Source organism: Eulemur rufifrons, chromosome 8, assembly GCF_041146395.1.
Source record: "Eulemur rufifrons isolate Redbay chromosome 8, OSU_ERuf_1, whole genome shotgun sequence".
NCBI lineage: Eukaryota > Metazoa > Chordata > Mammalia > Primates > Lemuridae > Eulemur > Eulemur rufifrons.
Window position 1 is genome coordinate 4,296,861 of NC_090990.1, and position 568,141 is coordinate 4,865,001.

A 568,141-nucleotide genomic window follows, 5' to 3' on the forward strand; every position below is an offset into this window, starting at 1 on the left:
CATGTGCTTCCACTTGGACGAAACCAGAAAACATGATGTTAAGTGAAAGAAGCCAGGCACACAGGACTGCATATTGTATAATTCTGTTTACATGAAATGTCTGGGACAGCAAATCCACAGACACGGGAAATAGATTAGCGGTTGCCAGGGGCTGGGGGAGCGGGAGGGTCCCAGCTGATGGCTAAGGGGTGAGGGTTTCTCTCTTCGTGGTGTTGAAAATGTTCTAAAATTGATGTGGTGATGTTTGTACAACTCACTGAATATACAAAAAAACATAGAATTGTACCCTTTAAGTGGGTGAACTGTACAGTCTGTGAAGTATAGCTCAATAAAATTACTAAAAATAAAATCCTCCGTTTTCCACAACAAAACCGAAACACCTCAATGATCTTATTCGTGAATATTCAAGTTGCAGCACTGAGCCACCAACCAATGTCATAGTAGAATGAATCTGTGAGCTAGTCAGAAGAGTTAGGGACAGCCTATTAGAAAAATTGGGTGTTGGTAATTAACTTCTGCGGCACCTGAGACAATCTTTTCACTTGCACAGATTTGGACATTGGAGAGAGAAAGATGACTCCAGTTTCCCTGAGGCAATTATACGAAGGGAGCCGGGAAGCACAATGTCCTGCTAATTAAAGTGCCTGCAGGCAGGCAGTCGTCCTCTGCAGCCAAGGAAGAGGAAATGAAGTTCCCACTCTGGTGGCTGTCATTGCTACCAAATAAATAAAGCAAATAAAAACACTGGTAACAAAAGGGGTGATTAGATTTTTTGTAACCGAGGTCTAGTTCTAACACTAGAATACAGTAGCTTGGGTTGTTTCACAACCAAGTGAGTTTGTTTCCAACTGTAAAAGTGATTTGGTGGCGGATATCAATTTTATGGCCTTTCTCTGGGTGTAATAGCTGGAAAGTGCCCGAGGAAAGCCTCTGTCGGAAATCTAGAAACGCTCCTCGAAGGTCCCACTGCCACCGGGGGTGACAGCCTGCGCTGGCAAATAACTGCATTATTTCTGCAATAAAGCCCGATACGTCCACAGTAAAAGTTAATGATTAGGTTCGTACTTTCAGACACTTCAAAAGAGTCTAGACAGAAAACACTAAAAGAAACCTTTGTATATTTCCTCTTTAGACTTCCACTGAGTAGGATTTTCAAGTTACTTCAATACCAGACTAAAGCCATTAGCGCATTTTATTTTCATTTGTCATCCAAATAGCCCCTCTTAAGAAAGCTGTTAGGACTCTCAACATAGGTCTACGCTGTCAACCATGTTTGAAAACATTAAAAAGCTATAGCATCAAAACATAAATGCCAAAGGCAGAACACTCTAGAAATGAGAAAATAACTTTTCATCATTGTAGGGTTTGAAGCTTTTATCTCTTTTTCTAAACACTATAAATACATCCTTCCTCATTCCTTCCCCGGTGGGAAGAGAACAATAAGGAATAGAAAGCTGGTGGTGAGTAGTCATATTCTGCTCTGGTTGTAGAGTTTCGTAATTAGAAAGACCCTCAAGTATCCTCTAGTTCACATTTGCATTTGATAGAAGAGGAGACCAAAGCTTAGAGAGGCCAAATGACTCATCCAAGGTCATTGCCTTTCAAACCCTTGGAGAGTTAACACATTCACGACTGATTTACGACTTTCTGCATTTAAGACCAAGAACTCTCATAGCAAAGAAGATCGCTGTCATACCTCGTTCATTTAATCCAACAAAGAGTTATCAAGCACCTACTGCATGCCAGGCACGGTCCCAGGCTTTGTGATCCCCGGTGTAATGACAGCCGCCCTCCTGAAGCTGGCCTCTACTGGCCGGGGCAGATGGGCCATGAGCGTGCAAGTCCACAGAAGTGCTGTGACCAGGACCGAGGAGGTCCCAGAAGGCCCCGCTGAGGAGGTGACATTTGAGCTGAGACCTGGCTCACATCAGGGACCCGCCCTGAGACCGAAGAGGCTATGCCTGCCCTGGAGGAGCACAGGACAGCAGTGGCTCATTTGGGAGCCCATGAGAAGCCAGGAGGCAGCAGGACCAGGAGGCAGCCAGGTGGGCTGGGATAGCACATGTCGGGCCTCCTGGCCAAGACAAGGACATGGGGCTTATCCACGTCCCACAGAAGCCACCAGAGGGTTCCCAGAGGGAGTGACAGATCTGACTTGCCATTTGGCTGCATGAGGAGAATGGGTGGGGGAGGAGCAGAGGGTGGGGCGGAGGCTTCTGCAGGGGTCCCTGTGAGCCAGCGGCGGCCAAGCCAGGGTGGTCGTGCTGACTGGAGCTTGGTCACCTCATCCGACTGGTGGGCAAACCTCCCTGGACGCAGCGAGTGGTCTGCAGGCCTGCGCCTCTCTCCTGGGCAAAGAGTGTGTCTGAGTGTCCCGCCCACATGTCCGTCTTGTGGGGCCTCCGTCACACTCTTAACTGGGACCCGCAGGAGAAGGTACATTCGCCCTCAAGACCAGACTGTATAACAGAAACAAATGTTCCACTAAAATACTCTTACTGAAGTGCTGTATTCCAGTATTTTCTGTTTTGTTCTATTGTGTTAAAAAGAAAAGAAGTTGGTTGCAGTCCACTAACTTGGTGTGATGGCCAATGTGGGGACACAGCCACGAGCCAGGAAGACGCCGTCCTCAGTGAATCCATGTGAAGTCCTCCCCAGCCACCCACCCATGAGGCCTGCACAGATTCGTGGGGCCACAGACCACGGGACCAGTGCAGGCCCTCTTCCTTATGTTGAAATATTTAAATGTTATACATCAGTCTGCCACAGTAAATAAAATAAAACGTGTAGACCTACCCCAAACTTTGGTGGGGTTAAGAAGTATAAATAGAGCCTCCCGGCCCTGGCTCCTCCCAGTGCCCACCTTTGGCTCTGCCCCCTCCCCATCCCCCACCCCACCCCACATACACAAGTGGTCACCGCTTGGCTTCCTCTCTGGCCTAGAAGTATACACACCGGCCTTGTACACACTCAGAAAGTTGGCTTAGGGCCGTTTGGGCGGGGAATCGTGGGATCCCGGATAACCAAAGTACAATCTAGAAGTGGGGGCTGGGTTCTTTGTCCTATGCGGAGAGGCGCAGCCAGTGCAGGGCCAGAGTGGGGCCCCTAAGGCATGAGACGCAGAGCAGGGGCCCCAGCCGGGGGTGCAGGTGAGGCACCACTTTGTGCCTGGCTGCCTTCTCCACAGGTGTCTGTCTTCTCTGATTTCGGTTGAACACAAACTTCCTTAGCTTGTAACATTCAGAGCTTTAGTTTGTGATATTCAGCTGTAAAAGGCCAGCTCCGATATCTAAGGGGAAGGCCAGGTAACTGGAATTCTCTTGCGCATCCTTGGTGCGGCATGCCCGTCCTGAAGAGACGCCTTGATGGCTGCACCCCTGGGCGCTCTGGGAACATGGGAAACTATATAAAAGTATGAAGAAGAAAGCAAAAATAAATCACAATACTGCCTCCCATGGATAACCACTGTTAGCACCTTGGCGCATCTTTCTGGGCTTTTTTTCCACGTATATCTGTATGTCTTTATCTGCACATCCAAATATATATTTTGCAGGATTCGCTAGCAGGCTGCATATGCTATTTCATCGCCTCTTTCACTCAAATAATATAGTGAGCATTTGCACATATGAAATATTCTTCTAAGACTGGCTCATGAGTGTGTTTTAAGCCTTTGATAAATTTTTCCCAATTGCACTCCGGAAACTGTGTAGCACTTTGTGTCGATGCCAGCAGTGGTCGAGGGCCCTCGTACTCAGAACGCCTCCCCATGTTGGGTTTGACCCATTGAAAAAGGGAAGAGGTCAGGAGCACTTTGGGAGTTAGAGCTTCAACATGTGGGTTTTAGAGAGGTGCAATTCAGTCCATAGCATCTATGGCGTGTACAAAGCACATGTTGTTTATTCATTCATCTGTCAATGGACAGCCGGGTTGCTTCCACCTTTTGGTTATTGTGATTAGTGCCGCTATCAAAGTGGGGGTACAAATGTTTCTCCTTATCCCTGTTTTCAATTCTTTTGACTGTATACCTGGAGGTGGAATTGCTAGATCATCTGGTAATTCTATTTTTAATTTTTTGAGGAAATTTAATACACAGAAATTCCATAGCAGCTGCACAATTTTACCTTCCTACCAGCAGTGCACAAGGGTTCCGATTTCTCAACATCTTTGCCAACACTTGTTCTTTGCTGTTTTTTTGATAAGAGCCATCCTAGTGAATGTGAAGTGGTATTTCCTGTGGTTTGATTTCCACTTACCAAATTATCAGTGATGTTGAGCATCTTTTCATGTGCTTGTTGGCCATCTGGATATCTTCTCTGGAGAAATGTCAATTCCAATTCTTTGCCCATTTTATAATTGGGTTGTTTCGTTTTTTGTTGTTGTTTAGTTTTAAGACTTTTTTCTATACATTCTAGATGTTAATCTTTTATCAGATATGTGATTTGGAAATATTTTCTCCTGTTTCCAAATATTTCCAACCCTATGGGTTTCCTTTTAATCCTGTTGATAGTGTCTTTTGATACACAAGAATTTTTCATTTTGATGAATTCCAATTTTTTATATTTTTTTCCTTTGTTGCCTATGCCTTTGGTGTCATATCTGAGAAATCATTGCCAAATCCAATGTCATGAAACTTTTTTCCTGTGTTTTTCTCTAAGAGTTCCATAATTTTAGCTCTTATGTTTAGGTCTTTGGTCCATTTTGGGTTAATTGTGTGGTATTAGGTGAGAGTCTAACTTCATTCATTTGCATGTGGACACCCCGTTTTCCCAGCCCATGTGCTGAACAGACTGTCCTTTCCCCATTGAAAGATCTTGGCATTATTGTTTAAAATCATTTGACCACATATGTAAAGGTTTATTTCTGGACTCTATTTTGTTCCATTTGTCTGTGTGTCTGTCTTTAAGCCAGTACTGCACTTTTTGATTATTATAGCTTTGTAGTAAGTTTTGAAATCAATTTTGTTCTCCCTTTTCAAGATTGTTTTGGCTATTCAGAGTTCCTTGAGATTCCATATGAATTTTAGGATGTGTTTTTCTGCTTCTGCAAAAAAACATTATTGGAATTTTGATAGGATTGCTTTGAATCTATAGATGCTACTATTCCTTCTAAAAAAGTTTGCCAATTTGGCATATTGAAATGGTCTTTCGTTATATTTTAATTTGCATTTCTTTTATTGCTAATAAGATTGATTAGCCATTTGTATTTCTCCCTTCTGGATGTTTGCTATCCTTTGCCTATGGTAGTTTTTTCTATTTTTTTTTTTAGTTGGCGTTTCACGTCACACATATATAGGGTATTAAGAATAGCAACACTTTTTTTGTTATATAAAATCTGCAAATGTTTGTTGGGCAGCTCTTCAGGCCAGGCACTTGTTGGATGTTGGCCAACATGCTGAAATGGAAAGAAAGCCACAATCCCTGCCCTTGTGGGGCAAGAAGGTGGATAGACAATATTGAAAGAATTACCCAAATATGTAATTATATTGGGATGAGTGACACAAAGGTAAAGACCAGGGTGCTATGAAGGGGACCCGATTTCATCTGGGAATTGGGGAAAGCTTTCCTCAGGAAGTGACGATGGACCTGAGCTGCTAATGATGAGTTGGAAATAACTAAAGATTGGGATTGAGGGGAGGATAGGGGTTGCAGAGCAGTCCTGGCAAAGATATTAGCATGTGCAAAGGCCCTGGGGCCCAAAGCAGCTGGATGTGTCCAAGGACATGAAAGAAAGTGGTTTGAGCTGAAATGTGAAGAATGAGAAGTGAAGGGAAGTGGAGTCCAGGCATAGAAACAAGAGAGTTGCAGACAGAGGAGAGGACATCAGACAGTCGGTCAGCAACCCTTTATTTTGCCTTTCTAGACACTGTGTGCTGCTGTGAATAAGACAGCCATTGAGGCCTGGGCTCGTGCTCCTGGTCTTCTCCACTCCAAGCTCTGACATTTTCTTGGATGAATTCACTACCCATCACCCTGGTGCCTTCTTTGATTGGTTCATTCTTTCATCCATTCATTTATTCCACAGATATTCACTGAGCACCCTGTGATGTGCAGGGTTTGCTCTGAGCGGCTGGGGCTAAAGCAGTGAACAAGACAACCAAGCCCCTGTCCTTAGGGACAGGAGAGATGGACAATAAACAAATGTGCAAACAGATCAGCTAATCCCAGATATCCACGTGGCCTTAGAGGTGAATTAAAGAGGAAAAGGATGGAAAGTCGTGTGGCTGGAGCTCTGCGCAACCGACATGAGGCTGGTTGGAGGGGCTGGTGGGACAGGCCCCCGGGGACGAGGTAGGATCTTTACCTTATCCTCAGGGTGAAGGGGAGTCTCAGGTGGTTTTCAGCCAAGACGTGGCCCCATCAGGCTTGGGGCTGGGAGAGGTCCCTTTGGCTTTGTTGGGGACAATGGAATGGGGGCAGCAGAGTGGACCCCAGAGATTGTGAGGGGCTATTTTGGTGGCCCAGGTGGGAGGTGAGGGTGTCCTGAGAAAGAATAGAGGCCGTGACCACAGAGTGACGTGGATAGATGAAGAGCAATCCGCACCGCCTGGCAAAGGACAGTGCGGGAGAGGGGGAGAGCCCAGGAGGTAGCCCCGGTCCTGGCGAGTAGAGGCTGGACGGAGCACCTTCTCTCAAGACATGACCCGTGGAGGGCCGGGTTGGGGAGAAGATCTTGAGTTTGGTCCTGGCGAGTTAGTGCCTGGAGGCACCTGTGGAAATAGCAAGTTGGGGAAGGCAGAGGAGAATTGGCAAAATGCACACAGGGCAAGTGTGTGGATTTGAGATATTTCAGAGGTGAAACAGTAAGATCCTCAGATACGCTGGCCACTGGCGGTGAGGGACAGGGAAGTGGCAAGGATGACAGTTCGTACCACCTAGAAAGACAGTGCTTTTTGTGGCAAATATCTTTCCTCTTTTGTCACTTGCCTTTTACTTTTGTTTTGGGTGAGGTTAATTTAGCTCACTGTAAGAGAACAGTTTTCCTGCACATTTTATTAACACTAAATGAAATACATTGAGGTATCAGACATTTTGGGCCATGTTAAACCAATATCTTAAAAACAAAGCCCTCCGTATCCTCAGGAATAATTCAAAGCCACGCACAAACCCAAAGCCGGTTCATCACTACTTCTAAGATCAGGAGCACCTGAGTTTGCCCATGACGACCTCCCACCATAATCTTCCTAGAATGGTTGAATTCCTGGTGTGACTCAGAAAAAAGTTTGAAATTGTAAGTTGACACCGTTCCCTGAAAGCTCCACACACCTGCTGAATCACTTTTTAAACAATCATGAAAACAACAATTTCTCTTGTTCCCAGTGCAGCTTTGAGCCGCAAAAATTAATTACATCACCTAGGAAATTAGCCTTGTGTTTTGCATCCAAAGGTCAACGTTCAGACCAAGAAATGGTTTAGTGCTTTCAAACACAAGGCTTAGCATATAAATATTTATCACACGGAGGACAGGAACTCATTGTACACGGCTTGTTTACCTTATCAGGCAGTTACCTGGGGCAAAGAGTCCACCGTCTGCTTCCTGTCCCAATTTCTCTTGCCCAACATCTTGGGCAATTGTTTATTTGACAGAGTGTTCCGTCCCATTCCCTTTCTTCTGAGAATAAAGGCTCAGGATGCTAAACAAATAAGTCACCTGCTCCACGAATACCTGATTTCCAGAGAGGGGAGAGCTCTAGGTGTTTGCTAGAAAGATCCAACAGCAGTCATGAAAGAGAAAATAGCCGAGAGAACAGGGTGTTTGCATTTCTCGTCTGCGACTTTGGCCTGTTGGGGCTCATGTTTCAAACGCTCTGGCTGGGTTTTGTGGAACCTCTCGTCAAGGTTTGGACAGTGAAAATAAAGTAACAGCGATACAAGGGAACAATGATCCGTGGCTACAACACAGCCTTCTATTTTATTGCTCTTCTCTGTGTTTATCCATTGCGAGTGTGAGAGAGACGTTGGCCAAGCTGGCTTTAACCTGGCCACGTATTTATGTTGGCCCCTCTCAGCTTTGATTTCGCAAGGTCTCATGCTAACGAGCTGAGGCGACTGTTACATAAGAACGCCCAGCTGGGCTGTGCGCCAAAAATTCAACTCAGCGTTTTCCGCCTCCACACAGGGGTCCCGAGGAATGGATTCCTGAACCTTTGGAACAGAAGTCTCAGGTTGGATTAAATCAGCTGATGGCAGAGAGACTGTCAACAACCTGGCTTGCAAGTTTGCCTTTCGTATGCCCTGACATCCTGGTTCTCGCTACGAAATCATTGCGTACCCCGTGTGGGGTCACCAGACTCTGTCTAAATCTCTTATTTTAGTCTCGTCTTGCAGAGCTACTAATTCTAAAAGTTTACTAGCAACTCTACACTGTTATATTTTAATTTGCATTTAATTTTGCATATATTTAACTTGCATTTCTTTCTTGCAATTTAATTGGGTTGGTCATTTGTATCTCTCCTTTCTGAATGGCCTGCTGTCCTTTGTACACTTTTTCTGTTGGAGTTTTAATATCACATCTTTTGTTATATAAAATCACCAAATATCCACCGGGCACCCCTCTAGTCCCCGGCACTGAGCATGGGTCCTCTTATTAGTTATAAATGTGCCCCTTCCAAGCTTCATTCTTCCAACTAACTTCTCAAAATTTGGGAAACAAATTCATATTAATATCCAGTGACTCCCCGAGGGCAAGGTTTGGCCTGTCTTGTCCATTGCCGGATTCCAGCACCTAGATGTACCTGGACAAAGTAGGCATTTGATAAAGGAACAGAAAAGTCCATATATTATAGACATTTTTCTCTATATTTCCTGCAGCCATCTTCTTTCTAAACTAAAAAAAGAAAATTCTAACCTTTCAGTCCAGCCCCGTCAGCCTTCCATTCCCATGAGTATTTTAATGGTTCTTTTAAGATATTTTCTTGACATACAATAATTTTAAAAAGCACATGGTATCCTACATTCTATACAAAAGTGGGGTATATTTTTAGCTTTGTCTCCAAAACCCTTCTTGATGTATTTTATGGGCATTTCGCCACAGCAATCTATTGAGCCAATGCCTTCATCGGAATGGTTCACTCTAACTGCCTGAAAACGGAGATAGTGGAGTTTATCAGCCTATTATAATTTGTATGACAATGCCGGTACCCTAATTCATTAGCTCCCACTTGCCCACCCCAAAATGAGATTTTGGGGCCACACAAACCCTACACACATGAAGAATATGTGATGCATCACTTCTGCAGAATGAACTGAAGAATTCCAGGAGGGTCTCTTGCTCTGGGACCCCTCCCCCCCCCCACACGTTCAAGTTCACCTGTGCCTGAGTTCCACCTGTGTGCATGCATTCAGTATTTATCGAGTGCTGCCTGTGTCGGTTCTTATGTGAGGCACCAGAGCAGGGATTTGTGCCTGGGGCTAAAGATTTCCAGGCGTTCTTTTCTAAAAAGTAGGTTCCACTGGGATAGACGTCACATTAATCACCAATGCCTCGGTGTGAATCGATTTACGAGCTCACTCAGGGTCACCAAGCCCGGAAGGGGTGGTGTCAGCCTTCCCACCCAGCTGTCTGGCGCCACATACGCCAAAGGAGTGTTTTCCTGCCATGTCCACATTTTGGGAGGATGCACGTGTATTGCAATGGTCCTGCCATTCCCCAACCTGTTTCGAGTCACCTGCTTGGAACTTGATCTCACTCCAGCTCCACCATTAGGCAGCTAAGAGATTATAAGTGAATCACTTCATTCCTCTGGCCCCAGTTTTCTCATTGGTAAAATGAGGAGATTAGACCCAATGTTTCACAAGATTCTTTTCAGCTCGAACAATCTGTGGTCTGGAAGTTTCCACTTAACCACGGCACTTCCATGCGACCTGAGCTGGGGTTCTTCTCTGGAACTTAGGGGTATTTGGCCTTGCCTGGCCTCTCCTGGTTGCTGTGTGGATGGCATGAAATAATGGCTTTGAAACATTGCAAATTCTAAAGCACCCGGTGGACAGAGGTCAGTCCTGCTGCATTCTGCCGTCCAGCCTCCTGGCCGTTGCTCCGTCTCCAGCCTGCCATTCACGTTGAAGCTCCATTAATACAGGAATGTGTCGAACATCTACTCTATGCCTGTGCCCTTCCAGGCTCTAGAGAAGCAGTGGGCACATAGAGCCAGCGCTCGAGGAGCCTACATCAGGTGAGAGACAGACCCAGAGACGAGCCACCTGAACGCACACAGACGCGCTGCCAAGGGAACCAGCGAGAGGCCGAGCTGAAGACAAACAGCTCACCCTGGAAAACAGGGTCATTGCAAATGCCATTAAGATGCGGTCCTACTGGAGTAGGGGTGGGCCCTCAATCCAATATGACTGGTATCCTTAGAAGAAGAGGAGACATCCACAGAGAAGGCTGGAGTGGTGCAGCCACAAGCCAAGGAATGCCAAGGAATGCCAGCAACACCAGAAGCTGGGAGAGGCAGGAAAGGCTCCTCCCCTGCAGGTTTCAAAGGGAGCTTGGGCCCTGCCAACACCTTGACTTTGGACTTCTGGCCTTCAGAACTATGATACCATAAATCTCTGTTGTTTCAAGCCACTCAGTTTGTGGTTCTTGGTTATGGCGGCAACAGGAAACTAATATCAATGCTTAGGAGTCAGACACAAAAACAATGGGGCATCAGCCTGAAATAATCTAAAGGATCAGAATCCAGTTTAAAAGAGTTTATTCAAGTGCAAAGCTGAAGATGGCCATTCAGGTAACACAGTCTCCAAAGAAATGGGGTCAGTGCTCCAAAGTTAAAAGTTGAAGTCTTGATTATAGAGGCAGAACAAAGAAATGTAGTAGAGTTATAACATTTTCTTTTTTCTTTTCTTTTTTCAAGACAGGGTCTTGCTTTGTCACCCAGGCTGGAGTGCAGTGGCGTCATCACAGCTCACTGCAGCCTCAAACTCCTTGGCTCAAGCGATCCTCCTGCCTCAGCCTCCCAAGTAGCCGAGACTACAGGAATGTGCCACTATGCCTGGCTAATTTTTCTTTTTTTTTTTTTCTTTCTCTTTTTCTTTTTTTAGAAACAGAGTCCTGCTATTTTGTTCAGGCTGGTTTCAAACTCCTGGCCTCAAGCAATCCTCCCAAAAACTACTGGCCTCCCAAAGCGCTGGGATTACAGGCATGAGCCACCACGCCCTGACGGATTATAGCATTTTCTATACAAGGCTGGTTTATGAGTTACAACAATTTAATTAGTTACAGTTTATTTTCTTTCCCATACAGCTTGTTTTCTTTTCCTTTCCAATTTAAAAGAGTGTATTTGACATTCCATCTTAGACAATGTGATAGTCATAAAGTCTTTGTGAGAGAGAGGAAAGAAGGAAGTTAATCTATAATGAAGATCAACAGTTAAGAGAGAAGAAGTCTTCCCTGGCCCTTTTAGTAATTTGCAACATTTGACAAAACAATGTCAGTAAGGGAGAAGGCTAATCTGTAACAGAGAAACAAAGGTTCCAGCTGCCTGCTTCCAAGAAACAGATCCCGTAATCAGTCCCATTCCTGAAGGCTCAAAATGTTTTAAAGTCCCAGCAATTTAGGCTTTGAATTACTTATTTTCACAGGCAGAAGAGGACTCTACCCTGAGGGAAAGGGCTTGCAGTGGTTCTGGGGTGGCAAAACCTCAGCAAGTTTAAGGAAGCAAAGGAAAGCTCAGAGGTCCAGCCCCACCTGCATGCGGAGCCCTGGACCAGCCGGCGAGGGCGAGCCGGGCAACGTGCCCAGATGCCAGCGAGGCGACGGGGCAGCAGAGTGGCAGAGCCTGGCTTGTGAGGAGACGGTTCTGCTGCAGGACAGGGAGGGCATGCTGGGAGCCCAGGAATCTCATCGGCAGGAGTGGTGCAGTGAGAGGAAGGCAGTGGAATGTTCCGGAGTGTATGCTGTAGAAAAACCTGACCGGACCAGGGCTGGATTGGGTGTGGTTGTCCTGAAAGCAGAGGAGACACAGAATAAATAGATGTTTTAATGAAGCCAGTTTTCAGGCTGGTGGATTGTTCTGCCCTTTCTTAAACAACCAAGGGGGTTCGGGTGGGGGTGGGGGCAACATGAGTTTTGCTCAACTTCTCTCTTATTTGTCAATTTGGCTACAATTTTGATTCCAAAATCCAACCCCCCTCCTCCTCGAGAGCATCCTGTCCCAAAGTGGAGTCTCAATTATGTCCTGTCATTGGACTAATCCCCCACCCTGACAGGAGAGCACTCTTTTGCACACAAAAGTTCTGCTGTGTTTGGGAAAACAATCGGTCCTGTTCTTTACTGCGTACTTATGTGGTGAGCCTGGGTTTACAAAGATCGTGCCGGTGCATGTCGGAAGGGTGCCTGGCTTTATTATCTAAGGCTGTTCTCCTATAAATAAATAATAAATGTACTGTCCCGTTCCCATTTAATTAGGAGCTTTATAAGCTAACCGTGAGCTAAGAATCGCATCATTCCAACAAGGAGCAGCCAGAAGTCCGCAGCGGCGGTGCCTGTGGCCATTAGCCCCCAACACGATGTTTCTAAGACTTGTGGCGATGCTAACGGTAATAGGAAGACAGACCAGCTTATGCGGTGGCCGTTTTTATATGAAAAGCTCCGTGAGATAAGGCTGGGGAAAATGATTGTAAATACAGTGTTTGGGATGGCAATGAAAAGGCAGAGGCAGCCCATGCCAACAGAGAACTTGAATTTTAAAGCCACATAAACAGCCATGTCTACCCCACGTCCCTCTCTCGTCACACATCCCCTGGTAATGTCATCACCCCCACAGCTGTATTTATTGCCCACATAGCCTGGTGACCACGCAAACTGCATTGTCATGAGCTTCAGATGGGGTCCCCCCACTTCCTGTTAGGTGTCTGACATCAAAGCCTCCTGCACTGAACATGCCCCGACACTCATCTGCCCTCCCACGCGGGCTGTCCCCGTGTTTCCCTGGCATGAACGGTGCCGCCTCCCACCACCGCTGACTCCTCCTGCAGGGGCAGCCTCAGGCGCCAGGGTTCTGTGTCCCCCACCCCTTCCCCGCCTGGGTCATGGCTGAGTCTCCGAGGGTCTCCCGGGCTCACTCCAGTCGGCTGCCCTCCACCCACTGTGCACGCTGCAGCCAGGGCGATCTCTCAGGAATGCAAATCTGCTCATGTCACCTCTCTTAGAAGAAAGAAAACAATCTTTTGATATCTCCCCATTTATTTCTCCAAAGGGGAAGCCCAATTTCCTCAGCCCGGCACCCCAGTCTGTCTGATTCCTCCTCACTCTCTAGGGGCGACTCCCTCCTCCAGCCTTCCCGGCCCTGGGGCCTGAGCTGGGTGCCCACTGTGGGCCCAGGACGCTCTGCCCTCTGACAGGCACACGTTCAACCTTGCCGGGGGTCGCCTGTTCACAGGGCGAGGCTCACCCACACGCGCAGGTGCACAGAGACATCCATTTCCCTGTTTCTTTTAAATCGGCTTTGACGCCAAGCCTCCATCTTGCCGGGTGAGGGGGAAGCTAAGGTCGGTCATTCCTGGGGCTTCTGGCACTGCCCCCATCCCGGGCGGTGCCCTGGCCAGAGGGAATCATCGGAAGAGACCCCCTGTCCGAGGGCCACGCTGGGTAGCTCCAGCACCCTCCCCAAGCGCACTTGGCCCTGGCCGTGTCCGAGATGCTGGAATTTTGGCCCGAAGGGAACCCTGGTGTCCAAGGTGCTCCCTAAAGAGAGACGCAGGTTTCCTCCCCTTACGGCAGCTTGATTTCCATCCATGCACCTGTCTGGGGACTCCCCCGTGAGGGACAGCCAGCTCCATGTTCCCAGTGAGTCTGGGATATTCCAGAAAACAGGAGGTGAGTGGCTTCCAGATAACTCCCGCTGCACACATCTCCCCTGGGGAGGACTCGGGGAGAAGGGAAAATATTAATACAATGAACCAAACGCAAATGGGTACCTAGTAAGTTACACGGACCTCGCTCCCAGCACAGCTGTCCCCGTCACACGTTGAATTGGCCGCACACAGTACCTGGTAACCAGAAAAAGACCAAGGATGAGGTATCAGCCCAGACCCACCAGACGCAAAAATCAGTCTGGGAATGCCACGTGTAGGCACCACACGGAGACTCAGGAGCGCTCAGACACGTGGGCGGGACTGGTTATAAGTCAGGGCAAACACCTTGGAGAGCAAGTCAAAAATAACTAACAAAGTTAAAAACCCGAAATTCCACTTACAGTGTAAACCTGGAGAACCCCTTGCTCCTGTGTGAACACACCTACGATGTTCATCGCAGCATTGTCTGTGATTGAGAAAAACTGGAAAGAACCTGAGTGTCCATTAACAGGTAAAAAGATAAATAAACTGTAAAATGTCCGGATGTGAAAGAGTGTAGAGCTGTGGGCGTCCACGGTTTTCACTCACAGACCCCTTAACAGGATTTTGCAAAACAATGTTCCCCTCACATACTTCTCAGCTGACATCCAAAATATTTCATCTTAAGTTTTAAAAGTTGAAGAGGTAGTTTCTAGGGTTCTGTCCACTACTCTTTCGAATGTATCCAATGAAATGTAAATCTATTGATTTTGTCTCCTATAATCCATTTTTTTAGAAACACATGAAGAAACTGTTGTTGAACAGTCAGAAGGTTTTCAATTGTTTGGGATGAATACAATGAAAGATGCACACCAAGTACATCAGTTTAAATGTTTCCTACCAGATATCAAGTGACTATCAAAGAGAATTAAATATCTGAAAAGGTAAGAATTGGAATAACAAAAATTGGGAGAATATTTGGATTTACTGGAAATGAAAGCAGGCTTTGAATGTTAATCTGAATAAATTGAGCCATGGAAGTAAACAATTTGGAAAGTGAAAACTGGTTTGGGTGTTTGACTTTAATGAGTGATATTATAAAAGAGACCTCAATATTTTTTCTTAGCTTTATAAAAAAGAAATGTTCAGCTACTAAAGCTGACATTAACACAATGAATGGTAAAGTGCTTGAATGTATGAAACTAAAATAAATCTACAAACAAGGTATTATAGAAACAAGAAAATGACATTTGGCAATCTGAAAAACTTTATCAATTTCAAGATTAAAACTATTAGATTCTTTAATAAGTTGTATGAAATGTATTTGCTATTTAAGGACAGAATATGAAAACATTTTAAAACCTTTAAGTTATTCCAGTTTATTGAATCCTTTTTTTCCCTTGAATAAGCCAGTGAAATCCAATTTCCTGAATCCTGAAACACAGCCAAGTGAGGTTTATAGAGTCTGTGGATTAAAGATGAAAAAAATTAATAAAATGAAGCCAATTAATTATATCTCAGTTGATAATTTTTATGACTTAATTGATAATACAAATATTGAATGTTTTAATCTCAGGAAGTATAAAAATAGCTAGAAACATTTTTAATGTAATTGTCTTAGTTCAGCAGAAGTGGAAGAGGATTCGGCATCTTGACCGATTACGGGTGATGTAAAGAGAAAGTCTCCAGTTACGGAGACTGTAGCTGACCTAACAACTAACGGTGAGGTCCCTGCAGGGATTTAATGTTAAAAAATAATTTTTTTTTTTTTTTTTTTGGCCGGGCGCGGTGGCTCACGCCTGTAATCCTAGCACTCTGGGAGGCCGAGGTGGGCGGATCGTTTGAGCTCAGGAGTTCGAGACCAGCCTGAGCAAGAGCGAGACCCCACCTCTACTAAAAATAGAAAGAAATTATATGGACAACTAAAAATATATATAGAAAAAATTAGCCGGGCATGGTGGCGCATGCCTGTAGTCCCAGCTACTCGGGAGGCTGAGACAGGAGGATCGCTTGAGCTCAGGAGTTTGAGGTTGCTGTGAGCTAGGCTGACGCCACGGCACTCACTCTAGCCCGGGCAACAGAGTGAGACTCTGTCTCAAAAAAATAAAAAAAATAAAAAAAAAATAATTTTTTTTATCAATGATAAAATCATATAACATATAATATTAAATGAATACATGTCAAAGATTTTCCTTAACTCATTAATTGTTGAAGGAGCCAACAAGATGTGCTCCAAGGAGAATTCAGAGAACAAACATACAGAAAATCAGGAGTGCTGAGATACATATTAATAAATTTGCAAATCTATGGGTCGGTATCCCCGGGGCAATCATCAATTGCATCTCCATTGGACAAAATTCATTTGCATGTCTATGTAAGGATAGATTGTATTACTGTCAATCTTTACAATTTACAGCTGTGAAATAGCTCGAAACAAAGGTGCCTATACCGTCAGAATAGGTGGGGCACCAATACTTTTTTGGGTCCATTTTGAAGTTTCTCACAGTTTTTCCTCACAATGTCATTGCCTATGTCAGCTCACAGCTGAGACCTGCTAGTGGGGTTATACAGCCACCGGTACCCCTGCCCGACAGACAAAAATTATACCTACAATTTCTAAAGACAACAAGTGATTTGGAGCACTGATTCAATGAATGATTTATGCTCCAACTTATCACCTTGTAAACAGTTTTATAAAAATATATACTTTAGACAATGAAAAGCCATATTTTATAAAATGTTTTTGTATTTTATGAAATCTACGTATGATATGTCTCATAGTGTGATTTCTAGATTTCTATTATAATGAGGTGATCAAGCGTCGTGACTATCACTTCTGCATATCCGGACACGCACACTCACGTATGTGGGACCTGGACACAGCACAGGGAGGCGCTGCCCCACCTGGCAGCAGGAGGGGCCCGTATGCAGTCAGGTGAGGATGAGGCAAAGCTGCTCCTTTGTGATTAAGGAGTCTGTCATTTACTGCTTGGACTCTATAAACCAAGAACGGGGCCAGGCCCCTGCAGATGCGCTCCACGCCCAGCCTCCCCCACCTCAGGAGGGGCACCAACACCTGCCAGGGTTCACAGCTGGAATCCAAGCCTCACCCCTGATCCTTCCCTCTCCCTCACATCCCACAACCCATCCCTCAAGCACCCCTGCCAGTCCTACTTCCGAGGTATGTTCATCTCCCCTCCTTCCCCTCCTGAAATATTATCTTACGTATATAAGATAATTCACAGGTGGGAAAAAACCACACAAGAGACTTCCAGATCAAGAAGGTAGGAGCTGTGGCCAAGAGTGACCAGTGCTGAGGGGACAAGGGTGCTGACAGAGGTTGGGTGGTCTCAAAGGAGGAGGGGACAACATGGAGAATGGGATTGTTGAGAAAAAAAGGCTAAAGACAGACACGTCAGTGAGGAAGCCATTGTAACAAAGCAAAGAGGGAAGAGAGGGAGAACTGAAGCTAACTGAGATTTTGGGGTGTTGACAACTAAGACAGGAATGGGGGCGGGGGGGGTAGGCAGGCAGGTCTAGAGGAAAGGCTTGGCCATGCAAGTCTTCCAGAAAAGTCAGTGAGTGTATTTCCGCAGAATGTAAGGGGTGAGGGGCCCCGGGGGCCGCAGCACTGGCCTCCTGTCCTTTGGGGACCAGGTACTTGCATGGACTGCTCATCCCATCCTCCCAACTGCTACAAGGGATGGGGAAGCTGAGGCCCCAGGAGGCTAATGGGCTTCTCTAGGGTCACACAAGGTGGGATGTGGGGAGCTTCCCCTGGCGTGGAGCCACCACACAACACCGTAAGTTAAGGCAAAGTAGCAGGTCCCAGAATTACACATCCATAAGGAAGTAGAACTTACAACAGTGCCTTCAGCTTCTTGTCCAAGAAAAGCCCAAGTAGGCAGGTGAGGCCGGTGCTACAGCAGGCGTCAGAGGGCCCGGGGGCTGTGGGGTTTTGGAGGCCAAGTCACTGGGCCAGGCCACCGGGTCAAGAGTGTGGAGACTGAGGGCATGGAGGAGGAGGTGTCTTCTGCCTATGCAGGGGTCTAAGGTCACTGCTACTTCCTGGCCATCACTTGAAGATGCAGTTCCGAATATCACACCTGTGAAGAAGACCTGGCTGGCCAGAAAACCAGGTGCAAGGCACCTGTGGCCTTTAGACCATGATGGCCGTGCTGGCCCAGGTCAAGGGCACCAAGGAGGTAGCCCCTGCCACTTCTGGCACCAAGCTCTCCATCACTCCCGCGAGGCGGTGCGCTGGGAAACAGGATGGGCAGGTGCCGTGCTGTTCCTTGCATGGTGACAGGGCTCGGGGCTCTGGGTCTGTGCTGGCGTCAGACCCCCATTCCTTGTCTCCGCCCTTGCCCGGGAAGTGGCTGTCAGGAGCTGGTGTTGACAACTGTTCCACTTTGTGCAGGAGAGACCTGGGGCCTGCTAAAGCCACCTTCTCTGCCACTTCCAAGCCCAAGAGCCATCTAACCTCTGATCCATTCACCCAAGAACCCATGCAGAGAACCAGGCTCCTGCTTTCCCAGAGGGTGTTCACACGAGCAACCTCTGCTCCCCACCCATCCCCCCAAAGCCCAGTCATTTGTGAGAGACCCATTGCAGCGCCTGAATCTTACCTGCAATTCCTGCTTAAAACGAGCCCCAGTGACAGAGGGAATTCTTGTTAAGTTTGCGGTGTGATGATGTTTGTTTTTTCCTTACCTTTTACAGATACGTCATGAAAAATATACTATGACATAATATCTGGGATTTGCCTCACAGTAATGGGGGGCGGGGGGATGGGTAGGGTATTTTTAAAGCCAGGATGGGAAGATGGAGAATTACGACACTCATTTTTATATGTTTGAAATTTTTCATATTGAAAGGTTTTAAAAATATTTTAGTAGATTTTAAAGCAAAGCTACATGTAGTTTCTCCACGTCCCCCCTTAGTCTCCATCAGCGCCTCCCACCGCGCTGGGATCCGAGCGTTTCTGTTCCTGGTTCCGAGGACGGAGGGGGCTCCGTTGCTGCGGGTTCCGCTCCCGCAACCTGCGGCAGCTTCTCTTCTTTAGGAAGAACACTCTTCTCAAACGGCCCCCAACTAATCAGAGGAAAGACATTGGCTTTCTTTTCGATCCTTTCTTGTCTTCCTTTTCTCCTAAAATGAGAAAGAAGCCAAAAATGAGAAGAATTATGGTGTTGCCGTGAGAGTGTGAGGGTTGTGTGCCAGGACTTCTAGCTAGGAGGGAGGGAATTTCCACTTCATTCCCTAAAAAGAGGTGGCATATCCCTCCTTTAACAAATGTCTGCTGCTGGCTACTGCTTAAAATTTACATCTGTTGGATACTCTCTGATGTTTTTTGCAGAAACTTTATCTGTAGCCTCAGATATAAACTATTTTAGAAACCAGAGTCCCTTGGACTTCTAGAGGAGCTTGTATCTTACCATCACAGATTAAAAAAAAAAGTTAAGCAGAAAACGTAATAGATTTATTGGGGTCTTTTTTACAATCTTTAAAAAGATACTCATGAAAACTGACTCTTCCTTCCCATGACAACCATTTTGTAAAATCACCAGCCAACCAGAACAGTTGCCACTTGCCCCAGGCAGGTGACACCTGAGGATACTGTTGCTGACAATTGTTTCTCTTGAGAAGGGGGTCAACTGATGGTTCTGCAATGTTAGTACAAGAGTGTTCAAAATGGAGCCAATATTTGAAGTTTTATTTCCCATTCTCCTTTGAGAACATTTTTTTGTTTGTTTCCTACAATACGAAGAGTTTCCTGTGAAAACTGAAAAATGTTTAACATATGATCATTCATGAAAAGTTGATTATAGGCTAGGCGCGGTGGCTCACACCTGTAATCCCAGCACTTTGGGAGGCCAAGGCCGGAGGATTGCCAGGAGTTTGAGACCAGCGTGGGCAATAGGGAGACCCCATCTCTACAACAACAAAAATTTTTCTTAATTAGCTGGGCGTGGTGGTGCGTACCTGTCCCTCCAGCTACTTGGGAGGCTGAGGCAGGAGGATCACTTGAGCCCAGGAGTTGGAGGCTGCAGTGAGCTGTGATGACACCACCGCAATCCAGCCTGGCAACAGAGTGAGACTCTGTAGCCAAAAAAAGAAAAAAGTTGATTATTTCAAGAAAGGGGAGATATTAAAAATTTCAGAGCTTAAAAATTGGAAATTGAGAAACATCAGAACTTCCAGAATAGCATCACAGGAGTTAATGTTCCCAAACTCCTAAGCTCAAAACCCAGACAAAATATTCAATGCAGCAGAAACGCTTCCCTTCTGAGGCTGTCCCCTTTGCATTCTGATTAAAGGCGTGTTCTGGGGAACAAGCGGGATGGGAATAAATCTGTTTTTCCCTTTTCTCTGTTTGGGGTCAGCTGCTTTCGCTGCCTTCCCAGCGCCTCCCAGGAAGGGGGCGTGCGGAGCTTCATGAGCGAGGCTCCAACGCACCATGGAGACATTGTGCCATAAAAGTGTCTTCTCCCATTTTCAAGGTAAACAAATGTTATTGCCACCAGGAAATAGACCAGATGAAAAGAAACCGGGAACCTGGAAGAGTTGCCCAGGCAGTAATTCTTTTCCGTTTCCAAGTTCATTACCCTCATTAACTAAAGTCAGTGGGACAAAATACTAAGTTTCTCAACAGGCCCGTGAACACAAAGCCTATGTATCTGAAATCTGTGACTATAAAATAACTAAGCTGGTTTTTCTCCTTGTTCACAATACATTTTCCATTTTTTCTCTTCTGATGATATGCCTGGTAATGCAGGCATCCTCAATCTTGTATCCTGCGTTACCAAGCGCTACTGATCTCAAACCCATTGGCGATTTGTGGGGTGACAGATAAACAGCAGTAACCCCAAATTTCCCAGTGTAGACGGTAACTGTAGGAGGTAGCAAGTGTCATAGACAACTTGGTAAGAAACATGAGTGTCTGATGGTGGAAGCCATCATGGGTCCCCCCTGCCATCTGTAAGAAAGAAACACACGTTTGGGAGGTTGCTGGGTTTGGAGGCCACACACGCTACACTCGAATGACGTTTTCTGGCCAATTTACCAGGTGACCACAAAAGCCACCAGCTTAGAGAGGGCCAAGAGCCAGAGAAGGTGCTTCTGCTTGACCAGGCTACACGGCAGTGGCTTTGACTCTCACACGTAAGGTCCAGCCTCATACTGTGGGCAGTCGCTGCTCCTACTGCCCACTCCAGCCCCGCAGACGCACTGGCTTTATAGGATGCTGTGAGGGTTCACTTTATGGGTCAACTTGACTGGGCCATGGGTGCCCAGATATTTAGTCAAACATGAGTCTGGGGGTGTCTGGGGGGTCTGGGTGAGGTTACATTTGAATGGGTTGACTGAGTGAAGCCGGTGGCCCTCCCCAGTGTGGGGGGCCCCACCCAATCGGTTGAAGGCCTGAAGCAGTAAAAGGGACGCCTCAGGAGAGTCCCCAGGCTCCAGACTCAGGTCCTTACGTCCCCATCATGTAGCAGCATGACAAAGGCTGGCCCTCCCATGAGGAAGGGGGACTCCTCCTGCCTGACTGCCTTGCGCTGAGACATCTGTCATTTTCCTGCCTTCAGACTGGAACTGAAATATTGGCTCCTCCTGGTCTCGAGCCTGCCGGCTTTCAGACTGCAGCTGCACCGCGGCCCTCTGGCTTCTCAGGCCTCCAGCCTCGGACGGGACTACGCCACCCCCGGCTTGCTGCCTGCAGGTCTTGGGACTTGTCAGCCTCGACAGCCATGTGAGCCAGTTCCTTACACACACACACACACACACACACACACTTGGTTCTGTTTCTTGGAGAACGCTCACTAGCACAGACGCTGAAATGGCCTCTGAGAGCGCGGTTAAGTCATCAGGGGGGAGTCAAGAGCTTGCAGGCGGCAGCCCCTGGGAGGTGGGACAGGGTCTCACTCAGTCACCCAGGCTGCGGTGCAGTGGCTGGAGCATAGCTCACTGCAGCCTCCAACTGCTGGGTTCACGCAATCCTCCCACCTGAGCCTCCCAAGTAGCTGGGACTACAGGTGTGGTTAATTTTTTATTTTCTGTAGAGATGGGGGTCTTGCTATGGTGCTCAGGCTGGCCTCGAACTCCTGGACTCAAGTGATCCTCCCACCTTGGCTTCCCAAAATGCTGGGATTATAGGCATGAGCTACCATGCCCAGCCTCTATTTTCAATTTCTTGAGGAACCTCTTTACTGCTTTTCCATAATGGCTGTATTAATTTACATTTCCATCAGAGAATATCCTAACTAAGATGTTGGTTGGGCTGTTTTCACATGGAGCACATGACAGGGACTTAGACAAGATGGAAGGTTTATTTCTCCCTCACGTACAAGCCCAGGTGCACAGCAGGTGGGCTGGGGGGGGCAGTTCTGTTGCATGAGGTCAACCTGCAACCCGGCACTCAAGCTGCTCTGCTGTCCCCAGGGTGCTGTCTTCATCTACACAGTCAAAGCCAGCCCACACCCTTGTGTCCATGTTCCAGTCCTGAGAAAGGGGGAGGAAGCCGAGGGCGAGCAGCATCTTTGACAGACACGTCCTGGGAGCTCAGCGGCACGGCCACACCTGCTGGTGTGGGGAGAGGCTGGCTGTGTAGTCATCATCGTGTGGGCAGCCAAACCCAGCAGGGGTTGTTTCCAAAAGAAGAAAGGGAGTGGACAACAGGAAGTGACAGCGGTGGCTGCACAGACAACTCTGCCCAGCTGTGAAGGAAGGAGCCAGAGGCAGCTGGAAGAACTAATGGGTCGAAGGTCAAAGGCAGCACGAGAGAGAGAGAGAGAGAGAGAGAGAGAGAGAGAGAGAGAGGTTGAAGACACAAGAATAAGAAAGAGATCACAGCAGGGTGCAGTGGCTCACTCCTGTAGTCCCAGCTACTCAGGAGGCTGGGGCAGGAGGATCACTTGAGGACAGAAGTTCGAGGCTGCAGTGACCTATGATTACGCCACTGCATTGCAGCCTGGGTGACTGAGCGGGACCCTGTCAAGAAAGAAAGAAAGGAAGGAAGAAAAGGAAGGAAGGAAGGAAGGAAGAAAGATCATAATAGAGGGAGAGCTTGGAGAAGGAGGGCGCCGTGGGGCTAGTGCACAGATGGAGAACTTGGCCTTGGAAGGGGAATGAAGGGAAAGAGGAAGGAATGGAAGGAAATACAAGACGGTGTGCGGGTCTGGTAGCCCCAGGTGAAGGGCATCTGTTGGTTGCCATCCGTGTAAATAGGAAGCCAGGTGTCCTGCTAGGATTGCCTGGGGAGGGGAGTGGCTTGGTGTTTGAAAGAGGCCTGGGTAGGGACGTATGCTGGGACCCTGACCGTGGGAATCGTGCCACAGCTTGGCAGGACTGAGGAGCGTGTGAAGTCGATGACCATGGTACACGGTAATCCTGATTTCTTCCAGGGGTTCCAAAGCAATCCAGGTACGGGTTTTGAGAAAGCAGACAGTTGGGTTTCTCCAAAGCCCATATGAGGAAAGAAATGAGGATGTTTTCATTGGATACAATTGTTTCAATCTGTGTCCCAGCATGGGGTAAAAGAAAATGCTTTGTGTTTCGATAATAGGTCTGGGGAAAAGGACTGGTGAGACTCAACATTTCCGTAAAGTCACATTGACATTTTTTACTACTTAGACTTTGTAAACATACGCATGCATTTTTTTTGAACAAGTACAATTCATTAATGCAGAATAAAACCAGATATATCCTGCTGTGTTCAGAAAGATGTGGCAAGGTGACCCAACAGCAGCTTGGTGGTTCCGTGCAGCGGAGGAGGGACAGGCTGGGACCCTGCTGTGTGGGGGCAGCACAGGAAGGGCATGGCATGGCCACTTGTCCTGGGTCATCGGTAATTAGTGAGCGTCATGGGCAAAGAGTTTTATGGTCAGTAATAGTTTTCTGTAAATGAAAATTACTCCTCCTTGCTGGGCAATTTAGTTATATCTGAGTTAATCCAGGAAAGTCTTATTCATATTAACTATGACACATCTGAGTCAATGACTGTCACCCAGAGACTTAAAGAGGCACTGTTGTCCTTTCAGTTCTAGGACGGACGCCTGCAGTGGCAGGGTATTCTGAGGTCATTTAGGCTGCTATGACCATCTCCAGGTGAAGCTAATGGGGTAACCGGAGGCAGGCTTGGAGGGTTGGGGGCTTTCCCCTCCCTGGTTTAACAGAGCTCATCAGCTCCACGTGGAGTGCAGCCAGAGACCTTTCCTTTTCTCTCATGAGCGTCCAGTTTATGGTTCGGTCTCCACGTCGAGCCAAGTTCTGAAGACATGATTATTATAATAACAACAACGACAGGACTTTTTTTCCCCTCAATTAGGTCTCCCAGTTAGGTCTTCAGTAATTTCCTACGGAGAGACCGGTGAGGGAGAAGAAAAGCTTTCACCTGCTTTTAAATGTATTATGTCGTCCAAATACGTTCATGAATTTAAGCCAGTATTTTGTAGCACGTGGGTTTTTCCCTGAAAAATTCAGAACAACAAAAAATGTTGTCATTTGCAACATGGTCGAACATAAATCTTTCAAGTTTAAACCAAGTCGGAGAGTGATTCTCCACTTACCCATGGCAGCGGACACGCCTGGGCGCCCTGTGTGGGGTGCCCAGGAGACTTAGGCAAGCGGTTCACCCCCCAGCTCTGTGTCTTGTTCTCAGCAGGGTCGTGCGCGTTTATACCGTCACTTACGGTTTCAACACGGTGCCACAGCTGCCCAGGGTATTTGCATCGGGGAAAAAATAGCAGACATCATTTTATTATGGGTGAAATATGAAATGACCTCTAGCCATTCACTTCTTTGGTAGAATTAGGCAGATTTCATCAAGTTTCTGGGAATGGAAAATGTGTGTCAACGGAGTGTGAATTAAGGGACTTGCTGGACGTTATTTCGCTGGCTGCATTAGGAGTGCAAATGAGTCACAAGTGCCATAGAGATATGTGCAGATTTTCAAACATTAACCTAAAATTCGAAAGTTGGAATAACCGTGGACTTAGGATAAACTCACAGAATCAGAGTTTCTGTTTTAAATGGATATAAATGTCATTAAGTCCTCTGTTTACTTGGTACCTTTTTTGTGGGTCTTAAATATCATTAAAAGGATAAACTAGTTTGGAAGGAGATAAGCGTGCTTAGAGAATGTTGCCCTAGCCCCAGGGTTTCAAGGTAGATTTTAATTCTTTCATTCTATCCTTCCTTCATCTGTAATCAGGCCTTTGCTGGTGGCCTGAGTTTCTCACCCCCCCACCCCCATACACACACACACACACACACACACACACACACGCGCACAGGCAAATACCACCAAGGACAAAGAAAACTTAGTTCAATGTGACATATTCCCTGCTTAATCAAATTCTAAGCGTCTCATTTCATTATGATGATGGACATTTCCAATAAGGTTCCACAATTTTCAGCAGGTTTGAACATTTGCATCAAAATAACATTTTTCAAAGTATCTAATATTAGACATTTCTGAACCCTGAATCTTCTCCTCCTCCCCTCTTACTCCAGTTAGCGCTGAGCAGATTTCTACCAGCTTTGCCCAGGAGGCGCCACCACACCCATCCCAAGCTATGCAGGGCACCGACCAATCAGCCTTGACTCTCGCCTGGCCCAGAGGTGCGGGGAGATGGAGCCCGGGGTCTGCCCTTGACCAGGAGTGGACAGGAGACGGCAGATATTAATACATTCTTCCCCAGGAGGACAGTCCCGAGACTAGTTTTATAAGGCCCCTCAGAGGGTCCCGCCAAATGGAACCACCTGACCAACTCAGTGACGTGTCCTTGTACTGACTCTGACGGCCATGTTCCACTCCTCACTTCCGCTTCCCGGGCCTCCACTCCCAAGCACGCTGCCTTCAGCAAGCCTTTCTAGGCTCAGCTTGGGAAGGAACCCAGAGTAACTTGAGTTTATTTTGAGAAAAAAAAAAATCCCACTGAACTGTTACGTCTAACATTTTAATTTCCTACCCACAGAAATTAAATTTTAATATTCCATTACAGTTTCATCAATTAAGCTTCACTGTCTCATAATGACACCTGCTGGCATTTTGTCTGCAATGATTAAATAGTGTCTCTGCCTATGAGGCAGGAAGGGCAGGGCAGGGCGGTGGGAGGGAAATGGACTTTGAGGTTTCCAGTCCGGCCCCGCCCTCCTAAAGACGTGTCCTTGGGCAAGTCGCTTAACCTCTCTGTGCCTGTTGCAGCCCATTTGTGAAATGACCTTAAGACAGTAGAACTAGAAATTAAAGACAAATAAAAGAGCAAAAGACCTTTTGCCTGGAAATTTAAAAACCTCTTATACCTCTTAAGTCAATAAGGAAATATAAAATAAAGTTCAGAATGCCTCAAGAATAATGATGAAATACAACACTTCAAAATGCACGTGATGGAAAGCTGAAACTCAGAGGAAAATTATAACATTTACACCTGAATCAGTAAAAATGTAAAAATGAAAATGAACGCGTGAAACACCCAGTATGAAATAGAAAACAGACACACAAGAGAGGAAAAAAGTTGAATCTTTTGAAAATTCAAAGAAAATTGACAATCCTCTGGAAAGTTTGCTCTAGGAAAAAAGAGATAAGAAAAAAATCAATAAGACTAAAAATGAAAAAAGGATAAAACTATAAAATCAGCAGGAATGTGAAATATTTATAAAAAGAGAATATTATGATTTAACTTGTCCAAACTGGCTAGAGAAGAAATAGAAAACTGAATCCTCTCTAAGTTAATTATAGCACAGTCCTAATGAGAACATCATTATGATTTTCAACTGGACAAGCTGATTATAAAGGTCATTTGGAAGAATAAATGAGCAAAGAATAGCCAGGAAAATCCCCTCCAAAAAAACAAGTGCAGTGGCTGGGGGTCAGCTGGCCCATGCAGAGACTGAGGTGTACTGTATGAACCTCTGTAATTAAAGCAGAATGGTATTGGTATGTGCCTATATAGACAGACAAATCAAATAGAATAGAAAATACAGAGACACACCCAACTGAACATAGAAATTTAATATACAATTAAAGTGACACCTCAAATCCAGTGGAAAAATTTTAATATGTGGTATTGAGATACCCATAAGGCACATGAAGAATTATAAAATTGAGCCAGACCTTATACCACACACCAGCATAAATTCCAAATGCAATTTGTAGTTGGAGTTTATTTTTATCCAGTGTGACAGTCTTGTCTTTTAATTGGTATATTTAGTGTTTTTGCATTTGACATGATTACTGATATAGTTGGGCTTAAATTTACCATCTTTCTGTGTGTTTTCAACTGTCCCATCTGCTCTGTATTCATTTTTCTCCCTCTTGTTTCCTTCTGTTGGATTAACTATTTTTTATTCTTTCATGTCTCTCCCACTAACTTGTTACTTATCTTATACATTCTTGCATCATTCTTTTGTTGGTCACCCTAGAGATTACGTCTTGCAGCCTTTATTTATTAAAGTCTAAGATATATTGTATCTTTGCCACCGCTCAGATAGTGCAAGGAGCTCACAACACTTTAACTGTATTTATTCTTTTCTCACCTTTTGTGCTATTGTCACATACAGTCATATGTCCCTTAACAGCAGGGACATGTCCTGAGAAATGCATTTAGGTGAGTTCATTGTCATGTGAACATCACAGGATGTAGTTACACAAACCTAGACAACGTAGCCTACTCCACACCTAGGCTGTGTGGTGTAGCTTACTGCCGGTAGGCTGCACACCTGTACGGCATGTGGCCGTACAGAACAGTGTAGGCAGCTGTAATGCAACAGCAAGTATTTGTGCATCTAAACATCGAAAAGGTACAGTGAAAACACAGTATTATAATCTTACGGGACCACCATCGTATATACAGTCTGTTGTTGAGAAATATTGCTATGTGGTCATGGCTGTATTTTAATTCTATATATATTTATATATATTTTAACCCCCAGTGACTTACCATTATTTATTTCACGCAATCAATATTCACTTAGATTTACCCACATTTTCACTCTTTCTGTTGCTCTCCATTCCTTCCTGTTTCTCCATATTTCACTCTAGGATAATTTTCCTTCTGCCTAAAGAATTCTCTTTGGTATTTCCCTGAGTGTGGATCTGCTGGTGCAAAATTATCTCCATTTTTATTTGTTGTCAAATGTCTTTACTTTGCCTTTACCTTTGAAGTATACTTTGTCACACATAGAATAGGATTTAACACAAGCCCTATCAGAATTCTAACTGCCTTTTTTACAGGACAAGCCCCACTCCTAAAATCCATCTGCAATTCCCAAGGACCCAGAATACCCAAAGCCATCTTGAAAAAGAGCAAAGAGGGGTCACACTTCTTGGTTTCAAAACCGCCTACAGAGCTGCAGAAATCAAGACAGTGTGGTACTGACAGAGGGTAGACGGACAGATTGATGGAATGGAATTGAGAGTCCAGAAATAAAACCTATGTCTACAGCCAACTGATTTTCCAGAGGTGCCAAGATACCTAATGGGGGAAAGAACAGTCTCTTTAATAAGTGGTGCTGGGACAATTTGATATTCACATGCAAAAAAAAAAAAAAATAGATTTGGACCCCTACTTCACATCACATACCAAAATTTGTGCAAAATGGATCAGAGACTTGACTGTTAGTGCTAAAACTATAAAACTCTTAGAAGGAAACATAAGCATAAGTCTTTATCACCTTGAGTTCGGCAACAGTTTCTTAGAGATGATACTGAAAGCACAAGCAACCAAGGACAAATGGATACATTGGACTTCATCAAAATTAAAAGCTTTTGTGCATCAAAGGACACTATGAAGAAAGTGGAAAGACAACCCACGGAATGGGAGAAAAATGTACAAAGTGTGTCTGACAAGGTTCCATGCTCCGGAATATATTGCAACTCCACAACAAGAAGACAAATAACCCAATTTAAAAATAAGCAAAGGACTTGAATAGACATGTGGCAAATAAGCACATGAAAAGATGCTTCATGCCATCAGCCATTAGGAAAATGCAAATCAATACCGAGAAAAGCAAAGAGATACTATTTCACAGATACTAGGGTGGCTATAATTTTCAGAATGGAAAATAACAAGTGTTGGTGAGAATGTGGAGAAATTGGGACCCTTGTGCATTGCTGGTAGGAATGTAAAATGGTGCAGCCACTTTGGAAAGGAGTCCAGCAGTTCCTCAAAAGTTAAATATAGAGTTGCCATATGGCCTATTAGTTTCGTCCCTAGTTATATACCCAAGAGAATTGAAAACACACCTCCACATGAAATCTTGTACACAAATGTTTATAGGCTACGGTCCCCAACCCCCAGGCCACAGACGGGTACCAGTTTGTGGCCTGTTAGGGACAAGGCCACAGAGCTTCGCCACCCCCTCCCGTCCGTGGAAAAATTATCTTCTATGAAACCAGTCCCTGGTGCCAAAAAGGTTGTGGACCACTGTTTATAGCAACATTAGTCACAGCGGGAACCCAAGTGCCCATAAAGTGATGAATGGATAAACAAAATGTGGTATGTCATACAATGGAAAATTATTTGGCCATAAGAAGGAATTAAGTATGAATACACACTATATCATAGATGAAGCTTGCAAACATTATGCTAAATCAAAGAAGCCAGTCACAAAGGCCCCACGTTGTATGACGCCATTTGTATGAAACGTCCAGAATAGGCAAATCCATTGACACACGGTAGACTGGTGGCTTCCAGGGGATGAGGAAAAGGGAGCGACTGCTGGTGGGTAGGGGGTTTCTTTTGGGGGATGATGAAAATGTTCTGGAATTAGATGTGACAGTTGCACAAACTTGTGAATATACTAAAACCACTGAATTGTATACTTTATTTATTTATTTGGCCGGGTGTGGTGGCTCATGCCTGTAATCCTAGCACTCTGGGAGGCTGAGGGGGAGGATCACTTGAGCTCAGGAGTTCGAGATCAGCCTGAGCAAGAGCAAGACCCCGTCTCTACTAAAAAAAAAAAAAAAAAAAAATATTAGCCGGGCGTGTTGGCACATGCCTGTAGTCCCAGCTACTTGGGAGGCTGAGGCAGGAGCCTCCCTTGAGCCAAGAAGTTTGAGGTTGCAGTGAGCTATGATCGCGCCACTGCACTCTACCCTGGAGGGAGAGAGTGAGACTGTCTCAACAACAGAAAATGTAAAAATTAAAAAATTAAAAAAATAAAATAACACCACTGAATTGTACACATTTATTTATTTATTTATTTATTTTTAAAGACAGAATCTCACTCTGTCTCCCCGGCTGGAATGCAATGGCATGATCGTAGCTCACTGCAACCTTGAACACCTGGGCTCAAGTGATCCTCCCACATCAGCATCCTGAGACTGCAGGTGCATGCCACCACACCAGCTCATTTTTTAAATTATTTTTTGTAGAGACGGGGTCTTGCTATGTTGCCCAGGTGGTCTTGCACACCTGGCATGAGCCACTGCGCCCAGCCAAACTGTACACTTTAAAAGGGTGAACTTTATGGTATGTGAATTATATCTCAATTTTTAAGTTTGAAAAAAAAATCCTTACATTCCTTGGATATTTTCAACATACTATTAGATCGATTGTCTAGCATTTTATTTAGGGTTTTTGCATATTCATTTATATATGAGACTGGCCTATAATTTTGTTTTATAACATTATCTTTGTCTTGTTTCAGTATCGAGGTTCTATAACAAGAATGAGGTGGATAGTTTTCTTTCTTTTCTTATTCTCTGGTATAGTTTATACAAAATAGCAATGATCTATTCCTTAAGTGTTTGATAAAACTTGCCTATAAATCTATTTGAGCCTGATGTGTTTGGTGGGGCTGAGGGGTGGGGTATGTCTTTGATCACCACTTCAATCTCTTTACTTATTACTAGGGGATCCATATTTTATATTTCTTCTTGCATTTTACTAATTTATATTCTTGTAGAAAATCTGATTTTTAATATTTTATATGCAGCTATGAGCCCTTTGATTTTTAATGTTGTTATTAATGCCTTTTCTTTTTTCTTTATAACTTTTGTAAGAGAATTGTCTACCTTATTAGACTTTCAACCATTCTTTCCTTGTAATATATGCATTTAAGACAATTAACTTACTGGAAAGTATCACTTTAACTGCAAAAAGCTTTGAGATGTGAGGTTTTTGTTATTTAATTCTAGATATTTAATAATTTCTAATTAGATTTCTTCTTGTATATTTTCAGGATTGTAGAGGTTTTAAAAATCTGTCTTAAAAATAACTTCCGTTAAGGCATGAAGAAAGCAGTTAAATCAAAATAAATTTAAAAAGTAAAAGATAACTTCTAAATTAATTACACTATGTTCAGAGAGTAAAGTCTATATTATATCAATTCCATGCAATTGGCCTAATAGTTGGTCAATTTTTATAAACGTTCTATATGTGTTTTTCTGTGCTTGAAAAGGGTGTATACAGTATGCAGTAATCACGGTGTATAAAAATATATATATATATGATCTTCTTAATCATATTATTTAAAATCTTACTCATCCATGATTTTTTGTCCACTTGATCCACTGATGTATTCATTTGAAAATTCTTTTTAATTCTTTCAGCTTAGATTGGAAGGGGAAACTATATTTTATTCTTTACATGTATAAAAATTAGTTGCTTTGGAGCAGTTGATTTTTTATGATAAAATCATGGGATAGAATATTCATATACGAGACCTCTCAGGTGTCTCACCCTCTGTGTGGGAGGGGGGCAGAGTGCCCCCCCCTTCCAGTCAGGCCACCCTGGACTTACGTCCTAACTGGACTTTGGGTGTCCGGCCTTGCCTGGGACCAGCAGGTACTTCTTACTGGGGATGGAACCTAATATACTTTATGGCCACAAAACCTGGTGCTGAGATTTCCATCTCTCTGACCTCTGTGCCTGCTCTGGTGGAACCTGGAAGAGAAGCTCCACACACTTATTATAAGAAAGGGAATGGAGTTAGCGTATGCTGGGAGGTGCCACTCATGTAGGCCTCTTCCACACTTGTCAGCCACTCCTTTGTCCCCAAGGCCCCTGCCCTCGGGAGTCTGCACCACCATCGGCCAGCGTGAGGCCTCCCTCCCCCCGCCATCCACCAACTCCAGCCCTCCCTGGTCACACTGTCATCCTGAGCCCCGAGCTGGTCCTTGACGATTGGAGGCTACACCTTCTTTGCCAATAGATATAGAACAATTCTGAAAACTGACCAAATACGAGTATGTAAAGAAATCTCACTAAACTGCATGGAATTGCTATCATACAGACCATATTCTCTCTATTATATAGACCATAAATAGAAGTTTAAAAAAAAAAAAAAAGCTTAAAAAAATCACAATCCTAACAGTGCACAAGGTGAAATCTAAATAGAAATTATTCTTTTGCAGCTACTTTCTTGTCGCTGCTGTGAGTTTCTGGAGGACAGGGCAGAGGGTAGACGGTGCGGAGAGGTCCTTCTCAGTGCTTAAAATGTTCGACTGTCTTATTTTAACCACTTGTTTGGAGGACCTGTTCTTTGATGGCACCTGAGAGCTGTCCCGTCTTGTGTCCCCAAGTTCTCCTGTCATCCGAGCAGAGCCTTTTCCCCGTGTGACCTGTCATGGCAGCCCACGCAGGGCTGTCAACTTTGTCAGCTTCAGTTTCAGTGGAGGTGCCGCTTCACTTGGAATTTTTATAAACTTGTTTTGTTCCTAGCTTCCAACTCGCCATGGATTCCATCCTCCTCCACAGGTCAAATGGAAGTGAAGCCTTTTATGAAGTTTCCCTCTTTTTAAACTGGAAAATTGGCAGCGATGTGGTTTAGAAGCCAGTTGGAAAGTCTGCGGCTGGCTGGCCGGCGGTGTTACCTTCTGAAGATGAGGGACGTTTACGAGTTTGTTTACAGAAAAGGGGAGAGCTGAGCTATGTTTACCTGGCCCTGTGTTGGAATCTGACCATATTCATTAGAGCATTGTGCTGAGTGATCAAAACTCATTGACTTAGGAACTTTCCATACGTGTGAGTATTATCAGGAGAAGGAAGGGGAAGTGGGTGTCTGGGTTGAGAAATTGAGACTCACTGGTGTCACCGAACAGAGGGCTCTGGAGGGAGAAGGACACTCAGAGGTCTTTTGCTGGCCCCACTACCGAGCAGCCAGCGGCACTGGGCAAGTTATTCATCTCTCCAGGCTCCGTGTCTCTTTCTGGAGTGCTGAGGTTGCACCACATCGTTTCGTAGAGCTTCCCATTCGGGACTCCGTCATCCACGAGTGAGGTTGCCTGCAAGCCCCGAAGCCCTGGATCTTGATTGAAACGCAGTCAAAAGTAGATCTGAACATCATTTATAAAAGCAATTTAGAATGTTAAATATGATGTATTAGACTTCTGAAAAATATGACCAATGACTTCACGTTCTCAGTCATTCACCTGAACTACTACTGTTTGTTTGCCATGAGCGAAAAAATTCTTGTGCTAAATGAGCAGAGTGTTTGGAGACGAATTGCATGTGTGGAATTACCTGGAGATGACAATTCCAGTTGTTTTGATAACGAAGAATCCCATCTGCCCTCCCGCACCAGAGGATGACACTACTTCAGCTCCTCATGGTGCTTCTGAAAGTCCCTACGGCCTTCAAAGGCCAGCTGTGGCGTTTTCTCTGTCTCAACAGGAGCCAGAAAATCAGGTTTCACAGACTCCTCCAATGGTACTTCTTAGAGGAAGCCCTGGGAGGCAGCCCCGTCTCACTTGGTGACACGGATCTCACGTGCTGAGGATTCAAGGACAGCCTATAGCTGGCTGCGGGGACCCTTGAGGTTACAGAGTTGACGGCTTCCAAAACGCAGGCCCCCAGTAAACAATCTGATTCTATCTGAAAGAGGCCACTGCTGCTGACCAGGTGGCTCCTGAATAGATAAGTCTGATCCATTGGGCTTAGTTGAAAAGCAAGTTAAATGGAGTAAAAAAAAATCTCTTGAAGAGCGAGAACAACGTGAGCTGTGTTGGGGCCCATCAGCGGAACTTCGCTCAGCAGGAGCCACTGTTTTCATCAGAGAAAGGGTTGCGGGCTCTTGAGGAAGGTTTCCAAGAACAGCAAAATAGTCCCGATTCAAGTCCGGTAAATAATGAGGTGTCTGTCTGTTGGCAACTGAAACATCGAGCCCGGGTGAAGCCGAAAGTGAGGGAGGCCGGGAATGCGCTGTCAGAGGCGGGTTCGTTGAAGGAGAAAACAAAGTGCTTTAATTAATACCAGCCGACCTGCAGACAGAAGGAGCATCGTGGTGGGAGGGCAGAGTGGAGATTTGTGGAGGTGGGAGGACCCCAAACTCACCCTGGACGGTCAAGTTTAAATGAAGGCCAAGTTCTGATTGTGGGTACGAGGCTACCGTGAGGAGCGGAGAGAGCTCTGACTTCTGCTCCATTTAAGTTCCAAAAGAATCTAAGTGACGTTGTTGGGAAACTTAGAAGTCAGGAAACAATGCTTTCAATTGCACGAAGATAGAAATAAGAGCCTACAGTCACCCAGAAATCTTTCAATTCTACAGCCCTATAAATTATGGACGAATCCCTTCCTGGACAACAAAACTATTTCATAGGATCCTTTCAAGCTCATGGTCACTTCAGAGGTCCTTATTTAGTCGTGAGAAGACCTGAGACTCAGCTCTAAATCACAGCTCCGTGTTTTAAAACATTCCAGCAATTTGCGAACACAGTAATCCAAGAGAAAGCTTCACTACTTTCATCACGTAGAACGTTGGGTTCTCGTGTTGAATATTTTATTTTATTTTATTTGTTTTTTTTTTTTTGTTTGTTTGTTTTTTTTTGTTTTTTGAGACAGAGTCTCGCTTTGTTGCCCGGGCTAGAGTGAGTGCCGTGGCGTCAGCCTAGCTCACAGCAACCTCAAACTCCTGGGCTTAAACGATCCTACTGCCTCAGCCTCCCCAGTAGCTGGGACTACAGGCATGTGCCACCATGCCCGGCTAATTTTTTCTATATATATATTTTAGTTGGTCAGCTAATTTCTTTCTATTTTTAGTAGAGACGGGGTCTCGCTCTTGCTCAGGCTGGTCTCAAACTCCTGACCTTGAGCCATCCACCCACCTTGGCCTCCCAGAGTGCTAGGATTACAGGCGTGAGCCACCGCGCCTGGCCCCTTTTTTTGTTTGTTTTGCTCTTTAGCACATGTTCATTATAAAACAACCACCCCACAAAGGGCGCTGAGGTACCTGAACGTAAAGTCTATGGCCGCCTGTCCCACCTCAATACGCCGTTCCGGTTTGGTGAGTGTCACCCGGACCGTTTCTTTGCACATACAAACTACACAATCACGTAGCTCTTTCCCCACCAAGATTCTAGATACAAAATTCAAACCAACATCTAAGTATTCCTTTCTCTTGAGCTATATTTGATAACTAAGTGCTTGTTTGAACCGTGATCTAAACCAGAAAGCTTTTCCTCGGGGAAAACGCCAGGCTCCGTGCCACGTGCCGGAGTCAGGGCTATGTTTTCACCTCTTTCCAGCGCCTTAGTCGCTGAGGTGATCGTGGTCAGGGAGCCAAGCCCGCGACTGTGCGGTTCAGTCAGTCACGGAAAGGAAACGTAGGTGACGTTGAGGTGCAGAAAGTGAAACCCCCAAATACAGCACATGGGCGTGTGCAGTGCTCTGAATTAAAGAAAATTGAAAGTTCTCAGAAATAAGCATAGAATCAAGTTCTCTCTCTGACCTTCCCCTGTGCCCACCTCCCTGACTTTCTCTCTGGAAGCACCAGGAAGGACTCTGTGCAGAATTCCCTTATCTGACTAAGAAAACTGCTTTCCAAAAGAAATGCAATTGTCTTAAGACCCCCGCTAGGAATCCAGTCAAACCACCAGGAAAGATCAGCCCCTAGGGAAGGGAAGAGGCAGAGCCACCGCTGTGCCCAGACAGACGTCTCCTCTATTGTCTATTCCGAGGGCAGCTCCGAGAGATCACCTGGGAGGCTTTGTCTGCATAAAAAGACCACCTTCGCTCCCAGCACACTCTGCCCTCACCTCCCCACCACCTCCCCAGAGCTCAGAGGAACTCTGTCAGCCACTTTCTTTGGGCTCCTTTTTACCCCTAAAAATCATGTGCGTGTATACTCCCATCCCCCTTCCCCTATGAAGCATCTGGACATCATTGGTTATCGGACAATCATCTGCCTGTGATTGTCCCGTGCCTACCCGTGCTAAACAGACGTTGTATGCCCTTTCCCTGTCAACCTGCCTCTTGTTCATCTGTTTTCAGCCAATCGTTGGAGGGCAAAGGGGAAGCTTCCCCCCTCCAACCCCACAATATTTAGGAACCTGTGTAGATGCCGGACGTTGCTCTTAACTCGCTTCCATGGGAAGTACCCGAGAGCCGAGAGTTGTTTCACACCAGGATGAGCTTTTGATGATCTTTTAGGAAAACCTGAAAGGAAATGTAGTACCTCGATTTCATTTAAAACTGGAAGGACGAAAGAGACTGTGTGTGCAAAGAAGTTCCAAGAACCATTTGATCTGCAAACCCATCTGAAACTCGCAGGAAGGAGCTTGTTTCTCAAAGTGCAGCCGCCCCAGACCTGGTTCCCAGAAGCACCAGGGTGTCGTTAAACTTGCCGTCCCAGGTGCAAGAATGGGAATCTCTGCAGGAATAGTAACAAGCATGTAGAAAGCACCCCAGCTGGCCCTCAGTCACACCAAAGTTCAAGAATAGTCCAAGAGAACAGAAAAGAAGACAGAAGCTCCGTAGGTTCTCAGGCCTTGTTTCAGGCCCCCTGTGGAAGGAAGACGTCTAGGCCAAGTGACAGGAAGAGGTTTCCAGGGGTCTCATATGGCCTTGGCCAGCCACGGTACTCACATGGACATACACGGAAATCAGATACAAGGGGAAGGTCGCTCATGCAGAGGAAAGGAGGATCTCTGAAGCTAGAATAAGAAGTTTTTGGCCAGGTGTGGATGCCTGTAATCCTAGCACTCTGGGAGGCCGAGGCAGGAGGATTGCATGAGGCCATGAGTTCAAGACCAGCTCTGAGCAAGAACGAGACCCCGTCTCTACAAAAAATAGAAAAATTAGCTGTGCATGATGACATGCACCTGCAGTCCCAGCTACTCAGGAGGCTGAGACAGGAGGATCACTTGAGTTCAGGAGTTGGAGGTTGCAGTGAGCTATGATGACACCATTGCACTCTAGCCTGGGTGACAGAGGAAGACTTTGTCTCAAATAGAAGAAAAAAGAGAGAGAGAGAAAGAGAGAGGGGGAGAGAGAGAGAGAGAGAGCGCGAGAGAAAATTACAGGCCAGTCTCTGTAAAATATTAGCAAAGCAAATCAATCAATAATAAATAGAAAATTTTATCACAATTAAATTGTGTTTTCGTCTAGAAAGTTAGTTTAACAGTAGAAAATTAATCATCACATTAACAGAAAAAAGGAGAAAAATCACATGAGCATATCAATGGATTTTCTAAAAAACCTTTGATTAAATTTAATACATATTCATGAGAAAAATTCTTAACAACTGAGAATAGAAGAAAACTTCCCTAATCTGATAAGGATGTCTATAAAAAACCTACAGCATGCATCATGCTTTGGGTGAAATATTAAAAACTTTCCCTGCAAGATTAGGAATGAATGAAGGCCGGGCGCGGTGGCTCACGCCTGTAATCCTAGCACTCTGGGAGGCCGAGGTGGGCGGATCGTTTGAGCTCAGGAGTTCGAGACCAGCCTGAGCAAGAGCGAGACCCCACCTCTACTAAAAATAGAAAGAAATTATATGGACAGCTAAAAATATATATAGAAAAAATTAGCCGGGCATGGTGGTGCATGCCTGTAGTCCCAGCTACTCGGGAGGCTGAGACAGGAGGATCGCTTGAGCTCAGGAGTTTGAGGTTGCTGTGAGCTAGGCTGACGCCACGGCACTCAGTCTAGCCTGGGCAACAGAGTGAGACTCTGTCTCAAAAAAAAAAAAAAAAAAAAAAAAGGAATGAATGAAGGATATCTGCTAACTCTGCCTCTATTCAGCATTGTTCTGAGGGTCGAGACAGTTCAATAAGGTAAGAAAAAGAAATAAAAAACATAAAAATTTAAAATTTGGGGATTACTATTTCACAGACATGTTTGCATATATAGAAAAGCTAAAAGAATCTAAACAAATTATAAAATTGATTAGCAATTAGCAATTTAGCAATTGCTAAGTGGATTTAGCAATTTAGTGAGTTTAGCAAGGTTACTAGATGTAAGGTAAATATACAAAAACATGTTTGTATATATAGAAAAGCTAAAAGAATCTAAACAAATTATAAAATTGATTAGCAATTAGCAATTTAGCAATTGCTAAGTGGATTTAGCAATTTAGTGAGTTTAGCAAGGTTACTAGATGTAAGGTAAATATACAAAAATTATATTTTTACATACCAGCAACAAACTGAAAATGAATATTTTGACAATGACACCATTTATAAGAGCATCAAGAAATATCAAACACCTAGAAATAATTAAAAAATACCTATATCCCCTATACTATATAACATTATTGAAAGAAATTTTTAAAGACCTAAATAAATAGAGATCTATAAATAATGTTCATAGATCAAAAATACACAAAATTTTCAATTCTCATCAAATTAATTGTTTGAAAATCCTAAAGTTTAAAAATCTCAGAGAGTTTCTAAAAAATGTGTTTATTATGCATATTGAAAGACTGATTCTCAAACATGCATGGTAAAGGGCCAAGAACAGTCAGAAAAATGTTAATGAAGTATAAAGTTGAAGAACTTACTCTGTCAGACATAGAGACTTACCTAAAGCTATGTAAACATGGCAAAGGGACCAAAGGAACAGAATAGAGTCCAGAAACAGCCCTCTACACAAACAAGCGTCTGATTTATGACAAAGGTAGCACTATAGGAAAGGGAGGAAAGGAGATTTTTTTTAATAAAGAGTGCTCAAGTCAGTGGATATTCATATGAAAAAAAATTAATTTGACACCTACCTCATACCAAAACTAAAAGCCAATTCTAGGTAAGTAATAGAGCTAAACATGAAAGGTAAAACAATAAAATTTCTAGAAGATAACATAGAAGAGCATATTGATAACCTTGAAGTAAGGAAAGGTTTCTTAAGTAGGGCACAAAAAAATACTATAAATAAAACAATTGATTAATTGGACTACATTAAAAGTAAGAACTTGCAAAGGACTTGGATCCAGATACACAACAAATGCTTATATATCAATAAGAGAGACAGACGACCCAGTAGAAATATGGGCGAAAGCCTTGACCAGACACTCTACATAGGAGATACTGCAATGGCCGATGAACGTACGAAGAGGTGCTGAACCTCATCACTCATAGGGAAATGTAAATTATAACTATTGCTATGCCGCCGACATACCTCTACCAGGTGGCTAATAGTAGAAGATAAACATTATCAATGTGTGGTGAGTGAGTGAGCAACACTCAGTGCTAAGAGTGTATATTAGTACACACTTTTGGAAAACTGTTTGACATTACCTTCTAAAGTGGTGAATAGAATGTCATCTATTCGCCCCAAAATGCCACTTCTGGGTATATACCCAACAGAAATGCCTACATGCAAACACCAAAAATGTGTATTACAATGTCCAAAGCAACGTTATCTATAATAACCCTAAAGGAGAAACCGCCCAAATGTCTGTCAACAGAAGAATGGTGTATTCATATAATGGAATATATTCAGCACTGAAAATGAACTACAGCTATAAGGTGGATGACTTTCAAAATCCAAATGATGAACAAATGAAAGCAGACGCAGAAGAATACATACTTCTGATTCCATTTCCATAACGTTTTTTTAAAAATGGCTAAATTAAGCCCTGGAGTTTAGGGATGGATGCTGTAGCTCTCGGGGTTGCTGGTCTGCACACTTACACACCCTGTCCACCTGGAAACACGGAGCTTGCATCAGAGTGTCACTGAACACACTGCTTAGTTCAGCTGCCTTTTTTTTTTTCTTGTAGCAAGGCATTCCAGATGAAGGAAGCAGAGTGTTGATTTAAATTCTAGTGCAAGCTCTGCATCTTGAAGCTGACTGACACTTTGAATGTCACTGTTATCTATATATCTCCTACGCTCAACGGGCTCGCCTGTAGCTGCAGTAGACAGTCCCAGTACAATGACAGTTTCCTGTCTCAAGCTCTCAAGCTTTCTCTAGCACCCTGAGAGTTTGCTCTGCCGCTGCTATGGGTGGAATTGTGTCCTCCACCAAATTCCTAGGTTGAAGCCCTAACCCCCAATGTAGCTTTGTTTGGAGATACAGCCTTTATGGAAATAATTAAGGTTAAATAAGGTCATAAGGGTAGGACTCTGGTCCAACAGGGTTAGTGTCCTCATAGGAGACACCAGGAAGTGAGCGCTCTCGCGCACGCTCTCTCTCTCTCTCTTTCCCCCTGCCATGCGAGGACACAGCAAGAAGGTCACCATCTGCACACCAGGAAGAGAGCCCTCACCAGAATCCAACCTTGCTGACATCCTGATCTTGGACTTCCTGACTCCAGAATTATGAGAAAATAAATTTCTGTTCTTTAAACCACCTTGTTGACAGCATTTTGTTATGGTGGCCCAAGCTGACTAATACGGGCATCAACGGATGCAATGGCAAGTGCAGGGCAGGTGACATTGCCAGGGGCAGCTCTCAACGAGAATGTGGCAAATAAACACCCCAGCTCCCCCATCCTCCAGCGGGAGAACTATAAGGTGCTACGGACTGAATGTTTGTGACCCCCCCAAATTCATCCAGTCTATGGCCATACCACCCTGAATACGCCCAAGCTCATCTAATCTTGGAAGCTAAGCAGGGTCGGGCCTGGTTAGTACTTGGATGGGAGACCATCTGGGAATACCCAGTGCTGTAGGCTTTATTTTTATTAAAAGATTAATTAATAAATAAATGTAATCCTCAGTGTGGTGGTATTTGCAGGTGGGGTCTTTGGGAGGTGATTAGATCATGAGGGTGGAGACCTCATGAATGGGATTAGCACCCTTATCAAAGAGGTCCCCCAAGAGCTCCCTTGCCCCTTCTACCATGTGGGGACACAGCCAGAAGATGGCCATCTATGGACCGAGAAGTGGGCCCTCGGCAGACATCGAAACTGCCGGTGCTTCCATCCTGGGCTTCCCAGCCTCCAGAACTGTGAGAGATAAATTGCTGAGCAAGACTGAGCCCCGGTCACTCTCGTGGATAAACTGGTCCTTCATGTACGTATGAGGTTTTCTCCCCTCCCCGTCTCACTCCCTTCCTGCTTCCTGGGACCACCTTGCAAATAAACCACCAGCTTCCGAGGGAACCCAAACCAGGACACATGCTACAGGACCAAGCCAGGAAGCCATGAACCCAAAAGTCAGAACAGTGGTCACCTCTTGGCAGGGGCGGAGAGAAGAAAGGGCTAACGCTACAGACAGACTGAGCAGACTTCTAGGTTTATTCTGAGCCTGGCTGGTGGTTGCATGTGTGTGATAACTCAGTGAGTGTTCATTTTGTTGCTTGCACTTTCTGTGCTATATTTCGTAATATAAAAATTTAATAATTTATGACATTAAGATCAAAGATTAAAATTATTTGGAAATTAAATGCTTTTAATTTATTAGTTGTATAACTAATGTGGTTAAGTGTTTAGAAAGTTCTGCTTAGTAGATTCAGAATTTTAATAAATTGAACAAAATAGATAAAGCACAAAAGCTATCTGAATTTCAAGGATCCCAGTGACGTGTGGTCTGTCCTCTCAAGACTCGAGCAGAGGCTGGCTGGGACGTCTCTGTGAATGCCGAGTGTTGACCGTCCCGACAGGTGAACAGGAAATCCAAGTCAAGGCTGGCAGAGGGTGGCTCCCAGCCACTGAAAAGCAGGGCGAGCCTCGGGGGGCCCGGAGCTTTGCAGCAGCATCCAAGAGGGCCTCAGGCTCCCCGGGGTGGCTGCTTCTGCCTGGTTCCGGGAGCTGTCTCCATAAGGTTGCCAAATGGAGCAAATCAAAACACAGGATGCCAAATGTTGCCTGGAACATACTGGGCATAAAAATTATTCTCTGTTCATCTGAAATTCAAATTTAACTGGGCGTCCTGCATTTTATCCGGCAGCCCTGTGACCCAGCGAGGTGCCACCCCAGCCCACGCGCAGGGAGGCCCAGCACCCCCGTGGCTCTCGCACTGCCTGGTGCCAAGACCCTGGGTTCTCGCTCAGCCTCAGCTCAGATTCCAACCACGACCCTGTGGGTTCTAATTCCCCTTTGTCCCAGGGTTTTGTTCCACAGGCACTTTACAAGGAGGGCATAAGTCTGGAAATCAGAATTCGTTTTCCTGCAAACATAGCATGATGGAGTTTCCAGGACAGCCCATAACAATCTGTTTTAACCCACTACATACCAGTGTGTGCACCGGACAATAGTGCAACTTCAATCGATCCTGTTCTGCGGAGATCAAATAAATACATTCGAGTGTCGGCTGTGTGCTTTGCCTCTGCCAGGTGTGGCAGGAGGCTACAGAAAGGAATTGGAGGGTCCTGCCCTCCTGGAGTTTGCAATGTGGTATCATTACAGGACTGTCATTTTGTGACTTTTTTCCTACAGAAACAAAATTTCTGGGTTTAACTCAGAGTCTCAGGGTAGCAGCTGGTCCCCCAGCAGGAGGAGCTATGGCAATAGGAATAGTGTGTGGACATGTGTATACATGTCCATGTGTATACATGTATACACACATCTCCGTGCATGTGTGCACACGTGTGCGTATGTGTTGCACGTCTGCGTGCGTGTGAAATTGTAGGGCATGTCAGAGCCATGGAGGCTACCCGAAGAGTGGAAAGCAACATTGACCAGAGATCACCAATAACTTGTTAACGCCACGGTGCAATGTAAGAGGAGGCATAACAGTTGTGTAACACACGCTTTTCACACACAGGTGCACACACACACCCCTGTGGCCCAGATCTGAATTGGGAGCCTCAAGGCAGCTCCCCTGATAAGCTGTGAACGCAGTAAGTCAGGGAATGGGATGGGCATCGCCGCATGGACGTGGGAACAACCCCAGGAGGGACCAGAAACGAGGCCCAGGAGGCTCCCACCCTGCTGCCCATGCACGGGGCGGGCGCATCCGCAGTCCTGGGTTTGAATCCTGCTCTGACCCCGACTACGGCGAGTCCTCACATCCCTCCCCTGCCCCCGGTCTCAGGCTTCTGGATTGAAAAACACAACAGGGATAATACCCATCTCATGAAGTTATGATGATTACATGAGGTTAAAGTATATAAAAACCTTAACACAGTACCTGGCACAAGATCTGTTATTAAAAATAACATTATTCATAAAAATCCACATCTTCGTATTTTTCAGAAAAAGCATGTTCACAAAATAAAAAGAAAAATCCAGCCTTAGAACCAAAAATCCTTGCAAGGTCAGAAAATGCTTTAAAAGGACTCCCTCTTCTTCCCCTTCCCGCGCCAGCCCAGGAAAGGTGGGACTCTTCCACCACCTTGTGGACGCCCGGGGACGGCAGGTGAGCAGCCACGACTGACTCACCCGGCTTTCCAAGGTCCTGCCGGAGCCCACAGGCTAGCACAGCTGTTCCGAGTCTGACTTGTTCTCTTTGGGATGACACTGTGACACGTCCAGTGTTCATGCTCTTTTCCTTTCTGAAATGCAGCAGGGGGAGTGGGCGGGGGCTCACGTGCCCACCTGGTATTGGGGTGGGGGTCCTGGCTACATGCTGGTCCCCCCACCCCCGAGGGATTTGGCAGACCCCTGCTTTGCTGGGGTCCTGCTGTGGAGTTGGTGGGCATCTGCTACCCCGTGGTCCTGCCTGTCCCTGTAGACTCCTCTGGGTCTCTCTGCCAAAGTCCCCACCAGCCTCCCAGTCTGACCGTCCTTCCCACGCTGAGGCTTAGAGTCACCCCCAGTCCCCAGGTCAGGTCCCTGTCCATGGGGCCATTGCAGCCAAGGGAGCCTCACAGAACAAGTCAGACTCCCCCCAACACATACCCTGCTCTGCTCCTCCAGCCAGGCTGCAGCCACCAAATTGGTGAGGGGCAGCTCTGCCCAGAGCAAACTCCTCCCAGGACAGGGCCAGGCCCAGGAGCCAGCACAGGGAGAAGGGAGCTCGGGAAGCAGCTCAAGCCTTCCCCCCTCCTCCCTCTCCCTCCTTGTTCTGCCCCCTCCCCACAGCCAGGGTTTGGGTGGGGGGGCTTCTCCTGCCGTGTTCTCCGGCTCCTTCCCCTCCGGTCTCCTACCGACCTACCGACAAAACAGGGAGATCTTGTCTACACAAGGGGAGAAACACCATGCTCTGATTTGTCCTTAGAAAGGTTAAAAACAAAAGTTCTAACCTTACCAGGTTCTAACTTCCCAAGGTTAAAATGGGTCAAAGGAATTTTAAAAATTATTTTCTTTCTTAACATTGCTTAGATTTCAAGCCTCTTCTCTTGCTGCAAAATCCTGTTGTGAACATCAGAAACTAGATGTGAACCTTGTTTCCTTAGCACTGTCAGTCTTCCTGCCCCTCACCTCCCTCAAACAGCTAATAGCCACTCCCCACCCCCATCTCCTCCTCTCCTGGGCGCAGGGCCACAGTCCCCAGCCATGGCCCTGGCCAGGGGCAGCTGTGTCACTGGGTCCCAGCCAGTGGGATGTGAGTGGCCCAGGCCTCCTGCAAGCCTGGCCCCACCCACGTGCACTTGCCCCAGCCCCTGCCCCAGCCCACAGGGCAGAGCTAGACGGAGGGAGCCTGGGTCCCTGAATGACTTCGTGGAGGTCCCCACCCATCAGAGCCTTCAGACTTCACGTGAACAAGAAATGAGCTTCTACTGTGTTAAGCTCCCGAAATGTGGAGGGTTATTGGTTGCAGCTGCGAGCTTTACACTAAGTAAATGGCAGGTCACCTGTGTGTAATTGCGAACTAGAAGAACACATTGGGGAGCAGAGACAAGAAGCAGCGAGAACGACTCCGGACCAACCAAAGTGCGAGCTCTGCTGCATCCCTGAGTCCAGCGTCTACGTCCCGCCACCGTCCCCACCACGGTCACCGCCACGCCCAAGGGAAAGGCTGAAGGGGACACTAAGGGAGGTAAGGCCAAGGCCGGGGATGAACCACGGAGAAGATCCGTGAGGTTGTCTGCCAACACTGCTCCTCCGAAGCCAGAGCCCAAGCCTGAAAGGGCCCCTGCCCAGAAGGGAGAGGAGGTACCCAGGGACACAGGGAAAAGCTGACGCCGGCCAGGAGGGAAACAGCCCCGCAGACAACGCAGGTGCCAGAGGAGGCCAGGTGCAGGATGCCCGGGTGTGGACGTGCCCGGGTAGGTGATCACATGTTTGGTAACTGTGTGCTTCTGGCGACCGTACAGTGTGAAATACTATTTTTGATCACGTTTTATAAAAATGTGGAATTGTGTTTTACTTTTTTTTAAGTTGTGTTATTAGCCCACAGAACACTTCATTGTTGTTTTCTGGGGAAGGGGCATACGTCACTAATAGAATGTCTCCGAAGCCAGACTGGAACGGGGAAACACCTTTCCCCTCTAGTTCTGAGAGACCCTCTTGGCTCTCGGGAGGGATTCCCTGACGCTGACACGTAGCCACCGTGGCACCAGCGCCTTGTGGACTGGAAGAACTCATTCGCTTTCGTGTCCTATTGTCCCTCTCTGCCCTCAGCATGGTCTTAACTGCCTTAAACCCAGACACTTCCTGGGACGTGGCCCCCAATCATTGGTTGCCAGTATGTCAAGCAATCTGGACTTTCCAGTGACACCACAGGATGGCGTCCCTCAGCGCAGCGGTTCCATTTGTAGATTGCGGATCTTCAGATAAATTCCGCCATTTTCATTCCCTTTCCTGAAAGTCAGGGTTGGCTTGTGAAAAGATGTTAAACAACATGCTAAATGTGAAATGTCAACCCTCACTCTAAACCTTCCCTGTCCGGAGCATCAGATGAAGACGGCACTGGGTTTACAGTGGCTTTCTGATTCGGGTGGACCACGGAAGAAGAGGGTTTGAAGGTTGTTGTGTACTGCTAACGACTGTCTGCCATGTCCCGCCTGAAATACCATGATTACTTACGAAAAGTATCTTTAATAAAGCTGCATACAGTTTGGCTTGGGGGAAAAAAAGCACACTGGTATTTTTTCCAAGCTATGACTCCTGTTATAGAGAGAAGGTAAGACAGAGCAGCTCTCGGAAGGCTCCTTCTCTTCCGCCTGGCCAGTAGCTATTAGGTTATTAAGTATGAAATGTCCAATTTCCTTGAGTACTAAGTTGGCCAGTTAACATCTGTGACATTTCACTTTGACATATCTTGTTTTATTTTTATTGCAAAGGTACATCCTCATTCTTTCAAATGCACTTCTTGACTTGTGATTATATTTTAAATTTTTTAGAAAAATTTTTGTACAACCATAGATAAGTCAAAATTCGCATTATTTTCAGATATGAGTTCTGTCGTAAAACCAATACAACACAGACAGCTCAAATATCAACAAAGTGTGTGGAAAGGATGTGGCTAGTGAACACACAGTATGTAGATGGTTTAAAAAGTTCTGTTGTGGTAATTTTATTCTTAAAAATGAGCCACGTGCGGCCGGGTGCGGTGGCTCACGCCTGTAATCCTAGCACTCTAGGAGGCCGAGGTGGGCGGGTTGTTTGAGCTCAGGAGTTCAAGACCAGCCTGAGCAAGAGCGAGAACCCATCTCTACTAAAAAGTAGAAAGAAATTAGCTGGACAACTGAAAATATATAGAAAAACTTAGCCGGGCATGGTGGCTCGTGCCTGTAGTCCCAGCTTCTCGGGAAGCTGAGGCAGGAGGATCGCTTGAGCCCAGGAGTTTGAGGTTGCTGTGAGCTAGGCTGACGCCATGGCACTCTAGCCAGGGTGACAGAGCGGGACTCTGCCTCAAAAAAAAAAAAAAAAAAAAAAAAAAAGCGCCACGTGGACGACCTGAGACCAAGGTGGATAATGATAAACTAAACACTGTAGTGGAAGTGAGTTCATCTCAACCTACGCATAAATTAAAGACAAGGTTTGACGTTTTTATTCTATCCCAACAATGTTAGACCATGTAAAACAAATTGACAAGGTAAAGAAGCTGGATAGATGGGTACTACATAAATTAAACAAACATCAAAAGAAAAATCATCTCAAAGCTTGCCTTTCTTTGCTGTCATGACAAAAAGGCGAACCATTCTACACCATATTGTTATGTGTGGTAAAAAATAGATTCTTTTTGACAATCACAAGTGTTTCACACAATGACTGTGTAAAGATGAAGTGCTGAAACACAGTCCCAAACCAAATATTCATCCAAAAACGCTAATGGTGTCTGTCTGCTGGTCCAGCGCTGGTGTTATCCACTACAGATTCATGAAACCTGGTCAACTGAAATGATGAGGATGCTTGCGATTAAGCAGCCAAGATTGCTCAACAGACACAGGCCAATCCTCTTGCAAGACAAGGCTCGACCACATGTCGCACAAACAATGCTGCTGAAACTGCAGACTGGACTTAGAAACTCTCTGTCATCCACCATATTCACCAGACCTTGCACCAACTGACTACCACTTCTTCCAGGCTTTGGACCACTTTTTGCAAGGAAAGATATTCAATTCTGAAGAAGCTGTGGAAAACGCCTTTCGAGATTTCATCGCCATTCGCTCTCCAGGCTTCTTCGCTGCTGCATTAACAAGCCACCGTTAAGATGGCAAAACTGTGTGGATAGTTTAGGCGCATGCTTTGATTAATTGTACTGCTTCTTGTTTGAGATATAATAAACTACACTTTTAATTCAAAATTGGACAGTTCATATTTAATGACCTAATATTAAAATTCCCGCAGCTTCCCCTGCACCGCTCCCTGAGGGTGTGTGGTCCACAGTCGGCCTGCCATGAGCCCCCACAGACAGGTGACTCACAAGGGACCGTCTCTGAGCTCCAGACCTATGACTCTAATGGCGTAGAGTCTTCAAAGGCCCCTCGAACTCAGCATGTCCCCAGAGCAAACCTGTGACTCTTACCCCACCCCCCACCTGCAGTCTACCTTCCCTCATTCAGGTACTTGAGCTGGAAACTTCTCAGCACTCCCCCTTCTTTCTCATACTCCCCACCCTCCACCTACCAAAAAGTCCTGTTGGTTTTACCTCCTAAATACCTAGACAATCCATCACCCCATCCCTCTGCTGTCAACCCCTCCTCTCCCACCTGGGCCACCCCATTACCTTTTACCTGGTGACCCACCTGGGCCCCTGAGCCCCTCCAATCCTTTTTCCACCCTGAGCTTTATGATCTTTGCAAAATACAAATAAGATTTACGTCACCCCCTCCCCTACATAAAACCTTTCCAGGCTTCTCCTTGTCAGCAAATGAGAACCGCCCGGGAGGGCTCACCTGGGCCCCCCGCACCTCCTCTTCTCCAGCCTCTGCTCTCCAATGCTGCCCCCTCTATCTGGAACCCGCTGCTCTCTCCACTCAGCCTTTACTGTGCCTCTCAAGTGTCCTTCCTCAAGTAACCCTCAGCCCTCTAAGGGGGTCAAACACCCCATTACAAACTTCCCCAGAGCCTCGTGCCTCCGCTCTGTAGCACCTCCTGGGGCTGTAATGCCACCACAGGCTGTGTGATTATTTGATCTGGCATTGTGTGACTCAGCCCCCTCACTTCTACCCCAGGGCCTTGGCACTTGCTCTTCCCTGTGCCTGGCATGACCTTCCCCCCAGTGTCAGCATGGCTGGCCCCTTTGCCTCCTCCAAGTCCTTAAGTCACCTTCCAGGTGAGGCCTCATCAATGACCCCATTGAAAACTGCAACAGCACGGCCCCTGGAGCCCACACCCCATTCCCTGGGGAGTTACTGTCTCCTGGCCTGCTGTTAAATTTCTTTTATGTCTTGTCTAATGTGTCCCCCTCTCTCTAACATGCCACCCCACAGGGGCAAGAACCTCGTTTTGTTCACAGCTGTGTCCTCAGTGCCTGGCGCAGGACGTGCCCGATGGGTTTGTTAACTGAGTAAGTGAACGCAGGGAAGGACGCCCGGGCAGGGCCTGCCGTGGGCACCGCGCCTAGCGCGCTCCATGCAGCGCTCGTTTATAAATGACGACAAGAGGACGTGCATTTGTTTTAAGACCAGTGGAACTCGGGCCAAGGAAGATGCTTTAATACGCGACATCAGCAGACCCCCCGGGGCGAGGCAGCGCGAGATCGAGCGCGGGGCGGGGCGGCGCCGCTTTAAGGCCGCGCGGGGCGGGCGGGGGCTGCGGGCGTGACGTCACGGCCCCGCCCGCGGGGAGATGCCGCAGCCGCAGCGCGGGCCGGGGGCGGCCGGGCGGGGAGCGAGCTGCGCCCGGCGGCAGGAGCCCGGCCTCCGGAAGGGATGCCTCGCGTCTCCACCCTCAGGTACCCGCACTGCGCGTCCGCCCCGCCCCGGCCTTGCCCCCGGGGTGCCCGGAGTGCCAGGATGGGGGCTCCAGGTTGGCACGAGACCTTTGTTCTTCTTGGAAGTCAAATTAATTGACCGTAAATGGAGCCCCTGTGTCGCCTCCTGGGTGCAGAGCCCCCAGGCCCAGACGAGGGTAGCATTCCGGTGACAGATTTTCCCATCCTTTGGCAAGGAGACAGAAACACCCGAACGCACCCCCAGCGTGCGGTGGCTTGTTGACGCTGGAGGCCTGTTCCCCAGTCACCTGGGCAGGTGTCATCAGCTTCCGGTTCACCTTCTGCCCCAGGCGGAACCCTGTTGGTGGCCAGGGGCCCTCTGCTAACCTGTGTCAGCATCCCAGGGTCGCTTAGGAAGAGGCCAAGGATTGCTGCTTGAGCCAAGGGTAACATGGCAAGCTGGAAACAAGAGGCTTATAAGTAATTCGGTTAATTCCGTCCTCCACAATAAATGACTTCTCAAATTGTTTCTGGCGCTACCATGAGGTTTATGCTTGTCAGCTTGTATGGGGAAGTGGAGTCAGGTGCTGAGGAAACCGAGTTCAGTGTGCGCTTGGCCAGGGCTTCTGGGGAGAGTTGGCCTCAGGTGGGGCCGAATTGTGGAAGACAGGAAGTGAGAAACGGCCACAGTAACTAGCTTGCTGGATACATCCTCCCAAGTCCGCGGGGCCTTTAGTGGCCTGGGAGGACTTCCCTGAAGTAGTCACTTTGAGAATCACTGGAAGGAGGGGTGGCCCTGAGTGACCCCATAGTGCAAAGTGCGTTGTCACATAGAGAAGAGGAGAAAGAAATGAGGAAACAATTTTGGGTCATAGTAGGAGAATTTTAAGCATTCAAATTACATGGACATTGTTTATTTTTATTAATCATTTGTAGCTTAAACTTCCCATAACACAGTTTAAGGGATCAGTATTCTGAAAGCACCGAGGACCCTGAGTGTCACCTCTGGGGGTCCAGGGACGTGTCTGCATTTTCTTTTGACTGAATAAAATGGTCATAGAATGCGAAAAAGATAAAGATCTGTTGGATATTCGTATGAGTGCGTTAAAATTCTGTCATCATTTTAAATTTCACTTTCACTCATTTTTTATAATATTCAGAAATGAATTTTAAAAATTCTTTTTAGTGCTTGCTTCGGCAGCACATATACTAAAAATTCTTTTTAGAATAAACTTTCATGAACAGCTTTTAAGAAATGTATTCTTTAATAAAAATGGTGATACTGATCCCTAAATTTGCAGGTGAGCCCTTAGGGAAGCCTTTTCAAGGTCAGGTTTAATTCTAGTGCAGATGGCAGAGAGGGTGGGGTGGGGTGTGAGGGTCTCCCTGCGCTAGGACAACTGCAGGTGGTGGCGGGAGGTGATGGTGGGGTTGTCCTGTTGCAGGAGGTGAGACCTGGACGGACCATCTACACAGTCCATTTATTTGAAGGAGGGTCGAAAAGGCTGCCCTTTTCAAAAATATACTTCTGCCATATGCTGTTAAAAGCTGAAACTTCTCCAAACTGGGCCTACAGTTCTTCATTTCAAAACTAAAGGGAAGGTTTCTAATGCACGTGCACTTATGTTCACATTCCGGGGGTAAAGTGCTGATGGGAAGAGGGCAAGGCGTGTGCCTGAGGCGGGAGGGTCCCTTGGAGAGCGGGAAGGGAGCTGGCCACGGAGTGTGAATGCAGGGTGTGGCCTGCAGGTGGCGTCAGGTCAAGCTCTCCAGCTCACCTGTGCCAGGTCTCACCTCTGACCCTTAAGGAGACGGTGGTACCATGCGGTTGGAACGGGCACTCTGTTTCTGTGCCCTCGGTGAACCAAGCTCCGGGAGTGCGAGCAGCTACTGGGGTTTCTGGAAGGAGGAGCAGCCCATCGGCAGGTCTTGCTGTGCGGAAGCGCCTGGGCTGGACCGATAAGGAACATAAACAAGCTTAGTCTTCTAAAAATGTTAATCTCGACTTAATCTTCATCAATGTGTTATATTTCAAATGAAGCATTACTTGTCTGCATAGTTCTTGGGTCTGTTCTCATCTTACAGGGGGGCATGGCTTTTTCTAAGGCCATGAAATAAGCCATTGATAGAAGTGACAGGAGACTGAGTCTGTGTCTATGTGGCTCCCTCGCTCTGTTACTGCAGAATAAGACGCGTCTCTTAGCAGGTCTTCAAGGCCCTTCAGCATGAGCCAAGGCCGTGCTGATGGCTTCCCTCTCGCCCCAGCCACGTGCCGTCACTGTTGCCCATCTCTATACACGATGGGTCCCACCGCCTAGAACACCTTTCCTCCACTTTTCCACCTGACACGAGGGCAAGAACTGTGTCATTCTTTTATCTCTATGACCTCAGGGTCTTGGTACTCAATACTCAGCCGAATGGGAGGATGCGTGGGTGGGTGGCTGGGACGAGAAGATGGGTAGATGAGTGGATGGAAAGACAGGGAGGTGGACGTGTCACTGGGTGGTGGGATGGATGGGTGAGTAGGTGAATGGATGGGGTGGACGGAGGGAGGGTGGGTCGGTCACTGGGTTACCACAGCGTTCTGAATGCTGCTAGGGTGTCTCTAGACCCAATCGTTTTCACCGTCCGTGTCTTCTGAAGAGAAGGAAGACAGTCCCCAAGAGGGCGGGGTGGTGGAGGAGTTTGGGACACAAATCTGGAGTGAGGAATCTCAGAATGATCCATAGAGAGGTTCCCAGCTAGCGACAGTGTGATGGGAAGTGGGGTGGTGAGTTAACGTCAGAAATAAGGGCCTGATTTCTGAAGTTAAACTCATTTTGAAAGAAAGTTTGTAATATCTATCTTGGTAAATGACATCATCGCCAGGAAACCTGTGCATGTTGGGGAGTTGTCCCGGTTTAGGGGCCGCCTTCTCAGGAAGGGCTTCGGAGGAAGTAGAGTCACTTGCTGTCGTGCGAGGCGGGTGCGGTGGGCCACAACTGGGAGGTCAGGCAGAGTCCTGGAACCCCCTGGGTTGTGTTTGTGTCTGTCTCTTTCCCTCTGATCTCAGTGGCTCTCCTCTTCCTGTGCTTAGGGAAACGGACGTGGGCTAAACACACGAGTCAACCTATTAGAATCGATTCCTTTAATAGTCATCATCTAGATTAATTCCAAACACTGCCCGGGAGCAGGTGTCTGAGCGGCGCAGATGGCAACCCCGGCGGGGCAGAGGGCAGAGCAGGAGGGAGGTTGGGGGAGGTCTGTGAAGGCCTCAGACTTGCTCCTTCCCTGCCGAGGTCACGGGCGTTGTGACAATGGCTCAAATGTAGGAGTGGAGGATGGGGGGAACCTATCACCCCTCCCCAGTTCTTTCTGTCCCCCCACTGTTTTCCTAAACTATATCTCTGTTTTGTGCGTTGTCTGTGACAGTCCAGGGTTCAGAGTCTGGTTTAGTTCTTTAGAGAGAGCCTTTGCAAACACGGTGAAAGTCTGTTCTCCTGACAGCTGAAAGTTCCCTCGTCCAGTTGAGGCTGAGAGGAAAGGGTTGTATGAGGCCCTTCAGCCGCTCCTGGGAGGGTCCCTCTGGCCTCCCATGGGGGAGGAAACACAGGAACTGGGGAGGGACTGTGACTGTCCTGCCGTCCCCTCAGCATGGGGGAGCACTCAGGATGCTTGTGGGTGGTCCCTGTCCCATGCCCCGTCCCCCCTCCTCTCCAGTCCCCTAGGAGCTTCAGGGAAGGGCAAAATTAGCCGTGGAAATGGGCCACGGGTCCTAAAATAGCCTGGCGTCCTCAGGGCCTGAGAGTAGCCACTGGGCTGCTCTCACTTCTTTGTGTGGCCGTCCTGACAGAGCCTCTGTGTGGGGCCGGTCCCTTTGAGGTCTAGCGCAGGGCCCTGTAGGACTGCGGGTCCCCTCTGTGAGCAGGGAGAGCTGATGGCTTTGGTCTCCGTGGGCAGATGAGCCACATGGATGGGAAAATGAGGCCAAGTGACATCATCCGTGCAATAGGCTCTACTTTTGGGGGGATGGTGTTTGTCTCTGAATTCCCCGCTATGGACCCAACTTTTCCCATATGAAAAGGATGAGAGGATGGGGATGGGGGGATACCTGGAAAATTAACTCTCACAGTGGGGGTCCCGGGTGAAAGTAACGGTGGGCCCTGCATGGGCTTTCCTCGCAGGGACACCCCGCAGCCCCACCTAGAATGATCCCCCCGGCGAGCAGCACCCCTCCGGGAGAGGCTGGCGTCCCCAGTGCGGCTCCTCAGGACTTCTGGAGGTCTCAGGTCTCCGCCTACTCGGGGTCCGTGACGCGGCACATCAGCCACCGGGCCAACAACTTCAAGCGCCACCCCAAGAGGAGGAAGTGCATTCGCCCCTCTCCGCCCCCGCCCCCCAACACCCCATGCCCCATCGAGCTGGTGGACTTTGGGGGCCTGCACCCGCAGAGGTCCTTCCGGGAGCTGCTCTTCAACGGCTGCATTCTGTTCGGCATCGAGTTCAGCTACGCCATGGAGACCGCGTACGTGACCCCGGTGCTCCTGCAGATGGGCCTGCCCGACCAGCTCTACAGCCTGGTGTGGTTCATCAGCCCCATCCTCGGTGAGCCCCAGCTCAGCCTCCGTGCTGGATGGCCTCCAGAAACCTCCAGAAGCTTCCAGAAGCCTCAGTTGAAGCAGCTTGAGGGTCCTGAGGGAACAGGGAGGAGCAAGAGTTAATTAAGTTCCACTCATCAGTTGGGCTGTGGGAAACACAGGTGTGGCCCATCACCGCAGGGTTGTAAGTCCCTTCATCTAAACCAGACACAGCAGGAGCTTAGCAAACCCCAGGCGTGACCGCTGTCCTGCGCTGCTGCCTTCGGGTGATCCAAGCAATAAAGCCCGGTGCGATTTGGATCTGGCAGGTCCCCGAATCTCTCGGATCCCCAAGGAAAGTCACTGCTGCTTAGTGCTTATAAGGGTCCAAAGTTGAAAATTTAGGGAATGCTGAGCGATTCCAGGGGCCTATCTGTCTTTTGTTCCCTAACGTAGGGTTTTGTCGCTGACTCCGAATTTTAGCACCTTATTCTTTTGATGGGTTGGGGACGTGAGGAGGGCGAGTGTCGGTGTCCGGGCACTGCGGGGACCTCGCGGTGACCGCTGCCCGCTCTGTTGCAGGGTTCCTGCTGCAGCCTCTGCTGGGCGCTTGGAGTGACCGATGTACCTCAAGGTTTGGAAGGAGACGCCCTTTCATTCTTGTCCTGGCTATAGGTCTGTCGTTTCGGCATGGAAATAAAATGGAGGAAAAAAAAAAAAAGGCCACAACTGCTTTTTTTGAAAGGAAAATCTAAGAGTGTGGACCAGAGCAGTCACCCAGACAGCCTCGGGCCCTGTGTGGTGGCGGCAGGAACACCCTGCCACCCGCCTAGGGCTGTGGATCGCTATAGTCCAATGGGCTCTGCTTGGAGTTTAATTTTAATAAGTTCTTGGGTCCTAAAGATTTTAGAGGAGCAGTGCACTGCTGGGGACAGAGCGGGGCTGTGTCTTCTGCGCGTGACTTTGTCTCCCTATCTCCAGGGGCGCTGCTGGGCCTCTCGCTCTTGCTGAATGGCAGGGACATCGGGACAGCCCTGGCCGACACGGCCGGCAACCACAAGTGGGGCCTCCTGCTGACCGTGTGCGGGGTGGTGCTGATGGACTTCAGCGCCGACTCGGCCGACAACCCCAGCCACGCCTACATGATGGACGTGTGCGGCCCCGCGGACCAGGACAGAGGCCTGAACATCCACGCCCTCCTGGCGGGTGAGTCTCAGCCCCAGGCTGTGTCTGCGGAGCTGTGTGTTTCTGAGTGTGCACATGGAGGCCCTGCCTGGTTTAAAAAATAAGCTGATAAAATTCAAATATATGGATGAACGTTGAAGGGATAGAAAATATATATCTCAAACAGTATCTATCAACAATAATAGATATAATCAACAATAATGTGTGTGTGTGTGTACATAAATGCAGGCATATTGCTAAGTAGCTGATTCTCATTATTCGAGGTAGTCGTGTTCTATGAAGTCACCATGGACACAGAATTAGGGAACACGGACTCATTGCTCCTAGGAGAAGTACAGGGTTAGGTTCCTGCGAGCCTCTAGTCACAACATTTTCATCCACTGATCAGCACACAACTTTGCTTTATGGGTTTCTGCTTAAAAACATCGTATTTCGTATATACCGTGGACTCATTCACATTGAACCCATGGCCCACAGCACGTAGCTCGAGCCTGAACGAAGCTACTCTGACATCATGGCCTCCTTGAACTTAGGACACTAGACAGCACTTTAACACGGTGCTCAGGGGCCGTTTTACACCGTGAAACGCCAGCAAAAAGCACAGAAATACAAAAAAGATGGCACCAAGTAGACCACACAAACACACCTGTTTACAGTGTGAGAGCGGAAACAGCGCGGCAGAGCCTTGTCGGGCCCCAGCTGGGACGCGGTGGCCCCGGGAGGGTCAGGTTTGTGCTGCTCTGGGCGTGTCCTTGAGTGGCTGTGACAGCACCCTGGGTATCGGCTTTGGGGTTACAAATCAATTCTCTTAAATAGTAAGGAGGTGAATTCACAAGTACAGAATCTGCAAATAATGAGGACAGAGTGTGTGCGTGTGTGTATACACACACGGCTATATACATGTACCTGCATATATGTACATACATGACACGTATATACACACGCCTGTGGCAAAACCTGAGAAACAGTTCTATCAAAGTCAGGAACAAGGCAAGAATGCACTGACCCCGCAGGGCCTCTGCCATCAGACAGTTGACACAAACAAGAGGTATAGAGGTCAGAGATGTCACCACTGACTCTGTGGCTGTATGTAGGAAAACTTTAAGGGATTTAACTGCAAAATAGTGCGAGAATTCAGGGTGATGTCTGGTTATCAAAATGTTATATACAAACTCAATACCACTAACTGTCCTATATAAAACATTTACATCATTATGAAATAAAATAGAAGAAAAGAATCCCATTTAAAATAGCAATAGAAAAGATGTTTAACTCACTAACTGCCATGTGAGTCATATTTAACTCACACTAGTTTTGAGCCTGAGGCCTCGTGAAGCGTATGTAGCTCATACATCTCTTAAGACCTTGGGAGCCACGAGAACTATTTTTCAAGTTGCATATAACTCAAGTACAGAAAACAATAAAAAATAAATTTTTCATTAAATTAGAAAGGATCACTTTGTTTTCAAAGTTTTTATTTTATTTTCATAATAAAACACTGTGGCCCCAAGGAAAAAAAATTTTTTCTTGTGTGGCAGTCAATGTGTTAAAAATCAAAGGAATGGTAGGCCGGGACAATGGCTCATGCCTGTAATCCCAGCACTCTGGGAGGCCAACTCGGGAGGGAGGATCACTTGCAGTCAGGAGTTCGAGACCAGCCTGGGCAACACAGTGACACCCCATCCCTACAAAAAAATTTTTAAAAAGTAGCCAGGTGTGATGGCACACACCTGTAGTCCCAGCTATTCGAGAAGCTGAGGCAGGAGGGTCTCTTGAGCCCAGGAGTTGGAGGTTGCTGTGAGCTATGATGACGCCACTGCACTCTAGCCTGGTCAAGAGAGCAAGACCTGTCTCAAAAAAAAAAAAGAAAGAAAGAAAGAAAAACCAGGGAAAGGCCTAACAAGACACGTGCGGGAGCTGTGAAGAGGTTGGGTTGCCTGGTTGTTGGAGGCTCAGGCTCTGGGATCTGAAAGCCTGAGTCGGTTCTGGGCTTTTCCTCCTGTTAATTCTAGGGCATTGGGCAAATGGTTGTGGCTTGTGTCTCTGTTTCAACACGTGTGCTGACGTGTGTGCTGACGTGTGTGCTGATGTGTGTGTGCTGATGTGTGCCAACGTGCTGACATGTGCTGTGTGTGCTGACGTGTGCTGTGTGCTGACATGGGCCAAGGGGACTTCTGAAGGGGCCTCGCGGGGCCAGCGCTGGGTTTGGAGGGCAGGAGCAGGGGCTCCAGTTTCGACCTTATGTTCGTCTGTGTTGTTTCTTGCCTGTGAGAATGCGTCACTTTGATCATTTAAGAAAATTAGTTAATAAGGTTCATCTGGAATCCGACCTTGGTTAAGGGTCACAAAACAGCAGAAGGGACAGGGGGACCAATTAGGACCATGAGCTTGCGAAGTCGAGAATGATGAAATGCCAAAGGGGACAGGGCGACTGGCCAGTCTGGGAGGAAGAGGCAGAGAAGGGAGGAGCCTGCGGCTTCCAAGGGGACGTGGGCTGAAGTCTCAAGGCCAGTCTGGGGCACAGGAAGGGAGTCCACGGTGGGACCAGGACACAGTTCCACCGTGGCCACGTCACTCCGTGGGCGTGTGTGGAAGGTTGAGCCAGGTGTGCCCGAAGCCCAGGCCTGTCGGTAGAAGTTGCTATTTGAAAGGCAAACTCCCAACGTGGCCAGTTCTCCCCAAACCAAAAGTCACATTTTGGTTACACGCAGGTTCTCTTCACGAACAGGTGTCAGCCGAGAGAACGCGCCTCTGTGCAGTGCGCTGGCTCAGAGCATAGCCGAACTCGAGTAAAATAAGCTAGAACACGGGGTCCGTGACGCAGCGGAGAAGGACTGGGCGTCGGGGCCCTGGGGCTGGCGGGGTGAAGCCTTCGGGGCTCCCCGGCCCTTGGACGCACAAAGCCCGGCTGGAGGGGGCACCCTTTGGAGGTCTGTCTGCTGGCCCTGCCCCGGGGCTGTTTGTGGCTCTGCGCTGTGGGGTGAGAAGGCGGCGGCGCGGCAACAGCAGACGCCGCGGAATTCCTGCCTCCCCTCCCTGTTTCCCGATGGCTCACGGACCCAAAGGGCTGCCCGCCAGGGTGGGGGCCGGGACCCGTCCTCGGTTACCACGTGGGGCGACTGTCCTAGTGGTGGTCACACGCAAGGACGGCGTCAAGTGAACACCCGTGTACATGCATGTGGCTGTCTGTGGGTTAGAGATGGGGTCTTGCTGTGTCCCTGACGCTAGAGGGGACTCCAGGGGAAGATGTGACCCAGTGTAAACATTCACCTCAGTGTCCCTAGAAGGTGACGTAGAAGGCAGAACGAAGTGTGGGCAGGTGCTCCTCTGCCTGCACCGGAACCACGCCCCAGGGTTAGCGCCAGGAGAGGGCCGGGCAGTGGCCGTGGAGGACAGGAGAGGGGACGTCCCTGAGGGCCTGCCTGGGAGTCCTGTCCCCACGTTTACTGGAGTTCAGATGGGACAGAGCCTACCTCCAGGTCCTTGGGATGCACTTGCTACTTTAACATCCTCCTGGGAAGTGGAGCCACCCTCCCTTAGGGGGTGGACGGACGGAGGGGACTGAAATCCTGTTTCTCTCCCCAGGTCTCGGAGGAGGGTTCGGGTACGTGGTCGGAGGAATCCACTGGGATAAAACCAGCTTTGGGAGAGCCCTGGGCGGGCAGCTGCGCGTCATTTACATCTTCACCGCGGTCACCCTGAGCGTCACCACCGTCCTGACCCTGATCAGCATCCCCGAGAGGCCCCTGCGGCCGCTGGGCCAGAAGAGGACGGCCATGAAGAGCCCCAGCCTGCCTCTGCCGCCCTCCCCACCTGTCCTGTTCGAGGAGGGTGCCAGCGCCACCCTCCCCTGCCACACGGCCACCAGCTTCTCCAGCCCCATCTCCCCGCTCAGCCCCCTCACGCCCAAGTATGGCAGCTTCATCAGCAGGGACAGCTCCCTGACAGGCATCAACGAGTTCGCCTCGTCCTTCGGCACCTCCAACATAGACAGCGTCCTCATCGACTGCTTCACGGGGGGCCACGACAGCTGCCTGGGCCTCCCCGGCAGCCTCCCCAGGCAGGCCCTGAGCGTCAGCTTCCCCCGGGCCCCCGACACCTTCCACCGCCAGGACCGTGGGCTTCCGGAGAGGAGGGAGGGCGCCCTGACCTCCACCTCCGACGGAGAGGTTTTGCGGGTGGGCTCCTTGGACACCTCCAAGCCGAGGTCGTCGGGGATTCTGAAGAGACCCCAGACCTTGGCGATCCCGGATGCAGCAGGAGGAGGGGGTCCCGAGACCAGCAGGAGGAGGAACGTGACCTTCAGTCAACAGGTAAAAGCGGATGTTGGGGGCCTGAGGCTTGGAGGGCAGTGTGCGGATGTCCCCTGGTCAGTTAGACCAGTGGTCCCCAACGTTTGTGGCACCAGAGACCGGTTTCATGGAAGACAATTTTTCCATGGACCGGGGGCTGGAGGGGGGCTGGTTTCAGGATGATTCAAGCGCATCACATTTATTGTGCATTTATTGTGCAGTGATGCAGTGCATCTGCTAACGATGATCTGCATTTGCAGCCTCTCCCCAGTGCCAGCATCACCACCTCAGCTCCACCCAGACCATCAGGCATTGGACTCTCATGAGGAGCCATAACCTAGACTCCTGCGTGTGCAGTTTACAGCAGGGTTCGTGCTCCCATGAGAATCTGATGCCCCCGTTGATCTGACAGGAGGCGGAGCTCAGGCCTGACGCGAGCCATGGCGGTATTGGTCTGTGGCCCTGGGGATTTGGGACCGCAGAGTTGGATGATAAAGGCAGGGCAGACTTGGAAGGAGTTCCTGGCCTGTCACAGAGGTGATCTAAAGGGCTCTGATCCAACCAGACAAGACCCAGAGATGCCCACATCTTCACTTGCACGTCGGGGAACTGATTCTCTGCCTGTCGCAGGGCCACCCTCGGGCGGGCGAGTCCAGGGCGCCTGCTGGGTGTTGGTCAGGCGGTCAGGGACCTGTTACAGTGAAGATTCTTTTGAACACTGCTGTGTTTGCCCAGGGGTGATTCAGGCCAGGCCCGTCCCTCTGGCGAGTGTGTTACACGCATCCAGTGTGCCCTGCTTGTGCCTAGTGTTTTCCCCTCAGTGTCCAGGCTACGGCCCGTGCTGGCCGCTGTGTGAACCTGGGGCCAACAAATCTCAGTCTTCCTGGAAGACAAAAACAACACATAAGCCTTTCAGACGTTTCCGGGACCTCCCTTGCGCCTTAGCCATCGTCTGTCCTGGCGTCTAATGTTGGCTACGCCCAGAGGCTGTTGAAACTCTGGTTCTCAAGGGCAGTGGCATCTTCTGCGAAGGCAGACAACCTTCCAGAAGGCATTTGAGTTGCATTTTGTACACGCTGGATTGGCTGTAAGCCACCAGCTGACATATGGGGTTCTGCCAGCGTTCGGAATCCGTGGTCTTGAGGGGACCACCTTAAATAAAAGGAAGGTGGTTCTCTTGTTTAAGTGGCCGTACTCAGGGCGCACTGCAGGAGAGATGACTTCGGTAAGATCGTGGGGTTCCGTGAGCCTGACCTGCCCAGGTCCCTCAGGGGAGGCGGCTTTAAAGGCAGGTGGACTGGAGGCACAGCCCAGGGACACTGCTCGGGCCACAGCCCTGCCTGACCCCGTCTGGGTCCACATGGACCAGGACAAAGGGTCCTCGTTATGTGCCTTCCCCAGGGAGCCCCATGTCCCTTCCCCGTGCCCGGGGCAGGCATCCCCGATTAGCCGGGGGATGACAGGAGATGTGTCTTGAGGAGGCTGTTTGATTCCCCCTTAAGCATGACCAAGCACGCCGGTGCGTCTCGTGGGCGCGGCTCTGGTGTGCTACGGCCAGCAGTCCTCGTGCCACCGCACGGTCACTTAAGCTTGGTTGTCGTCTCATCCTGAGGAAGGACGCTGCAAGGTGTGTCCTAGTCCTTGCGGGGAAGTGTACCGAGGCTTCCCGGGGGCAGGGTCGAGGACGTCACACGCACGCGCGTCTGCAGAGGGTTTGAAGAGCCGAAAATCGCTGGGGTGTCAGGAAGGCCCGTTGTGCAATGAGGGAGGCGCTCTGGTGGCCCAGGCAAGGGCGTCCTCACCCCGTTTCCGACGAGTGAGTGATCCGGCCTTTCGCCCAAACTGGAGCATCCTGTCCCGTTTTAAAAAATTCAAACTGGCCTCTAGATACGGTGCTTTAGGTATGGTTCAAAAATCTCCATTGTAATCCTTTTTTCCCCCGTTTCCATCTCCAGATAGTGTAGTTTTTGCATCAGTTCTTTGAGGCAAGTAAAAGTCACGTGCTAAATATAAACACTTCTGGGCTCGAGCGGGTTCCGAGGTGTCATGTCAGCATCTGCCCCCGCGGGCGCCCAGCTCTGCTGTCACGGGTGCGCGGGGTCTGGCGCTGCGGGCGCCACTGCCTGCCCACCCAGAAAGTCCGGGCACTACCAGCACCACACGCCCCTGCGGGGCCGGAGCAGCATCTCTCGCGTCTCAAAACCTCTCGGGTCCAGAGTGATCAGTTTTCCTGACTGGGGTCTGCACCCCAAACCTTCTCGCCCTGGGAGGAGTTTGCAAACCCGGCCAGCCAGTGAATTTGTCCATGAGCCCCAGAGAGGAATCCAGCCCCCCTCGGTCCAGCCTCCATCCTGTTGACAACGGGGGTGTCTTGGACCCTGGGGAGCCCTTTGTGAGGCCCGAGGTGCACGTGTGGACAGGGCCGCCCTGTCGTCTCTGTGTCCACCTGTCCAGGGAGAAGGTGAACAGAGGAGCCCAGTCACCTTGAAATGGGTCTTCGGCGCCTTCCGTTATGGAAAGGAAGGGCCTGTGTGCAATGTCTGGATTTGAACTGACCCATATTTCTGTTATTTCAAATTTATTTTGCATTTTGCAAGGATCGTCACCCTCCCTGTGGCACAGATCTTGCATCTGGTGGCCAAGCCGTGGGCACACCCGGAAGGAAATTCTATCCTTAGCTGCTCGTGGGTCTCAGAAGGGCTGACCTTCGACCTTTGGTCGAGCCTCTCGTGCGAGGTTGGCGTCTGGGGCTCGGTCAGCACCGTCGGACGCGAGCACGGACCTTCCCAGCCTCTGCGCGTCGTGACTCTGCAAGTGTGTGCCCTTCCTCAGCACCGCAGAGCGCGCGCTTCCGCGTGGTGGGGTCGGGGGCTCTGACGCGAGGCTTTCGGGGCTTCCTGTCCAGGTCGCGAATATCCTGCTCAACGGCGTGAAGTACGAGAGCGAGCTGACGGGCGCCAGCGAGCGCGCGGAGCAGCCCCTGTCGGTGCGGCGCCTCTGCGCCACCATCTGCAACATGCCCACGGCGCTGCGCAACCTCTGCGTCAACCACTTCCTAGGTGAGCTCCTGGCAAAGCCTCCCCGTGGGTCCCGGGCCCTGCTGCGTGATGGGGACGGGGCCACCTGTCCCAGGGTTCTCACCCCGTCAGCCTCCCAGGACAACACCGATGGCAGGCCCTGGTGCAGGGACCTGTCCAGCCAGCCCCACATTGAGCCAGGTGTCATGGCTGAGAGGCACACAGCCTCGCCCGGGCCTAAACCTGCACTCCACAAAGCCCTCTGGACGACTCTAGGTGGGCGATGGGCCCCCTTCCCCACTGCGCCTTGCTCTGCCGTAGAGCGCAGACCTTCGCGCCCGCCTGCGCGTCTTGCTGCGTGTAAATTCACACGGCTTGGCATTCGAATGACTATCGAAAAGCCCCAGCTTACATTTCGTTCCATTTGGTGTCCCTTTGCTGTTGTGCTGTTGGACACGAGGATGATGAAGGATCTGAGATAGTCTAGGGCTCTGACACAATGTGGGACGCACATCAACAGGACCTCACGGAAGGCAGTTTGGCGACAGGCAAGGACCTTTAAAATGGTCGTGGTCTCCCTCGGGGTTCCAGGCAAGCCCGTGAGCAGAGACGTATCAAGAATGCATGTGCAGGGTCCTTACCGCGACGTGGTTTACGGTGGCCACGAACCGGGATGGGGGCATGTCCGTGTGCGACAGTAGGGGAAGGGTTAACTATATTATGGTGCATCCACATCGTGGACTATTTTGCTGCCATTAAAATGAGTCTGTAACACCCCACCTTCCTCTGCCAGCGAAGGCACTGGCTCAGAGGTCGGAGGAACAGAGCTCTGAAGTCTCACTGGTTGGATCTATCGCAACCTTGGCACCTCCTAATATGTTTCTCCCAATTGAATCGCCCCCACCCCCGACAGCTGGAGCACCACCGGTGTTGTCTTGCCTCGTGTTTATAGAAACATGTATTTACTTAAAATAAAAGACTCAGGGGAAACCTACGTGGTTTGACCAGAGGTTGTCTGTGGTGGTGGAGCTATAGGTAATGTCTTCAGTTTTTGAATCTCTGAAAATCACCTGTTCCTCTGATAATCAGTAAAAGCACGTTGCTTAAAGAAAGGGCACCCGCAGTCACCGACCCCTTTCTCCCCTGCAGGGTGGCTCTCATTCGAGGGGATGTTGCTCTTCTACACGGACTTCATGGGCGAGGTGGTGTTTCAGGGGGACCCCAAGGCCCCGCACACGTCGGAGGAGTATCAGAAGTACAACAGCGGCGTCACCATGGGCTGCTGGGGCATGTGCATCTACGCCTTCAGTGCCGCCTTCTACTCAGGTGCCAGCCACCCCCGATGCATGCACCGTCCCTGCTTGGCGGCGATGACCTTGGTGGGGCACTGGAGGGTGTTAAGTGAAGGAGGGCTGTGTCTTCACGGTGACAGACACAAAATCCCAAGGTGGGGTCGGGGCACTGCTGTCCTTTTTTGGGCCCTTGGCCCTGCTGACTGCACTGCCCTGGGCCTGGGGGAGACCGACCCTGAGGGTGTCAGGGGACAGCCTGGGGGTAGCCTGGGGAGCTGAGTCCCTGGAGGCCTCCGGGCCGAGCGGCGGGCACTGACCCTCTGTCTGGCCTGCAGCCATCCTGGAGAAGCTGGAGGAGTTCCTGAGCGTCCGCACGCTCTACTTCATCGCCTATCTCGCCTTCGGCCTGGGCACGGGGCTCGCCACCCTCTCCAGGAACCTCTACGTGGTCCTGTCGCTCTGTGTGACCTACGGGGTTTTGTTCTCCACGCTCTGCACCCTGCCCTACTCACTGCTCTGCGACTACTACCAGAGCAAGAAGGTGAGTGCCGCCCTGTTCCTGGCTTCGGGCCGCTCCTCGGAGAAACCACGCCCGAGAAATGTGCCCTGGGACGGCCACACGGTCTGGGGGACAGCCACACGGTCTAGGGGACGGCCACACGGTCTGGGGGACGGCCACAGGGTCTGGGGGCTTCCCCCTGCACCCCATCAGTCCTGGTCACAGAGGTCCCAGCAGTCCAGGGCCAGGCTTAGGGGGAGGCCAGTGAGGCACAAAATACGCAGCAGTCAAGAATTGTTTAATAGTCACAATAAGGGTTTATTACAGCAGAAAAGGGACACAGATTTAAATCACCTGAGGGAGGAAGGGCACAGGCCACAGTCTGGGAAGCAGCAGACAGAAGCTCCCGTTACCTCCTCACGGGGTCGGGAAGCCTTGGCCTCCGGGCATCAGTGCGTGACGATGGGATAGAGAACTGCCAACTGCGGACCCGCAGGCTCCAAGTTTCAGAGATTTCCGCGGGCTCCATTACCCGGTGCGACTGGTTGACTATCATATAGTTGGTCACAGTGTCCGGATCGACTGATACCGGGTGACCAAAACTCCTGCCCCAGGTCGCAGAGTTGGCCACTCTGGCAGGACCAGTCTTTTCCCGGAGACCAGACGGGTGTGGCCGGCCCTAATCAGACCATAGGCAGGACCCAAGGCCCCAGGCAGGCGGGGACTCTGGTCAGATGCTGCATGTCAGGCCCGGGGCAAAGGCCAGACCTCCCCGTGGACGAGGCCACGTGCCTGGCCCTGCAGGTGCTGCGATCCCGATTCCGCTGGGTCCGAGGGGCACGCGGTTCCCACCGCTTGACTCCTTTCCTTCCGCCGCCCGCTTCCAAGCCGCGCCTTTCCCTCTGCGGTGGCTTCCCCTCCCCTCCAGAAGCTTCCTGGTAGCCAGCTCTGCAGGCCCAGCTACTGGAGATGCGGGCCGGGCTGCTTGAGCCCAGGAGGTCCAGGCCGTGGAGTGCGGTGATGACGCCACTCCAGCCTGGAATAGGACTTGGTTGTCACAGTCCGTCCTTCCCCTGCCCCGGGCCCCTCATCGCTGCAGGTCTTGCATCGGCTCCCACAGGGCGCGGCCGAGAAGGCGATAAGGACACAGAGACAGGTAAACGCGGGGTCACTCGCACAACCCCACAGCCACTCTCTCAGGCGACAGACACAGTGACCACTCACATAGCAGTAAGATTCATCAGAGGTCACCGCAGTATTTTCAGAAATCTGAATTAATGGCAAAAATCCACAGTAAACAAAAAAAATTCAAATTTTAAATAAAGGCAGGATCCGTAACAGTGTCGGCCAAGCCACACCGGAGTCCGAGGCAAAAGGAAAGCTGTGGAACTCTGGCCCTGCCTTTCAGAAAAATGCTGGTATTTTGTTCCACACGGGTTTTCCTTTAACAGCTGTGCCGAGATATAATTCACCACACAGTAGCGTGTCATTCACCTGTGTCACTTGTACAAGTCGGTGGGTTTTTCTGTAACCACGGGGTCATGCAGCCTTCACCACAATCCATTTTAGAACACGTTTGTCACCCCAGAAAGAAGCCCTCAGCACCCCTCTCCCACCCTCCCCTTCTCCCTGGGCCGTGGTGGTGGTAGCCGTGGTGCTGGTGGTGGCCGCGGTGCTGGTGGCCACGGTGGTGGCGGTGGTGGTGGTGGCCGCGGTGGTGGTGGTGGTGGCCGCGGTGGTGGTGGTGGTGGTGGCCGCGGTGGTGGTGGTGGCTGCGGTGGTGGCCGCGGTGCTGGTGGTGGTGGTGGCCGCGGTGGTGGTGGCCGCGGTGGTGGTGGCGGCTGCGGTGGTGGCCGCGGTGCTGGTGGTGGTGGTGGCCGCGGTGGTGGCAGTGGCGGGCCTGCTTTCCGTCCCAGTGGACTTGCCTATCCCGGACGTGTCATGTAAACAGATTCTCGCAACATGTGGCCGTCCACGTCCGGCTTCCGTGACTCGGTGGTACGTTTCCAGCACTTCAGTCTTTCTTGGGGGCACGTGATGTTCCCACCGTGAACTTTCTGCGGTGACTTGGGAATGAACCCACTGTGTTAAACGTTTGGGTGACCGAGTTTCTTGTGCCCCCTTGAGTCTTGTGCCGCAGTCGCCTGCCAGGCCTGGCCCTCATTTGTTTCAAGGAGTTTGCAGTCCCTGGCGGGGTCACCAGCCCAGTGAGGAGCGGCGTCGCCGGCCTGCCGGGGGCTGTGGGCGGGTGGAAGCCGCGACGTGCTCTCAGCTCCGGCTCAGTCACACTAGATGGGCTGTGTCCCCTTGTCAGCTCCCTGGAGCCCACTGCCTCCTTCACTGGGGTAAACAGACGTGCCGGTTTACGGCAGAGTTCTGCCCTTCCCCCTGGGAGGGGACACAGGGGGCCGAGGGCCACTCTGACCAGATTCAGTCGGAGCTGACGGGAATCTGTGGCCTGCGGAGTCTTCTAGATGCTCGTGTGTCCCCAGCCTCCACTGGGCGGTAGGTCCAGGGCTGAGCACAGTGCCCCGAGGCCTGCACCCCAAAGACCACGTCCTCACCACTGTCCCCCGGCAGGTGTGGTGGGAGGAAGCCTCCAGCTGGAGCCACAGGGACCTCCGGAGAAACGGGCAAAGGTCCGGGTGCTGTCCCTGTGACAGGGTGATTCAGGCGAGTGACAGGCCTCCCCTAACATGGGCAAGGAAGGGGCCGAGTGGAGCCCGGGGCAGCCGGCTGCGCAGATCTGTTTCCTCCCAGGAGAGAGGAAGGGGAGAGCGCCCGGCGCCGCGCGGGGAACGCGTCCTGCGAGAGCCCAGCCCTCCGCCCCGTTAGTCACAGATGCTTTTCATTGTCGTCATCTCTCTAGACACAAATATTATTAAACTCCTGGCCGGACTCGCTGTGCACGTCGGCGCTGGAAAATGTGAAGCTGCCATCAGTGGGCCGCCCAGGCCGCCAGGGCCTGCGAGATGCTCAGGGTTCGGTCACCTCGTCACACCGGCCCTGCATGGCGGGCCGTGGCGGGTCTCACTGACACGCGTCATCTTCTGCTCAGTTCGCAGGGTCCGGTGTGGATGGCACCCGGCGGGGCATGGGCATGGACATCTCCCTGCTGAGCTGCCAGTACTTCCTGGCCCAGATTCTGGTGTCCCTGGTCCTGGGGCCCCTGACCTCGGCTGTGGGCAGCGCCAACGGGGTGATGTACTTCTCCAGCCTCGTGTCCTTCCTCGGCTGCTTCTACTCCTCCCTGTTCGTCATTTATGAAATTCCCCCTGGTGACACCGCGGATGAGGAGCACCGGCCCCTCCTGCTGAATGTCTGACCCACGGGGGCCTGGGCTCTGGGCTGTGCCCTGCCTGGGGTCCGGAGCAGACGAGCCAGGAGAGACCTTGGTGGACAGCGGGACGGGCCTCCTGCTGGAATATAAATATGTGATAAAATAATAAAGGACAGCAGCAAAGCCTACGGTTTCTAGGTGTGGCTCCTCTGAGGGGTAAGAGGTCACCGGGGGACTGGGCTACTCTCTCCAGGGGGACTTGGCAGGGGGAGGTTTGTAAGAATCATTTATTGAAACTAAAGTTTCATTTATTGAAACCCAGTGCTTCCCAGCCAGGGGCTGTTTTGCCACCCCCCTCCCCAGTAAGACATTCGGCAATGTCTGGAGATACTTTTGGTTGTCACAACTCAGGTGGGTGCTACCATCCAGGGATGCTGTAAACATCCCACAGGGCACAGCCCCCAGCAACAAAGAACTGTCAACCCCAGAAGCCAACAGTGCTGAGGTAGAGAGAGCCTGATCTAACCAGACCACACTCTGTGCATTGCATCCCAGGGTAGAGTCAGAGCATACAATTCTTTTGGGTCAGAAGGTATCATATCTGTTCATTCATTCATTCACTTATTCTCTCATTTATCCACCCATCCACTATATATCCACATATCCACCCATCCATATGTCCACCCATCCACTATATATCCACATATCCACTCATCCACATATCCACCCATCCACCCATCCACCTATCCACCCATCCACCCATCCACCTATCCACCCATCCACATATTCACCCATCCACTATATATCCACATATCCATCCATCCACTCATCCACATATCCACCCATCTACCTATTCACCCATCCACTATATATCCACTCATCCACATATCTACCCATCCACCCATCCACATGTCCACCCATCCACCTATCCACCCATCCACATATTCACCCATCCACTGTATATCCACATATCCATCCATCCACTCATCCACATATCCACCCATTCACATATTCACCCATCTACTATATATCCACATATCCACTCATCCACATATCCACTCATCCACCCATCCACATATCCACCCATCCACCTATCCACCCATCCATCCATTCACATATTCATCCATCCACTATATATCCACATATCCATCCATCCATCCACTCATCCACATATCCACCTATCCACATCCACGTATCTATCCACCCATCCATATATCCACCCATCCATCCATCCACATATCCACTCATCCACCCATCCACATGTCCACCCATCCACCCATCCACATAGCCACTCATCCACCCATCCACATATTCACCCATCCACTATATATCCACATATCCACCCATCCATATATCCGCCCATCCACTATGTATCCACATATCCACTCATCCACCCATCCACGTATCCACCCATCCACATATCCACCCATCCACCCATCCACATATCCACCCATCTACCCTTCCACATATCCACCTGTCCTGTCCTGGGCCTGGTTTTGCACAGACCTGTGCCTGCTGCCTTCCAGAGCCCATTTACAGACCTGGATGAAGTTCAGACTTCTCGTGAGTGTGACAGTCCTTTGCCATGTGGCCTCTGATCATCTTCCATCACTTGACACCCCAAACTTGATGAGGCCCCTTCTCAGATGCCCCTGGGAGGCTCTGTTCCGTGTACTGTGATTCCTGGCCACAAGAGCAGGGTCATGGCTGGGTCACGGTTGTACCTGGTGCACTGGAACTGGGCCTGGCATGGGGTTGTGCGGCCCCAGTACCCTCAACGCATGGTCCTTATGTCTTGGGAACATATAAGACACCGCTGACCATAAGTCCAAAACAAACACCAGTGGTCCTGGGGCCCATTGCCAGCCTTGGGGAGAGTCTGGGGTTTATGGCAGTGTCCCATCCTCTTGCTGTGACCAGTTAGGGCCAGATCGGCAGAAAGACCATGGCCCTTTGCAGGGCACTGTGGCTGCCTCCCCACCTGGGCTACGGCCTCCCCTAATCCTCTCCCTCAGTGCCATTGCCTGCTCCTGCTCTAAAGCCAAGGTGGCCCCTATGGGGTCACCGGGGTCCAGGATCCCTGTCTGCTCCTGGTGCACTTTGGCCTCATGTCCATCCTCCCCTGCAGCTGGGCAGCTGTGAACGCAGGTCTGAGCCCATCCCTCCTCCCTGAACGCCTTCTGTGGCTCCTCAGAGCCTAAGGAACCAGGTGTAAATTCCTCACTCCCATCTCGGCCCAGGCACCTTCCAGAGCCACCACCTGCCACGTGTCAGCAGCCTCCCGTACTGCAGCACTGGCTCCTCCCGGCCACAGACCCTCTGCCTGTGTTCAGCCCCTTCCTGCAGGCGAAGTCCACCTCTTCTCTGCCCATCAATATCTGATTCCTCCATCTAGGTTTGTCTGAGACACCACCTCCTCCGTGCAGCCCACCCTGGTTGGCATTGGTGAGTCCTTTCCCTGTGCTTCATGTCATGTGGTTTCACCCTGCGTGGTTATGACCTGAGGCAGGTGTGCAGGTGAAGCACAGATCAACTCAATGACTGTCCAGGCTGCACGGCCCCTTTGAGCCTCCTTGGACGCAAGCTCCTGCAGTCGCCCTCTTTTTCTGGAACTGCAGACTCACCCTCCCACATTTACACTGCTTAGAAGAGCTTCAGATTTTCTAGAAAATGTGGTGCTGGATGGCTGTCCCCTGGCCCGGGCTGTTTTTGGCCAGAACTGGTCAAATCTGCAACAGATGGAGAGTAGGGAGGCTCCCTCGTACTCTTGGCTTGTTGAATCCTGGGCCCTCTTCCTAGAACTTTCTAAGTAAACAAAGACGGCCCTTGCACGTGGGGATGGCTGTGTCAGCCTCTCTGTTCCCAGGATCTGCCCCACCTCAGGCACTGCGAGGGAGGGTGGGCGGAGCAGAGCTGCAGAATGTCCCTGACCTGCCCCACCTCAGGCACTGCGAGGGAGGGTGGGCGGAGCAGAGCTGCAGAATGTCCCTGACCTTCAGGTCTGTCCCCAGCAGGTGGCAGTGGCAGTAGACACAGGATCCTGGGACTCACTGAGAGCTGCAAGTCAGAGGGTCGCTCTCCATGTAAACACCATGCCATGAGGAGGAGGATGGGAACGGCGGGACACATCCAGCCTCGTCCTCCCGACCGCGCTGGGAGGGAGGTCTCCTTACCCCATTTTACAGACCTGGACCCTGAGACAAGCACACCAAGTCCCTGGCCTCGGTCACAACAGGGTCACATGCTCATGCCAGGCAGGGCTGGGATTCCAACCTGGGGAATCTGACTCCAGGCCTCATGCTGCTAAACACTCTTGGAGCAAAAGTTGAGCCTGCCCAGGTGCCGAGGGGTGGGCAGCTTCCTTCCGTGTCGCCTGACCCGTCGCCTGCTGACCTGTGCCTCGCCCCCAGAGCTCGGCTCAGAGGGGGCTTCTCATTCCATTAAGAGGAAGGAGGAGAGGGGAGAAAGCCACTTCTCAGGCCACTAAAAACAAAACAAAAACCACAACACCAAAATTCGAAGCACTGCAGGCTTCCCCTTGGCAAACTTGAAATCGGCTCCCTTCCTTTGGAGGCGACACCCCCCATCTGCCCGGGGGTGCCGTGGAAACTGCATGTCCGACAGAAGGAACTGACCGTGAGGCCACAGCCCTCGCTGGGGTTGTGTCTCGATCTTCCTAGGCTGTTGGACTAAGCCTGGGCCACCGGCTGGGATACAGGGTGCCGGCTGTGGCACCCCGGCGCTCACGGGGTTGGGCTGCAGGCTGCTGAGGGAACACAGGTGGACACAAGAACGACAACCGCCTGGGTCCACCGAGCAGTGGGCATCCGGGTCCTTCCACACTCAGAGTGTGTGCAGAGAGCACGCAGCGCGGGCGTGGGTTTGGGGCTCCCGAGGAGGGCAGCCCGCACGTCCCGGAGATGGGGCGCCTTTGAGGCACACAAGGGCAGCAGGGCAGCAGCTGCTCACGGGGGACTTTTGGGGGGCCCAGGGGACAGTTACTGGAGACATGATTCTTGGAAATTATCCACTACTGAGATCCATCTTGGGATCCTCTTCCATTCAGGGAACATTTACTGAGTGCCTACTGTGTACAGCCCAGACACCAGGGGGATGCATCAGAGAACAGAGAGGAGAGACTTTCCGTCCTAGTCCTAACACCTGCGCCTGGGCCCTGCCACCCTGCCTGCCGCCATCGCCTCCCCACCCCTCCTGCACCCCTGCTCTGCTGTGACCCGTTTCAGCTGCTTCTCTGCCCAGAATACCCTCCCTGCCCCTTTGTCTCTCAACAACCTACCTGGACACCTGCTCCAGGAAAAGACAGGAAAGTGCAAAATGCTTCTTGCCATCCCCACGTGCCCCCTCCCTGGACCAATCACCTCAGGGTGCCTTGACTCACCCCTGCACCTGGGCCGCCGGGCTTTGCGACTGCTGCCACCTGGTGGCCAGGACGGGCATGGACTCTGTTCCGCGGCGGGACCACACATGAAGGAGGGGAGGGCCCACCAGCCACCAGGCAGAGGAAACAAAGGCCTTAAAAAGTGCAATGGCCTCAGGAATCCTCTCTGGGCCAACTAAAAAGTGCCCCAAAGTCCTGTTTTCAATGAGATTCACACAATGGGTATTCGAGCCCCAGGGGTTCACCAGAGGCAGGTCCCCCCAGCTCCTCCTTCTATGAATGGTGTCAATCAGGGCTGGGGCCAGAGGGGCTGTGGGATCCCTGCGGGCAGCACAGCTAGGCAGGGGAGTCACGGTAGGAGCCCAGCAGGGGGCATTAGGCGCCCTGGGAAGCACTGCCAGGCTCAACCTGGATGAGGCTAAAAGGTCTGTGTGGTCATTCACGCCTACACCCCAACGGCACATTTGGACAGGTAACAAGGAGCCTCCTGCTGCAGGGCCCGTCATTTAGCAAATATTTATGGAGTGAGCGAGTGCCTTCCACACACACAACTTGGTTCAGTAACAAGATGCCCAGGGTGGGGGCCGGGACTGTCTGTGCACACACGCAGCCGCAGTGGGCGGGCGGGGGCAGGGGGTGGCACAGGGGTAGCTTCTGCAGCCTGGGTCCCTGATAGGCCAAAAGGAAACAATTATATCACTCCTTGCAAAGACAGCCGCTGGAGAAGCCACCTTGGGTTGGAGGAGCAGAGAACCAGGGCCCAGAACTTGAGCTGCCAGAGCTTCCTGGGCAGCTGGGACTTAGGGAAGGGACCTTGGATACCGAGACCCCCAAAGGTCAGCAGCATGGTGCCCAAGAGAGAACCCAGCGACGCAGTCAAGTGCCCAGGTAGAGCGCAAGGCTGAAGTTCAAGTGCTCCTGGGCCACCAAGGGCCAAGTGCTCCACCCACGATGAAAACTGCACCACCTGCGGCCCACCCTGCCAGGCCCTGCCTTCTGCCAGGTGCTCCAGGGACCCCCATGAACCCAGGAAGGGCTCGCTTTGCTGCGCAGCCCGACTCAGCCCTGCTGGACGGCCACGGCTGCCTCCGCCAGCAGGCTCACCCGGCTGGTCTCCCAGGGAGGCCAAGGACCTCTCTGTCCTGCTGGCCTGTGACCTGCTCAGGGGTCCACTGCAGGACAGACACTTCCACTGCTCTTGGGGCCTGGTACCTTGGCCCCCAGGTGTCTGGTTAACTGGTTCTGTTCTGATTCCAGAGCTCTGAGTTCAGGAATGTACCCAGACCTTTCTGGGTTAGCCAGGTGAGGTTGGGGCGGTAACTAAAGTCTGTATTCGTGTCCCCTTCGCACTGTCCTGGGTCTCACCATGTGGTCAGGCCAAGGTGGTGAGGGGCTCCTGGCTGGGATGGGGTCCCCACCTGTCCCCTCCAGCTTCCATGCAGAAGGGCCCTGGCCCGCACTCTTCAGCCCTTTGCACCCACAACCACACGGCCCAGTGGCGCCGATACCCGAGGCCTGGAGGCTTGCAGCTCCCGTGTGAGGTCACTGCTGTCTCCCCGCGGTGCATCCCTGCCCTTCAGGTAAGTCACCCTCATGTACCCAGGAGATCCCTTTCCTGGATTTACCAGGGACGGTCACCAACAAGGCAGCCACGCACTCAGCCATGCTCTGCCAAGTGCCACTTTCTTAGCCCACCTGTGGCACAACCAGAAGGGGCTGCTGAGCCACCAGGCCCCAGCCAAGGCTCCGTCCACAGGAACAAAGGGGCAGAGGGTGCACCAGGGCCAGTGCCGGACACCAGCAGCATTTACCTTCTCCCTGTCCTCCGGCAGATGTCCAGTCAGCATGCCTGGCCCTCCCCGGAACAGGTACACGGCAGGGTGGTGACAATGGCCACAGTTGTCCATACCTGAGAAACCGTCACATGTTCAGCTCTGATGAAGGCTTTTTTGAGCATAACACTACGTATCCACGCACTCGGGTCTTACTTAACCACCTTGAAACTTATTTCACAAATGTGTGCCCGCTGAAAACTGCAGTTTCATACAGAGCCCAGTCTAGAGAGCCCAGCCAAGAAGGCTCCTGGAGGCCAGGCCCGTCCTTCCTCTGCAGCCCCAGACACAATTCCACCTTGTCACGCAAGATCCTCTTGTGGCTACAGGCCGCCTGTGTGCCTTGGCCACCCAAGCTGCTGAGCAGGGTCCCTGCTGTTCAAGGGACGCAGGAATCAGGAATCGCCTCAAGGGCTATTGCTCTGCGTGCCGCCAGGCCCTGCCTGGCAATGCTTCCTCCTGTCCTGAACTGGGCGGCAGCCGGCAGCCGGCCGTGCTGTTCCCCGGCCTTCACCATGTGGCAGACCCTGCCGGGCGTGAGGACAGTTTACCAAGAGTGAGCTCTCTGGGCTGCCTTTGCCCCATCTCCCAGAACATCTAGAAACTCATGACCATATCCCAGATGAAAAGGGGAGCACATACATTTCCAGGAACGGTCCTGAAAATGTCCTTCAGGAAAAGCAGCACAGCACACATGCACTGATGGCTGCTGCCCCCTTGTGGCCACACCCACACCTTACAGGCTGCCCAGGCGCCTCCCCCACAGGGGCTTGGACCCAGCCTCAGCCAGGAGGGCAGTAGGGAGCAGGGGTGCTGGCAGGCCTCAGGGAGAGGTAGAGAGGGGACAAGGCAGGAGAATAGCCAGGGACAGAGCACCGAACTGGGGGGTGGCTCAGACCTCTCTCAGGCAGGAAGGAGCCATGTGCCCCATACACCCTGGTGACGTCCACCGATTACAGAGATGTGGGGTGAATGGCGAGGTGGGGTGTTCTTGGTCCCAAAACCCACTTAGGGCCCATCCTACTTGGGGAGCATCCTCAGCAAGCATACTCACCAGAGAAACCCTGACTTCTTACCAGAGAGGACATGGATCCTTCTGGAAGCCACTTCGGGAAGGAAGCAGGGTCCCCAGCAGCAGGGAACACAGATGCTCCCTCTGCCCCTTCCCCTAGAGTAGGGGCCACAGCCGGTCTCCCCATCCGCTCTCCAGGAACAAGACACAGTGCACTGGCAGACACCTAGGTGTTGTAGTGTAGCTTGGTTTTATTTATGTCCACAAATATTTCAAAAAAATTACAAAATACTCAAATGGAGAGAACACAGAAGTCACGATTTCTGGGTGTCTACTCTTTCACACTGTGTTATCTCATGGCAAACTACTCATATATACATTTAGCTTCAAGATATATATAAACGTAGCAAATCAGAATGTACACTCTGCTCTGCTTCTGCTGCAGTGAAACGTGAAGCTCAACCTTGACGACATTGAACAAGATACATACGAAACACAGAAAAGTAAAACCAAACTTCAAACAAAAGGAAAGAAAATCCAAAGGAAACCAAGTGGTTGGGCTTCAAAGACACCATGAAAGTCTGCAGCCTCCTAAACAAACTGCAGTTGATCAGGTAAAGGGTTTTAGGTTGTGGGGTTTTTAAATGGAAGAATTTCAGTGCTTCACCTTGGGCTATGGGGAGAAAACCAAAACCTTAACAAGAGAACACCGTCAGACGGTTTTCAAGTACAGACTTCAAAGTACTTCACTCTTTCTCGTCTTTGGAAAAATGGATGGTAGAGAAAGAAGACAAAGAAGGTTTAACTGAATGGTAGACGATGTGTTCTACCAAAAAGAAAAAAAAGAGGGGGGAGAGGAGGCGGCGGCACGGACGCAGGAGCTGGGGGCAGCGGGACGTGCCTGCCTGTCCAGAGCCCAGTGGGAAGAGGCCCTACTCAGCCGTGGGGGGACCTGCAGCAGAACCACCCGCCTTGACGGCAGGTCACCACCGCCAGAAGAACACAAACGCCTCTATGCCAGCGGGACCAGAAGTCTGATGACAAAGGATTGATCTGAGCTTGCCTCCCCACTAGGAACTAAAGTTAAGGCAGAAATGGAATGAGATAAAATGCAAGGAGAAAAAACTACAAACATTTTCAACAGACAAAACAATCTATCTCAACTGAAACCAAACAGTTTTCACAAAAACTGGAAATGCCCCTGATGCAGGTTTGAATCCAGAACCTGAATCTGGGCTAACACCTGCTGGTTTCTGGATCAAACTACCAGCCTCTCCTCCTCCCCCTACGTGGCCTGGGGCCTGGACGCACTTCGTGTCCACTGACCCACGGTGTAGTTTCTTTGTTCTGACAATTCTTGGATGAGACCACCAAAACAGTGGCAGAAATGGCCCTTGAGAGTCTGAGAGAAGAGGGTTGGGAGGGGCCACATCCTGGAAGGAATGAGCAACAGGCGCAGACGTCCCCAGACACCCAACCTCTGCTTCGGAGAAAGTGCATTAGCGTCAGAACTCACAAAGCGCAGGCCCTGTCCAGGACAGCTCTGCTCTGAAGGGCTGACCTCCTCAACAGTGGTACCTCCCAGGTGGAAGCCCCTTCTGACTTCCTGTCTGCGGACTGGACTCCAGTTCCTACTTCCAGGAGGAAGAGTGGGACTTGGCTTCCCAGACCAACATGGGTCACTATCCACAGACTCGCTCCCAGGGTGAAAATGCGGGCTGCCACCCACAACCGTGCTAACTCCAGGGTCTCCCTCACCCAAACGCAGCCTCTGCTTTGTGGCCAGGATGACTTGGCTTGGTCCTCACCCCAAGAAGATCCAAATGATGACATGCATTAAGGGGTAGATTTCTAACAGAATCCTTTGGCAAGCATATGTCCTGGGTCTTTCATGTGCTGAGTTATTTGTATGGAATCATTTTCTTGAATTTTCTAGAATGTTTATGAAATTCTCCACGTATTAAAAAAGGCAATTTGTCCAGAACAATCAAATGTGTGTGCATAGAAATCTATAAGGAAATCTACAATCAGACACACACAAACATGTGCTCTCCACCCTGCAGAAACAGGACAACAGTGACACCAGGGAACAGAAAGTGAACACTTAGACTCCTGCACTCCGTGTGCAAGTGAGGTCGGAGCCAACAGATGTCTGCATCGCCGGCAAAGCACATGCTGGGAACAGACAGAAGTGAAAGTCAAAGCAGCAAAACGAAGAGTTGTAACATTGTCCCTGCAAACCCCTGGCTGCCCGCTGCTGCGGCCACGCCTAGTCCCAAGCTTTTGCCCATTGTAACTGGTAACGCCCATCTGCTCCCTTTAATTAAAGGGATAATTATATATAACTTTTTATTAAAAAATCAACTCTGTATTCTGTCAATAGCTGGTGGGAATTCACAATTAGTGACATGGCTGGAAAAAATAGATCAGAATAGTAGTTTGTGGAAGGAAAAAAAGGCTGCTCTAAAATTATTTATTTACAGACATAAAAGGCCATGCTGCAGAACTTTCTCAAATTATGAAGATTTCCTACAATGTATTAAAATAAAAGATTTTTTAAAAATTATAGCTCTTGGATTCCAAACTCATATGCCGCCTATCTGCAAACCATGTGGGTTTTGGAACACACGCAACTGAGCGTGTCTGACGCACAGTGAAGGGTGCGAAGTGGAGTCTAGCACCTACTGAGAAATCAAGGAAAAGAAAACTAAAGCCAAACCCCAAGATTGCAGGGAGCTTTCTGAATGTTCAGTCCAGTCCAGGACTCGCTAAGTTTCTGGGGGACTGTCATGCAGGGGGACCCAAGCCAGTCTCAGGAAATCCTCTCGACAAACGAACACTATTATGTGGATACATTTTTAGTTGTGGGGTTTTTAAATATATAAAGAAATCTTTAGAAGATATTCTTTTTGCTTTTGCAGCTCCTATTGTATGTAAAAAGTCCTGTTTCTCCCCCCAAGAACTGGGGTTTCCACAGCCAGCATGAACAAATAAATAACTTATAACTGCTTGTCACCTTCTTTCTTCAGTCGACTGAAAAGAAAAAAAGGGAAGAATACTCAGTGTCAGGCCTGGGCAGGGGGACCGGCAGGCTCAGAGCACCCCAAGGTGACAGGCAGGAGGCTGCAGGGTCCGACACTTGCAGGCAAGGGCTCCCCAAGGCAAACGCAACCCCAACCCAGCAGCCTCCCGCATAGCTGACCCACCCTCGTGTGTCCCTCCCATCCACGTGGCTCCGTGGGGCACACACGGAGTGGGCAAGACCCCGGCCCCCTTTCCCACCTCCCCCCTCACCTGTAATAATCTTCCTGACTCGGTAGGTGGCCACCGTGCATGTGGGGGTGTCCGTGCAGCCACTGCTGCTCCATGGCCAGTCTCTGCAGCTCTGCAGACTGGGCATGCATGGCCTGCAGCTGGTGGGCCGCCGACATTGGGGGTGGGATGGCCCCAGGCAGGTCTCGAGGGTAGGGGGCGCCTGCCAAACACAAAATAGCCTCCGCTACAGAAAGAGCCAGAGGACTGGCCAGGAGAATGGCAGCACAGGCTCAGTGACCAGCAAGGAGGCCAGGGGAGAGCAGACAGCAGCCAGTCAAGCCAGTCCTTCCCGCTCCAGGCCGCAGCCCAGCGTTCCTCCTTCTGAGCGGCCGTCCCTTGAGCCCCAGCGGCATGAGGGGCCTCTGTTACTCTGTGCCCAACCCTGCAGTCCTGGCCTGCAGCAAGGCCGCTGGCTATGCATGAATGGCCCCAGCCCAGGAAGCCCTCTGAGAGCAGGAGTTTGCCCGCCTTGTCCCCACGTGGACCCCTGCACACAGTGGGCGAGACCCCACATTTGTCCAATCCATGAAAGAATGAATGAATGTATGAATGGACAGGGACAGCAGACCAGACCTCCAGCTCAACTCTCACACAGGACCCCCAACCCCTCCCCTATGGAAATCCTTACCAAAAACAGGATGACGAAGCATCTCGTGCTCGTGGGGGGGCTGTCCAAGCAGAGGGTTGGGAAGGGTCCCAGGGGGATAGGGGAAGCGAGCCAGGTGAGGGCCGGCAGTCAGGGGGTCAACCAGCGGGTGAACCGGGCCTGCTGAGCCTGAGAAAAGGACAAAAGGCCAGATGCAGGTGGCACACAGCTTGTTTGATGTTTGCCCTCCTTGGCTGGAACTGCTACGACCTCCTCCTCACCCAAGCTAGCCCTGGGTCACCAGACCCGGATGTACGTCTGGCTGCAAATGACCCCGACCTGCAGTGGCTGCCCCCCACCTTCTGTGGGAGCTCCACGTCAGAAAGGAGTGCAGAGCTGGCCACGTAAGCACACATTTCTGCCCACTCCCGCGCACTCCCTACGGGCAACACCCTGCCCAGTGCTGCTGACCACCCTGGGCCCACCCTGTGCCTGTTAAGTCCACAGGAGCCCACAGTCTTGCCCTGGCCCATGTTGACCTGGCACCTCCTTCCCCAGGGCTGCCTCCCTGCCCTTCAACCACAGAACCCAAAGGTGGCCGGCAGAGCAGGTGCTGCGGGCCAGGGACCCAGTTCACTCTGTTCTCTCCTCTGCTGGCTCCAGACCGCGCAGCTCTCACCTCAGATGTCGCCACCTCTTGCCCCCACCCCTCCGGCTGAATGATGCATGAATGAACTGCCTGTCCTCGTGCACCGTTCATAAGGCGTGTAAGGCCCACACCAATGGGCATCAAAGCTTCGGATGCCAGGAGCACAATGGTGGACGCCCTCCTGCGTCAGAACTGGGCACACAGGTAGGAGAGGCAAGGTGGCTGCCCTCCCTCCCCCTGGGCCCTGCTCGTCAGCTGTCCTCCCCCCAGCACTGGAGGTTGGCCCAAAGGGAAGCCCTGCACGTAGGCTGCGCCACGGGACCTCCGTGCAGGCCCTAGTCCCTGGGGGTGGGCACACCTGCCTACTTGGGAGCACAGCCGGACCTTCCTCTGGCTCCATCTTGCTGAGCTGCAGAGGGAGTGGGGATGTCAGCCGTGCCTGCCTCTGCCTCAGGCCAGCCTTGCCCTGAGCCGGCCACTCAGGTGACCTTCAGGAGCTCCTGGGCAGCCCTGGCCAGGTGGGTCAGCTCAGTGTACTCAGTCAAAGTCAGAAGCCCTGCTCTCAGCCCCGTCTCCCAAGGGAATAGAGAACTCCTCTTCTTTTTATGTATAGAGACAGAGTCTTGCTCTGTTACCCAGCCTGTAGCAGTGGCATGATCATAGCTCGCTGCAGCCTCAAACTGCTGGGCTCAAGTGATCCTCCTGCCTCAACCTCCCACGCAGCTGGGACTACAGGTGCACGTCACCACACCCAGCTGATTTTAAAATTGTTTTATAGAGATAGGATCTTACCATGTTGCCCAGGCTGGTCTCGAACTCCCAGCCTCAAGTGATCCTCTTGCCTCAGCCTCCTAAAGTGCTCAGATTACCAGCATGAGCGACCGCACTAAGTTCTCCCTAAATGACAACCTACAGCTTCCTTGGGCAGCCCAGTGCCTTCACCTGCACCTTCCTTGGCTCCAGAGGCCACAAGGCACTGTGGCCCAGCCCTGGTGAGCAGAGGCCACTCCCCTCCACCCAGGCACAGGGCCAAGAACCTAAGCTTTACCCAGGAGGCTGCAAGCTGAAGGCCCACGGGTGCCGCAGCTTCCTGAGGACGCGCAGCTCTGGAGAGCTGAGAGGCTGAGCAAAGAACGGCTGTCTGTGATAAAGCAAAACCCCTAGTCCTAGGTGGATGCTGAATATTCTAAGATCTGCCAGGAATTAGGGATTTGTTCAGAAAAGAACACTCTGCTCTGAACGGTGACTCTTTCCTGACCAGGCTATGCCCCCTTCCCGCCCCACGCTGGCTGGGGGCACCCACCTTGGTGGAGGGGGTCTTGCTGGTGGAGGTGGAGGTGGGAGTGGATGTGTGAGTGCTGGTGATGATGCGGAGTCACATTGAACATCTGCAGTCGGGCCAGGGGGTCACTGGTCAGCGACGCCATGCGCTCGGCGTGGATGCGCTCAGCCGCCAGTCTGTCAGGGTAGCTCATCTCCGGCCGTAGCTGGGGGCCCGCCAGGGCCAGTCTCTCCCTCTCCAAGGGGTTCAGGCCCGGGTGGAAAGAAGCAAAAGGGTGGGGGCCGGCAGTTGGGGGGATGGTGAGGGCGCTGTGCCGGGCGAAGTGCTCCATGGGATTGGTGGCTGGGTGCAGGGGGTCCAGCTCAGGGGGCTTCACCTCGAAGCCTGGCTTCATCCTCTCCCGCAACTCGCGCTCCCGGATCTCCCGTTCCCGGATCTCGCGTTCTCGGAGCTCCCGCTCCCGGATGGTGGGGTCAACGTTGTAGAGGCCAGGCATGTGGTAGGCCAGCAGGGGGTCGGTGGGATTGAGGGGCATGTAGAAGGGGTGGTTGCGGTTGGTGGGTGACATGACGTGGGGCCGGGCATACTCGCTCAGAGTCCGAAGGGCAGGTGTGTCGGGCCCGATGTACGGGGGCACGGCAGCAATGGTGGTCGGTGGTGGCTCAAAGGATGGCCGCATGTGGCCGGGACCACTGAGCTGGGGGTCACTCAGGCGGCCTTCATGTGCTGAGCTGGACGCCTTCTGCAGAAGGAAAGGAGGGCATGAGGGGGAGATACCAAGCTGCCTGGGCATCTAAGCTAGGTGGGCCCTGCCCTGTCCCCATCCTGCACTGCCAGGCCAACTTGGTCCCTCCACCCCAACACAGAGACCTGGCCCCCAGCCTTCGCCTGCCACCGGGATGCCGTCCAGACCCTGCTGTAACAGTCTCACTTGTGCCTGCAGCTGCCCTCGTGCCCCAGGCAGGTCAGCGTCCCTGTGAGGCGGGCAACGCATCTATCCGTGAGACTGGTGGGGTGCACGCGCCAGTGAGCCCAGCAACCCGGAGCCTCACCCCGAGGCCCTCGCACGTCTCAGGCTGGCTCCCTGTTCACCCCACCTGCAGAAGCAGGCCCAGGGTGGCCCAGCCTGTGACAGGCCACACGGGAGGGCTACGAGAGGCTCCCACATGGCCTGGTTCCACCCAAGGGCCTGGCTCCCGTCCCAGGACCTCCCCTCACGTTTCTCTCTGGCTCCTTCAAAGTACGTAGGAGACACAGGCCTACAGGCTGCAGAGGAAGGACAGCCCCCTCCCCAGAGGCCCCAGCAGGTGGACACCCAGTCACTGCTGTGAGTCAGCCTGGACCTGCCGGCACAGCGACCCCAGCAGGCCAGGGCCGAGCCGCTCCGTGAGAGAAGCGCAGGGAGGGGTGTGAACAGCACCCCACCCTCCAGCTGCTGGGGAGTGAGCGGGAGTGAGCCGGGCAGCTGCTGACAGAGCCGGGCGGCCCAGTGTGGCTCCCAGGCCTGGGGCCAGCTCCCGGCACAGGCCACCCACCCCAGGACTCACAGCTGCCCGCTCCGCCTCTCGCTCCCGCTCCCGCTCGCGCTCTCGCTCCTTCTCTTTCTCCTTCTCCCGCTCCCGCTCCTCTCGGGCTTTCTGCTCAGCCTCCCGCTTGGCCTTCTCAATGGCCTCCTCCCTCTTCTTGGCCAGTTTGGATCCAGCCAGAGGCATGAAGTTCAGGTCTGTCCGTGCGCACGAGTTGTAACCCCGGTCCAGGTGCTTGTAGAACCTGAGAAAGGCCGCATTTCCAGCGCGAGCTCCTGCCAAGGCCCGGCCTGCCCCGCCTCCCCCCAAAACCCCACCTGTGCAGCCCGCCTGTGCCCCTCCAGCCCGGGTTCCCAGGAGCCGATACCTGGCTGACTGGCTGGCGTGGCTGGGGGTGTCCACCACAGTGGGCTCAGGGGATGGGCTCCTTGGAGGGGGAGGGGGGCTCTCAGGCTCCTCGGCATCGTCCAGAGCCTCCTCCTTGATCTGGACAGCGGGGAGTGGGCAGGATGCCCCCCCCGGGATGCTGCCCCCTGAAGAAACAGCAGCAGAGCAGGGCAGCTGGGCGGAGGTGCTGGGTCCCGCGGGTGGGGTGGAGGTAGAGGAGCAGGTCGGAGGAGTGATGGGAGGAGGCCCTCCAGGGACAAAGGGGTGCTGAGCAAATGGAGGCTGGGGAGGCCCCTGGTGGAGGCCTGAGGGAGGATGGGGGGCAGCGGGAGGGGGCAGGCTCTGGCTCTGGGTCAGCCCAGGGGGCTGGGCGGGGGAGGAGGGCAATGGCTGGCTCTGAGGCATGAGCTGCAGGGGTGGGGGGTGGGCTGAGGGGGGGTGGTGTGTGGACAGGGAGCTCAGGGGCTTCAGGGCGGGAGGGGGTGGCAGGTTGGCGTTCATGGAGAAGGGCGAGGGTCCTGAGAGGTGGGGTGGGTGCTTGTGGGCCTGTGGCGCCGGCAGCTGGGGGATGGGTGTGGTGGGCGGGGGCTTGATGTGAGGCATGGCCAGGGGTGCTGGCGGCAGGGGCTGCTCCCGTGGGGGCTGCTGGGACTGCAGGGCTGACTGAGAGGCCGGGAGCTGCAGGCTGGTGTGAGGGTGCGCTGCAGCTGGGGAGGCCCCCAGAGAGGCCTGGCCTTGAGGGGCTTGGGGAGGGAGGCCAAAGGGCTGAGGGGGGCCTGGGTGCTGCAGCAGGGGCCCGGCCTGCAGGCTGTGAGGGCCAGGTGGGCCCTGCCCGTGCAGGGAGGGCTGGGCGTGAGGGGGAGCGGAGGTCTGGCCAGTCGGCCCGGTCAGCGGCTGCAGCGGAGGATGTGGCGAGGGCAGCCGCTGCGGGTGCAGGGCGGGCGCCTGCTGGATGTGCGTGTGGGGAGCAGGCACGGCTGGAGCCTGCGGCTGGTTAGGGGCCTGGGGGGCTGCAGGGGAGCCCTGGGGAGGGCCTGCAGCGGCAGAGGGTGTGGGCCCTGGAGTAGGAAGCTGGGGTGTTCCTGGCGGGGCCGTGGAGGGTACTGGGGTGGCCCCACTGGGAGCCTGCAGGGCCGGGGGCTGGGCCTGCAGCATCTGCTGCTGGGCTGACGAGTCTGAGTCACTCTCATTATCCTGGGGGCTGGGGATGCTGGGAGACGTGCTGCGATTGTCCTGGTCGATGTCTTTGGGGTCACTGCTGCCCTCATCGTTGACGCTGCGGCTGTCCGAACTCTCTCCCTCGCCTTCAGACGGTGAGTTGGGCCGGCTGATCTCCTGAAGCCAGAGAAGGGAAGGATGGAAGCCCTAGGAGGGCAGAGCCCTCTCAGCCCTGCACCGACAATGCCTGGCACACAATGGAGGTCTACGCAGAGGAAGCAGGACCACGGGGCCTGCCCTGACTCGGCCAGTGTCCAGGGCCACTCTGGTCTCCACCCCACACTGTCCTGGGCCCTGAGCTCAAGCCCTGCCCCGCCACCCCCCAGAGAATGTGGGCTGCGGGCTTCTCACGGGGGTCAGCTGTCGTCAGCAGGCTCTGCTGCCGCCCTCACCTGGGTCTTCGTCTTCTTGGAGCTGATCCTGTCGGCCTCCTCCGTGTCGGAGGCCACTTTCTCCCGCTGGCGCTTGGTGCTCTTAAGAGGGGACGAGGCTTCTTCCTTTGCCTTCTGCGGTGGGAAAGACCACAAGGAGCCGTCAGGCCAAGGGAGGACGTCCCATCAGACTCAAGAGGGAATGACAGCTGTTTGTGGACACCATCCCCTCATTCTAAGTGCCATCTCCAGAAGCAAGAAATCTCTAGAAGGGGCCAACCAGGGCCAGGAAGGAACAAGTATCTGGGATGGGAACTACAGCTGGCCTCCGTATCTGTGGGTTCTGCACTTTCGGATTCAACCAATTGTGGGTCAGAAATGTAGTGAGGGCTGCGATGGCCGCGTCTGTGTGGCACGTGTACAGACGTCTCCCTTTCCTGTCATTATTCCCTCGGCAGCACAGTGTAACAACTATTCACACAGCACTGACATTTTAGCAGGTATTGTAAGTAATCTAGAAATGATTTAAAGCATACAAGAGGATGTGTGTAGGTTATAGGCAAATACTTCACCACTTTGTATCAGGGACTTCAGCATCTGTGGATTTTATCTGTGTGGGGTCCTGGAGCCAACACTCTGTGGACACTGAGGGACAACTGTACTTGGCTTTGAGGGGAGGGAGCCCGTCCAACCACTCCCCTTGAAGGCACCTTCTGCCTTTAAAGCCTTGGGAAACTCAAGGCAGAGGTAGCCCCAAAGGTCAGGGCTGGACCCCCCTTTCTCCAGGCCCCCGGCCTCCACACCTGGAGCCCATCCCTGCACACCAACTCCAGCCATCCAGTTTTACAGGGAGGGACAGACTGAGGACCCCCCACTACCCGCCCCAGCACCTGACCTTGGCTGACTTCTTCACTGTCTCTGCTTTACTGTCATTGCTGGAGGTGCTGGCGGCGCTGGGGGAGTTCCGGCCGCTGGAGCGGATGTCTTCATTGATGGGTGAGGCGCGACCATCAGGGCTGGCTGGCTGCTTCTTCCGACCACTGCGTAGTGTCGACATCTGCCCACCCAAACCAGAGGCTGGTGACACTGGATCCCCAGTCTCCACATGGGCCCAGCCACAGGCAGGAGCCTGAAGAGCAGTCCCCGCCATTTTCTTAGCAAATGCCAGCCCCTGGCAAACGACAGGCACCCTGCCTGTCCCTCGCCGCAGAGGTCAGCTCAGAGCTGTGGGAGGAGGGGGACGGGTGGGCTCCCACAGGAAGCAGAGCCATTCTCACACCCAAAGCATTCAGCCTGAGGAACGTCCTGAATGACGAACGCCAGACACAAATGAGGCTTTCTGAGCAGCAGGAAACTGGCGTGGGCCACCTAATCTGACACACAGAAGCCATCTCTAAAGCACCTCCCCCTTTCTGTTTATTGCATGTACCTGTCCACTCTCCCAACCAAATCAACCATGTGGGAATTCAATCTCACAGGACAGGAAGTGAGCCAAAGAGATGAAGCTGTCAAACACCACAGCTAAGCTCCCAAACCACTGAGCACTTCAGCACCTTTCTGCAAAGCCACGAGGGCTCAGAAGAGGTCGGGGCACACGAGTTAAGGCCAGCTCACCTGCTCCCTTCTGAGCGAGCAGTGGTCAGGCTGCCAGCAGCCTGGACAGGACACTAGGGGCAGAGCAAGGTGGACGGTCCCACCCACCTGCCAGAAGGGAAACAGGCAGTGGAGGCCAGTGCTAAATGAAAGACCCTGTTAGTATTCTAGGCCCCAAACCTGGAAAAACCCTCTCCCCAAGTCCCTGCCACCCTTTCAACCTAAGAAACAAAGTCTTTTTATGGAAGGTACCATGCAGTGAGTAGAAAAATGTACCAGAAAGTATCCAAAACAGGACCAAACATGAACAACCACAAAAAAGAGTCTGCAAGTTGAAAACAGCAGAGATCTGCCACACTGGAGGTGACTGGTCCGCGGGCTGGGGAGAGCTCTGAGGAACTTGGAGAGCCTGCACTGGGCCAGAAACCCAGAGCTCCCTGTCAAACTAAGCTCAGGACGTGCACCCCACAGACCCCCAGGAAGAGAACAGAGGGCTCCTCCTAGCCCCAGGCAAGCTACTGCCTCTGGGAAAGACATCTCACCTCCAGGGATCTGTTTCTCTACCTAAACAAAACTTTCACTTTCCCCTGGGGGACACAAGCCCCCAAGCATTCCAGCAACCTAGAGAAGGAGCCCCGTGGACACAGGGGACTCACCGAGCCCCGACTCCGCCTCGTCCTCATGCTATGCTTCCCACTGAGCCCATCGTCCTCCTCCTTGACGGGTTTGAACATGAACGGTGGGGGATCCACAGGCTTCTCGATGGGCGGGAGCTCGCCGTATTTCTTGAAGTGGATGCGGCAGTCGGTGCAGAGCAGAATATTCTCCCGGCCCCCGTGGTGCCAATCTTTGGAGGCTGCGTGAGGGGAAGGAGGGGTGCAGGGTGCCAACCTTGGAAACTATCCTTCTCTCTGGGGACATCTGGGCAGAGGAGACCTTCTATGGGCTCCAACCAACCCTGGCACCACCAGAACCACACAGCACTGGGCTTGGACAGGCACCTGTTACTCAGACAACCCAGGCGCGGTGCTACCCTGCTCTCCCCCAGCACCGGGAGAGGGTTTCAGGAGCGTCCACTGGCCTGCCTCATCTTGGGGCATCTAAGAGGAGCTGGCAGCAAGCTCCTAGGAACCACGGTGCTCCCCCTGTCCCCGCTCGAGCACGTGTGGCCTTACTACTGGTGAGTATTCCATACTGACTGCTAAATGGGGGAGTGAAGCAAAACAAACTAAAACAAAGATTTCCAACCTTCTCAAGTAACCTCAAAGAACGATGCAAATGTCAAACCAATTACTGCCCCTGGCAGCTCACCAGTCAATGCACAAAATGCTCCGAGCCTGCAAAGGCCTGAGCCCGACCTGGCAGAGTGAACACGCTCCTCCACACCCACCCCGGGGCATGACGAGGCCACTTACTGGTGGTGAAGCAGTGGCGGCAGGCGTACCCCTTCAGCTCCTGCTCGCTGTCCTCGCTGTCGAAGTCATCCTCGCTGGCTGAACTCAGGTCCACTGGGCACAGCAGGCACAGAGCGGGGAGGGGGAGACACCATCATGCTCAGCCAAGACCTGGGGCCACCCTGTGACCTCTGGCTTGCCTGGGGTTCTGAGCCACCTGTCGAGAGGCTCCCCAGGCCGGTGTGTGACAGTGTTCACGAAGGATCGCTTCAAATTCCTCAGGGTCAGTCACAGAACAAAGAGCCTGTGTGTGAGGGGCGGTCGGTGTGCAAGGGCCTGCCCTGCCAGATTTTTGGTGGCTGATGTCACACCTGAATCCTGGGGTAGCTGGCACTGGTGCCCACAGCTGGTGAATTTGAACTGGGAAAGGTGTATCCATGCTGTCTTTCCTGATATAGCCGGGCATCCCGAGGAATTCTGTCTACACTGAGTGGCCCTGCCAGTCCTGCTAGCTTACTGCTGGTCGTCTGCACGAGCAACACAGGCGACCCTCAGGTCAAGTGTCCCGGGCAGGACAGAGCTGCAGGGCACTACTGCTATATCCCGGACTTTTAGGGTGAGACGTTGTGAGTCTCAGTATCAGATTGCATGTCATAGTGGGACCAAGAAGAGGAAAAAGAAGAAAGTGTTAATCTGATCTTATTACTACCAAAAGTGCAATGAGAATTTAAACAATGCATCATCCACTAAGTGGAAAACCTCCTCAGCCCAAGGCCAAAACGTATCAGGCCAAGACCAAGACTTAAATTTTTATAAAAACTTAAAATGATGTTGAGTTTATTAGATGTATTTAAATGTACAAATAATTTTTACAACTCTCCCTACTAAATCCCACCCCTGTCAGTGCTACATTTAGGTCAGGCTTCACACACACACGTGCACACACACGTGTGCACACAGGCACACCCACTCCACGATTCCCCTACACACTGTGGTGCCGAGACGCTCACTTACAGAATTCACTGGAAGGGGGTCTGGAAGGCGTGTTGACAGGTGTGGACGCAGTTCGGGTCTTAATCCTCCTGAACACGGCCTGCCTGCGGTGCCTGCGATGGGCGCGGGAGCTGGCTGCTTCGGGGGTTTTCTTCCAGTAGTAATAGAAGGTGATCAGCTCCCCCTGCAAGAAAGAAGGGCTGGCTGTGGGAAGTGTGCAGAGGGCTTCGGCTTTTCCACGTTCCCCGCCGCACCCCTCCTCTGCAGGGAGCAGAAAGCTGGGTGTGTAACAGCCGTACTGGAGTCTCGCGGGGACCAGGCTTGCTCAAGAAACACAGCTGTGGGCAGCACGAGCCGGGCCTGCCTCCTAGACACCAAGAGCACTCACTCGTCCAACAAGTATTTGTTGGGTGTCCTCTACGTGCCCGATGCCACCACTGTTCTAAGCACACGGGAGCACAGCATTAACAACAGACCAACAAAGAGGACAGAAGATTCCTGCCCTTGGGGAGCATACATTCCAGCGCTGTGTGCGTGTGTGTGTGTGTGTGTGTGTGTGTGTTTGTGTGTGTATACCTGTGGGTGTTTTCTCCACAACATTCCAGTGAAACCACACAGGTGTGAGAAGGCAATAAATGCCTGGCCTCTTCAGAATCAACTAGCCAGTCGAGGCGCTGGGGGACTAGGGCCAAGTGTTAGGTCTGAAGGACAGAGGCCCACCCCCAGGAAACTGGTCTCCTACCTCCCGCATCCCAACCCATGCCCGGACAAGCTGGCACAGGGTCCTGCAGGCAAGGCCTGGGCTTGACAAAGACAGACTAGGACACACAACAGAGCTGATGCACAGATGAAACGTCACACGTCACCAGGTCGGCCTTTATTGGCAAAAAGAGCTCTTCTTTCCACAGCCCAGCACAAAGGGAGGAAAGACATCATTTTAAAAACACAGCAAATGAGGCTTTTTAAAGAAAGGACATCTGTGGCTCCCCCACTCCCTCAGCCTCTGCAGGCTCCTCTCTCTCACCCCACACACAAACAGCATGTTCAGCTAACCCCTTGCTGAATGAAGACCGATTTGTTACAACAGACATCTCAAGATAAAGTCTCCTTACCTGGAATTAAAAAAAATAAAATCATAGCAGTGAGAGAGCCTGTATCACAATGCTCTTCTCTAATTAAATCAACACTGCAGAAAGTCAATTAACTTGACGAACTACCAGATCCTGGGATGTCGCCCTGGGCGTGTCTGTACCCCCACTCTGTCTCACCACTCACTGTGTCTTGAATGCAGTAGCCAAAAACTGAGAAGGCAAAAATCTTCTCCAGTAACCTGAGATGTAGCTGAAAAGACGCGTGCTACAAGGACTAAAATAGATAAACCAAAGACATGCAGCTGTCATGCGACTGTCAGAGCACCCAATCCAATCAGGTTTCATCCAAAACAGCCCCAGGGGCAATGGCTTTAGAACACAGTAACTAGAGAAGTGGGGAGACTTTAGGTGGAGAAATGGCTTCTGCAAGGCAGGTAAATGCGTATGTGCAGAGCACTTACTACCCAGAGCTGGATTTTATGCCTGTGCATTTTGGTGAGAAGTGGGACCACAGCTGTCAGCAGATCCTTGAAGGAGTGCCGGGATGCAAGAACTTCTGACTGGACTCTTGTACGCCCATGGCATGTATCTCTTGGCGCTATGGATGCGTTTCAGTCTTCCCAAGCACTTAGTGCTCAACAAAATGCCAACACTGAACAGATGAAGCACAACGCCAGGCCAATGAGGCGAGGGAGCCAGCTTCCAAGGCAGAGCACACTCATGTCCCTACAGGTACACACAGGTCCCCACTCAATTCCATGACATGGCAAGTGAACGAAAAGGAAAAATGTAGACACTGCCCTTGGAATTTCTGACTCCTCTATCATATGCTATGCTGCAAATGCAGGCTACAGCTGTTCCAGCAGTGGCTGGAGCATCCTGAGCCCCAAGGTCATGATCTGGGAGCCTCCTAGGCTCCTGCCACTTCACTTCCCCTCTCCCTGACTTGGGAATGCACTGACCTGTACCACACTGATCCTCGGGTGCTGGCTGGAGGAAAAAGACTCATAAATCCTGCTGGGGGATTAGGAGACCTCTGCTAACAGAAAACTGACCAGGCATTGGTATGCCTATGAGAAAATATGGCACAGAAGTCAAGGCAGGGCACAGCCACTCTCCAAAAACTCTTTCAGAGGAGCATTTCATCAACTCAGAAGGCGGCTCAATCTGAAGCTTGAAAGGAGAATGAGAAAAAACTCAAAGTGTTTCCTTCCACCTCCTCCTTTAGCCAGAGTCATTTTAGGGGCCATCAAATGAGAGAAGCCTGAGATGTAAGAGGAAATTCGAAGCTACAGGAGAAGAAAGGGAACAAAATTGAGAAAGAAAACTCCGGTAGGAAGGTACTGCCTGGGTCTGTGACCAGCCTCAGAGTCTTACTTGAGGCTGTTAAAAAGCAGCCACCCTGACATTTCTAAATAGCATTTGTCTGTAATGCAATATTGCTTCACACAGTTACAATCGATTATTTCTATTTCTCAAATATGAATGCTTTGAAAGAGTCTCAAAGGATTTTAAAAGATAGCATAACTTGCAGATTAAAAAAGGAGAAGCCAGGGTTCAGTGAGGCTAAGGAACTGGCCCAGTGCCAGACCAGACAGAAAAAAGGCTCAGCACAGCCAGGCTGGCACTTTCAACCTTGACTCTTGTTATGTATCTTCAGTTAGCATGTAACAAAATCAAGACCCCAAAGAAGGAAACCTAAACACTGAAATCAACATCAACTTTTACTCAAGACTCAAGAAACAGTTTCTGAATAAGAATCAGAAGTCCAGATTCCATCATGGGAGTGCCCAGGATGAAAATGACCAGGCAGGAAGGACCCTCCTCCACAGCTCTGAAATCTCAGTTGATGAGAAAATGAAAAAATATAAACTTAAAATTCAGGAAGGTGTGGGAGTGACTCGAACTGTCACACACTGCTGGTGGGAATGTAAAATGATCAAACGACTTTGTAAAAACTGTTTGGCAGATGACATCTACCACATGACCTAACAGTTCTACTCTTAGTTGTTTACCTAAAAGAAATAAAAACATGCTCACACAGGCTTTCACACAAACGTTCACAGAAACTGTATTCTTAACAGCCCCAAAGTGGAGACAACCCAGATGCCCATGAACAGGAAGATGGATAAACGGATTATGGGGTACCCATCCTCTGGAATACTACTTGGCAACCGAAGGAACAGACTACAGATACACAGACAGACCTCAAAACATCACGTTGAATAAAAGCAGCCAGACACAAAAGGGTGCACACTGTATGACTCCATCCTAGAAAAGGCAACTCTATAATCACAAGAAGTCAGAGGCTGCCTAGAGCCTGGAGGGTGGGGGACAGGAAACTGCCTGCAAAAGGACCTGAATAAACATTTCAGGGTGATGGAAATAGTCTATAAATTGATTGTGGTGTTATTTACATGAATGTATACAGTTGTCAGAAGTCACTGAGCTGTGTACTTAAAGTGGGTGCATTTTTGTGGTATATATTCCATATATGGCATATATACCAATTATATGTCAGTAAGTTGATCAAAAAAACAACAAATCCAGGCCAGATTTTATTAGCTGCCTCTCAACCACTGTAATGTCTACCCAGGGATTAAACACTGGAATGGAGCGAATCTAGGAGGATTAGAAACAGCATATTGGTGACTGCATGGGTGGCAAGGTCTTGAGCACAAACAAAAGAACATGTCGGGGAAAGCTTTGGTTCTACAAATAAGGAGTGAAGCAGCTCGCGGCCTCACCAGGAATGAAGTCAATTGAACTTTAATCAAACATGCATAGTGTGTGCTGCAGAGACCCGCTGCACATAAATTCAGGGAACAAAAGCTGTTGCAGAAATCAATAGCTTACTGAAACATTAACACAGGCAATCATTGATCAAAAGGCAGCTCCACAAAGGCAGCCTTGCAAATTAGCTCCTGCTTTTGTTTGCAAGCAAACACAGAGGTATAATGTTGTTGACATGAATGGCCTATAATGATCATTTTGTTCCCGATGCTCTCACCTCATCTCACAACAAAGTCTCACAGTCAACACATCTTATATCTTGGTACTATAATTGCACACAGCATGAGGGACTAAACCGGTTGACTAAACTGGTTAGTGCCTGGGCAAAAAAAGGGAAAGAAATGGGCCATCTCCAATCGACAACATTACAGGCTGCAGCTTTTGCTAAGAAAAGTGCTCAACTTCATTGGTGTATATTTAGCAGATTCTCTCTCTACAACTCCTTTTTCTTTTTTCTTTTTTTTTGGGGGGAGGGCTGGATTTTCTCCACAGGTCATAAACAAAAAGCCACTGGCAATGAACTGAGCTTCTGGTAGAGAGAGAACAGAGAGAGAGAGAGAGAGTTCACAGGATTGATCTTTAGCTGTTATTAGGAAATTGTGGGATTATTTTCCTATTATTTAAGCAAGGCTGCCCCTTTCTCTCTCCCTCTTAAGGAACCTTGGAGGAGTGAAAGTGTAGAACTATCGACCAGGGAAGGCACTGGAAGCATTCTGAGTATCAAAGACTCATTCTTAGCAAGTCCCTAGTATTGGGCCCAGGCTCTCTTATCCCCTGGCCCAGTACTAACTCTGCAGACCCTCTGGGAGGCTAATGTGGAGGCAGGAAGAGGTAAGGGAGTTATTTGTGTCCCATATTAGAAGCATAAGGGTACACCCAACACTGAGTCCAAATTTTTTTTGTAACGCTATTATTATTACCACATCACCCAAAGAAGTCTGGGTATTCCCTGAGGAAGAGGTGAAGGTGTGGTGGAAAGTTAGTTCTAGGGACCCCAGCTGGCCTTTTGTTTTTTCAAACAAGGTCTTACTTTGTTGCCCAGACTAGGGTGCAGTGATGTCATCATAGCTCACCGCAACCTCAAACTCCTGGGCTCAGGTAATCCTCCTGCCTCAGCCTCCCGAGTAAGCTGGGACTACTGGCGTGTACCATCATGCCCAGCTAACTTTTTTTTTTTTTTCCTTTATAGAGACGGGGTCTCGCTGTGTTGCTCAGGCTGGTCCTCCAACTCTTGGGAATCAAGCGAAACTCCCGCCTCAGCCTCCCAAATTGCTAGGATTACAGGCGTGAGCCATTGCGACTAGCCTTTTTTCTTTTTTAAATAAGCGCAGGAAGGCCTCAGTCTTTTGGGAATAACCTTATGTACACTCACCCCCTTTCAATTCAGTGCACAGAGCAGTGTTCTTATCTTCCAGTGCTACAGCATGGTTCCACCACCAGCAAAGAATGATGAGGACTGCTGGCCTCACAGCCACGTTAAGCAAGGCCCTGAACACCAGTGTCCAGCCTCCTTGTACATGTGAGGGGTGGGGGAGAAACGCAGGCAGGCAGGCAGGCAGGCAGCTAACCCAGGTCCCTGCACCGCGGCAAGTGCCCAGGCTCCGGCCTCACCACCGCTGTTGAGGGTCAGCTGCAGCTCATTTCTTCTTCACCACCAGTTTTCAGAGACTGATGGTGAAGAAGGCATGGCCCAGGCATGGCCCAATACAAAGCAGGGGGCAGGAGGAAGAGATGGGGTGGGGAGGCAGGCCTGGGAGCTGCTCCTGATCGCGGGATGATGCTGTTTTACAGGCCAGTGTCAGCCGAGCAGAAGGTAACCTGCCCCTGAGGGCACAGGGCCCACCAGGGGCAGAGTTGCCGAACACACACGTTTGTACCCAACTGACCCCAGGCAGGGCTTGGAAAGTAAGCAGTTAGAAGAAATTACTTCTTTAAGACATGATTATCTGATCCTATGCTAAATAAGTATTTTAACATGAATGTGGAGAGAAAGAGCAGCTAAATAATCTCTACACGGTGCCTTAAATCTCAGTGCTAATGTGCAATGAGTTATAAAATGCCGTTCCCCTGCTGAAACTGTCATTTGAAAAAATGCCCTACAGTCATCATCCGGCTCCTTCTTTGGTGGTCCAGGTAATGGGGATGAAGAAACCCACCACTTACTTAATGGATGGAGTGATCTAAAACTTTTTTTTAAGGTGTATTTTTCCAGGGAGAAGTTCCAGCAAGCAACAAATAATTAATTACAGACAAGGCCTCAAACTAAGAAGGGGCAGGGAGGGAGAAATAAAGAAACATGGTTTCGAGCTGCTTCCTCAACCCCCAGCCCAGACAGTGGCCAAGACCATGAGGAAATGCGCTCTGGCCTTGAGAGCCAGGTGGGGGAAGTCTGCCTGCGACGCTGTCCCCTGGAAGAGCCACTGCTGCTGAGCGCGGTCCTGCCCCTTCACGACCACCTCTGCCTGGGAATTACAGCCCCATTGTTTCAAGGGTAGTGAAGCAAGTCAGTGAGATTTCCTGGCACAGAATCCCATGCAAGTCATTCTTTCCTTTCACTCCCTGACGATTCAAGGGCTGGGCCTGACAACTGTTCAGAACATCTGAGGTGAGAAGTTGGGCACTGGGCAGAACCATCAGCCACGTTCAGGAGCAGCCACCGTTTACAGATCTTTTTTCCAGCAGGCAACTGGTTGTCTTCCAGTAATGACTCTGGTAATTAAGGCAGTGTTCTCCTGGGCTCCTTCTTTTGTTAACCAGCCGAATCCCCTAATCCCTAAAGGAGCCCGACACTGTCAGCAGGCTCTGTTGCTAATCGTTAAATGCCACCTCTGTGGTCTCCGAGTGCATCAGGGAGAATGATGATCTGCTTGAAGGCACACAGCAGAGAAGTGGCATTCTGCAATCACAGCCTCCTCCTGCATTTGAGAAGCTGGAGGGCCCCTGCACCAACACACCACCCAACAGGAAGCCCCACAAGAGAGGACGCTGCCTGCTTCCGGGAATGGTGATCCTTCCTTGCCACCTCCATCTCCTCTTCTAGGGAAACGCAAAGGGAAGGGAGGAAAGTATGTGAAGGTCTTGTGGTTTTGAGCTGTTATAAATAGGTTAGGCCAGACTAAGATGTTCGTGGAGATGTTCCTGAATTCCAGGTACCCTTTTTAAGTTTTGAAAAAATAAAACACAAAAAACAAAAACACCTAGTTAGGCAGGTTTAAATTTTTTTTTTTTTTTAATCATTACCATTACATTTGTATAGTGGAAAGGAACTGGAACAGTCCAAGTTTTTTACCAAAATTGCAATAGTATTTCCTAAGCTCTGTGTTGTTTCACTTGCTCACGTTAGTCACCTGTCGGTCTTACCTCTGGCCCCACACCTGCACTAAGACGTCTGCACCTGAGGTCCTGCTACAGCCCTTCCCTGGGCTGGCCTGTCCCCTCCTGCACAGAGATGAGGTTAGTCTTCCCAAAGCTCAGCTCTTACCTTGTCATTTCCTCTCCAAAGTATAGATGGCCCAGCTGCTTTACTGCTTCTTCCAAGCCTTTCTCTCGGTCCCCAGAAGACCTTCCTACGTATTCCCCACCTCTCATGGCCTTTGGCCAGTTTACTGTTCCTCAGTGCTTTCCTTGGGCCTGCAGGGCACAGTTCCATGGACCCCTCGCCACCCCATCTGCTTAGTGTCCAGGGCCACATCCTCCTCACCACTCTGGACTCAATTCATCACAGATGTCACCTTCTTCTCCTTGAAGCCTTTCCTTTCTCTCTCTCCCCAACCGCTGGAAGCGATCATGATGTCGTTTTTACTCCTACACATCTTCATTCTTGTCTCTGCCCTGTACACACAGGCTCCCCTGGGCGGTAACCACAGATGAGGGCATCTAACTTCCCAAAGTCTGTGTCCATCTCATCTGGGAGTACCCCACAGGTCAAGGACAACATCTTGAACATAACACGTATTCAGTAAACATTTGATGGAATGATTATTTCCTGGGAATTAAAATTTACCTGAAATTAACTCTAAAAAGATAAAACTTTTAGAGAATGGATAGGGTCACCAACTTACTATTTTGCCAAGTAAGAGTATTACAAATAACTGCCCCCGATCTCAGCGTTTCATAAAAGAGATGGCATTTTATCTCCAAAAAGTAAAAAAAAAAAACCAAAAAAAAAACGCTTAATCTCTGAATAAAAGTTCCTTAATTTGACTATATTTACTGTCAAGAAAAATGACCACATTGTTCTTACTGTTGTTTTACTTCTTGTGGGCCAGTGTTTGGAAGCAGCTGCTCTGCAGGTAGGTGTCCTGGGCTGGAGGGTTTAGGAAGCCACTATCCACACTTCCTCAGCTTGGTGGCTTTATTTACAAACAAGCAAACCACCTTTTACTTGGCTATGAAATCTATGAAATGATGACATTAAAGCACTGTAAATATGTGCTTTCCATAATATATTTAATCTTCACAGATACCCGAATAGATAAATACCTTCATTATCTCTGCTTTACAAATGAGGCAACCAAGGCACAGAGAGATAAAGCCACGTGGCTAAGCTCACAGTTTCAGGTGGCAGCCCTGGGGGTCTGGTTCTAGTGTCTACAGTTCTTAACCATTACACTCTGCTATGCTGCTTCTCTAAAAAGCTTAACAACCATGGTTTAAAGAATTAAGGGGAAGTAGCCGTCTGGATTTTTTTTTTAAGACTGAAAACCTAATTTGGGTTATCTTTCATCTCTGGAGTTCACAGTAACATCTTAAACCTTTTACCTGGACCTTCATCCGTCATGGATGAAGAGCACAAAGACCACCAATGCATCCTGGTAACAACTGGCTGCCAGCATTCCCACCTCAGGGTGACGCCCCACCCCTAACAAGCACCCATGAAGTTCAGAACTGCACCTGCCTGAAGCAACTTCAGGGGTGCCAAAATCAGAAACACATTAGGTAGACACAAGTGCAGAATCAGAATTATGCACATGCCTACAGAAGTATTTTCTGCTTCCTATACCAAGAACAAACTCTATGGACTACGTCCGAATGACACTGACGGCCTTCAACCACGAACATTCCCTACTGCCTACTCACCAAACCGCAAGCCGTCCGCCAGCTTATGTTACAGGCTGCTTCTGGCTCTAGATGGCGTTCACCTGCCTCTTGATCTAGAAGCAGTGACGCTTGAGTCCGGACAAGGCACAGTCCCTAAAGGGATATTGGCCCTGCCCCCAAAAGACTTTTGCACATGCTACAGACTACAAAGCTTTGAACTGTGTTCAAGGGCCGCCGGGGTCGGTCTCCTGATTCTCTGAGCCCTGGGTGGTAGCCCCTGCAAGCAGTTTCATTAAAAAATTTATATCTTGATCAAGTAATAGACAGAAAACTCTTCTACTTAACTAAAAAATAATAAAAATAAATAAAAAAAGATTTGGAAACCACTTGTTTGAAGGCAGAGATCGAGGCCATCACACAGCCAAGCCTGAACTGAAGGGCTCCCACCGTATGTGGAGGTCACCCCAGCCCCTGGCACGGAAGCCCTGGGCAGTCTTGACACAGCGATGAGACTGGCCTTCACTTCACAGGGAGCCCACACACAAGGGCCCACTTGGAGGCCTTTATTTTTAGTTTTCCTGAGCTGTTTGTTTAAATAAAGCCTGTTAACATTTTAAGTGTAATAATGGCAATACCAAAAAAATCTCATTTTCTCAGTAAAGCCTCCCAAACCCCAAGAATTCATTTGTTGACATCAGTTTTCCTTCCCACAAGCTGAACACTTCATTATTTCCTGAATTCACTTTACTGAAGTTCAGCAATAGGGCAAGTGGGATTTCACTGCCGTTGGTTCTATCACATCACCTTTCTTAATGTTTTCTAGTTCCTGTAACAAAACCACAAAGGGGGAGAAGAGAAGAAAGGAAAAAGGAAAGCCATAAAGCTGTTAAAACCACCAATTCTCTATCTCGTAAACATTTTTCTATTTATTGGCCTTTCATTATATGTGCAATCTTATTATCCCTGCACAGCATCAAAGTGACATCCGTCAGGGTCACCCTATAAAATATACATTGGCAATGTAACATTTAATGACGGGAGCGGATGACAGATGAAGGATGAGAGAGTGTGGCATGCTGCAGGCCGTTTTAAAGGGATCATCAGTTATATCTGTGCATTTCCCGAGGTGATAATTGAATGACAGGGGATGGAGGGAAATCCATTTTTGAGCTCAGAAAGGATAGTTAGGAGAAAAATGTTTTTGTATTGGAAGCATGTAATGACTGCCAGGAAATGAGAACAGCTACTTTAACCATATTGCTTCTTATATTTTATGGTTTTTATGGATGCACAGCAAATTATCATGTACAATCCATTTCTGCAAGTTGAATTTTAAAAAAAGGACTTCCTCATTACAAAGAAAGGAAGGAGAGAGTATTTAATTTTGTCATTGTGTCATATTTGCTTAAAAAAAGGAGCAAAAGCAAAGATTACTGTTCAAAGCACAAAAACACAACTACCTACAGTACCACACCCCCCTTTTTAAGACGTGAAACATCTCATCTCTTTCACCTGAATTTTGGATTTAGTCTAAGGCAAAGATCTTAGAAAAATTCAGACAAGCCTGCAAAACCAAACCCATGCTTATCTGTGCAATTGTGTCAAACACATGGCCAGAGCGCTTGTTTAGTAGAGCCTTTTAGAACAGAAATTCCAGAAGGAATGTGAAGGACAGCAGCTATCTTCATATAATGGTATGATGGGCTGGACTATGTCCCTCACCCCAAATCCACATGTTGATGTCCTAACCCCCAGTACTTCACAATGTGACTTTATTTGGAGACAGGGTCTTAAGGAGGTAATTAAGTTAAAATTAGGCCATTAGGGTGGGCCCTAACCCAATATGACTGTTGTCCCTATAAGAAGAGGAGATTAGAACCCAGACACAGAGGGAAGACCACGTGAGGACACAGGGAGAAGATGGCATCTACAGGAGAGGCATCAGGAGAAACCAACCCTGCTGACACCCTGATCTCAGACTGAGAAAATAAATTCCTCCAGAACTGCAAGAAAATAAATTTGTTGTTGAAGCTGCCCAGTCTGTGGTATTCTGTCATGGCAGCCACAGGAGGCTAACACACAAGCCTAGGGACAGGGCTTAGCATTCAGCTTCAAGGAAAGGAAAGAATCTGCCAAGAGGTGATGCCCACTAGACCACCAAGTCCTCCAGGCCGTGAGAAGGGCTCACAGAGTTGACTGCCAGCCGGGAAGGAGTAGAGTTTGGGGGAGAAGAACAGGTGCCAAAGGATGGGAAAATGGCAAAATAACCAACCACTCACAGAGCTGGCCACCCTCCCTACAAGTGGGGCCAAACCTACCAGCTTATTCTAGCAGCTCTAAATGGCAGATGCCAGGCGGTTCCCCACACAACTGCTACATTATGACCCAGGAGAACCAGCCCAAGCCTGAAACACCTCACAGGTACCATGGATCTGAGATAGCTGGATCACCTAAAGGGACATGGGGGGAAGGAAGAAGACCATAAGATGGACAAACAGCTGACAGCGAACACAAAGGAAAAAATCCCTCCAGAGTTTCTTCAAGCCTATTTTTACCACTTAAGTCTTCTGGTCCATTTCCACAGAAAAGAGCCAAGCTCCATTAGGCCTGTGCTAGCCCCTGCATGGCATTCCCCGTGAGGCTGCGATATGGGGACAGGAAGGGCATGCAGCCCACACTTCAGGACAAACACATCTTTGAAGCACTCTAACACGGCAGCTCTGTCGTCCTGGGGTCTCTGAGAGACTGGTCCGGGTTACTTACACGAACATGCACGTTGCAGTTTGGAAAACGCATGTGCTAGGAACCACCAGGGGTTTGGGTTATAATTCACGGAAACGCTGTGGATCCCCTAATCACAGACTGGGATACAGGCTGAAGGTTCTCTCCTCCTGGTCCATACCTAGGCCTCCTCAAAGGTCCTTGTCAGAGGTTGGCTAGCTCCCCGATGAGAGGACCAGGAGGGTGTGGCTGGCGCTACTAGCCCATGCAGGACGCTGCGGTGTGGGCGGGCGGGCGGTCTGGGGACTCCCGTCACTCTGCTGCTCAGGAAGCCGCTCCTTTGGCAGCACCTCTGCGCCTGAGGGAACTTGGGAAGATGCTGCTGCCCACTGTGGGGCTGGTCACCCAGAAGACAGCTAGAAGCCTCCTTGGCCACTTAAACTGTGGCAGGAAAGCTTCTAGGGCCGCCTGGGATCACTTCCCCCCAATACAGTACACCACACACTTAAAATTAGTGCACCTTATATTTGCATCAAAATCTTGGCAACTCTTGTTCTGGAGAAAAATCACCGCTGTTGTTTTGACAGATGGCCTCAGTCACGCTGCTCTAACATCCCCCACCCCCGCTGACATGGGTGTGGCAGGAGGGGGCATTGTCAAAGTGCTGCCAGGAGACACTTCGACCCCCAATGCCTTCACCCTCCTCATGCTTATGTTAAGGTTGGTGTGTGACACAAAGGTGTTCTTGGCCCTCTTCTGGGAAGTAATTTTTCCTTCGTGACCCACGTGGTAAAAGGTCACTCTCAGGCACCAGCCGTCTCTAGCAGAGAGCCACACAGGGCGAGGGATGCTGCCGGATGAGCTCTGCACTCTTACTGCTCAAACCTGAGATCCCAGAAGCAACTCTAAAAAGTAGACAAACTTTTCATTAATTCAGGAGTTTTAAAAGCTGAAGAATTTCCAGTTGGAGAAAGCTTCAGAAACTGGCCTTTCTCCAGTTCTGCTTCACTTCTCAACAGACGACAAAACCCTTTGCAATGAAGAACAGAGAGGTAGAAATTTCCCTGTGAGACTTTAGACTTTAGCCCATGGCCACAGAGCTGAGAGAGGAACCAGAGTCAAGGCAGAGAGGAGCATTTCCTGAAATGTCCCTCAGGGCCCTCGTCCTAAAAGCGCCCGACGCTGCTGTGACATCTGCCAGGACTTTGGAGCCTCCACCTCCTACCACATGCGGCTTCTTGAGTCCTTCAGGCCCCAGGAACGCCTTCTTCCGGTTACTGCCTGCCCATCCCCCAGCTCCATGTGTCGGGATCCTAGCCACCTTCCAGGGCTAGTCATACACGTCACCTCACACATACTACCTTTCCTGACCCACAGGGACTGAGTTTCTGGTAAGTCTCTTTCTATGATCACCAATTCTCTCTCACTCGGTTGCAACCCTTCTGTGGCTCACCCATCACTGAGTCTGGCAGAACAAGCTATGTCTACAACTTGATTTCCTGCCTCCTCTTCCCCAATTGGACTCTAAATTGCACACAAACAGAGATGTGGCCACACACAACTTTGTACCCTGAGCAATACTCGGCAAAGAGCCTGATCCTAAACAGGTGCTCAGGCAAATGCTCACTGATATGAACTGGGACGTATTGCAGACACACAGATACATGACAATTATACTTCAGCAGGGAATATAAAAAATCACTGATATTCAAAAAATGGTATAACTCAGTTTCAGTGATAAGAAACTTGTGAATCTTTCAGTGAAGCCTTTTGAAACTGAGATAAACATAAGTAGATAGGGATTAGCTATGAAAATCAAAACTCTTCAAGATTATTAAGTATTTCCACAGGACTTTACCTATCTGTGCATTAAAATGAAAAACAAGTCCCTTGATCCATTTAATTAGTTAGGGTTACGTTCAAAAATGAAAATGATTTCCCCATCCTAAGGGATGCTTAAGTGTGATACGAGAACAGGAATTTCACAGGTAGTGTCGCTATCTCTGTGTACTGATGTACACTCAGAATTTACTGGACCAGATGCTTTCTTTTTTTAAACCAATATGTGGCTGGGCGTGGTGGCTCACGCCTGTAATCCTAGCACTCTGGGAGGCCAAGGCGGGAGGGTCACTTGAGGTCAGGAGTTTGAAACCAGCCTGAGTAACAGCGAGACCCCCATCTCTACTAAAAATAGGAAAACAAACAAACAAACAAAAAAAACTAGCCGGGCAACTAAAATAGAAAAAAAAAAATACTAGCCGGGCAACTAAAATAGAAAAAAGAAAAAAAAAAAATACTAGCCAGGCAACTAAAATAGAAAAAAATCAGTCGGGCATGGTGGCGCACACCTGTAGTCCCAGCTACTTGGGAGGCTGAGGCGGGAGGGTTGCTTGAGCCCAGGAGTTTGAGGTTGCAGTGAGCTATCATCATGCCACTGCACTCCAGCCTGGGCAACAGAGTGAGACTTGTCTAAAAAAAAAAAAACCAAACAAACAAAAAACCCCCCACCAATCTGTGATGAAGCACACAAGCCTTGGCTTGACACTGTTCTAGGAGCTGGGTCTTAAGTTGAATTAACAAAGCTGTTATTCTAGTCAAATGACACTTTGGCACAAAAAGAATAACTTGCATTTTTCTGAGCCTGAGTGTTTCCTCACTCAGTACTGCTTGAGCCCAGGAGTTCACGGCTGCAGTGAGCTATGATGGCAGGACTGCCTGGGAAACACTTCATGCGGTGAGAATCTTCTGGACCTGTCTTAACTGCACTCAAGAAGGAGGTTATAGTCAAAATCTTCCTCTAAGTGTTATTAGTAAAAAAAAAAAAAAAAAAAAAAAAATAGGCCCAAAGCTCAAAAGCAGGAGAAAGTGAGCACCAAATTCCTTCAGTGCATAAGAGCACACACAGGCTTTTCCCAGGTCCACAGCGAGAGGCTCTGGGATTATGCCTGCAAGCTGGCCCTCCTGCTAGGCTCTTAGGAAAAAACAGCCTCCTAGGCAGTGGCCTGAAGCACCAGTAGTGACAAGGCTTCCACAAGCTTGGCCGTAGTGATGTCAGGTCCACCTCGGTGCCTCCAAGTATCCCAATTTCTGCAGAGCTGAGTGGCACTTATGGCTGCCTCCACATTGATAAGGAGTTTCAATTTTCAGCTTAGGCCTTGGCTTGGTCAAATGAAAATGGGTGTGTGTATGTGCGCGTGTGTGTGTGTGTGTGTGTGTGTGTGTGAGAGAGAGAGAGAGAGAGAGAGAGAGAAGAGGGGTACACTGCTGGGGAAGAAAGGAGAAAAACAATTACAATCACTGACTCTCTAGCCTTTTCCCACTGGAGTTCCCCACTGTACCACAAGACTCAGAAAATGAAATGACTAGGCTGGGGACAATGGCTCATGCCTGTAATCCCAGCATTTTGGGAGGCCAAGGCAGGAAGATCACTTGAGGCCAAGAGTTTAAGAACAGCCTGGGCATCATAACAAGACCCCATCTCTATGAAAAATAATTAAAAAAAAAACATTAGCCAGGTGTGGTGGCGCATACCTACAGTCCCAACTATTCTGGAGGCTGAGGCAGGAGAGTACTGCTTGAGCCCAGGAGTTCAAGGCTGCAGTGAGCTATGATGGCAGGACTGCCTAGGAAAAAGAGTGAGACACTGTCTCTTTAAAAGAAAAAAATAGGAGAAAAAGAATAGTACAGCACCATTCTCATTGTGTTGTGATATTAGGAAGAACTAATATATATGCAACACTTAGTGTAGTGCCTGCCATATTGTAAGAGATTCATAAATGTCCACACTTACTATCATTTGACATACAACACTGGAACAAACCAGAAAGACCACAGTGGTGGTGCCTGGCTGCAATACCTACTCTTTCGCCTCACTAGAAAATAACTCCATCATCATCACAAACAAGTCCTAAGCAATGGAAACCAAATAAATCCATTATTTCTAGAAATAGCAAAAGCACTAAATATTTCTAAAATTCTGACTCAAAAAAGCAGAATTGAGCTGAAATTGGGTAAAAACAGTAAAATTACATTTAAGAAGAAACAAAGTTCTGTTAGGTGGGCGTGGTGGTGCACACCTGTAGTTCCAGCTACTCAGGAGGCTGAGGCAGGAGGATCTCTTGAGCCCAGGAGTTTGAGGCTACAGTGAGCTACACTGACACCACTGCACTCAAGCTTGGGAGACAGAGCAAGAGCCAGTCTCAAAAAAAAAAAAAAAAAAAGAAAGAAAGAAAGAAAGAGAAGAGAAGAAACAAGGTTCTGAACAGGTCAAATGCTTCCACTGACTTAGGAGCAGGTGAACTAGCTGCATTTCCGGGATGGGCTGTACCCATCAACTGGGAGTCACAAGGCACACGGTGAAGCATTGGTAATGCCAGAAATCTCAACCAGTGTGGCCAAACACCTACTGCATCCCAGGTCAGTACTTTCTGCTGCAAATGGCTGATTCTCACTTGCACCCATTAACCTGTATTCAGCACAAATCCAAAGAGACTACAATGAACCAGAATCTACTTCTGGAATCCAGTACCTGAACATATAAGACTTTATACCTGCCTGTGCCCCTACTACTGTACTGAGCTCTTTCCAGTCCTCCACTTGCTCTGTGTTCACGGGAAGGTGAATAAACTTCTTCTCTGAGACTTTTCCTGCATCTGTAAACTAGGGCTGGCTCACCACGAGCTCCTCCTAGCAGGGTAGTGGTGAGGGTGAAGGTATCAAAGGGGGCCTGGCACACATGCTCAATAAATGACAACTAGTATTTTTATTCCCCTTCCATTTGGCAAAAGGAATAGAAACTCAGAACTCAGTTAACCTTAATGGACTGTTTTAGTTAAATTTTTAAAAAGATCTTTCAAAGAATCATTTCTGCAACTAATTTCCCTCCTCCATCATGTTTCCCCCCAAATTACAGGCACCTTATAAACTCAAAGAATAAGAGAATGATAGAGAGGGAGAATGATGGTGTTGTTTTGGGCAAGTTCATAATCTGAAAGACAGCACAGGTCAAGGAGATCAGCATTCTCTCTTAAGATCCCAACCAGAACCAGCAGAATGACCTATGTCCAACAGCCTCACTGATGCAACCTAAAAGGCCTTGTTTCTTTCTGCCCAGCTCGAGCTTCCATTCTTATATAATCAGCAAGAGAAAGAGGACACACAATATTGCTGAACATTTCAGGAGGATAAGAGCAAAACCAAGAGAATGCACCTGCCAATCTGTACCAGGCTACTATGGGGTTTATGATCTGTCCCTGCACTTCAGTGCAGAATTGGCAGAAAGGTCCGGCCTAGGGGACTTACAACATCCTTTTATTTAATTATATGACACCATCACTCCACTCTTAAAAGTGTCAAAGAGCATACACTGATGTTAAAAATTATGCCTAACTGCAACAAATTCTATTGCCAAACTTTCAAAATATTCTCTTATGATAATGTGGGACACATTAAGAGTAACAAACCCCAGAATGAGAACTGCTGGCTTAGACCACAAACACTTTAGAAAGAAGTCCTAAAAGACTCTTTAGGAATTTAAGTCAGAAAGCAGTGAGGTTTCTGGTGCTGAGCTGAAGATGAGAAACATGTCGTACAACTCACCGTCATCACCCAAAGCCTCCTTGGGCCCACAGTCAGAGCGGGCCGGGGCAGTCTCTCCACCACTCCCTGCCGTGTGATTGGGGATGAGCGAGCTGGGATGCACGTGGAATTCGGTCTCTGAGTTCCATGCACCCTCCTCTCGCTGCCCCAGTTTGTTCTTTCAGGACAAGATGTCAATTCTGAAATGTTTCCCCACTACAAGGGTAAAGAGATTATGCTGATGTGCCCAGAAAATTAACGCACTGCTTTGGATGCAATGGGGTACTAAACCACCTACATCCTAAAGTGGTGTTGATAAGATGAGTAGGGATCCTCTCCTGGGAACTCAATCATTTCAACGGTGACTCACACATAGCAGCAAATAAAGAGGTGAGTGTTAGCTGCTTAAGGCAACAGCAGAGACAAGAGGTTGTATGCTAACTCCAGATAAGAGGACACCTGGCCTGATGAATATCACTTAAAATTCTCGTCACACATGATCTGGATCAGAAAGGCTACGGTGCCACAACCAGGGGCTTTGAAGGCATTTTCTTCGCTCCCTCTAGTTACAGAGAACAGCACAGTTCCATACACTCTTACTCAACTGTTCCAGAAGGCTCCTAATAAAGAAGCCAGGCTACATGTTTTCCAGTCCCATGACTTAAATTCTAAGACGTCCCAGCTAAACTTTATGTCTCACCCTTGTGGGCAGGAAGGAGAGTGGAATGTCACCAGTGCTCCTTGATAACAGAGGGTAACAAGTGGCAATCAATATGCCAATCATGGGCATATTTCTCAATTGAAGCAATGACCACAATCACTTCAACAATAATCTAAAAAGGAAACTCAGGAAACAAAAAGATTTAAAGGTCATAGGAAATCAAGAAGGGGGGACAGGTAGAGGGGTAAAAACCTACCTATTGGGTAGAACGAACACTATTTGAGTGATGGGCACACTAAAAGCCCCGACTTAAGCATTATAAAAGGTGTCCATGTAACAAAAACATTTAATACTTAATACTTTGAAATAAAACGGTAAACAAATAAAATAAAAAGCAGCATCTGACAAGCCCCTCTTGCCCACATCCTCCTCCAGGGCCAATCTGACAGCAGCACTGCAGAGCCATTTCTGCTGGCCTTTGGGATCTTGTGTCCTCCATCGTCCTTTCCTGGAATTCCTAGCAACACTAGGTCAAGCATGGCCTTGGGCCTATGCTGCTCTTTAAAGGAAGCACAGAGGGAAAATTTAGCTCTTGAATTGCTCTACCTGTATTTTAGAACTTAGCATGTTCACTGTCTAAAATCAAAATGGATTTAACATACAGATGAATGGTTGAATTAATAAGACCAATACCTATCACAGTATGAATAAGTTGACTATTCACGTCTTCACTGACATCCCCATGGTCCCTCCTTTAAGAGTTCCAGGCTGCCTGCTTGCCTTTTGCCCAGCTAGAGCATCAGGTCGCCTCAAGAGGCCTCAGGTAAAGCACAAGTCACAACTGACCCAGTGGAGACTCTGAATCCAATTGCTAAACCTGAATGGTAGCAGAGGCAGGTTACTGTGTTTTAAATTCTGCTGTATGTTAATTCATAAAGGAAATACAGGAATTCCCTGGGTACCAAAAGGACCTACAGAGTATCAGATAATGATGTGCTTTCAGCTCCTGGTGGCAAAACAAAATCAGATACTTGGTGAGCTTTTATATCCTGAAGGAAAGACTTCTATAAAAAAAAAAAAAAAAAAAAATCCTGGTTCAGAGCAGTCAAAAGAAATACAAAGGAGCAGCAGTTACCAAGCTTCCAAGCAGGTAAAGAAAGAAATGTATACGAATGTCATATATACTTCTGTTCCAACTCTTCAAAATAACAGCGTATTCTAGAAAACCTGTGGGACTGTGGTTAACTATTCTCTCCTTACAAATTGTTCTTTAGAATCAGAAAGACAAAAAAAAAAAAATAAAAAATAAAAAAATTACCATTGCATCCTATATAAATCATAAGGAGAAAACAGAGCCAAGAGAACTTCTCAGGAACCTCTCTCACCCCCAGCCAAGAGATATTTTCCACATTTGGGTGTTACTAATGAGAGCATTCATGAGGACCCATCAGCTCACGCAACACTGTCCCATGAAGACATTAAAGCCACACCAACAGGGCTTCCCACTCATGGGCCTGAGCTCTGAAACTCAGCCAAAGCAGAGTCCCAAACAGCCAGAGCCTCCTTTCTGAAGGCAGTGGACCCCAATTCTTTGGGCTGGGTTTTCAAGGAAAATTTGCCTCCAAGAGATAACATAAGAAACAAAGGTTTTGAAATCTATTCTATATTCTTTCAGGGGAAGGCTGCAAAATTTGGGATGCTGAAAATAGTGTGAAGAAAGGAGGGAGGACAAAAATGTGACTTGAGCTGGGCGTGGTGGCCTATACCTGTGGTCCCAGGTACTCAGGAGGCTGAGGCCGAGTCTACGAGTTTGAGATCAGCCTGGGAGATACAGCGAGATCCCATCTCCAATAAGAAAAAGGAAAAGAAAAATAAATAAATAAAAAAGAAGACGACTTGGAAGGACTGTACTAAGTAGGAAAGAGGGGGATAAAGAAAATGCACTACTCAAATGGATCTAGAGATTTGATGCAATTTCACTCAAAATCCCAACCGGTTAGTTTGTGGAACAAGATAAGCAGATTCAAAAAACTTGAAAAAGGAGCAGCAAAGTTCTACTAATCGGGATACTCTTGAAAAACAACAAGGTAGGGGGGGGGGCTGCCATACCACATATCAACAATTATTCTACGGCAAGACGGTAAGGTCCTGGGATAAGGGCACATCAATGGAACAAAACAGCACCCAGAAACACATTCACATATTTATGGAAATTTCATTTTGATACAGCTGGCAATACAAATCAGTGGAGAAAAGGCTGGACTTCTTAAAAGATGACACTGGGACACTTCGTTATGCAGAAAAAATTAAACCAGTCCCCCACTTCTTACTATGGACAATATCTAAATCCAGGGGACTTAAATAGAAAAAGCAAAATTATAAGGCTTTTAGAACACAATAAATACAGGAGACTGCCTAAACAACCATGAAGATTTCTTACACAATAAACAAAATTCAAATCATAAAGAAAACTGATAAATTTAACTCTATTAAGAACATATTAATATTAAACCTACCATAAAGAATGTGAAAAGATAAACCCCAAACTGGAAGATATTTGCAATGTATGTTATTTACAATGAGTGTCTAGAATTCTTACAAATAATAAAAAAAGGAAATACAATTGAAAAATGAGCAAAAGATTTACACAGGTCCTTCATGGAAGAGGAAACACAAATGGCTAATAAATTTATTAGAGCATGCCCAATTATCATTAGTAACCAGGAAAACACAAATTAAAACCACTCTGAGATATTTCAAATTCACAATGGCAGCAAATCTTTTGAGTCTGATTCTATCAAATGCTGGCAAGGATGGCAAATTACTGGTACTCTTATATACAGCTGGAAAAAAACCAACAATCTAGCTTAACTTGGTAAAATAGAAGATATGCATACCTATACCTCAGAAATAGCATTCTTAGGTACACCCTAAAGAATTCTCGTACATATGCACCAGTAGACATGTACAAAAATATTTACAGCAGAATTGTTTGCAAGAGCAAAATGTCCATCAACAGCAGGGAAGACAAGGAGGATATGCTATATCCATACAAGGCTGTGAAATACTGAAGAACATAGAGCTGACTTTCAGGGTAAAGTTGAATGGCAAGAGCAACGTGCAAAAAGATATTCTTCCTCCATAATTCCATTTATATAAAGTTCAAAAACATGCAAAACTAAATACTATGTTGTACAGAGATACAAATATATGGGGCAAACAACAACAACAAAAAGGAAGGGGAGCACTGCAGAATATTCAGGACAGTAGTTACCTCCGAGTAGACAGGGGACTACATCAGAGCGGGAACAATCTGTGCAACCTTAAACTGTGTGCTGGTGGTGGTTCATTATACTTTGGTTTTTATACCATACACAAATTTTATAAAGATTTTTTGTAACTTCTCAATATTTAATAAAAAAAATTTTCAAAACCCAGAAGTTTGTCAAACATTCTAATTCTGCCACTTAAAAATGATTTCTCATTTCTACAGAGAATTTGGAAATTATATGCAAGTACGTCCTGCTCACTAGACAGCAGTATGAGGGCCTTAATAACTCCTCTTGCACCTGATCTCACTTTTCCCCCATCCCCAATTCCCTGCCCATTTTAAAGGTACTGAGATTCCAACAACACATTCACTGCAGGGATGTTCTCACACTTGGGTTTCTTGCACCTATCTGTGTGAGTTCTTCAAATCCAAATGTAGGCCTCAGGTCTGAGACCTTCCTTTCTCTTTCTTAGGATCACTGTTTTCCTGAGTGCTGTATCATCTCTAGTAAAGTACAGTGTGTATGAAATGACACTTCTTAGAAAGACCTGTGTGAGCTGGGAAGCGTGACATGAAGGGTAACTACCCCAAGTTAGTCTTTCTATAGATGTCAACAGTCTCCAAATTAATCTACAGGACACGAAGGCTCAAGTGGTATTAAGAATATGTCTGTGAACTGATGTCAACCCACCCATGTTTGTCTAAAACCTGGAAAACTAAATATGTATATGGAGAAACAAGGTACTGTAACCTTCACCCCAACATCCGCTTGGTGTGCCATTTCCACATCTTGTTCTTTACTCAGCAATTTCAGAAGCCTCCTTGCCACCCCATCAGTTTACTTTTGGGCTTTTGTTGTTGTGCGGCTTGGTGGATGCACCTCCTTTAGAGGAGTCCAGCAGGGCAGACTCGCACGAACAGCCAAGGCTGCTGTGCCTCTTGTTTATATCAACACAAATAAGATCTTTAGCAAGACCCCACCAACCACATGTGCTCACCAGCCACAACAAAAAACCATGAGGAACAGGGCAGAACTCTCTTTGATAACTGATGCTTTTGCAGTCTATTTGAGGTTCTACCCTCAGCTTGAAACTAAGGAAATTGACCTCTTCTGGAGCCAGGGATCACTTATCTTTGTCAACTGCAGTGAAGAGCTAAAAAACGTTAAAAGAACTATCCATCTATTGCGTAAACTAGCACATTTTGCCTTCAGGTTAAAAAAAAGTCTTCATAAGCACAAGAAATGAGATACAACCAAGGACTCACCTTCAGATGGGCGAGGTGGGGAGCCCCATGGAGGGTCACAGATCACCCCACTGCCTCTCTCTTTAAATAAAGTCCCAACTGCAACATCCAGGAGACACAGTCCAGCACCTAAGTGGCACACGGCTTTGCATACAGCTTTCCATTTGTAAGAAATCTCAGCAGCCACGTCAGCCCTGGCTCTAAAATGCATCTACTTCCGCAAATAATTCATCATTTCCAACTTGGCAATGGAAAAGGAGTATCTACTCCCCAAGATCCTGAGCCAAACTGGACTTCTTTGGCAGGAGTAAAACTACATCATGGATTAAAGATAAGAGTAGTTAGATGGTGAGGGTATAATATAAGCCATGAACAGGAAAAAGGAAAACTAATACCAGATACCTAAAACCCAAGAACTAGAAGCAGTCATCCTGTGGCCTGAAGCAGAGCCATTTGCCGCAACCAACAGCTCCACATCGGAGCCCAGAGGTACCCTGTGACTCGTCTGCAGAAGCAAGAACAGCAGCACACAATGGAGAAACACTTCCTCCCTACTCCAGATAGCATCCACGCAGAGGGAGGTCAGCTGGTGTAACTCCCAGCCATCATCACTCCCCCCAGGTGGGGGACCAGCCCAGGTTGGGGAGTCGCTTACCTGATAAATGGGAAAGACAAGCCTGGCCTGCTTAGTTCAGCACCATTCATGGCTTTGGGAGCTTGCTGCTCTTTGACCCTCTTCCCCTACCCACTAATCTGTGCCCCCCAATCTGAAAGGTACCGGCAACTACAGGTAATATTTTGACCCCCATCTGCCACTCTTCATGTGAAATTCAGGGAAGGGAGGAGGGATACGATTTTATTGGGCTCACTACTCACAGACCCAACAAAACAGTGAAGACAGAGCCACAGAAACCCAAATTTAAAACTCTCCCAAGTAATCTCTTTCTACCTAGTAAATATTTTGTTAAAACTATTTTTTTTTTAAAAAAAATCACATTTACCTAATTAAACTATGAACAATTTGAGATTTTCTCAGGAAATTTTTCCATTCTTACATAAATAAACAGGATACACATCTCAAAACCAGCTGTCCAACAGGGCATTCCTGATCTTCATTTCTGCCAAACTTACTTCCCCATCTTCATAAACAGCACTTTTGCCTACCCAGTAGTGACATGCCTGAACTAGGGACCCTCCTTGACACACTCCTTGCTCTTACTTGCCACGTCTGAGTCAACACTAAATTCCACTGGCCCTGCCTTCCAAAGTACCGTTGCAGCAGAGTATCCTCACTCCTCTGCCTCCACTGCCACCGCCCCCAGCCGATCTCTGGGTCATCACTCTAACAGAATCCTACCCATTTCTCAACTTCTACCCTTGACCTACTACAACCCATTTTCCATATTGTATCTTAAAAATAACTAAATAAAAAGAAAACAAATTTGATATGACCTCCCTGTTTTAAATTCTTTACTCACTTGTCATATTCTTAGCATAAGAATTTAGTGAGGTATTCAAGAGCATGGACTTTGAAAGCCAAACCCTGGTTATGTGCTATTTCCTACTTTTACACACTTGTGTAGTTACATAGCCTCTTATCTATGCAGTCAATGAATCAATGCATGTAAAGCACCTAGAACAGTGCCTGACACATCAGAGGCCCTCAGGACATGCTATCATAGATGCGGAGTATGCAAGCTCACCGCGACCTGACCCCTCCCCATTCTCCTTTTTGTTCAAATGCACTCCAGCTACGCTTATTTTCTTTTAGTTTCACCTGAGCTGCAAGCTTATCCTACTCCACGGCCTCCGTACAGGCTGGTCCCATGGCCTGGGGGGCTCTTCTGATTCTGATAATTTAAATGAAACATCTTCAGATATACCTTTCCTGAAGTTGGGTCCCACTGATATAATTTCTCATAATATCCAGTATATTTTTCCTTTATAGCACTTACTAGGACTTATAATTGTATACCTAATTATTTACCTAATTTGTCTTCTTCATATATTTAAAATTCTATGAACCAGGGAACATATCTTTTGTTTATTGCTGCATTTCTAGCATCTATCACAAAGTTAGAATGTTGGGCATTCTATAGATCTTCAATAAATATTTCCAAAATGAATGAGTATAAGGGAATCTAACACAAACTTGATTTGTCTGTTAAAGAAACAACCTAAAAACATGCTTAAGAGGTTACAAGTTAAGCATAATGACTCATTCTTATGAGACCAAAAACTTCACAGAGAACATTGTAATAAACAGAAATCAATAAAATATACAATTGACAAATCAAAAAAGCCAAATCCAACCAAATCATTTTATCTTTTTAGGCTCATATTTTCACCTAATCTGGACACTAAATATATATAACAAGCTTAGGCAAAACTTTTTCATCTCCCTTGGGTCTCATTCTTCATTTCTAGCTTTCTAAAAATTCAAAGACAAAACATTTGCTCTCCCCTATCAACACTGAACACCTGCTTTGAACACAGTTGACATCATCTCTACCCTTCCATTTAGTAGCTTTAATTATGGCCCCAAAGCATTCATAACTCACACTAGCAGTGGAGTCCACCTACAAGGGATGTGGAAACCCTAAAGAGTTATGGCCAGCATCTGTTACACCAGCACACCAGCGCAAACATCTGCCGCAAGGTTGTGGTGAAAAGATTTCTATCAACTAGGCCATCCTGTCTGGAAAATTACAAACCCTGGAGGGATATTTGTGATGAAAGTTTCAGCCATTCATGAAGCAGCTGCATTCTGACGGATGCAGGCGACACACAGAGTGCCGTGGCTGCAAAGAACATGATAGACCAACTGAGGGGTTATTTCCAAGGGTTTTTATTTCATAGGAAATGATAGAAGAATTCTAAACTATGTAGGGCATGGTCAAAAATATAGCTTGATACTACCCAATGAAGATGTGCACTAAAATAAAGTTATTAAGTCTACCATAAAAGTATGAGAAGGAGAATGTGGTGGGCTTATTCATGAAAACGAAGCGGAAGATTCTCAGACAGGAATTCTGTTGAGATTTGTCCCTAAATTCCCAAACACTCAACCTACCCAGGAGATTTCTTTGCCAGACACTGTCCTACACTTTGTATTACTTTATTTTACCTTCCCAGATACTTCTGTGAATTCATTAGTCTTAAGGACCTTAAGTTCACCAATTGCTCTGGAAAGATCTAAATGTAATAGTTCTTATTTCCAACCCCATTAAGGGTAATGAATGCCATGGAAGATGCAGTGTCCTACTTGGTGTGGCCTGTATAACCAGGGGCCCAAAGCCAGGAACCATAGCATACGCACCTTCCGGGCTCTTCCAATTGGAGCGGCAGCAGTCCAACTGGAGTAAGCAGTGGCTAGAGGACCTCCTTTCTCTTGCTGAATCAGTCTGAACTACTTCAGGTGAACACTCCCCTTTCTCCTCGTCTCATTTAATTCTACTCATAAAATGGGGTTGGTTTCTGGCCCTAACAAGTCAAGGTGCTTTAAGAATAATACACAATTATTCATAAAGCATACACTGGTACCTCCCAACAAATGGATCCAAGCACAAACAAGGCATTATATTTCTGTTATTAACATCAGTTGACTGGCACAGGTAAGACAAAACAATAACCTTCAACTCTAATGCATCCAGAACTGGGCAACTACATAAACCAGAAACGATTTAAATGACTGTAAGTTTAATGGCATCAAATTAAGTATGGATTACTAGTATATCCTGATAAACATAAAAACTAGAGTAAATGTAAAAATGAAAGTTAAAAATATCTCTAGGAAAGATATCAAAATATACAAATATCTTTTAAAACTTCCTTTATTTTCTGTTGATAATTTCAAGGCCAATTAGAAACTTCAGATAACAGGAGCTCAAGGCCCAATATTTCACCATGAAAACTAACCACCACCAATCTCTATCTGGTGACTCTCTGTGAGGCAGTCCAAAAAGAACTCTTCATTTCTTTATTAAGGTGCCTCGAGAGCTTAAAGACAGCAAGATGGAAGGATGGTGACTAATACTTTGAGAAAACCCAATTAGCTGCATTTCTTGACATTCTCCCATCCAAGTACTAACCAGGCCCGACCCCGCTTAGCTTCCAAGATTAGACGAGATCAGGCATGTTGAGGGTGGTATGGCCATAGACCATTTCTTGACATTCTATAATCCCAACTTTCAATTTCCAATTCAAGTGCTTTAACTACACAGACAGGACAGAGCTAAAATCCAATGTAAACTGACACAATTCCTCTTGTACACAACACATTTGGAGTTTTATCCATTACTATTTGAGGAGCGCAACAGAAATCTTGATTAAAAGTGAGCCAAACATACTGTATACAATTCCAATTTGTACAATTTTGAGTAATATTTTTTGCTTTTCAGATTCTCAAAATATTTGAGGTTTGACAACTACATACAGGTAGGCAGTCTGTCAACAACTACTCTGACTACTACTCAATTAATCCTCACTACTGTCCTGTGAAGTAGGTAATATTATCTCCTTTACACAGATGAGAAAACTAAAGTGCAAAGAGATCAAGTAATTTGTCCAAGGACAGAGGGGTGGAAAAAGAATTCACGTGCATTTCCATTTTCCAGCAAGTTAATACAAGAAGGAAGAAGTTACTGCGGAGATGACAAACTCATCATTCATAGAATCTCACATCACTTGGGGCTCCAGGGGGAATGAGCAAGAAAAAAAGTGATGACAAATCACAAGGTCCTAGTCCCAAATCTCAGCCACAGTCACCTAATTGCTTCAGGAGATTGTTACTCAGATGAAGTAAGATAAAATGTGTCAACTTGCTCTACAAACCATAAAACTCATTACAAGCATATTTATTATTGTCTCCATGTAGCAGTTACTGCACAGAGTTACATCTGTTTTTGTTTGCATTTCTCAGCAGACTAGGAATGCTTTAAGGGTAGAGAAATGATCTTACTCGTTTTTGTATTCTCAGCATCCATCTAAAAAGTCTTTCACATAGGAACTTAAATGTCTGCTGAATAACTGGCTGAATGAATAAATAAATGTAAATAAAATAAAAAAGAAAACACATTTTAAGGGCCAAACAGTCCAAAAGCATTCAATGTGGGATGTCTGTTACTAATACTAAACCTTCAGATAAAATATCTAATATCCTTAACAAGATATTGTTTATTACCCTTCTTCTCCCCTCCTAAATAAATCAAGTACTAGGAAACTAAAAATAAATTCAGTAATACCAAAGTATGAGCAATTTCCTCTTTGGCCTGTTTGCATTACTTGTTTAGGGAAAAAAGGAACCTTTCCTGCTCAGCTGTGCAGGCATCTGAGGATACTCCAGGCTTGAGAAAGAAAAAGTAGAGGGGAGTCTGACCTAGAAGAATGTCATATTTGCTAAGGTCTGTGAGCAAGGTGCTTTGAGGAAACAATGTCAAACTTGTCTGGATCTTTTTATAAATAGGTTATTTTCCTAAACTCTTTTGTGGGGATGTAAGACATCTGCGTTTCTAAACAGAAAAGAGGAAGAAAAAAAAAAACACCCCCAAAAAACCCATCCTGCAATGAACGCCTGCAATAGGAGCACAGCAGGAGGGGCTCTGCTGGCTGGGCTGAGCTGTTGGGAGTGAAGTAGCCCGTGTGAGCCCATGGAAAAGGGAAACACAAATCTGAGAAGGAATACTCAGATAAGGGCCATTTCTAGTACTATTATTCTGCTCTGATATAGCACAGGGACAGCCACCCCTCTCCTGGATGGCCATTCCATTAACTACCCACCCTGAGTGGATTCCAGAACAAGACCTTCCAAGGAACATTAGCAAAGCTTTCAAGCCAGTATTAAGAGCCTTAATGATAAATGAGAAGGCACAAAACAACTGGGCAGAGATAATGTCTTGGCAACCTACCACACTTCTCTTATTCCTACCCTGAGGAAGGAGGGAAGGGGCAAGGGCTGCGGTGCTACCACTTAGGGCCCATTCTGTGATGACAATGTTTCCGTGTGGCACAAACTTGAACCCCAGCTTCCAGAGCTGGATTCAATGTGGTGTTTGTTTGAAAATGCCAAAATTCAAAAGCTGATAAAGTTGAAGGATGTGTCATGAACATGACTTAAGGTATATGAAAACTCACATAAAAGTGCCAGAGGGGAAACCAGTCCTCTATTATCAAATCCTCTTATTCTTGACTTGCGTGATGGGATTTGGGAGGAACACAACAGAATTCTAAAGAATACTCAGCTACAAGCAGAATTTTCATCTCCTTTTCAGCTGTGGACTAAGGCAGTCGGCAGTCTAATAAATCTAGCTTAATTGTAACAGTATGAAGTATCACCCATTACTCCTCTTTGTAATTATACTTCCAAAAATAAAAACCAAACTCAAACTTAAAAAAAATGTTTCTTATTGAAGTGAAATTCACATAACATAAAATTAACCATTTGAAAGTGTGAAATCCTGAGGCACTTAATACATTCACAATGTGTACAGCCGTCACATATCTAATTGCAAAACTCTTTCATCATCCCCAAAGGAGACTCCCTCTCCCCATTAAGCAGTCCAAATTAAATTTTCGAAATGACATTCTTTGTGATATATCATGCTTTCTCCACAAAGTGTCAGTTTATTCACTTTCTATACCATCTTCTCATTTTAAAGGTAAGGGAAAATTCAAAGGGTTGTGGGGAACAATGCAAAATGCTATTTTCCAATGTACTGTGTGATTTTATATACACCTGGTGAGACAGCTATCTCGAGCAAAATGTGTGTCTTCCCTGGGAGGAAACAATATGCACTGACACTAACTGAATGTCTACTGTGTTGACAAACACTGCATCAGAAACAGCAAAACACAGTGGCCAAGACTGGGAACTGCAGCCACACTGCCCAAGTTCGAGTCCCGATTCAGCGTGAACTACACGTCCTTCCAGCAGGTCGACATAACCTCTCTGCTGCAGTTCCCCTCACATGTCGTGTGAGAACAGCAGCACTTATCTCATGGAAGTGCTATAGATTAAATGAGTTTAAGTGCTCAAAATAGTGTCTAGCACATAATAAGAGCTCGATCATTATTCCCTATAATCACTGGTGTCTTATTTGACTTTCACTACACATCTTTGAGGGAGGTTCTATTTGTGCCCCTAAATTTCACAGGGTCTAAGAGACTTACCAAAAGCCCCCAGGGAATAAGTGGGAGAGTTGGGCCTTGAACCCAACTCTGAGTTCTGTCTGCTTTGCAACTATTCTGTAAAATCTACCACAGAACAAAATCTTTCTGGTCACATTTACCAAACCCACATGTTAAGCAAAATCACACTCACCTATGAAAATGTAAAATACTCAACATGTTTGAAACTTTGTAACCAAATGGCAGCTAACCCAACTTTGCTACTGTTCTATTTGCTGCTGGCCCCTCAGCTCTCTAAGCCTTGAACATTCATGCTCTTTAAGGCTATAATTACCTTTCCACCCCATATACAATCAGTCCCTGGCCCCTCTGACCTTCCCCACTCTTCCTGAGCACTATGCGCTGACTTCAGGTGCTCGACACTCAGATCCCCAGCAACCACAAACTTCCGTCATTTGTACTTTCTGACTTCAGGTTCTTTGTTCTCCAATACATACTACTGCCAGAGTAATCTTCAAAAAGACTGACTGCAACCTTCAAGTTTAATTCAATAGTATAAATATTTCTTGAGTACCTATGTGCAAGGCACTATGACAGAGATAACATGAGCAAGACAAGCCGTATCTTCAGGAGCTCAGTCCAGAAAAGAGGCACAAGATGTGATTCTGTGAGACAAAGCAGAGCCAGATAAAGGCCCTAACAGGCTGGTGTTCAAAGGAGGGAGAGATCATCCCCTTTGGATCAGGAAAAGATTAATGAAGGAAATTAAGTTTAAAAATGTATAGCATTTCCACATGGAGGAACAGAAGGGCAGGCACTCTGGGCAGGAAACTGCAGGAAGAAATGAAGACTGGAAACCTGAGTGTTTGGCTAGGGCCTGAGGTGCACAGAGGAATGTGCAGGAAGGAGGCTGGAGAAGCTGATTTGGGCCATAACGTAAAGGGTCTTGACTCCCAGGCCAAGAAGTTAGTCTCGAATGCAGAAGTTGAATCTCCACAGCTCTCCTCTGGTCCACAGGCAGCTACACCCCAACTCCCACGGGCCACCCCAACATTACATCCTGCCATACCCTCACTTCTCATCACAGTGCTTCCCTGGCTCCCCCTGCTCTGCTCAGCGCTGGTTCTCACCCTCTCCCCACCACAGGAAATCACCCACATTCCTCAAGGCCTAGTTCAAGTCTCACCTTCTCCCTGAAGTATGTCTTGACTGCCCCAGTCTAAAATAAGACCCGCTTCTCTTAACTGCAGCAACTGCCGTTATACAATTTATTTGGCAATTAATCATGTAGTGCTTCTAACATCTGTTATCAGTCTTAAATCATTTTTTCTTATTATTTAACATGGATATTTATGTCTTGACTCCCCAGGGACGTGCTCATTATAACTCCAGAGGGGGCCAGGGGTGTTTCCTAAACCTGGATGATCACCGGAAAATGCTGAAGAGATTAAAAATAGATTTCATCAGGTGACTCTGATGACCAGCTGAGTATGCAATCCACTACCCCATGGAATCTAGCACAGGGCCTTGCTACACTGTGAATCATTAGCTGTTACTACAAATATTTGTGATTTTTACTTCATGTCTTGAGAAATAGGTACATCAGTGTGCACCCCCACTAGGAGAATGCAACAGTCCCTGTTTCTTGCTAACCTCACTTCTACTTGGTACTGTTAGACTTTTCGTAAATCTGATGGGTATGAAAGTAGTATTTGTTGTTTTAATTTGCATTTCCCTATTTGCTAGTTAAGGCTGCACAACTTTTCAGATGTCGTTCAGATTTTCTCAGATAAAACTGCCTGTTCTTATCTTTCACCCATTCTTCTATTGAACTAATTGTGTCTATTATAGATTTATGCAAGTTCTTTGTGCATTCTAAATACCAATCCTGTCATATGTTATAAATATCTTCTCTCAGTCTGTCACTTTCTTTCCCACTTTATAGTTTCATATGAAACATAGACATTTTTAGTCTTAATACAGACAAACATCTTCTCATTTACTGTTTGAGTTGCACAGAGGAACTGAGCAACTGTTAAGTATACTTTCTGTATTCTTATAAATCCTTTCCTACTCAGGGAACAATAAGCTATTATATTTTCTTACAGGTTTAAAGTCTTGTTTTTCCTGGCTTTAATTTATCTCAGAGTTAGGATCTAATTTTACTTTTTTCGCCATATGCTAGCTAAGCCAACTGGTCCCAAAGCATTTACTGAACAATTCGTTCACTGATAACACGTAAGTCCCTCCACCCTACGGACGTTTGTCTATTCTGCATCGATACCACTGTCTTAGCCACTCTAACTTTGCAAGTCTTACCCCATAGGGCAAAGCCCATCTCCCTTATTCTTTACTCAGAAAACTCTTGCTGTTCTTGGACTTTTATTCTACCATACAATTAACTTTGCTAGTTCCATGAAAAAAAGCTGTTGAAATTTTGATTGAAACAATACGGAATTTACATAGTATGAAGAGAGTAAGGATGCCCTTACAATGTTGAGTATTTTTTCCATCAACACTGGCACATTGTCTCTTCATTTATCTGTATCTTTTTTTTTTTTTTTTAGGTCTTTTGAGTTATGTTTTAACATTTTTTAAAAAAAATATAAAAGACATATTATGTGTTATATTTATTGTGAGGACTCTTAGTTTCTGTTGCCACTGTGAACAGTCTTTTTTTTTTTTTTTCCCCCAAAGAGACAAGGTCTTGCTATGTTGCCAGGCTGCACTCCTGGGCTTAAGCGATCCTCCTGCCTCAGCCTCCTAAGTAGCTGGGATGACAGTTACATGCTACCACATCAGGCTCAGTACTTTTAATCTATTACCTTTTCTATTTGGTTACTGTTAGTCCATAGGAACACCATTGATTTTTTTATCTTTTAACTGAGGCAATTTTTCTATATTTTCATTTTTTCCACTAATTAAGCCTCTATATTTTCTATTAAACATATCACCAGCAAATCACATTTTGTGTCTTCCTTTCCATTCCTTGTGTCGTGTGTGTGTGTGTGTGTGTGTATTTTATATATACACAAACATACATCTACATATATAGGGTTTTTGTCTCATTATGTTATGTGGAAATTTGAGTACACAGTCTAAATAATATTAGTGATGACTGCAGGTATCCATATTTTGCTTTTTATTTTAAATGAAGTACTAAAACTCTGCTAGTTTCATCTTTAAATATGATGTTTAATGTAGGTTTTTGGAAGGTACTGTTTTTCAGATTAAGGACATGTCCTACCATTCTAGTCTGCTACAAATCATCATTACGAAGAACACTGCATTTCATTGACTATATTTTATACAACTATGGAAACAATCACATTTGTTTCTCAGTGAGTTATATTGTGTGGCAAACTGCATTTCCAAAGATGTTCATGACAATATCTCCCTTCCCACATACTCTCTTTTATTGTGATCATGTTGCTCCTCCATCAAAAGATGGAGTCTTGGCTGGGTTTGGTGGGTAACTTCTGTAATCCCAGAGCTTTGGGAGGCTAAACAGAGGACTGCTTGAAGCCAGGAGTTTGAGACTAACCTGGCAACATAGTAAGACCCCACATCTATAGAAAAATTTTTTTAAAGGCAGGACATGATGGCTTACATGTGTAATCCTAGCACTTTGGAAGGCTGAATTGCTTGAGGCCAGGAGTTCGAGACCAGCTTGGGCAATAGTAAGACCTTGTCTCTAAAAAAAATTTTTTTTAATTAGCCAGGCATGGTGGCATGCACCTGTAGTCTCAGCTACTTAGGAGACTCAGGCAGGAGGATCACTTGAGCCCAGAAGTTGGAGGCTGCAGTGAGCTATGATGATGCCACTGCACTCTAACCCAGGCAACAGAGAGAGATCCTGTCTCAAATAAAATTTAAAAAATACATAAAAATTTTAAAAAGATGGAGTCTAACTTCCTTTCCCTTTAATCTGAACTGGCCTTAGTGACTGGTTTGTAACCAATACAATGTGCTAGAAACGATGCTGCATGACTTCCAAGGCTAGGTCAGAAATGGCCAAGGAACACAGCCAGCCATCATGCTATGAGAAGCCTGGGCCAAAGGTAATGGCCAAGTATAGGCCTGTCAGGTGACCATTTCCATTGTGCCTACCTCTGTCATCATCACAGGCAGGTGCCAGACATGTGAGTAAAGAAGACCACAGCTGTCTGTGTCATCCCGAGCCATCTGAGGCCCCAGATATCACGACGCAAAGGTAAATCACTCTCGTCGTGTCCCATTCAGAATTTATGGGCCATGGAATCCATGAACCGAACAAAATGGTTTTTTATACCACTAAATGTAGGGTGGTACATCATGCAACAACAGGTAGCTAGAACCCATGACTGGAGTTTCTGATGGTAAACTATCGGTGCATTCCTGAGATAAATCCTACTTGGTCACCATGTAGTATTTTTAATACATTGCTCGGTTCAGTTTGGTAATATTTCACTTAGGACACTTTATGTTTCTGTTCGTGAAGTGAGAAACTGGCCTTCTAACATTTTTTTTTCTTAGATTGTTACTTATATGGTTTTGGTATCAAGGTTAAACTGGCCTTTTAAAAGAAGTTGGGAAATCTGCCTTCTTATCCCAGTCTCTAAAATTTTAGTTTATATAAGATTTGTTAATTAAATATTTGTTATAATTCATCTGTAAAACTGGGGCGGCTCTGGTGCTAGGAGAGGAGTGCTTAAAGCACTGATCCAATTTCTTTAATAATTATTAGCATGTTTGGAATTTTTTTTTTTTAAGACAGTGTCTTGCTCTGTTGCCCAGGCTGGAGTGTAGTGGCCTTGTCATAGTTCATTGCAACCTCCAACTCCTGGGCTCAAGTGATCCTCCTGCCTCAGCCTCCTGAGTAGCTGGGACTATACGTGTGCATGCCACCATGCCTGGCTGATTTTTCTATTTTTTGGAAATGGGGTCTTGCTCTTGCTAAGGCTGGTCCTGAATTCCTGGCCTCAAGTGATCCTCCCACCTGGGCCTCCCAAAGTGCTAAGATTACAGGTGCAACCCATCATGACTGGCCTTGGAATCTCTATTCTTAAGTCAGTATTGATCATTCTTTTTGCCATTTCTCTTTTGAAATTTCCTGCAGTAAAATTTTTCACAGTAGCCCTTGTGTGTGTCTGTGTGTGCGCACAGGTGCATCTGAAATTCTCTCTGGCAACCTGTACTGACTCCTTTATTTGTTTCTAATATTGTTTACTTGGCCTTCTCTTTTTTTTCCCCCCATAAGCAGTCTTGGTCTATTATGTTGCTATTTTTGAAGAAATAGCAGCTTTTGATTTAATGTGGATCATCTCATTTTTTCCTCCTATTTCATGAATATCTGCTGTTATCTTTATTTATCTTTTTTTTTTTTTTGTTGAGACAGAGTCTCACTTTGTTGCCCAGGCTAGAGTGAGTGCCGTGGCGTCAGCTTAGCTCACAGCAACCTCAGACTCCTCGGCTTAAGCGATCCTACTGCCTCAGCCTCCCGAGTAGCTGGGACTACAGGCATGCGCCACTATGCCCGGCTAATTTTTTCTATATAGATTTTTAGTTGTCCATATAATGTCTTTCTATTTTTAGTAGAGACGGGGTCTCGCTCAGGCTGGTCTCGAACTCCTGACCTTGAGCAATCCACCCGCCTCGGCCTCCCAGAGTGCTAGGATTACAGGCGTGAGCCACCGCGCCCGGCCTTTATTTATCTTTATTATTTCCTTTTTAAAAAAATTGCTTTCTTTGGTGGTTGTTCCTTTTCTACTGTCCTTAATAAAATCTCAGCTTTTTAAATTTCAAGTCTTTCTAGTTTTTTTAACCAATGTCCCAGAGAGTCTGCATTCTGGTATTACTAGTATTTAGCTCCCTCTTGCCACAGTAATTGCTGACTGGACTAGACTACTTCACTCATCATGAAAATAATGAACATTTGATTAAACAGAAGTGGGAGCGAGAGGGAAGAAGAGTCCGCAGATACCCCAAAATCACAGTTAAAACAAAGTAGGGTTAGGAATCTACTCAGCTGCATACAGGGGCAGGTCAGCCGGTGGCGGGCTGGTGCCGGCGGCTTCAGGGCCAGGAGAGAGGGCTGCTCTGACTGAGTGACGCGGCAGATCCAGAGTGCCATCCCTAAAGCTTGGCTCTTGACCTCACCTTCATGGAGGTGAGGTAATCAGCTCTAGTCAGTAACCAAAATATTCATTGCCAGGGCTGGCAGGATGAGGACCCTGGTCCCTGTACCACTCATCTGTCTCTGGATAAACTGACCACTGACTATGTGTCAGGTTTTTTGTGTTGTTTTTCTGGGGGGGTGGGGTGGGGTGGAGGGTAGGGGGTCAAAGAATCATAAAGTTTTTCAAGAAAAGGAAGACTGCAGGCTGGGTTAGAACACTGAAAAGAATGATGGTGGACCATCAAGAGTGAGGGGAGCTCGGTGGTGCTGGCAAGAGTGCACTTTGATCTCATCTCTCGGGAGGACACTCTGGCACTACCTATTCAAAGACTTGAAAAATGCACATACTTTTGGAAGTAAATACTTCCAGGAATGGATCTTAAGGAAATAAATCAATGCCCCCAAACAAGAGAAAGCTAGTCATTAAGACTTTTTTTAAAACAATAGTGGAAAAAAAACTCGAACAACAAAAAACTTGCAAAGTGGAAATAATTTAAACATTCAAAACTGGAAGTTAGTTAATAACATTAGGATACCTTTTAAAAATGCAACTGTCAAAAATGACTATAGATATGTGTTTTACAAAAAAGATCACATATAGGTAAGCTTTAAAATTAGGCTACAGAACAGAATGAGGCCATTTCTGTTTAAAATATTTACTGATATATGTCCGGTGACAGTCTGAAGAACATGGACCAAAATGTTAACCAGTGGTAACCTCTTGGTGATGGAATTACTGGTGATTTTCATTTTTCTACCGTGTGTTTTCCTATGCTCTCAAGGGGGAAAAAAATTACCAAAAACATACCCCACCCCTTTTCCCGACTGAAATATACTGAGATTTTCAACTGTAATAGCAGGGTTCTAAGTCAGTTAACCAGATCAATATTTTAAAGAGAAAGAGGCAGTAATACAACTTTCACCTTTTTTTTTTTTTTTAAAAAAAGGTGCATTTTTAGGAATAAAGAATCAATAAGTCTTCAATTAACCCTCAAATGGTTCAGGTGGAAACTCACCCCACACACACAAGAAAAAAAGGAGAGTTAAACTAACATGATAAGATGTTAATATTTGGAGAATCCAGGTAAAGGATATGGGAATTTTTTACACTATTCTCCCAATTTTTCTTTAGGTCTGAAGTTATTTTAAAATAAATGGTTTGGGGAAAAAAAAGTATCCATAGAATAACCCAAACTTTGAATTACAATAGTACACGTAAAAATAAATTTATGTGTTTGTGTGAGAGAGAGAACAGCTGGGAATAATTAAAACAGTTAGAGATTTCTATTTCATTTAGTCCACACAGATTCTTTAAAATCCTAAGAAGTACTGCTTACATATATAATTTCAAACCAAATTTTCAGCTCAGGCAAAAATCAGAGTTCACACAAGTTTGTGGGAGAAGAGGTGAAAAGAATCAAGCCACAAATGTTCTGCATCATTTCCACAAGGAATTAAAACGAAACAAAAGAAAACAAAAACCAGGCCTCAAAAATCTACTTCATCAAAAAGGGCAAGAATAACTCTGGTCAGAATTGTTCAATCAGTGGAAAGTTAATGAATACTGAGGGTGAAGTACAGAAAGTGCTGGCCACAGAGTTTGGGATGGATCAGTATTATCACCAGGAAACCCACAGGCACAGGCTCCTTTAGTGGCCAGTTTCCGTTTGGTGATTTGTACATTTTTTTAGCAAAGAACCTAGAAATGATGAAGCTGTGCTGGTCCATAACAAAACTCTTTTGGTGTGACAGAATTGTGACAGGCTCCCAGGACCTAACCCAGAAGGAAGCAGGGCAAGAGAAGGAGACGGAGCAGATTCCAGGACACCAGTCAAGCAGAAGTTTCAATCATAGTGCCCTCTGCTAGCTTGCAAGAGTTTGCATCTCAACAGCTCTAGGATACAAAAGATTACATGTATTTATACTTCACCACTATAAGCTGGCCAAGGAATCGTACTGTGAATAAAGAATCTCTATGATAATAAAATCTCACTATCCTTCTATAAAAAGCAAATCCTGTCCCAAATGCAAGCACGCACCACAGATATTCTATGAGGACAGCCTACTTCTAAAGGCCCTGGTTCTTGGCCCCCACTCCCGGACCTGGACAGGGCCTGTGAGGGCACATTGTTAGCGTCACTGTACCTTAGTTTCTTCACCTGTACATGTGCAATACCAGCACCCCTCATAGGCATATTGGGAGGACTGGTGAAATGTCTTCTATAAATTATTTTCAGTTGTAAGGATGAGCAGACTTACAAATACCAGGTCAAAGCAGTATTTAAAAAAAAAATTTTAATACTGCAATTACTTCTTTCCTTTGAAATGGAGCCCCAAAGGAGGATCGAGAATATCACTCTGATGGCCTCCTCTCTCTACCTGGCAGAAACCCCAAAGACAGAGGTCTACCATGATTTTCAATTGACTAAAAAAAAAAAAATCTCAAGACAAGTTGTACAATGGTTTCCTGGAACACCCAGAGTAGAAGAAACAGGGGAAATGAACATAGCTTACATAGCTTGTTACCTTCTCCTATGAAAGCAGGCATTAGAAGGAAGAGACAGTCTGGGGAAGAAGAAATGCAAATATGTAGGGAAAATGTTGTTTTCCCCATCTCTCTCTGCCACAAAAGCCTGGCATAGTGACTACTAGATTGTAGTGGCTTCCATAATAAAACGCTTAACCTTGGCTAAGTTAACCTCTTTAGCCACAAAAAAAGTGGGGGGGGGGGGCACCAAATTAAGCTTACGGGAAATAAACCTAATCAAAGCCAAGCAGTAACAAACGGCAGCAGAAACATTTCTACTGTATCACATCCCACAGGCTGGCTACGAGCCCGGAATTTTCATTACAACTTTTCAAAGAGAGGGAGAGAAGGAGGAAAAAAGATTTAACAAAAGCATTATCAAGGCCCCAGCCCAGGATGCCCTGCTGTACAACCAAAATTTGTGAGAGGTCAGCCTTTCAGGGAGTCAAAAACCCAGCATGTGGAAACTGGCAGGCCTTTTATATAGTGGGAGGGGTTCTTAAAACGACTACTGTTTTGCACTGAAGTCTCCGAGCTTCACAGATCATTAAAGGTTTCTGAACCACAGAGAAAGGAGGGCAGAGTTAAGGAAATAAATCAAAAGTTCCTCTGGGATGCACAAATGCCTACTTGGAATAGGCTTTCAGCACGAATATCCCCCACATTAAACAACAGGGAGGACTTTTCAAAATAAAAGCAGAAAAGAGATTCATTTTGTTATAAGCAATGCACTTTCCTTTTGGTTTAAGGTTATGCGAGCTATAAAAAATGACTCCTGCTGTGAGTGCTGGGGGAGGTGGAGGCTGGGCTGGGGCAGGGGTAGTGGTGAGAGAAAACAAGTACAAGTGAACAAAACACCAGAGAAACACTGTTTGGGGTATCCCAAACAAGTTAAAATGCCTCGTAATGATTAGGGGTAGGATGTGAGGTCGGAGAATGGTGTTAGACAGGAATTTCTATTACGTTCATTCCTTGCCATTCTTGCCTAAAAATTGAAATCATTTCCTCACAGCCAGAAAGAATTCTCTTGTTTTTCTTATGCAACATACACAGTTTAAGACCTGGGGAAACAGACCATGCCATCTTGAAGGCAGAGCCTCTCATTTCTTAAGGAAGCATCAGCTGTCTCAAAACCAGCAGAGGGAGTATAGCATTTGAGCGAGAGGGAATGGGCAACCGGGTATCTACGGATTTATGTTTAGCCGAGACAATGGTTGTGAAGCTGAGATAGATTTAGATACATACACACACACACACACACACACACACACATATGTACCTTTAGACCTTGCTCTCCTGTTATCCAGCAATAGTAAACAGAATGAAATGCTAGACAACCCACTCAGATTAGATAAGCTTGTTATAAAAACCAAGTGAGGCAGCAGAGAGAAAAGTGGAACTGTGCACTTCTTTCAGGATGCAGTTCCTGTGAATAGCACTGCTTGGGGTAGAGGAGTCGTCTAGACAAGGGAAAGGCTCAGTAAAAGGAGAAAGTCAAATTTGGGAAACTGACAGCAAGCACCAGAACAATCATTTTACCTTAAAATCCAGGGCTCCTATGTTAGTCCATGAACAGCCCATTTCCAGAGTTTTTGCTTACGAGGGGGCAGAGAGGAGAACTCTGTCATTCAAGCTTTGCTTTTAATAGCTGATTTGAAACAAAGCAGCAAAGAGATGAAGATGTATGTCTACTAAATGGCTGGTATAATGTTCAGTCTGAGTTTACCAAAACATATAGGAATGAGTTCAGGAATTAATTGGTGCAAAGATTATCAGCATGGGCAAGGTTCCCGGGAAGGTCTGGGGTCATGATTAAAGCTAATGGTCTCTCCCAGGAGGAAAGAGCCTACTATTTCATGCATGATTATGCTGTGCTTTGGCACTGGAAATCTTTGCTCAGGTCTATTCTAAGTATCAAAATGGCCTCATTAATGGTTAGTCTGAGTATGCACTGCTGTATAAAGTAACATCTTAAACATTAACACTTTCTTATTGTGGGAATTTAGAACTGGGTTAAAAATGGCAAACTCGAGATGTGCCCAACTCAACAGAACAAACAAAAGCTATATGTGACTTTATGCTACTCCAGGAAATGTGCACTGATGCACAGTGGGCACTGAATTAATACACACGCCTGCCTGCCAGGTGGAGGAGAGGACCAGGCAGGGACAGGAGCCACCCTGGCTGCTCTACACTGCTGGGTCCATCTCTGCCACTTTCTCCTTTTTACGGATATCCAGTTTACAGAGGTCCCAAGGAGCTCACCTAGAATGGATGCTGCAGGACGCAGAGGCGTGTCTAGACAGCCCGGGGCCAGAAGCCTGGGCAGAGGATGTGCCTGACCCAGGTAAAGGGCCTCCTTGAGGGAAGGACGTGGCAATAATTCTCTGTGTCCCCAAGGAACACGGCCAGGACAATGTATGGAAGGTGAAGCAATTCAGATTTCAGCTTAACAAAAAGACGACATCCCAAATGACGGAACTGTTCAAAACCACCATGGCTGCATTTAATGGGTTCAATGTCACGAGGTGGCAGGAACAGCAGGGCAGCCACTCTGTAGGAATGCTGGAGAGGATTCAGGTAGTGGGAAAAACCTCAACAGACAAAAAAGACACTTTAAGGACTTTCTTTGGCCAGGCATTTCAAACAAGTTTTAACATTTAAAGTACTCATCCTTAAAAAAGCTTCAAGCCCTAGGTGTACATTCTTCCAGGATGTACATAATTCCCCAAGCCCTCATCCTCAGCTCCTTGGACTCCCATTACCACTAGTGTCTGTGCCACACAGTTCAGCACCTGGTTTCACTCCAGCGTACACTGTGCCAACCAGTCAGAGAGACTCTCAGGGATCTCTACTTTCTCACTATGCTCAGGAAGCTCCGGAAGTCCTTGATGATTGACTGGTACTAGGAATATAAACTATAAACTCTTTCATTTGCACTATCCAGTAAAACAACTTAAATCACTGATTTATAGAAAAATTTTATAACAAATATAAGTATTTATAGATATGCCTAGTAAGGTAGCTGGCATTTGGGAAAACAGTAATAATTAGAACAAGAGTATCGTACAAAAGAAAACAGTACACTTTAGTTTGAGTCTAAGACAAATATACTGAATAGATGGATATTCCTATTTGTAAACTTGCACATCTTAACATAAGTACAAAATAACTACATAAAGCAGCATTACATCCTTTAATGTATTATTCTGCCCAATCATCTGGTGGACGTAACATGGTACAGAGAGGTACATGGACTTTTCTCCTAAGTTATCTGGTAGACTTACATGGTCAAAAGAAATAATGCTTCAAGGTTTTTGGTTTGGGGATTCTTTTTTTTTTTTTTTTTAAGAGACAGGGTCTTGCCATGTTGCCCAGGCTGGACTCAAATTCCTGGGCTCAAGCAATCTTCCTGCCTCAGTTTCCCAAGTAGCTGGACTACAGGTGCACACCATCACACCCAGCTAGGGCTTCAAGTTTTGATTAGCAAATGTAGGTATTCAGGTCAATAGCAGCAGTTGAGCCCAGCTTCCCATCCATCCCCACTAAGGTAACAGACACACGAGGGAAGCCATCCTGGACCTTTCAGGCCAAGCCATCTGCCAGCTGATGCCATGGAGTGCCCTTTGTATACACAACATGAAAGCAAACAGCCAGCTGAGTCCTGCCTAATTCTTGATCTATAATATAAGATTATGAGATATAATATTTGTTGTTTTAAGCCAGTAAAAGTTACAATGCACTAAAAATTTTAGGTTTTTAGAAATTTTTTGAAAAGTTTTGGTGGGTTTTCCCCCAAACATTGTCCAAAATGTCTACAGCTTGCACCCAGTTTAATGGCTCTCTCAGCTTTACTTTGTGAAACCAGCTATGTATATAGGTTCACTGGGCCTATTTCCTTTAGAATTTAATCATTCTCCTTATTGCTCCACAAATTCCAGATTCTCTTTTCAAAACTAAAACACCTCCCTCAACAAGTTAAGGCCACAAACCTCTGACCTGATTCAATGTAGCTCATTAGCACATTTCCAAAACAGAGCATTTGTGGGAAGGAGAACCAAGTTTTGATCTTAGGAGGTATGTGCCTAAGTCGGTAATCACCAAATCCCAAAGGTGCAGGCTGGATAGATGCTGCTCCAGCCCTTCAACATAATCAAACACACGAAACTAAACTAAAAACAAAAACAAACTAAAAAACTAAACAAAAAAACACCAACTCCTGCACGTAGGAACAAAGAGACAAAGGCAACAGCTGAAAATATATAACCAAAGCATCACTGAAGAAAATCTTTATTTTACCATTGTTCAGAACATACTCAGTGCTGTTTCACTCATACAGCAAAGACACAGGATAAAAATTCCAGAGACAGTTTTCAAGATAATAAAATGGCATATGATGGTGACTCACTAACAGACTAAAAGAAAAAAAATTCATAAACAGTCATAGGAAGCTGACAAAGCTGCAGAGATCTGGCAACACTGAACCTCCTCCACCTCCCTTGGCTCTCGCCTCCAGCACACAGGGACGTGCATGTGTATGCGTGCACATGCACTCTTTAGTGACTGTTCTGAAGCCAAGCTGCAATTGGCTAATGGCTTATTCTACTGCTTAAGACAATATTTTATTCTTGACTGGCTCAATAAACCCACTGAGAAAAATAAACAATGGTTTCAAACTTATAAATAATCTAGAACACAGAACCGCTGTGCAAACAGCAGAGTTGATTTACTGCCCACGATAAACAGAACAGGAAGGCCCAGTGTGACACAGTGAACCCCAAGTCCTAGTCTTACTATCTTGGGACACTAGAGTTAACAAGGATTTTCAGTCCATTACGCAAAGTCTAAGGCCTAGGCTATCCGGATTTTAACCGGTCTTAAAAACAACATGAAAGCAGATCCTACAGACGAACGCAAAAAGATAAGGAAAACATTTTTTAAAAACATTGAAGAGTTTTCAACTTTTAGGACCAATAATTATACATCTATGGTGACAGTGTATTTCTAACCCATTATTCACACATTTGTGAACATACACACACATTTAATTTTTAGTAAATATTAAGTAAGAGCCTGTTATAGGGTACTAAAGGTGACATAAAGAGGTATTAAAATGAGGTTGTAGAAGGCCATACATTCTATATAAATACACATATGCACACATGCACATATATGTGCAGAATAGAAATGCATGGAAGAAAAGAGGAAGCAGAGTCAAAAGTCCAAGACTAAAGTAAAGTAAATCTTAATTTTTAAAGAGAACAAAATACAATTCTGCTAAGAGAGATGAGCTAGGCCCTTGCGTAACAGTACCCAGCTTGCAGAGGAGAGGGTGCATGTGGCTCTCACAGCTGTGCAGCTCTAGCAAGACCTCTATAATGAGGTAACTCAGGCACCTTCCAAAGAAGAACCCAAGCCAAGCTGGCCCCTTCACTAGACTGTGAGCTCCATGAAGGTAAGTACCTTCTCACTCACCTCAGGCATCCCATCCTAGACAGCACAGGACTTGGGTTATCGAACTTTCCCAAAACAGCTCCCCGAAAACTCCCAACTTTGCCAACTGATGGTTCAGACATTTCAACAGCTAAATCTTAGGAGTTATGATGCCACAATGGAAAGAATTCAGAAGAAAGATTTAAGACAAAGAATCATATTTCCAAAATGGGGGAGAAAAATAACAAAGGCCATTAATATTGAAACACCTCAAATTAAACACCTCAAAAATAAAAAAAAAAAAAACTTAGCTTAATGAAATTCTGGTGTCCCAAGAAGGGTTTCTTCTGCTTGCTTTTCCTATTTACATAACACAACTAATGGTTTTCAAATTACACATAACTGAAAAAAAAATTCATTGTGGGGGAGGGTGGGAGGAAGAGGAATGTATTTCCCATGGTGAACAGTCATGAACAAGACTAAGGTTAGGCTGGGTATGGTGGCGCAAGCCTGTAATCTTAGCACTCTGGGAGGCTGAGGTGGAAGGATCACTTGAAGTCAGGAGTTCGAGACCAGCCTGAGCAAAAGCGAGACACCCCACCCCCCAACTCTACAAAAAATAGAAAAATTAGCCAGGCGTGGTGGCACTCGCCTGTAGTCCCAGCTCCTCAGGGAGACTGAGGCAGGAGAATCACTTGAGCCCAGGAGTTTGAGGTGGAAGTGAGTTACAATGACACCACTGCACTGTAGCCAGGGTGACAGAGCAAGACTCTGTATCCAAAAAAACAAAAAAAGAAGTTAATGTTTTGCCTTACTTTTCAAAATAATACTATTAATTTTTATTCTATTTTACCTAAGTATTACTCAAGGACATAACTTCAAATAAGATTAAAATGAACCAGATACTGAAGGATTATAATTTCAGATGCCTTTTTAAACTTATTTTTTAGTGTTAGTTTTCTAACAGACTAGATGTATTTTTAAAACATCAGAAAATCAGGTTTTCAAAGTTAGGATAGGTTCAGAGATCTTATAAGGCTAAAAAAAAAAAAATCTATCTATAACATAAAATATAAGCTCCAAGTAGATACCGAACGTAACCACAGTGATGATAACTTACAGGTCTTTCTAGAGACCAATTTAAACCTTCCATTTGTTTTACCAGCTAATAAAATGGTTGGGTCTATTTAGGCTTAAAAGTCATAAATGTCTTCATCTAAAAAGTCATCCAGGTAACCACAGTGCAGCCAAATCGTAAGAAATATGGGTTGGCAAACACCAACAGCAAATAAATAACTAATCCTTGTAGGCAGCATTTTGTTCAATAACACTTTAAAAGTCAAACGCATTCTTCATTTGAGTATAGTTTCCATAAGTAATACATTTCATATAATTAAAGCACCCTCATGCCATTCCCACTAGTTCTCTGATATGTAGAAGGCGGCCAAGGAAAAGCCTATGTTTACACTCAGAAAAGCAATTATCCAACACCTTTGGTTTAAAAATCACCTAATTTTTTTAATACCTCCTTTTCTTTCCAACATTAATACCAAAAGTTTCTTAAACGCAAATCACTTCACTGCTTCACTTACACAAAGGAATCAGCCAATCTCTCCTAGATTACCCTAGTTAAAACTGGACTACTGCCCAGTCACATATCCATACAGTTTAGATTATCAGAATTAATAGATTCAAGCCTCTTCTCCATTTTAATGGGAACAAACCCTCAGCACAGGAATAGCTATAGAATCACAGTACTAGCTGCCAAAATGCAGTGCCTGTTTCTACTGGCAATCACTTTTGCCTCAAATGGAAAATTCCAACTATTTATGTCTATGCAAGGACAAGTTATTAAGAAAAACAGTATGGCACATAAATCTACCCCTTTACCCATCTTGCCAGCCCCTCAAAGTACTTTTATTTCTTTTTCAGATACAAGGGATGCCAGTAAAAGCAAGCAACATCTGAAAACACTATGGTGTTAAAGAATATGTAAACTTCATATTGATAAGAGAAGACCATTCTTGCAAATAAGAAGGTCTGTTAGAAATGTAAATCGGGTTTAGCACAGCCTAACTTACATGCTATGACTGCATGCCACAAGGTAAAGACAAGGACAAGAGTTTTCATATAAAGACGGGAGTTTCAATTGTATTTCTGGGAAAAAAAGGGGAGTGGGCAACAGGAAGAGAAACTATATTAAGAAATTCTATTATTGACAATGAAAGTAAGCCCAGATACTTTTCTACATGTTTGAATTACTTTGTAATAATTTGAAAAACAAAATCAAGCCTTAATAGTGAAACAACTTACAACTTTAACAGAATAAAGACACTACTATTTAAGAATGAATGAATCCTATAGATTTAGGATTCTGCAAGTCTGCATTTCTGTAAACAGCAGTGCTTCCTAACTTTACTGCACATTTGAATCACCTGGGAGCTTGTTAAAATGCAGATTCTGGTTCAAGAAACATGGACAGGGGCCTGAGAGTCTGCAATTTTAACAAGCTCCCAGGTGATTGGGGATAATGCTGGCCTGAGGCGCACACTGTGTGAAGTGAGGATATACAGACAGTGTTTGTAGCAGAGGGACAGGTTTAAAACCAGAGATCTTCTAAAAGTACTGGTGGGTGGCTGTGACACATTTGCATGTTCTCAGTAGTATCAACCTATTCAGGAAGTCCACACTTTATTATGTAACATTAGATTAAGCATTAATGAAGCTAGGAAAATTATTTATCTAAGGTTATAATCTGGAGTCAAATAAACTTCATGCTGGAAGCCCATACTGAATGCTAGAGTCATTTTTAACCTCTTAATATTAACAGAATCTTGACTACTCAGTCTTAAAGCCCTTTCTCAATAGTATTTATTCTTTGCTGGGGGGATATGCTCTATGCAAATGATATTTTGCCTGAAGAAAAGAACAGTTAATATCCAGTAGTTACGTACATATTTAATAGAATTCATTCCCAGAAATGTGACTGAGAAAGGTGGTTGATTTTCATGATATTTCTCAAATTAAAAATTTAAATCTCCAACACTTTCTATCCCATTACTGAAAGTTAAAAAAACATCAAAACTGGCTGCCCTTTCACTGGGCTCTTGGTCCCATTCAAATAAGCAGTGATACATTTTCAATAGAGAATATCAACATAAAAGGCAGGCGTCCATTCCCGTAAGTCAACTTTCAACTCCCCATCTTCTTTCTTCCTTTAAGACTGAATTATTACAAGAGCTTCCTCTCTGGTCCCATCTTCTACACCCTCCCGTAGTACAGCTAGGATGCTCTCACTTCTTTTCTTAAAAGCCTTCAGTGGATCCTGTCACCCCATTTATCCAAACACACATCTGAGTTCAAGGTCCCCCAAAGTCTAACTCCAAGCTATAATTTGGGCCTAAATCCTACTGCATCAGCTTATGCAACCTCCTCTGCAACCACGCTCATGTACTTGCTGGGCACGTTTTACAATTTCCTGTCGCTGTGCGTTTGCTCATGATATTTCCCACAGCTGGAAAGTCACTTTTCCTCCACTCTCCCAATCATGGCCTATCAAAAAGGAATCCTTCCTTCAAAGCCCAGTTCAAACACCACCCGCTCCAGTTAGTGTTCCCGGAGACCCCGGCCTTTGTGCTCACTTCATGGGGCCACCAGGGCCCTTAGCATATACTACCAAGCACAGCTGGCATGTGAGTGTAATGCCAGCTCCCTGCAGTGCAGGGGTGGCACCTTGCTTCTTTTCACAGACGCCTTACCCATTACAGCACTCAGTGGGTACCCAGAACTTTAAAAAAATCGAACAATATGGAATATTTAGTTTGGAAAATGGGAAGTAAATGAAAATGAGTTTCCAGTATAGTAAATCTTAATGCACCACCCACTGGGCTTACAAATAACATGGACTTAATCTCTGTTGGGCTAGGTACTAAAATCAAAAGATAAGAAAGATAGCCAAAGTTTGCCTTTTCACCTTCCATCTCCCTCCAGAGTCTAACACCTTGGGGGTATCCCTCTTTCTCTACCAAGTTGGGGCAGATCAAACTATCTTCTTACTAACCTTAGTTGCATCTGAGACAAGAACAGCAATGCCAGGTCACTGAGGAAGTGCTCCCTGTCTACAATTCAACACTAGCCAAATTTCTCTGAGTAAGGGGAGCCACCATAAACAAAGGCTGGGATTCAAGGGACAATCATCTAGGTGCCAGACACGAAAAGTCTTCAGTTCAAATTTCACAGACATGTTCTCAGAGTGAAAGAAGATACATGTCACTGCTGCCTGAATAACTGTCCTATGATTTTGAGGAGCACTGCAATATAAAAATCACGAAAAATTATTTTTGGACCATCCATGATTTTGCATTATTCATTAACAGGGGCTCCCCCTCCAGGTAATTAGTATTCTCTATTGGGCCTCCTGTTTTTTCAGGCATTACCTTAATATCAAAGGTCATGCAACATATCTACCCAACAATAAAGTAGCATTGCTCAAAGCAGAATCAAAAGGCCTGGTTCCCTACTGTCCTCCCAGAAGCTCAGTGACAGGGCACTCTCTGCGATTTGGACACATATACTAACACCTGAGACTCTGATGTGGTTTAGGAAAAATAGTGGCTTGAGAGAGATGAGGTATACAGCCAAGAAGAATCTGAGATGCTCTGCCAAGATTTGTTACTGTATTTTACCTACTAATTATACACTTTATAAGCATATTGATGGGAGGTAAATGGTAATAGAGAAAAAGATATTGGGGAGAGGGATAATAAACTACAGGATATTTGCCCAACCATGATACTAAAAAAATCTGACTTGCAGTTTTTCTCCTGGGTACCATGAGGTTAACACGTAATACCCATTCAACTAAACCTCTATAAATAGTTGGTTTTCCACAATCACAGCCACTATTCCCACTTCAGTGGGCAGCAGTGTTCAGAGAAAAGCTGGATTTAGCTCCTGTGCAATAAACACCAGAAACCAAAAGAGCTAGGAAAGCTGTTTATGTCTGTGCCCACCAGGAACCCTTCTCTGACATAAATGCGCCAGATGACTGGTAAGAGCAGAAGGATCCTGGACAAAGCTTCAAGAGTGAGTTCTTTAAACTAGGCACTACCCTCCACTCCTTTCTGGTTTTTCAGTTAATAGAGTTTTTTGCAAGACTAATGAAAATCAGGTAATTTCTTTTTACACAGGCTCAATATATTAGTAAGTGGAAAGTAATTTTGTACTTTTCATAGCATTTAGCTACTTTATGTAGTATTTGGAGTAGATAAGAACAATCATTTTCAAGTGTTTTCATGTACTCTTTATAGACATTATCTCACTTAATTCTCAAAACAATTCTAAGGGGCAGGAATTAGAATTAGCACCTCGTTTTACAAACACAGAAATTAAAGGACATAGGGGTGAATAATCTGCCTAAGGCCTTATAGCAAGTAAGTGGCAGAGGGGGCAAGAACCTTCACCTACCTCACTCTTAGGCACAGCAACTGCTAAACATATGCCCACATTTTATAAAGATTGTAGCACCTATAAAAATTCTCATGCAAAGAAACATCATTTCAGAGAAAAGAATTCCCAGTCCTTGTCAGGATTTGATCTGAACTTCCCAAAGAACAGCTCAAAGCATACAGCACAGTCAAAAGAGAGCATGAAGTGCTACGGTTACTGGTAAGGCCAAGAATAGAACACAGGTCTGCTGACCCTCGTTCCTACGCCCAATCAGGCGTGTTCTTTTGGATGCTAATACCCTTCTGATGTTTCAAGTCACTTGAGAATGGCAAAAAAATGAGTTAACAATTCTGGTGGGTAGAAGAGAATATGAAAAGTATCTAGATTAGAAGGATTTACTATAAAAAGTGGCATGACCATAAGAAATCTACCCAGGAAGTTTTGAAGCCAGAACATTGGTACCTATAAATTTTCTCATCTTCTGCAGCAAAAAGTGAAAAATAACCTTTGCCCTTCCCTCCCTGTGGGTTGTAAATGATTAGCTTGGCTACGTTGATAACTAAAGAAAATAAGGAGATGAGTGCCTCTCCCAGCTCATTACAATACTTACACATTTACCCTACTCCCAAACTCCTCCAATGCAACGCAAAAGCCAGCAGGACACTATGAATGTTTAGCCAGCGTCAGCCACAATAAATCCTCCACTACTGCAAATGACTCTCCCATTAGTTCCAATGATGGTGCCCTGATGGAAAGGCTGGAAATAGGGAGACTGTTTGGTGCCAGAGCAGGGAGGAGAAGAGCCACAAGGCTCAGAAATGGCGACAGCGGAGTAGTGATGGGGAAAGGTCTTAGAAAAGAGACACCTGGAAAGGACAACCAGAAAACTAGCTCAAAGGGTTGGTGTGCTAAGGAACGCCTCTGTGGGAGAGAAAAGGCCATTTGCTCAGTCAGAATCCTCAATAAGAAGAAGGGACACTCAAGAGCAAGAAGAAAAACAGATTCGAAGAGTCTTCCCCAGGTTAATGGTTACTCACATCTGTTTCCACTAAGGAGATAAAACACTAGATAAAATTATCTGGCGTTTCCAAATGCTAGGCAGTAGGTTTTTAATTTAATGCTTAATCTTGCTATTATAAGTTTGTTTTTTAAAACAAAAAGATAATTGTCATGAGATTTCTTGTATCAAATTTTTCAAGGTTTGCAACTTTTAGCAGAGCACAGAGGTAGCTAAAATTTGAGATATTACAATCTGGCCAATCATACCTTCAGGACAAAATCTACTCATTGATATCTCTCTTACTTAGCCGAACCAAATTCCTACATTTGGGTAAAGGCATTTTAATCTTTAAAAGTATGCATCAAATAACTGAAATCCTCAAAAAACTTAAAAAGTATTTATTTGACTGTTCCACATTAAATACCTCTTTCTAACCTGTTCTGGAAAGAGCAAGAAGTAAGTTGATTATATAGATTGGCTTCATAATACATTTTAGTTTAGTATTTATAAACAGTTTTCTATCATTCTCAATATGACGTATCTCAGCATATTAGATGCATAATAAATATTAAAAGTTTAATCTACTTATCACTGATTGATACAGATTATCAACTTACACAAAGCTATGCTCGAAATCGCACAACCCTTCTTTTGCACTACAAGTTATCACTGTCCTTAAGGTACTTACTATATGGTAAGTGTCCAGAAAAACAGTTCATTTTTAAAAAGATAGAAGTAAATAAGAGGAAATCAGTAAACAACACCCCATCAGAAAACAAAACAAAAAAACAAAAATAATCCCACCCACTTTTATAATGGATATTCTTCATCCATCTTCCACCCCCACTCCTTAAAAAAGCAGCTTAATGTCTAGGCAGATTAAACATAGATCACTCCCCTCCAAAGTCCTGAAGAGCACTTCGGTCACTGGGCCCTGCTTCTGCCTCAGACACTGTGAAATCCTTGGTCCCACTCCATCTCCCAGCCCCTACCAGAGGAAGACTTCCTCCCCTACCCTGCTCAATACCACTTGTGGGAGGGTCAGGAGAGCAGACAATTATAGGCAAATGAGAATGCATCCCTTCCCAGCACTCTCTCATATAATTTCTCTCCAAAGTTTCCTCAGCAAATCCTCCTATAAGTTTAACAAGAGTTATCTCTGTCACATCTGACACCAAGGTTTGTGAAATATCAAAGGAATTTTTAAAAAACTGTATTTAAACAATTTATAAGAACTTCTGTGTATCTGTCCAGCAAAAAGTACAAACTTTTAAGGCTGGAATATTAAAGGAATTAAAAGTACTCTTCCAACTATAGGAACATTAAATAAAGAAAAAAAAATCGCAACTGAATTCAAAGTATGGTAAGCTATAAATCTGTTAATTCTATCATCTGGTTTAGTTGATGACTTTTGCCAGTTACCAAATCCAAAGTAGTGATAAATGACATTACCTATTTCAGCCACTATATTTAAAATTAGACGTTAGCTCTCCAGCAACCACTCCCCCACCCCCCGTTCCCTAAGACCTTTCTGTTCTTACAGTTACAACAGAGGTCCACGTTCTTCACGAGGATAAACATAATCTTGTTATTTTACCACCTAAAATCATGAGTTAAAATTAAAAGTCAAGGAAGTAAAATGAAGAGAATTCTAGAGGCCAGCCTGAGTCTGAGCACAGCACAGGGTTAAAGGAAACCATTTCATAAGATCAATGTGGAGAAGCAGCAGGAGCGAAGAGGAAAAAATCAAGTTACATAAAGTCCAATTGTACTCACTGTTTCCTTATTGGGAAGCAGCTCCTTTCTAATTCTGAAGAAGTTCTTGCCGTACTGCCTGAGTCCCTTAACGAAGCGTTTCTGTGATAAAAAGAAACAACAAATGGCATGTAAAAACCAAAAACAAAACAGGATGTCAGCAAAGCAAAGATATCTACAATCAGCAGAATAACAACCACGAAGTCTCAGCTAAGGAATATTGACTAGGCTGGGAGAGCATTTCCACAGCACAGCGAGGACCCACTGGCCAGAGCAGGCCCCCAGCAGCCTTCATCAGAACCCCAAGCCCACACACCAGACAAGGCAGCACATTTAAGAGAAAGGCATCCTGTGTCTGAAGCTAAGACGCAATCCGTCCCCTCGGCCACCAGACATAGTGTGGTGCATGGAGGTATCAACAAATATGTTCCATGTTTTAATAAAAAAGCACAACTGCTTCCTACCTGAGAACCAAGCTTCCCAGAAGTGTCGAACAGAAGGGGGAAACAGAATCAAACCTGGTGACTCTTCTCCAAGGGGCACCCTAGAGGGTTAAAAGGCCCCTTCCCTTAATCCAAGGAATTCACCAGGATGGCACCGATATCGCGGAAGCCCACTGGGAGCCCGCCGGCCTGCCCGGCCATCTCCGTCGTTAAAAGCCACTCCAAGCCACCAAATAAAGAATCAGCACCCTTCCTTCCTCCCAACGGCCCTTACCGCCCCCCCCTCCATTTTCAAAGCAGCCTCAGACTCGTCCCCAAGCCCAGCCCGGAGACTTTCACTTTGTCCCATTCCTCCCATGCAGCCCCCTTCTCGGCCCTGTAGAGGCAGCTTCTGACTCCCCGGCCCCCACCTCGGGACTCCAAGCCCGGTCTGAGCGGCCGACCCTGGCAGCCACAGGTAAGCACAATCCGGGGTGGCGAGAGGCCGCCGCCTGTCACTCGGCTCCCGCTCCACAAAGCGCAGGGCGGAGGCGGAGGCGGCCGCGGGCGGCTCAGCGTGTGACCGCGGCGGGGCCGCGCGGCGCGGGGCGCGAGGGGCGCAGGGCTGGGGCCGCCGCCGCCACCGCCACCGCCACCGCCGCCGCTGCCGCCGGGGGAGGAGGCAGGAGCGCGGCGCGCAGAGCCCGGCGCGGCCGCGGGCAGCTGCAAAAGGCGGCCTGGATCGCCGCGCCGCTCTCCCACCCGCCAGGCCCCGAGCTCCGGCCCCAGCCCCGCCCCCGGCCCGACCCCTGCTCGGCAGTCAGAGCCTGCCGGCCCCTGGCGCTGGTATCTCAGTGCCCTCCTTCCAAGCAAGAGTACATCAGGGCGGCAAAGCGCAGAAACTTCCTCCCTACCGCGGCGAGCGGGGAGAGGGCGCCCGCGGGGCTGGGGCCCTTCCCAGGCTGCTCGGGCTCCAGCGCACGCTCTGGGTAGACAGGGTCGGCAGCGCCTGGGCCACAAGTCCACTGCCCCCGCCCTGGCGCCTCAGCTGCGAAATGGGGGGCAGGCCCGGACGACCCCCGTGCTCCCTTCCGGCCGCGATTGTGGGCGGCCGCTCCGGCCCAGCGCAGGCATTAGCCCGTACTTCGCAGGGCGCCGTTTCGTTTCACAACTAAATCACAGCGGAAGCTTCCCAGCCAATAAATCACCTGCCCACCAGGAAGAGGGTCCTCCCACTCCCAGTGTTTGAGACCGGCCAGGCAAATTCAGTGAAGGGCCAGACTTGGCCTGCAAGTCCGACCTGCAATCTCCTACTCCAGTCCTGGAGGCTTTGCGTTTTTGGATTTTACCCTTGCTAAGATGTGACTCATCATTGTCAGTTTTCAATATAATTCATATAGTTTGAAGGAAAAATCTGTTAAGGCACAAGAAAGAAGCTCTCCTCTAGTCTGAAGAAGAGTGACCTTTGTTACTTGACAAAAGTCTCGTTCACATGATCAACAGGCATCCTGGGCTGTGCGCACACCGCACATCCGCACACAGCGTATCCACGGGAGAGAATGCCCTGCCCTCAAGGAGCTCCCGCCTAACCAGGGAGGCACACAGGTAAACAGATCAATCTTTGGGCCTGCAAGAAAAGCAGCAGAGGAACAAAGGGTGGTGGGTGGAGCTAGGAGGAGGAAGCAACTTACTCTGCTTAGTGATGTCTTAGAGGAAGTGACAAGGAAGAGAATGAGCCTGCCAGGTGGGCTCTAGCAGGGCTTCAAGACAAGAAGTCAGCCAAGAAAGGCATACAGAACATTCTGGGAAACGCAAGGAGGACACGGTGTGCAGAATGGAGTGCCAGCAGATAAGACTGAAGAGGCAGGCAAGGCTCAGGTTGCAGGGAGCCTTTCAGGCCATGCTGAGGGGTTACAGTCCTAACTGTAGGCCAGGAGAGGTGTTGAAGTATGAGCTTTCCATGAAAAGACTGGATGAGGACTGCTCCAGTGGCAGTGTGCCCTAAGCGTAGATCAGGGACAGACCAATTAAAGACACTGGTCACACAGCCCAGGTGAGAGACGAGGAGGACCTGAACTACTGGCACACTCAACTCCAGTCATCAGAACTTTTGCTTCCTAACCCATTCTTTAAGTATTTAGGTATTTACTGAGCACCTAGCACTTGCGAGTAGTTTTTAAAAAATGATAAAGGTAGCTATAGACCTTTATTAAGCTGTGATTCATTTTTAGCAGGTAAGATAAGTATGTGAAAAGTCATTACAGAACACTCTGAGACATTATCCAGCCACACACAGAACAGTCAGGTACAGCCCATCAGTGCAGCAAAGGAAGAAGGCTAGACTGGAGTGGCCTGGGGCAGTCCAGAATGCTTCACCAGGCAGTGAGACCTGGCTGGATCATGAAGGATGGATGCTGATACAGGGGTTTGGAGGGCCCTCCCTGAAAGACAGAAGTAGAGAATGGGAAGTGGGTTTTGGGAGACAAGAGTCTATTTGCAGTTGAGGCGAGTGATCTGGACTCAGTCAGACCATGGAACATCAGAACCACGCCATTGAACCGCTTAATTGCTAGGAGAGGCCCACACAGTGAAGGCAGCACGTGAGAAAGGCTGGTTCTGGAACACTGGAGTAATCAGAGTTGCACAAATGAATTCAGATCCTCTTTCTTCCACTTATTATTAATATGATGTAATCCTGTGAACATAATCCATTCAACCAATAGTTACTAAGTACCTACTATACACTGGGAGCCTCGCATATATTAATTCAAACTCCTTGCAACCTAGGAAGTACTATTATTATCCCCATTTTACATAAAAGGAAGCTGAGGCCGGAATTCAAACTAAGCCCCCAAAATCCATACACTTTACTGTCACACTCTCTGTAAAATGCAGAGAAGAATCTACAGTGGTCACTATTTGCTGACATGGTACCATTATCTGTAACTCTGCACTTTCCTCTTAGACCCAACATCAAATCACCAAGCCCTTGGTATTCTTCCTAAGAAAGGTCTCTCAATGCCCTCCTTCCTGCCCATTCTAGTGCTAGTCCAAGGCCAGGCCTTTATCCCTCTTTCCTAATAACTAGCCTGTTAACCCATCTCCCCCATTAAGCCATTTACAAGCCCCTGCCAAGGAATTTTTCAAAACTACAGATTTCACCATGAGTCCCACACCATCTTGTCCACATCCCCTCCCTAAGAATAGCACTGTGGCCTCTGCAGGATGGTGATTACACCCCTTAGCCCGGAATTCAAGGCCCTCCAGAATCCTATCCCTGTCTACCTTTCCAACCAGACGTCCAGTAATGGCAACTGGCCCACACTGGGACCTTTTTATGAACACCAGAGTCTGGGTAAGATATTCCAGGTTCACCTCAAATCCCTCCCACTCCAAAGTGAAACTTCCCTGGCCATTCTCTCTCATTTGTTTATTTATTTGTATAAGGCCTCATTTACCCACAAAGTCCACAAAACTCTGAAAAGACAGGAATCATATCTTCTACCACTTTGCCTCCATACAGCACTAGGCGGTTGGTTCTCACCAAGTTTTTAATGCACAGGTGAAACCAATCAGGAGATGATACGGGCCTGGGCTAGGGCAGCCATCATGGAAGTGAACTGTTAAAAGCCAAAGGGTCCATTTTGAACTCTGACAAGAGTTGACCTCTTGACCCCATGATACCAAACTCTCCTTATATTCTTCAGGCCATTTAACCTAATTCTCTACACCACCTCTAAATGCTGGTGTCTCCCCAAAGCTTTGTTCCAGGCTTTCTGCTCTCCACACTTCCTCCCAATATGATCTTCATTGATCCTTTGGCTCTAAATAGCCACCAAAATTCTCACTAGCATTTCTAAGGCTAAATCTATGGTTGAAGTCCACTGGGAACACTCACTGGAATGTCTCACAGACATCTCAAACTAATTACTTCCAGAAATACAAATTTGATGTCTGGTGTAAACACAGACCTACCATAGCAGTCAGTGTATATCAATGACAATGCTATCAAGTGCAAAGCACCCATGGCTCCATTTAAAAAAAAAAAAGGAAGTAAAAGCTTCATGTGGCCTGTACTGTTACTTCTCTATGGAAAGCCACAAGGCCTCAAAACCAGCAAAACATCTGCTTCTCAGAGACCAGCCTCTACCTTGTGGTTTACCAGAAATGTAGAGTAGCCTTGAAAATCGAAACAAAGACAACCACTCATCACTGTCAATGGTTGGACTATGTCAATATGTGAAATAGGTTAGTGAGGCAGTAGCTTCCTTTCCCTCTATGAATTCATCTCTCTTCAAATGAAGACCTTGAAATCCTTAAAACTTTAATTTAATAATTAACACTATCAATTTATAAATAAACAGGTACTATAAGCATCTAAATAAAAGTTGATGGACACAGTCTGTTTCTTAACAGTCTTCTCTAGTAGTTGAGCTGAAATTCAGCATTTTCACTGATGAAATTCAAGGCCTCATGAATGATGTCTATCTCTGCTAGCTTTTCTGTCCCTCACAGTATACACATATCAGAAGGGTGGAAGAGGAAGAAGAATGTGTTCATTTAAAAGGCAGTGAAGACCAGGCATGGAGGCTCACACCTGTAATCCTAGCACTTTGAGAGGCCAAGGAGGAAGGATCACTTGAGGCCAGGAGTTCAAGACCAGCCTGAACAAAAGCAAGACCTTGTCTCTATAAAAAAAAAAAAAATACAACAATTAGCCAGGCATGGTGTCATACACCTGTAGCCTCAGCCACTTGGGTGGCTGAGGCAGGAGGATTGCTTGAGCCTAGGAGTTTGAGGTTGCTGTGAGCTATGATCATGCCACTGCACTCTAGCTAGGGCAACAGAGCAAGACCCTGTCTAAAAAAAAAAAAAAAAAAAATATATATATATATATATATATATATATACACACACACACACACACACACACACACACATAAAAATAAAAGGCAGTGAGTATCTCTTGCTCAGCCACTGCTTCCAGGGCGGAGCACCGGTGTGCAGCCTGCCCATTCTCAGATGCACAAGCAGAGGGTCTTAGGAAGTTGGCACTCCTTTTTATGGTGCTGTTCTTGCCCAACCAACCTGTGTGCTCCCTGGGAACATAAAACAAGCCCTTTTCTGTTTCTGTGTCCCCACAGCCAGGTGAGACTAAAACATATATATGTATATATATGTTTATGGCAAGGAGATTGTTCTTTGCTTTGTGTTACTACTGAGCTTGCAGTTGTGCTCCAATTTTTAGACAAATTGCTATAGTTTTCCACTACTGAGTTGAAACTTCATATCACCATCAAGTTACCTACCCACAAACTCATAGTAGAGAAAATTTAATTTCTGGCTTTAAAAGGGGGAGTTACCTGAACCCAGCATTACTAAATTGATATTACTAAACTTGAGTTTTAATAGAATCTGGAAAGCTCTATTTCTCATTTTTGGTAGAGTGGAAAGAACACAAGGTTCAAATTCCAAAGTCCTGGGATCTAGTCTGCTTCTCTGTTCCATAAAGAAAATTTTGACATGGCTGTTTAGACATAGCCACTTTTGAAACAGGAGATACTTACTAGGATTAAAAATAATCAGGTCAAAATGCAATAACATTATCTCTTAACTATTAATGTGTTCAAAGTTCCTCATGCTACTGCTGAGCCTGCCCTCAGCTGCAGCCCCCAGCCCTGTGCCTGTGGGTGAGGAGTGCCTCCCTGGCCTGCCCAGAGACTGACTCTCCTCTCTACACTCAGGGCGGCAGGTGGGCCTAGTGCGAGTAGCTTCACTATTAACCCTACCGATCAGTACAAATTGCATAAATTTTCATACGCATCATGATATGAAAGAGGTAGGCAAGCACCACCCTATGCAGCGATAAACATGGCTAACACTGAGTGCTACAATATGCCAGGCACTGTCTGAAAGGCTCTACATGCACTGACTTGTTTAACCATCACAACAACCTTATGAGGCAGAGGCTACTACTATTTCCGTTTTACAGATGGGAAAACTAACCGTATGTCACCAAATCCTTGAAACGGGGGGGAGGGTCAAGTGCGACAAGTGTAAACAACTGGAGAGCCTCAGGACTGTGGTGGGGCCTTGGAATGGAGCCAAGGGTGCAGATTAGGAATGCGATGCAGTGGCTCTTGCCTGTGTTTGTATTTCTGGATACCGTTTTCCCCAAAACCTAAAAGTGGATAGTACTGACCGACAGTAAATCCTTTATAGGGTAAAGTGTGCTGTGCACCTTGTCCACATGTGGAACTCCCAACATGGCTCATCCTGGCATCACCTCAGGTGCTAGATCTGATCCCTGTCTGCAGCAGGAAAGGGAGCAGAAGAGAGGGGCTAAGCTACAAAAACAACTAAAAGATACCTCTGCATTAACCCCTGGCTGAGAGCTTTCAAAATTAACTCTCTCTGGTGAATTTTAACCAGTGTATCACAGTCAGAAACTCACTATGACTTCTGAAAAGCAGCATCTACTCAGTCCTCTTACATAACTGTTTGGAAAACACTGTAGGTATTAAAATGATTCCCACTGTGAAAATGGCTCCTTCTGCTCTGCCCTGTTTTCTGCACAAAGTTTTATGTTAATAACTTATTGGTTCTCAGGGGACTGAAGAGCAGGCGGATCTGCAAGTAAGCAAACTACAGCTCCCCCCAATAGAGACACAGGCAGTGAGTAAGAAGAACAGATCTATGGCTCTGCTGAAGGTATAGAACAGTAGAAGAAAATTAAAGACGTGTCCTAAATGTGGTCCTATGGAGGGGGTAGAGTGAAAAAAGGGAACACGATGCCACCAGGCAGAAGAAATAAAACATTTATACTATGTGATGCCTTCTTGTCCACCAGCAGCTCTTACTGACAGATCACTGGATGAGACCTATTGCATTTCAACCATATAATCCTGTTTGTTATAGATTCTTATCACCCCATATCTAAAACACATTTCTTTCTGAAGGTTTACTATTGATACTGCTTTGAGATGTATCATTTGGTTTGGGTTTTACATATTTAAACACATTAATGAAAGGGTGACCTAAGGTACTTCTTTTTCAATAAATAGTGCCAGAACCACTTTGCCTGGGAGGAGACCAGCAAGCTATGGTGGTATTTCCAAAATTTCCAGCATATGCTGCTCCTGATTTCTTACTTCAATCTAAATACACTGTGCACTTCCTAGTGTCATTCCAGGATAGCTAGTTAATAGTTTAATCAAACTAGTTAGAGTTTAAAGACAACAAATGGGGCCCTTTAAAATGATGACTGTCAAATCTCTCTCTAGACCTGACACTTTGCCCTAGCTCAGGCTTGAACCTACTCTCTCCATTCAGAGTAATGTCCTCCCTAGTCTCAGGACATTGCAATCTCAACATGGACCCTGATGGGTCCACAGACCATATCCTCCTCAAAGCAGCCCAGTCATGAACCCAGAGAACTGACTGAAATATTTTAGTGTTTCCCAAGTTCCTCGGGCCCTCGGGCCTCCATGCAGAGTGGGAATGGTGGTGGCAGAAGCACACGTGTGCTAATTGTCACAATACACCCTCCAAGTTAGTTGTCACAGGGCCCATTCTACAGAGAAAGAAACAGAAGCTTAGGTTAATCAAATGCCCTGCCCCAACCCACACTAAGCACAAGCAGGGCCAGGATTCAAGTCCAGGTCTAGCAACAAAAGCCATGCCAATGGTAACAGAGCTGTGCTTAGCACAGCGAGTATGAGGTGCTAAGTGCTTCTGTGCAGTAACTCGTGCCATGGAAGTTCACACGTGCCCCATGGGTGACCCAGTGCTCCATCACGTAGGGCCCTCCAGGCATCCTGTTTTCTAAATAGCCACTGAGTTACAGGCCTATTACCCTCACCTTACCATTGGCACAGGTAAGACTTCTTCCTATGTCCGCTTCCTGCATGTACCTTCAGACCTTCCAGCACAGTCCTCCTCATCCTCCCCATCCCCTTCATCTCAAAAGCTTCACCTCAAATGCCGAATTTCTTATAAAGTAAATTCACCTGTAATCTCCATCAGGTAATAATCCTCTCATAAATGTCCTATCCACCTCACAGCCTTAAGGGCCCAATGTCTGCCACTTTAGTCACTTAAAGGACTTTAGATCCACCCTGGGGATACCCCAAAGGTCCTGCCTCACCATTCCCCATCAGGATCAGTGTGCACTGAAGTTCCATCTACAACTTCTCCACTAACCTCACAGGCCTAACACCTCAAATCTCCCCAGTTTCTCTCTTAGCAAGATAACTTGCCCTCTCTTAGCTCCCTGTGGCCCTATTTCTGTCAGCTGTAGCAGAGTTCTCCTAAAAGAAATGCGTGGCTTGCTCTCTGTCCCCGTTCCCACTATTTTTCCCTCTGCTTTCATTAGTCGCCACACTCTCCGGATTCATTCTTCATAGACTTGCTCGTTCAGTGTGCTCCTTTCTGTCTTCCTGCGGACTCCGCCCATTGCTGGGCCACATCACTCCACACCAGTGAGTGCACACTCATCTTCTCCACAGCCTCAGAGTCTCCCCGCACCCCTACCCCCAAGTATCCCAATTCTGGACATCCTGTAGAATGTGTCCTCTTACTGTACTTGAAGACCTGCAAGTCCAAACTATCGGTCTGCTAGGTAGCGGCCTCCACAGTGGGGCTCCCAATCACCTACCATACCTTGCAGTGAGGCTCATTACTGCCATGCCCCCATCCTGATCCCATTCTCTGGGTTTCTGCCAATGCCTTTCTTTCTTATCCAGTCTAGTCCCATCTTTCCCTACATCAATTCAACTAATATTTATGGAGCACTAATTCCAGTGAACAAGGAACTGTGTAAGAGCTGTTCCAGTTTAAATTCCACCCCTACCACAGAGTCCACTGTGCTCTCTCTCCCTCTCTGGACAGCAATCTACGTTTACCACTAGAATTAGTAAGTACTCTTGCCATTAAAATGTCTACAGATCATCCACCAAATTGTGGATGCCTTTCCAGCAAGAGCTGAGTATTCCGTGTCTTTTGTAATCCTCAGAGTGCCTAGCAAATAACAGCCAAGCAACATGATACCTGTTGGATAGCTGAATGGATGTTGGTTTTAGTCCTAAAGTTTTCCCAAAAGCATGAATATATGTTTAGTGGGATGGAAACACAATTTCTAATCAACGTTAGATTTATGTTTTCTTTTTCCCAGGAAGGGTGGAGAAGTAAATGAGATTTCAAAATAGGATTAATTGCTTAGAATCTAGGTGGAGAAAACATTCTTTTATATCTACTCATATCAGAGAAATTAAAGGGTGTTACACTTCTTAAAGTGTTATACATACTATAAAGGAAATTTTACATACACATATACACAAACTTAAAACTATTAAAGCAAAAGCCCATGTCAGAGATTGGATGCCATATATCCATGTGAAAAATTTCCCACAAACAACCTGGCATGGCTCTGCCACTAAATAACAACATCTCTTGTGTTGGTCTCTAGCCCTCCCTCAGGGCTTCTGCGTCCCTGGGTGTAAGATGGGTGTCTGCTCCTCTACCATGTTCAAAGTCTCACATTCCACGCCTCTAGTTCTCCAACAGTGTGCAGCAGTGAGGCAGGGTAGCCTCACTCCTACATAGAGACAAGAGGACGATTAAACTCTTTCCAAAAACAGATTCTATTATGCACATTTGTCAACTGTCTTAGATACCTTTAAGATTAAATAAATTCTGGTTTTAGCAAAAAGGACCTGTTTCTCAGCCTAGGCCCAAAAGATTCTACGGTACTTTGAAATCCAAGCTCCCTGACTAACAGTCCATCCATTGCTAAAGGAAGCCCTCCCTGTGGTCAATATGGCAACTGTTTAGCCATCACAGAAATATAATACCAAGCAGTTCGCTTTCCTGTTTCCTTTCCTCTCCTTTCTAATCTTCCAGAGGCCAGGAGGGTATGACTGAGAACTGGGGAAGGGAAGTCTAATGTGATCCTGCCTGATTCTTCTACCCTCCTCAATTCATGAGTATCATGACAATGGACAGCTCCTGGTTTAAATCACTGTTTTACTCTCCCCCTCCCCCAGTTAAGATTAGGTATAGAAACATAACACAAAGAGTGACTGAAGTGCCAGGTTCTTTAGTGTCTGAGGCCAGCAAGAGAGTCCAACAGCCCCTTACTGCGCTGGACTCCTCTGATGATATGTCTAGAAATGTCTACAAAAGCTGGGCAGCTGCCAACCCAACACTCATTGCCTGCCACACCTGTAACATCAGAACCAGAGAATGTTAGAGCTAGAAGGAAGCTTTAGAATATCTAAGCTGGCCAAAACTCTCCTTTTACAGATGAGAACCATATATCTTTTAAATCAAATTAAACCAACAAGTCAAAACACATACCCACAAAATCTTCACATTTGTGACAAACTATATTTTCCAGATTCTATCCCACATGCCTCTCTTACAATGTGATTGCAACACTCCCCCACTGACAGGAGGAGGGTCTCTGCTCCCTCCTCTTGAGCCTGGGTAGACCTCTGTAACTGTCTTGACCAACAGAACATGACAGAAGTGATACCAGGTGACTTCTGAGGCTACATCATAAAAGTGACATAGCTTCTGCTTGACTCTCCCTCTCTGGACATTTGTCGCTGGACACCCAAGCCACCAGATCAAACAGTCCAGCTACCCTGAAGGGGGGTAGAGAGATGCCTCACAAGTCCTTGCTGTTCCAGTTGGCAGCTGTGAGTCTTCTTAGCCCAGACCTGTGAGTGAAGAAGCCTTCCAGATGACTCCAATCCCACCTACCATCTGATGGCAACCTCACGAAAGCCCCCATTTCAGAACCACACAGCTGAGCTATTCCTAAATTCTTGTCCCACGGAAACTGTTAGGCATAATAAATGGTCATCATAGTTTTAAGTTGGGGTAATTTTTATTATCAAGGGTAATTTGTTATATAGCAATAGGGAATTAATAACAAGTTTATTACTAAAACCACTAAAAACTTTAACCTCAGCTATTAATTTAAATGAATAAGCAACCTTCCAATTATACTTCTTCAGACAATGTGCATGCCCTGTCACTCTCTATAACCTTAATCTGCTTTAACACCTAGTTCTCGTCACCATACATGATATGATGACGTGAAATGGTATGTCACTGAATGCATGAGGGAAGGGGCTTTGTTTTGCTATTTATCCCCAGCACTTAGAACAGTACCCAACAACATATGACAGATGATCGGCAATCAAGGCTCAATGAATACACGAATATATCTGGGGTGAGGAGTCCTGCCTCAGTCTCCCCACAGGGCTACCTGACTTCTCATCATTTGCACTCTAGCTTGATTCAGCATCTTTTGATATGGATTCACTATTAAGCTTCTAACTCTCTAATTACTATCCACAAAACCATTAGATATTCTCAGTTCAAATCCACTGGAGGAACCAAGCTGACTCCTCCATAACGCCAGCTCAGCACCCAGAGCAGAGCTGATGATTTCCTTTTTCAACGTACCTGTGTGCTAAAAACCCTTCCCAGGAGGTCTCAAATATCAAATAAAAGTTACTCCATTTTTTATTCAAAGACCACATGCCCAGTGGGAAAATGAGTTCACGTTGGATGGTATAAGTTGCAACTGAGCCCACTGGCAAAGGCCATTGGGCCACCTATATATCTCTGTCAATGCCCCTCTGAGTTGAGATGATTACGTTGAGTACACTGAAGTCCTTTCATTATTGCAGGCCTGACAAAAAGTACTGCCACTGGGTGAGTATCAGAGAGCATGCATCAATGCACTTTCAAGTCAAATGAGAACTGGCTAGTTAAGCAGCAGCATTAACAGATGTAGAAATTCCGCCAGCTAAATACCTCTTGCCAATTATGGATGGCTACACAGCTACACCCAAATTAAAAATAACCCAGCACTAATACCAGAACCCAAACAGGCATGGGAGGCTCCTTCTCTCTCTGCAATATCCCTCTAGAGTTTCCACATAAATGCCCCTGTAAACTGACTAAAAAGTTCACCTTTCCTTGGCAAAGCAGATCTCAGCTCAGCAGGAAAGAGGAATAAGCTAAAGAAAGAAACGTGGCTTGTCTATAAGTTACAAGGGAATGAAAAGGTGGAAATCTTTAGTGAGGAAGCTTTTTGCGAAAATTATAATTAAAAGAATCTAGATCAGTGGCTGCCCAACAGAAATAGAATGTGAGCCAAATATGTGAGCCAAAGACATAAGTTTTAATTTTCTAGTAGCCATATTTTTAAAAGAAACAGATAAAATTAATTTTAATATTTAGCTCAACAGATCCAAAATATCATCATTTCAACATGTAATCAATTAAAAATTAATGAAATATTTTATGTTTTTTTTTGCCCTAGTCAGTCTTTGAAATTCAGTGTGTACTTTACACTGACAGCACATCTCTACTTGGACTAGCACATTTCAGGTGCTCAGCAGCCACATGTGGCCAGTGGCTACCACACGGGAAACCACAGGTCTAGAATAATCCTGACGTCTATTTTGTAAAACATTACAATACACAAGGCATTGATAGTTTTCTATGAGGGAGGTAAAATAATTATACTGTTAGAATTATGGACAATGATATCATATATTCCTAAGATAAATAAAGTCATATAGGCCTGTTTTTTTAAATTAAGTAAAAACTGTCTTTCAGGAGAACTCAACTAAATCCATAAATTGGGGGAAAACTGAGGCCCTGCACTTTAGCTACTGCCATAGAAGGGGCTCCAGGACTTTGTTTCCCCTTCATGACAACACGACATGGGATTGGCTCCTCATTTACTTCTGTTCAATTAAAGGATGATTTCAGAAGAGGGAAGAAAATCAATTATCCCTTTAGGAAGAAATGTAGCCCAGGGTGGGAGTGGAGGGAGTATTTTAATGACAAAAGCCAAACCTCAGTCATAAGGCAGGTAGATTCCCATCTAACCAGTGGTCACTGTTGTCTTTCTATTATAGGCACCTTGCTATCCCCATGCAGGGTGGGTCTCACGTTCAAGAGAGTCCCTTGAGAGAGGGTCCCCAGATCAGGGGCTGGTAAGGGGCTCCACCAGGAGGCTGCTCTGCTGGTTTTTGTTTGGAACAATAGTGTTTCTCTGATACCTCATTCTTGCTGAAAATACTGGTATTACGGGAGCGTGAACACAGCTGTGTGTAAATTACACACACACAGATTAAATCTGTATATTTATAAGGAATACAAACATACTAACAGCGCATTTACATACACAGTTGGATACACTGGGCTGCATGCTGAACGAAGTCTGAGTTCCAAAGTATTTCCTTAAAATTTTGCAAAAGCAAATGCTCAGGTGGCTGCTAAACCAGGCTGAGACTCATCTGCTCCTCATCCCCAGAATTCCCCCAGAAATAGAGTCTTCTTCATTCTCATCTGTAATATTGGAGAAATTATTTGAGACTGTAAGAAGAAGAAATCTCAAAAAAGAGCTGTTAGATATTTTCTAAGAAAAATAAATCAATATAGGGTAATTTTCACAGTTAAAAGGATGAATACACATTTAAAGAGAAAGGCCTACTGAAACACTATGAACTAAAATAAAATCTTAAGGCTCCCCACCACCAGCTGACTGAATGGACCCCCTCTTAGCCAAGAGGATACCCTAAAACTGCGTTGCTGCCCATGAGAAGGGAGGTCACACCTGGCTCATCATGCCCCCTCCCTTCTTACAGATATCCTTTATAACTCATTAACAGGCCTAAGGCTATGCAAGACAAACCTGTAGGTCCTCCTCAATTTATATAACTAATCACTTGAGTCTAGGTATGTGTCTGGTGACTTGTCTCTGATTAACAGAATTCCTTATCTCAACTTAAAACATTCCAAGCCTTTAGACAAAGCTTCATTTCTTTAACCAACTACAAATCAAATTCAAATAGTCTGTAAACCCACCTATAACCTGCAAACCCTCCCTCCAGCCCCCCTTCCCCACCCCTGTCCTGCTTTGACTTTTGACTTTGCGATGTCCCACCTTTTGGGGGCAAACCAATGCATGCCTTCCATGTATTGATTTACAACTTTACATCCAATTCCTGTCCCCCTAAAACGTATAAAGTCAAACTGTAATGAAGCCACAGCAAGTCCACATGCTCAAGGCTTCTTGGGTGTGGCTCTGGACCATGGTCCTCAAATTTGGCTCAGAATAAACCTCTTTCAATTATTTTATAGAGTTTGGCTTCTTTTTCATTGACATACCTGTTAAAATAGCATATAGTAAGGCAGATTCTTTGGATTTTTTTTTAAATGTTGTGACAGACTTTATTTTTTAAGTGCAGTTTAGGTTCACAGCAAAATTGAGCTGAAAGTACAGAGATTTCCCATGTACTCGGGTCTTTGGATTTTTTAGCTAATTTTGAAAAATAGGGAGATGAGCAATCAGCATTTTATGCTCACTGTATTAAATCAAGCCCACAGGCCTGAGGAAAGCTGGGCTCTGGTTCTAGGCCTGATTCCATCAAGGCTTCACAGTTGACCTCAGGCAGCCACTAACATTCCTTGGGCCTGAGTTTTTCATGGAAAGATAGCATCCCAAGTACCCCAATTTACCACAAAAAGTACTAACTTTTAAAATGTTGAATGTTTCAGTAAAATAAAGGAAAAAAGGGTAATGATCCAATGAGGTAAAAATATTAACCTATACATATTTGGCTAGACATATAACCACCACCTCATTATAGGCCCCAATTTTATTCTTTAAAATTTTTGCAACAAAATCCTCCAAATGATAGTTTCTTTTTTGTTTTTTTCTTGATGCAGTCTCTATATAAACCCCTGGTTTAAAAAAAGGAAAAAAAAAAAAAAAAAAAAGGGCCCATTTCGGAGGCTTGGGTTTATCATGCTTACAGTCCCACCAATAAATCATGTCCCAATCTGGGCTTGGAAAAGCACTGTCCACGGTTTGATTGCTCCAGCCCCAGGTTGCCAGGCAACCAACACAAGGGGGAAGTCTGAGAACCACTGACAGATAGCCAAGTGCCTGAAACAACAGACTTCTCTCTGTCAAAAATGTGTTTCAGAGAGCCACTTGCCCACCTCTGCTCTCTGCTAAACACTACATGATTGCAAAATCAAAATCAAAAGGCCACTGTAATAAAAACACACTTCCTGCTCAACTACTAATTGTTCAAAAGCTGTGGGGAGGCCCAGATCACACGGTGTATGGCAACAGAAATGTGACACTGCAAGTGAGATAAAGTCAGCAGCATGCGAGAAACCTGATCTAAATGCAGCTCTGTAGCTTCAAGTCAGGGGAGCTGGTGCGCGGAGGAAATCTGCTGCCTACGAAAGCACCAGGAAGAAAATAATGATTGTTAAGATGTTAAAGAAACAAACCAAACAATCACTAAGAAGCCACAGGTCAAGATTACTTAATAATAAAACCAAGCTCACTCTCATTGTTTTGAAACACAATTTACAGGCAATGAAAGTTTTCTCCCTCACAGATGGATTTCTTATGGTAGAGGCCAGGCAAGGAAGGTCAATGACCCCTGGGATCCATGGCCCCTGGTGGTTCTGGGTCAATTCCCTAATGCTTGACTGTAAACTGGATTACAGGAGATATCAGTATCCTTAGGATGATAGCAGGTCTCACATCTGAGGGTCTAATGCAACATCATGAATACCTACGGTGCGTGTCCCAAGCCAGTAACATGGCCCACGGTCATAGCGAGCATCAACTCTGTGCAGCATCCTTCTATGAAACCACTTTATTCAAATTGTCATCTTGCACTCTGGAAACTATCTGTGGTATCTGAAAGGGGTCAGGACCCAGAGCACAGTTCTTAATCTTTTTTGTGCCATGGACCCTTTAGCAGTCTGGTAAAGCTTAACCTCTTCTAAAACTAGTTTGCATTAATAAATGCCTAAAATAAAACAAAGGGGATTACAAAGCAAAGTGGTTATATTGATATCCAGTTATCAACACATTTAAAAGAAGTTTTGCTTTGTTAACATTAAATAACAAGATCTAGCAGAGAGTTTTCTTTGGTTCTTGCAAGGTTTTTTTTTTTTGGGGGGGGGAGGGGGGTTGCTTTATTTTATAATGTGAGCTCAGATGATAAACTCCTGGAGGGAAAGGCCAGTAAGTTTTTTATCATTTAATCACCAATGCAACATGAAGTCTGGTTCCCTGCCTGAGGCTCCCAAGCCAGTCCTCTCCACACTACTAGCCCAGCTCCTATGGGGTCTGAATTCCCCCTGGGTTTTCCCAGTATACAGAATTGGGCCGGGCATGCAATATTTGTAGGTCCATAGTCTGCAAAGTAGGGTGTGCAGACACAAAAGACTTTCTTAAGGATACAAGGAGCCAAACAGTTCTAAGGGAATTCATTTCCAAACTCTCAACTTCCATACATTCCCTGTCCCAAAACTGATCAGCTGAAGAAGGCACACATTCCTGTGAGGGGGTGCAGCCTCTCTTCTTCCAGCCTCCTCACAATCTTCCCCCCATCACTTCACAAACAAAGGCAGCCCCCTCTCCCATCTGGAAGGCTAGGAGGCAGCACTGCCCCAGGGGCACCAAACAAAGGGGCAATTGAGAACACTGCTGTTGGTGTTGACACAGTGCCTGACTAGTCAAGATGAGAAAGCCTATGTCAGACACCTTCTGATTCTCTGCTGTCAACAAAATTGAAGGAGGTCTTAGTGGAAGTGTCATCTGATTACTGAAAATCATGTCTGATGACAATTATATTTTTGGCATAATTACGGAAGGAATTCAAATAAATGAGTGATACTGTAACAAGATTATCATTCCCATCTACTTATTCTTGTAAACAAGGTTTCTGAGTACTTACATCTACAAATAAATGAATAAGGATAAAACTGACAGAAGACATGACCTTATTCTAACTGCATGTATATAATAATATTCATCCAAGAACTAATGTGTTTAAAAAACTCCATCCAACTTATGTTCAATAAATATTAAGGAAAAAGTAAAATTATATAATATTTTATGTTATTTAGGTCAATTGTGCACTAATAATTATAATCATATAATCTGAAATACTTTTTCTTCTCATATTTAGAACTTTATTATTAGGGGAAATAACAATATGTACACTATTTGGATACATATACTTTTTATTCCAGGAAAGCATGAAAGGGTGATCTGACACTAGATTTTCAAGTACAAAATGTATCACCTCAGAATAAAGTCCCTGGGAAAGCAGAAGAGAAATATAAACTAAAGGGGGGGGCGGGGGGGGGAAGATAAGATGCAACATCTGCTTTAAAAAAAAAGCTCCTGTATTTTAAAAATAGATGATAATGGTATAAATCACTATGGTATTTAAAATTCACTGGATATATTTAAAAGAGTGATAGGACAGTTTTATTTTTAAATGTCAGAAATTTTACATCCTTCTGATGAAAAAAATATGTTAATTTAAACTTGGGAGGGGGTATATTGCTTTAGGCAAAATCCTTTCAGGGTCTTCATGGGGGAAATTTTTTTTTTTTAACTTTGTGTCTACTAAAGGAAGGCACAGAAATTCTCTGGAGTGCCAAGCATGCTTCTACATCTCAGCTACATTTATTGGACTCTAGTTTTACCTAACAGAACCAAACTAGGGTCACTAAAAACACTTCCTAGAACCAAGACAGACTGCACCATGGAAGACGCTGCACGGCGTCACTGTTGTTCCACCAAGGTACAGACTGTTCTTTATTTGAATTCCAGAGCTGACTATGGAGCTTCTCTGTTCAAGGAGAGGAAAGAGCCGAGTCCTCAGTGTGCCAGTTAAAGTACTCAGCACCCTCTATTCTGTCACCCTGGCCTCGACTCTGCCATAACCACACTGTGCCCAAGCGCTTGGACTGGAATGCCATGTTATAATGGATTTTAAGGTTTCCCTTCAGCTCAAGGGGAGACTGTGCCATGTTAAATTGTGTCTGCAAGGGATGCAGGAAGAAGGGGCGAATGGCAGTGTGCTGCACATCTGCTGTCCCAGGTCTAAATCCAATGCAGGCCAGGCCCCTGCTGTTCCCTGAACACGTCCTGCGCCCGAATCTATGTAGCTCCTTACATGATACTTCTGCTGTCTGGGGAGCTTTTCTCGGAAAGAATGATCTGGCTTGGATTCCTGAGTACTCTACTCACCATCGCTGTGACCCTGAGCAAATTTACTTGTATCTCATGCCTATGTTTTGTTATCCTCTTCTGTGTTCCCATCTTTCTGTGCACTCCACCATGCGACTTCCCACATTCCACCCAGCACTACGTTCTGGGCGTCCAAGCCCATCTCTACCGTTAGAATACCACCTCCTTAGGGCGGGGAAGTCCTGTCTAGGGCCATCTGGGGGAGGCCTCGGCACATGACAGGCATTTGATAAGGGTTTCTTCAATGGTATTTCCCATTGTCAGTACCTGGGCCTTTCAGAGTTGAAAGGGGTCTAATTATTTAATTAACACTCTGATTTCTCAAGGAGAATCAATGACTTGCCCAAGGTACAGCAACTGGTCTGAGGCACAGACAACCAGAAAATCAGGTTTACCAACACTTTTGTCTTCTCAGCATAAGTACTCTAAAGAAAATAATTGCATTTCTACTGGGTGAGTTTTCCACAGAGAGAAGAGTTATTTGAGAAAAGCAGAAGCAAGGGGTAAAAAGGAAAAAAAAGATGGAGGCGGCGGCAGAGTTCCTTGGTTTTAAGCATATCACAGACTGAAGAATAACAGGACATGGTGTCAGCAAACAATCACACAGGAAACCTCACACACCGACAGCGGCAGCGCTTCTCCTTCCCTTGGTTAATTTGAGGACAGCCCTGAGACCCAAGGGTGGCCTTCACAGCCTTCCCCAAGGCTGGCAGAAGACCCAGGCTCCTCTAACTGCAGGAGGCCAGGACTGGCAGGACCTGCCCAATACAATCAAGGATGGCTAACAGAGGGGGGAAAAATTTTGTGGCCTAATAAAGGATGAAAGAAATGTTCCTTACAAAGAGGAAATGAATCACCCACACATCAAGCTCCTTCGTGTCTTTCGTTTGTTTATTTTAGGGCCTTTGGCCTGTTGGATAAAACATATTACACTGAGAAAAGCATCAAAGAAATGAAACCACAGTGACATTTAAAGGGAACTCCATGGGCTAGAGAGAGCCTCGTTTTGGGTTTAGCCCCAACTTCTCCCCATTCTCTCTCTCCTGGCCATAGGGAATAGTCACCCACAGCTACCGTAAGATTATCAGCAAAGATTTTAACAAGAACAAGACTCCTCTCTTCTAAGCTTTTCCTAATCCAAAAAGTCATGAAAAAACTTTAGAGAATCTTTTTGACATTTAAAAATGTTCTATTATCATGTCCCTCATGCTGAAAAATGCATACCTATGCGTGAAAAATGTACAGATTTCTCTGTCAAAGACGACTGCATGATTTTACTTCCACAGCAAAGTTCCCAACTCTCCTTTCAGCCAAATTCAGTCTGTTCTTAACTCTTAAAAGTTCTTCAGTCCTAAAGACATTCATCTGGTCCTGACAACCAGCAGTTTTAGGCGATTGAGATACAACCCCAAGATTATCAGATGGGGTCAAGTAATGTGAATTACTAGAAAACACAGATCACTCGACTGATTTGAATTACCAGTTGTATCATTTGCCCAGGCCTACTTGGAAGAGAATAGTAATATGGAATTCGAAGCTGCTTTTAAACTGAAGAACGCAGCTCCATAGCTAGGCAACCATTACCCTACTCCGAGTCTATGCAGAAAACTATCTTCTCCATAGCATCTACCTGAGTTCGTCATAAGTTAATTTGTCTGTGTTCCCCATTAGAATGCAAACTCCATGAGAACAGCGCATCCACTGCTATTTCCATCCCAGAGTTTAGACAATGCCTTGTTCACAGTTTGTACCTAATGTTTGTTGAGTGACTAAGGAAATAAACAGTAAGAATATATTCTGCAGTCAACACTCAAATCTGTAATCTTAATTATACATATTCTTCTACTCACCAAATCCTGTCTCCTTACAACTTTCTTCCATCTTCAACCTCTACATGCCAATTCAATTCAACTCAGTTTAGCATTTAATGATTGAATGAGCCCCACTGGGGAGCAAGGCACCATAAGAAATGGGCTGGACCTCAGGAAGCTCCTCACTCAGCAGAATAGGTGTGGGAGCCAGCTCTCAGCCCTCCTACCCATGGCCCTAAAGTTACCATCGGCAGCACAAACTCCCTCATTCCAACCCTTCAGCCCTGCTACTCCATCTCAATCCAGATTAGATCTACTTCTGACCAGGGACACCCACCCCTAGCAACCCCCAAACGGGGCCTCATCATACCATGGCCCCTAGAGACCAACTGCCCTCTCATGCATGGATTCTCCAAATGCCCTCATACCCAAGCTCTCCCCCTGCCTCAGCTTCCTCACATTTAGATCTACACAGCATCCCTCTCAACCCCTCCAATTACAACGAAGTTGACTTCTGTAGCAATCCCGTCTCACCACCTCATCAGCCACAGCCATGCAGGTTCCCTCAGCACAGTACCAACCACTTGCCAAGCCCGCCTCCTCCTTATTCAGTGACTCTGCACCTAGCTAAAAGTCTCTTTCTCCATTCTACCACTCTCAGGAACATGAAAAGGCTTATCCGTAGACTTTCTGATACTGTCTACATCCACCATTCCTGGTGCTCTTTATTCCAACCTAGTCATCCCGTGGTAGCCACATCTAAGATAGGAAACTAGAGATTGTCTCTATTTACTATTGCACAGCCACTATGAGTCCCACTAAACCCCTTCTTCTTGACTGTGACCTCGAGCCCCTCATCTCCTCCACTACCTCAGTACTGGTTTCTCAAGTTCTCTAGGCAGCCTGGGACTTACTATCGGTTATTTCAAAAAAGCAGCCAATACTGCCTGAGCATCCTGACCTGCACCAATATTCTACCCCAATCTTTCAACTGACCTTACGTCAAGGACAGCTCCACTCCTATCATTCCCCACATTAAAAAAATATGTAATTATTCCTCATGTCCTATTAAACATAGCGTTTAATTAACAACGTACAATCAAACTTTTCCCATGCCTTTTGATCTATTTCTCTTTGTCTTTGTCACTGGCTAATGGCCATCCTTCTGCACCTCCATACAGATATTCCTAAGAGTGATGTCTTCTTGCTCTGTACTGTTATCCCCGGCAGCCTCCTCAGATCCTGGCTCTGCCACCTACCAGCTCTGAAACCCTGAGCAAGCTAATCAACCTCTTCAGGCCCAGTTTCCTCAACTGTGAACTTTCTCTGTAGACCAGAAGTTTTCCTATCTTTAGATCTTCATTTCTAACTGCTATACCTACTTGCATCTTCTACAGTCACTACATATTCAACAAAAACTCTCCTATTCGTCCTTAAATTAAGTACTTCTAATTTCACATTTTTATTAATAGTACCACCAACCTCCTCCCTGTACCCAAACACGAAATCTGAATGTCATCTCTCCCTTTTTCCTTGCTTTCCACCTCCTGTTAGTTAGGTTCTCTAGAGAAGTCTTGAGGTGTCTGGAGCCAGGAGGCTGAGGTTGGACTGCAGGCTCCACGAATCACTCCCTTGTGGCCTAAAGAAGGATCTCTCTCCTGTGACCCCCTTCCCCTTTTGTAAAATGGCAATGTATGAGTCAATTCATGTCAAGTGCTCAGAAGAGCACCTGGTACGTAACAAAGGTCTCATTATAACTCCATAAGTCCGCTCAATTTGCATCCCTCCTCTGCTTCCTCTACTTCCACCTTGGCTACACATTAGCACCCCGATGTCCTGGCCATGCTCCAGATGAATTAGATCAGAATCTCCTGGCTGGGACCCAAGTTTCTGCTGTGTGTGTGTATCTAAAGTTCTTCATGTGAGTCCAGCGTGCAACTCCAGTGTGAGCCACTGCTGTCAACTTACAGCTCTCAACATCTCTCACTAGGACCACAGTCCTTACCCAATCCAGTGGTCCTCAGGGCCTGTGACATGGACGCCCAGGTCCCACTCTAGAGATTCTGATCTAACTAGTCTGGAGGGCAGTCTGGGCACTAGGACATCAGTCCCGCTGATGATTCTAACATGCAGCCAAGTTTGAGCAGTACTAATTCCTTCCTCCACTTCGACTCATCTACTGCCACACTGATTTTCAAGGACAGCTCCAGTCTCATTCCCCACACTCAAAAGCATATCATTATTCTTCATTTCTATGGAATTAAACATAAACTTCTCAGTCAAGAATGGGAGGCTCTGAATCAGTTATCTTACACATTCCTCCACCCATAAGTTTCATTCAAACTGGGCAACCCACTATTAACCAACCACCCACATGCTTTTATGCCTTTGTTCTTTCAGTAACCTTTGTCAACTCTGCCTGGTGAAATCCTACCCATCCTGCAACGGTAGGATCCTCAAATAACACCTCTTTCACAGAACCCTTCCTGATCTTCCTGTCCAAGAGCAGAGAGCAGCTGCCTACCCTCTGCAGCCCTGTGGACTCTAGCACACCATCTGGAGCAGAAGAGGCACTCAAAAAAACTTTCAATTGTGTGTTCTCTCTAGGCTGTCCGTGGTGACAATGTCCAAATCAAGCGCCTATTTATACGTACTGCCAAATCAGTCAAGGATACCACAGTGGGATAGCTAGTCGCCTGCCACACTGCCAAGCAATTATCAAGGTTAGTGGTGATTCCCACAGAGATCTTAGCAGAGAAAGAATACATGCAGTTTATTTGTCTTAAGTCAGTGATGTGTCCCCTTCCTTTTTGTACAGGGGAAATCAATAATGTCTTTTTAATCTTGCTTCCAAAAAACTAAGCCAAATAGCAAAAATGTCACTTAAATAATAGAAGAACAAACTAACAATGATGGGAACAGAAGATTCAACTAGAGGAAGAATTACGACAGTGAGCAGTAGATAAAGGAGTTTCACAAGCATCCAGCAGAGCCCTGCATAGAGTAGGTATGGAAACACAGTGGAATTAAATTCAGTATAAAGTGAAACATAAACTCCTTCCTCTCTTTCTCTCTTTCTTTATGTATAATTTTTTAAAGACAAATCTAAAGTTGGTTATCTAGATCCAGACAAAAATGTTTGGTTTTCAACTTCAAGAATCTACCACCCCTTTTGTAAAGAGACCAAGGCTTATAGGTACATCCTCATAACAATAGAAGGCTTGAGTGCCTGAAATGACTTTTCAACCAGTGGAGAGTAATATGATGTAATGCTCACAGACTCCTTTAATGTGTAAGCAAACAGATTATGCATCTCAAAGTATGACCTAAAAGCAAGAGAAATCTAAGTGGATCCTTGGAATGTTTGGCAGAGATTTTAAAAGGAGAGAGAGAGAGAGAAAGAGAGAGAGAGAGAGAGAAAGGGAATGTGAGCTGATTATGAAGTCAGAGAGTTCAACTAGGGAGACGAGCTACCAAAGTCAGGATGCTCTGGGGTCATAAACTTGCAAAGTAATTACAAAGCCGACAAAGAAGTTGAGCTGCCTCCAAGGATGATCTGAAAGTAATTTTCTAGGTTTTGTTATTGCTAAAGGATTGGAGACTTTCATTTCCATGGACTGGACTGAATGGGAAGATCCCCAAAACCCCCAGTCTATCCCACTCTTTAAGCTGCTTTGGGAATTTGAAACAGCTCTGCCTGATGAAATCAAGAGTCCCAACATAGGAACAGTTACCATAGAACAGGAACCCAATGCTTTCTATAAGCAAAGCTATTTTTTAGATTAATGCTAGATGCGTTTTGAGTCCAGGTCAAATGGTTCCCCAAACCTACACTTATCAAGACCTTGTTAAATTCATTTTCTAAAATTCTCTTTGAAAAATGGATAATCAAGCTTACTTAGCTCTGTTACCCTAATTAATTAGAGGCCCTAGATGGAAAAAGAAAATGACTAATATTTAGTACATGTTTAGAAAGCAGCTTATTAGCGAATGTGTGACACCACCACAAATTTTAATTTTAAATGGTGTCTCCCGGAGAAGACTCAGAGCTGTTAAGAGGAAGACAAGGGACTGAAGTAACATGGAGCACAGCCACTGGTGATAGGTCATCCTTCCCTTCCACTCTGATACAGCCAGCAATACTCATTAACATGCATCTCTGCAGCCCAACAGATTTGGTTTTATCAATGCTCATGGGAAATGTTAGAAAAATAAATTTATAATCAAAACTTATAAATCAGCTGCAAAGGGATCCCGAGAATTTTTAGTAGTAAAAGGACCCTCTGTGTGTGAGCGCATGTACATGTGTGTTTTCAAATTTCTTAAACAGGAATGACCACATCGGCTTACAATAAAATATCTAGGCAATTTTTTACCTGGGAAGTAAAAGGATGGAGTGGGCAGTAGACCCAGGCCGGCATCTAGTCCAAACATACCTGCCAGCCACCAGTGACTGCAAAGACCTTCCCCTCCCCCTTCCTTCTCCTTTGCTTATCATTTCTTACATTAAAAATCTAAGATCCAAGAAGTGATGGCCGGGCGCGGTGGCTCACGCCTGTACTCCTAGCACTCTGGGAGGCCGAGGTGGGAGGATCACTCAACGTCAGGAGTTTGAGACCAGCCTGAGCAAGAGCGAGACCCCGTCTCTACTAAAAAATGGAAAGAAATTAACCGGACAACTAAAAATATATGGCAAAAATTAGCTGGGCATGGTGGCACATGCCTATAGCCCCAGCTACTCAGGAGGCTGAGGCAGCAGGATTTCTTGACCCCACGGCACTCTAGCCTGGGCAACAAAGTGAGACTCTATCTCAAAAAAAAATCTAAGATCCAAGAAATGAGATGGGAAGGTTCTACCTCCTGCAGTCACAGAGCTGGCTGCCGGATGAGGATTGACAGCCAGGTCTTCTGACTGTCTGGCTGATCTTCTCTCCACAAACCACAGGGCCTCTTCTTGCTGTGTCCCCCAACCCACCCAACAATGAGTCCTCCAGATGGGAGAGAGAAGAGCATGACTCATCCTCTTAAGAAAGTAAGTGTGCCTTCCCCACAGTGAAACCCATGCCCTCAGACAACAGAGCCAGGAGGGACACTGGACAATGGTGACAAAGCTGTCGTTCAGCGCCCTGGGCATTCTCCCATTTTCAGAATAGCATCTTTCTAGTGTTCTTGGGAGGATGATTCTTAAATAGTTAATAAAATGATTCAGAATGTCAGAGTATACCTTAAAAAAAACAGGCTCAAGACACATACTTTCAATATTGGCTATGGCGCTGAGAGACTTTTCACCCTTAGGCAATATGGTGTAATTCCATTCATTCTGGTCCATTCTCCTACTTTTTGGTTCTTTTTTTTTTTTTTCACTTGCAACTTTCCCTGCCCTGTCCTTAATAGTTCTTTGGTATATTTATTTAACAGTCTTCTATTTCCCATTGCTGAGATTAACTACAAGGGATAAGCCCTTTGCAAGGGAAGAAAACATTCTGAAAGTGATAAAATATGGGGAGCACACTAGAGGTTTCCAGGAAACTTGAGAGAAGAGATCTGTTACCCACATATCACAGTCACAAAAAGACTGCCCAAGACAACAGGCAGCCTTAGGAAAAAGATTGGCAAACGAAGAAAGTACTGGAGTGTACGGGAAGGGTGTGTTAATCAGAAGAGCAGGATTAATGCAGGCTACCTATGGAACTCTTTCCTTCTCTCTCCATCATTCCTTCTCTCATAGCAGAACACCTCAAACACACATATTAAAAAGTATCAGGCAAAGAATCAGCTTTTTCATTGGAATCTAGAAAAATAGAGCCACAGACAACTGAAGGGGTTAGTTGCTCCTTCCAAAGGAACCTACTAAGAAAAAAAGAACAGGGGAATGTCCAGTTAATTCTGCCAGTGCTTAGAGCATGACCTGGCTCTATGCTGGTCAAAGAAGCAACTTCCCTAGATGCTGGCAACTTAGGAGCTCACCCAAATGGGCCACTCCACTGAAGTTGAGGTTTCTCTTCTATTCAACCCTATCAAACGACATTCTCTGATTATCAACCCTGCTCTGGGTGCTAAGCTAGGTTCTGGGGATACAAAAAGAATTAAACTACAGTCCCTGCCCTCAAGACTTCCCAGTCTAGTGTGGAGGCACCCAAATGAACATGGCATCACAACCCAGTGCGGTAGATCCCCATACAACACAAGTGTGTATACACAAATCTTCAGGAGAGCCCTGATGACTGGACAACTTCCAGGCCTCCCTCAGTAAAAAGTCACTCCTCATTCTAGAGGACTTCATGAACATCCTAACCTCTCATGAAAATGAGGGGTTGGGGAAAGAAGAACAACATAATGCTAGAGAACATTAAACTTGGTCCAGCACTCTGATTAGTGTACTCAGCATTAATCCTCTAGACATTTAAGAATAATCACCATAAGTCTAGACAAACCAATGCCAGTTGACAATGCAAGCTGGCCTACTCTGTCAAACAGCAATATTAGAGGGCCTCTTCCCTGAGTTGAGTCACAAAGCCAGGATATTTGGTCCAAGAAAATAAGATTTCTGAAAACACTTTCTCTTTCTACTGGTTGGTATAATTCAGAGTATGGTATCTACAGTCTTAAGTAGTTCACAGTCGTCCCTTCTTGAATTAAAATTTGTTAGAAAATGTCTGATGACATGAGTCACTATTGCTCTAAGACAGAGGTACATAGGTAGCCTTTTCTTTCTAGGTATTTTTCTTGCTGCCTACCCAGGAAAAACTGCTCTTCTGACAAATGTTGAACTCACAGTAAACATATGTAGTAAACATTGTCTAAAGCAGTTATAAATCCAAAATGCTTCAATCTTAACACAATGAGCTGCGGCAGAAGTCAGAAGAATGCATGACTCAGAATCCTACATGACTGAAACCATGAAAACATTGTTAAGGAACATGTTCTGCAAGCAGAAAACAGAACAGCCCTCAAAACTTCCTCATTAATTCGGTAACAATAACTTAACTGTGAGGTACAAATCAGGTGTGAACACACTAGTCTAAGATCCCCATGGCCTTCTGATCTCATATCCTCCTCCCCTGCTCCAGCCATACTGGGGCATCGGTGCTGTTTCTTGAACACACTACCAGGCAAGCTTCTGCCTCAGGGCCTTTGCATTTTACAGTTTCCTTGGCCCAGAACACTCTTCCCCTATATATTTGCAATGCTAGCTTCCTCAATTTTTTTTTAGGTCTTTACTCAAAAGTGATCTTCTGAGGCTACCTTAAGTAAAAGTTCAATGCCATTATCCCATATTTCATATCACTTTTCCTATGTTTTTCATCTTCAGCACTTAGCTAAGACTCTGCATATGTCTCCTAGTGACCGTGTTTTAATCTATTTTCCCCGCTACAATGTCAGCTCCATGACGGCAGGGATTTTCGTATGTTTTGTTCACTGCTATATCATCAGCATGTCAAATAGTGCCTGGCAGAGTGTTGGTGCTCTGTAAATATTTGTGGAATGAATGAATGAATGAATTTCAACTAGTAATCTAAAATCAGAACTGAATGTGTAGCCTAATAAACATGAAGGGGTCATCCTATCTTCATGTTCACACAGTGTCAAGAATCACAGAAAGCTGGCAGGCCTGCCACCTGCCAAACCGACATGAAACAAAGGGAATGTAGACTCAGAGAGACAGACTTGAGTTACCACAGCAAGTTGGTGAGGTCAATTTCAGGGATTGTCTTTCTCCCCTTGTGATTACCAAACATATTTTGCTTCCTAATATCTTCATAATTTGCTTTATAAATGTGGAAAACACGTTAAAATTCACCCACATAAAGATACGTTAGAAAAATATCTTAAAGCAAGTGCTAAAACAACAGGTCTAAGTGTCAACAGCACGCAGGGCATTAGGGGAAGAAGAATTACTAACAAAACACTACTAGTGAAAATTTTAAAAAATAGGCTGGAGGCTGACACCCTAGTGAAGGCAGCAATTAGGGAGCTACCAAGGCCATTGCCACTTCTACCTAAAATAGACTTTAGGGTTTTGGGTGTTTTGGTTTTTTTTTTTTTTAAAGAGACAGAGTCTCGCTTGGTCCCCTAGGCTAAAGTGCAATGGTACAATCATAGCTTACGTCAGCCTCAAACTCCTGGGCTCAAACAATCTTACTGGCTCAGCTTTCCGAGTAGCTGGGACTACAGGTATATGCCACCCAGCATACCTGGCTAATTTTTAAATTTTTTTGTAGAGGTGGGGGTCTCACTATGTTGCCCAGGCTGGTCTTGAACTCCGGGTCTCCAGAGATCCTCCTGCCTTGGCCTCCCAAAATATTAGGATTATAGGTGTGAGTCACCACGCCTGACCTTTGTTAGTTATTTGGTTAGTTATTAAGAGATGGGGTGTCACTCTGTCGGCTGCAGTGCAGTGGCACAATCATAGCTCACTGCAGCGTCAAACTCCAGGTCTCAAACAAACCTCCCATCTCAGCCCCCCAAGTAGCTGGGACTAGAGGCATGAGCTACCACGCCCAGCATGACTGTAGATTTAAAGACAGAAGTATGCTAGGAGAGAGGAGACAGCTTTAAATGAGTTACTTCCTTTCATGATAAGGTTCCCGTTTTTATCTTCCTGTTTTCTTCCCCAAACCCTCAATTCCAGTTTCCAGTCTAATATGTCTCACCTGTGAAAATGTAAGGCTCCAATGCCACTATACATAGAATGTTCCAAGCATACACATTAAAATTGACTCCAGTTCTGTTGCTAAGAAACTGCAGAAGAAAAAACGTTTTCCATCCTCATCATTTATACAATAACCACTCTGTCTACAGGAGAATAAATGCAATCTCTCAAGCCCCTTGTGTTTTGTTCTCATTTTTGAAATGAACAGAGAAAGATGATCGAGAGTAGCCAAAAGTGTATGCTATCTCCATTTTTTTACATGTCCTTGAAAATGAGATGGAAAACATGGTTTCCACAACTCACTGCTCTAGTATTTATTAATCTTTCAAGTTGAAGATTATTCCCCGCACCCCTGTACTCTCCCCAAGCAAAAATGAAAAATACCCCATGAAAAGAACCCTCTGATTTTAAAAGATTATCCTAGCAGCAAGGAATAATTTAGGGTACAGTTGTATTCAATGTGGGATTCCCACATCTCAGTTCTGTTCTACATAGTCACAACCCCTAAACACAGATACATGCATAAATACATATGCATACACATGGAGCCCTAAAGAAACGCACAAGGTATTGTTGACTTTTTATTTTTTGATCTAAAAATGGGGCTGGGGATGACGAACTTAAAAAACATGCTGGTTAAGGAAAATGAGAAAGAGAACGATCTTGTTTAAAAAGAAAGAGAAGTTAGAGCATATTAACTTCTTATGATAAGGAAAACCCCCACCTATTACTTAGCACAGCAGCCACCTGAGACACCCACCCCTCACGGAAGACCCGCATCAGCATAATACTAACCTAACACCTGGCCCATCAACTAATCTATTACCTGGCACATCAGCACAACACTAAACCTATTACCTGGTGCATCAACATAATCCTAACCTATTACCTGACACATCAACTAACCTATTACCTGGCAGGCATTAGTCACCTGAGACCCCACCCCTTGAATCACCCCAACTTAAAAGTGGGAAAAACGGGGTAGACGGGGCTCAGAATTTGGTGGCGAGACCCCTCTGAGCCCGCCGGCGAATAAACCTTGATTCTCCGACTCTCGGTGTGCCGCTCAGTTTGTCCTCGGGACCACCCACTGTAACACTTAGACAACAGCATAAAGAGAAAGCCTGGAAAGTAATAAAGCCATGTATATGACAGGCAAGGTCACAGTTGAAGTTGTACATTTAACCCAGAGGTAACTTCTAAAGACATGAAATACTGAAATAAATTTTTGAAATATCTCTTTCCTTCTAATGCTTATCCTACCTCATTTACTAAAGGATTTTAAAAATACATTTCTCTTTATAGCTTGTTAAACAGTAGAATCTTTCTGCAAACTAATTGACAGAATTGATTGCCTTACATCAACTTTTCTGCCCATATAATTGATTTTTAATTCACTCTCATTTCTGAAAGGACTTGACAATACACTCCAGTCTATCTACACTATTGACTTCTTTAAACAAGGGTCTGGTTCAAAGGCTAAAGGCAGTATACGATAGGAAAAATAGGCCAATTTTATTAAAACTTAAAACATTAGGCAAACCTCACTTGAATCTAGATTTTTCTTTTTTAATATCAAGGACTAATTTTTATCATGGGTTAGAAAAAGAATACATAACATGAAGTAATATGTGTATTATATATGTGTAAGTAATATATCTACATTTTATTTCCCTTATTTTTCCTATTCCCATATCTATGAATTTAGTTGTTCATAAGAAACAGTATCAATTTAGTTTGAAATTGGAAGAAGGGCAGTTAGTAGAGAGAAAAATCTACTTTGATTCAATTTAAAATTTACTAAGTATCTATCTATTATGTGATGCACTAAACAAATCATGTCTACATTGGGTTAATAGCAAAGTTTCCAAGTGAACTGTAAAATTTTTCATGTTAAAGTCTTTTAAAAAGTGAGAATTTCAATGTTATGACTCAATTTACATGCAAATCTGTGCACACACATAAATAGAAAATGACATAAAACCACGTATGTACATAAACAAAGACAGGAGAGAGCAAGAAACCAGTAAGCAAACTGTGAGATGATGTGTTAGTGGTGAGGTTTTAAATCCCCTTTAATGTTTTTATAATGTTGTTCTAACAATAGAGAAAATTTGCATGAAATTCTAAAAAGAAGTGAATGGGTTCATACTAGATGACCAACATTTCTTGAATGACTACATAGAATGGTCTACAACTCTCAAAATTTTACCATTCCTAAATATAATTAAGCCTTCCCCTACACTGCTGATGTAAAATTTCAAAAAAAAAACCACCAGGATTACGGCTACTTTCAACCCACGTGACGCAACTGCAGGCTGTGAGAGCCTCTCTCCCTTTTGTCATTATCCCCAGTACTCTGCTTTCACCTCCACAGCCTCCTGCTGGTAGGACCTTAACTTGGATTTTACTGTGAATTCCATTTTCTTCAGCTGCCACACAAATAGTAAATAAAATTCACTGTATTTTTGCCCCACTAAGCAGCTCTGTCTTCTGGCACACCCAGATGCCTGGCTTGAAAAAAGTGAACAATGAAAATGATGTTTTCTCAAGCAGACATTCCAAAAAGGGCATAACAAAGGCATCTGAAGATGCTGCTGGGGAAAGACCATACAAATAGCTGTGTGTATGCTGTGTAATTCCTTGACCAACTGCGTGGGTTCACTGGATTACAAATTTAGAAAATTACTTCGCCATTTCATGTAAATTTTAAAAGAAGGATTTTCATTTCTACTTATGATACACTGGGCTTTACACTGAAGGAAGGTTTAGATGTTTTAAAATTTATGAACTTGTAAATAGATCCATGTACATGGCCAATTAAGGTTTATCACCACCATGGATTAAATATCTTTGGATAAAAATTTCAGAGCTTAGGTTGTATCTAGGTTGTTCACCTCAATGCATCACATCAAAATTGGTATAAAATATTTAATGGGGGGTATATTTCAAGATAAAAGCTACCATTACTCAAGATGAAATGGAAACACCTTGCAGTAATATCACAAGCAATAAAACCTTTTTCACCTTGTGCAACACCTGGATTTTTGCTGAAAGCTAATTCAACATGAAAATAATTTCAAAAACCAAATACAGCCAAGTGGATAGAAAGCAAAGGGTGAAAGGCACAGCTCAGTGGAGCACCCAATCTTACGACCTTGCAAGTCAGGCCAAACTCTACAAGGAAAATGCAGGCCCTGAATTTTAAAAAGAATTCAATTAGCATCCTCAGTATTTCCATAATCAACAGCTGAATGCTAATTGAGAGCACAGCATCAAGCAGCAACGGAATCCCAGTGCAATAAGCAACAACACAGCAGCAGCAAATGCTACCTTCAGCTCACATGCATAAATAAACAGAATTAATAACTACCCAAGCATGGAAGGGTGACTTAATCTGTTTCGATTAGGTGCAGTTCAGCCTGGGGCCTTTGTGTTATATTTGAATGTATTCATCATGTTTAATTGAAAACCTAATAATCTAGGGTTTCAGTTTTGGGGCTTTTTTCTTTAAAGTTCTAATCTGTATTTCCTCTTCTTTCTATTCCTAAATTCTACTGATTTAGATGACTTCCTGAAAGGAACAGTACTTTTGCACGATGTACGTGAACTTGTTTAACCATCAATACAACTCTCACAGGGAGCAGCCAGCCATTGCTTTGGCTCCCTCTTCGCCCACACCACAATATTTAATAAGCTTTATGAAGTGGGCTAGCATTTCTTCCAGAACGTTTCTCTGGTTTTACCCAGTTTATTTGGCCTGAAAGATATGCCAAATTAACTGGGCATATAGATATAAGATATAACACTAAACCTATTACCTGGTACATCAACATAATACTAACCTATTACCTGACACATCAACTAACCTATTACCTGGCAGACATTAGTCACCGGGGACCCCACCCCTTGGATCACCCCAACTTAATAAAAGTGGGAAAAATTGGGTAGATGAGGCTCAAAATTTGGTGGCGAGACCCCTCTGAGCCCACCAACAAATAAACCTTAATTCTCCGACTCTCCGTGTGCCACTCGGTTTGTCCTCGAGACCACTTGCTGTACCACCACCATGTCTATATACACACAAACTGTCAGGGAAATTACTGAGAAAGTGTGAGATGGAAGGCTTCCTATTGTATAATCTGAGGTCTAAGATCTCCAGAATTAATGATTAATCTAAAGGCCTAGCAAAAAGAGGTTACGTGATAGGATGATGATGATAATGACGAAGAATTTGGGAGCTTTTACCAAAAATAAAACTTTTAAGGTCAGCTTTGGATATATGTAGAAGTTTTTCTCTTTGATGTTGATTCATAATTATTAACTATTATAAGTTTTAAAATGCTGGATTAAAGATGATCTTAATTATAGTGAAGAATTTTTAAAAACAATAACCTTGAACAAAGAGTCACCAATGTCTAGGCCCCTCCTAGGGAGAGACATTATCTTCATCATTAATAAGTCCTCATGCTTAATAAGTTTATAAACCAGGAGGGCAATCAACTCAGAAATAAAGACTTTGGGGAACAAACAGTTGGCAATTACAGCACAAAAGTTAGCATGAGGAGGCAAAGGATTATCTGCCAACAAATGATGCAAACAGGAGACGCAGTTCAGAAGAGGGAGCAATGGCTGTGGGATGGGCAGAGGAACTGAGCTAAGCCACGGAGACCTGTCGGGGTCCAGACTGGCAGGACAGCGGTTAGTTTCTTCACAGAGCAGGGGGCCTGCCAGGGTCAGGAGGTACCTGGGCCCAGTCTGTCCACTGCACAGGGGGATTCATGCCCTCAGGTGCTTATTCCACCAACCCTCTCACAGGGGCAGCTGCTTCCAAGTATTCATATAAATGCAAAGAGAAATAACCGTTAAAGGCAACAAAGTTTAAAAATAACTATTATAAGGCCGGGTGCGGTGGCTCACGCCTGTAATCCTAGCACTCTGGGAGGCCGAGGTGAGTGGATCGCTGGAGGTCAGGAGTTCGAGATCAGCCTGAGCAAGAGTGAGACCCCCGTCTCTACCAAAAATAGAAAGAAATGATCTGGTCAACTAGAAATATATATAGAAAAAATTAGCCGGGCATGGTGGCACATGCCTGTAGTCCCAGCTGCTCGGGAGGCTGAGGCAGTAGGATCACTGAAGCTCAGGAGTTTGAGGTTGCTGTGAGCTAGGCTGACGCCACGGCACTCTAGCCCGGGCAACAGAGCGAGACTCTGTCTCAAAAAATAAAAAAAATAAATAACTATTATAGAATGTGCCAAGTATATAGAAAACTGAGATGGGGGAAAAAAGGGACGTAGGCCACGTACTTTGTTTAGCTGGGACACATTTGTCTTGCTTATCCCTGTGATTCCTGAAGTGAGAAAATGTGGTAAATTCAACATGAGGGGTCCACATGAACACAGATGTTTTTTCATAGCTACAGCCAGGCTCAGGTAAAGAGGGGACTGCCTTGTTGCCACATAGATCTATTCAAAGATGTGATCTGGATGCATTCATCAAAAGCTTCCTTCAGTCTCTCAATTATTCAATCACTCCCTCTTACTGTTGAGGTTTCAGAAAGTGAAGCTTCGCTTCCTACAAATAAGGGAACCATTTGATCCCTAGGCTCTGCAAGGGCTGGATGACTGCCAAAACACTGCTCAAAACAAGAAGCAAACATGATAAAAATGAGCCCAAACTGACATGGATTTATGCAGTTAAGCATCATTATCCCGTACTCAAAATATTCACCACTCTGGAGTCATGTTTTGTTTTTCAAAATAAAGCCAGGCTCTTTCTGATGGGCAAGACCCCCTCCCATCTCACTGCTAAAAACCCCTGAGCAGCTGCAGTGGGGACACAGTCAACTTCTTGCCCGATATAAGCAAGTGCTGTAGGAAAAGGAAATCAGCTTTCTTTTAAGCAGGAAAAGAGGACTCGGTGCTGTATATTTTTAAAATTCTAGAGGGAATGAAAGGTCACAGGACAAAGGAAGGGAAGGAAGGAGGGAGGAGAGTCATGGCTGGAAAGGAGCTGGAGGCAGGAGTAAGAAGTGTGTCCATGGGGGAACACCAAGAAGAGGCAGAGAGGCGGGGAGAGGAGAGATGACGCCAAAAGGACATGGGGACAGAAGGGAGATGCTCAAGAACTGCAGGAGAGTAAGACACATGCTGACACAGACCTATAGACTGTGCTATGCCAGGCCAAGAAGAGCGAAGGAAATCTTGGAAAGAGTGGTTAAACGGCCACATTATACATACTTGTTCCATCCTTTTCGTCTCCTTATGTCCTTTTTCCACAAAGTCTCTTTGCAGAATTTTAAAATCTTAATCAAATCTCTTATCTCCTCACATAAATATGTTTTTACTGAAAAACAATGTCAACATGACTTCTCAAAACGACTGAATTTATCGTCATTATTTTGGCCATTGTCTGAACATTAAAATACGTTTAAGATGTTTCCACCTCTTTACCAATCATGTAAGATTTTAGTTTTTTTTTTTATTTAAAACAGCTATACTAACTTCATCGTAAGTCTGATAACACTTAAAGTCTTAAGGGACTACCTGACAGCACCCTATTCCCAAACCCTCCTGGGCCGTTTCAGTCCATCTCTGCTGCCTCCCCGTTTCGTCCTCACTCCTCTCCGCCTTGCCCACCTGTAGCCAGAGCTATTCTAGGAACACAGTCTCCGCTCTGCTTTCCACGTACATCTCAGATCTCACCACTTCTCTCCACCACGCTGCTCCCACACTACTCAGTCACCAGCCCCAGCCGGGACTCTCACGGGAGCCCCTGCAGGCCACCGGACTCAGCAGCCAGAGTGAGCCCCACCTCCAGGGCGAATCACTCCTCTGCTCAGAAGCTGCTCCGTGCAGAGCACACTGCAAGGCCCTGACCACGGGTCCCCACAGGCCACACCTGATTCGGTTCCCTCTGGGGCACACCCTCCTCCCCCACACCCACCACCCGCCTCTCCTCCTACTCCCCTCCTTGCTGTGCTGCAGATACATCCCTGCCTATTTCTTCAACACGCCAAGCATGCTGTCACCTTTGGGCCCAGAATTCTCTTCTCTCTGATATCCAACAGGCTCCCCTCCTCACTTAGCTAAGGTCTCACCTAAATAAATGTCACTTACCAGGACCTTCCTGATCCCTCTTACATAGGACAGTGCCCCCATAGGTGATTCCCCATCCTCATTACCCAAGTCTGTTTTTCCTCAGTGTTCTACCACCACTTGACACATACTGATTTACGATGGCTTCCCCTCAAAACGTAAGACTCTTAAGGAGGGACCTTGTGTTCTTGATACAGCCTGTCTAGCACAGAACTGGGCACACAACGAGCACTCAATAAATAATAATGAATAAACAAAAGAGAGCAGGATCAGGAAAGCACAAACAATTTCTAAACACTTTCTCAACACACAGGTGAGGAACTTGCAATCAGCATGTGTCTCAGTGCCAGCTTTCATCTAAATTTCATTCCACTTGAAGGGCAAATGTCAAGCGGTACATTCGTACTGAAAACTGTATTTGCACAAGCAATGTGTTAAGTCTTTTATAGCAATACCTTTTACAAGTCACAAGATGGGGATGTGGCTTCATGAGAACTCTGTCTGCTAGATGGGAATCTGTGGGTTTGCAAGTCTGTGTTTGTGGGCACATTTCTCTCTCCCCACATCCTTCGATGGGCCACAACAATTGAATCAATATGCATAACCTGCTGTATTTACTTAAGCAAGTCTGTGCTTCTTACTTTTAATTAATGTCCTTCAGTAGGTTAGGGGTCCTGGCAAGTCACCAACCCGACTCTAGGTTATATATCAACTGATTTTAACATGCTTTCATCTTTAAATAGGGCGGTATCACGAGCTAGCTTGCACCAAAAATAAATTCAAATGCACTTTTGTAAGGAGTAACTATCGATTTCTCCTGTCTTTCCATGAAATTTGGGCAAATCTTTCCCATCATCTGTGGAATCTAATCTTACTAAAATCAAGCCTTTCTGTACAATTATGAGGCTTAAAGAAGGGCTCTTTCCTTTTGACTAATGGATGCCATGGATAGACTCTCTGCGTAACTGAATTTTCTGAATGAGCTCCTTTCCCCGAGTAGTAGGGAGGTCACATGCCAAGAAGCAAACGCCCTAATGACCCAGAACACGAGGCAGACGCAGGTTCACGCTCACCACTTCATCCTCGGTCCAGCACTTCTCGATCAGCTTGGGCACAGGCTTCTTCACCAGGCGCTGCAGGGCTTTGCCAGCATCATAGCCACTTTCATGTAGCTAAAACAACAACAATTTTAGTTAATTAACTGCACCAAACAACAGAACTGGAAACAAATCAACAAAAGGCAAGCCCTGCATTTACTTTCTCTAATAGTGTGATCCCCAACCCCTGGGCCACAGACCAGTACTAGTCTCTGGTGCCAAAAAGGTTGGGGACCACTGCTCTAATAGACGAAATCAAGAAAGGGACATACAGACTCACAATCATTTTAGTCAGCATGGTCATCTTTTGGAACCATCCCCTAAGTTCTAGCTGTTCTGGGAGAGGGAGACAAGGAAGGCATAGAACACAGTGGCAATAATAGGAACAGGATTAACAACAAAGCATACACCTAGTGAACATTTGGCCTGGCGGACATTCCATGCACTCGTTATCTTACCTAACACTGTGATGAAAGTATTTTCTCATCTAATCTTACGGGATAGGAACTATTGTCACCTCATTTTACAGATGAGGAAACTGAGGCACAGAAAGATCAAGTAAAGGTACTCACCACACTGAGCCAGTAGCTGGTGGAGCCAGGACTAACACAGCCAGCAGGACACCCACTCTTGCCCCATTCTCCCCAAAGCAGCCTAAAGGCATACTAGATTATGTTCTTTCCTTTTAGCATTTCTTAAGTTTTTCAACTATAGTAATTTCACTAAAAAACATTTGAAGTGCCTGAGCTACAAGAGCCTTTTAAAGAAAATAATCATGTAATAGTATGCTAATTTTCAGTACATATGAATGAAGATTCTGGTTTATCTACACACACTATTCCCAGTGGGACCCAATTTCTCTCATGTTAAAGCTAACCAACTTTTCTCACCCTGTATCTTTTCAACCCAGTGCACTGTCTGATACCACCGACTCCTTCTTCCCTTGCCAAGACATTCCTGCTGTGGCTTCTATGACCCCAACCACTTCTCTTAGTCCCAACTTATAGATGGTAGAGAAACAGCAGGTAGAAATATAATCTTGCTCTCTCTGCTTCTCTAAACTGTTACTTGTCACTCAAAATTCTCACTGGAAATCTGCTTTTCCTTTATACAGCTAGTCTCCTGATACAAGAATTGATTTTGGCTAAGACTTGTATCTCCAGTGCCTAACACAGTCAATAGTATAAGGTGATACTCTAAAAACACTTGCTAAACTAATAAAGAATAAATACATTCCTTCAACTATTGTCCCTAGGTAGACTCAATCCAAGTCTAAATCTCAGTTTATTCAAACTCATTCAGCCTACGATGACTGAGTGCCTAGTATGTTCCAGGCAATGAATGTATCGGACCCTGGGATACAACAGTGAGCAACACAGGCAGAGGAATCGCTGCCCTTATGGAGTAGACAATCTGATCTTTTCACTTGTGCTTCACCCTCTTATTTTGACACTCTGCCAGCATCTGCTGAATACCCAGGACAAGTAAAACACAAGCCTTAATAAATCACAGTCCTCATTTCTAAGAAAGTCACAAACTGGTGGGGACATGTGGGGACACAACACATAGAAGGTGACAAGATCAAGTAGGTTGCCGGTTGCCTGGGTGTAGGCAAAGAGCTATGGAATCACAAGATTCCTTTCATAGAAGACTCACGAGAAGGACATGCAGATTGCCTTCCTAGCAACTGTGGTAGCCCCAGGGCTAGGCACACAGTGAGTGGCAATAAATATCGGGAATGCATGAATGAATGTTGGAAACATACACAAGTCTCTCTTTTAACTATTTAACTACTGTTGAAAGGGATATCACACATAATCATCATTTTCATTGCTCTCTCAGCAAAATGGAAAATATTAAAAATTTAAATTTCCAGAGCATTCTCCCTGTTTAGAGGACACCAATTTATTTTAAATCAAGACTGGGAATTCCAGGCGGTATGTCTGCTATAAGTCCACTGTCTTAAAACAAAACAAAATATCTACAACAATGATCGATGCTGGATCTCACTTTGGAGTGGTGATATAGTGAATAAATGTTAACATTTACTTTTATGACATTCCTCATTAGATCCTTTTTAAAATAAAATTGCTACTATAATTTGCAAATGTTTGAAAGCTATCCAATCTAGCATCCTTTCAGAGGTTAAAAGGATTTATAATAAAGTTATCGATTTTCATACTTTGCTTTATGTCCAAACAAGTATATATTTGTCAAGTTCTACAATATAATAAGAATTTATAATGACAGCTTAACATGGATTAAAACTGAATAAAAGGAAAAAATCAAATGCCTGCTCAATTGAAAAAGCACACATTTTAGTGATAATCTGAAATCGAATCAAGTTGATCAAATCATAAATTTCTAATAAAAGGCTCCTGGCAAAATTAACATTTTATGAGGCCATTATAGTTTCTAATTATAAGAAAAGTGTGAAAAACTATGGACTCTGGAGCCAGAACACATGGATTCACATTCTAGCTCTATTACTTACTGGGTATGTGACCTTGAGCAAGTTACTTACCGTTGTTGCGCCTCAATTTCTGCATCTTTAAAAATGGGTATAATAATAACATTGACCTTTAAAGGCTATTGTGAGGATAATATTACAAATATGTTAGCTACTTCTTTAAAAAAGGGAAGAAAAAAGAGAAGCAGTCTCATCTCAACTTTTGTCAATCTTCTAGATTAGACAGTAGTCTTTTCAGAGACGGAAAAAATTTTTTTAAATTATAAACAAAAACCACTTATGTTTTACATAATTACCCATGTCAACACTTTATGAAATTTGATTAAAACTCTGGTACAGTACACAGGAAAATTTTTTAATTTTTCAATCTTATGTGGCCAGTAGTAGGAAATCATGCATAAGAACATAAGGCCCACTCTAAAAGCAAACCGCTGAGTGCATGTTTAAATCACATCTCATTAATCCCTATGACATTCCTGCCTTCTGGTGAACCGAGGAACCAAGGAGAGCTGTAAACTATAGATGGAAGAAATGCTTCCACTACCTGGTTGAGTGCACTGTCGTGCTTGGTGAGCTTGTCCGAGAGGAGGGCACGTACCTCTCAGCTACATTTCTACTGAGGTGCTTAATTGAGAAGGAGGCATTTCCCCTAAAAATACGTCAGTATTCTTGCTTCTTTTTATAAAAGTTAATTTCAGATTAAACTTTCCCCTGAAGAAGCTGTTGCAATTTATGTGGTAACTGGAGCTTCCACCATTCAGTTCTCTAAATAATGGGCAATTCCCTCCTTTCTTTTGATCTACTGTCTGCCTAGCCTCTTAAAATATTCCTATTCCTGATCTTCCCACAATGTAAACCCAATAAATATTTAGTGCCTACCCCTCCCACCCCAATACAAAGAAACATTTGAAAAGTAAAAAGTGTGGAATTATTTACCAAAAGTGATGAAATTCTTCTTGAATGGATGAAGGCAGAACATTGTTACGCTGTCATCAGTACCTCATAGGGGCCAGGACAAGGCTGGGCCAAGTGGCTGTTCTGTCATGCCCTCCTCCTGGGGACCAAAGGGCATCTCTCTAAAGGGTCACCTTCCTCTCTACCTTCTAGGAATCCTGTCTGAGAATATTCTCAGAGAGAGCTTTACTTACAGAGTTACAGAAATACTTTGATTATATTTTATTAAAGATACACTTTTAACATAATAGAAGTTGTTATGGCCCAAGTAGTTCTGGAATAGGGAAGATTATCTTTATAGCACTTCGGGGAAACTATTGGAGTTCAGGGCACCCTTCGTTCCTGCAACACATATTCACTGAGTGCTCAGCTGTGTCAGGTACTCTGCTGAGTGCCACGACAGATGCAGCTCTGAACAATAAAGACAACAGACATCAGAAACTTATGACTAAGAGTAGTGCACAGCCTGAGAATCAGAATAAATGTGCTGTTCCAGGGTGACACATCTATCTAAATGTCACATCCAAACTCTAGGGTCCTAAAAGGTTGGGTCTACCTTCTTTGCTTAATGCATCATGATCAAATAAACCCGTCTTAAAAGGAGTTTGTTTTCTGGATGATTATGAAGACTTTCTTCAGATGGGGGCCAAAACAATATTCAAGCAGGAGCTCAAATGGATATTTCAAGTGTATTCTTCATGTAAATTAGAGCTGAAAAGCTACCAAATTACTGGCTATCTTAAATCTCTAAAAATTATTATGAAAAACATTCCCCTCTAATATGGCATCAAGCTCTGAAGGAATGAAATAATTTATCTTGTAAAAATCATTATGTAGGTTTCAAATTTTAAACACAACCACACAGATCACAATCACACAGAAATATCAGGAAATTCAACGCAGGCTTTCCAATATTGCTAAGGTAAAAGGTCTTTCAGGCCAGGCGTGGCTGCTCACACCTGTAATCCCAGCACTCTGGGAGGCCGAGGTGGGAGGATAGCTTGAGTTTAGGAGTTTGAGACCAGCCTCAGCAGAATCGAGACCCCGTCTCTACTAAAAATAGAAAGAAATTAATTAGCTGGGCAACTAAAAATAGAAAAAAGTAGCCAGGTGTGGTGGTGTGTGCCTATAGTCCCAGCTACTTGGGAGGCTGAGGCAGTAGGATCACCTGAGCCCAGGAGTTTGAGGTTGCTGTGAGCTAGGCTGACGTCACGGCACTCTAGCCCAGGCAACACAGCAAGACCCTGTCTCAAAAAAAAAGAAAAAAGAAAGGTCTTTCAATGTGAATAAGACTTTCTACCATTTCCCTAGCTGTTAATAAGGCTGTTCAAAGAAACTGCAATGAAGATGAAGGAAAAAACACTCTCAAATGTCTCATAGCTTCACTCTGTAGCCACAGAAAAGCAATTAAAGCAAGATAATTAAACCTTTCTGTCCATTTTGCAGCCAAGTCAGGCTGGTAAAATCTGGAATGAAATGCAATTTTTTATGTAGAATGCAGAGAATTATACATTTTGGAACTACTGCAAAAAGCAGGGGCCAAGATTCCTTACTCAATCAGCTTCCAATCTCCAAAAGCTACTGATGGGAGAAGCACTTAGGTCTTATGCCATCTCTGTCACCCGGCCCACCACTACAGCCATGTCATTTAAGCAGAAACCACTTTCAAATTCATCACCACAGGTGTGTGGTGGTTTTGTTTCTGGGGTTTTGTTGTTGTTGTTGTTTTTTAATCGAACGACCAAGGAAATGTTTACTTGTAAATTTGTCTGCCTCTTTTCTGCATCACTAAACTGCTTGACTACACTTCTACACAAACAAAACCTGTCTTCCCTAAACTACAGGTCAAGCAAGATCTTGGATTTACAGCTGGGGAATTTTATAGCAAAACAGTGATTCTTCACCAATCCACTAGCCATTCAAGTCATTCCATCACAGAACTATCTGTTTTGCTGTTTTCCTGCAATTTGTCCTTTTGCCTGGGCTTGCTCCACAGAATCCTCAGAAATGTGTTCTTTTCTTCATTTTTTGTTTGTTCATCGTGAAAGGGCAAATGTGAACTCTTCCCGTTAGGTTGGGTGTCTAGCCTTCTTCCACCGCACCTTCTGCAGCAGAAATCCCAGTGCCCATGACATCCAGTGGGAAGTGCCAGCCCCAGAAGCAGGCTGCTCACACATTTTCTTTGCCTTCTATTCATTCAATAAAGAGTTACCAACCAACTCCGTATGCCAGTTATGGTGCTAGCAATGGAGACACAGTGGTGTACAAAGATAGACAGGTGTGAACTATGCAAAGTGGACTTGGTAGGGGATTTTGGTGCTAAAAACAACAGCAGCTTCCGAATAATCAACGCTTGGTGGTTCCACTGTAACAACAGTAATCACTACACTGAATCACTCAGACCCAAAGACACTGAGCCCTAAGTAATTGGACATACTAAGCCAGCTATATAAAAGCCCTCGAGGACTCCAGGTACTCAGCAGCCCCTTCTACATAAATTATCAAATAGTCGGTGCCTTGTGAACCCTAGCAAAAACAGCATAGGATTTGAGGCAGGTGACAGATTCTTCTTCCAGCTTTGTCCCAAACCAGCTGCGTTGAAGTTCTCATCTGTCAAATGGGTATAACACCACCAGCCCTCAGCTGCATCACAGAACAATGGAAAGCATTAAATGAAATGAAACATGTCAAGATACTCTGAAATGTAAATAGCTATAAACTGTGTAGTGGTTCCATCATGGAGAGTAATATTTTAGATACATGGCTCCTACAAAACAACTAGAGGTTCAACACAGCCGATGACACTGGTAGTCAATCTATATCTGCAATTGTCTTATTACAGCCTCTGACCTCTTCCTGATTAGCAGAAAGAAAGGATCGTGCTACAAGAAGAAAAATACATTTCTGCGTAATTAACCAGTTAAATCTGCTACTCTCACTCTGCCTGACAAATCATTCCCTGCTTATTACTTTCTATAATTTAATATATATATAAGTGCTTTACTGGCAAGCTTCTCGAAAGAATAAATAATACTTAATGACTGCCTACAGTTTAATTAACTCATGATTGAACTTCTCATGGATTGCTATAAACATTAAATTATATCCTTCCTCAAAGCTGCCATAGATAGAAATCTTGTTTCAAGCTTTAATTCTCCTGCCTAAACAATTCTGAAATTTCAGCAAATCTGTACGTTGGACAGAGAGGTGAGAGAATCCACCTTAATGCCTGGTTATAAAGTATGTTATTTTACAGAGCAAGGACGAGGTCTTAATTTAAATAAGATTGAAAATGTGCACATGTCCGAACACCTCATTAATATTACAGCAGTCATTAAACATCTCTGGATCTCGGCAGTCTTATTAGCATAAACTCTGCGTATTACCACAAGGTTTCAAGTTTCTACTCTGCCTTCTCATCTTAGCTACCATTTTCTGTCTGCGTGATGTTGCAAATAAATTTTCCTTTTGGCATGGCTCAGCTGTCAGGCACCTCTGTTTTATAATGAACCCATGAATTACATCTCCCTGCTCTGACATCTCTGGTCTCACACATCAAAATATTGTTCTTCAATCGTAATTTATGACTTAATTTAAATGTCCCTTTTCCTGTGACCTTTTAAGATCAAATGGCATTGCATCTGGCAGTTTCTACTACGCCAAAGCACAATTTTTCAAATGCAGCCATTATAATAACTGTAGAAAAAGCCTATTTAAGTTGCACTGTATTTAAGCTAACTATTAAATAATTACGGTCCATTAAGAACAACATTAGATCTCAAAGTCTTTTGCTATGCAAAATATGCTGTTTATAAATGACAAGAAATTGTCAAAATAACTTAGAAAGGAAAAAAGATAGGATTTGGAATAGATCTTAAATTTTTTATGTAATTTTAATTATTTTAAGTGTTAACATAAATGAGAAAGACCTTGCCAAAATCTGTCCAAGACAAAGTCTTTAAAAAAATTCTCATAAACCACAATTCACAGATGTCAATACATTTTCATTCTTACCTCCATCATCAACGATCTTGTACCAAATAAAAAATATCATACATGTAAATGTTAAAAAAAAAACTAGAATTGAAACAAAAAGCACAATGTTTATTTTTATTTGGCCACTGTCACTCTAAATAATGCTGTTTAAGCACCAGAGAGGCTAAATTTGTCTGAATATTCTTACGGGAGCACATTTCAGAGATAATGACAAAGACAAAGAATTTAACTGCTGAGAGTAGAGCTTGAGGGAAAAGTCCAGTTAATTTTCGGAAGGAAATATAGTCATTGAACCAACCTTCTTGGCACCCCCCCCCCCCCAATCACTTTTTGAAACTACAAGGTTCCAGGAATTATGCCAGCCCCTGGAGTCTTGATAGGAGAAAGGAGGGAGAACCAGTATTTGTTGAGCAGTACACTTTGTGCCAGGAACCGTGTTAGGCCTTTATGATTTCATGATTCCACACACCACTCTTTCGTGGCAAAAGTACTACAAATGAGGAAATGAAACCAAGAGGTTCAGTATCTTGCTCCAGGCCACTTCCCTAGCGAGCAGCAGCACAAGGATTCTAACATAAACTCATGTTCTAGGAAGAACCTGGGGGCAGTGTCTGTCTCCAAATGTCTCTACTGGAGCAGTGGACAGGCAATCTGTTGGTAACAATGAGCACAGGGACTTTTCCAGCTGCAATGACAAAACAAGCACACTATCTTTTCTTAACTCGGCTTGGAGCTGAGGGTAGGGCAGAGGAAAGACGGGAGCCAGCTGCTCAGAGAAGAGGAAAGACACACACATAAACAAAATAATGAAATAAATGCTATCATGAAAACACATGAAGTGCTAATGAAAGCTGATGGGGATGACATTTAGTCTGGAAAATCCAGATACCTCCACAGAGTAGCCAGTGTAGTATGATTAACCTTGCCTATATTTAATAAACAGCAACAACCAAATAAAAAACATTAATCTATACTTGAGGCCAGGGGTTCGAGACCAGCCTGAGCAATATAGGGAGACCCCCATCTCTACAAAAATACTTAAAAAATTAGGTGGGTGTGGTGGTGCATGCCTGTAGTCTCAGCTATTCAGGAAGCTGAGGCAGGAGGATCCCTTGAGCCCAGGAGTTCAAGGCTGCAGTGAGCTATGATTGTGCCACTGTATTCCAGCCTGGGTGACAGAGTGAGACCCTGTCTCTTGAAAACAAATATTTTTCTAGGAGCAAGTAAAAATAGGCAGCAATATGTCTAGGTAACATCTCACTTATAACTGAATTTCCTTAGGCTGGTACAGAAATTGCCATATTTCTCATTCACAATTAGTTACCACATAATATTACGCCTGGAAATTAGCAGGTCACTATCTCCTGGCTATGGTATTTTTGAAGGTGTTCTAGATCCACAGGAAGAGCATCAAATTCTGGCCTTTCAACTGAGGCCAGTAAAGCTACTTTGGAAACACAGAACAAACCAAATTCTGAATGTCTTGGCCATTTTAGCATCTGTCCACTGTGAGGCTCTATCAGACACTGTCTTCATGCAAACACAAACCAAGAGCCTGAGGAGGTCCTGGTACCAAAGACATGGTTTTAGGAGTTCTGTAAAGTTGAAGCCTAAGCAGGACAGGGTTCTTGCTCAGATCTTGATTCAGATCTTCTCTGCCACCAGCTACGTGATTTTAGGCAAATTAATTCTCTCTCTAAACCTCAGTTTTCTCAGCAGCAGAAAGGGAGAATAGGGTACCTATCTTGGAGGACCATTTAGGATGAAATAAGATCCATGGTCATCACTGACATTTGGGAATGCTCACTTAAGTAAAGCTGACTAGGAAAGGATGGAGGGAGGGTGAACAGGGAGAGATGGGAAGGCCCAAGAACTCAAGACACAGAGACTGGACATCAGAGGGAGAAGAGACTCTAATAACCATGTGATGACGATAGGAAGTATATTCATCTTTAAAACTAGCAGCACAGGCTTTGACTCCCCATGTGCTAAGGAAAGAGAATAAGCTATGGAGGATAAGAAACATGAATCTTATTTTACAATACAAGATGAAAGACGGGATTGAGAAGGGAATAGAGAACTTGGTGATTTGTTGGGGACCTAGAGAAACTCAGCTTGAGGACCCAGAATGAGTGTAACTCTGGTCACAGAGAGAAAAACTACTGGCACATTCATGAACCTAGACTGTTTATATTGCTTTTCTGAATGATAATTATTTGTAAGCTGAGAAAGACCTACTTCTGGCCAGAAGTGGAAATTAGAACATGTCTTCCCTTACTCCTAGCATCCTTACAGCCTTGAAAACAGAAAAAAATATGTAACATGAAACTGGGCAGAAGGCTGGAGGACGACAGAAAAACCACAATTCTATCCATCTCACGTAGGCACTAGTGAAATCTATTCGCACATGGTAAAAATGACCTAGCAAGTATATGTGAAAGATTTTAACCAAATTCCTTCAATTTTCAATTAATTAAAACACACTCACACACAGAATCATGGCCAGCTGCATCAGCGTTAAGAAAGAAACATTTATAAAAACCGCTTTAAATTGTACCTAGTAGAATTTAGGTCCAGAAATAACTGCTCCCAATCAATAGGCTGAGCAATGCTTAATCTCGGTGTTTTTTTTATGAGCAATTCCAAGGTTGTGCAAACAATACCATACTTAATCTTTCTGGCAACAATGATAAAGTTATGGAACAAAGAAGACCAAAGAGGCACACGCTGAATCATATAAGGTTCCAGAGGCGGGAACATTTCTGAGCAACTGCTCTTTTATCTGGAAACCTCAGCCAAGACCAGAGTTTTATTAACTAAGAAATAAGCAAAAAGCCCTGGGCAATCAAAGTAGTGTCCCCACGGAATCGCCCTGGAGAACCAAGAAGTTCCTCACGCTGAGCCTTAGAAACTTAGCTGCCTAGTAATTCTAGTTTTCCTAATCTAATAACAGATCTCAAAAGAAAAAAATCAGAAAGACTATATGACTTCAAAACAGAGGAACAAAAAGAGAAAGAAAACTTTAAAAATAATAACAAAGAAACAAACAAAAACAGAGGAGCAGCAGAAGACAGCCTGACTGTGGGAGATACAAAAATTTGGCAACAATTATGCAAACCAAAGACCTTAAACTCTAACAGCCCCACATTACTTTGGGTAATAGCCACCAGTAATGATCACTTAAAGGCATCAAGTAAAGGTAGACTTCATTTGGGAATATATGAAAATGTACACCTCATTTCTGAAATGGATTTATAAAAAGAAAGAAAAGGAGGAAAAGAGTTAATCTTCCGTAAAATTTTTGGATAGCTGGTACTCAAAGTACTGTGGTAAGCCCAGCAAATATTGTGGGTGGGGAGAAGGCGGGCCAACCACAGACAGGCAGCAGGGAAGGCAGGAGAGGGGCAGCCTGTGTAGTTATTTACGAACCCAGCGAGTGGGTGGGTAGGGGTAACAAGCAGCCTTTTGGAGAAAAGAGCTGGCCAGGGTAACATGGGTTGTCAAAGTCCAGTAGGGCTGGGCTCCAGGCAGGGCTGTGGACTGGAACTGGAATAGACAACAGAGACTTGAAAAAGCTATAGCTTCAAGGATAGCCTGGGATTAACTTAGGCTGGCTCAAAGATCAAGCTTATAAACAACACAAGAGCTTGCCCCAAGGGCTGCTGAGGAGCAATGCCCTCCCTACTCTACCAGGCTGAGGCTAGGATTGGGGCACGCTGGACCTAGAGCTGCAGGGGGCTGGGGCAGAAGCTGAGGAAGAAATACTGGGCAACCTGGGAGGTCAGAATATACCAGTTAATATAGTAGCTATACATGACAATTTTGTTATCTAAATAACTATATTCTTTGCATAGAGAAAGCCAAATACTGCTGAGAGAGAGAGAGAGAAAGTTTTAAGACATAGGGTCTTACTGTTAATATGTTGTCCAGGCTGGCCTTGAACTCTTGCGCCCAAGTGATCCTCATGCCTCAGCATCCTGAGTAGCTGGAACTACATGTGTGTACCACCACGCCCAGCTTCCTTACAGTATTTTATAAATCAAATGTCCTCAAGATGTTACAGAAATATCACAGTCACTACTGGAAATATTTTTATATTCTCAGTATCAGAAAGTCCACACTTAAATCTAAACAAGTCCATAACAGATAGAAAAGGACAGAAAATAATAAACTATTACAAACAAATTCAAAGTAAGTACTATAATTTATTTTAGTAATACTTTATATAACAGTAATTTTAACTGTGGTAGGCCAAAAAATGAGAAGCAGAAGATACCTACAGCAATTCCTGGAACCTCTGAATGTGACATTACTTGGAAAAAGGGTCTTCACGGATGTGATCATTAAGGATCTTGAAATAAGCAGATCATTCAAGATTATCTAGGTGGGCCCCAAATCCAATGACATGTACTTGTACAAGAGAGGTAGTGGAGAAACCCGGACTAGAGAAGACACAGACACACAGAGGAGAAGGCAACGTGAAGATGAACAGAGAGAGATGCGGCCAGGAGCCAAAGAGTGCTGGCAGCCACTGGGGCCTGGAAGCTGTGAGACATGAATTCTCCTCTAAGGGTCAGAGGGGCGTGGCCCTGCTGACACCCTGATTTCAGATTTATGGCTTCCTGAACTGTGAGGGAATAAATTTCCATTGTTTGAACCAACCAAGTGTGTAGTAACTGTTACAGCAGCCATAAAAAATTAATACGCTAACCTTCAAAAATTAGGAGAGTTTTTATAAAAGAGCATTCTGAAGTATACTTCAAGCTAGTATAGGAAATGTATACTAGGACAAATGTCATAAATGCTAGTATTTTACAGTACATTGTAAAGCTTGTGTTAATACATGAGCCCCTCTGAAACTCATGGGGTTTAAATCATACAACTGATTTGTTCTGATTTTGTCTAACAATTAGCTGCTTATTTACATTATCAACACTTTGATCAAATGCCTTCCCCTATAAGGGCTTTGCAAACAGCAGAAACTCAAATATGTTTTTACTGAATAAATAAATGAATAAGTGACTTTATTAAAGCGGCTGTTTAAATATAAAAAGGCCAAGGGCTTTTATCTTGATTTGCTAAATACTATGTTATTAACACTTAACATAGGCTCAAAGATGTAAAAATTCTAACTGATCAACATTAAGTGGTTATTTTTCTAAATACCACATAAATCTCAAAACATTTTACCACTCTTTAGCAAAGAAAAAAAAATCACCTGATAAAGAAGTTTCTTAAATTAGTAAATGAACTTTCTAACTTTTGCCAAACAAAAGTAAAAGCTGAATCACATTCCTGAGTCCCTGCTGAGAGCTTAGGAGTCAGGATGGAGACACCTGGAAGATTTCTAACTGGCTGAAGAGCAAATCCTCCAAATTACAGATTCCCTGGATATTTCAAAAGGATTGCTGTAAGGCACTGGCCTCAATTCTATCCTGTCCCCAAGTTTAAATTGTTCTCTGTACATAAATGTAAGACAGGTACATTTATTAATTTGTAGATGATAAACACACCTCACAGAATTGTTATGAAGATTAAATGAATTCACTCATAAACATAAACTTTTATCTAGCACATAAGCACTCAATGATTACATTTTAATTTTGTTATTATTAATGACATCAGTCAGTTGACCAATAGTTGATACCTGATAAAATGAAATTAACAGCGATAAATTTAAGGTCCTGTGGCTGGTTCCATATTCAGTGGAAAAGCTCAGGGGGTACAGAAATGGCTTAGCAAATGCAAATACACAGGGAAAAAACAAAACAAAACAAAACAAGACTAACACACAGGACAAAAAAGAATGTGATGAGGACACATTCAAGTTAAGCTGAAACTGCACTGAGGTGAGCTTTTAGTGTAACTGAGGGGCCATCCTCTTGTTACCTTATGCTGATCAGACCTGGGGAATGTGGCTTTAGTGCATGTGCCACATTTTAAAAACAGACAGACAGAGCTGACCTGGAGGAGAAAGAAAATGGTAATATATACGAAACGCTGATACCACAACATGGAGGACACTTGAAGGCATTATCCGCAGTGAAAGAAACCAGTCACGAAGGGCCACATATTGTACGATTCCACTTACATGAAATGTCTGGAATAGACAAATGCATAGGAACAAAGCAGATCAGTGGTTGCCTAAGGATGAGGAAGAGGGAACATGAAAAGGGGGAGTGACTACTAACGTGTAAGAGCTCTAAAACTGACTGCGGCGATGGCTGCATAACTCTGTGAATATACTAAAAGCCATAAAAATATACATTTTAAATGGGTGGGTTACATAATACATGAATTATATCCCAATAAAACTATTGTATAAAAAAAGAGAAGAAAGAAATGGCTTAAGAAACTTCAGCAGTTCACAAGGCAAAGCAAAGCCAGGGTCACGACAGGAAGGGCTGCATTAGGGGCCAGACAGTGGAAAGAACCTACAGCAAGACTTCTCTGGTAAAATAATCAAATATAACACCACTGCTACAATAAGTAAGAAGGGTGCCACTATCAGAGGTTGTTAATACAAGCGGCCTTCTATCTCCCCATCCACCTTAGAGAAACTTAGGTAATGAACGCTCTGTCACATTTAGAGGAAAAAAGAGAGTAAAGTTCAACTTTTAAGTAAGCTACAAATTATCTAAAAAGGAAAAAAAAAAATCAGTGTATTAAATTTAAAAAGTCATCTTTATCCAAATAAGACAAAGAAAAAGAATAAATCATATAATTTGTGTTAAAAGTGGTATTACCTAGAACTTTAGAATAGAACTGTGAATTTCTCAAACCAAAGAGAGCCACATTGGTGTAAATGTCTAAACATTTAAATGATTTTCAAAACACTAGTTCAAAATGTTTCTAACTGGTCAAAGTACAAAAAAAGGACAGTTGCAAATTATATATTATTATGGTGATAATCAGTTGAAAGGTTTTGGCTATACCAGAAAACCTCAACTCCATGGTTTATTTCTACATCTTCACTAATGCTGTAATTAACAATACAATAAGCAGTAGACTTCAATATCCTGTTATTATATAAATACAACACTAGCAACAGTGCTTGTCAAGATTGATTTATATAAGGTACTGTTCTGAAATTTATTGGATTTCCATAATAAGAAATCATATAGCACATCAACCTTTCTCATTACTCTTCAACAACAAATCAAAAATCCTCAAAGAAAAAAACTACTGCCCTACCTTCTCCTAAGCCAGCCAACATTAACCATTTAATGTTTGCTGAATGAAAAAGTAACAAAAAGGGAAAAATGTAAAGGGTGTGGGCAAGGAATAAGTGTCAGAAGGAGCCTGATCACATGTTCAGGCAAATTGTTATAAAAGGGCCTCCTGGCGATTCCTTATGTGGGAGCTGAGAACTACGACAGACACATTCATTTAAGTCAGAAGCACTACAAAGCTAATCTAGATTCAGATGTTTCAGTGAAGTCCATTTAAGATGAACAAACAAAATCTCTGACATCTATAGACTTTATTTTTTTAGAATAAAAGAGAAGAAGATGAAAATGATCCTTAGAACAGGCTTATCTGCATATTCTGCTATGCCAACTTTAAAAACATCAAGTTCTGGATGATCAAGTGTGACATGGACTTGAACCTGATTTACTTATTTATTTGTTCAATTGTTCAACAAACACTTACTTAGTATCTCTCTGACATGTACCAGGCATTGGGCTAGGGCTCAGAAAACAAAGATGATTAATACTCAATGGTTAACAAACAGTGATATTTATAGATCAGAGATAGAAAACTGTCAAGCTACTGGAAGCCTTGAATCCTTTGTTGAAGGAGGTGCAGGTGTACATAAATACATAAACAAACAAATACACACTCTCTGGAATATGTAAAAAGCTTAATCCAAATGTCTAAGAGCTACTCATATTTCAGGAAATAAAACTGTCCCGGCAGAGGTGAAATCTTTGCTACATGATTATAAATTGTACTTATATAAAGTGAGTGAGTGCATGTATGTTTAGTGTTGGTGAGAAAAGATGAACATAAAAATGACAATAAATTACTGAGAAAGGAGAAGTCAAAACAATTTGAACTTTATTAAGAAATGGGAAAAATACCAGAGCCCAAAGCATGAAATCCAATCAGTTTAGTAAAAATAAGTCAACATTTTCTTTCTTTTTTTTCTGGAGACAGGATCTCACTGTCTCCCAGGCTAGAGTGCAGTAGTGTCATTATAGCTCACTGCAACCTCAAACTCCTGGGCTTCAGTGATCATCCTGCCTCAGCCTCCCCAGTAGCTGGGACTTCAGGCATGCACCACTACACTGGGCTGATTTTTTTTTTTTTTTTACTATTTTTTGTAGAGATGAAGTCTTGCTATGTTGCTCAGGCTGGTCTCAAACTCCTGGCCTCAAGTGATCCTCCCATCTCAGCCTCCGGAAATGTTAGGATTACATGCGTGAGCCACTATATCCAACCAGTGTGTTATTTTCTAGAAAACCTTAGTCCCAAAATATAGGACTTTTCTGCAGTTTCTAAGTGTGAATACAAAGGTCTATTTTGTAAAAGGCCAAATCAATGGAATCCTCAAACAGGAAATAGGAGTGCGTTTAACAAAATATGCATAAGAAACATATATTGAAAACTACAAAATGTTACAGCAAGAAATTAAAGAAAGCCTGGCACAAGCCTATAGTCCTAGCTACTTGGAAGGCTAGGCAGGAGGACTGCTTGAGCCCAGGAGTTTGAATACAGCCTGGGTAACAGCAAGACCCCATTTCCAAACAAATAAAAATAAAATAAAATAAAACTTTAAAAAATAGAGAGATATATCATGATCATAGATTGGAAGATTCAACATTGTTAGGATGTCAATTTTTCCCAAAATGATCACAGAGTCAATGAAATCCCAATTAAAATTTCATCAGACTTTTAAAAAATTACAAATTGGCAAACTGATTCCAAAATTTATATGGAAACACAAATGACCTAAAACTAAAGCAATCTTTAAAAAACAGCTATAAAGCAGGAAGATTTATACTACCTGAAGTCAAGACTTCCTATAAAGCTACAGTATTCAAAACACTGAGGTCATGATAAAGATAGACAATAGACCAATGAAACAGAACAGATTACAAAAAAGGACTCAAACACATAAAATTTATTGTCAATGAAGGTGTTTAGGCAGTTGAATGAGAAAAGAAAAGTCTTTTCAACAGATGTTGCTCCAACAACTGGTATCTGTGTGGAAAAAAATCAACTTTCCCTCCCTAACTTGTATCACATATAAAATTAATTCTAAATGAATCACAGACCTAAATGTAGGAACTAAAATTTCTATAAGAAAGCAAAGATATAATCTTTGTAATCTTGGAATAAACAGAGATACCTGCATGAAAGGAAAGTAATGATTAATTACACTTTAGCAAAACTAAATATTAAAGACATAATTAAGGAAAAAAGTCATAGCATGGAAGAAATCATTCACAATACATAGATCAAAGGAATTCTATCTAAGGCCAGGCACAGTGGCTCACATCTGTAATCCCAGCACTTTGGGAGGCTGCAGCAAGAGGATCGATTGAAGCCAGAAGTTCAAGACCAGCCTGGGCAACACAGCAAGACCCCATCCCTACAAAAAATTTAAAAATAAGCTCGTGATAGCATGTGCCTACAGTCCCAGCTACTCAGGAAGGTGAGGCGGGAGGATCCTTTGAGCCCAGGAGTTTGAGGTTTCAGTGTGCTGTGATTGTACCACTGCAAGCCACTCTGGGCAGCAAAGAGAGACCCTGAATCTTTAACAACAACAACAACAACAACAACAACAAAAAAGGAATTCTATCTAAAATATAAAAAGAACTTTTAATAACCAAATTATAAAGGACAAACAATATCATTTTTAAAAATGGGCAAAAGATTTGAAAAGATGCTTTACAAAAAAAGATATACATATGGGCAATATAGACATGAAAAGATGCTCAATACTTTTAACAATGAGAAAATTCAAATTAAAACATGAATGAAATATCACTAATACCCATTTAGAATGGCTAAAATTAAAAGGACCAACAATACCAAGTCTTGGTGAGGATGCTGAAGAACTGAAATTCTAACACACTACTGATGGGAATATAAAATGGTACAACTATTCTAGAAACCTGTTTCACGGTTTTTTGCAAAGCTTCCTATATACATATAATCCTGCCACTCCACTCCTAGGTATTTACTCAAGAAATTGAAAATGTATGTCCACACAAAGACTTGTACAATGTTGATAACACCTATGTTTATAATGGCCAAAAGCTTGGAAACTGCCAAAATGGCCATCACCACGTAAAAGGATACAAAATTGCTGAATATGCATGTCCATTACGACGGTATACCAGTAAAAAGGAACGAACGAACTACTGATACATGAAACAACATAAATGAATCTCAAAATCATAATACCGAAAGAAGACAGACCCAAAAGATTATATATACAATCTGACTCCATTCATACAACATTCTAGGAAACACAAACTACTCTAAAATAACAAAACATATCAGTGGTCATCCGAGGTTAGAAACAGAAAACAATTATAAAAGGGCATGAGGCAACTCTTGGGGGTACTGGAAATGTTTTGTATCTTGACCCTCATAGTAGTTTCCTAAGTGTATATATCTGAGAAGACTCACCAAATTGTAGACTTTAAATCAGAACAGTTTATTATACATAAATTTTACAAGTTGTTTTAAAAATTACACACTAAAAATCTCATTTATGAAAAAAAGTCAAAATAAGTAGTAATCCAAGAGTTTCCATTTAAATATAGGTCCATATATAACTGTCATAATGAACTGACAGTTCAAAAATTTTCTTTTCTTTTTTTTTTGACACAGAGTCTTACTCTGTTGCCCGGGCTAGAGTGCCATGGCGTCAGCCTAGCTCACAGCAACCTCAAACTCCTGGGCTCAAGCAAATCCTCCTGCCTCAGCCTCTCGAGTAGCTGGGGCTACAGGCATGCGCCACCATGCCCGGCTAATTTTTCTGTATATATTTTTAGCTGTCCATATAATTTCTTTCTATTTTTAGTAGAGATGGGGTCTCGCTCTTGCTCAGGCTGGTCTCGAACTCCTGAGCTCAAACGATCCACCCACCTCGGCGTCCCAGAGTGCTAGGATTACAGGCGTGAGCCACCATGCCTGACCTCAAAAATTTTCTATTAGCCACTGCAGTTTTAAAAATTAAACTATTTATTTAAATGCACTTATACTTAAATAGTCCTACTGGGATGTTCAACACACTGTGAGGTGGCCATACAGCAGATTGCATATATTCTAAATTTCTGTTGCCCTGGGTAGTAGGAAATACTCACTAACCACCCACAGGTTTTTTGTTTACTTTTAGAGAGTTGAGGTCTCACTACGTTGCCCAGGCTGGACTCAGACTCCTGGGCTCGAGTGATCCTCCAGCATCAGCCTTGCCCCAAAGTAGCTGGAACTCCAGGCGTGCACCACTGCACCCTGGCTCCCACTCACAGGTTCATTCTAAATTGATAAATGCCTAATGTTGTTTTAAATCTATGCTACACTCTAAGAAAACAATAAATACTTCTCACACAACAATGTATATATCTTTTTAATTTATTACTTAACAGAGCTCAAATCTTCTATTACTCTAGGGAAGTCAAAATAAACATTAACTTCTCTCAAGATTTTTTCATTCACTTCACTTTTCATTAAGTGACTACAACTAAAACTCTCTGTGGGTCAATACAACAATGAAGTACAAAAATTAAAACAGCACTGAACTTTCTATTCATCACAAAATAAGCACATAGTGTACAGTCCTTTGGTAGCTAAATGTACCCGTATTACATAACTCAAGACACCTGAGCCATCGTGGGCCAGTCTAGACAGGAAGAGTTTCAAGTGATGGAAAGGCAATGTCATGGAAACAAAAAATCATAAAACCAAAACCCTTTGGGAATGCTAATGAAACCTCCAGAAAGAACGTGTTGCAAAGAACTGTGAACAAAGAGAGCTGAAATCATTTCTATACAGAAGCATGTTCTACAGAATTCTTGGTGGATTTGGAATAATAAAGAGAATAAATCATATAAATTCAAGAAAGTGCCGAAAATAGACATTTAATTAAATACAGCAAAATTTTCATTATTTGAAATTCAACTGATTAGCACAGTCATGAAAGCAGAATTTTTTTAAATAAAGCTTTTATACAAAGAACTCAGCAGAAAAAAGTCCCCATCAAAGAATTTCTTTGAATGTACACACTTTTAAGGTATTTTAAATTCACAGACATTCACACCTAATCTACCAAAGCCACTGTGTGCAGTATCACCAATCTCTGAGTCTTAGCTTCCTCACCTGTAAAATAATCTCAAGGGTCCATTTTGGCTCAATCATTGTATGTTCAGAATAAAAATTTCTAATTTAAAAAAAACAAAACACTATCAATCACTGAGAAAGTACACAAATACGCTCTATGGTAACGTGAAAAAACACTCAGTTATTTAGAGCACAGCATACCCCCAGCAAGGTCACTCATATATTATATGATATCCAAGAGGCCAAATTAGACAGGAATAGAAATCAACCATATCGTGCAGATATTTATGTTTCCTCGAAAGCAAGCTGGGTAGTAGAAACTGTGTAGTAAAAAGATCCCTAAATCAGGAATGAGGATTATTTTCTTCCCTCTGTTAGGAGCTTTTGGGATTGTCAGCATCCAAGTCATCTGGCCTTTTTAAGCCTTGGGTTTTTATCTATTTAGAGACTGGAACAGATGATCATGAAAGTCTCTTCCAACTACAGTGACCTCTCAAGAAGAAAAAAAAAAAAGCGAGTGGGGGAGGGTCTTAAATGATATTTACTTAATCATTAGAAGAGTTGCTTGGCTTCAGTCTCAGTATCCTATGCAAACATACATAACCATGTAGACTCTAACAATATATCAGAAATTCATCCTATAAATATTCATTATTACTTCTTCAGATTTGATGATTTCACATTAGTAACCAAACAGAGAGGAATTATTTCATGTAACTTTAAAATACATTAATTTCCCTATACTGCCCTATAGGATATAGCCTAAGGCCAAATAAAGTGTCCAAAAAAAAAAAAAGTAAACTGGTTTCAGTAATCATATTGTTTGTAGCAGTGTGCTGTCATTCTGAGCTGCTATGCGTATATTATGAGATTAAAGCAAATGAGTAATTATGGTGGTATGCCATGTAACCAACTCAGTAACATTAGGCTCATTTGTTTCATTTTACTCTGGATTTTTAAGAAATTGTTATTTTTAAAACTTAATTCTTGTTTTATAAGCATGTGAAATATTAGCATGGTTCCAAAATAAATTCTATAAAAAACAAGTTTATCCCCAAATAGCCTAGCTTCTTCCCTGTCCCTCTATGCACTCTGAAACACATGGTCTCAAACATAGTAAAGAAATATGAAAGCACAGCTCTGGATTCCAATCTTGAGTGTATGACCTTGGATTGTGACTTAATCTAAATTTATTTCTTCATGTCTAAAAAGGTGATAATAATAGAACTCACTTTAGATGGGTATTGGGAGGATTAAATGAGATCATCTATGCACAGTACTCGGCTTGTAAGACCTCTGTAAGTATCAACCACCGCTATTAGGATCTCATTTGAGGTTCACCATGATCCTGCAGCAAAGGCATATTAGGAAATGACCCTGGAGGTGCCACATCACTGGCCTGACTTTACTGCACCCAATGGCCAAGATCACAACTCATCTTTAGATCCCAGCACCACACCACAGTGCTCGCTCCTGAGCCTGCCGCTACTTCATGCTCCGTGCTCATCACACATTCCCTGCAGCCAGTCCAGGGAAAAAAGAACTATCTTCCCACCCGGGATGACTTCAAGAGACTTACTGTGTTCAGTGCATTGAGAGTCGTGTCATCCCGAGAGGCTGCAACGCAGCCATCTTCTGTGGAGCCTCCATCACACATGCCTGCAAATGCCGCCATGCTCCTTCAAAGGAAAGGAAGTGTTTTTCCTTCATCAGTACTTAGTAATATCAGTACAGAGATTTCAACCCTCAATTTTCAGAGTACATTTTCAGCCCAGACCAAATGCCACTACTACCATGCATGATAAACCAGAGTTCTCAGTCCTGCCTATGCTCTTGTTAAAAAAAAAAAAAAAAAAAAAACACTTTAAAAAAATTCCCTACAGGTAACCCTTAACTCACTCAGAAAAATGTTACCTTTAATTGGGTTCAATTATGTTATTTCTTTCTGCCGTATCAGTACTAAGATTTTAGATTTGAGGGTATGAACAATCTAAATCCATTTGTCACAATACTCTACTAGATTACAATCTTTTGAAAGAAAAGTCTCCCCCAAAACATATGAAATTAAGTCCTCTAAAACTTTATTTCCTCTCATTCTATAGAGTGAACTACCTTTAGGTGAATTGAAAGTAAAAAATCAGAGATAAAAACCTCTTAGTAGTCACTGACTGCACCTAAGTATTCGCATCTCTACTGCACACCACCGTGCAGAGCACTGCTGACTAGAAAACAGCCAAAGCTAAAATTCAGATGCCTTGATCCTTGCTTTAATGTTTTTTCTGTTGCACACCATTAATGCTGCAGTGAGTCCCAGAAATCACTGAAGACAAAGGAAGGCTCTCGGCCTGCTCTAAGACACGAGAGGAATGGATTTAAACTTCTCTTTTGCATCTCAGGCATTTGAATATTAGCAAATTCTATGGGATAATCACAGGTAAATGTTCTCATGTAGGTAAGCCACAAAAATGTCAAGTTCAGTTTAGACACTAATGAACAGCCACGAAGTACAGAGATAACATAAAATCTGTAATGGGATTTAAGATGGGCTTAATGACTCAAATTAACTCAACTGGACTGAGAGGTATTGATAATTGCATGTGTGGCTTACAGGAAGGAAAAAATGACTTTACCATGATAAACTACTTTTCTCTGGCAATAAGGTCAGGGCCCTGATTACAGAGGGTGTAACAAAACTTAAAGTCAAAGAATGCATAATATATAAATGAAATCTCAGGGAAAAAGGAGAAAGTTTATTGCCTACTAATCAATTCAGATGGCCTAATTTGGAGAGCAGGATGGGGCGGATTCCTATTACCTTGCTGCCCTCAAGTACATAAGGAGGTCACAGTCATTTACTCCAGGCATCCAGACCAGTTCCTCATGTTGGGTCACTGTATCACCATCTGGAGAAGGAAATGGTTGCAAATCTGGAAGTTTGGCCTGTAAGACAGGATGGAAACATCACAATCAATGCATATATTATAAAAAGCTGTTTGGATCAGCAGTACTTGAGAACAGATGCAATGGTTTACTGAGCCTCTTTCTTTGGACAGGAGAAAAAGAACAGCAAAGCCATGAGTCACATAAACTGGCCACATATACCACGTCAGGATCATTTCGCCATTTAAGATTTCACAATAGATTGCTTAATCTCTATTTAAGGAGTAGCAAACAGCATCAAAGTAAACCAATGCCAGCATGATCCAAAGAGTGAAACAGAAATGGACACATGTGAATAAGATAAATAAAAATAGACAAATGTCTTAGGAGATAATATCTACTCGATAAAGAAAGAAAACACACACACATTTCCAATATAACAAGTTTACAAAGAAGACACAGGCAAATAATAAAACCTCACTTAAGGATATTTTCTAAAACATTAGGTGAACTATCCTATTAGATTAGTGTTACACTCAAGACAGTCAATAGCAATACAAGTCATGGTCAACATCAAAAAAAGAACAAATATTAAAGTTAACATTAAAAACATAGTTGAACTGATCCCCCCTGGTGAGAGAAATCAGACTAGTGGTTGCTTCAGGAAAACAGGAACTGCTTGTGATAAGGCAGGGAGGAACTTTCTGAGATGACAGAAATTTTCTGTGCCTTGCTATGAACCATCAAAGCAGACTGAATAGTATATATAAGACAGGAACAATTCACTGTACGTAAAGTATACCTCTATAAAAAGGATTTTTATCGGGAGGCTGAGGCAGAAGGATCGCTTGAGCCCAGGAGTTTGAGGTTGCTGTGAGCTAGCCTGACACTATGGCACTCTAGCCCAGGCAACAGAGCAAGACTCTGTCTCCAAAAACAAACAAACAAACAAAAAAACCAACCAACGAATTTTTTAAAAATGTGGACAACAGTGCTCACCAACCAAGATTCTAAGTCACTAGATTCAAATACCTCTGGTATTTTCTCGTTCTTACTCTGCTGGGGAAGGGCAAGAGTAAGCAGGTACTATTACTACTATAACCATCAGAGACCTATGAAAAACAAACATTTGCAAGACACACATGCCCTTATCTTGTCAAATGGTGAACATGGGCACATTAGTCTGATATTTTAAACTAAGAGCTGGAGCTAAAAAGCTTCAGTGTACACAGAGACCAGGAAAAAAATTTAAGTGAATTAAGCAGGCAGAGTATAAGGCAGTGCTGTCCAACAGAAATAAAATGAGAGCCACATACACTAGCCCTCCATTGGTTATTAAATTAATTAAAAGGTACTACTGTTGGGGAGTGGGACCAACACCCCATCCCCAGAGAAAAATAGACTAGAAATATAATTAGACAATTTATAGAAAAAGAAGTGCAAATGTTTCTTAATCATAGGAATTGATGGTCAAGCTTGCTGACAAGAGAAATGCAAATTAATGATACAGATACAATTTCCCATTTATCATATTGACATAAATCCCAAAGTTTGACAATGTATAAAGATATGAAAAAAACAGCACTCATGGCTGGGTGCAGTATCTGATGCCTGTAAATCTCGCACTTTGGGAGGCCAAGGCAAGAGGATTGCTTGAGCTCAGGAATTTGAGACCAGCCTGGACAACATAGTGAGACCCCATCTCCATAAAAAAAGAAAAGAAAAAAAAATTAGCCTGGCGTGGTGGCACACGCCTATAGTCCCAGCTACTTGGGAGGCTGAGGTGGGAGGATTGTTTGAGCCCAGCAAGGTTGCAATGAGCTATGATCATGCCACTGCACTCCAGCCTGGGTGACAAAGCCAGACCCTGTTCCTAAAAAAAAATTTATTAAAACATAGCACTCGGCCGGGCGCGGTGGCTCACGCCTGTAATCCTAGCACTCTGGGAGGCCAAGGTGGGCGGATCGTTTGAGCTCAGGAGTTCGAGACCAGCCTGAGCAAGAGCGAGACCCCATCTCTACTAAAAATAGAAAGAAATTATATGGACAGCTAAAAATATATATAGAAAAAATTAGCTGGGCATGGTGGTGCATGCCTGTAGTCCCAGCTACTCGGGAGGCTGAGACAGGAGGATTGCTTGAGCTCAGGAGTTTGAGGTTGCTGTGAGCTAGGCTGACGCCACGGCACTCACTCTAGCCTGGGCAACAGAGTGAGACTCTGTCTCAAAAAAAAAAAAAAAAAAACATAGCACTCATATAGTAAGTTGCTAGAGTGAAATAAAAGTGGTACGATTCCGCTATGGAGGAGAACGTGGCAATACCATCAAAATTACACGTGCACTTGCCCTCTAAGCCAGCCATCCCCCTTCTGGGGAGGTATCCTGAAGATACATTGGCAAAAACATAAAAATCTATATGCACGGGTTATTCACTGCAGCATTACTAGTAAGAGCAAATGACTGGAAGCAACCATACGCCCACCAATAGAGATTCAAAGAGTAAACTGTTAAATCCACACATGGAGTTCTATGAAATGGTAAAAGGGAATAGAAGGAACTCTGTATACTGCTATGGAGGAAAAAAACACCAGGTTATACTCTTAAAAGAAGAAAGAAAAGTGGCAAACAGTGTGCATATTCTGTTACCATTTATCTCACAAGGGGAAAGGGAATAAAAATATTAATATTATTATAATAACAATCTCATAAAACTCTAAAGCAGTGGTCCCCAACCTTTTTGACACTAGGGACCAGTTTCATGGAAGACAATTTTCCCACTGAGCGGGGGGCAGGGGGGGATGGTTTTGAGATGATTTAAACACATCACATTTACTGCGCAGTCAAAACTCTCTGCTAATGATGATCTGTACTTACAGCTGCTCCCTAGCGCTAGCATCACTGCCTCAGCTCCACCTCAGGTCATCAGGCATCAGATTCTCATAAGGCAAGTGCAACCTAGATCCCTCACATATGCAGTTTACAGTAGGGTTCGTGATCCTATGAGAATCTAATGCTGCTGCTGATCTGACAGGGGCTGGAGCTTATGCGGTGATGCCAGCGATGGGGAGCAGCTGTAAATATAGATGAAGCTTTGCTCACTCGCCTGCTCTCACCTCCTGCTGTGCAGCCCAGTTCCTAACAGGCCATGGACTGGTACCGTCCTTGGTCTGGGGATCAGGGACCGCGGCTCTAGGAACTATTTCAAATAACTCTAAGACATACTGATGTGCCAGCACAGCCCTAGTGGGATATGTTCTAGGAGCAAAACAAAATGTAATAGTAAACTGTTTTTAATAATCATATTGTTTGTAGCAGTGTGAGTACTGAGCTGTATATCTGTATTACGGCATTAAAGCAAATGAATAATTATGTTGTTATTATTAAAAAATGGGATCTGAAGCATGGTAGAAAGATCCAGGTGAAAGAATAGTAAGATTAATATAAAGCCTAGATAAGAATTTGAATTAGAAATATCAGTATAAATTTACAATGTATTTTTTTTTTTAAAAAAAGGGAGGGAAAAAGTCTATTTCCTAGGCTTTAGTGTCAACTGAAAAGGCCTAGAAACAGTTACAAACTCTGTTAAGAACAATTATCGTGGCACCCAGTCTGTAAACACCACTTCCCAAATGAGGGATCCTATGAGGAAAGTTTCATTCCAGATCTAAAGCAGGAAATGTACAAGGCGAGGCATAAAAATCATGTCATACCAGATAAAAGGCACCTACCAAAGACCACTGGGATTAAGTCAAAAGGAGACACAGCAGGAAGATGCTCCTACTGGTCCAAAACATTTCATCACCAAGCAGAATTGATTAAAATTGATTAAAAGTAAGAAATAATTTAAAATTCACTGGTGACCATTCAAAGATACTGTGGAACCATTGCATTATTCTGAAAACCAGTAAACAGAAGGAAAGAATCAAGTCTTGCCTTTCCTATGTGATTTCCTATGTGATTTGGGGATCCAAATGGTTGATAAGGGAGAAGCTTAATTTCTTCAACAAATGAATGGAGGAATGACAGAATATCACTATTTTGAAATCCCTAATAAAATAATGGACCTAAGGAGCAATCAGGGCCAGGGGCAGTGGCTCACGCCTGTAATCCTAGCACATAGAGACAGGAGGATCGCTTGAGCTCAGGAGTTTGAGAGCAGCCTGAGCAAGAGCAAGACCCCATCTCTACTAGAAATAGAAAAATTAGCTGGGTGTGATGGTGGGTGCCTGCAGTCTCAGCAACTTGGGAGGCTGAGGCAGAAGGATCACTTGAGTCCAGGAGTTTGAGGTTGCAGTGAGCTATAATGACACCACTGGACTATACCCAAGGCGACAGAGCTAGACTCTGTCTCAGAAAAAAAAAAAAAAAGGCAGCCAATGGCTGCTAATTATTATTAATATCATCAGAAGATACACATATTTGCCCCTGGTAGAAGTTTATACCACCACCATGAAGTATTCCTGCAGGAAGTAGGGCACCAAACTAGAATGTGATTAAACCTCCAGATTTAACTACGAATTCTCAAGAATTGCAAAGGACACGTAACAAGTTTAATGATACGTGAAGATTTGATCAGCCAAATCTAGACCATGGGATATGCCATAGGACAAAACACTCAGCTTCTTTAACACATACGTTGGGGAAAGGCAAGACATACAAATTAAGACATTTAAGAGACATATCAACCAATTGCAATGATTGGCTTTCATTTAGATTCCAATTTGAACTATAAAAATATAAAGAGAGAAAGATACAAACAGACAACCAGGGAAACCCCAACACAGTAAACACCTGAATATTAAGAAATTGCTAATTTTTATTTGCTGCGATATATTGTGGTTGTGTCTTCTAAAAGCACCCTTACCTTTGGAATATCTACAAGTAAAATGATTTATTTGTGATTCATTTCAAAATAATGGCAGAAGAGGTGTGAGGGAAAATAAATGAAACAAGTTTGACTTGGAATTGATATTTCTGAAAGCTGATTAATGAGGAAAAGGGCTTTATTGTACTATTTTTTCCCTGCTTTTGTATACAGTAATATTTTCCCTATTAAAGAAGTAGAAATTTTTAAGATGGTAAATGTTGCCAATTCATTAAAGTAGTACTGTTATTTTTGGTGCTCCAAAACATTTCTTTTAAAAAATAAAGCATATAGAATATATTTAAAATCTGATGTAAACATCTGATTTTAAATGATAGTATACAAAAATCCAAGCATAGTAAATATGCCCCTTTTCCAAGAATTTAAGCATCTTTTACTTAGGAACCACTTTTTCTGTTACGGTAGGAAAAAAATCTGTAAAATAAAAGCCTGGTACAAAGATTTCAAGACACAGGAAACACAGTGAAAGAAAAAAAATGGGTGGGAAAATACACTGCAAGAGAAAGCAGAGAAAGGGAGATGTAACTGAGTGGTACCAGGCACTAGACTCCTTGATTAAAAATATGGTAGCTCAGTGTACAGTGAGATGGGCTTAGATGGTACAGAGGCTGTAGTCAGGCCCACCTAATAAATACACAGAGAAAAGGCTATACTTGAACAAAGTAGACATTAAGTCAAGCGTCCTCCTACAGCTTCTTTCTGCCTGTATCAGTTATAATATCAGTTATAATAATTCCAAATCTGGAATGAGAAGTGTCTTCTAGAAATTATATGCTCCTGATGGTTTCTGTATTTCGGTTCTAGTATCTCTTCACTCCTTAATTTTTATTATGAGTTAAAATAGGTTCTCAAAGAATGTGAATGACATATAGGAAGTACTTAGTATCTAGACAGAAAAATGAATAACTAGACGGACTACCTCTATGTCCTTACAATGCTTGCTGCTCCCTGTACCTCATGTACCTAGATATGACGGTCATAGTTGTTGACTCCCCAACATCCATTCCAACTCAAATGACAGTGTATGTAAACCATGTTAAACCTGTTTTCCTCATGGTTTAGAAATGGACACATGACCCGATCCACAGCAATAAGATATGAGACTACTGGGGACATTTTGGGGAAATTTTCCTTGCTCCTAAGGGGAAAAGAAGGATGATTTCAATACTTGCTGATTTCATGCATTGTAAGATCTATTATTATTTTACATACATTCAGAAAGGATTAATGTGGCCAATGAATTATAACCACACAACAAAATGTACAATGAAGCCCAACTTCATAGGTAAAATGTGAAGGAAAAAAGAACATCTTAGAATCAGTGAAATTCAGCTACCATGGAGGACAGGTGAGAATCTCAGAGAAGCACAGTGGAGCCCCGGGTCCTTCCTGACCAGGATATCCTGACATGTGAGACAAACAGCCATGTTGAGCCAGAGTCCTGCCAAAGTATCGTAACTGATACTGACACCAAAAACAGAACAGTCTTAGTAAACTCAATAAAACATGAAAGGGCACAGTTCATGACACAGCAAGCTTCTGGCTGAAAAGTATCCTAACCATCTTGACTCTCCCGAAGGAAAAGAGGTTTTAAAAATCTTTTTTAATGAAAGTATGTGGTGACCAAATGTTCAGCAATGGATGAATGGGCAAACAAACTGTGATACACACATACAATGGATTCAGTCTCAAAAAGGAAGGAAATTCTCACACATGTTACATAACACTGGTGAACCCTGGGGTCACTAAGCTAAGTGAAATAAGCCAGTCACAAAGAGACAAATACAGTATGATTTCACTCATATGAGGTACTTATACATGGTAGAGTAGTCAAATATGGAAACAGGAGATAGCATGGTGGTTGCCAGGGGCTTGCAGGAGCAGGGAACTGGAAGCTACCGCTCAATGGGTACAGAATTTCAATCTTGCAAGATAAAAAGTTCTGGAGATGGATAGTGGTGATGGCTACACAACAATTAATGTACTTAATGCCACTGAGCTGTATGCTTAAATATAGTTAAGATGGTAAATTTTACATTACGTATATCTGACCACAATTTTTTTTAAAGCTATGTGGTGATCAAAAAAAAAAAAAAAAAAAAAAACTGAACTCATACAAAATTCCCTACAGCAATAACAACAATTCTGAGATGCTGCTCAACAGAATAAAAGGCCAGCAGACTAATAAGAAATAAAAACCTAAAGAAGCTACTAATATTTACTTTACCTGATGACTAGGACCAACACGGATTTCCCCCTGGGTACTGTTCAGCCTCCTGTCACAAACAGAGAAGATTAAGTTAGCACAATATAGTTTTGACATCAACATTGACACATTTTTCAAGGAAAGTAATTCACTTCAAATAACTGAGGGATAACTCAGGAAGAATTAGTTTCCTCACTACTTCTAACGTTGCCCTGTACATGTCCACCAACCCCATCTGTAAAACCTTTTCCCTCTAAAAACCTGATGACTGCAACTTCCTGTCTATCTTCCTATACCATCATTCTTTCATGCCTCAGAGAGGCAGACATTCATTTAGTACAATCCCAGTCAGACATTTCTTCTTTTCAAAAACATTTCAGGGTACCCTAACCACAAACCTTATTAAATATGAATGAGAAAACTTATGGTTCCTAGGACACACATGGGTCAGTCAGCCAATCATTTATTCATTCAATAAATAGGTATTAAGTACCTCCTATAAACCAGGAGTTGCCCTAGGTATTAGGGAAAAAGCAACAAACAAAATGCTGTCCCTGCCTTCTTGGAACTTATATTCTAATTGAGGGAAAATAAACAAACAATAGGTCAGATCATGATAAGTGCCAAGAATTAAGTAGATGGTAAATGATGAAATATTATATAGGACTTATTTAATAATAAAGTACAGCATGCCCTGAGATGAAAAAGTAAGGGAATGAGCCCAGCAGGCACAGGAGGTGAAAGAGCTTTTCTCCTTTTGTCTCCGCCACTCTGACTGCTCTCGCAATACTCTCCCCTCCCTTGCTCCAAATCCGTACTGGCCAGGTTCCCCTTAAAAGCCATGATTTTCAAGAAGCCTTTCTTGATCTCCTGCCCATTTCACCCTCATCCCTAAAATGTGTGGTATTTTCCTCTTTTCATTCCTTCATAAAATATTTGTTGAATGTCTTTTTTTTTGTCCCAGGCCTTGCACAGGGCACTAACTGGGTACACAGCAGTAGTCAAAGAAATCCTGCCCTCCCCAGGCTCTCTGTTACCTGCACCTTGGAATCATGACTATCTGTGCGCTATCTTAGGAAAACCTTTTTTGTGCCCAGTGACAAGACTTTCTTGTATTTTATAGGCACCACCAAATTTTCAACAGTGTCAAGGAGATGGCTTTTAAATAGTGACAGCTGTTTGATAATAGTTTGTTGACTTGGGCTGAACTAAAGAACATAACAAAGCAAAGGACCCAAGTGGAGGCACATTTTCTTGTTTTTCTCTCATGGATCTGATACCTACACCATTATGTTTGAAACTGTTAAAATGAATTTTTGGAAAACTATTATTTCCTTTACGGCCTTTGGGTCCAGTACTTTCTTCTTTTAAAGCAACAATTTTTCTCGTAAAGAACCTCGTTTCGGCAAAGGTCAGTAGTGGATGTGACCAAAAAAAGAGTAATAAAAAAAAGGAGGAGGAGAAGGGAGGATGACAAGGACGACAAAGACAACGACACCACATGGTCCAGTCCTCATGAATCTCACACTCCATCTCTCTGGGGAGGTGGCATCCATCCCCCAGACACCAGAGTAGACCCAATCGCTATATTCATAAACACAAGACGGTTCCGGACAAACAGTATGAAAAACACTAAGGAGAGTTATCACAATTCGGCAGGTTTGGAGAGGAAACACTTGCTGAAGTGGCAGAGTTCCAAGAGACCTCTAAAGGAGATAATAAGCCCAACAGCAGGGCAGAAAGGAGGACTTTCCAAGTGGGAATAAAACCACACAGAGGCAACAGGCTGAAAGCAAAGGGCTGTAGTAGAAGAGAAGTCTACATGAAGGGCTGACTTTCCTATACAAGTCATCTCCGTTTCTCTAGCAGAGGAATGCCATGTTGAAAAAATAAGCTGAAAGATGGATTGTTCTCGTAGGCTTATGTAGGAATTCTAATAGAAGCAGCTATTTTAGGAGGTATGCTGAGGATTCAAATGAGCCATGAAGCTATTTTAATTATGAGTACTTCTTTAAGAAAAATAAGCACTCAAGTGTTACCACTCTCTCCCTTCCAACTGTCCCTGTTTCCTAACTAGCTCTGAGCAAAACGAGCTGCTCAAAGTTGCCTCCTTTATTTCTAAGTACTTTCCAAATGCTTTCTTGCCTACAAGCCAAAATTTATCATCTTAGAAAGCTTCAGCCATAGCCTGTCCAGTACTTGCGCCTACAGCTCAACCTTCAGGTTCTTCTAGAAGGTGTTATTCCAGGACTTCTCAAGTGGTAGATATGGATTCATTTCCACATCATTGCCACATAAGTCCTTGACAATCCAGGACAAACACCCCTGGTTCGTTTTTATTTTAATAAGCCAATATTATCATGTTTAGTTCAAAATATAATGTGTCATGATAATAAAATAAACCCCCAAATACTTTGTTGAGTAAAACTACTTATATCCCACTTATTTCCATAAAAATAGGAGGCAAATAATTATTAATGTACTAATAATGATACAAGTAAAATAAAAAAATGTGCTGGGGTATTTTAAGAGACTGAATTGAAAACTGTTTCTCTAAGTTTATATCAAGAAAGAATACTAATAAAGTAAGTAGGTTATAAAACGCAAAAGTAAAACAAAGAAACTTCTTAAAAGCTTGTTTAAAAATCACGCTTTACGACAAAAGTATTCTAAAATCATATGCAACGTTTAAATATCAGGGTTTTGTTGCAAGGAAAACAACAGTTATTTTTCAGCAGGATTAGGATCTGAAGTGCAGACAATGGCATTAGCCTACCATATCCAAGAACTACAGAACATAGAATAAATGGCAGAAATACTTTTTAAGTCCACAGTACAAAAAAGTAGATAGCAACATATCCCATGAGAGAAAACTGGATGCATCTGACAGAAAAACTGTCGGAATATGAACCAAAAGTGAAAGACAAGTGGCCTTGATGGGGAAACTGCCGGCACCCAGCTGTACCTGGCATCACCTTAACAATCAGAGTCCTCCTCCCTTCATTAAATATTCTCCTCCTGCTGCTGCACCTTACTGCTCCCTTCTTGAACGCAGTCTTTGTGGTTCATACCTCACTATTAGAAGATGATACTCTACTCTGACTAATTTGGACATCTCATACCTCTATCTCCTCTGGGACTATAAGCTTCTAGAATACAGGAACTGAGATTTAATCAATCTTTTGTATCCCCCAGAATCTAACACAGTACCTGCCTAGCATTATCTATGCATTCAGGAAGAATTAAAAGTTTCTTGGTTGCATGAATACTTCTGGAATATTAAAGTGTAAAACTTGACAAAATTCACCAGAAATTAATATTTAAACATAACGTCAACAGTTTGTAGGAAACACTCTTAATCATCACATGATGAATTACTACAACGTGGCTTTTATTTAACACAGAAGTTCTCAAACGTTTAGGTCTCAAGACCCTTTTACACTCTTTAAAAATTACTGAGGCCAGGTGTGGTGGCTCATGCCCGTAATCCCAGTCCTTTGGGAGGCCAAAGTGGGGAGCATCACTTGAGGCCAAGAGTCAAGACCAGTCTGCGCAACATAGCAAGACCCTGTCTATACAAAAACATAAACACAGTAAGAATTTCAACAAATTTGTTTTGGAAAAATTTCAAAATGTTTATTTGATTTAAAAATAGCAACAAACTCATTACATGATAACATGTATAACATATCATTATTAAAAGTAGTTGTATTTAAATAAAAAAAACTTAATGAAAAATAGAGGGTTTATTTTACTTTTTAAAAATCTCATTCATATCTGACTTAATAGAAGACAGCTGGATTTTCTGATACACTTTTACATTAAATCTGTTGCAATATGTTATTTTGGTTAAAGTATATGAAGAAAGTCCAACCTAACACAGGTATGTAACTGGAGAAGGTAGCCTTTTTTGATACTACACCAAAACTCAACAAGTGATAGTCTGATAAAGGTTTATGCACAATGTGAATCTAAAAGCTTATGAATAATCTTTTAGATTCTGTTACATTAAAATCCATTGGTCTGTGTTGCCTTTTGAATGGATCTATTCAGACATGATTTTGTAATGTCATGCATTGGTTACATAGAAAATACTGGCTCACTAAGTTTTGTGGATCTTTCAAATATCGACAGAGTTCATCATATAGTATTTTTAAAAAATTACATTCATTAATATCACTACCCATCTTATAAGAAAATCCTTTAAGTGTAAAGAAGCTACACTTAAGTGGTATAACTGGTGGGTACAAGTTTTCCAAAACTCTAATTTTTACTTGAAAGTTCAAATTTTAGCATTGGCGAATACTATCAGTAATTTTCTTTGAAATGACAGGCTCACTACACTCATCTTGAAGAAAATGTCTGCCAAATATCCACATCTGAATGACCACAGTTTATCTGTCAGTTGTTCTTTTAAGCAGAAATGGTGCTTCATGAAAAACGTGGCTAGTTCCACTTCTAATTCAAATGACTTGATGGCACAAGGGCTTCTCCTCAAGACAGTCATCGTCCTATGGTATGCAGCAGAAGACTTTTACGTCACTCCCAATTTCATCATACAGAGTATTAAAAAGACAGGAAGTCAACGATTAGGATTTAATAAAAATAATAACAGGGTCCACAAACCATGCTTTGAGAAGCACTGATTATGATGTATTTGAACTTTAGAAAATACTGCAGGCTAAAGTTCCAAAGGCTCCTAGTATAGAAAACGCCAAGTTCATTCTTTAATTAGTAACAACAGTAGCTAATATTTGAGCACTTAATATCTGTTCTAGGTGCTCTACGGTAATATCTCATTCTGGGTATTAAATCATTTAATTCATATTTTGATATTATAAAAGCATTAGTATTGATAATCACAGAAATTCAGATCTCACTCTATCCTGTGTTTAAAATAGTATAGCTACTAAAGAGGTTTTCGTTTGGAAGCACAATGCCACTTAATTAACAAAGCAGGTCTAGGTAGACAGGGTGATCATCAGTTTAAGAGGGAGAATCCAGATTAAGGGCAGTACGAATCCCAGCCAAGTCAGATGAAGGGCACTACTGTATGAAGTAAGAAACCAAAGGCTGAAGTCATGTCCCAGCATAACGCAAGACACACAAACATACATGCTCACACACACACACACACACACCCCCTTTGTCCTTCCCTCTGGGTTTTTCATGTACATTATCTTAAATCTACGTATATTATATTAATAGTTACTGGCAAATATAAGCAAAACAAGCAAACACAAGCAAAATAGCAATACTAGCTATCATTTAGTAAGTACTTCAATGCCAGACAAACAATATTTCATTATTCCCATTACAATCCTCTGAGGCAGTATCTCCACTTTATAGATAATAACAACACTAATTGTAACACAGATAAATCAACTGACATATCCACTGAACATTTACTATGTACCAGGCATTGCAAGCTAAGCAATTTCCATTTATTTTCTTATCTATTCTTAAAGACGACTCTGTAAAGTAGATGCTATCACAACCTCTACGTGTACAGACAAGGACACTGACGCTAAGAGATGCTATGCAGTTGCCAAAGATTATACAGCTACCAAGTGGTAAAATCATGATTCAAACTCAAGTTCAGCTGATTCCAAAGTCAGAGCTCCCAATCGCACTCCCATATGGCAGGGTAATTAGGTTACTGAACCAAAATTAAACAATTAATTACAAACAAAAGTATGAGAATCCATATGCTTTTTCCTATTTCAGTTGACTGTTCATTTCAAACACCAGAGCAAGTCAAAATAATCAAAAAGGTTTTTTTGTTTTTGTTTTTGTTTTCGAAATTTCGATAATCATGTTGATGGAGAAAACCTATCAAAGTTAAAGGACAATTGATACAACATTCTTTTTTTTTTTTTTTTTTTGAGACAGAGTCTCACTTTGTTGCCCGGGCTAGAGTGAGTGCCGTGGCGTCAGCCTAGCTCACAGCAACCTCAAACTCCTGGGCTCAAGCGATCCTCCTGCCTCAGCCTCCCTAGTAGCTGGGACTACAGGCATGTGCCACCATGCCCAGCTAATTTTTCTCTATATATTTTTAGCTGTCCATATAATTTCTTTCTATTTTTAGTAGTGATGGGGTCTTGCTCTTGCTCAGGCTGGTCTCGAACTCCTGACCTTGAGCGATCCACTTGCCTCGGCCTCCCAGAGTGCTAGGATTACAGGCATGAGCCACCGCACCCACACGATACAACATTCTTGAAATGACAACATTATAGAAATGGAGAACAGATCAGTGGCTGTCAGGTGTCAGGGATGGTGAGGAGACGGAGCGGGGGGAGTGGGTGTGACTCTAAAGGGGTAGCAGGAGGGAGGTCTTTGTGGTGATGGACAGTTCTGTTACTCTGGTTGCTGTGGTGGTTACACAAAGCTACACACGTGATAAAATGGCATAGAACTATACACACAATGTATTAATGCCATCTAACTGGTTTTGATGTTGTATTACAGTTACATAAGATGGAATTATTCTGTAGTATCTTTTGTAATATCTTTGAAACTTCCTGTGAATCTAAACATTGAAGTTTTTAAAAAGTCAAAGAAGAGGTACTACAGACAGACTAGAAATCAGCAAGAAAGCAAGATAAGAGAAAAGCTGATTAAATGACAAAAAGATTCCCCCCAAATAAACTGCAGACAGCTGAATGAATAACTGAAGAAAGAGAGCCACAGTTCATGAGTAATGAGATTCCGGAATTAACTCCAAGCCACATATTTCTTTTTTCCCGATATTTACTAAGGATCTCAGCTATGTGGTTATCATTATAGAGATATCCCTATATGTGAATCATATTACAAAAAAAAGAATTAAGAACTGTCACCATCCTCCCCAGCAAAAGGAGGAATTTCTCTGTGTACCTAATGTAAATTGTTTTTCAAAACAGCTGAGGTTCAGCCTCCATTATTCTACAAATCTTTGCTTTAGAATATGAAAAAATAGTACCAGAAGCCAAATTACAACAATAATGGTAAGTCATTGTGTTTATTCTTTAAGTATAAAAAAAAAGAAATTCATTGTATATGAAATCTGATACAAAAGAAACCGATGTAACAAAGCAGTATCCATAGCAACTACAACTTAATATTTCAGTCCTCTTCAGCTGCAGTGGATTAAATAAAATGACAAGATGTTCTCTTTGAAAAGTAACCTGTTACCATGGAAACGTTTTAGTCTAAGAAGTAAACAGGGAATGGACAGAAAGGAGCAGGGAGCCTGCAAATGAATATAAAAAGGGAGAAGCATCTTTGCAAAGGAGATGAGAAGGCTGACGGCCTGATGCAGGGAGGGCTCCTCGAGAAAAGCGTGTCAGCTGGATGCAGGAGCCTGCCGAGACACAGGGGCTTGCGCAAGAATGTGACACAGTCACTTCTCCACCCCGAAGAGAGGAGCAGTTGCAGGGAGGCAATGTTCTTTCTGTGAATGTTCACTGAAGATGCCCAGATATCTCTATGTGATTATGGTGACTGCTTAAGATAAGGACCTGATTCTACAGGCATGAGGAAGGGACGAGGACACGGGTATGGGGAGAAGGCATGAACAGACAGCACTGCCAGGAAGCAACTGAAGGCAAGAACTGGTAGAACTGAGGCCTTTCACAGGGAGCTGGCATGCTTACCATCACAAGCCAGACCTCACCCCCTCCCCAAACCTGGGGACGTAACAGCAGCGTGGCCTGTGGCCCACTCACAAGGGGCTGGGATTGACAACTCTCAAGTCAGACCCCTGTTCTGGGCAGGTGTCATGTGTGAATGAGATCACTGCGCAATCTTCCTTTTTCCTGTCCTTCAGACAGTAAACATCAGACAGTGGATAATTCTTATGTTTTCCACAGGGTGTTAAGTTCAGCAGGAAGACTCTAGAAACTCGACTTACTAGCACATTTAGAGGGTGACCACATAAGGAGTCTGGGGGTCTAGAATGAAATACACATTTTAAGAAACCCAAAAGGAGATTTATCCAAATCACTTTTTTTAAGATGTATTGTGGGGCAGGAGCAAAAATGAGGATCAGAAAGAAGACTGGGACAACGTACTGGGTTTCTCAAATTTCTCCAGGATGAACACATACCTACAAAGCAGTCTCTAATAAGTCCAAAATTTCTTTAAAGTCTGATAGAGTGTCTTAAAAACTCATGCAAATTTTGTATTCTATTCCATAATATAGTCCCTTTATTTTAAGACAGAAAATTTCTCCTAAGTCTGAGTAAAATCACTATGTTCTGTACATCCTATTAGAACGTCCCATGACACTGGCACCTCACGACTGAGAGGATGAGAGGACCTGTCACACACACCTGAGTCTAGGTACATGTGTATGTTCAGGTGTAGGGAAAGAGCATAGATTTCAGAGTCCAACCTGAATTAAAATTTCAATACCAAAGTTTTGTTGGCTCTATGTGTGATTCTGAGGATACAACTCAGTCTCTCTGAGCCCTTAGTTTCAACACCTATAAAATGATGTTCATAATGGCTACTTTGTAAGGTTGCTATAAAAATAAAAGATAATCTACGGAAAGAACTAGACATAGTGCCTCCTGCATAGAGGTCATTACTATTATTAACTCTAACTACTGGCAAAAAGTGAGAATGGGAGCTAATCCCTCTATTATGAGTTCTCATAGCACCATCTACCTCTCCTTCAGCCCCGATCACATTCATGGTTTTATATTTATTTTGTGTCATTGTTTCTTTCAATGATTGTTTTGCCCTCTAGACCAAAAAAAGCACCATGTGAGTAAGGAACCAAGTCTGTTTTTAGTTACCACTATAACCCAGAGTCCACTGGCTCTCACTAAATATATTTTAAGTGAATGAAGGGCTCCAATATTCTAACTCAACTCTTATTTAGCCATAGACAACAACTAAGAGATTTGTTGCAAAATTAAGACAGTTATGTCACCTATGATAGAAGGCCAGCCAACTGCCTAGCAGGAAGAAAATTCATCATTGATTAATCTAAAAAATAAGAATCAATTAACAACTGAAAATGTTAATGGCTCGAAATGCATACACAAATATGAAAGGTCAACACAGGCACCTGGTCCACATGCAAAATCATAAAATTCTAAATTTGCTGTGATGGAAGGCTCCTGAGAGGCCATCTGATCCAGTCTTCTAGCTTAATAGAAGAAACCAAGGCCTGAGAAAAGTGTTCTTTTGAGGGGTCACACTGAGTTGATTAGAGAAAAGGATTCCAGGCCACAGAATTAGCTTTCTCACATGGTCCTCCTAAATATAATTCAGTGTCCAGAACTAAACATTAGGCATTGGCAGAGGAATAATAAGAATTTCCAAGCTAATAATAAGATGCAGTAAATATGGCCTCCACACACAACAATGTGTGAGCAATGTCAGGAAAAAATTGTTTTTTAAAAAAATTTAACAACAGGTGAGAAAGATCTAGTTCCAAAGTACTACAATGACCTTGCTCCATTGTCTAAATTTCTTATCTGTCATATCTGTCCCCCATTATAAAGTAACATACAGTGTGTTTGGCTATGACATGTAACAACATTCCACTTCAGGCTCCTAGGCTTGACTGTAATGAATGGCCTGCTGCAGAGACGGAAACGGCTTCAAGGACCATAGTCTAGCAAACCTGCATGCATATATACATGAAGCATCAGAAAACAAACAAACAAAAAAGTCCCACCATGATTGAAAACCATTTATAAAGCAGCAGTCTTTGAAGATTAAGCTGATCTATTGACCAAAGAAGATGCTAGCTTTCTGCACATTCAAATCAAACTGCCTAATAAAGCTGAATTGAGCAGTCCCAGAAAAGGGAGACTTTGAACCAAGTAAGCATGTCTATGACACATGTCTAAAGGTCTCTTTGTTCCCACTAGGAAGTCTCTGGAAAATGTTATTACAAAAAAAAAAAAAAAGACAATTGCCTTATTCCTCTTAACTGTAGTGGTGTGAATATGAGAAGAGGAGGCAAATAGGCATTAACAGACACATGTAACTATGTTAGACAAAGTGGTAAGAAAAATGTTTGATGCTAAACACATCAAATATTATAAGATATGGAAGTTGAGTTTCTTCTAAAAAGAAATGTAAAGAAAACCATAAACACCCAAAGAGAATAAGAAGAAAGCAGATCAGTAAATGGTGGCTAAACATATTGGTCACTAATTTAATTACCATAACTCCTAAAACAATTCCTAACATTGTCTTAGTTGAACAGGTTGATCATAAACAATAAAGATGTTGAAATAATCATATCTATATGAGATTGCAGATTTGGTCTTTGAATTATTTATTTATTTATCCCTGAGATAGGGTCTTGATCTGTTGCCTGGGCTAGAGCGCAGTGGCGTTATCATAGCTCACTACAACCTCCAACTCCTGGGCTCAAGCAATCCTCCTGCCTCAGCCTCTCTCTCTCTGTAGCTGGGATTATAGGCATGCACCACCATGCCCAGCTAATTTTTTTCTTGTAGAGGTGGGGTCTCGCTATTGTCCAGGCTGTGGCCTTTGAATTAGTACCAATGATGTACTAAGAAACCATATGGCAAACACTTTCATGTTGTTTTTATCTAGTTTTTTTACAACAACTATGAGAAATATTTATCTCCTTATTACCCTTGAGAAAATTGAGGTTCAGAGGAGCGAAAGAATGTGTCCAATGTCACAGCTTGTCCGATGCCACATATTAGGTGGAATTTGAACCACACTGTCCAGCTCCAAATCTCACCTTTTCTCGTATCATAGATGATGTCATTCATTTATTCAGCATACTGATTCCAAAGACCCATTTGCCAGGGAATCGAGACTTAGGACAGGGTCCTTTCCCCAGAAGTTTAAAGTTCAATAAGGAAGATGATCAATCAAATAATCACAAATAAATGTGCAGTTCAATGAACACTGATAGAAATAATCTCTAATTAACCCAGTTGAATTAAAATGAGGTGTTTTACCTTAGACACAACATATCAGAGTACACAACATGAGAAAATTAGTTTTCTTTCATATTTGTTTTAAACATACATTCAAGCACCTGTATCTGCCCAAATCAGAAACTGCTCAAAAGAGATGATAATTATCTGTGCTTATTTAGGAGAAGCCTCATAAATTCAGCTTCAACATCATTTCAAATTTTCCTTTAGCCAGTATTTCTAGCTTCTTTCTCATCCTGTCGGACATTTGTTTGATGGTGTTAGAATAAATGCCTCTCTGGTAGAAAGACAAGTCAGTTCAGTACAGAACAAAAAGTAAAATGGAAAAGAAAAAATGCATTCAGAAGGAAAAAGGATCAGGAACAAAGAACTGGAGAATCACAAATAATCAGGTCTTAGGTGTAGCACAGTTGCCTAAGTCATAAGTCAACACACCAGCCAAGAGTTGAGGAAGCAGGGAAAAGCAGAGAGATATGTTACAAACAGATCAAGAAAGAAGTGCCAATTAAACACAATCAAGTCCATTCCAGCTTTCAACCAAAAACAGACTGCAAAACTCATGTTGACAAGGGAACACTTTAAATTTAAGGCTCAATCTCAGATTTTTACTCAAGATTCTACTATAATGACAAGAAAAGCTAGTATTATAGTAATTTTATGAACTTTTATGTTTTTTTGAAACATATACTTTCAATGTTCTGCCACATTTCCTGACACTCTAAAGTGCAATAGGAGGGGAAAAATAAGCCAAAATGAAAAAACCTGGCCGATGTTCAAGTTACACAGACCAAAGACAACTTCACCAACCAAGAACATAACTTCCCATGTGCTGCTCCCTCACCTCCACCATCACCAGACAAGGACAAAAGGCCTAAAAAGCAGATCTTTAGCATCCCAAAAATATTTTCCCCAGACAGAAAAATACAGAATAGACACCACACAAGAAATAGCTCTAGTGACTTAATTTATTGGATTTGAAACATAGAAAAACTTGACTCTTAACAACAGAGGGTACCCACAGATCATAGTAACCACCATGCAAATTTGTACTGAGCCCCGCCAGGCCAGCCAAACCAGCAGGAGGAACCTGATCCAGAGCTGAATCGGCCATGAACACAGCTTCCTGTTCACATTTTTATTTGTTAAATGTAAAGAAAGTTTAAGGAGACATAAAGATCCTAGAACACAAAGGCAGTATTTGCCTGACTCAAATAATGAGTTTTCTCCTTAAGTCTGCATGGATCCCACATGTACATGACTAGAAAGTGCCGCAGTGCCCAGTTCCTTTAGTCTAGAAGAAGAAAAATTTTACTAAAAGAGAGAAGCAAAAAGGAAGAACAATGGTATTTTTAAATAGCATGAAATACAAGTTCCAGAAACAACAGTACATGGTATGGGAAAAAGTAGATACCTACTCAAAACTCCCAAGAGCAACATTCAAGTAAATATGGTCATATGGGAAGAGGGCCCTCAGATGAATGGAAAGACAGATCATAAAAATAGCAATAAATGCACTAACCCTAACTTATCCCTCTACAGTTCCCCTCCTTCGGTGCAATCTCAAAATTGAACTTGCAAGAATACAGGTTATATACTTCAGCAATATTTCAGTAACTAGAATTCACCAACTATTGCCTTCCTAAAAACTTTCCACCAAGATCAGGGGCCTCCTCTGACAAGAGTTGACCACACAAAGCTCCATATTCATATTACACAATTAGGATCTTACAATAAAAATTTTTACAGTAAGAATTTACTGTGCATTGTATCAATGCACAGTCAACTCCTTCTCTCTCCTATGAGGGTTCTTCCGTTGCAACTTCTCCTATATTGTATGCCTTCTTTTATCCTCACAAATGCACAAAACTTAAGTGTCATTTCAAAGTTTTTTCCAATCTTTATCAGAAGAAAAAGGAGGGAGAGGAAACAATGTAGAGTAACTGATATGATTCAAAACCTTCACATACAATTCGCTTTGGTAAGAATTCAACTTGTCCTAGATCTGCTTGTTCTGACTGGCTCCCTAAGTTAACGATGGTGAGAGCCATCTGTCTGAGCCCTGTCTGCAACCAGGACACCCAAAAAACACAATTTCCCTGGGTAGCAAAAACTAGTGCCTGGTAATCAAGCAGACACTTGTGGCCTTGTCAGTGCTTCTGCCTTCTCAGGTACCAACTACTCTTTTTATTACCCACTCATAGAATTCACAAGTCACACAACAAATGCCATCGTATTCTAAAACAAACATGCAAAAATAAACAAACAAAATACCTGGAACCTCAACTTCTAACGCAAATGGCAATACATACACTTTCTAAAAAATGGCCAACAAATTTTCCTAAGCTCCAAAACGAAGAAGGGTTTTTGCTTCCTTTTGAGGCAAAAGACACAGTAGAAACTGATGTGACATAACCTTTCATTTTTTTGAAAACCTCATTTTAAGGTGATATTTTTGTAACCATAATCCACAAACAACCCCTGCATATGTCAGACTTCAGAAAAAGATCACAAGAATTATAATTTGCTCTGGCAAACAGGCTCTCAATCAAAACAAGTTCCACCCACCTTCAAAGCAACCAATAGCTGCCCACCTACCACCCTTCCTAAAACATCCAAACAGAGCTGCTCTCAGGCCCAGGCATTCCCTGCCAGCCACACGGGCCATAGGGCAGCCTGCAGGCTTGCTCTGCAGGTCTTGAAGGCAAACAAGCTCCGCAACACGCACCCAGCACGACTGAGGTTACGATTACCCAAGAGAGGAAGAGGTGAAGGAAAAGGGAAGGGGGACGAAGGGACCCACAAAGCTTCACATTCTACATTTGCTTAATGCGTCTCTGGATAGACCCATTTTTAGCTCTGATTTTACGCTTCGCCACACCACCTACATGGCCAACCAGGGCTGAATTCAAGGCTCTCAGGAACATGCACTATGAATGATGAAATGATTCATAAACACCTTCAGAAGTGAGAAACAGCAGCAAAAACCATCACTGTTTTGGTGAGGCCAGACGAAGATAGCCTACCTGCAGGGGCTGAATGGATCATCCATGACTAACAGAGGCTCTGGAGAGTCTAGCTGAATTCCTGAACCTCTACTTACTGCTAAACTCTGCCCTTTTCTACTCTAACAACTCAAAATGGAGGCACATGCAGCCTGAGAGACCTCATAGAGCTTTCACTGAGCTTGTGCTATGACCTAAGCCTTCACGCAGAACGCAGAAACTTCCCCTCACACTGACAGGACTGAGCATGTGCTGTGACCCTCCCTCATCCACACACTGTCTCTCGACGACGCAATCAATCTCAACCCTGCTGTTTCCGTAAATAAAGCCCAGCCAACAGACTCTGCAGCTTCTCCCTGCACACCAAGCTAGTGTGCAGGGAAGTGGGGCCTTCGAAAGGGGATCCGAGACAGCCAACACCAGGGAACTCGGCAAGCCGAGCCATGCAGAAGCTTCAGTTAGACGTCCTGCTCTGTCAAGACGACATCAAGTTTTGTCTTTTTTTTTTTTTTTTTTTTTACGGTAAACAGTGGTTTTAAGTAGCAAGATCTCCAAGAAAGAAAATAATCAAATGACACAGATATAAATGATCACACATAAGATTAGTTAACAGAAATACTGCAGCACATTTAAAAATATAGTAGTAGCTACTTAAGAGAAGCAACTCCACAAATTTATTTTTGAAAACTTTAAACATTTGGGAAAAGACCAAACAAACAATCCAGGTAAAGCTATGGAGTGCTTGGCATTGTCACACAAGTACAGACACAGTAGATGGTACCATGGGTACCAGGGTAGCTAAAGAATATTGTATTTTATGAAAAGACCTTGATCTTCCTTGGATAGGAAACTCCAAAATCTTCCAAGCAACAAATGAAAACATTTTCTGGGCCGGGCGCGGTGGCTCACGCCTGTAATCCTAGCACTCTGGGAGGCCGAGGTGGGCGGATCGTTTGAGCTCAGGAGTTCGAGACCAGCCTGAGCAAGAGCGAGACCCCACCTCTACTAAAAATACAAAGAAATTATATGGACAGCTAAAAATATATATAGAAAAAATGAGCCGGGCATGGTGGTGCATGCCTGTAGTCCCAGCTACTCGGGAGGCTGAGACAGGAGGATCCCTTGAGCTCAGGAGTTTGAGGTTGCTGTGAGTTAGGCTGACGCCACGGCACTCACTCTAGCCTGGGCAACAGAGTGAGACTCTGTCTCAAAAAAAAAAAAAAAAAAAAAAAAAGAAAACATTTTCTGAAGTAATACTAGCCCAGTCAGGTTTAGCCTGAATAATGTAATTTTAACAATATGAAGGGCAGGAAGGTTCAAATCAAGAGTTCAAAGAACACCCTGCCACAAACATCTCATTTGAGGTGTGCTAATTCAAAACTCTTAAGGCAAATCCTTATAACATTACCCATTAAATTCATTAAAGTTTCATCAGAAAATATTTCTAAAGCCATGTAAGCAAGGCCACTCCACCCCAGTCATACTAAGCACTATAAAGTACTCATAGAACCAGCCAAGACATTTTCTGTTAAATCCCTTAAAAACACATTTTATGCCCTCTTCCCCGACCTCCACCTCCCGCAAAAGAATGGGCTGTCCACCATAAAAGAAGCCCCAGCTCTGGATGTGCAGGCCTAGTTTCCACTTGCAAACTAAGAGGTGATCCTAAATCTTATTACTTAGTTACAATTTAAAAAGAGAAGGAAGACCAGGAACCTCCACAAGATTATAAATGACAAGGTAGAAAAGGAGAATCAAGTAATTCTCCTGCCTCAGCCTCCCAAGTAGCTGAGACTATAGGGGCATAGCACCACACCCAGCTAATTTTTCTATTTTCTGTTGAGATGGGGGTCTCACTATGTTGCTCAGGCTGGTCTCAAACTCCTGACCTCAAGCAACCCTCCTGTCACAGCCTCCCAAAGTGCTACCATCACAGGTGTCAGCCACTCCGACCAGCCTTATTAAACTTTTAATGACATGGAATTATGTTCATAATAGAAATAAGATTAATAAAGGAATGCATAATTATATGTATATTGTGTGTAAACACCTTAATTATAGCCTTAATATATATGTACACCTATATGCACATGCAGATATTGAAGGAAAATATACAAATATGGCATTACAGAATTATGTAGTACTTCAGTTTGCTTCTTTATCTTTTGTGTTTGTCAAGTTATTCTCTAGAAAGCAAATACCATTTTCCTCATTAGAAAAATTAAAAGTTATTTTCCAATACAGGCAAAAGAATATTGAGTTGTAATATGAATCAATCTACGATGAAACCACAGAAGTTAAGAGCATAAGCTTTGGAGTCAAGTAGGCAGAGAGTCTCCCGTTAAGTAACTGTATGCCTTAGGCAGTTATTTAATATAATGCCTTAGGCAGTTATTTAATATAATATATAAATTCCCTCATTGGTAAAATAAAGATAATACCAACCTCACTGAGCTTTATGGGGATTAACTAAATTAAAGGATCGAGCAGAGTAAGCATACTCTGCATGGTAGCAGTTGTTATCCCATGCACGTTAAACAGATGGCATTACAAATTTGATTCCTTGATGTCACACTCAGAAATGTCAAATGCTCTATCTACTAAAGCCTAGTTTTAAATCTCTTAAAACTTTGTTTAGATGCCCTGAATTTGATTTTCTGGTTACCTTGCATATTTATGTAGTAACAGGTGAAAAAGCTTGTGCTCTGGACTTAGCCCATGGTTTGGACTCCGGCCTTACTCCCTGCTTGCTGGGCAATCATGAGCAAGTGACTAGACTTTTCTGAGCCTAAGATTTCTTACCTTCAAAATTAGTATGATAATAGTACCAAACTCAATGGATTAATGTGAGAGTTAAATAAGATTACACAGCCCTTCCCCTACCCTCACTTTCCCTTCTTGACAATAAGTCCTGAAAACATTATAAGGAGCCACCTTAGGTTAAAAAGAGGGAAGAGGAGGAGAGGAGGAGGGGAGAGGAGGTATGGGATTATCAAAGCACATCTGTGTGGAAGAAAAAGTAAGTTATAGGAAATTATAAGTAAAGATATCAAGGATAATGAAATAAGGTTTCTTACTTTAGAAAGGAGTATTACAAACAAGGAAAAAAGGAAAAAACCAGCAGGAATCCTGTGGTATTGGATTCAAGTTATGGAGAATTCATATGAACTCGTGAATATACACACAGAAACACAGATGTAAATGTGTGCATTATATATGACATAGATAGACATATACTCAAACAAAGATGCTCCCTAGCTCTATGCAGAAGGCCTTAGAACAGTGACAAAAAGTAATGAGCAAGCCTAGCACCAGATCTTGGTTTCTAAATATCATTCTCCAAAATCTGGGATAATCTGACTTCAAAACGAGTAATTACAGTAACAGACTATAAACAATTAAATAAAGTAGGAAGCCATTAGTCCATCCTGATCTAAATAAATGAATTAAAAGTTTGATAAAGAAGAGATCTACTTAGAGCAATCTCCCACAAAATGGTCATTAGTTACTAAAGCAAAAACAGAAACTACAATGGTAAAACCTGGCAGACACCACCTTGTTCAACTGATTAAAGTGAATATTACCAGCAATGGGACAAATGAAAATTGTATACTACCCAAGCGAACACACTTCTGTGGCATCTCTGTCAAAGATACACGATCTAAATCTAATAATAAGGAAATGTCACAAATGCAAATTGAGGGACAGTATACAAAATAATTAGCCTATATCTTCAGAAGTACCAAGGTAATGAAGTCAAGGAACAACTGAAAAACTATTCCAGATTGAAGGAGACTAAACAGACATGGCAACTAAATCCATAATGCTAAACAGGATCTTTTGCTATGAAAGTTTTTACCAGGAAAACTGGCAAAATTTGAGTGGGGTCTGAGAATTCCATGGTAATAATATTTCATTGTTGATTTTCTGATTTTGAGGGCTGTATTGTAGTTATGTGAGAAAATGCCCTTGTTCGCAGAAAATACACAAAGTACTAGAGGTATGATAGACCCTTATGGTGAAAACAATACTTTCAAATAATTCAGTTTAAAAATTTCTTCTGTTATACTTGTAACTGATCTGTCAGATGGACACTCTCACAAAACAAAATAAAACGAATTATGAAAAGAAAACACTCGAAACAATGACCGGCATACAGTGTCCTAACTGTAGTGCACTAGTACTATTAATAACATTATTACCACTGTCAGTCTGAGAGAGATAAAATATAGTCCTTGCAAATGCCTCAAGTTTATGATTGCTACTAAATATAATAATATTTAAGCCTCTGTATTGCCATAAAACTCCAACCCAGAAAGTAAAAAAGAGGGAGGAGGCAGAGGAAGAGGGAAAAGGAGAGGTGGAAGGGCGGAGGAGAGGAAGAAAAGCAGAGAGGCCGCAGGTGACCACAGATGACCACAGACATTCTCTCCCGGACAAAATCTGAGAAGATGACTGAGCCCTCAACTTGTTTTCCATGTGATTAGCAAGAGAAGATTCATGTTCAAAAAACAAAGAACCAAGAACATAGGCTGGTCTGAAGGTAGTGAGTTATCTCACTTGACTGTTCACAGTCATTTACAAATTGAACTCCTTCTTCTACTACTTTCCCCCCTTCTCACTACTGCACTTGACTAGTCTCAAAAAATAAAAAAATAAAAATAAATGTAAAAAAAGAGCCAAGAATATAATTGTTTTTATGGTACAGTCCAAACCTCTGAGGAAACTGCTCAGAGGAGAAAATCATTCTCTTATAAGATATTAGTAGAGAGAGAAAGTGAAGGGGGAAAGGTGGGGGGGGGGGGGAGGGTAGCATCCATACAAAATGCTACATTTTAAATGTCTTCACTGTCCCTAAATGTACTGCAGAAACTTAAAGAACCCTTCATTTGGCAAGGGTAAACAAAAGAACAGCTCCCTGGGAAAATTCATGCTAAATCATTAAGACGATAAAGCCAACTCCTCTCAAATAGCTACCATCAGATCTGCTGCTCTTCCTGGGACTCCATACACCATTACTTCCTTTCTCTCCTCACTCACAGGTCTAAGGCAAAATTTAACTGCTATAGGAAATAGGTTCATTTGCTATAAAAAGCCTTAATCCATTTTTCAATAAAAATTGTTTCAATTTTGGTTCTCTGAGATTTTTCATTAGAATATTCTGACTATAGAAATATATTGTTTTACGTTGATACCACTTATTTACTCATTGAATATTGTTGGGTAAGTTTCATTATGGTCAATTAAGAAATTTATCTTGCATTCTTAATAAATGTGTATTTGCAGAAAATTTTGTAATCAATAGTCCAGGCAGAGTCAAGAATCCAGAGTATTCAGACTTTTATGTCAGCAAATCAACCAGATGGCTACCAGTCTACCTGGTAGAACAATGACATCTTGAGAAGCAGTATATGTTTTGCTTTTGCATTTAACATTTTACAGGATTAAAAAAAAAACAAAAACACAACTTTGAATGTTTTCCCCCCTAATTTTTGCCCAATTCCCAAGAACCAACAGCAACAACAAAATGACAGTTTACAAAAGTGACCTGCAGGATAGCTTTTACCATCTCCATCTTATTGATGTGGAAATTGAGTGCAAGAAGTACATGCCTTACCCATGGATACAAAGATGAAGTGGCAGCATGGGATTAGAACCAAAACTGCCCAGATCCAAGAGGGGACAGATTTTCCTAGATGGTTGGTCTTAACACAGGATCAAGCAGTCAGATGAAACGGCCATGAGGTACTAGACAAATGAAAAAGCTACTGAGGACAGTAAAGAGATGCATATAACCATGTCCTTGTGCTCATCTCTCTTCACAGGCTAAGATCAATCTATTTTAGGTCAACCAAGGACACCAGTGCTTTGGTCAAATGTATACAAGGTCTACCTGACTTTATTAAGAACTTGGAGTTGAAATTTATTGACTTTATTAAGTTTCTAAGCAGATTTCTGGATTAGAACTTTCAAACAAAATGAAAACACAATGACATTATCTTGCAGAGTATGCTGACACAGAAGTAAATTTGGAATGAATCTCTTCATAAAAGCAAAAGTGAACACTTTGAGTGCAGAAATGTCAAAAATAAACTTTGGAGGCAAAGCCCAATTACCTGAGGGTTCAAAGTTAGCTAGCATTAGATTCAAGGCTCTCTCATTTGTCAGTCCCTCGTTGTTTGTATCCTGTTTGGACAGAAACATCTGCCCCCAAATTTTTTGCCCAATTAAGTTTTGTTCCTTAAATGTCATGGTTAGCAATGATGCAGTCACAATCCCTTATCTAAGATCCTTAGGGTCAGAGGTTTTCCAGAATTCAGAATTCCTTGGACTTTAGTACTAAAGTGGATATATCACAGTATGTAACATCCCAGCAGTGTCTGAAGAATAACCCACATTCTATCACATCAGTATTTTTACAGTAAAATTTACATAAATTCACACAAAGTGAATTAAATTAAGAAAGTAAGTTGCCTCATATCAGGTTGGATCAGGTTTGGCCACCAAATGAGTTTTGGCACCAAACTAAACATAAAAATTTTCAGATTTCAGAATTTAAGGTAAGAGATTATGGATCTGTATTACTACAAATGCTTTATTAGCATCAATGATCAGTATTCTAGGGCTGGTGCAGTGGCTCACACCCGTAACCCTGGCACTCTGGGAGGCCAAGGTCAGGAGTTCGAGACCAGCCTGAGCAAGAGCAAGACCCCGTCTCTACTAAAAAATAGAAAGAAATTAACCAGACAACTAAAAATATATAGAAAAAATTAGCCAGGCATGGTGGCGCATGCCTGTAGTCCCAGCTACTCGGGAGGCTGAGACAGTAGGATTGCTTGAGCCCAAGAGTTTGAGGTTACTATGAGCTAGGCTGACGCCAGCCACGGCACTCTAGTCCAGCAACAGAGTGAGACTCTGTCTCAAAAAATAAATAAATAAATGAATAAATGATCAGTATTCTAGGTTAAAAAAATGAAACAAATTTATACCTAATAATACCCAAGTAATTCCATGCCAATTACCAAGAAATCCATTCGTCCCAAAATTTAAAAACAACCACAGAGTACAGAATACTTAGTCTACTTCACACTATCATGTATTATTTCAAAAAGGACTAATACTATCAGGACCAAAAAGTTCAAAAAAACCAGGTCCCTGACAAGATACAATATTCAGAAATAAAATGACCAAATTACAGAAAAAATAAAAACGTAGCTGAACACTGAAGTTTAAAAGGTTTATACAAATAAATGTGAAAAAATTTCAAACTTTCACTGCTGTCCAATATGCTAAATAAATTATTGCAAATTACATAAATCAACTTTTAATTACTATCAGAAAATTTGCTCTGAGAAATAAACAATCCTATCTTAAGATTTAGTTTCAACTGTTCACCTCCTGCACTGTTTAAGGCAAGAGTAATAGTAATCAAAATTTACAGTTACAGAATCACTGTTCCTTAAACTTCCAGTGGTTTCACTGATATAGGCAATATTTCACAGGATCATTACATAATCAGAAAAACCATGTGACATTTCCTCTCCACATTAACTTATATTAATTTACCTAAATGACTCAGGGTACTAAGAATGGGCATATAGCACTATGTAGCCATGGCTACTTGCTAGTCTTGCTCATTAAAATTAGGGGAAAACTATTCCAGAAATCAGCTCATCACACAGCCTCATTCCGCACAAACTTGAAACAAAGACAGAAATGAGATAAATTCTGCAAGGGCATTCTAAGAATTGGGTTGTACATAAGCCAGGTAGAGGAAACACAGTTTTTCTACACTCTTTTAAAATCAGAGTATTTTTTTTTTGATCATTTGAGCAGCTATGGGAACTACATACCTAACCCCAAGCTTAGGAGATACAGAGTGGTGCTCAGGGTGAGACCAGTGAGCCAAGGCAGTAGGCTAGACTAGCTCCACTAGTGCTAATTTTTACAAGGGCCTCTACACTTTATCTATGAGGAGTTTGAGATCTGCCTCAAATAGGCATTCAAATATTTGTTCAATTCATCCAACACATCTCAAGCACTTAAAATATACCAAGCATAAGGTAGATATAGGTAGGGAAAAATAATATTCCTCTACTGCATATGTAACCCATATTTTAAAACAAAAGTGATGGGTAAAGTATCACCCTGAAAGACTGTCAGCAACACACGATGAAAAATCAGACAGGAACTTGTGTGAGTCTCTAGCCTACAGAGGTAAATTGCACATCGCTTTTAAAAAGCAGTCAGCAAAAATAGATGTATAACTAAAACTAATAAAAATTAAATTTGGTTGGTTGTTATGAACCTGATAAAAGCTATTTTAGTTAATTCACTAATACAATCTAACTTGTACAATATGACAACTATCTACCAAGTGGGTAAATAAACATAACATCACTGAAATAATATCCAACCCCTTTGTATCTACACAGAAATCCAATTTCAAGCATTCCACAATTCACCCAGGCAACAGGAAGATAGCACACGGCATTCAACGAATGCAGATGTAAAATAAATGTTTCAAAATATAAGACGCTTTTGAAATATTACCATTGGTCAGCTTCTTTATCATTGAAACATGGCATACTTTTGACAAAGAAAAATTGAGGCCGGGAGTGCTGGCTCATGCCCATGAACCCCACACACTCGGGGGCCAAGGCAGGAGGATCTCTTGAGGCAAGGAGTTCAAGACCATCCTGGCCAACATAGTGACACCCGTATCTACAAAAAAAGAAAAAGAGCTGGGCAGTGGCATGTGCCTATATTCCTAGCTACTTGGGAGGCTGAAGCAGGAGTATCACTTGAGCCCAGGAGTTTGAGGTTGCAGTGAGCTATGACTGCACTCCAGCCTGGGTGACCAAGTGAGAACCTGTCTTAAAACAGAAAAAAGAAAAGCTCAAACTTCACTCGCTGTTTTCTCAAGAAAAAACGGTACTCTTAGATGAGCACTACAGTATCATACCTACAACTGTTGTCTAGTATCTAAAATCTAGTATAAAGAAAAGAGACAGACATACATACTAATATATATGCCCCAGGAAAGATTTATGCAGCCTAATACAACCACAACAAAAATCATCTTCCCCTTTACCGACCCTAGGTTGACTGTTTCAACATCATTCTAAGTTTAACATACGGTTTCTCAGCATCCTCCAGAAAAAAAGTTTTCACTCAAACAATACCCATTTTTCAATTATACTTAATGTTCTTTTACTAACTTCCTCAAGCCAACCATCTTACATTTCTTTCTAAACCTTCACATTTTTAGATATGTCTTGGGTGTTCAGAGCATAAATTACTTGTTTACCCACTAATATTCCTGTTTTTAAAATCCTTAATAAAACATGCAGTTCTGTGATCAATACAGGGCAAAGTGAATATATACACTCTAATAGAAATTCTTCCATGTGCCACATTAAACCTGGGTCTATTACAAATATAAAGAATTCTTTGTGTTAAATTATTTTGAGCCTATGGATTTACATTAAAAAATAATAATAATTCTAACTGTTACATGGATCTGGATGTACTGAGAACTACTAGTGTCTGACTCACACTAGCAGTCTTACTAAAGATATTTCAGTGAGTGCTCCTGGAGTTTTATTACCAAAAGTGAACAAAATAAATCAGTAACCAAGAAACTTCCCAAAATAATCTAATCTTTTTCAACATGGTATCATGGAAGGTTTGACAGAATGTGCATCAGGGAAATAATCTATCAATTCTTATTAAGTTCAAAACACACATCAACAACAATTATGTCTTTATTCTACCCTCTCTCAACTCAAATTTTCTCACTTTTCTTTTCCTTAATAAAGTAAAAAGCAAAAAACAAGCCACTTTAGATGCCAAAGACATTAATTACAACACCTCCAAAAGAGGTTTACCATAGGATTTTGCAGTCATTTTTGTATCTTACTAGTATATTGTCCACGCACACATACACACAAGAGAGAAAAGGAGAAAAGTTCTCACCGAATGGACACAAGTAACTCACTTACCTCGTTTCAGGGTTGTAGCCTAATATGTAGAAAAATGAATCCACTCGGGCTTTGAACTCTCTAGCAGCAAATATGTCAGAAAAATGGGAGATATTACACTTCCCTCTGGGAAAAAGAAAAAAAACACATTAGTAATACCCTCAATTGCTTTGCAAACCAAAATACTATTGGAGGGGTAGAGCTAGAGGAATCATATAACTAAACCCATGGTACATGCAGAATACAGCTCAAATTCCATACCTGATTACCTATTCAGTTTGTTTTATGACTGCTTCAATACACAACTTTGTAACTTAACTCCTTTTATTTCATCATTTTACTTACAAAGAAAAATTAATTAAAATACAAAGATAAACTGGAGGCAGGACTGTGATAAAAGAATATTAAACAAATTAGAAATGAAGGAAAAAAAAACTAAAACCATAGTGAAAATACTTTACAAAAAAAAAAAATCAGTCTAAAGCTTATCTAAATAATCAAAGAAAAATGGACCTTTTCTTCCTGCAACATTATCATGGGCAGAAAGTGTAACTGTTAAAGCTAAAATGAATAAGATTCAACATTTCTTTGGAATACAGCTTCCAGCCAATAAATATTTTTCTTCTCCTATAACATCCAAGAAATTATCTTACTTAGAAATTAAAACCTAGAGCAATTTTAACTGTTTTAAAATAAAGACAGACTACAGTATACAAGGAGTTCCCAAATTTTCAGCTAATGTTAAATGACTGTAAGTTAGAAATCAATTTCCCACAGAAATGTTACAACAAAGAGCAATGAGGTTTCCAGGTTCATCTACCAACAAAAATTAAACCACTTGTAGCTGAAAACTCTATAATGCATACTACAGAACTGTTTAAGCAATGTTTCCATATACCAAATATCCACTGTAATTGCCAGAAACATTACACCAGGCAGTAGGGCCCAGCTTCCAAATATGCACACACATAGGTAAACCCTGGGGTTCCCAAAGAGGCAGGGGAGATCTAAGAACTCCAACTCTCTCAGTGGTCACAGAAGGTACCTTTAATGTCAGGTGGAAGCCAAGGGCTGCAATGAGGTTAGCTGGAATTGAAAGACCACAATTTCCCATTTCCTACCAACAGCACTTGTAGCATGCTTCCAGGACATGGCACCCCCACTACTTGAGTAAGCTACCTACTGCAATAAGGATTCCTTGAGTGTGCATGTTAAAAACATACACATTAGTCGGGCACGGTGGCTCACACCTGTACTCCTAGCACTCTGGGAGGCTGAGGCGGGAGGATAGCTCGAGGTCAGCAGTTCGAGACCAGCCTGAGCAAAAGCAAGACCCCGTCTCTACTAAAAAAAAAATAGAAAGAAATGATCTGGACAGCTACAAATATATATAGAAAAAAAATTAGCCGGCATGGTGGCACATGCCTGTCGTCCCAGCTACTCGGGAGGGGAGGCTGAGGCAGAGGGATTGCTTGAGCCCAGGAGTTAGAGGTTGCTGTGAGCTAGGCCTGATGCCACAGCACTCTAGCCCGGGCAACAGAGCAAGATTCTGTCTCAAACCAAAAAAAGAAAAAAAAAAAACATACACATCAGCTAATGGCCACAATGTTAGGGAGAGAAACTGAGTCGGGCATCAGCAGGGGTACATTCATTCACTCCCTACCAAGAAATTAAAAAGCAAGGTCCTTTCCCTCAAAGGCTTAAGTAACTATGTGACCAAAGCCTCAGTAATGGACAGAAGCTAAAATTGGTTCAGACCATCTCCATTTTTAAAAATTAAATAACAATACTGCTGATTTATTAAAGTACCCTTGGGAACTACAGATTAGAAAATAATCCAGGGTTACTGAGCACTTGAAACATGGCTGATAAAACTGAGAAAAACTGAATTTTAAATTTTATTTAATCTTAATGAATGTATATTTAAATAGCAGCATGTGGCTGGTAGCCACCATACTGAACAGCTGAGATTTACACAACATTCCCATCATCACAGAAAGTTCTGTTAGAAGTGCTATAGAATACCTACTATTTGTAGATGACAAGATCCAATGCAAGGAAAGTACATAATAAGCAACAACTTTCCAGGCCCAGAACTACTCCTCTAGTATTTAACTGGAACTAAAATAAGCTTTTGGGAAAGAAAAGGCAGATATGATCACTTTTACAGATGAACAATAAGCTGACTGTGAAACTAGTCATCCATCCAAGGTGATTTCATCCCTGAAACCCAGAAGAAACAGGTAAGTTCCTTTATCAGTAAAATAGGGATAATACGTCCTGCACCTATCTCATAAAGATACTAAGACAACCAAGCACAAAGTCTATGAAACTCTTTATACTACTCAATGCTACATAAAATAAGTCGTTATTTTTATTACTGCTCATTACTAAAGGAAACTGATTCTCCTTTTATTATTCTTTGTTATTTCACCCTGAAATTGGAGTAATTAATGTATTAATTAAAGGTATACAAACCCCACGAACCCACAATTCTCATCACAGGCACCGGAAATCAGACATGTTTAGGCCAGAGTTTATCAGTCTCAGCACTATTGACATTTTGGACTGAATAATTATTTATTGTCAGGGGCTGTCCTATGCATTGTAGGATTATTTAGCAGCATCCCTGACCTTTACCAAGTAGTACCCACACACATGTCATGGTGACCATCAAAAATATCTCAAGACATTCCCAATGTCTCCTGGGGAGGGCAAAATTACTGGTTTATGGAAAGCAAAAAGCAGTAGGAATAGAAGCACATCATCTGATAAATAACTAAGTAGTTGTAGTAAATGGATTTTCTCTACCATTATGCCCTCTATCTGCTTACTGTGTACATATATCAAGGGTATTGATTTTAGTATGTTAAACCACTTTTTACTGTTTGACATAGTTTTATCATTCATTCTTTGCGGTTTTCCAGTAATGCTATAGTTTGTAAATAGCTAGTTTTATGTGTTTACCCATTCTTATGCTTCTAATTTCATTGTACCTCTACTACAATGTGGAAAATGGTAGAAATAGTGGACATTCTTGCCTAGTTCTTGATCTCAGTGGAAATGTCTCTAAGGCATTCCCATTAAATGTGACACTAGCTTTAAAGATAATCAAATCACAACCATAGCTTTGGAGATAATCATATAATTTCATTCCTTAGATTAATTTGGTATGTGATATTAATAGAGTCTGTAACATGGAACCAAACTTGCATTCTTGAAATAATTTCCAACTGGTCATAATGTACTTTTGTAATGAGGTATTAAAATTAAAAACAAACAGGATTTGATTAATTAGATCTAAATCTTCTTCCTTGTTAATTTCTAATTTTATCATATTTCCTTTTCTGTACATTTTTATTGTTGCTGTTATTAATAACAGCTTTATTCAATAGCCTAGAAACAACCCAAATGTCAATAGGTAAATGAATAAACCAATGAGAAAACCCAGAACAGTGGTTGCTTCTAGATGGGAAGTTTTTTTGTTTTTCTAGCCTTCCTCAATAAAATGGGTGAGAAGTTCTCAGAGGGAAGTATCTTGAGGGAACTTTCTGTGATAATAGATATATGCCAGGTCTTGTTTAAGGTCAAACAAATTTATGGAAATATACTAAAATGGACACTTAAAATCTGCATTTTGCTGTATATTAAAAAAATGGACAATAAAACAATGAGAATCATTAGCATATAGCTGTGGCTGTTTAAAAAGCTGGTATTCTCTTTTGGGTCATGGTGGTTCACACCTATAGTCCCAGCAAGTTCAGAAGCAGAGGCCGTAGGATTGCTTGAGGCTCCATCTCTACAGAAAATAGAAAAATTAGCCAGGTGTGATGACACACGCCTGTAGTCCGAGCTACTTGGGAGGCTGAGGCAGGAGAATCACTTGAGCTCAGGTGTTTGAGGTTGCAGTGAGCTATGATGACGCCACTACACTCTAGCCCAGGTGACAGACTAAGACCCTGTCTCAAAAGACAAAGAAAACAAAAATTAGCCAGGCATACTCCAGAGGCTGAGGCAGGAGGATCACTTGAGCCCAGGCATTTGAGGTTGCAGTGAGCTATGATTGCGCCACTGCTCTTCAGCCTGGCGACAGAGTGAGAATCCATTTCTAAAACAAACAAACAAACAAAAAGCATGTATTCTTGGAAGATAACCAGCCCTCGAGCCCTGACTATTGAGCAGAGGTGAAGACAGAGTTACCATAAGCAAGTAAGGCCACTAGGATTGGCTCTGATGGGTTGGCATCCATTTAAAATATTTTTCACTTCACCTCTTACTGAATAATGCTTACACTTAAAAATGTGTGTGTATGAGCCAGGCGTGGTGCTGCACTCCTGTAGTCCCAGCTACTTGGGAGGCTGAGGCAAAAGGATCGCTTGAGCCCAGGAGTTTGAGATTGCAGTGAGCTACAGTGACACCACTGCACTACAGCCTAGGCAATAGTGCAAGACCATCTCCCCAAAAATAAATAATATAAACAGATAAATAAAAGAAAGAGAGAGAGTGTGTGTGTATGGGTAGCATTTTAAGTATTCAATATTGTTTACTGGAGCTCTCTTCTCACCATGCTCTCCCTCTAAAACAGGACATCATTTGATGGTGTTTGTGGAAGAGATGAGAAGAGAAAATCACCATCATGTACACCTCACTGAACTATATGGTTTCAGGGCGTTCAAAGGTCCTTTGTACCCCATTTCTAAAACAGTGCTTCACTGTTAACAGAAATATGACTAAAGGCAGGGAAGCCCCATATCTTGGGTCCTTTCATTCATCAGGAAAGAACTTTTGCTGGAAAAGACTCATTTCAGCAATTCTTTGGTATAGGGTCACAGACAGTTGTACACCCTGGACATTGCACCATTTGAAGAGTCCTCTGACTAGTGGGAGGAGATTATTTAAAGAGGATAAAGGAGAGAAAAGAGAATCCATCTTATGCAAGGAGACATTCCAAATGGAAATCATGGCCCAGAAATTCAATCCCTGAAAACTATTGGTAACTGGGGAAGTCGCCTTATATCCAGGCATATGCAAACCCCGGAGAAATTCATGAAGAGGTACACCAGCATGCAACGAAGGTTTGTAGTAGCATGTCTGCTTAAAACTATGATTATTACTCTTACCTGAATATGAAAACAAAAGATTTTGCGAGATTCACTATTGTATCTATTATTAACATAAGCCATTTTATTAATGACAGGTATAGGATTTTTTAAAAAATTTATTTTCTTTGTTTCTTTTCTTCTGTTTCTCTTCTCTTCCTGTGGGTTACTTGAACTTTTTCTTTTTAGAATTCCATCTTGACTTGTCTCTAGTACTGTTTCTGAGTATATCACTTTTTACAATTTTCTTAGTTGTTGCTCTAGGCGTAACAACATACCTATATAACTTAATGACAGTGCATGGATATTGACATTTTACCAGTTCTAGTGAGGTATAGAAGTCTTACTTCCACTTAGGTCTCTTTGCCTCCCCACTATTTAAATATAATTCTCTTACGTTCCTTTGTACACCTTCAGCATAAAATCAGTGTGTTCTTTTCATTCATTTGTTGTTTTTTTAAATTTAAGTTAGGAATTTAATTCTTTTAATTTTTATTGACATATTTAGTGCAATTAATTTTCCCCTGTTCACTACTTTAAATGTACAAAGATACTGTTATAGTATTTTAATTATCATTTTTAAAGAAATTCTTTAAAGTTGGGTGTGGCAGCATTCACCTGTAGTCCCAGCTACTTGGGAGGCTGAGGTAGGAATATTGTTTGAGCCCAGTTGTTTGAAGCTATAGTGTGTTATAATTGCTCCTGTGAATAGCCACTGCACTCCAGCCTAGGCAACAAAGCCAGACCTTGTCTCTTAAAAAATTCTTTAATTTCAGTTTGCATTTCCTCTTATACCCAAGAGTTGTTTAATAAGAAGTTTTTAATTTCCAGATGAAAGGGCCTAGTTCTTTCTGTTAGCAAACTATACTGTTATTGCATTATAATCATATAATCAGGTATTTTCTGTGATACAATACATGATCAATTTTTTTTTTTTTTTTTTTTTTTGAGATAGAGTCTCACTCTCTTGCCTTGGGTAGAGTGCAGTAGCATCATCATAGCTCACTGCAACCTCAAATTCCTGGGCTCAACAAATCCTCCTACCTCAGCCTCCCAAGTAGCTGGGACTACAGGCACACTTGATGACTCCCGGCTAATTTTTCTTTTTCTTTTCTTTTCTTTTTTTTTTTTTGTAGTAGAGAGGGGGTCTTGCTCTTGCTCAGGCTGTTCTCAAAGTCCTGAGCTCAAGGGATCCTCCTGCCTCGGCCTCCCAGAGTGCTAGGATTACAGGCGTGAGCCACTGCACCTGGCTTCATGATCAATTTTTGACAATGTTCACCAAGATATGTAAAAAGAATGTATATTCTCCATTATCAGAGGATAGAGTTCAGTATGTCTGGAAGATTAAATGCTTGGGGCAAAAAGTACAAAAATGTACAAAATCTATGAGGAAATTTTTTAAACATTCCTGAAAAACACAAAAGTAAATGTGAACAAATGGAAAAACTTCCCCTGTTCTTAGATAGGAAAACTCAACATGGTACTTCTCCATAGGTTAACAAATTCGATGAATTCCAGTATAAATACCAACAAGCTATTTTACGAAATGAAACAAGTTAATACTAAGGTTCACATGGAAAAACAAATAGCTAAGTAAGAGGGGAACAGACATTAAAACATACTATAAAAGCTCTATAACTAAAAGAGTGTAGTGCTGACACACAAATGGACAAAAGAACAAAAAATAGAAGAGCAAGTCCAGAATACACATGGAAAACAATACATGACAAAGGTGGCAATTCAAACCACTGGGGTCAACACAGACATTTTAATAAGTAGTGCTGGGATAACCGGGTAGAATTTCTCTTTAAATATGATGTAGGAAAAGTCTTTCTAACTATGACTCAAAATGCAGAGGCAATAAAAGACTGATAAATTTGACTAGATAAAAGTAAGTTTTGAGGCAGGGTGTGGTGGCTAATGCCTGTAATCCTAGCATTCTGGGAGGCCAAGGCAAGAGGATCGCACAAGCTCAGGAGTTTGAGACCAGCCTGAGCAAAAAGCAAGACCCTGTCTCTACCAAAAATAGAAGAAAAAAAAGAGTAAGTTTTGCATAATAAAAACTACAAACAAAATTAAAAGAAAACTGACAAAAGTAGAAGAAAATATTTGCAATACAACATATAGCACAGGCATACAAAGAAATTTTTAAAAGTGAAAGACAAAAAGACAAAAACCCAAGAGAAAAGACATGAACAGACAATTCACCAAAAAAGAGACAAAAATGTCCTTCAAATATGAAAAAAATGTTCAAACTTGCTCAGTGTTAGCTAAATAAAGTAAAACAACGCAGATATCATTTCTCACCTATCATACTGGCAACATTTTTAAAAATATAATGAAACATTCTATTAGGAAAACAGGCAGTCTCATACATTACTGGAAGGAATACAAATTTGTACGTGTCTTCTGGAGGGAAATTTGGAAATATCTAACAAACCACATACATACATAAACCATAAAACTCAGCAATCCCACTACTATAAATCCACCCTGAAATTACACACCCAATAATAAAAAATATACATATGAACGAAATTCACTGCAGCATCATTTACAAATTATAAAATCCTAGAAACAACCTAAATGCCCATACACAAGAAAGCAGCTGAATAAACTATGGTACATCCAAATAATGCAGTAGAAGAGAACGAGAAACGTCTCTAATGAACTGATGTGAGCAATTCCCATAACATACTCTCCAGTGAAAGAAGCAAAGCACAAAGGAGTATTTTCAGTAACCCCCTCCATACAAGAAAGAAGGGGTTATAAGTAAACAGACACATATTTGCCCATTTGTGAAAACAAAATGCTGGAAGGATAGACAATCGAGTAAAACGATCAGTTACAGCACACAGACAGGAGAGAGGGAAAGTGGAGCACGGGAGCACGGAGGCAGGGCTGAACAGTCCTCTACTTACAGCTCTGACCCTCAGAACCACAGCAGTGATCCACATACCCTCACACACAGGTAAAATAAACCGTCCTAATCAACCAGGAAGAACTAAAACTGGGATGCAAATGCTAATGATGAAAGTAAATGTATTATAAATGAACAAACACACTTAAGGAGCTATGAAAGAATACAACGGACCCAAATAACTTCGGAAAAGAGTCTCTTGCCTGTATACTATAAGGCAAAAGACAAAAATCGAGTCAATAAATGTGTTTCTCACAGGAACATGGATTACAAATTCTGAAACTAAGTTACATGTATTTGAGAATTAAACAAAAACAATATATTTTAAACAGTAAGAACTGGGTTTCTCACTGTTGAAGACAGAAGTTAAAATTAAAGGAACGGGGAAGAATAAAATAAACCTTGTAGTGTTGGACTGGAATGCAAAATATCAGTACAACCTCACGGTCTGGGGGTGGGGAGGAGCACATGCCTGAAGTAGCACACAGGCACACACATCCCAGCTCCGCCAGCTGAGAGGGCCGGGAAGCAGTGGCACCCAGTAGTCACAAGCAGGCCTAATACCCACATCGTGGTTTCTAAACACTGTTCTCCACTAAAAGGGACCAGGATCCCTGCAGAACGGTTAATTCCAGCACTAGGATTGAGAAAATATAAAATGAGTCTGAGGACATCCTGTACAGTCAGAAAATAATAAAGTGCTCAAAAAAAAAAAAAAAAGATGGAAGCTTGTTGAAAGAAAACACAGGGGCCAATCTGAAGTAGTTCTCAATGGCCAAAGCTGGAACAATTTGAGCAATGAAACCAATAATGACAATATTAAATTATAACCAACAAGATAAAATAAATATCCATAAGTTCATGCTGATATAAATATTTGATTAAATAGATTAATGTGGAAGAAGGGAAAGTTCTTTCCTACAGAATTCCAATTAGTAAATGTAGAAGGAAAGACGAAAAATAGAAAACCACCAGCAGCCAGCACGATAGTAATAACTGCGGCAGATGACATCCACTGGCAGATGCAAAAATCACTGGGTAAAAGTTTAAGGAGGGAAATGATTTGCATAGTCTCAACGTATCTCCCCCAAGTTAATTAACTACAGGGGGAAAGCTGCTTTACAGCTAAGAAACCTGGCAGAAACCACATTAATCAAGCGGTCAAGGTCAACATCACCAGTAATTACCTATATCAACCTCATGAAGCCCGTGATAAGATACACTCAGACACATACAATTTCTGCAGTATTCTTGCCCAAAACATGTAACTTCAGCAAAGCCAAAGTGAGGGACATTTGACAAAATAATTAATCAATAGTCGTTAAAAGTAACAAGGTCATAATAGGCAAGAAAAGACTGGGGAACCATTACAAAATGCAGGAGACTAAGGAGAACTAACAAAATGCAATGTAGGATCCCAAATAGGATCCTAAAACAACAAAACCAAAAAAGTACATTGTTAGGCTGGGTGTGGTGGCTCACGCCTGTAATCCTAGCACTCTGGGAGGCTGAGGTGGAGGATCCCTTGAGCTCGGGAGTTCAAGACGAGTCTGAGCAAGAGCAAGACACCCTCTCTACTAAAAATAGAAAAATTAACCAGTCATCATCTCATGTGCCTGTAGTTGTAGCTACTCGGGAGGCTGAGGAAGGAGGATCACTTGAGCCCAGGGGGTTTGAGGTTGCAGTGAGCTATGATGATGCCACTGCACTCTTCCTGGGGCAACACAGTGAGACAGCCTCAAAAAAAAAAAAAAAAAAAAAAAGTACACTGTTGAAATTCAAACAGAATCTTTAGTTCAATGGTATCGTATCACGTTAATTTCCTGGTTCTGACAATTGAACTATAGTTATGGAAGATGTTCACATTGTGAGAGGTTGGGGGAGGAATATATGGAAACTCAGTATTTATAACTTTTCTCTGTGTCTAAAAGTAACTCCAAATAAAAAAACAAAATTTAGGCTGGGCACAGTGACTCACACCAGTAATCCAAGCACTTTGGGAGGCTGAGGCATAGGGATCACTTGAGCCCAGGAGTTCAAGACCAGCCTGAGTAATATGGTGAGACCCCATTTCTACAAAAATTAAAAAATAAGTGGGGCATGGTGATGTACCCCTATAGTCCTAGCTACTTCAGAGGCTGAGGGTGGGAGGATCCCTTGAGCCCAGGAGAGTTCAAGGTTGCAATGAGCCATGATCGTGCTACTGGGCGTACTTCAGCCTGGGCGACAGAGTATCTTATTAGGTGTTCCCACCACAATACAGAGCCCTTCATCTATTAATACTAGTAGATCAATAAGGCATTAAATGATGAATGAATAAACAAAGGAATTTGTAGGTTATGGTGCCTAATTAAGTACTAAGCATGTATAGACCAAACAATAAAATGCTGTGGGTCAAAGTTATTTCACATATAAAAACAATCATGGATTAAAACCAGAAAATGAATCTTAAACTGCAAAACTAAGAGCTCTGAGACAACATGAAATTCCTTAGGGAACTTGCAGAAGCTAAAGGATTTTTTAAATGCTAAGAAATGGTTGTGAAATTGTCCACAGATATAATTGATCTATCTCAATCCCTAAATATATGTATGATTCTAGCTGCCCATAATAAAGTAAGGAGATAAATTAATTCAAGATGAAAAAGAGGAGATTAGAAGCCCAAAAGAGCTAGTTTATGGTCTCTTGGCCCTGGTCTTCCACAAAATCCATCTTAAAACATCTTCCTATAATATGAATGCCTAGGTAAGATGATAGCTTATAACCTGACCTACCTTAGGATGTTTTTCCCCCAAGTGACTGCTTAACATAGGAAGCAGAAAATCAGAAAGTTGGAAAACAGTCCTAAGCCAATGAGACATTTATGATCTCCTGTGCCGCCCCCCACAATCACTGCTGGAGAATGCACTGATACAAGTGCACAGGAAACCTGAGAATGCTCCCCAGGTCACAAGTTCTCAGATCAATCTCAAATCAATCACTTCACATCCTTGGACCATCAATAAAACATTACCCTCAGAGGGAAAAAGGTAACATAGCAAACAAACTGCAAGCTACAGATTATCTGCTCATTCTTGGAAAAGCCCCAGATGGCTCCCTGAGCTAAATTCTTCTCCTTATACCTGAAGTATCTGAATATCTAATCAATCCATCCAACAGGCCACAGAAAAATAAAATAAGTGGGTGTTGAGTAACTGGACCATCAATAATTCAGTACAAAATTACATTTAATTTCATTTTTTCCTTTCTTCCTTTTATACTTCTAAGAACCCAGCTGAGGTTCAATGAGCAAAGTACTATGCATGGTACGTAGCATAGTACCATGCAAAGTACTATGACATGAGTCTGAATGTTAGAAGCTCTGTGAGGAGCTTTCACACACTTTTTTATCCTACTGAATGTTGACCAGAATGTGTGAGACGTTCAGGATTTTGTCCCTTAGCCATGTGACCTTGAATACATTTATCAAAGGAGAGCTCAAAGGTTAATAAACTTAACACTGGTCACAGAGCTATGTGGCAGAGCCAGGACTTAAACTGAAGTCTTCTGGTATCACAAGCCAGCTAAAAATGCTTACCTGGGAATAAGGAGAATTCAAAAAATACTCTGCTCAAGATGCTAACTGTAATTGGCATTTATTGATGAGTGTAATAAAATAAAGAAAATAAGCAGTTCTAGAAACTTAGCTTGAAAGATAGGGATGAGTGACAGCCAAGGTCAAGCATTCAAAAATGGCAGTTAATGCTGGACCTCAACACGCATTTCTACAACTGCGAAGGCATCACAGTCTACTCTGGGTAAAGTCCCTTACTTTAGGTAGGGAAAAGCTACAATCTCACAATTTACAGAGATGAAGCTACAGAGGAATTTTGTTTTCTTTTTGATTCATGATGGCTAAAGGATAAAGCTCTCTCTCCTCTTTTATAACCCAACTCTAACATGAGCTTGAAAGAGAAACTTATACATCAGTTTCCTCCAGAGTGAATGGAATGACAAGATCCCCCTCAGAGTTACTGTGAGCTGGATGAATCCATATAACTGCGCTCTTTGATCTTTGAGATGAATGGTGCTAAGCACTAACATTATCAGTCTTTCTTTTTTCTTTTTTGTTCTCCTTGGGTTATTTTTTCCCCCATTATATTCATTTGATCCCCTTTCATGTGCCTACGGACTATTTTATTTGTGTCTCTCTCAAAATTGAATTTATTTTTGGTAGTACTGGTTTATACCTACGGAGAAAGAAAAAAATGTTTCTGTGGATAAACTGTGAAAAGAAAAATTGGAAGAAAAAGTTAAAGCTTAATCCTCTCCCCTCGCTCCCACCAAACAGACATCAAATATTTTTAAGTTAAAGTAATCTAGCACTGGTGAAGAGAAAAGAAATAAACACAGTACACTGGGTACACTGCCGCTCCATTCCGTTTCATCAGAGGTGATCTGACAGGCGACCCAAAGCTGCTTTCACGTGAGAACAATGCTGCTGAGAACCGAGGTGGGATCGCTGAGCAACGGTAAGAGGGACACAGAGGAGCACCAGCTGCTGGCAGTGCCAGCAAGTATTAAACGAACACTGACCAGGCCAGATCATTCAGTAAGATAGTGAGCACTTATCAGCTGATGTCTCTGAAAAGGTCCAATTGTCAAGTTACAAAAAGGATGCTGTATTTGAAGCCAACAAAATCAAATTTAAGATAAAAGTTTTATAAAACATCTACCACTTTTTATGACCACTTTAAAGAAACTACCACAGGAGAAAAAGTTCTAATTAATAAAGGTTCCCGTCACACACCCAGTGAAAAGAAGACCAAGTAGAACCACTTTAGTACTCTGGCTGTCGTGGCCAGTGAAAGGTCGGTGACTTGCACGACAACTTATCTCCAAAAACACCTGTAAACCCAGCTAGAGTGAATTCATCTGGGCCCAGCAGAATTATCTAGAATAACTTATTCTTCTAAAAATGCTAAGATGAGATAAAAATGATTCTACAAATCTGAATTGCATGGATAAATACTCAAATATATTTATCTTAAGCAATTATGTCAAAATATGTTGAATAACCAGTTACATATCTCACATACTTAACTGAAACTCTAAATCACAAGCAATAGTAAGTAATACCAGAACGATAACTTTCAAGGAAATAAAGATATGATAATATAGAGAGAGTATAAAAAACTAAATTACACACACAAAAAAATAGAGAAAGGTAAAGCCAGATTAGGGAAGATACAGGTAATCTCTAAAACTTTAATAATCCAGAACTGACACTGGAATGTAAGCTTACTGAGACCATCACAGGAGTCTGATTAATACAATGATTACCAAAAGAGATCAGGATAGATTAGCCTTTTTACCTCCCATAGCCAATGGTTTCTTCAGATGAAAGACCACATCGCTGGTACTTACCTAAGAGCAGCAGCATGGTAAGTGTCAACGTAATCAGAAATGAAGAGCTCTCGGTTCTTGATAACTGGGTCTGTAATGACAAGTTCTCTTCCAGAGTCTGTCAAAAAAAATTCATTAATTAAGAGGACATTAAAATTGAGTTTCCCAAAACAAGTAGGAAATTGTCGCAAAACTTTTCTTTCATGTGTACCTCATTCTAGAGAAAGCACAATAAATAACCAGGCCTGGTTAGCATCAAAGTATACAAAATAGAAAACAGTAATAACATATATATAACAGAATAACAAGAACAGTATATAGGTTTTGCAAATTAATGAAGTATCTTGTTAGCTATGTTTTATACCCTTTATTAAGTTCCTACAGTTAGAGTGCATTAAGCACGAAATGGAATAAAAGTAGAAATAACTATCATATCCTAACAACTTGTCAACTACTAAAATATTAGGTGATCCTATCCGTTCTTATTTTCTATTGCTAAATATTCCAAAGTAGAGTGAAATCACACACTGTTTCAGTTGAAAAGAATAGCCAAGTTACTACTTTTAACAAGGAACCACAATTTAACTGCCTTAACAGAAGTTTTTATAGTTCCAAGGAAGAAAAAAAACCCAGTAAAAAAAAAAAAAATCATCCTTCAAAATTATTTCTGACTACTGATTTGCTGACTCTAAATCTATCAGCAAAAGCAGTGGGAAGAGTGGGAAGAGCACAGGCGCCAGGGCCAGACCGAGTTTGATCCCAGCCCCAGCTCCACCAGTTAGAAGATGCATGGCCTCCGCAACTCCCTTAGCATCTCTCAACCTCAATTTCCTCATCTAGAACTAGGGAGTAACAAAACCTACATCGTATGATTAATGCGTGACAAAATTGCCTAGCATGAGGCCTACCACCTATCAAGACTCAATTTTTTAAAGCTATTATACATCTGTACAAACATAATTATACAAATTATGTACATATCTCATGTGTCAATAAAGTTATTGAGCAGAAACTACAATGCCAGAAGGAGAAAAAAATAAGTTGCCTGGAAATACCTCCCTATTGTTCTGAAAGTCAGGAATCAAGCTGAATTCTGAAACATAATTCAGAAAGCTTTGTTTTGAAAACTGAAGTTCACAATCCTGAATATGGAGAAGTTCAATAATACAGACTGAAAAGGAAGTATACACACACACACACACATATACATATATATAATTCTACAGGGGTTTAAATATTATTTGTTCATCACTAGGTGAGAAAAAGGAATTAAAAAAATGCAAATTACTGTTATTTCCAAAAAAGACCTATCTCTATCCCAAGTTTAAAGGGAATATACTATCAGCACATGTTCAGAGGTTTAAAATAAAAAAAGCAAAAGAAATGAAAGAACTGCAGGTGGAGGTGGGGGCAATTCCAGTAATGTTCTTACTTATAAAAAGGTTTTTCAGAGAAAATTTACCATAGTGGTGTGTCCATTTAATGAATGCTTTTCAAAAGAACTTTGGCCAAAGCTAAGAAATATAAGAATCAAACCAGAAGGACATATTTACCATTTTCATTATGTCGATCCTGAACCAAATGCTGATACACAGAATCTGGGACTTCAGACTGACGGTAGTACCATTTGACGTTCATGAGTAGATGGTCCCTCTTACTCTGAAAAGGAAAATCTAACAGCATTAGGAACAGGATTTCAGGTGTCCACAAGTGTCTATCATACCCATGACCAAAAAGCCCCTGTAACCAGGTGGACAGGTAGATAGGGAGACACACAATTACCACCAGGACCACAACAACACATAAGTCAGTTATAAGGTCAAATTTTATTTTTTTAGAAAGTCCCAGCCACAGCACCCCTTTCACCTTATCCCTCCGAGTGGCTTATTTCAGGAAACAAAGGAGACCAATCTTAAATCTGTATATTTCCCCAGTTTGATTAACTAATTCATTCAATGTTACATTTTAATTTAACATTAACTATACAATACCACATGAAATGCCCTTCTATCTTAATCTGTAATCACTATGGTAAATATTTATAATCAGTGTTAGCAGACCATCAAGACTCATTAAGGACAATAAGCTAGAAAGAACTTACCCAGCAAGGCCTGGCACAAAATCTTCTCCTCTCCAAGGTTTGCCTATCACCCACACTGAATTAAAGTCTCCCTCCACTTTTTTGCCACAGTTATTGCTATATGCCAAACCAATACAGCAAAGTATGGGTGGTGATGAAGGTACTATTGAGTCTAAGGAGCAGGAATCCCATCTTATTTATTTTCAAATCTCCTGACAATAGAACAGCTTATACTTGATTGTTCATGAATAATGAAGAGTTCTATGATGATTGTGGTCCTGTAGATGTTTGCAGGACACTTAACCATGTTATCCCTAAATGTTAACTTTGTTCCCAGTTTGTTCAAAGAAAAAGAGATCAAATATTGCCCTTTCATTCGAAAGTTATAGGGCTACAGCTTGAGATAGATCGTTTCTGTGTGCCTGGTCGTGAAAGATCTTGACAGGGAGTGCACTAAGGGTTCCCATGTCTCATAAAATACTTTCCCAACACAAGTGGGGCCATAACAGACTTCCTAAGATGAATGCTGTATCACTCCTTTTAGCAGCCTCTGCCTTCTCAGTACATGCCCATTGCTCAGAAATGAATGAGAGCTAAAGTTCAATAAATGCCTCGTATTTATAAAGCAGATGGTTAAATTCTAAAATATGTCAAAAGAGCCCTGACTAATGAAGGAAGATGCTTCCTACTTTAATGAGTGTTCATAAATACAGCCTGCACTAAAAGACCAAAAAGGTTCCAAAAAACTTTTGCTAAAACACCTAAGCCATTTATAGAACCAGAAAGAAAAAAAAAAAAACTGCCACAAGTCTCAACAGAACTCAAATGTGAATAAGTGCTGTTACAAAGTAAATATTACAAACACAAAGATTCTTACTTTGCAATTAATTGTGTCAAACAGACATACCTACAAAAATAAGGCATCATCACTGTTTTAAATAAAACAGACTGCATACAGAAATAATCCTACATGATGGGTACTCTTTAGTTTTTATTCATTCTGTACGTTTACATAAAAAACTCTAACGACAAAAAATCATTCCACACTCCTTATATCACAGATTGGAAAAAGAGATCAAACAAATATGCTAAATAAATAGAATATTTTATGCAGGAGCTTAGAGAAAGGAGTGATTGAATTCAGCAGCGGGATTAGGGAGGAGGTAACATCCGAGGGGGGGTGGGGATGGGAGAAATTTCAATGGATTCTTTATAGGCAAAGGAGGAGACCCAAGAAAAACATAAAGACCGACCAAGTACAGAACATATCCAGACCCATATGGTCCATCTGCATGCAACGCATGAGGACATTCTGGGTCAATATTGAGAATAATCTGAATCCTGAATTTCTGATCTTATAGAGAGCTTACAGGACAACTGAGGTCTTCTAACTCTAACGCTGACCACATGCACAGGCAGCGACATACAAAACACCAGGACATGAGAGAGCAGATAGAATTGTAGGAGACCAGAATATGCCACCCCAAAATATGCCTTTCTGGCACAGGATTATTTTGCCAAGAACTTAGAAAGGTAGAGGGAAAATTATTTTTCCTTCCCTAGAAAACCTACAGTTTCCTCCCTAGGAAGGATGATAAAAAAGGAAGACCAGGATGAGACTGCTCATCACAGAAAGAAAAATATAAACCAGGGGAAGGGGCAGAGCATGTTTGGCAGAGCTAAGGATAAATTCATTTAAGTAAATTATACTGTCTAATATAGCCTTTCTCAATCTCAGCACTATTGACACTTGGGCCAGATAATTCTTTGTTGTGGGGAGTCTGTCCTATACACTGTTAGATATTTAACAACAGCCCTGACTTCCAACCACTAAAAAGTGAGTGGTACCCATCCTCCAGTTCTGACAACCAAAAATGTCTCTAAACATTGCTAAATGTCCTCTAATTATCCCCAGTTGAAAACCACTGGCTTTTTTCATTTTGTTTTGTTTTTTAAGGAAAGCAAAGGCAGAATGGAAGGAATAAAACCTGGCTTAAGCACTACAGGGCAGGGACCATGGACTACTGGAAAGAAAACGGGAAAGCCTGTCGCCATTCAAATCCCAACTCCACTGCTGCCCAGGTACATGACGACTCTGGGCATGATACCAAGATTTTCCACATCTCCTCTTTTCTGTAAAATGGAAATGCTGAAACCTACCTAAAAGAACTATTCACAGAATTAAAGAAAGCATCTGGAACTGAGTAGGTGCTCAAAGAAACGTTACTTCCTCTGTTAGTAGGGGATTATAACCAATAGTTCACAGGAAACTTTTAAGAACTTTGCTGAGAATTGTAGGAGTTATTTCCTCACCAGAACGTGGTTGCTTGCAAGGGATGACAGTGGTTTCTCGTCACTGAACTACTAATACATGCTTCAAGGCTTACAGTAATGAATTACTTATTAGAGCACATAGGAATCCGGATCTACTAGTACGCACAACAACGTTTTCAAATCTACACCTCTGTGTATTTCTGCAACACATTTAAGATATCTGAAAAATCTAAAGGGCAACAGAAATACCTTTTAGGTACAGTCACTTGCAATTGTACTATATCCATTTTTCAGAACCAAGCCAGCAATTCTGGTAACCTTCTGAGGTATAATATCTACGTTATCTCCTGACCTGTGCACACTTATTGATTACACACAGATAAACTGCTGCTCGTTTATTTGTACCTAGATTTATGACTCCTAGTATTACAGACTTTACAAATGCAGTCAAAGGACATTGGATTTCCTAATGCAGTACTAGCCAATAACCAGAGAGTGGCAGCATTGCATTAAAAAGACTCCAGAATCTTATACTAATTCCAGATAAAACGTAACAAAGGTAGACTCAAAGTAAACAAAAGTTTTAAACAAATTTAAGTAGCTGTAATAGTCACAATCTTCCTAAATAGGCCAGTAATTAATTAAATATTAAAAGTCTACTAAGGGTGGCAGTGTTATCGTTTCAGAGAGTACTAGATTAAAATTAGGTAATCTAGGATTGCAGTTCTGTCTGCAACCACTAGTTATCTTAGTGGAGTCATCTAGCCCCCTGAAAAGTGAAGAATGGATAAAACAAGATGACTTCTATGTTCTCTTTCCATTTTTACTTATGTCTAGATTTCTTCCCCAAACAAAGGCAAGTAGATAAAATGATGTTGTGGGAGAATCCTTAATGTTTTCTCCGTATCTACACAATGGCATTGGCTAACACTACCATCCTAAAAAAGGTTTACAAATTAAAATGTCATCCATCTTTGGTGGAAGCTGACTTACTGCTGCCCTGAGCAAGAGCAAAAGGGAGCAGAGAGCATCCTCTGTCCCAGTAAACACTCCCAAAGCTACCCTCAAGCACAAGAATGTTTGCTCAAAAGTTAACCACAGGTAATCATCATCTAATTCCACTACTCGCTAGTCAAAGACTTTTGCTCAAAATCATAGAAAATAAAGCCAGAAAAGGCCTGGCGCGGTGGCTCACGCCTGTAATCCTAGCACTCTGGGAGGCCGAGGTGGGTGGATCGCTCGAGGTCAGGAGTTCGAGACCAGCCTGAGCAAGAGCAAGATCCCGTTTCTACTAAAAAAAAAAAAAAAATAGAAAGAAATTATCTGGCCAACTAAAAATATATATAGAAAAAAATGAGCCGGGCATGGTGGCGCATGCGTGTAGTCCCAGCTACTCGGGAGGCTGAGGCAGTAGGATCGCTTAAGCCCAGGAGTTTGAGGTTGCTGTGAGCTAGGCTGACGCCACGGCACTCACTCTAGCCTGGGCAACAAAGCAAGACTCTGTCTCAAAAAAATAAATAAATAAATAAGAAAATAAAGCCAGAAATGAACTTAGAGATCATTTGATTCAACCCAAACTGCCTGGTTTTGAATCCTGGCTCTGCAATTTATTAAGCTGTGTGACTTTGGGCAAGTAACTGGTCCAAGTCTCAATTCTCTCAAATATAAAATGGGGGGAAAATAATAATCTCTACCTCATTAGGTTGTGAAGATTAAATAAATTAACATAAATTGAGATTAGCTCTCAATAAATGTTGGATATTACCATCACTGTTTTACAGAAAAAGAAAGTAGTCAGGATACAGTAAGTCGCTGCATACAGACTTTGCTTTCCTAATATTCAAAAGATTCAAAATTATGTTAGTAACAGTAATACAAAAACAAGTCATATAGCAAATTAAGAGGGAAGTATCTTCACTTTTGCAGCAATTCTAGAAGCTTATCAAGTATTTCTAACAAATATGCATTATTTACTAGTGATATAACTGAACAATGGCTTAAAGGTCAAAGTGTTTTGAAATGACATGTTTTAAACAGAATACAAGATGAAGACGCAAGTGATGAGAAGCTTCCAAGGTAGGGGCACTGTGAGATGAATTTCTGAATACAGAATAGCCCCCTGGGAAGTAAATAATTATTCACCATTTTATCTTAAAAAAAAAAAAAAAAAAAAAGTTACAGGTGATGGGACACACCAAAGCTAGAAAAACCCATAAACCAGGAGCACATCCAATCAGCTTACAGTAAGGTTCCATGAGAGAGACTGTGCAAAAAAGAGAAGGAACTGTTTCTGGATTAAATTATACATTCTTCATGGCCTGGATTTCTTTTAAGGAAGTAAATACAGGACAACACCCATCCCCTCTACCTGAGCTTAGAAAAAAGACAAACTCCTAATGGATGTGTATTTGGGAGCAGAATAAGGAAGATTTCTATAATGCTTTGAATGTCAGACAATAGTGTTGAGAATTAACAAATTTAGAAGTTAGAACTGAAATTAAACATTCAGAATAGATAACTGACAAAGGCAGACTAGGGAAAAAGGAAAACAATAGAGAAAGGCAGGCCAACAGGAGGCTGCTACTGGAGGGCAACTGTGTTTCTCTATCAGCACCACACAACTCAGCCCACCAAACACAGACACAGGGTCTAAGGCCAAGAAGGAAACATCCTTTCCCAGAGATCTTTTATGGTTATTAATATAGTATTTTACTTCTTTAAAGAGGCAATCTGAGCCTTTCCCGGAACCAGTATTAATATCATCCTCAAGAAAATGTTTTGCCACGACATAAAAAAATAATAGTAATCAAAAAAGCAAGGGTTGGGGGAGGGAGTTCATAAGTGACCAATAAGACAAATGCAGAGATCCCTTTATACAAGGTGGAGGCGGCCTGCAAGCCGGAATGGAATGACAACTTTAAATTCACCCACGTTACAGAGAAAAGAGCTTCTCTGTCCCATCAACCACATTCTAGTTCGTAGTTCAGAGCTAGTTGAAAGCAGATCAAAATTCTTACTTTATAAGCCAATATAGCCAAACAAGTTTTCCCAGAAATTAGGGAAATTTGGTAAGTACAAGTGACTAATATTTGTATACTGTATGGCTTAAGAAAATACCTTCTGAAGAAACTTTTTATGCATTTCCACAATACGGCAATAGTAAGGTTAGGGGTCACATGAGTATTAGAGGTTTGCTATGTAATTCAGAAGTGTATATATAAAACTTTAAACTGGCCGTCAGGTCACTCACTAAGCAAGTAGTGGGGTGGGGGAAACTGTCTGCCAGAGACGTCACGGTCTCCCTTCAAGTCTGTTCTGCCAAGCGGTTTAAAGTGGCTTTTCAACCCTGCTGAGTACATGCCTACCTACAGGGCAATAACTGTTAGGTTTGTATCACCCTCACTAAGACCTTGGGGACATAGTCATAGTGGCTTCAATCATTCCTGACTTCCAGGAACAGACAATGGGGTCCAAAGGTCAATCTTCTTCAAAGGTCAGAGTCCAGGCACAGCACTACAGCCTGACTCTCCCTTATTCAAAATGCCTTGGACCAGAAATGTTTCAGATTTTGGAATTTTTAGATTTTGGAATACCCACATGTACATAATGAGGGACCCAAGCCTAAGCATGAAAATTAATTTTTCATATGTACCTCATGTACATAGCCTGAAGGTAATTTTATACAATATTTTTAATAATATGTGCAATCTGTCACATGAGGTCAGGTGTGGAATTTTTCACTTATAGTGTCACGTCAGTGCTCAAAAAATTTCCAATTTTCAGATTAGGGATGCTCGATCTGTATTACACAGGCAAATCAAATCTAAAGATAAGCTTTCCATACCAGTCAGAGGGTCTTACTTACCAAACTTTGTGCATAAATACCACAGATAACTGGTATCAATCAAAATGAAATCAGAACCAGGAATCCCACTTCTGGGTATTTATGAAAAAAAGATTTAAAATCAGTATGTTAAAGAGCCGTCTGCACTCCTGTGTCTACTGCAGCACTATTCACAACAGCCAAGTTATGGAATCAACCTAAATGTCTATCAACAGGTGAATGGATAAAGAAAATGTGTTATACATACACAATGGAATACTATTCAGCCTTTAAAAAAAATTCTCTCATTTGCAACAACACGGATGGAACTGAAGAACGTGATGCTAAGTGGCATAAGCCAGGAACTGAATGACAAATACCAAATACTCTCACTTATACATGAATCTAAAACAATCCAACACATAGAAGCAAAGAGTAGAATGGTGGCTACAGAGGATAGAGATTGGGGGACGGGGAGATGATGGTCAGAGGGTACATCAAAGGAAGAATAAGGAGTGTTTTCTTTTTTGAGATCAACTTGCAGCATGGTGAATATAGTTAATAATAGTATATTGTACATTTCAAAATTGCTAATAAATGTCAAATGTTCTTACCATAAAAAATAAAAATCATAAATCATAACATCACTTTGTAACCCATAAAAATGTACAATTATAAATTGACAATAAAATTTTTAAAATGAAATCAGGTAGGACGTACCATCTTGTAATATTTCAAGCCACTACTCTACTAATATAGGACACTAAGAATGTACTATTTTATATATCTATATACTATCTATATAGCTTTATAGTGATCATAGCTCAAAATGCTATGAAAGAGGTATAGAAAAACGTTAAGTGCCACCAGGGCTCAAGCCATCAAGGTCCATGTATCCCAGAGTTCTGCCCTGACATGAGAACCAGGAGGTCAGGGAGAAAGCTGACACACTGACTCCACGGATGTTTCTCAAAGGAAATGGCTTTGAATATACTCTACAAATAATCGTACTACCGTGTACATATCTCCCAAATGTACTGAGTCATTAACTAAACATGTCCTTTTATTTGAGAGGGTAGAGTGAGACCAAGTACATTTTTTATCGCCATTGAGTAAACAAAGCATTCACTCCTGTTTAATACTAGAACACACTTCCTCCTTCCTCCAACTTTCTCACATACTTTAGTGTGCAAGGGGGCCTGAAAGGATCTAAAACCTGAAGGAATTGTCCTCTATGTTCACTGTCAGTGGTACCTGAACTGACCTGTAGAAGAACCACGACTGTGGCACATCTTCCTTCTGGTGGCCATGCCACTGTAGTTTCTAACATACCTAAAAGCACAATTAAATGGGACACAAAATACTGTGTAATACTGTGTAATGATAACTTAAAATTTATTGGCATTTTCTTTTTCTTTTCTTTCGAGACAGAGTCTTGCTCTGTCACCCTGGGTAGAGTGCAATGGTGTCATCATAGCTCACTGTGGCCTCAAACTCCTGGGCTTAAGCAATCTTCTTGCCTCAGTCTTCTGAGTAACTGGGACTACACGTGTGAACCACAACACTTGGCTAATTTTTCTGTTTTTAGTAGAGACGGGGTCTCGCTCTTGCTCAGGCTGTTCTCGAACTCCTGAGCTCAAGCTATCCTCCTGCCTTGGCCTCCCAGAGTGCTAGGATTACAAGTGTGAGCCACCGCGCCCGGCCCTTATTGGTATTTTCAAATGGACATAACCTGTAACTACTGAGGGGCCTGCTCAGAACTGGCACAATTAATTCTTACTTGCAGAAAAATAAGCAGATGAAAGAAACACAGAGACAGACCATGTCCATTTGACTAAGCTGCTTACTGTCTTTAGGCACTGACTGGAATCAAGGTTACAGGCTCATTTTGAAAACCTATGAGTGGCACTCAATCCAAAAGAATGTTTTCAAGAGATTGCATCAGCATCTGAGTCTGTGTAAGAGGATTTAAATCAACTTGTATCAAATGGTAAAGCATGCAGGTAGAACTCTACGAGAGCAGGTAACTTTTTACAGTGTTTACAATCCAGAGGTACAAATAACTGGTTACATACAAATCACCAGAAAGATGATGCAACTATTAATAAAAATATACTGAAACAGGCTTGGACGATGAGAAATAACTTCAAAACCACTATTTCTTGATGATGTCTTTCTTATTCATTAAAAAAGATTTTGCCTTTTAATTATTTTTATGGTTTAAGCTGAATAAAAATCAAACAGTATTTTGGTAGGACCAAAAGGTGCATGAAAATGAAACAATCTCTCAATTTCTAATTAAGGAGTCAAAACTCATCAAGGCATTTTTATCTAGAATTACACTGTGTATGAAGACTGAAATTTTCAGACAATTCATTCCTGTATTTGCTTGCAGTGGAGAGACCAAGCCTCAGTACAGGTTTAGTCTTAAGAAAATTCCTACTTTTTAGCTTCCCTTGTTACCTAGGAGCCTAGATCACTAGGTAACCTCTGATGTCCTTATTGTCACACACACACAGATAAGCTACATGCAATGGGGGACTTTGCGCATAGGATCAAATATACCAAACTAAAGAGCATTCCTGTAACTTCCCACACGTATCCCATATTGTACATCATCCTGACTGTGATGGTTAATATTAGGTGTCTGGACTGGATTAAGGGATACCTAGGTATCCAGTAAAGCATTATTTCTAGGTATGTCCATGAGGCTGTTTCTGAAGGAGACTGGCATGTCAGTTGGTAGAATGAGTAGGGAAGATCTGCCTTCAATATGAAGGCACTCAGCTGGGGGCTCAGATAGAACAAAAAAGTACATAAAAGGCAAATTCACTCTCTCTCCTAGAATTAAGACACCCTTCTTCTTTTGCCCTTGGACAGAAGAACTTCGTGTTCTTCAGCCTTTGAACTCTAGGACTTGTACCAGTGGTCCCCAGGGCTCTCTGGCCTTCAGCCTTAGACTGAGTGTTACACCATTGGCTGCCTTGGTTCTGAGGTTTTAGAACTTGGACTAAGCCATGCTACCAGCTTCCCTGGGTCTCCAGATTGCAGACAGCCTGCTATGGTTTAAATGTTTATTACCCTCCCAAACACATGTTAAAACTTAATCCCCAGTGTAACAGTATTAAGAAGCAGGGCCAGCCAGGCATGGTGGCTCATGCGTGTGGGAGGCCATGGTGGGAAGGTCACTTAGCTCAGGAGTTTGAGACCAGCCTGGGAAAGAGTAAGACCCCATCTCTATTAAAAACAGAAAAAGTCAGCAAGGCATGGTGGTGCACCTGTAGTCCCAGCTACTCGGGAGGCTGAGGCAGGAGGATCACTTGAGCCCAGGAGTTTGAGGTTGCAGTGAGCTATAATGACGTCACTGCACTTTAGCCTGAGCAACATAGAGAGACCCTGTCTCAAAAAAAAAAAAAAAAAAAAGTGTTTAATTTATTTATTTTTTTTTTTTGAGAAGAAGAAAAGAGGAGTTTATTAATTGATCAGCAAATGAGGTTGGCAGACTCCCATTTCAAAATACCAATGTCCTCCTCTGAGTAGAAGTACAGAGCTTTTAAAGGTTCTGATTAATCCCATAATCCCATCTTTGGCTAAGACAATCTCGTGGCCTCCACCTGGATTGATCCCACCTTCAGCTAAGACAAAAAAAGAGGTAGGGCCCTTATGAAGTGATTGGATCATAAAGGCTCTGCCCCCATGAATAGATTAATCCATTCATAGATTAGTGGATAAATGGGTTATTACTGGAGTAGGTTAGTCACAGCCTTTTATAAGAGCACGTCTCTTATAAAAGCCAGGCTAGGTCTCTCTCGAGAGCCCTCTTGCCTGTGACACCTTCCACCATGTACTTTATGATGCAGCATGAAGCCCTCACTGGAAGTTGATCAGACGCAGCCCCTCAACCATGGATTCCACAGCCTCCGAACTATAAGAAATAAATTAGTTCTCTTTACAAATTACCTAGTCTCGGGTATTCAATTATAGCAAAAGAAAAATGGACTAAGACACAACCCATCGCAGGACTTCTCAGCCTCTATAATAGTTTGAGCCAAATCTTCTAATATCTCTCTCTGTCTCTCTGTCTCTCCATCCATCCTTCTGGCTCTGTCTCTCTAAAGAACCCTGACTAATACAATGACAAAAATACTAAACGTGACCAGGTGAGGTGGCTCACACCTGTAATCCCAGCACTTTGGGAGGCCAAGTGGAGAGGATCGCTTGAGGCCAGGGGTTTGAGGCTGCAGTGAGCCATGATTGTGCCACTGTACTCCAGCCTGGGCAATAGAGAGACCATCACCACCACCACCATCCATCTCCAAAAAAACAAATAAACAAACAAAAATACTAAACATCAGATTCAGGCTCTAAAAGGCCCTAAAGTTCAGTTTCAAAGGTTCAATTTAGCAAGATGAATTTTTAAATATCAATTGATATTCTATACTTGGATGGCCAAGACCTGGTGACCAAACACAAAACAAATCCCTTCCTAAACACCAGTATTCTTCTCAGCTGCTATGGTTATATCATTTTAACATAAGCACAAATTCTCTATTTGGCTGAAAGGACTTCCCTCATAAAGGGAGAAAAAATAGCAGTTCATAGAGAGTATGAGAAATTGCCAAATTCCCCTTAATATCTACTAAAGCTTTAAACATTCCACTGAATTTCTTTTTTAAAAAACCAAGCCTGAATGTCATAAAATTTGATATCTTTGTAATACTTTGGTTGTTGTTTGTTGATGGTGGTGATACGGCGAATTATTCATTTTGAGGGAGTGTCTTATACATGATGTGGCCAGAAAAGCCATAGAGCTCAATTACACATCAAGGATGGGTCACATGTTGTAGTAGTGAGCAGGATGTTAAAGAAGTGGGCGTGGGGGGGGGGGGAAACCTGGGCTATATGCAACCAAAATTCTCTAGAAGCTTCACAAATTCAACTTATCAAATCATTTAAAAATCATGATATATTGAAAAGTTAATTTATGATTAAAGATACATCACAGAGGTTTTGCTATTAAAAAGTAAAAATAATGCTGAAATACCTTGAAAAGATTTTATTGAGGCAACAGACACGTTTTACAGAAGTGGTTCTCAAACATCTTAAGTCTCAGGATTCCTTACATTCTTATTACACAATTATTGAAAATGCAAAAGAACTTTTTGAGACAGGGTCTGTTACTCAGCTAGAGTGCAGGCATCGTTATAGCTCACTGCAACCTCAAACTCCTGGGTTCCAGCGATCCTCCTGCCTCAGCCTTCTGAGTAGCTGGGACTATATGTGGGTGCCACTATGCCCGGCTAATTTTTCTATTTTTGTAGAGAAAGGGTCTCACTCTTCCTCAGGCTGGTCTCAAACTCCCTACCTCAAACAATCTGCCTGCCTCCATCTCCCAAAGTGCTAGGATTAATATCTTATCAATATTTACTATATTTGAAAAAATTTTAATTTTCTTACGTGTTTATGAATTCATTAAGAATGACAGTAATAAACCCACTATATGTTCATGTCAACATAAATAAATGTAATTTTTAAAACAAAATTTTGGAAATGAGTCATACTTTTATTTTTTAAAATCTCTTTTATGCTTGGCTTATGAAAACAAATTCTCACATCTACAGCTGCTTCTGCATTCAATCTGTTGAGCTCTATCAAACATCATTTAGCCTCTATAAAATGCACTGTACGCTTCTGAGAAAATGAGAATGAAAAAGGAAAACGATGTCTTGGTATCATTATGAAAACAGTTGGACCCTGCAGACCCCTGGGCCATGGTTAAGAACCGCTGCTCTAGAGGATGAAGTAAACAAGCTGCACAAATGATCCCAGATGACCTCTCTTTCAGCTGCTAGTCATTTAAATAAGATATGCATGCTCCCTAAACAGAACCAGGACTGGAGATTTTAAAGCACAAATTCATAGATGAGAGATACTATTTAACAATAAAAGACTGTATTGTTATTTATACAACCAGACATTCCAGTAGTGAGCAGAAAATTAGGGAAGAGAAGAAAATCTAGATAAGAAGCCCTTGTTTCAAATGTAAAATATTGTTCTTTCTAAAAATTGAGCTCATGATATCAAGAAATGTTTAAAGCTTGATTCAAACAAGCATGTGTTGGTCTCCTCTAAAAGGTACGGTACTTTAAAACAATAGTGATCCCTTTACGCTGAAGGCATGCAGAAAGTAGTACTCTGGATAATTTTATTTACCAATCTTCAATTCAAGGCAACTTTGTGCTTATTTCAAAAATGATACTGCTTCCTGAGAAAACTGGCAACATTAAACAAAATCAACTTTTAAGGGGAAAAAAGGACATTAGCTTACAATATTATATCAGATCATCACCTTTTATAATGATGAATATATCCATTTTACATGAATGTAGCAATATTCCTACCTCTCCAGGTGATGTACCATTGCTGTCTACATAAAACTGCAAGAGTGTAGAGCTGGTAACACAATAAAATAAAATAACATTTAGCAGCACAAGTATTTGTACCTTTAAGGAGCACTAGACATACAGGCTTAGAAATTATTGATTTAAATAAAGTCAGCCTGCACAGTAATAGGAATAATTACAGCCAGCAACTTACCAATAAATAAATTTGAATAATTGGGTAAGAAAAGAAAACCTTAGTAGGAAAACTGAAAAATTACATTTTCCTTGTTTATGTAAATTAGTCTATCTTGTCCTTAATATCTTAATTATTTCTTCTTCTCTCCTTTAGACTTAAACCAAAACAAAGACTGTAACCTTAATACCTGTTAGTCTATTTATAAATGTTCCATCTACAACCATTTTTCTAATACAAACATGCCCTGATAGCTTATCTCAGTCCACATGCCAGACAACAAAGGCCTACCGGCCTGCAGGCAAGGAGAAGTGGAAAGCAGGAAATGAGAAGCCTTAGTTAATCCCCAGATAATCGATCAGTTGTACTCAGTCAAGTATGAGCTAGCTGAGCTGGGAAAATGCTGCTTTTAAAAAGAAAGAAAAAAGAAGGAAAATCAAAGAGCTTGTGATCAGAGTCACAACTCATTTTAAATAGGATAATTTTTGTCAAAAAGATTCTGCATCACATTCAAACACCAATACGAACATATATAAATGTTAATATCTTTTGAATCCTTTGTCCTCTATCTTTTTTCAGAAACAAGTTTTAACTTTTGGGCTTTATTTCTGGTTTAGGTTCATCTTAATTACTGAAGTATAAGTAAAATTAATTTATTTACAGTTTTGATTAGTTTTGACAAATGTATACAGTTGTGTGCCCATCACCACAATCAAGACAGGGAACATGTCTATTCCTACCAAAAGACAAACTTTTAGAATTGAGATTTGCTATGACAAAAAGGCTTGTGTGTCAGTGTTGCTAGAAAAACAACATTCTAATCTAAATTCTTTCCTCCATTTTAGCACAGAGAAATTAGCATGGAGAAAAACAGCTCTGAGTTAGCTGTGACACATCTAGCTACTGCAAGAGACTAAAACACAAAAGAATTCCATGCTCTTTAAAATCAAATAATTTGCTAGATAAACTTCCAGGCTGAGATGTTATATGATCTCATGAAATTCCCAGAATATAGATAACAGTTATAGTGATAAATGTAACAAAAATAAATAAAGATAATGTCAAATTAGCTTTAAGGTATACTTTCCTCAAATCACATGATCAATATTTATTGAGCACATATGCTAGGTATCAGACATTGTTCTGGAGATGGTCACCGAGAATACAGAAGGGGGACAGAGACAGTCCCAGCCATGGCAGAGCTTGGATTCCAATGGAGCAACAGACTCTTTGCTCCCACCCCGTAAAACATGCCAAATAAGGGTTAATTGCTGAAAAAAAAAAAAAAAAAGATATGAGGAATGAAATTGACTGCTTAGTAAATACAACCCTTAGGCAAGTAACATTTATCTACACTGTTATTTAATCTCTTTGGGTATTATTTTCCTAACTAGTGGTCTTCTCAAAAGCACCTGAGGATGGCAGAAAAAAGTATATTGTGACCTGGCTGCTTCATATACAGAGAGAGAAGAGTCTAAATAACTCTGATGAATCCACGCACCAATATTTTTATCTACAGCAATAAATAAGAAACCCAAGTGTGCGTGTCTTGCTTGCTTTTTCAACTACAGCTGAGCTTGTTCAAGAAAACTCCCAAAGGTTCTTCTACTTTATTATTTTTCTTTTTAAAACTTTACTATGAAATAATTGTCAGCCAAAAAGTTATAAAAATAATGTAACTATGTACGAAACACACCTTAAGAAATAAAACATTACCAAACCTGAAGAAGCTACTTGAACATCTCCTAGGCAGGTCACTCTTAAGCCCCAGAAGTAATCACCACCTTGAATTCACTGTTGGTAGCTTCCCATGCAGTGCTTCATGCTTTTACGTAATACACACATATAACTAAAAATAGATAAGATGCTGTTATGCACGTTTTTATACTTTATATAAATGACACTGCACTCTTCGAGTTCTTCTGTAATATGCTCTGTTCATTCAGCATTATGCTTGCATGATTCATCCATACCCCAGTTCATTCATTTTAAATGATATTTATCACCTTCATATACAATATACCACAACTTGTTCATAAATTTTCCTGCTGGCAGATCTCAGGGTCATTTACAGTTTTCCACTATTACAACCAAAGTTGTTATAAGCACTCCTGTTCACATTGTCCAAGTTTGTCTAAGGCACATAAAACTTTTCTATTCAAATTATCAAAATTACTCTGAATGTTTGGTGCCACAGCTAAGTTTTCAATTTACATTACTGGTATAGTGTCCTCCTATAGCTTGTTAATCCTTGTAGGAGTTGTAGCGCTGCCCCGAATTTATTCTTCACATTGCCAGCTTGCTGGGGTTCTTTCTTTTTTTTTTATCATCTTCACAGAACTTTATGGTTTTGTTAATTATTTCAAAGGAGAAAATTTTGGTTGTGCTGATTCTCTTTTACATACATTCCTTTACTATTTCATTAATTTGAGCTCTTATCTTCATTATTCCCTTCCTTTTCCTTGGGTTTAATTCTAATTTCCTTTTTAAATTCCTTAATATACACTTAGACCATTAGTTTTACTTATGAAGCAATATTCATTGTCTTTATTCTTCTTTTCATATATATATATGTACTTTATATATACATACTTTAAAGCTAAAAATTTACTTCTAAGCATGGCTTTAAATAAATTCCATAATTGTGCTGTTGTATTTTCATTAATAATTCACTGCAAAATCTTTTTTAATTTCCAGCATGATTTCTTATTTGACCCATAAACTACTTAGAAGTATATCACATCCTTCACATATTTGTGAATTTTCCAGGTGATCTTTTTGTTTTACATTCCCAGCTTAATACCACTATGGTCAGAGAATATGTTCTGTATAATTTCAATGCTATGAAATATGCTGAGACTATGATATAATTAATACAGTTATTTCTGGCCAGGCACAGTGGCTAACGCCTGTAATCCTAGCACTCTGGGAAGCAGAGGTGGGAGGATCGCTCAAGGTCAGGAGTTCGAGACCACCCTGAGCAAGAGCGAGACCCTGTCTCTACTAAAAAATAGAAAGAAATTATCTGGACAACTAAAAATATATAGAAAAAATTAGCCGGGCATGGTGGCGCATGCCTGTAGTCCCAGCAACTCAGGAGGCTGAGGCAGAAGGATTGCTTAAGCCCAGGAGTTGAGGTTACTGTGATACTGTGAGCTAGGCTGACGCCACAGCACTCTAGCCAGGGCAAAAGAGCAAGACTCTGTCTCCAAAAAAAAAAAAAAAAATACAGTTATTTCTGGTAAATACGCATATGCACCTGAGATTAATGTTTATTTTTACAATTGTAGGGTGTGGTATTACATATGTGAAAATTCAAGTTTAACTGTGTTGTTCAATATTCTATATCCTTACCGATTTGTTATCTACTTGTTTGCTCAATTCCTAAAGGAGACATGTTGAAATCTTTCTTTTTTCTTTTTTTGTTGGAGACAGGGTCTCACTTTGTTGCCTAGGTATGAGGGCAGTGGCGTGATCATAGCTCACTGTAACTTCAAACTCCTGGGCTCAAGTGATCCTCCTGCCTCAGTTGCACCAGTAGCTGGGACTACAGGCATGTGCCAACATGCCCAGCTAATTTTTCTATTTTTCATACAAATAGGGTCTTGCAATGTTGCTAAGGCTGGTCTTCAACTCCTGGTCTCAAGCGATCCTCCTGCCTCGACCTCCCAAAGCACTAGGATTACAGGCTTGAGCCACGATGCATGGCCAGTTTTTTGTCTTTTTTTTTTTTTAAACAGAGACAGGGTCTCGTTCTGTTATCCAGGTTGGAGTGCAATGGAGCCACCATTGCTTGCTATAACTTCAAACTCCTAGACTCAAGCGATCCTCCTTCCTCAGCCTCCCAAGCACCTAGGACTATATGCACACATCACCATGTACAGCTAATTTTTTTAATTTTTTGTAGAGATAAGAGTCTCACTAAGTTGTCCAGGCTGGTCTCAAACTCCTGGCCTCAAGGGATCCTCCCACCTTGGCCTCCCAAAGTGCTGGGATTACAGGAATGAGCCACTGTACCCAGCCAAAATCTTTCTAATTGTTCAAATATTCATCAACAGTAGAATTAGGACCAACTGCAATGTATATTCATACAGTGTGCAATTTTACATAGCAATGAAAATAAATTACTGCAACATACAAAAACATGGATGAATCTCACAAGCAGATGCTAAGCCAAAAAAATAGACATAAACCAATACATATTGTATAATGCCCTTTATATATAAAGTTCAAAGGCAGATGGAACTAATCTGTGATGTTGGAGCTCACAGCAGTGGTTATCAAGGGGTTAGTGTCTGGGAGTGGCATGAAGGTGACCTCAACATTTTGAGATGATCACATAACATTTTATTTCTTAATATAAGTAGAAGTTATATAGATGTGTTCATTATATGGAAATTCACTGAGCTGTACATTTACAATTTGTATGCAATTTATACTTATGACTATAGACTTTGATAAAGTCTAATTCACAAAATTAAAATTAAAATGTTAATTCACAATAACTAAAATTTACAAACACACATAAACACAAACATTATGCATAAAGTATCTCTGGAAAGATACAAGAAGCTGATAACAATGATTTCCTCTATGTAGGAGAAGCCTAGAACAACATGTTATGCCAGAAACTAAAAAAGTGCTCAAAGAATTATAGAGACATGTGAAAGGTGCACAGAAACCAGCTTGAAAGGACTCAAATTCGAAACAATTTGAGAATCTATATATAATGATAGTAATAGATTATAACCTACAGATGAAACAGGAAACCATGAATACATGCTGATATAAGTAAATGTTAAATCAAATAGTTCCTGAGTAACTGGATTATTTTCATAGTCACATAGCACCTTTCCATAAAATATCCACTATTACAAGGGATAAAAAAGATACTTTACAATGGAGAGCCCTGGCAGGACCAATCTCGACCAAGTGATCAAGGTGAATACCAATAACAAAACAAACTAAAATTGTGCCCTGGCTGGCAATGTGCAAAGATCCTTAACCTGAATCTAATAATTAAGGAACATGCAGTATAAATGCAAGTTGAGAAACCTTCTATAAAATAACTGGCCTGCAGTCTTCAAAAGTGACAAGGTCATAAAAATCAGGGAAAGACTGAAAAACTGTTCCAAACTGAAGAGGACTAAAGAAACATGACAACTAAATGCAACACATAATTCTACAAAAGAACTTGGATCAATTGGCAAAATATATACGGGGGTCGGAGGACTAGACAGAAATAGTGAATCAATGTTAATTTTAAGTTTCAATAGTTGGGCCGTATAAGAAAACGTCCTTGTTTGTAAGAAATATACACTCAAATGTGAAGGTGTGAAGGGGGATCATTTGGCAACTTATTCTCAAATAATTTGGGGGTCAGGGGGAAGGTTCTTTGTAATGTACTTGCAACTTTCCTTTAGGATTGGCAATGGTTACAGAAATGATGGGGAAAGAAATTTTTGTGCCAAATATAAAGATACATAAGCATAGGCACTGGTCACTAATAACTATGCTGAAAAATAGACTTAAAGTTGGGTAAATGATGAAGAACAAAGTCACATGTAAGGATAAATGCATGTTATTGTCAGTTAAGAATTACTTTCAGGTGGCTGGGCACAGTGGCTCACACCTGTAGTCTCAACACTTTGGAAGGCTGAAGTGGGAGGATCCCTTGAAGCCAGGAGTTTGAGACCAGCCTGGGCAATTTAGCCAGAACTTGTCTGTGCAAAAAATATTAAACAATTAGTGTGGCATGGCAGTGCACGCCTGTAGCCTCAGGTACTTGGGAAACTGAGGTGGGAGGATCACTTGAGCTCAGGAGTTCAAGGCTTGCAGTGAGCTATGATGATGCCACTGCACTACAGCCTGTGCAAGAGAGTGAGACTCTGTCTCTTTACAAAAAAAAAAAAAAACCTTACTTTCAGGAATTTAGCCTATAATAAGACTGCTGAACTTACACCAAAAATACCGTTAGAGAATAAAACTGAACAGGAACAAGCCTATACAATTATAGCTGTCCATGCCAACAGTTTGGTGACGAATCTTTTACACTTAAAAATTCTAACAACATAAAGCAGTCACGTTTTCAACTACTTATAGAAGAAGGTCACATACTCATTTGTTCTCCATGTATGCCATACCGTCCTTATACACACAGACCACCTGACCTCAAAAATGTTCCCAATGTTTCTGAATTTAAATAGGCGCAGAGCCTTTAAATATGAAATCTAAAGGGTCTCTTACTGAATTTAAGATGTTCCACTCAATGCTACCTTATAAAACAAGCCCTAAAATGAAAATAGAGTATTACCAAATTCTATTCATCTTATAATATTGAGGCTGTACATATACTTAAAAAGGGGAGGAAGTCATTAATATGGTATAATTGAAACCTGCCCTGAAAGAAAGCAATGAGCACTGTTTTTTATCGTAACATTTTTGTCTATGTTTGCTATTTCCACAAACTCCTCTTTGATTACAGATTATGTCTTTCCAAGAAGAATATCTGGCAGCAAACTGCTGACAAAGTATTGATGGCAGTCCTCCTTACACACAGCCTTATTAGCATTTCCACTGCTGCACTGCATACACTGGCATTATAAATCACACACACTCAGTGTCATGCACAATAACCAAACAGTTCCCTAACAACTAAGAGTATTACAAATGCATTGAAATAATCTTTGAATATATGCTCTGATAATTAAATTCCATTATGGTTTCTACCTCTAAACCTAAAGGCAGGCAATACTGAAATTGAGTGCCATCTACAGTGCCCTCACATTTGCCATGAAATGTCATTTATATTATACAGTTCACATCCAATTACTGAACACAACCAGCCAAAGCATCTATCACTTATATTAAAACAAGCAGAACTCAGCAGTCAGGCTGTTGGGAGCCATCACATGGTTTGAATGGATTTCTCACCTTTCAAATATCAAGGGGTCCTCTTTCCCAGAACAACTCACTATGGGGGTTGGCCTTTTAACAAAGAGAGCTGCCCAAGTTGAAAGAAACATTCAAAAGACAGAACATGCTGCACAGCATAGCTCAGAGCTAGAGACATCTGTCTCTTGTGTTAAAATACACACTAGTAAAAGATTCTTTATATGAAAAATAAATTCATGTAAAAATGGAGCTTTTGTCAAGTTTTCTAACAAAGAAGTAAAGTTGTATTAATACCTAAGGAGCTCCTGTTGTTGGCAAGTGCCCCACAGAAATCAGGGAGCCCTCCTATCCAGAAGATCTATTAATTTCCCAGTTTTGAAGAACAAAGAAACCTTTCTTGAAGTCCTTGCTTAGAGCTCCAAAGTTAAACCAGGCATCAAGCAAATATGCTCCTCTGTGCTCCACTCTCTGTGTTGATATCTGGAATTCATGCATAGTCACCAGGATCAGTGCAAGCTAAATTTCATAGATTTGTAGAAACAGACATTAGAGCTCTCTGTCTACTACCATAAAATGATTATCTTTAAAATAAGGACCAAGATAACTCCCCTAATCCTCTATGTTCAAAAAAGCTTTTACTGTCAAAAGAAAACGTTAATAGCTGACTCTTGGCAATTAACACATAATACAGCCACCACTTACCTACTAATAATATCACCATGTTCTATAATTTGAGGGTAGAAATTAACTATAGAGGAAATTAGCTATAGAGGAAATTTCTGGCTCTACCATCAATGTTATGGCAGATAGGCTAACAAGAGAAACTGGCAGAGTTCTAATTGGCAGCAAATAATTATTGGGACAAAAAAATGAAATAATACCCAAGAAAATTTAATCTGATCACACAGAAGAGGAGATAGTAGAATCAATTGCTTGCATTTATAAAGAAATCAATATCTGGTAGCTACACCTCAAATCAGGCTCTACAACAATGGTCCTTAAGCTGTAAGATTTTCTCATTCTCTCTCTCTCTCTCTCTCTCTCTATCTCTCTCAAATGTGCATGCCATGCAAACTATTGCATAAAATGTCTGAATGTTCAGGGGCTCCCGGTTTAAAACACCATTACAGCTAGGACTACCTGCCATAATGTAATGTTTATTGATTTACTGTCTATATCCCCACCCAGCACTCCATGAGAACCTATGATCCACAAGGGCAGCACTATCATCAGTTTGTTCCAGAGGTAAAACAATGCCTTGTTCACAGCAGACATTTAACTAATAGGAATGAATGAGCGATTGAACGAATGCCAATAAAAAACAAAAATATGACATAATTACCCTAAGCAACAAAACATTATGTTGCCCTAGTCTAAAGGAACAAATAAAATTTTTTTAACTTAAACACCTTCATCTGGCCTGAACCTAATGAATAACATGCTACTTAACTAAAGCCAGCTCCTTGCCCATCTACCCATTTTTTTATAGCACATGGATAAGAAGAAAAATTCTTTAGTGTTAGCCTATCAATATGAGGTTCTAACCCTCTAAGCAAGTCATGCTAAGGGTAGATTACCCCTAGGTGATTCATTAAACACATGCTAACTCCAACAAAGCTAGTTTTATTTATTTATTTTTGAGACAGGGTCTCATTCTATTGCCTGGGCTGGAGTGCAGTGGCATCTTCAGAGCTCACTGCAAAATCAAACTCCTGGGCTCAAGCAATCCTCCTACCTCAGCTTCCTAAGTAGCTGGGGCTACAGACACCAACAAGCCTGGCTAATATATATATAAATATATATATAAATATATATATATATATTTACATTTATATTATTTTTGGTAGAGACTGTGTCTACGTTGCTCAGGCAGGTCTTGAACTCCTGGGCTCCAGGCATCCTCCTGCCTCAGCATCCAGAGTGTTGGGATTACAGGTTTGAGCCACGGTACCCAGTCCAAGGCTGGTTTTAAGTAAACCAGTAACTTAAAATAGACCATAGATTCTAAACAAAAGTATTGAATTTCAGGTTTTCCATTTTTGTGCATTACGTGTAAATCTCTCAGTTTACAATATCACAAACCCACATTCAGCTATTGGACTAAAATTTTGACTGTATTATGTAATAGAGGCAAAAAAAAAAAATAAAAACTGCCTCTCATCATAAGCAGAAAATACCATGACTGTCCCCATTCCCAAAAGTGTTAAAAACAAAGTCTAGCATATTTCTATTTAGCTGAGTGATGATATTCCAAAGTATAGTCTATATTACAATATATTTTTATATCATATAGAAGTGAAATAGCCTCAAATTAGGTGAGAAAAGTAAAACACATTTAAAGAAAAAGAATGTATAAAGAATCATATTTTAATGAGGGTTCATTAAAATTATGTTTACATTCAAATCTCATCAAAATGAAAGCTTCTTACATAGCAGAAATTCATAATCTTTAAAATCTGACCACATTTATCCTGCACTTTCCCTCAGGAAGGTGAGATAAGAAACAGTTCCTAACCTAGAGCATTTGGTAAAATAAACCCTGTCATGTCATTTTCTTATAAATATATTTGAATGGACTCCTGAGAGTATCTTTCTGTGATCTTCTACAAAGTAGTCCACAAAAATGTATGGTACATAAAGCATGCACTCAGAGTGCTCCATAAAAATAAAATCCTCCCAATTAACACTGGGAAAACCATAAAATATTATCTAGATATAATATTCAATTTCCTACTTATAAAAAGATCACATTCATAAAATGGACTATGCAAAAAAATATATAAATATTTATGAATAAGCCACTCTTCATGCTTAAGTGAATTTTTTATATAAACATTAACAAAACAGCTAGGACATAAAAATAGGGCACAGAAGTAATTCAAAGTAGGCTGTAACTGTAGGAGCCAGTATACCTAGGTCCACTGTAATAAAAGAAGATGAACAAAAACTAACTGAATACAAATAGTAAAATGGAGGGGCACTTACAAAATTCAGTGACATTACAGACATGTCAAGTAATTTGGGATTATCTTCTCTTTGAAGTTCACCATCCCATCACAGGACCCTCTGTAAACAGCCACTGGTAGGGGATAATGTAGGCAAACTTATGTAAAGGGAGAATTTCATTACTATAAGCTATCATTATACATCTTAAAAATCTAGGGAAAAAATTCATGAATAATAACTGAGGTGATTTTAACAGTTCACAGCATAACCAGTCTTTAACTATATTTACCACATAACCAGCCCATGTTAGAATTCATCTCATACACTACAGTGAAATCTGCTAGACAGCTGAGCAAAAACAAAAGTAAAACCTTTGATTTCAGTTCTCCCTAATGCATTGCACAATAAAATACACATACATCTAAAATTTGGATTAAATCCAAAAACTAAAATTTAATGAAACAGTATTATAAGATTCACACTTACTAAAATACAGAAAATGTTTTCAAAATTGTTTTCTATTCTGCATTAGGTTTTTAAAAAACTGAGTCATAATTTATATGTGAAATGCAGAGATTTTAGATACACTGTTCAATCAGTTTTTATAAAGGCATATAACCCAAACCCAAAACATTTCTACCACTCCAGAAAGTTCTCTAAAGTACTTCCCAGTCAATCCCCACCCTATCCACAGAAAGCCACTATTCTGATTTCAATCAGAGACTAATCATAGAGTAAGATATATATTTAACTTTTTAAGAAACTGTCAAACTGTTCAACTACACATACCATTTTCATTCCAGCCAGCACTGTATGAGAGTTTCTTGCATGATGACACCATTGCCAATATTCAGGGTTATCGGTCTTTCCCATTTAGCCATTCTAGTGGCTGTGTTTGGCATCTTATTGTGGCTTTAATTTGCATTTCCTTAATGACTAATGATATTGAGCACTTTTTCATGGGCTTATCTGCCATTCATGTGTCTCTGTTCAAGTCTCTGTCCATTTTTAAAAACTGATTTGGGCTGGTCACAGTGGACCACGCTTGTAATCCTAGCACTTTGGGATTACAAAGGAAGATTGCTTGAGGCCAGGAGTGTGATACCAGCCCAGGCAACATAGCAAGACCCCGTCTCTACAAAAAAATAAAATAAAATAAGTTAGGCAGGGTAGTATGTACCTGTAGTCCTAGCTACTCACAAGGCTGAGGCAAGAGGATCACTTGGGCCAGGGAGTTGGAGGCTGCAGTGAGCTATGATTGTGCCACTGCACTCCAGCCTGAGTGACAGAGCTAAACTCTGTCTCTTAAAACAAACAAACAAATCTTAATAAATATGTGTGGATTTATTTAATTTTGCATTCAAGAAATAAAGGGTACATCTTAATCCATGGGATCATTAGCATTTTGATCTTACTTTGTATGACATTACCAATATTGGAAAGTATGATTTCCTATTATCAAAATACTTTGTATTTACATTAAATAGTAATATTGATTCAATGGCTGTACATTTTGACATTTGTTCCATTTTAATTATGCAATAACATTTCATAAATATATACTTATTTAACATGTATGCACATACACTGAAACTGTTGTGACACTATAATGGCTAATGTTTACATTTGTAAAACATGTAAAATTTTGGCTTTAGCTGCTTCCTGTTACATTACATCAGATAAATGTATATAACATAAATAATCATATAAAATAACACATTTCCTCAAATCCCCAACCCCACCAACCACCCATTTGCCCCTCTGGCTCCATTTAAATTTTCCCGAAAAGTTAACATATTTTAAGATTTTTTTCTTTTTTTAAGAGACAGGGTCTTGTTAAGTTGCCCAGGCTGGAGTACAGTGGCTATTCATAGGTACAACCACGGCATACCACATCCTCTTGCCTCAGACTCCCAAGTAACATTTAAGGATATACTCTACCAATAGGGAAAACTCAAACCTCTGATACATATACCAGGCAGTGGTGGTGGTAATGGTGTGGAGAACAGCTTATTTTCACCAACAACGGTAAAATTTCACAGGCCGTTCAGAGCATCAATTGAAGATGATAGCACCAGGGAGGCCTCTTGTACGAACCTAAGCCTGACCTAGAAAAAATTTCAGAAAAAAATTGTGCCATTGATATGGGCTGGATCACCTCAATGGGATTAGGGAACAAAAACTAGCTAGTAATTGATAAACTATTTCTTTGTCTGGTCTCGTCTTGTCTTCTGTACCTATTCCTCCCTCATGTTTTATACCGGAATGGCGGCAGCCATAGAGACAGCAGGTAAAGACTTAAAAATTCAAATGTTTGTTGTCCTGGGAATTAGTAAAAAACTATTGCAATAAAAACTAACATTTCAGGAGTACTGCAAAGATGGCAGCATAGTTTATGGATGTCCTTGAATTCCCACATAAAAAGAGATTAACAAAGCAAACCCCTGTGACAACGCAACAAAATGAAGAAACAAGATATCTTTCCAAATCCCCAAATACATGCGGGTGGAAAGGGATAACCTACTAACTCTGTGGTTATGAGCATCTACATGAGAGAAAACAGAAATAAGCCCATGGGGGCTGTGGGGTGACTCAGCTAAGATGAGAGGGATCTCCGAAGAGCAACCAGGCAATGAGGTGGGCCATGGTGTTAACAGCAGCCAAGCCTCGGGGGTTACCTATGCCAACAGCAGGTTAGCACGTTGGGACCAGGTAAAACTAATGGCGCTGAAATAGTCTAGCTATTTGTGAACTTAACAAAACGGACACATCACAGCTCCCTGGCAGCACGAGGCCCCATTACACAGGAGAAACTACAGGTAATGGAATATAAATTCAGCAAAACAGACAAAGAAAAAAGAAGATCCAAATGAAAGTGAAGGAGGGAAACAGTGGGGAAATCAGACATTAAGCTGCCATATTTTTTAACACTACATGAAAACAGAAGAGAATTGCTCTGCGAAGAGGAAAAAAAAAAACTACTCTGAACTCCATCTTCTAAAAGTTCAGAAAATTAAGTTCACATAAAAATGAGCAAAAGGAATAGTAACCTCATATAATGTTATTATTAAAAAAAAAAGGAGAATAACACCCCTACAGACAACAAAAGCACAAAAACTAAGCTCATAAAGAAATTAAAAACTGCACACCAAAACTGTAATGTACTATTTCAAAACAAGCTAAACATATTATTAAATAAATTATACCAGAAATTGGAGAGCAACATAGATCAGAAATAGGAAAACAAAGTGACAGACAAAAATCATTTTAGAAATGAAGACTAAAGCAGAAGGAATACAAGAGTGAGTGAACATAGCTAACAATGCCTTAAGAAAAAGAAGCAAAAAGAAAAAAATGTTTAAAAGTAAAAAATATAAAAAAAATTCAGGAGGAAGTGTCAAATATTAAACACAGGCAAAGAATAACCAATGTACAGATAACAGGAGCTCCTGAAAAAGAAAAAAAAAAAAAATCAAAGGAACAGAATACCAAAACTATAATTCAAGAAAACTTTCTTAAAGTAAAAAGATTTGAAGCTTCACACTTCAAGAGCACACCATATACTTACACAGACTGATTAAGAAAACCAACATTAAGACATAGTCTACTAAAATTATTGGACTTTAAAGGAAAACAATTCTTCAAGAATCTAGGCAAACAGATGCATAAATTATAAGAAAAAGAAATTAGATTATCACCAGGCTTTGGGTGGTAGGGTAGTGGGTGAGAAGTTACTTAACGGGTACAGTGCATTATTATTCAGGTGATGGATACACTAACAGCCCAGATTTCAACAGTAAGCAATATATCCATGTAACAAAACAGCACTTGCAGCCCTTAAATTTATACAAAAAAAAAAAATTATCACCAGATTTTGACAGCAATGCTTTTAATGCCAGAAAAAAATGTAGCTGCACATTTAAGGCACTCAAGGTAACAAAGTATGATCCAACAAAACTAACTTTCAAGTACAAAGGCACAAACAACTTGTTATAAACATTCAAGGAGTCAGTGAATATTGTTATCATGGTAACAATACTAACCTTTCTAAACAACCTACTAGAGAACAAACTTCAGAAAACCAAAATGAAGAGAGACACATCTACACGAGGACTAGCGGTAGAGATTAAATACATAGTGAATTGAAGAACTGAGACTAAATGACTCAGTTAAAAAGGAATGACTATAGTACATAACCTGACAGTGCAAACATACTACTATCATGGGGGAGAATGGAGACAATACAAACAAAACTTTTTTTTTTTTTTTTACTGTTTTCAGAAATCATAATTTGTGGTGGAAGTATTAGTATTGTTACTTGGAGACTACTGTATGGGTAGATGAGATAAAGAAGTAATTGTGGGATATTATAATTCTGTCATCCCCTGTGTCCTTGAGAACCAGAAATCTCTGTGTGAAAGAAAGGAGATACAGATGGGAATACAGCTGAGGTTAAATAAAAACTCTGTAATCCTGGATTTAAATGAGAAATATCAGTATGCTATATCAGTATGCTATATCAGTATGACTTATAAATTATAATATCTGTTTCCCAGCTCTATCCACTGAAATCATAAAATTTTCACATCATTGATATATAAATCAAAAGGCTTAGAAATAATAAACAACCAAGCAGCAATGAGAGTCAAATGTCCTAGATTATGCTCTTGAAATATCATTTCCCACCAAAAGAAACTGGGGATTTGAGAAGAAATTCTTATTATAAATCTGCTTCAGGAAATGTACCAGATGAGGACAGAACACCTTGGCATACAGATAGCAAGAAAATTATCAAAGATTCCCAGGGTCCTATCAAAAGGACTCAGGAGCCAACCTGAAGAGGCTCCCACTAGCCAACAATGGGACAATCTGGCTTCAATAAGGATTAAAAATTGCAATTAATTGAAATCCATCAAATATGTTTAGGATATCAATGCATTACGTGAAAACTGGATAATAAAAAGAAGGAATTAAGACTTTAATCCTGCCTTTCCTTTATAAACTGTGTAACCAAATAGTAGATGACAGGAAGCACTACCATATACAATTATTCCACCTAATAAATAAAAATGAAATGATAGAATTAGAATCTTACAATTTTGCAGCTCCCAAGGAATTAATGAATATGGGCTAAAAACATCAAAAAAGAAAAATCAGACATTATGTGCCTCTTGATAAAAGACTACTAGTACCTGTACCCTTGCCAAAATGGATCAGAGCTGAGTCTCATCGAACGAACGTCTGGAACCAGCTACTAATAAACAAGAAATTCAGAGGACAGAGGCACATCTTGAACTGCACTATGCAATTAATAAAATCAAGATTGCAGGAGATTCTCTAGGTCAAACAGCTTGGGTTCATCAACAAATGAAATTTAGGAAAATACAGTGATGAAGGGAGATAATCTACATATAATCTTATAATAGATTTAGATGACATATCATAGGCCAAACTATAGTGTCCAGAGAGCCACACCTGAGTGACAAAACTATAATGGAACATAAAGAAATAATTATTATAAAAGTCAAGGTAGTGATTAATTTTGTAGGGAAAGAGGGGACCGTCATTGCAAAGGAGCTTGAAGATGGCTGGCAAAGTCCTATTTCCTGACCTAGGGGGTAGTTACACATTATAATCCATTAAGCTATACATATGTTTTGTGTGGGTGTTTGTATCTGTGCTTTATTCTACAACAAAGAGGTTTTAAAAAAAGAAACACTAATAACATACCTCACCTGTATTCTGCTTAGAAAAATGCATCAGCTAAAGCTCTGGTAACCACAGAAAGAAACTTGGGAGAAAGGGAGCACACCTAAAGGACAAGTCAGGATAAAGGTGAACTTCAAGCCTCGGATTTCAGCTGGAGACCAGATGCCACAGACGCACCTCTTTGTGGTAGCTAATAGATGGATTCTACCGATGCTCACAAATTTAAACATTCCGTAATTATGAGGTTTCTAGTTAAAAGAGAAAATAGCATCCAACCCAAAAGAGCTAAATTAGAAAATGTATATAAGAAAATAGTGACACAATACAAGGAAGCAGCTGGAATTGTCATAGGACTCTACAAAAGGATGAATAGCTGCTTAGCACATAATAGACAATACCTTCCCAGTCTGGGTGGACCACCAGAATGATATGCTTGGATTAAGAATGCAGAACCAGGCAACTAAAATTTAAGAACAATTTTGAAATATAAACAAGCAAGACAAAATTTATGAGAGAACTTGCATTAACTTGGTTTCTCATACTAATAATAAATGCCACAGGCATAAAGCTTCTGCTGAAACAAACCTCTTTCCAGTCTCTGGGTCTGAAAAGCCTTAAAAGAGTCTGCATCCCCTTCCTCTCTCCCACGTTGAACAGTGGGTCGAAAACCAGAAAATTCTAGACATCCTGTTTTCGGTGTCTTTCCCATTTGTTCTCCATAGACTATGATGCAGGAAAAAAGCATAGGCTTTACCATTATGGAGATGCGGGTTCAAAATCTGGCTATCAATACACTAGATGACTTTAGGAAAAATTACTGCACCTCTCTCGGCCTCTATTCAAAATCTGCGAAACCAGAATCATTTCCACCTACCCTTACAAGGGAACACTACGAGAAGTTTTTCTAACCTCAGTGCATCTAATACACATCTCAAATTATTCCAGTGAACCGTACTGTATCCTACAATACAAATTCATTGACAGCAAAGATATATGTTTTTGCTGCAAAGCAGAGGAATGTTGATTGATAACTTCAAGTCCCTCCCCTTCCCACCAACTCTCACTGATAGTATCCCCTTATTTGGTTCATCTCAACTATTTTAGTAGCTTCCTAATTAGTTTTTTCTATCTCTAATCTAACTTTCTTAAAGCATAGTTTTGATCATGTATTCATTTGCTAAGAAGTCATCCATGCTCCCCCAATGAACAACAAATAAAATCTAGTTTCTCAGCTTTCAGAGCACAGCCTACAGTTCTATCTCTGACGACTTCCTTCAGTAAACCAAGCTAGACTCCAATATTCAACAAAAATAATCCGCCTCTATCCTTTGTCTAAAAAGCTTTTCTGTTTTACGAGGAAATTCCTTCCAACCCTTTGAGCCCCACCTCAAAAGTTCCCACTTGGAAACCATTCTCATGCTTCTCTAAGCTCCACTCTCTGACATGCACGTCTCATTACTCCTGCTCATCTTGAACCACTGTGTGTGTAGAGCCTACATCTTATTCATGTTCTTACATTCTACAAATACTTACCAAGCTCCTACTATGTGCTAGGCACTGTACAGCCCTGAAGCTATAGCAATAAAAATAAGCAAACATCTCTTCCCTCATGAAGCTGGCCATTCTTGAGGGGGAGACTAATTCATATCTTTTCCCACCTACACAATGAACTATTTTGCTTATAGTATTCATTTAATAAATGTTGCCTGAATTTAATAAAAACATTTTAAAAGACGATTAACACCCTGGGGAAATTTACAGTAAATCATTGAAAACTCTCACTTAAACTCTAATCTGAAAATCTGGCACGTTATAGTGGGGTTTTCTTTTCCAGAGTCTGTCTGCCTCTTTTTAAATTCATGAAAATTCCACAAAAGGTGTCTGGAGGAGAGCAGTCCCCAGGCCCAGCCTTCCCATCTCCCCCGCCCCAAAGGGAAATTGCCCTATCCAATCTCTTTGGGTGACCATGCTTTATTTGACTTTGGCCTTGACAACAGACTCTATGAGTAGTGACCACCTGACTCGACAAGCAGCCAAACCCTGAGCAACCCAAAACATACATGGTCCAGGATAAAAAGACAACATGGGCCAAATTCCATCAGCAAATTGGATCAATGACAACTAAGTAACAGCAGCTGAAGTGGAAATAACGAAACACAGATGACATAAAGGTAGAGACTGGCCTTTTAATTATCTTTCCCAAACAAAATCTTTACAAATTGGTTCTGGTCATATGCTCATCTGCTAAATCATCCCTCAAGTAGAAAACAGGGACCCAGAGCTTCCCTCATGGAACCCCCTTTGACCATCTTGCATACTGACCCTCCAAAATGTACTACATCAAAACATGGTTTAAGAAACCACTAACCCAGATAGAAACTAAATAATCAGAGTTTGGTAAATTTCAAGTATTTAATTCACATTTTCATTCATTCACTCATTCATTCAATACCCTACTTATTGAGTCTCTAACTGAGTGGTAAGTCCTTGCTCTCAAAGAGCTTCCATGGCCAGGCGTGGTGGCTCATGCCTGTAATCCCAGCACTTTGGGAGGCTAAGGAGGGAGGATTGCCTAAGGCTAGGAGTTCTAGACCAGCCTGGGCAACATAGTGAGACCCCATCACTATAAAAAAAAATTTTTTTTAATTAGCTGGGCATGGTGACTTGTACCTACAGTCCCAGCTACTCGGAAGGCTGAAATGGGATCAAGTTTGAGCCCAGGAATTCAAAGTTACAGTGAGCTATGATCACACCACTGCATCCCAGTCTAGGTGACAGAGTGAGACCCTGTCTTTTTGGGAGGGGTGGGCGGAGGGAGCTTTTATTCTATTGGAGAAAGGCAAAAAAGAATAAGGCCTTCCAGTTCCTCCTTTTTTTTCTTTGTCCTGACCAAGAAACACAGGGTGCCTTGACAGCTCTGTGATCTCGCCTGCTGCAGGTTTTCCCTTACGGGCTTGAACCCAAGCCAGCGCCTTGAACATTCCCAGTCACTGATAAAGGCTGTTGTCTGAAACAATGAAAGATCGAACATACGGCAAAACTTACAGAAACTAGTCCCAACATCGAACCAAATTCCTTGAACCCTAAGATAAACTCTACAGCCTGACTCCTTCCTTACGGACATCCTAGGTAGAACATCTCTTGTTTCAGTGTCTGTGGTGAGGACAGTGGAGTCCCCTGCACGTCAGTTCCCCTAATAAACGCCTGCCCCCCCCTCCCCCCGCCCGCCGTGTTCAGTGCTTCTTTCATTAGAATCTCAACCAGCACTCAGGACGGCTGAAGTCAGCCCCTCGGGGAACTCCCCTGCAGCCACTTTTGAGGCTGAGGGCTTTGGGGGGCAAATCCATCTGAAGTTTGGCCAGAAGAAACAAGTAAACAAATAAACCAAGTAAATCATTTCAGATGATAATCACTGCCATAAAAACAACAAAGACATTAAAACATCTTAGAAGATGACTAAGGAGGAAAAGGAGTGAAGCCTGAATAAAATGGCAAGAAAAATCTCCTGGAATATGTGACATTTGAGCTGAGACCTGAAGGATGAGGAGCCAGCCACTCAGAGATACAGAATAAATCCATCAAATCAAAAAACAGAGTGTCGGCCAGGCGCGGTGGCTCACGCCTGAATCCTAGCACTCTGGGAGGGCGAGGCGGGTGGATTGCTCAAGGTCAGGAATTCAAGACCAGCCTGAGCAAGAGCAAGATCCCGTCTCTACTAAAAATAGAAAGAAATTATCTGGACAACCAAAAATATATATAGAAAAAATTAGCCGGGCATGGTGGCGCATGCCTGTAGTCCCAGCTACTTGGGAGGCTGAGGCAGGGGGATTGCTTAAGCCCAGGAGTTTGAGGTTGCTGTGAGCTAGGCTGACGCCACGGCACTCACTCTAGCCGGGGCAACAGAGTGAGACTCTGTCTCAAAAAAAAAAAAAAACAAAACAAAACAGAGTGTCAATAACCTACACTCAACAGTACTAGGACCATAGAGAATGTCAAAAATGTTTAAAACAATTTTCTCCCTCAAGAGATTTAAATTCTATTTTGGGAGGTAAATTAACTAATGAAACAAATTTTATGAAATTGTGCAGACTTAGCTGAAGGCCACAGACACCCTGAAGACAAAGGAAAAAATGTGAGCCACTTTGCAGCCTACAGGTTATATTCACTCAAAGGCCGAGCAAGTCTATTTGGTATTCTCATTCTGGTATTTAAAATGCTGGGAAGAGTACACAAACTATGCCTTTAAGCTGTCCAAAGTGGAACCTGAAATTTTTAAAATCTTGATTAGTTCATATTTAGGAAATTCAAAGTCAGTGCTTCCAGGTACCTGAGTAAACACACTGTCAATATATTATTCTGGAAAATCTAGCCCTCAAATTGCATTTCCTTCACTTAACTATAAGGTTACTTGACTTCCCACTCTTGTAGCCTCCTCAGCCATGCTGATTCACAGTTGCTGCCTCCTTCCAAGAGACCACATACCTGGTCTCACCCAGAAGCCTCTAGTAGTTTCTTTTTCTAGAAACAGTTGAAGAACTACTGAGTAGAAAGAGTTGCCAACCAATTAGTCTCCAAACGATCCTGACCCAACTGTATTGCTCTATCAGTGTGTGGGAGCAACTGAGAAGTTACTCGGCAACGTCAGATGTTAGGAACTGAGTATAAGCTCCCCAAATGTTTATGTGCCATAAACAAGAAAGCCAGTGGACCTCTCCAACTGCGACTCTGAAGAGAGGGCTACAAGAGATTTCTGTGGCAATGCCACCAGATCCACTTCATCTTGTCCCAACCCCCACAGGGCAACAATAAAAATAAAATAAAAATTAAACCACCTGTGCTGACGGATAAGGTATGTTTTTCTCTATAGATAACTTAGGAGTGGCTAGGCACAGTGGCTCACACCTGTAACCCCAGCACTCTGGGAGGCTAAGGCAGGAGGATCCTTTGAGAGCCAGAGTTTGAGACTAGACTGGACAACATAGTGAGACCCCACCTCCACAAAAAAATTAAAAAATTGGCCAGGCATGGTGGCATGTGCCTGTAGTCCCAGCCACTTGGGAGGTTGAGATGGGAGGATCGCTTGAGCTCAGGAGTTGGAGGTTGCAGTGAGCTATGATCATGTCACTGCACGCCAGCCTGGGCCACAGAATGAGACCCTGTCTTTAAAAAAAGTTTTAAATAAAAACTAAAATAACTTGGTAGTGTGAGGAGGCTTTTCTGGGATAAAACAATTAGAAAAGTTATATATTCTACAAACAGAATTGTTGAGAGAGTCTGAAAACAAGAAAAGTCTTGACCCCTCCCAGAAGCCACTGACCTTTTGTGACCATTCACTGACACTGAATGGCAAATGACCAGCAGCACTATCTTTGCTAGTAAAAGAAAAAATAGCATGCCAATTTATGCTTTTAGATGAAAAATCCAAGCACCATCACCTGTTTTCAATGCAAAACAGCCTATGTAAGTCAATTAATGAACCTTGCCCCCACCATCTTTCCATGCTCCAAATGCAGTCACTGTGACAAAAATTATCCCTATGCTGAGAACTACAGAGGACAAACACCACGCTAAACCAAGATGAGTTAGGGATACCAGTTTCTCCACCTGTAACCCACTTTCGTCTCCCTCCCACTGCCCCACATGTGCTAGGACAACTGCAAATTCACTCCAAATTCTCCTCCTCAACCTTACCAATGGACAGGTCCCATCATCTTGTGCCTCCTGTGCGATGCACACCTACTATGGCAACTACACTGCTTTAAGGATGCCTGCTTATGCCCTGCACGTCCCACAAACATTTGCACATGCTGAGGGCAAGAACTCGGATCCTCTCTTAAAGATGCAGCTATTATCTTTTTTTAATCCCTTCCCCTAAAGATGCCTAGTACCAAACACTACGTAATGTGAGGGTTTAATAACTGGCTTAAAACACACTGGAAGGAAACAAAGGTTTTTATAGAAAGAAAAAATATTGCAATGCCAATGTGAAGTATTACATTCATAGTGAAGACATTCCCTTCTCAAAGTAACTCCCTTCTCAAAGGAACAAAGAAAGAAATAAAGATTTGAAAACACAAACAAAATTGAACTAAATCACAAGCCCCTTCATTCTTACAAACTTGTCTTTAAAACCCTCCTTTATGACTTTCACCCTAAATGCGTTTACATGCACAACATAAGAGGTTCATGCCAGTTCCAAACCATTGAAAACAGTGCCTTTCTAAAGTCACCTTTGCAGAGTTTTACTTCCACATTTTATCCTAGGAGTCACATTTGCATGAAGATAATCCACATTAGTTTAAGAGAATGAACTCTAATTCAATTCATATATTTAGTTCTAAGTCATTAAAATATAAATATGTAAGAAAATCTGTTGAAATATTCTTTCCTACAAACAATAACCACACAATCTCTTACATCATTCTTCTCTGCTTTTGGTGTTCTTAGTATGTTTTTCCATCTGAGATACACGATGGTTCTCCTAATCCCAAGAAATGGCTGTAGCCTTGGGGTAATTACTACTCGGGAACCAGGCTGTGTTTGTGGAACTTATTCTCTACTGAACAGTCCTAACTGGTAGCAGACATGTCCAACTACAAATAGCACAGACTGCTAGTTGCCTACTTCCACTCTTCCCATTTTCCCTAATAATAGAGCTTCTCTATTACTGGAACACAGCCAAAAACAATTCCTCCACCTCACTTGAAGATAAGGAGGCCTATGTAAACCAAAGCTATTAGGTAAGGCTACCAGAAAAGCTCTGGACCAGCCTACCTTGGCTTTTGCTTGTGTGTCCCTCCTTCAGCTGCCTGGCTCAGGTACAGGACCAGTGTCCCCCAATCCACTACAGAGCAACGCTTTCATAAAACACAATTAAAATGCCGTGGCAATGTCAAATAGCTATAAAACCTTCTAAACAGTTACTTTCAGTTTCTGTACTTTTCTCCTGGTAGAATGGTAACAAACAGTTCAGTTCACTGTAGTGATCTGAGTAACTCTGGTCTAGAGCATGGACCTGGGGGCTGCAGCAACAGAGGCCATCTGGGGCCATAGGACCTAGAAAAGGAAGCCATCCATGAGCTGAGGGTACTGAGCAGACAGCAGGAGACTACACACCTGAGGACTGGGTCTTTCTACCAACCCTGGGTTGCACACCCTGGAAAACACCTTGTTTTATATGAGAATGCAGACATTATCTTAAACCACTGGGTTTGGGTATTATTTTGTATAGCCAATCCTAACAACTGATAATCCTATATTTTGTATACAACTGCAAATTTTTCAATTTACCACTTTTTCTTCTCACACGAGAATGCCCTATGAAGTAAGCAGGATGAGTATTATCCCGATTTGACAGCTATGGAAACTAATGTCCTAAAAGATTAAATAGCTTGTCTACAGTAACACAGCTAGTCAGTACAGAACTGAAAACAGAAGCCAGCTGGGTATTCTTTCCACAAGAACAATCTACCCCTCGGAGAAGTGAAATTACCTTATCACAATCATACATAAAATATAAATGATCGGAGGTGTATACTTACAGCAAATTACATAAAGTGTGTATGCCACTGGGTAGAAAGATATAACCAAAATGCCACGGTCAACTAGTAAAGATAAAATCAGATTTAATGGCTACACTGAGAGTCTACTACATTTTACAGTGGGAACAAAGCATTTGTGAAAGGAGACAGAGAGGCAGAAATCACAGACAATGTTTATAAGAACTTAGCCAGCAATGGAGCAACTGAAATAAGAGCATATTATACATATCATATCAATTTAGGTTATGACACAGCCCTCAAACTGTAATCTCAAATAAAACCTGAAACACTAATATCAGATCTAGATACAAACAATCTGTCAATAAGTAATTATGTTTCTTAAAAACAGTTTGGACAATAAGGTCATAGTTAATAACATACTGTCCTTTGACATAAAAAAGACTTCTGATGACCACTGCTAATCTGCTGAGTTCTGAGCCACGCTTTCAATGGGGAAGTGAGGGTGGCACACGATACCCCCTCACGTCCCAGGAGGCCTCTGTGAGCAAAAGCCTATAATCGAAAAGCTGCTTGTCTGGATTGGTCATGTCAGCTGTGGACTAATTGTTCTTTGGCAAATTTTCTTCACTTATGTGGGTATCAAAAATTTTATTTCATTGAAAATAATGCTAAATTATTTGTCCGTATCAGTACTTATCAATTAAATATTAAATTAAACAGAAAAGGCATACATTTCATTAAATGCAGATGAAAAGCTCTTCTGTTGTCCTGAATATTTTGTTACATTAAAAAAAAGCACAAGAAAAATTACGACATAAATTTTAATGTATTTTATTATGCATATTTAACCTTTCATATTTTCCCTACAGATATAAGCTAATTGTCAAAGAAAAAAAACAGGCTAAAAAAAGCATATTTAATGGCTCCTAGTATCTAAACATGCCATTAAAAATCCTCAAGGATCATTAGTGAGAATGAGTTTTTCTTACACGGAATACCTATCTACTAGGGCACTATACAAAAACAAAGGTGGAAGGAGTGGTAAGAGCTGTAGGTTAGATACAGATATATAAAATAAGGATTCATCAGCTCAAAATAATACAGGAAAGAAAAAGAGCAATTCCCCACTAACTCTCCGAACCACACTCAACCCTGAGGTAGGCATGAGGCCACAGTGAAGACGGAAAGGACACTTTGGAATGACTTCTTCAGGGGCACTAATCCCCAGCAGTTTATACTAGCTCAGGGGTCAGCAAACTACAGGCCCACCAGGCATATCTAGGCCACCACCTATTTGTGTAAATAAATTTTCACTGGAACACAGCCATGCAGTCAGTCATGTTCACTTGTTTTTATAGACTTGTCTATGGCCAACTTGGGTAGTTGCCACAGAGAAGACAAAGCTGAAAACATATACTATCTGGTCCTTAGCAGGAAAAGCATGCTGTCCCTGAGTGCAAAAAGCATCTGTCGATAAGTAATGTTACTCATCAGTTGGCTGAGCAGTAACGCAAAATAAGATGGCTCTCCTCTAGAGACTGGCAGGAATTAGCCTTCTGTCTCATAAGCACCTTGGGGTGAGGGGGTGTGTATGTATGTATTCTTAGTTCCTGATATAAGATTTGCCTAGAAAAAAGCTGACCCAAATAAAATACAAAACGTCTCCAAACAGTTTGCCAGACACAAATCAAAACATGACATAAAAATCCAGTGAACTGCTCTGATATTTTCATCTCCCTTACAGAGAAACCCAGGTTTAATAAGAAAACAAATTTCTCTAATGAATTAACTTAAGCAATGTATGATACAGTGTGACCTATCTTTGGAAACAACACTGACACAGAATCCCTGACAGTGCTCAAGTACCACTCCCCCAGTGACCTGAGAGAAATTTCATCTTCAGTAATCCTAAAGGTCAAAAGCACTAATAAAAAAATGACATATGCCTATGGCATGAGCCAATATAAGGGAAAGTTAACTGGGTTTCACCTCTCATTAGTACTTAAAATAGCAAGTGTTTAATCATTTAATTTGTACTAATGTTAATTTTTTAAACAGACCTGGATTCTCAAAGAAATTCACACTGCCTCTTGTTAAACCAGGTCTCTAAAATGATAACCCAAAGGATAAGCCAATGGGAAGAAAAAATCTACAGGGATGGAAAACAGTGAGAATAAAAATCGGTATTAGAATTCCACGACTAAGGCATTTAGATAGAAAAGAATTTATCCTGCAACATAGCTAAGAAACTCCTGTCGTACGGCTGCTGTCACAGGGAAGGGATAATGTCTGCAGCACAGGCTTCCTCAATCCGATCAGAGCCATGTTATATATTAAAGTGCACATACAGGAGACCACATTTGATCTGGACAATAATCAAGTCTATACAGCAAGGGAGTCTCAAGTAATTTTTTTAAATAAACATTTCACTAGCTTTTTTTAAAAAAATGATCAATCCTGTTGACAGTTTTCCAGTCCATCTTCTAGAAGAATTCATTCCTCTACTCAACTAACTGCCTGGTATTCAGCAGTGACTGTAACTACTTCCTTAAGAAATAGCGCAGGAAGGTGAATTTCACCCAAGCAGGAAATAAGACCAATGGCTGTCCAGGTCTCAGCCATTCTGTCTTTCTCCCCAAAATATAAAAGGACAATATATGCTCAGAAGAATTCCAACTACACTCAAGGGCAGCTTTATAAAACAAGCTGAAAATCTTTGGTGTGTTCTCCAAATTATTGTGACAGGACACGTGTGTGTTCTAAAAGCCTTTTTCATTGGGATTATAAAGCATACAGCAAACCAGCCTGCTACGCTGCTTCCAGACAAACCTATGCCCTTTACTTACAAATTCAACCATAATGGACCAGACAGCAATGCAGGAGCCAAACAGGAAACAAACAACTCAGAAAACACTGCAAAAAACAGCACAGCAAAGAACAAATGAGGGGGAGAGGGGATGTTAAGCACAGAAGAGAAAGTAAGCTATCTGTGGGAAGACAGGGCTGCCCCCAGCAGGTGACAGGTGGCACCTGATGGGCATTCCTGGCACTCCAGCATAGCCACACCACGGAGCTAGGAGTTGGGTGGGATGCATGGTTGCAAAGCAGTACAGCTCTCTCATCCACCCTCACACAGGAACCCAGCCTAAGGCCCTTCTCCCAGGAGAACCCTGCCACATGCCATAGCCTCTTCATGGCAACTGGGCACCCACCAAGGCTGGACTCCACACACAGAAACCACTTCCAGTGCTCTATTACTAGAAGGTGACCACTTGGATTTCAAAGACTTCTCTTTCTGGCTTTCTTCATTAGTCTGCCTTCCCTCTCAACCCTCTCCCCTCCACACTAGAAAAGGGATTTTTAAATCTGATCAGTTTTCCAGGGGAAGCAGAAATGTGATTTTACACTGTTCTTTAGCCTCACCTCATGGTTTTGCTAGAGACCAACATCTCCTGGCTTTGTCCAGCTAACCATGCTCTTCCTGGGGCTAAATTTAAAAATCCTACATGACAGTACTGTCGTCACCAGAAGAATACATCACACCACCAATTCTGAAACACTGAAGTAGGAAATCTTCTCTCCGCACAGACCATAGAAGAGCAGACGGCTTCAAACTTCACCTGGCAGACTCCAATTGTGCTCTTCCAATTGACAGGTCCAATTAGGATTCCACATGACAGTGCCTCCTGCAAAACTCCTCCCAGCTGGGGGACAGTGGCAAAGGACTACCTCTGAAGGCTCTTCCTTCTCTGCATTCCCAAGCCTTCATATCATAATGGGATGAGTTACACCACCAGCACCCAAACAGCACAATGGTTGTTTCTTTTTTCCCTCCCTGAGGCTTATAGGATGGGCTGCTTTTCTTTTTCAATCTGTTAGCTGAAATTCTACCAGCCACCTAACAAATTAACAACCCAACCTTGCCACAGTTAAAAGCTACAAAACAAAAGCAAGCCCAACTTCTTGTATAATTTCCCTCAGAAGGGAAGAATATAAAGCTTAATGTATATCAATCAATGCATCCGGTCAATGGAACAGGCCAAATACATTTGATGTTTGCTAAGGCCAACTCTAAAGTAATCTGTTAACTATGTGCCCACAGCTACAAAAGAGAGAAAACAAAGACAAGCAAGGTGAGAAAAAAAATGTGTGTATGTGCCCAACCCTCTGTTTAATAATTCCAAAAAACACAAAGCCACTTAGGCAGAAATAAATCACAAATCTATTCAAGAGCATTGTAAAATGGAAGGGAATTATCCAAAGGGATTCACCAGTCTACTGACTAATTTTAATACAAAATGCCTCACAAATCTCCCTATGCCTCCGACAAATCACCAGCTGAGGCAAATCCCAGATAATGAAACATTGTAAGAAGGGCTCTTTTTAATAATTTAGCCCATCAAGGAGTAAGTATTGATTCTTGTTTTCAGCAGAAGGAGAGAGTGTTATCTTTAGCCTTACAGCTCAGTGACAACATCAGGGAATTTAATCACAGTGCCTTTCCTGCCATGCAATCCTTAAACTGTCACCTAGGATTCTCTATCATTCCTCATCCATTTCTAAAGAACCCCTGGTCTCATGGATGTGCCTTCCCTACTTAACCCACAGTAACCATAGCAGCATTTCAAGTTCAACAGATTAAACACATCTGTCAATTATTTGCCAGCTGTTTTTCCTTTTAAAATTTTAACAATGCATCAGATATTTTTGTGCATTTTCAAATTGTTTGTTAACAAATCTGCTCAATATCTTAAAAGCACAATGATAACCATAATGGCAACTGTGCCAATCTCTGGACATCTGTGGATATTTTTAATATATCCAAAACAATGCTATTAACAAAAGGAAAAACCGAGGAGAAGCAGTATCACTACTTCCTCATTCCAACACAGGAAGGTCAGAAAGTCCCCAACATTCAGGGAAAATCAACCAAGTATGAAATTTAGCAGTAATACTAATTCAAGAGTAGTCCCACATCTTTACATACTAGAAAAATAACCAAAACAAAAAAAATTTTTAGACTTAAAACAAGCCGATGATTTCTGATTCAAGTACAAAGCAAACTGCATCCCTGTGTCCCACGCCAGTTAAACTACCCTAAAACTCCACTGTTGTATTTAACTCTCACTTTTTCACTGTGGACAATTAGTTCTACACTCCCACAGACTGTACGTGAGTGGGAGGGGGAGCAATCACATCTGCTGCTAATTTGCCTTGAGATGCTATTCCCAAACATCTTTCCATGATACTTTGGATCAAGGTACCTTAATCCCAAGTACCTTCATGTCCAAGGTCACCACACACATCTTTTATTATGGGGCTTTCTATTACAGGGCACCAAAGGCATTTGGTAGTGGCCTCCTTAGGTCCTTTACCTTTCCTTCCAAACTCTACATTATTACAAGGCCCGGGGGCAGTGCAGCAGCACATAGAGTCGGGCATCTAGGAGAAACTTCCATGTCTCTAGGTTGCAACCAAGGGCAGCAGTCTCATAATGAAAGTGCATCCCTCTTATGTGGCAACCACTTATCTGTTGTAAAAGCACAGTAAGCTTCTCTATAATAAAGATTCAAAAGGCCAAAAAAATCAGCAATATGGACCAGACATAAAATAAAGAAATGAAAAGCAAAACCTCATGCTATGTTAGCTAGAAAATCTACATGCATGTATATGTTTATGTTTTATGAGTTACACAAGTCCCTAAGAATTCCAACAGTTCAGGTGGAAAAAAGTAAACATGAGCAACATTGACGTCGACTAGCTACAACTATAGCCAGGAATAGTCTCTTGGTTCCATGCTCCTCTTCTTTATGTGGGTGGTGGAAGGCAAGGTGGAGAGAGACTCACCAGTCACTTCCCTTAAAAAAATAAGCTTATACACAGTAAGTTTTTCTGGCTGGTGTTAGCCAATCTTTCTCTTGACAGTCTTAAATGCTGTACTTGGTGCCAATGGTCCCATGCATTTAATGTATTCCTTAAAAAAAAAAAAATCCTTCTTTACTTGATTTAAAAAAAATATAATCAATGTGCCTTCTTTTGTCTTGTAAATAAAACAAACTATTAATTCAACAGTTAAGGAGCAACTTCTCAGAGCCAGGAACTGTACTAGGCACTGTAAACAAAAAGGTGGATGAAAGACGGCCCTTCTCTCAATCTAGCCAAGAGGACAGACACACACAGGCATGGCGTGAGGGGCTCTTGCTGACAGCGTCTACCAGAGAAGAGCAAGAGACTGGGAGGTTGGACTGGTGGGCGACAGGAGGTGGAAGAGGGGAGAAGGTAATTTTTACCTTCATTTCAATGAGTATCTTAAAAATTTTAACATATTCATTTTCTGGATTAAACATTTTACAACTTTATTAACAGAGCTGCAAGATTTCAAGTTCACATATAATCAAATAACTAAGTAGTACTACTATAATTATCACAGGCTGGTAAATAAGTACGATGAATCCAATATCCCACTGGCACATTTGTGCCAGGTAAACGCAAAGTCACTTCATGGCAAGCTATACTTACACTGATAGAGTTTTCTCAGTGATGATAACCAAAATAACAAAAAGCAACAGAAAAATTAAGTCATCACAAGGAATCCAATAGCCTACACATGCCATACACCACCCCCAACCTTGAATAACCTGGGACATATGCAATCAGTAACAAATTTATGTCACAAGTGGCCATTTTATTTCAGAAAAACATTATCACCCAGTCTATTAAATTAATGTTGTACTTAGAATTTTATTGGTTTCACAGTTTGATTTGAAATTAATTTACAAACTGCCTATTTTAGCTGCATTAGGGATATAAGCACATATATTATCCCTAATTTGTGTGTTGGGGAAGGTAGGAAATTAAGTAACAAAGAAGCACAAAAACAATTTTCTTTGAGTCCATAATATACTCAGGTTTGAGAAATGTAAGAGGTCCTGAAATTGCTTCAGAAGTTCTACACATCCAGCGAAGGATAAGATCAGATCCTCTTTTGCAACGGTTACTGTTTGCTAACAATGGCTGCCCACCAGAATCCCCTGCGAAGCACCTGGAAGGCATATGGACTCCTGGGCCTGACTCCAGAACTACTGCATCAGTATTCTGGTTTTACATGCAAAGAAACCGAGGCTCAGAGAGATTAAGTCACCTGATCACACAACCAGTAAATGTCACCAACATGATTCAAACCAATACCATGATTTTAACAGTAATAGTGTGTGATTTTTTAACTACCTCCATGATCTGGGGGGAGAGCATACAGGCAGCTTTCTACTATTCTTTCAACTTCTCTGTGAGTTTGATATTATTTTCAAATAAAAAGTTAAAAACAGAACAAAAAAGAATGGAAAACAGGCTGAGACACGTTAAAAGGTAGAAGTGGGATAGGAAATAGAAAAGGAGGAGACACCAACAAGAACAGAACCAGGCCTCTGAGAGAGAGGCAGAATGCACCATCTCAACAGAGCAGGTTGGGGGGCTTTCAATTTTGTTTTGTTGTGGGAGGAAAGGAGGTCCCAGGCCATAGCAAGGCAAAGGGAAAAAAAAATGAAATTTAATATATCAGTAAGATGGGGTTAGGGAAGTCAGAGTCTTTCTGTATTTTGCTATATTACAAGCTCAAATAGCATTTACAAACTGGCCCCAAAACCTCCATAATATGTTTACCGAGAAAAGCATTCTGAGGTCTAAACAACTGATCACACAAAAATTTCTAAGCTCCTCCATTACAACATAAAACATTCATTTCTGTGCTAAACTGTAAGGCAGAGTTCTAACAGTGCTTCCTTCCAGAAAAACCTGTGAAGCTCAGAATTAAGGTTTATCTTACTGAACAAAGAAAAATCTCAAGAAAGTTGGATAGTGGATAATTTTTTGTAATCCTAATGGATCAATGTGAAGTTGTACCAGGAAATCTACAATTTTTTCACGGACCTCCTTTTAACAGTCAGTCAATACAATGTCTCAAAATAATTTCAGTAAGAAAAATCTATTGCTATTCTCTCTCTTATTTATTTTTTGTAGAGACAAGGTCTTACCATGTTACCCAGGCTGGTCTCAAACTCCTAGACCCGAGCGCTCCCCTGACCTCGGCCTCCCAAAGTGCTAAGATTATAGGTATGAGCCACCATGCCCAGCCTACTACTATTCTCTTTAAAAACAGGGCATATCAATTCTTTCCCAACTTATTTTAAATAGGTAACTAACAGCAAGTGATAAAGTAGATTGATTTATATTACTGGCAGTAGGAAATAAATGTTTTAAGCATTAAATACCAAACTTTTACATTACATAGGTGAAGCTATATTAAACTATCTCCCAGCCAAGTACAACATAATATAGTTGGAACTAGAGATTAAAAGTAATTCAGCAACATCTGCTAACAAGAGAGAGATGAGTTATGCTAAAACATCTTTTCTACTCAATGATCAAGATAAAGGAAAAGTCAGGCCTATATTCTTTACCCTACAAAATCTGATGTAAAGTGGCCCTGAGTGACCTTTCAGTACTCACAGATACAGGTGACATGGATATTATGAAATTGCTCTACAAAGGGCTTTTACTAATCTTAATTATCAAGCTATATATACATATATACATTATTATTTTTTTTAAAGACAAGGTCTAGTTTTGTCTAGTCGGTCTAGTCTAGTCACCCAGGTTAGAGTGCCGTGGCATCATCATAGTTCACTACAACCGCAAACTCCTGGGCTCAAGCAATCCTCCTGCCTCAGCCTCCCCAGTAGCTGGGACTATAGGCACACGCCACCACGCCCAGCTAATTTTCCTATTTTCTGTAGAGACGGAGTCTTGCTCTTACTCAAGCTGGTCTCGAACTCCTGGCCGGCCAAAGTGCTAGGATTACAGGCGTGAGCCACCACCACACCTGGGCAAGCTACATTTCTAATATAAATTTCTATTTTCAAGATTTAAAAATTCTACCCACTTTTACATCTACCTGGTTGTCACCTTGAAAATTTCAAGACAGATTCTAAATTTTAAAATTTCCCAATCTATACCCAGGAAATTAAGGGAAAGGGAAGAAAGCTATAACTGAAATTTACTAATGGGTAGGAGTACTAATATACATACTTTCAAAAATTACCAAGGCATAAATATTCAGGATACTCTAAAGAAAAATTAAATCTTTAAGCAGTTTCAATCTCTTTTCACAAACGCTTTGATTACTTTAGCCATCAAGCTTTAATCAAGCTGGCAAGTCTTTTTCCTTCCACCATAAGAATTTCAATGGGATACGAAGGGATAGGACAAAAGGTGGGAGGAATAGAGTAACTTTAAATCTGCTGAAAAGATGGAAATATACAAATTTCTGTCCCTTTTATACAATATGTATTTTGAAAATGGGTTGCCAGTTCCTAAAAATGGACACAAAACTATGTACAGACTGAAAATCTAAGATTTACTATTCATAGATTTTCATTTAGAGAATACATTTTGGGATAAAAAGAAAAAAATACATTCATTTTAGGGTGCGGCAAATATCTGATATTCATTGGACTGTACAACATGAGATCAAAGATAGAACAGAAAATGCCAACTTGCAGACATGAGGCATAATAATTTCTGCAAACTTTGAAAAAATATTAAATTTAGGTGTATCACTTAAAACTTCATTCTTCAGAAAACTCTGGTATCCTTGGGAAACAGTGTCATCTCTTCTTCCATTGAAGGCCTTGCTATAGATAGAAGATATTGCCATTAAAAATACTATGATATCCTAAAGTGAAGGGTAATGCTAAAAACAAAATCAGGCTAAATAAAATTGCAAGCTTACTTCTGTGGTCTAAAATGTCTTTGGCATTCTATTGGTAAAACTAATTCTGGAGAACTTGTAAAGCCTGGAAGCTCCACATATTTATTTAGTTATTTTTCAATGTAACAGTACAAAACACCCCAAATAAACCAGAGCTGAAAGGCCTAACAGTGCCTGTAAGTAAAAAGGAGCAATGCACTATCCCTGAAATAACAGAAAGCTCAATAAAACTTGCAAAGGATCATCAAATTTAAAATATATCTATGGTAACAAAAAGCCTGCTTAAATCGTAGGCAGTTATAAAAGCATATGGTTATTGAAATCTGTGTTCTGAAAATGTGGCTTGATGCCTCCTTTTGGAAAAAACGAGATGAATATGATGAAAAGATAGCCATAAGACCAAATTATCTGACAAGTAGCTTTTATGGGGAAGCAGGACATAAAAACTGCTCCAGGTGAAAGGAATTGATCTGAAAGCAAGGGTCCATGTTCTCTGATGCTGACATCAGATGGCTTTTGCATTATAGGTCAGTTGAGTGTTTTAAGAACTTTTACAATTTATTACATTAAAATGCAACAGCTAGTAATCACCTTTCATTTAGGTTAGCTAGATTAATCCCAGCATTTGTATTAGCAATTCTAAAACTCCAGTCATTTTAACACCTTTCACTACAGTCAAATACAAAAGGTAGAATCTCTCATGATCTTTCTAAACGGTTGTTTTTGGCATACTTAGTATCAAGTGAGGAAGCCACAGTAAGTAAAAGCAACATAGCCTCAAAAACTCCTGCACAGCTAAACAAGAAACCAGATTAGAGTTCTCCCTAAGCAGCAAGCAGATAAAAACAATCAGCTTCACTTCTAAAATGGCATTTCATAACACATTTTCATTTTTAATTATTAAATGATACCAAAGTCTCAAGTATGAAAAGTACTAGTGTTAAAAATGATACTTAACTAACAATAAATGCCTTACTTGTGTAAAAAATTATACTGTTTTAACACTGATTTGACATGTAGTCACAATCACTTAAAGTAGATATTAAGCGAAGCATTTTGGGCCCTTAAAGAAGTAAATGGTGTGCTGAATGAACAATTTTAAGAATCTATCTTATGGGTCAAGGAAGGCTGCATGGGGCAGTGGAAAGACAGCAACCTAAGATACACGAGATGAGGCTTCAGGCCTAAGTAGCCCCCTACTAAACATGGACTTGCATAAAGTAAATCCCTGACAGTGTGCACTAGCTTCCTAACCCGTAACCTGCAGAATTGTCTAGATGGGTAGAATGGATTTACTCCAAGAAATATGCAAAGCCCAAATTAATAAATTCAAAGTTTTACCTGAATCCCTCTCCCATCACCAAAAGAGCAAGTATTTACAAACTATTTTTCAAATATATATAGATGCTATTAAGATGAATGAAAAGGGACGTCATAGTAGCTGAGGGTTATGCATTTTTAAAACAAAAGGACACTAAAGATATAATCACCACCATTCTAACAGGAAAACAAAATTTGCTGACACTTAAAAAAGGTTTTCACACCATACTACTGATATCACTGTCCATTTATTTATTCAGCGTAAGGGCCAGCCTGTATAACTCTCAGTGGCAGAAGCCATCTACTCTTCCAACTGAATGAACCACATGTTAGCTCAAACTCTCTAGTAAAGTGGCAGTGAAGTTGGGCATCGGGGCAGGGATGGCCCAGGAATCACAGAAGTCAACCAGGAGGACAAGGAAGAGGATCCAGGCTAGGGTGAGTTCCCCAGATGTAAGCCTCAGTCCTGTCACTCACTAAAGGCAAGATTTTTATGCAAATGTAAACCTAAAGTTTTCTTGTCTGACAAATGAAATAAACATCACAGAATGGGAGGCAGTGCCCTGGCACAAAGTAAATGCTTAATGTTAGTTTACTTCCTTAACAGCAAGCTGATATGAGGTTTTAAATGACCCACTGCAGAACCTTTACAGAGCAGCAGTTTTTAATCTTAATTTTAAAATTATTTTCATTACCTTAGGAATCTACTGATAAGCATCCATAGTCAAAAATTATAGATCCTCCTTCCAGAAAAATGCACATACATGTAAGACTTTGCAAGCAATTTCAGGAAGTTCACAGACCCTTTTAAACTCAAAGAGACCAACCAGAGGCGTATGGCCCTCAGATTAAGAATGTCTAGAAAACTAATTAAGTTAAAACCAGAACTTGTATAAATCAAAAGTGTTATGTGATAATAGATAATGCTTAATGTATGCTTGTTATATGCTAAGTACTGTGCTAAGGAATTCCAGGAATTACTTTAATTTTTGCAACAACCATTTGATGTAGATAGTGGCATTATATCTGTAAGTGGTAAAACTAAGGGTTAAAAAGGTTAATTAGCGTGTCCTGTGTTACAAAGAAACATATCAAGAGTAAAAAAGTTCCCTAAAGGAAAATGTACCAAAAACAAAACAGTAAAAAAAAACAATGATAACTGAAATAAAATAGCTCAAACCACTATTATAGTACTGCCTTAATTATGTGTGCTGGCCACTCAACAGAGGTTAAACAAAAAGATATGGCTAAAAGAATAAAAACACTAAATAACTAAGGACCCTTCCTTACTAGCTAGCCCCTGATCTCCTAGTGAGGAAGATGAAGGTGCAGCCAACAAGAACCCTGGCCTGCACAGCCACATCCATAACAATAGAAATAAACATGCATTTTAAGTCCCCTAGAAAAGCTGCACCTTTTCTACCTCAGCCAGAGACTCCCTCGTGCTGCCATGTAGCTTCTATTAAACCGTCTGGGGGTGGGATCCTCTCTGACCAGTCTAGGGAGGATCTGGGCAATGTTATCTTTGCCTTCTTACCTCCTCCACTACTCTCCCCCCCCCCCACCACCACCAGTGAACACAGTACTTTTTGCTAGAAAACATCCAAGTAACAGATTCTCAGTAATAAGTAAAAATGTTGTCTCTCCAGCACAAACACAAAAATGAACAGATAAGTTAAAAATTTATAAAATTAAATCTGATAAGTTTATTCCCTCATTACCATAGAAACACATATCACATATACCTGAATATGCAAAAAAAAGAAAAAAGTTAAATTATGATGCAATCAATGCTATCCTATAAAAACTAAATTAACAAAAATAGTCTATTAGGGAAGACATCTGGTGTATCATGGCAAGAAATGTTAATGATATTGTCTGCAACCCTGTAATCAATTTTTTCTCCCAGCAGCTCTCTCATTACACTGTATTAGATCTGTGTGCCTGCAGAATTTATGAGAGCTCCACACATAGGGGTGAGTTTCGCCAACTGGATCCAATTCAGATCCAGCTCAAATGACTTTGGCAGCATGAAGCATCATTAAGGAACAATCAATACAGTTAGCTTTATGCAGCATCATCTTGACTGAAAGAAGATTTATCATCTTACTACAAAATCTTCTCAAACCTACATATAATGCATCTGAGTGCTCCACCAATCATGAACTTATTTAAATCCTTGGTGGAAACAAATACTTTTATTGCCAAAAAAATAAATAGTAGTCATCACTAATTCCAATATAAAAAGTTTACTAAAAATCAATGTTATTATGGGCAAAATTTATAATCCATTCAGCAGATCCTGGTTAGTGACTATGATGGTAAATAAAACAGTCTAACAATGACATCCACATTGATTAGAGAATAAAACAAGAAAATATCAGCCTGAAAGATAAAACCCATTTCTTGGCTACATATGGAAACACGATAGTAACTGGTAAAGGCTGAAGCTCTGTAAGTAGGTAGTCAAATTGGGAGTCTACTAATTTGTCCCTTAGGATGTAAATATATCCCTCCAGGGATTAAAACCAGGCTTTTATTCACTATGTTGGGTTGTACCTTCCACTGTGAATGGCTATTATTTCAAGAATTCCAAGGCTTCCATAATGTGAACCTTTTTTTGGTCTAATTCTTAAGTAATTACACAAGCAACTATATAAATATCCTATTGTTATTGTGACAGTTACTCCTGATTTTGTTACAATTACTAATATCCCATCGCCACTATCCTGGTCCTTTTCATCTTACCCATGAATGACAGCCCTAACCTCTTAATTGGAACTTCCACCGTCTTTCCCCATTGCACATGGCACACTGCTGCCCAATCTTCTTAAGCAATGGTTTGCAAGTTGGCTTGCCTGGAATAAAACAGCCTGCAAAAGCCCTCTACTGCCTATCACATAAAATCTTAACTTGTCTAACCTTGAAGGTCATTTATGATCTGGTGCCATTTTACATCTCCACCTCTGCCTCCCGAGACCCACTAACCTGTGCTCTTCAGTGACGTCCTGTGGGTCATCTCACGATTCCCAGGCTCACTGCCTACGTTGCTTATGGAGGTAGGTTGACAAGTACACCTGGGAAGGCTCCTCCACTCTGCCTGTGCACACCTTACTGATATGTCAAAAACATACCCAGTTCCTTAAAACTTAGCTACCTGCACAGAACTTCCCTGAGTGCTACAGCCCACCTGGAGCACTCTCTTTTCTTAGTCCCAAGATATTAATATTTTACACTGCAACTGAACAATTCATCATATATTGACAGCATCTTTATTGTGTATATGTGTGTGAGAGAGACAGTTATTCTCCTGTATTATTTTCTAATTCAGTATGAATTGGAGTCCCACAATCACTTCTTTACACTGATTTTAGTAACTAAAATTACACTTCCTTAGTGACTAACAGAAGTCTTGGGTATCCAGTAGTCATTCAGAACAATAAATATCTGTCTTTCAGAAAATGTTACCATTAAATCCTCCTAAAGGAAGGAAAAGGAAGACAAACGGGTACTTTCATAAAGGGGGAGATATGCTACACAGAAATAACTCTTATAGATCATTAGCACAGAGTCCCTGTGTTCTAAGGGGTAAAGCACTACAGTCACTTCATCCTGCTGCCTCTCAGATGTCCCACATCACCACCAGGTAAGAGAGGAATCAGCAGGGTAGAGCTGTGAAAAGTATAGCTACACCCCATCCCAAGCCTTTTGAAGTGCTTATTCTATATCTAGTGTTGCAGAAAAGCCTCACTATTTCTAAGCAATATTCTACAAAACATCACCTTGAGAGGACAGCAACCAAAATAGTTTAGATTGGTGGGCCACGAGTCCCAATGAGCCTGGGGAAATGCACATTCCACAATTGGACTCAAACTTACCCCCTTTAATCCCCATTTCAGTTGCCAACATCCATACTCGCTGCTGATTGCCAGCTCCTGCTCCTTGCAGCAGCCCAGCATGCTCTCTGCTGGTGCCAAAATACCCTTCCACCAAACCCCGCTAACTTCTGGAACTGTCCTAGAGGGGTAAGGCAAGTCCCGTATTTGGCTTCCTCTGTGCATGTACTTGTTACTCCTTTAAAAACACATATAATACAGCACATTTTTAAAGGGGCTCTGGGGAGGGAGGTAATATTCCTATTTTATACCCTATGGGATATAAAATACTGATAGCTTTTAAAAACGGGATTCTCCTTACCCCTACAGGCCCTCTCCCGGCTTCAGAAAGATGTTGTGGTGGCTGTGATGCCACCGGCAGAGAGCATGCTGGGGGGTCACACAAAGCAGGAGTTGGAGATCTGCAACAGGCCTGGGAGTTGTGGACCTAAAAAAGAAAACAGTTTTAAGTTAACGTGCCCAATGCCTCCTCATACCCTGGTTATTAGGGGCACTCAGCACACAAGCAGGTATCTGCAAAAATCCTTTAGCAGATGGCCTCTGAACTCAGAAAATTTGTTCTACTACTAAAGTTAACCTTTCTGCATTAATCAAAGCTGTTTCCTTATTTCAGTTTGAGCAAACACATACCCTTCTGGCTCCACACTTTCCTCTGAGTCCTGTCATAAAGCAGTATGGTGTGTGCCCCTCAAAATAACCAAGTTAAGATGTGACACAGTGCCAAAGCACAGTTAACATTGGCATGCTTTGCTTACAATAACAACAAAAAACTCAATGGTGTCATATAAACACAACAGTAAAATGAACCACAAGTGGACAAACTGAGCTTTCAGAAGAGTTTCTAATGAGAGAAGCTAGAGACATAAGACATGTACTTAATACGGAAATAGTCAAGGCATTAGGGTGGCCAGAGAAAGACCCTGCCATTTTCTCAAAGTTCAAGTTTAATTTTGTAAAGGTAAAGGCAAGGAAAACAGACAAAGACCTAAAAACAGAGGGAAAAAAAGACAGCATTCAAATAAATTATAATTTTTTCAAAATGCCCACTAGGTAAGTATAATGGAACAGGCACAAAGCATAAAGTTCAAGTTCAAGAGATATTATTTCTTTTTATAGGCAAAACCAGTTTAGTATATATGGCTTTTTTAAAATTAACTTTGAAAATATTTAAAACCAACAAAAAAAGATTGGAGAGCAACTTCTGAAAGCCAGCACAGTCCTTACAAGTACCAAAAAAGATGCCTCAAATAACAGTTTGAATATGTTCCCTTTCAAATATTTTAGAGAGCACATAACATTTTTTAAAAACTAACCAATCCAATTTTCATGTGGTTTTAAATGAACTAAAAAAAAAAATACACAAAATAGAAATACTTATATAAGAACCTCTGTTCTTACAGTTGTTTTAAAATTACAGATAAACTTTTTAATATTAAATCATTATTAGAGTGTCCTGTTACATATAATTCCCTTTGAGAAGCTAAGAATCACTCTCTAACAACTTTCAGTAAACCAAGGTTTTAATATATTTATTTTTGAAGATTTCTTTTAAAAGATAAATACCAAGAAAATAGGGAAATAAGCTAATAGGAATGTTTTCTCATGATCACTTTCTTTTCTTTTCTTTCTCAAAAGATTACCGTCCAGAGTACATCCTGGGCTCTATACAGTACACTTTCTATGCAGTCAGTCTCTGATACCCAAGGACTCAGTGACAACATAGATATCAAGTGTTAGTAGCCATAACATTCTCACTACACACCTTTCTCCTTGCCCTACCAGCACTGCAAATTCCGAATCAAAGATTCAGTTGTGCACTTGAATACACAGTATATTCAATATTTTTGCCATAAGCATCAAAATAAAAATGGATTTCTGGTTAATCTCTTACCATTGGGAATTCAATTAACCAGACCACTCAAATGCTTATTCATTCAAATTAACAATTTTCAATTAAAAAAAAAAAACCCTAGGAAAGCATTTCTAAGCACTTGACATTATTTTAAATACGTAAATAGTTCAAGTAATTATTAAAACAATTTAAGCATTTTAAAAAGGCATTTTTTCAAAGCATATCATTGTTCTTACATACAAAATCAGAGTCAATATTATCTCAGTTTCCCTAATTTTTTTCGGTACTTCTAATAGCTTTTTCTTGGACTATTGAGTTGATTCTTAATACAAACATCTACTTACACATATGCATTACAATTTTCCAGTTCTAAAGAATCAAGTTTGAACAACAAAACTTTACCAATATTCTTGCACGGTAGATCTCTGCAAATACCAGATTGCCTCAAACTTTCTTAAGCTCCTTTAAAAAAAAATTAGAATACCTAGAGTTTTCTGCACTGAAAAAACTTCGCATATAGATAACAAGTTTAGTAAATGACATTTTTAGATAAATATTTTATAGAAATGCATATAACTAAACAAAACGTTTTCAATGGTTCCTGAAATAGAGTCCTAAAGCCCAATTAAATTAGAAGAAAATGAATTATCCGACCTCACAGCAATCATGAACAATTAAAACTTAAAATCCCAAGTGGTCTACCCCGACTGTCAGCCATGAGTAAAATAGACTGCTGAGAAGCCAAATAAATGGAGCCAATAAGATGCTCAGACATTATTTATTCCCAAGGCTTCACTTTGACGTCTACTTACGTGAATACTACTCTGTCTGTTTATAAGTTGACATCCACAGCATGCACAAAGGATGTGGTGGCTCAAAAAAACCTTCAACATCATTGCTCCATAATTTGGGGGTAGGGAAGTTGTGTATAGCTATCCAACCACCACCTCCTTTGTGTCCATCAACCTCAGGGCTAAGGAATTTCATCCTACCTCTTGCCTCTTAAAGGATTAAATGAAATTACAATTTTCAAATTTATATCTGAAAAGGCCATTTAGTCTTTGTATATGATAGCTATACCACTTCATAACAAACTTTAAGGTTTTTACTTCATTATCTAACACTCTGCACGAGTCACAAAGGTATAATTAGGTGGTACTGACCTTTTTATAGGGCATAAACCAAGAGGGTAAAGAGAAGAAGGAACTATAGAAAGAAATACACTCAGTTCTGCAGGCCTAACTTGAGGGACTGCTAAAAACAAAAACAGAAAAACAATCGCTGTTTCACGTAGAAACAAATCATACCATAAGGCATTTTTCATAACAGTTGACCTTTTCTGGGATGTTCATATACATATTAAGCCCTCGTTTATCTTTACTAAAAGTCAGTCATATAGAATATTCAAAACAGAATACAACGATGTTTAAAAAATTTTATAACTTTGGCTACATTCATTTAAACTCCTTATTTCAATACACACTGCAGGCTAACCAAACATAAGTGAGCAGACTTCTCTGGCTTGTTTAATAGACAAGTTAGTTTGTAGTTAATGTATACAACATATCAAACTACTACTAAGGTTCTTAAAACACTAATCCAGTGAATTTTCTCCACTGAAATGTTATTTCACTCAATATTTAATACGTATTTACTGTGGATCTTACAGCCAGGCAATGTGCTAAGCATACGGTATAGAGCAGTGAACAAAACAGACATGTCTGTCCTCACAAAGCGTAAACCTAGCGTGCCAACTAAATAACATCATGATCAGTGTCACTCTATGGGGCAGTAGACATTTTATAGGCTTGACCTTTTAATCTGGGTGCTTTATATCCCAGCTTCACAGATAAACAAAGAAAAGGTAAGAGGGTTAAGTGTCTTGCCCAACATCATGAAAGACAGCAACTGATGAACTGATGATGTGAACCCAGACAACCTGAAAAAAAGTAAGAGCTCTCAATTTGTGCAATCTATCACCCCTCATCTAAATCCCAGAATAACATATCCCATATTCTAAATAGCCATGTTCAAATTACGTGGATTTCCTGCCCACCTCCCACAAAAAAAAAAGGCTCTAGTAAAAGATTTACCTACAATTAAATGAATGCCCATTTCCTGAATGTCCACACACCATACATTCTGTGCTAAGTGGTCACAATAGCCAAGCTGGGATTAAAAAATTTTGGTGTATAAGCATCAATTTGATAATTAAGTCATTGTGTGTACACATGAATACATGCACAAAAAGTGCATGTTAATGAAGTCTCTTCATGATTATATCTCCCAGTACTACCTATGTTTCTGACAAAAAAAACAAGAAGATATAATTACTCATCTTCAGTAAGTTTTCATTATAAAGAAGGAAAAATAGCTTATTGTTGCTTTTAATCCATTTCTAAGAAACCAAATTTGGGGGAGGGGAAAAAACTTCAATGATAAGTAAAACCTAAGCAGAAGTTAATTTCTCTGCAGGCTTCTCTTCTGCTGTGCTGTCAGGGAAGCATAAATAAAGGTTGATGGGTAGCAATCAGCTTTTGAAGTAGGGTTATGAGTACAGACCAGAGATCAGAGAGAAATTCCAAATGTTTTTCTTCCAGCTGCTCACACTTGGCAATGCAACAATGAGAGGGATATGGTATTAAATCATGAATAATGTGGCCTCCACATTCACAGCAGTAATGGAGAGGCGCCTTCTCCAAGGTAACTAGCAGTATGCAGCCTTAGCTATTCCACATTCACAACCAGCACTTAGAATCTATGCTGTTAGGGGCATAAATGATAGAATAGCATTCTCATCATGCAAAGTGGTAATAATACGTTAAGCCTAACTAATAGTCAACGGGAAGCAACATAACAACCTTAATGACATATCCCCAACTCCAAGGTATCTCTATACCAGGTTTAATTTTAAGGACAATTTTCCCAGTTTTAAAAAAACAATTAAGGAACCAATTGAATCAATGATATTAATCCAAACTAGTACTTGTAATAGCTACGTATATTACCTGGAAACTCACTGGGTCTAAGTAACAACTAAAACATCTACAATTATAAATCTAGGAAACCAAAAGCATATTTGCTTCTATCATATGAATGACAGCAGCTCAGGAATCCACAGAGAATTTCCATGTAGAATATTAAAAGAATGGCTTCAATTACTAATCTGTAAATTAAAAATTAGGTAAGAACTACTAAAAGGAACTCCTTGGTGCTATACTGAATGAAAATTACTAATCTCAGTGATCCTGTTAGCATTCTCAGAGTCCACGACTATTTTTAGATAGCAAATTATCTCTATTATGCTTCTTAATGCCTGGGTTTCTATAAAAAATGAAATGTTATTGTTTTTAGTGAAAGAATCTTTCTTTTAGAACAAAAAGTGAATGGCTTTCTCCTCATCGATCCTATTCAGAATGTTCTCCATAGAAGACTGAAATCTAATGCCACAAGTTGTCTCTGCAATTAGAATCTAAGATCACTGAGGGAAGGAACCACATTTTACACTTCTTCAGTCCTCTTTATGGTGCTGAGTTCACCAAAGAACACAAAGTAGGCTTTCAATAAATGCCTGTAGGAGACACTGTTTATAGCCCAAAACATTCCTAATTGCACTCTGTGATATAATGCTCCTTTGTGATACCGACTCATTCAGGAACAAAACCCTCAAGGCAAACTAAGTCACACGGTGACCTATAAAAGCCATGGGAGGGCAGCAGAAGAAAGGATTGAATTTGTTATGCTAGGCCTTTCCGGTGCAATTACTGAGATCCACTCAAGCTAGCCCAAGTAAAGAGGCCTTTTACTCAGAGGGAAAAACAGTGGGAGGAGCATCAGCACAGGCCTCAGCAGGGTAGAGAACACACAGCTAGGGGCACTGTCACTTCCTTTGGGTCTGCCGCTCTCCCCAGCTGTACCAGTCCTCTGCCTTTCCTGGTTTCCTACCCTACCTAGCACGTCAGCTTGCCTATGCCTGCCCCAACCTCGTTCTCCACATTAAGGCAATTCTTGATTTATCCTTCCAGCTTTGCCCCTCTGCTAACTGCCTTCAGTCTTTCAGTTTCCCAACTATAAATTCTAAAAAACAAATTTGGCTCAATTAGTCTTTTCATGCCAGGCCATAAGGATCATGGATTGCCATTCCATATTACTATTTTTTCAAAGAGCTAAATAAAGATTTTGCCAACTATTTTACTATTTAGTTCAGAAACCTATGGTGCAAAGCTACCTTATTTAACTGATGATCTTTCTTTCTCCTCCTTCTAAGCATATGCTGTCCATAATTCCACATTATCTCTCTTTTGAGCCCCTGCTTTTGACTACTTTTTCCATAGATACTTTGGTCAATGTATTCAAAGAAAACTAAATCTCCCACATTGTAAATAAGCTCAATCAAATGAATACTTCCTAAGAGAATGAAAGCTTCCTAATAGAACACACAATTCACTTCTCTTGAAAATGCTACCTTTAAAAACTTCAGGTCAATTAGGAACTTAATTACTTTGTACTATCATAACCTCCACCTACCTCTGTGAAAGTGTGGGTTCTAAATTTATCTACCAGCATAGGATCATGGGGTCCAGATGTGTTTTGATTGTTATGTATTAATAAAACACAGGCCATAAATCCTATCCCATAAGCAAGATGACGTATCGTCTAAACCTGGACATTTCTGAGAGTGAAAGGGGAGACTGTTTAATAGTTTGGTGGGATAGCAGACACAGACCAGAACATAGAGGCAGCTATGTTCTACACCACAGACCCAGATTCTAGAGGAATGCAGTAGCAGACCCTAGAAGACAACCCAGGCCCCCACATAAAATACAAAGATGCCTCTTCTCTCATATAGAACTATAATAGTTCACAAAATTTCACCCAGGGACCCTCAGTTCAATAAATTGGCATTATGCTAAGTCTTAGCGACTGTTGGTAAATGTCTCCTCATCCCCAGTTCTCAACTCATTAACTTTTGTTGCCTATAACATGGTAATCATACCTAATAGGTACCATAAAGGGCATCAGTCCAGTTATTTTTAGCCCCCAAATATATCTTATACTCAAAAATCCACCATGGTACAGTGCTTAATTTTCATCTGTGGTATAAAAACATCTCTCAGTTACAACTCAAACAAATTTATTTTATGATAGTTAAAAAGATAAAATACACAATTACTCAACATTTCAAAGCTATTGGGTTTTTGTTTGTTTGTTTCATTGCTCCACTTGCCATGGTATCTGTTGTGGGCAAAACCAAATTCAATTTCTTCTTTTTAAAATCTTGCAGAGAACCAAAGCATATTGCCTTCTGCTCTTCTTTTCCCTTCACAGCTTAGGTAAACTGGAGGGAAAAAATATTTTGATTATTTTCATCTACTTGGTTATCTTTTAGTAAGCATAGAGACCAGGAAAAGAAGAAAGTGGGAATAACTACATTTCTTCTAGGAGCAAATATTTCATTATCTCTGTTGTTTTCATACAACTATGAGGAAGTGCTGAATACAGAACCTCAAACAAAAACATGAGAAATAGCAGTGTGTGATTTAGAAAAACATATCTAAACATATTGCACCCTACTTCCCACATTGTTTTTGCAGACAGCTTTAATGTGCTATACTAGACCAATACTGACAACAGAAGCTTCGGCTTTTATTGCTGTTAATACCCTGAGCAATTACTGTAACTCAGCAGGAATCTCTGCCCAGAACAGCAACTATCACATTGTAATCAGTATTTCATAAGAGACACTGTTCAAACATGAAGGCACCTGCTAACGTGTAAAAATTATACAAAAAGGGTTCAGGACCTAATAGGTAAAAGAAAAATCTTTGTGATTTTATTTCATAGCTATATATTTTCCATGGTATACTGGTATTTTTACTAAACCAAATAGTAAAATAATCACACAGAAAGACAATGAGCAGGGAAAGAGCAGTAGCAGCATCCACTACCAACATTAAAATTCTTCTGGAAACAAGGCCACTGTCCACATTTCAGGTGTCAGTGCAGTATCTATTAAAAAAAATTCTTTAGAAAGAAATATATAATAAATAGCAAAGAGCTCTAAAAATGGTAAAAACTCATATCAACATAAAAACTGAATAGAAAGCATTTGATTTACAAGATTAAAACTGCAAGGCCATCTTGCAAAGCGACTAGGGAAGTAAAAGCAACCTACCAAGAATAAATAAATCTTAGAAGTAAATTGTACATATTGACTTTCTTTTAAAACGGTCAGCATGCAATAACTACAACTTTTTAATAAACGAAAATTTTTTAAACCAGCTAAATCAGAATATTCTAATGTGATGTTTGGAGTCATTAAAAATGATAAAAAGAAACAAAGGCGACGCAGAGTTAAAGATCTTTTCAGACTACATTTCTTTAGACTGAACTATCACATATAATTAATGTCAGAACACAAATATTGTCAAGTTACAAAAAGGTTTCAAAATAAGAGCATTCACAGATACTGATACACATCTCTACCCAGATACCAAGAGTATAGACAGTGGTTCACAATCTTCAAGTACAAGGATCCCTTTGTAAGATCAAAGTGGTTCAAAAGATTCCCAGATGACACTACTTTGTTAGTATTTCACATATCATTGTTTGAGGAAAACACATAAAAGGGATTCTTAACCGTGCTCTTATATAAGCGAATTTTTAAAATCATAACAGCATGTTAATACATCTGAAAAACAGTTGTACAGACATGTATGAGATGTATTTATTTATATAAGACTGAGAATGTTTATTTACAGCCCTTTGCAACTCCACAGACATCCAGGGATCCAAAGCCTAAAGTGTGGGAACCACTAGTCTAAAATCAAGAGATTTCATAATGGGCAATATCAAGACTTATGTATTCAGGAAAAGTTTTTAATGAGAAAGTACAGAAGCTATCTGCTCACTTCAGCAGTAATATACTAAAATTGGAAAGAAAGTATAGTAGCTATATCATGCCCAAGCCAGACTTCCTTCTCTTAACCTCTACCCCTGGCAGGGCCCCAAAACCAGTTTGAGATGCACTCCATACTCACCAAAATATTGGAGGAAATTACAGTTCTCCACCAGAAACTATTCTCTGGCCCATTTATATAATTTTTGCTACTCATTAACAATTTCTAAATTTATTTTTACTTCAGGCTCTTAACAATGGCTAAGAAAAAACATACTACTTCAGAAACACAGGGGAATGTCTGAAATTGTCAGAACAGCTACTAAAGGGACAAAAACTTCAGAAACATTGTTTACAATATGAGCATATAACAGTAAGTGCTATAAAACTGAAAAGATGAAACTAGTAACTGCCTTATTTCACTGACAGGGCCACAGGGCAGTTGGCACTCAGAAGGTCAACTGGTGAGCACGCCAATGGCGATAGAGAGGCACACACCAGCCGCTGGAACTGGAAAGGGGAAGGCACACAGCAGAATGAACGGCACATTAAAAAATGCTTACCAGTTTGAAGTCTTGAATGCTACAGATGAAATACGGTGTGTTTGGCCTCCGACTCTCGATATACACACAGTCTTTAAAAGAAAAAGAAATTTTAAAACAATGGCATTTACCTTTAAGGGAACAAAGACAGGGCCCATAAAGCCACTGCATAAATAAAATAAATAAATAACAAGGCATATACTTTTTATATTAAATTTCTTTTTGAAGGTGATATTAAATTATAAGTAACTTCAAACTAAAGGAAAACAGATCTTTGGTTCTTTCTGACCACTTTTCTAATAATTTAAAGGACCTGATACAGCCTAAAGTATTTTCTTCAAAGTCCCTGAAGAAGGAGGGAAGGATCCCACAGGATTATCAATATTCAGGTAAAATTTAGATAAAAGAAATGACTTGTTCAAAATCATACAAAATCTTGACTATCTTATTCAGATAGATGTTCTCATGTCTTCACCAAGGGAAATGGCTTTGCCAAATGCTACTTTATTTTTAATAAATATTTTGTGAGGAAATAAATGAAATACGCAAATAAGACTAGCTTGAACATGCTATTACAATGATCTTCTCTTCTAAAGCAAGAAAGAGAAAGAAACTAATCTAACCTCTTGTAGATAACTTACTATTTTAACCTAAACATGTTTTATTTTCTAATTGTAAAGAAAACCAAGGCAACCAATCAGATGGAATGAAGTAAACCAAATTACATTTTCTTCAGGGAAGAAGAGTGCTTTCTTAAATTACATTTGACGGGGCAGTAGTTCGGTAATTATTTTTGATGCTCTCAATAGCTGAGTCTAAAAGGTTGCTTTATAAAATAGCACACTGAGACATTATTTTTTTAAAAAGCAATGATTTTAAGGAAAGCAGTGGTTAAAGAGAAAGATAAAACCCCTCCACATTACAACCCAAGATCATCATAAAGTTTAGGACAGGAAAATCTATGTATTATTTACTGAGAAATAAAGGTATCCACAGTCAATCAAATCTTCTAGGGAGAGGGACCATAATGCCATATTTAAAATGCTGTTCATTTTCTCTCTTTTCTTTACCCTTCAGGAAGGAGTATGTCTTAGGATAACTTAGGTGCTTGACAACATAGGCAAGTTCCTCTACTGCATCGATTGTCATACATGTTAACAGCCAAGAAAGAGCACAGGAGCAGTGATTTGGAATTATCCCTCTGGTGGACAGTCTAGTCTACCAAGAGCACTAGCAGACCCACTAAGAGGCAGATCATGAAGCAAGCCCTCACTAAAGGCCACATCCTTCCAAGACACTTTCTTCAGGACATCAGGATCTCTACCCAAAAGTCACTCCAGAAAAAGAAGAAAGCTAAATGCCAACTATTTAGGATTTCAGAATTCCCCAAATTATTTCTCTACTCAGAGGCAAACTCAACAGAGATTCAATCCCTGAATCCATGCAAAATAGTAACTGAGGAACCAACTGTTGACTAAGCTTTCTCTCGTGTTCCAGGGTCCCAGACGCTGAACAATTCTGCTTCAACATTTAGGCAATATCAATCTAACATGCTAACCATCCTAAGGGACAAGCAAGAGAATTCTTCCCACCATGGTAGATAATTCTTTCATACCCCTAACTTGGTATTCAAGTGAAAATAGAAGAAACTTGATTCCCTAAATAAAAACTGTAGCTGCAACTTACACAATTTTGTAACAACTCAAAGTTCTTAATTTCTTAATTAAGAAATTAAATGTTGTACCCACTTGTCAGTATTTCAAATTTCTAGATATTAATTATTTACTGTTCTTACTCAACCTGAATTGTGCTGCAATAAACATTCTCAAGCAAGTGTTGTTTTGATAAAAATGACTTTTTTCCTTTGGGTAAATACCCAGTAGGTGGGATTGCTGGATCAAATGGTAGGTCTATTTTTAGTTCTTTGAGGAATCTCCATACTGTTTTCCACAGAGGTTACACTGAATTGTTTTTATGGCAAACCCTCTTACTCTGAGATGTAACACAGCTATTGAGTTGTATATTTAAAAAGCTTTCCAGAAAAGGAAAGACAACCTATACAACCTATAGTTACATTCAGGAAAATGATTACTTGTAAATACACCAGGTTGTGGCTCTGTTTGAGAAAGAAGGAAAGAAACATTCTGGTATGTGAAGGGCAGCCATGACATCTGTTTAATTAAACACTTCTCAGTAGCGGTCTTACTGGAGGCTGTCTCACACATGGCCCGAAGAATGCTGCCATGAGGAATAGGCCAGTATGAGAGACATCCTCAAACCTGACATATGGAATTACCACAATTACTTATTAATTACTTATTACTAGATTAAAAGCCACCTCTGTTTAAAAAAGTTACCATAGCAACTCAAACTGATCTAGAGCTATAAATTCCTATGTGACAGTCCAATACACAAGGCTAGTAATCAGCAAAACAGCTATCAAGTGATCTCGGTATTTTGAAACTTGTATGAAAAAGGCAGATGAGCTCATGGCAAAATTAAGTGACAAAACTTGGAGTTTATTTTACATAAATAGTCAGAAAACACAGAATGGCTAAGATCAAGGGTAATATGACCTAAAAATTTTTCACACCATGTCTAACTTGCCATAGGAATGGGGGAAAAATATTGTTTTGCCCTGATTTATCTAATTCATTTTTTAAAATAAAAGCATAAAAAATTATTGTAGAGTCAAACTTTTCTTTGTAACCTTCCCACAAAAATTAGGATGACCCAACAAAAAGAGAATATATTCTAAGAAATTTAGAATTTTTAAGAGTTCAAGTCTCACAGAAAAAAATTTTGCTTTTTATTACTCTTAAATGATATTTAAAACTGAGTGTGGTGGCACACACCTGTAATCCCAGCTATTTGGGAGGCTGAAGCGGGAGGATTGCTTGAGCCCAAGAGGTCAAGACCAGCCTGGGCAACATACTGAGACTCCCAACTTAGAAAAAAAATATTCAGAACAAAGTTAAATTAAAGCCAAATACTCATACAAGATGTATTTCCCCCTTGTTTCATTAATCAAGCAGCTATTTAAGAAAATAATTTATATAAATGTTTACAGTTAGCACAAAAATAAAATGGTCTATTTGGAAAGGAAAAGATAAGAATATAAGTCAAGAGCAATGTTAAAATCTCAGTTGGAATATACGCCCAGTAATCTTTTAAAGCCAAAATGATTTGGCAAGATTTTCATATAATTTATGAGTGCACAGATTGTCTGGAGCTGGTTATAAAGTTGGTTTTAGTCAGCTGGATCAATGACTCTCAACCTGAAAATCCCCCACAGCCAATACAAGAACTGTAACACCTTTTTTAAAAAAATAAAAAGAGCTCTTTTTTATTAGAAAGCTAGCAGTTCTGAAAGAAATGAGCTAAGCTGATGTGATCCATTAAATGCATAATGCACATTTTCAAAATTACCCATATGAAAACACATATTTACCAGATTGAGCAAACGGTTGCTGCTGCAGGGCAAATATATATATATATATATATATATATATATATTTTTTTTTATCTTAAAATCAGCATGCCTGTAATGGGCCAGAAAAATGAGTGAGGCTATTACTATCAATTTCAATTATTCCAAATAACACATGATAACTCATTTTTTCTTTACTAGGGATGTCCAGAAATGAAACCATGGGTCTAGGTTGAGACTTACTCTCTGACACTTACCCTCTGCCTGGGACTGGATCACACGATTAAGTGACCTCAAATCCTTGTGAACAGAGAGCAACAAAATCCATAATTTGGGCAATGATACTAAACAGGGGTGTTTCTGGCTGTTTCTCACAACCTCAACATAGCTTTGCATCCAAGTATCTATTGTGCCATCTGTAAACAACAGAGCATTTGCTAAGCTGGGGAAGGAAGTCAGCCAAAACGCGCAAAGGCAGATTCTCAAGGCAAAGAAAGCCGTCTCTTTTTCAACCCTCAGCAAATCAGCAGGTTTATGTAAATAGAACAAGAACAGGTTCCTCTCAAGGGTAAAAATCACAGCCTGAAGCATCAGGCAGTTTGTCATTATGAAACACAAAGAACCTGTCAGCATCTTTCCTGACAGCCTCCTACAGAGCAGAGTGGACACTTACTTCACCCACTAATTTAGCAAGCAGTGCTGTGAGCCCCAGCATTAAAGCTGTGGTCACAATATGCAGGCAATACTCAGCCACTGCTCTGTCTTCTAAAGAATTTCCCTTTCCATCAATGCCTTTTCTACCTAATAATCTTTGAAATACCTTCTCTTCCCTTTGCAAAGCATGGAAGTGCCACTCTAATACAATTTCCAATAGAAAACCGCCTCCTGCAAAAAGCACATATGAACAAAGCCTTTCTCACAAAGAGATTTCTCAGAGACTAAGCAGGGTGGCACAGTGGTGAACATGGGAAATTGACCCTCAGCACTGCTTTGCTTTTCTGCTTTCCATTCCTCTTACACAGGATCCTTCTACCCTCGACATCAGAGATAACAGTGGGTTGGTCGAATATTACAGAATAAAAAGTTCTAAGTATCCCTCTATTTAAATATGGGTGTCTGCCTAATTTGCAAAACACAAAAAGGGTGTATATGTACATTGTGTGCATGGTAGAAAAGACACTGAAATCCTGATACCCAAATTCCAACCTAGGGGCACAGACATACTACATGGCCTCCAAAAAACCCTCCCATCTCTAGTTTCCCCATCTGTAAAACAGTCAAACATATCACCATTTCTCACCTCTATAAATAATAAACAATGTACCATAATTCTACATAGTAAACATTCCAAAATTATACAAGGAACAAATGAATAAATGAAGATGCAATAAAAACAGAAAAGAAGTTATGAGACCCTAGCAAGAAAGTTGCTATGCTCTATCAATATAAACAAAATGAATGCTGTTTCCTAACACTTTTTTTTTTTAAATAACTCAACTGCCAGGTGGGCTACTTGTGGTGTTCTGCTAGATTTCTTTTCCTATGAGGGGATATTCACACTGTCTGGTGATAGAGAAGAACTTAAAAGGGAAAAAAAATTGGGAAAACAGTAACTCAATAAAGGAAACTTTCCCAGTCCTTACCCTTATTCTGTGTTTTGACTCTATAAACTTATCACCAAAATTGGCTGCCTCATCTTAAAGATTCTAAACTCAGTGGAAAAAAGATCTCAGGTAACATAACTCCTTCTTTTATAAGTTTCATAGTAATTAAATTCTATGTATTGAAATGTCTATAGGTCCCTAAGTGGTGCTACAAAGCTTACGTGGGCTTTTGTCTGAATACAGGACACAATATACTTCTAGCAAACATTTGTCTTTATCCTCATTGCTAACAGGGAAAATTAAATTATGAGGAAAAAAAAAAAAGTTGAGGGAGAGGGAGCAGGTCATAATAAACTAAAAAAGGGATTTTGTTTAAATTCTCAGATGAAGACCGGTACCAATTATCTTTCTAACTTTAAGAAGCGATGTTGATGTTTCAGAATAAGTGCTGCAGCATGACCACTCTCTGCTCTTCCCAAATCAATCATATGCTACAGGGACTTGAGAACTCTGTAAAACAAGAAAAAGCAAGACCATCCTGCCAGCAGCAGAAATCTTATTAGCTATATTGATATGCTAAATATTAGCCATGGTTTGATACTTGCATTACCCAAGCAAAGAACATTTTAAGTACTCTCATCTCTATATTTTATTCTAAACATGTTCCTTTAAAAGCCCCCCTTATAATCTGTATTGAATCCCTATTATGAAAATGATTCTAGTCAGTTTAACATCCAAACTCCAGTTAAATAATGTGGCACTCTCATCATTTATAATTTCTGTTTATGTATATCTTATGTGCCATAAGAGAACAAAGGTTATCTAAGTGACAGCCATCTACCTACTGAAGAAAAGTGTTTATAGCATTAGAGACATGGATGAAGAGAATTTCAAGACCCTTGCTCACTCTTTCTGCCCCTTGATGCTCCACCACTGTACCTCACTTCCCAAAGCTTAAAAATGCAGGTAACAACCATACATACCCTCAATTCAATGACTCCTATCTCCCCCTCCAAAAAAAGTCTACTATAAAATCCCTATTAAGTAGAAGATGATTACTAATGGAAATGCTGACAGATCCTGAACTCAAAGATCTGGTTACCATTTAGGAAACCAAGGCAGAAAGAGTTCAAACACTTTTAGGAACACTATGCCCATATTTATAGGAAAAAATCATCAGTGACAGGTAGGTTGAATAAAAATTCTTCTCTCCCTGTATGGCTGACAACAAACAAATTGCTTGTCTGATCTTCTGTTGTCACATCCTGCAGAGCAGATTTCAAGCAACACTGCTTGCTCCCCTTTTCAGAAAACAACGCACTAGGAGCCTGGGCTTTACAATAAATGATGCAACCAATTTGCAGTGCTCACTGGAAATACACAGGAGAATTCATAATGCCTGCGTTATGATTCTTACTTGGCAAATGATTTTATTATAAACTGGTATCACAGTGAATCCATTTTCTTTACAGGTTTTCTGCTACTGTTTAATGGACTGTCAGTATAATTTAGATTTCATCTATTTAAACTCATTCAAGCCTGGCTCCTGATTGTACAGTAAATGGAACATATTTCTATTCAACGGAATTAATGACAGTTAATTGTACTCTGCAGTTCTCAATTCTGTAAAAGCAATTGCTTCACAGACCAAGCATCAAGCTACAAAATTTCCCACACCAATTACTTCTCTATACTTTATAGGCATCTTCCAAATCTTGAAGGCCTTCCTTATAAGGTTAATGTATATATTCCTTCCTATTCAGATATCTACCTCCAACTTTCCAGAAAGGGTTAGAACTTAAATATAATCAAAGTATAAAAATATTAAAAGTTAAATTGTCAATCTGGACTGAAAGATGTTCTATTATTATGGATTTTTTTTTTTTTTTTTTTAAAGAGACAGGCTCTCGCTCCATTGCCCAGGCCGGAGTGCAGTGGCACTATCATGGTTCACTGTAACCCCAAACTCCCAGGCTCAAGCAATCCTCCTGCCTCAGCCTCCTGAGTAGCTGGGACTATAGGCTATGCCATCATGACTGGCTGAGTTTTTTTTTATTATTTTTTATAGAGATAGTATCTCACAATATTACCCAATGTAGTTTTGAATTTCTGGCCTAAAATGGTCCTCCCACCTCAGCTTCCCAAAGTGCTGGGATTACAGGCATGAATCACCATGCCTGGCCATTATGGACTTTTTTAAGTTAGCAAAACTAAAGATTATTCTGTCTTATACATACAATTTTACTTACTATTGGATGATTTTCTTATAATATTTCAAATCAGTCACAATGTCAACATTAAGTGAAATTTATTAAAAGTAGACTAAATATATGATACGGATTTACAAACAAGGCACATGGCACATATTAAGATATACTGAACTGGACTGCTTCTGAGATGGATATTCTGTTTAACAGAAATTTACTTCTGAGTTTTATTTACCAGACAGTACAATAGTCCCATGAGTGATTTTTCTTCTTGAATGATTAGTCTTTCACCGAAGTATCCACACAACTGTATAAGAGATGCTCAAAGGAGAAAAAGGCAAGCAAAGATGAACCTTAAAAGAAACCTATCAAATCAGCACCCAAATAATAATAATAATAATAATATTAATAAGGCAAGCACCCAGAATTTGCTGCTCCAAAACTACAAACAGCAGGGTCACAGAATGACAGATTACAATTCACATAAAAATAAGAGAAATAAAAGAAAAGCACAGATACCCTTTTCAATCCCTTTTTCAGCTGGATACTCTACACCTGCTCAGCTGGCTTTGATCCTATAAAGCACATTTCAGTCAAGCCCCATCCATGCTCCTCCTTGTGCTGCTGCTACTATGAGAGACACTCTTCCTCTACCTGATCCTATCACAATCATGTCCAACCTCAAGGTCCCAAATGTCACCAACTTACAGTCCATCCTATTCAGTTATTTGTCAACTCGCTATTAGTAGTATACAACTTTACTTGAATGAGTATAACTTCTCCCCCACAAAATGGGGGATTGAGGGCTAAAATCCTGTTTCTTTTTGTTTATCTTGCCCTACCATATCTCCACAAAACACCTTCCAAAGTTAGAAGATTGTGCTCTTATTTATTGGCTGATTGATAAAATACTACAAATACCACACTAAATACTGCTAAATTCTACTAGCTTGCTCAAGTCTGGAACAGTTTCAGTGAGCTTCAAATTTAATCTTTGCTTTAATTTATACAAACTTTAAGAGCAAGTAAAACCTGCTCCCTGACAATCTAATTCTAACCACACCTCCTGCTTCTTCTCCCTTAAATCGTTGTTTTCATTTGGGCTTTTGTTGTTGTCATTCATTACTGTTGTTTGGGCAGGTATTTTAAAATTGAAGCCAAAGACTAAAGATATTTTAAGAATAATTTAAAACATCTAGTCAATGTAATACGACAATAAATATTGAGATAATAAACATTGATATGATTTTTAATCACTCTCTTTAAGATTCTACATGTAGTAATTTTGACTTATGATATATACAATATTCTCAGGCTAAAAAGAATTCTTTGGGAGTGGGGGATCTTGTCTAGTAATCTAGCATCCACCTGTCACTTTTATAATCAAAATTAACACAGATTTGAGCAAGGTAGTAGTATTTCAAGTATGTAAATGCTTCTTGATTCCCAAAATGAGACGAGAGATTTGTTTATTGTTTGAGCCATAAGAGACTCTGGATGCTTTCTATATGAAACTGTACTCAACACAGTTCAACAAATGAGTGCAGCTGCTCTGGGCTAATGTAACACTTAATGAGAGTATTGGTTTAGCATGCTCTTTTGTAATTTGTACCTTGCAAAAATCGTGTTTTGAACATCTGCTAAGACAAAACGTATTAGAACTTTGAGGGGAGGGTTGGAATTAAGATTTCTCCAGGTGTGTGTGTGTGTGTGTGTGTGTGCCCGCATGCATTTTGTTTTTTTGTTTTTTGAGACACGGTCTTGCTCTGTTGCCTGGGCTACAGTGCAGTGGCATCATCATAGCTCACTGTAACCTCAAACTCCTCAGCTCAAGCGATCCTCCTGCCTCAGCCTCCTGAATAGCTGGAACTACAGGTGCGTGCCACCATGCCTGGCTAATTTTTTTACTTTTTGTAGAGATGGGGTCACACTACGTTACTCAGGCTGGTCTCCAACTCCTGGCCTTAATCAATCTTCACATCTTAGCTCCCCAAAGCCTTAGGATTACAGATGTGAGCCACTGTGCCGGATAATTTCTCCACTTTATTTTCTTATTATTATTTTTTTTTGTTTGTTTTAACAGATTCCCACTCTGTTGCCCTGGGTAGAGTGCAGTGGTGTCATCATAAATCACTGCAACCTCAAACTCCTGGGCTGAAGCAATCCTCCTGCCTCAGCCGCCCCAGTAGCTGGGACTACAGGCACAGGCCACAATGCCCAGCTAATTCTTCTATTTTTAGTAGAGACGGGGTCTCGCTCTTGCTTAGGCTGGTCTCAAACTCCTGACCTCAAGCGATCCTCTCCCTGGGCCTCCCAGAGTACTAGGATTACAGGCGCAAGCTACCGTGCCCAGCTAATTTCTCCACTTTAAGCAAAGCAGTAACAGCCTGGTAATAGGCAAGTCTTGTCAAAATTACATTAAAAAATGAGTATAAAAATATTCTACAAGGAACAGAATGACAAACTTATAAAATATTCACACACAAACTTACTGGGCACTGCCAATGTGCCAGGTAAATGCTAAAGATACTGAGGTGAAGAAAAATATTGTTCTTCCCTTGACAAGTTCACAATCTAATGTAAGAGCTAGACATGGAAACAAATAACTATATGTCTTTGACAATTTTAACAGTACTTGTTTCTTAGTCTCTGTAACAGAGACTGCTGACTAACCCTAACATGCATTGTCCCCTTCTTCCTTAATAACAGAATAGCTGGTGCTTAGCTGGGCACACGGCCCCTCAGAATGGAGACCACATTTCCTAGCCTCCCTTACAGCTGGATCCATCATGTGGCTAAATTCTGGCCACAGAATAAAAGCAGACCTATAATATTTCAACTTCTGGAAACTGAATCCTGAAAAGGGAAAACCTTGCTCTCTTTACCCTTCCTGGTAGCCTGAAGGCAAACATATGGGCAGTAGGTAGAGCATGAAATGGAGCCTGAGATGACAAGGAAAAGGCCACACACAATTGAATAACAGAAGCTTTGACTGCAGCTAAAGAACCAGGCAGAGAATCCACTTCTCCTGATTCACAATTCAGTATTTTTGGCCACTGTACTCAAATATCTTTAAATTATTTTCAAATGGGGTAAAATATTTAAATTTCATTCATGAATAGGGTGGCAATCAGAACACTGATGTGGGGAAAATATTCTGATTTTTTTAAATAGAAAAGCTAGGAACAGATGACCTTGGCAAGTGCATTTAAAAATAGAACACATAGCTCTTCGTTTAGAATGACCAAAATAGCTTGATTAGATGGCATAAACTATAAGCTTCTACTAGGATTCAGAATCAACTCTTAGAGGCAGATAGAAATGAGATAAAACATATTCCACAACTTCCTCACTGAAAAGACTTAACACCTAAGTCAAGTTCCTAGCATGATTCACTCTAAGGTTTCACAAGCAAGAATAAGGGATGGTCGCTGCTCCTGCAAACTGGCTGGCACTCTGCGTAGGGGTCAGGCAGGTGGTACGTACCGGCACTACACTACCGCCTTGAACTCCAGGGCTCAAGCAATTCTCCTGCCTCAGCTTCTGAAGAGCTGGGACTACAGATGCGCACCACCACACCCAGCTTGTAAGGGTTTGACTTCAGGACTTGAGAGGGAATATGTGGCTGCTTCTTCCACAAAACTATGGGGACTACCGATGAATTTTCTAGAATTCATATCATTTATTAAATTATACAAATGTTACGTCATTTATATAATAAAAATGTAAGCCAACCAAAATTCATAGTATCCTAAATTCTCAGACTATATTATAGTCTGAGTCCATCCATATTTTACTTCATAGTAGAAAAGAAGATATCTTCTCTATTGTCACAGCTCTATCTCCTTCCCATGCCATTAACCTATGAACCAAAAACAAAGCACACAAATGTGTCTAATCTAATCACAGAGGTGAAGATTTACCATCAAAAAGATGATGCAAAGTCTCCTGCTCTACCTAGACAACACTTTCCCAATTTCAAAACCACAAATTCAGTCACGTGCAGAGGCCAAAGTCCCATGATACACCAGGGCTAGTGAGGAAGAATTGTAACACATGAACAATCTTCAAGTGTCCAGATACACCCTCTAACTCAGCCATTCCTCTCCTTAGGAAAGTGAGCTGTTCATCACTGTTGTTCATAATGGAGAATATCTGGAAAGAACCTAAAGTCCATCAATATAGAGTGAGTTCATTTGTTATACATATCCATTAACGTTTGAGCACCTAATGCTTTCTTGTGCCACGGATAACTTTAGCATTCTACATACTCAATCTCAAAAAAAAAAAAAGTTTTTAAATGTAAAAAACAACATCTATTGAAACACTTATGAAAAAACACATTTGCAATATAATGATAGATGTACTTCTTTACTTATTTATTAAGTAACAAGATTTACTAAAGGTCATTCCCTTAATAACCTTCATAATTTCAAATAGTGAAAACCATAAGCATTATCTTGAGATGTTTTTCCAAACATAATCTGACAGGAGAAAATCTGTAATTTACATTGGTGTCACAGGTACTGCCAATACTATTGTGGCTTATAATCTACCTTCATAAGTGAAGTGAATGCTAAATATCATCTGAAAGTTAATGAATTGGTGAAAGTAAAGATTCAATTTTTTTACCACCCAGGTTCAAAGTCGCTTGAATTCTATTCAGTCTCCTTGGTTGGCCATATACTCTAGGTTATGAACCCCAGCATGAATAGCATTACCAAATGGTTCAGATTTACAATTACTGGCATGGCAATAAATTAAGCACATGATAAGACACACAACACAAAACTGTGAATAGTGTAACTCCATATTTGTTTATCAAGCTGACTATACAACAAATATTAACAGTGGCTTAGTGGTTTTAATTTTGAACTTTTGATTACCTAAATTTTTCAATTTTCTTCCTTGAAAACGTATTACTTGTTCAACAAAAAGGAGAAATACAGGAGGGAATTTCTATATAGGGGAAAAATAAAAAGAAAAGCCTATAGCCAAATATTATAAATGTACCCAAAGGGAAAAAGAAAAAGCAAGAAATGAATTCAGGAGAGAGAACATAAAAACAGACCACCTCTAATCATTACAAAAGTTGGGTTACAGAAACAACACTCAAAGGGAAGCTGGAAATCTATATGTTCATGTATCAGATCCACAGCACTTAGAATCCTAACAAGTGGGAAATAACAAAAGTAAAACACATGACAAAATTGATGGTCTCTACAAATAATCAGACTCCAATAATCCTGGCCTGAATGCCAACCGCAATTTTTAAAAAGACTCTACTCCATGATACCAAATATCTATTTTTCGCATAGTTGCTGCAGACTTCAAAATCATTCTAGTTTATAAGCCTAAAAGACAGCCCAGAGTTTTTCTCTCTCTCAAAATGTCTTCCAGCCAGCAGAGAGAACAAACTGGAAATCAGGTCTCCACTGCCTAGCTTGAAAAGTGAGATAAAAAACTCCTTATAAGGAAGATGCATAATCTCCTCATGTCTGAGTCCTGCTAGAGTAATTCTCAAATGCAAACTTCAAAACCTTAGATGTATTTCTGCACTACTAAATAGTGGTAATTAAATCACTCCTTTTCAGCTAAACTGTTCCTGACAATGTAAAAATATAACATACCAGGTGAGACCTTCTTGTGACATTTCCTTCCTCTCTACTAAAGAGGAAAAATTGTAATTATATACAGTACTTTTAACATTTCCACAATCAATTTGGTAATTGTACAGTATATATGTTTTATAATATCAGTATAATACCAGATGCTCAGAACAAGTAAAGTTTGAAAACGAAATACATACCATCTAATAATAATGATAGCCTGCCTTAGGGCCAACGGTTATACATAGTTTTACTAATAGAGCATAAGCTAAAATGCTAATGTAAAAACTAAGAATAAAAAGCAACATATTGAAATCATATTAAAAATCTGCATTATAAACTCACTCCATTTTTCCCTTTTACATATAGCCATAATCAAACCCATCCCATTTTTTTTTTAACTATATCAATTTCTATTGATCGGTCTACAGTGAGACGCTAACACTCCATCTGTCAAGTACCAACATCTGCCCAGCACACAAAGAAAGCCAGAACAATGCCTGCGGCCTTCAAAGGGAACATAAAACAAGTATATCTTTGCCTTTTACAGTTCAGTTTACACATTTTACACATTACACTATCACACTGGACTTTACTGAAAGGGAATTCCTTGCAAAGGCAACTCAATGAGGAAATTTAGAGATATGAGCGAGAAAACAAATTTAAGGGTTAAATGAATGAACAACTGTGGAATATCTTTCATATATAACATATACTATGTTGCCTAATTAGCTTGAGCATATTTTTAATGATGAGATAATGAAAAAGATTTAAAGCTACTGGTTATTTAATGACAATCATTATGTATGAATTCAATAGACTTGAAGAAGTGACTTTAGAAGTTTATCTATTTCTGGCTGGGTGCTGTGGCTCACACCTGTAATCCTAGCACTTTGGGAGGCTGAGGCGGGAGCATCACTCTGAGGGCAGGAGTTCAAGACCAGCCCAAGGCAACAGTGAGACCCCCACCTCTACAAAAAATGAAAAAGTTAGCCAGGCATGGTGGCACATGCCTGTACTCCCAGCTGCTGGGGAGGCTGAGGCAGGAGGATCACTTGAGCCCAAGAGTTTGAGGTTGCAGTGAGCTATGATGACTCCACTACACTCTAGCCCAGAAGACAGAGTGAGACCCTGTCTCAAAAAGAGGGGAGGGGCAGGGGGGAAGAAAAAAAAAAACAAGTTTATCTATTTCTAGGCATTGAAGCATTCATTTAAAAGAACCAAGAAACTAACTTACCTCCCCCCCATCTACTTATGGTACTTAAAACACATATTATAAAATTTATACTAACACAAAGGAAGGAGCAGAAATAGAGAAGCATGTATCTTTACTTTTTCTAATATTTAGGGTATTCAGATATCTCCAAAGCAAAACTCATTCACACAAGCATCTACTCTGTGGTTTTTAATTTTTTTAAAAGAAAAACAAATCACTCTTGTCCACATACATTTTAGAGTGATTCAACAAACATAATACACTGCTCTATCTTTAAATTCACAGACAGTATTTTTAATTTTGGAAAGTCTGGTTTTCTCAGCTGGTGGAGCTGTCAGAATAAATAGAAGGCAATATCTGGAAAGATGACAAACACATGGGTCAATGTCAAATACAAGCCAATCTCTGTCAAGAGCAGAGCCAAATTCCTGCATTTCAATTTAAATTATGTTATCCAACTCAAATACCACCATGCCACTTCAAATCAAAATTGTTTCCTTTTAAAAAGAGCTTTTTACAAAACTGATAGAGTATAACAGATTAAACAACTCTTTCAGCAATTTCCACAGCTACTACAAAGCAAGGCATCAATGTATAATTAGAATAAAGGGAACATTTAACAATTAATTGAGCCAGCTAAAGCTAAACCTCCAGAGCTTAGGAGTTCAAACGCTTGCTCACTAAGCAAAAGGGCAGAGGATTTTAACATAACTGCAGGAAATCTCAGTCCAATTATACTCTAGGTAAACATAAATCTTGTTGCACTGTGATTGGAACTCTATTCGTCACAGTCCACCAGACTGATTTTAGCATCCAGCCTGAAAATTCAAACAAAAGAACCCTCTATCCCTCTGTTGTCTCTCCCCACACTACTGTATTAATCAAGTGCCTTTGGGTTCTGTGCTGAACAGAGCTGGGCTCTGGAAGGCTTGCTTTTACAGCCAACCTACACGACGCATAGAACATATCGTACAACTGTGAGGTGATAACATCTCTGATAACATTCATGATCTGTAACAGTTTATAATGGCCAAGTAATTCACTGTCTTTCCTCAGAGAGTTTCTGTTCAGATTGTATGTAGAGAATGTGTATAATCTTTCTAAAAGAAAATTGAAATAAACACATAAGGTTTCAAAGTGGCATCATTTGGGGTAGCAATTGCTTCACAAGGATATCTTCACTGGTAAGCGTCTTCAGAAGAATTTATACTGAATTAACCAGGAGGGGAAATCCCAACAATTACCTTATTTATAAGGCATTATTCTGTGCCGGGTAGAGCTTCATAGCAAACAGAAAAAGTTAAAATTTAATACCTAAATGGTTTCAACAACACAAACATGTTAAAATTATTAATTTTTTTAAATTTAATGGGGCTAGATGTGGTGGCTCACAGCTGTAATTCTAGCACTTTGGGAGACTGAGGCAGAAGAATCACCTGAGGCCATGAGTTCAAGACCAGCATGGGCAACACAGTGAGATTCTGTATCTACAAAAAAATTTTTTAAATAGCCAGACATGGTGGCACACGCCTGTAGTCCTAGCTACTCAGGAGAATTGCTTTGCTTGAGCCCAGGAGTTCAAGGTTATAGCGAGCTATGATAACGCCACTACATTCCAACATGGGTGACAGAGCAAGACCCTGTCTCTAAATACAAACATACAAAATTTAATTGGACAGATCAAACCAATTATATTTTTAAATGCTGCATAAAATACTAGGTTATAAAAGAACTGTACGGATTATAAGAACAGGCTGAACTAGAGGTTAAGGCCAGAAAACCATGGGCAAACTGTGGCCTGCAGGTCCAATGTGATCTGCTGTCTATTTTTATAAGGCCCACAAGCGAAGAATAGTTTGCGCATTTTTTTCATGCTTGGAAAAAAATACAAAGAATAATTATATTTCTTGACATAGAAATTGTATGAAATTCAAATTTCAGTGTCCATAAATGAAGTTTTACTGAAACATAACTATACCTACTCATTTATATATTATCTATCACTGTTGTCATGCTACAAAGGCAGAGTTGAGTAACTACACCAGAGATTAACTATCCAGCCCTTGACAGAAAAGTCTGTTGACCACTGCTCTAAAGACGCTCACTAAATAATAAGTAAAGAAGCTCAATTGATAATGTAAATCTTATACCACAGAAGACTACAATGTAAAAGAGGTTTTAATTGATAATGACACATGCTCAGAAACCATCTGTTTATAAACTGCTCAAGAATTTTTCTAGATGTTAGTATCAAACATACTGGCCTATAGCTTACAAAATACACCTTTTATCTAATGCCTTCACAAGGATAATAAAGTGCTTCTAACATCACATCTCCAAGTTCCTTATTATATACTTGATTTGGGCTGAAAATTCAGCTCATTTTATGAATCTAGATCAGCAATGGCCAACATTCCCATACGTGCACCCAAAAAAACCCACTGTCATTAACCAAACCACCGCTTCCAAATGAACCTATGCTCTGCCTCGAAATCCGAGGCCTTCAAAGGGGCCTAGCCAATCACCTGGAATAGAAGATGAAATCCATTTGCCATCCTTATCTATTAACAGATGATCTCCCCTGGAAGAACTTCATGAAACATCATCTCTCGTCAAACAAGACTGTGTGAACTAGCAAGCATCCCACTGAATATCATTTTAAATATCCACAAAGATTATATCCTAAAAATGAAAAAAATGCAATCTATCCCAACAGGTTCAAAAATCTTATCTTTGGAGAGGAAAAACATTATCTTAGGATCCTATCATGTTCATTAGTCTTTACAGCCAAACAAGAAATGAATGTCAAAAAAAAAACATTTAAAATTCAGGCAATCAATCATAAGAGAGTTGTAGACTTTTGTCAAGATTCAAAGAATTAGACAATGTGAGGCCACAGGCCATCTCCTTTGGGAGTTTTGTCAATGGAGACTTAGTAACCATAGGAGACTCAGTAACCATAGTACCTTTTAAACCTAGGAGGATTAAAAATTAAATAACCCTAATTAATTGGGGTGGTAATTAGCTTCTGTAACTTGATATGCATCTTTCATCCCTTTGAAGATTTCGAAAAGTATAGAAAGATTTAACAGAATCGAAAGTATCATATTAACATTTTTGGGCTAAAAGAAATCAGGACACATTTGATATTTTTATTCTTTTTATAGTTGAAAGAATTTGGCCTGTGAGAACAATTGTCTTGTAATTCCAACTGAAAACAGTCATACTTTGAACAATGACTTTAATATATGCCTGGCCTTTCTAAACTTGAGTATATATTTATTTAATGCCATCACAGCTCTTGAGGTAGGTGCAAAAGGAATAGGTTGTTCCTTGCCTCGGGTAATCCCAAAAGCAATAGTAAGCTGGACTGTGCTGTCCTCTCTCTGTATGTGTAACTGATTCAGATTTGTGGTCAAGATTGAAACCTAAGCACAGAAATATCTAAGAGAGTTTTTTAGGCTTGCTTCATTTATAGGTCTAATTTTATAAGAAGAGTTAAGTACTTGGGAAAGTTTGTGTTAATAGACTTATTAAAATAGAAACAAAATAATAAACTATAAAGGCAAGCTTTAATGCTGAAAATATTAACTAGTTTATAAGCAAGACCAATCCGTAATTCAAAATCCCTTAAAACTGACTATTAACATTTATTTAACTTATAAATGGGATAAGATTTACAAACTGAACTTTTAAGATGCAGAGCAGTGTCCTTTGATTTCTAACTTTAACAAATAATACCAGTTTTTTTTAAAACCAAAGTAAATTTTCTGGGTAGTCATTTCTGCATATAAGTATCAGTCCTGAGGACTCTCCCAAAAGGTCCTTCCATCAAAGCTCTGTATTTACCTCCCAACTCCTGAAGGAAGCACAGCTGAGACAATGCTTTCCACAAGAGGCACCTAAAACACAAAGAGCTAAGCACTCGTCTTATGCTAATAAATATTTGGGGGATGAGTACGTGCCTATAATGTGCTAGACACTTTTCTAGGCACCTGGTATACATCGGAACTGAAAGGAAAAAGAGCCCTGTCCTGCAGCAACCAACCAACAGGGGAAAAGACATACAATAGAAATGAAAATGAAGGTATCTAGATCAGGGAGGAGGATAAAAGCAGGTAAGGGACTGTGAAGGGTGGTAGGATCCATGGACTGAAAAATCTTAGAGGGATCAAACACTAGGAGTCAGGGGATGCCTGCAGGGAGGTGAAAAACCAAGAGGTAAGAGAGTCAGATCCATGAAATTGAGATGGTAGATTACCAGAAAGTTACATTCCTGATTGTGATTATTAATTCATAAAAACACCTTCAAAGAATCACCATTTAACATGTTCTTTGGTCCATTATCAAAAGTGTGATTTTTAAATGGCCACATAAAAAACACCTCTACTCTTTTTGGAATACACTGTGATTCACTGTTTCTTATGTAGACATTTGTGCTTTAAGACAATATATATGTGCCACATTCACACTCCTCTTGCCTAGGTAAAGTTGTACATGAACCAGCATCAGTTGTACATTCCATTGACATCATTCCTCTATCTACCTATCACACACATAGCAAAATAAGGTATTTCTAAATATCAGCATGTGATAACAAGTTCTCATTGACTCTGGTGGAGTCAATGAGTAGAGTCTCCTGATAAAATGAACACAACAACGAACATATGTAATTTTATGGCCATCCCACATCTGTTTGCCCTACCAAACTGCTCCCCAATTTCATTGTGGGGAATTACCTCATCCCCACCATTTGCAGGTTTGGGGCTAGCAATAAGTCTAGATTTCTGTCTTTTTTAAATACAGATATACAATTCAAGTTAGACCAACTAAATTTACTCTTCTTGGACTGTGACTCTTGAGCTCAGTGACAGCAAGGGCAGGAAAAAGCTGAAGGGCACCTATACCAGTGGAAGCACCTAGGTGGAACCGTTAGTAGTTCCCACCAACCAGTCATCAGAACTGCCCTTGGTCCAAGCAGGCTTTGAAGACTTCTCTCCAGCTTCCCACTCATTATATGAGTTACTCCACCAACAAATTATCCTTTGTGTTATGTGATCAATATTTTCCACCTTGCATTCAGAAAACTTTAATGAAGACAAAATGCTCGCTTTTATTAGATCACAGAAACTTTGTATTTCCCTTCCAGATGGGTGAATTAAATCCAATAATCACAATTAGCCTAAATATTCTGAAAAATTTACCTCTTCCCATTCAGCTTACTTTACATAGTGTTATGCATTTACCTTTTTAAAAATCATTCTCTTTACATATAGCTAACAAGTGACAGATACACAGTTTTTTTTTAAACAGACAAGGTCTTGCTCTGTTGCCCAGGGTGGCCGCCAACTCCTGGGCTCAAGTAATCCTCTCACCTTAGCCTCCTGAGTAGCTGTGACTATAGGTGCTCACTACTGTGCCTGGCTAGATAAACAATTTTTGAAAGCAGGTGAGATATATTGATAAGTAATTTTAGGAGTAAGAGGGAAAAGGCAAAGTAATTATATGATTAGCATCTTCCTAGCAATGGGTCTGTCGCTTTTTTTCATGTAACACAGGTATATCTACTTTTTTTATTATCTCCGGTATTTTATGCAAATGTCCATTAACCAATTCTCATAAGTCCACACCATTTTACAAAATAGTTGTGTGACCTCCACCTCTGAGCCTTTGTTTCCTTATCCGTACAACAGGGAAACAATGCCTAGGTTATGTATGGATTTTCTAAGGACTGGAAACAACACGTACAAAGGAAGTCCAGTCCTGGAAAATAGCAGATGCTTTAAAAATGGTGGTTAGTTATTATCCATGGTTTTAGCTCCCTCACCCACTCATGTTTTCTGTTTACACCAAGTTCACAGTTCTCTTTATAATCAGGAGCTTTAAAAGAAGATGCAAATGATTCCCAATCATTTGTTCAGAATTTAATTCTGCAGCTGCCTCTGTTCCTCTTGAACTGTGTGCATTGTATTTCATATCAAAATCTCAAGCCATGAAATCATATCTTTCATTTTCTTCTTTTAAAAAGATTTTTTTTTTGATCTGCCTAAATTCTAGTCTGCCACAAGTAAGTGACAACTGTGCTGGGATGCTCATCTTCTCACCCTCAAAGCAACAGACTCATTTTCTGTCTGTGCATTAACTTGAAAAAGACTAGGAAGCCCTGGCCTAGATGAGTGATTCTCAAACCTTAACATGTGTTTAAATCACCTGGGAATCTTATTAAAATAAAATACACATTCTGATTCAGTAGATGAGGGAGGAACCTGAGATTCTGCATTTCTAACCAATCCCTTCAGAATGCCATTTATGGCCAATGCTTGGAGCAGGGAGCAACCAGAGTACAGGTTTCACAATACTTAATGATCCTTTCCTTAGGAAATCCAAAGAGATATGATTAATTAGTCTCAAAAAAAAAATCAATTCCCATTTTTTATTGCAATAACTTTATTTATTTATTTATTTGAGACAGAGTATCACTCTGGTGCCTGGGCTAGAGTGAGTGCCGTGGCATCAGCCTAGCTCACGGCAACCTCAAACTACTGGGCTCAAGCGATCCTCCTGCCTCAGCCTCCCAAGTAACTGGGACTACAGGCATGCGCCACTATGCCCGGCTAATTTTTTCTATATATTTTTAGCTGTCCAGATCATTTCTTTCTATGTTTTAGTAGAGACAGGGTCTCACTCTTGCTCAGGCTGGTCTCGAACTCCTGACCTCCAGAGATCCACCCGCCTCGGCCTCCCAGAGTGCTAGGATTACAGGCATGAGCCACCGTGCCCGGCCTGGAATAACTTTTGAGTAACATTTTCTCTTCTTTTACTCTCATAGAAAATATTAATATTTTATGCACTAAAGAATTACCTTTCACACATGTGAAATCTGAGTATCTTCCTTACACTAAAACACAATCATTTCTTGGAGCTCAGAAAAAGACGAAATAAAATTTCAATACAAACAGAAGAAATAAAATGTTAATTAATATAATCTACAACAAAAACTTCACTATAATGTGATTAAAGTTAAAAAATTCCTTTTTCCAACTGATCCAAGGACATACAACTAACAGAACTGATGAAGTCACCCAAACCTGGGTCACTCAAACCTGAGTCTGCCTAACAACAAACCTCTTCCTGCCTGTTCAGGGTTGAACTGTATCCCACCCTCCCCCAAAATTCATATGCTGAAGTCCTGACCCCCAATACCTCAGAATGTGGCCTTATGTTAGAAACAAGGTCATCATTGCCAATATAATTAGTTAAGATAAGGTCATATGAAGTCATAATTACATTGCAGATATAATTAATGACAGGGAAGTAGGGTGGGCCCTAATCCAATAAGACTTATGTCCTTATAAAAAAGAGGAATTTGACAGACACAGAGATATGCACACAAGGAGAATGCTATGTGAAGATTATAATTATGCTTCCACAAAGCAAGGAACTATCACAAACTTGGAGGGAGGCTTGGAATAATTCCTTACCTAGAGCCTTCAAAGGAACATGAGCATCCCAACATCTTGCTCCTGGACATCCAGCCTACAGAACTGTGAGACAATGTATTTCTGCTGTTTAAGCCACTCAGTTTGTGGCACTTTGCTACAGCAGCCATAACAAACTAATACACAGCCTCACTGTACTTCCTTGCAAACAAGAATAAGGTCTAAAGATGATCGTGCAGACAGGTCTGGTATGTCAGATTCTGGGCTTGATCCTGCTGGCAACAGGGATATTGAAAGGCTTTAAGCAGGTTAATATTATATATATATATACATATATATATATATAAAGATTTTGTGTATATATATATATATATAAAGTGCAAATGAATTTATAACAGATGTCAAAAACACTTTCATTCAAGTTCAGCCAAAAGATTCCTTTATGCCAAAATTCATGCCTCATTACACAAAACATATTCTTGCAATTGTCAAAAAATTTCCATGCCAGCTGCAAAATGCCTCAAGAAGACACTTCATTTTTATGTCACATTTACCAAAAATTATTCTAAATATTAGAGGCATAACTAAAAAGTTACAGATCAAATAAAGCTTTTATTTTCCAAAAAAAAAAAAAAAAAGTTATATCTTGGAACTGAAATGCCAGGGTTTTGTTTTGCTTTATTTTGGGGAAAAAATGTCTGTGCAAATAATTGCCTTAGATAAGCTTTCAACAATTCAGAGAACCAAGACTTAGACACCAAATTTAGTTTCTTAACAGTCACAGATCACACCGTCAGTGAAGAATCAGCAGATAAATACTAGGACATACCATTTGTTAAAATGCTGGTGACTCTCTTCCCTCTTTAAATAGGAACTTGAATCAACAGGACATTATCCATTCAGAAAACAGTCTCATGTTTAACTTTTTTTTGCAAGCAAACCTTTCACTGAAGTACAACATGTACACAGAGAAATGTAAAGTGCAATAAATCTTCACAAGGTGAACAAACCCATGTAACCAGCACCACAAAAACAGAACACGGGCAGAACCTGGGGAGTCCCCTTCCCACTCCACTCCTGACACCAGGGCTCACAGGGTAATCTCTCTCGACTTCAAACACCAAAGATTAGCTGCGGTTGTTATAAAATTTTATAAGAAAGGAATTATCCAGTATTATATGTTCCTCTGTGTCCACTCAACATTATATTTGATAACAGTTTACTTTTAAACAGTTTTTAGAAATATTTTGATTGAAACTAAATTCCCAGGTTTCAATTTGCCTAGTTTGGATCTTTTCCAGCTTAAATTCCATTTGCATCCAAAGAAAACAACACTTCAGTGTTCAAAGTGTAATCAAGTCTAGTTTCCAGGTGACTTTTTTAATTCAAGTCCCCAATTCCTAACAATATTGGGGAAAATTTGCAAATAAAAAAAGGCAAGCATTTTATATCACTGAAGATTTCACAAATCACAAACTTAGTTGTCTTTTTTTTTGAGACAGAGTGTCGCTCTGTCAGCCTGGTTAGACTGCAATGGCATCATCACAGCTCACTGCAACCTCAAACTCCTGGGCTCAAGCAATCCTCTTGCCTCAAGCTCCCAAGTAGCTGGGACTACAGGCTAATTTTTCTATGTTTAGTAGAGATGGGGGCTCACTCTTGCTCAGGAAGGTCTTGAACTTCTGACCTCAAGTGATCCTCCTGCCTCGGCCTCCCAGAGAGCTAGGATTACAGGTGTGAGCCACTGTACTCAGCCAGTTCTTTGTCTTTTATATATAAAACTTATGATCTGAAAATTTTTTTGTACTTTGTTCACGAAAGTAGAAAGAACACATAGATTTGAAAATCCTGAATTTTGATTTTTTTACCCCTTCTCATGTATGTGATGGAGATTTCTGTTATTTTAGGACTACATGTAGGGTACATGGAAAGCCAAACAAAATTATCGGTTACTATGACAGAATACAAGAAATGGAGAACCAAGCCTAATAGGCACTTTTGAAAGAAAATGTTTCCTTATCCAAATACCAACCAATATTGATATGTAAAAATTTTAAAAACTCTCAACAACATAAACTTAATTTTTTACTAGTTCTACTAAGATCAGAAATAAAGGAATCAAACTTCCTAGAACCTAATTGAAAATACTAGAAAGAAAGAAATATGCTACCTATAGCAAACTCTAGAAATCAATATCCTATGCTAAAGGAGCCCTAAGGGAAATTTAGCTGCACACAGTTGTATAATAAATCAATTTGTTACCGTGGCAGTCATCTTAAAAGTAGAGTAACTGTTGACAGACAACGAAGAAGTCAGATTAGACACAGGGGCAATATACAATAGAGCCCCACAGGTTTTTGTTTTTGTTTTTATTTTTAGTGAGGCTGTTAAATCATTCTTTGAGAAATAAATGATTCAAGATAGACTTCCAGAAGCATTGTTTTAACTTCAATATCATTAATCAATCAATAAATTTTTTTGAAATGTTTTCAGACTATGCATACACTGTTGTCACGGCAGCCAGGAATTCAGCAAAAAAAAAAAAAAAAAAGTTGCTGTCTTTTTGGAAGAGGGAGATATTAATCCTAAAATAATAAAATAAATAGAAAATTATTACTGTTATAAATGCTAGAAGGAAAGAGAAAATGCCATAACAGTATCTATTAAGGAAATATGGCTAACCTGGGAGAGCAAAGGCAATGGCACTGGAGTAAGAAAGCTAAAGAAAGGATAAGAATTAAGTAAGTGTATCTTGTGGGGGGAGAGGCTTGTTCCCTAGGTGAGAACAGCAAGTGCAAAGGTCCTGGGGCAGGAGATATAACATAGGCACTATAAGTAACAAAGTCCATCATGCTGTGCTCCTGAGGACAAAATAAAGATAACTCCAGAGATAAGCAAAAGCCAAAAAGATCTGGTTGTGACATGCATGAAATTAAGCCTTAGTGACAAATTCTAAATAATACTCAATTTCTCAATAAAATCTCATGTTTCTCAAGCCAACTAATCTGAATATAGACCTATCTCCTTAGGACAAAAAAGTTTAGTTATATAACAGCCTATTTTTATTCTCTAAGTATCACTGCTGCATTTTGTGAGCTGTCTATACAATCTGAGTATTAAAACCAGTTCAGAAAAATAGAAAAGCGAAAAATAAATTTTTTAAATATTAATCTGTGCTTCATATTCTATAGAAACAAATGCATTAAAGATCTACCATTCAAAAACTAGTAATCCATTGAAGACATCCCTTATAATATTCCCTAGAGTTTCTAACCATTTAAGATACAACTAAGCATACAGAATGTCTGCAATTGAGTGAGGATAATGGTTTTTTATCACTAACAAAGGATGTTACTGAAGTAGTTTAAATCCAAAAAAAAACCAGGAAGGAAAACAAAGGAAAGAAAAAAATCAACTCCAATCTGGAAATTGCATCACAGTACCCTAACTTTTGATTCTTCAGTTTAAGTAAACTTAAAAAATAGACAATATTTAACAAACCCTCGTCTAGAAAGAAGTTATGTGGAGATGGCAACCAATTTATTTAGCTTCAAATGCATCCCAAAAAAGAAAAGAAACTAATGGGAAGGTGAAAGACAATCTTCTTATCAAAGAGTCAAATATCCAATGGACCTGGCTAGGTACAAACCCCAGGCCACAACACTGTCCCCATCCAAGTAGGAAGGGTTATGCTTTTCGTGCTCCGGGAATTTTCCCAATCATTTCTGGCCTTTATGGATCCTTTATAACATATTTGACTCCCAGAGAGAAGATGCCTTTTTCGCATTTCACAAAGGTCTTCAGACTTTTTAAAACAATGTCTGCCTCCATAAATACGCAGTCCTTCCCAAAGCACTTTACTACGAACCATTTTATAAATAAGCCCTTAGCAGGCTCCCTCCACATATTCTGAAAACCAAAAAGAGAGGCTCTTGTCACATTGTAGAAGGTGGAAGCTGAATGTGCAACATTTCTCAAATCTGTTTTCTCCAAACTGGTTTTTCTTAGGGAGATATTCAGCAGCAACAGGGCGCCACAGTCCCATAAATGGGAAAAGGAAGGGTTTTTCATGTTAGAGGTTTCCTTAACTACAGGACTTCTGGAAGTCACTAATTATGAATCTATCATGGGGGAGCAGTATAGGCAGCATTTTCCAAATGTATGTGAATACTAACATGTTGGTGAAATGTCCCCTGATACAGGAGTAACGTTCCACTTTATAAACGGTGAGAATAACTGGTATTCAATACCACACAAGGTAGCTGGCCTTTTGACCATGATCCAAACAATCGCATTACCACATTAAATTATTGAGAAAAAATAATAAGTAGATCTTTCCTTATATGTAAGTTATCATAATGTACTCTATATCTAAATGAGTCAAGATATTCGGTTCCTTTCTCATGATTTAGAACTAACTAAGGCCCTAAATGAACAATTTCTAGTTATTCTACAAGAGATTCTTTAGACACTAAGAATATTGCCCAATATCTAAGTCTGAATCAAAGGTAAATACCTATAGCACTGTAACGTACACATCACTACATCACTGCAGCAGAGCTATAAGTGCTCTAAAACCTCAACTCTGATCATTTTATTTCATATAAATATCTCTCAGTTGATCTTCAACCAAGAAATTGTAGTTGTGAATACAAGTTTGTGTTAATTTTAATACTGCTATCTTTTGAAATTTAAAACTAATTTCTATATGGGAAAAAAAATCTGGAACTTTACATGAAGTTCTGAATAGTTACCATACTCTTCAATAAAACGACTGTTCCAGGTTAATGACATAACACAGTGAAGTACTTTAATCTCATTCTTGGAAAAACACCAAACTGGGCAGCTTTAATCTGTTAATTACATCTCATATGACATTCATGTCAATCTTCACTAGTTTTACTGGCTTCTGTAAGAAAAATATCTTGACACACACAATACATCTAATGAAAAGGTTAGGATTTGCTGGTGTCTGACAGGGTCTGACACTTGTTTCCCTGCATCTCATCTAAAAGCTGGGTCTGTCTCTCTCTAAGCAAAGCTATAAAAGCCACAGTACACTGAATGGCCGTAATACATTTTCTAGAAAACCAAACAGGTTAGATGGCTTCAACTATTATCATTGATTTGAGGGCCTGAAGCGCAAAACACTGGAAAAGAGGTTAACAAAAGCAATAAACCTTGGTCTGAAGGCCATTAAAAACACCCCTCTAGCTTCCGGTCAAGCCTGTCCCAACATAAAATTTCCTGTTTCCAAGAATCTTAAGGCTTACTTTTCTCTACCATGTATTCCATTCTGTAGGGTCATCACAGACTAACTTGTGGTTGAATATAAAAAGCATGGATTCAAAGGATGAAAAATACTAAGCAGGTGGTTAAGTGAGAGAACAAACATCATGGGAAAGAACTCAAAAATGCACAAACCAGGACAGAAGACAAAGACTGATACAAGAAAGAAGTCAGTAAACCAATCTGCTCAAAAGTGGGCCATGTGTTTGTTAAACTGAGTCTTCCTACCCAAAAGTATTATCTACTTTTCTGGGTTCCAAGCCCTCCTTAACATATAAAAAGTATATTTATTTCATCATGATACTAAGATCCTTCCCCCATCACAAACACTGTAAAGACACAAATGTAATGCTCCTTACCTCCTGGTCTGTAGACAACATCATCCTCAGTGATGTAGGATGTTATCTCACCAGTATCTGTCCTTTCATAACGAGATTTTTTTTTCGGTGGTTTCTTTTTGTTCTTCTTTGTGGACTCCTCTGTGGTGGCACTATTGTTGTCATTGTCCTCGTCTTCACTATGATCACTCTCAGCATAATTTTTGGCTCCACCTTCCAAGGTACAGCTGCGGCGTGGCCTTGAATTCTCACTCTCTCTTGCCTTGTCTCTTTTGTCTCTCTCCCGGTCCCGATCTCGGTCCCGGTCCTTCTCTTTGTCTTTGTCTTTGTCTTTGTCAGCTGTCATGATTCGCCACGTGCCTTCTTCTGTCCTCTCACGGCTAGGCCTCCGTGAAAGGTAGACAGTAAGCCTGGGCTTCAGTCTTCTGAATTTCTCACTCAATTCTAGGGAAAATCCAACCACTCCAACAACCCCAACGTTTCAAAAATGCTGGGAGAGAAAAATGAGAGAAAGAAATTGGTTTTACTTTAATGTTTTCTCATATTTCCTTCAGAAAATAACATTTTGTTAAACAAAAATGTCTTGCTTTAAACAAATGTCATGTTTTACACATAAAAACTTCTCACGGACCATATGAAGAAAATTAAGACAAAGTGATACAAAATTTAAACATATAGTTTTTGGCCCCAGCTAGCAAATGGTTTGGGGTTTTCTACCACACCAATAATGAAAACTGAATGCATAAGAGTAAACTATACTTCCTGTACACCAATTGTTTTTTCCTTTTTAAAGACAAAGTAAAGCATATCCTACCGGACAACATATAACAGATATTATTATACAAAAAAACCTTCATAACCCACAATATTAGAGGGGAAAGAATCTGCAGTAAAAATTATTTTTACTTGAAAAAATAGTAATAATTTATATAGCCTGTAAAATGTCTCAGGATATCACACAGAGCACTATATTCTAAAGACTCTTTCTAACTACTCTACAAATTCCCAGAGCTCCTTTCAAGAATAAACGTAAGATTTGACTCAAATTAAAGTGAGAGCCTCAAAGCAAGATTCTTTCACCTTCAATTGCATTTTACACATCTTCTCAGTCTACCATTCTAGTTATGTTCCAAGAAAAATGGTTTCTCTAAAGATATATCATTTCTGCTTTAACAAAACACAGCAACTTCCAGAAACAATCTTCTATCTTTAGGGAATATTAGGTGGTTTTTACATTCTTTCAAATTTCCACTATAAATAGCCTCCTTAATAAAATCCTCCTCAGAACTAAAGCCAACAAGAAAAGTCTGAAGTTTGTAAGAGTTTGCAATGAGAAGAGTAAATCCCAAACTCCAACCCAATACAGTTCTTATAAAAATTTTATAGCGGGGGGGGGGGGGGGGGGGACTTCTTTACAAGTCAGTTTTGGAACAGACCTAATAACCAATTGTTTTATCTTTTGTGATCTTTTATCATATTCCCCAATATCTTATCTAACTTGTTCAATAATCTTTACTATATACTATCTAGATGCCAGGTGTTCAGAACTAAAAATACAATGAGAGAAAAAAAAAAACTCATGGTCCTTGTCCTCAGTGCTCAAACGCAACAAAAGGAGGCAACTGATGAATCTATTATAAGAACCATCTGTTTCTCATGCAACTAGGGCCAGATAGGAAACAGCACATGCAAACAAACAAAAAACTGGTCCTCTTTACTTAGAGACAACAGCAAACGAATCAGTTTGCAGTTACATGCCTCAGATACAGAGAAAATACTCTTTGGTCATGCCAAAACCATAAAAATTATATACTCTCTCCAAAGCTCTTAGGTCAAATCTGATACCAGAAAAGACTTCCCTGTAAGCATGTCAAATATCCTTAGGCATTCAGGAAAGTAAAAAATGTTAACTACAACACAACTTTTAGGAGACAGACAATGAAGGAGCAGTAATGCTGATCATCTGTAAGCAAGGTCAGAAGGTCAAAAGCACGTAGCACAAACCAAGATTCCTTCCTCCTACATAGGAAATATGCTTTCAGATAGGATTTCAATTGTCTAAACACATTTAAAGAAAAGGAAAAATTATTCTAGTGCCTACGAAAGTTTTGCCTAAATGAATTACCTGCTAAACAGACAGTAATAAATTCCCAAGTCCCTGTAGGTCACTAGTGCCAGCAATAGAAAATACACAAAAAGACATATTACTGTCTTCACCAGTCTTAAGTTTAGAGCATGAACAAGCCAATCATGCAAGAAAGAAAACTATCAGATAACACAGTTGTTAAAACATTCCTCTTTGACACTGAAAACTTACCAAGGCCTACTAGGAGTCCCAAAAGAAGCTTAGGCTGAAAAGCTCCTCCTCTCTCAGTTGTACTTTCCATCAGAAATACTTACATTAAGTTTAAGAAAAAAATCATTCTCCCTAAGGTTAACAAGATAGCTGCTCCAGAAAACTGCGTAAAAAAACTTTATTTCAACAGCACAATTCACAATTGCAAAGATGTGGAATCAACCCGTGCCCATTAATTCATGAGTGGATTAAAAAATGTGGTATGTGTACACCATGGAGTACTACTTTGCCATAAAAAAGAAACAATACCTTTTGCAATAATCTGGATGGAACTGGAGACCATCCTCATAAGCAAAGTATCACAAAAATGTAAAAACAAACACCACATGTACTCACTAATAAACTGAAACTAACCCATCAGCACTCATGTACACAAATGGAAGTAAAACTCAACAGAAATCATGCAGGTAGAAGGGGAGAAACAGATAGGTGAGATCATACTTAATGGGTGTAATGTACACTATATCTGGGTGATGGGCACACTTATAATAACTTTGACTCAAGCAGTACAAAAGCAATCAATGTAACCAAAACATTTGTGTCCCTGTAATATTCGGAAATTTTTTTTAAATGGGGAAAAAAACTTATTTCAGCACTCAAAGAGAAAAAAATAATAAATCCAAATCATACATTCAACACTACTCACTACAAAATCACATACAGTTTCCATTTACAAAGAAAATAGAATGGTTTCTGCCAAGAGTGAGCAAAAAAAAATTCAAAAAATAGAGAGGATGTCTACAAAATGAAATCCAGTGTATAGAAACATAAAAGCAATGTTCTTAGTTATCTGAAAGTTGGCTCTCTTTATATATCATATTGCCTATATATTAATCATATATTAATGATTGTTGTATCATTTACACATTAATAATACATATTTATATAGCCAACTTTCAGATAACTAAGAACATTGATAATCAAGGCAAAAATCAATCTAATTATCATTTACATTTGGCTCTAAAATATAGCTCACTGGGGATATATGTTTTTTCCTCTGTATTTAACATACTAATAAAAATTTTTCTGAGTCTCCATATACAGTGACCAACATACACCAACAATGTGACATCTGGCCAGGCATTGTGGCTCATGCCTATAATCCCAGCACTTTGGGAGGCCAAGGTGGAAGGATCACATGAAGCCAGGAGTTCAAGACCAGCCTGGGCAACATAGAGAGACCTCATTTCTCCAAAAAATAAATAAATAAATAAAATGTGACATTTGAGAAAAGGAACCCAGAGAGGAACCAGGTGGCAATGACAGTTGTCGTTTCAATTTGCTAGAAATGATCTACAGAGCAGAACACAGTGTCACTATAGCAACATGAGGTTTATACAGAGCAGGTCCCTCATTTGATTCTTTCAACAACTCAGTGAGGTGAACCACACAGAAGTTGTCATGCCCACTTTATAGACTATAAAACTGAGAAGAGATCATCTGCATAAGGCCACATAGCCAGTGAGTACAAAGGCTGGATTCTTTTTTTTTTTTTTTTTGAGACAGAGTCCCGCTTTGTTGCTCCGGCTAGAGTGCGTGCCGTGGCATCAGCCTAGCTCACAGCAACCTCAAACTCCTGGGCTTAAGGGATCCTACCGCCTCAGCCTCCTGAGTAGCTGGGACTACAGGCATGTGCCACCATGCCCAGCTAATTTTTTCCTATATATATTTTAGTTGGCCAGATAATTTCTTTCTATTTTTAGTAGAGACGGGTCTCGCTCTTGCTCAGGCTGGTCTGGAACTCCTGACCTTGAGCGATCCACCCACCTCGGCCTCCCAGAGTGCTAGGATTACAAGCGTGAGCCACCGCGCCCAGCCCAAAGGCTGGATTCTAAAGCAGCTCTTACAAAGCAAAATCCTATCTGATCTGATTAAGATCTGCTTCTACTTGTTCTGCCAGGGTCTCCATCTCTTCATATGTACCAACTTTTCCTACGTGTATCCATGCTGATAATTCGCACACATAGATTTAGGAAACACACACCCGCTTCCGCCCCAGAAGATATTTTTCTCCAGGAAGAAAGCCAAAATTACTGAAAATGTCTACATGGATCACTGTTCAACCTAGTGAAGCAGGAGGTTCAATATAACAGATTTTAAGTAATAAAAGGAAGAAAATCTAATCTAGAACACATTTCAGATTTATAACAAGCTTCATCTAGAGGTTGAACAAATGCTTCCTGAATGCCTATTATATGCTACTTTCTGCCCTAGGTGCTGGGAAAAAGCAGAACCACACACAAAAATCTGTACCCTCATGGAGTTTATGTGCTAGAGAGTGGAGAGAAATCACAAACAAAAGGGACCCATCCCCCACTCCCCACCCCAGAGAGAGAGAGAGGGAGAATATCTTAAGTGGGGAATCTAATGGGGATAGGGAGTGTAGGAGGACTGCAATTTTAAACAAGATGGTCAGGGCAGGCTTCACTGACATTGACTTTGATCCTGAGTAAGAGAGTTAGAGAGAAAGCCATGAGGATACATGAAGGGAGATGATTCCAAAAGAGTGAAATGCAGTGCAAATACCCAGAGCACGAGCAAGCCTGGCATGCTCCAGACGTCAGAGGCCAGAGGGGCTGGAGTGGCATGAGAAGAGGGAGAGTCCAGAAAGGTGAAGGGGCAGAGGGAGGAGGGCCTGGAACCCATCAGGCCTTGTAGGCCAGTGTAAAGACTCTGCCTTTTACTCAAGTGAAATGAAACGACTCGACTGATAACTTCGGCAGGGATGTGAATAGCAAAGAAAGACACCATCTGACTTCTGTTTACATAAAATCACCCTGGCCACTAAGAAAAATCTAAAAGGATGCAAGGGGCACAGCACGAAGAGTGGTGAGGGAGGAGGCTTAGGCAACAAGCCAGGGAAGGGGTAAAGGCAGCTGGATGGGCCCGGGTGGTGGCAGCAGAGAAGGGGAGAAGTCAAATTTTCTGTGTATCTTTAAGGTAAGAGTCAAATAAGATGTGCTGATCAACTGTGATGTGAGGCATGAGAGAAAAAAAGTCAAGAACAACTTCAAGGTATCTGGCCTGAGCAGCTGGATGGATGAAGCTGCCATTATGTAAGTCCTCTGGGAGAAGACCAAGAGCTCAGGTACGAACATGTTGAGTTTGAGAAGCCTATAAAAACCACAGAGATTCTAAATAGGCAGAGGTCCAGGTGACAGACAGAAATTTAGTTTTTAAAGCTGTGAGACTGAGTGAGATCACCAACGAAGTGAGAACAACTTTTTGATAAAAATTTTAAAACTCAAGAAACATTTATTACTCATACTTGAGTAGAAAGGATATTCAAAACAGACTTGTAAATTATACATTGCCAAAAGCAGTACCCCCCAAGAATATACTTTTTTTCAAGTATATTCCTAACTAATTTTCTGATTATAAGATTGTACTTCATCATTTTATGTTAATAGACAAGATGTAGTCAGTCGGCTTAGTTTTGTTTTAATCTAATCAGGGTCAAGGCTTTCAAGAGTCAGCGATACGAAACTGCTCTTCTTTACTTCAAGTTATTTCAGCCTCTACAAACATCATTTCATCTCTTCAAACTAAAGCCATCAACCACCACAAACACCTCTTACTACTTCCCAGAACCAAGTCAGACAAAGTATCAAACTTTCGGTCACGCCCAGCATCCAAACCACATTTAAGAAAACCAATTCCTGTCACTACTTAAGCTGTCCCAGGAGGTTATCCCCAGGACAGAACAAGGAATGCTGGACAAAGAAACCAAGATCTAAGATCTTGGCACTGCCACATGCTCTACTGCCTTAGGCAACTCACTCTACTGAAACTCAGTTTCAATGCTGTAAAATGGGGACAATACCTAGCCACTTCACAGTGCTGCTAAATTAGGTATACTATATGTATACCTATTATTATTATAAATTATTAATACAAAGTACTTTACAAATATAAACTATGAATAAGGTATATTTATTTCAGTCATGACTTACTCTCTACTATAGTAGGCAATAGCCAATAGTGTTTTCTGTTGTGCAAGATATAGATAGCCAAAACATCCCTATCTTCAAGAAACTTACCTATTTGGGGGGTAAAATTTATCCAATTGCATGACTAATAAATCATATAGAATTAACTACAAATAAAGAAAAAATTCAAAAATATCTCCTCTTGGATCATGTAAAACTAACTTATCCCTAAAAACTTAGCCCTCTCTTCTGAGTTCTAATCATCTCAGTTGCTCCAGCCAGACTCTTTGTAGGATACTTGACTCTCAACCAAATGCAGTGAGTGAAGTCTAATTAATTCTTCCTCACTCAAGCATAGCAAGTAATATTTATATTTTTCCAAATGCCCAACCACACACCAGGCATTTTGCTCAGCTCTTACAGTCTACCAAACATCCTATCTGAAATTTATCCATTGCTCCAACTGAATCTTAAGAATTTAACTTGCCTACTTCAAGCCACCACCATCTCTTAAACAGATTAATACAATTGCTTTCTAACAGGTCTTCATGATTACTAAATTTTGTTTATGTCTTCCATCTAATCTGTCCTCCAATGCAGCCAGCCAGCATATTTGACACACCACATTTTTAAACAACTTTATTGAGATATAATTCACATATACCATACAAATCACCATTTAAAGTATATAATTCAATGCCCACTGTTCCTTTTCGAAGATTACAGAGACTTTCATGTCCTGGCTGCTCATTCACCTCTCCCGTACTGCTTCCACCCTCCTGTGCACTGCTGCCGCCTCAGGACACTCCTTCAGTCCCTGAAACCCACCTGCTGGAATACTCTTCCCCTTCCCTTTCTCTGCCTACCTTCTACTCACCCTCAAGGTCTCCACATTTCTGCTCTTCACCTCCAGGATGCCTCCCAGACCGACCCAGAGTCCACCCTCTTATTTCACCCCATCCTGCCTATAAAGTGGCCCTCATCGATCCCACTATTATTAACTTGTGTCACTTCACTAACTGCAAGGTCCATGAGGACAAGAACCATGTCTATCACATCATATTCCCTGAAACAACTCCCACTAAAAGTTTCCTCTTTGTAGCAAATCCACCATTTAGCAGCAGCTGACAGGGATGACTACACACCCTTCTGGGGAGTCTCTTTTCCTTTTCCTTTCCCAGCACAGTCCTCTCCTGGGCCTACTGAACTGCTCTGCTTCTTGTCAAGGCACTGTCTGGAGCCCTCTTTTCCCATCCTCTACTTTCTACTTGGTGAATCTCAGCCATGCCCATCACCTCTCATCAGATACCATGCACACACAGGAGGATCCACAAATGTACATGTCTACCACACTTTTCCTACTGCTCCAGATGCATGTGACAACTGCCCACCTGAAATCTCCTCTTGGATGTACTGATGGTGCCTCAACATATCCAAACCAAAGGCATATTATATTCTGGCCCAGATCAGCCCCACTCCTAGATGGTTTCTCCATGCTCATCCTGGTATACAAGTTGGTATCTTTAGTGCCTGCTCTCTGTAATCACAGTATCATATCATCAACAAATCTTGTCCTTGTTACCTTATACATTTCTCTCAAATTCATCTATTTCCCAACACCTCCAACACCACAATCTTAGTTCAAGCTACTAGTATATGGCTTTCCTTGACCACTTCAATAAACTTTTTGATTGGTCTCTTCAAATTCACTCCTCTGAACCCCTTCAATTCTTCTTCTACACTGCAGCCAGGGTATGCCTTTCAAAAGGCTAATGACATTATGTGTCAATCCCCACTTTGCAATACTTCAGGGACTTCCCACTTCTGGTAGATAAAATCCCAAATCTTTACCATGATTTGCAAGGCATTTATTTATCTTTTTTTCTGGCCTCATCTCACACCACTCTCTTATACTCTACATTCAGCCATATTATCTTTCTCTCAGTTCCTTGAATACATCATACTCCTCCTACCCAGAGTCCTTTGTTCGTGGTCTTCCATCTGTGATGCTCTTCCCCAGCCGAGGCATCCCCTACTCTTCCTTCAAGTCACAGCTCAACAGCAATGTTCTGAATATGGCCTTTCTTGTCCAAAATGAGTAAGTTAAATTCCCTCATGGAACTTTCCACAACTGTAATTTTACATTTATTTGTGTAATTTGATTAAGTCCTCTCTCCACCGCCAAGCTAGAAGTTCCATGAGGGACTGACCCTCAACTGTTTTTGCCCTCTGTTGTATTCCCACTTCCTAATTCACTGCCTGGCAGGCACATAAAGAGTAATAAATTATTTATTCTTCCTTCCCTCCCTCTCACACATAAGCTGGATCAATAAAGAGGGCATTATAATGAGACTTTTATTTAGTAAAGAAATATTTCATGAATAAATAACTGAAAAGCTACTTAAGCTGGTTCACAAACCATGAATAGAATTAGGAGAAGCAAAGAGAAAGAGAAAGGCATTCCAGGTGGAAAGAACTTCACTTAAAAGAATGTTCAATTAAACAGCCGCCCTTGATGGCAGCCACAGGGAAAAGAGCAGTAGGAGATAAGGTGGAGATAAGTTTAGGTAGAGTGGGTGGAATGGATAATGGGAGGCCCTAAAATAATAAAGCAGCTAACACTCACTGGGCACTTAATATGCTCTAAGCACTTTACTCATGTCAACTCACTTCATCTTCACTATAATAAGGGTGATAGTATAATTTATCATCCAAACTGGGACATACCTGAGAGTGAAAAGAAACACAATTAGTAATTATGCAAGAAAAACACATGTAAACCATCCTAACTATAATCCTATTCAGTAGGTACTACTGTTATGTACTAAAGGAAAAGTAAGCACAGAGAGGCTGAGCAAGTTGACCAAAATTACACAGCTACGTGCTGGACTTAGGATATGAACCCAACCAAGCAGCTGACTCCAGAGCCCATATGACAAGGCTATCCCTGCCTTAAATCACATGGCCTCAAAAGCCAAGTTATCCAATACAGTAAGATAAACAAACAGGGTGCTATTACCGGCTATTAAGGTGAAAACACCATTTGGGGAACATTCATCTTACCTAGCAGTAGGAGATATTTTCCATCAAGAGTTGTTAGCATCAGCCAAACAAGCTTGCTTTCAAATCCACTATTTCTAAAAGCCTAAATAAGGAACCAAGGCACCTCAAGTACTTCTGCCTTTCCCATTTCTGCATTTACTGTGTCTTAAAAAATGCTTTAGCATCCTCCTTTAGGAACAAAATGAGATGGTTCCAGTGTGGAAGGACCTAAGTGAGCAACCCACTCCGCTGCGCCCTGGCTCTAAGAGAAGCAGCTGCAGCCAGCATGCAACAGAAAACCAAAGTAGCATGCTACAGCTGGGCGACTTGCTTTCAAAGGGAAATCAATTTTCTTATCCTGTTCCCTTTCAAAACATGCCTGGGAAAGAAAATGTAATGACTTTTGCTCTGGAAAGGGAAATGTCACTCTAACACTTGTAGACACTGCATAAGAAATAAGGCATTCTCATAAACAGCAACCTGCTAGGCAGAATACCTCAAAATAATGCCAGAGAATATCTGATGAAGCTGCAAGGTAACAATGAAATATGAAGTCAGCAGATCTGTAAACTCATGCAGAAATAAAACTTTTTTATGTGAAACTGATGTGGTATTGAGAGATTTTCCATGTTATAAAGTTTTCCACCTGACCAGATCCAACCATATAAGCAAATAGCTACATGTACCCTTGCACAATTTTCTACATCTGGGGTTAATGAATATCTAAACTCAATCAATCCTGCTAAGAGTTTATACACTCATTCTTTCAACATATGGCTTATTGAAGGGACCTAAATAACTGCAATGGGCTGTCCAGGTCAAATTCAGAAACCAGCACTTGTGGTATCAAAGCAGGAGGGGGCACAGAATGAACCCTTTAATCAGAAGGGGGTTTAATGCTGAGAGTAGCACTTCCTCATCCCTTGAGGGCTCTGGAAAAACGGAGAGAACAAAGACTGGTGGACTCTGACAAATAAGACATCTTAATTTCTTCGAAAAAGACTTAATAATAACAAGAGACCACTGCAGAGGGTGGGGAAAGTACCCAGAACAGCAAAGCCTTAGGTTACAATTAACAACCCAATTAAAATTAAATAAGAAACAATATATAACCTTTATTATTTGAAGCAGGAATTCCCAAAGATCAGAGGCTCCAGGAGGTTTCGAATAAAAACCAAAAATCCTGGCTTTCTTTAAAGAACAGAAAAACTCATTCATACAAGCCAATTGCTTTCATATCCTTTTAAATGTGAAGCTTTTGCCACTTGCGTATATAATATTTTACCTCGTACGCTGCTTACAGTTGGGTCTCTTCTACTCAGTGAGTTAAGGGAAATTCACTGTTCACTCTAAACAAGGGCTTCTCAACTACAGTATAATTAACATTTGGGACCAGTTATTTTTTTTGTTGTTGGGGGGGGCTGTCCTGTGAATTATAGGTTTAGCAGCATTCCTGGCCTCTACCCATGCAAATTCTAATAGCACAACCAAGTGCCCCAAGGAGAACTACAAAAGGTATTTCCAGATACTGCCACATATGCTCTGGAGAGCAAATTTGCCCACAGGTGAAAATCACTGCTTTAAACAAGTCATTTGTCTATTTGCAGAGATTTCAAAGGGGTAAGCTCCTGTGTTGCTTCATTCAAAATTATGCTTGACTAATATGGGATCCATAAAACTAACACCATTGTAAAAACTATAATGTGCCATGGTCTTTGTTCTCTGAAATAAACTAGACTACTTCAAAGCATTGCCCGAAACAGTAATTCCACAGATGTTTGAAGCTGAATTAGGAAACAGAAGCAAATATCTTGAAAATCTTGGTGTTTACTGGCAAGCCCTGAAGGTTGTTAGGAAAAACAGTACACACTGGTGACCCTCTGGTCACAGGGCCAAGTGGAAGCTTCTGTTGTCACACAACGAAAGAGAAAAGCTTGTGCCCACAAATGCCAAGGTCAAGGGAAACCAAATGCCTATGAAACCGAAGCCCTGATCTGAAGAGGGGAAAAAATTCCTAAACTCACTTTCCCAAAGCATGGCTGTAAAAGAAAACCAAGAGAGAAAAAGATAAATATAAAAACCAAGCAGATGGATAAATAAAACGTGGGATATCCCTACAATAGATTATTCTTCAGCAATTTTAAAAAATGAAGTACTGACACATATTACAACATGGGTGAACCCTGAAAATATTATGCTAAGTGAAAAGAGTGGTCACAAAACCCTACATATTGCATGATTCCATTTATCTTAAATGTCCAGAAAAGGCAAATCCACAGAGAAAGAAAGCAGATTAGTGGTTGTGCAGGGATTAGGGAAAGGGATAAATGAAGAGTTGACTGCTGTGGTTTTAGGGTTTCTTTTGGGGGTGATGAAAATGTCCTAAAATTGATTGTGGTGATGGTTGCCAGTATCTGTGAATATACTAAAAGCGATTAAAGTATACACTTTCAATAGGTAAATTATATGAGATGTGAATTATATCTCAATAAAGCTGTTTTTAAAAAAACCCACAAACAAACATACACAGGCAGCAACATTACAAACTAACAAGAAAAAGCTCAGGCTTCACTACAGCCAAATAAAGACCTATCTGGCTATACAACTCACAAAAATGAGCTTTAAACCACCAAAGAGGCCCTCCTACAAGCTGTAAGGCGAAAGAAGCAGGTACCTTACAAAGGAAAACCCATCAGAATAACGTCAGACGTCTTAACGGAGACCTTACAAGCAAGAAGAGACTGGGTCCCCATTCTCACTCTTCTTAAACAGAATGCCGAGCCTAGAATCTTGTACCCCACAAAACTAAGTTTTGTATATGAAGGAGAATAAAGACCTTCTCAGACAAGCAAAGACTGACGGAATTCATCAAGATAAGACCTGCCCTCCAGGAAGTACTCAACACAGTATTACACACGGATCAGCACAATAAAAACTCCTGAATGATAAATCATCCAAAAGCTAAAGGTCAAAGGCCAGATACCACAATGGCTCAAGAGAGAAAACAAAGCAACAAAGTTCAACTCAACAGGATGAACAGAAATCTACCCCACTTATCAATTCTCTCAATAAATGTGAATGGCTTGAACGGCCCACTAAAGAGACATAGGCTGGGTGAATGGATAAATACACACAAGCCAAGTATCTGCTGTCTTCAGGAAACACATCTAACCCACCAGGATGCATTCAGACTCAAGGTGAAGGGATGGAAAACAGTATTTCAAGCAAACGGAAGCCAAAAGAAAGCTGGTGTGGTGCTTCTGATTTCAGATAACTTAGTTATCTGAACAAAAGTAATGAAAGACAAAGGGGGTCGCTATATAATGGTGAAGGGTACAATTCAACAAGAAGACATAATAATTCTAAATATTTATGTACCTAACTCAGGTGTACCCAGATTCATAAAGCAAATCCTACTTTATCTAAACAAAATGATAAACAGCAACACCATAATAGCCAGAGACTTCAATACTCCTCTGACAGAACAGGACAGATCCTCCAAACAGAAAATAAACAAAGAAACAATGGACTGAAACAGAACTCTAGAACAAATGGGCCTGACTGACATTTACAGAACACTGTACCCAAAAACCACTGAATATATGTTTTTCTCACCAGGTCATGGGACATTCTCTAAGATTGACCATATCCTAGCCTACAAAGCATGTCTCAAAAAATTAAAAAAAAAAAATTATACCATGAATCTTCTCAGACCACAGTGGAATAAAATTAGAAATTAACTCCAACAGAAACTCTCATCTCTACAAAAGTCATGGAAACTAAACAACCTTCTACTGAACGATTATTGCGTTAAGGAGGAAATCAAGATGGAAATCAAAAGATTCTATGAACTAAATGATAAAGGAGACACAAGTTATCAAAATCTGTGGGACACAGCTAAAGCAGCCCTGAGAGGAAAATTTATATCCATAAATGCCTACATCCAAAAGACAGAAAGATCACAAATAAACAATCTAATGAATCATCTCAAAGAACTGGAAAAGGATGAGCAAACCAACCCCAAACCCAGCAGAAGAAAAGAAATAACAAAGATCAGAGCAGAACTAAATGAAATTGATAACAAAAAAACTATACAGAAGATTAACAAAACAAAAAGTTGGTTCTTTGAAAAAATAAAATTGACACTCCTCGGGCTAGATTAACAGGAAGCGGAAAAGAAAGAACTCTAATAAGCTCCATTAGGAATGAAAAAGGAGAAATTATAACTGATGCTACAGAAACACAAAATATCATCTATGAATACCATAAAAACCTATATGCACATCAACTGGAAAATGTGGAAGAAATGGACAAGTTCTTAGAAACACACAGCTTCCCTGGGCTCAATCAGGAAGAAACAGAATTCCTGAACAGACCAATATCAAGTACCGAAATTGAAACAGCAATAAAAAACCTTCTTAAAAAGAAAAGTCCCAGACCAGATGGTTTCACACCCGAATTTTACCAGCCCTACAAAGAAGAACTGGTACCTACCCTGCAGAAATTACTCCACAACATCGAGAAGGAAGGAATCCTCCCCAACACATTTTATTAAGCCAACATCACCCTGATACCAAAACCAAGCAAGGACACAACAAAAAAAGAAAACTACAGACCAATATCCCTTGTGAATATAGATGCAAAAATCCTAGCAAACCAAATTCAGGTGCTTTATTAAAAAAAAATAATCCATCACGACCAAGTGGGTTTCATCCCAGAGATGCAGGGATGGTTCAACATATGCAAATCTATAAATGTAATTCACCATGTAAACAGAAGCAAAAACAAAGACCATATGATCCTCTCAATAGATGCAGAAAAAGCATTCAACAAAATTCAACACCCTTTTATGATAAGAACACTTAACACAATAGGCATGGACGGAACTTACCTAAAAATGATACAAGCCATTTATGAGAAACCCACACCCAACATCATACTGAATGGGGAAAAATTGAAAGCATTCCCACTCAGAACTGGAACCAGACTATGTTGCCGTTTATCATCACTTCTATTCAACACAGTGCTAGAAGTCCAAGCCAGAGCAGTCAGACAAGGGAAAGAAATCAAGGGCATTCAAACAGGGGCAGAAGAGGTCAAACTATCACTCTTTGCTGATGATATGATCTTATACCTAGAAAACCCCAATGATTCTGCCATGAGATTACTGGAATTGATAAACAAATTCAGCAAAGTCTCAGGTTACAAAATCAATGTACAGAAATCAGTAGCATTCCTATATGCCAATAACAGTCAAACTCAGAACCAAATCAAAGACTCAATATCCTTCACAATAGCAACAAAGAAATTAAAATAGAAATATATTTAACTAAGGAGGTAAACGACCTCTACAGGGAGAACTACAAAACACTGAGGAAGGAAACAGCAGAGGATATAAACAGGAGGAAAACCATACCATGCTCATCGGTCGGCAGAATCAACATTGTTAAAATGTCTATACTACCCAAAGTTATCTATAGATTCAATGCAATCCCTATTAAAATACCAACATCATTTTTCACAGACCTAGAAAATATAATTCTACACTTCGTATGGAACCAGAGAAGACCCCGTATAGCAAAAGCAATCTTAAGCAAAAAGAACAAATTGGGAGGCATCAATTTACCAGACTTCAAGCTATACTATAACGCTACAGTAACTAAAACAGCATGGTACTGGCATAAGAACAGAGACACAGACCAATGGAACAGAACTGAGAACCCAGATATAAAACTATTCTCATATAGCCATCTAATCTTTTGACAAAGCCAACAAAAACATACACTGGGAAGAAGAATTCTTATTCAATAAATGGTGCTGGAAAAACTGGATAGCCACATGTAGAAGACTGAAACAGGATCCGCACCTTTCACCTCTCACAAAGATCAACTCATGGTGGATAACAGACTTAAACCTAAGTCATGAAACTATAAGAATTCTAGAAGAAAATATTGGAAAAACTCTTATAGACATTGGCCTAGGGAAAGAATTTATGAACAAGACCCCAAAGGCAATCACAGAAATAACAAAAAATAAATAAATAAATGGGACCTGGTCAAATTAAAAAGCTTCTGCATAGCCAAGGAAACTATCATGAGAGCAAACAGACAACCTACAGAATAGGAGAAAATATTCAAATATTACACACCGATAAAGGGCTGATAATTAGAATATATATAGAACTCAGGAAAATCAGCAAGAATAAAATTAAACAACCCTATCAAAAAGTGGGCAAAGGACATGAACAGAAATTTTTCAAAAGAAGATAGACTAATGGCTAACAAACATATAAAAAAATGCTCAACATCTCTAATCATCAGGGAAATGCAAATCAAAATCACAATGAGATATCACGTATCCCCAGTGAGAATGGCCTTTATCAAAAAGTCCCAAAACAATAAATGTTGCCGTGGATATGGAGAGATAGGAACACTCATACACTGCTGTTGGGAATGCAAACTAGTACAACCTCTGTGGAAAGCAATATGGAGATACCTCGAAGAGATACAAGTAGAACTACCATTTGATCCAGCAATCCCATTACTGGGCATCTACCCAAAAGAACAAAAGACATTCTATAAAAAAGACACCTGCACTCGAATGTTCATAACAGCACAATTCGCAATTGCAAAGATGTGGAAACAGCCCAAGTACCCATCAATACATGAGTGGATTAATAAAATGTGGTATATGTACACTATGGAGTTCTACTAAGCCACAAAAAACAATGGTGATATAGCACCTCTTGTACTATCCTGGATAGCGCTGGAACCCATTCTACTAAGTGAAGCATCCCAAGAATGTAAAAACAAGCACCGCATGTACTCACCATCAAATTGGTATTAACCGATCAACACTTAAGTGCATATATAGTAATAACATTCATCAGGTGTCGGGCAGATGGGAGGGGGGAGGAGGGGACGAGTATATACACGTGTAATGGGTGTGGTGCACACCGTCTGGGGGATGGACACACTTGAAGCTCTGGCTCAGGTGGGGCAAGGGCAATGTATGTAACCTAAAAATTTGTACCCCTGTAATATGCTGAAATTAAAAAAAAATTTAAAAAAAAATAAATAATTTTTAAAAATGAGCTTTACTTCTGCAATTGAGAAAAACTGCCCTTTAAAGCTGTAAAAGTATAGTTAACTAAACAAAGTAGAGTTTTATTTCATGTAATGCTGAGCATAAGAGAACCTTCTTTGGACCACAGTAATCTTTAATACATAGGAATTCTTGGTCAGGCTTACTACCTCTCTGCATAACATGTTCAAAAAAAAGTAGGTAAGTTGGACAGGGTTTCTTTCCGTTTGCAGAGCTCCAAAATTCCAAGTAATTTGCAACCATGGCACATAAGCTCTCAGCATGTGATGAAAGGAAATGACAGGGTGAATTTTATACTTTACTTAATACAATTACACTTCACACATATAGGAAAAATCAAAAGTATTCAAAATGCACTTCTAATCCATGGGTACAAATTATACCAAGGGAAAAATGGAACCATAACACTCACTAGAGCAGTCCTTCTAAACACTGAATCTCTAAATCTAAACTGAAAAGACAAAGTAAGTCTAAAACCCAAAAATCAATTTGCTGTTTTCTATGTCTGAGCCATTTTAACTGGGTGTGATTCTCTCTAGGTTGACCAAATGTATTAACCCTGCTATCTTTGTTATTAATAACCAATGTCATTCCAAGAGAAAAGCTGAAGAGCCACTAAAACTATTCAATTCCAGATGCCAGCAACTAGTGAATGACCCGCGAGGGCAGAAGTGGGGAAAGTCCCAGAGCCTGGACCACAACATTTAAATGTTGTAGTTATAACACTGATCATAAAATAAACATCAATCTCTGGAGCAGATTTTCTGTCAATTCTTCCATTATTTCAGCAAATGTCTATCGAATTCATATTATGTACAGTCCTAGGAGTTATGACCAGAACACATGCAATCTCTAGCAGTCTACGGGGGAAAGGAGCAGATAATAAACAAACAAGTAAATACTATCAATATATCCATAGTATATCAGTTGGCCATAAGTGCTACAGACAAAAATAAAGCAGGGTAAAGGGGATGGAGACGTCATTAATTCATTAAAGGTAATCAGTGACAAGGAATCATTTGACCTAAAGGAAGTAAGGTGCAAGTTATGTGGTTATAGGGGTAGAAAGCATTCTGGGCAGAGAGAAAAGCAGCTACAAAGCCTGAGGAAGAAGCATACCTGGCATGTCTAAACAATTGCAAAAGGCCACAAACGCTGAAGCAGCAATGGCCAAGAAGAAAGTCAGAGATGGAGAGGTAACTGGGCAGCATTTACTCAAATAAGAGAAAAGCCATGGCAGAGTTTTGCATATAGAAGTAAAATCTGAGTTACTTTTTAATAGATTCCCTCTAGCTCCTATAGAGTTAGGAAACAATTAATATTAACGCACCACCATGATAGTAATAAGGAAGGTGTAATGCAGTGGTCAGATTCTGGATACATTCTGCAAACAGAGCTATCAGAACCTGCTGACATGCTGATGTGGTACAAGACAAACAGGAGAATCCAGGAAGACACTAAGGTTCGAGCGTGAGCAACTAAGAGAGTAGAGCTGTCATTTACTGTTATGGCGAAGAAAAGGAAAACTGAGAATTCTGTTGGAATGTGTTAAGATGCCTAGCAGATATCCAAGCAGAGATATATGTATGGATCTAGTGGTCAGAAAGCTCTGAGCTATGTATCAACCTAGGATTCCTCAGCACACAAGCAGTACGAAGAACCACAAGGTTGGGTGGTATCAAAACAAACTACAGAGTTGTAATATTCAAGACTGCAAAAGAATACTTTGAAACAAATAAGATATTGTGGACTGGCCAAATAAGTTTGTGACTGCTGGTGAAGTTGCAATGATAGGATGATGGAAAGACTGTAACTGGACCATGCTCTGAAAAACCTGAGCTGAAAACAATACACTGTTTTATTCACAGAGAAGCCCTCCATATATATAACAGTTGCCCATGGACAAATTCCATATTAATGATATTACCAAATGCTGTATTAATAAAATCCAGGCTGCTTCAGTCCTTCCTGTCTGTTTTCCACTCTAGGAAGACACAGACGATGAGAACACCTCCCCCTGCTGTTCCATAAGGAAATGTATCAGCTGTAAAATGAACACTTTGCCAGCCTTTCTGGGCTAATAAATTAAGGAGGGAAAACACTGAAAGATTATAACCTTACAAATGAATAAAAAATAGTTATTAGATTTTTAAAAAGAACATTCTTAACTAACATTTTTGAGGGCCCAAATTAAAAATTTTAAGGTCCACATAAAAAAACGAAAAAGAAAACATGTAGCAACTAAGTATATGAATTCAAAACAAAAGTTCGACTCCAGAAAAAATGAGATTTAATAGGTTCACTAGTGATGTTTAGTTGGTGTCACAATTTGAATCTCAAAGAAGATTCAACTAAAGCAACATTCACATATGCTTTAGAAAAGCATATTGTTTTTAAATACTTGATATAAAAAACTTTAACTTGATTCAAAAATCTATGTGCATTAGCACAAGAAATTAACAATTACATTTATCCATGAAATACAGAGGAAAGCTGCTAAATTTAAAGAATAATCTTACTCTGCAAATACAATTTAAAGAGATCAAATTATCAAATTCTGGTTAATGACAAGAAAAATGCTTCCAGCAAGTAGATAAAAGGCAATATTATTTTATCATTAGCCATCTACTCCTATATGTTCTATATGATATACTACAAGTGGGAAAAAGGAAAGTATGAAAGGAAGCACAGGACAGCATAAACCTACAGAATGTCACCTAAAGTTTCCACCACAGGTGTCAGCAATAACCTCTCTGGTTATTCAGCCTCAGGTATACCTGGCTTCTGATCCCAATATGTTAACCCCATTGTAACTTCTCAATCTCCTCTCAACGTAAAAATAACTCGTAAGAATATGCCAGCACCCTTGTATCATGTGTTTACAACAAAAAAAATCTTTAATGCTGGTTGTTCAGGGTAAAATACTAATTCTATCTACAAAAACAAAACAAAAACTTGAAATATGAAATCAGTAATAATTAGAACTGGAGGACAGAATGACCAGAATCAGATAGAGAGAATGTTTTTCATTTCCACCCCCCTGATAAGAGGAAACAGCCACACATTCAAGAAGAAAATAGTTGTTATCTTTATAAAGGAGCTTAATTTATTACAATGAGCTTCAGAGGATGATAAAATGGTCCCACATCACAGATAATAAATCCTCAGTCCTGTTCAGCATGTAACATATTCTCTAATAAAAACTCCTTTATCCCTCCTGACCAGGCCCACCTGGGAATAAAAAAAGAGAACATCAAGTCTACATCCTGGGTTTCCAACATAAATATGACTCCTCTCTAAAATAAGTATCTGGCAAAATAAGTATCTTGGAAAGAAAGTCATAACCAAGAAAACCATTAATTTGTGAAACAAACAATGGGCTCCAAAAGTGCCAAAAATAGAAAAACAAAGTATTATGTTTCTTTAAAGAATGGAGTGAGACAGCCTAATGCTATAAATGTTTTCATACTAAAACACACCCCAATTAAATCTATAGCAAATTTAAAATGCAAACTTTTGTTAAGTAATATGTACAAAATTGCAGCTTTTTCCACAGATCAGTGGCTAAGAGAGGCCTCATCTTGACATTTATAAATTATTAACACAGCTCTGTAAGTATCACTAGGCTAAAAGGGAACCTTTTGATTTATGGACCTGAATGACCTGAACATTATCATCAGAAGGAAAGTCATACAGACTTCTTTTTCAGGGTGTTTAAAAAAAAGAGCTATGTCTTCAGAGTTTTACCAACTAAGTTTCATTAAATACAAAAGCAACTGAATAAGATCACACTTAGGAACAATAACTGTGATAACACTAAGCAGAAATGAAGGAGGCAGAGATTGCATTTCTTCCACAAGCAAGCAGATCTTCTAACCAGACTTGTATTGGTCATGTGTTGACAGGCTTAATCAATAGCACACAGTGATTCTTTTCTAAGCTTTCATCTCACAGTATAAGATAAAAAGACAGTAGAGCAATTGCCAGATTAAATAAGGTCTATATTCCAACTAGTCAAATTCCCTTGACAAATTTCCTCAATGCTTTTGTCAAGGAAAAATTAAATTTACATGCAACTACTCATTCCATACTCCAGAACCACAAAAATATCCAAAACTCAGTTTATTGTCCAATGTAAATGTATACTGAAAAGCTCCAGTCTCTAGTGAACTTTAAGATAATTTGGGGAAAAAGCAATATTCACTACTAGAGAACATAAATCCCCAAATTAACTGACAAATGCAACCTGGAAGGCTGAAACATAAAGGGAGCATAGGGTTACAACAGCATTCTCCAAAGAAATCCTCCTTCTCACTTCAGCAAATAGAGGAATCTCTTCTCAAAAGCTTTTAATGGAAAAACGGCCACTTGTGATTAAGTTAATTTGATCAAATCCATGGGACACAGATTTCTTTCTTTACTCTCCTTCCTGCTTTACCTTGCAAATTCCAAATTGACTAACAATATGACTAACTACCTAGAAACAGACGTGTGCCATTTTCAGCAACTGGTAATTTACAGTATTGTTTTAATCAGTGGGATGTGTTACTTCTTCCTTACAGGTCTGTCACTTTTGATATCTTTTATTTATTTATTTTTTTTTTCTGAGACAGAGTCTCACTCTGTTGCCCGGGCTAGAGTGAGTGCCGTGGCGTCAGTCTAGCTCACAGCAACCTCAAACTACTGGGCTTAAGCGATCCTACTGCCTCAGCCTCCCGAGTAGCTGGGACTACAGGCATGCGCCACCATGCCTGGCTAATTTTTTCTATTTATTTTTAGTTGTCCAGCTAATTTCTTTCTATTTTTAGTAGAGATGGGGTCTCACTCTAGCTCAGGCTGGTCTCCAACTCCTGAGCTCAAACAATCTGCCCACCTCGGCCTCCCAGAGTGCTAGGATTACAGGCGTGAGCCACCGCGCCCAGCCACCCAAAACATTGTTTTTAAATTAGTGGGGCATGGTGGCACATGCCTGTAGTCCTAGCTATTGCAGTACTAGCTACTCAGGAGGCTTGAGCCCCCAGTTTGAGGTGGCAGTGAGCTGTGATCATGCCAATATACTCTAGCCCGGGTGACAGAATGAGATTCTGTCTCAAAAAAAAAAAAAAAGTGTTGGCTCTGAGCTGCCCATTACAGGGCCATCGAGACTGAGGAGGTTATGTATCTATGAGGCAGCTGGACATATCTACACTCAGGAAAAAGAACAAGTCAAGGATATGGACTTGGGAGTTATCAGCACATAGAAGATAATAAAATCCATAGAAATAAATGACATGACCCAGGAAGAGCATGAGAAGAGTACAGGGCTAAACACAGAAACCGTAAGCATTTTCCAAACCAAATTCCTCAAAAAAAATTCTGGAGGCCCTATGACAGGCAGCCAAAAACCAACAACCACAACAATAAAACCTGTGCAAAGTAAGTGTGGGACACACTACTTATAAACACAGATTGAGTATCCTTTATCCAAAATGTTTGGAACCAGAAGTGTTTCAGATTTCAGATTTTTTTGGATTTTGGAATATTTGCATTACACTTACAGGTTGAGCATCCCAAATCTGAAAACCAGAAATCCAAAATCCAAAATGCTCTAATGAGTATTTCCTTTAAGCGTCATGTTGGCACTCAAAACATTTCAGATTTCACATTTTCAGATTTGGGATGGTCAACTTGTACTATTAAAGTTCACATGGTGTACTGTCATTTAAAGGGTTTTAAGAAGTCTATAGGTAAGAAAACAGTTCAACAAGTTAGTTATCGACAAAATTAAACACCCACCGCAAATTTCCCAGTGTTGTTCATCTCCACATTACAAAACTTATAAATGATAAATGCCACCTCTCATTTTTCCTTAGAACAGAATGTAGGCCATGCACAAGAATAACAAATCTTACAATTTAACTGCACTTAACTAATCTTAGGAGTTCCTGGTGGGAATCTGACTCCCCATATACCTGGCACATCAGCATATGCCTTAACCATTGATTAGGTTTTAGAAAAGTAATCTAAAATATTCAACTGGCCCTTCTTTTCATATCAGAGACTTGACGCCAACAAAGAACCATATAAAGAACGAGTCTCTTCACAAAACATTCTTAAATGGCAAGCTGAAGGACTAAAGAAAGTAAGTCGTGTATTTTTTACTTAAAAAAAAAATTTTTTTTTAAGAATCTGCCTGTCTGCAAGAAGAAAGGAGCCAACTCCCTCAAGTGAGGCATTAAATTAAAATGTAAATAAACCGAACTACGAAGAAGGGATAACAGTAACAAGAAAAAAGAGACTCTCTGCATGCCTAAAACCCCTTAGGGTGCCAAGGTGATGGAAATAGCTCTGGCCTCAATGCACCCTCACCACAAGCCAGGCTCCACTGAGGGACAAAGGCAGACTCTCCCTGGGGTCACCAGAGACTACCAATCAACCAAAGGTACAAGCACCACACAGGGTGGACAAAACAGCAAGCAGGTGGTTATTACTGGTCACTAACTCGATCTACACAAACCGGACAAAAACATTTGGGGCACTTCTGGGAGTCATCTTCTGCATTCCCAGTGCCCTCATTTGTTGTGGACCTCAATTCTTACTCTGTAAACATAAAGGCTGCCTACCTTTTGTCTCAATTTTTAATAACTTCACTCAGTAACTTGTGAGGAAAAATCATGTCAAGCCCAATTACCTCCTTCAAGAAAGTGCCCCATCAGACCTCCCTATACAATCTTGTTCCCCCCCCACTCTCCAACACATGCCTTCCCCACACATCCCCTCTGCCTGAGCTTAGCCTCTCGCCTTTGCTCACAATGTGCGTGCTGCTAGCTCGATAAGCGTTTGTGAAGAACTGCACATCATTCACACCCACCTCAAGCCCTACATTGTCTGAGAAGTAACCTTTGATGCTTCTAACCCATGCCATGCCATTCTTGCCTTTCTTTAATTTCTTTTGTAATGACAGGCTGTATTTTACAGGTTAGCAACCTAACATATATGACTAACACAAAATACCTTATTATTCACTAACTCGGATGTTTCATATATTGTCTCCCCTCATCCTTCCTTGTAAGGTTCAAGTGACAAACACACCCTTGTCCTTGCTACCTTTATAACTGTGGGCTAGTCAATTTCTCCGTCATGACTTCAGTTTCCTCACTGGCAAAATGAAGACGACTGTAATGTATAATGTCCCCCATGGAGTTGTTGTGAGGAATAAGTAAAATAACCCACATAAAGCACCAATTCACATAATGCCTAGCAGATACAAGATACTCAACAAATGTCAATTAACGCTGCTGCTAACAACATAGAGACCCCATCTCTACAAAAAAAAAACATATATATATATACACACACACACACATATATATAAACTAGCTGGGCATGGTGGCACACACCTGTAGACCCAGCTCCTCGGGAGGCTGAAGCAGGAAGATCACTTGAGCCCAGGAGTTTGAGGTTGTAGTGAGCTACAATGACAACACTGCACTCTAACCTGGGTGACAGAATGAGACCCTCCCTCAAAAACAAAAACAAAAACAAAACAAAAACAAAACCAACCCCACTGCTGATAATAACAAACCATGTGCTTCACGTCTTCAGAATCTCACAGCACAGAGTCATTCAATCAACATTTTGCAGAAAACACTATCTAAAACACATCCAGCTGATCCTAGAAAAGATCTTTTAGTTTGTATTGTTAAACAGGAAGAGCTGTCGTTTCTCCTCAAGAAGCTTGCCTTGACGCCTCATGGCCCTCCAAAGGCTGCACGGGCCCTGGGAGCCTGGCTTTCCCAGGCCAACCACACTGAGGCTGCAGAAACATGGCCCTCTGGTCTCTGGTTAGATCCACAAGAACAAAAACTATGCCATGCTTACCTGTGAAAGCAGTCAAAAACCTGACAAATTAATAAAATCAATTTATTAATTAGACTTCATTTTTCATTATCCACTAACAAGCTTTCCTCTTTCATAATCAAAGGGCACAGATTCTTAAGTCAGAATGAAATGTGTCTTGTTAATGTTTTGCTTAAATAAGGCTACTTCTGGGTTTGCGTTTTAAAAATTAAATTACAATTCTTCACCTCACATGCTAATAGTGCCTTTATAGGAAAAAAGTATATGTCCACAAAACATCTAAAAACAAGAGAACGTCCTCAGATGTTACACATTTTATAGCTATGTGAATCACTTAAGAGCTTTAATCTAGGGCTGTGCTGTCCAATATGGCAGTCACTATTGACAATGGCTGTTTAAATTAATTAAGTGAAATAAAAAATTCAGTTCCTTGGTCACACTAGCTGCATTTCAAGTGCTTACCACCCACTTGTGGCAAATAGTTCCATATTGGACAGCACAGATACAGAACAGTTTCATCATCACAGAAAGTTCTATTATATACCACTGATCTAGAACTAAATGTATATAAGAAAAACATTAAGAATCTCATTTCATCAATAAGCCACTCTCTTTTAATCAACTCTAATAGCTTCAAGTACAAGAACATGCATAAATGTGAGCTCAGGGGGCTTTCTGATTCTCATAAAGGCAACACATTATAATTCTTCTTAAAAAGATAGTGAGAGAGTCCCTTGGCAATGTAAGACCTTATTCTTCCATTCTTTCAGCAATTTACACAACTTTTTTTTAAGACTAGTCAAGTGCAGTAGTGAGAAGGGGGAAAGGAGGAGAATAGGAGGTTTGATCTGTAACTGTGAACAATCAATTGAGATAACTCACTACCTTCAGACCAGGCTATTTACACAACTTGATCTGAGGAAAAAAGAGCAAGAAGGTATTTTTCTCCACTATACTTCTATCAAACACAGTCATCTGCCAAGTTATTATCTTACACCATCAGCACTCTTCCTTTGAAAATTCCCCTTTCTTCTCTGACTCACTCAACATATTATGCCATCACTCTAAAATCAGGGTCTAGAGTCTCTGGCAGATAGGCTGTATGTCATGACAGCCTGGATAAAACCATAAGTCTATCCACACTCAGGATTTTCCTAATCCTACGCAATTGTCGTGTGGGTATGCAGGAGGCCACACACTTTTCTTCACAATAAAAGCAAAATCCCAATTTCTGCAAAGTTAGTAAGTTGCCTCCATATTTATAACACAAAATGACAGGTGGAGTTCTGTTTTTCTATAAATTGAGCTTTTAGGAGCACACGTTTTCAATCACTTATTCCTCAAGAGTGACTGAAATACCTCAAAGCACTCCCTGAGCACTTCACACTACACTAGCACTGATTACCACAGGTTGCTTATACACAGGAAGAGAGGCAACAGGGGAAGAATTCATGACTTGGGGCAAGGATGCAGGGATGCTTTATAAAACGTCTCTCGAATTTGAACCATAAATGTTTTTCCATTATGTAACACTATGGCACTGCCTTCAAAATAATAATCAGGGGAGATGTGTTTTCTGAGTGATGCAGGGGGAGGAAAGTGTTATCACAAGGGTGTTGGGGTGGGGGGAGAAAGGTATTTAGTGCATGCCAGATTGGCAGTCACATGACATCAATGCCCTTTTCATACAGACTTGGTGGAAAATGGGGAAAGCCACATAAACTTGTTTAGTGATTACCATTCTGACTTTTTGGTTATTATTTCATTACAAGAAGAAAATCAAAACAAAACCAAAAAACACCTTGAGTGTATATATGAGCTGCATTTCTCTACAGGCACTTCCTTTCACTCACTGAGTGCCAGGATCTCTGAGGGGAAAGGTCAGCCATCTGCCATGAGAAGAAGCCAAAATGTGAGCAACTATACCTTTCTATCCAAAAAAAACCTGTGAATCTGAGAGAGCAAGCAAAAGTAGGGTGGTGGTCTATAAAGCAGGTTATCCCCAGAGAAATCTAGTTTGATTGGAAAGGATTCCACAGAAAATATTTCCAAAAGGACTTTGACAAAGGGAAGGAGCAATTCAAGAACAAGGACATAAAGCATGTGGATGGGGGCGGGGGGAGAAGTCTGAAAAAAAGTCTCAGCTCTTAAGACAGGAGAATCAGAATTGTGGGCTTCAAGGTAAAAAGGAAAGAGACTGAAATGTAACATCTATGTTTAAATGGGTCCTTGGGAGAAAAGAAAGCACTCAGCCAGGATAAAAGGAAAAGAAAGAATTGTACCACCTAAGCTCCCCGTTGAACTGTGAAAAACCTTACCAATTTAGAAGTGAGAGAGCACCCTTTCATTGTTCACATCCAGCTCAGATTGAGAGCAGGAAATTGAAAACACTATAACCCAGGAAAGGAGAACGGGTAAGTATATAAAAGAATGAGAAAACTGTTTCCCGCTAATATGGGTCAATACTGCATACTGCAGGCATACTTGCCAAAAAAAAAAAAATATATATATATACACACACACACACACACACACACACACATATACACAAACACATTATTACTTTGTGTCCTCTACAAATGCTAAATACAGGTCAAGATTTCCAATGGCTCGACCACCTAGATAGAGGACCAGAGAAGGGAAGTAGGAAAGCATGTAAAACAAAGGAGAGAATGGAAATTTTTAAATACTTCATAAAATACTTATAAACACCAAGAGACAGAAATGCTAAAAATGAGGGGGGAAGGTCTGGGGAGGTCCCTAAAAACAAATTTCATAGTCTTTTCTAATTTACAAGAAAAGCTAAACTAACAGAACCATCCAGAAAGAAAAACAAATGGGGTGGGGGAGAAGATAGCAACAGCCAACAACAAGCTGCTCTCCTATCACACAGCTCATCCAGGGGTGAAGGGCACTTCCAAACCAGACCAGAAGGGAATTTTATACAAAAGGAATAAATTATAAGGATCTCATAGATGACTATTCATATACTAAATAATTCATAATAACCAGGAAGTCTTTCTCTTAATATTTTTGTCGAGTGCTTTGAAAATAAGGTTTTAGAAGCCATAGCATACCTAGTCATCTTAAAAGGGAAGATAGCTGGTTCTTTAGTTTAGCTAAGCTTTAATTTCTATAGTAAATATTTGACTTCAGAACATTTAACACTGTGGCAAAAGGGCAAATATTTACCTAGCTTAATCATTCTCTATATATTATTCTACTACCCCTGTAAATACAAAATGTGAGGTGAAACCTAAAAATCATTAATGCCTAAATTCAGCCACAGATTAAAATATGCGGTTAAATGTCTCAACAAAATTTGAGATTGCATAACACTTTTAAGCTGTACATCACAAGCCTTCTGTTAAATCAAGAAAATAAAATGGAATTTATCTGTAATACTATAGACCAGCACAGACCAAAATTCACCTGAAATAGATACTCATATACTCACCATAGATTTTCACCAATCCCAGTGAAAACAAATAAATACAGTCTTTAGTTGGAATTTTAAAGGCAGAATTAAGGAAAGAGGGCAAGAATGGGAGGGAAAACCAACTGGTTTTTTTTTTTTTTACATCCTAATAGTCAATATCCCAATTTTTTTATCCTAATAGTCATATTGAGAGATTTGGGAAAATACAGTAACTCAACTTGGTTCTAGGCTTGGGAAGTAATAAGCATTTCAATATAATAAACTCCACACCAGAAATATTTTTGTATATTCTTTCATTTCAGAATAAAAATGCAAAGCCCTCATGAGACTTACTAGGGCTTATTTTGATCACAATCTCCATTACTCTGAATCCTAGCTTATCTTAGCTAAGTGACAAGAGTTTTCTGCCTTCTTCAACCCCAAGCTTTTCCCCTGTACTGAAGCTCATGAGATTAAGTCTGTTTAGTCATGGAAGGAATGGGACTTGTCCCCTTCCTCATATCCTGGGCGGTCTATAACAAAATTAGGCTCTACGTTCTTCATAATTTCCTGACTAATAATTGCAATGAAATCACATCTCATTTATTTTATAACATTTATGGAGTCTGATACAATAAATGCCTCACGTTTCAACAAAAATCTTGCTATCAATAGCACAGCCTTTTGAATTTGCTTGAGCTACCCAACCAATTTCTGTTCTGAGGGACTATGAAAAATATTATGTGGCTTATTGGTTTTGCTGTTTAAATGAAACTTTCCTATGTGCATTTTTGTTGTTATACCAACTTTCATAATCTGTCCAGTTCAATTTTTACCCACCATGAACTATCTCCAAATGATTGTGACCATGTCTTGTTTTATGAGTACATTTTCTGTGTCTTTGAGGTCAAAACATCCACTATGGACTGACAATAAGCCTTCCAAAGTACAGGTGGTGAAAACTGTTATCTACAAAACAAAGCATACTAACTCACTAATGTCTCTATGTCCAGAAATATGAAGCATATAATGATTATTTAACTAGAAATGCTGGCTCTAATATATAACCTAGAATAAAAATTAGGCAGTCAAGTAATGACTTGTATTTCACAGGTACACCACCCTTAATCAGGTTTTTTAATCAAGTGTTTATTAGAAATAACAAGTGATTCTTTTGTGTGCATTAATTCAATCCAAAGAGCAATTGAGAATCTGAGTCTCAGGAAGATAATAGAGTCAATTATATGATCCGGTAAATAAGCACTGGTGAAGCCCAAAGACCCCAATCAGAAGTTAGGTTCTATTATTTACCAACTCTGCCTCACTTTCTCCACCTTAAAAAAAAAAAAAAAGAACAGGATTCTTAAAATTACATTAGTATAACCACCAAACTTCAGTTGAAGAACTTCATAAAACAAATGTTTTATCAATATTTTAGGTGCCAAATGCCTAGAGGATTAAGAACACCAAAGCTGAATATTCAAGTAGAAGCAGAGGATAGGGCTCACTCCCACACCCAGCCATCATCCCAGGCGTTCTATAACTCAACTACACATACGTATCTTCACCCCCTTGTTTTCCTTTGTATCCCATTCCTTCCTCCAGGCTCGTGTTTCATTTACTTTTTCCCTCATTCTCTGCTTGAGAGTGGCACACTAGATCTACTTAGATCTAATAATTCCACTTAAAGACTAAAAAAATTAAATGGCTGGACCCTGCTAAAGAGAAAAGAAAGGGGGTGGGGGATTCCTACAAACTTCTTCAGAGACAGAGGAACTCTACAAACTCTCCAGACTGCCTCAGGGAAAACGGTCTCCCAGAGTTATATGCTGCTTTTGACAGAATACCAACAAAGGCATAAACATAGAAAATACCATTCATGGCAGAGACTAAACACAAAAAAATACCTACATATTTGGTTTTGGGTTTTTTTTTTTTAATTAAAAAAAATTACAACTATCAACTCCCTAGGGGCTATTACAACCTATTCTTAAAAAACAAACTTAATATATAGGGCTTCCTTCAAAGCTAGACTATTTCATAGGTTAAATGCTAATTTTTAAGTTTTGTTACCATTGGCCTTAAATCATTACATTAGAATACCAAGAGGATCTTAGTGACTAAAGACAGATACTAAATAAAATTTCCATTTAGAGCCATGCTAAAACATGACAAATTTTTCTTCGTTCAAAGTTGCCAAAAGCCTTCATTTTAAAGAATACTTTGGTAACCAAATACATTTTCAATGAATCAATGTACCAAATAATCATTAGACATATTAAAACATGTCTTCAATTACAGCCAATTTTGCTAGAAAAGCCAGTATTATCAAGCTCATGTCATAAAAGGAATAATTTCTCATTAAAAACTGCCCTGCCATAAACAAAAAGGCCCTCCTTCCTCTCATTGGAATCAATGGTGGAAAAAAGAACCTTATGAAATCATTCTTCAAATTATTGTATTAGCACTAAATGTCAGACTTATAGTAAAAAGAAGCTTAAAACCAACACATTTTAATTAGGAATTTTTTAAAAAATCCAACAAGAATGATGAACTAAGCAATAATCAAGTTCAAAAATACTTAGTTAAATAATCTATGTCCTACAAACAAATAATAATCAGATCCTACAGAGGCAAGACCAGGCACAATCTGATGTTCTCCAACCCCATCTCCCACTATAACAAAGTCTTTGCGTCACCACCATCTTGCCTCCTGCACCGGCAGTGGGCAAGAAACTCAAGTTGGTCACTTTCAGAAGCTAAATACCAGAGACAGATGGGAAATCCCTTTGTAGTCCAGATAATTAGAGTTAACCACCTGAGTGCCAAATCATAACTCACATATGCTTTCAATTTAACCAGTTTCCAATTAAACGTCCATTTTTCAGGTCCCAACTGATAAATTTAGCTAGTATACATTTAGCTTATTAGCTTCTTAGTAAATTTTTATTTACTATTTCTAACACTTTGAAAACCAAAATAAATTTAACAATTGTTTTCAAATGACTGTTACAGAAATTAAAGGAAATTAAAATTAATTAATTATAGAATATTGAGTACTACATGTGAATATATAAGATTTGATTTTCAATTTAGAAGGAGAGGTGCTGGAAGATGAAAAAGGAAAAAATATATAATCAAACTAGGTCATCTACTAACACTAAAAAGATAGGTAATTTATTTTTCTATGTTTTCAGACTTGGCATAATCCAGATGAATTAATAATTTATAAACTATTCTCAGTTAAATTCATTCACCAACACCTGAAAATGGTTTATTTATCAAGGGAACATTAATTTCAACAAGTAAAATAATTCCTAACACTGTCACTAGATCATGTTTTTGCTTCTTTGTGTTTTAAAATTAAATGCTGGGATTGTTTGGTTTTTGGGTTATTTTTGTTGTTGTTGTTGTTGTTTTTGTTTTTTTAAGTCAGAAACTGAACACAAACACTCTCTCTGGACCCCTTATTTCCAAATCTCAACCCCCGGCAGACCAAATTGAGGACCTCCTGAAAGACTGAAAAATTGAAATTGGATTAAATGTTTTGATTTTAAAGACACATTATTGAAAAAAATCCAAATTATCTGCCTCTCAACATAACTTTCTAATACACCCCCAAAGAAAAAGAAATATAGCCATGTACCACGTAACGTTTCACCCTGCAATGGACTACACATGATAGCTGTCCTGTCTGATTATAACGGAGCTGAAAAACTCCTATTATCCAGTGACAGTGTAGCCATCATACCATCCTAAGTGCAAATACTTTATTTTTTTAATATATTTAGTGCAGCCTAAGTGCACAGTGTTTATAAAGTCCACTGTAGTGTACAGTAATGTCCTAGGCCTTCACATTCACTCACCACTCACTGACTCACCCAGAGCAATTTCTAGTCCTGCAAGCTCTATTCATGGTAAATGCCCTATAGGTGTATGGTGTATTATTTTTTATCTTTTATATCGTATTTTAACTGTACCTCTTCCATGTTTAGCTATGTTTAGATACACAAATACTTACCATCATGTTACAACTGCCTATAGTATTCAGGATGGTAACATTATTCAGGTTTGTAGCCCTGGAGCAACAGGCTCTACCATATACCCTAAGCTGTGTTGTAGGCTATGCCACCAAGGTTTATGTTAAGTGCACTCTATGATGTTCGTAAAATGACAAAATTGCCGAATGATGCATTTCTCACAGTGTCTCCCCATTGTTAATGCAATGCATGACTATATTTAGATATGACCAAAACCAGTCTTCTAAGGAGTCTAATGTCAAGCCATCTACTCAAATCAACCACATTCAAAGCATAAGCTTCCCCTCCCTCTCTACTTCTATACATTCAATCACATTTGATCTACAGAAATCTCACCCAGTGGTCCATTTCTGCTGTGTCTGGAGGCTATGGCATGGTGGAGATAGCATCAGACATGGAAAACAAATTAGTGACTGAGGGACACTGAGTAAGACAACTTGACCTCGTAGAGCTCTGTTTCCTTCCTCTGTTAAATGGGAATTACCATCCTACCTCAAGAAATTATGCTGAGGATTAGGTTTAGAATATTTCAATGTTAGGAAAAAAAAAGGTATTATCATCAGACTTGTAAACCAAGAACTGTACCTCTCTCTTTATAGCTTATCATAGACCTACCACATATTAAAGTTTTTGCAAATGACTATCAAAGACAGATCCTACATTAAAGTGCTGGATGCATAAAGGAAACTCAATTAGTTAAAAAGTAAAAACTTCAGGCAAATTCCTTCTTCTTTCTCCATCCACCAAATACCAATCAACTTTTTCACTGATCAACCAGGTTGTCTTGACATGTTCTGGTCACAATCTCATTTCCTTTACACCCACGGTCCTCATCCCCTGGGCTGGGCTGCAGTCGGGTAACAAACAGTCCGTGGCCTATTAGGAACTGGGCTGCACAGCAGGTGAGCGGTGAGTGCAAGCGAAGCTTCATCTGTATTTACAGCCACTCTCCATCACACTTGAGCTCCACCTTCTATCAGATCAGTTACTGTCTACCATCACCCCCAGATGGGACTGTCTAGATGCAGGAAAACAAGCTTAGAAATCCCACTGATTCTGCATTATGGTGAGCTGTATAATTACTTCATTACATATTACAATGTAACAATAATAGAAATAAAGTACACAAAAAATGTAATGCACTTGAATCATCCCAAAACCATCCACCATCACCTCCCACCCGATCTGTGGAAAATTGTCATCCACAAAACCAGTCCCTGGTGCCAAAAAGGTTGGGGACTGCTGCTTTACACCATCAGTACACTAAATTAGGCTAAGCAGGATTGCTCTGCTGGTTTCCAGGTTCCAAAAAAGAGAAAACAGTATTACAAATTCTCTTAATCTCTGTCATCTAGCAAAATCTAAAATTAAATGTGTGTATATTAAATAAGTCACTAGAAATTTTTCCACCTACCAGGTCTACAAGTGTCTAGACATTGTCCTACAAACTATCAACATACCTTGATCTACAAGGACAAGATTCTTTGAAAGAGTTTTGTGGACAAATGAAGTAAAAGAAATCTAATAGTTTACTCATAGACAGTAAATCTAATTGCTGATTTAAATTCAATTTAAAGAAACCTACCTCAATATTTATGAAGCTCTGAGGCTTGATCAGCATTTCTGGAAGAGATGCCACTACTCCATGTCTTGATAAAACCCTACATGTCAAAATCGTATTTTAAAGAGCTAATTTGATATTCCCGTGGAGAGGAACTTTTAACTACACGTTTCCTGATTCAACAGTTTGTCTACTACACATAGAAAGGCTTTCTAGGAAGCATATGTGCTAAGTAGATGGCAAATAAAATATTTTTAAATCAAAGTTTCAATAACAAATATCATCATTTCCCTACTTTGAAAGCTAAAACTATATTCCCAAATATTAAATAACAAAATACTAACAATCCTAAGAAATCCACAATAAAAAGTTATTCATTAAAGTAACCTAAATAATGGGCATGGATATCTTTTCATTGCTACAGTACTGTTTAGAATTGTTTTCAATGTTCTAAAACGTGACTGCTTTAGAGGTGCCAGATGAGACTAATTTAAATAACCTAAGATTGCTCAACTCATCTCCAGCTTTCCAGGTGCTACAACATACACACAAAGAAAAGAGCTGCTGCATAAAACCCCATTAGATGAGTAAGTTAAAAAGCAAAACCCCACAACTATGTGTGATTTGAGGGAAAACATAAGTTCCATTTAAACATGTTAAGTTTTAGATGCTTATTAGACATCCAAGTGCAGATGTAAAGAAGGCAGCTGAAGAGGTCTGGACTAGAGATAAAATTTTAAGTTCTACTCATTTAGGTAATTTTTAAAGCCATGTATCCTAGAGAATGATGCAGCGATTCTACAAATATTTATCAGACACCTATTATGTGCCAGTTACTGTTCTATGTGCTGGGGATACATAAGTAAATGAAACAGTTAACATCCCCTTCCATTCAGGACTACATTTTGGTGGAAAGAGCAAGACAATAAACAATAAAAATAAATAAGCATGAAGTCTGTCAGAAGACAAGTACCCTACAGGAAAAGAGAGTAGAGTAAGGGGAACCTGGAGCAGAGACTAAGGGTCAAGGTGAGCCTCAATGAAACTTGAAAGTGGGAAAGTGAGCCACACAGACATCTGGAGAAACCTCTCCCAAGCAGAAGAAACAGTCAGTGCAGAGGCCTTAGTGATCTTCACCAGAGCAGTGGCCCTGGAACAACGAGGAATGGATTTAAAAGAGGAGAACTGGAGATCTAAGTACAGAAAACTCTTGTTGAGAAATTTTGCTGCAAAGGGAACACGGAAATAGGCAATAGCTGGCAGAGTACATGGGATTCAAAAGTGGGAATTTTTGATTGTTTTAAGATGAGAGAAAAGCAGCACGTTTGTATGCTGTTGGGAATGATCCAGTAGAAAATGAAACATTAATGATATCAGAGACAAGAAATTATGTGAGAGGGCAGGGGGTGGCATCTCAGATAGCACTCTCAACAACTGGTCTATATATTAACACAAGTAGCCAGGAAGGCAGAATGTGCCCTGCAAGGCAGGAAGATGTGATGGAAGTCTGCAGAAAATCTCTTTGGACTGCTCTGATTTTCTCAATTAAGCAGGAAGCCCAGTATGAGGACAAACAGGAAGAATAAAAGGAGAAAGTATGAAATAGTCATCTAGGAAACTGAGCAAATGAATGGGCTAGGAAAATAAAGTATGATTGCCCAGTAGCCTTAAAGGCCCACTTGAATTTGATGAACTAACTGGGAACCAACACTAAAAAATTCACCTAATCTGAGACATAAAGGTTGACTGCCTTTCCATTAACAAATGAAAAAGTTCTTTAACAAACTGCTGAAGATGGGAAGTATCTAACATATTTTGAGTATGCCAAATATAAAAACACGCTTGGAGAAGAATTGTAATTTCTCCAGATAATATGTTGAAAGAGATTACATCCCATTTTCATACCATATTCGTAATTGCTTTATCACACATACCTTGAAGGGAGTCATCAGTCACTGAAGGATTTAATAACCTTGGGCTGGAGTCAACTCCCTTATGTCAAACCACTGTAAACAAAAGCTGGGTTTCAATGCCTTAAGGCAATTATATATTGCAATAGTGAAGCATCAGTTTAGTTATATCCTTAACTCATAGAAGTACAAACTGACACATAAAGATCATCTAAGATCATTTAATTCATCACCAGGAACTGCCATATAAAAATCTACTCCTAATAATATCATGGTGATGGGTGAACAACTTTGTGAATACAGACTGTCCCCAACTTATGACGGTTCGACTCATGATTTTTCGACTTTACAATGGTACAAAAGCAATATACATAGAGTAGAAACTGTACCGAGTACCGATAACTACCATTTTTCCTTTCAGTACAGTATTCAATAAATTGTATGAGCTATTCAACACTTTATCATAAAATAGGATTTGTGTTAGATTACTTTGCACAACTGTAGGCTAGTGTAAGTGTTCTGAGCATGTTTAAGGTAGACTGGGCTTAGCTATGGTATACAGTAGGTTAGGAGTATTAAATGCATTTTTGACTTAACAATATTTTAAACATAGGATGGGTTTATTGGAATATAACCCATTGTAAGTCATGCAGCATCTGTATACTAAAAACCATCAATTTGTACACTTTTTTATACGGATAAATTTTCTCTCAATAAAGCTTTTTTAAAAACCTGTTGCAAGGGCTGGGCATGGTGGCTCACACCTGTAATCCTAGCACTTTGGCAGGCCAAGGTGGGAGGATAAATTGAGGCCAGAAGTTCAAGACCAGACTGAGCAACATAGTGAGACCTTGTCTCTAGTAAAAAATAGAATATTATCCCAGCATGGTGACGCCCAGCAGGGTGGCACCCGACTATAATCCCAGCTACTCAGGAGGCTGAGGCAGGAAGACTGTTTGAGCCTAGGAGTTCAAGGTTGCAGTGAGCTAAGACTACCACGGCACTCCAGCATGGGTGACAGAACAAGAGCCTGTCTGGGGCAGGAGGGGGGCCCTTAAAATCAGGTTCCGCTTGAGGGTTAGAAAAAATAATAAAAATTTATTCCAAGCTTTCAATCTCAAAGGAATAGTTTTTATTATCACTAAGTAAAAATCTGATTTTAATTTCTTTGTTGAAATTTCAATAGAAAAAGGAGCAAATACAGTATGTTCAGTGGCTTATAAATTTTGTAGAGATTCAGAATTCCCTCAGAATGAAGGGCAGAGCTTGGGTTGGAGTTTTTGGTTTGGTTTTTTTTGTTTTTTGTTTTCTTTTTAACTGCTTAAAATTTGTAGCTTCTAACAATCCTATTTCACCCTTTTGATGAAGATGTATTTAAATCACTTCAACTAAAATAAACAGCAATCTTTTGATTATAGATAGCTACAAATAACTCCTACGTCCTATTACAGACTCATCAGCAAGACTGAATAGCAAACCAATACCTGGACCAAACTTAAAAGATAAAATGTCATAAGTACTAATAATCCATTGAGGTAATATCACATTTCTTAAGAGTTAGCACACTTCAAAGAAATTTTATACTTCAAGTCTCACCAGCAGGCCAAAGAATTCATAAATTTCTGCCCAGAGATAGATAATTCAACAATTTCACCTCTAAAGTTTCAGTTCCCATGTCAGAATGTGAGAATTGGGAGATTTCTCCACCTTGAAAATACAATCACCACAAAGACTAAAAATAAAGGTTATGTTCTTGTAAGCAAAAGGCTTAGAAAAGTGACAATATTTAGGTGTTCACTGAAGGAACAATGAATACAGAAGTCTGAAAACACACCTAAGAGGCTTAGTCACTTCCAAAATGGAAACTGTAAATGTAAGCAATTCAATTAACTTCTCTAGACTTGGATCTTATTTTGTATAACATGAAAAGCCAGTATCCGCTCTGCCTCCTTCATAAGGTAGCTGTGAGGATCAAACCAGAGGTTAGTGAAGGCTGATCAGTAGGTGTAAAGCCTTCTGCAAACAAAAGTATGATCCCCATTGTACTGTGGAAAAGCTCAGTCTCTATAAGATATTGATCACCTTCTACTCTGTGTATACAAAATTTATACTCTGTATTAGTCTGCTATAACAGAATACCACAGACTGACTGGGTGGCTTAAACAGCAAGGACTTATCTCTCAGAGTTCTGGAGGCCGGGAAGTTCAAGAGCAAGGTGCCATCTAATTCAGTTCCCCAGTGAGGGCTCTCTTCCTGGCTTGTAGATGGCAACCTTCTAGCTACATCCTCAACATCAGAAAGAGCAAGCTCTGGTGGGCTCTGGTCTCCCTCTTCTTACAAGGACACTAATCCCATCCCCCCCTGAGGATCTCATCTAAACTAATTACCTCCCAAAGACCCTGCCTGCAAATACCACAAAATTGGGGGTTAGGGCTTGAACATATGAAGTTTGAGTCCATAGCACTCTCTTACACAATTTCTTTACTGTCTTCAGGCTGGAATTTAACCATTGTATATACACTATCTATGTATCTACCCAGTGAGAGGGTGAGAGTGAGAGAGACAGAGAGAGACTTAAAGGATGGTGTACTTTTAAAAGGACTTATGGGAGCTTACTAAGATTTGGACAATATAAAATTTAAAAATAGATGATGGCATTGGGATGATAACAATAGCTAAGATTTATCAAGCATTTATCTGTACCAAGTACTGCTCTAAGATCTTTCCATTTTACCCTCGGAGTAGCCACAAGAAGTAGGGATGATTTATCGAAGAGGACCCTGAGGACATGGAGCTTTCCTCAGGTCACACCCCTAGTCTCACAGGTCACAAGGGCCACATTATGCCTCTACTCTTTACTTATATTCCTTTTCTTTTCCATGGAACAAAGGAAAACTGCAGGAGGAGGAGAAGAATTGAAGATGAAACCATGAATGAGCTGGTACATAAAATGTATTAGTGCTCATTTTGTGCCTTTTGTTAGACGTCTCCAAAATTTTATAAGCAAATAGCTCAAAGGAAACTTGATCAATCACAGGATTCTAAATCCATAAGTTAAAAACAAACCACATGCTCAGGAGATCAGTTTTATTTTAGTACCAAGAGCCAAGAAAAGTTTCTCCTCTGGGTCTTCATAAAGACAGTAGTCTGATACGGTGAACAGAAGCCTCAGGAACCCCTTTATAAACTATGCAGTATATACAAACTATGTTCCACAAGTGTCCATATAAGTCAATGTCCTCAGACCAATATAATTAAAGTAAACCAAATCTGTCTAAAATAAGAAATGCAAAGCCTTCCTAGTAATTCAAACACAGATTTAGAGTTCACTAGAATAGGGGTTCTTTTTTGAGACATAATTTCATTCCATACCCCATCTAGAGTGCAGTGGCGCCATCATAGCTCACTGCAACCTCAAATTCCTGGGCTCAAGCAATCTTCCTGCCTCAGCCTCCAGAGTAGACAGGACTACAGGCACACACTACCACATCTGGCTAATTTTTTCTATTTTTGGCGGAGATGGGGTCTCGCTCTTGCTCAGGCTGCTCTTGGACTCCTGACCTCAAGCAATCCTCCCTCCTCAGCCTTCCAGAGTGCTAGGATTACAGGTGTGAGCCACCACGCCCGGCCTGAATAGGGGTTGTTAATGAGAGGTCCATGGATGGGCTTTAGGGGCTCCACGAACCACCTGCAATTGTGCACTGTGGATATGTACCCACACAGTCACAAACTCTATTCTGGGGGAGAGATCATATCTTCCACCAGTACTCAAAGGAGTCCCTAATAAAAATAAAGAATCCCTAACAGGAATTAATGAACTGTATAACCTTCAAAAGAGCCTATCCAAATAATCTTCATAACCAAGGTTTTGGGTAATCATAGAGCACAGTAAGGTTGATATTAAATTCCAATAAGTAACTAGTACTGGATAAACGAAGAGTCAAAATTTTCTAAATAAGCATAGCTGGGAAGTATTAATAGTTCTAACCTCCTTGCAGAAGGACACAGTATCTGTCGCATGGTAAGCCCTCGGATATTCACTGCTGCAGTTATTACTAAATATAAGTCCCAAAGAATGGATCACATCTTCCTCATTTCTGAGTGCCTTGATCATTCAAATAGTCCTCAATAAATAAAGGAAAAATAAAAATATTTAAATCTATAAATATCTAGCAAATAAAAACCTTAGGAGAATGAGTTGATTTCTAAAAGTTCAAAATATCCCTTTCTTTTATACAATTAAATCTTTGGGAAAATAAACAACACAGGAAAACTGAGAAGAAATAACACTTACATAAAACCACTAACAAATTAATCCTGTAGTCGTCCCTCAGTATCTGACAGAGATTGATCCCAAAACCCCTGAAGACACCAAAATCTACAGATGCTCACCTATTCACATCCTCCTGCATACTTTAAATCATCTCTAGATTACTTATAAAAACAAATACAAAATTACTTATAAAAGCAAATACAAAATACATGCTATGTAAATAGTTGTTATACTGTATTTATTTGTATTATTTTTTATTGTTGTATTGTTACTTTTTTCTGAATATTTTTGACCCAGAGTTGTTTGAATTCACAGATACAGAACACAAGAATTCAGAAGGCCAACTGTAACACATTTTACATGAACTATAACCTAACATCATTGTACCAGAATTATGCCCATTAAAAATTCTAATCAGACTGTATTATTCCTTTTAAATTTCACCCTTATGCTCTCCCCTTACAAGACAGAAAATGAGACACGTGTAATACATAAAATTTATGGTCCTCATTTCTCCCACTCTATGGCAAATAGTAGAGAAAATCAGAATTGTAACACAGCTGACATTAGAAATGTGCAGTTACATGAAAAAAAATGCTAATAACTAAAAAGGGTTAAAATCCACAACAGTGATAACACTGAATGCTAGCAAAAGCATGTGGGGCAACATAAACTCTCTTTCGTTGCTAGTAGAAATGCAAAATGCCACAGACGCTTTGGAAGAAAGTATGGCAGTTTCTTACAAAACTAAACATAGGCCGGGCGTGGTGGCTCACGCCTGTAATCCTAGCACTCTGGGAGGCCGAGGTGGGCGGATCGTTTGAGCTCAGGAGTTCGAGACCAGCCTGAGCAAGAGCGAGACCCCATCTCTACTAAAAATAGAAAGAAATTATATGGACAGCTAAAAATATATATAGAAAAAATTAGCCGGGCATGGTGGTGCATGCCTGTAGTCCCAGCTACTCGGGAGGCTGAGACAGGAGGATCCCTTGAGCTCAGGAGTTTGAGGTTGCTGTGAGCTAGGCTGACGCCACGGCACTCACTCTAGCCTGGGCAACAGAGTGAGACTCTGTCTCAAAAAAAAAAAAAAAAAAAAAAAAACCTAAACATACTCTTAGCATATAACATGCAATCACGCTCCTTGGTATTTATCAAAAGAAGATAAAAACTTATCTCACCACAAAAACCTGTATACAGACGTTTATTAGCAACTTTATTCATAATTGCCAAAACCTGGGAGCAACCCAGATATCCTGCAGTAGGTGAGTGGATAAATAAACTAGTACATCTACACAATGGAATATTATCAGTAACAAAAAGTAAGGAGCTATCACACCGCAAAGAGACATGGAAAAACCTTAAAAACATATTGCTAAGTGAAAGAAGCCGATCTGAAAAGGCTACAAACTACAGGAGTCCAACTACATGAAATCTGGAAAAGCAAACCTACGGAGACATCAAAAAAGATCAGTGGTTGCTAGGGACTTGGGGAAACGGAGGGAAGGAGGGATGAACAGGTAGAACACAAGATATGTTTACTGCAGTAAAACTCTTCTATATATTTAATGGTGGATACATGTCATCAAACATATCAAAACCCACAGAATGTATAACACCAAGAGTGAACCTTAATGTAAACTATAAGCTTCAGTTATAAGTAATGTATCACTATTGGCTGGTCAACTGCAACAATGTACCACACTAAGGCAAGATGCTAACAGAGGAAACTGAGGGTTAGGGGACATATGGGAACTTTTCTGCTCCATTTCTCTGCAAATCCAAAACCATTCTTTGAAAACTTAGTCTATTGACTGAATAATCGTTAAAAAATTTTTAATGTTTTAATGTACCATACACAATAAAATTTACTTATCTAATCATAAATGTTTATGTAACCAACTTAAACCTGTTGACAAAATTGAACACCAGTTTTCTTCCCTCCCCCGCCCAGAAAAGGCAAGATTGCTTTAATCCTTACATTTCCCAGCATTCTTTGTTCTTTTATATTCAAAGATCAAAACTCAAACTGCTCCTGCCCCCAACACACTTAAGAGTGAATACTAATTGCTACAATCCCTTCCATGAACATCTAACTTATTGAGAAAGGTGAATATTCCATTACTGAACACTTCCCCATGCTTATTCAATATCAGAATTATTCCCTGTGTGAAGAGCACAGAGCACAGCCTCTGGAAGAAAAGAGACTCTCTAGGTAGGTGATCAAAGAACACACAAATAAGGTTAAAAATTTTTCTACTATTAATAATTTTCCTCCCCTCCAAAAAAAAAAACACCAGCAAAAACTAAATTGCAAAATCAACAAAAAAATATATGATCGAAAGGTTCAATCTAGATAAAGGTTTTTCTATATAATTTTAGTCAACTAATAAATAAACACACGTTTTTCTTTCTCCCACCCTACTCCCACAATTTCAAAATTGCTGGATAATGTTTCGAACTATTTTCCTACATTTTACATGTAATTTAAGGAAACTGTTCATTTTACTAAGTAAATAAACAGTAGTATGTGTGGCCAAAAATAGTAAGATTTAAAAATTTGAGTGCTTCCAAAAGAACTTTTATTAAATCTTTGTAATAGAAAAAAGCATTCATATTAGTGTGTAGATTTGGGCATTGAAGGGCTTGTCTGATTTTTTTTTAGTTGGTAATACCAAAAACTACAGTTACAAACAGTTCACCATATAGTATTACATGTCTTTAAGATGTCAACTAAATATATTTAACATTTTTAAAATATCTAAAAAGGTAAACAGTGAGTAAAACAACAAAAACATTTTTGAATAATAAATCAATAGAATAAAAAGAACTTGGCTATCTGCTTCTGTACATAAGCACTCAGGTTCTTTATGTAAAACATAGATTGGCCCAACTAAGAAATGCTGAAGGCCATGCAAAAGGAAGTAATTTCAACTGCCATTTTACTAACAGGCATACCAGTCAAGTCACTACCACTGTTGAGGTTTAACACGAGCAAAGACCTGAATGTACCACTGTTTCTAACCATCTATTTTTAAATTATTAGTAGATAATCTGGTGAGCTAGGGGTAAATACAGCTGTGAACACAGCAGCACACACCATCTGGAGGCTTTTGACTAAAGCAATTTTTCAAAGGCACAGTATATATTAACTCTCATTCTATTTTGTTCCTTTGAAACTCAATACTCATATATAAATGGACATTTTTTAAAAACCACAACTACAAAAGCTCATTTGTCTTGTGGAAACAAGCCATGAGAAGCATCTAATTGTTCGGCTTTCGAACCAAGTGATTTTTCCAAGTCATTAATGGCATAATACTTTAATTTTATAAAGATCACTCATACTTACTCCACCATCTTCTTAAAATTAACTTCTGATTAATACTCTAAAATGAAACCATTTTCTACTTTCTAAAGTGATTTATATCCACTACCTCATTTTATTCCCAAAACCTGAATACAACTGTCATATTGTCACCATAGGATCCCACCTACAGAATGCCATTAATGTTGACCTCTTAATACATGAACTAGTTAACACCCTTAACCTCCAGCCTCTTCTAGCTACCATGCTGTGATACCCAACCTCTCAACATTTTCTTACCATCTGCAAACTATCTTTGACCCATCAGTTCCCTGGTTCTCCTAGGCTGTTCTGCTGACCCCAAATTCTCAGAGGTTCCACTGATTCCTAATTAATTCAATAGTGTTTCCTCAGTTCTCATTCTCTAGTCCAGAACCTAGACCTAGGGCATGTGACTCAACTGTCAACCTCCACTCTGAAGCACTTTTTTCCCTTTGCCCCCGTTATGCAGCTTTACTTACCTTTCAGACCTCTTTCTCTCAAGTCATTCTTCCACTCCTATCCTTGCTTCCATATAAACACATATGTTGACATTTTTTGGAAAATACTGTATTAGATGATGTTCTCAAAAAGAACAAATTCAACATCTATGGGTTCCTTTCAGCCAACATCTTTTTCCTTGCAATTCTACCAAAAAATTGTCAAAAATTGTCTGGCATGATCTAGTCTTAATAAAGCCATCCTACTTACTGTTCTGATTTCATTATCCTCAAATAGAATGAGAATTTTTAAAGAACTGTCCACCTTCATTTAAGGGTATGTTTTAAATTTTTAAAGATAAATATGGTTATTTGATTTTTCTAAAACCTCAAGTATCTTCAAGGAAACCTAATTTGCTTAATTACCTTATCTTGTCAACAGAACTTTCAAGAAAGCAACATGAGGCCCAGCAATTCTATATCTAGGAATTTATCCTACAGATAATTTTATGAAAAGGGGAGCAAAGGTTTATGAACTATACAAATGCTCTTTGTAGAACTACTTATAACAATCACAAACTCCCCATAAACAGTCAAAACATCCATCAACAGAGGACTACACAAATAACTAAGATATGTATTCTTCCTAGACCCATAAGTACAAATATGGAGACTGAACAATGCCAGAGGCAGAATACTACATGTAGTATTTGCAATGTAAATATCTGTGGGTATTTATGGGGAAAGGGAAGGAGCTACTTTATTATATGTCTATTTGAAATGTTTTAATTTCTTAACAAAAAATTATTTCCATAAGATATATTGTCACAAAACCAATTGTTTTAATGGGGGAAAATAGGCTAGAGGCCAGAGTTTCAGACTTGAAATAACAAAGTGTTCCTGAAGAATTTCAAAAATAAAGACTTTAACAGCTCTAAACTCATCCCTATAAAACCTAGAGATCACTGAGCAAACCCATCACTTTTGGGCTTCATGGAGTTTTTTTTGCATGAGTATCTTTTCTAGCACTGACATGTACAAGCATTATCCCAGCATTAGCTCCTTCCATGTGGGATTCAGTGAGCATCCCCTTGTTAGCGTAAGCAAAGATGTGTGGGCCACTGTGCTCTCAGCAGGGGAAAGGAAGCCTTTTCACCATGGTCACCTTTTAAAGGATGAGTGATGTTCAAGTCTGAGTTAAGAACAAGGGATCAGGATTTGGCTTGGAGTCCTGGCCTCACCACTCACTAGCTGTGCAGCCACAGTCTATCTCTCTGAGCCTCAGTTCCCTCACTTGTACTTCAGAGGGATTTAAACCTGGAAGAATTAAATAATTCTTGCAAAGATAGAATAATATTAAGAAAATGAAATTATCCATAATCCCATCATCCAGAGATTAGCACTATTCATCCTAGCTATACTTCTTTCTGCTTTCTTTCCTCAGCCCCTGTGAGTAAAGTGGGTATGCACATAACTGGAATCATAAACAGTCTGGTATCTACACAGTTTTTTTCTGAATAAGTTAAAAATAAGTTCTTATTTTTGTATCATGATGATTGATAATGGCTGCATAATATTTTCTTTTATCAATGGGCCAGGACTCAAACATTCCCCCGCTTCTACTATCAGCTGCTTAAACTGATAAATCGGTATCTTAATTTCTTTTCTGTTCTATTTTTTTTCTTTCCCAGGAAAAGTCACTTCCTCCTTCCCTACTCTACCTATGACCCAAAAATTGTCAACAGCTAATAAATCCTACTAGTAGTAAGAGAAATGCATTTTTATTACAAAAAGTAATAGTTAAGACTGTGACTTAAATTTCTCATATTAAACTTCAAAAAAAAAAAAAAAAAAAAATCACTGGCATGCCCAAAAGTTACCTTGTTTAACAAATCATCACGCTCACTTTTACTTGCTTTGTCTGCCTCCACTGGAATATAAATGCTATGAGGACTTCATCTTTTTTATATCTTCAGCAACTAAAATGGCACCTAGCTCATAATTAAGTTCACTGTTATTACATGCCAGGCATGGTCCTATACCCTCTATGTAAATCTGTAAGTTTCCCACATGAGGGAACAGAGAGACTAAGTAAACTTATCTCAGGTCTCACAGTGAGTAAATGGTAGAACCAGGAATAGAACTCAGCCTAGCTATTATCACCATGCTATACTGAATAAATTAACTAATTACACCAGCAGACCTCTATGTGATAGCATTAAAAATTGAGTAAGGATGTGCTGATTAATTAAATGTCAGTGGTATTTTTTCACTGTTTTTCATTACAAATATATAAGTATGTCAACTATATCATGGATTAGATTTTGGAGGGCAAATCTAAAATCCCAATCACTATTAACATTTGAAACTGGAAAACATCCCATGGGGGGGAAGAAAACAGACTTACAATTTAACTCTTGCTATAAGCTGTTTGGACTGGATCTAAAATACTTCTTTACTTCCCTCTGGTTTTCCTTGGATTCAGCAGTCTGCTGACAATCTAAATGTTTTAATTTATTTTAATTAGAGAAAACATTTTCTAGATAAATCACATTGAAATTATCATATTTTAGAAAATGTCGCACTCTATTTCCTCATTCCAGGTTGTTTTATGATGGATCTATTTCTTCAATGAGATTTAAAAAAAAAAAAAAAAAAAAAAAATCACACCTGAGCCAAGCTCCCTTTCTGCCCCAAGCCCTCCACACCAGTCAAAACCCCTCATCTTCTATCAGTAAACTGGGCCTCTGAAAAAAGTACCACATTAAGCTTTATTAACAAACAGATTTCAATCAAGTTTCTTTCTATGACTTTTGCTCCTTTTTAAAAATGCAGTAGATAATCTCAGAAGCCCATGGTGGAAATCACAGCTCTGGATAGTACTATCTCCTCAACAGGAAAGGAAAAAGTAAGGAGACAAGACCTTGGAGAAACCATGTCATTCACACCACAATGTATTTTACATCCTGAAAAGCCTGACTTTGTTACAGGCTTATTTTTCAAAGATTTGGATTTACTCAATCTTAAAGTAAATACTTTCTAATAACTTGAAAACAATAATATTTTAAAATTTAAAGTTGGCCACACATGCCCCTGAGCAGAGACATTTGTAAATGCTTCTATTAATCATCCATCCCACAGCCCAACTGCTGTTAGTCAATAGCTCTCTCAGTCCCTTTGGTACAGAGTAACAAGAGGTAAGAGACAAGAGATAACATTCTAGCTGTGTTACTAATCTCCGTTGATGCTAACGTTTATTTCTGTTTGAGTTTTACAAACTAATCCTAGACTCACAAAGAATCCAATTTTCTGTTGTTGTTTTTTTTTTTTAAATATTGGCTTCCTATGTCATTATAAAACGGATGGTTCCATTGGCCTCTCAGACTACAACAAAAACAAGCAAAACCCTTTCACCTTGGAAAAGCATGGTAAATGTATTACCAACTAATAAGTTACATGGTTTACCAATTTCCTCAAAACCAAAAATAAATCTGTCACAAGTAAACTATTACGTGAGTAAACAAAAGCTTGTCTCGTTTTATCTTTTTCTTAAAAGCAAGCATGGTGGCAATGGGAGAGGGATTAAGAAACAGAGCCAGCCAACTCCATAAAACCTCCAGTGCACAAACTACCCTGCAGGAGCAGCCAACGCATTCTGACCTAACTGCTGTACACAGTTGCACTAATTAAAATGAAAAGCTAGTCTGCATAACATACAGGCAATTCACTGAACCTTACTGACAAGCTGATGAGGTTCACCATCACACTCTTCCTTCCTCTAAGCTACAATGTAAAAAATAAATTGGCATATAGTTGAAGGTACTAGGATATGAAAAAATACATACATACACACACATTCAAGCATTTCAGAAATATTCACAACCATGTAGACTGGAACATATCCTATAGGCTTATAAAAACATATACGTACACAAAGGAAGTGGTACAGCTACATTACGTCAGCTCTCGCCTCAATTCATAAATGCAAAACCACAAAACAAGACAAAAATCTAAACGGCCTTTTTCTGGAAACCTCAGACTGAATGAATGTGGGTTAAGTCTTTAAATATGTTATTGAACAGTTCTCGTTGATGCATCACTTTCAACAGCCACGGGGAGGGAAAAAGTGTAATCTTAGTCAATTCTATCATGCAACCAGATCAAATAACATTTCAAGCGCAGCCTGCCAAACGCCAGCGCCTGCCAGAGTACAATGAGCACTCAAGTGCTTTGGGCTGAAAACCACCTTTCACTGGTCTCAGAGATCTTTACAAAATAGTCTAAACACTTCTAAATTACAGAGTTGGAAAAAAACAAATACAAGCTCCTAACAGCTGCCCCACACTATTGTGAGGTTGCTCTTAAGCATCTAAAACTCTGCCTTATGTTATTTTACTAGGCAATGTAAATATTCAGAAAGGCAACTGCTCTTAGAGCACAAATCTAACACACACATAAAAATGTAGAGTTGGTTGCGCTTCTGGAAATAATTGTCCACAGATCAACAGGCTTACATGGGATATTGCTCCCATCTGTAAGGTTTCAAATCATGTCTACTTTAAATTTGGAGTTCCCAGAAAGAAAAAAAGCCAGAACTCAATACAGTAATTTTGGCACAGAATTTTAAGGACTTTGTCAACTCTGTTCTCAACTTTTACTCAGTGTCTCAATGTTAAAGCACACAGGCACACTATTTCAAAGGGAAAATGTAATCTCTCTGTTGACTCCCATGTTCGTTCACATAGCATTTTTTAGATTTTCCATATGGCTGACAGGCCTCCAGCCAAACAATGCCCCACAGAGCGTGGTGGCGGTGGCACATGTGCACCAGGGAAGCTTAAAGGCTGAGAATAAAACAAAGTAACCTATTACATGAGTTTCTTCCTCAGCAAACAGAAAGTGGTCAAGCAGGTCTCCCCATAGCTTCACAGAACAAGATTTGGGTAAACAAGGGGAGAAAGCAGGGAAGCCACAGCCTCACACCAAAAACATTTTAACATAAAGCAGTCTTCTTAAAGACTAACCCTGCCTTTTAACTACTCTGGCAAAATAACTTTATTTTGGTCCAAGAAGAAAATTATATTTGTCATTTAAGTGACCCAAAATTACTTTGTAAGCAAGTCTATCAAATTCATTTTTAAACTTAAATTTTTTCCACAGTAAGTAATTAAGTTTCTGCTCTAACAGCGACTTTTGCATTATACACTCATCTTCAAAAACGTTTTCTTTTCAGAAGAAAAAATAATTACACACATATATTTAAAAATCTCTGCCCCAGAGATGTTTTCTATTAGATTTATTTAATTGAGATTTCCAGAGTTGGGGGCAATTTAAAAACTAGTAAGCCCAAAAGCAATGGGACACAGCAAATACTGATTTCCTATTCCTGGAAAGCCATCATCCTTCTCAGTAACACCCGAGTTCATCTTTCCAGGGTCAGCTGGAACACTCCCGTACACCCACCTCCGAGAGCCCCTGCACCCACACTTGTCCAACTTCCTGGCCCAAGACTTGCGTCCCCCTGGTAGCACGAGGTCGCCGGCCACTTGCCTGCGGCCCGTTGGCAGCAGGAGCTGAGCCCACGGCCTGGTCCTCCTCCTCCTCCTCCGATGCAGAGCCCCGAAAACTCCCTGCCCGTGGGCAGGGGCGGGGCGGAGCGGCGGGGGCTCGAGGAGTGAAAAGCACTTGCTAAACAAAAGGAGGCCCTGGTGGCCACAGGGCAGCGCAGCGGGGCGCAGGTCCCCGCGGCTTGGAGGCTCCAGGAGGCGGTGGCCACGCGGGGCCCCGCCCGCGGCTGGGGGAATTGGCCACTCCCGCCCGCGCCTGCCGCCCGCAGCCACCGCACTCCGCTCGCGCTCCTTCAGCCCGGGCGGCCGGGCCAACACTTCCACATGCCTGTGACCCAGACGCCGGGAGAGAAAGAGCAGTCTCCCCGCGACGGCGGCGGCCGGCAAAACCCGGACTGGAGCCAGGCCTGCTCCGCGCGCGCCCCTACCCGCCGCCGCCGCGGGCACGCGCGCACACAATGCCGGCTGCAATTTTATCTCCTTCGTTGCTTGGCCAGCCTCCACTCCCCTCAATCCTCCCTCCCCTCCCGACAGCCGGAACTGGGAGTCTGCGTGATTGATGGCAGCTCCTAATAGCGTGGTCAGCTAGAAAATGCATCTGCAAGCAACATATTAAAGAGGCAGCGCATCCCCGTGAGTGATCAGCATTTCACACATCCTAGAGCTGCCTCTGCTTCTGCCAAGAATATTAATGCCAACCACCCGTGACGTCTAACAAATGCAGATGAAACATCAACAATCATAGACAAGCCAAACATTTGTTTCAAAGATGCACAGGAGAAAGCAACACTGTTTGGTGTCAAACAACATTTCTGACCCCAGTTTTCCTTACAATTTAAGAATTCTCTATAAGTCATTTGTTTAAAAATCTCTCCAATCCCTTTTCCACAAGAAAATAAAGACCCATCTGTTAGACAAGACATAGCTTAAATTGGGCTTCACTGAAATTCATCTAATAAGGAAGCAAAATAAATGCACATTCCTTACCATGTGGCTTTAAATAAACATATAACCCACTGGCTACCAGATTCCAGACTCCCTCATTAATTCAATTTTTATGTGCATCTTAACAGAATTACCAACTGTTAATTTCAAATTAGTTTCTTCCCCACCCCCCAATGAAGGCTGGTAAAAATATATCAACTTGCTAAATTTTATTAAAATTAAACTACATTCATACCATGTATTCCTTAGTGCTAACAGCCAAGCTCATTTTGCCCTCTTAAATAAGACACTCTATAGGAATTTTTTTAAAAAAACATATTGCTATAGACTATGATTTCAAACTATTAAACTCACTCAGTGTCAACCCAAATTAGAAAGTTATGAGCTCAAAATTTAAATGATCACTTTTGGTATCTTCACTATTACACCTTTCACCTTCCAGGCAAGTTTCAAGGGACTATCAAATAGCTTTATAAATGTTAATTAGACCTTCCAAGGACCCATAAAGCTGCTGAATTATTGGGTACCCTCTTACCAATAGGCAGAAAAATTTAGACAGATTAAAGTGATTTGCCCAAAGTGTCTCAACAAGATGGGGTGGGGGGCTGAGTAGAACCCAGGGGTCTTGCCTCATTGCCACAGATAGCCAAACTGACACACATTTGCTATTTAAAGATCATTTTGCTGATCTCTTTTAAAGAAAAATCAAGTTATTCTACAGGAGATAAAAATATCTGTATAAAATTCCTAACACAGCACATGCACCAAGAGCAAGGGCAGATGAAGCATAATGTCTTTGCCACCCTGAAAGGTGGCTGTGATCAATACAAATCAGAGGCGGTCTACAGTGCAAATCTAGCTCTGCTATAAGCTCTACTAAGCACCATTCCTCAGTGAAACCATCCTAAGGGGGACCTCCAACTTGAAAATCTGCTTCATAACCAACTGGCTCTGAGATTACTCCATATATGTCAGAGATGAAATCAATCCTAAAGCCTAGCTACAAAAGCTACTCCTGCACTTGGACACACTTCAATTTTCTAACCAGCTGTATCCAGACACATGGCACAGCCTGAAGAGGGCTTTTTTCCTGCAGACCATTTAAAAAGTGCTGGTTTACAGTGAGTTGGAAAAGACTGGTGAGAACAACCAAACTGCTCTATTCTGAATCCATACTGTACCTCCTCTCACATGGATTCTAAATGCTTTGACAGCATTTTATGACAGTTAAATGCTTTTGTGCTTGTATTGTACCCTCTGCTAATCCACCGGCACCCAGCCCTCCCACCTTCCAAATACACTAGTATTCCCATTTTTCCCCAGGTATCAAGATTTCTATTGCAGGTGTGCACTGCTTCTCCCCACTACAACAGGAATAGTCTCCCTGCCACCACCACCCCACCACTACCACACACTCACACACACAGTTTAAAGCCTGCTCCTCCTTCAGATCTCAGGTCAAATACCACTTTTTCAGGGAAGCTTTCCCTGAGGCCCCATTCTAGGTCAAGTTCCTTTGTTATAAGTTCTCACAGAACTGTGTTCCTTTTCTTGAGCGTATTTATCTCAGTTTGTAATTCATTGGTGTGATTTTTTTGATTAATGTCATAGTCCCTTCTAGATGGTGAGTTCCATTAGAGAAGGTCCGATATGTTTGCTCATCATCAAATACCCAATGTCAAGCATCTGGAATAAATATGTGAATCGAGGGCAACAACCCTGCTTTTTACTCATTTCAGACATTCTCTGAACATTTCTTGGCACAAAGAAGCCTATCTCAAATAAGTAGGAACTATGCAATTAAACATCATATCTTCTATTAACCTTTAAAAGTCTAGTAAGCCAGGAGAGGCATATACCTGTAGTCCCAGCTACTCAGGAGGCCGAGGCCGAGGCCGGAAGATCCCTTGAGCCCAGGAGTTTAAGAGTCCAGCCTGGACAACACAACAAGACCAGGTCTTTAAAATAATAAAAAACAGAAGTTGGCTGGGCTCGGTGGCTCATGCTTGTAATCCTAGCACTTTGGGAGGCCAAGGAGGATCACTTGAGCTTAGGAGTTGAAACCAGCCTGGACAAGAGTCAGAACCCATCTCTACTTAAAAAAAAAAAAAAAAAAAAAAAGGAAAGAAAAATTAGCCAGACATCTTGGTGCATGCGTGTCTGTAGTCTCAGCTACCCAGGAGGCTGAGGCAGGAGGATCTCTTGAGCCCAGGAGTTTGAGGTTGCAGTGAGCTATGATGATGCCACTGCACTCTACCTGAGGCAACAGAGCAAGATTCTGTCTCAATCAATCAATAAATAAATATCTAGTAAAAAGGATGATTTTTATCCCCACTTTATAGAGATTTAAATAATTATGCCTCGGGTTACTCATAAAAACACTGAGACCCTAACTGGGGCCCTACTGTCAAGCTACACTTAGAAAAAAAAAAGAGAGAGAGAGAAAGTTAATGAGGAATAGAAGCCATCATTAGTTTATTCAAACCAAGTTCTTCCTACTTACCTGGCATGTAAGCAATACGCAAACAGCAGCAGGTAAACTGTATAGACAATAATACTAAATGTTGTACACACACAGAATAATGTAAGCAGAACATATAATTTTGAAAGTACTTTGTACACTAGTTTGTCTTCAAAGCTTCTGGGAATGCAAAAGTACTACCAAATTCTGCTGTTCTATCAAGGAGTTAATCCTCGCCTCTCTGAACTTATTTTATTTTCAGTTTTTTCCTCTCTAAATAACAGACCTCTCTATTTCCCTGACATGGAATACTACATAAGAGCTCTTTTGACCTGAGGACTCCCAGTCAGTGGTGACAGACCATTCCAAAACCCACCACCAACTCCTCAAAGTGAAAGATTTGTTTTAAACTCCAGCGGTGTGATTTTGTAAATTAAGGGATCTGCAGAGGAGAAATCAAAGTTATGACAAGAACTACAATTTTTCAAGTGTTCTGCACATATGCATATAAAAAAAGAAAAAATAATTGTGTGAGGTGAATGAAAAATATTAGAAATACTCCATCCTCCCAACTTAATACTCATTATCACATGGTATTGCTTGGTTCTCACATGGTATCTCTCTGGCCTTGTCTACCTCATTGCTTTCTTTTGTCCTAAGCTCCATTCCACACAAATTCCAGCTCCTGGTTTCATAACACCCTTCATTTATCAAAACAGCCCTGTCAAGTTGAGTACCATTAACAGATAATGAGAGGAGACAACAGATGTGGCTGGAAGCAAAGCACTCCATATTCTACAGGCCTCAGCATGCAACCAAGTGAGCTGACATCTGACTTTATCCTAACAGTTATAATTAAATCGAAAGTCTAGTTAAACCAACATTAACGCTATGACCAGGAAAGCACACATGGGAGATGTGAAGTATAACCTTAGCACTAGCTAAACAGGGCCCAGGTTATTCCACACACTGAACCTGGAAAAACTACCCTGCACTTATTCTCTCCAGCACTCTGCTTCTGACACAGCAAGGAAGAATTCTGGGCATATCCTCCAAAGATGGCGGCTTTGTGCCACCTGCCCCCACCTCAAGACGTGGTGGGAGGGTCGGATTACATTTTTACATGAAAGTTTAAAGAGTAACATTCCTCTAATAATAATAACTAGTGAGGTCCATCAAAATTATAACTATCAAGTTGAGAAAAATCAACATTCTTTCCTTTAGCATTATCCAGTACAATCAGATCAAGTAACTTAGCTCACCCCAGTGTCAAATGTCAAAAGAATACCCAAAAGTCAATCAAAGATGGAGAGATTTTGTTTTGTATTACAGTAGACACCCTTATCCATAATTTTGCTTTCTGAGGCTTCAATTATCCATTGTCAACCATAGTTTGAAAATAGGTGACTTACTACGATAAGACAGACAGACAGAGACCACATTCATAAAACTTTCATTACATTATAGTGCTATAATTGTTCTATTTTATTATTGTTATTAGTCTCTTACCATGCCTACTTTATAAATTAAACTTTCTCATAAGTGTGTAAAGGAAAATAACAGTAAAAATAGGGTTCAGTACTATCGACAGTTTCAGGCATCCACTGGGGGCCTTGGAACATATTCCCATGGCTATGGGGGGACTACGGTACTATACAGAATATGGAGTTATCATTCTAAGCAAACCATCTACTTCTTTCCCTTTCCAACTCACCAAAATGTCACCCAAAAAACTCTATATAGAGAGTTTTCAAAATAAAAAAGAATATATATATATTTTTTAAGAACTTTTATAGTCTTTAAAAATTTGGATATGTTCCTAAAGAAAATCCAAGCTATTCCACTCAACAGGCTGAAGTCTTTCCAGACTCTCCCCTGGAATATATATATATGCACACACACACACACGAACATATGTATTCATTTGTCTGAGGGTTCACTCTGTTGATTTTTATTTCACAAAGATGAACTCCTATTCATGCTATACAGCCACTCACTTCTCCCACTTTACAGCCAACCATTAACATTCCATTCCTGCTTATAGAGTCACAGAACTGTACAGTGTGAGAGTACCATAATTAACAAGTCTCAATTGAGACTTTTCACAATTTTTGCTCTTATAAACATGCTGCAGCAAACTTCTTGCGTGCACATCTGTGCATATAGGTATTTATATAACGTAGGAATCTGTAGTTCAATGAGTATGCACTTTTTTTAGTCAGAGAGATTCAGTTAAACTGTCCTCCAAAAACCTGGACCAATTTATATTCTTACCAACAGTAGATACTAGTCCCACACTCTCATTTTATTTGGTTTTGAATTATACTTTCCTGGATCTACTACCTTTCTGGCCATTTTCTCTTCCTTTCCATGACTCCTCCTAAATATAGGTAGTCCACATCTGCCCTCCTCCTCTAGCATCTCTCATGAGTGAGGAGATTCTCAAGCTGCTTTGGTGTTAGTGATTCCAAAATTTTATTTTTCCGGCTGAGTTTGCTTCTTAGCAACAGACTCACATTGCAAGTGTTCTTTGGGTTTCACCACAGTGGCATCCCACAGACATTCTCAAATCATCCTAAACCAAATCAAACTGTTCTTCCCCATGTGTCCTGGTTTCCCCAACACAGTCCCAGGATATCCTGTTGCCATACTGTGGGTATCAACAGCATGTCCTTTCTTCTAAGGAGGAAATTTTGACTTATATCCTAACAGGTATGTGAAAACAGAATTAGCACATTAAACACAAAATACTTCAAAGCTTTTAGCACTACTGAATGATTCATATTATTCTGTTTTGATAATAGACAACTATCCATAGTTCACAAGTCTTTTTTTTTTTTTTTTTTTTTTTTTTTTTTGAGACAGAGTCTCACTCTGTTGCCCAGGCTAGAGTGAGTGCCGTGGCGTCAGCCTAGCTCACAGCAACCTCAAACTCCTGAGCTCAAGCGATCCCCCTGTCTCAGCCTCCCGAGTAGCTGGGACTACAGGCATGCACCACCACGCCCGGCTAATTTTTTTCTATATATATTTTTAGCTGTCCATATAATTTCTTTCTATTTTTAGTAGAGATGGGGTCTCGCTCTTGCTCAGGCTGGTCTCGAACTCCTGAGCTCAAACGATCTGCCCACCTCGGCCTCCCAGAGTGCTAGGATTACAGGCGTGAGCCACCGCGCCCGGCCAGTTCACAAGTCTTAAATGCAAATCAAGGTCAGGCATATACTAATATAAATTTTTTAAATAATCTTCCTTATTACCTATCCATTCATATCACGTCACTTTCCATTCAGTCAACATTTAATGATCTACTCACATATGCTTCTTTGTAAGTAAAATTGCTAAAGAACAGAAATATAAAATATTAAGTATAAATATATTTATAAAAATATATTTTATAGTGTATAAATATAAATATAGGCCGGGCGTGGTGGCTCACGCCTGTAATCCTAGCACTCTGGGAGGCCGAGGCGGGTGGATCGCTCGAGGTCAGGAGTTCGAGACCAGCCTGAGCAAGAGCGAGACCCCGTCTCTACTAAAAATAGAAAGACATTATATGGACAACTAAAAATCTATATAGAAAAAATTAGCCGGGCATAGTGGCGCATGCCTGTAGTCCCAGCTACTCGGGAGGCTGAGGCAGGAGGATCGCTTGAGCCCAGGAGTTTGAGGTTGCTGTGAGCTAAGCTGACGCCACGGCACTCACTCTAGCCTGGGCAACAAAGTGAGACTCTATCTCAACAACAAAAAAATAAATAAATAAATAAATAAATATATTTATACAATTATAAATACAAAATATTAAATCAATTAGGTTGGTGATAATTACATCCATGAAAAAAGACTTACAGAGAAAATCATGAACATATGGTACAATAATTAGGCAAATATTCCATGAGTATTAGAGAAGTCCTTTAATGTCAGAATCTTTATAAATATGTATTATTTTCTATTTAGCAATAAAATTATGAGAATTTCAACCTGGGTAAGTACTGTTGAAGTCTATAATATACTCTTGAAAAATAACTAGAAATAACATCAGATTATAAACAAATAACACAGACTGGCCTTTAGTAAAATTCTAAACAGCACATATTCCAAAGTTAAATATATAGATACAATATTACGGTTGATTATTAACTACAACTTTCCTTTTGGTTTTACACTTTCCAATACAGCCTGAAACATCTGTTTAAAGAGTAATAAACTACTAATAAATACTTAAAGTATTGTTTCATGAAATAAAAAATTATCAACATTATTAAAATATATTCCAGGAAAAACACCAAAACTTGCAGCACCAAACTCACTTTTACAAAAACAGAAAGTACAAGCACTAGGTTCCCGTGGTCACTGACATCAAACTCTTCTGACATAGTCATCAATTGAAGGTCAGGCCTGGAATTTTTTATTTAATAGTTTTTGGAAGTATGCAGCCCTCTCTCATCAATGTAAGTTGTGAAATAATCTTTAAAACAACTTCAGACAGAAAGAGAGACCTCTAACACAACATATACTTTAAATCTCTTAAGGACATTTTCATTTCTATTTCAAAACTCACTAGAGAGCTTAGACCATACAGATGAAATTACAAACACTCTGAAAAGGCAAAACACAGTTAAGAACAGATTTCTGGCCAGGAATCGTGACTCACATCTGTAATCCTAACATTCTGGGAGGCCAAGGCGGAAGGATTGCTTGAGGTCAGGAGTTCAAGAGCAGCCTGAGCAACAGTGAGAACCCCATCTCTACTTAAAAAACTAGAAAAAATTAGCCACATAGTGGCATGCACCTGTAGTCCCAGCTACTCAGGAAGCTGAGGCAGGAGAATCACTTGAGCCCAGGAGTTCGAGGTTGCAGTGAGCTATAATGCCACTGCACTCTAGCCCAGGCAACAGAGAAAAACTCTGTCTCAAAAAAAAAAAAAAAAAAAAAAAATTAATACCATTTGCCAGCTGCAAGATCACAGGTAGCATTACTGATCCAGTAATTTTCTGTCTAAAAACAAATCACTTCTCTCCAGAAAATGTCAAAAGACTCTAGTTCAAAATATATAATCAAACATGGTATAACACACTGGCTAAAACAAAAATCAAAAGTCACAGTTTCAAGAATGTTCAACCTAGGCCGGGCGCGGTGGCTCACGCCTGTAATCCTAGCACTCTGGGAGGCCGAGGCGGGTGGATCGCTCAAGGTCAGGAGTTCGAGACCAGCCTGAGCAAGAGTGAGACCCCGTCTCTACTAAAAATAGAAAAAAATTATATGGACAACTAAAAATATATATATAGAAAAATTAGCTGGGCATGGTGGCGCATGCCTGTAGTCCCAGCTACTCGGGAGGCTGAGACAGGAGGATCCCTTGAGCCCAGGAGTTTGAGGTTGCTGTGAGCTAGGCTGACGCCACGGCACTCACTCTAGCCTGGGCAACAAAGTGAGACTCTGTCTCAAAAAAAAAAAAAAAAGAATGTTCAACCTAAACAACACAGGGTAGTTTCTTGTCTTTTCTTTTGGGGGAGAGATTAGAGGTAAATGAGATTGCTGTAAAAGACAAATGCTGAACATCCATTCTGGAGTTTCATTTTACCTGACTAGAAAAGCAAATACTTGGCCTGCAAGAAACACAACTTAGTACAAAGGAAGACACAGGCTAATTTCTAATGTTTATATTATCTGATTAATTCCAACAATAAAATCTAAACACTGATCATCTCCTCCAATCTTCAGAGCAAGCTAAGTCTACAATTAAAAAATATAAGGGCCCTATCAGCTAACTCTGGCATGTTTAAATGATTATAATGTAAACCATGTTCCTTCTTACAAGTGAAAGGAAATGACTGCCAAATGCTTCCTTTACAATCTCTCCAGATTAGGGCAGGCCTTTTAATGTGAGATTTTCCTGACATTCCAATTGTAGCAGACATTGAACAAACAGAGATACCTTAAAAGCTGACCTGGTTCTATTATCTTTTATTGAAGGCCTAGCAAAGATCAGACATGAGCCCTGTGCTATTTACATTTTTTGGTACATTAATCACTTTTATACTCAAGAGCTTTAGAAAAAGTCAATAGATTTTTTTTTTTAATGAAAATAACCACAGGATGTAACCATAGCTATATTGGTCTTTTTCTCAAGAAGGTCAGAAAAGCTTTAAAAACAGGAAATCTGAGCTATAAGGTTGAGAAATGTTTGTTTTAATAGTCCAAGGCGTCATGGTTGCAGTTTGCAGTCGCTGTTATGGAGGACTACAGTTTATTCTTTCCAGCCAAGGATTAATGTCCCTAGGGAAAGACTAAAAAGGTACCCATATAACTAGAAAAGCACAGCAAAATAAGACTTGTTATAAAATCTGAATCATAAATCTAGCAAGATATCCTTCGACATCAAATAGGAGCTAATTTAGTAACTAGAAGAGGAATAATTTGTCTTTTGTGATAATTTATAAAGGCCAAAGAAAAACCATAGTAACCAATGCTAATGTAGCCTCCTAGAAACAATTAGCAGTGGGTTAAGAATTGATACTTGCCACTTTATATACATTTTCTATTGATTACCTAATTTTTAATCATTATACTGGTATTAAACATTATAATCAAACATAATAACAATCTTTCTTGAATGCAAGTAAGTCAATGAAAACTAACTTAAAAAATTTTTATCCCCAACAAAATTTTCTGCTTCTAAGAAATTTTTAAAAAATAATTTTAAAATGCTACTAGAGTCCTAAACAAATTCATAACATATCTAACATCAAAGATATTTTATATAAAAAAAATACAATTTGCTGATTCAATTCTTTATTTATCCTTTGTTTATGCAGGCCAGCAAAAAGAAGGGTTTTTTCATTTGTGGACTCCATTTTACATTGAATTAAATGTTATATTATGAACACTTTAAGCCAAAAAATCCAAATATTATAATACACATAACATGCCAATTTGAAATTCATTTAGCGTTTAAAGGGTAGTGATTGGAAAATCATAATATCACCATGAAATGCTTTAAAATATGAAGATCTATTACCACAAAAGTATGACATCTACCCCCAGGTGTGTAAAGAAGGGAAATAAATCAAAGTGATTTTCAATTTGATGATTATAGCTACTTTAAAAGTTTTTAATGTTTACCTCTACAATGTCCCTAGAGGGGACTGAATTCCCTCATTTAACAGATGGGAATAAAATGAAAATTCCCTCAACCTTATCTTTTTCCTTATGGTTCAGAGGTATCATTTTAATCATTGTATCTTTCCAAAGGCATCACTCAACAACTAATTCTAAAAGGCTCCTACTGGTTTTCAGTTTAGTGTACACTATATTACTCTCAGGCTTCTTTCCTAGAAATTATTAGACAATACAGTGATGCCTTCAAAATATTGAGGAAAAAGTCTCCAACTTAAAATTCTATACCCAGCCAAACTGTGAATCAAGTATGAATATAAAATAAAGACATTTTCAGACACACAGCCTCAAAACATTTATATCCCATGCACCCTTCTCAGGAAGATACTCCACAAACAAGAGAAGGAACCAAACAAAAACCTGTGAAAAGTGATCTCTGAGGAGATGACCAGAATGACATGAAAGGGAAAAACCCCTTCCAATAGCTCAGTGACAGATTTAGACACTAAGTCAAGACACGGGGTTCCAGGAGGACATCGCAGAAAGTGATCTATAGATTATACCGAATATTTTCCATTACATTGAGAGGAGTTTAAATAGTTCTGCTGGAAAATGAGAGGCTGATTTAGAAACAGGAACATACAAAACTAAGCAAATAAACAAAAAAGAGCGACAATTATTAATTCCAGGAATAAAACTGAACAAGTTCTGTAAGAAATGGAATTAAACCATATCACAGTATTTGTTTCAGCAATAACAATATATACTTTGCATAATAATACAAATATTCAATACTGATTTAACTGCAAATTGTGATGTAACTGCATTGGGAAGCTGGAGGAGGGGAAAATAATATAAAAGGCTAAATACTCATTTCTCATTGCTGAACTTAGCAAATAATGTCTAAAATAGAATTTTAGACATAGAATAAAAACATAAGCATATCCTTTAGCAATACTGAGATAAGTAGCAAAACAAACAGTTTAAAAAAGTTACAAAAGGTTGCCCCTCGGGAGTGGAACTCAAGGTTGAGAGGGAAGAACATAAAACTACTAAAATAAATAAATAAACCTTGTGATATCATTTGATTCTTTAAATCCATACACATATTACCTAGATAAAATTACATTAAATTAAAAATTAACAAAAACATTGCTGAAAGACCTTGGCTACTGTTTTTTTAAAAATTCACTAATACATACTATTAGCATTCTACAGTGTGCTTTGGTCACCTGGTGAAGATAATAGTAAAATTTCAGAATTCAAAAGAAAAACCTAGCCAAAGAGACAATCAATCATTTTAACTGAAATTTATTTTTCTTCACAGGGGAAGTTGTACTACATTTTGCTACCTGCTGGCAAGACTCTTGAAATTTAGTCACTCTATAATCTGAAACCAAAAAGAAAGAAAAAAACATAGAATCACACACACACAAAAAATTTAACAACCAAACTCAATCACTATAATTTTAATACGCATAAATGAGAAACATATCACCAACTGAACAGCTTTTAAAAGCTATAAGCTGTAAGCAAAAGTACAAATATATCATCTAGCTTTAAAGAACATGAATTTTAAAACAATTTTTAGCATTTCAACCATTTGTCTATTCACAATTATGTTACATAATCAGCTGATGGCTTTTTAAAAAAAAGAGAGAACAAGATAGATAAAAGAAAGGAAAATCCAGGATGTTTTAAATTGCAAGCTAATCATCAGGTCAACAGTGGCAGTTTTCAGTATCTCTCAAACACAATGCCTTGTCATCGATTGAGAACACTACTGAATTTTAATGCTGTTGTTTTGTCAATAAAAAGTGCTTACCTATACTTCACAAGTTCACTAATAATCCTCAAAGAAGACCTAAATTAATGTTTAGCAAGCACTTTCTCATGAAACAAAATTTCCTTTAGTTCTGGTTTGTTAGAACTAAATGTGCCAAGTGGCAAATTAAGATGTGGAAACATACTTTAAAGGTTATGCTTTGAAAGTATTCAATGGCTCAAATAGAGGTTTCATTAGGCAGTAGCAAAACAAATACTGGAATACCTATTTCATTTGCAATCTGTTAAGTTTCAGATGGGTAATTTTACAATGACCACCAAGAGCTATTAGGATAAACTCTGAAAGGAGACAGACATATACTCCCTAGATTTCATTAGAAAGACTGCAAGGTAACCATTTTCAGCATTAAAAGTGATCAAAAGAGTCCAGTAACCCACATAGAAACTGCCATTGTGCCGACTATACTGTGTGTGTTTAGCATCCATGGGAATGCTGACATGTTCACTGCAAGTGGTGATGGAAGAGTCAATTAAGTAGTGGGAAAGGGCTTGCAGCAAAAATTTAAACTAAAAATAATCTATTTACAGGAGAACAGTATAAGACAAGCTGGCTAAACTATAATCAAAGTCTGTATTTCCAGTTTCAATAGTAAACACAGTTGTTAAGAGTGGTTAACACACAAGACCATAAGTGCATGCAATTTCAAGTAAGAAACATCTGTTTTACCAATAGCATCCTTGTTATAGTCTCCATTTCTTTGCTCAGGGAGAATGTGAGAGTAAGAACAAGAGCAAGTACAACATATGAAAGAAGAAGTCAATTCACCTTAGGCAATATTGAGTATTTCATATAAATTCCTAAAATTATAAATTCTAAAGATGTTTCTAGAGCTTTACAGATTTTCTTTAAAAATAAGGTCAGATGAGAATCTAACCTCTCCTACTGCTGTTTTTTTAGTCCCCACTAACTGAGGCAGTGTGCCTGTTTCTATACAGAAGAGTGGCAAATTGAAGAAAATCCAGCAAGCACACAAGCAAAGGCAGAAATGCCTTATATTTCATAAGACAAAAGATACTGTGTAAACCTCAAGCAAGGTAGTAGACAGTTGAAATTGCTTTTAGTTCAGGAGATAAAACTGCAGTTTAATTTCACCAATGGTGAAGTTTAGCCCCATGTATTTTCCTGGGTGATTTCAAGTGGTGCGGGATGCTCTGCCTCATCTGGTACTCTAAGAACAGGTTCATCCCTAGTTCCACCTGAGCTTCCCAATCTTTACCACATTTAGCCTAGTGGTGGAGGGCTCCAGGCCTGGAATCAGATGGCTGGGGTTCTTCCTGCTTTACAATTTACTAACTGGGTAACCCAGTAACCACAGGCAAGTTTCTGTATGCCCATATTAACTCTCAACATACTCATCAGCACAATGTGATTAATAATAGTATCTACTGCTCAAGGTTATCATGACGAAATGAAATAATTCATGAAATAATTCATGTAAAGCCTTGATCAGAATGCCCAGCCCACAGGAAATGCTCAATGAATATTAGGTACTATTAGCATGGTCATCTTGGACTCTGCCATGAACTTATTTTAAGAACCTGGTTAAAACAATCAGCCAGGGCCTAAATTCATCCCATCAGTGAAGTTAGTAACTCATTGTTTGGGAAGCACATCACTGTGTAAAGGGAGGGTGGTGGGGGAGGCAGACGGGAGCAGCAAAATCAGCATTTTGCTTTTCGTCCTTGTTAGCAGCACGGCTGCATCATGTATAATGGATGGGGATGGAATGTGTTAGACAGATGCTCACCTGGGTCCTGCAAGTCCTGCAAGCTGAGCATCTATCACAAAAGGCAGTGCCTGTCTCAGCAGCAAACCCGTTTCCTGCCTCCTCCCTCCCCTTTACCACTCACTACTACAGAGAGTGCAGTGGAGCCACAAAGCAGCTGAGCAATGTCAAAATGCTGCTGTCCAAGCATTCCATCTAACAATTTTTATGAAATAAAGTTATCTATCACTAAATGATTCCTTTTGTTCCAAATTTATGTCCTTAAGATGTTATTATTAATAAATATCCAAAGGGGCCCAAGATATGTCAGAAATGGGGGTAGGGGATATTGATACATTTCCAATAGGCACCCTGCTATATATTTACTAAAGCAGAACTAATGAAATGATTGAAGTAACACCAACTTGTATAACATAAACATAGAGGAACAAATGATTGAGATTTGCCATCTGCTTAAGTTAGAGGAAAGACAAATGTCTATCAAAGAAAGAGTCACAAGCACTTTATTCAAATAATTTCCATTTCCATTTTCTTTGGACTGATAAAAATAGGCCTACCAACAGTTAATGGATTAAAAACTACCACTATTCTCAAAACACTTAAAATAAATTATTTAAATACTTACATGTCTACTACCACCCCCAGAGAATCAATCACTCCCCCTTCTTCAAGCCACCTCTCTACCCTCAACATAATTCTGCTGCATTTCTCACAGATTTAAAATTGTTTTCTATAATTGGTTTTCACTGCTACGTGAAGCCACTTCAGGGCATGGAGCATGTTTTATTCATTTATGTATTCCCAAATCTTCCTAAACAATTTATTCATTAAGTAAAGAAACGTACTAGGCCTACTATGTGCCAGATGTTTCATTCATTCAACAAAATGTATAAAACAGGCACTGTTCTAAGCACTTGAAGTATATCTGCAAAGTACAAACAGAGTCCTGGCCTCGTGGAATTTACATTCTGCAGGGAGAAGCAAACAATAACCGACGATTTAATAAACACATTATACAGTATATCCCAAGGCAGTAAGTACTAAGGAAAAAGTAAAGCAAGATAAGGAGGATTAAGAGAGTGCAGAGGGTCCCAGCTAAAGTATTAAAATGGGTGGTCATGGTAGGACTTACTGAGAAATGAAATTTGAGCAAACCCTTTAAGGAGGTAAGGAAGTTATCCAAGAGCATCAGGTGGATCTCTGGGGAAGGACAAATCTAGGCAAAGGAAACCACCAGGCCAAAAGCTTGTTTAAGAAAGAGAAGAAAGGCCAGAGGGGCTAGAACATCATGGGGGAAGCAGTGCAAGCAACAGATGAGTCAGAGGTCAGGGTAGGCTTCATGGGGGTATTCTTATAATTGTATAACTCCAAGAGTAAACAAGCAGCACACATCCCCAAAATATGTATATTACTATATGAAATACATCCAGGCCCTCCTAAAAAAAGCATAAGTTTGAATACTTCTTCTGTACCCCAACAAGTCATCTTGTACATCTTGTCCTTGGAGAAGCAGCACCCCACTTTGAAGACACTGCCCTAAGCTGTCACAGCTTGGACAGTCCACACTGCATTCTCAGACAGCTGGGAGCAGTGCAGAGGTCTGCCTTCCTAAGCCTCTCCACATGCCTAGGACTCACCTACAGGCCTGAACATAAGATCCCAGGATGTGGAAGAGTTTTTGTTTTTTTCCACCCAAGAAATTCTTAAAACCTCTTCTGAGTGGAAATGAGGCACCTTACGGGGCCAGTGGGATTTGGCAGCTTCGTCTCTGATGGAAAGGCTGCTGACCTCTATTAGAGATTGTAACTACAATCTGGCAAATATGTTGTCCTTCCTGACGTGAGATAGATCACTCAGTGCCAGTTAACACCATAACGCAAAACTAAATCATCCTAATAATGTAAAACCTCATCTCTGTCTTGACAGCAATGGCATAGAGCTACAGGCATATCTTGTTTTATAGTGCTTTGTTTTCCTGTGCTTCGCAGATATTGTGGGTATTTTGGCTGTTTTTTGGTTTTTTTTTTTTTAACTAATCAAAAGATTGTGGCAACCTTATGTGTCAAGCAAGTCGGTGCTTTTTTCCCTTGTTTTTGCTTTCTTCAGCCTTTTTCTGTCTATAAAGCCAACCTCCTCTGATCGACTCACTGGAAAATTACTCTGTTTTATGGAATAAAGTGTTACCCATTTCTGGAACTACAAATAAAGCCGACTGAAATCTTTAAACTAGATTTGTTGTAATTTTGCCTTTTGACTGGGGACACAACTTAACCTATAACACTGGTCTTTCTGCTACCTTTGTTCACCCAGCCCCCCGTCCATCTTTCCCTTGGCTATCAAAACAATTTTTCCAAAACTCAATTCTGATGACATCCCTTTCCTGCTTAAAACCCACATTAGCTTTTTTCATCCAAACTGTGAATGAGGATGATGATGACTCTAATATGAGTGCTAACTATGTGCCAAATACTACTCTAAATATTTTCAATATATGACAATATTCCTATAGGATGGGTACTATTATTTCCTCTGCTTTATTAATGAGCAAACAGAAGGACAAAGATGTTAAATAATACCTGTTCAATAAAGCCAGAGTCAGCCCTCTGTATCCACAGGTTCTGCATCTGTGGTTTCCAAATATTCAGAAGGGGGGAAGTTTAGTTGCCTCTGTACTGTATAGATGCTTCTTTCTTATCACTATTACCTAAACAATACAGTATAATAACTATTTACATAGCATTTGCATTGTATTAAGTATTATAAGTAATACAGAGATGATTTAAAGTATATGGGCAGATGTGCATAGGTTATAATGCAAATAGTATATACCATGTTATATAAGGTTCTTGAGCATCCTGAGATTTTGGTATCCTTGGAGGGTGGTCCTCAAACCAGTCCCCCATGAATACCTAAAATCAGTTTCAGAACCTGGATTTAAACTCAAGCTCTGCACCCCAAGCTCTACTATTTGACATGGAAATCCAATTAATCAGTCAATACAGGTTTCCCCTTTTGACCCTTTACCTACCTATGACAAACTACCCACAGTACAAACCAATTCGAACTTTCATTAGAGAAAAGAGAGGATGTTTAGAAGGGAATGTTGATCTACCCTGAATGTCTCACAAAACATCAAATCAGCTAACCATTACCAAAATGGGGGGAGTGGGGGGCGGTGTTACATAAAACTGCAGAATGACAAAGAAGAAGAAAATCTAACAACTCAGCTACAATATACCCTCAGGTTAGAAATAAGGATGAATAAACAATTGAGTGTCTGAAAGTGCTTTTACCAAGAGATCAGTAATTAGACTGAATGGCTGTGGTTCAATATAAAGTACACAAATATGATTTTTCTTCCCCTCTAAATAGAACTCGGGAGCAACCTCAGAAGTTATTCAAGACGGCTTTTAAAAACAAAAAGTGTTTTTAACCGCTAATCATTTTTTTTCCTCAAATGTTTTAGAATGCTGCCTGACAGTCTTTAAAGGGTTGGCCATTGATTAAACCATTTTCATGCCCTAATGAGTTTGAGCCCTATTAATTCAGACTGTGCTGTGTACACTGAATTTTCTCATAGCAAGGATCAACAGAAATAACAGTTCTTCAAATTAAGCAACTGCTTAATGTTAAGTAGAAAAATATATGTCTGCTGTGAAATATATAGTGTCCAAGTATTATTTAGTGCCAACAAAAGCTAAGAGGCTGTGGTTTTAAGTTTAAGCAGGAGGAAGGAAAGCCCTACCTGTACAGAAGATAGTTTGGCTCTTTCAGTATTTCAGATAAAAAAAACTATAATGCTAAAAAATCAAAATTAGAAACAACCTACTTTCTAGCTCTGTATTACCATCATTACATTGCACAAATCATCAGATAGGGACAGAACACACCAAAATAGAAATCACAAGCTGAAATCGCCTTGAAGGCAATCTCTCCCTTAAATGAAGCCCTTATATCAAACAAATCTATATAGTTCCTGTGTATTCTATAGAGCCTTACAAGTCAACTTGGAAATCAAAGAGTTTTGTTCCATAGCCGTTGGCAATTTTCTACATTTAATATCTGACAAAGAAAACCAGCTTTAATCTTTTACCACCAGAAGGTATTCTATCCCTAGACCCTAAAGTTACCATTAAAAATGATATCATTTACATTACCTATCATACTAAGAAATACATTTATTTTATCTTTAATAATAACAAAAACCCTAGATATTTGCTTAAAGTTGTCAATAAGTAACCACTTCTATACGTACGTCTTTCTTTGGGTCTCCAGCTCACGCATTGGCAAAAATGGCCCACCACCTGCTTGTAGAGTCTGCAAGCAAAGAATTGTTTCTAAACTTACAAATGGTTGGAGGAGGATCAAAAGAAGAAAAATATTCCATGACACATGAAAATTATATGAAATTCAAATTTCAGTGTCCATAAATAAAGTTTTATTGGAAACAGTCATACTTACTCATTTACATATTATCCATGGTTGCTTTTGTACTACAAAGGCAAGGTTGAATAACTGCAACAGAGACTGGACAGCCCACAAGGCCTAAAGTATTTACTATTTGGCCCTTTTCAGAAAAAGACAGCCCATTCCTACTCTAGCTATTGTAAAAAATTTATAAAGCATGTCATTAAGGAACTATGGACAGCTACTTGACCAGAAGGGGTATAATTACTAAAAAGGAAATGTCCTCTAATGGGCAAATCTAGAGTTGGAAAGCAAATTCCTGATAGTGTTGATCAGATGACATCTCCATTTCATGAATTACCCCAGATCTAAAATTGCCAGTTGTTGATAACATGTGATCCTCTTAGGTAATACTCAAAGGCACATATCCACATAAAATAAGACATTTAGATAGACAATGCAAGACATTTGATAACCAGAGCTGGAGAAAATTTTTTCTCTAGAGCAAAAGGAGCTGCTGCCACCAAAGAGAAGAACAAAAAGAGCATCAAGATGGAAACTCAAATAGGTAAACTTGGGAAATGGTTACATTGGGGAAACCAAACCAATGAGGTTTAGGTAAAGTGGGATAAAGTTGGGAAAAATAGTAACTAAAATTTGCTCCAAAGGACTGGGATGGGGTATTTTTCACACTTCGGAAAACTTAGCCCTATGTTTTCCAAAGTGTGAGAAATATATTGAGTGGTATATGTTGAATGGACTATATTTAAATGGTATTTATATCTTAGGTTAAGAAAAAGTTCTCCTATATATTTCAAAATACCAAGAGACTTTGGCAGTTTACATTCAAATAAAACAAAACCTGAGTAATACTATCTATATTAAAGTAATAATCTGTCACTTGCTAGAATTAAGAAAAACGTTTAGTCAGTCTGTCAATTTCAAGTCTGAAAATGAAGCAGATATCTCAAATCTTCTGTAAAATCAGGGATTTGATTGCTTTCTCTATAAACTATAGCTACTTAAAAATTTTGCCTTCTATTTCTAGGTACTGTGTAAAGAAATACTCAATATTCTTCCCCAAAAACACTCTAAAACTATTTTTTTAAGAAAAAGTCCTTGGCCTATAGAAATACTCAAATCTTCCTCCCCAAAAACACCCTAAGTAACTTTCTATTTTTTTCTTTAAAAAAAAAAATCTTTGGCCAGGCGCTGTGGCTCATGCCTGTAATCCTAGCACTCTGGCAGGCCGAGTTGGAAGGATCACTTGAGGTCATGAGTTCAAGAGCAGCCTGAGCAAAAGCAAGACCCCATCTCTACTCAAAATAGAAAAAATTAGCTGGGCACAGTGGCACACACCTATAGTACCAGCTGCTGGGGAGGCTGAAGCAGGAGGATTGCTTGACCCCAGGAGTTTGAGTTTGTAATGAGCTATGATGATGCCACTGCACTCTAGCCAGTGCAACATGAGCCTCAAAAAAAAAAAAAAAAAAAAAAAATCATTTAGTTTATCATACCAATTCTGCATAAATTTTTAAAACAATTTCAGCAATTTCAGGTGAAAATTCTGATGTATATTGTATAGTTCATACACATGAGTGCTTATATTATTCTCTGTGATTAGGATGGAAAAAATGATATGCACACAGATTGTGCTAGAGGTGAAGCCAATACCCAGTACCAATAATCAAAGCTAATACACAATACTCATCCCTGTTTCTGAAGTGCACATCAGTTTTTTTGTTTTTGTGTGCATGAGTGAGTGTCTTTATTTTTTTGTAGGGTTTTTTTGTTAGATACAAGGTCTTGCTCTATCGCATAGGCTGGAGCACAGTGGTGCAATCAACTCACTGCAGCCTTGAACTCCTGGGCTCAAGTGATCCTCCAGCCTCGGCCTCCCAAAGTGCTGGAATTACAGGCATGAGCCACCATGCCCAGCCACTATCATTCTTTAAAAACTACTGGTTTCTTTCCAAAGAAGAAATAGTTGTAACTAAGTCAAAATAACTACTTTATCCAACTAAAGGCAGAAAGCAACCGGAGGATGGAGTAACTCTCTTAAGTAATTAGACAAAACAAAAAAAGAGAAGACAGATTTCACTTTCATTGGTATCTATAAACCAATGTGAACACACCAGAAGCAGAATCTCTATATGGTATGTTTCTTAAATTTACACTATTTGCACTTATATAGACCTTTCATTCAAGAATTTCAATATGCTTTAACAAACGTGCATTTCAAGCATGAAGGTAAACTTGAATAATCCTAGATCAGATAAAGAAATTGAAAACCTTAGGGGGAAAAAAATCATACTTTATTTAAGGTCATTCTAATAGGTCAAAATTAAAACTAAAAATCCCAAATGTCTGTCAGTCACACTTAACCACGGGATATACCAATTTCCACACTGTAATAACACCAGAAAACACAGACAAATAACTGCTTTCCAAATTTACAATAACTTAAAATCTTGAAACTAAAATTCTAGGAGACTCATTAGTTTGCCCTTGGTAATCCCCACTTTTCATTTGTAAAGGAGAAAAAATTTGAAGGCTCTAACAGCTTCTTAGGCTTCAAAACAGTTCTTTCCAAGCCACAGTTGATTACTTATGTGTAAATGAGTAAAAAACATACAGATTAGATTTCCCTGGAAATACAGAAAAGTTTGAAAATTAGAAGAAAAAGTGGCTGTGATAGGCATACTATGTTTTGGCTTTTGCTAAATTCAATGTTCTACAAGTTATGAAAGGCTCAACATTGACACAGACATTTACCAACTCTTACAATTTACCCATCAAGCACCTGGGTTCAAATTTTCCACTTTAAAGAGTTGTTGAAAATGTTTCAGAATAAGTCAAGCTCTTCCCATTTGTCCAAATTCTCTGATACAGAATTCAAATTTCTTTCCTACCCAAAAAGATTTGAAAACACAAGATATTCTATTCCTTTTGATACCATTCCTTTTTCTTAATGTTCCACAAATGCCTGAAAAGCAAGCTCAATTCAGTTTAGTTGAATAAGAGAATTCCAGTTTTTCTAAGCCAGTATATTTTAAACCAAGCAACGATATTCCCTAGGACCAAATAATTATGATATATTATCTAACCTTTCTAAGCCAAACCAGAGCATTTCTTTCTAAAGCTCACATTTCTACCAAAGTGGTAAACCGTGTAGTGGGGAAAGAGTTCAGAAAATCTGGATTATTTTTTCAAAGCAAAATTTAAGTGCCAAGAGGAGCATAACATGCTGAGTTACACTGCCCTCTAGAGTTTCCTTCTGATATTCTTTTTAGTCTGAAATAATTAAATTCTAATCATAAGACTCTTCTAATTATGCAAGCTTTCGGTATTCTAATATTGTAGATTGACCTTTTTTAATGGATTATTATAGTAATAGTCATTATTAAAACCTATAATATTTCCATTACCCACCATTATTAGAAGTCAGTAGTACTTCCCCAAAGGACAGGAATGCACCCAAAACAGAATTTTCTAATTTGCATCTATTTTTTAAAAGTTGTAAATAGCTCAAATTGAAGAAGTCCCTAAAACAAAGATCACTTATGGCATGTATTAATTAATCCATGTAGTCAGGAATTCTGTCTAGCAAAACCCCAACTTCACACATTTGACCACACACAAGAACCCCAGCCAATATGGCGAATGCTCCCCAGGGACTACTTCTGCAGCTAGCATCTCTCTCAGCTCCTGCCTTTTCTCTTGTCAGGCCACCAGAGATACTAAAGGGATCTTAAGGCACTAATAAGAAGCCATTGCAACCAACACCTGTGCTAGCTGCGAAGCACAAACACCAATATTCACTTTTACTGAGTATGCAGGCAATGAGCAACCTGCCAAGGACTTTAAGTAAATTAAAATCATCCCTCTAATCTAATAACTCCATAGGCACCTGTAACACACCATAACTTGAGACTTCCTATTAGTCTTTATATTTAAGAACTTATTAAAAGACACGCTTTACCATGCACCACTGGTAGTATAGCTTGCCTCAGCAGTTATAGTAAATGACCAGGGTTCGTTCTTCTTTGTTTTAGTCTAGATTGGCAAGAGATCCTAAAAAAAATCAACACCACTCAAACCACGTTTAGAGGGGGAAAAGTCTATATTCTTTAACACTAAAAAAGCATGCCTCAAAAAAGAAACCAAAATTTAGATGCACTGTCCCACACCCAAATATCTATATTATTACTTCTGAAAGCAACCTAATAAAAGTAGTCTTGGGGCTCCAATAAATAAAAATAATGCCATCCTTTGGGGCATAGACGTCAAAATAAGATTTCCATAGGCTCTAGAAAAGGGACTAGCCAAGAGACTGCATACTATTTTAGAAAATAAAGTTTTACTGGAACACAGTCACACCCATTTGCTTACATATTGTCTTTGGTTGGCTGCTTTCCCACCACAAGTGCAGCATTGAGTAGTTGCAACATAGGCCATATGACCTGCAAAGTTTATTTACTGTATCTGGCTCTTTACAGAAAAGGTCTCTAGATCAAAACTTTGAGGAATGTCACGTGCATGAGCTAAAGAGGAGAGTTGGCTTGAAAATAGAAAAGGGGGTTACAGCAGCTATCCACTCTATACTAAAAATTAAGTGAAAAATAAAAATTAAGAAAACGAAATGATGGGAACTCATGGGAAGGAAGAACTGACAGATGCAGCTGATTTATCTCACATGATGGTTCACATTAGGCTTTTCAAGAGACTGAATGAAGAGTGCTAAGGTTTTCTTTTAGGAACTTTAAAAAATGCCCATAAGGATTAAGGGGGGGAATAGAATTTTCTACATAACATACTATTTTACTCCCAGCAATGTTACATTAAGAGCTCACACCTGGCCGGACACAGTGGCTCACACCTATAATCCTAGCACTTTGGAAGGCTGAGGCAGGAGGATCACTTGAGCCCAGGAGCTGGAGTTTGCAGTTGAGTGCACTCTACCTGGGGAACAGAGTGAAACTATGGCTAAAAACAAAAACAACAAAAAACCCTCACACCTGAGGTAGGTGATATTTCTGTCAAAGAGAACATTTCAAATGAGCTTCCAGATAGCTATGACAATATGTACAAATATACCCAGATCTCACAATGAATCTGAGGTAAATATAAAGAATTCAAATAAGTGAACCATCAAAACAAAGATACTTTCCCAAATAAACAATATGAAATATAATTAATCTCTTTGAAGGTATCTATATGTAAATACCAAAAAAACAGCTAGAAGATGATCTGGTCAAGAGACTCAGATTCTATTCTAGGTTTGGCTTCTCATTGTATCTTAGAAAAGTAATTTCCCCTCTTTGGACTTCAGTGTTCAAATCTGCAAAATGAAGGAGCTGGGCTACAGGGGCGGTTCTCAAGCATCAGCATGCATCAGAGTCACTTGGAGGGATCTGTTAAAACAAAAAGTGTTTAGTGCCAGACTTAAGCTTCAGCTCAGAAGCCATCACTCTCATCCTCACAGCCAAAAAAAAAAACTAAACAAACTGAAACCAATGGCTTTCCTTAGGTCCATCAGAGAACTGAGGTCACAGGGCAAACCAGCACCCCAAAATCTGGAGAGACAAGAAAATACAGAGAATCACAAACAAGATCACATTATCTGAAGCAAAAGCTACATGAAACAAAAACTAAAATAGTAACCATTACTTGAATGGTAATTTTGACAAACTGCAGAAAACTAAGAGTAGACCAGCTCTATCAGACCTAGGGAAACTCCAACCCCTTCTTGCCTTCCTGTCTCACAGAAGAGAAAAAAGAAAAGAAAAGAAAAAGCTAAGAAACTTCTAAAGAGCACAGCCCAAGGTCTTAGGCCCACAAAAACAAAACAAAACAAAACTGAGATTTAATATAAAATTACAGAATGCTTCCTTCCCCTCCCCAACATCTTACCGTCACACCAACAGAGCTCCAGTATAAATAACCGTGGATTACAACTGACAGCTGCAAAACAAACTCTATTTAAGGAGTTCTTAGGGAAACCCAAAGCCAAGGGGGGTGGGGAGAAACTATATGAAACTGAAGCATCTGGCACCTACATCTACAGCAAACATGAAGCACAGTATGGCATTTTCTTACAAAGCTAAACAGAATCTTCCCAACAATCCCACAATTGTGCTCCTACATATTTGACTGAAAAACTTACATCCACACAAAAATCTGCACACAAATATTTGGAACAGCTTTATTCATAATCAACAAAAACAGGAAGCAACAAACATGTCCTTCAGTTGGTGAATGGGTATGCAAACTGTGGTACATCCATACCATGGAATGTTATTCAGCAATAAAAATAAATGAGTTTTATCAAGCCAAAAAAGGAAAAAAAAAAAAAGAGGACCATTAAATGCATATTGCTAATTGAAAGAAGCTAGTCTGAAAAGGACACATACTATATGATCCCAACTACAGGACATTCTAGAAAAGATAAAACTATAGACAGTAAAAACTATGGACAGTGGTTGCCAAGGGTTTGAGAGAGGGAGAGATGAGTAAGTGGAGCACCAGAGTTTTATGGTGGTGAAACTATTCTGCATGACACTATAACAGTGGATACAAAGCATTTATGTATTAGTCAAAACCCACAGAATGTGCAACACAGAGTGAACCTTAATGTAGCACTGTAGTTAATAATGTGTCAATATTGCTTCATCAATTGTAACAAATGTGCCACACTAACAGATGTTAATAGTAGGGGAAACTGTATGTGGTAGGTATATGGGAACCACCTGTACTATCTGTTCAATTTTTCTATAAATATAAAATGGTTCCAAAATATAAAATCTATTTAAGAAAAAAAAAAAGTGTTGGTAGTCACTCCCAGAGTCTTAATTCAGTAGGTCTAGAGAGAGACCCAATAATTTACATTTTAAAGAAATTTCCAAGTGATGCTTAATGGAAAAAACCCAAATTCTATAAAATAATTTAAAGAGGTTAATTCTGAGCCAAATACATGCAACCACGCCCTGGGGAGCCATGCCCAAGAAGTCTGGAGCAAGTGGTCCCAAAGAGGTTGGGTAACAGTTTGGTTTTATTCACTTTAAAGAGACAGGGATTGCAGGGAAAATCATAAACCAATACATGGAAGGAGTATATTGGTTTGGCCAGAAAACGAGAGACATCTTAAAGGGAGGAGGGGTTTACAGGTTATAGGTGGGTTCAAAGATTCTTTAATTTGTACTTGGTTAAAGAAATAAAGCTTTTTGTCTAAAGGCTTGCAATACTTTAAGGAAGCCTGTTAATCACAGACAAGCCACAACATACTCAAGTGATCTGTTAAGTAAAGTAAATTGATGGCCTGCAGGTGATTTAACCTTTGCTTTGCATGCCCTTAGGTCCTATTAATAAATTTATTGATACTATCTCTACATTAATACTAGTCAATTGTTGTAAACTCCAAACGGGGGTGGGGGTGGGGGGGGTGGAGGGAGGAGGTGTGTGGCTATAATGAGGCATGTTGGAACTCCCTTCTCTTCATAGCCTGGAACTCCGAAAAGATTTTTCTTGGCCAAAAGGGGGTCCATTCAGTTGGCTCAGGGTGTGGTTTGGAAAGAGGATTTTATTTTAGTTTACATGCTGCTGGTTCAGGGGTCACACTTTGAAACCACTGGGCTAAGGCTCCTTCCACTTCTAAATTTTATTATTCTATTCACTAAAGTTTTCATGAGAACTCCGGTAGCCAATCTCCAAAATGCTCTCCAATGATCTGTGCCTCCTAGTATTCAAAGCCTTGTATGGCATCATCCCACAATAATGTATTCCAAGGCTAGTTCATAAAAGACATTGCAACTTCCACCTTGCACTTATATATCATGAAGACACTCAAACAGCCCTATAGGTTCCATGTGGCAAAGAACTGAAGCTTCTGCCAAAAGCCAGCACAAACTTGCTGGCCATGTGAATAAGCTATCTTGGAACTGGATCCTCTAGACCCTGTCAAGCCTTCAGATGACTGCAACCTCAGAAAATATTCCAAGCCAGAACCACCAGGTAAATTACTCCCAAATTCCTGACCCACAAAAAGTGTGAGGTATAATAAGTGTTGAATGTTGTTTTATGCTGCTGTTTTGGGGTATTGTTACCCAGCAATATATAATTAAGAGAGGAGCTTACTATAAAATATGTATATAATAATAGAATTGTGTTATTTCGTCTTGCTTTATTTTGATACAGCTTAAGTCCTGAAAATGTGTCCAAATTAATTACAAAGTGAAGAACAGTTTAAAGAGCTCTTTCACTTTTCTTAAAGTATTACAATTAATTGTACAATTTCTTCAGGACAGAAAGGAGATGGGGTGGAAGGAGAAAGGATGGGAAGGAAGGGATAGCAAGACTTTCATCATCTTCCCTAAGCCATTACTGGTGATCTGGTGATCCTAGAGTACAAATCTGAGAGTTTCACTTTACTGCTTAAAATCCTCTAATGGTTTCCCAAAGCTTACAGAAGTGAATCTAGACAGGTTCAAGGTCTGGGCTATTACTGCCTCCTAGTCATCAGACGTTGTAAAGGGTACACATAAACATGAGCTTGATTTACATGACCTTGAACAAGTTACTTAACCTCCCTTCCTCAGTCTCCTCATTGATAAAATGAGGGTAATTATACTATCAGTATCATGGTTACTATAAGGATTTAATACATTAAATCACAAACTGACTTAGAATACTACCTTGCCTAAGTGCTCAATAACTGTTACCTATCATCAGCTGCCATTTCATCTTTCATAACCTAGACTGCTGCAAGCCATTATCAACTACCAGAATTTTCAAACTCATCCACATTGTTTTATACTTTTGCACCTTATAAGAAAGGACTCCCTCTTTCTGGAATGGCCTTTCTTATCTCTCAATCATCCTTCTAAACTTCTCAACGGTCCCTTCTTTATACAGCCTTCTCTGGTTTCCTGTTTACTTACCGTACCCCCCACAGACACACCCATAGAAAAGATTTATTTATTCTTTGCCTCTCTCACAAAACTGTATGCTTCTTGATAATAATACCTAATATTTAGGTGTGCCATCCACTATGTTATATTAGGCACTTTACATGGACTAACTTAAACCTCTTATAACTCTTATTATCATCCTTGTTTTATTGACAGTAAAATTTATACCACATACAAATACAAAAACAGGAATTCAAGCCTTAGCTGTTCAGCTGCAGTTTTTGTTTGTTATCACCTAAAATCTAAGGATTAGGAGGCTGACATCTTGAAAATATCAGGGAGGCACTTAAAATTTCCAGCAATTAATAAGCACACAATAAGTTTTTTTTTTAATTCCTAATATATATATACATACATGGTACTGTAGAGGGCTCCCTGCCCCCTCCTACCCCACACACACTTTTAATCAGCTTCAGCTTCTTGTTTATACTTTCTGGAAATATTCCATGCATACACAGCATACACACATACATGCATGCTTTCTTCAGTGTGAAGAAAGCATGTCAGCATTACAACAGACTTACCTTAGGACAGCTCTTTGGTAAGAACAAATTTAGAAAATTTGAGAAAGACTAGAAAACTGACAAGTGGGGCGTATATTCAAAGAGGGGTAGGAGTTTGCCAAACAGAGAAAAAAGAGAAAAAAAAAAATTCCAGTCACAGAGAAGAAATCACTGAGAATTTAAGGATGAATTGACATTTTTTTATCTCCAAGGAATCAAAAGTTTATCACACTTATTTCCTAAATCTCCAAAACAGTGAGTTATTGAGAGAACAGTCATACAATTGAGTAATTTCCATTTCTTCAGTCACTGAACCTTTTAAAAGGAATTGCAAGCTGAAGAGAACTCATATGAACCGTAAACAGTTCTGAGCTTTATCAATGTCCAGTAATCACACAAAAGTTATTCAATCCTGAGAGTAAAACCGAATAAAGTGGTACTATGTGCAGCACATTTCAACTTCTCTCTTAGAACACTTCAACCTACAACACTCAAAGCTCAGACTGAATGAAAACTTAAACAAAATACTGACACTAAAAAGAAGTTTTAAATCATTTTAGATTGTTGTTAACTAGCAGTTGTTCTACAGAAATTTTTTAAAAAGCTACTAAACAAGTTACAAATCTAGGTATGACAGAGACAGAACATAAGGATGTGGAGTAAACAACAATTTAGAAAGTGTGTCCAATTTATGTCCCACCTCAAAGTCAAGGGGCAAGCCACAACCCCACTGTGGGAGTGGCCTGTCAAGCCCTCTAGTCCCTCCTCTGCTAATGCTGTTCCCTCTGTTCAGAAAGCCCTTTCTCCAAGGGGCAAATGTGCACCGCTTCAAGATCCAGCTCAGCCTTCACCTCCTCTAGAATCCCTGGATCAGAATCTCTAAGGCAGAAGTTTCTAGCACTTTATTCATGCCTTTCCTCTAACACCTGCCACTCACTCTAATATACTTACTAAGTGTCTACCCACTCCCTAACCTCAGGGTGAAGCCTGCAGCCCTGGTCACATTTCCATCCCTGTCACCCACCACAGTGCCCAGCACTCCAACAGTGGGTTTATGTGTCAGATATTGTGCTTGGTGCTTTCTGTACATGAACTCACTTCACCCTCACGACAACCCTTGAATAACATACTAATGTTATGAACAATATATCACTCCAATAAGGCTTCCTCAGCCTTAGGGGGCTCCCCTTTATCTGAACAGGCTGTGACCTACAGGACTCTATCCTGGACCATATTGTCATCTCTTTCCTCTCACTCTTCCTGGGCAATCTCCAATCCAGGTCTTCAGTCCAGAGCTCATTCCAAACTCATATATATATAATAACAAGCTCTTGGCTATCTCCATATGGCTCTTCTGTACTTAAAATTGATCACGTCCCAAACTAAATTCATTGTCTCTCCCCCTAAATGTATACTTTCTCTGTGATCTTACCAGAGCACTGTATCTAAACAGCACTGAGTCCAGTCAGGAGAGAGAAACCACACAGTAATTTGAATAAGGAAAGATGAAAAATCTCTAACAGGTGACTGGAGTAATGAGAAATTGGCTAGTAAGAAGTAAGAAGACTTCTAAAGAACATAGCAATAGATGATATAAAACACAGCAGCAAATATATTATTATAAACATAACATATATTCACTACTACCCTTAGGGTTGAGAAAGTGTACCCAAGGAAGAGTTTCCTCAACCCTAGGGCCGAGATCCAAACCTTGCTGGAGAGGACTCACACTCAGCAGAACTTCAGAAAACCCACCCTCTGAAACTTGCCATGCATCTGTCCTCTAGAATGCCAAGGAAAGTTGTTTGTGAGGAAGTGTCTCACTGGAGGTACTCGGCTACACAACTGCCTGGGTTGGGGGAATGCTGCTGGCTGCTGAGAGCGGCAAGAGCCTGGGCACTGGAGAAGCCCCACGTGCCACAGCAGCCTGCCCAGCAAGCACACTGGAAACAGCAAGTAGAACTCTGTCCTCCTTCACCATCTCTCCAACACCCTCTACCGACAAAGCTTAACATCACACCAGCTGGCAGAAGAAAAGGGTCCAGACCCATTTTTAAGGAGCAGGAAGGAAGTGAAGGACATGCTTGGAGGTAAGAGACAATAAATCAGTAATTGGTACAACCACCATTATCTATCAGTTACCCAAGCCAGGAACCTAGGAGTATTCTTGATTCTTCCTTCAGTAATCAAGTCCTGTAGCTTCTATCTTCTACGTATTTCTTGAATCCACCCACTTCACTCCATTCCAGTGTGAAATGCTCTAGTCCTGGCTCACAACATCTCTTACGTTATTGCCATCACAGCCTTAGGCTTTCTACCTAGATGTGTTCTTTTCTCGACTGCAACCATTATGATCTTTGTAAATGACAAATCCAATCTGTGTACTTGAGCTACATTAAATTTACTGAAAAATTTTTTCTTTCTTCAGTAATAAATTAACCTTAGCTTACTGCAACTTTTTTTACTCTATAAACTTAATTTTTTTAAACTTATGACTCTTTTGTAATACCACTTAGCTTAAAACACACATTGTACACCTGTACAAAAATATTTTCTTTCTTTATATCCTTATTCTATAAGCTTTATTCTATTTTTCAAAAATTTTTATTTCCTTTTTAAACTTTTTTGTTGAAAACTAAGACACAGGCCAGGCACTGTGGCTCATGCCTGTAATCTCAGCACTTTGGGAGGCAAAGATGGAAGGACTGTTTGATGCCAGGAGTTCGGGACCAGCCTGAGCAACATAGCGAGATTTTGTCTCTACAAAAAATAGAAAAATTAGTTGGGTGTAGTGGCACACGCTTGTAGTCCCCCAGCTACTCAGGAGGCTGAGGCAGGAGGCCCACTTGAGCCCAAGAGTTTAAGGCTCCAGTGAGCTATGCACTGCACGCTAGCCCGGGTGACAGAGTAAGACCCTATCTCAAAAACAAACAAACAAAAAAAAACTAAGACACAAACACACACATTAGTCTAGGCCTACACAGGTTCAGGGTCAGGGTCATCAATATCACCGTCTTCCACCTCCAGATCTTGTCCCACTAGAAGGTCTTCAGGGGCAATACCATAAATGGAGCTGTCATCTCCTATGATGATAATGCCTTCTTCTGGAATATCTCCTGGGGGACCTGCCTCAGGCTATTTTATACTTAACATTTTTTACAAGGAGGCATACACTCTAAAATAATGATTAAAAGTATAGTAAATACATAAACAAGTAAAATAGTTGTTTGTAATTATCAAGTATTATGTGCTAGACACATGACTGCATGTGCTATACAACTGACAGCACACTAGGACCTTGTACAACAGCATCAGCACAAACAGGGCAGTAATGTACTGTGCTATGACATTACAATGGGTACAACGTCACTAGGCGGTAAGAATCTTTCGGCTCCATTATAATGTCATGGGACCACTGTTGCATATATGGTGCAGTCCATCATAGACCAACACACAGTTCCTTGTTAACTATCTCTCATTGTTCATACTTTTACCTTTATGAAGGCAAGAAAAATTTCTTCTTCATCACTGAATCCAAAAGAGTTAGTAAGATGTCTGGAACAAAGTAGACAGACAAAGTAGATCAGCTCAGTTAATGAATGTTGAAAGAAGCAGGAGAAAGATTTTATAAAGCAAATAATAGCTTAAAAGGAGATTTGGGCTTTGACATTATACTTGATATGTTGATCAGTGTACACACAATAAAATGATTACACATACATACTTCTAAAGATGAGGAGACAATGCCTTTGTCCCATGACCAACAATTAAGATAAGTAAAATATAAAATCTATTCCTCAGAGAGAAAAAAAAAGCTAACTCAACCAGCTGGTAATACAAATTTATAAGACTTCAATATATCATATTATTAAGATAAGGAAAGAGACTGTTAGTTTCCAAGGTGAACAGTGCCATCCTAATGTAGTATGTATATCAAAGGATTCAGTTTATTTACACCCAATAATGAAAATTAAATATTACATGACATTCCATAGAAGACCATGCTTCCACAGTAGAAAAATCAATACATCATATTTGTTTTCAGTAACCTGTTTGCCCAACTACATTTCTGGAATCACTATGCAATGCAAACAGTCTTCTCAAGCACTGTGAACCCGTATGAAATCAAAACTAGGCCCTCTCTGACACTCTGAAAGGGAATCTCTCTGGCTGATGCCAGGAATTTGGTCCAAGCTGTAGAACTGAAATGGCATGTAAAGTTACTCTGAGACTTTGGGAAGATATTTAGCCAAATCCACAATATTGAACAATATTGAATCTTATCTGTTGAATGGCCAGTGGAAATATATATTCAGGACTTTGGGAACCTGCATAAGTCAAAGCACTAAAAGAAGTATAACTTTGAAGATTTAAGGTATTTTTATTGTTATTGTTTGTTAACATCATTTTTACAGTCCAAAGGGGAAAAAACACTTCTTAGAGTAAAAACAGTAGTCTAATGCTATTTTCAGCAATTCAAAAATTTTGTATTAAATCTTTAATCCTCAAGATATATTGTTGACAACTGTATTACAGAACTTAAATGTGTGTAAGTTTATTACACACTTATTTTAAAAAGATATGACAAGTATGCAGCTTTCAATAAGTTACACAATTGAAAATAAAGCACCAATTGTCTAAAGAAAACAGTTTTATATATAATACATATTTTTTGTATACAGTAACAAATCAGAAAACTGTATTACTTTCATATTAGATTAGTTGCACTTTACAACCTCTGCTTTGAGTAGGAAGACCCTAATACATAACTGATAATACACAGGCCTGAGAACATCAACACCAGAAAACAGTTCACAGAAACCACTGCAATATTTTGCAACAGGGGGCTACCAGTCAGTTCATTATTATTAGAACATCAAATATCCAGGTAGTTTTTTGACATAAGACATTCCAATGATTTTTTTTTATTTTTTAAAGAGACGGGGTCTTCTCTCTGTTGCCCAGGCTGGAAAATACAGTGGCATGATCATAGCTTCCTACAGCCTCAAACTCCTGGCCTCAACTAATCCTCCCACCTCAGCCTCCAGGATTACAAATGTGAGCCACCATGACTGGCAACTAAATTACCTTTTATTAATAAGTATGTCACTCTTTCATAGTATGAAACCTTATAACAAATGGAATCGGGGTCTTTCCCAAAAGGTTCAAGGCCTCATTTGCAAACAACGTTCTCCTCCTAATAACTAAATAAAATAACCCCAGGCTTCCTCTCACTGGCTTCTCAAGGTCAAAGGTGTGAGACATTAAATACAGTTGGACTTCCATATCTGTGGGCTCCTCATCCGTGGATTCAACCAACAACAGATCAAAATATTTTTTTAAAATGGATGGGTACATCTATACTGAACGTGTACAGACTTTTTGCTTGTCATTATTTCCTAAACAATACAGTATAACAACTATTTACATCATTTTTATATTAGGTATTATAAATAATCTGGAGATGACTTAAAGTATATGGGGAGGATGTACACAGGTTATATGCAAGTATTACACACCATGTTATATAAGGGACTTGAGCATCCGTGGGGTTTTGGTATTCTTGGGGAGTCCTGGAACCAATCTCCCACAGATACTGAGGGATGACTGTATTAAGTTTTGGGGTTAGAAGGTAGAGGGTAAAACAAAGAACAGTAGCGTTGGAATAAAACTCAAGATTACACAATTAGTAGTAGTACAGCCTCAATTAGAGTCCCAGAAGAATGGCTGCAATGTACATGGATTTTAACTAACAATGCCACATACCTTCTCAAGATCACAAAATAGAACCAGAATTAAAACACACACACACACACACACACACACACACACGCATGTCCCGATTACTAGTCCAGTAATTCCTCCCATTCAACTATGCTGGTGAGTTTACTGATAACTGTACAGACGATAGTTTGGCCATTCTGATCAGAACATAATGTCGTAAACGTTTCTGTCTTGCCTGACACTCAGAACAGTACTAACAGCAAAAGCATAATAAACACAGGCTGACTGCTGAACTTGAATTACCAATTACAACTTCATCTGTAAGAACATTCCACAATGTAATTACTAGAGTTACCTTGGTTAAAAAAAAAAAAAAACACCTTTATACACACACACCCAGGACAAACATGCACACACACTCCACACAAAAATATTTTTAATACTAGTCCAAAGTCAAGAAAAGAACTCAAGTACCTAATATGTTCATATGATTTTTTTTTCTTTAACTGTTTTTATTCCAACTGATATATATTTCATTTTCCACAACATTTCTTAGTATATATATCCATAGTCTAACCGAGAAAAGCCAATCAATAAAGTAAAACTCAAAGAAGATCTCTGGGATATTCTGTTCACCACAACTGATCTTTCTTTTACTTCTGCACAGCTCTGTCCCTCACTTACTTGTGCAAATGTCACCTTCCCCAGCCACCTTTTTTTTTTTTTTTTTTTTTTTTTTTTTGAGACAGAGTCTCACTCTGTTGCCCAGGCTAGAGTGAGTGCCGTGGCGTCAGCCTAGCTCACAGCAACCTCAAACTCCTGAGCTCAAGCGATCCTCCTGTCTCAGCCTCCCGAGTAGCTGGGACTACAGGCATGTGCCACCATGCCCGGCTAATTTTTTCTATATATATTTTTAGCTGTCCATATAATTTCTTTCTATTTTTAGCAGAGGTGGGGTCTCGCTCTTGCTCAGGCTGGTCTCGAACTCCTGAGCTCAAACGATCCGCCCACCTCGGCCTCCCAGAGTGCTAGGATTACAGGCGTGAGCCACCGCGCCCAGCCCCCAGCCACTCTTTAAACCCACCATAACACTCACTCCCTCAGCCAAATTGTAGCCTGCCCTCTCCTCAAGGCCCACTTTATTTTTCTTCATGGCACTTTTCACCATCAAGTCTTCACGTATTTATTACTATCTGTTTTCTCCCACTGGGATGTTTTCTCCACGAATAAAGTGATGTTTGGGTTTGTTTTATTCACTGCTGCTTCCTCAGCACTCAGAGCTGTGAGACACAGTAGATACTCAATAAATATTGGTTGAATGAAAGAAAATAGACACAGTCCAAGAAATTGATCTTAATGTTGAAGCTGTGAAATGAAAAGCTTTCCAAGTGGGAGTGGACATACATTTGAGAGGTGATTCCCTTTAATTTAACTTAAAGCCCAAATAACTCTATAAAATCAAATTGCTATTCAAAGTGCTCCCAAACATCACTATGGCTGCCCCTGCGTAAATGCCTGAGTACATTTTAACAAAAAGCAAAGAATTCTATGTCCTGCTACAGCAATGGAGAAACTCTGGCTGTAAAAAAAAATGTAAATTACTTAAGTTCCATATGTGGGTAGTGGGTTTTTTGGTGTTTTGTTTTTTTTTTGTTTTTTTTTTTTCATTTTAGAGACAGGGTCTCTCTCTGCTGCCCAGGCTGGAGTGCAGTGGCACGATCACAGCTCACTGCTGCCTAGAACTTCTGGGCTCAAGTGATTCTCCCGCCTCAGCCTCCCAAAATGCAGGGATCATAGGTGTTAGCCACTACCTCCAGGGAGAAGTAGGATTTTATATTATATAGCTCATAACATTATGAAGTCCAAACTAGCTACAGAGAAAATTCCATTTTACATTTGTTTGTAACAGAACTTTCTCCAGATACAATTCCTATAATACTACAACTCTTCGTAAACACTATATTAGTTGCATTCTCAAACACTCTCACTACCTAAAACTACTGTACATAACACTATAACTGATGGGTAAGTTCTGAATCAAGTAATTCTGATAGAGAAAATTATACTATCAGGTATGCCATTTGGCCATTATAATAATAGGGAACACAGAACTGATCTAAACAGCTGATAATATGGTCAGGAAGAGAGCACCTTCAAATTTTAGTGAGAAAATAAAATAAGAAAACCCAGAAGTAGAGGTGTTAGTTAACAAGTATTCAGTAAGCCAAAGCATGCATAGTTCTGCACTGTGTTTTGCAGTAAGGAGACAAAAGAAATAAAACATATGGTCCCCATATTAAGACTTTTAAAATCTGTTGAGACAAAATAAACAGGAGGTATAGGATAATGGACAAAATGTCAATAGTCTAAAATGGAACACTCTGAAATCACCTAGACCCAAGAAAACAGAAACCACATATTAGGATAGGCCTGGCGTGGTACCTTATACCTATAATCCTAGCACTTTGGGAGGCTAAGGTAGAAGGATCTTTTGAGGCTAAGAGTTCAAGACCAGCCTAGGCAACTGAGCAAAACCCCGTCTCTACAAAAAATAAGAAAAATTAGCTGGGCATGATGGTGCACACCTGCAGTTCCAGCTACTTGAGAGGCTGAGGCAGGAGGATTATTTGAGCCCAGGAGTTGGAGGCTACAGTGAGCTATAATGACACTACTGCACTCTAGCCTGGACAACAGAGCAAGACCTTGGGGAGGGGAGGAGAGGGGAGCAGAGCGAAGCGAAGCCACATATTGAAACAATTTGAGTATGTCTTGGCATACACACTTTCCACCACCTAAAGCACATTCCCTCTCTTATTTTTCAATATCCATCTTACTTTTGAAAGACCCAGTTTAAATGTCATCTCTGTGAAGATTTCTTTGATCCTCACAATTAGGATTATTTGTTGCCTCCAGGGTACTATCGAAGCACTTTGTTTATATCTCTATTAAAATAGACTGTCCCTATGTTAATATAAAATTGCAATCTGATGATAGCTTTTTCTAACAAAGTCCTCTCCTTCCATTCCCTTTCTTCTAGGTAGGGACCAAATGACACAGTTTGGGTGGATCCAAGGTTGCCCAATCCGTGTGCTGAATCCTTCTGGCTATCATAACTGGTTCAAGAATGGGCCCATGGCCCAACCAGAACCAGCTGGAACCCTCCCGAGAACTTCTGCTACAACCACCAGAAAAAAAAAAAAAAAATCTCTTTTTGCTGGATCCTCTAGCTACGGGGATGGAGCCTACAGCGGCAGACAGCCATCTTTGCTACAACATGAGAAAAGCCTGATAAGAATGAAGTTCACAAAGGAAAACAAATGAAGAAGATGGAGGAAAAGAGAAATTTTCTCCCCTCTGAACCTTTGGATCTACCCAGGTTCACCCACAAAGCTTTCAGATTACACAAACTCATAAATTTCCTTTTGTGTTTAAGCTAGATTTCTGCCATTTGTCAACTGACACGGTACAGATGTTCCTTGACTTACAATAAATCTCTTGTAAAAGTCGAAAATGCATTTAATACACCTAACCTACTTACTGAACATCATTACTTAGCCTAGCCTACCTTACGTGTGCTCTAAACACTTATATTAGCCTAGAATCAAGCAAAGTCATTTAACACGAAGCCTGTTTTATAATAAAGTGTTGACTATCTCATGTAATATACTGAATACTATACTGAAAGTGAAAAACAGATTGTTGTACGTCTACTCAAAGTACGGTTTCTACTGAACATGCATTGCTTTTATACCATCATAAAGTTGAAAAATTGTAAGTCAAACCATAAGTCAGGGACTGTCTGTACTGGCTAATGTGAGTCACAGTAATGGTCCACTTACATTACAATTAATAGTGCTCAGGGCAGAAGGAACAGTTACAAGAGTACACCTAGCAGGTAAGGGAAATGGCAAGAAGGTCTACATGGCTCAAGAAAGTAAGCATGGATGGATGGGTGGGTGGGTAAGACACTCTATCACCTAAACTCAATGCCCATATACAAACAGTGAACTGGAATTCTCTAACTGGATATCCCACACAGTTTACTCCTAAAACCTAATCTTCCCTTACTCCCTAATTTGATTATCTCATTATTATTATTCTCTATCCTAGTTGTTACTAAAGATAATAAAAGGGAAGGTATATTTACTAATCACTTTCTATATTACTGTAAAACTATAGTTGTATAGAACTGCATATAATCTCATCTGAACCTCAAGACAATTCTGAAAGAGAAGCACCATTATTTACCTCCACCATTTTATAGGCAATGAAACTGGGCTCAGAAAAATGAAGTGACTTGCCAAAAGTTATTCTGCTGGAGGTGGTGGAGCTGAGACTCAAACCTGTGCTTCTGATTGACCCAGTCACCTAAGTCAGAAACCTGAGAATTACCTTAGACTCTCCTCTCAGTGCCATACCTCACAGATCCCTCTCTCTATTCTCTCACACCATCACCAGCTTAGTTCACAGCTGCTTCATCTCTAACCTGTAACCACAAAAGTCTCACAGGTCATGTTGCTATCTTTTTTACTGTTGTCCCCTTCTATCTTTTCTCCATACTATCATCAAACATTCTTCATTTACAAACACAGGCTTGGTGCTCCAACCCAAACATAAGGTTGGGAACCCTATGGATTAGGGAAACAAAGCTAAAAGTGTCAGAAGCTAAAGGCTACAGCTTTCTATATATATCAGTATGCAATTTATGAAGCAACTTTCAGTAGCATCCCAACTTCTAGACTCTCGTTAATATTGTCAAGTAGGAAAAATCTGGTGTTTGCTCAATTTTCCCTTTTGGCCTTCTTCCCAATCCCAAAGGTTTAGACTTTCAGGATTTCCAGGACCTCATGCCACCTACTCCCACCTTCCTAAATTACCCCTTTCATTTCTTATCTATGGCAGTCAAAACTGCCATTCCTCAAAGGCCCAAATAGGTATTGATGTGATTAAAGTATTTCACAATGAGGTTACCAGAACATACATATTTTAAAAGAAGAGCTAATTAAACAAATGAGTCTCCAATCTGGCCCTTCGGAGCCATGAAAGACAGTGGTGGTAGTAATAAACAATAGCTAACATTTATCAAAATCTAGGTAAGCTGCGTGCCAGGTACTGTTTTACTTGCTTTACAAGTATTTAATTATCTACTCCTTTAATCATCACACCACCCCATGAAGTGGGTATAATTATTATCATTATTATTATCATCATCACAATTTTTGGATAACGAATTTAAGAACTGGAGGAGTTGAGTAACATGCCCAAGGTCACCCAGTCAGTAAATAGTGCCAGTGCTCCTAACCACCTCATACCAACAACTTTAGTGGCTGACTCTAATAGAGATATGTGAAGATCACCGTGAGCTTATTCATTTATTTTTAAAATGTTTCTTGAGGAGCTTTCACTTTCATTCTATTTTGTAGAATGACGGCTACCTAGATTCATAAAAGAAATTTGAATTTAAAAAAATAAATAAATAGGGCAGGTGTGATGGGTCACACCTGTAATCCTAGTACTCTGGGAGGGTGAGATGAGAAGATGGCTTTAGCTCAGGAGTTTGAGACCAGACTGAGCAAAAGCCAGACCCCATCTCTACCAAAAATAGAAAAAAATTAGCCAGGCATGATGGCATGTACCTGTAGTCCCAGCTACTCGGGAGGCTGAGGCAGGAGGATCACTTGAGCCCAGGAGTTGGAGGTTGCAGTGAGCTATAATGACATCACTGCACTCTAGCCTGGACAACAGAGTGAGACCTTGTCTTAAAAAAAGAAAGAAAGAAAAGAGCGAGATTCTGTCTCAAAAATTAATTAATTAATTTCTTGAGAGGTTACTATGTTCTGAGAACTATTCCTGCCACTGGGAATTCAACCATAGACAATGCTTTTATGGACTTACACTCAGGGGGGCATCAAACAGTACGTAATAAATAAGCAAACAACATATTAATAATTTAGCTCTGAAAAAAGTAAAACAGGATAAGGTAATGCAGAGTAATGAACTACTTTTTTAAATTATGGAATAAGGAATTTATTATAAGAATTAGGTCTTCACACAATTGGAGAAGGAGCTAGGGAAGTAAAGATCTAAAAACGGGAGTTGAAAGATCACAGAAAAGTCACTGATCAGCCCTGGTGTGGCTGAACAAAGTGGAGCTTGCAGAAAGCAAGACAGGTCTCGCTGCTGCCATGGGCCCTTCTTTGAAAAGATGTGGACTCTGTGGCTACTGCCTCTGGGAGTTCACAGCAAAGCATCTGGTGCAGGGTGTTGTGTCCCTGTTTGTCAGCAGGGCCAGCAGTCACAGAGCAGGGAAGATGAGGACAAGCAGGAGTTGCCTGCATCTCTATGACTGTCTCTCACCACCTCTAACCAACCAAAATACACCTCCAGAGCACAATGGCTGCTGCTTCATTGCTGCTTCCCACATCTCAGGCAACTTCACTTTCAGCCAACTCTAACCCTGAGTCACACAGGGAAGGGAGTTCTGGGAAATGTAGCTCCCAATGTAACTAAGATGACAAGAGAACAATTCAACACTCTGATCAAGGAAAGATGGGAACAGTCTCCCCTCTTTCTTAGGCACACAGAGAATGGGCTACTTTAGACTGGTAGCCAAGGAGGGCCTCCTTGAGGAATAATATTGAAGTGAGATCTAAATCATAAGATGGAGCAAATAAAGCAAAAACATAATGGAACAGCATTCCAGACAGGGGGTTCTGATAAATGCAATGTGCCTAGGTGAAAATTAGCTTGTCAGATCCTCAAACAACACAACAGACAGGAGGAAGTGGAGAGTGGTCAGAGGTTTCATCAGGGACTTAGAAGAGCCAGCCATGTTGGCATATGGCCATGGGGAAAAAAATCTATATTTTATTCCTAATGGGATGAGAATCTGAAAGGCTTTAAATAGGAGAATGACATGAACTGTGTTTCTGAAAAAGCACTCCACTCCCACTGTGTAAAGAATAGATTATAGAGTGACAAAAGTGGAAGACTGGAGAGGAATTAGGAGGCTATTACTTCTAGAATCATTCCTGGCACATAATCAGTAGCCAATAATAATTCTGAATGAATGAATGCTACAACAGTCAAGGTATGAGAGAGAAGATTAGGGCCAAGCCTAGCGTGGGTGGTACAGTGGTGCATACAAAGAAACCATCCTAGCACTGGTCAACACCTGGTGAGTGTTAGAGACGTATTAATCTTTTAAGAACCAGGAGGCTTTTTTTTTTTTTTTTTTTTAACTGAGCAGCATCCAGGCTCTTTCAGCAGCTGCTTACCCATTCAGGTTGTGGTTAAGAGCTTGGACTCCGAAATGGAACTTCCTAGATCTGATTTTGATTCCATCCTTTAGCAGCAAGTTATTCCCCCTTCTGTGAGGCCTCATCACCATCACCCTCAGGAGCAGGGCACAGTCTCAGTTTACCTGCCACGACTCCCCTCCCCACCTCTCCCAACCTGGTCAACATTCTGTCACTGCAGTCTTCCCCTTCCTCTAACTACTGCAGGCTACTGGTATCTCCAAAAAGAGCCTAACGACTGTGAACAATCAGTTAGCTTAGATGAGTCTGCAACAGCCTCACAGGTAACTGTTAACTTCTGCAAAGAACTTAACTAAAGCAGCTCCTTCTTATACATATCACCAGTGTGTTTAGCATTAATATTTGATCTCTATAACTTTTCTGCAGCAGTTGCTTGATAAAGATCAGTCTACCAATGCCCACAATATGTCAGGGAAGGTACAGTGTTGAATTTTTCCTGAAATAATACTGACTGACAAATTAAGTTCTTTTTTTTTTTTCCTCCAAGTTTACATCATAACCAATTCTGGTCCCTTTGAAAACTACTAAATATTCCAATTAAACTCTAAAACATTTTATCATTTGAGCCTTCCAAATATCTACTCCCAAAATAAGACTCCTCACTCCTAGAAGCCAAAGACTAAAGACAAGAAACAAAAAAACTTCTCTATCGGACATCAGAATATGAAAAACATCATTAAGGTTGCTGTCATCATCTACAAAGGGTCATCACACCCCAAGAAGCTCCTGCAATTCTATATTCTTCTTCCTTTTTTTTTTTTGCCATAAAACTTTTTAATTTTGGCTACCAAATATAATCATACTCTTTCCACTGACTAGCCCATATTAAATAGCAGAGATTTTTATAACGTATCAACAGTTCCTTTAAAACTAGAGTTGGACTGGGCGTGGTGGCTCATGCCTGTAATCCTAGCAGTCTGGGAGGCTGAGGAACGAAGATTGCTTGAGGTCAGGAGTTTGAGACCAGCCTGAGCAAGAGCAAGACCCAGTCTCTACAAAAAATAGAAAAATTAGCTGGGCAAGGTGGCGCACACAGATAGTCCCAGCTACTCGGGAGGCTGAGGCAGGAGAATCCCTTGCACCCAGGAGTCTGAGGTTGCAATGAGCTATGATGACGCCACTGCACTCTACCCAGGGTGACAGAGCAAGACTTTGTTTCAAAAAAAAAAGAAAGAAAGAAACTAGAGTTGGAATAAAGATATATTTTACCTATTGCTGGAATCACATTATTTCTTTATACCAAATGCCTTTGGATACTGTGTTCTTTTACCATGACAGCTGAAGTTATGCAGGTATCAAATAGACTGTAAGTGCAATACGTATTCCTTTTCATAAACTGCCAGGAAAAGGAGTAGAGAAATGCTTAAAGCTGAGGATATAGCGATAGGTACAAAACCCTCCAGGCTTTGTGTAGCTCTAACACACAGATCTGTATGACTTTAGCAACCAGGATCTATCAGTCAGTTATCCCAGGGAATTAATTCCCTGAGAGGACTGGATTTTGTGGACAGCTTCTGTAACTGTCAAAAGCTGCACATAGACTGAAAGAAAAAATACTGAAAATGTCATGCCAATTACCAACAAGGCTTTCCCACTGTAAAGACATTTTTCCTGAAAAAGTGAATAATAATTTAATCAGTATTTTTCAAAAATGAACTTAAATGCTTCTGATTAATATATGCATATACATATTTTCATTCCCTAGCACATGCATAATATAATGAAGCAAACGCTATACTAAAATCCTGTGGCTGTTAATGAAGACTACATGTAAAAGATCTTTCTTTATCCTAAAAGACAATGGTAGTTCACATAGTGGGAGAAAAGAAAAAGATGGTATTAATGAAAGAAAAACCAAACATTTAAAATGGGAGTAGGATCTGAAAATTGGATTGTAGTAAAGACACACTCAATGTGTCTTTTTTAGATAATTCCTCCTACACATCTTTTCTATAGTGTCTGCCAAGGTTTGTGAAGGAAATAGCTACAGATCCTTCAAGCTTTCAGAATTAATGGTTATATTAACAGGAAGAATATCAGAGATTTTCACTGTCAAAGAAGAATCTTACTAAATGCTTGAGAATTATAAGCAATTAGGATTTTAAGATCTCATTTAATTTATGGGCTCTTTTAAAACGTCACCTTTATTTTTAAACAAAAAAAGAAGTCACAAATATTAGCTCTGATGTTAATATAGCCAAAGAGCTGAAAGTTTTCTTAATAGAGCCCCTTTTATAATTAGAAATAGTAATTTTTAAGCACCTAGTAGTATCAAGACATATTTTATAAAACTGTTTTTGCTAAAAGGGTGTTTTCTCACTTGTATATAATACTGGGGAAATGTTTGCTATTTTAAGGTTTCTGGCATAGACACATTTAAAATATTATTTAACTGGGGACTGGAAAAACTGGTGCTATCACTACATAAAAATGACTTTCCTTTCAGATTCTGAAACATCTTCTCTTGAATTATATATTTCTATATGCAAAATCCATCTCCATTTTTTTCTATTCTCTCTGAAATTAATCTCTACTATTTATCAGGTATGGAAAGTTACCAGGTTAATGAGATTCTCAGTCACGTGCCTAGCAGAGTGGCACAGCAGAAGCGTGCTGGGCCGGTAAGATTCTCAGTCACAGTTTGCCTTTCATAGCTTCAAACTATTATAATATTGAACATGTCGTTTGAAAAGCAATTATCAACCTTGACTAGCTCCAATATGGACTGCTCCAAAGAGTCTGAAACGTCTGAGCACATTTCCCTAAACAGGGGTTCTGTTGCCCATCATGACAATCTCTCCCTAACTCTGGAAAATACTTACTCAAGCAGTATCTGTTTATAAACACTCAGCAACCCCACCTCTGCCCATCCCACCACTGCAAAAAACACATCGGACAAGCCAGGAATTATACCAAGCACTTTGGATCTAGTCTCTTATTTGTTTTCTACTATACCCTAAGAGTGCAGTATTTCCAAATAAATAGCAACCTATGGTAACACAAAGGCAATATTCTTATAAGAAGTATGTTTTCATTACCTGGCACCTACTTAAAAACGTCTCTGAGAGAAGAATTTAAGGGAAGAATGAAAGGGGGCAAATTCCACTCATTTCTTCCAGGGCTCCTGAACCATACCAAAGTCAAACTCATGCTAGCCTGGTTAGTTTTGCTCTGCTAATCCACTCTACATTACCAGGTATATAGAGCACGCAGGGCTTATTATTTTTAAAAGCCCAAAGTACTGTCTTTATTCCTATAGCAATTAGTGTTGCTAAACAGAGAGCCAGTGTTAACTCCATACACTACCCAGCAAAGCCCTTCCTTTGCAGTTTTATATTCTTCTACCAAATCTTTAGTTTAGGATCCATTTCATTAAAAAAAAGAAGTAACTTACACTATCAGTATCATCATTTAGTTACACACAAGGCACAAAAGAAGCAAAAGAAAAGGCAAACCTGGAGGGAAAAACTTGATTCCAAGAAGTCATAATAGAATGACAGAATGTCTTCTACTTGTTTGTACTATGGGAATATTCCCCAAATAACTGTTTTAAAAATGCACAAATGTTAAAAAGACCAAAAAAGGGGGGCAAATTCAAAACAATAATAATAGGTAAAACTTACACAGCTTTTAAGTTATGTGGCAGGCACTAATCTAGAATAATCCATTTAATACTCACAGCAGCCCTTGAACGGCCACTATAATTGCCCCCATTTCACAGATGGCAAGAATGCCAAGTAACTTGCCCTTGTGTCAAACAGCTAATAAGTAGCAAAGACAAGATCTGAACCCAGACACTCTGTCTCCTGAGTCTGTGCTCTTGTACAATGCATGGTAGATAAGACACATGGTATTTCATACACTGCTGCTCTTCAAATGGAAAAAACAATTGATTATCACCCAAAGACTGTTCTATGATGCTGAATTTTGACTTTGCTTTTTATTTCCAATCCATTTATCTAAAAGAAGCGTTTCTTTTGTAGTTTTATATTCTTGTACTAAATCTGTAGCTTAGGAACATTTTCATTTAAAAAAAAAAGAAAGAAACACTCTCAGTATCATCTAGTAGTTATGAGATATGGAAGGCATTAAACTACATTATTCCTACAATCCTTGCAAGAGAAATTAGGTTCACAGGCAACTATATCAAAATAATACACAATTGTAAAGTAGTAATTCAGAAAAGTTCAAAGTAACAACATATTTTATCTCATTGAGGGACATATTGTAAAAGTAAGAACACTGACAACAGATAATTTAACTTATCCTCAGTCATAGGCTATAGGTAAAGCAGTTTCTTAAAACCTAGTCACCAGTTCAAATCTGGGTGCCCCCTCCAAAAAAAGAAAAAAAAAAACCTAGTCAGTCCCCTTTCCTATGCTATAGTCAATGTTTCAAGTAATAAAGTTATTTCTTTTGTAGGAAACTGATATGACTAAAACAAATAAAAGAAACTTACCAGAGACAGTTTCTGTTGAAAATAATCCAAAGCACCAAACTTGAAACCATTTCATAATTTTTAAATTTTGCTTTCATAGATATTACATTACAGAGAAAAATATTTCCAGAAATATTTTAATGAAAGTCCTATTTAAAGAAACTTTTGATTAGAAACTATTAAATTGTGTATTGTTTTGAAATAATAATAATCTGTCCTGAGCTATTTGAAAGAGATGTATAGTATGTTATTTTAATAGGACTAAATGAGGAAGGATCAATATTATTTTAATTTTTAAAGGTCTGTTTATGAAATGCAATCATCCTTCATTAAAAATGCAAGCTGTGCTTCAGCAAGAGGTTAGCGTAAATGATTCATAGTGAGATCTCTCTCCAGTATAATCTTCCTCTCCTGGGAGCTTCCTTCAAATGTTTCATCAAACCACTCAAGCTATTATTAAAAATGCTTCCCTATGATAAAAGGAGGAAAAAAAAAACCAATACAAATACACTTCCCCATTCCCATTCACCACGGCCTCTTCCATTTGAGTGATTTATGCCTTTTTCAGTCAAAAGTAAAATTAATTCTTCATATTCCACACATTTTTGTAATCATTTCTTTTCACAAGCATTTTAAGGTTATTTTATAATATTCAAAACAAAGAATTCAGATTTTTAAAAGCAGGTTTTAATACATTTGCCTATTTTGGTATTTCAGTATGAGTATCGTCTTTCATTGAAATTAAAGGAAATTTGCCTTTTATTTGATGGATTTTTAAAAGATTTTAAAATGTTAACTCATCAAAGTCAAGGCACTCCAAATTTAAATTCAATTCTCTTCAATTTAAAAATGCTAATGACAATGGCTGTTTCAATGCAGCAGCATCTGGCTCATTATAACATTCAGTTTTAACTAATAAATCCTTAATTATTAAATTCTGGTGTTCACTTTCTTTCAGATGGATAAGCCAAACACATATTGCCACAATTATGAATACTTGAGGTAAATTACTTATATTACAGAAAAGCCTTCCTCTTGTTTCTCTGGCTGTTAAATAAGATCCCAAGTATTTAAGGGACACACATTTGAAAGACCTACCATTAAACATTTGAGCTCTGGTGTATGTAGGTGCCACATTTATTGGCTAGCAAATATAAATAGTTAACTCTGCTGGGTACCCACACATAAAGCACAGAGCAATTTGTCTGTTTGTGCAAATGGGCCAGTTTTTTTCCAAATGCTTTTTCAGAATAAATGTGTCAAAACTGAACATAATCATATGCCCTAATTCTAGCTTTACAAAGCAGACATCTACCTCCATCCAACTTGATGTTTTTATTAAGGTGTTAGTGAATATATTTAATCAAAGTATTATTGCACATCATGATGTCTAGTTAAAGGTTGAAATCCCTGAGAGAATATATCTGGTTTTAAGCCTTAATATATGTTAGGGAGTTTTTCATTTTTCTCTCCTATTCCCAATTCCTTTTTTTTTTTTTTTTTTTTTAATCAGCAACATCGACAGTACTGACTGAATATTTTACAATGGAGTTGCAGAGTATGTGTGTTCAATCGTTTGGCTTCCCAGAAGATTCATTACAGTTACATTAGAAAGTCAAATCAGGCAATTCTGCAGTCTGGTGAAAGCTAGCATATGAAAGAAGGTTAATACAAAAGAATTTCATTTTAAATAGAGGACATTTAGGACTTTAAAAAGCAACATTATGATAAATTTTTCAAGATATTTGTTCTTGCCTTAGCACTTGCTTTACAGGTCTAATTTCAGAGATGTCTAAATGCTTTTCTAGGAAAGAGTGAGCATGTATGGGAGGAAACTGTTTGATCTACAAGGTCTGCCATCTTAATGATCCTCACAGTAAGAACACTGCAGATGTATGTTTTACTCTCACTCATGGGGAAAGAATCCATGGTTCTCCAATTATGCTGATCAAGTAGGAATCAAGTAAAAGTCAACGTGTGTTCATTTAAAACGTTATGAAGGTTTTGAGTGATTTTAGTACTTCTCTGAGTGTAAATAAAACTAAATGCTGGGATTTTCAGATCTTAATACACATTTAGGTGATGAAAATCACTAAGTTAATTGTTTTCCACGATTAGTAGCAGGTATAGAAAAATCTTCGCAGATGGACATATGTTTAACTGGCACTTGAGTATAATAGTTCCCCTTTCTCTAGAATTCAAGCCTCAATAAACCCCTAGCTAATCTTATTTATGATTTGTTTCCACTTGTTTATATATAAGCAAAAATAAAAACTACCTACTGAAATGCAAGCCTCTTCATTCAGTACAGTTGATCTACAGAATACAAATTTCAATTCAATACAAAAGCTCACCTTTGCATGAGCAATTCCAAAGCCGGTAACAGACATGAAAGGCAGCTGGCTGTCTTCAGTGCTACCTTTGGCAGCAGTACAGATGGACTTTGTAGGCCACTGGCTATGCTTAATTTAATATGAAGCTAAATACAGTCAAAACATCTGGTGCACTACTGATGGTTATCATGATAAATTAAATCTGACATCACACACAAACCCATTCAATATTCTATTTATATATCCTTTTTTACCTAAAACACCAAACTAAAAATCTGCATTTATTTTTGTTTTTCATCTCCTCTAATAATCTATTTTAGAAAAGGCAGGCTTGTGGAATCTAACGTTTATACAATTTGGGGGGCCTTCTTTAACAAAAAGATTACAAAATTTTGTACATTAAATGTCAAGGGGCCATGCAAATGAAGGTCCCTTTAGTTTAAGCCTCATTAGCTCAATGGACAATCCGCCTCTGGGGAGGGTTGAAAGGAAAGACTAAATGGAACATCAAGTGGCACATGGATTTGGTACAAAGAAATAAAAAAATTTAAAAAGCAGACAATTTAACTGGCAACCTACAGAAGAACAAAAAAGACTTTCTGGGCAAGCATATCAACAAAAATAAACTACATTCTTAGAATCAATTTATAACACATATTTCTATTAATGAAATGCAGACCTTCAAATCTATAGCATACTACTGGAACAAAAGCAGTATTATAAAGGAAAGAAGTTAATGAAAGAGCAAAATTATCAATTTTATAATAGTTTATAGGTCAAGGAACAAGTGTAATTTTTATAAGCAACTATTTCATAAAACAGAATTAGATCATCGCTAACGATTTGTTATTTAAAAAAGGCAAAGCACCACATACTTATAACTGAAATAATTACTGCCTAAGCCGCTATATTCAAATTAGTGCATTTTTTATTACATTGCTTTGAAGGATATTCAGTGCAAATAATTTTTCATTCTATTGCTATAGAATATTAGCTTCACCCACGCTCTTTCAAACAAAAAGGACCTAAACTCTGATTCTGCATCTAAAGGAGGGGAAAGCACATCATATAATAAATTCTGTATAATCAAAATGAGAACCATATTTCTGTTTAACTTTTTTAATCTTGACTCAAGAGCTGTAAAAAAAAAGGTTATTAAAATTAATGCATCAAACTATCATAATTCTGTCCTTTTATTACTGGTAGGTAATATTCTAGAATATTAGTCTGCTTTGTCATACAAGTATATCTTTCCAAAAGTTCTCCTTTGAAGATCAGGATCACTTTAACACTAGAAGGAAAACATGCAATTATATTAATTTGGCACTGAATATAATCTCATTAGTTTTAGTGGGTTTGAAACTTTGAAAATGATTCCTTCATTAGAAAGCCACTTAACTTTCCTTCGCTGCTTCCAATGGCACTGGTGAAGGTGAAAGATAATGAAGCTACTTGCCATTCAACACAAAACACACAAAGAAAGTGACAACTGGCAAATGTCACAAAGTAAACATTTTCCTATTTCTGTTAAATAAAATTTATTTCTAATAATCACTGTCCTGTGTGAACTTTCCCTAGCCAATTATTGCTCCATCTCTTCCTCACAAATAATCAATCTTTTCGAAAGTTAACACTGAAGAAAAAAACACTGAAAATTCTCATCCTCTACTCACCACTAAGTGAATGACTACATAGGCTGCCAAAATCAAATTCTCTACTGCATCACTAATCTAATACTAAATGTAATGCTCCATGTTAAGGGACAAAGAATTTATAGCATTTCCCATAATCTCATAAGAAGAACATATGTAAGACAGTAGGAAGAAAAGCCAGATAAGCTCATGGTTGCTGGTATGTGTATTATGGTTTTTCTCAACTCCCCACATAGCTGATCAAACACTGTAGTTGGGTTAAGAGAGCTGGTATAAAGTACTTCACTGATATTTTTTTATTTAATTGAATTTCACCTTTTTTTCATTCTAAAGTTTAGTTCAGCCAAAATACCAAACATTCTAATTCTATTCACCAAAAACACTCATCATAAAGATATTTATTTGATTTTATATAAGGACACAAAATGGTATTCACAATGGAAGGAATCAACCTTAAGTGTCCACAACAAATGAATGGATAAGGTAATATATATACACAATGGAATACTATTAAGCCTTTTAAAAGAAGGAAATCCTGTCATTTGCTACAACATGGATGAACCTGGAAGACATCATGTTAAGTGAAATAAGCCAGGCACAGAAAGACAAATACTGCATGATCTTACTTACCTGTGGAATCTAGAAAAGTTGAATTTATAGAAGCAAAGAATAGAATGGCAGTTACTAGGAGCAGGGAGGGGTTGGGGGTGGTGGGAGAAATGTTGGTCAAAGGATACAAAATTTTAGTTAGGAGGAGTAAGTTCAAGAGATACATTGTACAACATGGTGACTATAGTTAATAATGTACTATATTCTTGAAAATTGCTGAGAGAGTAGATTTTAAGTGTTCTCACCACAAAAAATAAGTATATGAGGTAATACATACTAATCAGCTTAATTTCATGATGTACACATATTTCAAAACATGTTATACACAATACATATATACAATTTTTATTTGTCAATTTAAAAATGGGATTATTCTCTCACCTCAACATTGAAGTACTATATGAAAAGATATTTAGTACAGATTGTCAAATCAAGCAAAAGAAAACTATTAAGTCACTGAAACATTATGTTTTTCCTTCAGAAAAATGAAAAATTAGTATTTTACTGTCAATTATTACCTCTGACAAATTAATTTAAATGTAGAATCCCTTTCATGTAAGAGAATTATTAAAGCAGGCAGTACACCTCAGAATTTACTGGATGTAGCATGGAAAAGAGCATCATCCTTTCCAAAGGCAAGGATGAAGGATATACTCAATGACTAGAAAGAAAAAGACCAAAAGCACACAACTGAAACAAGCCAGGGCACCTTAAGCCTTTGTTGGCACAGGCTCAAACTGTAGGTTAATTTCAAAAAGAAGACTAAAAGACTTCTGCAGTTACTTCACAAGAGAGTTAAAATTTTTTAAAGTAGATTCTTACTAAAGAAGAAAAAACAGGAAAACAAAAGAAAAAAACAGAATGGAAACAGCAAAATTCTTCCTCCTCCTCTTTGGAAAATATGGTTTGGTACAGTTTTTAAAAAGTCAAAATCAAGAGACTGGGTACCAGTCCTATCCCAATAACTAAGTTACTCTGCTATTTTGATTGCAGCTTGTGTGTATTATACACCCACTATTGCAAAACAGCCATAGAGAACTCAGAACACTACCCAAATTCAATATACATGAAGGAAAACACTATAAAATTCAAATGTTAGCGACAATCTTCTTGCTGACATATGTACGATAACTCCTTATTCTTATTATATATGACATTTATTGATGATTGAGGCACTATTACATGGTGTGACCCAGATTAAGGCCAATTTCCCATATGGGAAAAGAGAAATTTATCTGAGACATAATTCAAAATAAATACTCCACAAGTAGATCTAGGCCTATAATAGTTGAACAATCATTTATAAATCATTTACAATCATTTATATCAATCACCACAGTTCAGAAAAGTCAGGCTTGGATAAGACGCTGAACAAAATCCAAGATGAATGAAAAGAAAGGGTCCCAGGTCAGTAGAACAGCTTTGTTAGCACGCATCTGGAGAGGACCTGGTAGACGTGTGGCAGAGACAGCTCCTTGGTGTGGAGGACTAAGGATCATGCGGAGGGTAGCAGGAGGACCAGAAATAGGTAACAATTCGTACAGGACTTTGATGTGAGCCCTGTTTCTATGGGTTTTTTCTCTATTTACAATAATTATTTCCTTATATTCTCTATTAAGGCTAAGTAAAATTTTTTGTGCAAAATTCAGCTGTGTCACTTGTACTTAGTGAAAACAAAGAAAAGAATTTTGTACAAATTCAGGTTTAAAAAAGAGCAGTGGTACACCCTTTAGGATCAGATGCAGTGGGAACCAGCCACAGTAGTAACATTAGCTACCATTTATGGACCACTTGCTATATTCCATGTACCATCATACATTATTCCATTAATTTATAAACAACTCTATCAGGTGAGTATTATCAGCTCCATTTTACAGATGAGGAATGGAGGGACAAAGAAGTTATATAACTCTATATAACTCTAACAAGGTTACATAATAGGTGGCAGAACAGAGATTCAAACCTAATCTTTCTGCTCTCGTGCTCACACTCATAACCACTACGCTTTCCTGTCTCCTCAGAATGAGAATCAAACTGAAAAAACCCCAAAGAGAAATAAAAACTCAAAGGAAGAATTTGAGTGCTTCAGGTTAACAGCAGAGCTAACGGACAGGGGCAAGCAAGACGAATGAGTTCTTTAAACAACGTCCTCTCTTCTGGAGCACTCCTGTCCTAAAACTAGAGGATTTTCAGGTTTCCCAATGTGACATTCTTACTAAGACATAACATTTCCCAAATCTATTTACATATTTCCATCTACCCAATTACAAAAGCACTCATAGAGTTCACTGAAAAGTCGTATTTATTAGCCTCTTCTTCCTCAAATAAGTTTCTCCTACTCGGTTCTCAAATGTTTAATGGCACTGCCAAAATCCAAATTACCCATGCTTAAGCGCCCCCCCCCCATGTAACAATATGCCTTGTTCTAACAATTGCCAAATCCAATTGATTCTACCTTTACAACATCTCTCATGTTTATCACAACTCTTCATTTCCATTACCACTTAGAAATGTTAGAGTCCCACTGCTTTTCACCCAGTCTCTACCTTTCATCACGTATTAGAAAAGAGTAGTTTTCCTAAAACACAACTCTATTGTGCCACTCCTTTGTGCTAGTAAACCTTCAAAAAAGCTCATTCCCCACCAATCAACCCTTCAAAGATTCAGATCAAATGCCTTGTTCTCCATGCAACCTTATCTAATTTCCTTCCTCCTCCAGAAGAGGTCATTGTTTTTGCCTCTGAATTTTATAGCACTTCAGTAATAATACTTCATTTGACCCTTACCAATTTCAGCCTTGCATCAAAAATACCTGTATTGACATATAAACACCTTATGAGTAGGGTCAATGTCTGATTCATCTGTGAGTCTCCCACAGATTCTGGTGAGAATATACTGCACACAGCAGGTATTCTAATATTTGATAAATGAATGAAAAATTCTAAATCAGCTTTCTGGGTATAACACAAGCTTTTTATTTTAGCACAAGGACTTGTGTCTATTGATTTAATTTTTAAAAAAACATGTAAGCAAATCTATGAAGAATAATCGTAATTTCCATGGAACCAGCTCTTTAAATTTTATTTGGTTCCTAGAATAACCAGGGCAAGGTGCTTATTTTGTTTGAAGACAGAAAAGCATAGTGTCAGTCAGAAAGGTCAAGCAGCATCTAATCCTACTATTCACTGAGGACAGGAACCACCACTTCATGGGGCCTCAGCTTCGCTACTTCTGAACGAAGCCTGGGGAGGGCTTTCTTCCGACAATGCACCAAATTATCTGAGATGACTACCCTGTTTAAAACACCCTCCTCGGTTCTCCAAGACTTCTCTTCCAAATACCGATATGTTGCTATCAGGTCAGCTCCTTTTATCTCTCCCCTAACCCCGCCCTTTCTGGCAAGGCTTATGGAGAAACCAAGCCACAGAGATGAAGACTAGGAGTTCAAAATACCCGAAAAATCTGGGACCATGGAAAATTAACACTTTGTCTTCCACAGTAAAGTTACACCATTGAGCAGGGGAAAAAATTAAAACATTATCACAATCCTTCAATCAGCAAAAATCTAGGCCTGGAAAAGCCAAGGAAGTTAGGCCCAATAAGCTGAGAAAAGAAAGCACCGACTCCACAGAATTTCATATCTGCAATCTGCAGCAGGTTTGGACGACAAAAATGAAAACAGGAGACTATTCCTAGACATCCTGATGGACAATGATAATATTTACCTCAGTAAGTCACATTCACATAAACAAATCCAGATTCTATTTTAGTTGTTTTGTACAACCCTGTAAAAAAGCATAGGGTATAATTCACTTCTCAGTTCAGAAATAAGGTCCTTCTTGAAAACTAAAAGAAAAAAAAAATCTACCCCCATGATCAGATTTTTCCATGCAGCATTAAAAATTAATGTCTGGCCTATAATTTGAGAAGTTAAGGTATTAGTTGACTAAGTATATTTATTCTCGCGCAAAAAGCTAACTTAAGGTCAAAAAGACCTCTGCCACCAGCTGCGGTGCACCAATCCTAGGAGGCTATTTCTCAGAACCTCATGCTTCTTATCAACTCTGTGGTTCCCATTCTCAGTCTTCCCTTTCCCTCATCTCTGCCTCCGCCAGGTCAAAGAGCATCCCCAGGGCAGGCTGTGGCTGCTCCTTCTGCACTCAGTCCTAGTCTCAGAGTGTGCACAGGTTTCACGTGATCTCTGTATCTGGGGCAAGCACTCTATGCAGAGTAAACAATGCATCACTCTCTATAGGATCCTTCCCAATCATCATCTGGAAAACGTGAGAGGAAACAAAGGATGCACAAAAGTCATGAAATACTGCCTCAGGTCCAATTAAAACTCCCAGATTTTTTTTTTAATTAAATGTTAAAAAAAAAAAAAAAAGCTACATGCCTCCATGTGCCAGGCATAATCTCTGCTACTTGTGCTTACTGTCTGGTTAGAAAGGAAGTACAGATAAACACAACCACAATAATCACAAAAGGTGGGTTGAGTGCTAACAGTGGGTGTTCAGGGAAGGCTCCCTGAAGGACATTACATCTAAACTGACGCCTGAAAACATAAATAAACAAGAGTTGACCAGGCTAAGAAAAAGGTGTTCACCACTAGAGGGACTTTACCTAGGAAAGTAATACAATCAGATTTGTATTTTTAAAAGATCAAAAGGCTCCAAAGAAAATAGCAAAAGACCAATAACCACAAGACAGATGCTCAACATCATTACGGAAATGCTAATTAAAACTACAATAAGATATCACTTCACAGTCACCAGAATGGCTACAATCAAAAAGACAGATGATAACAAAAATTAGTGATGATGTGGAGAAATCAGAACATTCATACATTGCTGGTGGTACTGTAACATGTTGTAGCCACTCTGGAAAACAGTTTGGCAGTTCCTCAAAATGTTAAACATAGAGGTGCCATTATTGCCCTACAATTTCACTCCTAGGTATACGTTCCCAAGAGAAATGAAAACAAAAGTCCACACAAAAGTTTGTACATGAATGTTCACAGCAACATTATTTATAATAGCCAAAAAGTAGAACCAATCCAAATGTCCGTTAATGGATGAATAAATGTGGTATAACCATACCACAGACTATTATTTAGCAATAAAAGGAAATGAAGTGCAGATGTATGCTACAACATGGGTGAATCTTGAAAACATTATGCCAAGTCAAAGCAGCCAGTCACAAAAGACTATATGATTCCATTTACATGAAATGTCCAGAATGGACAAATCCATAGAGACAGAAAGTAGATTAGGGGTTGCTTAGGGCTAGGGGATGGATAGGGAAGGAAATGAAGAATAACTGCTAACAGATACAGAATTTCTTCTGGGCATAATTAAATGTTCTGAAATTGTGGTGATGGTTGCACAACACTGTGAACATACAAAAACAACTGTATGCTTTAAACAGGTAAGCTGTATGATATTTGAATTTTATCTCAATAAGCTGCTGTAAAACAAAACAAAAGATCAAAAGGACTACAGTGGTGAAGAACAAATTGGAAGGCAGAGGATTTGAACAGGCAGACTGGTTTGGAAGTTGTAAAGTAATTCTGGCAAAAGACAGTGGCCTGAACTAGGATAATGGACTAGGAAGATAAATGAGAAAAAGAAACAATACTTGATTCTAAATGGTGGGGGGGAGAAGAGAGGGAATCAGCATAGCCCAGGGTTGCTAGCTTAGACAACTGAGCAGCACTTGCCAAAACAGGAAAACACGAAAGATATGTTTGGGTGAAGGGAAATTCACTGTACTTTGAAATTTATTTATATTTACAAAAGTTGTATAAGTACTTGGAGAAGGTTTTGTTTTAAGGGGTTGTAAGCTTTCTTAGACATTTGTTTATTCAATTTTTGAATGCAATTTATGTTATATTTATAAGTGGAACTAAATGTTTAAAGAGAATTAAGTGCATTTGACTTGAAATAATCAACATGTATCAAAAGCTATATTGAACAAATTATTTTCTTTTATCTTTACATAAAATGTACTGGACTAATGAATATACTAATAAGATTTATAAATTGAATTAAAGGCTTAAGGAAAACTGGGCTTTAGATTTTTTGACTTTAATAAATTGACTATTATCAATAATTTTGTATACCAGAAACCATAAACAGTCGTGTATTACAGATACGTAGCATTGGAAATTGAGAAGTACCAATCTGATGGCTTCTATTTTATCTATGAAATAGGAAGTGAGGTCATCAGTTCAAGAGGAGGAAGGGAAGTATGGGTGGTGAGAGAAAGTGAACCAGGAATCCTAGGTTTAATAAACAGGTGAAATACAAGCAACGATGAATGGATAAGATGTGGGATGGAGGGCTACAGACCTGGCATCATCACAGCCCTAGTCTGCAGTGTGGAGACTATGACTTCACAAAGACATCCATTTGCTGAATGATGCCTTTTTCTTTACAATTATTTAGCGGCATAATGACTTTCTTCCAAATAAAGTTATACATATATTATATATTTGGCTACTCTGAGGTATAAAAAGAACATGTTTCCAGAATTTTGATTGTCAGCTATAACTTAAAGATAGACATAACTAAGAGGAAATCTGACTACAAAATGTACTTAAAGAGAAATACTCTATATTATGACTCTGACCATGGTAAAAAATTATTTCCAGAAAAGAAGTGTAAACCACAATATGTATCCCAGAAGATAATGAAAGTATCATTTATTCATTATACTTTATCATCATTTCTCTGTCATTTTTCCTGTAATCCCTAAGTCAGGATTCTAAACTAGTGTTGCCCAGTAGAACTTGTGGCAATAATGGAAATATTCTGTACCTGTGCTGCCCAATGCAGCACCCACTGGTCACATGTGGTTACCGAACATTTGAAATGTGGCTAGTGTGACTGAGAACTTAATTTTAAATTTTATTTAATTTTAATTAATTTAAATAGCCACATGAGGCTAGTGCCTCCCATATGGAATAGTACAGGATATCTTCCTGTTAAAGAAAATCAAGAAATTTATGGGCCAGGTAGGTGCCCAAAAGTCCTAAGTTTATAACACAAAAGATAAAATAAATATCTGAATTCACTCATTCATTCACTTATGAATACGTGTAACAACACTGATGCTTGCCCCTGAAGAGCCTTTGGTTCAATTCTCATAGTATAGGAGCTCCAAAGCCTCAAAAATGTAGGTGTTGACTAGGGGTACAAAGGAAACCCATTTTATACCCCAAGTTCCAAGAGAATCCAGTATACTTAAGAGAAGGAGCCCATCATTTAGGCAAAAAAAAGTTTACTAAAGGCCAGCAGTCGGCAAACTATGACCCACAGACAAAATCTGGACTGCAACTGTTTTTGTAAATAAAGTTTTATTGGAACATAGCCATACCCATCTGTTGTAAAAGCACGTATTTATGCTTTGGGCCTATAAGGGTAGAGCTGAATTATTGTGACAAAGACCATCTGGCCCATCATAGCTTAAAATATTTGCTATCTGACCATTTACAGAAAAAGTTTGCCAATCCCTGTTCTAAGCTAAGGGGTGCAAAAGCTGTTTGTACCAGGTAAGCAACAAGGAGACTCCATAAGTCACAATCACCAACTGAAGAAAGAATTCTTGATATCTAAGCCATTCAAGTTATAAGAAAAGGTTAAGCCTAAAAACCATTTTTAAAAAATCTTAAACCTAACAGTGTTTTCTGTTAATTTGTGGCAATGATTTGATGGAGTAAAAGACATTATTTGCCAGGGGGGAAATTTTCTGCTACATTTCATTTTGGGGAAAAAAGCAATTTCAAGAAAAAAACAAAAATAATCACATATGGAAGATTTACTTAAAATACTGCACTTCCAATCCCAATCCATTGTATTCCACTAGAAATTACTAACCCAATAAATGTCCATGCACAAAATGATAGGTAGGTTGCCTAATTCAGAATGACAACCTTAGGACACTGAATTCTGAACCATTTTAAAGGATGTAAAACACATTATTTTTAAAGTACAATGATATATTGAAGATTATCTAAAACAAAGCTTGAAACAACCATGACAGAAAGTTCTGTTTTCTATAATACAAAGAGTTGGTATCACTGAACACAGTGTTTTCAGCTGTCATGGAAAGAACATCCTCACCTCAGAATATTATTATGATAGGTAAGGTACTGTCATGAGGTACTGTACCTGACACACAATGGGTACTTAATTATAAAAAAAAAAAAAAAAACTGTTGACTGGAAAGAGTCATTCCCCATGGATTATGAATAATGAGGGATTTACTTTCTCAATGACAAAAGCTACATTTGCAATATTATAGTAGCATTGAATGTTTTGGCCAAATCTAGATCTAACGTCACCTAGTGATTAAGAGCACAGGCTCTGGAAGCAGACTGCCTCAGTTACTTACAGCCCTCCCACTTACTAGCTGTGTCCTCAGTCTCCTCATCTGCGGAAATAACGGTACTTGCACTGCATGAAGAACATGGGAAGGATCACAGCGACCTAGAACAGTACTGTGGCACACTGCAAGCACTCAATAAAATGCTGTACTTTAAAAACCTATGGCTAATGCACTGCCCACAGCAATGTAAATTGGTACAATCTTTTTAGAGGCTAACTTAGCAATTTCTATTAAAATGTAAATCTGTCTGGGGGCAGCCATCAGGTAAGCCAAGATGGGCACATACAAGTACATCCAGGAGCTATGAGGAAGAAGCAGTTTGATGTAATGCACTTTCTTCCAAGGGTCTGCTGCAGGCAATGCTGCCAGCTCTCTACACTGCACAGGGCTCCCTCCCCGACCCAGCGAGAGAAAGCACGCAGACTGGGATACAAGGCCAAGCAAGGTTATGGCACATATAGGAGCAGTCCCCAACCTTTTTGGCACCACGGACCGGTTTCATGGAAGACAATTTTTCCACAGATGGGGGTGCGGGGCCCTCAGGCAGTGACGCAAGCAACGGGGAGCAGCTGTAAATACAGATGAAGCTTCACTCACTCACCCTGCCACTTCCCTAACTTTCATGGAAGACAATCTTCTCCCCCAACGGCCCGGGGGTTGGAGACCGCAGATATACGATTTGTGTGTACCGTGGTGGCCACAAACACCCAGTTACTAAGAGCACCTGTGGCAAGCCTGTCCATCATGGTGTTAACCAGCTGAAGTTTGCTCCAAGCCTTCAGTCTGTTGACAAGGAGTGAGCTGGATGCCACTGTGGGGCCTCTAAGAGTCCTGAATTCTTACTGGGTTGGTGAAGATTTCACATGCAACTTTTTTGAAGTTATCTCCATTGATCCATTCCATAAAGCTATCAAAAGGAATCCTAACACACAGTGGGTCACCAAACCAATCAACAAGCACAGGGAGATACGTAAACTGATATCTGCAGACCCCAAGAACCGTGGCCTTGTAAAGGGTCCTAAGTGCCACCACACTATTGGTGGTTCTCACTGTGCAGTCTGGAGAAGACACAATGCCCTCCAGTTCCACCATTACCACTAATATGAATAATGTTTGTAAAATTCATACCTTAATGAACAATTTAGGATGGCCAAAAAATTGTTTTAATGTGCCTAACTTTTGACTCAGTAATTTCACTTTTAGAAATTCATTCTACAAAAATATTCACAGGCTGATGAAAAGATATTTACAAGGATGTTAATTGCACCTTTCATAATAGCAAACAACTGAAAGCAACCCAAACATCCATCATGAGGGAACTGGCTAAATTATAACACTAACATATCTTCCTGTGGAATACCATGTAATTATTAAAAATAGACTATGTATTGTGTGCCTATGTGGGAAAATGTTCATGATTTGTGGTTAAGTTAAAAAAAAGTCAAAGTACAGTATATAGAGTACAATGTTATTTTTGTTAATTAAAAAAAGATAGAAAATACAAATAGCATAAATGTTTTTATAGAAGAAGTTAGAAATAATATACACCAAACTAGTAACAGTTATCATTTGGGAGGTGAAAACTATTAGGAACTTTTATTTGCTGAATTACACATTTCTATATTATGTAAAATTTATAATTAGCATATAATACTTTTATATTCAGACAAAAAGAAAGCCCTTTAAAATAAGTTTGTTAAAGACTTTAAAATTGTGAGAAATTGTTTATGCTGCAAATGCTATTTTAGGAAAAGACATAAAACCATACATGCGTATATACTGTAAATATGTGTATATGTTGTAAAACAGTAAAACTGACATATATACATATGTGTGTGTATATGTTTTTCCAATTTTGTAATATATATGACTAGAAAAAGAGATTCAAAGAAACGACCAAAATACAAACAGCTGTTATCTCTAACAAATTCCATAAAGGTAGGGGCTTCAACTGTGTTATATAGAAATACATACTCAGTAACAAACATATTTTGAATAAAAAAACAGATCTAGATTGGGCACGGTGGCTCACACCTGTAATTCTAGCACTTTGGGAGGCCAAGGCGAAAGGAATGCTTGCAGTCAGGAATTAGAGACCAGCCTGAATGATAGCGAGACCACAAAAAATAGAAAAATTAGCCAGATGTAGTGGCATGTGCCTCTAGTCCCCGCTACTCATGAGGCTGAGGCAGAAGGATCACCTGAGCCCAGAAGTTTGAGGTTGCAGTGAGCTATAATGACACCGCTGCAGAGCAACAGAGCAGGACTATGTCTCAAAATAAATAAATAAATACAATTTAAAAATTTTTAAAAACCACTGGGCACGGTGGCTCACACCTGTAATCCTAGCACTTTGGGAGGCCAAGGCAGGAGCATCGCTTGAGCTCAGGAGTTCAAGACCAGACTGAGCAAGAGGGAGACCCCGCCTCTACTACAAATAGAAAAATTAGCCAGGCATGGTTGTGTGTGCCTATAGTCTCAGCTACACAGGAGGCTGAGGCAGGAGAATCTCTTGAACCAAGGACTTGGAGTTTGCAGTGAGCTATGATGACGCCACTGTATTCTATCCAGCAGGACAGATTTAAAAAAAAAAAAAAAAAATCTAGATATAACCTACATTGGACTGAAACTTAGTATTACTTCAAATAATTTGTTTCTGATACATAACATTGATTTACTTCATCCTCTTGAAGCATCATTCCAAATAAAATTCTACAAAGTAAACTTAAAAATCAATCAAAGAAAGGAATAAGATTACATACTGTACCTTTCTTTGACAGGAACTTTACTTTGGCTTTGAGGAACTCAACAAGGAAAATCAACGTTTGAATGGAAAAGAAATGTACCTCCTCAAAAAAATAATAAGACCTATTTCCACTGAACAAGTAAACATCTGGTCTGTACCTTTAATACAATATCAAATAAAAAAGAATTTTTGTTGATTGAATTACCAAAAAAAAGTTTAAAAAATTTTTAGACTCCAAAAATGTCAATACTGTTTGACATCTTGATTTAAAGATCTGTAAGCGAAAACACCTGTCTAAACAGAGATGTTTAAGAAATATTCCATTCTTTGAAATGCTATAGCAATAATGTGAAATTACATTAAATCATAACCAGATGGTATGTCTTCATAACAAGTCTCACCCAAAGAAAGCAGATGCTGAAAATAAGTTGCCATTTTTCTACAACTCACTGTTAACTGAAGGTAAAAGAAATACTACCACTACATAAAAGTACAAGCACAGTATCACTTCCATAATTTATAACACACCAAATAATGTTCTTATCACATTTTTCTTTTATGAATCAAATTCTTTATATCTTTAAATTTTTTCATGAAATACTTCAGCATACAGATGACTATTACAGAATAATACATAGGATACCATGTACCCACCACTAAGATTTTTTTTATTTTTTGTAGAGACAGGGTCTCACTGTCTTGCCCAGGCTGGTCTCAAACTCCTGGCCTCAGTTATCTCTCATCTTGGCCTCCCAAAGTACTGGGATTATAGGAGTGAGCCACAACCGTACCTGGCCAAAGATTTAATAAATGTTAACATTTGGCCATATATGCTTCAGATCTCTTTTCCCCTAAAGCAATTAATAAAATACTGTAGATATAGTTAGATCCTCTCTACTTTTTTTTTTTTTTCAATATTTGAAAAGGAAGAACTGATATGACCAAGCATCAGGGTTCCTGGATTTTATTTTTTAATTCCATAACACATTTTTATTATGCTGGCTCTTCAATGTTTAAATTCCAGGCTGCAGCAAAAACTTACTATGGTCATATGAACCAATCTATCACAAATTACCTTTTAAAAAAATAACTATAAAAGCTATCCTCAGAAAATAAAGTCTCTCATCTTTGCCCACACCTATAATATTAGCATTTTGGCCTATCTTTGTTTTAAATGATTCCTTAGATCTTCACTGTAGACAACACCACATGTGGCTATTGAGCTCCTGAAATGTGCTAATTCAAACTTAGATGTAAGTGTAAAATCCACACTGGATTTTAAATATTTAGTATGAAAAAAAGAATGTAAAAAAACTCATCACTAATTTTTGTATTATTTACATGATGAAATGATATTTTGAACATATTAGGTTAAATAAAATATATTATTAAAATTATTTTTACCCATTCCCTTTATTTTTTTCTAATGTGGCTATTAGACAATTTGAAATTACCTATGTGACTCAGATTTAAGGCTCACCTTATATTTCTATTGCAATACCATCCTAGATGCATGAGTGTTAACACTAGAACAAGAACCACAATTTCAAAATCTAAACTTAGAAAAACATACAATGGTTGAGATGGTCAAAATGGTAGAGCTGTGGCTGGTACCTAGGTGATTTAGCAGAAGAATCCTATTTAGGAAAAAGCAGGGCTCCCCTATTATCTTTCCACATCAACAGAACCACCCAGATAAACCTTTGCTTCATTTCATTTTACTCATGAGTATCTGGAAAATTATGCTCCTTGTCAATTCTTTAGTAACTTAAATGAATTGAAAACAGATCTAATACAATTCATTCATTCCTTTAACAATGTTTATTAACTGGGCACTGGGAATACAGTGATAAACAAGACTGTGGCTTGCTTTCTGGGGTAGGGGAGAGGGGAAGTCATGTGCAAATAATGAACAAGTTAACAAAGAAATGAAAAACTCATTTCAGAAAAGCGCTTTGAAGAGGTCCCATGAAAAGTCAGTAGTCAGTCTTTCCAGTCCAATCCTACCTTTAGAATCAGTTTTTAAGAATCTTTGGATGCTCTAGACACTGAGATTTATTTTAGGGGTGATAAATTCGTTGTTTCAATGTGTTCATATTACAAGCTCATTTTCTATGTAAATACTTTCAATCAAAGCATTCTGCAAAACACATGTACTATTCACAAGAGCACCACACAAGAAAATATAAGGCAATTTATGTGCCCTTGTCATGATTCTTATAACACTTAAATGCCCAATTTGGCTTTTAATGCTTAATTAAGAGGGAGGAAAGGTCCATGATTATTTATCCTTTTTCACTAAAGAAAGGGAAATGAGAATATTATGCAGTAAAGCATGGCAAAATAAATTCCAAACTGTTAAACATCCAGGGTCTTCAATATCAATCTTCTGGTCTAGGAAATGGCACAAAGATCCAGACTGACATGGTCAACTTCCACCCCTTCCTTGCAGAAAAGACAACTCCATACTGGGAGTTCGTACTACATATAAAACATTAATATGTGTGGCCATAACTACATGTTTGAATTGGCCTCCATAAATGAATGTAGATCTGGTCAGGGGTTAAAAAGTAACCCCTCACTACTGTCAACTGTCGGTACCTCCATGCACCAAAACACTATGCAACCATTATAAACAATAGTAATTTAAAGACATAATACACAATTGGGTTAAAGAAAATAGCAGATGTTAGAAATGCTCAATAACAATTGGATTCAGCCAGTAAATTATAGCAAATCATATAACAGAACACTGTACCATTATTAAAAATAATCTTCAAAGTACATTTATTAACATTGAAAGACATGAAAGTGCTCATATTTTACTAAACATAGAGTAATTTTAAAAATATATCTAATATGATGCCATTTTACATGTATTTATATGCCTATGTAGGAAAAGGTCTGGAAGAGTATATGACAACTAGCTAACTTGTCTACGGACGCTTTTAAGCTTCTTAATTTTTAAGCCTATTTTCTAACTTTTCTACAGTGAACATCTACCACCACTTTATATACTAAGGTAAATTAAAAAGTTATGTTTAAAGCAAATTACAAAACAAGTTACAAACCAGTGTAACCATTTTATATCAATAACATTCAAAGACAGTGAGAAACAAAAGGAAATTACAAAAAAAAATTGCCACAGAGTTTGTTGTTGTTTGTGTTTTTAGAGAAAAGGTCTCACTGTGTTGAACTCCTGAGCTGAAGTGATCCTACTGCCTCAGTCTCCCAAGTAGCTGGGACTACAGAGGGGTGCCACCACGCCCAACAGAGTTGCCAGAGTTTTAATAGGATGGTCTCTGGGTGATCCTTCCCCCTTATTTATTGAAGTCTTTGACATGTGCTCACAGTCTTCCTTCTCAACTGAGTCCTCCCATAATCCAGCATGACAAGAAGAACATACTTCTCTAACGTCTAACCAGGTATCTGGTTCCTAGGTGTCTTCATCTCCCTGAAGCCACCCACTTAGACAACCACAACTTACTCCATTTCCAAAACCATCCATTCGAGGCATTCCATTTTCTGACCACAACCTCCGCAACCCTGAACACTCGAGGTACATTTGTTCTCCAGCCTTAACAGAACCTTTCTTCCTTTGATCCTCTGCTTTCTTCCTGTCAACATCTTTCAGGTTTCTCTTCCACTTACTCTGGCTTCCACTCACTGCTTGTAGGAATTTCATGTTATCCCCTTCGTTTTAGCAAACTATTTAAAATCTATACCCAACCTAATTTACTTCAATGTCTTAAAAAAAGAATCAAACAAAAATTATTATTCTATCATGAAGAAGAGAATCATGCTTTTACTTCATCTTCTCAAGGAGATAATCACAGAGTGGGCTCATCCTTTGGCATATAATTTAACTCTTCAGTGCCCCAACTCTCATCTCCTGTTTCCCTCAAAATTATTTCATTACTCTAGCAGAGCAGAATTCAATCATGTGGACTCTCTATCTAATCCCCATACCTCCTCTCACAATATCATCTTTCCTTTTAATTCTTAATTCATTTTTGTTTTTTTCTTTAGAAACAGAGTCTCATTCTGTCACCCATGCTGGAACGCAGCGGCACATGATCATAGCTCACTATAGCCTCAAACTCCTGGGCTCAAGCAATTCTCCCACCCTCAGACTCCTGAGCAGCTAGGACTACAGGATGCACCACCACACTCAACTGATTTTTTTTTTTTTTTTAGACAGCGTCTCATTATGTTGTCCAGGCTGGTCTCAAATTCCTGGCCTCAAGTGATCCTCCTGCCTTGGCCTCCCAAAGTACTGGGATTACAGGCATGAGCCTTGGCCTTCTGCACCTGGCCTACTTTCAATTCTTTATAAATTTTTCCCATATGCGTATTTTTTAAAACCTAACATTAAATATACATGGTAAGTATTTGATAAACATTAGAAATTTGACCTCTCCCATCACATAAGCTTTGCATATATTAACCCATCTAATTCTCATAACAATCCTATTAGGTAGGTATTATTATTATCCACGTTTTATAGTTGAAGAAACTGAGGCTCAGGAAAGTTAAGTAACTTCTTCATTAATATTAATATAAAGCTTCTATACTGGTAAAGCTCAGATTTAAAACCAGGTAGTCTTGGCTTCTAAGTCTGTCTTAACCATCATGCAACACTGCCTCTCAAACCAAAGCAAAGCTTCTGTTTAACTGAGAAATCTTTCAGTTGAACACATGGTTAATAATTAATTTCAATGTATTAAAGTAAACATCAAATTGGCACATAGTTTTCATACCAATTGCAATAATCCCTAAATTCTTAATCTACTTATCATTCATAATGTAATACATTCTATTCTCACAAACCATTTCCTATATAAATTTCCTAAGTTAATTTTACTTTTTTTTTTTTTTTTTTAAGATAGGCTCTCACTCTTTTTGCCCAAGCTAGAGTACAGCAGCATCATCATAGCTCACTGCAACCTCAAACTCCTGGGCTCAAGTGATCCTCCCACCTTACTATCCCAAGTAGCTGGCACTACTGGCATGCATCACCACACCTGGATAATTTTGTTCTTTTTTTTTTGTAGAGACAGGGGTCTCACTATCACCCAGAATGATCTTGAACTCCTGGCCTCAAGCAATCCTCCCATCTTGGCCTACCAAAGTGCTAGGATCACAGGCATGAGCTACCATGACCTGATTTCACTTTAAATGGCTTGGTGATTTTTTTTTTTTTTTTGCCAAAGTTATCAGTTACTTTCTTCTCCCAAAAGATTGTCTCATTTCATTTTAAATATATAATGTACAATTTACCAAATTTTAGAACTAAGTTTTCCTCTTTCCTTCCTCTAGAAACCAATATTTGAGCTTTCCATTAAATACTTTCTCTTTTACTGAATGTTAAAATAACATCAAAGTCAAAAATTAGAACTACTTATTCTGTGTGAAGCCAATAAGCACTTTAACCTTTCACGGAACTCTAAGTAGATCAAGAAAGAAAGTTATCAATATTTTATCGGCTAACATTTACACTGCAACCTACCTAAAACAGCAAGTTATATGGCTGTTATAATTTCTGGAAGGTATTGGCTTATCTAAGAAATCTAGATTTTCTCTTAGCCTTTCTAGAAAAAACATACTATCAGGTGTCATCAAACATTTTTCTTATATTTTATATCATAAAAATTTAATCATAGAACTGACTGTGAAAGGAGAGAAGAGCAAAGCCTATCTTAGGTTTAACTTTTAGAACTTCTTAAAGGAAAATATCAATAAAATGGGAAAACAAAAGAGAATGTACATTTTCTACATGAAATTAAAGAAAAACAGTATGGTAGAAAAAGCTTCAACTACCCAGACCTCAACTGAAGCCCAAATCTGATATTACTAGCAGTGAGACTTTGCATAAATTAACCTCTCTGAACCTCCATTTCCTCATCTGGAAATTAGTAATAATACTATCTACCTTGAAGAATGGGTTATTAGAAGTAATAAGAGAAGCAGCTAGACCATTCCTCTTTCTCCAACGCTTTTTTATATTCACCACACTAAGGAAACAGCAAGAACTGACTCACCGCAAGTATAAGCCATTATATAAAATTTATCTAGTATATCGGTCAGTCAGTTAAAGCAACAGTCCCCAACCTTTCTGGCACCAGGGACCAGTTTCATGGAAGAGAATTTTTCCACGAGACCAGGCAGGGTAGGCGGGGGATGATGGTTTTGGGATGATTCAAGCCCATTACATTTATTGTGCAGACAAACCTCTCTGCTAATGATAATGTGTATTTGCAGCCACTCTCTGGACCTAGCATCACCGCCTCAGCTCCACCTCAGATCATCAGGCATTGGATTCTCATAAGAAGCTGCAACCTAGATCCCTCACATGCGCAGTTTACAGTAGGGTTAGTGTTCCTGTGAGAATCTAATGCCACTGCTGATCTGACAGGAGGCAGAGCTTATGTGGTGATACGAGCGATGCCAGGGACAGGGAGCAGCTGTAAATACAGATGAAGCTTTGTTCACCTCCTGCTGTGCAGCCCAGTTCCAAAGAAGCCACGGCACTTGGGGACTGGGGGTTGGGGACCACAGAGTTAAAGTATAAAATAATTCTCACTGTGATCACCCTGCACAGGCTGTTGTCCTAAAAGTGCCACTCCCCTATTCGACGATAGGAAGCTGTTTCTTGAGGTGTAGGTTGAACAGGTCATCTAACTTTCTTTCCATCAAGATTTGGTTATAACCTTTTTCAAAGCAATGTTTTTCTGTTACTAGACAGAGACACATTTCACTTTGAGTAAAAGTTCAAACTGGGCATCCCAGAGCCAACTGGATCACATCTAATGCCATCCAGTTTTATTAAAGATGTTGCCAAGTGGCCAGGTACAGTGGCTCACGCCTGTGATCTGGGAGGCCAAGGCGGCAAGATTGCTTGAGCTCAGGAGTTCAAGACCAGCCTGAACAAAAGTGATACCCCATCTCTACTAAAAATTAAAAAATTAGCCAGGTGTCGTGGCGTGCACCTGTAGTCCCAGCAACTCAGGAGGCTGAGGCAGGAGGATCACTTGAGCCCAGGAGTTTGAGGTTGCTGTGAACTACAATGAAGCCACTACACTGTACCCAGGGCAGAAGAGTCAGATTCTGTCTCAAAAAAAAAAAGAAGTTGCCAAGTCCCTAGAGAATTTATAGAAATAAGAGCAGGAGAGGAGAATTACACAAAACAGAGGATGAGAAATTACTAGTCAACTTTACAATCTAAAAGTTTGACTTTAATACAGACTTTATCAGTTAAATTTATAATAAATTACCTGAAAATTTTCTCAGCCATGCCAAAAATCATAAGATCTATTTATACACACTTTAGCAATCTAGTGAAAAAAGCAATTAACCAAGTTCTTTAATTATCAGGAATTGATGATACTTAAACTTTCTTTCAGAGGTCCCTACACATTTTAATTTTTGATAGCACTTGTTTGTGAGGGGGCAAACACTATACATAAATAAAAAATACTGTAGAAGACTTCATTTTTGCAGAGTTTTAAAAGAAAGTTGATTCTGATATTTAGAAATGCAATTACTGAACAGTTTTGGGGTTTTTGGAAGGGACAGGGTCTCGCTATATTGCTTAGGTTAGTCTCAAAACTCTTGGCCTCAAGGGATCCTCCTGCCTCGACCTCCCAGAATGCTGAGATTACAGGCAAGAGCCACCATGCCTGGCCACTGAACAGTTTTTATTTATAATATCACTTGTATTCTATTCTAAGGAAATAACTACGAATATAAGATGACACGTGTTACAATATAAGCTCCATGACAGCAGAGATTTTTTTCTATTTATTCATTACCACATCCTCAGTGCCTAGAAGTGACACTTGTTATTTATTCAATGAAAAAAAAAGAGCCATACAGTGTTACTTACAATAGCAAAAAACAGAAACACTTACGACACATTATGCATTCATTATAATAATGGTGAAAATTATATAATTACATGGATATGCTTACACTCATTCATTTTTTAAAACAAAAACCATTAACTTAGGCATTAAGACTGGGTTATCATATGCAGAAGAATGAAACTAGACCCCTATCTCTCACCATATATAAAAATCAAATCAAAGTGGATTAAAGACTTAAATCTAAACTTAAAACTATAAAACTACTAGAAGAAAAATAGGGAAAACACTCCAGGGCAGACATTGGTCTGGGCAAAGATTTCTTGAGTAAGATCTGAAAAGCACAGGCAACCAAAGCAAAAAATGGACCAGTGGGATCACATCAAGCTAAAAAGCTTCTGCACAGCAAAGGAAACAGTCAATAACATGAAGAGCTAACCCAAGAATGGAAGAACTGGGTTCTAATGCCAGCTCTATCACCAATTTGACCTATACCTTGGGGTAAATGACAATCTATTAGGGTTCCAGTACCCTCATGTGTACTGTTTCTTCCCCTACTTCTTGGCTTTGGCTGGTCCTGATGGACTATCTTGGATAGACATTACAGGGAGAAGAACATGCCTGACTTACCTAAGAAAGCAAAGACAAAAAACCTGCATGACAGATAAAAGGGGTATGCAACCTATATCAAACCAAACACACTATCCCATTGACTAGGAGATCCCCAGTGACATGCTCTTAAAGCCACAATGACTCAGAATCATCAAATTTTACTCTAGGGTCTCAAAGGCACACTTGAACCACTGTACAATAAACAGCCAGTAATTTGGGTCATCTGATCCAAGAGAACAATGCCATCAAGGGTACACCAAAATATCAAGCCCTACTGTCAAAAGAGCCAGGAAATAAAGCACAGGTGGAAAGGGAGCAATTTCACCTGCTAGAAATAAAAAAAGTAGATCCATGTGCCAGCCAACAACTTTTACACAATGGAATAGGATGCTTACCTCTCCGCTAGAAGAAAATAAGCAATTCTCAAGTTCTTAGAATAAAAACTATTATAATCTTACTATATTCATTTTATATATCATCTGAGAAAAATCTATGAAGACGTTTTCTCTTTTACAGAATCTTTCAGATGAAAATCTCAATGACTTCCCAAGCAGCACTTGCCCTTCAATACCCACACCTCCACCTCACTTCTGTGGCCCACATTCACATGCTTTATTAGCACCCACAATTAACGAAGCATGAGAGCATAGTGCAGTGGTTAGAAGCAACGACTCTTGAGTCAGACTGCCTGAGTCCAAAACTTGGCTCTGCCACTTCCTAATTGGGGGACTTTGGCCATTTGGGAAAATGCCTCCATTTTCCACAATTATAAAATGGGAATAACAATACCTATTGCACAGGATTGTTACAAAGATTAACTTCTAGTAGAACAGTGCCTGGGTAAGTACTAAGTGTAAAATAAATTTCTAAAAATGTAAGGCCAATTTCTACAAAGGCCTACTCCTACATGGAAAACTGAAGACAGAAATTCTCATTCCTTACAGTCTAATTACCAGGCCATGCAACTGCTTAATATAAAAGAGAAATCTCAAGGGAGGAACTGAGGTTACTGCCCCGTAGTTTTACTGACAAGCAGTTTTTAAACTGCAGATTCATGGAGGGATTTGGGTGATCCATTAATTCTCTGTAATTATATCAAATTTTTAGGCAGTGTGATACTGCCATAAATGTCTTCACTAAATTCCCACTAGCTCTAGCCCTATTTCTCCATTCTCCTTTTCGGCAAGTGTTCTCCAAAAAGTTGCTATACACATTTCTCATTCTCTCTTAAATCCACTCCAACAAGGCTCTTGACCCAAACACATCACCAAAACTAATCTTGCCAAGATCACCTCTCCACATTGCTAAATCCAATGATCAATTCTCAGTCCTAATTTGATCTGATTTAGCAGATTTTTGACACAGTTCATCTCCCCCTCCTGCCTTGATACAATTTTCTCTCTTGGCTTTCAGGATGCCACATAGTACAGTCTTATAGTTTCCTGGTTTTCCTCTTTTTTTGGTGATCTCTTCTCACTTTTTATTGCTGACTATTCTCCCAGACTGTTTAATGTCCCAGGGCTTTATTCTTGGCCCTTTTCTCTTCTCTATACGTCAGTGGTGATCTCTTCCAATTTCCCAGATTTAATTATATTTGCCACAGACTCACAACTATGTATCTCCAACCTAGGTTTCTCACATGGATTCCAGACTCATGCTGTCTTAAAACTGTCTACTCGGCAACTCCACTTGGGTTCCTAATACTATGTTAAACTCAGTGTGTCCCAAACTAAGCTCTTGATCTTCCCCGAAAAACATGCTCTAACTACAGCCTTCCTTTGTCAGCTTCTGACAACTACATCCTTCCAGCTGCTGAGTCCCAAACTTTGGAATCATCCTTGACTCCTTTCTTTCACCTCTACCCTACAACGAAATTCATCAGAAAACACTGTTGCTCTACCTTCAAAATACATCCAGAAGCCAGAGACTTTTCATTTCACCACCCTCTCTACTGCCCAGGTATAAAAACCATCATTTCTCGCATGACTATTATGACAATAGCCTCCCACATATCTCCTCATTTCTACCCAGTAGCCTCAGTCTATTGTCAACACAGGAGGGATCCTTTTAAAATGCAAATCACATCATGTCTCTTCTTTGCTCAAAACCCTCCAATGCTTTCCCATTTCAATTTAAACCAAAGTCCTTAGAAGGTCCGCCAGAGGCACCAGAGATCCCCATGCCCCCACCCGCTTACCGGTACATATTACATTTTGCATCCATCTTAGGAGTCAATACAGATGTAGCGGGTGGAATGACGGATATGTCCCAACCTACAGTTCCTAGGGATTGCCAAAGACTGCCAGCAACCACTTGAAAAAAGGAGAGAAGCGTGGAATGGATTCTCCCTCAGAGCCTCCAGCAGGAACCAATCCTGCCGACTGATACCTTGATTTCAGACTTCTGGCCTCCAGAACTATAAAACAATAAATATCTGCTATGTTAAGCCACCAAGCTTGTGTTTGTTATAGCAGCCCTAGGAAATTGAGATACCATTCTTCCCCTTGCTCATCTTGCTCTGACCATGTTATCTTCCTGTCCCACTTTAGGACTGTTCCCCTGACTATTCCTCTCTGCGTGGAAAGCTCAAGCTCCAGAACTCACTGTGGCTAACTCACGTACCATTTTAACCTTTTTCTCAAATAGCACCCTCCCTATGATGCCTTTCCTGACTTCCCTATTTAACTGCAACAACCACCATCCTTGCTCACTTTCAAACTCCCTTAAATATTCTATTTTTTCAATAGCATTTACCAATTTCTAATCTACTACAAATGTTCTCATTTATTATTATTTACTGACTCCACTAAAATATAAGCTCCACAACGGCAATGTTTTTAGGTTTGTCTGGATTTTTTTTTTTTTTTTCCTATTTTGTTCACTGGTATATCCTAACATCTATAAACTATGTCTGGCAGATAGTAGCTACTCAATAAATATATACTGAATAAATCTGTTGAATGAAAGCATACATGTCTTTTTCTGGAAAGAGAGTCCACAGTTTTCATCAGATTAATAAAGCAATCTGCTACCCAAAAAAGGTTTTTAAATCTTTGGTCTGAAGCTTTAAGTGGCTAAGAAAACAAGGATTCTAAAATTCTATCTTAAAAGACCCCAACCCTAAAAAAAGCAAAAACCAACAATCACATAACATGATGACTGCATATCTTGCAAATAGCAAATATTATAAGTTTAAATTTCATAACCCCAAAGCCAAATTTTGCAGGAAAAAAAGACAGTCCACTTTAAGTTAATGGCTTGAGAAGTATCTTCACCCACTTTCCACAGAACCTTCTACGCTAAGGGGTGTAACCAAGCTAAGCTAACATTTCTGCAGCTAAAGCAACAAAGAATATCCAACAATGTGAAGCATTCACATAAGCCAATGTAGTGCTACAATGCCTTTCTCTACCTAGATAAAATCCATCCAAAGTAGGGGAGCAGAATCTAACCAAACTGTAACTGTCTATCATCTATCATCACACGGAATAAACAGATGTTTACTCAAAACACAACATCATTATTTGTAAGACCTTGAGAAACCTTAGTAGAATAGATGTCCTTTACATCCACAGCTTTAGTATGAACCATAAAGCATCAACAAAGAAAAGCAGTCAGGCACAGCAAAACTGTTAATGGATTTCGGTAACAGCAAAAAGGCACCCACTGCATTCCTTATTATTGCTGTAACATGTTTCACAGCTACTACTAAACAGGTCTAGTTGAACATAACCACAGTAAACACCAGAATTCAGATTATTTATCCAAGAATACATTCTTTAGACATAGCTTTTATATTAAATAAATGACCATTACAGAGGAGAATTTACACATCCCCTATTATGGAATCTTTCTTGTTCCACCAGCAAATGGATTCACAATAAGACCAAGTCCCAGCCCTTACCTTTCCTACTTCCTTTCTCCAACTAAGGAATTTCCAGGACACAGAATCTGCCAAATACTTTGAAGAGAAAGGCATTTTGAATACCACTAATAGTTTGCCTTGAGCTGTTTTTTAACTAGTGGTAAGACTTTCATCTCTCAGGACACATCACTTTACAAAATCCCAAACTTGACCAATCCTCATCACCTTCACCACCGCCGCCCTAATCCAAGCCCCATCGCATCTCACCTAGATTCCTGCAGTAGCCTCCTAGCCAGTCGGCCCACTTCCACTCTGACTGGCAGCAGTCTAACTTTTACACATCAGCCAAAGGGATCTTTCCAAAACAGAGATCAGATCCTGTCACAACCTGATGAAAACCTTTCAGTGGCATCCCATTATACTTAGAGTGAAAGCCAGATGCCTTACTGTGGTCTACAGGGACCTGTATCACCCTGGCTCCTGCCTTTCTCTCCTGAGCTCACCTCCTACTGTCCTCCCAGAGAGTTTCCACTGTTACTTGACCACATCGACAGGCTTGGGACCTGATGTTCCCTCTGCCTAGAAGGCTCTATTCCCATGTCTCTGCATGGTCCCTTGCCCTGTTCAAGGCCTTGCTCAAATGTCATTTCTTCAAAGAAGCTGTCCCTGAATAACCTACTTAAAACAGTACCACCCACGCACTCCATCAGTGTCTCTCCCCTAGTCTAAGCATCACAGTTGCCTCATTTTATAATTTGTTTAATCTGAATAAGAATTGAGACACATATTTCCTTGTTCAAAATAAAATTTGGGCAATATAAATACCACTGTATAGGACACTCACTTCAAAGTTAGAAACAGTATAAACAAACATATATACCTTTTTATCTCTTTTTTATACCTTTTTTAAAAAAAATATGTGCTTTAGTGTACGGTTTTCCTTTATCTTTTTTTTTTAATTTTTATTTACTTTTAGAGACAGACTCTCTCACCATGTCACCCAGGTTGGAGTACAGTGGTACAATTATAGGTCACTGCAGCTTTGAACCCCTGAGCTCAAGCGATCCTCTCACCTCAGGGGAGCCAGGAGCTCGGACTACAGTTGTGTACCACCATGCTTGGTTAATTTTCTTTTTTTTTTTTTAATAGATGGGAGACTTGCTATGTTGCCCAGCCTGGTCTCAAACTCCTGGCCTTGAGCAATCCTCCTGCCTCAGCTGGGAGTGCTGAGACTGCAGGCAAGAGCCACTGCACCCAGCACCATTTTTAATTTAAAAGTATTAAAAAGAAGTGCTATATGTATAAGAAAGTTTATGGTAGTAGTACTAGATACAGTAGGAAGAAGAATAATGGAAAGAACCTAAATGCCCAATAGTATAGAAATACTTAAGAAATATATATATTAAAAAACACAATCATGATAAATAATAACAACAGTAAGGAGTACATAGAAGCAGGAAAGTATCCACTAAGGAGATTTTTTTTTTAAGGAAACTGTAAGTAGAGTGACAAAAAAGTCCAACCTTTACATTGCACAAATATTTACTAAACATGTAGCATGTGCCTAACCAGCCCTGACAGATAAGGGTTTAACAGCAAACAAAACTAGTCCGTGTGCTTTCAGAGCTCACAGGGTAGCAGAGGCCACTGACAAGTGTGTGTGCACTTACAGTGCAGTGAGATTAGAGACATCACGGGGCAGTAAAGGTGCCAGGGAGAGCACCCTGGGCACAACCCTGACTGAGGAAGGCTTTCTAGATGAAATGATGCCTAAACTGAGACCTGAATAATAAACAGGAGATAATAAGAAAAGGAAAGAAGGGGAGGAGGCAGAAGAGAGAATAAAGATAATCAGGAATGAATCAGTGGGTGTCTGGGGTGAGAGACAAAAGAAGAGATGAAATGGAATTATACATAAACTATGATTTATGCTTTTAATAAAAAACTAAAATGACTTCTATATTTGATGGTTACGGTTTTTGGTAAAATTGATTTTGTATAAAATATGGTACTAGGCCGGGCGTGGTGGCTCACGCCTGTAATCCTAGCACTCTGGGAGGCCGAGGCGGGTGGATCGCTGGAGGTCAGGAGTTCGAGACTAGCCTGAGCAAGAGCGAGACCCCGTCTCTACTAAAAATAGAAAGAAATTATATGGACAACTAAAAATATATATAGAAAAAATGAGCCGGGCATGGTGGCGCATGCCTGTAGTCCCAGCTACTCGGGAGGCTGAGGCAGAAGGATTGCTTGAGCCCAGGAGTTTGAGGTTGCTGTGAGCTAGGCTGACGCCATGGCACTCACTCTAGCCCGGGCAACAGAGCAAGACTCTGTCTCAAAAAAAAAAAAAAAAAATATGGTACTAAATAAAAGCCAACAGTGATACTTTACCAACAACTCAGACTTCTCAAAGCCCATTTGTCCCATGGCTACCTCTTTCCTTCATTCTATCTTACCTAATCAAACACTAGCAGTGGCAGGAAGCAATTTTAAAACACCACACAAGTGCACACACACCTCTCTACCAGGACTGCCAGCACATTTCCTAATCCCACATTACAAATCTGGGGCCAAAAGTACCCAGATAGACTTATTCTCCAGTCTCTAGCTGGCTTGCTGCTTTCCCCAGTCCTTTCGGGTGCCAACAAAGACTCTTTGCCTAGCATTCCAAGTTTGTCTTCTTTGGTCTACCTAACTTGTCTCACCCTATTCCTCCCCGCAGAGTCTGTACTCCAGCTAGGTTCTCTTTACTGACCCCATGCAGGCCATATTCATTTTTGCCTCAGGCTGACCCTTGCTTGGACTGTCCTAACCTGCTCTCCTAGTCCCCTATTCAAATAGCACCCATTCTTTAAGAACCTACTCTTAGCTTCTTGATGAATCTTTAGTCATTTTTTTTTTTTGTCTGAGAGAAGTCTCATTCTGTCACCTGGCTACGTCATAGTAGCTCACTGCAACCTCAAACTCCTGGGTTCAAGCGATCCTCCTGACTCAGCCTCCTAAGTAGCTAGGACTACAGGCACAGACTACCACACTAGGCAAAAGTCAATTTCTTTTTTTTTTTTTTTTTTTTTTTTTTGAGACAGAGTCTCACTCTGTTGCCCAGGCTAGAGTGAGTGCCGTGGCGTTAGCCTAGCTCACAGCAACCTCAAACTCCTGAGCTCAAGCGATCCTCCTGTCTCAGCCTCCCGAGTAGCTGGGACTACAGGCATGCGCCACCATGCCCGGCTAATTTTTTCTATATATATTTTTAGCTGTCCATATAATTTCTTTCTATTTTTAGTAGAGGTGGGGTCTCGCTCTTGCTCAGGCTGGTCTCGAACTCCTGAGCTCAAACGATCCGCCCACCTCGGCCTCCCAGAGTGCTAGGATTACAGGCGTGAGCCACCGCGCCCGGCCAAAAGTCAATTTCTTTAATCCACAATAATCTCTAGCTAACCTGAAATTGAACTGTATTTGTTATACTAAATAGTAAGTACTTGGCCATATTACACTTTGTTGTAGAAATCTCTAAACGTTGTGTTCTTGCAAGGCCTGCCTCCTAAGTTATGAGGCCAAAAGTAGTAACTTTTATTTTTTTACATCTCAATTATATCAACATTACACTTGGAAAACATACATCCAATACCTGTTGGCTGGCTGACAGGTCCTGGGTGGAAAGTTGAGCCAGGCAGCATTCAGTGCCAGCTGTTTTTCTCTGGAACTACAGTTTCAAGCACCTAAAGATTAGGACTGGACTTACACATTCCTTTAGGAAAGCAAACAGAGCATATGTACTGATAATACAAGATAGTTAAAAGACCAACCCCCGAAAAAAAATGAAATAAAAGAAAAAAAATTTATTCCTAATGTGGGCAAACACCACCATACTGCAAGTCTCCCCAACAGCTTATCTAGCTTATAATACAAATAAGTAATAAATCTATTTGGTAAATGAATAGATTTAATGCCAGTAAGAGAAATGTAAAGGCAGTAGGTGTGACTAACAGCTTAGAGTTTAATTAATAAAGCTCCAAGATGATACCTGTGTCAGTTTTTTAAAACGCTAATCCAATATTTTTAAATGGTTTTTCAAATCCTTCCTACAGAGATAAACAAGTAAGCCATTTTCCAGGAAGAAAAACAGTCAGGCTTTACTTCTTTGGGGAAGAAGGAAGGTTGGCAGGGAAGAATGAACTGAAAAACTAAATACTGTGTCCCCTTTATTTGGATAGAGCTCTTTTTCCAAAGAAAGGGCTCAGGAAAAATGAAAAAACTTATTTTTATATAATCTCTGAAAGAATATCCTTAAAAGTAAAAAAATGTATATAGAAAGGTATTTTGGATTCAGGAGAACATAGGGTTAGGGTGCCCAACCTCTTACAAAAAGAGATTTACTCTCTACTACCCAGAAACCATTAGTGTCACGGAAAACCCGCCCAAGTTACAGCAGGCCACATTCACAATAAATGCAGCTGCCTGCAAGTGGGCTGCGAAGAACCACATTATTGATAAATAAGACTTCTTGTTGTGTTAACTAAACAAGTGCTATGCAAATGCCCAGGGTGTATGCACACTTATCACTCTCTGGGCTGCTGGAGCATATTTCTACTATCATTACAGTTCTTTTCAGAGCATATTTTAGTGATTTTTTTGTTCATATCTGTTCCCCCGTTTTGGTCATGAACTCCATGAGGGCACATCTTACTCATCTTTGTATCCTAGTATAGGATACTCCCATTTTGTACCCTAGTATAGTGCCCTGCAGCAGGCACTAAAAAAATTATTGCCACATAATGAATGGACAATCCCAATATATCACTCCGATAATCCCCTATTAACACCAACTGCCCAGAGAGAAAGAAACTTAGATGAGCAGCGTCCTAGAAGGTATGGCCTGAAATTACAGATCATTTCTAAAACAATAGTTATGTTTCACTTATTAATCACCTGGTCTATCCTTTCATAAGTTTTGCTTTTCATGATCAGCATAAGCACATGGAAAGTATGATTCTTCTCAAGTCTCTTTTTCCAAATTAAACATACAACTTCTGGGCACCCATAGCAACCATAGGAGAAGAAAATGGAGAAGTAGAAGACATTAGTTTCAAACCTATAATTCTCCAAGAGTCAAGCAAAATATTTAATACAAAATATGAAAGAAAGAAAACTTGTCAGAAATCATTTAAGGACAAATAAAGAACATTATCACTAAAAATGTAGAACAATGCCCTCCCAGAACTTGTCATCAACAGAACAGGCAAAGCTTCACAAAGAAAGATAAATTATAAGAACACCTTCATTTACCGAAGCCCAAGTTATATCGGCTTAAGTTATAATTGAAAGAGTACCGAGCATATAACTTTTTCTCTGCAAATAAAAACAAACATCAGTTCAGTAATTCCTTCCAGAAACCAGGTAATCACAAGTACAACAGGTTTACCTCGTCTTTGAAATACACTATGTATTTGGCTAATTTCATAGTTATAAGTATTCTTATGGGATTCTCTTCTAATAGCCACTCAAACGGAAAATTTCAAATACTGACCTCTAAGTTAACGTAATACAAACAACAGGTCTTCCGTCCAGAATTAAATAAATGGCCACAGTTCCTTTTTCAGTAACACCATGAGCAGGAAGCTAATGCCGTCCCCAAATCTTCTCTGTAAGTGGATCCCACAGTGATTGTGACATGGTACTAAGAGTGCACATATAGTTACTCCTAAACAATCAACTCCTAAAAGAAGACAGACGACAGTCACTGTGTCTAACTAAATGAAACTGAACCTCAAAAGTGCAGCTATTATTAGCTATTATTATTAGTGTTATTAGAGTTTTGTAAACTAAACAGGAGTCACAGATGAGCTCAAAACAGGTCAAACTCCTCTCTCCTTCGTACTCTAGTGACATTCAATTCTCTAACACCTCCCCTAGATGCTAGATTCTTTTTATCAGTGTCTTACAACAAGCGTTTTTTTCTCAATTTTAAGAAGGTTTAAAGAAGCTGTAGAGTGGAAAGCAGGGAGAACATAAAGAAGCAGGGGTCTATTTTGATATTGGGAGCCTAAAGCGAATCATTTCAGAGAGATGTGCAGACACGGCTGAGGCTCACCTTCATGACAGCTGTATCAAAGGCCTAAATTTCTGAGGCTCATAAATTACTGTGGTAAGCATATCAACAGCATGCATTCTGCAATCTTAACATTTCCATCCTCTACAGTCCTTTGTTATCCTCAAAAGAGGCCTTGGATTTCAAAACCAGTCCCACATCAGCAAGGCTGGCAACTAGCATCCTAGAAAATTGCAAGAAGGGTAACAGCCAAGCAAAATGGACTAGGGAATGCAAGGAATTTGTCGGCATCTATGTTCTTCTAAGGAAGTGATGAAAATATGGCCACTTCCTACAGGATAAGGAACTACCCCAAATAACTAAACCAAAAGTGAGAAAACTTAAATTATATGGGCTCCTCGTGGAAAAAGACACTTAACCAGACAACTCTCCTCTGAGTCAGGACAGCCTAAAGGGGAGGTTCGGGAAGAAGGACCCATACTAACTATTCTACTTACAAGTTAATCTTTGACTCCCAGAAAGCAAAAAGGCTTCAGTAAGAGCGACCTTCCTGAATGATTAGATTGTGATAAACTACTTGAGAGAGAAAAACATAGCCTCAAATAATTTCAGGGGCTATAAGCTAACTCTAGCTCTCTCTACATCTTTATATTAAAGGGTCCTGAACCTGTGATTGAAGTGGCAGGAAAAACTGCTACCTGCTTCAATTCCTAATAGAAACCATCTATTGATGCCATCCCCATTGTATTTTCCACAAACAATATATTTACAGATTTCTGGGATTGAAAAGTTGCTGAATTTGTTAAAAAGAGAAGAAAAAGGCAATGCGTTATCACTCTCATAAAATGCCCTTTTAGATGTCTCTTGTCATAAGATGAAAATTAAAGTATTTTAGGACCAAGCACCTAAGAACAAAACAATATATATCTGAAAAATAATAAGCACTTACTAATATCTACATAAAAATATTCAGAATAAATACATCTGCATGTAGTAGTACAGGAAACATATCAAGAAAGTGCAGCATGAGCAAAAGTGAGACTCCATCTCCACAAAAAAACAGAAAACTTAGCCAGGTCTGGTGGCATATGTCTGTAGTGCCAGCTACTCAGGAGGCTGAGGCAGGACGATTACTTAAGCCCAGGAGTTGGAGATTGAAGTGAGCTATGATGATGCCACTGCACTCTAGCCCAGGTGCTGGGAGTAGGGGAGCAGTGGATTTCTCCAGACAACATTACAGAGGATAAATACAGCTAGATTAAGTAAGGGTTGTGGGCCACAGTAGTCCTGAGTTCTGAGTTCCTGAATATGAAAAAGATTAACTAAAGTACTTCATATTTGTGGAGTATTTTTATATTTTCCAAGTATTTCCATATCTATTTTTTCATTTCAGTTTATATACTATTGTCCCTATATACTATTGTCCCTATTTGACAGCTACAAAAGCAGAGCACACAATCATACTCCGAGACCACAGTTCAGGTGGAACTGGAATCCAGGTCTGCTCACATTGGCTAGGAGTCACATCAAGATTTTTTTTTTTGAGACAGGGTCTCACTCTGTTGACCAGGTGAACATAAATCATCGTAACCTTGAACTCCTGGCCTCAAGGGATCCTCCTGCCTCAGCCTCCTGAGTAGCTGGGACTCCAGAAGTGAGCCACCAAACCTGGCTAATTTTTCTTTATTTTTTTGTAGAGATGGGGTCTCACTTATGTCACCCAGGGGAGGTCTCAAACTCCTGGTCTCAAGTGATCTTCCTGCCTTGGCCTCCCAAAGCACAGGGATTACAGGTGTGAGCCACTGTGCTCAGCCTCAAGTTTATTTTTATAATGCAGAATCTATCATGGTTCAAGACATTTTAGCAAAGCAAGAAAAAACATGAGTTACACAGCACAAAGTGTTTTAAAAGACCCAGTAATTCTCTCTTATCTAATCAATGTCACATCTTTTTTTAGCAAAATATTGTTTCTAGAGTTATAAATAGCTATTCACCCAGTTCTCAGATCTCACCTTGACTCAAATGGGCATAGTACACAAGAATAAGTGGGGTTTTTTACTGTCTACTTTATATTTATTGTTATTTTTTTCAGGACAGTGCTTCTAAGCCAGTAAACAACTTGACAGTTGTCAAGTAGAAATGGAAACAACCACAAGCTAAGCTAAATGCTGCATTCGAGCCACTCAAAGTTCACAGTAGTTCCATCCTACATAATTGGGCCACTGACCCAAGTGTCAGTCAGCATCATCTTCAATCTCCCTATGAAGAACTAAAGGAAAGGAAAATCTAATTAAAAGCCCAAGAAAAAATCCACTTTAATCAAAACTACAACTAAAAAGCCAAGGGACTTTACAGTAGGAAAAAACTTTAAGACATGAAAAAACTGGTAACAAGAAAACGGATGTCAAGAGGGAAAAAGAGGAGATATTATAATTTAAATGATTAAAATCAAGCCAATGAAAAATGACTTTCTGCTGGCTGCGATGGCTCACGCCTATAATCCTAGCACTCTGGGAGGCCAAGGCAGGCGGATCGTTTGAGCTCAGGAGTTTGAGATCAGCCTGAGCAAGAGTGAGAACCCATCTCTACTAAAACAATAGAAAGAAATAAGCTGGACAACTAAAAATATATAGAAAAAATTAGCCAGACATGGTGGCGCATGCCTGTAGTCCCAGCTACTCGGGAGGCTGAGGCAGAAGGATCGCTTGAGCCCAGGAATTTGAGGTTGCTGTGAGCTAGGCTGATGCCACGGCATTCACTCTAGCCCGAGCAACAGAGCAAGACTCTGTCTCAAAAAAAAAAAAGAAACAAACAAACAAAAGAAAATTGACTTTCCAAACAGAAAAGGCATAAAAATATGGAAAACTATGCAAGATGAGGGGGTTAAAATGCAGAGAACCACAATCTTAAGGATATTTTCCTAGGAAGAAGAACAGGCAACTGAATGTTTAACTATATATAAAAGCAACAGGAAGAGAATAATACATTTGGTTCTATCAAAATCAACAGAAACCATCTACTATGAGCCTCTGTTGACATCTTTCCCCACGTGAAACAGCAACACAGATCAGAGTCCCAGACTTAGCCAGAATAAGAGCTTCTGCTCTCTAAATCATCCCTGGGCAATGGGCGGGAGCTGCAGAAGACCCAACCAGACGGGAGCCAATGCTACAGGGCAGAAATAGTTTACTCAAAAGAATCAGTCAAACAAACTACTGGGATGCTTTTTTCCACACTAAATATCTGTGCAAATCACAACAGAAACACACACAGGCCAGATCATTACTGTTCTTAAAGCAATTTAGTCATCTCATAAACACACACACACACACGCGCACACACACTCTTTAGTCGGTATTACTTACCAGAGTAACTACAAAGGAGTTGTATCACCCACCTAAAAAAACTGACTTACTAATTTTAAGCACTTACCATGTTGTAAAATCTTTTTACCTCAGAAGCCCTTTTCACCTCAGATTTTGTATTTAAAATATTTTCAGAAAAAGTCGGAGTTTATATCACCTCTAGCAGTTGAAAATCAGTTTCAACTACAAGTTATTTAAAAGAAATCACTCCCCATCCAGTACCAAAGCACTAAGATTCCAAAGCAGTTGTCACGCATAACTCCATTTCAGAACCCAGCTAAGCCTGACTGTACTCTCCAGTAACAGGCCTCAGACTAGAAAAACAACAGGAAAAGCTGCATTTACCCATTTCATATTTTGGGCTTACTATGCTGATGGAAAGAAACAGAGGATGTCAAGTTCAGCTTGACAGGTATTTACTACAAATAATGAATTCGTGGTTGGCACTCAATTTTAATATAAATGACTAAAATCCAGAAATTATAGTCTTTAAAAGGGTAAATTTTTTTTAATGTTGTTCTTCTTTATTTCTTTTACTGATTTATTGATTGTTTTTAGAGACAAAGTCTCACTGTGTCACCCCAGCTGGAGTGAAGTGGTGTCATCACAGCTCATTGCAGTCTCAAACTCCTGGGCTCGTGCAATCCTCCTGCCTCAGCCTCCAGAGTACCTGGGACTACAGGTGCAAGCCACCATGCCCAGCTAATTTTTCTGTTTTTTGTAGAGATGGGGTCTTGCTCTTGCTCAGGCTGGTCTCAAACTCCTGGCCTCAAGCAATCCTCCTGCCTCAGCCTCCCAAAATGCTAGGATTACAGGCGAGAGCCACAGCGACTGGCCTAAAAGGGTAAATTTTATGGCATATGACATATCTCTATAAAGCTGGGGGGGGGGGCATTTTTTAAAAAATAAATGGGGCCGAGTGCAGTGGCTCACGCCGGGCAACAGAATGAGACTCTGTCTCAAAAAAAAATGGTACTCAAAAAGAAGTACTCCATATAACCAAGTGTCTCTATTACTAAGATACCACAAAACATGTATTTTTTAATTGTGATATATGAAAAGATCATCAACTTCACTCATGGTCAAAGAAATGCAAATTAAAATATGTATACTTTTTCACTATTGGATTAGCAAAGATTAAGAAATTTTAATATCCAGGGTTGATGAAAAGGTAAGGAAATCAAAACCCTAAAACACTGTGTGCACACTGGCACATCTTAGAGGGCACTTTATTAACAGCAGCTTTCAAAATTAAAAATGCACATACCAACTGGTTCAGCAATTCCACTTAGAATTTATCTTGTAGACATACCTGTACAATCGTACAACAGTACAGATATGGGGAAGCAAACAGTCAGAAGTACTTTAAGTGTCCATCAAACAGGAAAAGTATACATCCATACAGTGTCCCACTGTGCAGTTGTTTTCAAAAAAAAAAGAACAAACATAAGGTATAATTATTAATGCAAGTATTAAACTGAAAAATATATACTTGATATCAAATATAAAAAGCAAAATTCAAGACGATATATACAGATAAGCATACTGGTGGAATGGGTGTTATGCTGAATACGGTATGAATGTATATATTAATTTTATAATTACAATTTGTACTAAATTTGAACATGAGGCTATCAAATAAAGTTTCATCCTGGTGTTAAATCTCCGCATGCTATGATCTCAACCTGCCTTTCCAGTGCTCTGTGGTTCCAGCCAAATCAGTCTGTTCTTCCACTGAGAAACCAGCCCACCTTTAGGCTCCCTCTCCAAAATACTCTTAGACTTCAGTTTGAACAGCTACCAGCTTCAGCTTCAAATATAAACTACCTAGGCTGAAAAAACTATGTCCGCCTGCATCTGGTACAGAACATTTTAAAGGAAATAAAATTTAAAAAAATAAAACTTAAACACAATTTAATAATCCTCATCACGGAAGCACCCAAAGTACTCATCATTTCCCAAGATTTCCAGCCCCTCTGCCTTTGCTCCATGCAATTTCCTGCCTGAAATCTTCTTTGCTACTTATCACACATCCAAATCCTGCCAATCCTTCAAAACACAGGTTAAACACTATCTCCTACACCAAATCTTCCCTAATGCCCCCAACCAGAGCTGATTCTCTTTCTTAAACCATAGTATCATCACCTCTTGAGGTACTTTGTTCTACCTAGTACTCAGTTGTGTACATCTTATCTTTCCCATTAACGAGAAAATTTGTCAAGAGCACAATCTGTGTCTTGGTCATTTTGTATGCCCCATTTCACTACCATTAATTAAACTCATACTTCACTAAAGCACATAATAAAAAGAGAAGGGCAAGAATCTAAAAAAACAGGCTTGGCCAGGCCCAGTAGCTCACACCCATAATCCTAGCACTTTGGGAGCCCGAAGCTGGAGGATCACTTGAGGCCAATAGTTCAAGACCAGTCTGAGCAAACATAGCTAGACCCCACCTCTACAAAAAATAGAAACATTAGCCAGGTGTGGTGGCAGGTACCTGTAGTTCCAGCTACTTGGGAGGCTGAGGCAGGAGGATCCCTTGAGCCCAGGAGGCTGAGGTTGCAGTGAGCTATGATTGCGCCACTGCACTCCAGCCTGGGCAATAGAGCAAGACTCTCTCTCAAAAAAAAAAAAAAAAGAGAGAGAGAGTATCAAAGATAGAAAGGTAAGATCCCTCCTTCTTCGCCCAGCTCCCCAGTGCCCTGGTATGCCGCCTGAAAAGGAAATTACCATGACCAATTTCATAATACAGGGTTTTAAGAAGTTCTTAGACACTAAAACTTAATAACACATTCATAAATTTGGTCCTAAGTACAGAACTATTTTATAAATGGCATTTCAAAGTAAATTTATTTACCACAATTATACAATTGCACAGTTTATTTGTATGTTGGGGCAAATAAAATATGACAATCAATAGATGGAAAGATAAACTGTCCAAAACTAAAGTTATCTGAGCTGTGAGAAGTCATTGTTCATTATCAGGAAAATTACAGCATACATACTCCAAGCATACATAATTCAACTTATTAAAGTAAAGACCCTAAAATTCTCATAGAGCTATGAAAACAAAGGTGCTAAGAAATTCCAAATAAATTGTTAAAACATGTAGAGGTTTTGTAACGCTAGATTTCTTAAGAAATATTAATGTTAATAAAGTGTTAATAAAAGCATTTTTCAATATATTAATAGTAACAAGATGTCTGTACATTTTTCTAGTTTACAAATGGTAAGAATTAAAAGTCTCTGAAAGTCTTCAATCATGTTTAGTGTACAAAAACTTAGAAAATTTCAGTAACTATTCCTACAATGATAAATCACATGAAAATAAAAAAATATACAGGGCAAATTATGCCAAAAGATCAGAATGTTCAAATCAGAAGGCAGCTAGTTCATCTTAGAAACTTTACCTGGCAATAAAAATCCAAGGCCATCATTAGATAAAGACAAATTTTAGTGAAAATTCTATACTGGATACTAAACTCATTGTAGTAGCATTCTTATAAACAATACAGAAGACCAAATTACCAAATGTGTTAATACTACATGATTGGGATTTATGGCACAGACTGCCAAATACAGTGTAATACTGATTCTTCCCTTCTTCAAAGTAAGAGGATCCCTGATTTTTGACTAGGTACATAGCCACCTCCAGCTTCCCTTGCAGCTATCTGTGACACTGTGATTCAGTTATAATCAAAGGGACATAGAAGAAGTGATGTGTACAACTTCTGGGAAGTATCTTCACAGGATGGGGATGTGCGCAGCTTTTGCCCTTTCCTCCTTCCTGCTGGTGAGAATGCAGAACTGATATGAGAAATTGGAGAAGCTATCTTTGACTAAAAGGAGAAAGCTACATGTTGAAGGCCGGGTCCCCTAATGAGCATGAAGGTACCATACTGGCTCAGAACTGCCTATGAGTTACATGAAAGAAAGGAAACTTCTATCTTGTTTAAGTCATTGTTATTTTGGGTTTCTGCCACTCACTGCTGAACCTAATCCTACCTAACAGAAGGCAAAATTATAAAGAAAGAATACTATATATGTATTTATTAAGTACTACTTCATTAAACACTTTCTAATATATATTTTAAACCTCCTATGTTTAAAATAAAAACTCATTTCTGGTGATTCAAATAACTTAGAAGCTCTAAAATGGTTTTCCTATGTTATATTTGAGATATAAAATTGTTAATATCAAGAATTTGTCAAAAAATCAGCTTCCTGAGTACGCACTGAGGTCAAGAGATTAAGGCTAATCTCCTTTATCATCGACCTCAATAATACCATACAATATTATTCATTCATTTGACAAATGAATGCCTACTGCATTCCTCGCACACAAGGTACACTGAAGTGACCCCCTCTTCTGGAGTTTACAAGCAAGCAACGAATCTGAAGCTGCAGAGACTGAATGAAACTCTCTGCCTGACTCTTTAAAAGCCTTCACTTTAATCATCCCCCTTCCACTGTCATATTTTTGTTTCAGACTGAGAATAATATGATTAGGCTTCAGCTTTGCTCTGCTAATATAATAATCTATAATCATAGTCCTCAAAAATTACACTCCTGTTACCAAAAGCCGAATCAGCATATTACCAAAATGCCACAGTAGCTATCACTGATGGTGGGCCACTTTTCCACATGGCAAATGTTATTTATCACATGACATTTTTTCTTAATTGTATCTTACAGGGTAACCTTATTCTTACATTTAAAAAATACTTTGCAGTCCCCCCCCCCCGCCCCAGGTCCCAAGGATTGTCCTGAAAAAAGTCAGAATGCAGGGCTGCTAGACAGATAGCCACATGTTTTTAGTTAGTCCTCACAGGCCATTAGACCAACCTCACTGGAGAGCCGAAGCTGGACCAACAAAAGAAGCCTTGCTCTCTCCCTCCATGCCCTGCCTTCTTTAACCTAAGAACAGGCAACACTAATCTTATTGGGTCAGAGTCCACAATACTTACTGGACCCTGTTTTTAAGTATGAAGATTAAATGAAGATTAAAAGTTTACACATATATATGAGAGTTTGCTATCTTGCTCTTGCTCATTTCTCTCATACATGCTGTGGAAGACTAATGTTTGGGTCTTCTGTTAGGTAGCCAGCCTAGAAGTGAGATTTAGGAGGATGGGAGAGCCCTTGCCTAGGTCTTAAGCAATAAGCTCCAACCCAGTTTACCAGACAGCTTTACATTGGTATTTTCACTAAAAGCCCAATTAATAATAAAGTAATATTTGACTTTCCTATTTGCCATTGTTCTTATATAAATCTCCTTCAGGAACTTCACAAGTAAGAGGAATAGCTAAGCTATGACACTCTGATCATTTATTAACACTCCAAACTCCACTATTACTCCAAGCCATTCACTTGGTACTTAATCCTACACTGTTTTGTAGCATTTCCTTATATTCATGGGACAGTAAAAATTTTAGAATTGGTACCTTAGAGAAAATTTAATTCGAACCCTCTAGAGTTGACCCATTGCTCCTTCAAATCTCCTGGTTTTTGAGCGTTGCAGATAACAAAGAAAGGGAACATTGTCTGGATGACAATGATAACAGTAATAATAAAAATAGCCTATATTTATTGAGCACTTACTATTGCCAGAGACTTTTTTAAGCACTTTTACATATTAATTACTTTGGTCCTCAAAACAAACCCATGAGATGAGCATTATTATTCCCATTTTACAGATGAAGAAACAGACACTAAAAGGTAAATAAATATTAATAACTTGCCTGAAGTCACAGAGTTAAAAACCAGTAGTCTGTGGATTGAGTCCACAGCTCTTAACTACTTTTCCACAATAGAATAATGGTTAAGAGTGGACAAATACAGCTTGGCAAGTTTTGAAGCTTAGTGTCCAAAAGATATCCAAAGAGGCAGAAGGCAACATGGATCTGAATTTCAGGAGAGAGATTAGAGCTTTATTTATAAACTGGCAAGTTGGAAGCAAATAGGTGTTAAAGAAAGACAGTGCTGAGCGAGAAGTTAATGGACAGAATTACAAGGAACACCAGTATTTAAAACACAGCACATTTCAGGTCAAAATGATGATACAGGAGGATGGTAAGTAATTTTGTATATTACATATATATATTACAAATCAAAATATATAATGGTTATACCTACTCTATGGCAACTACAGTCATTTAACTATAATGACTATAGGTTTGTGGTAGCATCTGTTTTTTACTGTACTGTTGGCCATAGTTAAGATTTTTCATACTAAACCCTTAGGTAAGAACACAACCTATAATACTGTTCCTATGAAAGAAAATAATCTGCTTTAAGATCTACCTTCAGACATGCTTTCCAGGGAATACACAGTGGTGAAAACAAAGACAGCCTAAATAGATGGACCATATTTCAATGACTCTCACAGTGTTTGTTTTACATTTGCATGCCACTGGAATTGGCCCAGGTCTTACACAGCTTAATTGGCAGCATCTTTTTTGATCCTTAGTGGTCCATAAAATAATGATGCATCTTATAAATGATGGCATCTTAGATTCAATGAATTGTCTTTTTCAGAATACATCTAATTCCAAATGTCAGCATACATACTGGTATAGTTATAGGAAAACTTTCTGCCTTCAAGGGGTTTACAATCTAATGGAAAGAATATAATTAGCACTAAAATATAAATGTAAGTAATAAACATTAACACAAGATATGAAATAATCAAGGAAGTGGGAAGGTTAAAGAACTGAAGAAAAGATACTTAAATGGTAGGAAATAAGAGTAGCCAAACCAAAAAAACTTTAGGCAGTGTGTCCCAAGTACAGTTTTAATTAAATAGATTAGTTAGCCAAGGTGGCTCATGCCTGCACTACTCTGGAGGCTGAGGCAGGAGAATGGCTTGAAGCCAGGAATTCGAGAGCAGCCTGGGCAACACACTGAGATCCCCATCCCAAAAATAAACTAAATAAATAAATAAGACTAAATCTGAGGTAAGAATAGGAGAAAGGTAGGAAATAAATGATATCTCAACATGGGTAGAGGGAAAAGTAATATGAGGTTCTGATCGTATCACTCTCCTCTAATAACCAAAGTAAACCATTGTTGAAGATAACTAATCAAGAGGAAAAACATTTTTTAATCAGTCATCTCTCTCTCTCCTTTGAACCTCTGTGACAGTTTTAGAATAAATCCACAAATTCTTTGATACTCCTCCCTTCAAGAGATAGAGCTTAATTCTCCTCCTCAAGTGTGGGCTGGATTTAGTGACTTGATTCTAACTAATAGAATATGGTGCAAGTGATAGTATGTGACGTCCAAAACTAGGTTATAAAAAGCATTGATACTCCTTTAATACTTTGAAATAAAAATAAAATAAATTTTAAAAAATAAACACATTCAGGGTTTTTTTTTAAAAAAGCACTGAGGCTCTTCCTTGCTTTCTCTATCTTCCTCTGGTCACTTGTTCTGGGGGAAGCCAAATGCCATGTCATAAGGTCACTTGAGTAGCCCTAAAGAGAGGTCCACGTGGCAAGCAACTGAAGTTTCCTGCCCACAGCCACGTAAGTGAGCCATACTAGAAGCAAATCCTCCAGCCCCAGTCAAGCCTTCAGATGTCTGCAACCTCAAGAGAGAGGTCTGAGCCAGAACCACTCAGCTAAGCCACTGCCAAACAACTGACCCACAGAAATCGTGAGATAACAAATGTTTACTATGTAGTTATTAAATTTTGAGGCAATTTGTTATACAGCAATAAATAACTAGTTCAACCCTATAGCATTTCGTGTCTCTAAAACACTTATCTTTTTCTTCTAACAGTTATGCGTATACCGACAGCCAGTTTAGAGAGTAATTTCTAGAAGGCTATTCTCTTCATCTTTGCATAACTGTAAGACTTAATCCAATGAACTGTAGAGTTAAATATTTGCTTTTGTTTATTATTCATATTTGTTGAAAGATTCTTGCCAGTGCTTATACAATTTATTGCAGTTGTCCAAAAATAAAGTGACTAAACCTTAAATATAACTCCAGAATGACATATGTATAAGGTGGAAAAAGCAGTCATTTTGTACCCTTAGAAGCACTAAAGTGCAAACATTGCTTGAAGAAAAACAGTACAGAGCAACAAAGCATTGTGACAGTAACACTCAAGAACTCACTCCTTTATTAAGGGGAAAAAGAACAAGCTATCTGGTTAAGAAAGAATTTTTACATGTGTTTCTCGAACTGTGTTTTACAGAATATTATATCTCATGAGAAGGTCACAGATATTCTTTGGAGCAAGGGGGGAAAACAAAAAATAACCAAAAAAAACCTCTATAAGACATTTCTGAGGCTTTAAGGTGCTAATGTGCATTATAAATTTATCTGACCTCAAAATACTTAAAATATTTGCAGCATATTATTAAAAGTACGCTATAAATACAGTTTGGGAAACACTGACTTGGGTAGGCTGATAGGTAGACCGGTAGACAGGTAGGTGGGTAGATTCACAGAAAATAAAAGGATAAGATAAATGCAATAAAATGATCTCACCTAAAAAAGGGATCATAACTACCAGTTATGACTATGTAATCTCTTAAAGCAAAATAAACTGTGAGATAGAATAAGCTATCAAAAGCAACAACAGCCATACCAGATGTCAGGGAAAAGGAAGATGGGAAAACATGACAGGATATAACAGAAGAAAAGAAATTCCCTTTCCACAGGCCCCATGGCTCAGAATGTCTCCCATTCCCTCAGCTACAACTGTGTCCCTCCATACAAGGACATAAATTTAGGGGTGAGCACCCAGCTCAAGGGCAGTCCATCTGGGGGCTGGTGAGTAGCTTATTAGGTGGTCTGACCCCAAACCATTAATCAACAGTGGTAATAACTAATGACCTATCAGATCTTCTCTTTGGGGAAATTTTAATTAAAGACACAAAAAGTCCTTCGTAGTGGAAGTGGAAGCAGAGGCATAAAGACACAAAGAAATCAGAGATAAAGCAGCTGAGTTAATAATATTAGAGGATTAGGTGGGCCAGCCCTGGCTGTTTAGTGCCTTCCTTCAGTAAAAAATTTAAGTTAGCATATTATTGTCTAACCTGAACAGCCTCATGCAGTGGCCCTGCCAGGGAAAGCTGGATCACAGACTGATCAGTCATACTCTCCTTCAGTCATATGCGGTGACACACACAGAAAGGTGGGAAAGTAAGGGGCAGGGGACGGCTGGCTCTGGGTTTAATAAGGAAGATTCAGTTTAAATTCACCTGAATGACATTTTCATATATCAAACATCTATTTAAATCAGTGGCCACAGCCTCTGTGTCCCATTAGGAATTAAGCCAAGCTGCTCTTGTGTGGATACACTTGCCCAGCATAGCCAGGTTCTCTCTAGTACGGAGGTTTCCATTGCCTCTCCAGGCAGTCCATACACACAGACACATGCCCACATTCTCTCCTACTCACACTCCCCCGGAACTGTGTTCACCCCACCCTGTACTCCCTCACTCCCCACCTCAAAAGTAGGAAGGGGGTCCAGAATGAGACCTCCAGGAACCTAAGGGACATGCACGGGTGCCAATGAATGTGCACACACATGCTCTGCTGAGCGTTATGTGTGGCCATGGGTGCTGGAATGGGTTTTCGTAGGAGGGACTCTCCCATGCTGCAGCTTCAGGACTCTAGAGATGCTACATGGCCACACTTGCTCACAAGCTCTCTTTCAGTTAGTCCAGGACAACAATGCTAATACTGTCCCCCTTTAGAGTGGTAGCCATATTGCTATACACAGCCTGGACAATCATATATAGCCCTGAAACTAGGGTATGGCACAACAAACTCTTACTGCTGAGGAGGCAATAAGGCATCTGGTCACTAAAGCTGAGTGGGATCCCTGCCCCTAATAGTATCCAATATCCAGGAGGCACTACTCAACCTGCGGCTGTTGCTTTTTAGTGAGGCCTGACTCATACCGCTTAAATTTCTGTTCCACGTTTCTCCAATACCCTGAGATGACTTGAAAGACTTCTCTGTTTCTTGCAACCAAAACAGCCTAACCAAAACTCTTAAAAGTCACATGTATAACTACTTTAAAATTAGGGCATGATCCATGGCTTCAAGTTCTGATGCAAAACCCAAGACAAATAGGCTATGAGGATTCCTCAAATACCAAGTGGTTTATAAATTAAAGGTCATATCATTTTGTAACAAAACCACATAAGGAAAAATTTCACAGTCAAATGTATTACTTATGGTTGCTGATATACTGGCAAATTTTACCAGTTAAAAATTATTTTACACTGGCAGAAACAGGTCACTTTACCAAAAACTTCTTACATTAACAGTACTCTCTGACCTAGTTACCTATTGTACAGACATGTATTACATCTTACACAAAGTTAGCTATACAAATCACAATTCCAACCAAAACTTCAAGGTAGTAAATGTATTTATTATTTCGGCATGCTTAAGTTATTTGTAGTCAAATATTCATTAAAATGGCCTAAGCAATCTAAACAAGTTTCTAGTGTTTTGTAAATTTTTCTTATTTAATAAACACTAGAACTCTGCCAGACAAGAAACCAAGCACAAGTCAAAAGGCTCAGCAAAATCACAAAAAGGACTAACAAAGCTCCAACTTTGGAATAATTATCAGGATACTAATAATTAATAATCACTTAAATATGATTCAAGAGGAATTATGGTTGTTTAAAAAAAAAAACCCTGTGATCAACTAGAGCGCAGTATTATCAGAAACTGATTATGTAAGACAATAGTTTATTGTTTCAGGATGTGTATGTGTGTGTGTAATGAAGTTCACAGCTAGGTTACACTAATGACTCACTTAAACATTTGAATTTTCTGCTATCTTAACCTTTAAATCAACTGCATAAGTAGCTGCCAAAAGCAGTTAGTAGGAAAGCATACTATTCCCAAAAGAACTTGGTATATACAACTTATTTTACTACTTAAATGTTTTTTTGATTACTGAGATTTGAACAAGATGTTAAAGATTCAAAACTAATTTTAAAGTAATGGGTGCTTACTAAATTCATCATAATATTTGACATACACAGGTTTTCAGAAAGGCACAGATTATATTCTTGTGTGTGTTTTCACAACACCTGGCATATTTCTGTTCCATATTACACATAATTATTGCAGGACCTGACAATGATTACTGCCCCATTTTTTTTTTTTTAATTTTTTGACTGACAAATAAGTCAAAGGTGGAAAAGTAACTGGCATGTTTTTTTTTCTTGATTTGGATTATCTTTTCGGTATGAATTGGTTCTCAGTTACTCTAACTTCCTTGCAATAAAACACTGGCAGAGAATATACTGGATTAAAATTACCTGACTCCATTCCCACTAAATAAATAATACATTTGAACTCTTCATGTTTCATTGTAAAAGATACACAAATTTAGAGACTCTTCTTCAAATTTTGAAAGCAAAGTGAATCAGAAATCATATTCCTAGAAATTGCCAGTCTGAAACAAAAGATGTCTACCCTACACGAGTCCCCTGCAAACCTCTCTAACAGTTCATTACATTTAAAACAACTGAGATGGGTTAGGATATGTGATAATAAAAATCATTCAAGGCATTTATCAAGCATTATCTATGAAACTGCACCTTGGTTTACAAGCCTTTGAGTAGAAATTTGGTCCTCTTCTGTGTTAATCTGTGTATACACTCATTTCACATTTTCTCTGGCCTCCAATTTTATTTTTTTAAATCTAATCCATACAATAAATCATCCTATCAGACTTAATTTTATTTATGTGATTACCAAAAACAACAGTATTGCAATACAACACTATTACATATTCAAAATTGCTGATTTTGGTGATTTCCCCATCCCAACGCCTCCTCTACCCTTATACCCAGGTTAAATATCTGAGAAAAACCTCTCTGTCCAGTGCTAGGATTTTACTTTCTATAGCATAGGTTCATTTGACTTTTTATTAATGACACTAACAACTTTTTTAAAAGGCTGCTAGTGTATGTACAGTTTCCAACACCTGGAATGCAAATAAATCCACTTATTTTGTTTAATATTTCAAGATACACTGTATTTCTCATAAAAGATGGAAGAGTATCAATTCCAAAGAGTCCTTGGAAGTCACAATGTGTAAATACTTCTGATAACAGAACAAATTAATGTCAAGACACAGCCAATAACATAATAAAGCCTCCATGCAACCATGCCTGTCAAAGGGCATCTGTATTAGCAGCTCAGGAAAGTGGCATTTGCAGAAAGGCACTACAACTACGTTTAAAAGAAAATCATTAAGCCTCAGCCGTTAATCCCCTCCTCCACCCTCTCGACCAGATCCTTCAAAGCAATTAACCAGTAGAAGGTGCTATTCTGCAACCCACAGGTATTCACAACAACCTCCATCCTTGGGCCAGAGCTGGGTTTTACCCCAGGTGGACTCTCAGCCTATTCCCTGTCCAGTGTTCAAAGGAGTCCCCAACACAAAAACCCAGATCTTTTCTTATAACCCCTATTTACAGAAAGAACACTGACAGCTCAATAGGCAGCAAACCTGACCATCAAACCATCACACCATTAATAGCACACACACATCATTTTGCTAAATATTAACCTCAAATACAATCTTTATAACCTTAACTGAAACCATCTATTCCTACCTACAAAAGACGACCATGGTCACACTCACCTCAATAAGGGTCAAGTGAACAAATCACTGTCCCCAACAAAGTCAGGGGTAATGAGGAATACGAAAGCACTGAGAGCTGAATATAAGGCCAGGACATATAAGGAGGGATTTTATCTTTACGTACACAAAAAAGAAAAGAGCAGCAGAAACCAGGGCTGCAAAGGGAAGAAAGGGAGGCAGAGAAGAGAAGTCTGAACATGTTTTTGAGTGTCCTTTAGTTTCCAATGTACTCTTCTGGCTCGCAAGGTTGCAAAAAAGGCCAGACATGAGATGGGTGGAAGAAAGCTGAAAAAGAAAAGCACCCTCCCTTCCCCCATCTTCTCTCCTCTCTCCCAAAAAGAGCTGTGTTTGTCTGTGTAAACCTAGTCCCAAATATGGGAGAGAGAGAATGAATGTGTGTATGGAAGAACAATGAGCCCTCAGCCTGGTATTGTGTGTGTGTGTGTGTGTGTGTGTGTGTGTATGTGTCTGTGTGTGTGTCTGCCTCTGCCTCTTTTCCCTTCGACCTTAACAACAACAGGGAGAGCTGGAAGCCAGCTTTCCACCCAGACTAGGCCATCAAAATCAACACCAGTTTATAATTTACAGTGGAATTAACTGAGCAAGCAAATCCATGGAAGGAAATACCTACCCAAAGATGATTTTATTATTGTATAGAGCCATCCTCTCTCCCCTCCCCCAACAGACTGAGACTAAAGAAACCAGTGTACACCAGACAAAAAGGTCTCTCTTTAAATGGAAAGCAATTATGAAAACTGTTTCAAATCTAAACATAGGATGCATTAATTCGCGTCTGTTTTATAATTCACAAAGTTCATCCTTTTACTAGTTATCTTTTTTGTGTTTAAAAAATTGCTTTGGAGAAAGCTATTTCAGGATTCATACAAAACTACTTTCTAAATGTACCTTAAAATAGCAACACATACTGAAACATTTAAAGCACCCAGTTTCTCAAGGACACATTTTGCTTAAATCAATGTTTGAAGTCTGTAATCCAGAAAAATTGTAAGCAAACCTTGGAAAAGAGACAGAGGAAAATGACAATTCAACAATGAATCATTTTGTTTTCCTTTCAACAACTTCTCAAGCAACCAGTTTCAAAGGAAACCTGCAATAGTTTCCCCCCTCCCAACACACACATACACACACACTCCAGTCTATGTAAAACTACTTATCTTCTTTCCATAACCTTAAAAAAAAATAAATAGAAGCCACTCACAGAACTAAAACATGATAGTAAGAATTCTGCTGCAAGTGATTTTGGATTTCATAATTTTCTAATCACATGGAGAACTAGAAATTTGGAACACAAAGGAGGAATCTCCCCCTAAGGAGAAAATTATATTTTAATAAAAGTCCGCCCCCAAGACCCCCAAATCCACAAACATTCAAGAAATTTAGTTTCAGTCCTTGACTTCCTTTCCTCCCACAGTTCAGCCAATAATTTGGTCACATGAAATAGTTTAACCTCAGACAAGTACAAGAGCATGAATAAGAAGCCTGGAGAGAACAGGGGGTCAGAAGGCAGACAGGACAGCCACCTGGCCCGGACAGGACCACAAAAGTCCCTGGCCCTTTATTCTCCGCCACCCTCCTGCTCTGCCCTCGCCTGGCTCCCCTCGACTTGTACTCCAGCCTTTTCTTTCTGGCTCACCCCAGAGGAATGACTGCTTTCACGGCCGACCCTCTTTGCTTCCTCCCACCCCCCCCCCAACACCCCGTCACCAGGATGGGGGGCCAAAAAAGAAAGCACACGACACGGCGCAGGCAAGTTGGAGACTTACCTTCCCCTAATGCACTACACCATCAACAGAGGTGTTTGCGGCCCAGCTCTCGGGAAAGTGGAGGGTACGGGGCGGGAGGCCGCGGGGAGGCTGCGGGGCCGCGGGGCGCAGGGCCGAAAGGGGCCGGCCCGCGGGGACGCGACGCGGAGGGGCTGCCGGGGCTTCCCTGCCGTGACCTTTACTGCGACTGGAAACTAGGCTCCCTCCTCCTCGGTCGGGCAAATCCTTCAGAAGCGGGAGCCCAGGATCATGTCTGGTTTTGTTTTTCGGAGGGCGAGGGTGCTTCCTAAGGATGGTGGTGATTATTTTCTTTCCTCAACTAGGAGAGAAAATGAGGCAGAGACAATGTGGGGAGCGAGAGAGGGGAAGAGGAGGGGGAAGGAGGCGGGGACCGAGGCCCAGCGGGGCGAGCGTCTCGGGGCGTGCGGGAGGAAGGAGGCTCTGGAGCGCTGGGGGCGGTTCGCGAGCGTCTGTGGGAGCAGCGGCACCTCCGCGATGGTGGCGGAGCCGCGGCGGGGCTGCTGCACCGACCCACCACCCACTCCCCGCCCGGGCCCGGCCCACGTCGCAGTATCACGCCTCCCCACTGGTGCAGTGCGGTGTGACGCGCGCGGGGGCCGGGCCAATGGGAGGCGGAGGGAGGGCGGGGGCGGGATTTCTTCCTTCTTTTTTTTTTTTTTTTTTTTTTTTTTTTTTTTCTTTTTAATAAAATGAGCAGATGGGGTGGCTGAGGAGAGGCCGGATCCGGCGCCGCCGCGGCCCGGGGCTCGAGGGCGCGCGCTCCAGGCGGCGGCTCGGGCCGGTGGGCCGGGCTCCCCGCCGGGGGCGCGTCTTTGTGCGAGGCCGGCCCTCCCTGCCGCGGGCCGCGCTCCGGGACCCGCCCCCGTGTCCCCCAGGCGGGGCCGGCTCGGTGGAGCCGGCTCGGTGGAGCCGGCGGGCGGCCGCCGAGCAGACCCGCCCCGGAGCGGCGGCGCGGAGCGGGCAGGTCCCGCGGGGCAGGGTTGGCGGGAGTCCCGTTGCTCCCGTTATTACCGGTGTCTTGATTTGCCTTTTCCGTCTTGTAAGACGCCTATTCATATTCCTGGAGGACTGCAGAGTGGGTTCAAAGGATTCCCTTGAGGACTGTTTCGAAATTCTGATGAGCCGTTATAATATTGTTTAAATAATGTAAATGACAAAAGATGAATTAAGAAAGAGAAAAACAAAATGGGTAAATCGCGCTGCTTATTTGAAAAGAATAATATAAAGTCTCATCAAGCATAAAGAAGAGATCGTAACTACAGATACAGAGGGGATTTTAGAAAAGAGCAGGGTATAACTCTATACCTAAGTTTGAAAAAATTAAAAAAAAAAAACAAAACACAAGGAAAAGGCCAAACATCACCTTCTTTTCTTTGAAGAATGTAGTACTGTGTCCCACCTCCAGAAAGGCTGATAATCACAGAGTCTATGATGCTATTTAATATAAGGAGCAGGGGCAGGCCAAATGCTCACATTCTATTTAATACAATTTATAGGATTGAGGGGTTTAGAAATTTTAATTATGACTAGCAGTTTTTGAAATGCATATCATGTTTATTGAGTTCCTTCACAGACCCTGGCATGAATCCTGGGTGATTCATCAAACTATTATTGGTTTGTTAATATTCTGTAAATGCGTATTGGTGTCCTTATACCATACACTCTTCCAGAAGGAGTTAAGGTCTGCATATAATAGAATAATCAAGGGATAGAACATAGCTCAAAATAATTCCCTCATCTATTTCAAATAAAGTGATAATTTTCCCTTTGGAATATCTATTCAGATTATAATTTCCACATCCAATGGTTTCTTTTAAGAATAGTTTGGACTCACAGATACTATTGGACTGTGACCCAAGACATTTAAATGAAAACAAGTGGGTCCCTGCCATTACCTTTCTGAGTAACTTACAGCAAGAAAAATCCTCTTTGCTGCAATTTTCTCAGCTATGAAATGGAGAAACTAGTTAATACCTCCTTATATATCTGATAAGGTGAGAACTGAATTTTAAAACATAATAAATGTGGTAAAGTGATTTCAACATTCTAAATATGGATAGGACTATTTGACGTCAGTTGGGAAATAATGAGGGATAAAGTGTATCAATTAAATGACTTCAGTTTCCACCAAAATCTGTATTTACAGGAGCACTATTTCTAGTAAAGTTTCAGCTCTGTGGTGGGCAAATGGACAACTTCCAAGAGGATGCCTGTGGATCCTGCCTTGCCATTCAGCAGGGAGGAGAGAGGCTCTCTAGATTAGGAAAGAACGTTTACTATAGCATTAGGGATTGGCCGTCATTTTCGTTTATTTATAAAAATGTAAATTTAGAAGTCTCGAAATTCCACATAATTACAAAGCATAATATTATGGCATCAGACCATAAAATTAGCAAACTAGACCTATTTATAACAATCCCATGCAAGAATTGTGTTCCAGCCATAAAGCCAGAGAGTATGGACTTCCTTCCAAGGATCTGAGAAGCTGCTAATCTATTAATATTAACAATAACCTTCATAATAAGAACAACTATTAAACCATTGACTGACAGCTTATTATGTCCTAAGTGCCATGCCATGCCCAGCATGTTACATTCTTTAGCCCACTTATTCCTGACAACAGTGCATGAAGTGTATTGTTATTACCTCTATTTTCAAAGTCAAGGAACTGGGGCTTAGGGAAGTTAAATAACTAGCTGAAGGTCAAAGAGGTCAAATATCTTGTGGGATTTTTTTTTCCCCCATTATGAAATTAGAAAAAGTTTACTTATTCTCTTTTCAGCAAGCTTTTGAAAACAGGGATGACTTTGGTTACTGAATCTGAAAATATCAAAGACTGTCATTAGTTATTTTATGCACCTTACTAAAGGTAAAAAATTATCTATTTATTTATTTTGTATGCAGAGGTCACATCAGAGCTGTAATACCGTTAGTATTTAAAAGAAGACACGGGAAAGAGGGATTGTTAGTAAATGGTGTTGGGAGAACAAAATACCTATATGAGAAAACAAAATCAAGATGCATACAAAAAAATGTAGATTCTTATTACTCCTAACAGTCCCCCCAAAAAATTACAGATGGATATTTTTTAAATCTAAAAAATGAAACCACTAAGCCACATATATTCTTTTGTATATGCAAAATATTTTATAATTTTTTAAAGTGAAACCATAAGAGTATTAGAGGAATACTAAAACTTTTTCAAATCATGGATTGAGGAAGCTCTTTCTAACATGACAGGAAACCCAGAAGCCATAAAGGAAAAATCATCAATAAATTATACTGCATAAATACTTTACGTCTCTATAAAGCATAAAAACACCATAACAATGCAAGAAACAGACAAACGGGGGGAAAATATTTTCAACACCTATAAGCAAGGGCTGCCTTCCTTAATAAAAAGAGTTCTTACAAATCTATAAGAAAAAAACTCAATAGAAAAATGGACACAATGTATGAAAAGGGTCAAAAAAATGTGTTCAATAAACGTGATATAATCATAACGAGATATATGCAAATTAAAATCATCTCTTAGATTAGGAATCTTTGTCCTTACTTCATAATATCTAGTATTGATAAAGATATGGGAAAACAGGCTTTCTGATTCGCTGTTGACAAGAATGTAATTGTTTCATTTTTTAGACTACAATTTGACACTATTTTTCAAAATGTTAAATGTGCACAAACTTTGACCCAGCAATTCTGCTACTAGAAAGCCATTCTACAAAGAATCTTGCATAAGTGTACAAAGACATCTACAAAAGGCTTGCAACATTATTTATAGTAGTAAAAACTGGAAAAACCCAAACGTCCACCAGGAAAGAATGTTTAAATAAATTATGGTACAAACATATGATACTTTAGAGCTTTCAAAAAGAATGCGGTAAATCTGAATTGATAAAGAATGATAGCCACGGTTCAGAGTTCAATGGAAAAGGCAAGTCACACAACAATTATGCAAAGTATAATTCATTTGTATTTTTAAAAGAACAAATTTGTCTACGTTTCAAAAATGTCTAGAAGCATATCCTCTAAGAAACTACACTGAGCCCACTGGGTCTGGAACTGAGAATGAGGAGGGAACAGGAGACTGATTTTTCATTTCATTAGACTCTGTTCTATTTGATTTTTTTTCTTTTCATATCAAGCATGGATAATTTTCATAATTAAAAAAAAGAATTCAAGTTCTTTGAACATATGGCTGGTAACTAGCCTTCATAATTCACCAGAAGTACTCAAGCTTTAGAACATGTAAATTATTTTCCCCTAAAATGCCTTAAGCAGAACTAGGGTGCTGTAGCAAACCTTGTAACAGACTGAAGCTTGTTTCTAGGCATTTTCTATGAAATTGGCTTCCAAGTTTATGTAGTGCAAATACAAGCCAATAATGAGCTGCAGCTATCTCCCGTTGCACTTTTTCAGGTTGAGCAGCGAGCGGCACATCTTTCTTCCCACCGTGGTACCTCTGCTGGTGCTTAGCTCACCTTGCATTTACCCACAGCCGGTTTCACTTTACAATTTATTGCAATCAGAATTTCTCCCTCTCTAGTCAGGCCAGGTAAGTAACCTCTGGTAGCTTTGGAAAGTCCCGGCATGGAATTGGAATGGAGAAATGCGTGATACTGGGCTTATTTCTGGGCACATATCCAGTTATGAGCACACACAGAGGTGAAACAGCTCTTCAAAACAAAGAATCAAAAATCAGAAACCCAATTCCTTTGTTTGGATGTGATTTATTGTGGATTAGCAATTAAGGTGCCCAATTCAACTCCAGACTCAGAGCAATTTTATTTCAACCAAGGTGAAAGTGGATCTGTTTACAAACACACTTACGGGTAGATCTCAAAGAAACCCTGCTTCACTGAACCACATCAGATTCAGCAGGGTAATGCTCTTCCCTTTCAGTCACACTTAGTCAATGCCACAGCATGTTGTCTTGGGGCACTAGGATGCCTTTTGGATGAGATCTAAAACCCAACATCTGACTCCTGACCACTTGTGGTTATTAAAAGTCTCACAGGGCTTGTGAAAGAATTAAGGGGAGGAGATGCCGATTTTCATTGTCTTGGCCAAATTCCAAGTTTGATAATTAGGCATCCTCCTCCCACTGTCTTCCTGCCATTTCACTGAGACGTGCTATTCCACACTTCCTGTTATACACAGCTGTCCACTGTTAACCGAGAGCCAAAGAGCCAGCGAATTCCACCCTGGGGGAAGCTGCATTTCAAGATAAACATTTCCTCCACATCTACTGGTAAATTACTTATGTTCACCTTGGAGGAAAGGTGTTATTTTCTAGGAATAAGAAGGGCACGATAATGGGGAATTAAAAACTATCCCCAAATCCTATTTTGTCTAAATGCCAAACCAACAAGACTCACATTGATCACAAAAGGGCCCTAGGAAGGAGTCTCCTCACCGAAGAAAATGTATTTTAGATTCTTAGATTGTATTTGGGAGATCCAGACTTTGATCTTATAACATGGATGTGGCAGGTGCTATTTCTTCAATCCAAGGAATCTTTACAAACAGAACAAAGAGGCAAATAACTCTGTAACCCAGGGGAAACAGTGAAATTCACATCTGCCATCTAAGCTTCCATGTCCCTATTGACACGCCTGGGACACTCACTTTAGTGCATCCCTTCTTTTTGCTCAACCTTTAAGAAACCTTAATTTCAAAATGTCTTCATCCCTGTTTCTCTCAACCCCAAATGTCTCCTTCTAATATACTCCAACTTCCGGAATAAATTCTGCTACATTCACTTCTTTTATGATCTTAAAAAGAGCATTTTAACTTGGAAGCAACCAAAATGTGCTTCCATGGGTAAACAGATAAACTGTGATATATTCGTGCAATGGAATATTATTCAGCACTAAAAAGGGATGAGCTATCAAGCCACAAAAAGGTATTGAGGAACCTTAAAGGCATATTACTAAGTGAAAGAAACCAATCTGTGTGCGATTCCACACTGTTTGATGTTGTGGAAAAGGCAAAACTATGTCTGGAAAAGACATTCTGGAAAAGGCAGTAAAGAGATTAGTGGTTGCCAGGGCTTTGGGGGAGGGGAGGGAAAGATGACTAGGTAGAACACAAGGGATTTGGGGGACAGCAAAACTATCATTCTGTATGATGCTGTATTGATGAATATATGTCACTATACATTTGTCAAAACCCACAGAATGTACAGCACTAAGAGTGAACTCTCATATAAACTATGGACTTTAGTTAATAATAAAGTATCGATACTGGCTCATAATGTCCCCCACTAATACAAGATGTAAATGTTAGGGGAAGCTGTGGGGAGGGAAGAGGGTATATAGGAACTCTGCACTTTCTACTCAATTTTGCTGTGAACCTAAAACTATTCTAAAAAAAATAAAATCTATTAACTAAACAGGAAAAATAAAGAGCATTTTAGTTCCGTTCTTTGTATTGTAAGCAAGAGAGACTCACTCAGCATCTCAAGTAACAGGAGATTTGTCATGAGGATGTTCCTACATGGAAGCCCAGGCAAAGCTGAACAATCCAACATCAGGAAAAGAAGGGTCTAGAAGCGGGGCGCCAGGAAGCCAAATGAGGCTGGCATCACACTGATTAGTTTCACTTTCAAATTCATGACCACAAACCTCAAATGGACTCTTCACGCCCCTTGGCCCCAGGAAGGCCAGGACCCCGGCTCTCTGCCCAGCGTTCCTGTCACTGGTTCCCTGTTCTCTCCTCTCTCCCCCCAGCTGGCCTCCTCACCCTTTACCATATAACTTTTCTTTACTTCACTGTCTCATAATTTCAGCTCCCTCCTAACTGTGGCTTGCATGTGGCCTCTCATGGCTTCTTGGCTGGGCCTTCTGTAGCTCGTGACTTATCAGCTTCAGCTGCTTCTGCCGACGGCCTCATGACTTCAGCATTTCCTAGTTAAAATTCCTAAGAGGGAGAAACCTAGTTGGCTAAGTTCATCATTTTAGGCCCTGCCCTGTCCTGGTCACTAAAAGATGTCATGTGGTACAAAGCCAGGCAGCTCCAGGGCAGCTGCTTCCCCAGACGCTGGCAGGGGCAGCTTGTCTGCAGAAGGGGTGACAGCTCTCCTGGTGTGCCACACAAATACAGTATCCACCCATTATCCACAGGGATATGTTCCAAGACCCCCAGGAAATGCCTGAAACCTCAGATGGAACTGAATCCTATGTGTACTGTTTTTTCCTATACATACATGTGATAAAGTTTCACTTATAAATTAGACACAATAAGAGATTTACAATAAACATATAGAATAATTTATAGCAATATATTGTAATTAAAGTTATGTGAATGTGGTCTCTCTCTCAAAACATCTTATTATACTGTACACACCTATGTTCAGGTGGCAGTTGACCCGGGGGGGGGGGGAGTTGACCCCAGGGGGGGCAGTTGACTCCGAAGCCTCAGAAAGCGAAACCACTGATGAGGACTCACTACCGTAGTGTGCTTTTGGAATGGGTGGTATCAACAAAAATGACAAGAGTAAAAGTGAACTTCCGCAAGTCAGCATTTTATTTTTTGAAAGCCCAGACCTTACAATCATTATATTTTTTATAATAACCTTTACAATGGACATTTGTCCTTTTTTATAGAGAAAACCCCCAAAGAAGCAGCAGACCACAAATTGCAGAATGTTCATGTTCTCTTGATCAAGAAAAATTCTATAAGAACGATCCCTGAAACACAGCGCCCCAGCCCCTGGCAGCTCTCATTCCACCTTCCGTTCCTGTGAGTTTGCTCTGGACACCGCATACGAATGAACTCACGCAGTGCTTGCCTTTGTGTGACCCGCTTATTCCACTTAACATAATGTCCTTATATGAGTTCGCTAAGGGCTGCCATAACAAAATACCACAGTCTGGGTGACTTCAACAACAGAAATTTATTTCCTCACAGTTCTGAAGGCTGCCAGTTCAAAATAATCAAGGTGCCAGCAGAGTTGGCTTCTTTTAAGGCCTCTCTCCGTGGCCTGTGCACGGCTGCCTTCCTGCTGTGTCTTCTCGTGGCCTTTTCTCTGTGCACAAGCACCCTGGTGTCTCTTCCTCCTTCTTTAAAGACATTAGCCCCCTCAGATTAAGGCATCACTCTAATGACCTCATTTAACCTTCCTTACCTCTTTAAAGGCCCTCTCTCCAAACACAGTCGCTCTGGGGGTTAGTGCTTCAACATAGGAATTTTGAGGAAACACAGTTTGGTCCATAACAACGCTCAAGTTTCATCCGTGTTGTACCATGTATCAGACTGTCTTTCCTTTGCAAGGCTAAATATTATTCCACTGGACAGATATGCTGCACTTTGTCTATCCCTTCCTCCGCTGATGTGCATTTGGGTTGCTTCCACTTTTTGGCTAATGTGAATAACGCCACTGCGAATGTGGGTGTGAAAATATCTCTTGGAGGCTCTGCTTTCATTTCTTTCATGTATATACCCAGGAGTGGTGTTCCTGGGCTACATGGTAATTCTAGTTCTAATTTTTTGTGGAGCCACCTCACTGTTTTCCACAGCAGCTGCCCTATTTTACATTCTCACCAACAGTGCACAAGGATTCCAATCTCTCTATATCTTCACCAACACTTGTTATTTTCTGTGTCTTCTTTTTGAACAAGCAACCATCCTAGTGGGTATGAGGTGATATCAACAACCTAGCCTCTTGAACTTGAACTTCTCTCCTCCAATGATCTTAGTCTCTTACTTTTACTCTAAACCTTATATTTTAAAAACCTGCAACTCCTATTTAATTCCAATGGCAGGCATCGCAGCTTCCAAACACCTGCTTCTAGCTATTTTGTCATTCCTCCATTATCCCGATTCCAACAATACTTTGACTCCAGTGGGAAGACATGGGTCCTACCACCTTTTCACTTTTCAGGACTGTCCTTAAATTCAGAGGGACTCGCCCTTCGTGAATCTAAAGAGATGACCTAAATAAACAATCAATGCTCACTTTCATTTCTACTTGCTCATTTCTTTCTCCTTAAAGACACTTTTTTTGGGGGAACAGGTCTCACTGTCACCCAAGCTAGAGTGCAGTGGCGTCATAATAGCTCACTGCAGCCTCAAACTCCTAGGCTCAGGTGATCCTCCTGCCTCAGCCTCCTGAGTATCTGGGAGTACAGGCACGCGCCACCACATTTGGCTAATTATTTTATTTTTTGTAGCAATGGGGTCTCAGAATGTTGCTCAGGCTGGTCTTGAACTCCTGGCCTCAAACTATCCTCCTGCCTCAGCCCGCCAATGTGTTAGGATTACAGGCGTGAGCCACCAAGCCTGGATTTTTTTTTTTTTTTTTTTTTAGAGATGGGGTCTGGCTACATCACCCAGGGTGATCTCGAACTCCTTGCCTCAAGTGATCCTCCCATCTCAGCCTCCGAAGTAGCTGGGACTACAGACAGACACAAGCCCTCATGCCCAGCTTCCCTAACAACATTTTTAAACTGCTTGAATTAATATGACGGAACAAAAAATAACCACTTAGCTAAGGTCACTAAAATATAATACATCAAATCAATTTCTCTTGTCTGTGTAAAATAAATGTTTTGTCCTATAATGTTTACATTGATCAACTTTTACAGAGTAAAATAGACAAATAAATATTAAGTATACAAAGGTATAGGCACTGTTTTATAACAATTTTAAAAATTTCCTGAGAACATATGGTTAGAGCATATATATATAATGGTCTGTATCTGTGGGTTTGAAGAATTCTCCTTGTAAAGGCAGATTCTTGGCTTCCCAAGACAAATATGAATTAGTCCTAATATATCACCAATGACTCCATATCCTCCCTCCCCTTCGCCTCTGTTTACATTCCGTGGTCAATCATAGTCCTCTCTCTGTTATATACACCCTCTCACTTTCTAATACTCCCTGGGCAAAACCACAACCTTGGTGATAATTTCAATTTGCTGCCTACTAGGCACCTGCACCTGTCCAGCCAAATGAGGCTGGCATCACACTGATTAGTTTCACTTTCAAATTCATGACCACAAACCTCAAATGGACTCTTCATGCCCCTTGGCAATCATACAACACTTATCCAGGTTAATTTCTTTCCTAATTTTCCAGCCAGTTATTTCACAACCTCTCCTTTCTGCTCGAACCTTCACCACTTCCTCCCTTGCCCTCACTCTCAGGTGATGGCTTTCTTTGGAGTTCACTGTGAACATTGACACAATCAGCAGAGAAATTGCATAAACTTCCCCGCTCCCCACTCCTATCTGTCCTTCTTTAAGTCCCCACACGCTGGCTTCCTGCCCACTATCACAGACGAATCATCTCCACGCCTATCAAAGCCCAGCCCTCTGCTTGTGCACTTGATCCTGTCTTCTCTCATTACTCAAGCATATCAAGCATATCGTCAGAAATTCTCCCTGCTATATCCATGTTTTGCTCTCTGCTGGATCATTACCATTAGAATATAAATAAGATGTTTCTTTCTTCCCTCTTAACCACACTTTACATATCATCTACTGCCCCATTTCTTTGCTCTCTTTAGCAGCAAAATGCCTTTAAAGGAATGATCTGGATTTGCTATCTCCACTCCTTCTTCACTGCTCTCTTTTAAATCTACTCCAATCTCACTTTGACTCAACTTCTCCACCAAACTTTTTCTATCAATATCACTAATGAGCTCCATATTGCTAAAAAGAAGAGCCAATCCTCAGTCTTCCACTTTCTTGATCTTTTGGCAGCCTTTGATACAATTATTATTGCCACTTCCTTGACAACTCTTTTAATTATTCTTTCTCTTCTTCCCTGCCTCTTAATGTTGGAACCCCCAGCTCAGTCCTTGATCTTCTCTACCTATACTCAGTATCTTGTTGATTTAATTCACTCTCATTTCTTTAAAGACCATCGAATTGCTAATGATTCTCAAATTTACATCTCTGACTCAGGTGTCCCCTGTGAACCCCAGACCCATATACCCAACAGCCAACTCAACACCTCCACTTGGAGGTCTAATAGGAAAGTCAAATTTAACATGTCCAAAACTAAGCACCTGCTTCAACTGAGGTCTTTGCTATCTCAGTAAATGGTAACTCCAGCCTTCCAGTTGCTCAGACTAAAGGCTTCAAGTCTCTCATATTCACGTCCAATCTTATCTATCAGAAAAACCCCGTTGGCCAGAAACCGACTGCTTCTCACCACCTACTATACCGGCCTCGTCCAAGTCACCGTCCTCTCTTGCCTAGACTATCACAAGAGCCTCCTACTTAGTGGCCTCCCCACCTCTACTCTTTTCTACTCTTGTCCTTCCATGGTCTCTTTTCAACACGACAGGCCATGATCATTTTAAAGAATAGGTTAGATCATGTCATTCTTCAGCTCAAAACTTGATAATGGCTCTGTATTAATCAAGATGACCCACGTCATGTTGCGGCAACAAGTCCCCAACATTTCAGTGACATTTCTTTCTCATGGGCCACATCCATCTTCTCAGGCAGGTTGTGGCCCTGCTCATTGCACCTGCCCAGGGACTTGGACTTTCAGCTCAGAATGCCTCTCTTTTTTTTCTTTTTCCTTTTAGAGACAGGGTCTTGCTCTGTTGCCCAGGCTGGAGTGCAGCAGCGCAACCATAGCTCACTGCAGCCTCAAATTCCTGGGCTCAAGTGATCCTCCTGCCTCCGCCTCACAAAGCGCTAAGACTACAAGTGCACACCACAACACCCAGCTAATTTTTATTTTTGTAGAGCTGGGGCCTCTCTATGTTGCCAAGGCTGGTCTCAAACTCCTGGCCTCAAGCAATCCTCCCACCTCAGGCTGCCCCCCGTGCTGGGATTACAGGCGTGAGCCACTGCATCCAGCTTATCAGGACACTATCTTGAATGCTTCTAGTCACCTTGGCAGAGGGGTAGAAAGGGCAAGAAGATGTATCACTGGTAATTAAATGTTGCTAAAGTGAATTCTCAAAACATAGTAGCCATAACTAGTCATATGGCCTGATATATCCTTAAGAAAGACAAAAAGTATTGTCCTGCTCTGTGTTCAGAGGGCAGAGAGCCAGAAACACTTCATCAGCTGCGCTGTGGACCACCACGTGCTGCCACTGGTGCTCAGAATAAAAGCAAAGTTCTCACAATGGCCTGGGACCCCCTGCATTAGAAGCCCTCATCCTCCCCTTTGGATTTCATCTTCCACTCTCTCCCAGGTACAATCGCACCTGAGAGCTTATTCCTCTACCTGGACTGCTCTTCCCTGCACATAGCTACATGATTAATTCCCTCACTTCCTACCCTGTGACCACTTCATTTAAAATTACATCCTACCCCTTCTCCGTACTCTGTCCTCACCCCCACTTCACCCTCCACACGCACCTGGATGAATACCGCACGAGGGCAGGTAGGGTAGATGCTTTGTCTGTTTGTCCACTGGTGTATCCTGCTGGCCCAGATCAGGATCTGGCACACAGCAGCAGCCCAGGAAGTGTTGACTGAATGAGTGAACCTCAGTAATAGTCAGGAAAATACAAATTAAACCCACAAAATGCCAGATAGCAAAATTTACAAATCTGACAATAACAAACCCTGATAGAGATTTAGGGAAATGAAATTTTCCTGCACTGCCGGAGAGAACGCACACTGGTGCAACCACTTTGGCGAGCAATTCGACACTCAGTAGCCAAGTTGAAGATGAGCATGCACTGTTTTAATTCAGCAATTCCACTTCTCAGTATTTACCTTGAAGAAACTCTTCCATATGTACCCAAGGAGGCATGCACAAAGGTGTGCCTAACAGAGTTGTTTATAATAGAAAAACATTCCCCAAAACAACTGGAATTTCCATTAGCAGGACAAGTGATAAATAACTGTAATATAAAAGTGAGTATCACACAGCAGTTAACACGAGTGAATTTAATTTATTAATACATGTATTGCCTTCTAGTTTCTGGTCCGGCATGTAAGGAGTGTGGAAGTAACTTCCATCTACACAAGAAAAAATCTGAATAAACTGAAAATCAACAACTTTTCTTAGATCCATCAGAGAAGTGAGGTTACACACAAACTGCTGACCCCAAACGTGGACAGGCAGACAGGCAGACACAGAGAATCACATCTCACCCGAGCAGAAACCGAGGCGAGGGACAGTCCAGGGTAGGAAACCCTGCACAGTAATCGCCGAATTGCCAGGGGCTCAGTGTGGCCAAGTGTGAGAGGTGAAACCTCCAGGGGCCCAGTGTTAGAGGAGTCCTCCCGATTTTGTGAGGTGGACCTCTGGGAGCCCCACCAGGTTCTCACAGTGAACACGTGGAGGAAAACCCCCTCGTGCTTCCGGCAGGGAGAGGGGAAAAGTAGCCATGTGGGAATCCACCCAGAGCACGCTGTTCTTCTTAACAAGGCCTGCCCTCGAAATAAACTGTAGCCATACACCGCACAATGATGTTTTGGTCAATGGTGGACCGTTTATATGGTGATGATCCCGTAAGATCATAATCCTGTATTTTTACTGCACCTTTTCTATATTTAGGTATGTTTAGATACACAAATACCATTGTGTTAACAATTGCCTGCAGCGTTCAGTACAGTAACATGCTGTGCAGGTTTGTAGCCTACTGCAACAGACTATGCCATACAGCCTAGGTGTGCAGTAGGCTATACCATCTGGGTTTGTGTAATCACACTCTATGTTGTTCACACAATGACAAAATTACCTAAAGACACATTTCTCAGAATGTATCCTGGTCATTAAGGGACGCATAACTGTATCTCACCAGAGCCTGACTGATCTGGGGAAGTGTAAACACCCAACTCCAGCCCCCTCTAAGCCCACATATGGGGAAAGGGAAATACTCAACTGCAGCCCCCTCCAGCCTTCCTGTGTCACCTAAGGGTGTGGGACGACTGAGAAGTACAAGTGAAGGTAACAGCCCAAGGCACAGGCTCACTAAAAGACTGAGATCTGGCCAGGCTGGTGGCTCACACCTGCAATTCCAGCACTTTGGGAGGCCAAGGCAGGAGGATTACTTGAGGACGGGAGTTTGAGACCAGCCTGGGCAACACAGCAAGACCCTGTTTCAACAAAAAATTTTAAAAGACTGAGATCTGATCAAAGGCCTAAAGAACACTTCCCCTCCCCCCACACTTACCGCCACATTACTAAAGGCCTAGCTGTTAATATCACAGTTCCTTCTACCCAGCACCTCACATCCAGCTCTCAACAAAAAATTACAGAGCTCACTAAAAGTGAAAAAGCAGTGTGAAGAGACAGAGCAGGCATCCGCTCCAGACTCAGATATGGCAGGGATGTTGGAATTATCAGACCAAAAATTTTAAATAACTATGATTAATATGCTCTGGGCGTTAATGGAAAAAGTATTAATAGATGACACACAAAACAAATGGGCAATGTAAGCAGAGAGATAAAAATTCTAAGGAAGAATCAAAAAGAAATGCTAGAGATGAAACACTGTAACAGAAATGAGAAATGGCTCTGTGGGCTCATTAGTAGACTGGACATGGCTGAGGAAAGAATCCATGAGCTTGAAGATATGCCGATAAACACTTCCCAAACTGAAAAGCCAAGAGAAAAAAGACTGAAAAAATGAAACAGAACATCCAAGAACCATGGGATAATTGCAAAAGGTGTGGGACATATATGTAATGGGAATGGAAGGAGAAGAAAGAGAGAAAGGAACAGAAGAAATATTTGAAGCAATAATTACTGAGACTTTCCCAAAATTAATGTCAGCCCCCAAACCATGGATCCAGGAAGCTCAGAGACCACCAAGCAGGATAAATGCCAAGAAATCTACAGAGGCATATCATATTCAAATTGCAGAAAATCAAAGACAAAGAAAAAAATATCAAAAGAAGCCAAGGAGTGGTGGTGTGGGGGAAGGGGGGACTTTCCTATAGAGGAGCAAAGGTTAGAATTACACTGGACTTTTCTTAATAAACCATGCAAGTAAGAAGAAAGTGGAGTGAAACATCTAGTGCTGAAAGAAAAAACTCACCAACCTAAAATTCTGTATCTAGTAGAATTATCCTTCAAAAGTAAAGGAGAAATAAAGAATTTGTCAGACAAGCAAAAATTGAGGGAATTTGTTGCCATGAGACCTACCTTACAAGAAATGTTAAAAGAAGTTTTTAAGAGAGATGACAAATGACATTAGGCCGGGTGTGGTGGCTCACACCTATAATCCTAGCACTCTGGGAGGCTGACGCAGGAGGATCACTCAAGGTCAGGAATTCCAGATCAGCCTGAGCAAGAGCGAGACCCCGTCTCTACTAAAAATAGAAAGAAATTATATGGACAGCTAAAAATATATACATAAAAAATTAGCCGGGCATGGTGGCACATGCCTGTAGTCCCAGCTACTCAGGAGGTGGAGGCAGGAGGATTGCTTGAGCCCAGGAGTTTGAGGTTGCTGTGAGCTAGACTGACGCCACGGTACTCTAGCCCGGGCAACAGAGTGAGACTCTATCTCAAAAAAAAAAAAAAAAGAAAAAGAAAGAAAAATGACATTAATCAGAAACTCAGAAATACATGAGGAAAGAAAGAATATTAGAGAAGAAATAAGTGAAGATAAAATAATTTACATGTGGTGATACAAAAGAAAATCTAAGAAACAATGTTGAAGGAAAAAGGTAATATGCAAAAAGACATTTATAGAATGACACCATTTAGAAGAATTATAAATACAAACAATGCCGTATATACTACTGATATATGGATACATAGATAGTAAAAATACAAAAATATACACTAAAAAGAGTCAAACCAACTTCAGGATAGGTTGCCTCTGGGGAGAGTGACAGGAATGTGACAAGAGAAGAACTTTTTAGCTGTAGTTGTAATATTTTATTTCTTTAGAAAATATCTGAAGAAAATATGAAAAAAAGAACATTTTTAAAATCTATTTTCGTACTTAACTTGTTAATGAAAAGTTATTAAAATATTCAAGAAAACAGATAGTAGCCACAGAATCCTTCTATTATAATATTACAAAAACCCACTTTCTCTTTCCCCTCCATATTTTTAAAGACAAATCCCTGGCACTCAATTTGCAAAGACCTTTTCACCAGCAGCGATAAGCTCAGCAACATTAAAGAAGGGACAGGTGCCCTTTACCCAGTAAACAAAGGTTCCGTTTGCTTTGCATAGCATCTCATGTCCTCAGAGCTGAATTTAATGGGAGTTAACACCCAGTTTAGAAAACAGCTCTTTGAAATCTACCCCTGTTCAGTGGGGAGAAAATTTTCTTCTGCCTCTCATGCCAACACAAAAGCTCTGGGATCTGTGCTTCTAATCGGCCCTACAGGGACTGTTGACAGCCGATATCTTCAGTTTATATCACACCCTTTTTTTTTAATTGATATTTTGGTTCTTAGAGGACAAACATAAACATCTGCAAATCAATAAAATGGTCTTCACAGAAGAAAACAAGAAATGATGCAGAAATCATCCCAGTTAGTCAAGGCTCTTAGTGCTTTTCTAGACCTATAAGATGGAATAAACATACAAATATCATTAAACACAAAGGTGAGAAAAATGTAAAGTGAGGAACAGAAGCCAAGTATTTAGAATTCATTAAAATTTACCTCAGAATCTTACCATGTTTCATCACGGTAGAAGCCTCAAAATCGTCTGGTCACTTTGGTCTCAGGATCTTAAATATTACTGATGACTGACATAGGTTGAATTTTGTCCCCCCCCCAAAAAAGCTATGGTGAAGTCGTACCCCCTAGTACCTCAGAATGTGACCTTGCTTGGAAATAAGGTCACTGCAGAGGTCATTAGCTAAGACGAGATCACGCTGGAGTGGGGGGCCCTGGTCCAATACAGCTGTGTGAGGACACAGAGCCTTGGGGAGAAGTCGCGGGAAGATGGAGGTGGAGATCTGAAGGACACGCCTGCAAGCTGAGGAAGACCACGGATCCACGGGTGTCACCAGGAGCTGGGAGAGAGGCATGGCACAGATTTTCTCTCAGAGCCCCGAGAAGGAACCAACCCCACCCACACCTTGATTTTAGACGTCCAGCCTCCGAAACCATGAGACAATAAATCTCTGTTGTTTTAAGTCACCCAGTTTGTGGTATTTAGTTACAGCAGCTTAGGAGACTAATCCCCCAACCCAAAGAGCTTTTGTTTAGATGAAATATGTCTCCTAATATTTATCGTATGAAATGCCTTTGAAACTCAAGAATAAATGAGTGCCCGTTCTGCGAGCTGTCCAGGTAATGGCCTCCCCTCAGGGCATTTAGCCTCTAGGCGACTCCAGCTAACTCGCTCCACAGGATGACAGGGAAAAAAGCAAGTATCCCCATGGCGTTACTATGAAATTAGTTTTGACCTCGCAGACTTGGAAAAAGGGTCCCCCAACCTCACGTTGACAACTGCTGGTGAACCCAAATCAGGCTCAGCGATGGGAAATGGCTTCCCCTAGTGGGGGCCTGACTGGAGTCCTGGCTTCCTGACTTGTGGGGGCTCCTGGAATCACAGAGTTACAGGAGGAATGTTTGGGGGGGAGGAAGGCAAGTACCTAGTGTGAAGCCAACTAGTGAGTCTTGACCAGATATTGCTCTGCACTTTGTTACATCATTAAGCATAGGTCCTTTAAATTGGCTTGTGCACAGCACTCATTTATTTAATTAAATTTATTTATTTTGAGACAGAGTCTCACTCTGTCGTTTGCCTAGGCTAGAGCACAGTGGCGTGATCATAGCTCACTGCAACCTCCAAAATCCTGGGCTCACGTGATCCTCCTACCTCACCCTGCCGAGTAGCTGGGACTACAGGATCGTGCCACTATACCCAGCTAGTTTTTCTCATTTTTTGGAGAGATGGGGTCTTGTTATGTTACACAGGCTGGTCTTGAACTTCCAGCCTCAAGCAGTCCTCCTGTCTTGGCTTCCCAAAGTGCTGGGATTACAGGCGTGAGCCACCGTACCTGTCCCCATTTCTTTTAAAAAGTGATTTTAAAGAGTGTGGGCCACATTTTAAAAGACCCTCTTTTCCTAACATCTAAGACAAGGTTTCTGGTTCTGATTCCAAGGGCTCGTTGGGTGCTCACAAACCCCTGGAAATTATAAGAAGGAAACGTGTGTGTGTGTGTGTGTGTGTGTGTCTGCACCTGACACACATGTTGGGGGGAAGGCAGGACCACAGCTCTCCTCAGGTTTTCAGAGAGAGTCCATGACTCAGAAGAAGATTACAAACCGCCGCTGAGGGCAAGGTCACCCAAGGAGTGGCTGCCTCAGAGCCTTCCTCTCTCCACCGTGTGCGGACTTGGGCTCTGGCTGCTCCTTCCTCTTCTCTGGGAGGACGAGATCTGCACAGCTCTCAGCCCAATCTGCTGGCCCCTCCACTGGCTCATGACATGAAAACAGATGTTCACGAAACAGCCCATTCATTAAAAAAAATCCGTGAAGAATGACCTCCGCCTGTGGTAGTCATCAAATAACAGAATAATTCAGGGCTGGAGGGGTAGGGAGGGGGTCTCAAGATGCATAGAGCTCATTTGTCTTTTTGTTCTCTCAGTTTAGCCCAGAAAGACCAAATGTTCATAGAAATATGAACCCTGTAACAATAGCATTTAAAATTTCAAATATTTTAATACTTGAACATATATTGGATGAATCTTGTTGGACTAAATTCAGATCCAGGTGACTAAAATGAGATTTCTCTGATTGGAAATAAGTAGTAAAAAAATTGTATTTGAGAAAAAAAAAATGTGGTCTTTTTTCCTCCAACTATCTCTTAATATCATGATAACCAAGTGCTTCTGTTATTTGCCTTTGCATATTCGTGTTCATTAATCAGCTGCACTCTTCCAAAATCATATTATTTTTGGAGGATTCTGAGTAGTGAAAATTAGTAGCTCGATTTCTCAGCTAAATGCCAAAAATATGCGGCATAAAAACAATTAAAAAAATAACTTCGGTTGAACAAATGTTTGAAATAAGTCACCACTTATTTTTGTATACTTTGTGGCACAATGAAAAGATGTTATGACCGTTTCTGGAAAAGGAAACTCATCTTCCCAGAGGCGTCTTTGTCCACCTTCAGATTCACAAATGCTGAAACTGCTCACGACCACTGAAGTTCCTTCCCCCTGGGTGGGATTACATGTCCCCCCAGATCCCTGCTTATATATTCTGTTTATACCTCACAGCAATAAAAAGTAGCTCGTTCTTGGTTTTCATCTGGTAAAATATCATGGTTTAATTAAATTATGTTGGTCTGAGTCCAAAACAGTCTCCACGGTGTCACGGAAGTTATAGGTTTTCTAATGGATGCCAAGACTATTAAGATTGTGCTTTATGATCATTATGCATCCATGGATTATGTTCATCTATATTTTACAGTTCATTATTTAACAGTGCTCATCTAAAAGGTTAAAGTCTTTATAGAATCATTTGGCTGATTCTTAACTTGGCTGATTTACAAATAATTTCACAAATATCTCTGTGCCACCATTATTTATCTACAAAGATTTGATTCGGGGTATGGAATTTTTACATTACAAACGCTTCATTGATTTAACCAGATGCCCCTCAGCATCTCCTTTTAGCAAATAATTAACACCTTGTCAGATAAATGCGATATACATGCACAATGTGGCAAACTGATTTTTTATAAAAACAATTTTTCCTTCATTATAAATCTCAGAAATCAGTAATCTAGGTTGTATCTGCTGGTCATTAATGCACATTAATAAGAGCCTTCATATAGAAAAGGAAAACTGAAAACAATTTTTAAAATGAAAAGATCTTTTTCATAACAAAACATTTTGTGTTTCTAATGAAACTAATTGAAAGCACAAAAATTCTAAAAGGATCATATAAATGCAATAAATCATGCTAAAGATTAAAATGCATTTAATGCTTATAGGGCTGTTTCCTGCTCTAGGGAAGTGCGCTAGGGATATGCTGGCCAGATCATTGAAATTCTAGCCAGCAGCCCCTTTGTCAATCTGTCTCTTACGGAGGAACACAAGTCGATTTTTGATGCTCATTAAAACAGCCATGTGATTCCTTTACTCACATCTTAACTCAAAGATAAAATGTTTTCATATATTAACAAAGGGTAAGAACGTCAAAGCTATCCGAAACAACTGGTCTATCAGGCAAATATTTGTTCCCTTCCTATGCAAGGCTGTTTCCTGGGAGCAGAGCATCACTGCGGAGTTAGCAAGTACCTTGGAGGCCCCCCTGGGATGCTTTGTTCTGTGTTTCATTAACTGCACGGCTTTCCTTTGGGGTTGGCAAGTAAACTCTGCTGCATTTCTGAGGATAGACTGGAATGGGTCATCTTGCATTACCTCAGTTTAATGCTGCAGTTTTGCCAAGGAAGACATGGATGCACAGCAGAACGGTTAATCCATAACCACCAAGCCGGGGATCAGACCAGGAAGGGTCTTTGCGGAGGCGTTAACTCTCTACTCTGACTATGGGGGCAGCAGAAAGTCAATGCAGAATTTCACTTCTCACAGTACACAAAACTGCCATGACTTAAAGAGTTAAACATAACAGAAATATCTAAGTGGGGGAAGCTTAGGCGACTGCTTACCTTTCCACTTTCCAGCCTCCAAAGGTTGGAACGCCCCAGGGCCCAGTCCTCAGCTTCCTTCTCTCTCTACCCGCGAGACTTGGGTGCCACATCCAAACTCACAGCCTTAAATGAAACCATATGCTGGAACCCCCAAATATTATCTCCAGCCCTCTTCCCCAAACTCCAGACTCATGGATCTACACACCTACATGGAAGTCTTATGGGCACCTTAAATTTATTAGGGCTGAAACCAAACTCTTTCTTTCCCCCTCAACCTGCTCCTGCCCTGAGCGTCCTCAGCTCAGTCGGTGGCAAGTCCCTCCTTCCAGTGGTCCCAGCCAACAACCTCAGAGTCACCCTTTTTTTTTTTTTTGAGACAGGGTCTCGCTCTGTAGCCCCACTGGAGTGCAGTGGCATGATCGTAGCTCATTGCAACCTCAAAGTCCTGGGCTCAAGCAATCCTCAGAGTCATCCGTGAGTCCCCTCTCTCACACAGCCGGCATCCAGTCCATTGGCAAGTCCTGCCTTCAAAATAGATCCGGGCTCTCACTCCTAACCACGGCTGGTGCGTCTACCCCGGTCCAGTGCTCCATCATCTCTCACCTGGATGACTGCACTGGCTTCCTCGTGAGTCTCCCTGCCCTCCAACAGTGCATTCTCACTAGAGCTACCAGAATGATCATTTTATTTCCATGAGGCAGGGCCTTGCTCGGTCGCCAGGCTGGAGCACAGTCATCATAGCTCACTGCAGCCTCAGGCTCCTGGGCAGAGTGATCGTATAAAACTTAGGGCATGTTTTGCCTTCCTCCCCTCAGACCCTCCACTGGCTCCCATCTCATTCAGAGAAAACCCAGAGACATCACCAGGGACCTGCAGAGTCCTGTGTGACGTGGCCCTGTGTTGTTTCTCCGACCTCATTCCCCGCTAGTCTTGTCCTGACCCGTTATGCTGCGCTGATCTCTTGGTTGTTACTCACACAAAGCTAGCTGCCGGGTTTAGCATCCCAGGACACTGCCATGACCATCTTTTGCCTGAAGGTCCCTGCTGTGGCTTGAATTGTGTCCCTCCAAAGATATGTCCGAGTCTTAACCCCAGTACCTGCGAATGTGACCTTATTTCATTCTGTGGTCTGAAGGCTTATCCCTTAAAAAGTGTCTGCTGAACTTAATTCCGATGTGATGTACTAAGATTTGAGGCCTTTGGGAAGTGATTAGGTCTTGAGGGCTGTGCCCTGCTGAGTAGGATTAGTGTCCTTATAAAAGAGGCCTGAGGGAGCCTGTGTGCCTCCTCCACCATGCGGGGACACACAGAAGGTGCTATCAACAAGGAAGACCACATCTGCTGACTTCCCAGCCTCCAGAACTGTGTGTAATGAATTGATAACATATTGTTCATAATTAGCCAGTTTAAAGTATTTTGTTATAGCAGCCTGGATGGACTAGGACATTCTTGCAAAGGTAGTCAGGTAAGATGAAGTCACACTGGATTGGGGTGGGCCTTAAATCCAATGACAGAAACACAGAGGAGCCACGCAGGGAAGAAGGCCATGTGATGACAGCGGCAGAGATGGGGGTGATGCAGCTGTAAGCCAAGGAACCCTAAGGATGGCCCACGGCTCCTGGGAGCTGGGAGTGGTGAAGAGGGGCAAGGTAGAGCCTGCAGAGACAGGACGGCCCTGCTGACACCTCGATTTCAGACTTCTGGGCTCTGCAACTGTGAGAGAATAGATTCTTGTTGTTTTAAGCCACCCAGTTTGTGGTCACTTGTGACAGCAGCCACAGGAAACTACTACGGGTCCTCCCTCCCCCCAGATCAGATGCTCCACACTGTCACTTGGCGAGGAGCTTGCAGGGAGGGCTCCCAGCCCCTGCTCCACACCCTCCCCTTGGGTCACCCCAGCCCCAACCCAAGGGACTGTCCTATAGTTTGGGCGGGCCAAGGGCTGGTCCCTTCTTTCCCCATTCTCTTCCCAAGTTTCTCAGCCTGACATAACCTCTGCTGCTTCCCTGGGCTTTCCCTGTTGAGTTTCCAAAAAAAGTGGATGTTGGTTGTTTCTTAACCTTCACACTCTTGCTGTACCTCTCACTCTTGAAGATTGTAAAGGCCTCTTATGGGGGGTGGGAGTTGCACAGGAAGTGGGAGAAAGCCCACAAATATTACGGATTCAAGATTTCCAAGACATAATCCTGCTTCCTCTACTAGTGCACAAGTTGGATCCACCTGAGGGCCGTGCCAGAGCGAACACAGACCTTAACCTCTTCATAGCCAGTTACCTCCTCCCTCACTGCTTTCTTCCGCATCCCATTCCATCAGCCAATCCACCATGAGAAAGAGCGAAATGGCAGGAACCGGTGGTACAGATGGGACAGACAGGGTCAGGTATCGGTGAACGGGCGTTTTTCCCTGCAAAGAGCTGAACAAATCGAAGTCATTCTTGCTGCTATAATGGGCCCAGAACATCACGATCCCGGCTCTGACATTCCCATGTTGGCGTTTCAGGGGTGGAGCCGCTGCCTTGCACCACCACCCCCAGCTGGGCGCTGATGACTCAGGTGGCAGAGGGTTGGTGGGAGGCAGCAGATGGAAGATGGTCCCAGAGACCAAGAATCCGAGGACAGAGGGCTGTGTCTTCTGGGTGGGAAGTGTTCTAGGAACAGACACAGAGAGCTCGGCAGAGTGAGGACCCTTTTAAGTGACTGGCAACGGAAAGGCAGCCAGTCAGGTTTTTTTTTCTTTTTCTTTTTTTTAGAGACAAGGTCTTGCTCAACCTGGAGTGCAGTGGTGTGATCATAACTCACTGTAACCTTGACCTCCTGGGCTCAAGCAATCCTCCTGCCTCAGCCTCCCGAGTAGCTGGGACTACAAGCACGCACCACCCCAACCAGCTAATTTTTCTAATTTTTGTAGAGATGGGGCCTCACTATGTTACCCAGGCTGGTCTCAAACCCCTGGGCTCAAGTGAACCTCCCGTCCTTAGCCTCTCAAAGTGCTGGGCTTACAGGTGTGAGCCACTGCACCTGGCTGAGTTTTTTCTTATGGAAGAATGGTTAATATTGCTGCGTATGTTCTGTTCCAACTTCATCTCATAACATGGTGGCTCATGACTGCACCAGGAAGATCACTCTGAGTACACTTGGAGTATAAAGCTCTGTAGGAAACCGTAGCGGCATAACAAAGAGACTCTCCTAGATGTGTTGTGAGGAAGAAAAGGGTAGAGAGGAGAGGTTGGAGAAGGCTTTATGCATAGCTTGAGGCAAACCAGCTTACAGTCACCAGGAAAAGCAACCGATCATCCCCCCAACCCCTACCTTCGTGGACTACAATCAAAACCATCCTGGTCACTGGTGGAGTCAGGGGGGAGGAAGGTTCCCATACACAGGTCAGCTGACAGCTGCACACACGCTGGAGCTCAGCAGCTCACCCAGGGCTCCAAGGGAAAGGGGCTGCCTCCCAGAGCTGTGCTTCGGGCCTAGCTGTGTGTGGTTCCCTGAAATCAACCTGCTACCTTGTCCAGCTGCCACAGAAACAGGTTCCGGGCCCCTTCGCTCAGGCCTACACAGCAAGAACAAAGGGCCAGATGCAGGTGCCGGGTCCCACCCTCACTCAGCCTCGACTGCTCCGAGGCCCCAGAGGGAGGACTTACCGCTCCAACACAAAGTAAGACCGGCCAGGATCTCAGCGTGCTCCTGCCTCTGCCCTTGAACTGGTACCGCCCCTTGTAGGAGCTGCACATCCCCCTTCCCTCTGCGGAAAGCTCTGAAGGAGAGGTAAGGACAAGTGAACCCTGAAGCGTTTACCTTTGCCAAAATGATAGTTCTCCAAGAAAAAGCTCTGCTTATAAGGGTGAAAGCAACTGAGTTCTTAACAAATCACTGCATAATCTATTCTAACAAAAGCTTCAGGTACAGTAGGAACCCCAGGACCCCTCCATCCTCTCCCCTGTCTTTACAAAGGAAGGGACCTTTAAGGCTGAAACAAGCTGTGTTTCCAGCTGAGGCTCAGAGAAGTTAAGTGACCTGGCCAAGATCACACAGCCAGGAGGTGGCAGGAGTTCCTGCTCTGAGAGGGGTCATCGTTCAGCCCTTTTCTAGCAGAGGCATTCCATTCTTCCTTTGGGAAAGGGCCCTTCTCCAATCTCAGTCCATATTGCTGGAGGAGGCTCACTGACCCCAGAATCTGAGGGTGAGCATGTGACCCAGGCCTAACCAATCAGTGATTTCATCTCCCTTGGCCATGGTGATTGGTTCAATTTGAGCCAATGAAAGTCAGGATTTTGTTGGCACAATTGAGAGGAAGAAGCTAGGGCCACTGAGCTGAATGTATAGAAGCGTTAGGGCCACCAAGCAGAGAGATGGAATGATACTGAGTCCTGATGTCATTGTTTCAGCTTCTGGACCCAGCCCTGCCTAGAAGCCACATGTCAATAAATGTCCTTTTTGGTTTAAGCCCTTTTGAATTGGTTACTGCTGCTTGCAAGAGAAAGATCCTGAACTACCCAAGCCCACGCCCTGTCCTGGCAACACACTGCCATGAGGCCAGGTCCGCCATCCCAGTCCCCCGGGGCTTCCACTCCAGCAGTAACTTAGCCTTAGCTGATCTCTGCTCTGTAAAGCTGTGTTCACCTTAAACTCCACCCCTATGAGGTCCTGGCACAGGACGGTTGTTCAGTCACCAAAGGATGAGATGGAGCAGATGAGCACGTGGGCACTGCCTTGTTTTCTCCTTCGGATCTCCTGAGCTCCAGGGACTTGGAGCGGTGCCCAGGATGCTCTCTGTGCACTGCCTTCCGCATCCTTCTGGGTCACCCTGCTGGCTCTTCATCCTTCTAGGAAGGAGACAGTTAGAGACAAGTGAAATGGAAGCTTGCAAATGCCACCTCAAAGGAGGCAGGAACATGTGTACCCGTGTGTGAGACTTTATGAGCTTTGTATTTTGTGCACTTTTGTTATTTTGTCATCCAGGGATGTTTCCTCATGCTGTCTAGGAAAAAAGAAGGAAGCTGTTACAGAGAAGGGGAAGCCAAGGTAGGAGCCTGCCTGTGCCAGTGTCTGCATGAGTTTCCAGCACCACCGTTAGTCTGACAAACGCAGCTGCTCTGCCCCGGGCTCACGTGTGGCACTGTTTGGGGCAAGAGCTTCATCTAAGATCTTAAGTGATGTTCGATGACACATCACTGCCCAGCCTATGCACAGTTCTAGGGATTTTGCTTGCTAACAACCCTGAGGGGCCCCTGTCCTCACTCTGCCATGAGAATGGGACTTAGGGAGTGGCAAGATTTAGTACATACAGAGGCTGTCACTGTTATTCTGCAGGGATCAGTTAGGACAAAGGACCCTCAAGTAGGCAAGGGCATACTTTTGGGTGGACTCAAACACTCCAAGTCTGCAGTAAATTTTAAGTCTCTATACTTCTGTGTCATTTGAATTGGGGTGACATTAGTATGGAGACATCAGTTTTGTGTTTGTTGGTGGATTAAGCTGAGGGTGGCCTTCTTTTTGGAGGAGGGGGCCACAGCCCACACTGAGAGTCCCCAAATACATAGCCTCCCTGGGGTGAGAAAGCAGTTGGCCAAGCCTTTGTTTTTTCAGCCATTGTCTCTGTTTCTGCTCCCGATTTGTATTTGTCCAGTGCTGGGAGTATTTCTCCAGGTCTAGAGCTTACAGAGGCATTGGCCAGAGACTCACAAGGCTCTTTTAACTCCGCAGGCTCTTTTTGCCAAATACTTCAGCCCATCTTCTCTGGAGGCTGGCTGGCTTTGATGTTGGTGGCCGAACATTCCGTAAAAACGAGGGAAAGGCATGACCAGGATGACCAAGAGGAGGTACCCAAAGATCTGATCACTCCCCCACCCAGCTCGAGCAGGGACCCTGCCTTTTATGGTGTCACTGATTCTCTCTGAATGGCCCCAGAGCACCCCTGCAAACAGGTGATGTCACTTGGGGTGGTGGGAGCCAGCGCAGGACATCTGAGGGAAATTCTCCACTCAGGTCCAAGTCTGACCCCAGATGCCCTCCAAACGAGCAACTTTGCATGGAACCTGCTGGTTCCCTTTAAAGCAGGTGCACGTGGACTTGGGCATTGACGAGTGCCCGAGGGCTGGTCCCAGGAAGTGCCCTTCCCAGCCCTGGTTTGCTTGTTTTCCTGGTGTGTGGCTGGCGATGCCAAACACAGCTGCGAGGGAGGGAGGACCCCGCCCAGCACCCGCCGCACTGCTTTGCTGGGGTGGGCAAGCGCTCCCCAAAATGTTCAAAAGCGATGTGGGCCAAGGAAGAGGTCTCACTTTGACGGCATCCCATGGCCTCTGCTGTGCCTCGCCCCAGCATCTGCAGTGACCCGGGAGAGAGTAGGTGCTGATGAGGACTTGCTGTCCAGGAATTTTCCCTTATCCCGAGGCAGCTCCATTCGTCTCTCTGAGCTTTGCCTGGAGCTCTGGGCTGGCTCCGTCCTGGCTCTGAGCCCCTGTGAGCCGCAGGATACAGTCCACTCGTAAAGGCAAACCTGTGCCCGCCAGCTGGGGCTGCAGAGCCGCGAGGGAGGCGCCAGCCCAGGCCAGCCAGCCAGCCTGGCAGGGCCAGCGGGCAGAGCGGGCAGAGCGGGCGGGCCGGGGAGGCGGCGGAGGCGCAGGGTCTCAGGGCAGCCCCACCGCGCCCCCTGGTGGCTGAAGTCAGCCCTCGGGTGCGTCTGGACCCAGACCACTGGGCTACCTTCTGCCCAGTCAAGGAGGAGCCAGGACGAGGGCCCTGACCAGGGCTCCTTGCACTTTGTGCCCTGTGGCCTCTCTTGCCTCGCCTAGGAGGTGGATGGAGCGCACGCTGCTCTCATGCCAGGGGAGGCACGAACGGAAGGCTGGGGTGGGGCTTGGGGTCCATATAGAAGGGCTCCCCTCAAGCCCCGTGGCCCTCAGGCAAGGTGTGTTCTGGCCAGGAGTCAAGGTTCCACACTGACAGACTAAAGGTTTCATCCTACCTCGGGAGCTTCATTTTCCCAGTCGTGGCCCGGGTCTGACAGCGCTGGCCGGCCCGGTAAGTGCACTTTCTAACAGCAAGATGTACAGCTGAGGGCGGTGTGGGTGCTGGGGGTGGCCATAACCTCTGAGCACACTGTCTAAAAACACCCCCTTTTCAACAGTTTTTAAGGTGATCTGTGGGTAATTAAGACTTAGATTTAAAAAGACATCTTTTCAACAATTGGTGCTAGGACAACTGGATATCCACATGCAACGCCATATACGAAAATCACCTCAAACGGATCCACAGACCTAAATGTAAGCGCTAAACTACTAAACCTGTAGAAACACAGGTGCGAACCTTTGCGACCTTGGCTCAGCAATGGTTTCTTAAATATGACACCAAAAGCACAAGCAACAACAAAAAATACTGATAAATTGGACTTCATCAAAATTAAAAACTTTTGTGCGAGGACACTATCAAGAAAGTGAAAAGGCAACCTACAGAATAGGAGAAAATATTTACAAATTATATATCTCATAGTATCCAGAATACATAAAGAATTTACAACTCAAAAAAAAAAAAAGACAACCCAATTAAAAAAATGGGGAGCAAAGGATTGAATAGTCATTTCTCCAAGAAGAAATACAAATTGACAATAAGCCCATGAGAAGATTTTCAATGTCTTTAGTCATTAGGGAAATGCAAATCAAAACCACACTAAGGGGCAGGTGCGGTGGGTGGCTCACACCTGTAAATCCAGCATTTTGGAAGTCCAAGGTGGGAGGATTGCTTGAGGCTAGGTATTCAAGACCAGCCTGAGCAAGAGTGAGACCCTGTCTCTACAAAAAATAGAAAAATTAGCCAGGCATAATGGCACAAGCCTGTAGTTCCAGCTAGTCGGGAGGCTGAGGTGGGAGGATGCAGTGAACTCAGGAGGTTGAGGCTGCAGTGAGCTATGATGACTCCGCTGCACTCTAGCCTGGGGCAGCAGAGCAAGACTCTGTCTCACAAACAAACAAATGCTGCAGGAGCAGGACTCTGTTTCAGAAACAAACCACAATGAGATACCACTTCACATCCTTAGGGTGGAAAAAAAAACCCCAGAAGATAACAAGTGTGGATGAGGATGTGGGAACTTGGTATCCCCAAATGCTGCTGGTGGGAATGTAAGGTGGTGCAGCTACTGTGGAGAAGAGTTAGGCGATTGCTCAAATCGTTACACATAAAGTTGCCATATGACCTAGGCATTCTACTCCTGCGTATATACCCAAGAATATTGAAAACATATGTTCACACAAAAACTTGTACAAGAATGTACATAGTAGCATTATTTGTAATAACTCCAAAATAAAAACAACCCAATGTCCATCAACTGATGTGTAGATAAACAGAATGTGGAATATCCATAAAGTAGAATGTCATTCAGCCATAAAGAGGAAAATGAAATGTTGTACGTGCTACAGCATAGCTGAACCTTGAACATATCAAACTAAGTGAAAGAAGCCAGCTGCAAAGAAACACAGTCTATTTTTCTGATCCGATTTGCACATTGCACATTTTCTTCTTCTTCTTTTTTTTTTTAATGAGGTCTCACTTTGTCACCCAGGCTGGAGCGCAGTGGCATGATCATAGCTCAGTGCAGCCTCCAATTCTTGGGCTTGAGCATCCTGCCTCAGCCTCCCAACTAGCTAGGACCATAGGTATGGACGACCATGCCTGGCTAATTTTTATGTTATATTTTAGAGACAGGGGTCCCACTATGTTGCCCAGGCTGGTCTGGAACTCCTGGCCTCAAGCCATCCTCCTGCCCCAGCCTTTCCAGTAGCTGAGATTCTAGGCAGGAGCCACTGCGTCCGGCCAAGTTGCACATTTTAAAATGGTTCAAATGTTCACACCTTGTGGGACCCTCAAAGAAATGTTTAAAATAGTAAATTTTATGTAATGTGAGTTTTATCTCAATTAAAAAAAAAAGCAGCCATCAGAGGAAGCAATGAGGTACCCGGAGTGGATAGCCAAGGGTGGCCCTTTGATGCAAGATTGTGGCAATGCCTCTTGTTCTTGTCAGAAAGAGGCAAGAGAGCTCCGAAAGTGCCTACGATCACTTTGCCGCTGGTCTTACCCTTGTTTTTGCTGGGCAGACTCTCTGGGGTGGGAAGGCTGGGGCTCCCCTCTTCTCTGACTGCCCCCTGAGGGTCCTAGTAGCCCCGGGCCAGCAGGCAGAGGAGCCCACGACTGCGGCATCCATGAACTAACTGCAGCCTCCCGGGTCCAAGGCACTTCCTGTCTTTGTGACCTCATGATCCCACCTGCTAGAAATGTCTTGAGGCCTGGTTGGCCCCACTCTCTGGGCTGCTCTCTCCTTTAGTTCACCACGTGAGCTCAGCCTTTGGACTTCAATCATTGTTTTTTTGAAAAATCGTCACAAGTTTTTAAAGAACAACTCTTTCTCCTTTTCATCTTGAGCACCAAAACCTCAGAACTGCCAGGTCTCCCAGGCAGAGGTTGCTGCGTGCCTGTGTGTGGCACACAAAGCCCACCGATGCAGACCCTGGGGCTCGTCCCCTTGGTCATTCATGCCTGGGGCACCAGCCATGTGCCAGGCCTGATTCTCTGCCCGGGATCCAAGGCAGTGAGCAAAATGCTGTCTCGTGGAGCTTCCAGGGTAATGAAGGACGAAAAAATAAAAAGCAGATGCACAACATTTCAGGTGATGTTAAGTGCCTTGCAGAAAAAGAGGCCATCAGGGGTCAGTTGGGGGAGGCCTGGGCAGGGGTGTCTGTGCGTGCATGTGCATTTTGGGGAGATGGTAGCACCCCCTGCCTTGAAAGTGTTTCTCAAAGCATCAAAGCGCAGGCATCTAATAGTCTGGCAACACGCTAACCCGCAGACACAGCCGGGCTCAGCAGAGTAGGTCAAGACCTGCCCGGCCTCACAGCCAGGGTCAAACCCAAACAGCTCCAGGGCCTCCTTTCAAGGTCAAGATACCACTTTACACCTACTAGGCTGGCCATACTTTAAAAATGGAAAGTAACAAGTAATGAGAATGTGGAGAAATTAGAACCCCCTACGTTACAGGTGGGAAAGTAAAAGGGTGCGGCTGCCGTGGAGAGCAGTTGCAGGTTCCTCAAAAGTTATAGAATCACCACCAGAGTCAGCAATTCTGCTCACAGGTATATACCCAAAAGAATGGAAAGCGGACAGCTGACAAAGCCATGTTCATGACGACACCGTCCACCACAGTCAGAAGGTGGGAAGAACCCAAGTGTCCTCACATGGGTGAATGGATAACAAACGTGGTCTGGCCGTTCAATGGGCTATTATTCAGCTTACAAAAGGAGTGAAGGTCTGATACACGCTACAACATGGGTGAACCTTGAAAACATGCAAAGTGAAATGAGCCAGACCAGAAAAGGACAAATACTGTATGATTCCCCTTGTATGAAATACCTAGAATAGGCGAATTCCTAGAGACAATAAATAGAATAAAGTTTTCTAGAGATTGGGGGAAAAGAGAAGGGGGGATTTATTGCCTAATAGGTACACAGTTTCTGTCTGGGATAATGAAAAAGTTCTGGAAATAGATAACGGTGATGGTTAGACATTTTGGATGTCCTTAACTCCACTGACTTGTACACTTAAAAATGGTTAAAATGGTCAATTTTATCTTTATTTTACCACAATTAAGAGAAAAGCACAATGACCTCTTCTCCGTAACAACATCAGGGCCCTGGAGGACGGAGACCCTGGCGGAGCTGCTGTCCCTCAGGCTGGAGGACACCCTTCCTCAGAAATGTGTGGTCTTGGCGGCAGGCAGGGGCCAAAAGAGGGAGCCTGCAGGTGAGCACCACCAGCTAGCCCAGGTCTCAGAAGTGGTGGCTGTGGCTGTGCGTGGGTGACGATGGAGGGTTTTTAATTGCTCCTGAATTAACGTGCTTGCTTCTCACCCCTGGGGCGCTGGGTTTAATTACTGTCTTAGGTCACATATGCAAATGAGTCTGCTATCATGCCTGGTCTCAGCAGACAGCAGCCGGATTAACCAAACCCTCCCCGCTAGGACCCTGCTAAGACCCGCAGGAAGCTGGAGCACCACTGGCCAGGCTGCCTCCCGGCTTGCCTCCCGTGAAGGTGGTGTCTCCCCCGCCCCCCGCCGGTTCTGGGTCAAGATGAGCTGAAGAGTTCAAGGTTGTGTCAGGGGAGTCCTTGCTACCTTGAAGGCACGGGGAGATCAACTGTCAGTGGCAGAGAAGGACCTGAACTCAGAAATCCTTGGAGATAGAGGATTTTTATAGAAAAGGAAAGAACTGGAAAGACAGCCTGCGGAAGAGACCACGGACCAGGGTGTAGCCTTGAGGGCTGGGCAGGTATGTAAGAGCAGCAGGCAGGTGGGCCCGCAGCGGCCATAAGCAAGCGTCCAACTGTCACCTTCTGGGAATGCAGGAACGCAGACCCAGAAATTGGAATTTTTTACATGAAATCCATTTTTTTAGATATTAGCAACTACGAAGAGTTTTTTAAAAGTCTACTGTAGGCTGCCTGGGGCCAGGGATGGGGGGGGCTGACTGGGAAGGGGCCCAAGGAACTCCGAGGAGTGCTGGGAACGCGGTCAGGAGCGCGGCGCTGCTCACTGGGGTGTGTTTGTGAAAACGCAGCAAACCACGCACTGAAGGAGGACACCTGTTGCTGAACGTCAGTGATACCTCGATAAAGTCGATTAAGACAGAAAAGGAGAGTTGGGAGTAGAAAGCTCACAGAAGCCCAAGGAGAAGTACTAGGACCCACTGAGTCAATCTGCACTTAAAAACATTTTTTGGCCAGGTGAAGCCTCCCGAAAGGCTGGGACCACAGGCGAACCCCACCGTACCTGGCTACAATCTGCACTTTAGTAAGACCCCACGTGCTTGCAGTGGCTAGAAACCTGCCTCCCTTTCCCCACGCGCTGCACCTCTTCTTATGTAAGCTTGTCAGTGCCTGACTATTCCCGTAATCGTTTATTTTGAGTGGGAGCCTAAGTTGACGTGGTGATTACAGTACTCATCATTTGTGACAATCCAGGAGATGGGACTACAGCGTGATTAGCTCTGTTTTACAGGTGGGGAGACAGCACCGCTAAGTGGAAGAGCCAGGATCCGGCGCCATGTTTCCCCCGCCCCACCCTGCCGCCTGCAACAGTGGCTACGGGGCAGCTGCCATCTGGGTGGGGGTGTTGGGAACCCACCGCTTACAGGAGAGCTGACTTGGACGCATCTAGAGACCCCAGCATGGAATTCACTGCCAAGGAGGCTCCCAGGATGGCCCCCTCCCCAGCGCATGGCACAGCTCTGTGGACCATGTTGGTGGCCTTCAGTGGCCACCACCTTCCCGCCTCGGCTGCATCCATTAACCAGGCGTGGGGATTTTCAGGGGAAGCCTGGCTGCTTTTCATCATCTCCTTGGGAGCTGCCCATTCTAGCCCTGCCAGCCATCCCCAACCCTGCGACCCATCTATTTTTCACACCTGTGGCTCTCAAGCCCAGCTGCACGCTGAAGTCAGCTGGGGAGGCTTTAAAAACATACTGATGCCAGCTGGGTGCGGTGGCTCACACCTGTAATCCCAGCACTTTGGGAGGCTGAGGCTGCAGGTACTGCTTGAAGCCAGGAGTTCAAGACCAGCCTGGGCAACATAGCATAGACCCTGCCTCTAAAAAAGAAAAGCTTCCCAGGTGATTCCAATGTGGCTAAGTTTGAGACTCTACCACTTCAAGTTTTCGATTTATTTTTGTTCTAACGTCAAGAGGTTCAGGAATTTGGAGGTTGGACAACCACAGGCAAGAAATACATGTACTATGGAAAAATATTTAACACAAGTTTGAAGAAAAGGACAGAAAACAAAGAAAGCACAGAGACCACTAACAAATGTTAATGAAACTATTTTAAAGACTCATAAGTTCCCTTAACATGCCAGGCCTACCTTTTTTTTTTTTGAGATGGATTCTTGCTCTGTTGCCCGGGCTAGAGTGTTGTGGCGTCAGCCTAGCTCACAGCAACCTCAAACTCCTGGGCTCAAGTGATCCTCCTGCCTTGGCCTCCCAAGTAGCTGGGACTACAGGCATGCATCACCACATCCTAATTTTTTATTTTTAGTTGTCTGGCTAATTTTTCTATTTTTAGTGGAAAGAAAAATAGGCCTACCTTAAACGTTTCACTGAGAATGGTTTTCTGGCAACTTGGCACTCACATTGCCCATCTGCTTCAGACAGAGCCCCCAGGAAAAGGTCCTGTAGCCTGCAATTCTGCCCGGTTTATGTCTGCCGGCCAACGCCAGGAAGTTTCGTCATAGTCAGCTGTTCTCATCCGGGGCCTCAGGGTGCCAGGGCCAGTGTGCTAAGCCACTCAGCTCAGCTTGCAGTGGAAATGCCACCAGCCCCAGTTCAGCATCCTTCCCTCTGGTCGCACAGATCTGAAAGGACTCCTACCTACAGCTGCCATCTAATCTCCACAGTGATAAATGCCTTTTTCTGATAGGAAATGCTCACATTAAACCAAACTTACAAATAATAATGCTAACTTGCTGCCTCAACGTTGGGAAAAGCAGTACGTAAAGACTGTCAGGCCCAGGTCACTGATTTACTTCCCCTGCAGAATCAATTTCCAGATAGACGCCTGTCTCTGAGCCCTGGCAAGGGTCAGTGTTTTTGGTTGTACGTGGGACAGTTGCATCGAGGCAGGTGAAGTGCGGCTTTGTTACTGTCACTTGGAGATCAAAGAAACGTGCATGGGTGCCAAGCTGACCAGGGATGCACTGTGATGGCTCTGTGACGTGTCAGCTTGCCCAGGGTCCCCAGTCATTCAATCAAATACTGATGTAGGTGTCGCTGTGAGGCTATCTCCCAGCTGTAATTAAAGCCACTAATTCAGTAGACTTTAAGGGATTATCCTGGATGCTCTGGGTCAGTCCGACTGAACCAGCTAGAAGGTCTTTTTTAAAAACAAGGCTGAGGTTTCCCCCAGAGAGAATAAATTCCACTGTGAAGTGACAGCTTCGCCCATGCCCCTGGATCCAGCCTGCCACTCGTCACTGTCCCGTCTGACTGGGACTGTGGTTACCCAGGCCCCACAGTCCCAGGAGCCGGTTCCTCCTCCCCCTGGTTCTGCCTCTTGGGTTAATCCCCGACTGAGGTGAGCAATGAACAGGAATGTCCACAAGAGGGCGTCCGAGCATTAAAACACAAAATTCAAGATACTCTGATCCTTCGATCAAGTTATTTTAGGGGAAGAAAAGTAAAATGTTAATAAAATATGAGATCTCTTCAAGGGACAGATAACAACCACAGCATTTCATCTCTTGCTTTTAGATAAATGTATTCCTCACAAGCCGTATTCCAGTTCTGTATCTGTACTATCCGACACAGCAGGCATTAGCTCCTGAACACATGAAATAAGGCCTGAGAAACTGAGGAACGGAATTTAATTAATTTAAATAGGGTTCCAAGACCTTCTAGATGCCCTTCTGCCTCCCTACAGAGAGCTAGCTTTTATTTTCTTTCTTTTTTTTCTTTTTTTTTTTTTTTTTGAGACAGAGTCTCACTCTGTTGCCCAGGCTAGAGTGAGTGCCGTGGCTTCAGCCTAGCTCACAGCAACCTCAAACTCCTGAGCTCAAGCGATCCTCCTGTCTCAGCCTCCCGAGTAGCTGGGACTACAGGCATGCGCCACCATGCCCGGCTAATTTTTTCTATATATATTTTTAGCTGTCCATATAATTTCTTTCTATTTTTAGTAGAGGTGGGGTCTCGCTCTTGCTCAGGCTGGTCTCGAACTCCTGAGCTCAAACGATCCGCCCACCTCGGCCTCCCAGAGTGCTAGGATTATAGGCGTGAGCCACCGCGCCCGGCCGAGAGCTAGCTTTTAATTTTTCTTTTACCTGCTTCCCCAGAAATAGAGATCCACATCGCAGCTTTGCCCAGGACGGTCATCTTTCTGGAGTCCCTCTGGTTTAGACAATTAGATGGTTATGTCACCTAGTAGCCGCCATCCTTAAGATAATTTGTAAAGAGCTCTGCACCGAACCTGCATTTTCTCCCAAATAGATGTCCAATCTTGAAGTCTCGCTCTGCCTCCCAGCTTAGACTCACTGCTGACCCCACACCCCGGAGGGACACCACACAGCTCCTCTCCCGTTTTTTGCCTCAACTGCCCTTCCCAAGGACTTACGCAAATGACCTCAACAGATTCTCATCCCTTTCTCTCAGGACATCAAACCTCTAGTTCTCAAAGGCCTACCCACTACTGCCATGCCCTTGAACACTAAAGACAGACTGAGATTCACACACACACAGTATTCTCATGGGTTGCGGAGGCTTTTTATTTTGCACAAAACCACTAGGGATCTTGCCTATGGCCACCTTGGAGATTACATTGTTGGTATACATTGACTCCAGACGCTTGGTGGAAAGTGAGGTGAAAAACAATGATTTGGGCCAATTACATTATTACAGAGCTAGGGTTTCCAACATGGTACCAGGTGGTCAAGCTTGGCTTCTGCAGAAGCTCTAAGGAAGCAGTGAGAACACCACAGCAGTGGGCGAGGGGAGCTAACTACCAGAGGCCCCTGCAAGTGCTGGTCAGGGGGCCTTGAGCTGCCCGAGCTGACATCAGGGGCGGGGTCTAAATAGCTGACAAGTGATGATGGTTTGGGGGTGCACCTGCCCACAGCTTACTTGGCCAGGGGGTTTCTGAAGCTCCTGCCAGCAAACTTGGCCTTGCTGCCCAGTTCCTCTTCGATTCTTGGGAAGCACAAAGATAGAGGGAGGGGGAGGGAAAAAGAAAAGTCAAATCTCAATGCCGTGAGTTTTCCCACCCTGGATGTGACCCAAGACACAGCCCACTCCTCCTGGGGAGTTGAAAACGCAGAACCCTCCTTTTCTACTTCTTGAACTCTAAATTTGTGCTTCTCTGAGATGCCAGGAATGGAAGGGCATTCAGCTCTCCTCATCCCCCCAGTTCAGCCCACAACGTGTTGTCCACTGACTCTCTCTCTGTGTTTCCCATGGGCAACGTAGAATAAAGACCACGACTGCTATCTCTTAGAATATAAAAATTGTAATGCTTTTTCAGGAAAACAAAAAAACGGACAATGGCATGGGTAAAAAGGGGGACCTTATTAAAATACCAAATGGGTGTGCTATTTGGATCTTGATGTTAAAAAGTCACTCTGAGACAATCGGAGGTGAGTGAACAGACTTGGTATTGCTATCATAGAATCGCAACTAATCTTGGGCAACCAAATGTAAGATGGTTATGTTAAAAATCTTTATCTGAAAAGTTCTTACTCTGCTTTTGTACGTATGTTTGAAAATTTCAAGGATAAAGTTTTAAAAAAGGGATAACGTAGGAGAACTTATGAAATGGGTGTTCCTTTTCCCTGTAAGTCTAGAAAAAAGTAACTAAAGAGGGAGGGCATATTCAATCAACACCTATGTGTACATATGGAAATAACATTCATCGGAAATCAATCAGGTGTGAGGGAGGAGGAGGGGATGGGTAAATTCACACCTAACGGGTGTAACGCACACTTTCTGGGTGATGGGCACACTTTTAACTTTGATTCAAACAGTACAAAAGCAATTTATGTAACCAAAACGTTTGTACCTCCGTAATATTCTGAAATAAAAAAGGGGGAAAAAAAAAAGAGGGGGTAAGGCTCCCTGCGCCCAGGGGCTTCCCGAGGGCAGTGAGACGGGAAGGTGGGGGAAACCAGACCCAATGGCACGAAATAGTGGAAACACGGCCATTTGCCAATTTTCTTCATCTAAGTCCTGGCTCCACATCCACAAAACCAGGGTAAATGAGCTGAAAACTGAAAATCACTAAGGGGCTCTTACAGCTCTAAAAACACCGTGGTTGAACTGTCCAAGGGGAGCCCATTCTCTCTCCCACCAGAAGATGGCAGCATTGTGCACAACAGGCTCCTGCTTCTGGCCAGTGTTGCCAGGTGCCACGGGTTAGGGTCTGTGCCTAACTCTGCTCCACCCTGACCCTGCTCAGGCCCCAGCACCGTGCACCCCTCTGTACATGCCCCGGAGCCAGGCGCTCCTGCGGAGGGCACTGCCCACATGCAGCGCAGACCCCTGAGTGGGTGAACCACAGGCCCACGGTTGTCAGGAACCCCCTTTACCTGAGGAGCTGGTTGTACTTGGCCAAGCGCTCAGATCGGCAAGGTGCACCAGTCTTGATCTAGAAGGGGAAAAGAAAGGTCACATTTGCTTGTAGTGGACACCGAGTCTTCATGGGCATTTCGGGCAAGGGGAGGGTACCATGCCAGAGGGACTTCCTACAGGAGGATCTCTGGCCCTAGGAAGGCGGGGGTAAAAACACACAGGGAAGGCACGCACGACCCCACCCTGTTCAGGCTCACGACCCATGGCAGGTCCACAGAGGACACACAGCCCCCAATTCTAACAGCTTTATCAAGCACCACCCCCCCCCCACCCCCGCCACCGGTTTTGGGTCCTCCCAGGAAGTTGAAGTCAGTAGAAAAATAAAGAGAATCTTTCATTCTAAGCAGCTCTTTACCTGCCCAGTGCAGAGCCCCACCACCAGGTCGGCAATGAAGGTGTCTTCAGTCTCCCCAGAACGATGAGACACCATGACGCCCCATCCATTGGACTGGGCCAGCTTGCACCTAGAAGCCAAGAAACAACCCAGTTGGCATGACCCCATGTCCCGGTACCATAAACCCGATGGCATTATTCCTCAGTGCTGGCAGGAGACCGATGGAGGGGCCGCCAACAGGAGCTAGAGCTCTCAACACCTAGGGGCTTTGTGGAGAGCAAGAGCGTAAGCCTCACCCTCCTCTGAACTCCATCCCAAGATCTCCGCAGCCCTCTAGGCACGGCTCCAACACTGGGTCCGGCCTCCCTTGAGGACGGAGAGACTAGCCGTGTCTGACAGCCCCTCACTGCACTCATTCACTGCCCAGCCTTCTCCGTGTGAAATTAAGCCACATGTCTAGGGCCACAAAGGAGTCAGGATTCGGCCACCACTGCTCAACGCCCTAGCCCCTGGTGCGCTCGCTTACTTCCAAAGGCACCTGGAGTTCAAACATGAAACCGGTCACAACTCCAAGGCGTGCGCAGCTCTAGTCAGCCAGGCTCCCCAACACCGGAACAAAGGAGCCCCAGTTCTGATTCACAATCTCCAGCTGTGTGCAAGCTGCTCTCCTGCGAGGACACTTACGCCTGAAGGGACTCGGTGACGGAGCCGATCTGGTTCACTTTGAGCAGGAGGCAGTTGCACGATTTCTCACTCACAGCCTTGGCAATCCGCTTCGGGTTGGTCACAGTGAGATCGTCCCCCACCACCTGGATTCCTGCGCTGGCCGTGAACTTCTGCCAAGCTCCCCAGTCATCCTGGTCAAAGGGATCTTCGATAGACACCACTAAGGAGAGAGAGACAAGCCGCCTTAGGGTGACGCTCCCGGTCTGCTGAACCACAACGCCCACCCGGAGCCTCGCCTGCCTCATGCCACTCTCACCTGCGGGACAGGAGCAGCTCCCCAACTCGGCCTGGAGACACTCTGCCCCCCCGACCCACTCCTGCAGCAGGGCACCGGGGCCCACAATCCTGGGCCCACAGACTTTTTTTAAAAAGAGGATAGTAACCTGCCTAAGGTGGCCTGAGCTTAGTGCCACTAAGAATAAGAACGGAGCAGCCTCAGAAGCGTGAAGACCTGAGTGACAGCAGTGGCCAGCCTTGACCAAGTCATTTAGTGTGGCGCTAAAATGCAGACTTGGAAGCCAGGCCTCCTGGTCAGAATTCTTGCTCCATCATTTGCTGCAGGCCCTCGGCAAACCACTCTGCCTCAGCCTCCTCTCCGGCAAAACGGCAGTGACAGTCCCTAACCAGTGTGCACTAAAGGATGCCCAGAGCCTAGAACGGAGCCAGCTCACAGGGAGCACCACACATCTCAGTAACAAGTGGCCACCGGGATTCAAGGCTGGTTTCCTGGTCTGCGTACAGGAGTGCAGGCGGCATCTGCTCCATGAAGCTACGGCCACGGGGACGGAAGTAACTGCACCGTGGACGGCTTGTAACACAGTGTCATTGCTGGCACCTGAAGACCCAACTCCTGAGACTCCTCTGCGAGCCCTATGTAGGTACACCGTGTGCACCTCCGGCTCAGGCCCTCAGGGGAGGTGAGTAGCAGACACCCCCACTCAGCCTGGCAGCCATCAGCAGCCAGCCAGCTGCTGCACGGAGGGAGGAGCACTCACCTGGGTAGTCCCTGACGAAGGACTTGTACAGGTCGGCCAGCTGGTCAGGTGTGATGTACCTGCTGGGGTCATCGGGAGACTTGAAGTCCAGGTCATACTTCCCAGACCGGAAGAACTCGGAGGCGGCCACGTCCATGCCGATGACCACCTTATCGGTATAGCCCGCTTTCCCGATCGCGTTCTTCAGCAGCTCCAGGGCTGGAAAGAGACGGTGGCGACAGTTTGGAAAATAGGTAGAGATAAAATTTCCCTCCAACAGCTGCCCAACAGGGACTGTATCAGAAAGAGCAGGCAGTGTTTGGGCCCAACCATCGGTTTTGATGACATGAGTTACTTTTTTCTCCTTTGGGGCAAGAAACCATTGGTCGGAGCCGTTGGTGCATCACCAATCGGGAAATTCAGCGCAGCTCCCAGGAAAACAGTCTTTCCCACTGACAAATGCTCCCAAATTTGCTGCCCAGGAACAGCTGTGCTGGCCAAGATACAGTTACAGTGACCAGCTGAGATCAGCTGTCCCGAGAAGTGGGCTTTAAATAGAGCTGAGGCTGGGATCCAGGGGGAGGCCCAGTGGTAGGGGAGCGCCGGACAGCAAGAGCCTCTCCCAGGCTGTGCCAAGAGCTCAGACTCAGGGTTTGCCTTGCCCAGCCATGCTGCCCGGCCCACGGAGCAGACAGACACTTGGCTCCTGCGACACCAAAGATCCTCAAGCTATTAGGCAAAACCATGGGAAAGGGACATTTTTTATAAAACACAAATGGCCAAGTATCAGCAATCTCATTTGGCTGAATCAACGAACAGAGTATTTTCTTTCGTTTACTAGGTGCCCTTGAAGGCAACAGAAATATGCTTAAGTACTGTTTATCCTTCTAAAAAAAAAGAACTCAGCAGTGAGTAATTCTTGTCCCAAGACTTTTTGGTTTTTTTAAATTTTTTAAAGACGGGGTCTCACTGTGCTCAGGCTGGTGTCGAACTCCTGAGCCACAGTGATCCTCCTGCCTCGGCCTCCCAGAAACCTAGGACTACAGGCGTGAGCCACCACGCCCATCCTGTCCCAAGACTTTTGGTACTCTCTAGAATTTTCACATTTAACTATGCTAAGGATTCAAAGCAAAACCAAAACAAAACATAGCCTGTTTAATGATTACCCTAGTTGATTTTACTAAAACAATTATTGATCATATTGAACTGAACGACCAGGACGTTCCCGCACACAGAGGTTGTCAAGCCTTTGCCATCTCGAGGTCGGAAGGAATCACGAGGAACAAACCGTCTCTCCATACCCTGACCAGCCTAGCTTCGACAATGAGAAGGGCTTTCAGAAATCAAATAAAGGAAATTCCTTCTATTCTCCTTTAAAATGACGTGCCCACTTTTCTGAACAAAAGGTAGAAAGATGACTATTCCCAAGATGGCCACGTGGAAGATCCTCCCGAGGGAGGGAGACGGCACAACACGGCCCAGGAGCCCCTCTGGCGCCTTTACCTTCTTTATTCTCCAGGATGTTGGGAGCAAACCCGCCTTCGTCCCCCACATTGGTGGCATCTTTCCCGTACTTCTCCTTGATGACGTTCTTCAGGTTGTGGTAAACCTCTGCTCCAATGCGCATGGCTTCCCCGAAGTTTGCCGCGCCGACGGGGAGGATCATGAACTCCTGCATAGCCAGCTTGTTCCCAGCGTGAGAACCGCCGTTGATGACGTTGAAAGCCTGGGGAGGGGCAGGGCACAGAAGCATGGCACCAGGCCCAGACGGCCCCATGGAGCAGCAAGCCCCTCGCGTCCAGTCACCTGGCTCGCAGATGGGCTCAAGACTTCGTCCTCAGGGAGCATCAGTGGGGCCAGGGGCAGCTGTGAAAGGCTCACCAGGGCTCTCTCTCTCTTTTGAGATGGTGTCTTGCTATGTTGCCCAGGCTAGTCTCAGACTCCTGGGCTCAAGCGATCCTCCCACCTTGGTTTCTCAAGTAGCTGGAACCATAGGCACGCGCCACCACACCTGGCTCTCTTTCGCTACCTGCAGTATTTATCGTGAGGAGAAACACTCACACCCTAACACGGATAAGTATGACTGCCATCCTGGTCACAGATGAAGGACCTGGAGTGCAGGGAAGTTGAGTCACCTGCTCAAGGTCATGCTTAGCAAGGGGCAGGGGAGCTGTGCTGGGAGTCTCACGTGTAGGAGATCAAGGAACAGAGAAAGGTGACACCCACGACTGCTCGCTCGGGAAGTTCCAATAAGCCACTCACCGGGACTGGCAGGATGACTTCGGAGTTGCCAGCCAAGTCAGCGATGTGGCGGTACAGAGGCACCCCCTTCTCAACAGCACCGGCTTTGCAGACAGCAAGGGATACCCCCAGAATGGCATTTGCACCAAACTTAGCTAGAACAGAAGAAAACAGAGAGAAATGAAGGTGTTTCTTGCTCACGAACCTTTCTTCTGCAGGCCTGCTGCCCGTAAGTGCCACCGTACCACGGCGCACCTTGAGTGCACTCTAAACTGTCTCCTCTCCCCCATCGTAACTCATGTTCAATGTTCAAGCTAGAAATGCCAACAGCATTCCACGTGGCCCCACCTGCATTTCTCCCCTGAGTCTGAGCCCCTTCTTTGGTTGCTGGACTCTAGCAAACTCCACACACTGCCTGGTTTATTTTAGAGGGCAAACCTCTTGAGTAGCCGTACAGACACGCTGCCATCACCTGGTTCTGCTCCCCATATTTTTTAAAAACTGTGATTTCTTAAGGTGAAGCCCAGAAACAGGAAGAGACCACATATTGTCATTTAGCGCATCATCAGGGATTGTATGATCTCTTCCTGGAAGTTTTTTAAAAGGTCTTCAAGAGACTTCACGGTCTTCCCCAGCAAAGGTTCCACCTTGGGCCACTCACATTTATTTTCTGTTCCATCCATCTCGATCATCAGTTTGTCAATCTTCTCCTGTTCCACGACGTTCAATTTCTACAAGGGAGAGGGAAGGAAAAGCGCTCAGAAGGGGCAGGCGCTGCTCTAGCTGCATGACCTTCACACTCCCGCCACGAATCTATACAACTTGGAACTGTGCACAATCAAAATCAATTTTGTGCTCTATGTTTGGTTAATACATTAAAAAAAAAAAAAGGAAGAAGGAAAAAAAGAAAAAAGGTATAAGGGGAAAAAAGAAAAATCCGTGGGGAGGCACAAAACTGCCTTTCACTTGCTGTAAGGGTCTCAGGCATCTCTCCCCAGCACAGAATCGGATGTGGAGGCTCAAAGACACACTCCGGTGTCACAGCAGTGCAGTCCAGCCGGGGCACCCAAAGTTACGTTACACCCAAGACAGAGTCCTTTGGTACATGCCACGGAAGCATGCAGGCTGTCACTACCAATGACCGTGACTTTTGTGGGCCATAAACAAACATCAATGCTCCCTTCAAAGGGCAGCTCTGCCGCCCACTCTCGGCTACCTAACGACGGTTAAGCCTTCATCCTGAGGGGAGGCAGGATTTCCAGAGCCCAAAATCATTTAACAAAACATCTGGTGATTGAGCAAAGTGAGTATTTTTGGTGAGACTATAAAGTAATAAAACTGATGTCTTGAGAACTCGCTTAAAATAATTTTTTAATAAAAACCAGCATTATTTTTAAAACTTCATAAATGAATCATAACAATGCATGGTTTTTTATATATATATATATATATATATATATATATATATATATATATAAAATGTTCTTTATAGAAAAACTAAAATACGCCAAGAAAATCATCACCCCATCACCCCATCATGCCATGTTAACAGACTGGAGTCTTCTGTGGTTTTTGACAAGGCATCCCTGGAAAAAGCAAGCCGTCACCCAAGCAGCTTCAGAGGCCACTCCGCGTAAACAATGAAGTATGCTTCCCGCAGGGGAAAACAACCGTCAAGGGATGCCCTGCTCATTGAGCCAGTCATGCCGCGTAAGGGACAAAGCAAGGCGTGTGTGCGGGTTCCCAGGAGACTGGTGTGCAGGGCGTGTGCAGGCAGGGCGGCAGTGAGAACTTCCACTGGGGACCAGTCCAACGGGGAGCGATTACAGAGGGCCCCAGGGGTCAGGCCAAAAGCAGCACGTCGGGGCTGGGCACGGTGGCGTGCAGGCCTGCATCTCGGCTACTCAGGAGACCGAGGTGGGAGGCTCTCAAGTCCAGGAGTTTGAGGCCAGCCTGGGAAACATGAGACCTCATCCTCTACCCCGAAAAAGCAAGTTGGGGACAGAGTCAACAAAAAAGCATCTCATTTTCCATCAGATACAGGAGAAATTCAAAGAGGGGAGGGACTAGACAAGGAGGCTGGGGCTGGGCTGGGGCTGCGCTTAGGGGAGCTCCACTAGACAGGTGTTTTCCAACTGTCCGCATCTGGGGAGCTCCACTGGAATTGCGTAGGGAAGGGCAGGCCACGGGGGAGGGGGGGGAATGAGACAAAACCCCGCTGTTGGTTGCCAGGTCCTCAGCTGTTTTACCTACAGCAGCTCTACTTCTACCTGTTCTACACTGAGGTTTCAGGTAAGAGTTTATCTAACAGGAATTCCACTGTTAAAAGCAAAGTCAGTAGAAATATAGCAAATAATTCCAAAGTTCATGAGAAATTAGTCACCACAGACACCACCTCCAACACCCCTGAGAGCTGCTCTTAAACTCTGGGTCTCAATTTCCCAAAGGTCAAGATAGTTGCAGGAAAAAAAAAAAAACCAACAACATGGCTCTAAGGCAGTCCTCCCTCCCTTGATCAATTCCACGTGCTATCAGAAGTGGACACACGGGCAGCGGGCTATGTTAGAGTTATGTCATGCGTGGGCTGTTCTCATGCACGACAGGGAATCCAACTGGTTTCAGCAGCTCTCAGAATAAGCTCTTCCGTAAACAGGAATGCCCCTGGGCCTGGGAGACGCTCGGGTGGCATTTATACCCATGAGTTTTCAGGAGGCAGGTCCTACCTTGCTAATCAGGGCAGGCGCAATAGTTTTATTGATGTGCTCAACAGCCTTTGAGACACCTAGAAGGAACAATCACATCAAATTACTGACATTACTTTTAGAAACAGGCTTGAGCAGCACTGCTAGAGAGAACTGCTAATGCTGTTGACCCAGAGCCCGCCAAGAAACGGTCCGTGGGGTCTCTTTAAACCCCCACCCCCACCCCCAGAATCACAGAACTGTCCGGCCCAGTCTGAGTGCTCTCACACGCAGCCCAGGGGTTACAGCCACACGAAGAGCAACCCGCTCAGAGCCAACTGCCGGGAGGTTAGTTGCAAGACCATGCGCTGGAAATACCAGCTGCAGAAACTAGAGGCTGCCCAGTGAGTTACCTGAGTGCACAAAGCTGGTGCCAGGAACTCATTAATATACTTAACGGGTCTGGAGACGCCTGCCCAGTAGAGATGGACGAAGAAGGAAAAATGAGACTCAGAAGAGAACAGGTGAAGAAGGACCGGAAGGGAGAGAAAGCAAGGAAACAGGAAGGCAGAGAAGAGTATTTCAGGGACCATGCGTTCATTTGCCCACAAATGCCGACTTACTGAGAGCTTATTTCCAGACAGGTACCCACGCAGGCCACTCAACAGTGGTGACATGCTTACGTGAGGACAGCCCTCTCTGCAGCACTCACAGGGACTACATGCACAGCCTCCCTCCGGCACCGTCCCTGCAACCCTAACCTCCGTGTTTCTCCACCGTATTTCCCTATCACCCTCCCCCCTCACGGCTCCCCGATAAATGTTAATACCACATACACATCTGTTTCTGTACTGGGGCCCTTTGGAGGACCACACACCATGGTGGTTATTTTGAATTTTTTTGCCAAAGCCAATCAGAATGCTACATGCTTTTCTGCAATTTGGTCACGAAGGTTCTACCTATAAGAAAGGTGAGAGGTGCACACTAACAAGTCAATTTTAATATAGCCGACCAGAGGCTGGCTTCGCCACAGAGCTTCTGTGAATCAGGCCAACAGGAAAAATGGTCCCAAACCACAGTGACTCATCTGTAGGTCATCATTAATGGTCAGCCATTAGCTAGACTTTCCTTAGATACTTTCTTGTCCTTGAGGAGGGCAGGTGGCCTGGAAGGCCCACAGAGCCTTCCTGAGAGACGGGAATGCTTTGCCTTAGTGTTAGTTAACAGGTCCTCCGCCCCTTGGGCTCCCTGCCCTAACCATGAAGGAGTATTTCACAGACTGGAGACAAACTGCAGTAGAAACGAGCATTGAAACTCTTCACCCCTAGTTTCCAGGCTTAGGAACCCTGGAATGGACAAGCCAACTTTCCTAGCACTGCTCCCGCTTACGCAGAGAGTTAAGTCTGAGTTAAGCGGGCTCAGCACCCGCAAACTCGAGCCCCACCCAGAGCAGGCGGCGTCTGGGAAAGGCCAGGAGCGGGCTAGAGGTGGGGAAGCTGTGGCTCTGGGCTCCAGGTCTTACCCTTCCCCAAATAGCGAGTCTTGTCATTGTCTCGGAGCTCTAGGGCCTCATAGATACCAGTTGAGGCACCACTTGGCACAGCAGCTCTGAAGAGACCTGGATGAAGAGGAGGAAAAACAACAGCAATTCAATTACTGCACAAGTCTAAGTTCCCTCCCACTCACAGATGGCATCTGTCACCAGAGAACACTGTTTCTTCCTCCTACCAACTAGATGATTCAAACCGTCTCCTCCGTTCTTCGTGCCCTTCACGTTTTTATGATTCTGCAATGCAGACTCTATTGCAAAGCTGACGGATTTGTCTAGTATGAAACGGTCTACAGCGGAGCTTCTCATACTTTAATGTGCACACATACTTCCTGGGAATCTTGTTAAAATGCAGATTCTGGCCGGGCACGGTGGCTCACGCCTATAATCCTAGCACTCTGGGAGGCTGAGGCGGGATGATCGCTTGAGTTCAGGAGTTCAAGACCAGCCTGAGCAAGAGCGAGATCCATCTCCTCAGAAAAACAGAAAAATTAGCCACGTGAGATGGTGTGTGCCTGTAGTGCCAGTTACTTGGGAGGCTGAGGCAGGATTGCTTGAGCCCAGGAGTTTGAGCTACAATGATGCCACTGCACTCTAGCCAGAGCAAGAGAGTGAGACTCTGTCTCAAACAAAAAAAAAAAAAGCAGATTCTGATAGAGGAGATCCAGGAGTCTGAGCCTAACGAGCCTGCAGCTGGTGCCTGGCAGCTGGTCTAGGGACCACCCTCCATAGCACTGTCCAGCAGGAATATAATGCAAGCCACGTAGGGGATTCCGGATGTTCTGGTAGCTATGTTGAAGTTGTAAAGTAAAAATGGAATATCAGGCTGGGCACGGTGGCTCACGCCTGTAATCCTAGCACTCTGGGAGGCCGAGGCAGGTGGATCGCTCGAGGTCAGAAGTTCGAGACCAGCCTGAACAAGAGCGAGACCTCGTCTCTACTAAAAGTAGAAAGAAATTATCTGGCCAACTAAAGATACATATAGAAAAAATTAGCCAGGCATGGTGGCGTATGCCTATAGTCCCAGCTACTAGGGAGGCTGAGGCAGTAGGATCACTTAAGTTGGGGAGTTTGAGGTTGCTGTGAGCTAGGCTGATGCCACGGCACTCACTCTAGCCCTCGCAACAGAGTGAGACTCTGTCTCAAAAAAAATAAATAAATAAAAAATAAAAAATAAAATGGAGTATCAATCAGCTCAACAGGAAATCTCTGTAGCTCATCTGTTTTAGTATGGACAGTGATAAATACTATTTTGGAGTTTTTTTCTGCCCAATAGGAAACGGGAAAACAGGATGGAGTAGGGAAAAAATAAAGACAGTAGAAGCTGTAGAGTTAAAAACATAAGCAATAAATCAGGCAATCTCGCAGATACAGAAACTAGCCATCTGGCCAAACCTATTCTGTGAAGCATAAAAATGGCGAATCTTGGAGAAGGCACAAGGACAGTGTCAAGAAAGGTGCTACAGATATCTGGCTACATGGGGCAGAGGTTTAGGGGAGCAGGAAGTGCAGGCAGCCTCTCTAAGGTGGAAGGGATTTCCCCATCTGAGGACTGTGAAGAACTGGTGGGTGTGTGAAGGCAAATGAACCAAGAGAAAAAGACCAACCAAGTATTTGCATCAAATGATGGGTCAGTGTCCCATGCTGCATTTGCAATGCACGTGTGATCAGGACACACATTCTTCTTGAAACACACCCTAGCTTCCCACATAGCCATCCTGCACTGGATTAGGTGAAGAGATGAAAACAAGAGGCTCAAAGTCTATGGACTCTGGGTGACAATGACACCCCGGAGGTCAATCACTCTGGTGCAGGATGTAGACAGTAGGGGAGGCTGTGCCTACGTGGGGGCAGCAGGTACATGGAACTCTGTACCCTCTGCTCAATTTTGCTGTGAACTACAACTGCTCTAAAAGTCAATAAAAGAGAGAGAGATATGAAAGGCTCTTAACAAACCCACCATTTCATAATTCATTGAAAAGGATTAAGACACAAGAAAATTCCATTTATTTCAGTTTTAAAATGTTAGTTTTAATCATTTTAAAGTGTTTCAAAGAAAATGCCCCCCTCCAATCAATCTTCTAGCATCTGGGATCTTTTATAGTTGTTTCAAGTTCATTAATTTCTGAGTGGAAATTTCCACCTGTTGACTAAGCAAGCCAATCTCGTTTGATGAAGCAACATTCTCGGCATCCTGTGAGAGCCCTTGGTTTTCAGCACAAAGCACATGTTCAGAAGAAACCCCACCGGGAGTGCTTCCCACACAACAAATAACCCAAGGCAGAACACAGGCAGTCTCTGCTCAATGAAGTTGAGCCTTGAGGACCCTTCCTTTGCTGAGGGGGAGGAGAGGGGTAAGAGCAAGGGTGGGGTTCCATCCACCGCTAGGCCTGTGACTCACAGTGACTCAGTTCTGACTGGCAGCGCCATGTGCTCAGCATGGCTGAGTGATTCTCCTGCCCGAATCTCCTTCTCCAACCTCACCCACTACGGCCCTTTATAAAATAGTGGAGTCACTGCCAGAGGCAACACAGGGCTACTGAGGCACTAGATTTTCTTCTTAAAGGGAAAAAAAAAAAGCAGGGAGTCCCCATTCTATTGTGTTTTTACATGAGAAAACTCCTCCTATGGGGACTTACAGCCAGGTTAATAAGAGCTCTGGATTGGTTCAATGGCCAAAAGTAAAAACTGTCCCTGATCCTTGGTTTAAGAGTGATTTCTGGAAACACAGATGAGCGCTATATTTACACTTGCAGGCACTCCCCTAATCTTTCCTTATCAAGAGAATGACCATCCTATCACACCGTATCTGCTTATTTGGTCACAGCAAGCTGTTAGCCAACAACTAGTGATGGGTCCTTTTAGGGACAAGGTCTCGCCTTACTTCCTTACCTCACTGACCTAGGAGTCAACCTGGGGTCTGTTTTAAATACCAAGAAGCAGCAAGACAAGGACTCCATGACCTATAAACCCCCAAGCCCCTCAGCCAGGAATCACAACCTACTTGCATGTGCAGACAAGAAAGAAAAAAGCTGTTAAAACAACACTTTCTTCCCTAAGGCTTCATCATAAAATTTTTTAAATGAAGTATGGTAGAAGGAACTATGGAAACCAAGGTGGCACATACCTTTTGCGGTGAAGAGATCGACCTCAACAGTGGGATTCCCACGAGAGTCAAAGATCTCTCTGGCGTGGACCTTGAGAATAGACATGGTGGATCTCTGTGGAGAAACACACAGTTCATATTTTCCACAAACCACCATGCAGCATTTGCTCATTCATTCAAGGGAACACTTCTGAGGGTTCCTGGACTAGAACGAATCTGCACTAGACTAACTACTGGATGTAGGAAAGTTGGTTAGAGTGGAAGAAAAAAGGTTGCCGGAAAGCAGTGGGAGTTCTCCTAAAAACGTAGGTTGGGCCCAGCTCTGGAAGGCCTTAAATCCCAGCAGCTGATTTCTTGTCCTATAAGCAAAAAAGGCTAAAAATATGTGTGCCAGGGAGAAATCAAATGCAACTATAATGGAAAGATTAATGTGCTGTCGCGTGCAGAATGGCTCAGGAGGGAGAAGTCTGAAACTGGTTGTTGTCCCTAGTTAACAATGAGGGCTGGCACGGGAATGGAAAGGTACAAATGGACCTGAAGGTCACAAGAAAAACCATCCAGAACGATGCCAAAAAGAAGGGGGTGGGGGGACCAGGAGAAAAATCTGGCTTATAGTACAATAGTGAATTAAAAGTTTGGGACATAATTCATCAAATTAAATTTGAGGTGACAGTAGCATGTTCAATTGGTTGATCTTAGATAATCAGTTAGAAATTTTGAGTTTGGAGTTATGAATAACTAGCTCCTTGGTATGTGTGTTGGGATCTTTGCCGCCACTTTCTAGGCCTTTCAAATTTCACAGGCCTTTCAAATTTCACAGTATTTGGGTCATTAGCAAGATAGGACACATCAACAATGACATCTAATTAGCATTTCTTTCCAAGGGCATTTTACTTCATTTAAAAAGCCTATTTATGAAATGTTGTAATTTGTAAGTAAAGATTCTATCTTTGAACACAAGGAAACTTCAAGGGAAGAAGCTTCCTTTGAAAACACCTTAAAACACTGCAGCAGCTACAAAGAGCAAATGGCAAGTCCTCAAAGAAAGTCCCTTTCTTGCTCTTTTCCCTTGGGGCTCTCCAAAGCAGAAACTAACTGAACAACTTATAGAACTGAAGTGGATGAGAGGAATTGAATTAGTGTTCAGAAGCCATTATCTAGCTGGGCTTGCCTCCAACATCTTCTCTAGGATGTTCTGAAGCAGCAAACGGTGTATTTTTAAGTTTCAAAATTAGATACTAAAATCACTTCTGCGGTTTTGCTGTCTATGTAACAATGGAGTTTTATTCCTTAGCCAAGAAAAAGGTATCTAGCTTTTATCTATGTTCCAAAGGACAAACTTGTTTAAATTACCTTTTAAAATCTTTGTTAATCTTGAATTTTGGCAAATTATATACTTGCATAAGATTCCCATCACCCCCAAAAGTTCACTCAGGCCATTTCCACTCAATTTTCCCTCTCCCCCATTGCCAGGCCACAACTGTGATTTACTATGTGGATTTCAGATGCACTTTTTTTTTTTTTTTTTGAGACAGAGTCTGGCTCTGTTGCCCGCGCTAGAGTGCCGTGGCATTAGCCTAGCTCACAGCAACCTCAAACTCCTGGGCTTAAGCAATCGTTCTGCCTCAGCCATCCTAGTAGCTGGGACTACAGGCGTGAGCCACCGCGCCGGGCCAGATGCACTTTTTTTTTTTTTTTTTTTTTTTTTTGAGACAGAGTCTCACTCTGTTGCCCGGGCTAGAGTGGGTGCCGTGGCTTCAGCCTAGCTCACAGCAACCTCAAACTCCTGGGCTCAAGCGATCCTCCTGCCTCAGCCTCCCGAGTAGCTGGGACTACAGGCATGCGCCACCATGCCCGGCTAATTTTTTGTGTATATATATTTTAGTTGTCCATATAATTTCTTTCTATTTTTAGTAGAGACGGGGTCTCACTCTTGCTCAGGCTGGTCTCGAACTCCTGACCTCGAGTGATCCACCCGCCTCGGCCTCCCAGAGTGCTAGGATTACAGGCGTGAGCCACCGCGCCCGGCCCCAGATGCACTTTTAAACACAATTTTATTACAATACCTCAGCATTTTTGGTTTCATTCATGATGTGAAAAATAAAACATAGCTTATCTTGAAAGTGGACTGAAAAACTACTCTCCAATGTCATAAACGCTCCGGGAGCACAGACTGGGCGGAGGGTTGGTATGATTGCCAGCCTTCACTGCTTTTAACTGCTGCGATTGAACCCCGCCCCAGGGGCAGATTAAGTGGACCGAGCAGTCAGGGCCTAGGTGGGCTCGAAAGGCAAGTGAACCGATGGACCACACCGCCCAGGGGAAAGAACACATCGCAGAGGAAACTACCAACAGGAAGTTTCTTAAAATACGTCCTAAGGCAGATTAGGGCCCGACTGTTGGTGGCCAGCCGGGGAGCTGGGAGCAGCTATTGCCTAACTTGGGCGAGGTCGCCCGGTTATCCAACGGCTCTGCAACAGTTTGCTCAAGAATAAGCACCTTCTCTAAATCACAATAGTCACTGCTTATTCCGGAGCAGCAATAGGGTGGACACCCAGACGCTCAACTGCAGGCCGCGAGCCATGAGTGCACTTGGGGCCGCTGGTGGGGGAGGGGACTGTAGCATCTCGGGCATCTCTCCTCTCCCGACCCCTTCCTCCATTTTAGGAAGGGCCTGGCTCTACTGACCACTGGGGGTTCAATATGCATCTCTCCAAAAAACCTTCTACTTGGCTATTGATGGAAAAGCACCTTCCACTCCCGGATCCCGCTGTCCTAACGGCCCGCGTGTGCTGCTCCTGACCTTCCGAGTACAGTTATCCTGTACTCCGTACATTAACTCCGTAATCACATGTTGATCTGCACCTTCCCCCCTGCAAAGAAATCGAGCGCCCGCCGCGCCCGGAACTCCAGGGCGTTCAGGAGGCGCCGGCCCCCGCCCGGGGAGGGCGGCTCGCACGTGGCCGGCAACCCCTCCAAGCCGAGCCCGCGGGGTCGCAGTCTCCCTAATGGGAAGGGGCCCCGCAAGCCCGGAAAACCCCCGCGCCGGCTACCCGACGCTTACTCGGCAGCCCTTCCCCGGCGTCCTCACCTGGCCGCCGGCTCTCCTTGCCCAAGACAGAAGCAGAGGGTGCTGCAGACACGAAGGTGAGCGTTATGCCGGCGAGGTCTGTCGCCCCAAGTCCCCGCAGCTCCTCCCAGCGCTGCCCGCCCCGACTTCCTGCCCAGCTCGGGGAGACCCCGCCCACTTCCCCCCCTCCTCCTGGACACGCCCCCTCAGTGTCGCCTCGCCATTGGCCCGGGGCGCCGTCACTCCGGCCTTCATCTCCAGGAAAGGGGCGGGACTGAGGCAGCCACCGCTGCCGGGAAAGCGGGGCGACTAGCCGGGGACTTGGGGTGGAGGCCTGTGGGGCTCCAACTCCCCAGTGGCTATGTTGGGGTGCATGCAAGCCCCAGACCGGCACTGGGACCCCTGGGACAAGCTGGGGTCTGTGGAGCCGGAGCGCCGGGCGAAGGATGGGGATGGAGCGGCGGGCATGAGGGCTCGGGGCTCTGTCACGTACTGCGAGTCCCGCACGCACTTAGCGTCGCTCGGGCGCCGCACGCCCAGCCCACGACCTTGGTGACGACCTTAACGGCCCGCCCCCCTACCCGTCCCTCCAGTCCCCTGCCCCGCCGCGAGACCCCGTCGGCGTCCGGACGTCGCGAGCTCGGGCCGTACACCCGGGGTAGGGGCCCGGGGGTGGGGGGGTGCCGGGGGCCACGTGCGCCCCCCGCGCGTGCGCGCTGCGCCCGGACTCCTGTGTGCCACCCGCCAAGGTGACCCCGTCCCTTTGTCCTTGCTGCAGCGGCCGGACGCGAGTATCAGACCCAGGTAGTCAAAAAGAAGGTTCACTTTCCTTTAATTTTACATAATACTTTTTGAGCACTTCCTGCCTACCAGGAACCTCCTCACAGGCTCCCCCAGTGTTAATTCATCCTCTAGCTCCCGTCCATGTTGAATCTTGAAAGGAGACTTCTTATCTCTCCCCGCCCTGTTTCCCATCTAGGGAACTAGCTCAAACCTACCTGGATACTTGTGAACCATCCATGTAATGATTTGGGACTGGAATTTCACATAGACCCGGGGGATTTCTCAAAGTTAAAGACCGGTAATATTCCACTGTGGTCTGGCGAATGAAAACCCGGAAGGAGCTGGTGGAGTGACTTTATCTTTCTGATCAAGAAAGAACTCACAGCCATTAAAAAATCATCTCAGCCCTCTCCACTCCAAGGGAGGGCTGAGATGATCACTTCACTTTCTATGATAGTTATTTTTGTATTTTTCAGCATTCCCCTGGTCTGTGAGTGTGAGAGCTAAAACAATGTTATCTCCATATTTTCCTCACTGTCCTGCAAAGAGAGATTGAAATACTACTGGAATTTAGTTGTTATTTCTTCTGGTCAGCTGCGAGAACTGCTTTTCTTCTTTAACCCCTAGAATTTTTATCCTGGTGGCTACTGACTTAGGATTCATTCCATTGCACTGGATAAAAGTGAAGGCCTATTAAGACCATGATAGTTGCTTTCTATTTATTAAGAAGTAAGGACTTTAGGATTAAATTTTAGCAAAAAAGCAACAAGGGAATTGTAAAATGTTTCATTAAAGAATTACATGAATTTTGCAAGTGGAATTTGTGATTTTACCAGCAATACGCTGACTTTTTGGCTACTTAACACCAATATCCCCAGCCCCATGACTCAGCAGCTATATCAACAGCCAACATGTCTTAGGCCTTGTAAGAACTCTAAGAAATCAGGCACTTAGAGCCCTTATTTTCAGAGCAATTCTAAGGCGTGGTTCTGGGAGGGCTCTAAGCAATCTCTTTTATTTTACATTAAAATTGTTAGAGAGACAAAGATAGAGTGATGTGGCTCATATAACTGCTTTCTGGTCCGAACCAGTAAATCTAGCAGGAAATCAAAGGCAGAACATGATCCCAGACTGCTGCTGTTGCAAGATTGTTGGAGGCCGCAACACTGCATTCTGAGCCAGCACCTCAACCTCACATTGTAGCTCAAATGTTAATGATTAGTAGAGATGCCCTCAAATCTTTTCCAAAATCAACAGGCTGCCAAATGCCCTCCCTATCTCCATAGCTCCTGAGGTTAGCAGGCTGTGGGGTTCACATTAGCTTGCAGTCACACCAGGGCATTTGTTTACCTTTTATAGGCATTTAGTTATTATTTCGCACTTGCAGTAAGCTTGTTGAGCAATTTTATTGCACTGGGATATCAAAGGCACTTACTTTGTGGTGGGCAGGGAGGGAAATGACTGTCCGAGGCTATCAGAATACCACACCATGAAGCACTGCAGCTGGCACTTGCAGGTGACCAGTACTGTATGAAAGTGACTGTGCATCAACCTATGACCCACCTGGATTCCTGTTTCTACCTGTGATATGTATGTGAATACCCCTGGGTGGCTTGAGAAAGTCACATTCTTTATGAAAGAAGGTCTCCAGGCAGATAGGAAACTTCAGAGTAAGATGAGGGGCCCTAGGGCAGTAAGATACCATCCACCTCGATCCCCCGAGGGCCTTCTGCACTCATCTGGTATCTTAGCTCCCTAGAAGGCCCTCGGGGGTCTAGGCTGGACAGTCCCTCCTCATAACAGATCCTGAGGTTTTGATGTTTGTTCACCACTAAGTATTTCACATGCACAGAGAGTACACAAAATGTTTATAAATTTCTGTGTACCCACATCCAGCTTAAGAAATGGAACATTAGCAATACCATTAAGGTCCCCTGTGTGTTTGTTCTTCTCTGGCCCAAGAAATAACCACTATTCTAAATTTTTTGTTTATTATTCCCTTGGGTGTTTTTTTTTTTTTTACTGGTTTTTAAATGAGTTTTTGAACTTTATATAGATGGCATCAGACTGTTGGTAGCCTTTTGCTACAATTTTTAGCTCAATTTGATGTTTGTGAGATCCATTTGTGTAGCTGTAGATGGTTCATTTTCAGTACTGTGTGGTATTCCACACATTCTGATGATATACATTTGGTTCATTTCTTGTTTTCTTCCCTTCCCCCCTTACTAATACCAACAATGCTTCTGTGAACTTAGTTATAAATGTCTCCTGCGCATAGGAGCAAGAGTTTCTCTAGAGCAGGAGTCTCCAACCATGGTGAGTTGTATTATTTCATTATATATTACAATGTAATAATAGAAATAAAGTGCACAATAAATTTAATGCATTTGAATCATCCCAAAACCATCTCCGCCCCTTCCTAGTCCATGGAAAAATTGTATTCCATGAAAACGGTCCCTGGTGCCAAAAAGGTTGGGGACCACTGCCCTAGAGCGTATATCTAGGACATACACTGAGATGTGGAATTGCAAGGTCATGGCATATATGCATCTTCAACTTTGTTTTCCGAAGTATTTGTACCTCTGTGCACTTTACCTGCAGTGCATATGAGTTCTGACCCAGTTGGGGGGCGGAATCAAATGCAACTCTTCACAAAGTCACCTGTAGGAAGTGGGGATTGGGCAAGGCTTACATTTGGGGAGATGAGAGGGAAAGCACCGTAGAATTTTTAAACAAAGCCATGTAGGGAGGTGTTTGTCAGGGGTGCCCAAATGAGGGGAGCCAGGAGGAGGAGAATTAAAGGAGGAAGCCCGGGCTGGGGAAGCAAGGAGCAGCACCCCTGGGCTGAGTTCCCCCCAGAGGAGTTACTGAAGACTGAATGGGGCTCTGGACAGCAAGAGATTACCTTCAGGAAAGCCAGGCATGGGAGGAGAGCATCAGAGATCTCTGCTGGGCTTCTCTCAGGGCCCAGCTCCTTTATCTGTGCGATGGGTGTGATAAAGCCAACCTCAGGAAGTGGGCTGGGCAGCGACAGCTCCAGGGGCTCTTATCATCAGTCCGGGAATCACTGCTTAAAGCCATAAGGGAGGCCTGGTGGGCACTAAACTCTCTAAATAGCTGCAGTAGGTTATCAGACCAATTGTCTTCTCACCTCTCTGTTCCCACTCTGCTTTTCTGAGTTCTTAAGGTTGTCACTGGAGGGCAGCTGCAGCCCTGGGGACCAAGAAACTGATCTTGTGGCCCCCTGAGGGCTCCTGCTTGTCATCCATGCAGGCAGCATTACTAGAGGCAGGCATGCAGGCCCCTGGGGTGGATGGCTTTACATTCACAGCCTAGAAGGGAGAGAGGTCTGATGATAATTATGTGAGTTCCAGGTGGAAAATCAGGAGCCAAGTCCTTCGCAAGGGCGTGGCCCCTGTAATTCACTGAGAGTAGGATTCCACCAAGGCTTCACATGGACAGCAAGATAATGCGAAAATTCTCCCCCGCCCCTTTCACGGGTTGTTAACATTGCCGAGGCCTTACTACCTGCCAGGCACCATGTTGCTTACACGTGTAACTCATTTAATTCTGTCGACAACCCTTGAGTGTGTTCCATGTGACCATTTCCATTTTTCAAGGCACAGAAGGTTAGCAGCTGGTAGCAGGGAAGATGCTGGGGACCACCCCAGGCAGCCTGGTCACCCAGCCTTTGCCCCAGGCACTCAGCATCCTGCTCCTCCAAGATGAGGTTAGTCCTTGGATTTGGGTGAAATGCCACAACATGAAACTTAGTCCAAGGAGCCCCTTCCCTTAATTTGTTTGCCTACACAGGACTCTAACCCCACCTATAATTTAGCTGTAGCCATATCAGGATTTGAGAAACATGACCCAGGAAACTTTCATGTGTGCTAGACACTGTATTCTCTCTGGAACAAGTTTGTATTAATAGCTGGAAGGAGAAAGCAGCCTGCAAAGTCAGAGAGGCCAGTTACATTGTATCACAATTTCAGTTCCAATTACAAAATGTCCCCAGCCCCACACCGGGGAAATGCTGAGCTGAGGTGAGAATGGATTTCCGCCCAGCGTTTGTCAGAGCCTCACAGGATACTCTTGGGGCTAGAAGAGAAATGCAGATTGACTGGAAGAGCGATTGGGTAGATTTATCACTGGCCAAGTGAGTCTCCTAAGGGGCTGATCTCAAACTCAAAGGCAGCATCCTGGATGGAAGTAGGGATGACATGCTGCTAAAAAGTCACAGCTCCTCAGAGCTGGATCCTCAGGTCATCAGGCAGCAGCACAAGTAAACGGCTGACTCAGAATTTGCACTACACAGGCCAGCCAAGGTGCCAGACGACAAACTGCCCCCTTTGAGGAGCTTGCAGAAATCCATAATAATAATCTGTCACAGGATTAGAGGTTTTTAAAAAACCACATTGGGAAAAATGATTTAAATTTGTCACTACAGTTACTGTTTATGGATCCCCTCCTATGTGCCAGGCACCGGAGATGTAGCAAGGAAAAAACAAAGCCTTACCCTTAGGGAACTTACATTCTAATGGGGTAGGAGGACGAAGGCAGACAAGCTTTCAAAATACACACGGATACACACGTGGCCCATGTCAGAGGTGACATGTGAGCAGAACCTGAGGAAGTGAGTCACTGATTCCAGTTGGAAGGAAGCTGGTATGTCTGAGGAATTGAGAGGTACCAGTCAGTGATGCTCTTGAGGAAAGACCAGGAAACATGTTTCAGCTACCTACTGCTGCATAACAAGCCACCCCAAGACTTAGTGGCTTAAAATAACAGCCACAGCTTATTTCCAAATAAGGTCACTGCTGTGGTCTAAATGTGTCCCCCAAAATTCATACGTTGAAACTTAATCACCAATGTGATAGTATTAAGAGGTGGGGCCTGTAGGAGGTGATTAAGTCCCACCCTCGCCAATGGGATTGATGTCCTCATAAAAGAGGTTGAGGGGAGCTGCCTTGCCCTTCTGCCATGTGAGGACACAGCAACAAGGTGCCATCTATGGAGCAGAGGGCAAGCTCCCCTAGACACTAAATCTGCTGGTGCCTTGATCTTGGACTTCCCAGCCTCCAGAACTGTGAGAAATACATTTCTATTACTTATAAATGACATAGTCTAAGGTATTTTGTTTTAGTAGCCCCAAGAGACTAAGACAGTCACATTCACAGGTTCTTCATAGACATGAAGTTTTTTGGAGGGGGCAGAGGGGCAGTATTCAACCCAGTATAGTATAGCCTCCCGTTCTGCGGGGTCTCTCCACGTGGCTTCTCATCATTCAGTAGTCTAGCCCAGGGGTTGACTAACTATGGCCCATGGTCATATCTAGTTCTGTAAATAAAGTTTTATTGGAACACAGCGATGCCCATTTGTTTACATGTTGTCTATAGCTGCTTTCAAGCTACAGTGGCAAAGTTCAGTAGTTGCAACAGAGACCATGAGGCCCACAAAGCCTTTAATGTATTTACTATTTACTACCCAACCCTTTATAAAGGAAGTTTGCCCACCTGTGGTCTATCTGTTCCAGCTTCTTACATGGCAGCTGTAGCCCAAAAATGAGTGGTCCAAGAGGACAGTGTGCACGTGCTGATGGAGACGCTGCTTGCCCATGTCCCACTGGCCAAAGCAGGTCACATGGTCAAGCCCAGAGTCAGTGGGAGGGCCTACCCAAGGGCCTGGGTACCAGGAGACCTGGTTCATTGGGGCCACCGAAGACAGTCGACCATGGGGCAGGAGGGAGGGTTGGGGGGGGCGAAACAGGGAGGCCCAGTGAGGAGACTCTTGCCTTGTACAGGGGAGAGAGACCATGGTGACCCCAAAGGTCCCTGGGGTGGTAGCAGTGGACAGGTGAGAAGTGATTGGATTCCAGATATATTTGCAAGCAAAGCTGATGTTTTCTGTGGATGGACTGGGCATGAGCAAAACACAGATTTGTTTATACGCGACCTACTGCCAAAGAGAACTTGAGGTTCCTCGTAGAAAGTTGTGCACAATGAAACCAATGCACACTGAATCAGGACTAGAAACGTAAGCACCACGGGATAAAGGGAGAGGCAGCAGGCACAGGTGGGGACAAAGGGGGAGCAGCTGCCTTGGCCCAGGGATTGCAAAACCACCTCTGTTCCTCAGGACATTTTGTTTCCATTTTAAGAGTCAAAATAGGTACAGTGAAAATACAGATATACAAAAATTTAAAACTAATAAAGGTGTCCGTGATGGGAACGGTGTGTCTGTAGAGGCGGCATCCCAGGGGGTGCACACTCTGGCCCCGCCGCAGGAGGGGACTTCATTCACGGTGAGCGGTGGGGTGTGATTGGCCAGCATCATATGGAGTATATTACAGAAGCTTTTGAAAAGACTATTGATGATTTTGCTTCCATTAAAGCCAGGAAAGTAAAATTATAAGAAGTTATTTTTTTGGTGTGAATAAAAGTATTTAAATTTACAATAATACGAGTTTTAATAGATCTCCTTTTCAATTTTTAAATATTTTTTCAACCACTTTAGTGTGGCGGGGAAAACCAACTATAAAAAAATGCGTTATGTATAGTCATGCACCATAGAAGGACATTTCAGTCAATGACAGACCGAGTAGACAGACGGCATACACAATGGTGGTCCTGTAAGATTATGGCGGAGCATACGTAGAAGGCTGATATATGGCACTTGTTATTGGCATTGCGGATTAAGTAGGGGAAATGGTTGCTATTGAGTAATGGTGCTGCGACATTTGCTTTTCCATATGAAAAAATATATGAATAAAATATGTAAACCATCTAGGTAACTACACTCTATGATGTTCACACGATGACGAAACCACCTAATGACGCATTTCTCAGAACATATCCTCATTGTTATGCAATGAATGACTGTGTTTGAAGGCACCCCTTTTTCCTCTTGCATTGGGCTCCAATATTATGGGTCCCCTTATTTAAAATGTTGATAGTTTTGGCTGGGTGTGGTGGCTCATGCCTGTAATCCCAGCACTTTGGGAGGCTGAGGCAGAAGGATTTGCTTGAGGCTAGGAGTTCAAGACCAGCCTGGGCTACATAGTGAGACCCCATCTCTACAAAAAATTTTTAAAAATTTAGCTGGGTATGGTGACATGCACCTATAGTCCTAGCTACTGGGGAGGCTGAGGCAGGAGGATTGCTTGAACCCAGGAGTTTGAGGTTGCAGTGAGCTGTGATGATGCCACTGCACTCTTGCTCTGGGTGACAGAGCAATTCCTGTCTCAAAAAAAAAAAAAAAAAAAAGCCTACCTAGGATCCCTTTAGGGATCCCTCCCCAAGTCCAGTTAGAGGAGAGCAGACTCAAGAGGGAGACTTGAGAGCTGAACTCAAGTTATTGAAGAGTTATGATGCATTAAAGGGAATAGACCTCATCTCAGAGAGAAGTTCTCAGGGAGGCCGAGAGCAGTGGAGTTTAGGAGAAAGATAGAACAAACCATTTGCAAAAGGACATGCTGTTCCCACCATTGGGAGAGCCCGGAGGTCCGGGAATTCTGGCATCTGAAGGCTGTAGTTGCTCCATGAGGGCTTTGCATGTGCACGCATACACACACACACACACACACACACATTTAAGATATTTAAAGTGATTTAAATTAATTGATTTCAATTCTTTTGAGATTTTTAGAATATCTTTGAGATCATTTGTAAAGCCTCAGTATTAAAAAAATAACAACAACCACCAAAAAAAACAAGTCTGAGAATCAACATCCCAGGCTCCCACTTCTTATTCTATTAACAACAGAGGCGTTCAGCAAAGACAAAGATGATTCTGTTGCCTTCCAATTAGTCTGCCTGGTTTGGACACAGTCCCAGGCCTCAGTACCCGGTGCTTGTGCACTGGCTCCTGGCAAGAGCTGGGCCATCCCCGGCCCAGTGCCAGGGTCCGTCTCTTGGTCCCATACTCATGATGTCCTTGAACTCACTCTGGACAGAAGCTCTTCCTCCTCCTGCCGGGCTCACAGATCCCAGCTCTCTAGAGCAAGAACTTACATCTTGGCAGTGCTTGTTTTTTCTTTGAGGCAGGGTCATGTTCTGTCACCCAGGCTGGAGTGCAGTGGCGCCATCACAGCTCACTGCAACCTCCAACTCCTGGGCTCAAGCTATCATCCTGACTCGGCCTCCTGAGTAGCTGGGATTACAGGTGCAGGACACCACACCCGGCTATTTTTTTATTTTTTGTAGAGATGGGCTATCACTACGTTGCCCAGGGTGGTCTTGAACTCCTGACTTCAAGCAATCCTCCTGCCTCGGCCTCCCAGAGTGCTGGGATTACAGGCCTGAGCCACTGTGCCCGGCCTTGGCAGTGTTTCCTGTACTAGGAATTTGATTCATTCTCCTTTTTTATTTTTTTTTTATTTTTTATTTATTTTTTTTTTTTTGAGACAGAGTCTCACTCTGTTGCCCAGGCTAGAGTGAGTGCCGTGGCGTCAGCCTAGCTCACAGCAACCTCAAACTCCTGAGCTCAAGCGATCCTCCTGTCTCAGCCTCCCGAGTAGCTGGGACTATAGGCATGCGCCACCATGCCCGGCTAATTTTTTCTATATATATTTTTAGCTGTCCATATAATTTCTTTCTATTTTTAGTAGAGGTGGGGTCTCGCTCTTGCTCAGGCTGGTCTCGAACTCCTGAGCTCAAACGATCCGCCCACCTCGGCCTCCCAGAGTGCTAGGATTACAGGCGTGAGCCACCGCGCCCGGCCGATTCATTCTCCTTTATCAGAAAAATTAATATACCATATCCAATTTACTATAAAGCATGGTTTCTTAATCTGAGAAGGAACCCTGTGGACAAACTATTAGAAGTCCAAGGAATGTCTGAAGTAAGTCCCACCCCTCTAATCCTGCCTTGATTTTTTCTGGTGACCAGCCCCCACCCTTAAACTATGTAAGGCCAGACATCCATTAGTCTATTCATTAGCATAGAAAAAGACACTTATCACTTTGAAGATTACAAAGATCTGGGAACTGGGGATGAAAACCAAATATATATTTCACAATATCACAGTCCCTGTATTTTCTGCCCTGAGATCATCTTAGCTTTCCAGTTTGAGCTCAGGAGCTCTAACGTGAACTGCAAAGCTCTCGGCCCATTCATTTTCTCCCCTTTCTTCCCAGGTGCTCAGGAGACACCCTGGAAATAGGAAGTGAGAGGCCCTCCCTTGTGGGTCGTCCCAGCTCCCAGCCCTTTCTTGTGGAGATCCTCCCTAGGCAGTGCCAGTGAAGGAGCTCAGGAAATTTCACCCCAAAATATGACTCCATTGTAAAAAGAGTATTTTGAATTAAAGGCCCTTAGAGATCAACAGGCCCTTGGATGTCCCTTTCCCTCTATCTGCATAAAACCAGATGGACTCATCAAAGAGAACAATTGTCCTTCCTCTCCGCCTGTTATCTCCATATATTGCAGGAAAGAAGATCAAGGATGCAACCAGACCTGGCCCAACCCATTTATAATACCTGTCTCTCAGGTTAATTTAATTTCCAAAGAGAATCATTTACAAGTCAGTCTGTTCCTCACCATCCATTCATTCTCCCAAGTATATGTTCATACTCCCTAGTAACCATTTATTGCCCTAAACAGAATTACCTATATTCCTCATCTCTCCCTCCCCCTAAAATGAGGGTATATAAACTTCTGGACCCCATTGAGATATCGGGTAGTCACTCTGTGATTCTCCCCATGTGCACAATTAATAAATCTCTTTCTCTTATTAATCTGCCTTACTGTGAGTTGATCTTGCAGCAAACCTTCCAGGAGTGAAGGGGGAGTTTTCCTTCTGCCCCGCACCAGGCAAGACCTGGCTTGCCCCTGTGTTGGGTACAGTGTCCGCACAGGGCACTAGGGTACCATAGGAGATGACAGGGTGCTGACAACCCAAATAAGGGACTGAGGCAAAGCTCTCCATCAATGGAGGTTGTTTATTAAGCCAAAGTTTGAGGATGCGCCTGGAAAAAACAAACCACAGATGCATCTGTGACTGTTTTTCCCAAGGGAGATTTGGGAATTTCAGTATTTAAAGGGCATATGGAAAGAAAAAGGAGGAGGAGGGGGTGGGCAGCAAGGCAAATGGTTACAATCTACATTTTACGTAAGATAAGGTGAATCTTTGAAGAGGAAAAGGAAATGAAGGAAGAATCAGTTATGTAGCTGTCCCTGAGTAGGCGAAAGAGTGATTGATCTTGTCTCTGTTCTGCACCTGGGAAGATAAACTTGTCATCAATAGTGTGGAATCAAGAAGACTTAGTTTTGGGAGCTAGACTTAGCCGGCAGACCTGAAGACACAATATGCATGTGCTCTGTGTGAATGCTCTGTGGGGGCAGTGCTTGTACATACCTGAGGCCTTTACCTTTCCGTAGGGATCCGGCTTACGCATAATGTTAGGAACAGCTACTCATTGGGAAGGGGGTGTTGCAGGACTCAGCCTCCGGGCTTGACTTTCCCTCTTGCATAAGGAGTTGGGGTGTGGTCCCGAGATTGTTATTTTCCTTTACAGTCCACACATAAGGTCCTGGGGTATGTCAAAGCCAGAGGAACATGGCCCTCTCCTTCACCAGAAGCCTCTTTGATTCTGGCATTTTAACCCCCAGAAAAACAGGAGCCTATCTCGTCATCTTGCAGAGGGAGGCAGGGGAGGGGTCCCCCTCCTTAGCAGGCAGCATTACTTCCTGCCAGTTTGATTGGGAGCAGTGCCGTGGGCCAGAATCTATGATAAATGCACCAGGAGAGGATAATAAAAAGGGAAGGTATCAATTTCTATCAGCCATCTCAGTAGTTTCACCTTTTGGAGAGGGTGTTAAAGAAAAATGATTCAAGGCTGGGCAAAGTGGCTCATGCCTGTAATCCCAGCACTTTGGGAGGCTGAAGTAGGAGGATCACTTGAGCCCGAGAATTCAAGGCTACTGTGAATTGTGATCAGGCTACTGCACTGCACTGCAGCCTGGGTGACAGAGAAAAACTCTGTCTCAAAAAAAAAGAAAAGAAAAAAAAGTGATTCATGATTCTTAACAAACAGTAAGGCAGACGTTACTCAAAGGGGGCTACTATGACAGGGTTTTGCACTCAGGAGAGAGATCAGACTTATGACCACAACAAGGACAAGTGGAGATTTATAGCCAAGGAACAGGGTGGGGTCAGTGGATGGAAAATTCCTAAGAGGAAACTTCAAGGCTAGAGGGATTCTGGCTAAACCTACTTAACAGGATTCCTGCTAACGGCAGGCCAGGGTGTTCAGACACTGAAGGTAGAGGATGAGGAATTTGATCAGATATCGGGGGTGATCACATGCCAGGGGGCGGGGTTCTGCTACAGGGACACAGCAGGGTTCTTGCTAAAACTGAATGATGTGGTCAGAGCCACTGGACTAAGGAAAGACCCCAAGTTCTGGACTAAGAGCAGAGCCCAAAACGATGTACACTGGTGTGTAGATTCAGTAGCGCTTATGGGTGTTTGTGGACATAGAGGCAGAGGACAGAGCACCCCCTTGTCATTTGCTTTACCTATGATCTACTCAGAAAAGCTCCTCATAGGCCGGGCGCGGTGGTTCATGCCTGTAATCCTAGCACTCTGGGAGGCAGAGGCAGGAGGATCACTTGAGGTCAGGAGTTCAAACCAGCCTGAACAAGAGTGAGACCCCGTCTCTACCAAAAAAGAGAAAAAATTAGCTGGGCATGGTGGGGGAGGCGCCTGTAGTCCCAGCTACCAGGAAGCCTGAGGCAGGAGGATCGCTTGGGCCCAGGAGTTTGAGGTTGCAGTGAGCTATGATGACACCACTGCTCTCTAGCCTGGGCGACAGATCAAGACTCGGTCTCAAAAAAAAAAAAAAAGAGAGAGAGAGAGAGAGAGATACTTATTTAGGTCAATGGGAGTGACATGATTGCTGGTTCATTCATGCCTCTTTGGGCCTGAGATTTAAAGGGGCTCGTATTTCTCAGATAAAGTTTCTTCTTTTTTCCCCACATCTGTTTTATGTCAGCTTAACTCCCAGGCGCACCTGGAAACCCTCCGAAGGCAGAGGTAAAATTTTGCCTCCCCTACGCCTGAACGCGGGATGTCAAATTTCCACTCGTGAAGCTGCCTCCTCTCCCACGCCAGGAAGGAGACAACTCAGGCTCCCCGTCACTGGGGACCATGCCAGAGACAGCGCCGAAGCAATCTCCAGCACAGACCTACGCGAACAACCCTTGTCTTCCAGGAGTTTCTCCTCAGAGTTTCCCCGCATCGTTGCCTTCCCACAGGTGCTGAGGGGCGCGGAACCTGCCGCCGTGGGGCCACGTGTGGCCTTCTGGATTGTTCGGCCTCTTGACTAAATCCAAACTTCACAGAACAAATCCCTTTGTTAAAAGGGGCCGCGCTTGGGGGTCTGGAGGGCTACACGTGGCCCAAGGCCGCAGGCTGCCCCCCCCCACTGAAGATGCCGCACCAGCCCCCGGTGCCAACCACCGGTTCATCGCCGAGTTCTCCTGGGTGTGTGAGTGCTGCGCGCGTTAATGAACTCGGCTTTTCTCCTGCTAATGTCTTTCGTCAGTTTAATTTCTAGGGCCCTAGCTGCAGAACCTAGGAGGATAGAGAAAAGCTTTTTTTCTTCCTCTAGGAATTTTCAAAGAAACATATAAATATTCATATAGCTACATACTTTAAAAAAACGAAAAAGGGCTAATGCTAGAGATATTGTTCTGTAATTTGCTCCCTCTGCCCCTCTTCTGCCCCCATTACACCTGTGTGTATTTCCAGGAGCCACATGGCATCGCACATCATCGCTTGAATGTCAATCAGTGTGATTTCGTCAGAGTCCTGCTGATCGGCATTCAGGTTCCCGTGTTTTCACTCTTACACGTAGCGCTGCAAAAAACTTCCTGAGTGCCAGTGTGTCTGCAGACAGATGTCTAGAGTTTGAATTGCTGGGTCAAATGGTACAAATATATAACATTTTCACAGATACAGCTAACACGGCCCTACCGTCACCACCGTCAGCAGATTGATATCACTGGATATCGGTATCTTAATTTTTGCTGGTCCTGACTCAGACAAGCTTATCTTGCTTTAATTTGCATTTCTGTGATTGCTGCCTAAATTGAACTCCTTTCATATGTTTATTCTTTTGCACCTTTAGTCCCCTAAGCAGAGGGAGTCAGGGAGGGGGTGGTAGAGGAACTGGAGACTGACTTTCTGTTTGCTCACCCAAGCCAGGAGTTGTGTCGCCCCAGGACAACCTTCATTCTCACAGGCCCGGGAATTCCTTTGCATGGTAATTCAGATTAGTTTGAAAATGTAAACACACTCAGTAGGAAGTAGAGATTTATCTACACTTAAAAGTAAAACAGAAAACAAGGGCCACTAAATCTCCAGGTCACCATCAGTTGTCACCATAAAGCCTGTAGCAGTTAAAGTAATATTATGTAAATTTCACACTTAAAACCAAATGGCATTAAGCCATCCATTCAAGCTTTAAGCTTGCATCTCTAAAGCTGCAGACAATATGACTCCAGGATAACAGAAGTATGTGCCCTTCAGTCCTCAAACTCTAAGGGAGCGGGAGGCCTACGTCCCCGTGAGCCCTGAGCATTAAGAGGAGTAGAAGAGAGAATTAGCAGGAAATAAAGTATTGAACGAGTTCAGGAAATTTCACCCCAAAATATGACTCCTTAGTATTTTGAATTAAGGCCCTTAGAGATCAAAAAGCACTGGAAGGGGCTTTTCCTCCATCTGCATAAACCGGACTGACCCGTCAAAAGATCAAAGGGAGAACTGACTTCCCTTCCTCTCCTGTTATCTCAGTATATTGCAGGAAAGAAGATCAGGAATGCAACCAGACCTGGCCCAAATCATTTTAAACACAACACCTGTCTCTCAGGTTAATTTACAAGTCAATCTGTTTCCCCGTCCATTTGTCCTCCCTGGCACCATTTGTCACCCTAAACAGAATTACCTGCGCTCTTGATCTCCCTTCCCCTCCAGAAAGACGGGCATAAAAGTATCTGAACTTCCCTGGGATACTGAGCAATCACTCTGTGATTCTCCCCAGGCGCATAGTAAGTAAACCTTTCTCTTATTAATCTGTCTTTATTGTGAGTTGATCTCTCAGCGAACTTTTTTGGTGGAAAGGGGAAGTTTCCCCTCACCCCTACAGTACACAGTAGGACCCAGGAGGACCTTAATAAATACTTAGTGACTGGTATTAAATGAGAAAAAAAATCCGTTGTTTTCTGAAATCAGTCTGAAGTTTGCAAACTAAGGTCAGAGCAAAAAGAACAAAGCAGGCCAGGCGAGACCAGCCTGTGCAACATCGTGAGGCCCAGTCTCTACAAAAAAGTAGAAAAATTAGCTGGGTGTGGTGGTGTATGCCTGCAGGATGATTGCTTGAGCCCAGGAGTTTGAGGTTGCAATGAGCTATGATGATGCCACTGCACTCTTAACTGGGCAACAAAGTGAGATCCTGTCTCAAAAAAAAGAACAAAGCAGAAATATTAATATGCATAGTCACTGGGAAACACAATCTGTTAAAAATAGCCCCCCTCCCCCCCCTTTTTTTTTGAGACAGTCTTGTACTGTTGCCCCAGGTAGAGCGCAGTGACCTCATCATAGCTCACTGCAACCTCAAACTCCTGGGCTTATGCAATTCTCATGCCTCAGCCTCCTGAGTAGCTGGCATGAGACAGCATGCCTGGCTAATTTTTTCTATTTTTTGTAGAGACAGGGTCTCACTCTTGCTCAGGATGGTCTCAAACTCCTGGCCTCAAACAATCCTCCCTCCTCGGCCTCCCAGAATGCTAGGATTACTGGCGCGTGCCACCGTGCCTGGCCAAAAATAGCCTTATTCCTTTTACAAAAGGAGTCAGACATTTAGAAAATACAGATAAGTGAAAAGAAGCAAATAAGACCCACTCATAAATCCATAAAAAAATCCTATTAACAATTTGGAATATACCCACCTCCTCTTTTTAGAAAAGTGTACGATTCAGTGTTTTTTTAGTATATTTACAGGGTTGTTCAACCATCACCATGATAAAATTTTGGGACATTTTTGTCCTTTCTAAAAGAAACCCCTACCCACTAGCTGTCAGTTGCCATTCTCCCCAGCCTCTTCGCCCTAAGGAACCACTAATCTATTTCCTGTCTCTACAGAGACAGAACTCGCCTATTCTAGCTATTTCATATAAATTGTTTCATACACTATGTGACCTTTTGCATCTGGCTTCTTTCACTTTCCGTAGTCTTTTCAAGGTCCATCCATTTGTAACATGCATAAGTGCTTCATTTATTTTTGTTACCAAATACTATTCTTCTGTATGGATATGCCACGTTTGATTTATTCCTTCTTCATCAGTTGATGGACACTGGGTTTTTTCCATTTGGGGGCTGTCATGGATAATGCTGCTGTGCACATTCAGGCACACATTTTTGCTTGGACACACGTTTTAATTTCCCTTGGGTGCAAACATAGATGTGGAATTCTTAGGTCACAGCCATCTTTTTTCCTATGCTTTTATATGGATACAGTTTTTCTTTTCTTCAGATGATCTCATTCTGAACACATTAAGCAGCTTGTGTTGTTTTTCACTTAAAGATATATCCTGGATATCTTTCCGTGTTACTAAGTATTTCCATCCTGTACAATGTGTAATTTCAAAACAATCTAGTCTCTTGGGCAAAGTATAGCCGAATTCTGGAAAATGATATTTAGGAGGTGAAATTGTGGGCTGTTCCCTGTGTGGCCCCACCCCCACCTGCTTCCCAAACTCCCTTTAGGTTCTGGTATTATTTTAGTAATAAAATCAAACAACACGGAATCTGCCTGTCTCCGTGGAGGGAAGGAATAGGGAGTTTGGGTCACGGTTTCCCTCTGGATTTCTTCAACCCTGGAACTCCCTTCCCAACAAGGGCACGGCAGGAGGGAGAAGAGGCCCTTCTTCTTGGTGGGGACCCTTAACTGTGTGGCTAGCCAGGGGCCAGGACCCCTTTGTGGGTTTTCAGTGTCCTGGCTACCCCTTGTGATCTCTGCATGTGACAGACAGTGTGAACTGGCAAAGGAGCCTACTTCCCAAGAAAGGTTTTTGGAATTTTTTTCAATTTAATTAAAACATTAAAAAGATTTATGGTGCTCTACACATTCGGAGAAATTTCTCTAATAATGAACTGTTCAATTCAATTGAATTCAATTCAGTTTTTAAACACAGTCCCTTTGAGTACAAAAAGTTCCAACACCAAGCGCATAAAATGTACCTAAAAGGAAGTTCTGGGATTAAAACCTATTGAAAAGAAAAATGGTCCACTAGGGTTGTAAGGGAGGAAAGATTTTTTTTCCTTACCCCATTGGTAGGTTCAGGGCTAAGGCCCCTATAACAAAAGATAGATTAACAATGCTGAATCCCTACCTAAGGCATTGTATAGTTTGTATAGCTTTGAACTTTATACAAATGGAATTATACTCTAGGTTTTCTTCTCAATATATCATCCCATTCCCACCTGCCACCCCTGCCACCAATATTCTGTTCCTGAAATTCATCCAGTTACTGTGTGTGTGTCTAGCCTATTCATCTTCATGACACAATAGGGCTCTGTTGTAGGAATAATCCAACCTCGTGTTTCTAGTTAAAAAATTGGCTAGGCGTGGTGGCTCACGCCTGTAATCCTAGCACTTTGGGAGGCCAAGGTGGGAGGATCACTTGAGCCCAGAAGTTCAAGACCAGCCAGGGCAATAGCAAGACCCCATCTCTACCAAAAACACCCTAAAAAATTAGCCTGGTGTGGAGGCATGCACCCGTGGTCCCAGCTACTCAGGAGAGTCAGGCAGGAGGATCACTTGAGCTCATGAGTTTGAGGCTGCAGTGAGCTATGATGACACCACTGCACCCTAACCCAGGAACAGAGTGAGACCTTGTCTTGGAAAAAAAAAAATTAATTGGGAGGCAATTAGGCTGAGATGGGTCTGGCATGTTGGATTCCTATGCAAGCAAACTGAAGCCCAGCTCAACGTAAACAGTGAAACAAAACTTAAGCTTAACTGACCAGAAACCTCCAAACTAAACTCTAACTAGGACTTTCCACTTTAACCAATCAAATATATTTTCTATGTGTCGCTTCTGTGAACACCTTATGAAAGTTTTCCGCTGTCTCCCCCTTGCTTGCGGTCTGGCTTTGCCTGATTCATGAATTGCTGTCTGTTCAAATAAACTCTTTAAAATTTGAATGCGCCTAAGTTTACCTTGTAACATAGTCTACTGATGACGAATCATTTGGGTCCCACTTTTTGATGTTATCAACAGAGCTGTGATGAACATCTGAACATTCTTTCCTTCTTCTTTTCCTGAACATTTTTGTACCAGTGACCAGGCCATGTGCTTGTCCCTTGATTTCTCACGATGGCAATCTCTCCCATCCTCACCCCACCAGGCATTCCTGCTCACCTGCAGCCAGGTGTCCTGGGAGCTCTTGGCTGAGACGCTTGAGTGATTTCCAGGCTCCTTTCCGGAATGTCGGGTTTCTAAGGAGGTCTGCTCTGGTGGTTCCCTAGCTGGGGCCCGAGGGCATCTTAGTCCTGGCCCTTTGAGCCACCCTTGTCTTAGTGACTTGCTTTTCCTTCTGGGAACTAGTTGGTGCTTGTTGTCAGCCCCTGAGACTGGGGCTCTGGTCCTGACCCCATCTGGGACACCCTTATGACTTTCCATACCTCAGTTTCCCTGTATGCTAAATGGGGGAGAAACTCTTGTCCTGACTAACTCAGAGTGTTGCCCCAGCAGAGCACGGTGGTGCGAGTCTGCAATCCCAGGTCCTCAGGAGGCTGAGGTGGGAGGATCATTTGAGCCCAGGAGTTCCAGTCCAGCCTGAACAATATAATGAGACCTCGTGTCTAAAAATTAATAAGGCCGGGCGCGGTGGCTCACGCCTGTAATCCTAGCACTCTGGGAGGCCGAGGCGGGTGGATTGCTCGAGGTCAGGAGTTCGAGACCAACCTGAGCAAGAGCGAGACCCCGTCTCTACTAAAAATAGAAAGAAATTATATGGACAACTAAAAATCTATATAGAAAAAATTAGCCGGGCATAGTGGCGCATGCCTGTAGTCCCAGCTACTTGGGAGGCTGAGGCAGTAGGATCGCTTAAGCCGAGGAGTCTGAGGTTGCTGTGAGCTAGGCTGACGCCACGGCACTCACTCTAGCCTGGGCAACAAAGTGAGACTCTGTCTCAACAAAAAAAAAAAAAATAAAAATAAAAATTAATAAATAAATATTTTTTTTAAAAAAAGAATGTTGTCACAAAAATAAGCTGTTACTCTGAGAAATTTTCTTAAGAGGTGGACGAGCATCCTCTCTGCGTCCCACTGTGGAAACTAAATCACTCATCTCCACCCACAAGGAGGTGGGGCCCATCCGACACTGCCGAGAGCTGGAAGGAAGAAGCATGGGTGACTCAAAAGTTCCTGGAGTCACCGCACAGACCCAGACTGCCTCCTTCTGGACTTCCTTTAAACGAGACAAGTTTATATACTGTTCTAAGAGAAATTTAAAAAAAGAAAAAGAAAAAGAAACTGTCCAACCACTTTGAGTAATTCATGTCGGTTTTCCCCTGTGTCTGTGAGATGTGAATGTTAATAAACTTCGGTTTGTTTTTCTCTTGTAAATCTGTCCTTTCTGTCAGCCTAGTTTACAGGGCCCCAGCCTAGAACCTAGGAGGGCAGAGGGAAAAAGATTTTTTTCCTCCCCTACAATTAATTGCTAACCGCGGTAAGGGAGACCACCAAAGCTTGGGCAGCGCCTCTGGGGGGAACATTAAGGTCAGAGCAGACTGGGCATTGGAAGTTTGGTCCCAGGCAAGTCTTTCAATGGAGAAACTCGGTTAGGATTGGGTGAGAACCGTGAGACAAGGTGGGAATAGCAAGACAGTGATTTTGACACAATGGATGCAAAGATCTCAGGGTACAAACTGTCTCTGGTGCGTTCCCTCAAAGAGCTGGTGAATCTTTCAGGAAGTTCTTAAATGATGAACAGTCAAACCATTCTCCTGGCTGGAGACTCCGGGAAACGCAAAGTCACACTTGGGAAGGCAGGAGGGCAAAGTCTCCTTAAAAACAGTCGGGTGTGCTTCTGGGCTGAGTGTGGGCGTAGAGGGTTTTGGTTCCCAAAACCAAAGCATGGACTGACAAGTATAAAGTCAAAGAATTAATGATACTAATAAATATGTCTCTAACTTATTTATTCATTATGGAATGAAATTGACAGCCAGCTATGGAATGAGATGGCCTTAGTCTTGTTACAGCCCAGGAATACAGTACCTGGAGATATGGAATCCCAGGTGCTGAGCCAGGGAGCCTGGGAATGGAGGATAAAGAAACACGTGGCTCCCAGCCCCTGTCCTCATTTGTCACTCCCTGTGTTATCCCTTAGGGTCAGGGGACGTGCATGGGGGGCTAAGATAACCTGTGTTTCTGTTTGTAGGGTTCCTTCCACCTTGGATACAGACTTTCTTCCTCTTTGACTGGCTGCTCAAAACAACAAAGCCCCTTATTGATGGCTTTATATATAGTGTCCGTATTGAAGAAGTTATATGAACCAACTACCTCTTCCTCATCATTCCGGCCTCTACACTGCTCCTGACCTCCAGACTGTAGACGGGTGCCCCCTCCTCTGGGCTCCCAGCACCCTTCAGCCGCCTGCTCACGGGGCTGTCTGCCCCAGCAGACTGGGGGCCCAGGCTGGGACTCATATTCGCCAGGGTATCCACATGTCCAACCCAAAGCAGGTGCTTCATACGTTTTTTTGAATGGATGAAGTGCTTCTCCACAGGGGATGTTGGGTTCCATTTCTGGGCTCTCTCAAATCCATCTTTGAGTCCCAGATTCCTCTCATTGTCTTTATCTGTCAATGCTGAGATTTGGTGGTAACCTTCTTCAGGAATCCGCCTGTACCCATGAGATTCTGAAGGAAAAATGGACCCAGCCATCACAGGCATGCAAAGCCCCCTTTCCCGTGGGGACTGGTGGTGCGGGTCACAGAAGACATCTGCATCTTTCTGCGGCTCGAGCCAGATCTCTCTGAGCCCTGAGGCTTGCTGGGCCAGACACATCTCTCCTCAGCCTCCTGGACTGGGATGACTCTAGTTTAGAGACCCGGACAGCTGCCCTGGGGGGCGCTAGCCAGGCGTCCGTGATAGGCAGGCTCTGGCTGGCACTGGCGTGCTGTTCCGATAATGTTTTTCTCCTTTAATCAGCAATTTAAAAAGCCCTCGCATCCTGAGTGCCACTTCAGAAGGAGCGGGGAAGCAGGTGTAAAACCTCCACTTCAGTGCTCGCTCTCTCCTTGACTTGTTTTGACGTGAACAATGTCAAGGCCTGTGGACCTCCTGGATATTTGCTCTTAGGAGCTGCCTTTCCACAGGTGTTCCTCGGAGCACCTGGAGGGATGAGAAGTTGAACGGGGAGGGGAGAGGTATGGACTTCTCTGCAGCTCGTGGACATACTTCCAGTGAGGACACCAATCGAGGGTCTCCAGCTCCCCTGTAATTCCCATCAACACCTCCCCCAAGACACCTCCTCAAACGTGCTCTAGGTAAGAATAAAGCACAGATGCAGTTTTTAGGCAGGTCTTCCAGGTGTTTCTTCCAATCTAATTGCTACTCTGAGCTCCTCCTACATAGAGATTCTGGAGCTACTGTTCACCGTGTATTTGTGTCCTCTACATCAAAGTTCTTTGTCCGGGCTAATTTTTTTTCTTGAGACAGGGTCTTGCTCTGTTGCCCAGGCTAGAGTACAGTGGTGTCATCATAGCTCACTGCAACCTCAAACTCCTGGGCTCAAGTAATTTTCCTGCCTCAGCCTCCTGAATAGCTGGGACTGCAGGTGCACACCACCACACCCAGCTAATTTTTTTATTTTTCATAGAGAGGGGGTCTCGTTCTTGCTCAGGCTGGTCTCCAATTCCTGGGCTCAAGCAATCCTCCCGCCTTGGCCTCCCAGAGTGCTAGGATTAGAGGCGTGAGGGCCATTGTGCCCGTCCAAGCAAGAAGAACCAATTGCAATTCTATACACCAGCAAAAAACCAAAACATTTTCTTTTGATAAATGTTCATATAAAAATACAAAAATGATGTGCAACATATATTTGTACTAACAAATACAAAAATTTAATGAGTGGTTACAAATGGTAAAAAGTGCTTGGGGGGGGAAATAAAGCAGGAAGAGGAATGGTGAGTGTCAGGATGTAATAAAGAGTATTTGGAATTAAAGGCCCAGCCTATAGAGATCAACAGGCCCTTGGAAGGAGCTTGCCCTCTCTCTGCATAAAACCAGCTGGACCCATCAAAAAGAACAATTGACTTCCCTTCCCCTCCCTGTCATCTTAATGTATTGCAGGAAAGAAGATCAAGAATGCAACCAGACCTGGCCCAAATCATCTTAAATATATTACCTGTCTCTCAGGTTAATTTAATTTCCAAAGAGAACCATTGACAAGTCAATCTGTTTCCCTCCATCCATTCGTTCTCCCAAGGATTTCTTCAACCTCCTTAGTAGCCATTTATTGCCCCTAAACAAAATTACCTATATTCCTCATCTCTTCCTCCCCCTAAAATGAGGGTATATAAACTTCTGGACCCCGATGAGATATTGGGTAGTCACTGTGATTCTCCCCGTAGGCAAGGGAAATAAATTTGTCATCTCTTTCTCTTGTTAATCTGCCTTACTGTGAGCTGATCTCTCAGTGAACCTTCCAGGGCAAAGGGGAAGTTGCCTCTCACCCCGCAGTTGCATGATGCCAAAGTTCGCTCCCTGCAGGCTGCTTTCTGGGTCAGGGGCAGGGGTCAGGCTCGCACCACCCTACCCCTGTGGCCAATCTTCACAGTACAATAACGGCACCTCCAGGCATGGCCTTTCCTGACCTGATGTGACAGGGAGAACTGAGAACAGCCTCGGAGGGATTCTTGCTGAAAAAACTGAACCCGGACCTAGTTCAGCCCTTTCACAGGAAATACGGGGACAGAGTAGCTAGTTAAATAATGCCACTCATTCCACAGGGAAAAAGACCAAGTCTCTCCAGTAAATCATAGTCATAGAAAAAGAAAGGAGAGGAGAGGAGAGGAGTGGCTGGTACAGGGGAATGGAAACAGAGGGGCCCAACAACCTCGCACAACGGGGACTCGTTGGACCCAGATTCAAACAAACTAAATGTAAAAAACACCTTTGAGTAAAACCAGAGAAATTGAAATACAGAATGAGTATTTGGTGATGTTAAGGAATTCCTGTAAATTTTGTTGATTATGAACACGGTGTGCTGGTTCTAGCAGGCTGAGTGATGGGCCCCCAAAGGTAAGTCCACGTCCTGATCCGGAACCTGTGGATAATCATGTGGCCGATCACGTTTGCACGTGTGACTAAGTTAAGGATCTTGAGATGGGGATTATCTTGGGGGCCCAGGTGGGCCCAGGGTAATCACACAGGTCCTTATGCAAGGATGGCAGGAGGGTAACGAGCAGGAGATGTGACCGTGGAAGGAGAGGTCGAGTGCAGCAGGACCACACGCCAAGGGAGGCAAGAGGCCTCGGGAGGCTGGAAAAGCCCAGAAAAGCTTCTCCCGGAGAGCTCCGGAAGGAACTGGCCCTGCCAACAACTTGATTTTAGACCCCTTTGGACTTCTGACCTCCAGAACGGTACAGTAATGAACGTGTGTGGTTTGAAGCCACAGAGTTAGTGGGAATTTTGTTACAGTAGCAATAGGAAACTAATACCGTGATTATTTTTTTCATTTAAAGATTTTGCCAGTTACAGATGCACAACGAAACATTTAAGGGTAAAATGACACAGAATTTACTTTAAAATACCCTTAAAAGAAAACAAGTGCATGTGGTCATATATATGACAACATTGGGAAATGCCAATTATGGTTGAAGCTGAATGATGAGCATAAGGGAGCTCATTATCCCATTGTCTCTACTTTATCGTATGGCTGAAAACTTCTAGAATAAAAATTTTAAAGATATGTTGTGGTGTCAATGGTGTGAGCCAGCATTCCTAACAGACCACCCTGGATCTACACTGAAGCACTGGGTGGTCTCACCTGTCTCCCAATTTTACATCTTCAAGGGGACCCTCCTGTGAGCTCCAGACATGCACATCCAGTGGCCAACTGTCCCTCTCCCTGGGGGCCTTGGCAGTCTGCCGGGCATTAGCAATCACTTGCAAACTTAGCATGTGCATGGAGCGATCCCATGACATTCGGTAAAGAGAGCCAAGCAAGGGCAGAACAGCGCTGATATCAATGGTGTGCTGCCTTTTAACTAAGGAAGGGGCAAATACGAATGCGTGTTTATTTACATATGCAAGGAGGAGCAAGGCTTGGTCACAGAAGTGTCTTCCTAACTTGTCTCACTCTCCTTGCTACCTTCTTTTGCTTGCGTAGAATCACCCCCAAGTAAACCACCTCCACCTAAGTTCTTGCCGGATTTTGTCCTCAGGGTTCCTACGCTGAGACATCTGCCATGTCCAGAACCTGCTCCTCCCACGGTCTTCCCCATCTCAGTAAAGGGCAGCTCCAAACTTCCTGCTGCTCAGGTCAAAAACCTTGAAGTTTTGTATTCTGATTTGATTTGATTTTTTGTTTTTTTTCTCTTGCACCCTACATCCAATTCATCAGTAATTCCTCTTGGCTCTACCTTCAAAATAAATGCAGACTCTAGATGTTTCTCCAAATGCTTCTCACTGTTTCTACTGCTACCTACGTGGGCTGGGCCTGCATTACCTTCTCCCTGTGTCAGCACAATCGCTTGCCAACTGGTCATCCTGCTGCTGCCTGGGGCCCCTACAGCCTGTCCTCTGCATGGAGTGCTCCGGTTAGTCAAATCATCAGCCACAGTCTTCCTCTGCTCAAAATCTGCCAATGGCTTCCAGAATCACTCAGAGAAAATCCAAATGTCCTACTACAGTCTACAAGGCCCTCCAGCAGCTGCACCCCCTCTGACTTAATCTTTCCATCTCTAATTTTGCCATACTCAAGGCACAGAAGGAAGGTCAGCGTGGCTGGACCTAAGTGAGTGAGGGGGAGGGAGGTCCAAGTGTGGGGCGAGGGAAACCGTCCCCTTTGCCCTGGAAGGTTCACTGAGAGATCAACTCACAGTAAGGCAGATTAGCAAGAGAAAGAGGTGACAAATTTATTTCCCTTACACATGAGAGAATCACAGAGTGACTACTCAATATCCCAGTGGGGTCTAGAAGTTTACATACTCTCATTTTAGGGGGAAGGGGGAGATGAGGAATATAGGTAATTCTGTTTAGGGGCAATAAATGGTTACTAATGAGGTTGAATAAATCCTTGGGAGAATGAATGGATGGAGGGGAACAGATTGATTCTCTCCAGAAATTAAATTAACCTGAGAGACAGGTATTGTATTTAAGATGATTTGGGCCAGGTCTGGTTGCATCCTTGATCCTCTTTCCTGCAATATATTGAGATAACAGGGAGGGGAAGGTAAGTTGGTTGTTCTTTTTGATGGGTCTGGTTTTTTAGGAAGAAAGAGGGAAGGCCCCTTCCAAGGCCTGTTGATATCTAAGGTCCTTTGATTCAGAATACTCTTTATACCAAGGAGTTATTTTTGGGGTGAAATTTCCTGAGCTCCTTCACAAGGAAAGGGTGAGGCACGGAGGTCTGCCCCTGGGGGCTCCCTCCAAGGAAGAACTGCCATTGAGCCGTGAGTGCGGTTAGCCGGCAGCTCCAGGTTTCAAGCTGAGGCTGCGCCGTTTCTGGGCAGCCCCAGGACGATGACTAAGCACGCGGGGCCACCCGGCCTGGCCACGTCTGCCCCGTGGGGCTATGCTGATGGGCCGCATTTGCTCTAGCGCCCCCCACCGGGGTAGCCAGGACTGTGCGGCTTCACCCTCCGAGACTCTCCCTGCTGAACCCTGGCCCTTCACCGCTCACAGCCGCTACCCCCATTCGCCCCCGCATCCCTGACTCCCCCTCCGTGCTCACTTCTGAGAGGGAGGCTGGGATCGTACAGGGCCTCGCGGCCCAGGTTAGGAGTTGGAATCCTGTTATGGTTTTAAGGGGACGTGCATCGGGCTTCGCCTTTGGAACGAGCTCCCTGGGCTGGAGGAGATGGGAGTGGGGACAAGGAGCCGGTTGTGAGCCGTCAGGAGGAGGCTCCTGCTCGGGTAGGACTGCAGCAACGAGAGCGGTGAGCGACGGCTGGATGTGGGGCGCGCTTCGGGAGGAAGGGCCCGCAGGACTCACCGGTGTGTCGGACGACTGGTGGGAGCGACTGGGGGAGACCGGGAAGGACAGGAGGGGGTGGACTGAGAACGGCGGGGGGCCTGGTGGAGAGCCGGGTGGGGAGGGCGAGAAGGCCGCTGGGACTACAAGTCTTGGGGACAGAAATCGGGGTCGGGGGGTGATCTTCAAAACAGCAGAGCTGGCCGAGACCGAGGAGAGAAGGCGCCGTCACTGAGAGCAGAGGTGCGAGGAATATTATGGTGCACACAGAAAACTGAATGTATTTCAACAACTAAAATCATGAGGTTGATCTTCGGTGTAGCCACAACGTGGGGAAAAAAAAAATCAGACCCCTGGGCCACGTGTATTGCGAACCCAACTGCATGTTTGCCTGAGTTTGTGCATCTAGAGGTTTCCAGAAGGACACGGCCAACCACAACCATGGGACAGCTTAGCAGCGGCTCCCTCTGGGCACACGGCTGACAGGAGGACGGGAAATGGAGGGATTTACTTTTATTTCTCTGCGCATTGCTTGCATATTTCGTTTATTCCTTTATTTATTTTATTTCTTCATTTTGTTTTGTTTTATGTAAGGCATGTGTTCCTTGTAGTGTGCAATTTCTGGAGCCCACACCTGTTTGCCGGAGGCTGTGACTCAGGTCCGGTACAAAGAAGGGTGGCGGGGCAAGAGGGGCAGACGTCCTGTGCGCCCTGGGGCAGATTCCAACGGGGCTGGCGGGGAGGGGGGCGGGTGGGCAGCCGCCGGTAGTTAGATCCCGCTGTGTTTTCCTCTTCTGTTCCTCACCCCTCCAGTTATGAACCGCAATCTAGATGGATCCCCTGGAGGTGCCAGGAGGGGCCACTCTGGCCCTCGGTCATTTCCTCTTTTGTGGCGAAGGGTTCGTTTTAGGATTAGTTATCTTGCTATGCAGAGTGGCCCCAGGGCTCCGGAGGGGAATAAAAGAGATCCACTTTCTTCAGTCTCTTTTTGCTTTGTCTTCCCCAGTGGGGTGCCAAGGACTGGCCTGGGGGCACATTTCCAAAAATTCCTTTGATTATTTAGAAAAAGCCTTATATAATTTAACCAGAGGGACTCCTGGAATCAAATGTACTGTGGCCACAGGCTGTGCTGAATGGAAAGTTCAAATTTAGTGAGTAGGGTTTTTTTTTTTTATTACTTACCTGCCTCTGTCTCGCAGTGAGGGGTCTCTAAAGACCGCACAGTAATGCCTTTGCTGGTCCTGGAGGCCCCTTGGGGTAGCTTTTATGTGAACTCAGTGTCTTCGGTGAGTCCATGCTCTGGGAGGCTGGCAGTGCCAACCCAGGGGACAGGAGTGGACGGGTGACTGGGTCAGGGGTGGCTCCCAGGGGACCCCAGCCCGGTAGGTGACCAACTTGGGGACTCTCTGTTGCAATCTCTGAGGTTAGGCTGATTGAAAGTGTCCCAAAGGCCCAGGGTGACCAAGGCCTCTTGAAGATTCTTGTCATTCTCAATAAGTGCTTTAAAAACACATTTTCTTACTTGGGGAACTCCTCAGAAACCATTTCAATATTATTACTGATTGCTTTGTATGTGTTTTCTGAAAAATGCAGATAACTCACTCCCTAGTTTGTTTTCTTAGCCAGCTCTGTCCTCTAGCTTCTCAAGACCAAAGGGTGAGGAATGCAGCCGCCTTCCTGTCTTGGCAGACACTGGGGTGAGACTGGTTTCCACGTGAGAAGCATCCCCGTGCCTGCGTGCTAGCAGTGCTGCAGACCGCAGGGGCTCACTCCACGAAGGGAATGACCCTAAGCCGGGCTGTGGAGGCCGAGTTGGGTCCTGGTGTGCTGGGTTCCCTGGCTACACATTGCAGGGGTTGCCTGGGGGAGTCTCTCTGGAAAGACACCCCCAGGCGGTGAGGAGGGCAGGACTGACCACCGTGTGGCTGCCACTGAGGCTGATCCTGCAGGGAGTTCTGGTCCCAAAGTGAGACAAGAAGGCTGGGCCTTGGCATCCTTGTTTCTTTTTACTTTTTAAAAACGAGGCTACTTGCAAATTAAAATGACATACAGGGTGCACTGCTCATACAAGGACAGGGACATGTAGACTCTAGACAATAATCCGTGCTGGTTCATCAGTCTTGGACACTCCTCATTTCATCAGTGAAAAATTATCCTTAGCGTGCACTGTGCTAATTAACAAACCATCTGGTGTTGATTGGAGATAAAGAGAGCTGAAGTGGGCTTTTGTTGAGCCTTTCAAATGTAGGTTCTAATCACCTCGGGAGTTTTGTGTTCCTGATTTAGCAGAGCTGACTGCGCCTAGGAGGAAGACTGAGATTAAGTCACATGAACAAATCGTGCTGAAGGATTTTGAAGTAAGTTACAAGCGCTGTAACACCCTCTTCAAGCCGTAGCTCTTGAGAAGACCAGTGTGTTGTAGCTCAAACTCGGTCCAACAACATTCGTTATTACACGCAGCATCTTCTGCTCCATAAGTCAGGAAAGTGAGCACTCAGTTTTGGAAAGCTTTTTGTCCAAAATGGTTAACATATTTATAATGGGGGCTTACAGGGGTCAGCTACTGTTCTCTAGAACATGCATTTGTGCCAAGCAGCCCCTTCTCCACTGATGTCACATCAAGGATATTTTACTGCAGAGGGCACCAAATACACCCCCTCGTTATTTTTTCCTTAAAAAAAAAAACAAAAAAAACAGGACAAATTAGTGACCTGGAAGATTGGAATGAAAACACATCAGAGAAATCATTGTTTTGAGAGATCTTTTCAGCTTAATTAATTCACATTGGCTGCCCACATTCATTTTAGGTCTGGAGGCAATTTTGAAATAAAACGTTATGACAGAGATCATAACAAAGATTTGGAGCAAAGAGGTCTGTTTGCTGAGCTGTCACTCAAGTTAAACAAATGTCAACAGGGAATCCTTGGGCAAATTAACTTTCCACTGAATGGGTTCTTTTATCTCATCCATCTGCATTCAGTCCCATGGGTACTTTCAGACTGGGGTCACAAGTCAGAGACACATAATGAAGGAGACTGTTCAAAAAAAAAAAATTCAACTGTTCATTTGGGAAAATTTGGTCCTGGTCTACATAAAATTCTTTCTCTATCAATTTCAAGGAGTCTAAAAAATCTATCACCAGTTCTTCAAAAAGTTAAGCATAGAATTACCCTATGACCCAGCAATTACATTCCTAGCTACGTACCCCAAAGAATTGAAAACAGATATTCAAACCTATACTTGCACGTGAATGTTCATAGCAGCATTATTCTCAACAGCCAAAATTGGAAATTACCCAAATGTCCATCAACCAAGGAATGGATAAACAAAACGTGGTATATGCACGTAACAGAATATTACCCAGTCATAAAATGAAATTAACTACTGATATGTGATACAACAGAAATGAACCTCAAAAACATGCTAAGTGAAAGAAGCCAGACAAAAGTCACCTATTGTTTGATTCCATTTATATGAAATATCCAGAATAGGTAAATCCATAAGAGACAGAAAGCAGATTAGTGGTTGCCAGGGGATGGAGTTGGAGATGGGCATGGGGTTTTCTTTTTGGGGTGATGAAAATGTATTGGAACTAGATAAAGGTGGCACATTTGTGAATGCACTAAATGCCACTGAATTGTACTCTTTGAAAAAGTTAATGTTATGGTATATTATGATGATTTCACCCCAATAAAAAAATTTTTTTTTTTCATGGCCTAGTTTTTTTTTATTGGTATTCACTTCAGTAACTTGAATCCACAGATATAAGCAGTATATAACCAGAAAGTCACAAGTAAACACAGATTATACATGCAAATTTCTGTTCACAAAGGTAACATGTGCAGGTATATGAATTAGAAGCGTGCATCTAGAATTATACCCCAATAAAAATTAAAAAAAAAAATTCATGTTCTTTATAAACAAATATTTGGTGATCTGGGGAACAGAATTTCCTAAATATCCAAACAACCTTTTCTGGGCATCTTCCCAGCCATCCAATAGGTTTCCTGGGCCAGCCCGGAGTCCCCTTGGCTTTGCAGCAGGGAGACGCCAAGCTCGTTCCTCTTTCCTTGTGTCTGCTTTATCCTTCCCTCCCACAGCCCTCTGCAGACCAGCTGTTTGCAGTCACACCCGGACCTTGCATGGAACTAGAAAAAGAAATCTGCGCGGTACTTTTTCTGACCACTGGATGTCGTGAGCGCACAATGTATCTTCAGCCGGAAAAACTGCATTCTTAGGGGAAAGCAGTCTCCTTGAATATGGCGGTGGTTCTCAGGACTTCAGGGGACAAGTTGTTTCGTTTTCACAAACACGACACTGAGACAAACAAAATGCATACAGATAAGCAAAAATACAGCACTGGCTTCTGCTTTGTGTTTTCCAGAATATTTTAATGGAGCAGCAGTTATGGGAGGAAAATAAAAATCTAAAACGAGGTGTTCTTGGAGGCACTTTTCAAGAATCTGATCAAGAGCCAGGCACAGCGCTCATAGTCCCAGCTACTGAGTTCAAGGCTGTAGTGTGCTATGATCACGCCCGTGAATAGCCCCTGCACTCCAGCCTGGGCAATGTAGCGAGACCCTGTCTCTTCTAAAAAGAATTCTGACCAAGAAAGGTGAGCAACCTAGCACCCTTTTGCCCTCAGACGGGATGGGGCTCTGCTCGCCTAACACTTTAAATTAAAGACAAGCAGATGCTCATTGTCACTGTCATTTCCCAGTGACTGGTCTTTTAATTTTACTAGAGAGCAATTTCCTCATAAATTTTCCTGCATAGAGTTGACCCCACTTCAGAACTGTGTGATTATGGAATTTTCAGCTATACATGGCATCAGTACTTCCTCACTGATAAAAGTATTCTTGGCTTCCTTGGAAACTGGGTAGCTCAGAGAAGGCTAAATGTGCAAACAAGTGCCTTTAATATTTCTTTTTGGCCGTGTAAAATTGTCCACGATAATAACATCATTAACACTTGTGTGGTTTTGTTGTTGGTTTTTGTTTGTTTGTTTGTTTTTTTTTGAGTCAGAGTGTCGCTCTGTTGCCCGGGCTAGAGTGCCATGGCGTCAGCCTAGCTCACAGCAACCTCAAACTCCTGGGTTCAAGCGATCCTCCTGCCTTAGCCTCCCGAGTAGCTGGGACTACAGGCATGCGCCACCATGCCCGCCTAATTTAACATTTGTTTTTAATTAGGAAATTAAGTAGGAAGTAAATTGGGGCTCTTGATAGGGTAAATCTAACTCTTCCAAGGACACCAGGGTCATTTATACCCGTAGGTGGGTCCACTTGCACATTAGAAGGATTTTCAAGGTTCTTAAAAGCCTCGTCATGTTCATCACATCATAGTGTGGAAATGTGGGCCCAGAGAAATTGAAGTCAGGGAGCTGGAAAACTCCAATTAGGAAGGAAATATGCACAAATTTGGGTAAGACCTTCAAAAATATATTTTTATTTCTATGGGACTGAGCACAGTGGCTAATACCTGTAATCCCAGCACTTTGGGAGGCCAAGACAGAAGGATAGCTTGAGGCCAGGAGTTCAAGACCAGCCTGCGCAACATAGCAAGACCTTGTCTCTACAAAAAATTTAAAAATTAGTTGGGTGTGGTGGTGCATGCCTATAATCCCAGCTGCTCAGGAGGCTGAGGTAGGAGGATTGCTTGAGCCCAGAAGTCCCAGGCTGCAGTGAACTATGATGACCCCACTGTACTCCAGCCTGGGGGACAAGGCAAGACCCTGTCTCAAAATAAATAAATAAATAAATAAATCTATACTTATATATTTTACATATTTATATATTTTATATACTTAACCCCACAAATGATGAGAGGGAATGTTTTTAACTTTGAAAATGCACCCAAATTCTTCCCATTCTTTTTGTTTATGCCTAGCTAATTTTTAAATTTTTTTTAGAGACAGGATCTTGCTATGTTGTCCAGACTAGTCCGAAACACCTGACCTCAAGCGATCCTCCCACTTTGGTCTCCCAAAGTGCCGGGATTGCATGAGCCACTGTACCCAGCCAATCTTATTTTTAATATTTTTTTCCCTCTAACTGGAATATAACTTCTGTATTTTTTTTATTTTTATTTTTTTTGTGATAGAGTCTCACTCTGTTGCCTAGGCTACCGTGCTGTGTCATCAGCCTAGCTCACAGCAACCTCAAACACCTGGGCTCAAGCAATCCTCCTGCCTCAGCCTCCCAAGTAGCTGGGACTATAGGCATGCGCCACCATGCCCGGCTAATTTTTTCTATATATATTTTTAATTGTCCATATAATTTCTTTCTATTTTTAGTAGAGACAGGGTCTCGCTCTTGCTCAGGCTGGTCTCGAACTCCTGAGCTCAATCGGTCCACCCGCTTCGGCCTCCCAGAGTGCTAGGATTACAGGCGTGAGCTACCACGCCTGGCCATAATTTCTGTATTAAACTTTTTTTTAAGTTAAGAAAGAAGGTCAATGCCACGGCACTCTAACCTGGGCAACAGAGTGAGACTGTCAAAAAAAAAAAAAAAAAAGAAAGAAAGAAGTTCAAAGAATTAAGTAGGCAATAAATTGGGGCTTTTGATAGTTTAAACCTAACTTTTCCAAAGATAGGTCCATCTGCAAGTTTTAAGGACTTTAATTGTTCTTAAAAGCCTATTCACAGCTGGGTGCAGTGTCATGTGCCTGTAGTCCCAGCTGCTGGGGAGGCTGAGGAGGGAGATCTCTTGAGTCCAGGAGTTTGCGACCAGCCTGGGCAATATAGGAAGACCCCATCTCTTTAAAAAGAGCTTAGAAAAGTGACTCATGACTGAAATATTGTATATTTGTGGATATATTACTTAAGAATGCATTTGGATGTAATCAACAGAACATGTAACTACAAGGGACTTATAAAAGAGGGGTTACTTTCCTTGGAAAACAACATGTCTGGAGGCAGTTGCTGGTGCTGCTTCAGCTGCTCGAGGAAGCCTTTGTCAGGTCCGGCCTCTCGGCAGACTGTTGTCCTAGTTCTTTGGCTCTTTGCTTGGAAAATTCACAAGCAGGGCCAGTGTGACGGAGTGACAACAGACAGGAAGCAATTCCACACGAACAGCTTTTACTGCAGAAAAGAAGGGAGCTGTGCAAAGCAAGGGTATGTTCCAGAGAGGAGCGGGTCAGCCCGCACTGGTGGAGAAAGACCTTAAGGACTCACAGGAGGTTTCCTTTTATTGGCCTGATAGGGGGTGGGGGGTGGGGAGAGGGTTATGGAGGTGTGGGGTGTTACCAGGTGATTGATATACATGATTGCCAGGTGTTCTTACAACGAAGTTGCAGCTGCACAGGTGTGTGTGCCTCAAACCTCACATTCCTGCTGTTTGTGGTTGTTAGCTGCATTCTCCTGCAGTCCCTTCCCCGGCTTCTCTGCCCCTAGGAACCTCCGTCCTGGCCTGTATCTGCCACCTGCAGATTTGGTCCCTGCCTAACACTTTTGGGGACCCAAATTCTGCCTCCCATTCTGCTCTGCTGTCATTAGCATGCCGGTGTTCTGTCCTTGGGGGCACAAGATAGCTGCCACAGCTTCAGGCATCAGACCTCATTTTAGGGCCAACGAAGGGAAAAGAAGCAATGTTGTCAAGCTCTCCTGCTCTTCTCTGGCACGTTTTTTATAAGAAAGCAAATCCTTTCCCCAAAGTCTCTCCAGCAGATTTCCCTGTGTGTCTCATTAGCTAAAAGTGAGTGACATAGCTTCTCTTAGCTACAAGAGGGGCTGGGAAGTGGGCAAGGGGAAAGGGATGGATAAGTCAGCGTTGGTGCCTGCTACAGTTGCGTCAATGAATTGGAAGAGATTGATCAATAAAAACATGACACTCACACGAGGGACCCAAAAAGCCCAGAAAATGTAGGCCGAAAACTAGGAACGTCTTAAGATCATTCATTCCTGTTTTGTTTAGGATTTTTAGATCTAAGTTTATGAAGGGCACTGGCTTATAATTTTTTTTCATGCTGTCCTTGTTAGATTTTGATGCCAAAGACATACCAGCTTCATAAAATGAGTCGGAGAAAGTTGTCTGCTTTGGGCAAACTTCTCCCGTAAAGGGCCGGTTGGTAAACATGTGGGTCGTGCAGACCCTGCAGTCTCCGCTGTGACTGCTCCGTGCAGCCCACACAACGTGAGGCTGGCCACAGACGGTACGTAAACGCCACGTCGCGCCCACAGCTGTGGTTTACCTGTCCCTGTCTAGGCTATGTTTTGTGTAAACTGGGATTATTTGTTTGTTTCTTAAATGTTTACGGGAGGGAGGGAGGGAGGGACAAGGGCAATATACGTAACCTAAACCTTTGTACCCCCATAATATGCTGAAATTAAAAAAAAAAATGTTTAGGGAAACTTGCCTGTAATATGTCATCGGCTTGTTTTTGATTCATGAGAATATTTTTCAACTGTTGGTTCAATTTCTGTAATAATTACAGAACTATTCTGGTTGTCTTTTCCTGAGCTTTCTTAAGTTATGTTCTCATAGGAATTTGTCCATTTGATCTAAGTTTTCAAATTAATGACAAAGAAATTGTCATTATTAACTTTTTTATTGTGGTGAAACACACACAACATAAAATTTACCATTTTAACCATTTTTAAGTATACAGTTCAGTAGTGTTAAGTACATTCACATTGTCGTGCAGCCCATCTCCAGAACTCTTCACCTTGCAAAACTGAACATTTAAACCATTTTTATTTATTTATTTATTTTGAGACAGGGTCTTGCTTTTTTCTTTTTGAGGCGGAGTCCCACTCTGTCACCCTGGCTAGAGTGCCGTGGTGTCAGCTTCGCTCACAGCAACCTCAAACTCCTGGGCTCAAGCGATCCTCCTGCCTCAGCCTCCCAAGTAGCTGGGACTACAGGCATGTGCCACCATGCCCGGCTAATTTTTTCTCTATATATTTTTAGTTGTCCATATAATTTCTTTCTATTTTTAGTAGAAACGGGGTCTCGCTCTTGCTCAGGCTGGTCTGGAACTCCTGAGCTCAAACAATCCGCCCGCCTCGGCCTCCCAGAGTGCTAGGATTACAGGCGTGAGCCACCGAGCCCGGCCGCAGGGTCTTGCTTTGTTGCCTGGATTAGAGTACAGTGGTGTCATCATAGGTCACTGCAGCTTCAAACTCCTGGGCTCAAGCGATCCTCCTGCCTCAGCCTCCCAAGTTGCTGGGACTACAGGCGCAGACCATGATGGCTGTCTAATTTTTTCTATCTTTAGTAGAGATGGGGTCTCGCTCTTGCTCAGGCTGGTCTTGAACTCCTGAGCTTAAGCAGTCCTCCCGCCTTGGTCTCCCAGAGTGCTAGGATTACAGATGTGAGCCACCACGCAAGGCCCATAAACCACTTTTAAATGTACAATTCCGTGGCATTAAGTACATTCACAGTGTTGTACAACCATCACCGCTATCCATTTTTAGAACATTTCATCATCCCAAACTGAAACTCTGTATCCATTAAAAAGTAACTCCCCATTCCTCTCTGTCCCCAGCCCCACTCATAACTGCTATTCTATGAATATTTTCTGTCTTTATAAATTGACCTGTTCCAGGTACCTCATGTAAGTGGAATTATACAGTATTTGTCCTTCTATGTCTGACTTATTTCATTTTGCATAATGTTTCCAGGGTTTTTCCTTGTAGCATGCATCTATCAAAATTTCATTCCTTTCTAAGACTGAGTAATATTCCATTGTATGGATGTACCATATTGTGTTCATCCATTCATCTGTTGACGGATGTGTGGGTTGTTTTACCTGTTGGCTATTGTGAGTAAAGCTGCTATGAACATGGATGGACAAGTATCTGAGTCTCTGCTTTCAGTTCTTTTGGGTAGATACCTAGGAGTGAAATTATTGGTTCATATGGTAATTCTATGATTAACTTTTTGAAGATTTGCCTGTTTTCCTTTACTATTCACTTTTTTTTTTTTTTAAAGAGATAGGATCCCACTCTGCTGTCCAGGCTGGAGGGCAGTGGCTGGATCATAGTGGACTGTACTCTCGAACTCCTGCCCTCAAGCCATCCTCCTGCCTCAGTTTCCCAAAGTGCTGGGATTACAGGTGTGAGCCACCACACCCAGCCAGAACAGATTCTATCTATTTTTCTGTGATTGGCTTTTTTCATTCAACATGTTATGAGATTCACCCATGTCATTACCTCTAGCAGTAGCTATTATAATTCATTCCATTGTATGAATATACCACCACTTATTTACCCATTTTGCTGTCAGTGGATATTTAGGTTGTTTCTACTTTGGGGCTATAATGAATAGGGTTGTTATGAACATTCTTGTACATGCCTTTTGGTAGCCAAATGTACAGATTTCCTTTGGGTATGTACCCATGAGCAGAATTGTTAGGTCATAGGGTTTGCATATATTAGACAGTTTTCCCAAAGTGGCTGAACCAATTTCATGTACTCTCAATAGTAATGTATTAATATGAGAGTGTGCACTGTTTTGAAATCTTGCTGACATTTGGTATTGTCGTCCTTTCAAATTTCTGCCAGCACGTTGGGGATGAATTTGTAGTGGCATCTCATTACGGTTTTAATTCTCATTTCTCTTGTCATTAAAGAGCTTGAACGTTTTCAGTTGTTCATTGGCCATCTGGAAATCCTCTTTCGTAAGATGACGCAAGTC

At 41.9% G+C, this 568,141-nt stretch overlaps 3 protein-coding genes and 2 pseudogenes across 7 annotated transcripts; 3 read left to right on the forward strand and 2 right to left on the reverse strand.

Moving 5' to 3' along the window:
- The first annotated feature begins 40,494 nt into the window (after nt 1–40,494).
- Nucleotides 40,495–40,613, forward strand: LOC138391129 (5S ribosomal RNA; annotated as a pseudogene).
- A 12,636-nt stretch (nt 40,614–53,249) lies between these two features.
- SLC45A1 (solute carrier family 45 member 1) lies at nt 53,250–68,385 on the forward strand. 4 transcript variants are annotated; one of them, XM_069479291.1, is made up of 8 exons: nt 53,250–53,670; nt 54,225–54,317; nt 54,624–54,848; nt 58,413–59,140; nt 62,025–62,202; nt 63,286–63,462; nt 63,764–63,969; nt 66,986–68,385. In XM_069479291.1, exons 1-8 carry the CDS (start codon nt 53,274–53,276, stop codon nt 67,250–67,252), a joined length of 2,271 nt encoding a protein of 756 aa, XP_069335392.1. In that variant the 5' UTR covers nt 53,250–53,273; the 3' UTR covers nt 67,253–68,385. The 4 variants fall into 4 exon arrangements, with proteins under 4 accessions (XP_069335392.1, XP_069335393.1, XP_069335394.1 ...); XM_069479292.1 differs by having other exon boundaries at nt 62,025–62,178; XM_069479293.1 differs by lacking the exon at nt 54,225–54,317.
- Nucleotides 68,386–70,141: 1,756 nt separating this feature from the next.
- RERE (arginine-glutamic acid dipeptide repeats) lies at nt 70,142–479,611 on the reverse strand. Its single transcript, XM_069479289.1, has 26 exons — nt 479,168–479,611; nt 333,020–333,488; nt 305,888–305,958; nt 296,876–297,001; nt 245,342–245,447; nt 243,810–243,906; nt 230,406–230,510; nt 206,502–206,550; nt 199,327–199,451; nt 198,091–198,190; nt 176,771–176,869; nt 139,630–139,710; nt 87,786–87,948; nt 86,793–86,885; nt 86,034–86,233; nt 84,680–84,841; nt 83,806–83,919; nt 82,176–83,530; nt 81,830–82,052; nt 80,304–81,024; nt 78,394–78,540; nt 77,745–77,925; nt 77,467–77,483; nt 74,515–74,676; nt 73,418–73,515; nt 70,142–70,690 (listed from the first exon to the last, which is right to left on the reverse strand). The coding sequence occupies exons 2-26, from the start codon at nt 333,342–333,344 to the stop codon at nt 70,640–70,642; spliced, it is 4,971 nt and encodes a 1,656-aa protein (XP_069335390.1). The 5' UTR covers nt 333,345–333,488; nt 479,168–479,611; the 3' UTR covers nt 70,142–70,639.
- On the forward strand, nt 440,525–441,356 carry LOC138389139 (large ribosomal subunit protein eL15-like; annotated as a pseudogene).
- Nucleotides 479,612–514,958: 35,347 nt separating the features above from the next.
- On the reverse strand, nt 514,959–531,656 carry ENO1 (enolase 1). 2 transcript variants are annotated; one of them, XM_069479295.1, is made up of 12 exons: nt 531,542–531,656; nt 528,472–528,565; nt 525,318–525,413; nt 523,838–523,896; nt 521,776–521,845; nt 521,136–521,269; nt 520,377–520,599; nt 518,895–519,092; nt 517,858–518,059; nt 517,195–517,303; nt 516,797–516,855; nt 514,959–515,405 (listed from the first exon to the last, which is right to left on the reverse strand). In XM_069479295.1, exons 2-12 carry the CDS (start codon nt 528,554–528,556, stop codon nt 515,336–515,338), a joined length of 1,305 nt encoding a protein of 434 aa, XP_069335396.1. In that variant the 5' UTR covers nt 528,557–528,565; nt 531,542–531,656; the 3' UTR covers nt 514,959–515,335. The 2 variants fall into 2 exon arrangements, with proteins under 2 accessions (XP_069335396.1, XP_069335397.1); XM_069479296.1 differs by lacking the exon at nt 523,838–523,896 and adding an exon at nt 524,209–524,267.
- Nucleotides 531,657–568,141: the final 36,485 nt, after the last annotated feature.

Coding starts and splice junctions, on each gene's coding strand:
- SLC45A1 (XM_069479291.1), top strand. CDS start 53,274: ATGATCCCCCCGGCGAGCAGCACCCCTCCGGGAGAGGCTGGCGTCCCC. Junction 59,141..62,024: donor ACGTGACCTTCAGTCAACAG/GTAAAAGCGGAT, acceptor CTTCCTGTCCAG/GTCGCGAATATCCTGCTCAA. Junction 63,970..66,985: donor ACTACTACCAGAGCAAGAAG/GTGAGTGCCGCC, acceptor TCTTCTGCTCAG/TTCGCAGGGTCCGGTGTGGA.
- RERE (XM_069479289.1), bottom strand. CDS start 333,344: ATGACAGCTGACAAAGACAAAGACAAAGACAAAGAGAAGGACCGGGAC. Junction 139,711..176,770: donor GCTGGACCGAGGATGAAGTG/GTGAGCGTGAAC, acceptor TTTTTATCACAG/AAACGCTTCGTTAAGGGACT. Junction 83,920..84,679: donor CAGTGAAGAAGTCAGCCAAG/GTCAGGTGCTGG, acceptor TTCCCACCGCAG/AAGGCAAAGGAAGAAGCCTC.
- ENO1 (XM_069479295.1), bottom strand. CDS start 528,556: ATGTCTATTCTCAAGGTCCACGCCAGAGAGATCTTTGACTCTCGTGGG. Junction 521,846..523,837: donor CGCCTGCCCTGATTAGCAAG/GTAGGACCTGCC, acceptor TCTCCCTTGTAG/AAATTGAACGTCGTGGAACA. Junction 520,600..521,135: donor AAGTCATCCTGCCAGTCCCG/GTGAGTGGCTTA, acceptor GCCCCTCCCCAG/GCTTTCAACGTCATCAACGG.